This window comes from Balaenoptera physalus (genome assembly GCF_965194825.1).
Source record: "Balaenoptera physalus genome assembly, chromosome: X".
NCBI classification, from domain to species: Eukaryota; Metazoa; Chordata; class Mammalia; order Artiodactyla; family Balaenopteridae; genus Balaenoptera; species Balaenoptera physalus.
Genome location: NC_138903.1, coordinates 60,055,344 through 60,632,059, shown reverse-complemented (window position 1 = coordinate 60,632,059; position 576,716 = coordinate 60,055,344). Strand labels below are relative to the sequence as shown.

The 576,716-nt window shown below is 39.4% G+C and overlaps 6 protein-coding genes, 1 long non-coding RNA gene and 2 pseudogenes across 15 annotated transcripts in view; 2 read left to right on the top strand and 7 right to left on the bottom strand.

Moving 5' to 3' along the window:
- LOC309652357 (acyl-CoA wax alcohol acyltransferase 1-like) overlaps nt 1-1,186 on the bottom strand; it is a 19,963-nt gene extending 18,777 nt beyond the window's left edge. Inside the window, 1 exon segment of the mRNA XM_082446094.1 lies at nt 1-1,186. This exon segment is cut by the window's left edge and continues 11,134 nt beyond it. The gene's annotated coding sequence lies outside the window, so the exon portion shown is untranslated.
- A 12,059-nt stretch (nt 1,187-13,245) lies between these two features.
- Nucleotides 13,246-30,666, bottom strand: DGAT2L6 (diacylglycerol O-acyltransferase 2 like 6). The gene is given in 9 exon segments (XM_082446092.1): nt 13,246-14,815; nt 15,264-15,369; nt 15,371-15,476; nt 17,768-17,942; nt 19,356-19,560; nt 19,929-19,954; nt 19,957-19,998; nt 20,529-20,639; nt 30,303-30,666. Coding segments are annotated over 9 exon segments (1,017 nt in total). The 5' UTR covers nt 30,394-30,666; the 3' UTR covers nt 13,246-14,660.
- A 9,756-nt stretch (nt 30,667-40,422) lies between these two features.
- IGBP1 (immunoglobulin binding protein 1) lies at nt 40,423-79,239 on the bottom strand. 2 transcript variants are annotated; one of them, XM_082446054.1, is made up of 6 exons: nt 78,628-79,239; nt 77,927-78,220; nt 69,660-69,855; nt 68,000-68,079; nt 67,173-67,285; nt 40,423-40,909 (listed from the first exon to the last, which is right to left on the bottom strand). In XM_082446054.1, exons 1-6 carry the CDS (start codon nt 78,816-78,818, stop codon nt 40,770-40,772), a joined length of 1,014 nt encoding a protein of 337 aa, XP_082302180.1. In that variant the 5' UTR covers nt 78,819-79,239; the 3' UTR covers nt 40,423-40,769. The 2 variants fall into 2 exon arrangements, with proteins under 2 accessions (XP_082302180.1, XP_082302181.1); XM_082446055.1 differs by lacking the exon at nt 67,173-67,285.
- Nucleotides 79,240-113,162: 33,923 nt separating this feature from the next.
- On the bottom strand, nt 113,163-118,994 carry OTUD6A (OTU deubiquitinase 6A). Its single transcript, XM_082446201.1, has one exon. The coding sequence runs from the start codon at nt 118,149-118,151 to the stop codon at nt 117,276-117,278; it is 876 nt and encodes a 291-aa protein (XP_082302327.1). The 5' UTR covers nt 118,152-118,994; the 3' UTR covers nt 113,163-117,275.
- A 127-nt stretch (nt 118,995-119,121) lies between these two features.
- LOC309652429 (elongation factor 1-gamma pseudogene) lies at nt 119,122-120,549 on the bottom strand (annotated as a pseudogene). The gene has a single exon. The product of its transcript is annotated as an elongation factor 1-gamma pseudogene (transcript).
- A 13,926-nt stretch (nt 120,550-134,475) lies between these two features.
- AWAT2 (acyl-CoA wax alcohol acyltransferase 2) lies at nt 134,476-148,465 on the top strand. Its single transcript, XM_082446093.1, is given in 8 exon segments — nt 134,476-135,374; nt 141,135-141,241; nt 141,608-141,678; nt 141,919-142,106; nt 142,108-142,121; nt 142,351-142,525; nt 143,109-143,308; nt 143,527-148,465. Coding segments are annotated over 8 exon segments (999 nt in total). The 5' UTR covers nt 134,476-135,285; the 3' UTR covers nt 143,682-148,465.
- A 25-nt stretch (nt 148,466-148,490) lies between these two features.
- On the bottom strand, nt 148,491-511,151 carry EDA (ectodysplasin A). Of its 6 annotated transcripts, none has more exons than XM_082446036.1 (8): nt 510,420-511,151; nt 247,067-247,172; nt 162,071-162,094; nt 156,413-156,592; nt 154,919-154,953; nt 153,942-153,993; nt 150,916-151,046; nt 148,491-149,118 (listed from the first exon to the last, which is right to left on the bottom strand). In XM_082446036.1, the coding sequence occupies exons 1-8, from the start codon at nt 510,813-510,815 to the stop codon at nt 148,867-148,869; spliced, it is 1,176 nt and encodes a 391-aa protein (XP_082302162.1). In that variant the 5' UTR covers nt 510,816-511,151; the 3' UTR covers nt 148,491-148,866. The 6 variants fall into 6 exon arrangements, with proteins under 6 accessions (XP_082302162.1, XP_082302163.1, XP_082302164.1 ...); XM_082446037.1 differs by having other exon boundaries at nt 150,922-151,046; XM_082446038.1 differs by having other exon boundaries at nt 150,916-151,037.
- Nucleotides 166,777-183,168, top strand: LOC309652336 (general transcription factor IIF subunit 2 pseudogene; annotated as a pseudogene). Its single transcript has one exon. The product of its transcript is annotated as a general transcription factor IIF subunit 2 pseudogene (transcript).
- Nucleotides 511,152-536,923: 25,772 nt separating the features above from the next.
- LOC309652359 lies at nt 536,924-548,302 on the bottom strand. The gene is made up of 2 exons (XR_014258684.1): nt 543,781-548,302; nt 536,924-543,458 (listed from the first exon to the last, which is right to left on the bottom strand). It is a non-coding gene; the product is annotated as an uncharacterized lncRNA (long non-coding RNA).
- Nucleotides 548,303-576,716: the final 28,414 nt, after the last annotated feature.

Genomic DNA, 576,716 nt, shown 5'->3' with positions numbered 1-576,716 from the left:
AGGCCCCCTAAAGCGTGCGGGCTTCAGTAGTTGCGGCGTGTGGGCTCAGTAGTTGTGGTTCACAGGCTCTAGAGTGCAGGCTCAATAGTTGTGGCGCACGGGCTTAGTTGCTCCACGGCATGTGGGATCTTCCTGGACCAGGGATCGAACCCGTGTCCCCTGCATTGGCAGGTGGATTCTTAATCACTGCACCACCAGGGAAGTCTGGTATTTGTCCTTTTAAATTCTATTTTTTACAAGGCAACTAGAGGAAGGCTTCTAAACTATAAGTCAGATTTTGTCATTCCCTTGCTCAGAACCAATAATGAGGAAGATCTCAAGACAGACATGAAGTGATTTCCAGGATATACTTTAAGTGAAAAAAGTAAGATATAGAATAGCATATACAGCTATGCAACCTTTAGTCAAGAAGAAGAGGGATATGAATATATATGTGTACATACAAATATATCATATAAATGCTTCTAATTGGAAAAAGAACTCTAGAAGGAAAAAAAAAAAACAAATTAACCTTCCCCGTAGAGACAGGGAAGGAAAAGTTCAGAGGGGGTGGAGTTGGAAGTGAAGCTTATCAATACACTGCATTATGTGAGCTAATAAGTGTGGACAGGATGATAGAAATAGAAAAACATCCTTGTACAACTTCTGATGAAATAATTGTGACATGTAATGATCATCACTGACTGCTATAACCATGAGGTGAAGGTTGATATGGAATGTTGCAATGAAAAGATCAGGCTATGGCCACCTGCATTTCAGATTAATCTCAGAAGCACTAAAAGGGGGATAACCTCAATGTGAAGCATGTACCCATCAAGTACTCTTACCTTCAAAATTGAACCTGAATCTAAACAAGCCTCTGGCTAACTTCCAGTTTACAGAAAATAGGAAGGATAAAGGAACAACTTAAAAGATGCCATGAGGAAGCTAACAGACAAATCCAGAATATGGGACTTTTTATAAGACAATGGTCTGGTTTCTTCAATAAGTCAATGGTTTGAAAAAAGTTGGGGGCTGGGGGAGAGGACAGCTCTAGATTAAAATAATTGATGGGACATCATAAACCAACTGTAAAAAAAACTATTTTGAAGGCAAGGAGGGAAATGTGACTATGGACTGAGTATTAGATGATACTAAGGAATCATAGTTAATTTTTTTTTGGTGTGATAATGGCTTTATTGTTATATAAGAAAATGGTCATATTTTTTAGATGTGCCATACATAGGGGTGAAATTTGCTTTAAAGCACTTCAGCTTAAAAAAAAGAAAAGTTGGGATAGATGAAGCAAGTGGCATTATCTTAACAGTTGTGGAATCCAGAACTTCCATAGGAGTTCATGATTACTATTCTCTCTAGTTTTGTATGTGTTTAAAATTTTTCATACTAAAAAAAAAACTAAACCTTCCAACAACTCCTCATCTCACTTAGTAGAAAATCCAATGCTATCACATTGTCTTATGAGATCCTACTTGATTAGCCCCTGTCTACCTCTGTCACCTCATCTTTCATTCTCCTGTTGTTCATTCCACTTCAACCAGTTACCAGGCAATCTTTTTAAAAAATTTTTTTAAATTGAAATGTAGTTGATTTACAATGTTGTGTTAGTTTCAAGTGTACAGCAAAATGATTCAGTTATATATACATCTATATCTATTTTTTTCAGCTTCTTTTCCCTCATAGGTTATTACAAAATATTGAGTATAGTTCCCTGTGCTATACAGTAGGTCCTTATTAGTTATCTATTTTATATAGAGTAGTGTGTATCTGTTAATACCAAACTCCTAATTTATCCCTACCCCCTTCCCGCTAACCCCGCTTTCCTCTTTGGTAACCATATGTTTGTTTTCTATGTCTGCCAGGCAATCTTGTTATTCCCTGAACATGCTAGGCTCTTTGTCCTTGCTGATCCCTCTGTTAGAACTGTTCTCCCCCCCATGCTAACGTGACTGGATGCCTCACTTCATTCAAATGTCTGTTCCAACAACACCTTTCCAGGGAAGGCCTCCCTCACCACCCTAGCTGAAATAGGACTCCCCATCACACACTGGTCCCTTATTGGCTTTATTTTTCTTCATGGCACTTATCACTATCTGAAGATGCTTGCTTAATCTGCCTCCCCTAACTAGAATGTAAATTCTGTGAAGGCAAGGTCTCTGTTTTACTCAGTGCTCCAATCCTAGCATCTAGAACAGTGCCTGTCACATAGTAGGAACTCCATAAAACATTTGTTGAAATGGCAAAAGAATAGTGTCGTGACAGTTTAAAGCCCTGAGTGACTTGGCACAGATAGCAATTCATGCCGACACATTTGCTGAACTGCTAATCCTCTAGGAACAGCGTGTGCTGTGATGCTCTGTATGTGTCATATGGTGGGAGAGATCTTGGGGATAAGGAGTGAGGCATCTCCCAGACTCTGCTTGTCTTCAGGGAGGACTTGTTTGCACCGATGTTTTGGGGCTGTGTCTCCAGGCTGTTGGGTTTGTCAAGGGGGTGGAGTTCCCCTCCAGCTATCAGCATGACTGCTCTGTTTTCTGACTCACCAGTTCCCAGTTCTGGGTCATCCCTAAACTCAGTTTTCTTCCAGTTACTGGGGAAAAAAGGCAAACTGGCTATTGAGAAAAAGCACCAGGTCCTGAGAACCAGAGATTAGGCTCTAAAAATTTCTTAGTTTTTCCTCAGACATTATGCCTTGAGACTGTGGTGTTTTTTGTGGAGGCATAAAAAGTGGGGGACTCCATGTGATAGCCTTGGACCTGGGGGCAGCAGTGAGTCTGAGGGTCTCTTCCCACCCCCAACAAGGAACCCTGCCCCTCATCTGTATTCCCTCCAACCTCTTTGCATTGTCCCTCTTGATACCCTCTTGTTATGCAGCCACAGGAGAGACATGAGCTTGGGCCTGTGGCACTCTTGAACAAAGCCTGTTCAGAGACGTCTGTGCAGAGACCCCATTCAATTCTTCAGCTCAACAAATTCTGAGGGACCTTGGCCACTGATTTTGCTGCGCACTCAGACAATAGTGTTTTGCCATTGGATTGAAGTCTTGCTTTGGCCTAGAAAGCACCACTGTCAGGAACAAATCTTCGTAGGCCCTGAGGAAACCCCCTCCATTTTCTCCCATGGGAAGGACCATGAGGGAACTGTGAGCAGAGAGACTCTAAATCCTGTCAAAAACCAAAATTCAACCCAGTAGATTTGAAGATCTAATTTGCTTTATTAGATGATTCATGAATCTGTCAGCATCCCGTCTAGCAACCAGAAGGAACCTCCCAGGAGCGTACAAGAGGGAAGGCTTTTATAGAAAGGAAGTTGGGGAGAGGAAGTCATTAGCAAAAGAAAAGAAAGGGTGGGGAGTTCCCTGGTGGTCCAGTGGCTAAGACTTCGCACTCCCAATGCAGGGGGCCTGGGTTCAATCCCTGGTCAGGGAACTAGATCCTGCATGCAGCAATGAAGATCCTGCATGCCACAACTAAGACCCAACACAGCCAAATAAATAAATAAATATTTAAAATAAAAAAAGAAAAGAAAGGATTATTTTGGGCCAAGACATCTTCTTCTTCTTTTTTTAAAATAAATTTATTTATTTATTTATTCATTCATTCATTCATTCATTTATTTATTTATTTTTGGCTGCAGTGGGTCTTTGTTGCTGTGAGTGGGCTATCTCTAGTTGTGGCAAGCAGGCTACTCTTCGTTGCTGTGCATGGGCTTCTCATTGTGGTGGCTTCTCTTGTTGTGGAGCATGGGCTCTAGGTGTGCGGGTTTCAGTAGTTGTGGCATGTGGGCTTCAGTAGTTGTGGCTCACCGGCTCTAGAGCACAGGCTCAGTAGTTGTGGCACACGGGCTTAGTTGCTCTGCGGCATGTGGGATCTTCCTGGATCAGGGCTCGAACCTGTGTCCCCTGCATCGGCAGGCAGATTCTTAACCACTGTGCCACCAGAGAAGCCCCCCAAGACATCTTTTTGTGAGGAAGGGAACTAGCAGATTGCCTCTTCTTACTCTTGGGGGGCATGGGGCAGATAGAGTGGGCCCACGTGACGGGTTACCTCATTGGTGCTGACCAGAAAGTTCCGGACTGGTTGATTAAGATTACATTCCTGGGGAAGGTCAAAACTGCAATTAGGTTAGCTATCATGGGTTTAGGTTAGTTTTGGCATCGTGGGCTTTACCACAAGTGATGCCATTTTGGGTCTGTGGTTTTTCTCTTTAACATTTCTAATTGGTTATTATTAGTATACAGGAAAATTTGATTGTTGCATATATTATCTTGTATTTAGCCACTTGTTTGAACTCTCTTAACAATTCTAACAATTTCTTAGTTTATTCTCTTGAGTTTTTAAATTAAACAATCATATTGTTTGCAAATAACTTGTAACCTATTGGTTCCTGGGCCAAGTTCAGTCATTAAGCTGTCATAAGGTAAATTCATATCCTACTGGTGCAGTATAATACATTCTAATTTGTTCCTGAAAACTCATCTGACACTAAAAATACCAAAATTGATAATGAAAATAAATGAAAAAGAAAAGAAAATCCAAATATATGTTTTTAAAAGATCCTTATGAACTATATAATACAAAACACTAAATAAAACACTAAAAAAAATGCTACATTAAAAATGCTTTTAATGCTACATTAAAAATGCTACATTATAAATGCTTCTTTCTGGGGGAGGTTATTTTTACTCATGGGCTGGGCTAAGATGACCATCGTGAATATATGAAAAAAACCACTGAATTGTACACTTTAGAAGGGTATTATGTGGTATGTGAAATATATCCCAATCTTTTAAAAAAGAAAATATAGCCCTTGAAGTTTGGAATGAAGATGTCATATTTTTCTGCTAAATATCAAGTGAACATAGGCATTCTTTATTACTCTTATGACCTTCCAAGTGCATTTTAAGATAGGGTAATCTTTCTGGAAAGTTTTTGTTGCCAATGAGCTGCATATTGACACATGGTAAATGTTTAGAGAGGGATAATTTCTATGGCAACTTGAACAGTGACCCCTTGCTCTCCTATTTCAATAAAATCTTCATGGCTGAGTTCCTTTGAGGACCTAACAATTCAACCACCTCTGCTTTATAGCCAGGTCTTGATTTATATTTCTTGACATTGGAGATTTGTGACAGCATTAGATTACAAAAATTCCTGCTTTATTGATATTAGACACCTGTATGGAAATAGTAGCCTTCCTCTTCAATGATTTCAATGAACTTTTCCGGGAACTCCTTCAGTGCTTCTGTGCCAGGACCTGCAGATTACCTCTCCCCCAACTCTGATATTGTAGTAAAATTTCTCTTGTTGTAGCTATTAAAACAGAAGTGTACTTTGTTCAGGATGAAATGTTTTCTTTTGATCTCTCTGCCTATTTTTATGTGTTCTTAAGAGAGACAATGTTTTTGTCAAAATTATTGCTTCGCTTATTATGCATTAATGGAGTCAAAATATCATATTTCAATTTTAAGTTATAGTCTCTCAATTCTTTATTGATTTGGCATTTCTTTTCTCATATATTGGGGAAAGTGAAAATTTTTTCAAATTTGAAGAAAACTGATAAAAAAAGTGATAAAGGGGATCAGATATTCTCACTTCCTCGTTCAAAACTTTTCAGTGGTTTCCCATCTCACTCAGAATATTTACCATGACCTCCAAGACCTTATGTAATTGAATCCCTGCCTACCCCTCCTACCCTGTTCTTATTCTTCTCCTTGTTCACCCACACCTCAGCTTATTATCAATTGAATTTTTATCAGTGTAAATAGCAGTTTGGGTATTACAGGGGGGATTTTAGTTGTGATAAGAAAGGAATCACCTCTAAACATAATTCTGTCCCCTTCTTTCCCATATTTATTCCTCTCAATTCTGTTTTACTTGTTATTGCTTTGGCCAGGAATCTGAAAATAGTAGTAAGTAACTGTGTTGATAAAAGACATTCTTCGTTTGTTTCTGATTTTAAAGGAAATGTCTATAGGGTTTCATTTTATGATGCTGGCTATTGACCTGAGATAGGTAGCATTTATGATATTACAGAAGTATCTTGTATTCCTAGGTTTTAAAGAGTTTTTAATCAAGAATGGACATTTAATTTTATTTTATGCTTTTTAAGCACGTATTAAGATGATCATACAGTTTTTCTCTGTTGACCTATTGTTGTGTCCTAGGAATAGATTTCCTAATATTTAGCCATATTTGCATTCCTGGGATAAATCTTTCTTGGCGGTGGAGCATTCTGTTGAGGGAACTCTGAATCCAATTTATTCTTATTTTATTTAAGAGGTTTACATCTTTGTTTGTAAGTGATATTATTCTGTAGTTTCCTTTTTTGGCATGTGTGCTGTCTGTTTTTAATCAGGTACTATCAATGAAAACACTTGAAAGAGATGAACCATCTTGGTGGCCTTCTCTGAGTAGGTACAATGGTTCTATTTGCTCAGGGTGGCACTTTATACATAATCAAAATTTATTAATCCCTCATACTTTACACAAAAGTTAATTCAAAATGGATCATGGGCTTAAATATAAAATGTAAAATTAGAAAAATGTTAGAGAAACACATGGGAGAAAATCTTGGGGACCTAGAGCTTAGTGAAGGACTCTTAGACATGACACAAAAACAAGATCCATGTAGTAGGCTGAATAATGGTTAACCCTAAAGTGTCCATGTCCTAATCCTTGGAACTTGTGAATTTGCACCTTACGTGGCTGAGGACTTTGCAGATATGATTAAGAGATGGGAAGATTATCCTGAATAATCTATGTGGGCCCAATGTAATCACAGGGGTCCATATAAGAGGGAGGCTGGAAGGTAAGAATCAGAGAAGGAGATGTGATGCCAGAAGCAGGGGTTGGAATGACACCTTTGCTGGAGGAGGGTCATGAACCAAGGAATTCGGACAGCCTCTAAAAGTAGGAAAAGGCAAGGAATGAATTCTCTCCTAGAGCCTCCAGAAGGAATGCAACCTTGCCAACACCTTGATTTTAGCCTGGTAAGAGCCTTTTTCAGGCTTCGGACCTCCAGAACTGTAAGATAATATATTAGTTGTTTTAAGCCACTAGATTTGTGGTAATTTGTTATAGCTGCAATAGTAAACTGATAACATTCATGAAAGAAAAAATTGATAAATTGGACTTTACCAAAACTAAAAATATTTTCTCTGCAAAAGACCCTGTTAAGAGGATGAAAAGACAAGCTATAGACTTGGAGAAAGCATCTGTAAACCATGTATCCAACAAAGGACTAGTATCCAAAATATATAAAGAACTCTCAACAGCAAAAAGCTAATCAACCCAATTAGAAAATGGGCAAAAGGCTGAAGAGACATTTCACTGAAGAGGATAGATAGATGGCAAATAAACACATGAAAATATGTTCAACATCATTAACCATTAGGAAAATTGTAGTGTAAGTGCTTAATAATTAGCTTTTTTTAAATTGTAAGTGCCTGTCATTAAGCTTTTGATTGCTGAGGCGTCCACTTCAAAAACATTCATCTTGAATAAACACATTGCCAGCTACACAATGAGATAAAGAGCCAGGCTGTCCCACTCCTGTAGTTCCCCTTTTAGAAAGCTCTGGGCGACCTAGATAACTGAAAGGATGCGTGACCCTGCTTTTCCCTTCCTATGCTTTAATTCCCACTCTTATGTTTTAAATTCACCAATAAAGAATGAACTCGTGAAATCCTGGGCACCCCACCCTCAACCCCAATAAAGGCAGAACCCCAGGTTCACATGCTCTCTCTCTCCCCATGACCTCTCTGTGTGGCCCTCAGAGTGCTATGTACCATCCAGGACTTATGAGTAATGAACCTTGTTTTTCTAAAGTTCCTTGATGGTCTTGCAATCGTAGTAAGAGCCACAAGAGCCGATCCAGCCACAACATTGGCTCTGGTTAGGGAAATGTCCTTGGGGCTCGCCCACAAGTAGTAGGGCCCAGGTGAGTGCCCCCAGCCATTTCTAACTGATAGCATCACCATTGGTAGGCTGAGACTGACCCCCCCAAATGCAAATTAAAACTACAATGAGATATCACTACACATGTATCAGAATGACTAAAATAAAAACAGTGACAATACCAAATACTGGTTAAGATACAGTGAAACTTGCTCCCTCATATATTGCTGATGGGAATGTAAAGCGGTACAGTCACTCTAGAAAATAGTGTTACCGTTTCTTATAAAACTAAACATGCAATTACTTATATAGCCCATGAATTGCACTCCTAGGCATTTATGCCAGAAAAATAAAACACGTTCACACAAAAACTTGTACATGGATGTTTATAGAAGCTTTACTTGTAATAGCCAGAAACTGGAAACAATCCAAATGTTTTCCATTGGGTGAGTGGTAAAACGAACTTTGGTACATCCAGACCATGGAATACTACTCGGAAATAAAAAGGAATGAACCACTGATATACGACACCTTGGATGGATCTTAAGGACATTATGCTTAGGGAAAAAAGCCAATTTCAAAAGATTACATACTGTGTGATTCCATCTGTATACAGTTGTCCCTTGGTATCTGAGGGAGATTGGTTCCAGGACCGCCCCCACCTCGCTGCAGGTACCCAAATCTTCAAGTCCCTTATATAAAATGATGTAGCATTTGCATACAACTTATGCATATCCTCCCTTATATTTTATTATTTTAAATTTTATTTTATTTATTTATTTTATTGAGGTATAGTTGATTTATAATATTATATTAGTTTCAGGTGCACAACATAGTGATTCAAAATTTTTATACATTATATTCCTTTTATAGTTATTATAAAATATTGGCTATATTCCCTGTGCTGTACAATATATCCTTGTAGCTTATTTATTTTATACATAGTAGTTTGTACCTCTTAATCCCTTACCCTATCCCTCTTTCCTCTCCCCACTGGTAGGCACTAGTTTGTTCTCTATATCTGTGAGTCTGTTTCTTTTTTGTTATATTCACTAGTTTGTTGTATTTCTTAGATTCCACATATAAGTGGTAACATACAGTATGTGTCTTTCTCTGTTTGACTTATTTCACTAAGCATAATACCTTCCAGGCCCATCCATGTTGTTGCAAACAGCAAAATTTCATTCTTTTTTTATGGCTGAGCAGTATTCCATTGTATATAAATATACCACATCTTCTTTATCCATTCATCTGTTGATAGACACAGTTTGCTTCCATATGTTGGTAATTGTAAATAATGCTGATATGAACATTGGGGTGCATGTATCTTTTTGAATTAGTGTTTTCTTTTTCTTCGGATACATACCCAGAAGTGAAATTGCTGGATCATATTTAGTTCTATTTTTAGTTTTAGTTTTTAGTTTTTGGAGGAACTTCCATACTATTTTCCATAGTGGTTGCATCAATTTGCATTTCCACTAACAGTGTATGAGGGTTCCCTTTTCTCCACATCCTCACCAACATTTGTTATTTGTGGTTTTTTTGATGATAGCTCTTCTGATAGGTGTGAGGTGATAGCTCATTGTGGTTTTAGTTTGCAATTCTCTAAAGATTAGCAATGTTGAGCATCTTTTCATGTACCTGTTGGCCATCTACATGTCTTCTTTGGAAAAATGTCTGTTCGGGTCCTCTGCCCACTTTTAAATTGGGTTGTTTGTTTTTTGAAATTAAGTTGTATTAGCTGTTTATGTATTTTAGGTATTAATCCCTTATGGGTCATATCGTTTGCAAATATTTTCTCCCATTCAGTAAGTTGTCTTTTTGTTTTGTTGATGGTTTCCTTTGCTATGCAAAAGCTTTTAAGTTGAATTAGGTCCCATTCTCATATATTTAAAAATCATCTCTAGATTACTTATATTATAGTGACTAATACAATGTAAATGTCATGTAAATAATTGCTGGCTTGTGGCTAATTCGAGTTTTGCCTTTTGGAACTTTCTGGAATTTTTTTCTGAATACTTCGAATATTTTTGATCCGACAATTTTTTAAAAATTTTATTTATTTATTTATTTATTTATTTATTTATTTATTGCTGTGTTGGGTCTTCGTTTCTGTGCGAGGGCTGTTTCTAGTTGTGGCAAGCGGGGGCCACTTTTCATTGTGGTGCGCGGGCCTCTCACTATCACGGCCTCTCTTGTTGTGGCGCACAGCCTCCAGACGCGCAGGGTCAGTAATTGTGGCTCACGGGCCTAGTTGCTCTGCGGCATGTGGGATCTTCCCAGACCAGGGCTCGAACCCGTGTCCCCTGCATTAGCAGGCAGATTCTCAACCACTGCACCACCAGGGAAGCCCCTGACAATATTTTTGATGAAATATTTTTGATCCGTGGTTGAAACCGTGGATGCAGAACCCTTGGATACAGAAGGCTGATGGTAATATCCTTGAAATGACAAAGCAACAGAAATGGAGAACAGGTCAGTGATTGCCAGGAGACAGGGACGAAGGTGGAGGTATGTGATTATACAGGTGTAGTATGAGGGAGTTCCTCTATGGTGATGAAACAGTTCTATATCATGACGGTCATAGGGGCTACACAAATCTATATATGGGATCAAATTGTATAGACACACATACATGCACACATACACACACACACAAATGAGTGTGTATAAAGATGGTGAAAACTGAATAAGGCCTGTAGTCTAATTAACAGTATTGTACCAGTGTCAGTTTCCTGTTTTGATATTGTACTACAATTATATAAGATGTCACCATTGTGGGAAGCTGGGTAAAGGGTCAAACGAACTCTATTTTTGCAACTTCCTGTGAATCTACAATCATTTCAAAATAAAAAGTATTAAAATTTTTTATTGTGATTTTGAAACTTTAATATAGCTCACACTTTTTCCCTTAAACTAAAAGGATAATTTTTCTTTGAGATATAATTCATATTGTAACCAAGCAGAACTGTGTGGGGCCCTCTTGGGGACAGACCTCCCTCCCCACAATGTCCCCTGCCTGCATCTTATTTGTAGAAGAAGCTTGGCATCTTTGACTCCATAATGTATCTATCTCTTCTGCTGCTTTAATCTCTGAGTCATAAACCTCCGCTTAGCTCTACATGTAGACATGTTAATCACTAAAGAAATTTTGCTTACAGCTTAAGACTTGTGCAAACAGCCCCTCACCTGAAACTTGTCTCCCACAGGGAGATAAGGAAGAATGAACAAAAAAATAACGATTGTCTTGTCAAGATTTAAAGCAACATTGTGACCAGACTCACATCAACCCAAGTCAGCTGACCAAGAACAAAGTTTTCACAACCATCCTTGGACCCTTGCTGGTGACCACATGTCACTTCCTGATCTTAACCCCTTCTTGCTTCCTTCTTCCTTACAATAAAAAAAAGTTTGAATTCTACCCTGAATTAAGATGGTTCTTTAGGACATTAGTCCACCATCTTCTTGGTTTGCTAGCTTTCTGAATAAAGTCATTTTTCCTTGCCCCAACACCTTGTCTCTCAACTCAGTGGCCTCTTGTGCAGCGAGCAGTATGAGCTTGAACTTAAAGCATACAATTTAGTGGGTTTTAACATATTCACAAGGTTGTGCAGTCATCACCACTAATTCCACAACATTTTCATCACCTCAGAAAGAAACCATGTACCCATTAGCAGTCACTCCCCATCACCTCTTTCCTCAGTCCCTGACAATGACTAATCTACTTTCTGTCTCTCTCTTTCTCTGTATGCACATATTTGCCTATTCTGGACATTTCATGGAAATGGAATCATGCAATATATGGTTTTGTGTTTCTGGCTACTTTTACTTAGCATAATGCTTGTAAGGTTCATCCTGTTGTGGCATGTATCAGTACTTCATTCTTTTTATGGCTGAATAATATTTCATTGTATAGATGTACCACATTTTGTTTCTCCATCCATCAACTGATGAACCTATGGGTTGTTTCCACTTTTTTGCTATTAGAAGCTTAGCTAGGAGATGTTGTGGGTTCAGTTCCATACCCCTACAATAAAGCAAATGTTGCAGTATAGTGAGTCACGTGAATTTTTTGGTTTCCCAGTGCATATAAAAGTTATGTTTACACTATACTGTAGTTTATTAAGTGTTCAATAGCATTGTGTCTAAAAAAACAATGTACATACCTTAATTAAGAAATGCTTTATTGCTAAAAAAGTGCTAACTATTATCTGAGGCTTCAGTGAGTTTTTGTAGTAACATCAAAGATCACTGATCACAGATCACCATAACAAACATAATAATAAAGAAAAAGCTTGAAGGATTGCAAGAATTACCAAAAAAGTGATTCAGAGACACGAAGTGAGCAAATACTGTTGGGAAAATGGTGCTGATAGATTTGCTCCACATAGGGTTGCCACAAAATTTCAATTTGTAAAAAATGCATTATCTGCAAAGCAAAATAAAGTGAAGCAGAATAAAACCAGGCATGCCTGTGTAAATAGTTGTGCTATGGTCATCCATATACAAACTTTTGTGTGACCATGTGTTTTCAGTTCTTTGGGTATATATGTAGGAGTGGAATTGCTAGATCATATGATAACTTTAACTTTTTGAGGAACTGCCAAGCTGTTTTCCAAAGGGGCTGTAACATTTTATGTTCCCATCAGCAATGCCTTAAGAATTCCAATTTCTCCATATCCTCACCAATACTTGTTATTGTCTGTCTTTCTTATTATAGTCATCCTAGGGGGTGTGAAATGGTATCTCATTTTAGTTTTGTATTATATTTCCCTAATGGTTAACTGAGCATTTTTCATTTGTATATCTTCTTTGGAGGAATGTGTCTATTCAAATCCTTTGCCCATTTTTAATTGGGTTGTCTTTTTGTTGTTGAGTTGTAAGTTATTTATATATTCTGGATACTAGACTCTTATCAGATGCATGATTTGCAAATTTCTTCTGTTCTCTGTGTTGTCTTTTCACTTTCTTGATAGTGTTCTTTGAAGCACAAAAGTGTTTAATTTTAATGAAGTTCAACTTACCTATTTTTTCTTTTGTTGTTTGTGTTTTTGGTGTCATATATAAGAAACCATTGCCAAATCCAAGGCCAGCAAACTACCCTATTTTTTCTTCTAAGAGTCTTACAGTTTAAGCTCTCACTGTAGGTCTTTGATCCTTTTTGAATTAATTATTGTGTATGGTATGAAGTAGGGTTCCAACTTCACCCTTTTGCATGTGAATATCCAGTTGTCCCTGCATCATTTATTAAAAAGACTATTCTCCCCTTCCCCCATTGAATTATCTTGGCACCCTTGGCAAAAATCAATTGACCATAAATGTAGAGTTTGTTTCTCAACTCTCAATTCCATTCTGTCGCTATAAAAAGTTTATTTAATTAATACATTATTTTCCGTGAGGCCTAACCTGGGACCACTTGGAGTAGAATCCATGTCATTTTTACCCACACTTATGAACTAATTTAAGTAGGGTGCCACAGGACCACATTTAGGAAAATGAAGCTGATTAATAGGTCTCCAAGAAATGAGGAATGGGAGGTGTGGTGGTTTTTTGAATTAGAAACAGCTTTGGAATGGAATTAGCAAAACCTGGATTTTGTGGCTTTGGGCAAGTTACTTCACCTCTAGGAGTTTTAGCTACTGTGAAATGGAGATGATGGCAATCTCATGGGGCTGTGTTAGCATTCAGAGACAGAGGCTGTGAAAATGATGGCATAGCCTCTGGTACGCAGTAGGCTCTTTTATTATTATTATTATTGTTATCATTATTATTTTGTCTGAACCACGCAGCTTGTGGGATCTTAGTTCCCTGACCAGGGGTTAGACCCGGGCCCTCGGCAGTGAAAGCACTGAGTCTTAACCACTGGACCACCAGGGAATTCCCCGCAGTAGGTTTTTGACATAAAGTAGACTCACAGCTGGTACATGGTCTTGTAGGTGCCCTCCCTCCTCACCCAGGGTGGTTATGTGGGATCAGGAGAGATAGGCTACTCAGGGCATGCCTGTGCCAGTTCCCATGGTTCTGTCCTGTCTCCTACACTGTGCAGCAGTTCTGGTTCCACTCCTCCAACTTTTCTGTCAGCTACAGAGTAAAGGGTGGATAAAGAAGAGGAAAATGGCTCTCCACAGACCAGCTTTCTGGCTAGGTTTCAGGGAAGCCCAGTACTGAACCACACAGTAATTAGGAAATAGTCATATCCTGTTTTATATATCTAGAGCTTTGTTTTTATAGAAGAAATGGTGTAATTATTTTTAATAAAGTTTATGCCAGTGTAGAACTGTATCACAGCTGAGGGAATTGTGTCTGCTTTGGATCAGGAAAGCATAGCTCAGGTCCCTGGTTTACCTTGTGGTGGCCCCCAAATTGTAAGGAAAGGGCCAAGGGCCTAGGAGGAAACAAACCATCCTTGTTCTCAACAAGGCTTCTAAGCTTCAGCCTAAATAGTGATGGTGTCACTAAGGCTCAGGAGGAAAGGGCATGGTGTTCTTTAACTTCTCATTCCTCTGATCAGAGTTGGCTGGAGTCAGGGGGCAAAAAAGATCTGTGGACTCACAAGACTCTGCTTACTAAACTGGGTTGTTGCCCACTCTTCCCCATTCCTCTGGTTCCTTCCTCTAAGCCAGACTCATTAAGTACTTTCTGGCTTGGTTGGCCTCCTCACTCAACCCTGAGATCTTCCCCTCTCCCCAGATTCTTCTTTCCATGTGGCCCTACTTGGATCCCTTAATGCTTTGGGGGTTCAATAACGGGGAAATCCAGCTCCTGTTATATGATTGTCAGCTCCTGGGTCTCAGGGAGGCCATACTGTACTTTGTGCTGGTCAAACAGCTTGCACAGGGCGCTGATGTAGAGTGCGTGGTACTTGTCCACCGTCTTTTTGTTTGGCTTCTTAATCTTGGGAATTGGCAGGGGCTCCCCAGCTGTGGGGAAGGAGGAGAGACAAGCATCAGACCTTTCCCCCCACCCAACTCAAATTACCCATTCCTCAGAGGGAGCCACATACTGAAACTCAGTATCTGGGTCCCCTCCCCTTCCTTTGTTCTTTCTCTCTGCTCCAACCCCATCCTGTCCCATGTTCTCCAAATACCTAATCTCGTGCATACTTAAGAGAATGAGGGTAAACTCAGAGAGTGCTGAAGGAATGTATGCGAATAATGATGCCCGCATGGCAGCTGCTGAACTGTGTCCCTCCCGTGAATGGCCACAACTCTGATCTGTTCAGTTGTCCTCCCCACCCTGCCCTCAACCACAGCCACTGGAATTCCCATTGCCTGTCCCAGCTGTGTGTCGGGTCCCCTGAGACTCGAGGGATGACCTGGGTGGGGGGAATCAAGGACCAGAGTGGTCCAAAGATGCTGGAAAACTTACCAACAGTGGTAATGGGCCGATTGAAAGGCAAGAAGCCCCAGGATCCTCGAGTGAGGCCCCGGCCGTGAAAGGTACAGAAACTTAGTCTCAGGGTTTTTTTTGATTCTGTCCTGCAAGGTTTTTTGGAAGAACCTTAGCCACGTGCCCTCAGGGAAAGTCTCTTGATTGTGAACCTCATTCTCTCCAAAGGAATAGGAGGGGACAAGGTATGATCTGCAAAGAGACGGACAGAAGTGTGAGTTCTCTCAGGAAGCTCCCCGCAGTGAAACCCTCTCCAAGGTAGGAAACCTCTACAATCTCCCCATTATAGGACAAGAGTCCAAGCACCCAAGCATCTCCAGCCTTGTGTCTCATTCTTGCTATGCTCCACACCCACCTCCCACAAGTGAACCCTTTGAGGGGAGTTGCTGCACCTTGTCTTGTGATGGGAGGAAAGTAATCTCAGGAAATCTAATAGCCCTTATTGTACCCAGCATCCAGAGTGATCTTCCTAAACTGTGTATATGGACATGTCACTCCTCTCTTTAAAACTCTTCCAGAGCTTCTCACTTTGTACCACACTGTTTAGCAAGGCCTTTGTGCTCTAGCCTTGCCTACCTGGCTAGCTTCCCCTCTCCTCAGCCCTTTGTCAGAATCTGCCTAGCCATACTAAGTGTGCTATGTTCTCGCTTGTCTATGTGTCTTTGTACATCTTGCTCCTTCTGCTATAAATGCCTTCCCTCTGTCTTCACGTGGCTAATTCTATTTCGGCCTTCACTACTCAGCTCCAATTTCATCCCCTTGAACCAGCTCCAGTCCTTTGACCCCCTCCAATTCCTTCCACTCCCACCTCCCTCATCTAGTGCTTACCTCTTTCCTACACTAACACTACCCCAACTCTGTACTACAGTCATCACCTTGCCTGGCTGACTCCCAGTAGACAGGAAGCTAATCAAAAGGGGGAACTATGTCTTATTCATCTTTGAACCCCAGGGGCCTGGCATAGTGCCTGACATGTCATCATTGGCCCTCATTGAATGCCTGAGTTCTTTTTCCCTTTTGGTCTGACTGGTAATGCCTACTAATATTTCAGTTCACAGTTCAGATGTCACCCACCTATGAAACTTCTACTTTGGGTGAAAGGCTTTCCATCAATTGATGTTCTCATAGTGCTTTATACATATGTCCATTATGGCACATCTTTCATCCAACAAATATGCATTGAGTTCTTTCTATGTGCCAGCACTTTTTTAAGCCCTGGGGACACATCAGTGAACACAATGGATTAAAAAAAATCTCTGTCCTCATGGAGCTTACCTTTTATTAAGAGAAGACAGACAATAAACAATAATAATGAACAAATAGAAAACCATATATGTAAAGAAATAAAATTGATGACGTATGAGGAGATGATAAGTGCAATGGGAAAAAGATCCAGCAGGATGGTCAGGATAGACCTTATTGAGAAGAGACATTTGAGCAAAGACCTGGAGAAGGTAAAGGAATAAGCCAAAGAGTTATTTGCAGGAATAATGTCCCAGACAGAGGGGACAGCTAGAGCAAAGGCCCTAAGGGAGGAGCGTGTGGCTTGTTTGAGGGACAGCAGGAGGCCAGTGTAGCTCTAATGGAGTGAGCAAGGGGGAGGGCAGTGGCTGATGAGATCAGAGACGTGGCAAGATCATTTAGGGTCTTGCAGGCCCTTGTAAAGACTTTGGTTTTGCTTGGAGTGAAACGGGAGCCACTGGAGCATTTGGAGTAGTGACATGATCTGACTCACGCTGAATAGGATCATCCTGGCCACGGTTGAGAATAGACTCTTGGATGTGAGGGAGGCAAGGATAGAAACAGAGAGAGCCCTTAGGAGACTGTTGTAATAATCCATGGGAGAGACGATGGGGTGGTAAACCAGGGGGCTCTAGTTGAGATGGTAAGTGGTTGGCTTCTGGATATATTTTGTAATTATATGTGAATAAGTCTGTCTTCCATTGGACTGTGAGTTCCTTAAAGGCAAGGACCAGGTCTTATTTATTTTTATATGCTTAATGCCTAGTACTATGCCTGACACACAGAAGCTGTTCAATAACTGCTGAATGAATGTATTCTATTTCTCAAACCAGATTATATGCTCTTTGGGGGCAGTATCCATGTCTTTTGCATCTTTGCAATCCCCACAGCATCAAGCCCAGTGCCTTCCTTGCCCTGGGTAAGTTCTCTGGGCCTTGCAGTTCATGGGTTGATATAGACTGAAGCCCCACTTCCCCAGACCCCCAGCCTACCAGGCTAATGGGCAGAAGGTAAAGGTCTTTTACTGTTTTTTCTCCAATTTCAAGTTTTAAAAGTACCCACAAGAATGTGTCTGGAGGTCCAAACACCCTTAAGGCACAGTGTGAGCGAGTAGAGAGAAGCAATCAGTATGAAGAGGGAACCCCCTCTAACAGGTTTCCAAGGAAGGGCACCATTCTGGAGAGGTGCTACAGAGGACCTATGGCACCCCGACGATAGGGCACCAGAACCTAGGGACCCACCCTGTCTTCAGTGCCAACCTCACAAAACCTTTACGCTGTTTAAGGAGGACGGTAGAGGCTCCTGGGTAGGACAAGAGGGCTTCAGCAGCTCCACCCACCACAATAACCACAGCATTGCCCGAGCCTTTCTTGGTCAGCAAATACTTCAAGGCCAACTCACTCACTGGGCACACACCTGTGAAACCAAAGAGTCAAGTGGTATAACAAACTTGGTGCTTGAGGATGGGGTAAGGGGTTCCTCCAGGGTCTTCCTGCTGGAGACAGTTCTTCTGTCTCTTGACTGTGCTTGTTTCCACTCTTCTGTCTTTAACCTCCACATCCTGGGTTAGCCCTGAGGTTGGTCCTTAGGGTCAGCTGCTTGCCTTGCAGCTCTGTGCTACTACAGTTGGGGCTACATTGAGTTCTTCTGCCTACTTTCTCTTAGCTCTATAGTACTTAAGCCCATCCCTTCCTTCTCTACCCAGGAACCACAGCTGTCTTCCACTCTCCCCAGGCTGATGGCAATTGAGGCTCTCCAGAGTTCTCTTCCCTAGGAGTAATGAGGAATAGCCACCACCATCCTGCATCCTCCTTAGAGCAACCTGGCAAAGGGAAGCCATTGGCTGGGGGTTCTGGAGAGTAGGCAGACCCAGGATCCTGTCCAAGCCAAATTGAAATGTAGATGAACCATGGAATGAGGATGACATCTTGCTGCTCTACAACAGTCACAGAGTCTTTCCTCACCTCTGCTTCCCCACTTTGCCCTGTGCTCACCTTCTGTTCTCTCCTGGGATGGCAGACATTGGCTCCAGGCCACAGTCCTTGAGATCCAGGTTCATACCAATCTCAGAGGGGAGCAGAACCATCCTCTGGGACTCTAGTGGTCCCACCTGGCCCCTCCAGATATCAATGGATCTTACCTTTTAATGTTTGGCTTCAGTTGTTTTCTGGTGTCCAGAAGGATGGATATTCATCCAAAGAGAAGGACATTTGGCACGGTACCCTGGCTTGAAGCCTGGCATGGGGAAGTTGTCCTGGATTCTGACGGATGCCTATCCTTTATCCCTTGATGTCTTACGCAAGTTCAAAGGGGTTCTCAGGAGATGAGAGTCATGGGCCAGGAGGGTACCAGCTAGTATGAAAGACTTAAAAGTGTCTTTGAGACGCCCTGAGATGAGAGCTGCTACATAAATGACTGGCCAAAAGAAGCCAGTTGACATCCCCCAAAAGTCAGGCAAAGTTCATCTGAGCTGTCCCATTCATGCCTCATTTTCCCTATATTTGGTTTTGATATTTGGCTTTTGCTTTCTGCTTTCCACTTTGGCTTTGATCCTGAGCTCCAGGCTTCTGCTTCCTCCTCTGAAAGGATCCTTGGCAACTCTTATGAATGCCTATAACTTATCCTGCTGCCTAATGAAACCCTGCCTCCCAGATCTTGGACAGAACCTGAGGCTTGGCCACATATTCCTGTTACTGGCCCAGTGTGTTCTGGACTCATTTTCTACTAAGTCCTCTTCCAGCAGGGAGTGAGAACTGGACTGACTGTCAAGGCTTATAGAAGTTGGAGCCGTGAGTTAGGTCAGAGAATGGAATGATTTCTTATACTCACCCATTGACATCACATAATCTCGCACAATTGGGATCCAGAACATCCCTTCCAAGGTCCCTACATAAGGAGTGATGGCTGGGAAAATTCGAGCAAAGCCAGTGGCCTCAGTGGCAAAGATGATGAAGACACCATAAGAGAGAATGCCATGGGGGTGGTTGGCAATGATATAGTTGTGTTTGGGACAGAGGTCATGAGTCTTCACCAGCTGTTAGAGGGAGATTGAATCACAGTAGTGGATAGAAGGAAGAGAGGACATGTGGACTCAGATCCCAGTAGGTAGCCTGTGTTTCCCTTGGGGAGCCCCAAATCCCTATTCACTGGGATGTCTTCACTGTCACAGGATTGCCAGGGGTTATGATGCTCAGAGAGGCTGAACTGGGTCTGCCACTCTGAGGCAAGGTGCTATCCGCTTGTCTCCCCACCTGCCCATCCATCTTGGGTCCCTACTCTGCATTATGCCTCTGGGCCTTGACGTCCACTGCTGGCCACCAAAGCCTTTGAAAACATGGGGCTGAATGGGGAGGGAGAGTCTGGGCAGCAGCGACTGAGGGCACCCAGAGGAAGCATAGTCACCTTTACTGGGAAGTAATTTGGAAATTCTTCCAGAGGGTCCAGTTTCGTACCCAAGTTGAACGCCTACCACCTGCAGGTACGGAAGGGAAGGGAAGACTGGGTGAGATCTTGCCAATCCCTCTACTTCTCCCGGAGGTGGAGGGTTCTTCTTAAAATCTTCAGGTCACTAGAGGGGCCTTCTCACATTTCCATATCTTGGGCACAGAGCTATAGGTACTGTCCCTGAATCCATCCCCCAAGGAGACACAGGGAGCCCCTGCTCCTCTGGAGCAGTCAGAAAGGTGGGAGGGAAATAGCAGGAGGCTGGGAGCGCCCGCCCAGAAACCAACCTCAATTCTTCCTGGGCAGCCTGGCAGAGACCTCTGTTCCTTGCTGAGCTTTGCCTTCCTGTCTCCCTCCCCTTCCCTCTACCTTCCTGTGCTCCTCTCCCTCTCTCCCTTGCTTCGCCTCCCTGACCTCCTTTCCTTTCCCTTTCCTCTTCTTTCCTCTCCCCACCTCTTCTCCCTCTGTCTCTCCCACTCTCTCCTTCCACCCCCACCCCAGCCCTGTGGTTCCATCCTTGGTACAGACAGGGACCACCATTCTTCCCCTGTTTCTTACCTTGACTGTGGGTGTTCCAGTCATAGGCGAGCCAGGCTAAGGCGAGCACGGACAGCATCCTGAACTTAGTGAACACCAGAAAGTAGGGTATAAGAAAAATAGGAAGAGCTCCTGAGGGGACACAAAGGGTTCGTGCCCTTCAGTTCCCTTCCAGTTTAATACACCTCTCATAACCCCGATCTCTGCTCTGTAGTGAAGGGGCAGGTCGAGGCCTGTGTGAGACTCTTCTCTCCTCATCCCCCCCAACCCCCTACCCCGCTCCTAGCTCTGCTGTGGTCCGGGATGACCTCTGAGTCCCTGGATCTGGGTTCCCTTGATGGCTGAGATCTTAACTGAGGAAACAGCAGAACCATGACGTTCTCAGAGTAGGTCCTCAGCTGTGGTCAAAGGACAGCACTACTTGGCAATTGGAAGGAAACAGCATCTTGGGCCGGTGGCTTACATCCCCATTCTGGGACCTCAGGAAGTCCCTTCTGAAAGCTCAACCCTCCTTCCTTTGTAGAACTGCTCTGTCAGCACATTCCAGTGGAGAGGGGCGGCCTGCAGTGTACGGGCTGTTTGATGCTGAGAAGAAAACACATATTAGAAACTGCTTTACTTTGTTCGATTTTGTCCTGTTCGAAATGTCTCAAAAGTTCAGAAGGGGGAAAAATCATCTCTGTTAGCAAAGGGTCACAGCAGGCTGTGAAATGCAGACGTGATACATCTTACAGCAGTAGGAGTTGAATTCCATTTTAAAATCTGCATTCATGAGAAAGAGGGGCTCAGTACACATATTGTGAATTTAAAAATACCCAGCTAAAGGAATGACTTCTTTGACCAGATAACATCATAGTAGATAAAAGTTTCAGAGAAGGGGAAGAAACTCAAGAGTTACCTGCCAGCAGGTGTGTCTCTTGCATTTTGGGCTTAGATGAAAATAACAGGAAAAAGATGGAATGGGCATTAAAAAAAAAAGTCGTGTTATGGAGTAGAAGAAACCTTAGTGATAGGCTGAATTCCCCTTACAAGAGCTGGCTGAAGTGCTTGTTGTAAGCATACTAATTAAATAGGAAATAGCAGGGGGAGGAATTTTATGGGAAGATTGCCATGGATACAAATCTTGCTACCTCTGACCCTCATAAAAGATGAGAGTAAATTTGCTGGGTAAGCTTCAGAAGAAAACTCAGATAAAGTTAAATATGAATCATTATTAATTTTGTTTAACATCTTTATTGGAGTATAATGGCTTTACAATGGTGTGTTAGTTTCTGCTTTATAACAAAGTGCATCAGCTATACATATACATATGTCCCCATATCCCCTCCCTCTTGCATCTCCCTCCCTCCCACCCTCCCTATCCCACCCCTCTAGGTGGTCACAAAGCACCGAGCTGATCCCCTGTGCTATGTGGCTGCTTCCCACTAGCTATCTATTTTACATTTGGTAGTGTATATATGTCCATGCCACTCTCTCACTTCGTCCCAGTTTACCCTTCCCCCTCCCCATGTCCTCAAGTCCATTCTCTAGTAGGTCTGCGTCTTTATTCCCATCCTGCCCCTAGGTTCTTCAGAACCATCTTTTTTTTTTTTTTTTTTTTAGATTCCATATATATGTGTTAGCATACGATATTTGTTTTATTCTTTCTGACTTACTTCACTCTGTATGACAGTCTCTAGATTCATCCACATCTCTACAAATGACCCAGTTTCGTTCCTTTTTATGGCTGAGTAATATTCCATTGTATATATGTGCCACATCCTCTTTATCCATTAATCTGTTGATGGACACTTAGGTTGCTTCCATGTCCTGGCTATTGTAAATAGTGCTGCAATGAACATTGGGGTGCATGTGTCTTTTTGAATTATGGTTTTCTCTGGATTTATGCCCAGGAGTGTGATTGCTGGGTCATAGGGTAACTCTATTTTTAGTTTTTTAAGGAACCTCCATACTGTTCTCCATAGTGGCTGTATCAATTTACATTCCCACCAACAGTGCAAGAGAGTTACCTTTTCTCCACACCCTTAGAGGGATTTTTTAAAGTAGATTTTAAAATTATTTAATTTAATGAGATTTTCTACACAGGTGATCATGTCATCTGTGAATTAGGACAGTTGTATTTCTTACTTTTCAATCTGTATGCTTTTCTTTCTTTTTTTTTTTCTTCTTGCTTTATTGCACTTGCTAGGACTTTTAGTATGATGTTGAATACAAATGGTGAGAGTGAACATCCTTGCTTTGCTCCCCATCTTAGGGAGAAAGCTTTCAGCCTTTCACCATTAAGTATGATGTTACCTGCAGGGATTTTTTTTACAGATGCTCTTTATCAAGTTGAGAAAGTTGCCTTCTATCCCTAGTTTGCTGAGAGATTTTATCATGGATTAAAGTTTGTCAAATGTTTTTTCTACATCAATTGATATAATTGTGTGTGTTTTTTCTCCCTTAGGTGGTTAATATGCTAGGTTACATTGATTGATTTTCAAATATTTACACTTGCATTCTGGGATACAGCCCACTTGGTCATGGTATATTAATCTTTGTTTGATTTGCTAGTATTTTTTTGAGGATTTTTGCATTTATATTCATGAGGGATATTGGACTGTAGTTTTCTTTTTTGTACTGTTTTGTCTGGTTTTGGTATCAGGGTCTGGCCTCATAAATGAGTTGGCAAGTGTTCCTTCCTCTTCTATTTTCTGAAAAAGATTGTGTAGAATTTATGATATATCAGCTTTAAAATGTTTGGAAGAATATGCCGTTGAAACCAACTGGGTCTGCAGATTTCTGTTTTGGAAGGTTTATAACCTTCCAAAATTAAAATTTAATTTAATTAATAGTTACAGGTTATCTATTTCATTTTGGGTGAGTTTTGGTTGTTTGTGGTTTTCAAGGAAGTCTTCAAATATAATTGTTAATTTGTCTATTTTTTTTCCAGTTCTGTCAGGTTTCACTTCATATATTTTAAAGCTCTATTGCTAGGTGCATAGACATTTAGGATAGTTATGTCTTCTTGGTGAACTGACCCTTTTACCATTATGTAATATCCTTTTTCACCCTTGGTCTTGACTTTAAAAAAATAAATTTAAACCTGTACACCCTCAAATTACTAATGATTACTAGCTTAAGTTAAAGATGGTACCAATATGAATCTAAGTGGGTCCTTTCTTCAAATCATTTCTGATTCATCTTGCTTGCTCACTTTCCCCATATAGTAATAGCCAACATTTACTGTACACTCATCATGTAAAACTAAGTATTTTACATGTGTATTTTATTTAATCTTCATAAAGCCCCCATTAGGACAATAAGCATTCTCATTTTGTGAATGAGGAACCCAGGTTCAGAGAAGTTAAATAACCACTTAAGGTCACACAGCCAGCTAGTGGGTGAGCCAGAGTTGAGAACTCACACTCTTCCTCCAGAGACCGTACTCTTTGCCACTGAGCTCTAATTATTGCTTTCCTTTAGTCAATTATTAATTCCCGTCAGTTCTGTCCTCCAAACATCTTTCAAATTATTCTATTCCCCACCTCCATGCTGCCATCCGGTCCAAGCCACCATTCTCTCTCTCTAAGCCGACTGCCAATGTCTTCTAAACAGGTTACCTGCTTCGATTTGAGCCATGATGCAGCCAGCATGCTAAATGCAAATCTCTGTCCTTCTATAGCATATAACCAAGAACATGGCTGGTTTGTCAAAGAGACATTTCTGTGGCTCTGTGATTACTTAATGGATCAAAATTAATGATAAATATGAGAACCTATGGGGGTTAATGGTAATTCAATAATTCAACAACTCACATGGCTTCCCATGACTCTTAGGATGCAGTCCAGTCTCATAACCTTGGTTCTGAAGGTCCTCTGTGATGGAGCCCCTGGCCACCCCCTGGTTCTCTGCATGCCACCGCACTGTTCTTCTGTCAGTTTCTTCAACTCATTCTGTTCCCCAGCCTCCGGGCTTCTGTGCATGTTGTCCCTTTTGCCTGGAAGACTCTTTCCTCAACTCGTTGCCTGGCTAGTTCCTATTCATATTTCAGGCCTCAGGATAAATGTCACAGTTTCAACATTTTGGAGCTATCTTTAACTTATCTCCCTTTCCAAAAAAAAATCTCTCCCATTCATCCTCCTGCCTCTGTCTCCATTGCCACTGCTGTGGTCCAGAACTTGATCTCCTCTGGTCTGGACTGCAGCCTTTTGTCTATTCTTGCCTGCTGGTCTCTTCCCCTCCAGTCTATTTTCCATGCCGCAGATATATTTTTAAGGCACAGTCATAATGTTGTTTGCCTCCTCTGAAGCCTTCAGTATTTTCCCACTGCTGACAGGATAAAGTCTGAACATGTTAGCCTGGTGTTTAAGGCCCTCCATGGGCCGGCCCCACACACCTTCTTGGCCTCATCTCTCAGCACCGGCACTCACACCCCTTATGATCTAGCATGAGGTGATCATACCCACACCACTGTAAGGACCCGGGGTGATCTGAAGTGGCTCATGGATGGAAAGTTATTTTAATGTGTAGTGAATAAAAGTGAATTCATGGTGGTAATGTAAAGTTTCCTGTTAGAATATATTAATTTAGGGGCTTCCCTGGTGGCGCAGTGGTTAAGAATCCACCTGCCAATGCAGGGGACACGGGTTCAAGCCCTGGTCCGGGAAGATCCCACATGCCGCGGAGCAACTAAGCCCGTGTGCCACAACTACTGAGCCTGTGCTCTAGAGCCCATGAGCCACAACTACTGAGCCTGTGTGCCACAACTACTGAAGCCTGCGCACCTAGAGTCCATGCTCTGCAACAAGAGAAGCCACCACAATGAGAAGCCCGCGCACCGCAACGAAGAGTAGCCCCTGCTCGCCACAACTAGAGAAAGCCCGCGCACAGCAAGGAAGACCCAGTGCAGCCAAAAATTAAATAAATGAATAAATAAGTAAATTTATTTAAAAAAAGAATATATTAATTTAGGTTACAGGAATGAGTCAATTTGGGGAAAAAATGTTAAGTAATAATAGCATAGGTGGTACTCAGCTGTGGAAAGAACCAGAAAGTGGGATGCAAATGGCTGAAGAATGGGAAATGGGGGTCCAACCACCTTAGTCTACTCCCCATTCTTTCAACCCACCATGCAATTTCACCTCTCCATGCCTTTGGTGATGCTGTTCCCTTATTCTGACTACCCTCTCTCCAACTTTCTGTCTATATCAACATTCTCTCAGCCATCAAGGCGTAGCTCAGATGATACCTCCTTGATGATATCTTTGCTTATTCTCTGGTCAGAATGAAGAGTTCCCTCCTCTACACACCCACAGCACATTACTTCTGCATCTATTTGGTCCTGTTTCATTTTGCTGCTTGTGTAGTTAGCACCTTACATGTCTGGCCCTTTGCCTTTTAGACGGTAAGCTTCCTTTTTTTTTAAAATAAATTTATTTATTTTTGGCTGCGTTGGGTCTTCGTTGTGGTGCGCGGACTTCTCATTGTTGTGGCTTCTCTTGTTGTGGAGCACGGGCTCTAGGCACGTGGGCTTCAGTAGTTGTGGCTCACGGGCTCTAGAGCGCAGGCTCAGTAGTTGTAGCACACGGGCTTAGTTGCTCCGCGGCATGTGGGATCTTCCCAGATCAGGGTTCGGACCCGCGTCCCCTGCATTGGCAGGCAGATTCTTAACCACTGCACCACCAGGGAAGCCCTAGACAGTAAGCTTCTTGAAAACAGCCTTCAGCACAGTGCCAAGCACAGGAGGATGATGACTCAGGATAAATATACTTGTTACATTCAGTTGTAGCACAGGGAAGTTTGATTTCAAAATTCTCCAAGTGGCAGGTGAATGTTAACGGGGAAAGAAACCACCAATGCCCTTATTCCAAATAAAGAAAGGCCTTCTGAGGTTCCAGGGTGTGCATGAGTGTGTAAGGCTATGGGCAGCCTGTCATTTCTAGTGTAAAGCGAAAACCCGGCATCTTAATCAGTTGGCTCAAAGCCTTCAGAAATCCAAGAACGTGGCTGGTTTGTCAAAGATGAATTTCTGTGGCTTTGTGATTACTTATTGGATATGTATTACTATAAATATAAGAACCTGCGGGAGTAAAAAGAAGATAATTTAGTAATTCAGCAAACATAGACTGAGCATACCTCGTGTGAAATCCCTGTGCTAGAAGCAATAGGGGCAGGCTTGGGGCCTGGAAGGAGGAGGGTGAAGAGCATAAGTATGAAAACGATGAAAATAATGTAAGTATGGTTACTGATACCTTGTATAGAGCATTTATTGTCAACAAGCACTCTGTTCAGCACTTAATGTGCATTATCTCATTTAATCCTCTCATGACCCTGAGAGGTAGATAATTTTATTATCCCCATTTTACATATGAAGAAACTGAGGCTCAGAGAGGTCATGTATCTTCATTTCAAGCTTTGGGAGAAAAAGTAGGTAGCATTTGTTGAGTCTTTATTATGAGCCAAGAGCTACTTTAAGCACTTTGTGTATGCTTAATTAATTTTAAGTCATATTAAGACATGTAAAAAATAAAGTTCCTGCTTTCCAGAAACTCCTAGTCTAGAGGGGAAAACTGATACCATAAATAATGGATATATCCCAGAGGGTGAGAACAATACAGTTAGGGTTCAAATGTCATTATATGGGGACCAAAGGAGAAGGCCATTCTTTACTACCAGGCAACCTAGAAAGGCTTCTTGCAGAAGGTAAGATTTAAATTGAATCTTGAAGGAAGAGTAGGATTTTGACAGATGGATTAGTGGCGGAAGGGCCTTCCACGTGCAAGGAAGAGCTCGAATGAAGGCCTGGAGATGGAAGAGTCCAAGGTCTGTGAGTAATACCATAACCTGTAAAAGTACAAGGGAGCATGGGAAGCCATGGAACAGGAGATGACACTGGGAAGGAAGCAGGGGAGCTCAGGTCCCATGCTGAATGGAATGAGAAGCCAGTGATGGTTCTTAGCAGAGGAAGAGCGTGATCATATCTGTGTATCAGTAAGATCATTTGAGATGACTTTGGGAGCAGGAGAAACGGTAGGCAGGGAGGTCAGCTAAGAGTTGCAGTGACTTAGATGAGAGGCAATGGGAACCTGAAATCGGCTACTACTTCTGAAATCAATTTGAAAGATACTATGGAGGCAGAATGTTCAGGGGTTTGCAGTTGACTGGACGTAGGGGGTGAAGGAGAGGGAGTAGTGAACGATGCCTTGAAAGGACCTGTGGGAATGCTCGGAAGGTATCAGAGTCTCTGTTTGCCTCATTTTCTAGGATCTAGTTACTTATTATTCTTCCTGAAGGTGCAATGAAATCAGAGTCTAGGGTGTCCGTCTCAGAAGTGGTAGTCACTCTTCTGTTGATCAAACGTCTTCTGAGGTGGGGTGGTTGGGCTCCAATGTCAATTTCTATAACAGAAAGAAAATGAACGTCTACTGAGGGTTTTCTTTCCTCTTTGATTATCAGAATGGTCTTGAGAGCTTTGTTCTACAATGGTAGAGGGTGAACGACTTACTTGCACAAGCTCACATAACAAGTAAACGGCAGACCTGGTCTGTCTGACTCCCAAGAGTATGTTCTATTTTTTGTATTATCCGCAACCAGAGGTAGGAGGCAGACCCACACACACACACAAAAAAGATGTCCATGAGAGAGAAAAAAGAAAAAGAGGTGGACTTAAAGGTCTTTACTGAGGAGAAGAAATCTGGAAGAATCAACAGTGTCAAGCCTGGTCTTGCAAGAAATAGAACAATGACAAGACGTGGCTCCTGTTTTCATGGAGCTTTACTGGGTAGAGGAGGCAAAGGGTATAAAGGCTGCTATGCAACCAATTTTTCCAAAGTGCTCTGGACTTTCAGAGATAATATAGTCTCAGGTTGCCAGGAAAATGTTGCAGAGAAGGTATGACTTGAGCAATATGTCAAAGGAGGGGTTGTCCAGGTATAGTGCAGGAAGGGTGATCAGGGAATCTTTTAAGTGGAGGAGATAGAGCAGAAGTGAAGGAGTGAGAGAGTAAGTACCCTTCGCATTTGTTCTGTGAATAGATTGCCTGGAATACGAGCTTCACCTAGGGGAAGAGTAGGGGAATGAGCTGGTAAAGAGGTTGAGGCAGAGAGTGGAGCAGGGCCTTGAATGCCCAGGATAACACATTTGTACTTCATCAAGTAGGCAAGGGAAAACCGCTATTTTTGAGCAGCAGAGGGCTGTAATCAAAGATGCATTTGAAATACTCTTCTGGCTGCAGGCAGTGGAATATATGGGAGAGGGTGGAGAATAGAAGGCCAGGAAAGAGGATATTGCAACAGTTTAGATAGATGGCAATACAAGCCCAGAAAAGAAGAGACAGATGGAAAGCCATCCTTTAACTGGAAGCTGGGCCTCAGAGGGGCTCTCAGGAGCATTGCCTAATTCCAAGGGTCATGAATATTTATATTCCACATCTCCTCCAAACCATCTCTTCATTCTCTCCTCGCTTCTTTCCTCCTTCTTGTCCCTCTGTCTTTTCTCTCCCCCTCTTCCCTACTTTTCCCCCCATCACTCCCAGTAGTGCTCAGTAATCAGCCATGATTCTCAACATCATTCAGGAAGGAGGAGAAGCGCTGAGGGAGGCTCTGAGTAAGACAGAAAGAATGAAGGAAAAAGGGTGAGAAAAAGAAGGAAGAAAGGAATTAGGAAGGAGGAAGGGAGGGAGGAAGGAAGGAAGGACACTTTTCTGTAAGGAGCATTTACTGGGAACCAGGCCATGGACCCCTTTGGCAGTCTGGTGAAGCCCTTTTCTGAATAGTATTTTTAAATGCACAAAATAAAATACACAGACTTACAAAGGAAACTCATCATAGTAAAACACCGTTATCAAAATATTGCCCAAAATGTCATACAGTAACATGGGCTTCTTGATTTATGCGTTAAATAACCACGCCTAGTGGTAGTTCCAGTAACTGTTGGAATTTGGAAGTGGTAACGAGCATAAATAAACTTTTGAGATGACTGCAACAACTGACATGTGAACTGTAAATCTCTGTGATGTCTATTACCGACAAATTCACAGGTATTTCTGTGGTTTGCTGCCTACATTCATCATTTCAATATGAGGTTAGTGAAAATAAACAGGTAATTTTTTCCATCCAAATTCAACGTTGTCCCTCCCTGCCTCATTCTAGGTCTATAGGTCCTTAGTTAAGAACAACTGCTCTATGGGGTCATATAGCCTCTCACAGATTGGACTTGGCAGCCTCCTAACCTGTCCCATCCTTCAGGATGACATCTCTCCATGTCCAGTTTCCAAACTTGCCCCTGTAATTGGCTGCTCACAAAGCCCTGGTTTCTGACTGAGAAAAGCTTCGAGCTCTCAGCCCATTTGCCCAGCACCGATGACTGTCATTCTCTGAGTCCATTGAAGAACTGGCCCTTTCTCAAAATTCTGTCTAATGAGTCACTCGCGCAGCCTGCAGATTTTCCATAATTCTCTCATCATAGTCTTATACTGGAAAATCACCTTACGTCTACCCAGTGACACCAACTCTGCCCCTGCCCCCGAATAGGACTCTTTTCAGCTAGTTCACAGGGGGCAGTCCTGAGAGAAGGCTGGGGTGATCTTTAAACCAGGAAACCTGCAGCCTCACTCCTGGCCTTCATGCCCCTCAGATGGGAGGAGAGAAATCTAATGAACTCAACAGTAGCCCTCTCTCTGGGTGGAGAGGCACAGTCCTTCCCAGAGAGAGGGGACCAACCAAATGATCTCTTTGGAGCCCTCCTCATCTGGAGATTCCTGGTCTCTTTCCTCATCTGTTCCCTTGTGCTCTCCAGCCCCTGGGGTTCACTCATCTAAAGAGACATAGACTGGGATCCACTGCAAAACAGAGAGTGTTTGGAGGCTTTCCTGAAGATCCGGATGGGAGAGGAAGGCCATGGCCATGGTGCTGTTCTGTTGTGGTAAGAAGGCTGGTGCCCCCAAAGCTGAGCTGATTGCAGGTGCTTTGCTTTAATCTCATCACTGAGTCCTTTTATCGGCTGGAGGTTTTAGCCTTGACCTAACCTTTTCTCCAGTCTTCCCTGTTCTCTCCCCACCTCAACTTCCTACGCACACACCAGGCTTTAGATCATACTTTCTAATCTCTCTAATATGCATCCTTTCCCCACAGGTGCTCAATTGCCTCGGGCTGGTTCTAGCTGTGTGTGTGCGCGTGTGTGTGTGAGGAGGGGTCCCTGATAAATTAGTGCAGGAAAAGGGAACGGCTTAGGACTCAAATAGGATCTCTGAAAAGCATTCTGCCCTGGTGGGTGCTCTTCGACTCCTCGGGTCTTCTGCTGAGAGCCACCTAGTCGACTAGAGCCTTTTTCTGCATGAATATCTAGACTTCTCAGATCCCTCCTTGTGCCTCTGTTCCCAGGGCTTCTGTACCAGTGGCCAGTGGGAGAAGCACTGCACAGAGAGCAGACCTGGCTTTCGGTCCTGGCTCCGCCAAGTTCCTCCCCGGACGCTGGGGGGGAATTGCTCCTTCTCTCTAGATCTGTTGTTGGGAGGCAATCTAGCGGCTAAAGGCATGGACTTTAGAGCCAGATAGCTGGGGTTCAGATCTCAGCTCTGCCACTTACAAGTTGGCAAACCTCTGTGCCTCGGTTTCCCCAACTGTAAAATGGGGATAATAATAGTACCCGCTTCATAGGGTTGTTCTGAGGATTGAGTGAGTGAATGTAAAGCACTTAGCACAGGGCCTGGCACACAGGAGGTATTACTGTAAGTGTTTCCGATTATTATTCTTCATTTAATTAAATGAATGTCTACTGAACATCTATTATGTTTCAGGCTAAAAGGCTTGCTTCTGCACACCAGCCTTTTCAAAATTAAAGATTGTCTCCAGGTCCCAGGCCTGTGGATTCCTTTTTTCGGTAACTATCTGTTGAGTGATTACCGTTTGCCAGGTGCTGTTCTAGGTGTTGAGGATTCATTGGGGAAGAAGATGGGCATGATTCCTGCCTTCATTGAACTCACAGTCTAGTGGAGGAGACAGACATTAAAAACTTATGAAACTGTCTATACACTTGAATTTCTGATAAGTGTCCTAAAGGAAAAGGCCAGTAATTCTCAGCATAAGGCCTCTAATGTAGGTGCTCAAAAAAATCTTTTGAATGTAATCAAAAAGGTTGCTAGGAAAATCAAATACAAAAAGGTATCAAGTGTCCTACAAGTACAAGGAAATATTGATTCCTTAGCCTTTTCCAGGAATATTAGTGGAACTCTGTCTCCCTCCCTACCTCCCACTCTGGCTTGGGCCTCCTCGATTAGACTGACTAATATGAATCTTCAGAGTTGAGCTTAGGGGACGGTTTTGGTGCACCGTGGGATGTACTGTCCTCCCCCAATGTACCCTCCATGGCCACTTGACATGCCACCCCTCCTCCTCTTCCTCTTTCTTTTCTTCCCCCTGGCTAGCTGGGGTTACCAAGCTGCTTCTTGGGGGCTAGTTGGCCACATACAGGGTGAGACGTATTAGAGCACGTCTGCTCAGAATCTGCAGGGGAGAAGGGAGAGAGGTAAGAGGTGGGCCTGGGTTCTTCCAGGGCAAAGCACAGATGTGGGGAGGGTGAGAGTATCCCGGATAGACGAGTTCCACAATGCTGCCAGCTCCAAGGCTGCTTACAAATCAAGTCTCTACCCTGCTTCACTTTCAGATGGGTAAATGGAAGAGGCCTAGAAAGGGCTCACACAGGGTGCTAGATGCAGGGCAAGGACACACGGATTTCCATTTCTGTCTACCTAATGTCCGGCTCAGGGCCTGGTACAGTGTAGGCGTTCAAGTAAATGCTTGTGGAACAAATAATGAGGTCTGGTCTCCTGGTTCCTTAAGCAAGATGTACTGGCAGGGCTGGGTCATGACCCTGATTTGCCAGCCTTTCCCACCCCAAAACAAAGAGCATACTGTCTGAGCTGGAGCCTTCCTGAGCCAACTGGACAAGTATAACATGAACACCAGTGAATGTAGTAAAAGCAGGAAGAAGAGAAGTAGGTGAGCAGACAAATCCTGAATAACCAGCACTCGTGATTTCCCAATTACAGTCCAACCAACCAACAAGCAAACCCTTAGCTGCCTCGGAGTAAGAAGTACCAAAGGAGAGGTGGCCGAGAAGCATAAACAGGTCTGGTAATTTCATTCATAGACATTTAGGGCTGATATGATTCTAACCCTCAAGAAACTCACAGTCCAGCATGTGAAGTGGATGGAATCACAGACACCCGTATGGGGTGCCGTGGGGTGTGCAGACGCAGATGAGAGAAGCATCCGCCAGCCTGAGGAGGGCAGGGAAGCCTCTATGGAAGCGGGGGTGCTGCGGTGAGGAGAAAGGGTGCAAAAGGCATGGAAGGACAGCACGGGGAAGACTGCAATTAGCTCGCCAAACCAGAAGCTAAGAAGCTTTGCAGGAACAACAGAAAACCAAAGAAGACTGGAAGGAAAAGGAGAGCAAGGGGACCGGGGAGCTCAGAAGAAGTGGGTGGAAGTGAGGGAAACGCTGAGAAAGAAGCAGCCCTAGGATTCTTCTTCCTGGATTCTGAAGGTTCACCCTCAGCCTTCAGAATGACTCCTTTCTAGAAAGCTTTGGATAGCTGAGGTTTTGCCATAATGTGTTTTCTTCTGATCGTTCCCCTTCAATCATACCCTTATTTGGTTTGGTACTGCAATTTCAGCAATACCTGAATAGGAGAACCTATTTAATGCCAGTCAATGGGCTAGGTACTATACAAGGGACATACATATTCCTTTCTTTCACCAAATTTTTATTGAGGTTCTACTACAAGCCTGGCATTATTCTGGGTTGACAATCGTGTGTGTGATGGGTCAGGGGGCTGGCAGGGAGTGAAAGAAGTACACACATCATCAATACAAGGATTGGGGCCATCAGAGAAGTACAAAGAAGATGGAGGGGAAGGCTAGTAGCTGTGTGACCTTGGACAAGACACTTCCCTTCTCTGAGTCTTGGTTTCCTCCTCTGGAAAAAGGGACTAATCATATTTATTTGCTGTGAGGAGTAGTGGTAACGTTTGAAAAGTTCTCGGGCAGTGTCTGCCACCCAGGAGCTTTTCCATGGTACTGGTACTCAGCTGTGCGGGGGCGGGGGTGTGTGGCATTTGCAATGGGCTTCAACAGGCAGAGAAGTAAGGAGAGTGATCTGTCTTGTGGCAGCTGGGGAGACACAAAAGTCTGCAGGTTTGCTTTGGCACAGGGACTAGTTTCGTTTGACGGGAGCCTCAGGTTTGTGGAGGGGAGCAGAAGGAGAGAAGACTGGACGTTGGTAAGTGGGGATGTCTTCCTCATAAATCCCTTTATGTCTGCAGATCAGCAGCTCTAGAAAGAACCTACAGAAAGTAAATGAACCCAGGAGCAGTGGCTGGAGGTGGGGACCGAGGAGGTGGAGGGTGGGAGAGAACAGGGTGAGTATTTCAAAATCTCTTGGAAGTCACTGGATCACTTCTCAGGGCAGGCAGGCTCTGGGGAACAGCAGCATCTAGCGCCTTGGTTCAGGCTAGAATGACCGACTATGTCTATTTGCCAGGGGCTGAGGAGTTGCCCGGGACGCAGGACTTTCAGTGCTAAAACCAGGGTGGTTTGGGGCTCATTGGGACAGCTGGTCCCCTAGTTCAGGCCTTTGTCACTGTCTCCTGGACTTCAGCAGGCTGCTCCCCGCTGCTCTACCTTCCTTTGGTCCTTTGCTGCTAGAGGATTGTTATCAAACACAGCTCTTACCCTCTGCCCTGTTTCTAACCCTCCAAAGGTTCCCATGGCCTCCGGGATCAAGTCCGAAGCCCAGAGCCTGGCCTCCAGAGCCCTTGCTCCACTGGTTTCTGCCCTCCTTGAAAGTCTCACTTCCCATAACTTTCACACCACACCAGATACAGCCTCCTTTCCCAACCAGGAAGTGTCGTTTGCTATTCTGGGCCTTTGCCCACAGTGGTCTCTTATCAGCCTGACTAAGTCCTACGCATGCTTCAAGTTACTGTGAAAATGTCATTTTCTGAGATTCTCCACCCTGCTCTCTCCTCTGGATTCCCAAGGTACATTATACATACTTTTGGGAGAGCACATATTAGGAAGTTAGTTTGAGAGTGTAGACACCACTGCTATATCCAGCTTCTAGTGAGATGCTTCACGTACAGTAAGCTTTTGGTATATATATCTTGAATAGTCAGCATATTCACATGATTCAAAATTCAAAAGGGTCTATAGGGAAGTTCAGTGAAAAGTCTCCTTCCCACTCCTGGCCTCTAACAATCCCACACCCCTCCTCCTCCTCCAGGGAAATTTTATGCGTGCCCAAGCAAATAAGGTAATTTGCTTTGTTAAATGAATAAAGGAAATAACAGTAGAAACCTGGAAACAATCCAGATGTTAAAAATCTGGGCCTGGCTAAGTAAGCTATTATATAGCAATCTTATAGACAATCTGCAGTCATTAAAAGTCATTAAAATTATTATAAGGTAGACTCTGTAGTATATGATATGGTAAGCTTTCAAAGCAGAGTATAAAGCAGACCTCTCCACTGAATACACTTTGTGAAAATGTGGTCCCTTCAGTGATAGGATGAAAGGGGGTCTGAGAGAGAAATGATTGCTGCTTTAAGGTGAAGGGATTCTGGGTTTCCTTTTATGTAAAGTTGTTTGAATATGAAAAGAAAGAGGCTGCATTATTGTGAATCTGCTTGACGAAGAAGCGTGATTCATGATGGGACTCATTCATTCAGTAATTCATTCTGCAGACACTGAATGCCTGCTTTGTCAGGAGAAGGCCAGAAACAGTGCTGAGCTTCCCAGGAAGAGCACTAAGTAGGCGACAGGCCCTAAGAAACTCTAATGGAGCCAGAGGGGTGGGGAGTGTGATGAGTTCATTGCCAGGCTGTTGAATTTGAGTTTTTGTTCAAGAGGAGCGGTGTGGTAGATGATAGGCTATGGGACAGGGAGCTCAGCAGAAAGGTCAGGGCTAGCGCTGGCCATCAGCATACATGTGGTGAGTCATGGAAGCCGGAGGTGGGGTGAGCTCACCCAGGCAGAAGGTAGACAAGGAAAGGAGAAGACAGGTTCCATAAAGCGGGTGAGGAGTCTTTCTGCCAATCTCTCAATGTCTCTGAGCCGGGGACAAGGGCACCAGGGTAGCAGAGGCGGTATCTGTCGCTGAGTGTGGGAGGGCCTCAGAGTTCAGGCAGAAATCCTCCCTCCCAGCCCCTGGCTGCCAAGTCTCATGCGCTCACAACCTGGGTCTGGTCTTTTTTTTTTTTTTTTGGATGAGGGCCCACCCTAATGGCCTCATTTTACCTTAATCACCTCTTTTTTTTAAATTTATTTATTTATTTAAAAAATTTTTTTTGGCTGTGTTGGGTCTTCGTTTCTGTGCAAGGGTTTTCTCTAGTTGCGGCGAGCGGGGGCCACTCTTCATCGCGGTGCGCGGGCCTCTCACTGTCGTGGCCTCTCTTGTTGCCGAGCACAGGCTCCAGACACGCAGGCTCAGTAGTTGTGCCTCACGGGCCCAGCTGCTCCGTAGCATGTGGGATCCTCCCAGACCAGGGCTCGAACCCGCGTCCCCTGCATTGGCAGGCAGATTCTCAACCACTGCACCACCAGGGAAGCCCCCTGGGTCTGGTCTTAGTTGTCCAGGAGGGCCTGGGAGATCAAGGGGGGGGGCTTTGACGGGCTTAGAAAATGTGTAGGAACTTAAGTGAGAGGGTGGAATAGATAGAGGGTTTAAAAGATTCACTTGTACCAAGATCGGATAGGGCTGGAAACAGGTGGGCCTGGCACTGGGAGCAGGAATGTTCTACAGGTTGAGGGATGTAGGGCCCCAGGAAGGGGAGAGTTCTGAGTCCGGGGTATTCCCCTAGTGAGCAGGTCTCAGATGTGCCCTTAAAGGGCCTGGCCGGCAAAGCTGATAGAATCGTTGCTCAAAATTTAGACAGAGAAAGGGGAGGGGTGATCCCCAGAGCAGTGCACCAGCGGGGTATCTCGTCCACCTTCCTATGTCCCCCATGCTTTGTGCTTCCCGGAGAGTGTGGCAGACTGGAAGGACGTGGCCTGTGGAATCAGGCCCACCTGGAATCCAGGCCCAGCTCGACACTTAGGGCTGAGTGATCTTTGCGAAATCCCTTCTCTGAGCCTCAAGTTCCTCATTTACAAATTGAGGCAATAATAATATCTACCTTGGGACGTTGTTGTGAGGATTAGAAATAGTCAACTCCTAGTATACAGTAGGTGCTCAATACATGAATTCTTGTTATTTGTGCTACCACACGGGAATAGGATGGCCTAAGTCATTGCTGCGTTGTACTCTCTTGGAGGGATTTATTGCCAGTTGGGACAAGAAACTGAAATCTTTTGTTTACCATCTTTTCACATACATTTGTCAAAGGCGGCCTGGTGGGCAGATAAGTAAAAACCGGTTCTCAATTCCCACTGCACGTAACAATTCTCTCCTGTGCTGGTCATCTCCAGCACACAAAGAAAAGCATGTTCACAAACCTTTTCTCTGGTGGTGATATATATAGAAGACTGAGAAAGCAATAGGGGGGCAGGGGTTAAAATAAGTTGTGAAATACTGAATTTAAAAAACAATGCATCCCCTCCTCTGGCCGCCAAACTTACAAACATTTGTGCCATGTTTTCTAATTGTTCAAAGTGCTTTTCCATATTTGATTTCATTTGCTCCTTACTCTGGCCTGTGAGGTAAGTAGGCCAGATGTTGTCAGCATCTGGGAGGGGCTAAAACTGACAGAGCTGGTATTAGAACCCATACCTCCTTGCTATGGAGCGAGAGTGAACTGAGCCAGGTTAAACCTTGGATGAATGGGTGAAAAGCAATCTGTGAGGAAATGATGTGCAGGTGTTGGAGGGAGCTGTTTTGCAAGGAGACAAAGGTCACAGTGCCGTCTTGTTGTTGGGTGTCTGAAAGAGCCAGGTGGCAGTGTATCTGTTGTGCTGATGAGCAAACCGGAGGCCCACAGTAAGCAGAGGAGGACTTTGGAATTCAGTTGACATAGAGAGGTGGATTTAGATTCAAAAGTTTTATCCTTTGCACGTTGTTTTATTTTTTATTTTTTTTTTTTTTAATAAAGACAATGAAAGAGAGAAAGCCTTTTTTAAAAATTTATTTATTTATGGCTGTGTTGGGTCTTCGTTTCTGTGCAAGGTCTTTCTCTAGTTGTGGCAAGTGGGGGCCACTCTTCATCGTGGTGCGCAGGCCTCTCACTATCACGGCCTCTCTTGTTGCGGAGCACAGGCTCCAGACGCGCAGGCTCAGTAGTTGTGGCTCACGGGCCTAGTTGCTCCGCGGCATGTGGGATCTTCCCAGACCAGGGCTCGAACCCGTGTCCCCTGCATTGGCAGGCAGATTCTCAACCACTCCGCCACCAGGGAAGCCCTTGCACGTTTTTTTAAATGACAGCAGTGACCCCGGTGACCTGGGTGGCCCTGGGTCACCCGGCTAGGGAGGGGCAGAGCCCTGAGGATTGAGACTCAATTCAGAACGCTTAACTCCAACTTCTTGGGCTTGAAATCAGCTCATTCAGTCCCCTGCCCTGTCTTTCTTACAGGGGTGTTGAAAAGAATAAGAGTGGAAAGGACAAATCACCGCATGATGGCATGAAAAGAAGTAGTGCCCAGCGTTCACCTTTTCCAAATAATTAATTGGCCTCCATGTGAGAGCTACAGAGGGCAAATATTTTGGCTACACTGATATGTTTGCACGGTCTATGTATTAGCTGTGTGCTGAAGTAAGTCACTCACTGCATTTCCCCAAGCCAGTTTCCTGCCCTGTAAGACGAAGGCATCATCTCCTGCCTGACCGGTTGTGAGAATGAAATATGCAGCATACGTGAAATAAGCATAGCGCAAACGATGAGGCAGTACTGTTATCTGTGGAATGCTTCGAGTCCTCGCTTCCCGGAGTCCACCAAACCCAGCTCGCTCTAGGACCCTGAAACACCTTGTTCTGGTGGGAGTAGAGAAGGTGGTTCTCTTTTTGTTTCCTCTAGCCGCCAGGCAGGCAGAACTGGGGAGGAAAATGGAGGAAGATGGGTTTGCTCACCGCCTCTGTCTTCTCATCCCCCAGCTGAGGGGGAAATGGCAGGGGGGAAGCGGGCTGGCATAACCTTTTCTTCGGTGAGTCAGCTAAAAAGGAATTTCTAGAGCTCCAATAACGTATAAGTGGTGGTTTGGGTTTGGATTTTTCAAGCTGCTCCCTCTTTTTAGGCTGCTTTAAGCTGCAGAACTAAAAGCACACACAATTGGGAAGCACATGGAAAATGATAGAAGCACAGCTTGTTACTAATGTGAACTTGAAGAAATCACTCAGCTTCTCTGGGCCTGTTTTCTCATCTGTAAAATGGGGACAATGCTACCTATTTTGCAGGGTCATTGTGAGTATTAATAGCATGTGAAAGTGCCGGGTCTGGTGCCTGGCACAGAACAGAGTTTCCAACACCTACCTGTCCATTTCCTTTCCCTTCCTAGTGGACAGACCATAGTCACTGAGCTCAGACGAAAACACTTATTCTTCAGCCTATCATAATGGCTGCCATTGTTCATTTAATTCTCACAACAACCCTATGAAACAGTTCATCTATAAACATAGAGAAAACAGAGAAGCAGTTCAGAGAAGTTATATCGCCCAAGGTCACACAGCTTTCAACTTTTAAAGACAGGATTTAAACCCACTTTGTCTAGTTTGCCTCTTAGATATCAGAATGTGAGAGGGCTTCATCAGGCTGGATCTTCTGGAAGGACCATATTTAAATAGACTCAGACCAAGGGGATAACCCCAACCTGGCCCATTTTGGGAATGAGCTCAGGGCGGAGTTTCAGGGGCACGAAATAGGCCATTGCTAGAGGCAGCCTGGCAATAACTGGAAGAGAACTACAAATGAATGTTTGCTTCCCAAATCTGTGGGGAAGTTAATCTGTGCTCTACCAGTTTCAGGAGCTTATGTTGTGAGGGTGACATGAATCCTTTATTAAGCAGCATATATTTAGCAATAAATATATTATTGGTAGTCTTCTGTCATCTCCCACTAAACATAACGTCCTACTCATCGTCTGACAGCCCTCCATTTACCACCCTACAAAGGAGAGGGATCTGAGTCTCCTTTTCAAACCCCTGTCCTAAGCTAGACTGCAGAAGCTAGAATAGGAAGGCTGAGTCATCTTCTTAAAAGAAAATGAAGTGTACCAAAGCCACATAGAACAAAAGTACGTTTTCTATACAGATCACTTGGTTTCACACATGGCTGCTTTTCTAGGGTATCAACCCGGGAGCTGAGGACGTGTCTTCTCTTTCCGCAGAAAGTAGGTACCTTTCCTTGTCATCTGTGCTGTCCCCCCTCCTCCACTCCCAGTTATTGGCATGACTGCAGGTACCTTATTAACTAGCAAAATGACTGCCACGGCACACTGACCGCTTGGGACTGTGCCAGGTACGGCACGGCACGGGCAAAGAGGGCCAAAATGGTCTTCCAGCAGCCCACTTAAGAGCTAGGCTATGGCCTGAGCTGCTCTTACCCTCAGGGTTCTAGATAGTTCCAGAGTAAAGGCCCTGGCCTCAGATGCTCACACAAGGATGGCTCTCATAGTGCCTCATCGGTTTCCTCATTTCTCATGGCTGAAGCAAGGAAGATTGGGTAGATAGGATTGTTACGTTCTGTTCATTTACAGCTGTAATTCCTGAAAATAGAGCCGTGTGGCAGGGCAAGTCCTGGCTTTTGTGCTTGTCCCTTGTAAAGCAAGTGTTGGGTTAGTTCACAGCACTGGGGTAGAAAGGAGAAAGCAAGCTCCAGCCAGTCTGGGCAGCTCTGATGCTGGGTAACTCACTGCCCACATCAAAGGGAGATGACTGGGATCTCTCCATAAGCCCAGGGACCCACAGCTGACCCCCTCCCCTCACCCCCTGGAAGAAAGCAGCTGACACTCATATTTCTGCACAGGCTCACATGATAGCAGGGACTTTTATTTTTCAAAGAGCATTCATACAGCCGTTGATTATACAGAACCATTTCTCAGTACTCTTTTCTTTCCACTTAAGAAAAGGGGAATATACCATGATGAGGATTATAATTCCAAGACAAGATTGCTGGCTCATCATCTAGGGTACAAATACACACTTAATTGTTTGACATGTTAATGAACGCAAAGCAAGATTAAGCATCTCTGCCTTCGTTGTTGTACACGGCTGAAGCAGGAGCCCAGGGAGGGGAAGACTGCACAGCTTTCCCTGGTGGGGAAGACAGAAGCCCCTGCAGTCCTGTCTTGTTGTGGGGAGACTAACCCATGTTCTGCCGGTTGCCATAGCCCCTAGGATGGGTGTCCTTCCAGTCATCCCACTCCCGAGCTCTGTGGACTGCCTGTTCATCATCCTCTTCCTCCTGTTCCCGATCTTGTCGCTGAGCTGCTGTTCTGAACTCTGCACAAGCGGAAAAATGAGAAAGCAGGGGTGAGGGAAAGAGCGACTGTCACGGGCCCCAGCTCCACTCTGAATACGACCACGTAACAAGAGAACAAGGAATATATACCTAGCTGCCTACCCTGGGGCCAGCAGAACTGGGGAGAGTACTTACTATTACTTAACAGGTGACATGTTAAATAATAGTAAGACGGGATCCTCTGAGTGGTTTTCACGAGAAAGCAAAAACATAAAAGTTGCCCCTCAAAATGAATTCTATTTTGGGAAAGAATTCTTGCTAGAATGGCCAACCCCTCACAACAGAAAACAAAAACACCAACTGACCAACAGAACCCCAGCAAACCAAAAACACTGAAGTGTTTCCATAGTATAGTGGTTATCACACTCGCCTGACAAAAACACTAAAGTAAAAAATATTTATGATTTTATGATTTGTGATTTGCCAGGGAGGTGGGACTATAGGTGACTTCTCCTCCTTCATCCGTTTCCTTTATTACAGTTCTACAACTCTGTGTGTGTATAAAATTGGAAATCACGGGGCAGCTGAACCTACCAGAAAAGAATGTGTGTTATTTTGCACGTTTGGAACAGGGTCTGAGGTCCAAATGGCACTTGTCATGCAGTGTACCAAATATTAGGTCTCTTTTGCACGATTTTTTTCTTTCCTTTGTGAGGTAAAGGAACATTTCCTAGCTACCTTGAATTTGCCCACGAGAAATACTCTCATTACCATGATAAAGAATGAAATATGTGGGGAATCTGATCTCTCCTTACAGCTTAGGAGTCTTGTGTTCTGTTTTTTTTAACCCTTTTATTGTAAAATAAAAGATACTGGAAATCACACAAAAATATATATGACTTAAAATTTGATAAGGAGGCTATACCTTTATAGCCTTCACTTGGGTCAAGATATAGATTTTCTGTACCCATCCCCAAAGCTTCTCCATGAGCATCTACCAAATGACACCCTGTGCTCACTGGCAGTTAATTCCCATTCCTTCCCTCCCTGGAAATCACCAATCTACCTTCTATCTCTATAGATTTGCCTATTCTGAACATTTCACATAAATGGAATCAAGTAACAACGTGGTCTTTTGTGTCTGACTTCTTTCACTTAGCATAATGCTTTTGAGGTTAGTCTTACCCATTTTCAAATATTTTGATATATATATATTTTTAATTTTTATTTATTTATTTATGGCTGTGTTGGGTCTTTGTTTCTGTGCGAGGGATTTCTCTAGTTGTGGCAAGCGGGGGCCACTCTTCATCGCGGTGCGCGGGCCTCTCACTATCGCGGCCTCTCTTGTTGCGGAGCACAGGCTCCAGACGCGCAGGCTCAGTAGTTGTGGCTCACGGGCCCAGCTGCTCCGCGGCATGTGGGATCTTCCCAGACCAGGGCTCGAACCCGTGTCCCCTGCATTGACAGGCAGATTCTCAACCACTGTGCCACCAGGGAAGCCCTTGATATATTTTTAATCTACAGGTTTCTTCTTCCATCCCTTTCTTTCCTTACAAGTTCTCTATTGAAGAGGCTGGGGCATTTGACCTGTAGTTTCCCCAAATCTGGATTTTGCCGGCTGCACAGTCATGATGGAGTCCAACATGTTCTTCTGTATTTCTGCAGATTGGCAAGTGGGCACAGAGCTTGATATGACTCCGGGTTGATCCCTTCTCATGAATACAGGTGGTGCTGTCCTCCCCCAGCAGGTGGCACACAGTATCTGTGTCTCATATGTTGTGATGTTAGCAGGTGTTGATGCTCAATGCCTAGATTTGTTAATTTTCCCAGGGTTTCAAAATGGTGATACTCTTTAACATTTCTTTTTTTATTAAGTAGAATGCTTTTATAAAGAGAGGCTTTCCCTCATCTAGTACCATTTAGTCACCCAGGAAAAGAAAACAAGATTAATGCTTGATTCTTCTGCTTTAATTTACCATTTCTCAAGGTAATAAATTGGTTCCTTATCATCCTCTGAAATTGAACAATTTTTGTTTTAACTATAGTTATGAACTCACGGATTTAAACATACTTGATGGGTTTCAATGAATTGCAATGATTTCTAAAAAATATTCAAATAAGCTTTCTAATTTTAGTTTTAATTTACAGAAAAATTGAGAAGACAGTACAGAGTTCTTATACATCCGTACCCAATTTCCCTTATTGTTAACATCTTACATTACTATGGTTTGTGTGTCATAACTAATGAACCAATACTGACACATACATAACTAACAACTAAAGTTCATACTTTATTCAGATTTCCTTAGGTTTTATGTAATGTCCTTTTTTTTTTTGGTTCCAGGATCCCATCAAATATTCCATATTACATTAGCCCTCTGTCTCCTTTGTCTCCTCTTGGCTGTGAGAATTTCTCACTTTCCTTGTTTTTGATGACCTGGACAGTTTTGAGGGGTACTCATCAGGTATTTTGCAGAATGTCCCTCAACCTGGGGTTGCCTCATATTTTTCTCATAATTAGATTAGGGTTATGACTTTTGGAAGAGAATAACACAGTGAAGTTTCCTCCTTATCACATCAAACCAAGGCTACACACCACCAACATGACTTATCACTGCAGATGTTAACTGGGATCACTTAAGGTAGTGTTTGTAGGGTCCCCAACTGCTCCCCCCTCCTTCTATACTATAGTCTTTGGAAGCAAGTAACTAAACATAGCCTACACTTAAGGGGTGAGGAGTTATGCTGCACCTCCTTGAGACAGGTGTATATACACAAATTATTTAGAATTTTTCTGTAGGGGAGATTGGTCTCTTCGCCCCCATCTATTTATGTAATCATTTATTTCTATCACTATAGGCTCACGGACACATTTTATTCCTTGTGTTATAATCCAATACTGTTATTTTCCTGCTCACATTCTTCCAGTTTTGGCCAGTAACAGTTCTTTCAGAAGGCCCTGTGTCACATTAACATACCTCAATAGTTTTTTGTTTGCTGCTGTTGTTTTTTGAGTGCTTCTTTATTTTCTAGTACTACAAGATATTTCAGGTTCATCTTGTATATTCCCTGTCCAGCCCTAGAATTATCCATTTCTCTAAGGAGCCTTTAATTGGAGAATAGTATTAGAAACCAAGATTTGGGCACCAGATGTGCTCGTTGCTACTGGCAATTATCCTTTTTCAAGCCAAACTGTCTTTGGCCAGTAGAAACGTCTTCAAAGTGGCTTCTGAGTCCTTTTGATATGACCATAGTAGTCTTTGAAAGCTTCTTTCCTATCCTTTATGACAAGATGTTCCAAGCTCATCTTATTTATTTCCTGCTGCAAACTTGGAATTAGCTATTTCTCTAAGACATCCTGGTATCTTTTAATGGGAATGGTATTTCAAGAACAGAACCTGGGTTACTAGGTGTGCTCATTGCTTCTGGGCTGGTCATTGTTTCTAAGCCTTTTCAGTGGATAAAGCAAAAGTGTGTGTGTTTGTGTGTGTGTGTGTGCTTTTCAATAAAATTTCTCATGAGTTCATATTCAGGACTACAGGGGTGTTTTGTTTCTAACGCAAATTCTTTTGAATTACATCTGTATTCTTCCACACTAAAAGTCTTAGCTCTCAAAGACAGAGGATGATGGAATTTGAATATCTCATAATTACTCAGTTAATATTATCTCACATTACACAGCCCTGGAATAACACTAATACTGTTACCAATACAATTGCTGAGAACAGTTCTTTTTTTTTGCATATTCTTTCCCCATTTCTCCATTAAAAGTTACACTATATCTATATTACCAGAGCACTGGGCATATAGGCATTAATACTTTGTCTCTTTCAAATCTCATTTAGTCTTAGTTCTACAAGTAACTATATATTTAATGCTGACTGATAGTCCTTATATCAATGTCTCTCTCATCACTTTGGTTGTCTTAAGCTCATTCTCTAGCAAATTCCTCAGAAAGGGATCATGGGACCAATATTTCCTGAGTTCCTGCATGTTAATAAATACCTGTACCCTTTATACCTAAAAGTCAGTTTTACCAGATATAATGTCCTTGGCTCACATTTTTTCCCCTTGAGTATCTTAAATGTTACTCCATTTTCTTCTGGCATAAAGTGTTGGTGTCAAAAAGGTTGAAGATGATCTAATTTTCCTTCCTTTACAACCCACCTGCCGTTTTTGCTGAAGTATCCAAGGCATTTCTTTTTTTAAAAAAAGTCTAGTAATTTTATTAGAATGTGTCTTGTTGCTCATTCTGGGTCAAAATTCTTAGGTACACGGTGTGCTTTTTAAAAGCAAATCTAAAGTTTCCTCAATATTAGGTTTTTTAAAAAATATCTTTATTGGAGTATAACTGCTTTACAATGTTGTTAGTTTCTGCTGTACAACAAAGTGAATCAGCTATATGTATACATATATCCCCATATCCCCTCCCTTTTGCGTCTCCCTCCCATCCTCCCTATCCCACCCCTCTAGGTGGTCACAAAGCACTGAGCTGATCTCCCTGTGCTATGCGGCTGCTTCCCACTAGCCATCCATTTTACATTTGGTAGTGTATATATGTCCATGACACTCTCTCACTTCGTCCCAGCTTACCCTTCCCCCTCCCCACGTCCTCAAGTCCATTCTCTACGTCTGCATCTTTATTCCTGCCCTGCCACTAAGTTCATCAGTACCGTTTTCTTAGATTCCATATATGTGCATTAGCATATGGTATTTGTTTTTGACTGACTTCACTCTGTATGACAGTCTCTAGGTCTATCCAATATTAGTTTTAAGCATTTTTTTCTTTTTCCTTGCTTCGGTATTCTTCTTCAGATAATCTTATTATCCATATGTCAGGTCTTCTTTGCTATCTTTCATATTTGTTACTTTTTCTAGAAATCTGTTCATCTTTGTCTCTTTTTGATTTAAAACATTTTCCTTTTTACTTTAGAAAGGCATTTTCTGTTATATTCACTCATTCTTGTTTTCTTCTAGTTTAGCCTTCATTTCTTTTCTTTTATTCAAATTGAAGTCGAATTGATTTACAATATTAGTTTCAGGTGTACAACATGTTGATTTAATATTTTATATATTATATTCCATTTAGAGTTATTATAAAATATTGGGAAGACGGTGGAAGAGTAAGAAGTGGAGATCACCTTCCTCCCCACAAATACATCAGAAATACATCTACATGTGGAATGACTCCTACAGAACACCTACTGAACACTGGCAGAAGACCTCAGACTTCCCAAAAGGCAAGAAACTCCCCACGTACCTGGGTAGGGCAAAAGAAAAAAGAAAAAACAGAGACAAAAGAATAGGGATGGGACCTGGACCTCTGGAAGGGAGCTGTGAAGGAGGAAACGTTTCCACACACTAGGAAGACCCTTCACTGGCGGAGACGGGGGTGGAGGGGGGGGGAAGCTACGGAGCCACAGAGGAGAGCACAGCAACAGAGGCGCGGAGGGCAAAGCGGAGAGATTCCCACACAGAGGATCACTGCCGACCAGCACTCACCAGTCCGAGAGGCTTGTCTGCTCACCCGCCGGGGCGGGCGGGGGCTAGGAGCTGAGGTTTGGGCTTCGGAGGTCGGATCCCAGGGAGAGGACTGGGGTTGGCTGCGTGAACACAGCCTGAAGGGGCTGGTGCGCCACAGCTAGCTGGGAGGGAGTCCGGGAAAAAGTCTGGAGCTGCCGAAGAGGCAAGAGACTTTTTCATGCCTCTTTGTTTCCTGGTGCGCGAGGAGAGGGGATTAAGAGCACTGCTTAAAGGAGCTCCAGAGACCGGCGTGAGCCGAGGCTATCAGCGCGGACCCCAGAGACGGGCATGAGACGCTGAGGCTGCTGCTGCAGCCACCAAGAAGCCTGTGTGCAAGCACAGGTCACTATCCACACTGCCCCTCCTGGGAACCTGTGCAGCCCGCCACTGCCAGGGTCCCGTGATCCAGGGACAACTTCCCCGGGAGAACACAGGGCGCGCCTTAGGCTGGTTCAACGTCATGCCGGCCTCTGCCGCCACAGGCTCGCCCCGCATCCGTACCCATCCCTCCGCCCGGCCTGAGTGAGCCAGAGCCCCCGAATCAGCTGCTCCTTTAACCTGGTTCTGTCTGAGCGAAGAACAGACGCCCTCAGGCGACCTACACGCAGAGGCAGGGTCAAATCCAAAGCTGAACCCCAGGAGCTGCAGGAACAAAGAAGAGAAAGGGAAATCTCTCCCAGCAGCCTCAGGAGCAGCGGATTAAATCTCCACAATCAACTTGACGTACCCTGCATCTGTGGAATACCTGAAGAGACAACGAATCATCCCAAAATTGAGGCGGTGGACTTTGGGAGCAACGATATATATATATATATTTCCTTTTTCTCTTTTTGTGACTGTGTATGTGTACGCTTCTGTGTGTGATTTTGTCTGTATAGCTTTGCTTTTACCATTTGTCCTAGGGTTCTGTTTATTTTGGTTTTTTTTAGTATAGCTTTTAGCGCTTCTTATCATTGGTGGATTTGTTTTTTGGTTTGGTTGCTCTCTTCTTTCTTTTTTTTTTACTACATTTTAAATTTTAAAAAAATTTTAATAATTATTTTTTATTTTAATAACTTTATTTTATTTTATTTTCTCTTTCTTTCCTTCTCCTATTTATTCTAAGCTGTGTGGATGACAGGGTCTTGGTGCTCCAGCCGGGCATCAGGCCTGTGCCTCTGAGGTGGGAGAGCCGAGTTCAGGACACTGGTCCACCAGAGACCTCCCAGCTCCACGTAATATCAAACAGTGAAAATCTCCCAGAGATCTCCATCTCAACGCCAAGACCCAGCTCCACTCAACGACCAGCAAGCTACAGTGCTGGACACCCTATGCCAAACAACTAGCAAGACGGGAACACAACCCCACCCATTAGCAGGGAGGCTGCCTAAAATAAAAATAAGGTCACAGGCACCCCAAAACACGCCACCGGATGTGGTCCTGCCCACCAGAAAAAACAAGATCCAGCCTCATCACCAGAACACAGGCACTAGTCTCCTCCACCAGGAAGCCTACATAACCCACTGAACCAACCTTACTCACTGGGAGCAAACACCAAAAACAATGGGAACTAAGAACCTGCAGCGTGCGAAAAGGAGACACCAAACACAGTAAGTTAAGCAAAATGAGAAGACAGAGAAACAAACAGCAGATGAAGGAGCAAGGTAAAAACCCATCAGACCAAACAAATGAAGAGGAAATAGGCAGTCTACCTGAAAAAGAATTCAGAGTAATGATAGTAAAGATGATCCAAAATCTTGGAAATAGAATGGAGAAAATACAAGAAACATTTAACAAGGACCTAGAAGAACTAAAGAGCAAACAAACAGTGATGAACAACACAATAAATGAAATTAAAAACTCTCTAGAAGGAATCAGTAGCAGATTAACTGAGGCAGAAGAATGGATAAGTGACCTGGAAGATAAAATAGTGGAAATAACTAGTGCAGAGCAGAATAAAGAAAAAAGAATGAAAAGTATTGAGGACAGTCTCAGAGACCTCTGGGACAACAGTAAATGCACCAACAGTAAATGCACCAACATTAGAATTATAAGGGTCCCAGAAGAAGAGAAAAAGAAAGGGACTGAGAAAATATTTGAAGAGATTATAGTTGAAAACTTCCCTAATATGGGAAAGGAAATAGTTAATCAAGTCCAGGAAGCACAGAGAGTCCCATACAGGATAAATCCAAGGAGAAACACGCCAGGACACATATTAATCAAACTATCAAAAATTAAATACAAAGAAAAAATATTAAAAGCAGCAAGGGAAAAACAACAAATAACATACAAGGGAATCCCCAAAAGGTTACAGGTGATCTTTCAGCAGAAACTCTGCAAGCCAGAAGGGAGTGGCAGGACATATTTAAAGTGATGAAAGGGAGAAACCTACAACCAAGATTACTCTACCCAGAAAGGATCTCATTCAGATTCAATGGAGAAATTAAAAGATTTACAGACAAGCAAAAGCTAAGAGAATTCAGCACCACCAAACCAGCTTTACAACAAATGCTAAAGGAAATTCTCTAGGCAGGAAACACAAGAGAAGGAAAGGACCTACAATAACAAATCCAAAACAATTAAGAAAATGGTAATAGGAACATACATATCAATAATTACCTTAAATGTAAAAGGACTAAATGCTCCAACCAAAAGACATAGAGTGGCTGAATGGATACAAAAACAAGACCCATATATATGCTGTCTACAAGAGACCCACTTCAGACCTACGGACACATACAGACTGAAAGTGAGGGGATGGAAAATGACATTCCATGCAAATGGAAATCAAAAGAAAGCTGGAGTAGCAATTTTCATATCAGACAAAGTAGACTTTAAAACAAAGACTATTACAAGAGACAAAGAAGGACACTACATAATGATCAAGGGATCAATCTAAGAAGAAGATATAACAACTGTAAATATTTATGCACCCAACATAGGAGCACCTCAATACATAAGGCAAATGCTAACAGCCATAAAAGGGGAAACAGACAGTAACACAATCATAGTAGGGGACTTTAACACCCCACTTTCACCAATGGACAGATCATCCAAAATGAAAATACATAAGGAAACACAAGCTTTAAATGATACATTAAACAAGATGGACTTAATTGATATTTATAGGACATTCCACCCAAAAACAACAGAATACACTTTCTTCTCAAGTGCTCATGGAACATTCTCCAGGACAGATCATATCTTGGGTCACAAATCAAGCCTTGGTAAATTTAAGAAAATGGAAATCGTATCAAGTATGGTTTCCGACCACAACGCGATGAAACTAGATATCAATTACAGGAAAAAAACTGTAAAAAATACAAACATGTGGAGGCTAAACAATACACTACTTAATAACCAAGAGATCACTGAAGAAATCAAAAAATACCTAGAAACAAATGAGAATGAAAACACGACGACCCAAAACCTATGGGATGCAGCAAAAGCAGTTCTAAGAGGGAAGTTTATAGCAGTACAGTCCTACCTTAAGAAACAAGAAACATCTCAAATAAACAATCTAACCTTACCTCTAAAGCAATTAGAGAAAGAAGAACAAAAAAACCCCAAAGTTAGCAGAAGGAAAGAAATCATAAAGATCAGATGAGAAAGAAATGAAGGAAACAATAGCAAAGATCAATAAAATTAAAAGCTGGTTCTTTGAGAACATAAACAAAATTGATAAACCATTAGCCAGACTCATCAAGAAAAAAAGGGAGAAGACTCAAATCAATAAAATTAGAAATGAAAAAGGAGAAAAAACTGACACTGCAGGAATACAAAGGATCATGAGAGATTACTACAAGCAACTATATGCCAATAAAATGGACAACCTGGAAGAAATGGACAAATTCTTAGAAATGCACAACCTTCCGAGACTGAACCAGGAAGAAACAGAAAATATAAACAGACCAATCACAAGCACTGAAATTGAGACTGTGATTAAAAACCTTCGAACAAACAAAAGCCCAGGACCAGACGCCTTCACAGGTGAATTCCATCACACATTTAGAGAAGAGCTAACACCCATCCTTCTCAAACTCTTGCAAACTACAGCAGAGGGAGGAACACCCCCAAACTCATTCTACGAGGCCACCATCACACTGATACCAAAACCAGACAAAGATGTCACAAAGAAAGAAAACTACAGGCCAATATCACTGATGAACATAGATGCAAAAATCCTCAACAAAATACTAGCAAACAGAATCCAACAGCACGTTAAAAGGATCATACACCATGATCAAGTGGGGTTTGTCCCAGGAATGCAAGGATTCTTCAATATATGCAAATCAATCAATGTGATACACCATATTAACAAACTGAAGAATAAAAAACATATGATCATCTCAATAGATGCAGAAAAAGCTTTTGACAAAATTCAACACCCATTTATGATAAAAACCCTCCAGAAAGTAGGCATAGAGTGAACTTACCTCAACATAATAAAGGCCATATATGACAACCCCACAGCCAACATCGTCCTCAATGGTGAAAAACTGAAACCATTTTCACTAAGATCAGGAACAAGACAAGGTTGCCCACTCTCACCACAATTTTTTATTTTTTAAATTATTTTTAAATTTTTAAATTATTTTTTTAAATCAGTCATCAATTTTATACACATCAGTGTATACATGTCAATCCCAATCGCCCAATTCAGCACACGACCATCCCCACCCCACCGCGGTTTTCCCCCCTTGGTGTCAATATGTTTGTTCTCTACATCTGTGTCTCAACTTCTGCCCTGCAAACCGGTTCACCTGTACCATATTTCTAGGTTCCACATACATGCGTTAATATACGATATTTGTTTTTCTCTTTCTGACTTACTTCACTCTGTATGAGTCTCTAGATCCATCCACGTCTCAACAAATGACTCAGTTTCGTTCCTTTTTATGGCTGAGTAATATTCCATTGTATATATGTACCACAACTTCTTTATCCATTCGTCTGTCGATGGGCATTTAGGTTGCTTCCATGACCTGGCTATTGTAAATAGTGCTGCAATGAACATCGGGGTGCATGTGTCATTTTGAATTATGGTTTTTTCTGCATATATGCCCAGTAGTGGGATTGCTGGATCATATGGTAATTCTATTTTTAGTTTTTTAAGGAACCTCCATATTGTTCTCCATAGTGGCTGTATCAATTTACATTCCCACCAACAGTGCAAGAGGGTTCCCTTTTCTCCACACCCTCTCCAGCATTTGTTGTTTGTAGATTTTCTGATGATGCCCATTCTAACTGGTCTCACCACTATTATTCAACACTGTTTTGGAAGTATTAGCCACAGCAATCAGAGAAGAAAAAGAAATAAAAGGAATCCAAATCAGAAAAGAAGAAGTAAAGCTGTCACTGCAGATGACGTGATACTATACATAGAGAATCCTAAAGATGCTACCAGAAAACTACTAGAGCTAATCAATGAATTTGGTAAAGTAGCAGGATACAAAATTAATGCACAGAAATCTCTTGCATTCCTATACACTAATGATGAAAAATCTGGAAGTGAAATTAATGAAACACTCCCATTTACCACTGCAACAAAAAGAATAAAATACCTAGGAATAAACCTACCTAAGGAGACAAAAGACCTGTATGCAGAAAATTATAAGACACTGATGAAAGAAATTAAAGATGATACAAATAGATGGAGAGATATACCATGTTCTTGGATTGGAAGAATCAACATTGTGAAAATGACTCTACTACTCAAAGCAATCTACAGATTCAATGCAATCCCTATCAAACTACCACTGGCATTTTTCACAGAACTAGAACAAAAAATTTCACAAATTGTATGGAAACACAAAAGACCACGAATAGCCAAAGGAATCTTGAGAAAGAAAAACAGAGCTGGAGGAAGCAGGCTCCCTGACTTCAGATTAGACTACAAAGCTACAGTAATAAAGACAGTGTGGTACTGGCACAAACACAGAAATACAGATCAATGGAACAGGATAGACAGCCCAGAGATAAACCCATGCACAGAGGTCACCTTATGTTTGATAAAGGAGGCAAGAATATACAATGGAGAAAAGACAGCCTCTTCAATAAGTGATGCTGGAAAAACTGGACAGCTACATGTAAAAGAATGAAATTAGAACACTCCCTAACACCATACACAAAAGTAAACTCAAAATGGATAAAAGACCTAAAGGTAAGGCCATACACTATAGAACTCTTAGAGGAAAGCATAGGCAGAACACTCTATGACATAAATCACAGCAATATCCCTTTTGACCCACCTCCTAGAGGAATGGAAATAAAAACAAAAATAAACAAATGGGACCTAATGAAACTTAAAAGCTTTTGCACAGCAAAGGAAACCATAAACAAGACGAAAAGACAACCCTCAGAATGGGAGAAAATATTTGCAAATGAAGCAAATGACAAAGGATTAATCTCCAAAATTTACAAGCAGCTCAATATCAAAAAAACAAACAACACGGGCTTCCCTGGTGGCGCAGTGGTTGAGAACCTGCCAATGCAGGGGACATGGGTTCGAGCCCTGGTCTGGGAAGATCCAACATGCTGCGGAGCAACTAGGCCCGTGAGCCACAACTACTGAGCCTGCGTGTCTGGAGCTTGTGCTCCGCAACAAGAGAGGCCGCAACAGTGAGAGGCCCGCGCACCGCGAAGAAGAGTGGCCCCCGCTCGCTGCAACTAGAGAAAGCCCTCGTACAGAAACGAAGACCCAACACAGCCATAAATAAATAAACAAACAAATAAATAAATAAATTTCCATCACAATTATACTTATTAAAAACAAACAAAAAAACAAACAACCCAATACAAAAATGGGCAGAAGATGTAAATAGACATTTCTCCAAAGAAGATATGCAGTTTGCCAACAAACACATGAAAGAATGCTCAACATCATTAATCATTAGAGAAATGCAGATCAAAACTACAATGAGATATCATCTCACACCGGTCAGAATAGCCATCATCAAAAAATCTACAAACAATAAATGCTGGAGAGGGTGTGGAGAAAAGGGAACCCTCTTGCACTGTTGGTGGGAATGTAAACTGATACAGCCACTATGGAGAACAGTATGGAGGTTCCTTAAAAAACTAAAAATAGAACTACCATACGACCCAGCAATCCCACTACTGGGCATATACCCTGAGAAAACCATAATTCAAAGAGTCATGTACCACAATATTCATTGCAGCTCTATTTACAATAGCCAGGACATGGAAGCAACCTAGGTGTCCATCGACAGATGAATGGATAAAGAAGATGTGGCACATATATACAATGGAATATTACTCAGCCATAAAAAGAAACGAAATTGAGTTATTTGTAGTGAGGTGGATGGACCTAGAGTCTGTCATACAGAGTGAAGTAAGTCAGAAAGAGAAAAACAAATACCATATGTTAACACATATATATGGAATCTAAAAAAAAAAAAAAGGTCATGAAGAACGTAAGGGCAGGATGGGAATAAAGACGCAGACTTACTAGAGAATGGACTTGAGGACACGGGGAGGGGGAAGGGTAAGCTGGGACAAAGTGAGAGAGTGGCATGGATATATATACACTACCAAATGTAAAACCGATAGCTAGTGGGAAGCAGCCACATAGCACAGGGAGATCAGCTCGGTGATTTGTGACCACCTAGAGGGGTGGGATAGGGAGGGTGGGAGGGAGGGAGATGCAAGAGGGAAGAGATATGGGGACATATGTATAAGTGATTCACTTTGTTATAAAGCAGAAACTAACACACCATTGTAAAGCAATTATACTCCAAATAAAGATGTTAAAAAAAATTGGCTATATTCCCTGTGCTGTACAATGTATCTTTGTAGCTTATTCATTTTATACATAGTAGCTGGTACCTCTTAATCCCCTACCATCTTGCCCTTCCCTCCCTTTTCTCTCCTCACTGGTATCCACTAGTTTGTCCTCTATATCTGTGAGTCTGGTTCTGTTTTGTTATATTTTTTATTATTTTTTAGATTCCACATATAAGTGATATCATACAGTATTTGTCTTTCTCTGACTTATTTCACTAAGTATTAATACCCTCTAGGGGCCATCCATGTGGTTGAAAATGGCAGAGTTTCACTCTTTTCAGGGCTAATACTCCACTGTATATATATATACACCACATCTTCTATATCTATTCATCTACTGATGGACACCTTTGGTTGCTTCCATATACTGGGTAATGTAAACAATGATGCTATGAACATTGGGGTGCATGTATTTTTTTGAATTAGTGTTCCATATTCTTTGGATAAAAACCCAGGGGTAGAATTGCTGGATCATATGGTAGTTCTATTTTAATTTTTTGACAAACTGCCACACTGCCTTCCATAGTAGCTACACCAATTTATATTCCCACCAACAGTGTACTAGGGTTCCCTTTTCTATACATCCTCGCCAACATTTGTTATTTGTAGACTTCTTGATGATAGCCATTCTGACAGGTGTGAGGTGATATCTCATTATGGTTTTGATTTGCATTTCTCTGATGATTAGCAATGTTGAGCATCTTTTCATGTTCCTGTTGGCCATCTGTATATCTTCTTTGGAAAGATGTCTACTCAGGTCGTCTGCCCATTTTTAAGTATTTTTTATATTGAGTTATATGAGCTATCTATATATTTTGGATATTAACCCCTTATTGGGCATATCATTTGCAAAATATTTTCTCCCATTCTGTAGGTTGTCTTTTCATTTTGTTGTTGGTTTCCTTTGCTGTGCAAAAGTTTTAAAGTTTAATTAGGTCCCATTTGTTTATTTTTGCTTTTGTTTCCTGTGTCTGAGGAGACAGATCCATAAAAACATTGCTACGATTTATGTCAAAGAGTGTTCTGCCTTAGCCTTCATCTCTATTTTTTTTATTTTTATTTTTTGGCCACACCACATGGCATGTGGGATCTTAATTCCCCAACCAGGGATTGAACCTGCGCTCCCTGCAGTGGAAGCATGGAGTCTTAACCACTGGACCGCCAGGGAAGTCCCAGCCTTCCTCTCTTTTCTTTTCTTTTTAAATTTACTTGGCTGCATTGGATCTTATTTGCAGCACGCAGGCTCTTTGTTGCGGCATGTGGGCTCTCTAGTTGTGGCTCGTGGGCTCTAGAGTGCATGGGCTTAGTTGCCCCATGGCATGTGGGATCTTAGTTCCCCAATCAGGGATCGAACTCGCATCCCCTGCATTGGAAGGTGGATTCTTAACCACTGACCACCAGGGAAGTCCCTCAGCCTTCATTTCTTAAGTGATTCTTTCTTCTTACTTCCCCCAAGTTGTCACTACAGTTCTGAGTTTTTCTAATCCTGCTTTGTATTGTTCTTCCATGTCTTATTTAATTTTCTTAATGTCTTCCAACTCATTTTTAAACAGTATATTTTAAATTTGTTGTTTTTTAGTGTGTCCTTCTGGAATGTTTTTTCCCCCCTTTTTCTCTTTTTTTTTTTAAATTGAAGTATAGTTGATTTACAATATTGTGTTAGTTTCAGGTGTACAGCAAAGTGATTCAGTTATATATATATATATATTTTCAGATTATATCACTTACATGTGGAATCTAAAAAATAATACAAATGAATCTATATACAAAACAGAAACTGACTCACAGACATAGAAAACAAATTTATGGTTACCAAAGCAGAGAGGGAAGGAGGGAGGGAGGGAGGGAGAAATTAGGAGTATGGGATTAACAGATACAAACTACTATACATAAAATAGATAAGCAACATGGAATGCTTTTGATTCTCTCATTTTTCTCCTTATAATAATTTTGTGTGGGATCTGACCTTGATTAATTTTCTATTCATTTTTCTCACAGCTTTATTGAGATATTTTTCAAATACCATAAAATTCACCCATTTAAAATGTACAATTCAGTGGTTTTTAGTATATTCAGAACTGTGCAACCATCATCACAATCTGTTGCTCATTCTTATGTGTACTAAGCTTTCCTGAACTTTTAGAAAGAAGTATGGTTTAGGGTGGCTTTTCTAACTTCACAGAGGCTCCCTTTCTGCTGTTTTTATGTATGTTAAAGGAATACGATGACTTGCTTGATTAGAGTTCTTGGTTCTGGTCCTCTCTGCCATTCTTATCTAGACCTTTTCTTTCCTTATTCTTTATTGTCCCTGTTCTGCTCAATTTGAATTCTATTCTCAGCAATTTCTCCTCAGTGTGGGACCGTGTATGAGTAAGGAGATCTGGTGGCTCATTTTCAAGAGTTCATTAAGGGTTAGCCTGCTCCATCCCTTTCAGACCTTCTGACCACAGGTTCCTTGTATTCATTCAGTTTTTATTGGAGGGCAAAACCCCTCCCATTTCAACTAATGTTCTTAAACTGAACTGCCACACTTTTATTTTTTTCATTAAAAATGTTTAATTGAAGTATAGTTGACTTACAATATAATATGCTTCAGATGTACAACATAGTGATTCTATATTTGTATCAGTTATGTGCCATACAAATTTATTATAATATTATTGACTATATTCCCTGTGCTGTGTATTACATCCCTGTGACTTATTTATTTTATAACTGGTAATTTGTATCTCTTAATCCCCTTCACCTATTTCACCCATCCTCCCATTCTCTCAACCACTAGTTTGTTCTCTGTATCTGAGTCTGTTTCTGGGTTTTTTAGGACCCATTTGTTTTATCTTTCTCTGTCTGACTTATTCACTTAGCATAATACCCTCCAGGTCCATCCATATTGTCACAGATTGCAAGATTTCATTCTTTTTTATGGCTTAGTGGTGCTGGGAAAACTGGATAGCTACAAGTAAAACAATGAAACTAGACCATTTTCTCACATCATTTACAAAAATAAACTCAAAATGAATTAAAGACTTAAATGTAAGACCTGAAACCATAAAACACCTAGAAGAAAACACAGGCAGTATGCTCTTTGAAATTGGTCTTAGCAATATTTTTTTTGATCTGTCTCCTCAGGCAACGGGAACAAAACCAAAAATAAACAAACGGAACCATATGAAGCTAAAAAACTTTTGCACAGCAAAGGGAACCATCAGCAAAACAAAAAGGCAACTTAACTGAATGGGAGAATATATTTGCAAATAATATGTCTGTTAAGAGGTTAATATCCAAAATATATAAAGAACTCATACAACTCAGTACAAACAATCTGAATAAGAAATGGGCAGAAGACCTGAACAGACATTTTTCCAAAGAAGACATAGAGATGGCCAACAGGCACATGAAAAGGTACTCGACATTACTAATCATAAGGGAAATGTAAATCAAAACCACCTCAAATGCAATGAGATACCACCTCACACTTGTCAGAATGCCACGCTTTTTAGTGAATACATGTTTGCTGTTTTGGAATTCTCCTGTTTGTCAGGTCTTTCACATGGTCTGTCAACTCCTTCTGCTTTCTCCTACACAGATGTCCATTCCTTGTTGATCTTGTGGCTATGAATGATTTGCCCTTACCTGTTTTTATTTTGAGTTTCATGGGGATACACTGTCACTTAGTTTTGCTGTAAATATTATCCATGAATTTTTTCTTTTGTCTTTTTACTGAAATGTAACATACATGCAGAAAAATACACAAACACAGTATAGCTCAATCAATTTTCACATCTGAACACATCCATGTAATCGGTACCCAGATTAAGATACAAAACATTACTAACTCTTCAGAAGTCCCCCTCAGGTCCAGTTCCATTCATGATCTCCCACTAAGGGTGAGCACCATACTGGCTTTTAACCAGCATATACAAGTTTCAGCCATGTCTGAACTTTATGCTCTTTTGTGTCTGACTTTTTTTACTCAAATTATGTTTGTAAAATTTAGCTATATCTGTTACTTATAAGTAAAGAACTATAGTCTGTTTAACCTTATTGCTAAATAGTATTTCAGTGTGAATATGCCAGAATTTATTTATCCATTCTACTATGTATGGGCATTTAAGTAGTGTTCAGCTTGGGGTATTACAAATAATGCTGCTATGAGCATTCTTGTACAAGCCTTTTGAGGAAATATGGTCTCATTCCCCTTAGGTATATACCTGGGAGTGAAACTGCCATGTCATGAGGGTATACATATGTTCGACTTTTGTGCAACATTACGACCACCAACCCCCATGAGGTTCTCCATCTTTATTGTTTCCTTTCTTCCATATACTTTAAGCTTATTTTGTTCTTGTTTTCTCCAACTTCTTAAGTTAGTACCTTAGTAACTGATTTTACCTTTCTTTTTTCTAATATAACTACTGAAAGTTATACCTTTCCTTCTCAGCACTGCTTTAGTTGTATCCCACAAGTTTTAATGTATTTCATTATCATTCAGTTAAAAATACTTCTTAATTTTCTTTGTGATTTCTTCTTTGACTGATAGGTTATTTATAAGTATGTTGTTTAATTTTAAAATACTTCGGGACTTCCTATATGTCATTGATTGCTAACTGGATTAGATTGTGGTCAGAGAACATAGTGCAATTTCAATCTTTGAAAGTTTATGGAGGGACTTCTCTGGTGGTCCAGTGGTTAAGAATCTGCCTTCCAATGCAGGGGACAAGAGTTCAATCCCTGGTTGGGGAAATAAGAACCCACCTGCCACGGGGCAACTAAGCCTGTGCGCCACAACTCCTGAACCCGCGTGCTCTAGAGCCCATGCGCCACAACTAGAGAGAAGCCCGCGCGCTGCAATGAAGAGCCCACATGCCACAACAAAAGATCTCGTGTGCCGTGACAAAGATCCCACGTGCCACAACTAAGATCCAATGCAGCCAAATTAATTAACTAATTAATTTTAAAAATAAATTAATTAATTAAAAAAAAGAAAGTTTATGGACACTTATTTGGTGGCCCAGAATATGGTCTAAGTTAGTGAACGTACCATGTGCATTTGAAAAAAGGTGTATTTTGCAGCTATTGGATATATTTTTCTATAAATGTCAAACAGGTTAAGGTGGCTGTGAGTTTTCTCCAGATCTTTTATGTCCTTACTGGTTTTCTGTCCAGAAATTCTTTCAGTTACTGAAAGAGAAGTATGAAAATCTCTAACTATGGCTGTAGATTTGTCTATTTCTCCATTTAATTCTATCAATTTTTTCTTCATGTAATTTGAAGGCTGTTATTAGCACAAACATGTTTATGATTGCTATGTCTTCCAGATAAATTGCCCCTTTTATCAGCACTAAATGTCCTTTTGAAAGTCCAGTAACACCTTTTGTCTTGAAGTCTACTTTATCTGACATTATATAGCTACTGCAGCTTTCTTATGTTTACTGTTAGCATGGTATATTTAAAAAATCTTTTTACGTTCCACCAATCTGTACCTTTATATTTAAATGCATCTCTTGATAGGAGATCAAGAGGGTGGTGTAAGAAGATGTGGAGTTCACCTCTCCCCACGAACACATCAAAAATATATCAACGTGTGAAAAAAATATATATATATATATCAACGTGTGGAACAATTCTCACCAAAAACTAACTGGAAATTGGCAGAAAGACTCCTGTACAACCAATGTTGTAAGAAAAATACACAGAAGTCCACAGAGAAGCCTGGGCTCCACTCATGAGTACTGCATGGGTAGACTGCCCCCAGGTAGGGTAGAGAAACCAGTAGCCTGCTGCCCTAGGCTACTGGTTTCATGCAACAGCCATGCTGTGCTCTCCAGCCAGAGCTGAAAGAATGTTCTAGCCCTGCTCACTTCATGCCACAAGCATGGCACTGGATCTAGGGTGGCCAGGACCTGGGAAGAGACTCGACCTTGAGATGGAGAGGTGACCCAGCCCTGGGGTGGAGCCCAGGTGGGGCAGCAGTGGTGACCATTGCTGGAATTTACTCAAGAGGCGCCCCAGAAGCAGCCCACACTTCTGATGGCAGCAGAGCTGCTGGGTTTCCCACAGCCGCTTTGCTGCGTGTGTACCCCAGCCCAAGCTGAATGTTCTGGCCCTGTTCACTCCATGCCACAGTGTGGCACTACAAAAAAAGGAAATTACAGGCCAGTATATTTGATGAATATAAATGCAAAAATCCTCAACAAAATATTAGCAAACCAAATCTAAAAATGTATAAAAAGGATCATACACCACGATCAAGCTGAATTTATTCTAGGGTCACAAGGGTAATTCAATATATGCAAATTAATCAGTGTGATACACCACATTATCAAAAGGAAGGATAAAAATCACATGATCGTATCAATAGATGCAGAAAAACCAATGTGACAAAATTCAACATCCATTAATAATAAAAACTCTGAAAGTGGGTATCAAGGGAACATATCTCAACATAATAAAGGCCATTTAGGACAAACCCACAGCCAATGTCATACTTAATGGTGAAAAGCTGAAAGCCTTCCCGCTAAATTCTGGAACAAGACAAGGATACCCATTCTCGCCACTTCTATTCAACACAGTATTAGAAGTCCTAGTCACAGCAATCAGACAAGAAAGAAATAAAAGGCATCCAAATCGGAAGGGAAGAGGTAAAACTGTCATTATTTGCAGATGACGTGGTACTATATCTAGAAAACCCTAAAGTCTCCACCCAAAAACTATTAGAACTAATAAATGAATTCAGCAAGGTTGCAGAATACAAGATCAATATACAGAAATCTGTTGCATTTCTATACACTAACAATAAAATATCAGAAAGAGAAAGTAAAAAAAAAAATCCTGCTTGAAACTGAATCAAAAAGAATAAAATACCTAGGAATAAACTTAACTAAGAAGGTGAAAGACCTATACTCTGAAAACTATAAAACATTTATGAAGGAAACTAAAGATGATACAAAGAAATGGAAAGATATCCTGTGCTCTTGGATTAGAAGAATTAATGTTATTAAAATGCCCATGCTGTCCAAAGCAATCTACAGATTTAATGCAATCCCTATCAAAATACGCATGATATTTTTCACAGGACTAGAACAAATAACCCTAAAATTCATATGGAACCACAAAAGATCCTGAATTGCCAAAGCAATCTTGAGGAAAAAGAACAAAGCCAGAGGTATAATGCTCCCAGACTTCAGACGATACTACAAAGCTACAGTAATCAAAACAGCATGGTACTGGCACAAAAACAGACACACAGATTAATGGAACAGCATAGACAGCCCAGAAATAGGCTATGGTCAATTAATCTATGACAAAAGAGGCAAGAATATACAATGAAGAAAAGACAGTCTCTTCAACAAGTGGTGCTGGGAAAATTGGACAGCTACATGTAAAACAATGAGATTAGAACATTCCCTCACACCATATACAAAAATGAACTCAAAATGGATTAGGAGACCTAAATATAAGACCTGAAGCCATAAAACTCCTAGAAGAGAATATAGGCAGAACACTCTGACATAATCGTAGCAATATTTTTTTTGGCTCTGTCTCCTAAGGCAAAAGAAGTAAAAGCAAAACTAAACAAATGGGACATAAACTTAAAAGCTTTTACACAGCAAGGGAAAATATTGACAAAATGAAAAGACAACCTACACAGTGGGAGCAAATATTTACAACCGATGTGACCCATAAGGGATTACTATCCAAAATATTATGAACAGCTCATACAATTCATCATCAAAAAAACAAACAACCCAATAAATGGGCAGAAGACCTGAAGAGACAGTTTTCCAAAGACATACAGATGGCTAACAGGCACATGAAAAGATGCTCAACATCACTAATTATTAGAAAAACGCAAATCAAAACCACAATTAGGTATTACCTCACACCTGTCAGAATGGCTATCATCAAAAAGTCTACAAATAACAAATGTTGGAGAGGATGTGAAGAAAAGGGAACCCTCATACACTGTTGGTAAGAATGTAAATTGGTGCAGCCACTATGGAAAACAGTACGGAGGTTCCTCAAAAAACTAAAAATAGAACTACCATATGATCCAGCTATTCCACTCCTAGGTATATATCTAGAAAAAATGAAAACACTAATTCGAAAAGATACATGCACCCCAATGTTTATAGCAGCACTATTTACAATAGCCAAGAGATGGAAGCAACTCAAGTGCTCATCAACAGACGAATGGATAAAGATGATGTGGTATATATATATGTATATATGTACACATACATACACACAGAGAATGGACTATTACTCAGCCATAAAAAAGAATGAAATTCTGCAATTTGCAGCAACATGGATGGACATAGAGGGTATTATGCTTAGTGAAATAAGTCAGACAGAGAAAGACAAATACTGTATGATATCACTTATATGTGGAATCTAAAAAGTAATACAAATGAACAGATATGAAAAACAGAAACAGACTCACAGATATAGAACACAAACTTGTGGCTACCAAAGTGGGCAGAGGAAAGTGGGGAGGGACAAATTAGGGGTATGGGATTAACAGATACAAACTACTATGTATAATATAGATAATCAACAAGGATATATTGTATAGCACAGGGAATGATACTCATTATCTTGTAATAACTTATAATGGAGCATAATTTACAAATATACTGAATCATTTTGCTATACACCTGAAACTAATATTGTAAATCAACTATACTTCAATTAAAAGACAAATAAAATGCACCTCTTGTAGACAGCATGCAGTTGAGTCTGGTAATCAATCTCTGATTTCTAATTTGAAGGTTTACTCCATTTATATTTAACATAATTACTGACATGGCTGGATTGGGATTTACCATTCTGCTATTGGTTTTCTGTTCATCTCATCTGTTTTTTGTTTCTCCATTCTTTCTTGCCTTCCTCCTTTTTAATTTCTCCATTGGCTTTATAGCTTTCTCTCTTTGCATTATTTTTAAAAAATGCACCTTAGTTTTAGAGCAGTTTTAGGTATACAGTAAAACTGAATGAAAAGTACACAGCATTCCTATATACCCCCTGCCCCACACAGACACAGCCTCCCCCCCACTATCAACATCGAGCCACAGTGGTACATTTTGTTATAATCAATGAACCTACACTGATGCATCATTATCATGCAAAGTCCACAGTTTACATTAGGGTTCACTCTTGGTGTTGTACATTCTATGGATTTGGGCAAATGTATAATGACATATATTCACCATTACAGCATCATACTGAATAGTCTACCTGCCCCCAAAATCCTCTGTGTTTTGCCTATTCATCCCTCCTTTTCCTCTAATCCCTGGCAACCATTGATCCTTTTACTCTCTCCATAGTTTTGCCTTTTCCAGAATGTCATGTAGCTGGAATCATACAGTATGTAGCCTTTTCAGATTAGCTTCTTTCACTTAGTAATACGCATTTAAGGTTCCTCCATGTCTTTTTATGTCTTGATAGCTCATTTGTTTTTAGCAATTAATATTATTCCATTGTCTGTATGTACCACAGTTTATCCATTTGCCTACTGAGGGCATCTTGGTTGCTTCCAAATGTTGGCAATTATGAATAAAGCTGCTATAAACATTTGTATGCAATTTTTGTGTGGACCTAACTTCAACTCATTTGGGTAAACACCAAGGAGCATGACTGCTTGATAGTATGGTAAGAGAATGTTTAGTTCTGACAAACTGTCTTCCAAAGTGTCTGTACCATTTTACATTCCCACCAACAATGAATGACAGTTCCTGTTGCTCCATTATCCATGCCAGCATTTGGTGTTGTCAGTATTTTGGATTTTGGCCATTCTTACAGGGGTGTAGTGGGATCACTGTTGTTTTAATTTGCAATTCCCTAATGACATATGATGTTGGGCATCTTTTCATATGCTTACTTCCCCTCTATATAATCTTCCGTGAGGTGTCTAAGGTCTTTTACTCATTTTTAAATTGGGGTGTTTAGGGACTTCCCTGGTGGCGCAGTGGTTAAGAATCTGCCTGCCAACGCAGGGGACACAGGTTCGAGCCCTGGTCCGGGAAGATCTCATGTGCCACAGAGCAACTAAGCCCCTGTGCCACAACTACGGAGCCCGCGTGCCACAACTACTGAAGCCCAAGCACCTAGAGCCTGTGCTCTGCAACAAGAGAAGCCACTGCAATGAGAAGCCCATGCACCGCAACAAAGAGTAGCCCCCGCTCAACGCAACTAGAGAAAGCCCGCGTGCAGCAACAAAGACCCAATGCAACGAAAAATTAAATAAATAAATAAATAAATAAATAAATAAATAAATAAATAAATAAAATTGGGGTGTTTAATTGAGGCATTACTTCACTATCTCTGGGACCCACTGTTTCAAATGGGAAGGTGACAACAATTCATATCATTGTTCTTCTGTGTGTAATATGTACTTTATCTCTGGCTGCTTTCAAGATTCTCTTTTTCTTTTGTTTTCGGCAGTTTGACTATGATGTGCCTATGCTTGGTTTTCAGTGTATTTAAAACCTGCTTAGTTAGGGCTTACTGATATTTCTAAATTTCTAAATTTGTGTTTCACAGGTTTGGGGAACATTTCAGCCATCATTTCTTCAATTTTTTTTAATGGCCCCTTCTCTTTCTTCTCTCCTACTGGTATTCCAATTGTACATATGGTAGACCTTTTTACATTGTTTCACAGGTCATTGAGGCTCTTCATTTTTAACCAATCTTTTTTTTTTCTCAGATTGGCTTATTTCAAGTTAACCAATCCTTTCTCCTGTCATTGCCAATCTGCTATTAATCTCATCCAATTTAAAAAAATTGAAATATAGTTGATGTACAATATTATGTTAGTTTCAGGTGCATTACAGTGGTTTGACATTTGCATACATTATGAAATGATCACCACCATAAATCTGGTAACCATCTGTCCCTACACAAAGTTATCACAATATTATTGACCACATTTCTTATGCTGTATATTACACCCCTGTGGCTTTATTTATTTTATAACTAGAGGTATATAGCTCTTAATCCCCTTCACCTATTTCCCCTCTCCAACCTCCCTCTCCTGTGGCAACCACCCATTTTTTGTCTGTATCTATGAGTCTGGTTTGATTTTTAAACTTCAGATATTGTACTTTTCTGTTCCAGAATTTTTTGTGCATAGTTTCTACTTCTCTGAGATTTCTTACCTTTTCATTCATTACAAGTATATTTTCCCCTATGCCCTTGAGCATAGAAATAAGCTGCTTTAAAGTCCTTATCTGCTAATTTCAACATCTGAGTCTTGGGTTGGTCTTCATTGATTGCTTTTCCTCTTGAGTGTAAGTCACATTTTCTTTCTTTTTTTTTTCCCGTACGTATAGTAGTTTAGGACTGAATCCCAGACTTTGTGAATGGTTATGTTGTAGAGATTACGAATTCTGTTTTGTTCCTCTAAAAAGTGCTGATTTTTCATTTTAGTTAGTTTTCATTTGTCTAGAACGCAAATTCCAAATTCTGTTTCCTCTGCGTTGGGCAGTAGCTGGATTATCCATTCAGTTATTTTAGCTCTATCGAGGGTGCTTGGAGTCGATCCTGTATAGCTTAGTAGTCTGCCAGAGATTTGGGCAGGCTTTATACAATTAGGGCTCCTCCTCTGTGGTTCTCTCCTGGGATATCGTCTCAGTTTTCAGTTGCTACAGTCACCCTGAGCTCAGTTCTCTCCTTCCTCATCCGATAAGACTGGTTTCTATCCAAGTTTTACCTACATCCATATTACATCAAGTGCAGCCTGCCCATGGGTGAAAAGCTATAAAAAAAACAGGAAACCTTTTCAAATGACCACTCTTCTCTTCGTTACAGTGGAAAGAGCATTGGAAGTGGGAATTTTAGGGCCTGTATTAACATCCTGGCCTGGCCACTTTCTAGCTATGTTTACTTTGGGTTAGTTCTCAGACACCATTTCCTCATTCTAAAATGGGAGTAAGAATGTTTGCTTCATGGGGTTGTTAAGAATATCAAGTGAGATAATACATGAGATAAGGAAAATAGGCTCAGAGGGGCTAGATGATATCCTATCTAAGTGGTAGGAGTAACTGGTTACTCCAGATCTGTCCATGCTTTTTCTGCTATGCCATATTGCTTCCATCTTTCTAATGACTACCAGCTCCACCTTTCCCTCCCAAAGACACCTCCAAGTACCTACCATGATCTAATTACCAAACTGAGCACCAAGAACACAGTAAGCCAAAGTCCTTGCCCTCAAGAAGTTCCAAGTACCGTTCCCTTCTTCTTTTTTTTTAATTATTTATTTATTTATTTATTTTTGGCTGTGTTGGGTCTTTGTTTCTGTGCATGGGCTTTCTCTAGTTGCGGCGAGCGGGGGCCACTCTTCATCATGGTGCGCGGGCCTCTCACTGTCGCGGTCTCTCTTGTTGCGGAGCACAAGCTCCAGACACGCAGGCTCAGTAGTTGTGGCTCACGGGCCTAGTTGCTCCGCGGCATGTGGGATCTTCCCAGACCAGGGCTCGAACCCGTGTCCCCTGCATTGGCAGGCAGATTCTCAACCACTGAGCCACCAGGGAAGCCCCCCTTCTTAAATAAGTGTTGACTGCCCTACAGTCTATGTCTGATTTTGGTCACTCTCAGGGCCTTCAGATAGCTGTTTTGTTATATTCTGTTCAGTCTGTAATTGTTATCTATAGGAGGGGTTGGCCTGATAGAACCTACTCTGCTGTTACCAGAAGCAGAACTGCTATTTATGGATTTTTGGCTTTGCTATCTAGCTGCTCAGTCTGTTTTTATGCCATGATATTTGGAGAAATTAAAAAACTACGCTGTCCCACTGCCCCCATCCTCCCAAAATCATGTGCTATTTATTTTAATAATAAATGAAATAAAATACTGACTAGAATCTTTCTATTACTCAGAATCTTTGTCCAGATTTCTTTTGCTTCCAAAGGGCAACAATACTTGGTCTGAATTTAATTGCTCGAGAGTTAGGGACCAGTAGTGTAGTAGTATAACCACTCTCCTCCCACCCCTCCATACCTGATGTTTTCTTGGCTATACCCTGATCGGGTAATGCTCCAAATTTCTGATGTTGTTCATACCATTCGTTCACTGTCATAGATGCCAGACTTGGATAACCAGCTCCAAATACTCTGCAAGAATCACACTGCATTTAGAAAAGTAAACATAAATAGCTCTATTACAAAGCCTCTTCTCTTTAGTGATAAAGCCTGTGTCTGTTTCATCCTTGCTCCCCTACCCAGCTATCTTCTGAGGATTTGTGCAAACTCCTGTTAGGATATGTAAAAAGAGGCATCCAGGAAGGAGAATTAAAGGCAAGAGCTTTCATGAGAAGATAAATAGCCCAGAATCATCTCCCAGTAAGCAATCCTGGAGGCTAATGCCCCACAGAGGAGTGATGATACAATGGAAGGAGTATTTATACTTGCAGGGTATAAAAGATACACAGAGGAAGAAGACTCTTCTGCCACCCTATGGAAAAGCATCCCAAAACTCAGAATTAAAACCTAGATAGGCAAACATGTCCTTTTGAGAACTGTAGCTGAAGGAAACAGTGGGAAACAATTTTAAGGTCTACAATTCTGCCTTAGATTCTTTTCTTCTTTCTGTTTTTAATTAGTTAATTAATTAATTTTTGTTGGTTTCCTTTCTAGCCTATTTTTAAGCTCGAGTTTGTGAGGGAAATGTCTGATGAAGACAGAGAAAGTTATCAGAGGAGATAATATCCCTCTGATGAAAGAACAGCCTCCCCAGGTGAAGCCATTACCTTCTGTTACTCATGCACTGTAAATGAACCATAAAAGCAGGGGGCTTGCAAAGGCAACCCACTTTTTAATACTACCTACTTGGCTTGGGCCATGTTCCGAGTGAGAACAAATGGTTTCATTGGAGGTCTGTCCTGACGAGATGAGTGAGAAGTTGATGCCTAAAAAGGAAATTAATTATCAGAAGTGTACTTGTCATTCTGCCCACCCCACTATGCAGGCTCTTACGTCTTTAGGTGCTTGAAAAGCCCTATTTATCAGTCTCTAAGATATATCTGCAGAATACTAATGGTGGAGGTTGGTTAGCTCTCCTGAGGTGGCCCAAGTATCTTGCTGGAAAGGGAGGAAGAGAAAGCTCTCCCAGGAATCATTTCACCACAAGTGAAAAATTACTTGACTTTAAAATACTCCCCTCCAAAGAGGAAGATTCCAAAGCCTTCTTCCATGTTCCATCTAAAACCCTTGAGCTCAATTTGAAGCCCCTTTCCTTAGCCTGGCCTTCAGTGCTAAAGTTGAATTATGAAGACCCTTCTGCTAAAACCCTGTCCAATGTAATTTTGCTATTAATTGTCATGAGCTCCCTAGGGTGTTTTAGAAGCAGATGTTCCTAAATGCAACGGGGGGGGGGGGTGAGAATGGGTTAGTATCTTTCATATATAGGTGCATAGAAATGTTTCAAGGAAACTTGGCTGTCCAGGGGCACACCAAAACAAACTATGGTCAAAGAAAAGATGTTCACTTGGTTCTAAACTCCATCACTTCCAGAGCCAACCCCAATACCAAATGAGAGAGCATAAAAACAAAAAACTAAGGAGATGGGAGGATCCAGAAGAGTCCAGCCTCATGATGCCTGAAAACCACTCATCTAGATATGCCCAAGGGGCCTTAAGGCTTTAGAATACTAATTGTTCATTCTTTGATCCTTTCACATGAGAAACTAGGTTGATGTTACCCTGAGGCAAAAGCTCCTGGGCTAATTAGTGCAAATCGAATTAGCAAGAGGTTTCTCTGAGGACTTAAATGCCTGCGACTAGCTGATAAATTCAACTCAATTCATGTTATATTCTGAACCAAAAAATAAGTGGCAGCAGAGCCTAATATTTTGAAGCAGCAGCTCCAAAACACAGTTATGATCTTCAGAGACAGTGGGGTTACACCAAGTTTTCTTTACCAATATGCCCGACATTTTGTGCACAGAGGTGTCCTTGCTGTGTTTCATACTTGGGTGACCTAAGGTGTGAGAGTGTAGCATTGTGTAAGGTTAAATCCTGGTTTCTCCCCCAACCTAAACACATTCCATGTCTTTTGCTTTATCTTCTTTTTACTCTTTTCTCTCTCTTCTCCAGTCACACTCTTCTTCTTCATTCCCATCCTATCCCTCTTCCTGTTTATTACAGTCAAGCACAGGTTTTCAAGGCCCACCTCTCTATGCCTTCCTTCAGCAGTCATGACTGCTCACAGCCCAAACCAATTTTCACTTCAGAGAAGCCTCCCTCCCTCCTGGCATGTCACAAAATTACAAAAGACTGGAAGTGTGTTACAGGTTAGAAAGCACTGGGGAACGATACTATAAGCTAGAAAGCAAGCTATCCTAGTGAACCTCCAGCCTTCCTCCACTAACCTTAATAAGAACAATGATTTTATGGAGACTTAAAAGGATTTTAGTTTGATTACTCTCCTGTAGAAGATTCAAATCTCGGACAGTAGCTTTTTGAGCGATATAGGCAGTGACCAGGCTTACCTCTTTGGAAGAGTCTTTTCCTCTCAGGATCTTTATTTCCTGGTCAATGCTCTCAATCTCTTCTAAGCTGATACCAATCCACCTTCGAAGGTGAAGGAGGTAATATTCACGAATACGTTCATCATCTGCTTGACCACTTTCCACAGCAGATTTCAGTGCAGACAACCTATGCTCCGCCTCCTTCTTCTGCTTGTATCTGTTCCACAGAAACGCATTAGCCAGGAACTTAAAAATAAAGAGGTGTTCCTTCAAAAGCAGGCCACAATACAATTTTACCTTTACAAATGACCAGGGACACCGATTTCCGTTTAGGCAAAAATACAGATTATATGCCTCAGAATTTGCCACCAAGGCAGTTCTCTCAAGACGAGAAGGCAAGGAAGAGATCAGCAGAAGGTGAGAAATACATTCTGAAACCAGAAAAATATCGAAGTAACCTGATCTGAGCAACGCTTCCCATCATATTTTGAGATGGGAGTGCCTTAGTAATTTTATGACAACAACCTTTACTAGGTTGGGTGCTTAGTATATACAATGTCCATTTGGGAATTACAGCTTCAAATAGTCATAGAATCTTAGGGGTCATTTACCTGCCATTGACGCAGGAATTCCTTGTGAAACAGCCTAAAAAATGGTCATCTCTTCTTTTCTTCTGGGCAAAACATTTCCAGCTCCTCTAACTCATCCTAGTATAATTTGAAGACTCATATCCACCTTGCCTGCCTTTTTCAAGATGCATTCTAGTATGTCATCTACCACTCATTGGACAACTATTTACTGAGTACCTGTTGTGACTGGTACTGTTCTCAGTGCTTGAGACACAACAATGCATACAAGAAAGTCCTTGCTCTCCTGAAACTTTCATTCTAGTGTGAGAAGACAGCACTTCTAGTGGTGAAGTGCTCTGAAGAAGCAAAAAAAGCAAGGTAAAGTGGATAGAGTGATGGTGCGAAAGTAGGGGTGATCAGGAGAGACTTCTTTGAAGAGATGACATTTGCGCAAAGACTTCAAGGAAGTAAGGATGGAAGCCATGCCAGTATCTGAAACAGTGTTCTAAGAGGGAAAAGCAAATATGAAGGTCCTGGGGTGGGAGAGTGCTGGCCTGACATGTTTGAGAAATAGCAAGGAGGTCAGTGTGGCTGGCATGGCGTGAAGAATAATAGGAAGTGAGGTCAGAGAGATAGCCAGGGCCATAATTTGTAGAACCCTGTAGGCCAAGAAGACACAAAATATCAAATGTCATGATATTTTGAGAAGAGAAAGCCACTGGAAGCTTTAAAATAGAATACATGAAATGAACTTTTTTTTAATGGACTACTCTGTTGTGTGTAGACTGTGGGGGGGGGAGGCAAGGGTGGAGCAGGAAAATCAATTAAGAGGATATTGCCACAATCCAGGCAAGAGACAGCGACTTGAAATAGGGAGGTGGTGAGATGTGGACGTAATTAAAATATAACAGTATTTGTTGATTTATTGGATGTAAGGTCTTGAGGCAAAGAGAGGAGTCAAGGGAAAACTCCACAACTTCCAAGAGAAGTATCTTGAAATATCTATGTCTGGAACCCCACTCTAGACCTCCAGAATCAGACGCTCCTCTGTGGGTGTTCACCCAAATCTGGAGTCTTAACCTGAGGTCCACGGACAGAGTTTGGAGGGAGGGGTGTTCTTGAACTCCCCCAAATGTTGTATAGAATTCTACGTGTATGCTTCTTCTTCTTCTGTTTTTTTTTTTTTTTTTTACCGGGGAGAGTTTAAGGAGGTCCATGACCCACAAAAAGTCAAGAACCTCTGCTCTGGAAACATTCTTTATTATAAAAACTTTTAGGCTCTTCTGCTCCTTTTAATCAACAAGTGGGCACTTTATGTAATGTTACAAATAACTGTCACAGCACCATCATAGGTGGCCTTCTGAGTAAAACACTACACAGGTCAATTCCTAGTTCATGAATGCTATTACAGATATCACTTGAGAACATTTAACTCTGGTGCCACTCCTACCCCCACCCTCTTTCCTGGATGTACCTAAGTCAGGAAAAAAAGAAAAAAAAATACACACACACACACACACACACACACACATATATATATCAGGGCCTTAGAATGTATGTAATCCAGGGTAAATTCTTGGTTAGTCTACTGGGCCTTTGAATAAGGTTCCTGTGCTTCCTTTCCCATCCTCTGCATGCATGCGGTCTAGTCACACTCTCTAGTCTTTCCTTCTTCTCTACTTCCTTTGCTTCTATGACTTTGCTCCTAGTCATCTTTGGGACTTCTAAGTTCCTGAACTCCTATTCTTTGAGGCCAGTGTTTTTTAAACCTTTCTGTCTTAGCAGAAGAACCCTTTCTTCTTATGAGAGCTTATTTGGAACTCCAAAAAGTAATAAAAGATAAAATCCGCCTTGGTTAAATCAGAGGAGGGCTCCCAACATGCCCCCTACCCAGGCACTGTGGTGGAATCTTAGGGCTCGAAGGAACAGATTGTAAACCACCGTCCTAGACCTTTGTCACTGTTCTAGATTTCCTATGGTGAGCCACTGCATGCAAACACTCCCTATCACCCTAGAATTCCCCAGTGCCTGTCACCCTTCTGACTCTGGGCAACTTTCATCATTCATTCCCCTTTTCTGCTCCCAAGCTGCTGAAGAGAGGTAACAAATTACAAATTTGTGTCAAATGAGTCAACTACAAATTCATATGATCAAACTTCAGTGGAACGGTCACTCTTGTTCAGCTATCTTTTTGCTCATCTTTTGTGGATTCCATGCCACCATCATGCTCACCAGATGGCCAGCCAATGTAGAAATTCAATTTCCCTTTTTACCTTAAAATCTCTATAGCTTCACCTTTCCTCCTCTCCTCTTGCCTTTAAGGAGCTAATGTTGTTTTTACCATTCCACTTTGGCTATCAATCCTGTCCCCACCCACATTCTTCCAAGCCTCACTCAATCAATCATCCTCCCTGTCATTAGCAGTCACAATTTTTCACCCTACTGGTGCCTTTCCCCTATCCTAGAAACACCTTCCCTCGATCCATGTTCTGCCTTTTCAAATGACCACTCTTCTCTCTTTTCTAAACAGCACTAGAACTGGGAATTTGAAGACCTGAGTTTAAAGCCTGGCCACTTACCAGCCATGTAACTTTGGACAAGTCAGTACTCAGAGCCCATTTCCTTATTTCTAAAACGGGATAATATCTGCTTCATGGGGCTGTTAAGAGGATCAAATGAACAATATTCATGAAAGTGCTTTGTAAGCAGCAATATATTGTTATCTGATGGGAAAAATTGAGGTTAAGGGGGGCTAGATGATGCCCCATCTACTAGGTGGCAGAAATTGGACTGGTCACCCCAGGTCTGACTCCAAAGCCCAGGCTTTTTCTGCTATACCATATTGCTTCCATCTTTCTGATGACCACTCTATCTGTCCTTCCCAAAGATACCTCAAGTACCTACTATGATCCAATTACTGGTTGGGTACCAAGGATATAATGATATAATCAGGATACTAAGGATATAATTAGTCAAGGTCTCTGACCTTTAGAAGTTCCAAGTCTAGAAAATAACAGATTGTTATGGCCTTATAAGTAACATAAACTAAGTGCTACAGTATCTGGGAGGGGAGACAGGTAGAGAGAAGCTTCAAAGAGGACATGACATTTGTCCTCTCTCTTCCCCAGGCTTCTTTCTATAAGTGCTTTTACCTGTACCTTGTTGAGTCTCTTAGCTCTGCTCTTTCTTTCCTCTTCCTTCTCCCTTAATTTGCCCCAAGGTTTTATCCTTGGCTTTTTTTTTCTCTCTACATGTTTTTTCTTGGCAAACTATCCACACCCAGCGACACGCCTGAATTTTTAGCACTAGCAGCACAACAGTCTGATAAGTTTTAGTTACACATTTCCATCTGTCTATGGACATGGCTATCCAGTTGTCACTTGAGGACCTAAATTCAGTAAATCTAAAACTAGACTCATTACTTGCCCAGCTTCTACTTCTCCATTTCTGTCGAAAGAATGTAGGTACAGTTAATCAAGACTTACACTTACACCTCAAAGATGGGAATTAGAGTAGAGAAGATACGTGAAGAAACAGCTTTTGAGGGAGAGAGAGGACATACCATTTAGGTGTTTTATGTAGGATGGCCTCACTGTGTAAAGTCATGAGGTGGGGGATGGAAGACTTACAGAAACTAAATGAGGATTTGAACAATTTGTTTTCTAATCATATAAATGCTTCTTGCAAAAGTAATATCTCTGATAGTTGTAACTTTATTTTTATCACTTCTTCCCAGTTGAAGTACTATTATAACATGTTAACTTGTCTTTCTGCCCCTCTCTTCCCTTTCAATGTTCCATACACATCACTTCCTTACAGTCCTCCAACCATACTACTCTTAGCTTCTGCCAAATCAGACTATTCTCCATTTCCTGTACATACCTCCAACTACCCTGCCTTGGGCTTTTGCTCATGTTGTTCCCCCCTGCTTGTCAAGAATAAATATTTTTTGAGCACCTTCTATATACCAAGTCCTGTGCTAGACATACCACAGAGAACAAGAGAGAAATGGCTCCTGCTCTCATGGAGTATACATTCTAGTAGGGGAGAAAGACAAAGCCCAGAAAGACAGATAAATGAAGAACATTCTATGCAAAGAGAACAACATGTACAAAGACTCTGTAGAAGGAAAGAACTGGATCTGTTCAGAACTGAAAGAAGGCTATTACGGCAGCAGTCTAGTGAACAAGGGGAGTATGATATATGACGAGATTGGAGAGGGGCAGATGCCAGATCATCCAGGTCTTTATAGTTAATGGCTTGGATATTTCAGATGAGAGATGCTGGTGTCCTAGATGAAGGTATGATAGTGGAGAAAGAGAGAAACAGAAGGACATAAGGTACATTTTGTAGCTAGAACTGGCAGGCCTTGTTGATGGACTGGATGTGGCAATTCAGAAGGGAGGAACTGAAGCTAACTCCTAGGTTTCTGGCTTAAAACCTGGGTGAGTGGTGGTCTGTTTATTGAGATGGTAAAGACATGAGTGTGGGGGTACATTTGGGGATTAAAAAGCCAGCAGTTCAATTTAGGGCATGTTAAGTTTGAGATATCTGTGAAACATCCATGTATGGTGTTCAAAGTCATGAGAGGTCTGGGTTAGTGATATAAATATGGGAGCCATTAGCGAAAAGATAGTGTTGGTATCTCGTCTGTCAGGCATTAAAAAAAAAAAGGTCAAAGATCAAGCTTTCTAACCAAAGAAATGCAAATCAAAACAATGAGGTATCTTTCCTGCTTGCCCATATGGATTTTCTAGGTGTTGCCATTCAATACTGTTGCAGTGGGACATACTTTGAAACTTTGTTATTGTGGAAAGCAATATAATTACCATCAAGAGTCAAAATATTCAAACCTTTTGATTTAGGCACTGGTCCTTCTAGAAATCTGTCCTACAGGAACAGTGACAGATGCAGTTATGTTTCCTCATAACATTACTTAGAATAGCAAATAAAAAATCAACCCATAAACAGGCTAAGCATTTGACAATAAAAGATTAGTTTAAATAATTATATGACTGTAAGCTGGAATACTATTTAACCATTAAATACCATGGCTTCAAAAGACATGGGGAAATCAAAACAGGATGTTAGGTTTAAAAAAAGGATAAAAAAACTATATTTATGGTATTCTTCCAAATTTATTAACTAAAATAACTATGTACCTGGAAGGAAATACATCAGATAGTTAACAAAGGTCATCTCTGAATGCTAGGATAAAGACTTACTTTTAATTTAAAAAATGTTCTGTTTTCCAACTTTCTACAATGAGTATTATTACTTTTACATTCAGGCTAACCTGTAATTTGCATTTTTAATCATCCTTCTAGTCTCACCTCAAATGCTACTACATTCGGAAACCTTTTCCTTAACCCTCCAACCAGATGTGATCACTCCCTGGTCTTTGTCCACAACACCATTTGTATCTCTCTAGTGCATTTACAGTCTTTTTTTTTTTTGGATATATTATGATTATTTGGATACCAAACTCACTGTTTAAACTACCTGTTATATGCCAACCGGCTGCCCCTACCTTCTTACAAAGGACATGATACTGAATTCCACTTCATATCAGTCTATCCCGTTTCTTCAGAAATCATTCTCTGTCACTCACTAGCTCTTAACCATACTTTATTATTCTTTAAAGCCCTTACCACCTAAAATCACATTTTTATTTAGTAGCTTACTGTCTGTCTCCTCCAACAAAACAAGAGCTCCATGAGGGCACGGACTTTGTCTGGGTCTCCATTACTTAGCACACAGTAAAGGCTCAATAAATATGTTAAATGAATCAATCAATTTTCAGCTCTCTAGACCAGGCCTCTCCTCTGAGCTTCATGCTACAGATACCTTGACTTGGATGTCTCCTAGGCACCTTAAATGCAACATGTCTCCATATACAATTCATACTCTCCCCTATCTGTTCTTCCTCTTCTATTCCCCCATCTCAATGAGTTCCACAGCCACCCACCTACATCAGAAACATGGACATCTTCCTTGTTGCTTCATCCTACCCTACCTGTCACAACCAATTGATCGTTTTCTGCAGATTCAACCCTATAAATAAATATATCCCCTCCATCCCTTCTGCCATTGCAGTAGTAAGGTCTCATCACCTCTGTGACCTAACTGGATCTAATCTTCTCCCTCAGAATGCTTCCTAACTGCTGCCAGAGTATGCTAGTTAAAATGCAAATATGACCTTGCTACTCTTTAAGGAAAAAAATAAAAACCTCCAGTGGATCCCTAGTCACCAAACAAATCTCAAGCTCTTTAGCATGGCCTAATAATAGGTAACATTCATAGAATATTTACTATGTAACAGATACTGTGCTAGCTGTTTTATGTGGTTTATTTTATTAATGCCTCTTAACCCTATGAGATAGGTACCACTGTTACTTAGACTTCACATATGAGGAAACCTGAGGCTCAGACAGGTTACATAAGTTACCCAAAGTCCAATGGCTTACAAGTAAAGCTGGGTCTCAAACCCAGGTCTCTCATTCCACGACCTGTACTCAGCTACAAAGATACGACAATAGCTGACTTTGAGTGCTTACTGTATCAGACAATGTGGTAAGAGCTTTTTATGCATTTCTCTTCTATTTTATAGGACCTATTATTATCCAATTTGACATCTGGGGAAATTAAGGCACTGAGGGATTAAGCAATCTACCCAAAATCAGAATGATTAAATTTTGGAGCTGGGATTCAAACCCCTTTCCCAAGTTCTCAGGAACAAGGTCGTTGTTTCACCTTCCTCACACCCCAAGCTCTCCTTGGTCTGAACCCTACAACATTCTTCAGCATCATTCTTTCCCCTTCTTCAACACCCACTTTGTGTTCTAGCATCACCTAATTGCTTACAGTTGTTCCCCACCCCAGCACTGTGGTCTTTAATGTCCCTGTAGCTTTACTAATGCTATTATCTCTGCTGGCTAAAGCCCTCCTTTCCTCTTCCTCTAGATGATACTCCTATGCATCCTTAAACAACTCATCACAGGAGTCACCTTGTCCAGGGAGCCTTCTCCTCTCTCCTGCTCCCTCTTTGGTTAGGTGCCCCTCCTGTCTGCTCTCCCGATACCTTGTGCATTTCCCTATCACATCATTTTATAATTTATACTGTTTTTATGCCTCTTTTCCTCACCACACTGTATGCTCCTCCAAGGCAGAGACCACCCATATTCAGACAAATGCCCATACTCAGTTTGAATCCCCAGTGCCTAGCATAGCTCCTAAACACTGTGAGCGCTCTTTGTAAAAAACTAAACTAAGAGAGTAAGCAAGGTGTTCAAGGTCACATAATGAAGCTATGCCAGTACTAAGATTAGTTCAGGATGTTACACACCTGATCCAGTATTGTTAGAACAGAGCTTCTCAATCAACTGACCATAAGTGGACTTGTGCCCTTCAGAGACACTTACCTCACTGTACCATGTGAGTATTGCTGTGCTGTGATGTGGGAGAGACTGGGAGACACTCTGCTAAACTACATTGCTGTCGTTGGCAACCATAAGGTGCTAGGGGTCTGACAGTTAGGTATGATCATTTCAACCAAGGCAGAGGCTTCTTGAAAAACTCAGGAGTTTGCTCTCACCAGGGCCTATGCTAAATAAGAACCTAAAGAGTGACACACACCATTGTTTCCCACCCCCCCAGAAAAAAAACATGCACCCCTCCCCCCCAACAGCACTGCCATTGGGCAATCCTCAAATGACCCACCTCTCTATTTTAGCCTGTCTCTGAGATGCCATAGCAACGAGGCTAGGATAGGCCATGGAGGAATCAGCAGTGTTATTTTCAGCAGAGTTGGTCTTGGTTTTGGGCAGCTCAAACTCTGCCACATGATAGTATTGGCACTGAGTTAAGTAGTTTAAAAAGTGTTCTCGAGCCCACTGCAAATGATCTAGACGCTTGCTGGGGTTGACTTGTTTCATGGCGAATGCTCCTTGAAATGCTGGCACCATCAGGTACTTCAGATCGGTGGAAGCAATCTCTTCCAAATCTTCATTTCGGCTGGAAAGAGCAAAGAGGAGGCTGTGAAGTCTGGCTGGGCATTCAAACTGTGGCCCTGGCTTCCTGGGGGAGGGAAGGGCTGGGGTGGGGGTGGGGGTGGGGATGGGGGTGGGGGGGTGGGACAAAGGGAGGAGGCACCGGGAACAGCTGCCAGTTTTCTTCACTGACAGTGGCTGAGCGCTCTCACCCAATGCCTATGCAAATAGCCAACACTAGGGAGCAGAGTCGTGTGATATTAAGTATCTCGGAAGAGAGGTGGAGAATGTAAACAATGTACACAAGGTCGCAGTGGGAGGTAGGAAAGAAAAGCTCCGGGTTTTAAAGGTCTCCCGCACCCAGGATCAATGGTTCCGCCCTTGGTAACTATTATTACCTACGTTCCCAGTCGTACTACCCTCTCCCCATACCTGAACAAGTCGAGCTCCAATAACATTTCGGCAGCCTTCTTCAGGAGGTCCAGTCCCTTGAACACCTTATCTTGGATGATCCGGGAGCCGGTGGGTTCAGTCGCGACTTCCACTTCGTCCAGAAGCTGCTTGCTGGTTTCGAACAGCTCGGGGAGCCGCGGCAGCAGTAACTCGTCTTCGGCTGTTGCCATCTTGGAGCAGAGAACACGGAAGACCTCACTTCCGGCCCTGGGACAGATAGGCTGGGCTGTCAGCAACGAAACCGGAAGGGGCGCAGCATTGGTCCAGTGGCTCCATTGCTACCCAAGCGTCGGACAACTGCCAGAAGCGGCTTTTAGCTAAACCTAGCAACCGTTTCCATAGACTCATTTTACCAGGCTGCCTATTACCAGTAGTAGGCATCTGTTACAGACACACAACGCGCAAACAAACAAGCAAACCCTAGGTGCTGCTTTTCGCGTGGCCACTCGTCGCCGATCCGGGTCTGGGCAGTGCCGTAGGCTCTGAAGCGCGGCTGTGACGAGGCTGAATTCGGAGCTAGGGCGGGCGCGAGAGGGTAGGCGCGGGCGCGCCCCCGGAGTCCGCCAGGCGTGCGCCTTACCTCGCAAGGCTCTCCCTGGCCTGAAGGGCCGGGGCGGCCAGGGTCGTGCAAGTAGCGCCCCCCTCCGGCTTCCGTCCACCCAGCAGCTGGAGCTCTGGGTTCCTCCCAGCCAATCCTCGCCTGCTCTCTTCCCCGTCGCTTCACCCCTCCTACACACACACATTTAAAAGTTACTGTTACCAACCCCTTTTACACACACACACACATTCAAAAGTTACTGTCACCCCTCCTATACACACACACACACACACACACTTTCAAAAGTTACTTCCTCTGTGAAAGCTTCCTTGAGCCCCTCTCCCCCGCCAAATGAAAATTTTCTGTGCATCTCTATCAGAACACCTACCACACTGTATTACAGCTAGTGACTTACAAATCTGTCTCCCTTACCACTATGAGTCTGATTAATTTTTGCACCTCTCCGGCTAGCCCAGTGCCTGGTACTTATTAAGTGCCCAGTGTCATTATATGAATAGAAAAATAAGTGATCGGTTTGGAAAGCAGCTCAATTACGCAGAACTGCGCTGTTCAACACGGTAGCCACTTGCCACACGGGGCTATTGAGCACTTGAATGTGGCTATTTTGAATTGAGATGTGCTTTCAATGTAAAATACACACCGGATTTTGAGAACTTATTACGAAAAATAATGTAAAATATCTCAATAATTTTTACACTGACTACATGTTGAAATGCTAATGTTTTGTATATATTGGGTTAAACATATTATTAAAATGAATTTCACTTGTGTCTTTTCACTTTTTTAATGTGCCTACTAGAAAACTTAGAATTACATATTGGGTTCACGTTTGTGGCTAACAGCTACTGTACAGCGCTGATGTAAAAATATAATTCCAGGACTTTGAAAGAAGGGACCTCATTGCTTTGAACAAATCAATATAAATATGTACTGATTACCATAGGACACACCCCGAGTTGTCCTAGGAGATTGAATTTAAGTAAAATGCATGTTGCCTGCCCTGGAAAATCAGCTTTTAAACTAAATGTAGTTTACACTATCATTGAGACGAAAAAAATTTTCATGTAAAAACAACTAGAGGGCAATATAGGACAGTATATAACTAGGGGATATGTTGTACTGCATAGGTTGTTGGAAACCCAACAAATGACAAGTCATTTTATGTTAGGAGTAGTCAGAAAGCTTCTTAGACATGACATGCAGTCGCAGAATTTCAAAGTTGGAAGAGGATCTCAAAAATCAGAGGAAAAGAACCTGAGACCAGATAAGTGACTTGCCCAACGAGTTGTGACAAAGCCAGTGTCTTCTAAGTTCAATTGTTTTTACTCCATCTATCTTAAATTGAGTAGGATTTAAAAAGATGGAGAGGCCTTTCATGTGGGACAGAATGAAGCCCCAAGCTAACCCAGTGCTTGGCAAGAAGGAGAGGAGAGTGGGGCATAAGTGTGGGTTGAAAAAGCTTCCCACGTGATTCTAATACGCCTTCCCTTGCAACCTGCGTTAGAAGCTGAGGAGGAAAGGAAGCTCTGGTGAATCACCAATTTGATTTGTCTGGCACCTCTAATGAGTCTTGTAAACTGAACTTTCAGGGTCAGCCTTGGCCAAGAATACAAAGAAGAAAGATAGATAGTACTTGTGAAGGAGACTTAGAAACAGTAATTGTGAGACTAAAGATAATTTGTTCCTGCACATTTGCTTGGATTAAGACATAGCTTTACTGTTACCTAAGAGAAAAAAAATATGCAGAATTTGAATCTGGTCTTGAACTTTGTAAGCCATTTTTCTATGGCTTTCAAAATGACAGTCTTCATGAGAATTGCCAGTTACTTTCAGAGTGCATATCATATATTCACATCATCATTTTAAGTATTGCATTGCATCTTATTGAGATAATACCAAGATTAAAGAGTGGTTAGAAAAAAAGTAATAATAAAAATGAGTCATTTATTGTGTTTCTGTGTGTAAACACTTTATCACATTAAATCCCAGTTGTGTATGAGAGATTTTTTTTAAAAATCCTAGTTTAGGGGAACCAGAAGGGCCCTTAGAAATCTTATAAGTATAATGTCACTTAAACTTTTTGTAGTAGCAGAACTCTTTTTCCAAACCAAATTTTAGACAGGCCCATAGTTTTTAAAAGGGCTGCTGTGTTTGAAGTAGATACACAGAAGCCTGCCAACTCAGCCCATCTTTTCCCCAACTTGTGCAGTGGCACCCAAGGCACCAAAGCACTTCTGAGGGACTCGAGGGCTCTAAGTAACACAGTATAAAAAGCACTAATCTAGCACAGCCCCCTCATTTAGCAGATGAAGAAACTGAGACCCTGAGAAGTTAGGTAACTTGCCCAAAGTCGCAGAGCTAGGATGACTAACTGGTCAACAGTATACAGAGTGAGTCGGAATGGGGAGAAACTAAAGTCCAGGAAAATAGTAGAAAGCATTTTAAGTAATCTATGCATAACTATAGAAGTGAGATGACCTTTCAAGTATTTCCTGTTGTGACTCCCTGATCGAAATGATGGATGTTCATTTGTCATGTTTGGATCAACACAGATTTGTTCTCTTAGATAAATTTTGTGAGTCATGAGAGAAATGGTATAGTAGACCTTTTCCTGCCTGTCTGAATTGAGGCGCTTGGCAATTTAGACCTCCTCTGGTCTACTGCTGTTGTCTCTTGAGTGAGTAATGTTCTACTGATATTTGTACCTGTAATGCCAGCAATAACACTAGATGAGATCAAATTGTGCACAGTGTAAAGCCAAGAGCAGGCTGTAACTTGCCAAAAATTATATATGGAATAATGACTTAATCCCTAGTGTTCAAACTATCTTCACTAAGTATTTCTGAGATTTGAATTTGCCTGACTAGTAGCAAGAAGTTCATTAAGCCATGAAAGGAAAAACTCCAGTACAATGAAGACTGAATTAAATGAAAGATTTAAATTCCTACTTTTATATCCAACTCTGAGGAATGTGGTAAAACAGTTAAAAACACTCTGGAGACTGATATTTGAGTCCTACCTCTGCTACTGAGTAGCTGTGTGACCTTGCAGAAGTCCCTTCCTTTCCACATTAGTTATGTGCTACCTAAATCCTAGGCATTGGAAATTCAAAGAACAAGACACTGGGTTTGAGCCCTTAAGGGGCCCATAGTTCAATGGGAAAGACCAGTAAACAAATAATCAAATAGGAATTTGGTAAGAATGGAGGGAATAACTTTAGCCCTGAGGGGGGCATTCTGTTAAAGGTCAAACTCCATACCTGACTTTCTGATCCTTTCTGACCTGCTGCTGACATCCTTTTCATTCTGTTCGCCCATGGATCCTAAGCTCCACCTTTAGCGGACTCTCCTAGTTCTCCAAACTATCATGTCCTCTTAGGCCTTCATGCATTTACATGGGTCGTGCCTTCTGCCTGCAATGTCCTTCTCTCCCTTGTCTGCCTGGCAAATTTGTATTTAGTACTGACAACTTAGCTGAAGGGTCACTTCCTCCAGGAAGCATTTCCTGATCGTTTACCTGCAGGTGAGGTGCCCTCCTCTTAGCTCTTACAGCACTTTATTCATCTCCCTATGACAGTACTGGACTATGGTTTTCTTTATCCACAGCTGTCTCTCAGTAGCCTGAGAGCTCCTTGAGGTCAGGGAGAGTGTCTTGTTCGACTTTGTTTACCTCAGCACAGCACCTGACACTGTGGGGTCATTAGGTAGGGACTCAATGTTAAATGAATTACAAAACAATAATACCTTACCTTCTCTGAGTGCTCATTTCCTGCCAGATGACTGTGCTAAGTATTTTATGTGCATTTTCTCAATGAATCCCTACAACTGCCGTAAGAAATAGGTGTTGTTATATCCTTATTTTACAGATGAGGAAATTGTGGCTCAGAGAGGTTAAAGTAACTGGCCCTTTAGTGTTCCCTTACCACAGGATTTGAACCCAACTCCACTGAATCCAGATCCTATTCCAGAGCCCATGCTTTTAACCACTATACTGAGAGGGGGAAAATTACAGACCTAGTGAAGCACAAAAGGGGAAATGAACATGTAACAGATTGTGCTAAAAAGTAAAAGGAAGCAAGGCTGAATCAGTAGGCTGGCCCACATTATGGAGGATGTGGAGTCAGCCAGAAGTGTGTAGACTTGATGTGCTGTAAGCAGTAGGGAGGCATTTGGTTTAATTCAATATTTATTAAGGACCTATTATGTGCCAGCCACTGTGCTAGCTGCTGGGATATAAATATGCATAGTCTTTGCTCCCGAAGCTGTAACTGCCAGGTGAGGGAGACAGACAACAAGTCAATGTAAACTGGTATATGATTTTATAGTGATACATAGTGATACCTTGAGAGTGATACATCTCAAAGGAGATGATGCCAAAACTGAGTCTTATCTTTTTTTTAAAGGTCATGCCCTTTTTAAAAAATTATTATTATTTATTTATCTATTCATGGCTGTGTTGGGTCCTCGCCTCTGCCTGAGGGTCCTCCCCAGTCGCGGCAAGCGGGGGCCACTCTTCATCGCGGTGCGCGGGTCTCTCACTGTCGCGGCCTCTCTCGTTGAGGAGCACAGGCTCCAGACGCGCAGGCTCAGCAATTGTGGCTCACGGGCCTAGTCGCTCCGCGGCATGTGGGATCTTCCCAGACCAGGGGTCGAACCCGCGTCCCCCGCATTGGCAGGCAGACTCCCAACCACTGCGCCACCAGGGAAGCCCCCAAAACTGAGTCTTGAATGGTGATGATAGGATGTGTAGGGAACTTGAAGCATTTCACTATTATTGGAACTTACAGTTGGAAGCAACAAGAGGTAGGTAATTCATTCATTCAACATGTATTTATTGAATGCCTGCTATGTGCAAGACACCGTTCTAGGCGCTGGAGTGAATGAGACAGACAAAACCCTTGCCCTTGTGGATCGCAAGGCAAGCAGGAGCTACCGCATGCCCATTTGTATAGCACTTATTTCCTAAGAACTTAGATAATGTCTTAACTGCGCCCCACAGTAGCTGAGAGAGACTACAGTAGGTACACTAGTCAATCTTTCCAAAATGTGGAGGCATACTGGTGATATGAGAGATGAATTTAGGTGGTACATGGAGGACCACTTAAAACATTTAAATAGCTCTAAGCGATACCCCTAGCAGCCTTCCAGCATCAGAGATAGAAAGCTTCACCTCCCGCTGTTCCCTAGGTGACTCCACCCCTTCCCCATCTGTTGCCATGGAGATGAGTGGCTTCACTTCTCTAATTCCCCTCCCTCCACCACTAGGAGAGACTCAGAGAGCCCCCTCCCCATCTCTATGGAAAGAACTGCACGCTCCCCAACCTTTCTTCCAAATCACATCCTGCTTCTCAGGCTGTCACCATAGAAACAGAAATGTCGTCCCCATCCCCCCAGACATCTCCATGGTGACCCTCAACCTTACCCCCAGGACATAACCAGGATCAATCCCTACTACAGGTCTAGAAATCAGGGGGCGCTGGAAGGAAGGTGAGGGTGACTCCCTGCTGTGGCTGCAGTCTTTGTCTCTTTCCCTCTGGCTTTGAATGAAGGCATGGGGGCCCCTCTCTCAACAAAGGGGGTAGGGAAATTACAGTTTATAAGTACCAATTAGGTGCCAGGCACTGGGCTAGGCACTTTACATACTCAAACCAGACATTTTACAGAGTTTAAGGGAGAAAGGCTCACAGAGGGGGAGGCAACTTGACCTTGTTTCCCCTGCTGAGCCTCTTATCATCCTCACTGAAACCGGGAACCAAGAGGATTTTATTTCCACCATTCTTCTTTGCTGTATGACCTTGGGCAAGTAGCCTCCTGTCTCTGAGCCTCATTTTCCCCATCTGTAAAATAACAGTATTGGACTAATTGTCACTTTGAATATCCCCTTATTAATGTCAGATCATAAGTGGTTCTGATCTCCTCTTGAGGAACTGATTTTTTTTAGGTATGAATGCTAGTAAATCTGTTAAGGTGTTTTTGTTTCTTTAAACTGACATAGTGGAGGTCTTCAAAATTTTTTGATTGAATACTCTATATAAGTTTATTGTTTAGAATCTCTAATGGTTTCTTCCAAGGTTTTTTGTTTGTTTTGAAATTTCTATTTTGAAGTAATTCACAGGAAGCTGCAGGGAGGTCTTGTGCATCCTTTACCCCACCTCTGCCAATGTTGGCATCCTAACTACCAGTAGAATAGAAAAACCAGTCAACGGACACTGATACAATCCACAGAGCTTATTCAGATTTCACCAGTTTTACATGAACTCATGTGTGTGTGTGTGTGTGTGTGTAGTTCTAATGCAATTTTATCGCATGTGGAGATTCATGTACCCACAGCCTCAGTCAACACACAGCGCTGTTCAATCACCACAAGGAATTCCTTGTGTTGTCCCTTTACAACCACACTCACCTACTTCCCTCCCTTCATCCCTAATCCCTGGCAACCATAAATCTCTTCTCCATGTCTACAGTTTTGTTATTTCAAGAATTTTATAAAAATGGAATCATATAGTATATAACCTTTTGGAATTGGTTTTTTTCACTCAGCATAATTCCCTGGGGATTCATCCAAGTTGTTGCGTATATCAAGAGTTCATTCTTTTTATTGCTGAATAGTAAGTATCCGATGGTATGGATGCACCAGTTTGTTTAACCATTCACCTGATGAAGGACAACTGGATTGTTTCCAGTTTTAGGCTGCTATGAACATTCATGTCTTTTTGTGTGAGTCAAACATGTCTTTCACAGAGCAAAATGTTTAATTTTGATGAGGTCCAATTTATCAATTTTTACTTTTATGGACTGTGCTTTTCGAGTCAAGCCTAAAAACTCTTTGCCTAGCCCTAGGTCCCAAAGATGTTCTCCTAGTTTTTTCCAGGAGTTTTATAATTTTATGTTCTACATTTAAGTCTGTAATCCATTCTGAGCTCATTTTTGTATAAGGTTGGGGTTTATTTTTTGCCTATGGTTGTCCAGTTGCCCTACTACCATTTGTTGGAAAGACTATCCTTCCTCCATTGAATTGCTTTGTACCTTTGTCAAAACTCAGTTGGGCAGATTTGTATGGGTCTATTTCTGGGTTCTCTTTTCCACTGGTCTATGTGTATATCCCTGTCAGTGCAGAGCACAGGCTTTTGAGACAGAATGCCTAGTGCCAGTTGCTAGCTTGGGTGATCCTGGGCAAGTTACCCTTCCATGACTTCCCATCTCACTCAGTATATAAGAAGGCCTTCAGAGCCCCGCCTGATCTAACCCCAGCCTACCTCTCTGTGCTTATCTCCTATTACTCCTCCCCTTATTCACTCTGCTCCAGCCACACTGGCCTCCTGACTGCTCCTTAATCCCATCACATATGTTCCCACCTTAGAATCTTTCCTGGGCTATTTCCTTATCCCAGAACCTTCTTTCCACAGACATCTCCATTGCTACCTCCCTTACCTCCTTCAAGTCTTTTCTGAAATTTCATCTTCTCAGCGAGGCTTTATTTAAAATGGCAAAGCCTTTGCCTCTCCCCTTTCCCATGTGTTTTTACCTCCACAGCATTCATCACCGTCTAATACACAATGTCATCTACGTATTTATTCTTTGTCTGTCTCCCACCACTAGACTACGAGCTCAAGGAGAGCAGGCATTTCTGTTTTGTTCACTGCTGTATTCCCAGTGCCTACACTGTGCCTGGTACAATACACCTTTGTTGAATGAATGAAGAAATGAGTGGATAGATGGATGGATGAATGAGTGAGTGAAAGAATGCTGTGAGCCAGGGCCAGCTCACTTGAGCAGTCTCTCTGCCCTGTAGCTTGTGCCAAGACAGGGCTCCAGCCAGCCCCATCCACTTGCCTTTCTAAGGCAGACCACCAGGTGGCAGTTGGAGCCTGAACTCTGGCTTCATTTGCTTGCGCGCGCGCACACACACACACACACACACACACACACACACACACACACACCCGCCCCCGCCCCCCACCTCCGGCTTTCTCCCTGCCGCCTGTCAGTCTTGCCCAGGACTGTTTGACCTTCTCTGCCAAGGCTTGGCCAGGGGATTTTGTGTGAGCTGTTGAAGTAGGCAGCGTTAGTACCTGAAGCTTTGCATCTTTTTCTCCTTAGAAAGGTACTAGTTTCTTTCCTATCCCCCTCTGCTTTCTGTCTCAAATGGAAGAAACCATAGATAGTAGCCACTGGGCTGTTCCAAGGTCACTGTCTGCAGCCTCTAGGACATCAGGGAACATGGACCTAAAGAGATTTCACCTCCATTTCTGCCCAGCCCAGCAAGCCTCTCCCTTAAGGGGTGTTACTACACTCTTTAAAGGGGTAAAGGCTAGGTACTTTAGTGCCAGGGTTAAGCCTTTTGAGTCAGCCTGGGTTTCAATCTCTACTGTGCTGCTTATTAACCCTGTATCCTGGGTGATGTTGGGTAACTGACCCAGATTCTTCAAGCCTTAGTTTTTTCAGCTGTAAAATGAGGATAATAATGGTTCCAAACTCACTGGGTGGTAGGAAGATTCAGTGGGACAATGTATGTATACAACATTAGCAGAGTGCCTGGTATGGAAGAAGGCTCAATTGAAGAAAAATCAGGGGCAGGGGTGGGGATAAATAAGACCAGACATGACAAGAACTGACTAGGGAGTATGAGGAGGGTGCTGCTTAGGTGACTAGAAGGCTGAAGCCAAGAAAAGGTGAGGGATCCAGGAAGTCTTTGCGTAAGAGACCACGTTTCAGCTGTAGCTCATAGGTCAGGTCAAAATCTGCCAGTCAAGCTGGAAGGAGAATCCCAGGAAGAAAGAGTGGTATGTGCAAATAAAGAAAGGCACGAAACAGTATGTGTATATCCCTGACTACCTGTAAGTAGTTAAGTATGGCTGAAATGCATGTTTCCTGTGGGAAAGTGACAAGAAATAAAGACAGGGGCCAGATCACAAAGGGCCTCATGGAGAAGATTGGGACCTGATCTGGCATGCAGTGGGGAGCCATCAAAGAATTTAAAGCAAGGAAATGATGGTTACACTTGCTGGCTTGGAGATTCAGCTGCCTTGAAGGAGGGCAGAGACTGGAGGCAGGTGAGAGGTTAGCTGGGCTTAGACTGGAGAAGTTGTAGAGGGGATAGAGAACAATGGATGAAGACCATGGATTTTTTTCAGAGGAAGAAATCAGCAACCAAGTTTTTCTAAAAGCTTGCCTGAAAAAGGAAGGAGTGCTAGGTCCAGAGAAGGAAATTATAGCACAGTTGTTGTTTTTTATTAATACAGGTGAGTCTTGAGGCTCTTGTATTCCCCGTAGCACCTGGCACCAATTAATTGAATGACTGGAGGGAGGGGCACCTAGCCCAATACCTGCCAAGTGGTAGGGGCCTATCCCAGATTCAGCGTGGACCCCCATCCTCTGACTTCCCTCTCATCTCTAAGCTGGAGTCCCATGACACAAGCGCTGAGAGGCTGGTGAATTTACTCAGAGCCTGGATTTCCCTTCCACTTATGGGGTTTCCCTACAATGGTCCCCAAGGACTGAGGGAAACTTATAAGCCAGTCAGAGGAGGTATCCCAGTTTGTTCATTTCCTGGCACACCAATATGTTAGGAAAGCCCAGCAGTTCTCCTCTATTTCCTTTTCACTTTCAAAGACCTTCACCCCTTTCTCTGCATTATCTTTCCCCAGGGAGAATTGTTGGTTCTTGCTTTTCCCATCTTTTATCAGTACTTCCTACTCGGCATGGGACTATTTAAAACTACCCAAGGTCCAGCCCAGGCCCACAGTTTGGAAGAAAACTAAAGAAGTCCAACAGCAAGGGCCATTCAGAACTCAGCCTGCTTTTGGCCTTGCTGTCTGTGCACCTCATGGGCAGTAGTAGAAATTCTGCCCCTCTGCCCCAAGGTTGCTGTCTTCTCCATGCTGGGGACTTTTGCCTTCTTGGCCCATCTGGGGTGAAAATATAGGAGTTTGTGGTGGATAAGAAAGGGACAAATGAATACTTATGTACGGGTACTTTGTGTTAAGTGCTTTGTAGATGTCATTGCATTGCATCTCCACAACAACCCAATGAGAGAGGTATTAGTGTCATTACTTTATGGATGAAACTGAGGCTCAGGGAAATGGTAGAATTTGCCCAAGATTATTAGGTTAGTTAGTGGTAAGTCAAGAATTAGACCCATGTGTTGTGACCACCTAGAGGGGTGGGATAGGGAGGGTGGGAGGGAGGGAGACGCAAGAGGGAAGAGATATGGGGACATATGTATATGTATAACTGATTCACTTTGTTATAAAGCAGAAACTAACACACCATTGTAAAGCAATTGTACTCCAATAAAGATGTTAAAAAAAATAGACCCATGTGTTTTTAACCTCAAAATGCATTTGTACCCAGTAAGTTAGTTTTGGGGTGGGGGAGTGGGGTGGGGTTGGGGGGTGGGAGGAGAACCCCCCTGGTTGACCTTTTTTCCAAGAGAAAAGGCTAGAAATAGGTTTCTCCTGTCCTGGGTGGGTGCCCCATCTCCAAAAAAAAAAAAAAAAAAAAAAAGTAACCAGGAGTAGGCAGTGTCTACCTAAGGAATCTATGCATGGATTCATTGTTGCCTCTGCCTCCTTTCTTCACAGCAGCTTGGTGAACTCCTGGGGAACAGGGTGAGCGGGCAGACTCAGACTCAGGTTTGCTGTCCCCTCAGACAAGCCTCTTCCCCTCTCTGAGCCTTTTGTTGTTCCAGCTATAAAATGAGAGTATTGTCAGAGAGAAATGGTCTCTAAGGTCTCTTCCAGCTCTAACATTCAAGGATTGTATTGATTGTATTGTACTGTAGGATCGCCTGATTCATTCATGTATAGAAACAAATTTCCTGTTGCCATAGAGAACAAGGGCTTTTTGAACTAGAAAAAGATACGCTCAAGGAGGCAAGATAAATAGTGGAAAGGGCATAGGCTTTGAGTCAGCCAGACTTGGGTTAAAATCCTGTACACTGGGCAGGTCACTTTGCTTCTCTGCACTTCTTTCATCATCTGTAAAGCAGGAAAAACTACTCCTGTTTCTTGGAATGAGGTAATGTATATGACAGTGCCAAGGGAGGTACTCAGACCTTTTGTGCGTGTGTGTGTGTGTGTGTGTGTGTGTGTGTGTGTGTGTAAATGGGGTTTGGCTCTTCCTCCCCAACTCCACCCCACTCTGTCTAGCTCACAGGATATTCTTTTCTCTCCTCCTCCCTGACAGCCAGGCTGAGTGTTTCCTGGAGGGCCTCGGCTTCCAAACTTTTCTGGCAGGGTTATCAGGGAGTGTGGAACAACTCGACCTCTCTCACAACCTTGTAAAAGCCCTAGAGGGGATGGTGCAACTGAGACCCGACCAAAGCCTGGACTTTAGGTGTAGCCAGCTGGAGGTTCTGGCCTCAGAGGCCCTCGACCAGCTTTGTTGGCTCAGCTCCCTCACCCTGGCATCCAGTCTCCTGGACCATAACTGCCTGGCTAACGACAGAGCGCTCCAGTTCTTGTGTCACCCTCAGGTTCTGGACCTCTCAGCCAATTGCCTCATCAGTGACATGACTGCTTACCAGGTGACCAAACTCAGCTCACTGGAGAGCCTAAATCTCTCAGACAACCACATGACTCACCTGGCTTGGGGTGCCTTCTTGGATCCCCTTTTCTGTTGGGCATCAACCCGAGCAACAGCTACATTCTGGAAATTTGCTGGCTTGTCCGTGCTGTAGGAGCTCATCTCGGCCAGGAATTCTCTTCATTGCATCTCCACCTTCAGCCTCCCAACCTGTGGCAGCTCCACTTGAGCCCCAGTGGCCTGCAGTTATCCATAGCTGAGGGCATACCAGTTTCAGGTGTTAGACCCGAGTCATAACTGACTGAGTACCTTCCCACTTCTACCCACCCAATACCAGCTCCTCTATTTTAACCTCTCTGACAACTCCCTGGTCTTCCTAGAATCAAATCCCCTATCCCCAGCTTTGGGGGTTGCAGTTGGTACCATGATATAACATCCAACCTGAGCGCATTATCTTGGCATATCCCACTTGATCTAAGTAGGCAGCATTCCCGGGAGACTTCCTTGGTAGGCTTCCTGCCCTTCAGCACCTCATAATGGCCTGGAACTGTTTCCAGAATGTGACAACCCACTGCCCCATGGCGTCACCAGTTCTGAGGCTGGTCCCTACTTTTCCACTGTCCTTCTGCCCCTGACATCTCTGGATCTCTGGGGGAATATTATTTAGTCATTGCCCACCTAGTTCTTTGAGATTATGCCCAGGCTGGAAGCCATGGACTTGGGGAACAAGGGGTTGCACCTGTGTTGGAGGCATGGGGCCATGGGGGAAGAGCCCCTCAAAAGTCCCCCTGCCCAAAGTCTTTTCAGGGCAGTCTTCCTAGTGAAGCATCTGGGCCTTCGTGGAAGAAACCCAGGGTCTTACATTCAGGAATCTGCCCCTGCCACCCTTTGCTCCTTGGATCTCTCGGGTAATATGGGGCTGACTTGAACTGCAGGGACATTCCGAGGCCTGCACTTCTCTTCGTGGAAGCTCTCTCTGTATGGCAATAGCATGAGGGACTCCCAGGCACAGCCTCCCTGCCTACAGGAGCTCAGTGCCTTGACTTCTCTGGCTACAAGCTGAGCAGCCTTCCCAACCAAGGGCCTTGGCTGCTATCCCTTGGCCAGTCTGGACCTTCATTACCAGAGCCTGCAAGCTGTGAAAGGGGTGACCCTGAGGGTCGTGCCTGACCACCTCACGAGTTTGACCACTTCTAGCAATCTTCTCCACTGCCGGATGCTCTGCTTAGGGCCAGACTTAGAGGAAGGCCAGAGTATTTATCTTGGTAGCAGAACAGCTGTTGGGCTTGACTAATGGGTGACCACAGTTTACCATGTATGAGGCATGGGAGCCTTTGGGCTATGTGGACCTGGCTGGTGGTGACTGGCCTGTTGGTCATCTGGTGTGGTCTGACCACCCTATTGAGAAAGAGTCATTGCTTGGCTCTTGGTCTGCAGTTCCACAGCAACAATATCAGCCCAAGGCCTGAGTAGGAAACTATGGGGAAAGACTGTGGGTGGGATTCTTTTGCAAGGCACGGCCCAAACCTCTTGGAGGCGGGTAAGAGAATTGAGAAACATGTGAAGGAAGATAACCGTAAGCAGGCCACAGGGGGCTTCCTGTGTACAGAGGGAGACGTGTTTGTCTCTAGCAGCTGAAGTATGGATTCCCAGAGGACTTTAAAGGTATCACATTTGGGTCTTTTTTTTTAAATTTATTTTTGTCTGCATTGGGTCTTCGTTGCGGTGTGTGGGCTTCTCATTGCGGTGGCTTCTCTCGTTGTGGAGCACGGGCTCTAGGCGCACAGGCTACAGTAGTTGTGGCTCGCGGGCTCTAGAGTGCAGGCTCAGTAGTTGTGGTGCATGGGTTTAGCTGCTCGGCGGCATGTGGGATCTTCCCAGACCAGGGATCGAACCCGTGTCCCCTGCGTTGGCAGGCGGATTCTTAACCACTGCACCACCATGGAAGTCCCCACATTTGTGCAGCCAGAAAATGGAGATGTGCCAGCCCGCTGGCACTACAAGAGAACTTTAGACACATCCTCCCCTCCCCCCTTCCTGAATGGCCATGCAGCCTCTGCTTAGACATCCCTCTCCCTCCCTGGGAAGCCTGTTCTAGCCACGGACCACTCTGATTCCTAAGACAGATTTTTTTTCCTTGTATTGAGTCCAAGTCTGCTTCCATTGCTGGGGTCCAGCTCTGCCCTCTGGGGCCACATCCAAATACATCTGTTCTCTTGGACTCTGACAGAAGTCTGAAGACAAGAGACCCATGAATCCTCTCTTCTCCAGGCTAGACAGCCCTAACTCTTTCAATAAATCTTCAGGTACTAAACTGTCACCAAATGTAACTTCTCTGTGTCTCAGTTTCCTCACCTGTAAAATGGGGACTAAACCAGATAATACATGCAAAAATCTTGTAACAGTGTCTGGCATATTGGAAGCAGCTGGTGAGTGTGGGCTATTATTATTAAAGTCATATTGCTAGATTGGATCACTCTGTGAAGTCAAAAGGCTGCGCCTTATTAATCTCTGTATGGCCAGTGCTTAGTCCAGCGTCTTGCACACAGTAGACACTTAATTCACATCAGCTGTGAGATGGTGACATGGTCTCGAGTCCCTGTTCCAGTCTACTCACTCTCCTCTGGACATATTCTAGTTTGTTCCTCTTAATGTATGAAGCCCAGAACTGAATACTGTCAGATTATTTCAGGTTCAAGTAAGTTACAGACATAAAATCACAGAATCCCAGAAGCTCACATCAGGGATGGACTTTAAAAGTCTGTTATCTACTCCATGGAGTCTACCTTCATCTCCCAACTCCTCCATCTGATTCTACCGGCCCCAGGAAGTTGTCATCCAAGGCATGAATACTCCAGTGAGCCAGGTTCTGGGAGGACAGCAGTTTCTGTGGGAGCCCAAGCCCTGTGATCTCAACACACACCAGAAGAAGAGTTGGGGACTTCCCTGGTGGCGCAGTGGTTAAGAATCTGCCTGCCAATGCAGTTGACATGGGTTTGAGCCCTGGTCCGGGAAGATCCCACATGCCGTGGAGCAACTAAGCCCGGGTGCCACAACTACTGAGTCCTCGTGCCACAACTACTGAAGCCCATGCGCCTAGAGCCCATGCTCCACAACAAGAGAAGCCACCGCAATGAGAAGCCCACACACCACAGCAAAAAGTAGCCCCCACTCGCCGCAACTAGAGAAAGCCCGTGCATGGCAACGCAGCCAAAAATAAATAAATAAATTTTAAAAAAAAAAGAAAAAAGAAGAAGAGTTAAGGGGCTTGGTTTAGCATCCTGACTGAGGCAGCATCTGTGCTCTGGGCCAGATTCCTTTCCCTTCATTTCTAAGTGACATTACCTTTTTAAATGTGTGGGTTTGTCAAAGGGAAAAAATGGGTGTTTCTGTATCTGGGCATGTGAAGTAAGCAGTGAAGAAAGAGTGAGAGAGAGGAGAGAGAGACACACACTCAGACAGACAGAGACAGAGAGAGAGACAGAGATGAAAAGAGACAGAGAGGAGACAGAGAGAGGAATGAGTGGTGGTGGAAGAGACAGGGGGAGAGAAGAGAGACCGAGAGAGAGTGATACAGAGAAACTAAAGAGACACATGTACACTCATAGAAATGAAGCGAGAGAGGAGAGAGAGACCGAGACACAGAGAAAGACAGAGAGAAAAGAGAGAGAGAAAGGAGAAAGAGACGGGATATAAGTATACACACACGCACACACACACACACACACACACAGAGTTGGAGAGAGAAACAGAGTGCAAGTGAGAGACAGAGACAGACAGACAGACACACACACACTCACACACACACACACACACACACACACACACGAGCCAGTAAGAACAAGTGAGCATGAGATTCAAGCTGTCTGTGGAGCCTGGAGTCCTTTCCTACCTGAATGATGGTCCTGAAGCCTTTGGGGCAACCCAGAGATCAGCAACCTAGATTTTTCCACCTGGAAGAACTCCAAAGGTCAGTTGCAGACCCTGTAACTGGCTAGTTTCTGGTCTCCCTACTATCAGCCACCCGCCCCCCTGCCCCGAGTGTGATTCCTTCAGGTCTTGGTCAGTGGGCTGGGAATCATAGGGAGCACCCAGATGGTCCCTTCTCCAGCCACCCCATGGCAGAAAAATATATACAGGAATCTCTAGTGACGGTGGCCCACAAGGAGTGTGCCAGTCTCCCAGACCAGAGTGATGCTAAGGTGCTTGGACCCCCCTGCCCAGACAGAAATCACCTACGCCTACATTCTGGGGAGCTTGGACTCACTGCCACGTATTGGCCCAGACACCACCTGGTCTGGTCTATGGCTCCTAGAGCTTTCATTCCCAAAGAACCCTTATTAAACACCTGGGCAGGGCTGGGGCTGGGGCAAGCCCTGCATGAAAGGAATCCAAAGCCAGGCCTAGGCTCACAGAGTGGAACCAGAAACAAACAGCCGAAAGGCTGCTCAGGCATAAAGGGCATGTGATTAACCAAGCGAACAGGTAACCAGGGCAGAATGAATAATCGACAAACACATCTACATTATGTACAAGAATAAGGATAAATGCATACCTGACAGCAGAGAGAGAACAAGAGAATAGGTAGGACAGAGCCAGCAAATTGGCCACTCTTCTAACTAATCAGGAGAGGCTCTCTGGATAAGGTGGAATTTCAGATTTCTGAGCATGTCTGCCCTCTCTGTAATGTGATTAAAATTGGTTTAGAAATTTGTGCTATATTTCAAGTGAGTGCTGTGCTTAAAGTGTAATTGCGTTTGGCCGCATATTTGACATTCCTGAAATTAGAGCAGCTTGCATGCAATAAGGAAATTTGTCTAGAATGGAATTTGATTTTTTAAGCCAACGCACAGAAGAGCAGTTGCAATCTGAGCCTCTGATGGATGGCTCCTTCAGGGCTGCCTCTCGGCTGGCTCTCTGTGTGCTGAACTTCCTGTTCATTCTGGAACTCTCCTCCAGCTCTCAGCAGGAGGGAAGCTTCTTGACCTCTGACTCCAGAAACCACATTTCTCCTGGCAGTCAGAGTCTGAGCTATCGTGACTCTCCAATCCAGGCCTCTCCTACACATCTGCCAGCCTCAGACTGTATGCCAGGTTGGGCAATTAGGGACTTTATCTTTGACACTCAGGACTTAGGACCTTGATCTGGGATCTGAAACACCCAGAGCTGGTGCTATGTGTGTCCTGGCTTGCTCTCCTTTGTCAGAACTCAAAAGAGCTGTTAGGATTGCTGGCTAATTCTCCCTCTCCACTGTGGCAGAGGCTGAATGGCTGCTCAAGATTCTGTCACCACCTCAATAGAGATGGTGATGAGAAAGGAGAGAAAAAGAGTGGAAAAAAAGATGTCATATTTCAGGGTATCCCAAACCCTTCTCAGACTTGACCCTGGCTAGTTAGCCATGGCCTTGCCATTGCGGGTTACAGAGGAACAGCCTGCCTGTGTGACCCTAGAATCCTAAGACTGAGAGGGACTGCAGGCATCATCTAGTCAGTCAACAAATATTTTGAGCACATACCATGATGCTGGGGTTATAGAGCTGAACAAAACAGGCCTTGTCCCTCCCTCAGGAGCTTCCAGTCTAGCGGGGAGAACGGTCTTTATACAGAAATGCGCAATTGTTTCATTACTTGTCGGTGTGCAAAGTGCTCAGGGAAAGTACAGCTACTCGGCCTAGTTTAGTAGTCTGGAAGGCGTCCCTGCAGAATTAATGTTTCAGGTCAAGGCCAGCAGGAGGAGAGCTTAGCTAGGAGAAAGGTGGGGGGGGGGTGGGGATTTGTGGGGGCTCAGTGCAGGAGGGAGCAAAGTTCCAACTACTTCATGGACTAATTAACTTCACATAGAAAAGCTGCTCCTCAGGCCAGCTGTCTTGCAAATGACTGCTTTTGGTCACAAGAAGATCAGACTATGACAAGCCTGGCATAGAGGTATTACTCCCTCAAACATGCCCATGGATGGATCCAAGAGGATCAGCTATGGATTTGATGGACCGGACACTGTTATGCTGGCAGGCAGGCAGACAGCAGCTTTACTTAACCTTCTTCTGGTCTTATTTTTGTTTATTGGGCATGGTATCTAGAGGCCTCCAATTTGACACCAGTCCAGGGGATAGGGCTGGCCTCTGTGGATCTCACCTGTCCTCAGTAAACATATTCTGCCAAGCCAAGGAAAGGGAAGAAACACTTATTGAGCACATGCTCTGTGTCAGGTGCTTTAACAAATAACTCATTAAATCCTCACGGTACACTTAAGAGGTAGGTACCTCTTTGTTTTTGCAGATGGGGAAACTGAGGCACAGAGCAGTGAAGTAACTTGGTCAAGCTCGCAGAGCTAGAAAGTGGGGGAGCTGAACTGCAACCTAATGGGATTGATTCCCAAAGCAAGCTTTTCCCGCAGTTCAACACAGTCTCTCTCCAACAGCTGGACGTTCCTACCAAGCAGCAGTCCACCTGGGAGTAGACCCAACTGGGCCCTTCTGGTTCTCCATCCTGGGGCCTACCTTCATGCCCGGCTGGGGCTGCCATCACTATTCTCATCACACCTGTGAAGGGCCAGCTGGCAGAGACCTCGGCTCCTCTAAGTTCTAATCAGCCCTGATCCAGCACAGAGGTGCAATTTAAGGGGGAGGGTGTGGAGAGACAGGCTGGTAGAGGTCTCACTTGATGCCCCTGGGGGGATAGACTCCCCCTATGTGTCCAGAGCAAAGCGTGAGAGGCATACGCCCTAGAGCCTTGGAAGCAGCTTCTCCTTCTCCCCAGGGGAGGCAGCTAATTCTCCGAGTGCTTCTCCCTTCTTGCCATCCTCCATATTTCCCACTCTTGGCTCATTTGGCTCTGTACCCAGGTCGTGTGCAATGATGGGCTGCCCACTCTTGAAAGTTAGCACAATCCCTTTCGGGGAGGTATTGGTGCTTGCATCATGAAAGAGGGCTGGGGGCCGTGTGAGAAAATGAAGCACAAAGTCCTGTCTCTTCTGTAGAATAAGCTGGGTTTTACTCTCCAGGGCCACTTCCCAAGGTTACCAAGGGGGTTGAGGTGGGGTTTCCTATCCCTGATTATACATCTGGGCTTAAGTCTTTTGCCCTACTGCCATTTTTCTTACTGGATGGGCCTCTTGTGGAAGAACAATACTTTCACTGAGAACTGTGACTTCTAGCACCTGACCCTGACAGAGACATTAGGCCCTGAAATCTTAAAGAGCTCACACTCCTTGAAGACTAACTTATACCCAAGAACTGAGCCCAAGAACAGCGTTTTCCTGGCAGATAAAATTCTGTTTGGGGAAGAAAGCTCACTCAGGAAAATAAAGGCCAACTCAAAAATATGCTTGGGGAATAGAGAAGACATTAAGGTGTTGCTGGGTGGGAGGTGGCAGTGGTGAGCTGGACTAAATGGCACTCTCTAAGATCTCCTCCATCTGGGAGATTCAGAGCAAAGGCAAATGTTCACAGGGATCCTTTGATCTGGCTTGAGTGACAGCTTGAGAAATCATCACGTCCCTTTCCAAAGGAGTTTCTCTCCCCAAACCTAGGGACAGAGTACTGGTCTGGGACTCTCCTGTGGCCCAGAGCCTGACTCGGGCCTTTGCCCAGTTTGCCTCTTAGCCCTCTGACCTAGGCTCTATCCTGTAGTCTACTGGCCAAAAATGACCGCAGCAAACCTTCTGTTTAATGTACCTGTAGGAGGAGGAGGGCTTGAAATAGAGACACCCATTGCTAATTGTGTTGAATGAAGAAAAATGAGCCCTCTGTTTCGAAGGGAGGAATTTGAGCAAAGTACCAAGGAGGCCTTCACTTGGGCAAAAAAGGGGGTGGTCTAGGCCCCAGGGAGTCCAGCGGCACCTGAAGAGCAACTGATTTCACTTTTTGTTCCCCTCTCAGAATCCCTGGGACCTCTACCAAACTGACATCAAGATGAGAAGCTTCGGGGCTTCCCTGGTGGCGCAGTGGTTAAGAATCCACCTGCCAATGCAGGGGACACGGGTTCAAGCCCTGGTCCGGGAAGATCCCACATGCCGCTGAGCAACTGAGCCCGTGTGCCACAACTACTGAGCCTGCGCTCTAGAGCCCACGTGCCACAACTATTGAGCCCGTGAGCCACAACTACTGAGCCCGCGTGCCTAGAGCCCGTGCTCCGCAACAAGAGAAGCCACCGCAATGAGAAGCCCGTGTACCGCAACGAAGAGTAGCCCCCGCTCGCTGCAACTAGAGGAAGCCCGCGCGCAGCAACGAAGACCCAACGCAGCCAAAAATAAATAAATAAAAAAAATAAATGTATTTTAAAAACCCCAAAAGAAACACAACAAACAAACAGACAAAAAAGATGAGAAGCTTCTCACAAAGAATTACACACACATGCAGAGTGGATGTAGACTCACGGAGCTCCTGGACTGGTGGCTGCTGGGTGTCTACCCTCTGTATTTGGTGCTATGCTGGGTCTCAGTCCAAATACTTTAGAATTCATTGTCTTACATCTTCCTTCTCTCACCCATTTTTATTAATGCTGATGGGCATTTGAGTTTGCAACTCTTATTACACCTCTGCCACAGAACGATGAATGATAATCACAATGATAACTATAACCACAGCAACAACCCTCCTATTTGTATAATGATTTAGATCCATGGACCGGCAGCATCAGCAGCACCTGGAAGCTTGTTAGAAATGCACAATCTCAGGCTCCCTGAACCAGAATCTGCATTTTATTTATTTAATTTTGGCTGCATTGGGTCTCTGTTGCTGTGTGCGGGCTTTCTCTAGTTGCGGCGAGCGGGGGCTACTCTTCGTTGCAGTGCACGGGCTTCTCATTGTGGTGGCTTCTCTTGTTGTGGAGCCCGGGCCCTAGGTGCACAGGCTTCAGTAGTTGTGGCACGTGGGCTCAGTAGTTGTGGTGCACGGGCTTAGTTGCTCCATGGCATGTGGGATCTTCCCGGACCAGGGATTGAACCCGGGTCCCCTGCATTGGCAGGCGGATTCCTAACCACTGCGCCACCAGGAAAGTCCCAGAATCTGCATTTTAACAAGATCCCAGGTGATTCGCTGCACACTAAAGTTTGAGAAGCACTTGTTTAGTAGACCATGGACAACTGCCATGGGAACTTGGCCAAAGTTCTTGGGCCTCTGGATTACCTGCCTTGTTTCCTGTTTTGTCACCTTCTATCATTGACTCTATACCCTAAATCCTAAAGGGCCTAAGAGTCTGTTTCAGGGACAGCAAAAAGTCTGGGCGGGGAGAGGTGATGGTAGCTAGAAGGAAGAGACACGCATGGACCCACATGGGGCCTACGAGAAACTCAGGGTGCTCCCCAATAACCATTCCCTCATATATTTAGATATGACCTGGTTACCGGATACTAAAGCAGGGTTAAGAACACCAATGGTTATGGAATGAAACCAGGCTGTTGAACGCAAGCACAGAACAAGTGTTTTAGCTATAAAGTTTAACCAGACATTTCAGTGTTTTCTGCTATCAAGTTGTCATCCAATCTCAGCTTGCACTCCAGTGACAGGGAGCTCATTACCTCACAAGGTATCTATTCTGATTCATGGGTGACCAGTTCTGTTAGAAAGTCAATTCCTTGTGCTGAGCTGAAATATGCTTTCCCATGGTTTCTATCCATTTATGGGTCCTGGCTCTGCCCCTTGGGGCCTGTACCCCATCTGCTCTTGCTGTCCTGTAACAGCCCGTCAGAGGTATGGAAACCACACTGCCTTCGGTCTTCTCTTCTCCAAGCTAAACAGCTCCAGCTCCTTCAACTGCTTCTTATGGGACTTGGGCTCCAGTTCTCTCCCCAGCTGTCTGGGCTCCCCTTAACTGGAACCCTAGCAGGATTAAGTGCAAGGGTGCAGAAAGAGAGATCAAGAGGCTAAGCAGCAGCCTGAACCCATGGCTGAAGATAGGGATCCAAGTGCACGTCAAAGAGGCTCGGCTTAGAATCTAACAGCAGGCCTTTAGTCAGTTGAATAATAAAGGACTTTTGTCCTTTTGAGAACATTTTTAGAACCTGGTACTTCCCACCAGAGGCAAAACAAGGCAGGTTTTAAGTAGTTAGTCCTTAATGCAGTACTGGTTCCTATCCACCTGGAGAGAGTATACCAGCGCTTTTATCTCTCTGCCACTCCCACTACCCCCACTGCGCCTTCCTTCACTACCTCTGTAGGATGTAGCTCCAGTACACCTGGTCAGTGACTGTTTTTGCCAGCCAGGAACCCTAGTAAGACCAGCCAGGAGAGGGTACAGCCCTCATTTTGCCACTGTTCTCCTGTCTCCTCGTGAGCTCTTCTCTGGTCACAAGACTGTCTTTTCTACTCTCTGGGTGCTTTTCATGAATCTGCTTGAACATTCCATTGCTTAAGCTACTTTTCATAGATCATACTTTCAGTGGCCTTGGGCCCCCCCAACTACGGTGAATAATAAAAATAGCAACATTAATAGCTAATATTTATTGAGCATTAAGTGTTTATTATGTTTCAAGCACTTTACATACATTAACTTATTTAATCCTCACAACAACCCTACAAAGTGGGTACTATCTATTATTAGCCCCATTTTCCAGATGAGTAAATTGAGGCATGGAGAGGTTAACTAACTTGCCAAAGGTGGCATGGGAGATATATAGTAGTATGTAGATCTAGCTCCAAAGCCCATATGCTTAGTCATTGTCACTATAGAGGCAAAATTTCCCCAGTGTATCCACAGACCACCTATATCAGAATCACTTGGAGAGCCTATTAAAAAGTTCCAATCCCAGGGAAAACTATGCCTTCATGCTGTCTCACGGGGTGGATGGACCCCATCTTTCCTTCACCTTCTGAGGCCTGTGGATCTCATAAGCCCGTATGTCTCTCAAACTCAGGGGTTATCAGAACCCCCTTCAGAGCTTGTTAAAAACACAGGCACTGGGGCTCCACCTCCAGAGAGTCTGATTCAGCAGGCCTGAGGTGGGATCCAGAAATGAGCAATTGCCATCATTTTAACTGTCATAAACACTGAGTAGTCCTCACTGCAGGTTTTCTCCAGCTTTCTTTACCCACTCCGGGCCTCCTTCTGGCTCAGCAAAGGCTCTCACCATCTCCTGATGTGAGGCTCTCTCGGCTCTCCACTGCACAGACCTCTCCTTTCTTCAGATCTTAGAAGGTGTCTTTCCCTGCGCAAAACTGTACAAATATGGGTTCTTGATCCATCCCCTTCTGGCCTCCTGGGGAGGATCAAGCACTTTTGCTCTCTTTCCCCTACTCTCTCTGGCTTCTCTCCTCGAACCATAAATGCACTCAACCCTGCCTAGTACAACAGAAAAACAAAAAACAAACCTTTCTGCTTTCTACATGAATTATTGTTCTCTCTTCTCATTCATTGTACACTTCTAGAAAGAGTACTTTATAGCCTCCTTGGACAAGTTACTTAATCACTCTTTACATTAGTTTTCTCATCTGTAAAATGAGGATTATGATAGTACATACCTCATAGGATAAGGAAAGATTAAATTTATGAATATATGCAAAGTGCTTTGAGTAATTCCTGGCACATGGTAAGTGTTCAATATAATAATTATCAGCCATGTACATGGTAGCTATTATGATTATTCACAATAGCCAACAATCTAGTCTCAGTCCTCATGCTGAAATTCTGTGACCTTCAATTCTGTTTGACTTCCCTCTTTTTGTTTTTAATATTATTTACCGAAGAATAACACACATACAGAAAAGTGCCCATTTCATAAGGGTACAACTCCATGAGTTTTTTCAAGTGAATATACCTGTATTACTAGTGCTCAGATTAAGAAATACAATAGTAGTATCATTACCCTCAGAAGCCTCCCCCCACTCTCTTAGACACTTCTCCCATTGTAAAAATTTATTTTTAACATTTTTGGTTTTTATATGACACCTAAAAATTTAGAAGGACAATTAATTTTCTTGTAAATTGCCTATTTACTTGTATGGTCTCATTTTACAAATTACTTTGCAGCTTCATTTTTCTAATGAGTACTTAAAATATGAAGCTACTTTTAGGAAAACACTGAATTTAAAAATTTTTAATTTGAATTATTCATTATAATGATTTTCTGTGTCTCAAGAAAGATTTTAACTTTTAATCATGCTAGCTATTGTGTATGGAGGTAGCACTACAATACTGAAATTTTTAAAATTTAACATTTAGAGCAAGCCTGTTTGTTAGGGAAATTTTTATTCACTGGAAAAAAATCATGGCTAATTGTTTTTTCATTAAAAAAAGAAAAGCATTTGCAATTTTAAATTATTTTTTTCTTAATTGAAGAAAGGTCTTTTGTTTGCAGAAAAAAATACTACAAAATGATTTTAATGAGTCTCTTACAGTATCTAGGAATTTTTATACTGATTTGTTTTTATTGAAATACAATATAAAATAAAACTGTAATATATGCTCACTGTCAATAATCTGGAGAAATTAAATTCCATAATTCCACTGGGAGAAAACCTCTGTTAACATTTTGTGTTTATTCTTGCCATGCCTGTTCTACTCAAATAGACCTGTGAAACAAAGAAACAACAGGCCCAAAATGAAGTCACTTGTGCTATGCCCCACATCAGTAAACCAAGACTTAATACATAACCAAATTGCAGTTTTAGCCCATCCCATGAAAATGACTTTAACCAGTCAGTCTGGAATTTCCTGGTCAGCACTAGTGAGGTAGTCTGCCACAAAGACCCCTGCCTTCCCCAAAAGGAAGGTGACCTTGTCTGAAATAACCCGTTCTTTTGTTTATGACTTCTTTGTCCCACCGCTTCTCTGCCTTTCAAAACCTTCCATTTTGTACAGTTCCTTGGAGCTCCTCTCTACTTGCTAGATGGGATGCTGCCCGATTTATGAATTGCTGAATAAAGCCAATTGATCTTCAAATTTACTCAGGTCAATTTTGTTTTTTAACAGAACTCTAAGCGGTGCTCCCCGCCATCCTGTCTGCCTATCACCCTACCCACTTTGGCCTCTGGGGACTTCCCTTCTATCTTCAAAGATCAGTGAGGGAAATACATCAAGGCTAAAAATTTGACCTGGCTCAAAGTAAAGAATCAAAAAAACAAACAACAAAGCAAAACAAAAAGTTCTTAAATTTCAAAGTTTCTGTGGCAATTTCTTTGTGTCACCAAGGTTTAGTGGTTCTGCTTTTATTTTATTTATTTATTCATTTACTTTTAAAAATACATTTATTTATTTTTTATTTATTTATTTTTGGCTGCGTTGGGTCTTCATCTCTGCGCCTGGGCTTTCTCCAGTTGTGGCGAGTGGGGGCCACTCCTCGTTGTGGTGTGCGGACCTCTCACTGGGGTGGCCTTTCCTGTTGTGGAGCACGGGCTCTAGGAGTGCGGGCTTCAGCAGTTGTGGCTCACGGGCTCTAGAGTGCAGGCTCAGTTGTTGTGGCGCACGGGCTTAGTTGCTCCGTGGCACATGGGATCCTCCCGGACCAGGGACTGAACCCACGTCCCCTGCATTGGCAGGCGGATTCTTTTTTTTTTTAACATCTTTATTGGAGTATAATTGCTTTACAATGGTGGCAGGCGGATTCTTAACCACTGTGCCACCAGGGAAGTCCAGTGGTTCTGCTTTTAGACAAGGCACTGTAGTGGGCCTCAGGTCTCTGCATCAGTAGAAGCAGAAGAAAGAAACAGAAACTGCTTTGCAAATGATGCAAAACTCAAAATCCATTGTGGGTCCGATTTCAGAAAAAAATTATACTGCTTTAAAAATGTGGAATTAATGATCCCCTCATCTTACCAATGAAGGAAGGAAGGGCCAGACAGGGGGAGTGTTGGGCTGATGGTCACACTGCAGAATTCCACGGCTGACTCGTCTGTGTCACTTTTCCCACTGCACTGTGCTGCTGCCACACGCAGCATTGACATGACTCTTGGCTGTTAAGTCAGGCAGAACAGTCCCAACATAGCTTCTGGGGCCATCGGGAGGAATCCCTCATGAAACGGCCGTAAATTCATATATGAGATTCAAAGAGACCTCGTACATGACCTCTGACAATGCCCATGTGTGAGTGAGAGACTCTTTATGAGCTCTGCAAGCCTGAAATCACCTTGTAAAGGTGGAGGGCAGGCCTGGAGAGGAGAAATTCCTGCTGTGGAACACACGTGCATCTGCCCCTAGGGCCTGCCTCCTCCTTGGCCAAAGCAAAGAGCCTGTTCAAGCAAACTCAAGTGGATTTAAAGAAACACACTTATTTTTCCCTGAAAAAGTAATGTGTTCGGGCTTCCCTGGTGGTGCAGTGGTTAAGAAGCCACCTGCCAATGCAGTGGATACAGGTTCAAGCCCTGGTCCAGGAAGATCTCACATGCCACAGAGCAACTAAGCCCATGTGCCACAACTACTGAAGCTCGCGTGCCTAGAGCCCGTGCTCCACAACTAGAGAAGCCACCGCAATGAGAAGCCCGCACACTGCAACAAAGAGTAGCCCCCGCTCAGGGCAATTAGAGAAAGCCACGTGCAGCAACAAAGACCGAATGCAGCCAAAAAAAAAAAAAAAAAGAAAGTAATGTGTTCATGATAGAAAAATTTTAAAATGCAGAAAAATGCAAAGAAAGTAAAAATCTCATAATCTCACAATTCAGACTTAACAATTCACTGCTGACATTTGGCTTGTAGCTTTTTAGTGTTTCATTTATATATGCATGTATCTGTACTGTATAAATGTATATGTATACATATGTATATATAATATGATTTTTATTATAGTAAAATAAATACAATTTACCAGTTTAACCAAAAAAATGTGGAATTTAGACTTTATTATCTCTGAGGATTATTTGCTTTCCTTGAAAGCAGTGGGATGTGTGTATGACAAAGAGAGAGGCTGTGAACTGTGGTCAAATAGTTACCTACTAGAGAACTACAGGAGGAAGGATGTAGAGCCCTCCCTGCATTGTCCTGCTGAAGCTCGTGTCTTATTATTATCAACTGAAAAATTCTGAGCTTGGTGACAGTACTGATGGGTGACACACGCTTGCCTTGCTACTGCTTTTATTTATTTATTTATTTATTTACTTATTTAGCTGTGCCATGCGGCTTGTGGGATCTTAGTTCCCTGACCAGGGATTGAACTCGGGCCCTTGGCAGTGAAAGCGTGGAGTCCTAACCACTGGACCACCCGGGAAATCCTGTACTGCTTTTATTCTTAAAATTTGATTATATAGTTAAAATTTTAAACTATATTTATATTTTGAATAATCAGTGCATTCACACCCTATTCTCAGCTGCTGAGTTTGTCTCCTTGGAGTTTCTTGTGTATCCTTTCTAAGGTAGTCTGTGCTCACTCACACGCTCCTTTCAGTTTGGCTCAGAGGTACAAAAAGCTTTAGTGTACAAAGGTTGTATATGTGAAACTGGGGACACTCTACTTGATTGGTAATTGAAGGGATTTTTAAGGGCCTATCTCAGTGGACCATTTCCTGAGTTACTCCAGCCAGAAACCAGGGAATCACCTCTGATCCTGTCTTTGTCTTTACCCTCCACATAAAACAAATGTTAATTCTACCCCCAGTGTCCATCACTTTGGTCCCCTGTTCTCTCCCTGCTGCCACAGCCCCAGGCCAGGTCAGCGTTGTCTGTCATGGATTAAAAGGCAGCCTCTCAAATCATCTTCTTGCCTCCAATCTCTCTCCTTGCAATCCATTCTTTCCCCTAAGATTCCTTATCTCTAAAGCTCTGATGTCTCATTCCTTCTGAAAAACTAACTTTTAACGGATTCTACTGCCTCTAGGGTAACATTCTAACTCCTCAGTACAGAAGATTTTTTCCACAAAGAAGGATGGAGCAAGTGGCAGAAATGTTCTCTCTTCTCGGGTGTGGCTGGTCACTGAATCTGGGCCCTATGGGAAGGCGGCTCATGATCAGAAACTCATGACCGGGATCAGAAACCGGTTACTCCCAGGACCCCTCAGTGATGCTTGCATTCCTGGGAATGGACAAACACTAATTCACATCAGACTGCCACAGGCCCCCGAGTTCTCACTTACTTCTTAGAGAGCCCACTCCCCAGGGGTTAGGATACCCCGAGTAGCCCATTCTTGGTTTCAAGGTAGCTGAGAAACCCAGATAAAGAGGCTTCGTGGACATGGGAAAACACTGTTGCCGCTACCCATTTCCTTCCTCTTTTGTTTCGAACAAAATTCTGACGTGATTTTCCAAGAGCTTTGAACTCACCTCCAATTCCAGGAAGGCCTTATTAGCCTCTTCCTAGGAGGTGATTCAATTTGGTGATGAACCTTGGTGGCTTCACCTCAGCCACCCTTGTCACTGCAGTCCCTCCCCCGCCAGCTCCCACAGATGCAAGATGGCGGGGCTCCGGATTTTGTTTCTCACAGGTTCAAAGGAGCAACAAAGCGCCTGTGCTCATAGGCGTCACTCTGATTGGGCGGGCCCAAGCCATAGATTCACCTTGAACCAATCACTGTGGCCCGGAAGAATCGGTGCTTTGATTGGCAGACCTGAAAGGGGAGAGTCCTGGAGGTGAACCGCTGTCACCCCAAGAGCGTGACAGGGGTTCACACCCCCAAAAGGAGATTGGAGGCTTCTGTGGTAATGGAGGGAAACAGACGCTGGAGTTGCGAATAACCCTTCTTTACTCGTGTCTCGCCCACTGCCACCTCTGGTGTTTGCCTACTGGGGTCCTCACAGCCTGGGACGCTCTTCCCTGTAGGGCTTCCCCACTAAATCTGAGATGAACTTTCCAAGCTTCCCGTTCCCTCTTCCTCCCTACTCCAAGCTGGCCCAGAGCATTCCCACTTCATTTCCTCATCTTCCTACTGGACCACAGCACTTAAGGGTGGGCCTTGGGTTGGCAGTCACTTGAATTTGTGTGGTTCTCATCTCCGAGGCTGTGAGGCTGCCATGGAGAGCACAAACTCAGTCTTAATTATCTTGGGGCCCCTACCCTGGCCTTCCTGAGCCCCTACCCAGCCAGCAGCGCCTGCTAGTAGAGATATTTAGCGTATTTGGTTTAACTGATTAGGATACTTAAACTGTTTTCAAGCCCCCTCAAATATGTCAGAAGCACTATTCACACACTTGAGAATGTATTCCAGTGTTTCTAGGCTATTCATTAGAACAGGTCCCTTGGGCAACTCTCCAAGCCCGCTGAACCAGTAGTTTTGCACTTAGGAACAAGGGCTGGAGTCAACACTGCAGTTGTGGTATCTCCACCTTACGCTATTCCTGCAGCTCGACAATACTGTTGTGTTCCCAAACTCAAGACTGATCAGGGCCTGGGGGAGGGATGAACATTTCTGTGGTTTTAGAATGAGGACTCAACTGAGTAAAAGAGGCCTAGCAAATCTCCTTTAGTGCTCCCCCAGCTCCCAGCCCAGGCTTCCCCATGCCCAGGGGCTTCTGTGGTTCTCTTCTGGCTCATTCCCCACCTCTAAGTAAAAGAAACCTCTTTTGTTTTCAGATTTCTTCTAAATCCCCATTAGATGCTTGAATGGCCTGAAAACCTCTGAGGTGGTGGTTATCCAGCCTGCCGTGTAGTGTTGTGGGGTCATACACAATATTCAGAGACAGGTCCTAGATTTCTGTGTGTGTGTGTGTGTGTGTGTGTGTGTGTGTGTGTGTGTGTGAAGGAGAGAGACAGAGAGATAGAGAGACAGAGAAACCAAAACAGACACACAGGGAGCTGGAAGGGCCTACAGAGATCATCTAGGTCAGTGGTTAACAGAGTGTTTTGGCAAGATTAATTCAGGAGCAATAAACATATTTAGGGGGCACATTTTTCCTATTCAAAGTCAAGTTGGGACTTGATGGTTGAGTAAATGTGCATATGCATAATCCCCCTAGGAGATACCCACTGAAATAAAAAAGAATCTAAATGAGATAAGAAGTTGTCTTCTTTTTCAAACTAGGAACAGGCCACAGACGCATAGCACAACCTTGGTATCTCCACATGCGAAATAATTTAAACCAAAGTAAAAATGAAGACACCAGGAAAAAAAGGCACAAGCTACCTGGCTCCTCCCACGCCCTCCCAGACCCCATGACAAAAGGCCAGTTCACTATTTCTGTTTCCTTTGTTTTCTATCTGTTGCTCCAAGGGCTAGGTTTTCTCTTTCCTTTATTCTTTTTTTTTTTTTTAATCTTCTAAATGGGAGCATAGGCAATTCGCTTTTAGTTCTACTGGTGGTTATTTTTGTGATGGTAAGCACCATGCTTAAGCCTATAATTCTCAATTTTTCAACTTCAAAAGTGAAATGGTATCTTTGATTCACCCTCTGAGAGATAAGAAAAAAATTTCACATTTACTCTTTACCTCCTGATTTTTTTATCTAATTTTTGTCCTATCTATTTTAGATAAACTATGGTTGTTTTACACAGCATAGCTTTTCTTCCAAGGACTGTACCTGACTGTCAAAGAGTCTCACTTCAAAAAAAGGCCCAGGCCCAGTTGCACAAGTGAATGGACTATTTCAAACTTTCAAGGAGCAGATAATTCCTATGCTATTTAAATTATCCCACAGGAAGAGGAAGAAAGGAAATAGTGTTTTGAAATCATTTTTTCTAGTTTTTAGATGATACATAGATAAAAATTTCTACTTAAAAATTCAATGATAAAATGGATAAACAAAATGTGGTATATACACACAATGGAATATTATTCAGCTTTAAAAAGGAAATTCTGACACCTGCTACAACGTGGATGAACCTTGAAGACATTATGCTATGTGAAATAAGCCAGTCACAAAAGGACAAATATTGTATGATTCCACTTATATGAGGTACATAGAGTAGTCAAATTGAGAGACAGAAAGTAGAATATTGGTTGCCAGGGGCTGGCAGGAGAGATAATGAGGAGATATATAGCCTTGCAATAAAAAAATTCAACTATATCGAAGTACATAGTTTAAAAGTAAAAGCTCAACACCTTCCTCCTTCCACCCACCCATTTCTTTCCCTCTCCCTAGAGGAAACAATTCATATGGATGAGCCAAAACTTACTCAGCTAGTCCTTACTGAGGATATTTAGGTTGCATCTAGAGTTTTACTTGGACAAACAACACTCTAATGAATAACCTTGAAATATACTGCTGTATAATACGTATATCTGTAGTATAGATCCCTGGATATAGACTGCCAGTTCAAAAGCTATGTGCGTTTTATTTAGTGAGTGAGTTAGGTTTAGATTTATTTATTAACTCATATAGTTCAAAATATCAGCCGTTTAAGAGATTACACAGTGCAAAGCTCCGTCCCATCCTTTTCCCCCAGCAACTTGGTTCCCCTCCTCAAAAGCAACCAATAGTATCATTTAAAATATATTCTTTAGTCATGTACAAGGGAAACAGTATGTTTGAGAACGCCTGTTTCTGCATTCTCCCATCAACACAACATATTATCAAACTTGACTTCTTTGCTAATCTGACTGATGAAAAATGGTATCTCATTTAATTTGTATTTATTTAATTTGTAATATTATGAGTAAAACCGATGGTTACTAAAGCTGGGAGACCATGCCAGCCTCCCTCTGCAGCCTCTTTCCCACAGCTCCCTCACCTCGCACCTCTATCCTCCAGCTCCACTGAACACGGAGACTCCCTGTTCTTTCACTCCTGCCTTTGCTCTGGCTGTCCTCCTAAGCCTCCCTGCCATGCCAGGTCTGATGAAGTGCCCTTCCTCTGTGCTTCCTTTCATCACAGCGCTGGTCATGCTGCTTTCTGTTTATTTCTCTCTATTTTCCATCTATCTGCCATCTCTACTAGATGGTGAGCGCTGGGACTGGATCTTTATCTCTCTACCTCTATTGTTTATCACCATTCTCTTCAGTAAATATGGAGTGAATGGATGAATGGACAGCTGGCAGTTTCACATGGAGGTCACTGGAATGCAGTTATTCTTTGTGACTGACTGAAACGAGATTTACCCTCTCATAAGAATGTAATATACGTGCAAGGTGGCACTTCAAATCAGTGGTGAAATGGTGGATTACTCAGTAAGTGGTGTTGGGCTAACTGGTTAATTACCATAATTGGAGAAAATCAATTTATGTCCTTATCTTACACCCAAGTAATTTCCAGGTGGATTTGTTAAATAGTGTTAAATATAAAGAGAAAGCATAAAAAACTTGAAAGTGTATACGAATATTGATCCAACCTCGGGATGGGGAAGCCCTTTCTAAGCAAGGTACCAAGACAGAAACCATAAAGAAAAAGATCGATAGATAGACTCCATTACGATTTTAAACTTTAGCATATGCAAAAAGTCAGAAACAACACTGAAAGGCTAATAATGTATGGGAAAATTATTTTTAAAAAATATCCGAATGAAAAGTGGAAGGACCTATTAAAAATCCATAAGAAGAAGACAATCTTACCCATAGAAAATTAAGCAAATGTCAGGAACAGGCAATAAACTAAGAATTATTTGTTCCAGCATGAATGAAATAGACATGCTAATAAATACTTAGAGGAATATTCCACCTTACTAGTAATCAACAAAGGGTCAACTAATACAGCATTTTTCACCTAACAAATTAGCAAAGATGATAATTTTCAGTGTTTGCAACTATATGGGAAAGTAACACTCTCACCCCCTGAGAGTGTAAATTGGCTCACTCTTTCTGGAGGGCAATTCACCAGTATGCATTAAAAGCCTCTCCTTTTGACCTAGATCACTTCTAGAAATCTTATCAAAGGGAAATAATCAGAAATATAGACAAAGACTCAGCTACAAGGATATTACAGTGGCATATTTATAGCAGTGAGAAGTTGAAAGCAATCTAAATGTCCAGCAATAGAATAGGACAAATAAATTATGGCACATTCACAGGCTAGAATGCAGGCGTTAAAATCATCGTATTGAAGACTAAGGACAGTGGGAAATGCTTATAATGTATTTTTAAGTAAAAAAAAATAGAAGTAGTTCAAATAGAATGATACCAGTTTGGTTTTTGAAAATATGCATGTCTATGTGTTTGTGTAGAAAAAGCGTGGAAGGAAGGAAGATACTGACTGGCCTGAGGAGTCCCTGCACACAGGCCCCCCTGTACCCAAGAGGGCACTTTGGTAAGCTCCAGTGGCTTTTGCTTTCACGCTGCAGCCCAAGAAGTTCTGGCTTCCACTGTAGGACCTGTGGGAAGAGGCCAAGTGGCTCCAAAAGTTACTGTAGACAGAATGAAGGGGTGGTTGCTGCCACAGCTGATAGTGTTATAGTCTTAGGCCCCTAGGTAATGATACATTTCTTGCACATTTTATACATATTTTCATTTAATGTACCGAACATCCCAAGAGATACCTCTAAGACAGGCATTAACTGTCCCATGTTACTGATGAGGAAACTGAAGCCCAGAAAGATTAGATGACTTAATCCAAGTCACAAAGCTAGGAAGTGGGTATATGAGCTGGGCTTCAAATCCAGATAGATGTCCTTGTCTTTGGCTGCTAAGGCAAAAGGGCATGATAATGAGTAAATGAAGAATAGTAAGTAAATGAATGAAATTTGCTTCTGGAATTGAATCCCTTTGGGAACAGTACCCCATGGCTTTTGCACACGAAATTGCCCAGAACACTCACTGTCCTCAGTGACTGTGGTCACTGTTACAAAATGGAGCAGACTGCAAATCCCTCATGTCCTGCCAGATCCCACAGCGAAGGACCCTTCTTGGCTTGTGCTCTGGGCCTGGTTGGAATCTGGCCTGGGTTTACTCTTCCCCGTCCTTCCAGCTGAAGGCATACCCAGTGGAGGAAGCTGGAACAGGCCCAGTGAGATCTTAAGGGTTCCCTAGACAGAAATAGTTATTTCTCTTGTATTTAGGGAGAAGCCTGTAAAATGGGACTCTGCTGGTTTGTTTGCTGCCTTCTGCCAAAGAATTCCGTGGGCAGCACCAGGAGCTCCCCCCACTCCCAGCAAGGCCCACATTACCCAGGCAGTGCCCTCTTCACCAACCTATGCCCTCTTCCCCATTCAGGGCCTCTGCCCGGCCCATGCCCCCTTCCTTGGCCGGTGCACCCTGCCCTCACAACAGTGCCCCGTCTGCATCCAGCCCCTCCCAACTTCATGTGTAGATAATTTCCCTAGCGAGTGCCTCCTCCCCTAGCCAGGTGCCACTCCCTAGCCCTTCCCCGTTCAAAAGCCAGGAATCCCTTTTTCACCTTATACCAATTCATACCCTATACCAACCAGGCCCCTGGTCCTTGTCACCAGCCTATTCCCTCTTCCTCACTTCCCTAACCCTGCTCCTCAGTCTATGCCCCCTGGAGCCAGGCCCCCTTCCCCAGGTAGTCCCATTTCCCCACATTATGCACCCTCTGCCCCAGCAGATAAGCCATCCCCCATCAGAAGCCCTTAACCTGCCTGTGCTTCGAAGCCAGCCAGGCCCTCTTCTCAGCCGGGCTCTCTTTGTCCGTTTATACCTGCCTCCCCGGCTCCCTATGCCCCCTTCCCTGGCCAAGGCTAGCTCCCCAGCCTGGTTCCCTTCCCCTCCTAGGCAGGCTTCCCCTATACCCACCTAGGCCCTCACCCCAGCGGAGTCACGTTCCCAGCCAGTATCCTCTTTTGCAGCAACCCTACCTAGGCCCCTGCCCCAGCTTGCTACCCACCCACCCCCGCCAGCCCGTGCCCAGGCTCCCTGACCCAACTTGGTTTTCCTTTCCCAGCCTATGTCCCCTTGCCCGGCTAGGCGCCTTTCCCCAGCCAGAGCCTCTTCCTCAGCCGATGCCTCCTTCTTTGGATTGGCCCCCTTTCTAAACCAGCCATCTTACCAGCCTGTGTCCAACTCTCCAGCCTCTAGCCACTTACCTGGAAGTTTTCCCACCCCGGGCCACAGCCCAGCCTCTTTACCATCCTATACTGCCAGCCTCCCCTCCCCAGGCAGGCCTCAACCCCAGCCTGTCTTATTCCCCATGCAGGACCCTTCTGCTCGCTGGCCCCTCACCCAGCCAGGGCCTGTTCCCCAACCTGAGACCCTGTTGACAGCCTCCTTAGCCAGGCTACCCTTCCCCAGGCAAGGCCCCTTTTCACCCCTTTGTCCCCTTGCCCTCACGGGACCCCTTCTCCAGAAAGGGCCTCCTTCTGACAGCCAGGTGCTTGTGCCCAGTCTTTTCCCTTTTCAGCTGGACCACTTTTCCGAGGAGTTCCCCCTTCACTGGCCTTTCATAGCCAGTGCCTCCTTCCCTGGCCAAGCATCCTCCTCTCTCAGCTCTCCATCACCAGTAAAATCCCCTCCCCGACCATGTGACATTTCCCTGCCAGGACCCCTTCACACACACACACACATGCCCCCAGCTGGGAACTCTTTCCCAGCCAGACTCCTCCCCACAGCCAGGCTCTCTTCACCCAGGGACCTACAGCCTCTCCCCCAGTCTAAGCTCATTTTCCCAGGCGGGCCTCCTTCCCAGTAAGGTCCCTTTCCTCAAGCGGTATACCCCTTCCTCAACCAAACCCCTTCCCTAGCTTATTCCCCCTCCTCAGCCAGACCTTCCCGCCATCCCTAGCCTGTGCCCCCAGCTAGGTCCCTTTCCTCAACCATGTGCCCTCCCTCAGCCAGGACACACGCCTTCGTTCCCAGGCAGGATCCCTGCCCTAGCAGGCCCTCTCCACCTGCTAATCCCCCTCTTCCAACCAGGTCCATCAACCCGCCTATTATCCCACGCCCAGCCTATGTCAGTCTCAGCATTCGAACCTCTTCCGCCACCTCTCCTGCTAGGTTCCTTTCCTAGCCTGTGCCTCCCTCCCAGGCCCCATTCCCCCGCCAGAGCCCCTCCCCAGGCAGGCCACCTTTCCCTGCCAGGGTATTTGCACCCCCGAACCTCCCCCAGCCCAGCCAGTCTCCCATCCTCAGATTGTGCCACCCTGTCAAGTCTGTGCTCCTTTTCCAAGACAGGCCCCTTCCCACATCCAGGTCCCTTCCCCAGCCTCACCCTCTTCCCCAGCCTAGGCATTTCTCCCCAGCTTAAGCCTACTTTCCCAGACAGATCTCTTTCCCTGATCAGGTGCCATTCCCCAGGCTTTTCCCCCTTTAACAGTCAAGGATTCCTTTCTCATCTTTTGCCCCCTAACTCAACTAAGCCTCTTTCCCTTGACCAGCCAAGTCCTCCTTCCCTAAGCAGCCCCCACTCCATTATCCCCTTCCTAGCCTGGCCTCCTTCTTCACCCTGTGCCCCAGTTCACACAGGTTCCCTTACCTCGCCGTCTCCCCTTCTTCTGCCTGTTCCCCTTTCCCCTGCCACGTCCCATTCATCCTCCTAGACTGACCCCTTCCCCAATTTTCACCCCTTTTCCCAGCCAGGCCCCCTTCTACAGATTATGCCTCCCTTCCTGGCCTATTCTTCCTTCCCCAGCCAGCTTTCTCATCCCTATAAAAGGCACTCTTCTCACAATGCATCCAAATACCTAGTTTTCTCAGGGACTTCCTCTTCTCAGCCAGCTGGCTATCTGAAAATGTATCTGATGCACACATTTACACAGTGGGCTATCTGGCAGGATTTCTATATTTGTATTTTGAAAACAGATTCCCCCCCACGACCCCCTGCCTTCAAAAAAAAAAAAAAAAACAGTGGCACTTCTTTCCCTCCTGCCACTAGCCCTGGACTGGCAAGTTTTTGAAAGTGAGAATTCTTTTTCATGCATAGCAATGAGAACATCCTTAACTGAAGCCATTTCATGATGTTTTCACTGAGTGAAACATCAACTCAGGATAGCTTCAACTATCTTGGTACTCCCTAAATCCTTCCCTGGGGGATATTGCACTCCAGGCCACCATCAAGGCTGCAGGCCCATTCCATCTTCCAAAAGCCTCATCTGTCACTGTGTCCTCCCCCTTGTCTCCTGTTCCCTAACCCTCCAGGATTCCTTTGCTGAAGTCGATCCTGGTATACAAACTCTATATGAACTAAGTCAGCTATACAAAAATGAAAACCAGGTATTTTTTAAACTGCTTTTATTCTTTAAACAAATTACTGTTCCCCTTTGTATATTTTATTTTAGAACAGTTGGTGTGTACAAAGAATTTTTAAATCAATTTAAGTAATCTCACTGAAATACAGGATCTAAAGGTTAAATTTTTTTAAATTGTTTACTGCAAATCATTTCACTTTTACTTTTTTTTTTGGCAAATTCAAGATATCAACAAGTCTAAAATATCAACAAAAGTATATTGCTCACTTTTTTTTTTTGCTTCATATCAGTTGCAGATATGACAAAATGAATCAACTCCTTTAATACTTTTAAAAATCTCTCTTTAAATACTTTTTATCTCTAAGAATTAAGGAAAACGACTAAGTTCAGATCTTTCACACTCATACCGGTTGTAGATAGAACAAAGTGGACCAACCGCTTGCACAAAATTATACCCTTTTATGTCTGAGAATAAAGGAAACTTACTAGTTGATCTCACCCCTCACAGTAAGTTAAACTACCTATCAGTTTGTCTCTTCTTACTTCACATCAATTGCAGATATAATGAAATGAATCAACTACTTGAATAAAGTCATGCCCTTTCTTATATTTAATAAAGGAAATTAAATTGAGATCTTTCACATCTTAGAACAAACCTTATCTAGCCTATCAGTTTAGGTAAATCTACTTGCTACATTTAACGCTTACATTTAAACTTCTAAAGTTAACAAACATTATTTAGAGTTCAGGAAACATGTAAACAACTGTAATTAATTTGCAACCATACAAGGTTTTATGAAAAAACAAAACAAAATACTAGGGCTCCCCTGGTGGCTCAGTGGTTAAGAATCCCAGGGACACAGGTTCGAGCCCTGGTCGGGGAAGACCCCACATGCCGCAGAGCAACTAAGCCTGTGCGCCACAACTTCTGAGCCTGTGCTCTAGAGCCTGCAAGTCACAACTACTAAGCCCACACACCATAACTACTGAAACCCGCGTGCCTAGAGCCGGCGCACTGCAACGAAGACCCAATGCAGCTAAAAAAAAAAAAAAAAAAAAAAAATACCAGAGGAGGTCTTGTTTGTAACTTGAGACGTCTCCTGAGTAGCCCAGTTGAAGTGGAAAGCAAAACCCCCAAACAGCCCACGATACATTTTTTCCCCCAAAGAACTAAGCAAAAGGCATTCCCAAATCATTTCATTCACATCAACTCCAACTTTAAGTAATCAATACGTTCACGGGGCAACCGGAAGATTCTGAGCTAAACTGACTTTTTTCCCCAAGTGAAGAACGCATCAAACCAAGTTGCTTTGAACCCCAAAGTTACTTGCAACGTGACCAGTTCTCATGGGTGGGGGGCGGGGCAGAGACCCTTCAGGGCAAGAAAGGTGAGAACTTGGCAAACTCACTCCCGCTAGGGTAGGACAGTACAGATCCCTCCCTGGTCACTGGCCTCCGGTCCCCCCACCCCATGAAAGAAGAAACCCAGGGACGATCGAGGAGGACAGAAGATCGAGGGAGGAAGAAGGGGGGGGTGCGGGGACGGAGAGAGGGGGTGAACTCTGAGTGAAATGAATAAACAAAACCCCGAGAAAACCAAAGGAAAAAAGCGGAGCCTGCTGAGGAGACGCGGCGCCGGCGGCTTCGGCTCCAACGGCTGCCGCCGCGGCGATGGCGGCAGCGGGCCTAGAAGAGACGCCGGGCCACGCTGCTGACGGAGCCGGCGCGGAGCGGCTTCACGGAGCTGTAGTGCTCCCCGCAGCTGTAGGAGTAGCGCTGGTAGACCAGGATGATTGGCTTCTTGGTGTACTCCTCTCCCATGATGACGACGGGCGAGTTGGCCTGGATCACCTCGATGGGGGTCTGCAAGACGTGCGACAGGGCCCTCAGCTCGAGCTGGCCTCCCCACGACGCCGTGAGCACGATGTCGTCGCAGTACCTCAAGAAGCCGTCGCGGCTGCCGGCGATGCCGGCTTCGGGGCTGCTGAAGAAGGACAGGAAGTCGTCGACATGGTTCCGCATGTACTCGGCGGTGCGCCTCCGCAGGCAATCCACGGTCACGGAGGGCACCAGCTGGTGTTGGATGGCGCGGTACATGCAGTGGCCGTCGGCCGGGATAGCCTGCATCTGCAGATTCCTGGCCCGCAGGATGGCGCCGAGCTCCATTTCCTCGTCGTGGCAGAAGCTGGGCAGATGCTCCATCTCAGCCTCGGCCACCCTCTCCTGGCTTTCTCCCTCTCGGGCCACCTTTCTTTCCCACCCTCTCTGTGCCTTCGAGAGGTGAGGAGGCTCGTTCTTGAGATCCACCTTGGGCAGATCTTCAGTGACAGAATCGTGGCTGCTGTTATCAGGGAAACTCTCCTGGAACTTCTTCAGCTCCTGCTGGTGCTTCTGCTCCATCTCGGCCTCGAGGCGGGCCATATCGAGGAGCAACTGCTCTCTTCCCTTCTCGTCGGTCTTGGGGACCGAGCTCTTCATGTCCTGAATGTGGTCCTGCAGCTCTGTCTTCTCGCGGTTGTGGCGTCGTATCATCTGCTGATGCTCACGCTGTGAATCTCCCATGATGTTTAAGGGCAGGCGAGAATCGAAGTTTGGTGGCTGAGGTACTGCTACAGTTCACTTCAACAGTCTAACCGCCCAACTGGCTAGAGCTCCTCAGTCTCCCCTGGCGGCTGTACTCTGTTCCCCTCACCCACGGTTGCCCGCACTCTATTCACGGCCCTCTCTGCCATTGGCCACTGTCTCTCCACGGCTACGCCTCCTAAACACGCCTGGCACTACGATTGGCTGTTGGGAGACCCTACATATGCCCTCATTAGACGCCGTAGCAATGGGTGCTTCCGGTTTTAGCGGGGTTCCTGTCCCGGCTGTAAAATCCCGCCTTTGTGCGTTATGTGCAGCAACTGAGCCTGTGGAGGTTTTCGTGGACTCTTCTTTTTTTTTTTTTTTTGCAGGAAGCGCTAGGGCGTGTTTAGGGTACAGGCTCCAGTGACACCCACTGGGTTCAAAATCCTGGCTCCACCACCTAAGATGTGTGATCACAGGCAAGTTGCTTGAATCTCTGAACCCCTCTTCCTTGTTAGAAAGTACGGATACCCCAGAGATGATCCGCAGCCAGGTTAGGGGCCACAGGCCAGTATCTGTTCCAAGGAGTCTCTTCTCGCTGCTGCCCTACCTCACAGGGCAGTTGCGGGAAGTAGTGTTAAGTCGCTCTGCATGCTGTGCTCTCACCGCATCGGCAGGTATTCTTCCCCTTCATGCGGGAAGATCTGGAGTTAGGTAGTTACAAAGCCCCGTGTCACCACCTCCTAACTACATCCAATCTCTCCCAGCTAGGCTAGAAGATGGTCATCACAGGAGAGGCAAGGCAATTAAAAAAAAAATCAAAACTGAGGAGAGGCCTCTCTTTCTGCTCTTCTGAAGACCTCTCCTACACAGGGAGGTCCTGCAGGTATAGACAACACCCTGCTTCAACATATCTACTCCCCTTTGAAGAAGCCATCACCCACAAAGGAGGCAGGGCAAGAAAGGCTTCAATGTTCAGTTTCCTTTAGTGACCCCCATTCTCCCTGAAGGGCAGGTGCAGGCAGCTAGGCGATGGCAAGAGATGTTCACTTGAAGATCTTGCCCTGATTGAAGGCTTTGCCCACATGCTGGAAGGCCCCATCCCAGGAAAAGTATTCTCGAACCAGCGTCTGGGTCTCCTCGCTGCTGGGATCCAGTTTCTGCCATGTGTGTGGCTCATAGTGCACCTGCCAATCTGGACTCAGCGGAAGGGCAAGCTCCTGGCCTCAGAAGACCCAGACTCCAGAAATGGAGCTGCTATTGTTGGTTCCAAACAGAATGACACTGGCAAAGGCATTCTTCCTCAGTTTGTCCAGTCGCTGGAGCATTCCAGTGATGAGGTTGCAGCTCATGAAGGTCTGGGTGAGCTCTTCAGGGAAGCTGTGCTCGGAGTACCACAGGGACCAGCCATCTTTATCAAAGTGCTCCCCAAAATACGGCAGCGCCACGGAGAGTGTGTCCTCGTTGGAGTACTTGTGCTTAAATTCATCCAACACAAAGGTACTCTTGGGCAGGTGAGCAAAGGGATCCTTGGCCTTCGGCTCAGCAGCCAGTGCCTGCTCACATTCATCCAGCTCCTCCTCAGTAGCAGGGGCAGCTGTCTTCTTCTCCTCTTTCTGCTCAGCCTGGGGCTTCTGCTTCTCTTCTCGGGAAGCTTTCTCTTTCCGTGGGGTGTCTTTCTTAGGCTGGCTCTCTGCAAACTTTTTAGCATCAAATTGGGCCATTTCCTCACAGAGTTTCACCTCCCCCAAGACCGCCCGGAACTGGGGCTGGTTAATGCAGGTGAGGAACCAGCGGTTTGTATTAGGGAAGGCCTGGCGGAAAGAAGGCTCCAGAACCTGTTTATAAAGCCACAACACGGTGCAGAAAACTGTCATGTCAGTCAGCGTCACACGTTCGCCCACCAGAAAAGTCCTTGTCTTCAAGTGAGCATCCAGGAGCCCCAGAATTCGCCTCACCTCCTCCTTTGCATTCTCTGTGGCCTGCTTGTTGTGGTGCATGATGCCCAAGGTGGGGAACACCCAGGTACTGGCTGTGGGAACTATGTCGCTATCAGCAAAGCTCACCCCCTGCACCACCTGGGCTGCTGCTTCAGGAGTACTTCCCCGCAGCTCCTTGTTGCCCACATAGTAGGCAATGTCATTGCTCTTGAACACACAGAATCCATCGTCACCCTCAAAGGCTGGAACCTTGCCAGCAGGAAATTTACGGAGAAATTCGGGGGTGCGGTTGGTTTGGCCAAAATGGAAGTGGGGTGGTGCGGAGAGCACGTGGACCTGAGCCCCGCTGTACTGAGCGGCAATGAGGGCCTTGAAGGCCCTCCAGTTCTCAGGATATGTGTACAGGGTCCCAGCCGCCATGGGGATTCCACAGAGAAAGGGGCTCGTGGACTCTTAACTGCTTACTTCACTTCCTAGCCTGAACACAATGCAGACACTGGTCATGCTTGAGAATCACATGACAAATACTGTTACACCAGCTGAATGTGCTCTGACACTGGACTTCCCATTGCTCCCAGTGTTCAGGAGGCAATGTGGCTCTCTCCAGTTCTTTAGTTGCCTTGACTGATGAACACTTAATTTTGTGTATCAGAGCAAAGATATTTCTTTATGGTCCTGGGAACACAGAATCCTTTCAGTTTAGGCCTCAGATCCACCCTGTCCCATCTCAGTGTGAGAAAGCAACAACCTTAAAGTTCACTACAGCTGAGCAGACTTCGTCTTGTGCCAACAGAATGCACCTACCCTAAACTCCCCTTCTCCTGGGTTCCCAGCTTCCAAAATGGGCTCCCATGAAGCACCACAGCTGGCCTTCATCAAGCCACTTCCTTCTGATTATTTTGAATCTCTAAAAGTTCTAAAAAATAAAATAAAATAAAGTAAAATAAAATCCCTAAGCTCTTTCAAATATGCTCTCATCCTGCCCCACTCTGCTCATCTGTATCTTGAATTCCCAAACAGGAAGGCTCTTGAGACAACCTCCTCCTTGTTACAAATGAGGAAAGTGGACATTTGTCCAAGTTTTTACATATATCAAAACTTCAGTCGTTTTTATTGCTAAGTAGTATTCCAGGATATGGATGTACTGTAGTTCATTTAACCATTCACCTGTTGAAGGACATCTGGGTTGTTTCCAGTTTGAGGTTGTTACAACCTCTGCTATAAACATCCATACACAGGTTTTTTGTGTGAGCACAAGTCTTCATTTCTCTGGGAAAAAATGCCCAGGAGTGCAATTTCTGAGTCATATTATAAGTGTATGTTTAGTTTTTTAAGCAGCTGTTTTCCAGAGTGGTTGTACCATTGTGCATTCTCAGCAGCAGGGTATGCAGTATCCTGTTTCTCTGCATCCTCACCAGCATTTGGTGTTGTCATAATTTTTTATTTTTAGTCATTCTGATAGATGTGTAGTGACATGTCACTGTGGTTTTAATTTGTGTTTCCCTGGTGGCTAATCATGTTCATCTTTTCATGTGCCCATTTGCCATCTGTGCTGTATCCTCTTGGGTAAAATCTTTACGTCGTTTGCCCGTTTTATAACTGGACTGTTTTTTACCGCTGAGTTTTGAGACCCCTTTCTATATTCTAGATACTTGTTCTTTGTTGGATATGTGTTTTGCAAGTATTTTCTCCCACATTGTAACTTGTCTTTTCATCTCCTGGTGTTTCTCAGAGCAAAAGTTTTAAATTTCGATGAAGTCCAATTTATGAATTTTTTCCTCTCTAAGTCATGGTTTTGGTGTCAAGAACTCTTTGTCTAACTCTAGATACCAAAGAATTTGTCCTTTTTTTTTTTTTTTTTTTACTAAAAGTTTTACAGTTTTGGGTTTTAAATTGAAATCTGTGATCTGTTTTGTGTTTATTTTCATGCAAAGTTTGAGGCTTAAGCCAAGGTTCATTCTTTTGCCTGTGGTTGTCCAATTGCTCCAGCATCATTTGCTGGAAAGGCTATGCTTCCTCCATTGAATTGGTTTTGCATCTTTGTCAAAAATCAGTTAGGCATATTTGTGTATGTCTATTTCTGGATTCTCTATTCTGTTCCACTGATCAATGTGTCTATCCCTCCTCCAACACCATAGTCTTGATTACTATGGAATAAGTCTTGAATATAGGTAGACCCTTTCGTTCAATTTTATTCTTTTTCAAAACTGTTTTAGCTATTCTAATTCCTTTGTCTTTCCATATAAATTTTAGAATAATCTTGTCTATATCTGCAAAAAAATCTTTCTGGGATTTTCATAGGAATTGTGTTAGAGCCATATATTAATTTGAGGAGAATTGACATCTTTACTACGTTGAGTTTTCCAATCCATGAACACCTGTGTATGTATCTCCATTTATTTAAATTTTCATTGATTCTTTTCATGAATGTTTTATAATTTTCAGCATATATGTCCTGCACATATTTTGTTAGATTTACATTTAAGCATTTCATTCTTTGAGTGATTGTAAATGGTATTGTATTTTTAATTTTGGTGTTCACATGTGCGTTGCTAGCATACAGAAGTACAGTTGACTTTTGTATGTTCATCTTGTATTCTATGACCTTGTTGAACTGACTTACTATTTCTAGGTGTTTTATTTTTTTTTTTTTTTGGTAGGTTCTTTGGAAATTTCTATGTAGACAATCATGTTGCCTGTGAATAGGGACAGTTTTATTTCATTTTTCCAGTCTGTATCCTCCTTTCATTTCCCTTTTTTGCCTTATTGCACTGATTATAACTTCTAGCACTATATTGAATAAGAGTGGTGAGGGCGGGCAGGCTCGCTTTGTTCTGGGTCTTGGGGGAAAGCATTTCATCTTTCAACATTAAGTATGAATTAGCTGCAGGGTTTTTTGGGGGTTATTTGGTAGATGATCTTTATCAAGTTGAGGAAATTCCCCTCTCTATTTTTCTGAGACTTTTTTTTTTAACCTGAATGGGTATTGAATTTTGTCAAATATTTTTTTCTGTATCAATTGAATTGTTTGTGTGATTTTTCTTCTTTAGCCTGTTAATATGGTGGGTTACGTTGATGGATTGTCAAGTATTGAACCAGTCTTGCATTCCTGAAATAAACCCCACTTGGTCATGGTTTACAATTCTTTATATACATTGCTCAATTCTATTTCCTAATATTTTATTAAGGATTTAAAAATCTAGCTTCATGAGAGATATTGGCCTGTCGGTTTCTCTTTCAGCACTGTTTTGTTTGGTTTTGATATTAGGGTAATACTAGCTTCAGAAAATGAATTTGGAAGTGTTCCTTCCTCTTCTGTTTTTCTAGAAGAGATTAGGTAACAGTGTTAATTTTTTCGGTGTTTGGTGGGATTCTTCAGTGAAAACATCTGGGCCAAAAGATTGCTGTTGGGGGAGCATTCAAATTACAAAATTGTTTTCCTTAATAGTTGTGGGGCTAATCAAATTATGTATCTCATATCGGTTGGATTTTGGTAGTTTGTGTTTTTTGAGGCATTGGTCGGTTTCATCTAAGTAATCAAATTTTTGTGTGTAGAGTTGTTTTCAGTATTCCATTATTATGGTTTCATGTGTGCAGGATCTGTAGTGATATTCCCTGCTTTATTCCTGATATTAGTAATTTGTGTCTTCTCTCTTATGTTATTTACTCTGTCAGTCTTGCCAGAGATTTGTCAATTTTAATGATCTTTTCAAAGAACCAGCTCATAGTTTCATTGATTTTCCCTATTGCTTTTCTGTTTTCAATTTCATTGATTTTTGCTGTCAGTTTTCCTTCTCTCTGCTTGCTTTGGGTGTACGTTACTATTCTTTTTGGTGGGAGCTTAGATGATTCATTTCAGGCTTTTCCTCTTTTTTCTAATGTGTACATTTAGTGCCATAAATCTCCTTCTCAGTACTACTTTAATTGTATCTCACATGTTTTGATGTATTTTATTTTCATTCTCATTCAATGTATTTTTGGGTTCCCTTGAGACTATTTGGCTCATGGATTATTTAGTAGTGAATTATTAGTTTCCAAATGTTTGCAGATTTTCCTATCTTTCTGTTATTGATTTCTACTTTGATTCATTTGTGGTTGGATAACACATTCTTTATGATTTCAATTTGTTTAAATTTGGGGGGATTGTTTATGGCCCAGGGTATGTTCTATCTTGACATATGTTCCATGAGCACTTGAAAAGAATGTATTTTCTGTTATGGTTGGGTGATGTGTTCTATACATGTTGTTTAGATTCCATTGGTTGATAGTATTGTTGACCTCTATATCCTTCCTGATTTTCTGTCAGAATCTTCTATTTATTGTTCAGAGAAGTGTGTTGAAGTCTCTAACTGTAATTCTAGCTTTTTCGATTTCTCCTTTCAGTTCTATCAGGTTTTGCTTCACATATTTTGCAAGTCTGTTGCAAATTTTACACATTGAGGATTGCTTTGTCTTTTTGGTGGATTCACCCTTTTATCGTTATGTAATGCCCCCTCTGTCTCCAGTAATTTTCTTTAGTCTAACATCTTTATTTGATATTAATATAAGCACTCGCTTTTCTTTATTATTTGCATGATATATATTTTTCTATCCTTTTACTTTCAACCTCCCAATATCATTATATTTGAAGTGATTTTTTTGTAGATAGCATATAGTTGAGTCATGTTTTTTAATCTACTCTACCAATCTTTGACTTTTAACTGGCGTATATAGATCATTTACATTTAAGGTAATTATCAACATGTTAGGGCTTAAGTCTGACACTTAACTTTTTGTTTTCTGTTTGTTCTGAGTTCACTTCTTTGTGTTCTTTTCCTCCCTTCCTTTGGGTTATGTGAACGTTTTTTAGAATTCAATTTTGATTTATCTATAGGTATACCTCATAGATATTGCGGGTTTCATTCCGGACCACCACAATAAAGTGAATATTGCAATAAAGTGAGTGACACCAATTTTTTTGTTTCTTAGTGCGTATAAAAGTTATGCTTACACTGTACTATAGTCTATTAAGTGTGCAATAGCATTATGTCTAAAAAAACAACGTACATTCCTTAGTTTTAAAATACTTCATTGCTAAAAAATGCTACCAATCATCTGAGCCTTCAGCGAGTTGTAATCTTACTGCAATAGTAATATCAAAGATCACTGATCACAGATCACCATAACAAATATAATAATAATGAAAAAGTTTGAAAGATTGCAAGAATTACCAAAATGTGACACAGAGACATGGGGTGAGCAAATGCTGTTGGAAAAATGAGGCCAAAATACTTGCTAGACTCAGGGTTGCCACAAACCTTCAATTTGTAAAAACCGCTGTACTAGAACTAGCTTTTAGTTTTATTGATGTTTGCTATTGTTTTCTTTGTTCCTATTTCATTTGTTTCTGCTCTGATCTTTATGATTTCTTTCCTTCTGCTAACTTTGGATTTTGTTTGCTCTTCTTTCTCTAGTTCCTTTAGGTATAAGGTTAGATTGTTTATTTGAGATTTTTCCTGTTTCTTGAGGTAGGCTTGTATTGCTATAAACTTCCCTCTTAGAAGTGCTTTTGCTGCATCCCATAGGTTTTGAGTCATCGTGTTTTCATTGTCATTTGTCTCTAGGTATTTTTTGATGTCCTCTTTGATGTCTTCAGTGATCTCTTGGTTATTTAATAACGTATTGTTTAGCCTCCGTGTGTTTGTATTTTTTAGGTTTTTTTCCCTGTAATTCATTTCTAATCTCATAGCGTTGTGGTCAGAGAAGATGCTTGATATGATTTCAATTTTCTTAAATTTACTGAGGCTTGATTTGTGACCCAAGATGTGATCTATCCTGGAGAATATTCCATGCGCACTTGAGAAGAAAGTGTAATCTGTTGTTTTTGGATGGAATGTCCTATAAATATCAATTAAATCTATCTGGTCTATTGTGTCATTTAAAGCTTGTGTTTCCTTATTAATTTTCTGTTTGGATGACCTGTCCATTGGTGTAAGTGAGGTGTTAAAGTCCCCCACTATTACTGTGTTACTGTCCATTTCCTCTTTTATAGCTGTTAGCAGTTGCCTTATGTATTGAGGTGCTCCTATGTTGGGTGCATATATATTTATAATTGTTATATCTTCTTCTTGGATTGATCCCTTGATCACTATGTAGTGTCCTTCCTTGTCTCTTGTAACATTCTTTATTTTAAAGAGTATTTTATCTGATATGAGTATTGCTACTCCAGGTTCCTTTTGGTTTCCATTTGTGTGGAATATCTTTTTCCATCCCCTCACTTTCAGTCTGTATGTGTCCCTAGGTCTGAGGTGGGTCTCTTGTAGACAGCATATATATGGGTCTTGGTTTTGTATCCATTCAGTGAGCCTGTGTCTTTTGGTTGGAGCATTTAATCCATCCACGTTTAAGGTAATTATCGACATGTAAGTTCCTATTACCATTTTGTTAATTTTTATGGGTTTGTTTTTGTAGGTCCTTTTCTTCTCTTGTGTTTCCCACTTAGAGAAGTTCCTTTAGCATTTGTTGTAGAGCTGGTTTGGTGGTGCCGAATTCTCTTACCTTTTGCTTATCTGTAAAGCTTTTGATTTCTCCATTGAACCTGGATGAGATTCTTGCTGGGTAGAATAATCTTGGTTGTCGGTTCTTCCCTTTCATCACTTTATTTTTTTTTTTAATTTTATTTATTTATTTATGGTTGTGTTGGGTCTTCGTTTCTGTGCGAGGGCTTTCTCTAGTTGGGGCAAGTGGGGGCCACTCTTCATCGCGGTGCACGGGCCTCTCACTATCGCAGCCTCTCTTGTTGCGGAGCACAGGCTCCAGACGCGCAGGCTCAGTAGTTGTGGCTCACGGGCCCAGTCGCTCTGCGGCATGTGGGATCTTCCCAGACCAGGGCTCGAACCCGTGTTCCCTGCCTTGGCAGGCAGATTCTCAACCACTGTGCCACCAGGGAAGCCCCCTTTCATCACTTTAAATATGTCCTGCCACTCCCTTCTTCCTTGTAGAGTTTCTGCTGAGAAATCAGCTGTTAACCTTATGGGAGTTCCCTTGTATGTTATTTGTCGTTTTTCCCCTGCTGCTTTCAATAATTTTTCTTTGTCTTTAATTTTTGCCAATTTGATTACTATGTGTCTCAGCGTGTTTCTCCTTGGGTTTATCCTGTATGGGACTCTCTGGACTTCCTGGACTTGGGTGGCTATTTCCTCTCCCATGTTAAGGAAGTTTTCAACTATAATCTCTTCAAATATTTTCTCTGGTCCTTTCTCTCTCTCTTCTCCTTCTGGGACCCCTATTCACAACATAATGTGAATGTTGTTGCATTTAATGTTGTTCCAGAAGTCTCTTAGACTGTCTTCATTTCTTTTCATTCTTTTTTCTTTAGTCTGTTCTGCAGCAGTGAATCCCATCTCTCTGTCTTCCAGGTCACAAACTCGTTCTTCTGCCTCAGTTATTCTGCTATTGATTCCTTCTAGTGTAGTTTTCATTTCAATTATTGTATTGTTCATTTCTGTTTGTATGTTCTTTAATTCTTCTAGGTCTTTGTTAAACATTTCTTGTACCTTCTTGATCTTTGCCTCTATTCTTTTTCCGAGGTCCTGGATCATCTTCACTCTCATTATTCTGAATTCTTTTTCTGGAAGGTTGCCTATCTCCACTTCATTTAGTTGTTCTTCTGGGGTTTTATCTTGTTCCTTCATCTGGTACATAGCTCTCTGCCTTTTCATCTTGTCTATCTTTCTGTGAATGTTGTTTTTGTTCCACAGGCTGCCGGATTGTAGTTCTTCTTGCTTCTGCTGTCTGCCCTCTGGTGGATGAGGCTATCTAAGAGGCTTGTGCAAGTTTCCTGATGGGAGGGACTTGTCTGGGGTAGAGCTGGCTGTTGCTCTGGTGGGCAGAGCTCAGTAGCGACCACAGCTGGGTTTTTGATAAGGATTAGATGGCAGGGAGTTCAAGGTTATCTTTTCCAATGAGAAGCACTGGGAATGGTGATAGGTCATCTTGTTGATTAACAGCATATGCTTTGCCAGTTGGTGAGGTGGGAGGGGAAAAGTATTAAAGCCTATCTTGCAGGGGGCTGTGATGATCAAATGTATGTAAGGCACCCAGTTCAGTGTCTGGCACCGAGGAAGACAGTAATAAACGGAAGTTCCTTTCCTCTACCTTACCCCAGTCCCTACCTCCCAGCTCCTGCCCCCACTCCATTCTCACACATCCTCCCCTTTCCATTTCACCACCGCCAGTCCTCCTCCCCTTCATAGGCCAACAGAGACAGCAGTTTCCATGGTAATCAGCATACTCATTAGTTCAGAGTTTATTGGTCCTTAAGTGTCTGTCTGGACTGAGTTCCTAGCTCACATCAGAGGGAGCTTTCCAGTGAGCTCAAGGGTTATTGAGAAATTGTCACACACAAGCCATTATATTCAAGTTTTCCTAATTAGAAACAACAGCATACAATGATATTTTGGTGTAAAGAGAGAAGATGTGAGGAAATCATCTCATCCTGGATGCTCTAGATGCTCACAGCTCCTAGGCATCTGGAGAATCACTCCCCAGCACTCGCAGATGCAGGATTACATCACTGGGGTGTAGGTTTTGGAGTGTGAGTAAGGAGGCCGGGAGACTGAGCAACAGGAAGCCAACCTCACTGAAGGTATTTTGGGTATCTTTCTGAGGATTTGTTCTTTCCTTACCCTCCCACCTGTCCCTTCAGGCTCTAAGGTCATAAGAGTTTCCTGCTCTGTTCATGCTGGGTTTCTAGACTGACCCCCACCTTGTCCTTGACTGTACTCCTATGCTTGAACTGATTTGCTCATTCTGTCAGCCACCATTTATCAGTCCTACGAGATGCCAGGCACTGTGCCAGGCACTGTGGATATAACCATAAACACAGTAGACAAAGATCCCTAACCTCAAGGAGCTTACAGCCAAATAGGGGAAGACAGTCAAAAAACAAGGAACTGCAGAAACGTATGGTTTCAAGGTAATGGCTTTTTCTGCAATTTGCCTGGGCAGAAGAAAGGGCTAATTTAGAAATAACACCCTTCTCTTCTTTAAGCCCATATGTTATTAGGGCAGCATCCTCTGGAATTTATAGGAAAATGAAATGTATAGACTATATAACTACCGACATCACTACATCGATAAGTTCTGTTCACCGAGTACTTTCTCTCTTGTGTGTGTACTCTCTCCTTTTGGAAACATACCTTGCATGGAAGAGTTTGTACGTGGTTTCAGAATTTTACTGTGATGATGTTTGTCTACTTTGCAGATTTTCATGGCACCTAGCACAGCTGAGTGAAGGCAGTGGGGCAAGGTTTTCCCTGATGAAAATGAAGTGCTCTTTTGAGCATTTCTTACATTTCATTGATTTTCTTAGGTGTCCTTGTATTCTTATAACTAAAAGTACATAGGCATGGCTTAAATACTGGTTGACATTCACCCCATGGTTAAAAATTTTGGCCATCATATGGGAGGGATATTTAAATGGAGGGTTCCAGGAACAAACCCTGCTGATGTGGGAAATATGACAATCTCTTTAAATTCACACTCCACATGCCCTCATAGCATCTTGCTATTATTGCAGTCTAAAGGTTAGCCTGAGCATCCTGCATCTCTTCGTGTCTAAGTTTGCAGCCCCAGGAGAGAGAGAAACAGCTCTCAGTGCCTGTGAGGTCATGGCGTTCCAAGCTTCTCCATTGTTGGAAACACCAGAGTCCCCAGAGCAGAAGAGGAGAGGAAGGGTATGTCATTTTAGGGTCATTTTAGGGCAGTACTTTAAAGGATGTTAAAGTGAATCATGTATGTTAGGAAAAATATCTCTTACACAAATATATTTCTTTGTCAAAGGTGTGTATGCGTGTGTGTGAGAGTTGAGTGTATGTGTGCGTGTGCATTGTGTGTGTGTGTGTGTGCATGTGTGGATACTGTGTGCATGCACAGTGTGTGAGAGTGTGTGTCTGTGTCCCATCTCGTCATGTTCCTGTTCTCCAGTCACGGCAAGGAGTGTACTGTCCACTGTGTCTCTTTGGGACCAGAACTGCACGTATCTAACCTTGAATTCAGCTTCCTCCATGAGCCCCTTCTCCCCTCCCTGGCAAGAACTGGAAGACAGGACCTAGTGAGGAGTCAGAAAAATGCAGAGAAATAAAACTGTGCAGGAGGCGGCAATGAGGATGATAAACCCATAATTCCGACTGGAAGAAGAGTAGAACCACCGTTAGCGTCTTGTATTACCCTTATCAATCTGGATGCATCCCCTATGCAGAGTTTAAGTCAAAACTCCAGGCTTAATACTAAAAAGGAAGCATAGTTTGGAAAGATAGTTTTGAAAAAAATCAAGGAAAATTCACATACGTCTTAAGAAAATGGTTTCATTCTATGATGCATTACTGAGAAATAAAGTTCTTAAATCTGTATAACTGTTATCAGGCAATTTATAGGTGTCTCATCTAGTACTCGGACATAAGAAGAATAACTGGAATAAAAAGAATACATTGGCTGGCTTTAAATTCGAGCTTTTTAAGGAGAAAACTGTGACAAGATTGTATGTCCACTCAGTGAGATTTATTTTCTAAGCAAGAGCTGTTTGGAAGATTCAGCATAAATATGAAAATCTCTTCCCAAAAGGGCATGAACCTGCTTGCCCTAAGGCAGTTTTCTTCTCTGAAACAGAAGCATATCCATATAGTCTTTACTCTAATGTATATTCTTTATATCTGGTACTTAGAAGGTGATAATTATGCATTGTATATATGATTGTGTGCCTTGCAATAAAATATGAACTGTACCTAAAATCAAAGAAACAAAAAACCAAAAAAAAAAAACCCCAAGGAACTGCAGAATGGCATGCAAAATTAAAGCTGAGCTTTGGAACAATCTTGCTCTTGACTAGGGTCCCAGCCCTGTTTCTCCCTTTTTTCCTCCTTATCAATGGTCTATATACTCAGTGTAGCTTCTCCTTCCTCCTCTGCTAAGGGATCACATGCGTGCACGTAGGAGAGTGTGAGACTCGTTACTGTCACCAGTGGCATGAGGTTAGATGTAAGGGTGAGTCTTCTGGGAGAAATGGCCATGTGAGCCCCCCAAATCCTGGGGTCCCTTTGGAAATAGAAAAGGTCCCTGTTGCCCACCAGGGCAGAGGAGAGCAGCCATCTCCAGTCCTCTGGCATCTTCCAGCTGAGTCAGTCTTGGCCTTTCTTGCCCCCATCCCTAGCATCCTGTTTTGGTTTCTTGGTCAGCCTCCATCTCCTGATCATTCTTAGTTTGCCAGCTGTGAGAAAGGGAGACTGGCACTTGAACCAGAAAGCCCTGCCCAACAAGCAGAAGAGTTGGATGGAATGGGTGTGGGTGTGAAGTGTGCAGGAAAAACCCCCTAGCATAGTGAGGACACCTTTGAGAGAATTTGACTAAACCATTAAGTGCAGAAGATGGGAGCTACCATGATCTCTAGGTCAGCTGAGAAATTGGAGGTGACCCATGGGCCTCCCTAGGTCACTGAGTGGGGTCTGCTCTCTGGATGTGACAGAAAAAGTCAACTGCTGACCATGTGATCCTGGGACTGAGGGTTGCCAAGTTTAGCAAATAAAGACACAAGACTCCATTAAATTTGAATTTCAGATGAACAATGAACAATGTTTTAGTATAAGTATGTCCCATGCAACATTTGGGACATACTTATACTAAAACATTGTTGGTTGTTTATGTGAAATTCAGATTTAACTGGCATCCTGTATTCTATCTGGGAACCCTATGGGGGTGGGGTAAAAACTGCTATGTTAGGGAAAGACTAGCTTTGTTTTTTTTTGTCTGTTTCCAGGGGAGTAGAGTAGGACCAGTGGAGAGCTGGGCCTCGGTCTGAGAGCAGGAAGAAGGATTTCACTGGCAGGGCACTCGATGACAGCTATGAGGAGCCCTCCGTGAGTAACTTGGAATTAGAAACCTTGGAGAGTCCTTCCAGCTCTGACAGTCTCTGAGCCTCAGAATCTCTAGGGATTTTAAAAGGATGGGGTGGGGAGATGATGGAGGAGGATAAGGCTAAGAATTAGAAGCCCCCAAAGAGCCTTCACCATTTTTCTCTTTGGTGTTAGGATGGTGGGATGCATGCACATGCACCAGCTGGGCACATGGCTTTCTCTGTGCAGATGGGAAGTCAGAGTTTCTATAATATTCCAAATACTCCTGCTGTCATTGATTCTGCTCTTACGTTTTTGACACCCATTTTCCAAGGTAACACTGCTTGGAGGGAAACCCATCCCAGGGCAGGCCCAGTTGAACTCTGGGCTTTCTTTCTACAGTGCCCTTCCCCTCCTCTTAATGACAGTGACAGCAGCAACCTACATGTGGACACCATTTCACAGCTCACAAAGTGACTGACCATCTGCTCCTTGTCTGGATTCTCACAAGTCCGAGAGGGAGTATTCATCTTCTATTTACATTTGAGGAAGACAAACCCCAGAGATTTGCCCAGTGCCAGGCAAACGGGTCAGGCCTCCACCCGCTCAGGCATTTTTATAATGAACACCAGTGCGTGCCTGCCATGTAGCCTGTGTTAGGGGCTGAGCACGTGAGAAGAGTAAGACACAGTGCCACCCAGTTTCTGCCCCTGAGAGCTCCCAGACCAGGGTGGGAGGTGGAGGAGTCCAGGTCAGTGGATGGACAGATGCATGAAGGGGCAAGAATAACAAAACCCAAGTCCTCAGGGCTGGGCTGAGTATGAATGAGGATCCCCCTCAGGGCCAGCTCTGTGGAGACAGAGCCCACTCAGCGGCCAAGCGTTCTTCCTCCGTGGCGGGCAGAGGGTCCTCTCTTTTCGGGCTGGCTGCGGTCTCCACTTGCTGCCTTGGCTCTGCCCCCCGGACGTGTCCCTGGGCCCTGTGCACTTGGCCCACAGCCCACCTGGGCCAGACGGAGGCAGCTTCTCCTTGGCAGGGAAGTGCAGATCTTTTCCCTGCTAGGCTCCCCAGGGCCTCGCGGAGCCTTCTCCTTACCCGCCCCCACCCCCATCCTTTTGTCCAGCAGAATCTTTCCTGGAATTCCAATTGGAAGCAGAGTAAAAGAGAGCTGGTGCTCTCTTTCAAGTGGGAGCTGGCAACTCCAGAGCCCTTTGCTCAGTCCCCGCTGCAGTTGCCCCGGCAGCAGGTCTCTGGAAGCCCAGGGTGAGCAGAACACACTTTAGAAACTGGCAGCCAGTTTCACGTGACATCACAGGGCCTGCTTGCCCCACAGGCACCTCTCACAAATGGTGGCCCGAGCTAAGCTTCTAATTTGCTCTGTCAGCCTTGCAAGAAGTCTCGTCCTCTTGCATTTCCTTCCCTGCTATCCACCCAGAGACCAAGTCAGAACCTTGGCCATTACCAGTGGCTCCTGTCCCGCACCCCCTCCACACCAGAGGCCCGGGCAGGACTGTTTCTTTTCTTTTTTTTAAATTTTAATTTAAAAAATTTTTATTGAAGTATAGTTGACTTACAATGTTGTGTTAGTTTCAGGTGTACAGCAAAGTGATTTGGTTCTATGTCGGTATATATAGATACATATATATACATATGTATATATATATATATGTATATATATACATTCTTTTTCAGATTCTTTTCCATTATAGGTTGTTACAAGCTATTGAGTAGAGTTCCCTGTGCTGTCCAGTAGGTCCTTGTTGGTTATCTGTTTTATACATAGTAGTGTGTATCTGTTAATCCTAAACTCCTAGGGCGGACTGTTTCTTACCTGCCATAGCTGTTTCTGTCCCTTGCTTCTCGCCTGTGTTCAATGTTTATGGAGCTTTGTTCCCCGATGGGGGATAGTCTCAGTTTCCCCAACAGGAGGCTGGCTAAGGAGCGGGCTGCCCTTACCCCAAACAATGAAGTCAGTCTAGCGGGGTGAGAGGTCTGGGCCAGCAGGCCTTGCAGCGCTGGGGTAAGTCCCCATGAGCCTATCCACTTACATTATGTGGCTGCAGAACTGGGCCTGCGAGTAGGTGTTAGAGAGGAGGAGGGGGATGGGCCTGTGTGTCTATCATGGGGGCAACTAGGTCCCTGGGGCCTGACCATCACCCTGGGCCTGACGGTCGTCCCTCTGTGGCATTTGGCACAAGTCACCATCCCTGGTCAGAAGCTGGTGGCACCTCGTCCGGGCCCCCAGGGTTAAGCCCGAACTCCTCATCCCTGTGTCCTGACTCGGAGATTGTCTCCGTCGCCCTTTTCAGCCTCCCTTCCCAGCAGCCCCTTCACCACCATTCAACACCCTCCACACATTTCCTGAAGGACTGGATGGGACGAAACTGAAAGCAGGGAAGGGTTGCAGGCCAAGGCGGCGCGCACGGTGGCCGCTCACCAGCGTGGCTCCCCTGTAGAGGCTTCTGAGCCTCAGAGAGGACAGTGCTTACGTGGGGCCTCTGCATCAGAGGAGACACCCAGAATCCAACCGTTTCCCGCCACCCTGACTCCCGCCAGTCTGCCCTGAGCCACCGTCATGTCTGCATGCATTATTGCCATATACTCCCTCAAAAGGCTCCTTCTTCTTCCCTGGCCCTTTAAAACCGGAAAGCAATCCTTTCCTTTTTTCTGCTCAAAACCCCACACTGACTCCCCATCTCAGTCAGAGGAGAAGGCCAAGGCCTTACACCCTCTGGCCCTGCCAAGCTCTCTGACTTCATCACCTCAGCCCCTCTCACTCACTCAGCTCCAGGCTTCTGCTCCTCCGCACCTGCCAGGCACACCCCACCTGCGACCTCCTCCTCCCCAATCACGTTGTCACCGAAAGACCATAGACAGCTGGGCCTCATAAACCGAAATGTAGGCTCACGGTGCCATGTGTGCCCTGGGCTCCTCCCTGCCCCATCTCCCCCCATCCACACTGGCTCTGGAGGCCTCTTAGCAGCCCCACCCTCGCCTCCACTCACTTCCCACACCAGAGCTCCATCTACACTTCTCTGCACAAGTGTGCAAGAGGGTGTCACAATCACAGCCCGGGCCATGCCCAAGTGGGTAAAGTGCAGGTGGGTAGATGGCTGGAAGGAACTGGACAAGCAGACGCAGCGTGTAGTCCTGTGGTCCTGTGGTGGGGGAGGGCAGGTTAGGGGGTGGAGACTAGGCAGGGGGTGGAGACTAGGCAGGGGCTGAAGAAGAAAGCACAAAGGGAGCAAACCGCACCAGCCCCTGAGCAGGTGGGGCTGGCCCGCCCAACTGCACTTACCGGGAGCCACCGGCACCCTGGCCATAATGCTCCTGCTCTCCAAGAAGGACCTCAAGACCACCCTGGAGGTCTTTGCTCTTTTCCAGTGGGCCCTCAGCGCCTTGGCTATCGGTGAGTCTTTGGCCTTTGGCAGGGTGACCAAAAGTCCTGGTTTGCCTGAGACTGAGGGCCTATAGGGTTTAGCGGGACTCTCGATGCTGAAATCTGGGTTATCTCAGGCAAAGCAGGACAGTGGGCCACCCAGGCCTCTAGCCTGACGCGCTTGGGCATGGTCCGCGTGGAATCTGTGAGTGCGCACGTGGGTATGGGTGCCTCCCTGTGCAGGAACGTGTGTGCACGTGTGTGTGAGCCAGCCCTGTGGCCGGTGTGTGTAGTGAGCCCTCCCGGATCGTCAGTGGGGCCTGGAGGGCATGTCTGGGGAAGATGGGGAGCAGTTCCGCTGAGGCCTGCCAAGGAAATGGGCTTAGCTGCAACCTTGGGGACGTGAGCAGACCATCGGTGTGAGACAGTTGTCCTGGTGGCAGAGGGAGCTCTGAAAACCTCTTGTCCAAAAGAATTCATCCATTTATCCATCCATTTCCCCCTTCTATCCACACCACAAATACTTTGTGAAAGTTCCTTAGGTGCTGGCTATGGTACTGTAGGTGCTGAAGCAAACCATCCCTATGGGGGGGGGGTGCCTGGAACAAAATGCTCATTTTTTAAGTGGTTTAGGTGAGTACTTGTCTGGAGGCAGGGTCATGACCTAAATGACCTTGGAAGATATCTGGGAAGGAAGAATACAGGTGGGCCCTGGGAGCCTGGGACTTGCTAGTCAATAGGGAGAGTGGGCTGGAGAACAGGGATTGGGGGGCTCAGATGCCTGCCTGGGGTGGGTATCAGGATGCCCAAATGCTAAAAAGAGCAGAGTTAACCTAGGAATTATGGGCAATCAGAGCTGGAAGCGACCAGGAGAAAAGAATCCATATGTACCAGCTACTTACTTTGTGCCAGGCATTTGCATACCTATGGTTTCATTTTAGCCTCCTGCCAACCTTATGAGGTAGAAGCTATTATTATGCATAATAATACACACTAATAGCTACACACACACATAATGATAGCTTGCACTCATATAGTATTAGCTAACATCTATTGCACTTTTTTTTTTCATGCCAGACACTCTTCTAAGCACCTGATATGCCTAATCATCTCCATTGTGCAGATGAGGAAATTGAGGTACATGCAGTACAAGTGGGCCATCCAAGATTGCACAGCTAGCACGTGGAGGAGCTGGCCTGGGAGCTGAATCCACAAGGACCTGATTCTGGCCTATGAGCTCCTGTCCCTAGCTCCTGCATCTCCTTACTTACTGCTGACTGGGAGGCTGGGTGTGGACGTGGCCCTAGAGTACATGTTAGGCCAGAGAGGAAGGAGGAAGCCAGGCCTTCTGCGTATATAAACATTCTCGACTGAAAGGGGAAAAAGGTCAGCTCCGAATGGCCTCTTGCTGAGGACCAGGGCCCCAGCCGGGCCTCTGCTCTCTCCCTCCATGCAGCCCAGGCCTTGGGGCCCTCTCCTCAGTGAGAGCTGAGTCCCCTTTCTTGAACTCTTGTCCTGTCTCCACAGACTTGCCTCATTACCACCGCCTCCCCTCGCTGCCACCATGTTCCCATGAGAGAGCAGGGTCCCCAAGGCCTAGGAGCTGACACTGCATTGAGGGAGAAGTATGACCATTATGGACGGCCAGCCCAGGCCAGGCCCACGTCGGGGGCTGGAGCCTTTAGGCTGGTAGTTCCTCTTCCTCAGTCTTGTCCAGAATGTTGCTCCTCAGAGGTAACCACTCTTAATAGTTTGTGTGTATGTAGCCAGAGATTATGGGTATAAAAATATCTATATTTCACCACATGCATGCTTTTGCACGCACATACACATATAGCCAAAGGGCAGAAAAACATGGACGTTAAAAACACAGTCTTTGAGCCAGACTGCCTGTGTTCAAATCCCAGCTGTACTCCTTACTATCTGTGTTCCTTTAGCAGGTTATTGATTTTCTCTGAGTCTTGCTTTCTTCATTTGTAAAAAGGGCGTGTGAGAGTGTATTAATTGGGCTGGCCCATGTATGCTGTGGTAACCGAGTAACGTGGAGATCTCAGCGGCTAAACTCAACAAATGCTTATTTCTTGTTCATGTTAAACATCCAACACAGGTTGGTGAGAGTCTCTGCTCTCTGTGGACACAAGTGTTCAGGCTGATGGAGGCCCCGCCAAACTGTGATGCTGCAAAATGTGGCTTCAGAGATGACCACCAAGTTGGCAGGAAAGGGAACAAAGGCCCCATGCACACTCCTTTCTGCCACCACCAGAATGACAGGCGTAAACAACAACGAGCCTTATTCTGAACTTCGTTAATTATGAGGTTGAGATCTTTTCATGTATTTAGCAGCAATTAGTATTTCTTTTTCTGTTAAGGGCCCATTCATGACCTTTGTCTATTTTTCTATTAAATTTGAGTTGACTCTTAGAGGACAAATAAGAAATAAATGAAGAAGGAAGAGTGTTCAGGGCAGAGACTGGGCAACAGCTAGCAAGGCTGGGATGAGGGGAGGGCGTAAAGCATTCAAGAAGTAGCCAGTGGTTAAGTGGGATGAGGGGGTAAGAGGCACAGAACCGACGCTCAATACATAGTGAGTGAATGAATGAATGAATGAGAGAGAAGACAGAAGAGACTGGCAAAAGAGGCAGGGGACAGATTGTGTAGGGCATTGTCAACCATGGAAAAGTGTTTGGACTTTTTCCATGTGGAGCCATGACTGGGTTGGGCACAGGGCAACGGCATCAGATTGGTGTTTTTGAGAGATCACTACAGTTAGTTCTGGGTAGCAAACTGATTATAGGACGAGGCTGTCGCTCTAGTTCAGGTCAGAGATTGTGGTGATTTCAGCCAGCTCAGAAGTAATTGTGAAGGGGAGAAGAGCAGAGATTCAAGAAATTGGAGAAGAATTAGAAGGACTTGATGATCAGAAGATGTGGGAGAGAGAAAGAGGGGAGGCGAGACTGAGGGTTCAGGTGTATGTGTGAGTTGGAGGAGGGGCAGATGGAGCAGAGAAGGAGGAGAGTGGCTGAAAAGCGGGTGAGGACGGAGAAGTGTCCCAGAGGCCTCTTCATTAGAGCTTGACTTTGGGCTGTATGAAGAGGTAGCCTGGAGCAGGCAGAAGAGCGCTGGGCTCCCAGGAGGTGACAGTTCCAGGGTTTGTCCCTCAGAGCCTTCCCAGCTCTTCACCCTATGAGTCTGCAATGGAATCGTATCCATTTGGACCCTAATGGCCTTGAGAGAAGACGCTCACACGTAGTCTGCGAGAAAGATAAGGTGGAAGCTGGTGTTGTAATCCCCACTTGGCTGGTGAAGCTCAGCTGTTTGTCTGTGGTCACACTTATGCTAAGGGGCAGATCCAGGATTTGTGTCACCACAGGGCACCCCACCTGAGGCCACACTGCCTCCCAAGATGTCCCCAACTCTGTCTGGGTTCAAGCAAAACCTAAAAGAAACGTGGACTAGACCCATGCGTCCCTTTATTTCTTGAAAAAGTCAAGTCCCAATTTCGTTCCTTTTTATGGCTGAGTAATATTCCATTGTACATATGTACTACATCTTCTTTATCCATTCCTCTGTTGATGGACATTTAGGTTGCTTCCATGTCTTGGCTATTGTAAATAGAGCTGCAATGAACATTGGGGTGCATGTATCCTTTCAGACCATGTTTTTCTCTGCATATATGCCCAGGAGTAGGATTGCTGGATCATATGGCAGTTCTATTTTAGTTTTTTAAAGAGTCTCCATACTGTTCTCCGTACTGTCCTATGTACTGTACTGTACAGTCTCTGTACTGTAAATTGGTACATAGTGGTTGTACGAATTTACTTTCCCGCCAGCAGTGTAGGGGGGTTCGTTTTCTCAACACCCTCTCCAGCATTTATTTTTTGTATATACTTTGATGATGGCCCTTCTGAGTGGTGGGAGGTGATACCTCATTGTAGTTTTGATTTATAATAATTAGCGGACTTGAGCATCTTTTCATATGCTTTTTGGCCATCTGTATGTCTTCTTTGGAGAAACGTCTATTTAGGTCTTCTGTACATTTTTTGATTGGGATAATTGCTTCATTTTAAATTTCTTTAGTTATCTCTTAGATATCTATCAGTTATCACTAATTCATCCCCTAACTCTCCACAAACACATCAGGAATCTAGAAGTCTCGTCTCCTGCACCCCCACTGTTTTTTTAATTTCATTGAGGACCTCGTTGCTGGAGCCCAGCATCCTCCTGTTACAGTCCGGTCTCATGCACCGCTGTCACCTCCAGCGCCCGTGAGGCACCTTGGGTGTACAATCTAAGAAGATATTCATTCTCAGGGTTGTACAAGTGTTGGATCAGTACTTGCCTGACTCTGAGAGTGAATGTCTCCTTGAATTTTGTGCCCTAGGCGCCTTGCTCTCCTCACCTTAGTCCTGGCCCTGCTCACTTCCTTCCTTTGTTGGATTTCTTTACCTGAATCCCATGCCATCCTGTCTTGCTTTACTCCCTCATTTTGGTGAGCACATCCTCCAGTCGTTTCCTGAGAAAGGAACATGGGGGACAAACTCTCTGAGACTATATGTCTGAGATTGTCTTTATTCTCCCTTCATACTTGATTAATAATTTGGCTGCATATAGAATATCTTAGCTGTGTCCAGTGTAAGTATCTGAGTCTAGTGTCTTTTTGGTTCATTTTTATCCTCCCATCGCCCAGCTGTGTAGCAGAGGGAAAGGGGTCTGGGGTTTTAACTACTTCTTTGATAAACTTTCAATCAAGCCCTGTGCCCCACATCTGCTTTTTGTGACACCTGGTGGTTCCAAATCTGAGTCTTTCCTAGATTCTCCAGCGGAAACAGGCTTGCTCTTGTGGGCATACCCCTTGCAGGTAACTACATTTCAACTTTCTGGTTCTCAGTTAATCCCTCTTCCGTCCACTGTCCAGCACGCAAACATTTTGCTGATAGCTCTCACCCACTGTTGGCGTCTCTCTGATTCTCTTTTTCCTTGCAGAATCTCTATCTTTTAAAACATCCTTGTGGTAATTTTCATGAGGCTCCAGCAAGGAGTCACGATAAAAACGTGTGTTTATTCTGCCACATTCAATTAGGAGTATTTTCTGTCTTTTCTAAACTTTCTTTTGACCCACTTTCTCTCACACAGTCATTCACAGCTGTTTTAAAAACTGAGTCCAGTAAGAATCCTGAGCATGGCTCCCTGTGACTCATCTCCATGAAGTCTGTCCTAACTACTCTAACCTACATTGTTCCTGTCTTTTTGGAGCTTAACATGGTCCATACCTTATTCTAGCCCAGCGTGGGTTCCCCTTTGTTTCTTGTTTACCAACTCTTGTGCTCCAAACCTGGCTGAAGTTGGGTATCCTCTTTCTCTGGTATTCCCTCCACTGATGCCTCGCAGAGATGTGGAGAGGGGAATGTGAGTTGGAGGAAGACTATTCCTGGCTCTGTCTTTCCAGGACTCCCAACCTCTGGTGGCCAAATCAGCGTGACCCACCGCTGGCTCCCTGTCACTGAATGCAGCCCAGAGTGGTGCTGGAGCAGGTCCTGGGGGGAGAGGGCTAACTGCATGGAGCAAAGTGGGGGAGGAAAACACCTTGCCTTCTAGACCTAAAACAGGTTCCCAAGGCCAGAGCGGGGATGCTGGTGCCACAGGCACACAGGCCATGTGCTGGGTGAGGAGGTAAGAGTGTCGCGTGAGCCCGGCTGACGGTGTGTGTGACCTTGGGGTGGACAGAGCCCCAGAGGGCGGGCAAGTGTGAGGGACTGTTCACAGTTCATTGACTCTGGCCTGGGCTTCCTCCAAGCGCTGTGATCCTTGTCAACCTCTACCTGGTAGTGTTCATGCCATACTGGCCTGTCTCTGTGCTCATGCTCACCTGGCTGGCTTTTGACTGGAGGACCCCTGAGCGAGGTGAGGGCCCTGCGAGGGCTGCGTTGCCACCCACCACACGCCCTTTCTTTCTCCTCTTATACTGTGGCCAATTCCGCGCCTCCCTTCAGCCTGACCTTGTCTGGGCTGGAGAAGGTGAGGGAAGGGGGTCTTTTCAAGGTGCCAGTGAGGCCCAGATAGGAGCTGGAGTAGGCTAGGGGAGGGGCGGCTAGTACAGCAGAGAGCTAGGCCTGTCCTAAACTGGCCCAGATGTTCATTCCCAGCCTGGGTGTTACTTAAGAGGGCAGGAAACAGTAGGGGGTGAGGGCACCCTGAGGCAGGCCTTAAAGGGCTCTGAAGAAGACAGTGGAGGTGGCCCAAGCTCAGCTACACCGGCTCTGTTCTCAGGTGGCTGCCGGTTTACCTGCGTAAGGCACTGGTGCCTGTGGAAACAGTACTGTGATTACTTCCCACTCAAGGTGAGGAGCCGCAGATCTCCACTTGGGCCCCAGGCCCAGCCCCGACTCCAGGGGCAGCGGCTGGGTCAGGGTGGGGCATCATTCACATCGAGGCCCATGTGGATGACGCTCCCCGGAGCTGTGTGTTACCCTACCTGCACGGCCAGCCAGACACGACAGCCCTTTCCTTTCTAGGTCTCTGGCCAGAAGAGGCGTCTTCTTCTCTGGCTATACCCCTCTTGACTCCACGTTCCTCTGCAGCTTTTGAAGACTCACGATCTCTCCCCCAGCCTCAACTACATCCTCGCCTGCCATCCTCATGGGTTCATGTCCCACTCATGCTTTGGCCACTTTGCCACAGAGAAGTCAGGCTTCTCCAAGATCTTTCCTGGCATCATTCCTTCTAGCCTCACCCTGGGGGCCTTTTTCTGGGTGCCTTTCCTCAGAGAATGTCATGTCTACAGGTGAGTTGGCTCCTAGGATGTAAAGCCAAATAAATAAATGGCTCCCCGAGAAAGAGGTGTTGGGTGAATGGGTGAGAACAAGGCCAATTCTGTGATCCCCTCTGGTCTGAAAAGCTACCATAGGTTCAGCTGCCTTATGTGAGGCTCTCCCCTCCTTTGAAGAGGTAGGGAGGAAAGTTAGGAGGTTAGGGAGATCACCAATGATCTTTTGCTTTTTTCTGCCCACCAGGGCCCTGCTCTGTGAGCCAGTCCTCCATGGACTTCTTGCTTACCCGTAGAGGCACAGGCAACATGCTGATCGTGGGGGTCAGTGGCCTAGCTGAGTGCAGATACAGCCTGCCAGGATCTACCACCTTGGTCTTGAAGAACTGCACCGGCTTTGTATGTACGGCCCTTCGGCATGGGTAAGGACACTTCTGGTCCAGACTGGGGAGAGGGGTTCCAAAAGCCCAGTGGGGAAGGAGGAAGAGGTTTTGAGGAAATGATATATAAAGAGGGAGGGGGAAAGCCGCTGCTGTGGTGGAGTAGAGCCTGGGTCAGGTTCTAGACGCATTTCTGCCTCTGAAGAAAGGCCAGCAGGCCAACCCGGAACCTGATCTGCCTCAGACTAGCATCTCATCTGGGCCAGTCCCTTTGTGAAAGGTGACTGACTGCAACCCTATCTCAGAGAAGGCCAAAATTACCGTGTGGGCCAAAGGGAAGAAACCGAAAAGAAATGGCCCTTGGGTCTTAACTTCCAGTGTTTCAGACCTTGTGGGTTTACAGGAGGGTCTGGGACTCGCTTCCCTTAGCTTGCTGCTACTTTGCCCCCAGAGAAAGCTTGGGGTAGACCACGAGGCCCTCCCACTTAGCCTGGACCTGGGCCCAGCTGGGTTAGGGGCTGAAGAGCTTACAGCGAAACCCAGGGACCACTGGTGGTCAGCGTGTCTGGCTTTCAGCAGGGTCCCTAGCTTTCTGGCCATCAGAGAACATGCTTTTCCTCTGCAGGGTGGCTCTAATCCCTGCCTACGCCTTTGGGGAGACAGAACTCTACAATCAGCAGATCTTCACTCCTGGGGGCTTCGTTAGTCGCTTCCAAAAGTGGTTCCAGAGTATGGTACACATCTACCCTTGTGCTTTCTACGGGCACGGCTTCATTGAGAACTCCTGGGGCCTTCTGCCCTACGCTCGGCCTGTAACCACCATTGGTGAGTTGGCCCTTCTGCTGGCAGCCTCATCTGGGACACAGGATCCAGTTCCAAGGCTGGACCTTGGCTCTGGCCGTGTCCAGAGGCAGGGAGGCTGGCCAGGATGAGCGCAGGGGTGGGGGAAGCGTGGGGAGAACCCGGGCTTGAGGGCTGAGGCCTATTCTGAGGAGTGAGCCATTCTGATGCTTTCCCTTTCCCTTCTCCATCTCCCCTAGCAGTCGGGAAGCCTCTACCACTGCCCAAGATTGAGGACCCGAGCAAGGAGACGGTGGCAAAATACCACGTGGTCTATATCGATGCCCTGCACAAACTGTTTGGCCAGCACAAGACCAAGTTTGGCTTCTCAGAGACCCAGGAGCTGGTGCTAACTTGACAGACATCCCCCGAGGTCTCCCTGTGACAGGTGCGTGTGTGTGGGTGCCTGTTTGGCTGTTTTCTGGATCCCTCTTCCTCCTTCATTTCTCTCCTGCTAGCTCTTCTCTGCCTTTTCCTCGAGGTTACAAGGAGACGGCCCCAAAGCCAGGGAAGGCCCTAGGGGAGAGGGGTCCTGAAAGCTCCCTCACACATGCCCACTCAGCATCAGCACTGAGGAAAACAAGGCACAGAACAAAAAGCCCACCTTCTGATACTGCCTGTGCCCCACCCAGCCTGTTCTGAGGGCCTAGTATCCCTGCACTTGTCTCGTCTTCTCCAGCTCTTAAGCAGCCCCATCTTCTGGCATCAAGGCTCCTCCAGGACTGGCGGCCTTGAGATCCAGTAGGCTTTGAGTTTAGGCCCCTCCACCTTCATGCCCTGTGACTTGGATCAGTCTTCTCTGAGCCTGTTTCCTCATCTGTAAAATGGGACAAATAGTCCCTCCCCTGCTTACCTCAAAGGCTGGTGGGATGATGATATCGAATGTGATTGAACTTTGTAAACTGGAGAGCTACACAAAATTATTCTCCTCCAACCATTTTGCCCACTTCCTGTCCCTGAGCAAGCAATGCCCTAAATTTCATGGCATCTCAATGTTTAAAAGAAAGTTCATCCAATTAAAAAATCATTCTAATCTATTTTTATTTTTTAAAGTTTGTCTTTTTATTTTATTTTTTGGCCGCGCAGCATATGGGATCTTAGTTCCCCAACCAGGGATTGAACCCGCGCCCCCTGAGTTGGAAACGTGGAGAATTAACCACTGGACTGCCAAGGAAATCCCTAATCTATTTTTTAAAAAAGAAAGTTTACAGTGTACGATCTTGTCAACAGTTGTTTGAAAGTTTAAGTAACCTTTCTAGTTGGGTGACCTTGGGGGAGCTACTTAAACTCTTTAATGTTGGTCCCCTCATCTGCAAAATGGGACGATACATCATGGGGAGCTGGAGGCTGGATCTACCAAAGCTGTTTTGGGCTGAGGCCTGAAGAATGTTATAGATGCTACGGTCTCAAGCTGAGGGTGACTCCCTGCTGTGTCTTTGCCTCAGGACAATGTTCCTTTTTGCAGGACCTCTAGCCTATCAATCAGACATGCTGTTACAGGAAAAGACCTAGGTGATGGGGATGGGTGCGTGTGAGCTGGGGCACAGAGAGGATGTGGGATGTTCTGACAGGAAATTCAGACCACCTTCCTCCTGCTGCCCCTTCTGAAATGGGTGCCTCGGTCCTTCCCCAAGCTCATGTGTGGTGTCAAAGAAACACCTAGTGGGAATTCCCTCGCGGTCCAGTGGTTAGGATTCTGGGCTTTCCCTGCTGAGGGCACAGGTTCAATCCTGGTCGGGGAACTAAGATTCCCCCAAGCCACAGGGCACGGCCAACCGCCAGCACCACCACTAGAACAACAACAGCAAAAAAAAAGAAGCATCTAGCAGGTAGGAAGTGCTTAAGCCGATCTTAAGAACAAGGGGAAAAAGCTTTATTTGCAAAGAATAAACCATTAATTTACACAAACTTACATCCCAGTTTATATACATTATGTATAGTTTATATACACAGTATCTCACACTGAATGCTGACCCCCAAAGCAGCACTGGGCCTGCTTCAGGCCATCCTCACCACAAAGCCCACCCCCCACCCCAGCTGGAAGCTTTTTGACTAAAGAAATGACATACCCCAACTCCACTTGGAGAGAGCCCTGAAAAGGATTACCAAAAAAAAAAAAAATCCAGTTCCTTCTTTGTGCTCACATGGCCTAGGGAAGCCTACAGGCAGGGACAGGGCCTGAGGCAGCACCTGGGTGGCCTCAGGACTCCGTGGTGTTGGGCCCATCTGGAGCCTTCCATCCAGAGGCAGAAGCTGGGAGAGTGCCCTGGGGAAGGAAGCACTCTGACCAAGGCTGTGGCTATGCTTTCCCTGCCTGGCCAGGCTCCTGATGGGGGCCAAGAACTTCCAGCCTCGAGTCTGGGGGTGGTAGAAATAAGGGGGCTGTGTGGGACATGGACTGTTCCCCCCTCACCCTGCTGAGTCTGGAGGTTGGGGCTCCTTCACCTCGGGCAGGTCGCCTTCCGTCTCTGGGCCTCAGTTTCCACATGAGTAACATGGGGTAGAACGTAGGTTGGGCTAGATTCCCTCTAAGGGCCTCTCAATCTCTCAGTTTCTCTGAATCTATTTGCATCCACCACAAGTTACATAAAACACACATACTCACACGTGGCTCAAAGTCTTTGTTCACCTCCAGGGTTCCTATCCCTTTACTGCTCATCAAAAGAAATTTGGCTCAGGGTGGATGAAGGGGGAAATAAGGCAAAGACAACATTTTCCGAGGAACCAGTAGCTGAGCAGCCCTCAATAGCTGCCTTTTGTGTCAGCTTTGGCTGTTGAAGCCGAAGCAGCTGGCAAAGCCCCCGCCATGCAATTCTCCTTCAAACCTCTGTCATCCACTTGCTCACAAATGTCCTCATCCCATTCTCTATGCTAGCTTTGGCCTTCTGGAAAAGCCACATCGGCATAATTCCAAGGTGTGAATCTAGTTCCACATTCTCTTAAGAGTAAACTGCTTCAATAACTTTGCAGCAACAGGGCTACTTCTTGCTTCCCTCATCACCCCTCTCCCTCCAGGGTTCCTTTTGAGGGGTCGCAATGAATAAAGGAGTCCTGTGCGAATCCTATTTCCCTCTTATCCCCTCCATATCTGGAGAATAGGGTGGATGTCAGAATGTCCTTTAGGGGAACAATTAAGAAGCCTTTTCCTTCCTTCATCTCACACTCTTCTGGCTTTAGAACCAGACGTCTCTCGGGTCTTCCCTGCATCCCTGAGAGATCCTGGTCATACAGAGGTCTTTGTGGTATGGCAGAAAGAGATAAGGAGTCACTTAGTAGTGGCAGGAAGTGGCTAGTTCCTATAACCTGTCTGAAGGGTAACCAGAGGAGGTCCTTGTCCACAGTTGGGGCTCCATACACAATGGTTGGTTGGTCTATTGGGTGGATGAAAGAACATGAGGGGCATCCATCCTGTGGGTACTGGAGGCCTGCTGCTTGGACATGGTACCAAGATGATTCTTCTGAACACAAGAGCTCTAAGGCTGATGGGTGTTTTCCAAAGAAACTGCCTACTCTTTTGCCCCAGAGCCCCTGGCAGCCAAGAGAAGAGGCGTTACCATCAAGGAATGAAAACTAGCCTCTTTGGGTTTCTCCCTAGGTCCCTCAAGGATTTGAGCTCCATATTACCATTTTTATTGGTTCTCTCTAGATTCTAAATTCAACACAGTGCTGGGGCAGAACAGAATAGCTTTGTAATCAGATCTGGTTGAAAGCCCCAGGTTTGTGACTTAAGCTGGTCAAAGCACTTAACCTCTCTGAGCCTCATCTAAACAATGGGATTGGTAATATTATCAAAGGAGATAAGAGAGAAAGCACTTTACAAATTTTAAGGAGAGGTTCTCATCAGATCCTGCTATAACTGAGGACTGTCTAAGGCACTTTATAGGAGCTGGGGCCAAACACATGCCTCAGGTTTGCCTCACCTGGTGTGGCAAGGCTGTCACTAGCAACCAGACGATGGTGGCGTAGCTCACCCCCTCTTGCCCTGACCCTTGAAGGGTCAAGCAGTGTATTTGCTTAGAAAGGGAAGGCACAGCAGAGAAACGAGTACCTGTTTTTCTTGGTGGATTTCAGCTGCTTGAAGGAGCTTATTCCCTCTCTCCTCAAAAGGAAACTTGTTTCAGGAGTAAGAGGAGCAGATTCTACAAGACTGGCCCTGCCAGCTTTGGGTTAGACCCAGCACCTAGACTGGGCCCAGGCATTTAGAAATAAGGCCCTTGAATGATCTTGTCATATGATTTGATGGGAAGCCTGGGGTTGCCGGGGAAGGTGTCTTTGGGCCTGACCAGAGAGCAGAGCCCTGCCCCGTGCCTAGACGCTGCCTCCTCCTGAGCCTGGATTCAGGGGAGCAGCCCTGGAATCTATGGTGACTCTGCTGTGCTCTGGTTTTCCGGAGCCAGAGAGAAGAAAGGGGGATGTGGTTAGTAGGGCATCAGCTGCTGTCCTTTCAGACAAGGCCTGGGCTAATGACCACGTGGCTTGCAACACACTTGAAGAAAACCTTGTCCTGTCCTCAGCTCTTACCCTTTCTAGGTCAGGTAGAAAAGCTCTGTCTTGCCGAGGCCCAGGGTCAGCGTAGGGTTTGGGAATGTTAGTAGGCTAGCCTGGCAGCTGCCTTAATATTAGAATTTGAAGGAACTTCTGGAGGTCATCCAGCCCGACCCTTTGCCCCCAGACACGACTCGACTAGATGAATATTTGTGTTGCTTAATAAATGGAAAATTTCCTTTGTGCCCAGGTAATCTAAAGAGTATCCTAGACTCACATAAACACAGGTCCCAGGATAGGCACCTGTCTCAGACAGAGGTAGGCTCTGGGGAGGAAGAAAACGGGGGTTCTCGCCAGATTGGGAAGGGGACAATGGGGGGGGGACCCAAGGAGTCTTCTGAGCTTGGAGCGCAGCTGTAAACAAAGTGAAAGACATGTGGCCCCAAGCACGGCCTCTGGTTCTTATGCAGGCAGGTTTCTGGCCATGCCCTGCAATTGCTCCAGGGAAAAGCAAACCTCCTGTCCTCAAAGCCCTGCCAGCTGCTGGCACGCGGCTCAGCGAGAGTGGGAAGACCATCTGGCAGGTTTCTCCCCTGGTCTCTGCCACAAGCACCTGCCTTTCCCTCCCTGCCCCTCTCCTTAGGTTGCAATGCTCCCCTCCCGCCCCGCCCCCGCCCTTCAAGGTCAGAGGCTCACCCCACAGTCTGGGCTGCGCCTTTGCTAATTCTCGCCTGCTGCCTGAGCCCCTCACTTTAGTGCAACAAAATGACACCCGGGACCTCGAGGTTGAAGAGTCATGCCAGAAGCAGTCAACACGGAGCCAAGGAGGAAGGTTCTGCTTCATGTCCTGTTCACTCTAGGTCACTCTGGAAAGTCAAGCAGGCCTTGTCATCCTGGAGTCACCGGGGAATAAATAGCACTGGGGCATTTTTCTCTGCGGCTGCGACACCCACACACCTCACTCCACAGCAGCACTTAGAGGTTCTGGAAGTCCCGGCTCCCTATCCTGGGGTAGGAGCGCGGGCAGGGGCAAAACGGGATTGGGGAGGGGGCGGAATCTAGGATGCAGGGGCCTCGCCCAGCCTGATGGCCCCGAAGAAGGTGGTGTGCTTGCTCATGTTGATGGAGATGTCGGCGTGCACCATCTTCACGGCGATCTTCTGCCGTGCTTTGAGAAGGCAGACACCCGCCGTGTAACAAGTGTTGTAGTTGGTTTTGCCTGTCTCGATGCTGCGGGTGCACTGCAGGAAGGGCTTCTCATCCACCACCACCTCATAGCTGGCAAAGTCAGTGAAGTTGATGTAGTATACCTGGGGGCGAGGCAACGAGAAGGGATTGGGGGCGAGAGGAAGGAGAGGGTGGGCCCTCCCCGGTGACCAGCAGATGCGACCTGCTCACGCGAGCTGCCACTGCACCCCTTGAAGGCACGCTAGTCGGCCAACAGGATGGGCGGGGTGACAGGCTTATTCGCTGTCCTGCCTCCCCTCCATTGGGCTCAGGGGGTTAAGCAAACCTCTTTCAACAGCACACGGGTTGGAGACTCTGCGAGAGCCAGAACCAAGCCTCATTCACCCCTTTACCTCCCCCAGCGCCCCCTCCCCACCCCCTGCCCTCCTTGGCCCTGGCGTGAAGCGCAGTTCTCGGCACACATTAGGTGCTGGATCAGTGCTACAGACACAAACGAAGGCGAAACAATTTCCAATGTCCAGCCCCAGGGACCATTTGTAGATAAACTTAGCAGTTACTGATTCCCCAGAGAGGGCGCAGGAACAATGTGCTAGTTCTTCAGTTCTCTCTGCTTGCACCCCGCTCCCCTGCAGCTGAATTTCTCTCACTGATTCTCCCAGTGTCCCTTGGCGCTCTCATCTGATGACTGAGGAAACAGATGCAGAGGGACAGAGAGCTATCCGTCACAAATGAGATAAAGAATGTGGAAGGGCGAAACTAACTTCGCGGCCAGAAGGAAGTGCTAAGCTGTGTTCAGTGGCATGAAGTCCAGGGCATTTTCCCAGTTTGCGTGGGCTACAAGGCTTGAGGCCACTCCCAGTTCTATCCCAGGCCCAGAAGATTAATTTTTCTCTTCTTCACTACCCTTATCCTTCACACCGCACCCCAAGCTTTGATCCCCACCCCCACCAAATGGCACTTAGGACATTGGGATCATACCCCTGGGGAGTGGGACACTCATCTGTTGCCCTAAATCACTTTATGGAAGGCTGCTCCCACCACAGGCTGTTCAGGAGGCTGCAGTGTATTCAGGTGCCATACAGTTTCTTGGGTCAGGACCCCAAGCTGTGCCAAGATGCTCAGTAAGCTCAGCAAATGCTCGTGAACCCACCTTCTCTGGCCACTCTCCTGGGAGACCCTTCTGCCGGCTTCAGCGTCTTTCTGTCCATCCACCTGCTTGCTGCCCGCCCCTCAGAAGCCCCAGCCTCAAGGCTCGTCCACCTCTAGCTCTGAGGAGCCAACCCCATTGGAGACAAACAACAGGGGTGGAAGTGGATGGGCACTGGTCGACCTGGGGAGTGGGCCCCGAGCCAGGACGAGGACAAAAACAGAGGGAGAAGAGGGCTGGGAGAACGACAGCAGGGAGGAGGCAAGAATGACAGAGAAGCAGAAAGGTAGAGAAACAAATGGGAGAAAGAAGAGGAAAGACAGAAATCTTTTTGAGGTGGAGAGAAGGTCCGGAGGCGCACTCTCAGTCTTCATTATAAAGCCAGTAGTGTGGGGCGAAGGGGTTCTCAGCAGCCCTGGAACTGACTTTCAAAGAATATACTAAGGCAGAGTTCAAGTTTGGCAGTAGAACCAAACAACTCAGTGGGGAAACTAGGGCCTGGGGCTCTGTAGGAGGGAATCAGATGGCAGGGCGTGGGATGGGCCTCTTTTCAGTTTTTCAATCGTATCTGGCTAGGAAAAAACCCCAGACAGCCCCCTCTCTCTATCCTCCCTCTTTTCAACTCCCTCCCGGTGCGCCCTGCCCCCCAGCCCCCCCCAAAGCAGGACTTTAGCCATTGGCTGGTCTGGGCTGGCTCCACAGTGCCCCTCTGTGGCCTGCACGAGATCTGCATTCTGGATATAAGAAGAGTTAGGCCTGAGACCGTACTCACTTCTACCTGACTATAGATGAAGTAGGTGCCGTCCACCAGTACCTCCAACTCCCCACTGCGGGGGTGTAGCTTAAACACCTTGGGATTCATGGTGATGCGAGACCAATCATTGAGCACTCCACCTGAAAGATCTCAGTATGAGAGAAGGGCAGTCACTCAGTACATGTCAGAACTATCTGGGCAATAAACACAAGAAATATCAAGCCGTACACACCCCACAGCCCCATCCCAATACAACCTGGATAGCCCAGGAGGCCAAGCTTTACGAACAGCATCTGGAAGCAGAGAAAGCGGTCTGTTTGTAAAGTGGCAGCTAGGCCTGCCTCAGGCCCCTGTGATCTGCCTGTCCTTCTTCCTCTCTCCTTTCCTGACCCCTCTGTCTGGAAGGATATTTAACCAACACCTTCTAGCTGGAACTGGGTGGGGGGAGGTAAGAAGAGGGCGGGCACGCTGCCCTATTTTCTTTGTTGTTCTGGGGCCTGCACAGGCAAAATCCAGACACTGAGGGGCAGGCTAGGTCTTATTATTCCATTTCATCTCACCAGCTATAGCTCCTGAATCCCTCTCCTGTCTTATAGGTTCATGGGTTTTCTCCTTGTCCTTAAGAGATTCCTTTTTATAGTACCTCCACACCCACTCCTTTCTGGAAAGCCTCCCTGGGCCTCCAGGAAACCACTCAGCCCGAGGAACTGTCTACCCGGAGAACCTTAGGGATCAGGTGTGAGTCAGACTTCATGGCAGCCGGAGCAAGTGACCACCAGTAATAAAGCCCTGTAGGGGAGAGGGATCCTTATGAGAGTGAGGGATAGACCGCAACGCAGCACTAGAACCAGCCAAAGGGATGGAGAGGGTGTCTGGGCACTGAGGCACCCCAGCAAAGCATGTCTCTCAGTAATACCCCATATGGGGCAGAGGGTCAGTCACTCCACCTTGGCTGGACGGTGGAGGCTGGCATGTGAGGGAGGAGGAAAAGCTTCCCTTTCCATCTTGCAGCAAGGGGGATGTTCCTTCCCACCTCAAGAGGAGGGAGTCCAGGCCTAGGGAGCCTTTTCGCCTCAAAACCATCCATTCTTAATTCAAGAAAATATGTTTTGAAAGTCCATCCTTGGCTAGTCTCAGGAGGTCTGCCTTTCTGAGGTGTGAGGAAACTGGCCTTCTGGAAAAGGTGCCCATCTTCCCTTAAGGTGATAAGCAGATGGGATAGGAGTTTGGAGGAGATGCCCTGGCTCTGCCCCTCACGGAGGACCGCTCTGCATGGTATCTTCCTACCCCTGATGCCCTCACTCTTTTTTTAAATTTTTAATTTATTTAATTTATTTATTTTTGGCTTTGTTGCTGCGCGCGACCTTTCTCTAGTTGCGGCGAGTGGGGGCTACTCTTTCTTGTGTTGCAGTGCGCGGGCTTCTCATTGCGGTGGCTTCTCTTGTTGCAGAGCACGGGCTCTAGGCGCACAGGCTCAGTAATTGTGGTGCACGGGCTTAGTTGCTCCACAGCATGTGGGATCTTCCCGGACCAGGGCTCGAACCCGTGTCCCCTGCATTGGCAGGTGGATTTTTTACCACTGAGCCACCAGGGAAGCCCTGATGCTCTCACTCTTGCTTCTGTTGGAACTAAAGATCAGGATAGACTACTACTGGGGATTGGCCCAGAGGGGTTGGAACCAGTCTTGTTATGTGGTGGGAGCAAAATCAGTAGCTTCTGGCATAAACACTGAGGCCACCCATCGAGACACCCAAACAAATCTATTTCCTGCCTGTCTCACCCCTCCCTGGACAAATGGTGATCAAGGCCCACCCAGGGCCCTGGGGCCCAAGGTACTTGGTCCCAGCAGGACTGCTTAGGTTTTGGTGCCGTTCTGTTCCTACTTATATTTCTGAGGTGATTGAGTCAGGCATCCTGGTGGCACTCCAGGATGTAGCCAAGCCCGATCATTAAGGAAGTAGAGCACAGCCAGTTCAGGACTGACTGGGCTCTTAGAAGCTGTCCCCATGCAGCAGGTTTCTGAACCTTCATTTACTGTTTCTGTACTCACAGCCCCTCCCAGTAAGCGTCTGGCATCTTGGCTGGCTTGCTGCTTCCCGAGGCTCCTGGGGGTTCATGCATTTTAGGCTTTGTGCACCCTTGGGGACTGGACATTATTTCAAAGCGCTGTTCTTTAATGAACGTTCATGTCTCGTTGAGGAAGAAAATGAAGCTAATCATTCAGTGCAGTATACACACACATCTCTGAAGTGGCACAGTGCGGTGGAGAGAGTCAGACAGATGTGGTTTTGAATCCCAGCTCCTACACTTAACGGAAATCTTGGGCCAGTTAATTAACCTCTCTGAGCTTCAGTTTCTGTCTCTGTAAAAAGGAGCTAATGCCTACCTTTGTCGTGAGGATCAAATCAAATCAAAGACAAAGAAAGTATGTTGAAAACTCTAAAGTACCATACAGATATAAGGCAGTAGATTTCATATGGTGTTGTCCAATTTGTCTGGCACTCTGTTTCCCCACCTTTTAAATGCAGGGATTACACTAAATTAGGATTTCTAACCTCCTGAAATCCATCTCCCTTTTTTATAGACACTAGCATCTCATACTCCCTGGAGAGTCTAACATGCCCCCCACTTCCCTGAGAGAAATGCCTCCTCCACCCATTTTCTGTGTAGACCCATCAGACAAGAAGATTCGATTTTATGTCGTTCTACTTTCTCTAATTTGTATTGTGAAAATGGTGATAAAACTACACATATCCCCAAGGGTGACTCTGATTCAGCCTCCACCTCCCAAGAATCCCTGGTTTAGACAATGTCTCAAGTCCCTTTCAGCTTCCTCATCAGCGATTCTAAATGCAATTTGTAGTAACCTTAGGGCAAGCAATTACTCAGGACAGCCAGCAGAGGGCAAAATGGAGTAGAGAATGGCCCCTAATGTCAAGGGTACCTCAGGGGCCTGGGAGGAACAAGGCTGGGTGACTATTTGAAGGCTGGAGGTAAGGGGAGGAGAAACTCTCCTTAGGGAGAGAACCTACTTGGACTCTTACCATTTTTGACTTGGATTGCTGACCCTTGGCCCTGCAGATGCACCACGGCTGGCTGGGAGGATGAGAAGGACAGAGAGAGTAGTCACTGTGAGAAATGGATGCTTGCTCAGCCACCAGTTGCCAGGATTCCACCTCTGGTTTCTAGTCTTCATTTGTATCCCAGTTCTGATCCCTCTCCCCTTTCTTGGGATGCGAGTGGCCACATTTCTACTAGAGGGTAATATGATTTTGTAGCTCTGCCACTTCATAGCTGTGTGACCTCAGCCAAATGTAATGCCTCTGAGCCTCATTTCCCTAACTGTGAAACGGGGATCATGAGAATCTCTGTCTGACCTCTCTCACAGGGATGTCTGAAGATCAACTGAGGTGACGAATATAAAATGCCCTGCAAGCCTTCCAGCACCGTGCAGCTGCGTAGATTGATCGCTGTGACCAAACAGCTGTAGTGAGGGAGGCTGAGATGAGGCAAGGCGAGGTGGCGGAACCTGCCAGTAGAGACGCATCAGGAAGCTCAGAGACTAGGGAGAAGCCCTTCAGGCCATGAAGGCAGAAGTCTAGGCTGGGCTTGACCCAGAGCTGGTTGGCTGATTTTCAAGGACATACTCTTAAACTTCTAAGCTGCTGATGTCAGGTGGTCTGAGTGCCGACAAGGTGGCTGGGGTGGCTGGGGAGGCGGAGGCCCAGGTGAATAGGCCTGACTGGAAGCTGATTATTGAGTTTGGCTATGGTGACCCTCTGTCTCCTGGGGAATGGAGAAAGATGGCCACGAGGAGACTCAGTTCCCTTGCTAAAGGCAGGCCCTGGGGCAAAGCTTTCTATTCATAGAGATGGGAGGAGGCTGTGAATGAAGAAGCTCAGAAGCTCCAGGGTCTCCTCACAAGATAAAGCCTCAGCCAGTTTAATAGGGAGCAAACTCAAGGGTGGCTCTAGCCTGTGGTCTTCCCTCCTCTCCAGCAAGAGAGCAATTCCCAGCCAACCTGGTTTTCTCGAGTTCCAGCTTTATCAGCAGCACCTGCAAAATAGGACAGGCCAGTCAGAGGGCGTGCTCTTTCTGCTTCCTTTTCTCCTCACCTAGGCAGCCAGGGGCACTGAGCTTTCGCTCCCTGTAGTGAAGCCCTGTCTGAGTGTTATTTTCCAGGGCTCGGAAATGGAGGGAGAGTCAGGGTGCGATGCAGGGCACTGGGGTAGGAGAGGACACCCCTTCCTTCTCTTACTTGCTCCCGACCTGCATCTTCAGTGGGCCCAGCACCCAGCAGGGAAACCAGCCTCTCACCAACGCTCGTCTAAGGCAAGTGTCACCGAGCACCCATGGGGACAGAGGAGAGTGTTTTCCTGCCACCACGTGACCCCGAGACGATGGTGCTTTGCTTCTTTAGCACTTTGCTCCCTTTCTGTTAATTTTCTTCATAGAGCGCATTGCCATTTGTAAATATCTTGCTTCTTTAATTGTCTCTCTCCTCTTGTAGGACATAAATTCCACGAGAACAGGGACCACTTATCAATATATCTCTTGCACATAGAAAGTGCTCAATTAATATTTGTGGGAAGATTGGATGAAAAAAAACCCCCTAACTGCATCTCTCGGGGCCACGGTGACACTGATTAGCCCTGTTTGAACTATGAGTCAAAGAATCTGAGTCTTGTGGCAGTAAAGACCCAGAGAAATCAGCTGTAAAGACTCCATTTCTGTAAAGCCCCAAGATACAAGAGGGGAACAGGAGAAGGAAATAACAACTGACCTAAGCCCAGATAGTCTGACTCCTGTCAACTTCAATTAGGCAGGTTTGGATCTGGATCTGGATCTTTTGGATGCCCTTCTGGGCCCAAAGGGAAAGATGCAAAGAGATTAAATGCTCTTCAAATGGGCAATGTGGCGGGGGAAGGATGTAGTGCAAAAAGCACTTGGTTCCTCAACAAGTTGGTCTTGGTGCCTGTATCTGCTTCTTCCACAGCCTGAGTGATTCATAAGTTGCCAGCTCCTTGACCATCAGTGACTACTTGTCTACCTCTGTGGGAAAGACATTTCAGAGTTCAAGGCATGAGACTGCTCTAGGGCTTGTCATTCTGTCCAGTCCCCAGCATTCCTCCTCATAGCCTATTTCTAATGAAGCATCAGTATGTGAAGCTGAATGCTGGGAATCAGAGCAGACCAAATCCATCCCCTGTGGGAACTCTGGTGAATCCTTAGGGCCTCTGTCTCTGGCTCATGAGTTTACAGGGAGGCCTAGAGTCAGGGAGGGCTTATGATGGAAGGGCTGAGACAGGTCAAGAACAGGTGTCTCTTCCTTGACAAGCTGGTATGAACAAGAAGTTAGAGCAGGGCTTGTTCAATTCCCAGCTCTCTACTGAACTAGGAGACCTGCATTTCTTACTGCACACCACCATTTGAAACTGCTCTTGGGATCACCCACTCTTGCTCTATTAGAGAACTTTTAAGGAGCCTAGGAGGGTGGAGAGATGGAAGAACTCACCAGAAGGTCCCTGGAGACCAGGGGGTCCTTGAGGACCAGGAGGACCTGGAGGGCCAGGTGGTCCCATAACAGTTGTTCCTGGAATTCCAGGAATCCCTGGAATCCCCGGGGGTCCTTGGGGTCCTGGAGGTCCTGGAGGTCCTGGGGGGCCATTGGGCCCAGGAGGTCCTGCTTTCTTTCCTGAAAGACAAGATTAGGTATTACATTTGTAGTTATTGACTGAGAATGTACTGTCAGGAGTTCCACAGCCTTCTAATGACACAAAGTCAGCCCTCTGGGAGTTCCTGCTCTTAAAGAGGGTGATACTTTTATCATACGTGATACACACACACACACACACACACACATGCACACACACACTCCCTACCCTGTTTCATGAATAATCATTTACAGGTTGGATTTGAAGATATAATGGCCCTCAAGGAGCTTAGTCTAGTGGGGAAACAGACACAGTCACACGATAGTAGAAGTGCTGCATTAGTGGTAGGGACAAAATGCTGGAGAGGTCAGGGAAGGCTTCAAAAAGGAGGTTACAGTTCGGCTAAGTCCAAAGGATCAGAATTGTCAAGTGGCTAGACCTGTGGGTCACTTTTTAGAATTGAGAACTGGGCTGTTGTTGAAGAGTGTGGCTTTCACGTTTACTGTCCAGGCCTGACCTTAGGAAGAATATCGGCTCCAGGAAGGTTTCCTATAGGAGTCGGGATGTACAGGGACTTGGGCTTGGGATGGAGGTGGGAATGTGGGATTGGAAGGAGTCTGGGAGATGAGAGGTGGGGGAGAGGAGGGCGAGGGAGGGAAGGTGGGTAGAGAGAGAGAGAGAGAGAGAGAGGGCTCGAGCAACATAAGGAAAGAAGGGGCAGTGGAGAGCACAGAGAGCTGAGCTGAGGAGGAAGCAGCAGGCAGGTTTTTGCTTTCTCAGCTGACCCCTCTAAACCCTATTTTTAAAGATCTCTGGGAAAGGAAATTCTGCACACTCCCTTGGTAACATGTTCCAATGTTTATCACCCCCTCACTGTTAGGAAGTTCTTCTGTATATTGAACTGAAATCCCTCCTGTGGCAGTTTAAGCTCTTATTCTATTGTTTGTATAGATAGAGAAGAATAGCTGCCATCATGCACACAATAACCCTCAAGTGCTCAAAGACATTAAGTCACCTATCAACCTCTATTTTTATAGGCTAAATAATCTGGCTTCCCAAAGTCTTTTCTCAGAGGCCCTATTCTTGAATGTATTATTAATCAAGCCACCAGATCCCTCCCCATTTCCTCCTCGCTATCCTTTCAGAGCAGTCTCAGCCTTCTTATTCCATATTCCAGTCCTTCCCACATCCCCGCCAGAATGTAGCTATGTTAACAGAGTCATAACTGTGGTTTTGAACCAAAACCTCCAGTTCCTCCTGTTTAACCTCCTCTGCTCCGTGCAGTCCAATTCAAGCACTGCAGGTGGTCACAGGTGGGTGGCTGCTTCCTCCTTTCCCCGCTTTTTCACAATCTTGTGGAAGTGTCAGGAATGGGAGCCTTTCCGCAGACTCCATCATGGTGTCTTCACCTGTGATACGTTCTTCCTTTTTAAATATAACCCTGTCAAGTCTCACTTAAATACCTCCTTCCTGACTCTGCCTCCTGGCTCCCTGGGCTCTCAGGGAGGAGAATCCTGTTCTGATTTATCAGGTCCCCTTTTAAGAAGAATGCCGTGTGCTCAAGAAACCCAATCCCCATGGTAATGCCACTCAAGAGGTCACTTGTCCATGTCTAACCACATCTGCATTTGCAATGAAACAACAGGGTCATTGCGGGGCCCCTTCCCCAGGGAGGAAAGTAAGGAAGGTCCATAGAGCTTCTCTCTCACGGAGAGACAGGAGTCTTAGCGTTTTCCCTGCACTTAGCAGCAAAAGATTGAATCTGCCCAGTTTCGAGATCTAGCTAATTTTAAGATGCCAAACAGGAAAGCCATCTCCCTTCAGATTTGGGCAGCTTCCAAGTCAGGCTTATTCAGCGCCCAAGTTTCAATTCCGGCAAGTGTACTGGAAAAAACAGGGAATCTGTAGTCAGGAGATAAGGCTGTAAGCCTCAGCTCTGCCACGGACGTATACTTTGGGTAAATCCCTTCCTCTCCCTGAGCCTTAGTTTCTCCATCAGTAAAACGAGGAGCTTGGCCTCGATGATTTCTCTAAGTTTCCTCCCAAGACTGAGGTTTCATAAGGAGGACTGACTTACCCCTGGCAGTCAGGAAACTTCCCTAGCCTGGTTATAAAGTCTGCTTCTCTCTCACTCTTCTCTGAGTGGCACAGACACAGGGGATGGTGCATAGTAGGCTGTCCTCTGTCCCAGAATGTCCAGGCCTAACAGTGATTTTTGAGCTAGAGGGGCTTCTGTGGGGAGTGTGAACTTTAGTGTCAAGATTGTGAGTCTCCTGTGATTCTTAATGTAATTTTGGAAGAATTAGAGCCAGAAACTCCTGCAGTGAAAGTGAATAATGGTTGCAGTGTAAACAGAGAATGTTCACTTATGAAAATGCTAGAAGGCATCTGGGAACAAGCTCCTGCTGGGATCTAGTTCTGCAGCTGGTCCTCTTTGCTCCTCTGCAACCAGGTTTAGGTAACTGTGCTTCTCATCCTTGCATCCTTACAGAAAGTTGGCCCACAGAAGAGCATGTACAAAATGGCCCCTGGACCAAGAAGATGACTTTAGAGGACTGTCTTCCTTCTCTGGATTTCCTTACTTTAACAGAGCACCTCACGATACAAAAGCCCAGAGACTTTTGTACTTATCAAGTTACCCTGTGTAGTCTTAGATGCAAGAATACACACGTTCTTTTAGTGAAGCTCAAATTGTTGAAAGAACGAACTAAAAGCAAGAGAAGGGGAGAGAGAGAGTTATGGGAAGGGGAAAATTCCATTAAAGGATGGAAATTAAATGAACAACTCAATTACCTCTTCAGGCATGTGTCTATTCACTGTGTCCAAGGAAATCAGTATTAAATGGCTTCTAAATCACTTTCAGCCAAGGCAAATGTTTAAAGCCTATGTGCATTCTCTTCCCAATAGTGGCCCACATACAAGGTAGCAGTGCTGGGCAGTGATTCGAGTCACTGCCAGAGGCATTGGGATCTCTTGAGTTTGTAATTTCAGAGCTTCTCGCCTAGACAACTGCCTTCCATTACCACCAGCAAGTGTGTTCTCTCGGTGCTCAGCCCTTGGATGACACTTCAAATGGGTGTTGCTCCCCACCACACACATGCCCTATATTTGGGTAAATCACTAGCCTACTTGCTGTTCCCCCAGACACGACATGTTCTTTCATGCCTCTGAGAGATTTCAGTATGTAGTTTTCTTTGCTGGGATATTCTTCCCCTTCTTTTTTTTCCTCATCCTTCAAAGTCTAGGTTAGATAATGTTTTCTCTGAGATGTGGGACCAAACATGAGAAGCTCATGCTTCTATGACTGCACTTTTTAAAATACTGTACTTCAGTTATTTGTGTGTGCTTCCGTGATTCCAACTATACCGGGAGATTTTGGAGGGTAGGAACCATTTTTCTTCATCTCTGTATCTCTCTTCCTGACAATTACAAGATGCTTATTCACTGTCTAGTGAATGAGTGAGTGGAAGAAAAACTTAGTGGCTGTCATTAGAAAGTGCTCTCAAGTCTACCTATTAAGAAAGAAAGGAAGGGGACTTCTCTGGTGGTGCAGTGGTTAAGAATCAATGCAAGGGACACAGGTTCGATCCCTGGTCCGGGAAGATCCCACATGCTACGGAGCAACTAAGCCAGTGCACCACAACTACTGAGCCTGCATGCCACAACTACTGAAGCCCATGTGTTACAACTACTCAAGCCCACATGCTTAGAGCCCATGCTCTGCAACAAGAGAAGCCACAGCAATAAGAGGTACATGCACTGCAACGAAGAATAGCCCCTGCTCGCTGCAATTAGAGAAAGCCCGCATGCAGCAACGAAGACCCAATGCAGCCAAAAATAAATAAATAAATAAATAAATAAATTTATTAAAAAAAAGAAAGAAAGAAAGGAAGTCATCCCTGGGCTTGTGTTAGGAGCAGAGGGTGTCCTTGTCCAGGCCAGGGGAGCTTTCTAGGTTTGTTAAAATTTCTGTCTTAAAGGGATGTGATAAGAATAAGAATTTGAAAGTCAAATTTGGGCTTCCCTTGTGGCACAGTGTTTAAGAATCCGCCTGCCAATGCAGGGGACACGGGTTCGAACCCTGGTCCAGGAAGTTTCCACATGCCGCGGAGCAACTAAGCCCCATGTGCCACAACTACTGAGCCTGCACTCTAGATCCCGCAAGCCACAACTACTGAAGCCCGCGTGCCTAGAACCCATGCTCCGCAACAAGAGAAGCCACCGCAATGAGAAACCCGTGCACTGCAACGAAGAGTAGCCCTCGCTCTCTGCAACTAGAGAAAGCCCGTGCGCAGCAACAAAGACCCAACACAGCCAAAAATAAATAAATAAATAAATAAATTTATAAAAAAAAAAGAAAGTCACATTTACTTTCTTAAAAGACAGAATAGCTTGGTGAATGCCCAGGCTCCACAAAGAAAGGTTTCCTCACTGACTCCAGTTCTCTGGCTATTTCCCAATTTTGCTCAGCTCAGGTCCTTAGGGGCCAGGCCATTCTTCAGCTTCTTTACAACAGGGACACAGATTTCCCATGTGGGCCATGGCATCTCAAGCCACCAGAGTACCCTAGTACTCAGAGAAGTGGCAGGAGGCAGCTGAAGCCGGTCTTTTGGGCCTAGTCTGGGGTTGATAATCTACTCTGTAAAGCTCCAGAAATGTTAACAGACAGAATCATTTTGCTTAGAGCATTTTAATGAAAACTCATGAATTTCACTCTAGTTTCCTCCCAGGTCAGAACGCAGAAAAAAATAGGTACTTAAAACTGGTTTCGTGGTTGGTTCTTTTAGTCCTAAGGAGTGGACCGCATTGCCTGGTCCTGTCTTTTGGAACCTGTTCTGTCTTTGGGTTCTCCTCTTCAAGCAGGCAAGCACTCGTACAAACTTGTGGGCCATTCCCATTGCAAGTACACTGGAGACTTACAGACCCAACAATGGCACAATGGATCCACTCAACTAGGAGATTCTTGGAAAAGACTAAATGATCAGGGTACTACTACAGCTGAGTTTTTCCATCACAGAGAAAATGATATTGAAACCCCAGAGCAAGAAATACCTTCCCTGACTATCTGAGAAATAAGAGAGGGATAGCTTTTAGGCCAAAAAATAGGGTACTGACATCTTTCAGGAGGTAGTATACCTAGTCCCTACAAGCAGTCTCAGGACTTCATTCATACCTGGCCACTGATTTGATAAAGGAGGGGAAGAAGGGGAGAAAGGAGAAGGGCAGGGGAAAGAGTAAGGAAGAATGAAGGAAAGAGATGTAAAATGAATTGTATGGAAGAGGGAGCAAGAAAGAAAAGCAAAAACAACTTTCACATGTTGCTAGGAAGCAATTCTATCTTTCATGGATCATCACTGAAAAATGATATATATTTCTTATTCCTTGGAAGCTACAATACTCAAGAAGATCACACGTGATTGAGTAAAATAATGGACAACCAGCGTTGTCCATTAAACAACGCTTTTCTAATTTTAGAAAAGACATGACAGCAATTTTACAAAATCAGGAGCTTGACTTACCCTTTTTCTTGTTTTTAACTGGACCTGTTAAAAAGAGAAAATGGAAAATTAAGTCACTGGAAATTAACATAAAGTGTTTATTCTTCAAGACAGTCACAGGAGGAATCCCCAAGACACTGCAAATTTGAGGGAGCCCCATGCCAAGGGTCAGGTTATTGGCAAGGTATCACCCAACTATCAAACCTCCCCAATCTGTCTCTGACTGTTGTAACAATAAAGTTACAAGGAAGATTCTTCCCTAGGAAGAAAAGTCTTTCAGGCTTATTAGTCTTTGGAGTGAGGGAATGGGTACTTCACCATAAAGATGAAATGCCCAGAAATGCAGAACTCAACAACCTTAGGACGGCATTCCATTAATTATGCAAGTCCTGAGACTGAAGAGTCACGCATTCAGGTCAGGAACTGATGTGAAGTCTCATGTGTTGAAGCTGGAAGGAAAAAAGGGTCATTTTCATGGAAGGAGCAGAGCAGCGGCAGTTTACTTTTTAGTCACTTCCTTATCGTTATTCAAATTGTTAGTTATTAAAACAGTGCAACCATAATACATTCATTTGGGGGCCACATGCACTCCCACTGTAATTTAACATAAGTTAACAGACACTTTAAAAGAAGTGTCAACAGTTTCATCGACAATGAAATCACAAGCATTTTCTGGGGAATTACTTCTAAAGAAAACATTTCTAATCAATTGAGGGCACTCAGAAAACCCAAGGCTTTTCTCATATAGTTAGGTAACAATCACTCCTCAGACATACACAGTTTAGGTGTCTCCCAGACATGCAGGCATGTTTTTCCCTACTGGGGACTCAATTCACTTCATTCTGTAGGTGGATTTGATTTTCTTTAGGTGCACATATTTAAAAATCTGTTCCAAACTCCCATGAAGACCCTACTGGACAACATTAAACCCCTGTCAGTGCCCTCAGGAGCTCACAAAAAGACCAGCATTTGTATATTGTTTTATAGACTAAAAAATCTATTTCCATCTATCATCTCATTTTATTCTTGCAACAAGCTTGGAATGATCTTTACCTATAAAAGCAGGCTCTATCAAAGATTCTGTCTGAGCAGACTTCAATCAGAAGTCAGTAAAGTCTCTAACTTGGAGGGCTGCCAGCGTGGCCATCAGAGCTTGCACAGGTCCCTCGAAAACCAATGTCAGTGTAGACTTCCCTGGCAAAGTAATTTCACGTGCAACAGTAGGTATTATTATGCGCAGGGGATGTTTATGGTTGGGTTAAGCAACCTGCTGCACTTAAGGTCATGGATCCTCCATTCTTTTATCCTCATTTTTTCTCTCTTTCTCTCCTCTCAGTTCTTGTTCTTCTTTCTTTACTGCCTATCTTTTATGTTTTTAACAACATTGAGAGCTTCTGAGAATGTACACAGAGGTTCTGGCAAGGAAGCACAGCTACACAGATACTACTGACTAAGAGGCAGCCTGAGAAGGGCCACCTCCTTGAACCAGAAAGCTGTTTGGGGAAGGATTTACACAGAAAGGCCTAACCCCATCAACCAGCTACCAGCCAACCAGTCAGCCACCTCAGCCTGGGAAAGCAGTGAGATGACAGCCATTGCAGCCACTGGCCTCATAGACAGATTGTGTTAGCCCTGGCCAAGTTTCTGACCATTTCAGCTGGTTAAAGGGTAAGTACTATTACATCAGACTTCAAATCAGGCTTTGAGGAAATCAGACGATCACCATACACCTAGTCTTTATTGAGCACACCTAGGGAAGGCACAGTAAATAATGAAACACAACTCTCCTCAGAGAACTTACAGTTGAATAAGAAAGTACTAAAGGGGGGAGACTTAAGGAATTATACTGGCTAGTTGAGGAAAAATAAACTCCTGGAGGAAGTCTGACCTATATCTACAAGGGAAGTTTGACCTATATCTACAAGGGAAAAGAGGGAAAGGGAAGTTAAAAATTTTTCGTTAACTTTTATGAGATGGATGGACCTAGAGTCTGTCATACAGAGTGAAGTAAGTCAGAAAGAGGAAAACAAATACTGTATGCTAACACGCATATATGGAATCTTAAAAAAAAAGGTTCTGAAGAACCTAGGGGCAGGACAGGAATAAAGACGCAGACGTAGAGAATGGACTTGAGGACACAGGGAGGGGAAAGAGTAAGCTGGGATGAAGTGAGAGAGTGGCATGGACATATATACACTACCAAATGTAAAATAGATAGCTAGTGGGAAGCAGCCACATAGCACAGGGAGATCAGCTCGGTGCTTTGTGACCATCTAGAGGGGTGGGATAGGGAGGGTGGGAGGGAGAAGCAAGAGGGAGGGGATATAGGAATATATGTATACGTATAGCTGACTTACTTTGTTATACAGAAGAAGCTAACACACCATTGTAAAGCAATTATACTCCAATAAAGATGTTAAAAAAATTGTGTTAACTTTTATTATTTTATACCAGAAATACCTACTCATTATACATACTTAAATGCATGCACACCTACATACATAGAAAAGGGGAGCAAAAAGGAAAAAAATAGCTTAAAAAAAACTACTCACAAATAACCACTATTAACATTTTCTGCATATCTAGAAATTTCCTATGCATATAAATATGTATTTTTACAAAGTGGGATCAAATAAAAATGTTGTTTGATAACTTTCTTCTATGTCAATAACTACATTTCTACATTACCATTTTAAATTTGGATACACCAGCATTATATAGGTAGCTCTTTATATTTTTTTCTAGTTCTTTCATGATTTCATTTTTCGTATTTAAATCTTTAATTAATCTGGTATAGATTTGGTATACAGTGGGAGGCAAGGAGCTAACTAAAATTTTTATCTTTATTTTCCAAAATGGCCATGCCATGAAGAGTGCTGAGAATAACAGGGGCTCAAAGCCCTATCTTCCACTTCTTCTTGTGTCACAGAAGGGCTCCCAGAGAGCTTCCATCTATTCAGTGGACATTTGGCATATCCCTCAGAAAAAAATGAGGATGAAAAAATATGGACAAGATTATCCTTAGATTGTATCGCACTTCCCATAGGTGCTAGTGAGTACATCATTTCAGCAGTATAGGAGTTCTAGCTCCCCGGTATTTTCTCTCTAGAAGACGGAAAACCACCATGGCCAGTAAATAAGTCTTATGAGTTTCAACATGGTCCTCTAAGCCCTGGTTCTGTATCTGCCATTCTCATTTCTTTCGTTTGAGGCCATTGTGGTTTCCCGTCTTCTAGAGAGAAAATACCAGGGAAGCTAGAACTATCCCATATTAGATATGAGCATCTTGACCAGAGCAAAAGCAGTAACCTCTGCTGAGTTCTATACCTTTTTAGATATATTGATTTATTTTCTCTATACGCTTCAGAACCTTTTTCATGCTTACTCAGAGCACTACCACTGTCACATGTCTGTTTCCGTGGTAACAGTCTACATTTCTCTATCATTCTAATACCCTCTACTTGTAACCATCATGCTTTCTCCAGGCAAACCCCACAAATACATCAGAGTGGGACAGACAGCTGTGCAGTCCTTGGAACTGCTTTTATAGTAGTAAATTTGAGATCTGACAGGTTTTGATCAATGTGGCCAGGCTGTTTGCTATCTGATATTAAGAAAAGGGGGTTTTGTAATAGCATCAGGGCCATGGAAGCCAGCAGCAGTCCTAGCCTGAGTCTGGTCCTGACTCAATCACAAACTGACAATAAGGCAAGTGGGCCATTTTCTTCTGATTCTTCATCTTCTAACTTAGGGAATACTTTGTACACATTGTCCCTATTCAAGCCTAGGGTTCTGATGAAGATAAATGACACCATAACTAAAGCTAACATTTATTGAATATATATGAGCCATGCACTGTGCTAGATGCTTTACATATCTCATTTAGGTCTTATGACAATCCAGCAAAGTAGTTATTATTATGCTTATTTTATAGATGAAGAGATGGATTAAATTAATTACACAAAGCCACACATCCTGTACATATTTTCAGGTAAGCTGAAACTTCAGAAAGATTCATGTTTTTCTAGATGTGTTTTGAAAATTAAAAAATAAATGTATATATTTCCAATTTCTGGCTTCACGTGTCAAGCACTTGAAAGCCATCACTCCCATACTCACGATAAGAAAAAACTGAGCAAACTTAAAATCACTTCCTAGATTCATCAGAGAATTGAGGTCACAAGGCAAACTGCTGTTCTGTAAGATGGAGAGACAGACCGGTGGATATGGAGACTCATAGCAGACTAGGTGAAGAAGCCTGCAGCTGAAGCCAGTATCAGTAAGAATACTTTAAAACTGTAATCGACAAATTGCTAGATGCTCAGTGTGGACTAGCTCAAGGGCTAAAAATCCCCAGTGGGCCCAGCCTTAGGGGCTTCTCCACACTTTCATGCATTTTACCTGCAAGAGCACTACCAGGTTCTCAGAGTGAAGACTGGAGAAAAATTCTCTTGTCCTTCTAGCAAGGGGAGAGGAAAAGCAGCCATTTTGAAATATATCCAGACCTCTCTATTCTCTTTAACAAGGTCTGCCCTCAAGGAAAACTTTTATCAGAGCCTAACTGATTGGGGTTTTACCAGAGCTGAACTGACCTGGGGGATAGGAAATACCCAACTCAGGCACACTAAAAGATTGAGACCTAATCATAAGACTAATGAATGCTTCCATTCTACCCACACTTTATCATCACATTAACAGCACTCCTGTATAAGAGGGGATTACAGCTAAAAACACTGACAGAGCTTTATTTACAATAGCCAGGACATGGAAGCAACCTAAGTGTCCATCAACAGATGAATGGATAAAGAAGATGTGGCACATATATACAATGGAATATTACTCAGCCATAAAAAGAAATGAAATTGAGCTATTTGTAGTGAGGTGGATGGACAGAGTCTGTCATACAGAGTGAAGTAAGTCAGAAAGAGAAAAACAAATACCGTATGCTAACACATATATATGGAATCTAAAAAAAAAAAAAAGGTTCTGAAGAACCTAGGGGCAGGACAGGAATAAAGACGCAGATGTAGAGAATGGACTTGAGGACACGGGGAGGGGGAAGGGTAAGTTGGGACGAAGTGAGAGAGTGGCATGGACATATATACACTACCAAATGTAAAATAGATAGCTAGTGGGAAGCAGCCGCATAGCACAGGGAGATTAGCTCGGTGCTTTGTGACCACCTAGAGGGGTGGGATAGGGAGAATGGGAGGGAGACGCAAGAAGGGGGAGGTATGGGGATATATGTATATATATAGCTGATTCACTTTGTTATAAAGCAGAAACTAACACACCATTATAAAGCAATTATACTCCGATAAAGATGTTAAACAAACAAAAACAAACAAACAAAAAAACCACTGCAAGTCTCAGACCCTACTTAAGAAGTTTCCAGGGACATCCAAAGACCACATGAAGAGACTAAGATAAGAACTATGGAGACAATTTTAGCCTCTGACACCACAGTTACAGCAAACAGTAAACACAGCCTAACTCTTAGTCAGATGAGCATAAAACCTTACATTACTGGTCTACCTACCTCAGTTACTTTTACCCAGTATATCATGTCTAGCTTTCAGCCAAAAATTACAAGGCATATTAAAAGGCTAAAAATACAGTCTGCAGACATAAACCAAGCATCAGAACGAGACTCAGAAATGAAAGAGGAGATATTACAGCTGATACCACAGAAACACAAAGGCTCTTAAGAGACTACAATTATGTGCCAACAATTTGGACAACCTAGAAGAAATGAATGAATTCCTGGAAACATACAATGTATTAAGACTGAATAATGATAAAATAGAAAATCTGAACAGACTGATTACTAGAAGGAAATTAAATCAGTAATCAAAAACCTCCCAACAAACAAAAGTCCAGGAACAGAAGGCTTAACTGGTGAATTCTACCAAACATTCAAAGACAATTGAATTAATAGCTATCCTTCTCAAACTCTTCCAAAAATTTGAAGAGGAAGGAACTCTCCCAAACTCATTTTACGAGGCCAGCATTACCCTGATATCCAAGTCACATGAGGATGCCATAAGAAAAAAAAATACAAGCCAATATTCCTTATGAACATAGATGCAAAAGTCCTCAACAAAATAATAGGAAACCAGTCAACAATACATTAAAAAGATCATACACACTATGATCAAGTGAGAATTATTCCAGGAATGCAAGGATGATTCAATATTTGCAAGTCAGTCAATGTGATATGCCACATTACCAAAATGAGCGATAAAAATCATATGATCATCTCAATAGAGGAAGAAAAAAACATTTGACAAAATTCAACATCCATTTATGATAAAACTCTCAAAAAGTGTGTTACCTCAACTTAATAAAGGCCATATTAGCTGACAAGTTAGCTAACAAGTCCACAGCTAACTTCATACTCAATGGTGAAAAGCTGGAAGCTTTTCCTCTAAGATCAGGAAAAAGACAAGGATGCCCACTCTTGCTACTTTTATTCAACACAGTATTGGAAGTCCTAGCCACAGTAATTAGGCTAAACAAATAAATAAATAAAAGGCATCCAAATTGGAAAGGAAGAAGCAGCACTATCACTATTTGTACATGATATGATATTATATATAGAAAACCCTGAAGACTCCATCAAAAAACTGTTAGAACTAATAAAGTTGCGGGATACAAAAATCAATACACAAAAATCACTTCTGTTTCTATCTGCTAATAATGAACTATCAGAAAGAGAAATTAAGAAAACAATTCCATTTAAAATTGCACTAAAAAGAATAAAATACCTAAAAATAAGTTAAACCAAGGAGGTGGTGACTCACTCAGAAGGCTCAGATGATGGTTAGCATTTTTCAGCAATAAAGTATTTTTTCATTTAAAAAAACCCAAGGAGGTGAAAGACCTGTATATTGAAAACTAAAAGACATTAATGAAAGAAAATGAAGACACAAATAAATGGAAAGATATTCCATGCTCATGGATTGGAAGAATTAATATTGTTAAAATGTCCATACTGCCCAAAGAAATATAAGATTCAGTGCAATCCTTATCACAATTTCAATGGCATTTTTTTCACAGAAATAGGACAAACAACCTCAAAATTTGTATGGAACCATAAAAGCCTCCAAATAGCCAAAGCAATGTTGAGAAAGAAGAAAAAAGCTGGAGGCATCATACTCCCTGATTTCAAACTATATTGCAAAATTATAGTAATTAAAACAGTATAGTATTGCATAACAATAGACACATAGCTCAATGGAACAGAATAGAGAGCCTAGAAATAAACCCACACATATGTGGTCAATTAATTTATGACAATGGAGCCAAGAATATGCAATGGGAAAAGGATAGTCTCTTCAAAAAATAGTGTTGGTATAATTGAACAATCACATGCAAAAGAATGAAACCAGAGCACTATCTTACATCATACACAAAAATTAACTCAAAATGGATTAAAGACTTGAAACCATAAAACTCCTAGAAGAAAACATAGGTAGTAAGCTACTTGACATAAGTCTTGGTGATAATTTTTTGAATCTGACACCAAAAGAAAAAGAAACAAAAGCAAAAATAAACAAGTGGGACTACATCAAACTAAAAAGCTTCTACACAGCAAAGGAAACCATCAACATAATGAAAAGGCAGCCTATTGAATGGGAGAAAATATTTTCAAATCATATATTTGATAAGGGCTAACATCCAAAATATATGAAGCACTCATCCAACTCAATGGCAAAATACCCAAACAACCCAATTTAAAAATGGGCAGGACATCTGAATAGACATTTTTTTCCAAAGACATCCAGATGGCCAACCAGTGCATGAAAAGATGCTCTACATCATTTATCATCAGGGAAATACAAATCAAAACCACAGTGAAATACCACCTCACACTTGTTAGAATGGCTATTATCAAAAAGACAAGAAATAACAGGTGTTGGCGAGGATGTGGAGAAAAGGGAACATTTATGCACTGTTGATGGGAATATAAATTGGTGCAGCCACTATGGAAAAGAGTATGGAAGTCCCTCAAGAGATTAAAAATAGAACTACCAATTAATCCAGCAATTCCACTCCTGGGTATTTATCTGAAGAAAAAACTAACCCAGATATATATATACGTATATATATATATATATATATATATATATATATATATATATATATATACACGCACCCCCATGTTCATTGGCGCATTATTGATGATAGCCAAGATGTGGAAACAACCTAAGTGTCCATCAGTAGATGAATGGATAAAGAAGATGTGGTATAACATACACAATGGAATATTACTCAGCAATAAAAAAGAATGGAATCTTGTCAGTTGCAACAACATAGATGGACCTTGAGGGCATTATTCTAAGTGAAATAAGTCAGACAGAGAAAGTCAAATACCATATGTATGATCTCTCTTATATGCAGAATTAAAAAAAAATAGATAGATAAACAAACAAACAAACCAAGCTCATAGATACAGAGAACAGACTGGTGGCTGCCAGAGGTGAGGGTTGAGGTGTAGGAGAAATGGGTGAACCTTTTTAAAGTTTAAGTACATTGAATTAAAAGATAAAAAGTTGGCTATCAAAAAAAAAAAAAACAAACAAACAAAAAACCAACCCACTATAAAGGAATGCCTTTGATGGTAAAGAATTAGTGAGCTTGAAGATGTCAATAGAAACTTTATACATGAAATGCAAAGATAAAAAAAAATGAAAAAGATGGAACAGAATGTCCAAAGATTGTGGTACAATTACAAATGAGGTTATATACACATAATGGGAATACCAGAAGAAGAAAGAGAGGAAGAAACAGAGGAAATATTTGAAGTAATATCAAATAAGAGTTTTCTAAAAGTAATGACAGACACCAAACTTCAGATCCAGGAAGCTCAGAGAATATCAAGTAGGACAAATACCAAAAAGTTGACCCCTAGGCATATCATATTCAAACTGCAGAAAATCAAAGACAAAGAGACAATCTTTAAAGAAGCTAGAGGGGGGTAAAAGGATAAAAATTACATTGGCTTCTCTTCAGAAAACATTCAAGCAAGAAGAGGGTGCAGTGAAATATTTAAAGTGTTAAAAGAAAAAAACACCAAGCTAGGATTATGTATCCAGCAAAATTATTCTTCAAAAATGAAGTTGAAATAAAGACTTTCTCAGACAAACAAAAATTGATTGAATTTGTTGCCAGGAGACCTGCCTTATAAGAAATGTTAAAAGAAGTTCTTCAGAAAAGGAAAATGATATAGGTCAGAAATTTGGATCCACATAAAGAAAGGAAGAGCATTAGAGAAGGAATTCATGAAAGTAAAATCAAATCTTTTATTTTACTTATTCTTAATTGATTTAATAGATAATAGTTTACTCAGAATAATAATAGCAAAGATGTATTCAGTGATTATAGCTTATGGATAAGTAAAACAAATGACAGCAATGCTATAAGGGATGGGGGGAGGAATTGGGACTACTCTGCTATAAGGTACTTGCACTACCTCTGAAGTGCTATAACGTTATTTGAAAGCGAACTTGAATAAGTCATAAATGTGTATCTCAAACTCTAGGGCAACCACTAAAAATTTTTTAAAGTATAATTGATATAAGAGAGGAAAGAAAATGGAATCATATAAAATGCTTGATTAAAACCAGAGAAGGCAGAAAGAGTGGAAGACAGAAAAAGAAACAAAGAAATGGACAATGAATAGAAAACAGCTACAAATATAGTAGATATTAATCCAACTATATCAATAATCACTTTAAATGTGAATGGTATAAATACACCAATTAAAAGACAGAAACTGCCAGAGTGGATAAAAAAACAATACCCAACTAACTATATGTTATCTGTAAGAAACACACTTTACATATAAAGATAAAGGTAGATTAAAAGTAAAGGGATAGTGAAAGATATACCATGCTAACACTAATCAAAAGCAAGCTAATTTCAGACAAAGCTGACTTCAGAGGAAGGAAAATGATCAGGAAGGAAGAGAGGCATTATATAGTGATAGAGGGGTCAATTCTCCAAGACATAAGATCCTTTAATGTGTATGTGGCTAACAACAGAGTGTCACAAAATTGAGGCAAAATCTGATGAACCCACTATTATAGAGACTTCAACATCCCTCAGTCTGTAATTGAAATATCCAGCAGGCATAAAATCAGTAAGGATATATTGAGCTGAATAGCACCATCAATCAACTAGATCTAATTGACATTTATAAAATACTTCATCCAACAATAGCAGGATATACAGTCTTCTCAAGTTCACATGGAACATTCACTAAGATAAACATTATGTGTTATAAAACATACCTTAGCAAATTTAAAAGCATAGGTATCATACAAACTATATACTCACATTACAATGGAATTAAAATAGAAATCAATAACAGAAAGTAGTTGGAAAATCATATATATTACAACAGGAAAAAGATCTAAATGATTTTGGAAAATATTTAATCTAAGCTTCCACTTCAGGAAACTAGAAAAAGAAGAGCAAATTAAATTCAGAGTAAGCCCAAGAGAAGAAACGATTAGAATCAGAGCAAATATAAATGAAATTGAAAACAGGAAAGCAATAGAAAAAAAAATCAATGAAACAAAAAGCTGGTTCTTTGAAAAGATGAATAAAATTGATAAACCCTTACCCAGGCTAACCAAGAAAGGGAGCAAGAAGACACAAATTACTAATATCAGAAATGAAAGAAGGGCCATTACTACTGCTCTCATGTACATTAAAAGGATAATAAAATAATATTATGAACAAAACAAATCTGCCCACAAATTTGATAACTTAGATGAAATTGGCTAATTATTTGAAAGATACAATCTATCAAAACTCATATAAGAAGAAATATATAATCTGTACGTATAATATGTAAAGGATAACTTGTTTATATATTAAAGAAATTGACTATATAATCTGAATAGGCCTAAACATATTAAAGAAATTGAATCAACAGTTAATAACCTTCTAAAACAGAAAGTACCAGGCCCAGATGGTTTCACTGGTGGATTTTACCAAACATTTAGGGAAGAAATTATACCAATTCTCTACAACCTCTTGCAGAAAACAGAAGCAGATGGAACAATTCCTAACTCATTCCATGAAGCTAGCAGTACCCTAATGCCAAAGCCAAAGACATTATAAGAAAGGAAAACTACAGACCAACATCTCATTGAAAATAGTTGCAAAAACCCTCAACAAAATATTAGCAAGTCAAATTCAACAACGTTAAGAGAATTATACACCACGACCAAGTGGAATTTATTCCTGGTGCACAAGGCTGATTCAATATTCAAAAATAAATTAACTTAATCCATCATACAGCAACAGGCTTAAGAAGAAAAAGCATATGATTGTATCAATAGATGCAGAAAAATCATTTGACAAAATCCAAGATCCATTCATGATAACAGCTCTCATCAAATTAGGAATAGAGGGGAAATTCATCAATTCGATAAAAAATCTACAAAAAAATCTGTAGTTAATATCATACTTATGCTGAGAAACTAGATGACTTCACACTAAGACTGAGTACAAGGCAAGGATGTCCTCTCTCACCACTCTAATTCAACATCACACTGGAGCTCCTAGCTAATGCAATAAGGTAAGACAAGAAAAGAAAAGGCATACAGATTGGGAAGAAAGAAATAAAACTGTCTTTGTTTGCAGATGACATGATTTTCTATGTAAAAAATCCCAGAGCATTGACCAAAAAGCTCCTGGAACTAATAAGCAAATATAATAAGGCTGTGAGATACAAGCCCAATATACAAAAGTCAATTACTTTCCTATACTAACAATGAACAACTGGAATTTGAAATTAAAAAAAAAACACTTTAGCACCAAAAAAAGGAGAAATATTTATGCATAAATCAAACAGAATATGTACAAGATCTATATGAGGAAAACTATAAAACTCTGATGAAAGAAATAAAAGCCTAAATAAATGGAATGATATTCTGTGTTCATGGATAGGAAGACTCAGTATTGTTAAAATGTCATTTCTTTTTAACTTGATCTATAGACTCAATGTAACCCCAAGTAAAAATCCCAGCAAGTTATTTTGTGGATACAAAAACCTCTGATTCTATATTTTATATGGAAAGGAAAAAGACTCACAATATTCAACACAGTATTGAAGAATAAGAACAAAGTTGGAGGGCTAAAACTACCTGATTCAAAATTTAGCATAAAGCTATGGTAACCAAGATAGTGTGGTATTGGTGGAATAACAGACATATAGATTAATGGACCAGAATAGGGAGCCCAGAAATAGACCCAAACAAATATAGTCAACTGATTTTTGACAAAGGAGCAAAGGCAATCCAATGGAGAAAGAATAGTTTTTTTGACAAATGGTGCTGGAACAAGTGGACATGCCCATGCAAAAAAGAATCTAGACACTGTCCTTATAACTTCCACAAAAATAAACTCAAAATGGATCACAGAACTAAATGTAAAACAGAAAACTCTAAAACTCCTAGAAGTCCCCCGGGCTCCCAGCATCTGGGCAGGTGGACCCCGGCTCCTCACAATCAGCCTCCGGCCAGGGCTTGCCCCGTGCTCTGGTCCCTTGCCCCACAGCCCCCCAGCTCCTGGGGCCACTGCTCTGGCCAGCACGCCTCCATTGGCGACAGACCCATGGAGGAAAGAGGGGAACTCAGCCTGACCGGCGCCAAACAGAACACCGGAGTGTGGCTGGTGAAGGTTCCTAAATATTTGTCACAGCAATGGGTTAAAGGTCCTGGAAGAGGTGAAGTTGGGAAACTGTGGATTGACAAAAATCAAGGAAGGATGGAGGTGTCATTTACTTTGAATGAGGCTCTTGCAAATATTCATGATATTGGTGGAAAATCAGGTTCAGGCAGTGCTCCTAGAGTACATATATTTGTCTTGCAAAGTGTTGGGGTACACACATTAACAGTGTCTACTGAGAGCTCATCAGATAAGCTTTCACTGGAAGGAATAGTGGTACAAAGAGGTGAATGCTGACCCACTGCCAGTGAAAAGTACGAGATTAAAGAGATTACAAATAGAAGAACCTTCCAAACCTGTAAGGCTATTACAGCAACTGAACAAAGTTGTGACAACCAATTACAAACCTGTTGCTAATCATCAATACAATATTGCATATGAAAGGAAAAAGAAAGAAGATGGAAAACGAGCTCGAGCTGATAACACATGTTAGACATGCTGTTTTCAGCTTTTGAGAAACATCAATATTAATCTTAAGGACTTGGTGGACATCACAAAACAGCCTGTGTCGTACCTGAAGGAAATCTTAAAAGAAATTGGTATTCAAAATGTAAAAGGGATCCACAAAAACACATGGGAGCTGAAGCCAGAGTACAGACGTTATCAAGGAGGAGAAAAGAGTGATTAAGAACATTCAAAGCCTGCCTGCTAACAGAACAACTAAAGTGTGATGAGCTAAGCAAATGGCCTTGATATGTGAATCTTTGTGCACCATCTGTTACAGGGGGAAAATGACGGGTACTTTAACTTCTCTAGGTAAATTTTTTAAAACAATAATTCTTTTTCTTTTTAACAGTTGAAATGAAATTTTATTATTTTTTAAATTTAATTTTATTTATTTTTTTATACAGCAGGTTCTTATTAGTCATCCATTTTATACACCTCAGTGTATACATGTCAAACCCAATCTACCAATTCACCACACCACCACCCCCACCCCCCTGCTGCTTTCCCCCCTTGGTGTCCATGTTTTTTCTCTACTACTGTGTCTCAATTTCTGCTCTGCAAACCGGTTCATCTGTACAATTTTCTAGGTTCCACATATATGCGTTAACATACGATATTTGTTTTTCTCTTTCTGACTTACTTCACTCTGTATGAGAGTCTCTAGATGCATCCACGTCTCTACAAATGACCCAATTTCATTCCTTTTTATGGCTGAGTAATATTCCATTGTATATATGTACCACACCTTCTTTATCCATTCGTCTGTCGATGGGCATTTAGGTTTCTTCCACGACCTGGCTATTGTAAATAGTGCTGCAATGAACATTGGGGTGCATATGTCTTTTTGAATTGTGGTTTTCTCTGGGTATATGCCCAGTAGTGGGATTGCTGGGTTGTATGGTAGTTCTATTTTTAGTTTTTTAAGAAACCTCCATACTGTTCTCCATAGTGGCTGTATCAATTTACATTCCCACCAACAGTACAAGAGGGTTCCCTTTTCTCCACACCCTCTGCAGCATTTGTTGTTTGTAGATTTTCTGATGATGCCCATTCTAACTGGTGTGAGGTGATACCTCATTGTAGTTTTGATTTGCATTCCTCTAATAATTAGTGATGTTGAGCAGCTTTTCATGTGCTTCTTGGCCATCTGTATGTCTTCTTTGGAGAAATGTGTATTTAGGTCTTCTGCCCATTTTTGGATTGGGTTGTTTGTTTTTTTAATATTGAGCTACGTGAGCTGTTTATATATTCTGGAGATTAATCCTTTGTCCAATGATTCGTTTGCAAATATTTTCTCCCATTCTGAGGGTTGTCTTTTCATCTTGTTTATGATTTCCTTTGCTGTGCAAAAGCTTTTAAATTTCATTAGGTCCCATTTGTTTATTTTTGTGTTTATTTCCATTACTCTAGGAGGTGGATCAAAAAAGATCTTGTTGTGGTTTATGTCAGAGTGTTCTTCCTATGTTTTCCTCTAAGAGTTTTATAGTGCCTGGTCTTACATTTAAGTCTCTAATCCATTTTGGCTTTACTTTTGTGTATGATGTTAAGGAGTGTTCTAATTTCATTCTTTTACATGTAGCTGTCCAGTTTTCCCAGCACCGCTTATTGAAGAGACTGTCTTTTCTCCATTGTATATCCTTGCCTCCTTTGCCATAGATTAGTTGACCATAGGTGCGTGGGTTTATCTCTGGGCTTTCTATCCTGTTCCATTGATCTATATTTCTGTTTTTGTGCCAGTACCATATTGTCTTGATTACTGTAGTTTTGTAGTATGATCTGAAGTCAGGGAGTCTGATTCCTCCAGCTCCGTTTTTTCCCCTCAAGACTGCTTTGGCTATTTGGGGTTTTTTGTGTTTCCACACAAATTTTAAGATTTTTTGTTCTACTTCTGTAGAAAATGCCATTGGTAATTTGATAGGGATTGCATTGAATCTGCAGATTGCTTTGGGTAGTATAGTCATTTTCACAATATTGATTCTTCCAATACAGGAACATGGTATATCTCTCCATCTGTTTGTATCATCTTTAATTTCTTTCATCAGTGTCTTATTGTTTTCTGCATACAGGTCTTTTGTCTCCCTAGATAGGTTTATTCCTAGGTATTTTATTTTTGCTATTGCAATGGTAAATGGGAGTGTTTCCTTAATTTCTCTTTCAGATTTTTTATCATTAGTGTATAGGAATGCAAGAGATTTCTGTGCATTAATTTTGTATCCTGCAACTTTATCAAATTCATTGATTACCTCTAGTAGTTTTCTGGTGGCATCTTTAGGATTCTCTATGTATAGTATCATGTCATCTGCAAACAGCAACAGTTTTACTTCTTCTTTTACAATTTGTATTCCTTTTATTTCTTTCTCTTCTCTGATTGCCGTGGCTAGGACTTCCAAAACTATGTTGAATAAGAGTGGTGAGAGTGGACATCCTTGCCTTATTCCTGATCTTAGAGGAAATGCTTTCAGTTTTTCACCATTGAGAATGATGTTTGCTGTGGGTTTGTCATATATGGCCTTTATTATGTTGAGGTAGGTTCCCTCTATGCCTGCTTTCTGGAGAGTTTTTAATCATAAATAGGTGTTGAATTTTGTCAAAAGCTTTTTCGGCATCTATTGAGATGATCATATGGTGTTTATTCTTCAATTTGTTAATACACTGTATCACCGTGTTTGCATATATTGAAGAATCCTTGTATCTCTGAGATAAATCCCACTTGATCATGGTGTATGATCCTTTTAATGTGTTGTTGGTTTCTGTTTGCTAGTATTTTGTTGAGGATTTTTGCATCTACATTCATCAGTGATATTGGTCTGTAATTTTCTTTTTTTGTAGTATCTTTGTCTGGTTTTGGTATCGGGGTGATGGTGGTCTCACAGAATGAGTTTGGGAGTTTTCCTTCCTCTGCAATTTTTTGGAAGAGTTTGAGAAGGATGGGTGTTAGCTCTTCTCTAAATGTTTTTTTTAATATATAGATTTATTTATTTTTATTTATTTATTTTTGGTTGCATTGGGTCTTCATTTCTGCTCGCGGGCTTTCTCTAGTTGAAACAAGCGGGAGCTGCTCTTCGCTGCAGTGCGCGAGCTTCTCATTGGGGTGGCTTCTCTTGTTGTGGAGCACAGGCTCTAGGCGCGTGGGCTTCAGTAGTTGTGGCACATGGGCTCAGTAGTTGTGGCTCGTGGGCTCTAGAGCGCAGGCTCAGTAGTTGTGGTGTACGGGCTTAGCTGCTCCGCAGCATGTGGGATCTTCCTGAACCAGGGCCCGAACCCATGTCCCCTTCTTTAGTAGGCAGATTCTTAACCACTGTGCCACCAGGGAAGTACCAAAGATTGCATCTCTTCTCTAAATGTTTGATAGAATTCACCTGTGAAGCCATCTGGTCCTGGACTTTTGTTTGTTCGAAGATTTTTAATCACAGTTTCAATTCCATTACTTGTGATTGGTCTGTTCATATTTTCTATTTCTTCCTGGTTCAGTCTTGGAAGTTTATACCTTTCTAAGAATTTGTCCATTTCTTTCAGGTTGTCCATTTTATGGGCATAGAGTTGCTTGTAGTAGTCTCTTAGGATGCTTTGTATTTCTGCAGTGTCTGTTTTAACTTGTCCTTTTTCATTTCTAATTTTATTAAAACAGTAATTCTTGTAAAGTTGTTTAAGTGATTTCTGAGGAAAAAGAACACATTTATTTATAGACTTAACTTGTATTTAACCAGATTATTCATGATGGGCTTAGGGGTTGGGGGTTGAAGAAGGTTTTTCTTTTTAAATATTGACTTTTAAAATGTAAAATTAGGAAATGTTTTCTAAATGAGGACTCCCCGTCCTTTTTCTCTCTGAGGAGTTGAGGTAATACAGATTCAAAGTGAATGGCATAGCAGGAAAAAAGTAGTCAACTACAGAAACTCTCAAAAGGAATTAAAAGGCCAAAGTTCCTTATTCTGAAACAAAACAAAACAAAACAGAAGAAAACAAAAAACCTCCTAGAAAATAACATATGAAAAAAATCTACCTGACCCTGGGTTTGGCAGTGGATTTTCAGGTAGAGCTCCCAAAGCACAATCCATGAAAGAAAAAAATTGTTAAACCTGGACTTCATTAAAATTAAAAACTTCTGTTCTGAGAAAGACACTGTTAAGTTAATCAAAACACAAACCACAGACTGGGAGAGAGTATTTGCAAAACACATATCTGGTAAAGGACTGGTATCCAGTATATAAAAAGAACACTTAAAACTCAACAATTAGAAAACAAATAATCCAATTAAGAAATGGGCAAAAGATTGAAACAGACACCTCACCAAAGAAGATATATAGATTACAAATAAGCATATGATGCTCAACATCATATGTCATTAGGGAAATGCAAATTAAGCATGAGCTAGCACTGCACACCTACTAGAATCGCTAAAATCTGAAATACTGACAATACTAACTGCAGGCAAGGATGCAGGGCAACAGGAACTCTCATTCATTGCGGGTGGGAATGCAAAATAGTATAGGCACATTGAAAGAAAGTTTGGCAGTTTCTTACAAAGCTAAAAATAGTCTTACCACACAACCCAGTAATCACACTCCTAGGTTTGCCCAAATTTGTTGAAAACTTATATTCAAACAAAAACCTGCACATGAATGTTTATAGCAGCTTTATTCATGATTGCCAAAAATGGGAAGCAATTAAAATATCATTCAATAGGTGAATGGATAAACAAACTGTGGTCCATCATACAATGGAATATTATTCAGCAATCAAAAGAAATAAGCTATCAAACCACACAAAGACATGGAGGAACTTTAAATGCATATTGCTAAGTGAAAGAGGCCAGTCTGAAAAGGCTACATACTGCATGATTCCAACTGTGTGACATTCTGGAAAAGGCAAAACTGTGGACACAGTAAAAAGATAAGTGGTTGCAAAGGGTTGGGGGAGAGAGTATATGGGGACTATTTCTGCTCTATTTTCCTATAAACCTAAAACTTCTCTAAAACATAGTCTATTAACTACGAAAATAAATTTATAAAACATCCACCAGTTTAAAAGCAACACTGAACTGCATATAGTTCAACATAGACCTCAAAGCCCTGGCTCTGTATCCACTATGCCCCCTCCCCACCCTCTTCCATACACCTCTTGCCTCTGTACCTTCCTTCATGCCATACCCTCTGCCTGAAGTGCCCTTCTTCAGTCCATCTTTTTCTCAGTGCCTACTCATTCTTTAAGACTCAGCTCAGGCCACAATTCCTTTGTGTTCCCCTAATAAACTATTGCACCTATCAAATTATAATTTTCTGATTATGTGATTGTTCAATTTACTAAATTTTTAACTCCTTGAGGGCAAGGGCTATGCCTTATTCATCTCTGTATCTCCAGCACCTAAAGCATATCTTTTATAGTAAGTGCTCAGTACAATGTTTGTTGAATGAATAAATGAACGACTGAAGGAAGTGGACAAAGATTCTTCTGACTCCAAGTTCATTGTACTTTCTACTGAATCATAGTCATGCTAAGAATACCAATAACAGCATCAAAAATTGCCAGTCAATTTACAGAGTTGTCTTGCAGACTAAATAAGTGAAAGTGATGTGCTCATAGTAGGTACTCAATAAACGTTAATTTAATTTCATTTGTTCTTTGGTTATATAGGTAGTAGGCTCCCCACTTTCATGCTTCCCTCCCTTTATATAGAGAGCTACACCAGAAAACTGGACATGGCCAAGATTTCTTCAGTGATAAGCAATAAGGAGGAAAGTAAGGACAATGGCTGGCAGATGAGGATTGGAAATTTTTATTAAGAAAAAAAAAAACAACCTTCAACATATTCTGTATCTTCAAATCTTATAACCTTCATAGTTTACTTCATGTTCTATCTCACACCATAAGAATTGTAAACAGACAGAATGCACAAATACATGTGGCAAGTTCAATACATTTGAAGAAGATGGAAGCCATTAGCTTCAAAGAAGAGTGAGAATTTTGAATGAGCACCACATGGAATGCCCGTGTTCAGAGCCCAGATTACAGTTCCAACATCTGCTCTAAGCATGACAAAAAGGCAAGAAAAGGTAGGGCTGTGCAAGTTGATTCCCACCCCACCCCATCACATCCCAATCTCTAAAGTATTTCCGATGTGAGAAGGCTTGCATTCTTCATCCAAGGATTTCCTCTCTAGCCTTTGCAGCAGGGGCTCATGCTTGAGGCCTCAGGCTCCACAAAGCAATTGACTCCATGAGTTAAGTTATGATCAGCTGTGAAACTTTTCTGGCTCAGTTCTGGTTTGGTTTGGGAAAGACAAAAATATTGTCAAGAATATCAAAATATTACTGTGATTCAGGCAACACTAAAACAGTCACACTAACTGCTGACATTTTAGACGCCTAATGGTCTCTCAAAGTTCCATGAAGTATAGATTCCTTCATGTCACCAGAGATGTTCCCAAAGTGACAAACGTATGTTTTTGCTGAAGAAATATTTTGCGACATCAAGTCTTTGGTCACTTTCGTGGTTAGGATGAAAACGCCAGGCCTAAGAGCAGCAGTCTGTGAGGAGGATTGTAAAGATGAATGGAATGGATTGTGTCGTCTAGTGCAGTGTTTTTACACTACGTTCCAGACAGTACCAGGGTCCTGTGTGATATTAACAGATGTCCTCAGGAAAAGGATGCTTTGATCAAAAAGAGTTTGGGAAAAAATAGGGTTAAGGAAAAATAAACAGATTTCTTCACTGAAGGCTTCTCAAATCTTTTAATACACGAACGAGAAATGTGACTCTCCAGAGTGGAATATGAAATGCAGCATTTCCCAAACCTATTTGGCCAGAGAACGTTTTTCGAAAAAGACCTATCTATCTCTTGTTGAATTAATGTTCTGGATTATACTGTTCGGTAAATACTAAGATTGTGGAAAGAGCTTGAGCTTTGTTATTCTTTCAGAACTGGGCTGGAATTCTAGTTCTAACATTCAATACCTGTGCGATCTTGGGCAAGTTACTTCAATTCTTTGAATTTTTTCATTTATGAAAATTGGGACAATAATATCTACCTCAAAAGAAATGTCAGCAGGATTAAGTGAGATAATGCACAGTACTTAGCACAATGCCTGGAATGTATAGGTACTCAAGAAATAGCAGCTATAATCATCACATTCATTTCTCATCACCATTATTATCGACACATCTGTGCCTGACAGGCGTGCCAAAACAGCTTCAAAATAGGTCGGGCCTGAGGACACAAATGGCTATATTTCTGATTGCTTTGGGAACTGAGTGTAAGAAGAGAACTGGACTAGTGGCCTGGAGATATAGCTCTATGACTTATTTGCTGTCTGACATTGGGCAAAGCACTTCACCTGTCTGCATTTCTCTCTCCTTCTGCCAAATATAGGTATGGACTAGGAGACCTCTTACTCTAAAATCCTGTGAACCTCAGCTCTAAAATGCTGTATAAGAGATTTATAAATTTATTGTTGAAGAAATCTGTGATACAGGTTAAATCCAATTATAAAGTATGGTCCTGTATAACAAAGCTATTTTTATGATCCAGCAGATGGCTGGCAGAAACAGTGCTTTGCCAATCTGGTTACAATGAACTCTGTATAGTGAATAATTCTAACAATTGCTTTCTCTGATCCTTGACCCTATAATCGTCACGCTCTAACATTGCTCTAATCAACTAAAGAACTTGATTATGTGTTGTTTTCTTTGTAGACACAGAGAGGGGACCTGAGTTAAGCTAAGCTATAGAATTTCTAGCTGAGACGTTTATGTCCGATTTCATTATTTTAGAGCCGAGGAAACAGGACAGGAGAGGTTAAGTAACTTGTCAGGGGTCACACAGCCAGTAAGTAGCAGAGCTTCGAATGGGTGTTTGGACTAAATGATTCATCATCTAAGAACTTAGACATATTACTGCAAACTCTCATTCAGACCATATATAAAAATGTTAAATGGGGGCTTCCCTGGTGGCGCAGTGGTTGGGAGTCTGCCTGCTGATGCAGGGGACACGGGTTCGAGCCCTGGTCTGGGAAGATCCCACATGCCGCGGAGCAACTGGGCCCGTGAGCCACAGCTACTGAGCCTGCGCGTCTGGAGCCTGTGCTCCACAACAAGAGAGGCTGCGATAGTGAGAGGCCCGCGCACCGCGATGAAGAGTGGCCCCCGCTTGCCGCAACTAGGGAAAGCCCTTGCACAGAAACGAAGACCCAACACAGCCAAAAATAAATAAATTAATTAATTAATAAAAAAAAATTAAAAAAAAATGTTAAATGAAACCAGAAATGGCTATTATAGAAACTCGACTGTTTATGCTTCCCAACCAAGTAAGATGTGTGTTTGTCATTACCCTTTATCCCTGCATTCAAGCCCTCTTCATAGGATGGTCCCTCTAATTGCACAGTGCATGGTGACACAACTTAAAGCATGATAACCTTTGCTGCAGAGCTTCAATTAAAGGTTTTTTTAATGTCCAAATGCATTACACCCTTAGCTCCCTTTAGATACATGCACAATTCCTTCCACAAAGGCCGCTATTACTCAAGTATGTATTTTTCATTTTGAAACCACGTGGCTTTAAAAAAAATTTTAAACTAGGTTAACACAGAAATCTTACTATGAATAGCAAAGGTTAGCCTTCAGGCTCTTGCTTTTCTCTACTTATATACTCTCTCATGAGTATATTTATTTTCAGGGCTTCAACACTTATGGAGAATCATACTTCCTAAATCACAGCCCATGTCTTCAACTACCATTGTGACATTGCCCCTTGAACACATTCCTGTTTCTTGGAACTCACATGCTTCAGATTGAACTCATCTTCTAAGTTAGTGGTTCTCAAATCTGGCTGTACATTGAAATCACCTGGGAAACTTCAAAAACTCTCAATGCCTGGACCCCACCCCTAGAGATTCTGATGCAACTGGTTTGGAGCTGGACATGGACATGAGAATTTTTAAAAGTGCCTGGGGTGATTCTAATGTGTGGCCAAGCTTGAGAACCAGTGCTCCAGGTAAAGCCCTGAGTGCCACTTCCTTCATTTCTGTTAACGGTAGCACCATTCTCCTCTTCACTTGGGCTTGAAATCTGGGGCATTCAACCTTCAGCTCTGGGGATAAATGAGATAGAAAGAAAATCAAATTTTTGAAAGTGTGAGGTGCTAAGAAAATGCAAGAAATTGTTGTATGCAGTATGCACATGAATCATATGGATTGCTTTAGCAGTTGAGATGTGTTAATTCATTAAATGTGTTAAAGGTTACACTGACAATTTATCATCCTAACCTTTTTGTTGGGCAAAGCAGAGGAATGAGAGAGAATCTGATCTGGAGGCATGACATAAATCATCAGAGCTACCCTATCCTCCTGTGGGCAGGTCAACCCCATCAATGGGCCCAGATGGCTGGTGCCATGTGCTATCCCCAGAAGTAATTTTGTCAGCCTTGCTAAGGGTGGGCGGGTGGTCCTCTGGTTCCCTTTCACTGGGGAGGAGTGCAGCCATGACAGCTGAACAGCCAAACCACACATAGCAGTTACATTGAGAACCACACATATGCAACACGGCTCTTGACTGGGTCCCAGAATAGTCTGAGATGGCTAGATGCTGTCCTGCTGTGCATATAGTGTCCCTTTAATCAGAGACAAGGCTCAACCTGAGTCACATTGGATTCTTCTTAAAACAGGACAAACTGGGAACTTCCAATGCTCAGTTTGTGTGCACTCTCTGGTCATTTACATTAGTACCTGCCCTAGGATGGAAGTGCTGCTCAATACTTTAATTTAGGAAGAGCCAATTCAATTTTATTTTTTTCCCAAAAAGGGTATACCTATCTGGCTTCACCTGAGGTTATCCTTCAACATGGAAAATGTGAGCTTGCTTTTCTATTTTCAGTATTGCCACCCCAATTGTACATGCCATGTTCTACACATCGTATTCTGCAGAACTTTATTCCAGGAAATACATTTTCCTTTGCAGGGATATTGGATACATTATTGTAAGCCACAGAATTGCATTCAAGCCCCAGCTCCACCACTTACTAAGTGCTGTAATGACACAGAGAAAGTTGCTTCATCTCTCTGAGTGCACCCTCATTTGTAAAATGGGGATACTACTACTTACCTTAGAGAGTTTTAAGGATTATAAAAGATAACATAAATAACATGTACAAGATATTCTTTAGGCACACAATAAATATAAGTTCGTTGCAAAATTTCATAAGCATATAAATTTAATTCATCCCCAAACCAAGCAAACAGAAAGCTCAAATAACCAAGACTTTAATCTAAAAAAATTAGTGTTCAGAGTGAAAATCCTAAGGCACAGCAACATTCTGAAATGGTCTTGAAGGATTCAGCTTCCTGTAGAAAGTTATTTTCTTTTCAGTTAATTCTTTCAATTATATTCAACTCATAAATGTTGTTTGAACACAAGATGTTTAACACTATATTTGTGCTACATGAAACAGACAATATAAGACCTGGCCACCTTGGTGATCTCTCTTATTTGTCTTATCTTTTTGATCACCTATCTTGGGTTTTCTAGCTATAGAATCATATCTGTAGAAATAATGATAGGTTGTATAATTGCTCAATAGTTAACACTTCTTTTTTTTCTTTTTTTAAAAATTATTAGCACCTTTAATTATTATTTATTTATTTATTTATTTATTTGGCTGTGTTGGGTCTTCGTTTCTGCACGAGGGCTTCCTCTAGTTGTGGCAAGCGTGGGCCACTCTTCATCGCGGTGCGCGGGCTTCTCACCATCATGGCCTCTCTTGTTGCGGAGAACAGGCTCCAGACGCGCAGGCTCAGTATTTGTGGCTCAAGGGCCCAGTTGCTCCGTGGCATGCAGGATCCTCCCAGACCAGGGCTCGAACCCGTGTCCCCTGCATTAGCAGGCAGATTCTCAACCACTGCACCATCAGGGAAGCCCAACACTTCTTATTTCAGTTTCTTGCCTCATTGCATTGGCTACCACTTCAAGAGTAATGTTGAAGGGAATTCCCTGGCGGTCCAGTGGTTAGGATTCCATGCTTCTACTGCAGGGGGCCCGGGTTCAATCCCTAGTTGGGGAACTAAGATCCCAAAGCTGTGTGGTGTGGCCAAATACATAAATTAATTAATTTAAAAAAAAGAATTAAAAAAAAGAATAATGTTGAACATCAGCAGCTATAATGAGCATCTTTGATTTGATTTGATTTTGGCAGGAAAGTCTCTAATATATTTACCAGTAAGTACTATGCTATTTCTTATAAAGCACAAGAAATTCTTTATCGTATTAAATAATACCCTTTTATTTTATTTTATTCCTAGTATACTAAGGATTATCAGAAAATGGTGTTAAATTTTTATCAAATCTATCTGAACTGATCATATAACATACCCTTTGAGCCAATGATGTAATGTGATATTAAGAGATTTCCTACTATTGAACCATCTTTTCTTTCCTAAGACAAACCCTACTTGGTCATGACATGTTATACTTTAACTATTTTGCAGGGTTTGATTTGGTAGTAGTTTATTTAGGATTTTTTATGTGAGACATCTTTAGTTTTCTTTTTGGTGCTGCTTTTTGGAAGGGTTTGTTATCAAGGTTATACCAATTTCATTAACTGTATTGAGAAGTATTCCTTCTCTTTGCTTACTTTGCAGGTTTACAGAGCAAGGGAAGTATCAGTTCTATAATATCTTGATTTGGGCCTAATTCCTTTTTTTCCCTAGGATGTCATTGGGTGGTTTTTCTCCGTGGTGGAAAAAAATGTACAATAGCTTTCATTTAAAACATTTACAGCTACTCCTGGTTTGTAGCACTTCCTGGAGGGACAACTGATATACAGTCTCAGTTTTTTTGTAACAGTTTACCCCACCACACTAACTTAGGAAAAAGTCCATTGATCTCTTCTTACCTGTTTTCTGTGTATTTTCATTTCAGGTACCAATGTCATTGCCTCTAGAGGGAAGGATGAGAGATATGTGGAAGGAGGAAGGAGATGGATGGGCTCAAGGAGCATGAGAAATGAAGTCTGGGAGGTTTTCTCTGGGAAGGTTTGCTTTATGGTAGAGATGAGCTTAAATTGATCTTTGGAGGAGGGCTAGTTGCCAGCAAAGACGACTAATGTAGGAGTTGGAGAAATAAATTTAATTTCAGTATGTATCACCATCAATTCATATTTACAGAATTACTGGCATGCCTTCACTTTTTAATGCACAACTGTAACTGAAACACACTTTTTTTTTTGAAAGGATTCTATTCTTTTTTTTTAAACATCTTTATTGGAGTATAATTGCTTTACAAGGGTGTGTTACTTTCTGCTTTATAACAAAGTAAATCATTTATACATATACATATGTCCCCATATCTCTCACCTCTTGCGTCTCCCTCCCTCCCACCCTCCCTATCCCACCCTGTGAGGTGGTCACAAAGCACCGAGCTGATCTCCCTGTGCTATGTGGCTGCTTCCCACTAGCTATCTATTTTACGTTTGGTAGTGTATATATGTCCATGCCACTCTCACGTTGTCCCAGCTTACCCTTCCCCCTCCCCATATCCTCAAGTCCATTCTCTAGAAGGTCTGCATCTTTATACCCATCTTGCCCCTAAGTTCTTCACAACCATTATTTTTCTTCTTTTTTTTTAGATTCCATATATATGTGTCAGCATATGGTATTTGTTTTCCTCTTTCTGACTTACTTCACTCTATATGACAGACTCTAGGTCGATCCACCTCACTACAAATAATTCAATTTCGTTTCCTTTTATGGCTGAGTAATATTCCATTGTATATATGTGCCACATCTTCTTTATCCATTCATCTGTTGATCGACATTTAGGTTGCTTCCATGTCCTGGCTATTGTAAATAGAGCTGCAATGAACATTTTGGCAAATGATTCTTTTTGAATTACGGTTTTCTCTGGGTATATGCCCAGTAGTGGGGTTGCTGGGGCGTATGGTAGTTCTATTTGTAGTTTTTTAAGGAAACTCCATACTGTTCTCCATAGTGGCTGTATTAATTTACATTCCCACCAACAGTGCAAGAGGGTTCCCTTTTCTCCACACCCTCTCCAGCATTTATTGCTTGTAGATTTTTTGATTATGGCCATTCTGACCGGGGTGAGATGATATCTCATTGTAGTTTTGATTTGCATTTCTCTAATGATTAATGATGTTGAGCATTCTTTCATGTGCTTGTTGGCAATCTGTATATTTTCTTTGGAGAAATGTCTATTTAGGTCTTCTGCCCATTTTTGGATTGGGTTGTTTGTTTTTATGATGTTGAGCTGCATGAGATGCTTGTAAATTTTGGAGATTAATCCTTTGTCAGTTGCTTCATTTGCAAATATTTTCTCCCATTCTGAGGGTTGTCTTTTCGTCTTGTTTATGGTTTCCTTTGCTGTGCAAAAGCTTTTAAGTTTCATTAGGTTCCATTTCTTTATTTTTGTTTTTATTTCATTTCTCTAGGATGTGGGTCACAAAGGATCTTGCTGTGATTTATGTCATAGAGTCTTCTGCCTATGTTTTCCTCTAAGAGTTTTATAGTGTCTGGCCTTATATTTAGGTCTTTAATCCATTTTGAGTTTATTTTTGTGTATGGTGTTAGGGAGTTTTATAATTTCATTCTTTTACATGTAGCTGTCCAGTTTTCCCAGCACCACGTTTTGAAGAGGCTGTCTTTTCTCCACTGTATATTCTTGCGTCCTTTATCAAAGATAAGGTGACCATATGTGCGTGGGTCTATCTCTGGGCTTTCTATCCCGTTCCATTGATGTATATTTCTGTTTTTGTGCCAGTACCATACTGTCTTGATTACTGTAGCTTTGTAGTATAGTCTGAAGTCAGGGAGCCTGATTCCTCCAGCTCCATTTTTCTTTCTCAAGATTGCTTTGGCTATTCTGGGTCTTTTCTGTTTCCATACAAATTGTGAAATTTTTTTGTTCTAGTTCTGTGAAAAATGCCAGTGGTAGTTTGATAGGGATTGCATTGAATCTGTAGATTGCTTTGGGTAGTAGAGTCATTTTCACAATGTTGATTCTTCCAATCCAAGAACATGGTATGTCTCTCCATCTATTTGTATTATCTTTAATTTCTTTCATAAGGGTCTTATAATTTTCTGCATACAGGTCTTTTGTCTCCTTAGGTAGGTTTATTCCTAGGTATTTTATTCTCTTTGTTGCAGTGGTAAATGGGAGTGTTTTCTTAAATTCACTTTCAGATTTTTCATCATTAGTGTATAGGAATGCAAGAGATTTCTGTGCATTACATTTGTATCCTGCTACTTTATGAAATGCATTGATTAGCTCTAGTAGTTTTCTGGTGGCATCTTTAGGATTCTCTATGAATACTATCATGTCATCTGCAAACAGTGACAGCTTTACTTCTTCTTTTCAGATTTGGATTCCTTTTATTTCTTTTTCTTCTCTGATTGCTGTGGCAAAAACTTCCAAAACTATGTTGAATAATAGTGGTGAGAGTGGGCAACCTTGTCTTGTTCCTGATCTTAGTGGAAATGGTTTCAGTTTTTCACCATTGAGCATGATGTTGGCTGTGGGTTTGTCATATATGGCCTTTATTATGTTGAGGAAAGTTCCCTCTATGCCTACTTTCTGGAGGGTTTTTATCATAAATGGGTGTTGAATTTTGTCGAAATATTTCTCTGCATCTATTGAGATGATCATATGGTTTTTCTCCTTCAGTTTGTTACTATGGTGTATCACATTAATTGATTTGCGTATATTGAAGAACCCTTGCATTCCTGGGATAAACCCCACTTGATCATGGTGTATGATACTTTTAATGTGCTGTTGGTTTCTCTTTATAATATTTTGCTGAGGATTTTTGCATGTATATTCATCAGTGATATTGGCCTATAGTTTTCTTTCTTTGTGACATCTTTGTCTGGTTTTGGTATCAGGGTGATGGTGGCCTCGTAGAATGAGTTTGGGAGTGTTCCTCCCTCTGCTATATTTTGGAGGAGTTTGAGAAGGATAGGTGTTAGCTCTTCTCTAAACGTTTGATAGAATTCGCCTGTGAAGCCAACTGGTCCTGGGCTTTTGTTTGTTGGAAGATTTTTAATCACAGTTTCAATTTCAGTGCTTGTGATTGGCCTGTTCATATTTTCTATGTCTTCCTGGTTCCGTCTTGGAAGGTTGTGCATTTCTAAGAATTTGTCCATTTCTTCCAGGTTGTCCATTTTATTGGCATAGAGCTGCTTGTAGCAATCTCTCATGATCCTTTGTATTTCTGCAGTGCCAGTTGTTACTTCTCCTTTTTCATTTCTAATTCTATTGATTTGAGTCTTCTCCTTTTTATTCTTGATGACTCTGGCTAATGGTTTATCAATTTAGTTTATCTTCTCAAAGAACCAGCTTTTAGTTTCATTGATTTTTGCTATTGTTTCCTTCATTTCTTTTTCATTTATTTCTGATCTGATCTTTGTGATTTCTTTCCTTCTGCTAACTTTGGGGTTTTTTTGTTCTTCTTTCTCTAATTGCTTTAGGTGTAAGGTTAGGTTGTTTATTTGAGATGTTTCTTGTTTCTTAAGGTAGGATTGCATTGTTATAAACTTCCCTCTTAGAACTGCTTTTGCTGCATCCCATAGGTTTTGGGTCATCATGTTTTCATTGTCATTTGTTTCTAGGTATTTTTTGATTTCCTCTTTGATTTGTTCAGTGATCTCTTGGTTATTTAGTAGTGTATTGTTGAGCCTCCATGTGTTTGTTTGTATTTTTTACAGATTTCTTCCTGTAATTGATATCTAGTCTCATAGCATTGTGTTCAGAAAAGATACTTGATATGATTTCAATTTTCCTAAATTTATGAAGGCTTGATTTGTGACCCAAGATATGATCTAACCTGCAGAATGTTCCATGAGCACTTGAGAAGAATGTGTATTCTGTTGTTTTTGGATGGAATGTCCTATAAATATCAATAAGTCCTTCTTGTTTAATGTATCATTTAAAGCTTGTGTTTCCTTATTTATTTTCATTTTGTATGATCTGTCCATTGGTGAAAGTGGGGTGTTAAAGTCCCCTACTATGATCGCGTTATTGTCAATTTCCCCTTTTATGGCTGTTAGCATTTGCCTTATGTATTGAGGTGCTCCTATGTTGGGTGCATAAATATTTACAATTTTTATGTCTTCTTCTTGGATTGATCCCTTGATCATTATGTAGTGTCCTTACTTGTCTCTTGTGATAGCCTTTATTTTAAAGTCTATTTTGTCTGTTATGAGATTTGCTACTCCAGTTTTCTTTTGATTTCCATTTGCATGGAATATCTTTTTCCATCCTCTCACTTTCAGTCTGTATGTGTCCCTAGGTTTGAGGTGGGTCTCTTGTAGACAGCATATATACGGGTCTTGTTTTTGTATCCATTCCGCCAGTCTATGTCTTTTGGTTGGAGCATTTAATTCATTTACATTTAAGGTAATTATCGGTATGTATGTTCCTATTACCATTATCTTAACTGTTTTGAGTTGGTTATTGTAGGTCTTTTCCTTCTCTTGTGTTTCCTGCCTAGATAAGTTCCTTTAGCATTTGTTGTAAAGCTGGTTTGGTGGTGCTGAATTCTCTTAGCTTTTGCTTGTCTGTAAAGGTTTTAATTTCTCCAGCAAATCTGAATGAGATCCTTGCTGGGTACAGTAATCATGGTTGTAGCTTGTTCTCCTTCATCACTTTAAATATGTCCTGCCACTCCCTTTTGGCTTGCAGAGTTTCTGCTGAAAGATCTGCTGTTAACCTTATGGGGATTCCCTTGTGTGTTATTTGTTGTTTTTCCCTTGCTGCTTTTAATATTTTTTCTTTGTATTTAATTTTTGATAGTTTGATTAATATGTGCCTTGGCGTGTTTCTCCTTGGATTTATCCTGTATGGGACTCTCTGTGCTTCCTGGACTTGATTAACTATTTCCTTTCCCATATTAGGGAAGTTTTCAACTATAATCTCTTCAAATACTTTCTCAGTCCCTTTCTTTTTCTCTTCTTCTTCTGGGATCCCTATAATTCGAATGTTGGTGCATTTAGTGTTGTCCCAGAAGTCTCTGAGACTGTCCTCAATTCTTTTCATTCTTTTTTCTTTATTCTGCTCTGCAGTAGTTATTTCCAGTATTTTATCTTCCAGGTCACTTATCCATTCTTCTGCCTCAGTTATTCTGCTATTGATCTCTTCCAGAGTATTTTTAATTTCATTTATTGTGTTGTTCATCACTGTTTGTTTGCTCTTTAGTTCTTGTAGGTCCTTGTTAAACGTTTCTTGTATTTTCTCCATTCTATTTCCAAGATTTTGGATCACCTTTACTATCATTATTCTGAATTCTTTTTCAGGTAGACTGCCTATTTCCTCTTCATTTGTTAGGTCTGGTGGGTTTTTGCCCTGCTCCTTCATCTGCTGTTTCTCTTTCTTCTCATTTTGCTTAACTTACTGTGTTTGGGGTCTCCTTTTTGCAGGCTGCAGGTTCTTGGTTTCCATTGTTTTTGGTTTCTGTCCCCAGTGGCTAAGATTGGTTCACTTGGTTGTGTAGGCTTCCTGGTGGAGGGGACTAGTGCTTGTGTTCTGGTGCATGAGGCTGGATCTTGTCTTTCTGGTGGGCAGGTCCACGTCTGGTGGTGTGTTTGGGGTGTCTGTGGCCTTATTATGGTTTTAGGCAGCCTCTCTGCTAATGGATGGGGTTGTGTTCCTCTCTTGCTATATGTTTGGCATAGGGTGTCCAGCACTGTAGTTTGCTGGTTGTTGAGTGGAGCTGGGTTTTGGCGTTGAGATGGAGATCTCTGGGAGATTTTCGTCATTTGATATTACATGGAGCTGGGTGGTCTCTTGTGGACCAGTGTCCTGAACTTGGCTCTCCCACCTCAGAGGCACAGCCCTGATGCCTGGCTGGAGCACCAAGAGCCTGTCATCCACACGGCTCAGAACAAAAGGGAGAAAAAAGAGAAAGAAAGAAGAAGATACAATAAAATAAAATAAAGTAAAATAAAATAGTTATTAAAATGAAAAAAAAAATAATTATTAAAATTTTTTAATAAAAGTAATGGAAAAATTAAAAAAGAAAGAACGAAAGAAGAGGCAGCCAAACCAAAAAACAAATCCACCAATGATAACAAGTGCTAAAAACTATACCAAAAAAAAAAAAAAGGACAGAGAGAACCCCAGGACAAATGGTAAAAGCAAAGCTATACAGACAATATCACACACAGAAGCATACACACACACACTCACAAAAAGAGAACAAGGGAAAAAAAAATGTATCATTGCTCCCAAAGTCCACCTCCTCAATTTGGGATGATTTGTTGTCTATTCAGGTATTCCACAGATGCAGGGTACATCAAGTTGATTGTGGAGATTTAATCCACTGCTACTGAGGCTGCTGGGAGAAATTTCTCTTTCTCTTCTTTGTTCGCAAAGCTCCTGGGGTTCCGCTTTGTATTTGGATCCGCCTCTGTGTGTAGGTCGCCTGAGGGCGCCTGTTCTTCGCTCAGAGAGGACGGGGTTAAAGGAGCAGCTGATTTGGGGCCTCTGGCTCACTCAGGCCGGGGGGGGGAGGGGTACGGAGTGTGGGGCGAACCTGTGGCAGCAGAGGTTGGCATGACTTTGCACCAGCCTGAGGCGCCGTGTGTCCTCCCGGGGAAGTTTACCCTGGATCATGGGACCCTGGCAGTGGAGGGCTGCACAGGATCCTGGGAGGGGAGGTGTGCATGGTGACCTGTGCTTGCACACAGGCTTCTTGGTGGCTGCAGCAGCAGCCTTAGCATTTCATGCCTGTCTCTGGGTCCGTGTTGATAGCTGTGGCTCGTGCCCATCTCTGGAGCTCCTTTAAGCAGTGCTCTTAATCCCATCTCCTCGTGCACCAGGAAACAAAGAGGCAAGAAAACGTCTCTTGCCTCTTCAGCAGCTCCAGACTTTTTCCCGGACTCCCTCCCGGCTAGCTGTGGCGCACTAGCCCCTTCAAGCTGTTTTCACGCAGCCAACCCCAGTCCTCTCCCTGGGATCCGACCTCCGAAGCCCAAGCCTCAGCTCCCAGCCACCACCCATCTTGGCGGGTGAGCAGACAAACCTCTCGGGCTGGTGAGTGCTGGTCGGCACTGATCCTCTGTGCGGGAATTTCTCCACTTTGCCCTCTGCACCCCTGTTGCTGTGCTCTCCTCCATGGCTCCGAAGCTTCCTGCCCATCTACTCCCCCCATCTTGGCCCACGAAGGGGCTTCCTAGTGTGTGGAAACTTTTCCTCCTTTGCAGCTTCCTCCCATTGGTGCAGGTCCTTTCCCTGTTGTTTTGTCTCTGTTTTTTCTTTTGCCCTACCCAGGTACGTGGGGAGTTTCTTGCCTTTTGGGAGGTCTGAGGTCTTCTGCCAGCATTCAATAGGTGTTCTGTAGGAGTTGTTCCACATGTAGATGTATTTCTGATGTATTTGTGGGGAGGAAGGTGATCTCCACGTCTTACTCTTCCACCATCTTGAAGCTCCCGTGAAACAGACTTCTTATGGGAATGTAGTGATTAAACTTACAAATTACAGATGCTGAGCTCTGATGATAAGTACCTTATATTTCCTTGTGATCCTGTTTGTGGAAAGATCTTTGCCTTTTGTCTAGGAAATTAGCTCTTTGTAGCTTCTTTACTTAGGATGCTCACTTTCTGCATAGACACAAACAGAAGCAAAGAGCACACTAGAACATGTGGGCTGTGACTGAAAGGCCTGGTTATAGGGTGTCATAAATTTCAATTATTCCTAATAATTTGAGAAGTCAGTGCTCAGGAACTGCCCTACAACTGGAACAGGAATAACGTGGAAAGCCCATTCTCCTGAGCAAGTTTGGATTGCTTCAAACTGCATCTTTCTAACTGGTCCACTCTTTTCCTCTACCCTTTCCTTCTCTAGCAATGTTCCTACTTGCCTAATTTGCTGAGAGCATCTGGGTCAGTAACTTTCCTTGAGCACTTAAGTTTATTTCCTCTGAGCTCCAGGGCTGTTATAAAATGCTTGTTGAAATCTAGGCTGTGATTCAGTGGGGTCTGATACAGAGCCTAGATTTAGCATCTGGAAAAGCCCAAATTTCACCCTTTTATACCCAAATCTGTCACACTATAACAAACAACTGGATGGAAGTGTCTATGCTCTGTAAGGACTCTGTTCCTTCTGGCCTAGTGGTTGCCCCTTCTGTATTTGAGGAATGAGTCTAACAAAAAACAGTAACAAATTAGATTTGCCTTTTTATAGAAATTCATAAAAAGTTGAACACATTATTTAAGAAAACTATTTTTAAACAAAGCCCTTCCCTCCATTTTACCCCAGCAGTCTACTGCTGGCTCTTCCCATTCCAATGAATGAGGTCATGCTTTATGGGAGACATCTGCTTCTGAGGATATTACTACCCTGAGCACAGAACATGACTTCATTAGAGGGAACAGTGGACCAGAGAGATTCAACAGGAGACTTACATATGTGACAGCAAAAATAAAAACAGCCAATTGAGATTCTCCTCAAGTCTCTAGCCTTCAGGATAGACCGAAGATCTGGTGATTTCACTCTCATATGATTTCCTTTTGCTTTAAAATCATGAACTATGTATGAAAACTTCCAGAAAACTGTAACTCATAGCAACACCACCTGTATTTGTAAATAGGAAAGCTGTCTTCTCTCAAGGGATTGGCTGGATTACATTCTGGGAAAAGACCAGGTGTTTGAAACTTTGGGGTTGCTACTGAATGCACACCCACACAGAGTAAGCTCTGTTTCAAAGAAGCATTGTTTCAAACAGTGCTGCAGATGTATACAATGTCATCTTTCAGTTCTGAAAAGCAAATTCAGAACATTAGCAGGGATTTTGGCTTTCCAGGAAGATGATTTCCAGAGCAGTTTTATAAGATTTTTGACATATGTTGTTTATAACCTTAATTTTAAAAATGAGCAAGTCCAATAAATCTGTTACCTACTTAACCAAGCTCTGGTCCAGTTGCATCGGTTCCCATTTTATTTGATACTGTGAAGAAGTTTCAATAGACAGCTAAATATTTTGGTGTTATTCATAGTCTTATGTTCCTATTGACTAAGACTTTTCAGAGAAAACTCTTAAAATCACTAGCATTTAAAAGGCAATAATTGCTAGTTTAATTTACTTTGCTTGTAAGGACTCATGATGTAGCTGGAATCACAGAAGTGGAAGGGAATGTTAAGAGATCATGTGGCTAGGTCCCCTTTGACCTAGGAGGGGTAGGAGTTTGAAACATTATGGATGGCTAGTTTGCAACATGTTGCTGTAATCTGCTTTAACCCTGAATCCCACCCAGGGTCAAGAAATTCTTCCTGGTATATAATGGAAGTTGCTCTTGCTATCATTTACGCATATTGTCTATTGTTTAGTTCATTCCACAAATGGAGAACAACTTGTCTGAGTCTTCAAAATAACTCACCGTGGAATAGAAAACAGCCATGAAATGTCTCCCTTTCTTTGGTGTCATATAATCTAGCTCCTTTCTCCTCTCTTTCTAAGATCCAACTTCTTTTTAGTCATATGGAGTTCTCTTTTCCAGAATTTCTTTAATTTAATAACCATTTTCTGACTGTCTGCCATATGCAAGGTATGGTGCTAAGTGTTTCAGACAAAGTGGGTCTCATAACTGGCTGTGTCTGAAGAATTGTCTGGAGAGAATTTTAGAAATACAGAGTTTTAAAAATCTGGGCCTCAGCTCAGATCTACTCAATAAAATCTGGGGGTAGAGCGAGGGAATCTGTATTTCAAAAGCAAGCCCTAGGTGATTCTTATGTAGTCAGCCTGGCACCAGTCCAAGGATTAGAATTCAAGAACAAGAGCTTTAGGGTTGGCACAATAGGGTCATCTAGTGGGGTGCTCATGGTACAGAGATGACAAGAACAGAAATGATTACAGAGAACAGCAGATGAGTAAGAAAAGTGCCACCCCCTTTCCATATCATTTTACACAGTGAATTTGCAATTATTTTTTGACTTAATCTTTCCATTAACTGTGGGTGGGTGGCAGTATGTCCATTTTACAAGGAATACAATAGAAACTCAAGGAAGAGAAGATCACTTGTCTAGTATCCCACAGTCAAAGGCAGAATCAAGACTCAAACTCGGGTTATTTGATGCCAAATCTTTCATTTTTGCCACTTGTTACAACTTTCTTTGTAACAATCTTGGAAAGCAATAGATATTGGGTTCAAAGGAGGGAAAAAATGATAGTTCAATAAGAAACAAACATCCAGTGGTGGCAATATGATAAAAATCACACAAAGGCAGATATCACATCAGCATTATATTAGGGAGCTTTAAAATACGAAATCCATTCCTATACAAAGTGTTTCCTGTCCCTCCAATGAGTGGCAGAAGATGAAGCAGTGTCAGGAATTCCTAAACCTCTACCCAGTGGCAAAGACCCATACAGAACCTGTATTTCCTGGTATTCTATCTAGCAGCATAAGGCAGCCCAGTTAGGTGATTTCTTCCTCTGTAGGCACCAGGAGAGATGAAGTGAAGAGTCCACCAGCACCAGCTGTCCAGAGAACAGGCAAGGGAAAACATTCTCTGCCCTACAGTTCTGGCATTCCTGGCCTTCTACCTAATGACACTGGGTGGGCCATAGAAGCACCTTCTGCTCCCATAGGTGGCACCAGTGGAGACAAAGCAGGAGCTGAAATAGAGCTAGATCATGAAGCAGACCAGAGTAGCACTGTAAGGCCTCAGAAAATGAAATTGTTGTTGAAATTATAGTTCACAGTAGTAGGTCAAAATGAACACATTACACCTAACCAGGCATGCTGCCTGCTAAAATAGAAGATTTAAATAGGACCAAGAGTCTTCTCATATAATATCCAAGGATATAATAAAATAACTCATCATACTAAAACCCATAAAAATCACAATATGAATGAGAAAAGAAAATCAACTGATGTAATACTGAGATGAATCAGATTGTTGAAACTGTCTGATACAGGTTTTAAATCAGCCACCATGAAGTTGTCTCAACAATTAATTACAAATTCCTTTGAAACAAATGAAAAAAACAGAAAACCTCAGCAAAGAAGAGAAGTTATAAAAAACAATGAAATGGGAATTATAAAACTAAAATTAAAATAACTAAAATAAGAACCTCACTCTTTTAAAGAGGCTCAACAGTAGAGTGGAGATGACAGAAGATAGAAACAATGAATTTGAGGACAGATGAGTAGAGTTTATTCAATCTGCACAACAGTTTATTCAATCTGACCAATGCACTGATAAGAGTGAAGAGAGCCTCAAGGACCTGTAGAACAACAAAATAGCTAAAGTTAATATCAATGGAGGCCCAGAAGGAGAGGAGAAAGAGTGGAACTGAAAATGTGTTCAAAGATATAATGGCTGACAACTCCCCATATCTTGGTGAAAGATTTAAACATACTGATTCAACAAACTGAATGAACATCAAGTAAGATATATCCAAAGACACCCACACCAATAAACATCATAATTAAATTTCTGAAAACTAAAAACAATGAAATTATTTTGAAAGCAACTAGAGAGAAACAAAGCATTACCTTTAAAGGAACACAGATCAGAGGGTAAACAAATTTCCTATCTGAAAGCATGGAGGTTAGAAGGAAGTGGCGCAACATTATTTATATACTGAAAGAAAAGAACTGTTAACCATGGGTTCTATATCTAGCAAACCTAACATTCAGGAATGAAAATAAATTAAAGAGCTTCTCAAAGGTAAATTAGGAGAATCTCTTGCTAGCAGATTTATCCTTTAAAATGGCTAAAGGAAGCTCTCCAAACAAAAAGGAAAAAGGATAACAGAAGGCTCAGAGTTCAGAAAGAAAAGAACAATGGAATGGGAAAAAATAAGGGTAAATATAATAAACTATCCTGATTTTCACAAGTTTCTTAAATCATATTTGATGGCTTAAATAAAAATTATGACAATGTCTGTTGCAGTGCTCAATGTATGTAGAGGAAATACTTGAGACAATTATATTTAAAAAGTGGGAAGGATTTAAATGGTCCTAAATATAGTAAGGCTTCAATACTTAATTCAAAATGGTAAATTGTTAATAGGTGTAGATTGTGGTAAGTTTTACACACACACACATATACTAATATCTAGAGCAACCACTAAGAAAATTATGTTAAGTGATATACTAAAAACTGTATAAATAGAACTATGAGATCCTAAAAAATGTGCCAAAAATCCAGGAAAGAGAAAAATGTGCAAAAAAAAAAGGGAAAGAGAAAAGAAACAGAGGAAACAAAAATAAATAGTAAATAAATGGCATACTCAAACCCTAACATATCAACAATTACTTAAAATATAAACAGTCTAAATATATTAATTAAAAGACAGATGCAGGCAGAGTGGACTAAAAAATAACATGACCTAATTATATGCTGTCAACAAATACTCACTTCAAACACAATGACATAGGTTAAAAGGATGGAAAGAGACATATCATGCTAATATTAATCAAAAAAGGAGTAATGGCTACATTATTATGAGATAAAGTAGACTTTAGAAAAACGAAAATTCCCAGAGACAGAAAGGGACAACATAAAATGATAAAAGAATGAATATATCAAGAAGACATAGCAATCCTTAATGTGTATGCACTAAACAATAGAGTTTCAAAATACATGAAGCCAAGATAGAATTGAAAAGACTGAGAGACAAATCCAAATTATAGTTAGGGACTTTAACACCTGACTCATAGCAACTGATAGACCTACTAGACAGAAAGTTAGCAAAGATAAAGCAGAACTGAGCACTAGAATAATCCAACAGGGTCTCATTTCCATTTATGTAACACCCTCCCCCCTACAACAGCAGAATACACATTTTTTTTCAAGTGCCATGGAACATTCACAAAGACATTCATGGAACATTCATATCCTGGGTCAAAAACCAAACTTCAACAAATCTAGATGCATTGAAAGAATACAGTGTGTTCTCCAAGCAAAAGGGAATCAGACTAGAAATAAGTAATAAAAGAAAATATGAAAATGTACTAACACTTGCAAACTAAAAAACACACTTCAAACAACCATTGAGCAAGACAAATCTCAAAGGAAACAAACAAAAAAACTCACAGAATGGAATGAAAATGAAAACACAACACCTAAAAATTTATGGGATGCATCCTTGTCTTGTTCTGATATTAGAGGAAATGCTTTTAGCTTTTCACCATCGAGTATGATGTTAGCTGTGGGTTTGTCATATATGGCCTTTATTATGCTGAGGTATGTTCCCTCTATAAGCACTTTATAGAGAGTTCTGGCAATAAATGGATATTGAATTTTGTCAAAAGCTTTTTCTGCATCTATTGAGATGATCATATGATTTTCATTCTTCAATTTGTTAATGTCCTGTATCACACTGATTAATTTGCAGATATTGAACCATCTTAGCTTCCCTGGGATAAATCCAACTTGATCATGGTGTATGATACTTTTAATGTACTGGTGAATTCGGTTTGCTAGTATTTTTGTTGAGGATTTTTGTATCTACGTTCATCAGTTATATTGGCCTTAATTTTCTTTCTTTGTGATATCTTTGTCTGACTTTGGTATCAGGGTGATGCTGGCCTTGTAGAGTGAGTTCAGAAGCATTCCTTCCTTGCAATTTTTTGGAATAGTTTGAGAAGGACAGGTGTTAATTCTTTGCTAAATGTTTGGTAGAATTCACCTGTGCAGCCATGTGGTCCAAAACTTTTGTTTTTGGGGAGTTGTTTTTATTATTGATTCAGTTTCATTACTGGTAATTGGCATGTTCCTATTTTCTGTTTCTTCCTGATCCAGTCTTGGGAGATTGTACATTTCTAGGAATTTGTTCATATCTTCTAGGTTGTCCATTTTATTGACATATAACTATTTGTAGTAACCTCTTATGATCCCTTGTATCTCTGTGATGTTGGTTGTAACTTCTCCTGTTTCATTTCTGATTGTATTGATTTGGGCCCTCTCTTATTGTTCTTGATGAATCTGAGTAAAAGTTTATCTATTTTGTTTATTATTTCAAAGAATCAATTTTTATTTTCATTGCTCTTTTCTATTTCTTTTTTAGTTTCTATTTCATCTATTTCTGTTCTGATCTTTATGATTTGTTTCCTTCTACTAACTTTGGGTTTTGTTTGTTCTTTTTTAATTCCTTCAGGTGTAAAGTTAGGTTGTTTGAGATTTTCTTGTTTCCTGAGGCAGGCTTGTATCACAATGAACTTCCCTTTTAAAACTGCTTTTACTGTGTCACATAGATTTTGGATTGTTGTGCTTTCATTTTCATTTGTCTCCAGGTATACTATTTTCTTTTTTGATTTATTCAGTGATCCATTGGTTATTTAGTAGCATATTGTTTAGGCTCCACGTGTTTGTGTTTTTAGTACTTCTTTTCTTGTAGCTGATTTCTAGTCTCATAGTGTTGTGGTTGGAAAAGATGCTTGATATGATTTCAGTTTTCTTAAATTTACTGGGACTTGTTTTGTGGCCTAGCATGTGAGCTATCCTGGAGAATGTTCCATGTGCACTTGAAAAGAATGTGTATTCTGCTGCTTTTGGATGGAATGCTCTCTATATAGCTATAAATTCCATTTGGCATAATGTGTTATTTAAGGCCAGTGTTTCCCTATCAATTTTCTGTCTGGATGATCTGTCCACTGATGTAAGTGGGGTGTTAAAGTCCCTTACTACTATTGTATTACTGTCAATTCTCCCTTTATGTCTGTTAATATTTGCTGTACGTATTTAGGTGCTCCTATGTTGGGTGCATATATATTTACAATTGTTGTATCTTCTTCTTGGATTGATCCCTTGATCATTATGTAAGGTCTTCCTTTGTCTCTTGATATAGTATTTGTTTTAAAGTCTATTTTTTTCTGATATCAGTATTGCTACCCTGGTTTTCTTTTTGTTGCCACTTGCATGAAGTATTTTTTCCCATCCCCTCACTTTCAGTCTGTGTGTGTCTAGATCTTCAGTGAGTCTCTTGTAGGCATCATATATATGGGTCTTATTTGTGTATCCATTCAGCCACTCTTTTGATTGCAGCATTTAGTCCATTTACATTTAAAGTAATTATTGATAGGTATGTACTAATTGCCATTTTGTTAATTGTTTTTGTAGTTCTTTTTTATTCCTTTTTTCTTCTTTTGCTGTCTTCTCTTGTGATTTGATGACTATCTTTAGTGTTATGTTTGGATTCCTTTCTCTTTTTTGTGTATCTATCATAGATTTTTGGTTTGTGGTTATCATGAGGTTTATATATATGTATACACAATCTATATGTATATGTGATTTAAAAAATTTATTGGAGTATAGTTGATTTACAATGTGTTAGTTTCAGGTGTACAGCAAAGTGAATCAGTTATACATATACATATATCCACTCTTTTTTAGATTCTTTTCCCATGTAGGCCATTACAGAGTATCGAGTAGTTCCCTGTGCTATACAGTAGGTCCTTATTACTTTTATATATAGTAGTGTGCATATGTCAATCCCAATCTCCCAATTTATCCACCCACTTACCCTCTGGTAACTATAAGTTTGTTTTCTACATCTGTGACTCTATTTTTGTTTTGTAAATAAGTTCATTTGTACCCTTTTTTTGGATTCCACATACAAGCAATATTATATGATATTTGTCTTTCTCTGTCTGACTTACTTCACTCAGTATGACAATCTCTAGGTCCAGCCATGTTGCTGCGAAAGGCATTATTTTGTTCTTTTTTATGGCAGAGTAATATTCCATTGTATGTATGTACCACATCTTCTTTATCCATTCCTCTGTTGATGGACATTTAGGTTGCTTCTGTGGCCTAGCTATTGTAAACAGTGCTGCAATGAACATTGGGGTGCATGTATCTTTTCAAATTATGTTTTTTCTCTGATATACGTGAATATTTTAAGTTGCTGATCTCTTAAATTCAAATGCATTTTTACTCTCCCCATCCCCCTTTATTGTTTTTAGCACCATATTTTATGTCTTTTTGTTCTGTGTATCCCTTAACTACATATTGGGGATATAGATGGTTTTACTACTTTTGTCTTTTAACCTTCCTACTAGGCTTTATATATGGTTGATTTAGTACCTTTACTGTATATTTGCCCTTACTCATGAGACTTTTACTTTCATAATTTTCATCTTTCTAGTTATGGCCTTTTCTTTATTGCTTAGAGAAGTCCCTTTAACATTTCTTGTAAAGATGGTTTGGTTGGTGCTGAAGTCTTTTAGCTTTTGCTTGCCTGTAAAACTTTTGATCTCTCTATCAAATCTGAATGAAAGCCTTGCCAGGTAGAATATTCTTGGTTGTAGGTTTTTACCTTTCATCACTTTCAATATATTGTGCCATCCCCTTGTGGTCTTCTGAAAAGTTAGCTGTTAGCCTTATGGGAGTTCCTTTGTATGTAACTTGTTGCTTTTCCCTTGCTGCCTTTAATATTCTCTATCATTTTGGCCACTTTAATTACAATGTGTCTTGGTGTGGACCTCTTTGGGTTCTTCCTGTTTGGGACTTTCTGTGCTTCTTGGACTTGGATGTATGTTTCCCTTCCCAGGTTAAGGAAATTTTCAGTTAATGTTTCTTCAGATATGTTCTCTGCCCCTTTCTCTCTCTCTTCTCCTTCTGTGACCCTTATAATGAGAATGTTAGTATGCTTGATGCTGTACCGGAGGTCTCTTAATCTGTCCCCATTTCTTTTTATTCTTTTTTCTTTTTTGTTTTTCTGTTCAGCTTCAGTGATTTCCACTACTCTGTCTTCCAGGTCTCTGATCTGTTCCTCTGTATCATCTAATCTAATGTTGATTCCTTCCAGTGTATTTTTTATTTCAGTTATTGTATTCTTCATCTCTGTTTGGTCTTTCTTTATATTTTCTAAGTGTTCATTAAAAGCTTCTAACTTCTTGCTCTGTTCATCCAACTTTCTCCAGAGTTCTTTAAACATCTTTATGATCATTACCTTGAACACTTTACTGGGTAGATTGCTTATCTCCATTTCACTTAGTACTTCTTTGGGGATTTTATCTTCTTCCTTCTTTTGGAGCATATTCCTCTGTTGCTTCATTTAGTCTAATTTGCTGTTTTTATTTCTATGTATTCAGTATGTTGGTTACATTTCTCAGCCTTGGAGAAATGGCCTTGTGTAGGAGATGTCCTTTCCATCCCAGCAGTGTACTCCCCTCTGGTCACCAGAACTATCTGCTCTGGGGGTGTTTCCTATGTGGGCTGCATGAGTACTTTTGAGGTGGGATGACTACTGTGGGTGTCTGGTAGGTGTGGCTGGCATCTAGTCTGGTAGATTTTTAGTTCCTGCCTTGTGCAGAGGCTGCTGGCTGCTGGTAGGTTGGGCAAGGTCATGAGGTGGATGGCTATGGAGCCCTGTGGGTTTCATGGCTAGTGCTGGCCCAGTAGTGGGTGGAGCTGGATCCAGGGTGGGTGTTTGTGGAGCTGGGGATCTCAGATGTAGTGCCAGCCTGCTGGTGGGTGGGGCCAGTTCCTGACATGGCCCATGTGGTCTGGGGTGTCCCAAAGTTGGTATTGGCCACTTTTAGTCAACATAGTATTGGAAGTCCTAGCTGTAGCAGTCAGAAAAGAAAAAGAAATAAAAGGAATTCAAATTGGACAGGAAGAAGAAAAACTGCCCCTATTTGAAGATGACATAATACTATACATAGAAAATCCTACAGACACCACCAAGAAACTACTAGAACTCATCAATGAATTCAGTAATGTTGCACAATACAAAATTAATATACAGAAATCTGTAGCATTTCTATACACTAACAATGAACCATTAGAAAGATAAATTAAGAAAACAATGCAATTTATAATCACATCAAAAAGAACAAAATGCATACACATAAATTTAACTAAGGAGGTAGAAGACATATACTCGAAAGCTATAAGACACTGATGAAAGAAATTGAAGGCAACACAAACAGATGGAAAGATATACCGTGTTCATGGATTGGAAGAATTAATAGTGTTAAAATGACCATACTACACAAGGCAATCTACAGATTCAATGCAATCCCTCTCAAAATACCAATGGCATTTTTCACAGAACTAGAACAAATAAGTTTAAAATTTGTATGGAAACACAAAAGATCCCAAATAGCCAAAACAATCTTGAGAAAGAAGAACAGAAGACAAGGAAAAAGCTCAAACAAAATCCTCCTCTCTGAGCCCAAGTACCAGGAAAGGAGCAATCTAAGCAAGAAAGAAAATTTTTAGGTAATAACCTCTTTATTCCAGACAAACACTACAGAAAAATACCTATAGCCCCACCCTCCACCACACCATCAAAGTCCAAGTGGAACCCTAGAATTCTTCCCTCACGAAGTTATAACAAGGTGCCCCAAACCCCTGCTCATGTGGTGTCAGAGAATGCCTAATAGGGAGCTGGAGCTTTCATCCCTGCCAGCAGGTAACTAGACTCCCCACCTGCAGCGTCAGAAGAGACTGAGCATGTGGTAAGTTGGAACTCCCATCCCTACCCAGAAATAATGAGAAGCCCCTTCTCTCTCAGGTGTCAAAGGATGGGACCTGAACTTCTACTTCTACCTTGCAGTAATGAGGTGGCAACCCCCTCTTCCCCTGACAGAACAGTGTCACAAAAACCCAGTTAAAGAAGAAGGTTAAAATAAGATCCAGAGCATTAAAACAAAATGCAAAATGTCATGGTTTCAATGAAAAAAAAAATCGTCATACCAAGAACCAAGAATAAATATCTCAAACTGAATGAAAAATGATAATCAACTGAAGTCAACAGTGAGATGGTAGAGATGATAGGACTTTATGATAAAGATTTTTAAAGTAGTCATCTTAAGAATGCTTCAATGAGTAATTATAAACATGCTTGAAACAAATGAAAAAATTGGAAGCCTCACAAAGAAATAAAGTCTCAGCAAAGAAACGGAAGCTATAAAGGGGAACCAAGTGGTAATATTCGAAGTGAAAAAGGAAAGCTGAAATAAAAGGCTCAGGTGATGGGCTCAACAGCAGTCACATCAAATCATACTTCTGAAAACTAAAGACAAAGGAAAAACATTTGCAGTCAGTAAAAAATCGAAACTTTTCCTATGGGGGAAAAACAATTCAAATGGCAGTGGATTTCTTATAAGAAGGAAGGAGGCCCAGAAGGAAGTGACACAACATTTTTCAAGTGCTGAAAGAAAAGAACTGTCAAACACTGAGTCCTATATCCAGTGAAAATATTGTTCAGGAATTAAAGGGAAATCAAGACATCTCAGATGAAGGAAAACTAACAGAGTTTGTCACCAGCATACCTAACCTAAAATAATGGCTAAAGGAAGTTCTGAAAGAGAAAGGAAATGATAAAAGAAGGAATCTTGGAACATCAGGAAGGAAGAAAGACAAAAGAAAAGAGTAAAAATAAGGTAAAAATACAATAGACTTTGTCCTCTTGAATTTTCTGAATTACCTTTGAAAATTGAATCAAAAATTATCATACTGTCTTATAAGGTTCACATTATATGCCAAGGAATATTTAAGACAATTATATTATATATGGCGGGGGGCGGGGTGAGTAAAGAGACTTAAAAGAGAGGTAAGGTTTCTACAGTTTACTGGTAGAATGTCAAAACCAGTAGACTGATAAGTTATGTACACATAATGTAATGTCAAGAGCAACCACTAAACAATCTACACAAAGAGATATATTCAAATGCACTATTAAAATGGAATTCTAAAAACTGTCAAGCACCCCAGAGGAAAGCAGAAAAAAAAGTATGAATGAAAATCAGAGAATAAAGAGAAAACAGAAAATAATGGCAGATTTAATCCCCAACATATCAATAATTACCTTAAATGTAAATCCCCTAAATGCGCCAATTAAAAGACAGATTGACAGAGTGGATTAAAAAACATGACTCCCTAGAAATTATCATACTAAGTGAAGTAAGTCAGATAGAGAAAGACAAATATCACATTATATTACTTACATGTGGAATCTAAAAAAATGCTGCAAATGAACTTATTTACAAAACAGAAACAGACTCACAGACATAGAGAACAGACTTGTGGATTAGGAGTTTGTGATTAAAAGATACACACTATTATATATAAAATAGATAAACAACAAGGACCGACTGTATAGCACAGAGAAATACATTCAGTACCTTGTAATAATCTATAATGAAAAATAATCTGAAAATAATAACTGAATCATTTTGCTGTACACCTGAAATATTGTAAATCAACTATACTTCAATTAAAAAAAACATGATTCAATTACAGCTGTCTACAAGAAACTCACTTTAAATATGACAAGAACACACAAAAATGTAATTGAATTTTGCATTCTGATCTCGTAGCCTGAGACTTTGCTAAACTCATATATTAGTCCTAAGATTTTTTTTTGGTAGATACCCTGGATTTTCTAAATAGATGATTATATCATCTGCAAATAGAAATAGTTTTATTTCTTTTTTCTGATCAGTATGACTTTTTGGCAAGAAAAAAACTTCCAGTACTACGTTGCGTAAAAATGGTGAGAACATATATATATATTCTTGTCTTGTTCCAATTTAGGAGTACAACATTCATCCTTTTACCGTAAAGCATGATGTTAGCTGTAGCTTTTTTGGTAGATGCTTTTGATCAATTTGAGGAAGTGCCCCTCTTGTTTGCAGAGGGTTTGAATCATGAATGCATGTTGGATTTTGTCAAGTGTTTTTTTCAGTGTCAATTGATATAATCATATAATTTTTCTTCTTTAGTCTGTCAATATGTGGGGCTAAATGTATTGATTTCCAAATGTTGAACCAGCCTTAAATAAAGCCTGGAATAAATCCCACTTAGTCATGGTGCTTAACTGTTTTATAAATCATGGCATTTGATTTGCTAATATTTTGTTGAGGATTGCTGCATTTAATTTGATGAGAGATATTGGTCTTTAGGTTTCCTTTTTAGTGTTGTTTTGTCTGGTTTTGGTGTCAGGGTGATACTGGTCTCATAAAATAAGTTGGGAAATGATTCTATCTCTCCTATTTTCTGAAAGAGATTGTGTAAAATTGGTGCTAATTCTTAAAATATGTGGTAGTTATTCAGTGAAACCATCTGGACTTGGAGATTTCTTGATGGGGAGATTTTAATTACATTGAGCTCTATGTATTTTTTAACTTCCTTTGAGACTTCCTCTTAGACCTGTGGATTATTTTGAGGCATGCTATTTAATTTCTAAGTATTTGGAGACTTTCCTGTTGTTTTTTTCTGTTATTGATTTCTAGTTTGATTCCATTATGATCAGAGAACATACTCTATTATTACATTTCTCTTAAATTTGATGAGGCTTGTTCCATGGCCCAGGATAGATTTTTATCTTGATAAATGTTCCATGGGTGCTTATAAAATGTGTACTCTGGTGTTGTTGGGAGTAGTGCTCTATATACGTCAATTAGATTTTGTGGGTTCATCGTGTTGTTCAGTTCTTCTATATAGTTGTTGATTTTCCATCCAGTAGTTCTATCAATTGTTGCAAGTTGTTGAAGTCCCCAATTATATTTGTAGATATTTCTATTTCTTCTTTGTTTCATGTATTTTGAGGCTCTGTTGTTTGGTGTGTACACATTTAGGATCGTTAGGTCACCCTGATGGATTTTTCCTTTATCATATCCATGCCCCTTCTGTCTCTAGTAGTTTTCTTTGCTTGGAATTGCATGTTATCTTATATTCACATACCACTCTTGCTTCTTTTTCATTAATTTTTGCATGGTGTATTATTTTCCATTCTTACTTTCAACCTGCCTATTTTTTTGTATTTGAAATGAGTTTTTTGTAGACAGCATATAGTTGGGTAATATTTTATAATCTACTCTGCTAATCTCTGTCTTTTAATTGGTATATTTAGACCATTTACACTTAATGTAATTATTGATCTGTTAGTGCTTAAGTCTGCCATTTTACACTTTGTTTTCTGTTTGTTTCCTGTGCTTATAATTCCCTTTTTCTCTTTCCTGCCTTATTGTGAGTAATTTGAATATTTTTAAAGGATTCTGTCTTTATGTTTTGAGTATTTCATTCAGTATAGTGGTTCTTAGTGGTTGCTCTAAGTTTTACAATACATGCATAAGTTATGACAGTCTACTGGTGTCAGTGATTTAGCACTTCAAGTGAAGTGTAGAAACTTTACTTCTCTTTAGGTCCATTTACGCTCCTCAGTTTTTTTTTTTTTAAGTTCTATGGAGATATAATTCATATATCATGCAATATATCCATTTAATATGTACAATTCAATGGTTCTTAGACTTCTGCAAACATCACCACAATCAATTTTAGAACATTTTCATCATCCCCAAAAGAAACCCTGTACCCTTTAGCAGTTCACCTCTAATTTCTGTCCAAGTCCCCCCACCCCCAAGAAACCACTAGTTTACTTTCTCGTCTTTATGGATTTGCCTATTCTGGGCATTTCATATAAACTGAATAAAAAAATATGTTACTGGCTTCTTTCACTTAGCATATTTTCAGGATTCATCCATGTTGTACCACACAACAGTAGTACTGTCAAATAATGCTCCATTGTATTAATATGCCACAGTTTATTTATCCACCTAACAGTTGATGAATACTTGGGTTGTTTCCAGTTTTTGGCCATTATAAATAATGCTGTTATGAACATTCATGTACAAGTCTTTGCTTGAATATCTGTTTGAATTTTTTGGTTATATACTTGGGAGCAGAAGTGTTGGGTCATATGGTAACTGTATGTTTAGCATTTTGAGGAACTGCCAGATTGTTTTTTTCCAAAAGGGCTGCATCATTTTACATTCTCACCAGCAGTGTATGATAGTTCCAAATTCTCCATGTCCTTGTCAACTATTGTTATATCATCTATCTTGTTGAGTACAGTCACCCTAGTGGGTGTGAAATTGTATCTCACTGTGGTTTTGAGCTACATATCCCCAATGGCTAATAATGTTGAGTACCCTCTCCACTTTTTCAATATAAGTACCTCTTAACAGTCTTAAGTATTTCCTGTACATACAGGAAATTGGGCACTATATCAGATGGTGTTATAATTTTTGCTTCAACTATCAGAAATGATTTAAGAAACTCATGAGAACAAACACAGCCTATGGTATTTACCCCTATTTTCACCATTGGAGTGTAGTTCTTTCCTTTCTGAAGTTCCAAGCCTTCAGCTGTTATCATTTCTGTTTATAGAACTTCTTTTAGCCCATCATTAAGTGTAGGTTTGCTAGCAACAACAAATACTCTTCATCTGAAAATTCCTTTGTTTTCCCCTAACTTCTGAAGGGATTCTCTTGATGTAGATCTGTGGTTGACATTTTTCTTTCAGCATTTGAAAAATGTTGTACCATTTCCTCCTGGCTGCTATGCTTTCAAATATGAAATCTGTTGACAGTTGAATTGGTGTTTCCCTATAAGTAATACATTCTTTTTTTTTTTTTTCCTGGCTGCTCTCAAGATTTTTTCATTATCTTTAGTTTTCATAAGTCTGTGTTGTGCCTTGGCATGGATTTATTTGGATTTATTATATTTGGGCTTCACTCAGCTTCTTGAATCTGTAGCTTTATTTATTTTGCCAAATTTGGGAAGTTTTCAGCCTTATTTCTTTTTTTTTTTAAATTAAAAAATTGTGGTAAAATACACATAACATAAAATTTACTATCTTAACCATTTTAAGTGTACAGTTCAGTAGTGTTAAATACCTCCACATTGTTGTGCAATCTCCAAAACTCTTTCCATCTTGCAAAATGAAAACTTTATACCTATGAAACAACAACTCCCCATTCCCTTCTAACCCCAGCTCCTGTCAGTCATCATTGTTCTTTTTCTCTCTATGAATCTGACTACTCTCAATACCTCATATAAGTGGAACCATACAGTATTTGTCTTTTTGTGACTGGCTTATTTCACTTAGTATAATGTCCTCAAGATTCATCCCTGTCGTAGCATGTGTCAGAATTTCTTTCCTTTTTAAGTCAGTCATTATTTCTTTGAGTCCTCTTTCAGTACTTCTTTCTCTCTGCTTTCCTTTTGGACACTGATGATATGAATGCTGGAACTTTTGTTACTGTCCCACAGATTGCCCGAGGCTCTGTTCTTTTTTTCCAGTTTATTTTCTCTCTGTTGTTCAGATTGAGTAAATTCTGCTGCACTGACCTCAAGTTCACTGATTCTATCTTCTGTTATCTCCACTCTCTTATTGAGCCCATCCACTAAGTTTATTTCATTTATTGTGTTTTTCAGTTCTATAATTTCTATTTGCTTCTTTTTTATATAACTTCTTTATCTTTGCTGAGATTTTATATGTCATTATTTGTTTTGAGAGAATCTGTAATTATGTTTTGGATCATTTTTATTATGGATGCTTCATAATTCTTGTCAGATAAAATCTGATTCATCACAGTGTTGGTGTCTATTCTCATTCATGAATGATTTTTGGCTGTAAACTGGAGCTTTTTGTATACTACATTATGAGACTCTGGAACCTATTTATTCTTCTTTTTAAAGCAGGCAGTCCCTTTAATGACGTATACTGTGAGGGCTGGATACTTGTGTATGTTCCTGCTGCATCCCACTGACACGACCCTGGCAAAAGTGGGGTATTGACTCACACTTCCTTATTGCAAATGGGTAAAGTGGAACCTCAGCTACCCCCTTGGCTCTGCTGACACTATTCCAGTGAAAGTGGTGCACTGACCCACAGGTCTCTCTGGCTTCTGTTAATTTTTTTTAAAATTTTATTTATTTATTTATTTATTTATTTTTGGCTGTGTTGGGTCTTCATTTCTGTGCAAGGGCTTTCTCTAGTTGTGGCAAGCGGGAGCCACTCTTCATCACGGTGCATGGGCTTCTCACTATTGCGGGCTGTCTTGTTGCGGGGCACAGGCTCCAGATGCGCAGGCTCAGTAGTTGTGGCTCACGGGACTAGCTGCTCTGCGGCATGTGGGATCTTCCCAGACCAGGGCTCGAACCCGTGACCCCTGCATTAGCAGGCAGATTCTCAACCACTGTGCCACCAGGGAAGCCCTCTGGCTTCTGTTATTTTTGAATGAGAGTGTAAGCTCAGCTCCCCAGTGGGCCCTGCTGACACCAGGGGAAGGGAGGAGTAGAAAAGAACCAGCTAGCTCCACCTTTTACCACCTTGTTAAGCCTCATTCATGCTGACTGGGGGTGGAGGCTCAGTTCCACACTGTGCCACACTGATACCAGGGGAGGGGGGATAAGTGTGCTGACCAACCCTGCCTGACATTGCCTCTTTCAGTCTCATTGCTGTCAGGTGGGTGTGGAGGTTCAGCTTCCCACTGGGCCTCCCTGACACCAGGGTGGGGGGAAAAGTGGAGTGCTTACTAGCCCTGACATGAATCCTTCTGCTCAGTCTTTTTGATGTGGAGGGAGTGGAAGCTCAGCCTCCCTGTTGGACCCCACTGACATGGAGATGGAGATGAAGTCCAGTGATGACTAGCCCTGCGCTGCACCAGGTTATTAAGTCTCCTTGCTTCTGGGTGAGTGTGGCAACTTAGGTTGCTACTGTACTGGGCTGATACTACTCTGGAAGGAGAATAAGAGCACTGTCTCTTTCTGCCAAATGATGGATTAGGACTGCCTGCTCAGTTCTGTCAACACTACCCCAGCAGTGGAATAGGAGCATACCACTTTTTTTTTGTGGGAAGGAACGGAGTGGAAGATTAACTTCTCACTAGGCTCCATTGAAGCTGTAGGGCAGTTGGGAGGGTGCATTTTTTTTTTTCCATTAGTGTTTTGTTGGAGTAGGGCAGGTATTGCCAAAAAGGCTTTCTGTTGTTAGGTGATCCTTTCTCCATTTCCTTTAGATATGAGGTTCAGGCTTTTCTTAGAGCTTTCTTTGTCTGTGCCTGTTGGCAGTTATGGCTTGGAGGCTTCTGCAGTGCCTTGTCTGGGATATACGGGAGGCAAAAAGGAAACCAAAGGAGCCCACTGTTGTATTGTTTCTTAAGTTCTGAGGCAGTCTGCCTTGTTCTTTCCACATTTCAGTCCTATTTGTTGTGTTATGTTCAGGAGTTTTGGGTTGAAAGAGGGAGGACCTAGAAGAAATGGAGTTTCTTCACCTTGGCAATAATGTAAGTCCTCTTAATTTCTTTTTTAAGAAAAAAAATTGGCAGAGCACACAACATCCTCAAAAATGGATTTTTTAATATCTAAGGGGATTTCTGATAGTAGTAATGATTTAAGGAATAAACAATAGTGAAAGAGTATCTGGGAAAACTTAAAGAGGTGGAGACTTACTAGGTTTGGAAAGCCATGCAAAATACCTTTCCTAATTTCACTGGAAATTTGTGGAATATTAAACTGATCACTCTTGGTGTGGCCCAAGTTCTCTTTCTGTACAATGCTCCTTTGTGTGTTTGTAAAGTTCTTTGTGTTTTGCGGGGGAAAAGATGTGAGTGGCAGGGAAACTTTGGCTCCTTGTATATAAAACAAGATATGACATTCACAGTTACTGTTAAGTAAAATTAAGACTGGTGAAAGTAGGGTCCCATAGGGGGTTGCAATAGCAGCTGCTTTAAGTCTCAAAAGTAATAGCAGCAACATTTTTCCATACTCACATTTCCAACTCTAAGTACTAGTGACTTTTACTTGTTGGGATTCTTGCTGTAAAGGATACAATTTAAAATTCATCATTTCAGAAGAGGTCCATATCTTCACTTTACAACTCCTGTCTTAGATGCCATTTTCTGGTCCTTAAACACTCCTCTCCCCCCCAAATCAGTATGCTTCAGATGCTGCTGCATTACTAGTACCACGGTGATTATAGCATTGGAAATTACAGGGAAAAAGCAAGTGTCTGAGCCCGCTAAGTCACTTGGAGGCAGCATAGTTGAAAGAACTTTGGAGTCAAAAAGACCTTCGAGATCAATTCTTGCATTTGACACTAACTAGCTGTATGGCTTTGGGCAAATTATGTAATCTTTTTGAGCTACAGTTTGTTCATCTGTAAAATGGGAATAATGCCCAATTTACAAGATTGTTGTGAAAATTCAATGACATAATGCACATAAAGTGAGGGCCCAAAGTTGGTGCTCAACAACTCTGAAAAAGCTTCTAGAGAACATGACCAATCTCTGACAGTTGTATCTATATTCATCTAATATTTCTCCCGTTTGACCATGATTCTGTTTCCTGCTTCTCCCATGCCTTAAATTCAATCTCTGTGCTTATGTATGCTACAGCTTATGGGACAAAGAGCCATAATTCACTTAGAACAGAAAAGATTGATATGCTCATTTTACCCTGATATTTATAATTACTTAATATCTCTAGTCTCCAGAGTAGAAGCCCAAGATGCTCAAAGAAAGGAAAAAAAAATCAAAACTTAAAAAAATTTCAATGCAACCTAAATATTTCATGCTCAATTCTCTTCTATTTTATAGTACAGATTTGTTTCTATAGTACAAGATTGTTTTTCTGGTGTAGAAATGGGGGAATTGAACTTAAAATTTGAGTTTTAATGGTATATTAATGATACTGTACATCACTGGCAATAATGTCCAGAATAGACATAGAATAAAGGTTCTATCCAACCAACCTAAAAGGATTTAGTGGTAAAGAGAGATGGACATCACCAAGACAGCAGTTTGTTGGTGGGTCTACATCTTGTGGCTTTACTAAGATTTTAAACTTTCATTCAAAAAATTCACTTTTAGCTTTTTCCACCCAGAGACAGTAAGGCAAGCTGATGCCCTGTAACCCCAATGGAATGCTTATGGCTAGAAAAAGCTTCCAGCCAAGCAGCTCTAAAGAAAGCCCAGCCTGCCCAAGATTCAGGCAAAAGAAGATCAATATGAATACTTTAAGGTTAAGATTAGGTCTAGAAGCATCAAAAAGGCAAAATGAACACCTGCCCAGAGGAGCAAACTAAGACAAGGAAGACTTTATTTTTGTTCTTATTTTTCTCACCACCAGTAACTTCTGCTCAAATTATTTAACATCCCTGAGGTTGATGTAAAATATGCATGTGAAAGGAAAATAACCTCTATTTCATGTGCAGGGATGATGTGAAGATTAGAGTGCCTAGCACAGGGCCTGAAACATAGTAAGGATGCAATAATTTTAATGCAATAATTTCAACTCTGCTTAAAATTAATATAATTTCACAGCTGAAAGGAACCGTAGAGGTCATCCAAGTTTTTTTTCTTTAAATGTGTAAGAGTTTTATTCTGGCAGAAATTTGATCTCATAAAGAAATCAGCTCAGACAAATTCTTTTGCTGAGCTTTTCTGTAACTAAGCTCCTCAGAAAAAGCACATATTGCAAGAGACTAACAGCTAATGTCATAGTTAAGTGTTACAGGATACTTACTACAGTAGGTCTTTGAAGGCAAAATTCAGTCAATTATTGAGACACCTATAGGTTGGTTACATGTTAAAACACAGATATATCTATATGACTACAATCTCACTCTATTTCTGCCAACAACAAGACAGGAAGGATCAGTCCTTACAGAATGGTGAGGGAGAGGAAATACTGACTCCTTGTCTCGTGGTTTAGACAATCAGTTCTGCAGAAAAACTAAGATGGTAAAGGTAGATTACCATTGTCAAAGACGCTATGAAGACCTAAAATCATAGTAAAAACAGAGCTACTTGTACTGTGGCCGAATATCAAATCACATGGGGAGTCAAAACATACCCTGGATTTTTCTTTTCTAAGTTGTAACAAAGGCAATAAAAAAAATGAGGAACACAAATGACAAAAGGAAAAATAGATAAATTGGACTTCATAAAAATTAAAAACTTCTGTGCTATGAATGATACCAACAAGAAAGTAAAAAGACTACCCACAGAATGGGAGAAAATATTTGCAAATCATATAACTTACGAGAATTGAATCCAGAATATATAAAAAGTCAGTAATAAAAAGACAACCCACTTGAAAAATGGGCAAAGTATGGGCATAGACATTTCTCCAAAGATGATATACAAATAGCCAATAAGCACATGAAAAGATGCTCAACATCACTAATTATTGGAGAAGTGCAAATCAAAACCACAATGAGGCATCGCCTCACACTGGTCAGAATAACTATCATCAAAAAGTCCACAAATAATAAATGCTGGAGAGGGTGTGGAGAAAGGGAACCCTCCTACACTGTTGGTGGGAATGTAAATTGGTGCAGCCACTATGGAAAACAGTATGGACGTTCCTTAAAAAATTAAAAATAGAGCTACCATATGATCCAGCAATCCCACTCCTGGGTATATATCTGGAAAAAATGAAAACTCTGATTCGAAAAGATACAAGTAACCCAATGTTGATAGCAGCACTATTTACAATAGCCAAGACATGGAAACAACCCAGGTGCCCAATGACAGATGATTAGCTTAAGAAGATGTCACACACACACAATCTAATAATACTCAGCCATAAAAAAGAATGAAATATTGCCATTTGCAGCAACATGGATGGACCTAGAGAATATTATACTTAGTGAAGTAAGTCAGACAAAGACAAATATTATATGATATCACTTATATGTGGAATCTGAAAAATAATATAAATGAATCTATATAGAAAACAGAAACAGATTCACAGACATAGAAAACAAACTTATGGTTAACAAAGGGGAAAGGGGGGAGGGATAAATTAGGAGGTTGAGATCAACAAACTACTATACGTAAACTGGATAAGGAACAAGGATTTACTGCTTAATACAGGGACTTCCTTGGTGGTCCAGTGGTTAAGACTCTGTGCTTCCACTGCAGGGGGCGCAGGTTGGATCCCTGGTCTGAGAACTAAGACCCCACATGCCGCACGGCACGGCCAAAGAATAAAAAAGTAAATACTGTTTAGCACAGAAAACTATATTCAATATCTTGTAATAACCTATAATGGAAAATAATTTGAAAAAAATATATAACTGAATCACTTTGCTGTATACCTGAAAGTAACACAATTTTGTAAATCAACTATATTTAAAAAAAAACAGTGAGAGATCACCTCACACCCACTATAGATGGCTATAAACAAAAAGGCAGATAATAACAAGTGTTGATGAGGATATAGAGAAATTGGAACCCTAATATACTCTAGTGGGAGTATAAAATGGTGCAGCTGCTTTGGAAAACAGTCTGGAAGTTCTTAAAAGCTAAAACATTGAGTTACCATTTGACCCAGAAATTCTACTTCTGGGTATATACTTAAGAAAGCTGAAAACACATTTTCATTAAAAACGTGTGCGTGGATGTTCATAGCAGCATTATTCATAACAACCCAGAGTGTAATCAACTCAAGTGTCCATCAACTGATGAATGGATAAAATATGGTATATCCACACAATGGAATATTATTCATCCATAAAAGGAATGAAGTACTGATATGTGATTCAACATGGATGAACTTTGAAGTCACTATGCTAATTGAAATAAGCCAGATACAAAAGGACAAATATTCCACTTATATGAGGTACCTAGAATTGTCAAATTCATAGAGACAGAAAGAATAGTGGTTACCAGGTACTGGTGGGAGTGGAGAAGGGGGAGTAGTAGTTTAGTGAATACAGAGTTTCTCTTTGAGAGGATGAAAAATTTTTGGAAATATAGAATGGTGATGGTTGCACAACATTGCTAATGTACTTTATGCCACTGAATTGTATCCTTAAAAATGGTTAAAATGGTAAATTATATGTTATATATATTTTACCACAATAAAAAAGGAATGAAGTCTTTATACATGCTACAAAATGGATGAACTTTGCAAACATTATGCTAAGAGAAAGTCGGACACAAAGGACCATATACTTTATGAGTCCACTGATATGAAATGTCCATAACAGGTGTATCTATTGAGATAGAAAGTGGATTAGTGGTTGCCTAGGGCTGAGAGAGGGAATGGAGGAGTTGGGGAATGACAGCTAAAGGGTTTCTTTTTGTGGTGTTAAAAATGTTCTAAAATTGATTTTGGTGGTCATTGTGCAACTTTGTGAACATTTTAAAAACTACCTGGTTGTACACGTTAAATGAGTGAATTATATAGTATGTGAATTATATCTCAATTTAAGCTGCTTTTTAAAAAATGAGGATTATAACAGTCAATGATTAGTGAACAATGTATTACTTAGGTGTGTTGGGATTTTGTTGTGTATGTTATCATGTGTAATATATGTATATTACTATGTTTGGCTATTTTAATAACATGTTCTATTTTAATTTTTTAAAAAGATAAAAGTGAGCTAATATCATTTTCTCAAATAAATTCCATCTGTGTCTAAAGGCTGGCATTTTTGACTATACTGATAAAGGTCAAAGTACCTTGTCACTATATCTGCAAACTACAAAAGAAGCCAACAGGAAATGAATGTTCTTCTGAACATTGGAATTGCAAATAAAATCACATCTTAAGAACCTCATATTTACATGGTGTTTAATTTACAAAGCACTTTCTGATATATTTCTGATGTACTGATCCTGTTAATATCCTTGTGAGGTGATCAGGGTGGGTGTTAGGCCATCACTTTCCCTTGCCCAAGAAATTAAACAGAGGTTTGATCCACCCAAGTCCCACAGCTAGTTAGTGGCTGAACTAGATCTGAATTCTAAATCTATTTTCAACCAATGCTCTGCCTAATCTACCATTCTATTCAATAAACTAGATCACACAGTGCTCCATAAACAGGACACATTTCTATATAGCAAAAGCAAATTAAAAACGTGAAAAATATATAAATAGGCCATTAATATAAAGAACTCTCACAAGTTGTCCATTTGTGTTTCTAACTCCAATTTATCTTTTTGTGATCTCTGAACAAGTGCACTATTTTATGTGCACTTAAGGCTTTTAAACAAGGCATGAATAGCATAAGACAAACTCAGACAGGGTTTGGGGCATATGGGTTCTAGGTAATAATTTTGTTGTTAAGCATTTTCTGAACATGTGCATTGTATTACTTTGGAATTAGACCTAGACATGGTCTCTTACTTCACGGAACTGCCAATGTAATGGGAGGAGGCGGCAAGACAAAAACAAGTAAAAGTGACCAATAAAGAAACGAATAAATTTGAATTGAGGAGTAAAGAGAGTCAGGTTAGAAGAAAAATGAAAATGGACTGGAGGGTAGATAGTATGGCTCTGAACAATGACAGAGAGAATTTCAGAAAAGTCTTGATTGGAATGCCTAGTTCAAGCCTGCCATTTCACTGTAAAAGGGAGAGGAAAGAGATCTTAATCAGCACAGCAGTTAAGAGTGCAGTTTGCATTTATTTTTCTCATGCAGGTCTCAACAAATGCAAGGACTGGAATCATACAGAATATGATTTAAAAATTCATTGGTATGTTTCTTAAGAATATGATATTGAATGAATTTATTTCATTGAGTGGACGAGGAAAAATGTCAAATTATTTGATGTTTGTTCCAAGAAATGCATCCAAAATCTTTGAACTTGTCAATCAATAATGTGAAGAAAGAAAATAGCTTCTGTAATCTCCATGGCACTTAGTCTAACTTAGGGGAAAAAAAAAAACCTTATTCCTTTATCAATGATTTTTATATAGGGCCTCAGGCAATCTGGAAAGAACATTTTCAAGATCACACACATAATCCAACTAAGTCTGACCTTTGGATTCTTTTTTCCCCTTATAACTACCTCCATTAAACTATTTCCTAAGAATAGAGAGAAATCTATGACTAAAGAAAAATGGATTCATCTTGTTTTCTCCAGATCATTACATGCCCATCAGAATCCTGCTTCATAGCCACTGGGAGAAATGATCAGGTACTTTGTTGGAGATCGATACACTGAAACAGTGATTCTTAGTTCTCATTTTACAATATCCCATTGGGACTCTGACTTTTTTTCCAGGAGTATTAGGAAATTCTTGAAACATTAATTTCAGTTCACTTTAGCTTTTAGTATAAATATATGCCAAATGGCACTTCCTTGGGGGAGGAGAAGGAGTCTTGGCCAGGAGAAGAAATCCAAAATCCAGCTAACAATAGAGTATTGTAACTCCAGGGGTGGGAATTGCAGCTTTAGCTCTCTGCTTGGCACGGACATCAAGCCATGACCCTCCATTGCTTCTCTGGTGTCAGAGAAAGGGAAAAAGAAGAGGGATAACTCTGACGCTCACATTTTAAAACCTTAAAAACACATATATCTAGAAATTCTATAATACTTAATTGTTAATAGTGGCTATGTCTGGGAACTGAGGTTGTAGTGTTACTTTCCCTGTGTTACATCATAAATTCCTCTAATGCTTTAACTTGATTTTAGAAGGAGCACGTATTGCTCTTGTATTCATTAAAACTTTCAACTGAGGTTTCAGAAGCCAAAAATAAAATAAATCAGAATTATTAAGCCTAAAAAGACAAACTAAATAGCTTTAATTCTGAAAACAGCTGGTTATAATATAAAGACTAGTGCTACAGAATTCTTATACCACCAGTGTCCAATAGAAATGTAAGCCACAAATTTGAGCCACATATATAATTTAAAATTTTCTATTAGCCATTTTACAAAAGTAAAAAAAAAAACAGGTGAAATTAATGTTACACTTTATTTAACTCAATATATCCAAAATATTGCTTTTTTGAGTACTAAGTCTGAAATCTGCTAGGTATTTTACATTTACAGCATATCTTAATTCACATTGGCTATGTGTAACTTTATTTATTTAGTTTTAAAAAACAATGTAATGAGCACCTGGGAACTAATCACCCAAAACAAAAGCTAGGACTTTGTAAACAACATACATCTGATTACATGTTTCCTTCTTACTCTCATTTCCCTACCTCTCTCCTCCATCCTTTATCCCAAACCTTGTGTTCATCATTTCCTCAATCTCCTTCTCATATAATTGCATCACATTGATATGAACTCTTAAAAGAGAATTAGCTGTTTATAACTTCATATAAGAGTTATTAGGCTGTGTTTAATATTTTGGGAATTACTTTTTTTTCAGTATTCAATTAGGTTTGTCATTATTATAGGTCCAAGGTGACTTGTTTCTTAATTGCATTTAATACATACACAGGTTTTTCAATTTTTTCCGGTTTTATTGAGGTATAATTGACATATAACATTGTATTCAGTTAAGGTGTACAACACAATGATTTGATATATGTATAAAGTATGAAATAATTACCACAATATTTAGTGAACATCCATCTCCACAATTACAATTTTTCTTCTTGTGATGAGAACTTTTAAGATCTACTCTTAGCAATTTTCAAATACACAACACAACACAACATTGTTAACTATAGTCACTATGCTGTGCATTACATCCCCAGGATTTATTTACCTTGTAACTGGAAGTTTGTACCTCTTGACCACCTTCACCCATTTCCCCCACTACCTAGCCATGGCCTCTGGTCAATCTGTTCTCTGTTTCTTTGAATTTGGTTTTCTTAGATTCCAAATATGAGTGAGATTATACAGTACTTGTCTTTCTCTGTCTGACTTATTTCACTTAGCATAATGCCCTCAAGGTCAATCCATGCTGCTGCAAATGGCAAGATTTCCTTCTATTTTATGGCTGAATAATATTCCATTATATATACATATGTGTGTGTGTGTGTGTGTGTGTGTGTGTGTGTTTGTATACACATACATATATACACCACATTTTCTTTTTCCATTCATCCGTTGCTGGACACTTAGGTTGTTTCTATGTCTTGGCTATTGTAAACAGTGCTGCTGTGAATATGGGAGTGCAGATATCTCTTCGAGATAGGGATTTCGTTTCCTTCGGATATATACCTAGAACATATATAGGTTTTTTGTGACAACTTCAACATAGGGGACTTACTTTTTATAAGCTTAAAATACATTGGTAAGATTCATCCATACCTCTAAGTGTTGCTACAGCTCATTGGTTAGACTGCTGTCTAATATTTCATTGTACGACTATATCACAGTTTATCCATACACTATCCTGTTGATGGGCATTTAGGTTGTTACATTTTTGTCTGCATATTCTTGTCTAAATCTACTATTGTATACACGTAACAGTTTCTTTTGGGTAGAGATCTAGGAATTCACAATTCTTACCCAAATGAAACAGCTATATAGCAGATAAGGGAGAAGGCAGACAGAGATCAACCAGAGGGAGTTCCAGTATGGGTTAGAACCAGTAGGAAGAGCAACTGGTAGGGATAGCGTTGCTTGTGGAGGCCCAAGAAACATTGTGAGTGGCAGCTGGTTCTAGTTTTCCAGTCTTACTTTGCTCTACTGGGCTGCACCATGTGCAGTTAAAGCATTGAACAGTATCAGTGAGTAAAGCCAGGCCCTACTGATAAAGGTTCCCATACAAATTTTGGCAATGCCAACACATCTAGAGAACTTGGGTCCTGTGTTCCCAAACTCTCCACCCTTGTCCGGTTCTTGGTGGTCAGTCTCTTTCCTCTGCATCCCTTAAATTGTCTTTCTGCACTGGGCTATGTGCAGGTATATACTGGAGGTACTGGCGGGGTAAGACAAAAACTTGACTTTTGGTGTATATGAAAGTATTCTCTGAGAGTGGGGGAAAGATGGAAAATTCTAAAATAGAGTTGTTTTTCTGTCCTAGACTGCATTAAATTCATCCCTATGAGCACAGTAAAAAATAACCTCTAGGAGTTAGGGCTTAGCATAGCTAGTTCTAATGGAAAAACATGAATCTGGAATTGGTAGCTGGATCAGCTACAAGGGACTGATTCTGAAGGAAGAGGGGCTGAGGAATTTATATAAAGTTAGGAATGAGAAACAGCAGTAGGAACTTTAAGGCCTGAGCCAAGGGCCTGGTGATGAAGAAAGGGGGAATTACACAGGTGCATATGGGGATACAGAACTCAGATTTGCCCAGGGCTTTGCATTTTGAAAAGCGCTTTTCAAATCACACTATATTTAATCCTCACAGTAACCCAGTGAAGTAAGTATTACCATTATGCCACTTTATAGGAACTGAGGCTGAAAGATTAATATGCGTGTTCACAAAGTTTCATAGCAAGTAAGTAGCAGACCTGCAACTTGAACCCAGGTCCCTAAACACAAAACCAAGGACTGTTTTATTGCTCCAGTGATCTACAGCTGAGGTATTAAAGTGTGTTGCTAATGCTTGGCTGCTAACTAAGTACTGAAGTAATGATTTACTTAAATAAAAACTGGAATAGATTTAATGGTGTTTCTGTAATAGTGCCACTCTCATTTGCATTCTGATAGGTCTTCTTGAGCAGGAAAGAAAGGAACCTAGTTATGGCCAGCATGCTAGAAAAATGCATAGAACTCCAGGGACCCCAGGAAGGGAGTCTCGCATGTCTATTCAAGCTCTGAATTACGCTGATAAAAGGTCAAGATCTGCCACACTATATACCATAGCAGTCAGAGAAGTAATCTAATTTGGTGAATGAAAGGTGAAATAATAAATATATACAATGTAATTTTTATTTCTTCATTTTTGTTTAACTTTGAGAATGGAACATTGTTCATGAGAGAGCAACTTGTGGGTCCTTTCCAGTTCTATTCCTGCACAAACAGCTTCTTCAAAGGGCAATTCTGGCCAATGTAAACAAATTTTTATAACAACTCCTTCCCTCAATCTCTCAATGACTTACCAAGTATTTGTTATTATATACAACTCCTGTGGCTTCACAGACATGTGCATTGTCCACTGCCTGTCTCTTAAGATCTTTCTAATGCAGTTTTCTCGATTCAAAGAGGGGAACGCTTTAGCATGGACCTGTAATATGTTTTCTTTCAATCTGCAAACATTCATTAACTACTTGACTGTTTGCTTGTCCTAGCTAGTTGCCATTGCTGAGGTAGAAGGAATCCCTAACCTCTTGTGACTTATCATCTAGCTGGGAAGATGAGAGAAGTACATGAAAGAGATCTAGAAAATGTATGTGTTTCAAGCATGTACATGGAAGAATGTAAACTAAGAAGATAAAGCTATCTGGCTGGAGGTTCATTAAAGCCATGAAACTTTAGAACTGGATCCTGAAAGGATGGATAAGGATTAGAAGCAAGGAAGTAAGAAGGTAGTCCAGGAAGGGGATTGATTTAGTAAAATCAAGAGGCTGTAACCAGCAAGATCTGGTGAAAAAGGTAAGACCACTTACATTGCTGCTATGGTTGCCACCATGCCAATGTTATATGATACACTAAGCATAAGTAGACCTTTCGTTTTCTTGGAATTCCCTATTTCTTTGAAATCCCCAAACCAATAGTCTCTTATAAACTATGTTGTTTTATGTGTTCAACTTTTATGAGAAGTAACAATTCATATCTGTACATCACTGTATAGTTTATATAATAACTGCATATACATCATTTTGTTTGACCCTTACAGCAATCCTGTGTAATGACATGGAGGCTGACTTGCTACAAGTTAGAGGACTAGCAAGTGCAGAGCTCAGGACATCAGTCCAGATCAGTTTCAGTCCAATCATTAACATTTACATGTTGTTTTGACCAATAATTGATATTGATAAATGATATTCTTAAGGTCCTAAGATTCTGATGTATATCTTGCATCAGGAATTATTAAATTATGCCTTGGTTCATTTTTTTATGTTTAGCATATTTGGTTGTTATTCAAGATTTTTAAAACTCGTATGAAATATTTTAGAACATATAATCTTTAAGATGGCTGCTAGTAGAGGTGGTTGAATACTGTCCTTGAGATTTCTTTTCAATTACAATGCTATACAGTCCTCACTTGGCAACTTCATGCACAGTGAACACCTCACTTACTTGGCACCACATAAGAGGTTCCACAGAAGTGAGTTTTCTGGGTAACTAAAGCTTACTCCACTGACAGCAAACTTTGAGATCTGGCAGAAATCTTTCTAATATATTTTGAGACTTCCCTGTCTTGTCATGTTAGATAGAGTTGTCTATTACAGGATAAGCATCACTATGAAAATCCCCTACTGGACCATACAGTGAGGTGCTCAGTGTCTTACCAAGGCATACAGGGAAGTTTGAACCCTTACATTAATAGTCCCAAGTGACTTCACTTTTCTGGTTATTCTGTTTTTAGAACTCTTATTTTCTTTATGCTGCTAACTGTGCCTTCTTAGGGTATCAGTTTTCTCACATCTGGTAGACCTCTTTTCCCATTCTCATTGGTCATCAGACAACTAAACTCAGTACATCAGTAAGTAACCTTTATTTTATATACAACACTAAACCAAAAGGCTTAGTGAGGTTGTTGCCACCCTTCTCTCACAGGTGTAGAGTAAGAGGCCTCAGTGGATTGAGATTTTGTTCCCAGATCATTGGGTTTCATTCTCTCTCCTTTTGGGGTTTTAGGTTGTGTTCTGGATTTTGGAGGTTGCTAAATAAAAGAGTTCTGACTTATCAGGATATATTGAGAATAATTATATTTTGTTTACTAAATTCACATTGTGTATATTTCTCCAAGATGGACAAAAGCAGATGAAACTTAAACTATCAGTAGTAATAGCAGCTTATGATATCCAATTTTTAATTCTTTAATTCTTAATTCATTGGTGGGAGAAGAAAAAGAGAACTCTTAAGACAAACCTTATTTAAAACAAGTACTCTACCTGAATCTTTAACACAGCTTTATATTTTTCTAAGTGCTTTAGCATGTATTATCTCTTTGATCATCACAATCCTGTGAAATAAACAGGATAGCTTCTTTTCTCAACTATAAAAGTGGTAAGAGATTGTGATATTTGAGAAAAAGCATTCTCATTTTTCTACCCAAAACCTGAGAAATAGATGGATTAGTACTATTCTCATTTTATAGTTGATACTAATAATTACTAACTATTGAGCATCTGTAAGTGCCAGCATTGAGTTAGGCATTTTAGTTTATCTCTAGTCCTTTTAGCGTTAAAGGAAGTATTATTACTTCCTTTAATATTTTATATTTAGGTCATGAGAAAACTTAGGTTATATGACTTGACCAAGGCCACAAAGCTAAAAGTAGTAGAGCTAGAATTTGAAATTAGGTCTCCGTGATTTTAAATTTAAATCAGGTCTATGTGGCTTTAAATTCTATGCTCTTTCCTTACCCCAAGCTATCTGAGAGAGAGAAACCAAGGGTCAGAAAGGTTGCATCTTGATATCAACAGTTTTTCTTTCTTGTATGTATGATTTCTTCCAGGCACCTGGAGCTTTACTGTACTACGTTTGGGTTTTGTTTCTGATAGCTTCTGGATTTTGCATACTATGCTAGGGGGTAGGAAGAATAGATTATATTCAAACTGCTGAACTGAAACTTGAAAACAACCTCTGAGATAAAATATTTGTACCACAAATATACACCCTTCTCCTTTAAATAGGTGACAATGTAAACATGTGCTTTTAAAGAGCTTTGGAGATGACTTGTAAAGGTAATGTGCCATATGGATCAATGACTTTATGACTCCGGGAAGAAATGTGTTGCTTCTTTTGAACAAAATAGAGATTTAAATGTGTGACCTGAAATATAAAATTTCATCTTTGGAAGCATGCAATTCATACTTTAAAATTTGATCATTTCAGCGTAGTTTTTTTTTAAAGAGTGATGAAACATATCTGAAATTCGAGGAGAGAATCAAATTGCTGTATTTACAATAACTGAACATCCTCTCAGCAGATACCATGAAGCTATCATGAGAAACACATTCTTTTTCCACTTCCTTTTTAAGAAATCATATTTCTAAACAGATTAGGATCAAAACATAGTGAATTACCAAGTCAATCTTCTTCCCGCTCTTCTGGCATAATGTAAGATAATGATGAGCTGAATTTCATTTATAAAGATGACACTACTAACTTTCTGGCAGCAGGCCAGGCCCATGAGTTGTTTTGCTATAGGGAGAATAGATCTGCACAAAGTCACCTTCTTCCTAGTACACCACTTGACAAATAGCACAAATTGGTTAGACCCCCGAGTTGGGGTATATAGAACTGCAGTGAGGCTAGACCCTAAGCAACTGACCTAATGCACCACAGTACTAAGTTCATTAAAGGGGGTGTATACTGGAAGCAGTGGTAAAATGCAGCTAAGATTCATAAGCCCACAGCAAAGCATCCTTGGTACTTCACCATTTCAAAAATAGCTTTCACTAAATTTCTGAACATGTTAATGGCATAGGATCTATGTCTTCTCAGTCAGTTTGAAGTCCTCAACAAGAAAGACAGTAGGATCAGTCACTGTTTCTAAATTACACTGAGGGTCTAAATGGTGCTACTTTGCACCAGAGATTAGTAAGTAGAAGATCAGGAAAATTAAAACTGCTACCAAAGTTAAGAACAATCATACATGTCGTTACCTTTAGTAAACAAGGAAGAATTATATTTGCCTTGCTAATATTTACTTCTCAAGTGTATGGAGGGTAGGGGAGAGATGTAGTGAGATGGGTAAGATGCCAAAGTAATTTGGGATTAAAATACCATTGATCAAATGCTTGAGTGAGCATTGGAAAGCCCTGAGGTGGTTCTGGGCTCTAGTCACACTTTCTCTGCCCAAAGGTTCTGGCTTCCCTCAGTCCTTCCTTCAAGTCTCCTATGTTACATATCAGGTTTCCTAAGCCAAGAGGAGAGCCAAAAATCCTAGGGGATTGGTTAGCTTTGCACTTGCTGTTTCCTTTGTCAGAAATGTACCTTCTACTTTTCTTCATCAAAGTCTCATTCATCCTCCAAAATCCAATTCAAATGTCACTTCATTCATTCATATATACATGCCTAGTATGTGCCAGCCATTGTGCACTTCTCCTTGGAGATGTATTTAATATATTTGGCCATTCTGTGGCCCCTTCCTCTGTGCTTCCACTGTAATCTTATCACACCTCCATATAAGTACTTACCACCTCTGGAAAGTATTTATAAGATTCTCTCTTATGAAAACAATGTGCTTCCAGGACTAAGGAACCTTATCTTACCCATTTGTGTATCCCTGAGTGTAATATAATACAGTGCCTTGCACAAAGTAGATGGTTAATGAATCTCTAGCTATTCTCTCCCTCCCTTTCATTTATATTTGCTATTTTCTACTTACTCTTGTGACTTGATTCTCAGTCCTTCTGTCCCTATTACTTTACTCAAACTGCCCTGACCAGTGTTGCCAACAACAAACTTCTTACTGAATTCAATGGATGGATGAGACACACTTCTTCCATTAGGCTTGCTAAATTGGTAAAATGTAAGCCTAGAGCTGCTAGTAGCTATTTCTGCCACCTATAGGGAGAACCTGCCTGAAGAATAAGGCCAATATAAAGGGAAGCAGAACTGAGAAAGTACTGATGACATCATTTGAGCTCCAAGATTCAGCCATGTTTTAAGCCAACTTTGTCAGAGACTTTATAGTTAGAGATGGGCCAATAAATCCTATGCCCTCTTTAAAACAAAACAAAACAAAACAAAACAAAAAACCAAAAAAAAAAACCCTTAATCCAGTTTAGGCCAGCTATCTGTCACTTGTAACTGAGAGAGTCTTAACATAGCTAATGATCTCCATATCTATATTTCCAGTCCAGATATTTTTCCTGAGCTTCAGATACATATCTCCAACTGTTTACAGGTTTTCTCCTCTTGAATTGCCCATAGGTACCTGACACTTAGCCTGTCTAAAACCACACATTTTCCTACTCGGATCATTATCTCAGTAAATAGTACAGCACCTTGCCAGAAACCTGGGTGGCTTCCTTGGCTCCTCTTTTTCTCCCCTCAATCAAATCACCGGTCTTAATTTTTTCTACCTACTAACTAAATCTGTCTACGTCAGTCTCCATTGCAGCTACGTTAATCTAGCCACCGTCATCTCTTATGTGTATCATTGCAGCAGCCTTCTAACTGCCTTCTTTGTCTCCCTCATGCCCTTTCCAGTCCATTTTTCTCCCCATTTTATACAATTTTTCCTGTTACATTTTAAAAATAAATTACAGTAACACATGCTTACTGTAACAAGTCAAACAATTCAGAACTGTACAAAGAATCACTAAACAGTTCTCGCTTTCCCATCCAACCTCCTTCTACCTGAGGTAATCATTAATTCACTCGGTGCCTCTGCTTCCCACCACTGTTTCTACATAATTATCTATATATCTATAGCTATAACTATATAGCTATAAACATTCTTAGGGTTTAAAAATCTTTCTGTCTCTTTTTTTACATCTTTATTGGAATATAATTGCTTTACAACATTGTGTTAGTTTCTGCTGCACAACAAAGTGAATCAGCTATATGTATACATATATCACCATATCCCCTCCCTTTTGAGCTTCCCTCCCACCCTCCCTATCCCACCCCTCTAGGTCGTCACAAAGCATTGAGCTGATCTCCTTGCTGATGGCCCACTAGCCATCCATTTTACATTTGGTAGTGTATATACTTCAATGCTACTCTCTCACTTTGTCCCAGCTTCCCCTCCCTCCCTGTGTCCTCAAGTCTGTTCTCTACATCTGTGTCTTTATTCCTGCTCTGCTACTAGGTTCATCAGTACCGGTTTTTTTTAGATTCCATATATGTGCATTAGCATATGGTATTTGTTTTTCTCTTTCTGACTTACTTCACTCTGTATGACAGACTCTAGGTCCATCCACCTCATTACAAATAACTCAACATCATTCCTTTTTATGGCTGAGTAATATTCCATTGTATATATGTGCCACATCTTCTTCATCCATTCATCTGTCGATGTACATCTAGGTTGCTTCCATGTGTTGGCTATTGTAAATAGTGCTGCAATGAACATTGTGGTGCATGTATCTTTTTGACCTATGGTTTTCTCAGGATATATGCCCAGTAGTGGGATTGCTGGGTCATATGGTAAAAATCTTTCCCTTTTCAATGAAAATGTGATAGTATTATACACATTACTCTGAAACTTGCAGCAAAAGAATATGCCTATTCTTTCAGATCCATCTATAAAACTCTAATTCATTCCTTTTAATAGCTGTGTAATATTCAATATTATGGCTATGTCACAATTTAGTCAATCAACCATTTCCTTATTCATAGAGATTAGGGTTATTCCTCTTTTGCCACTAAAACAGTGCTATAATAAACATCCTTATATATATTTGACCTATGTAGTGGTATTGTTATACATGTAGGATAAATTCCCAAAACTATATCAAAGGTATTCTAATGTTTAATTTTACTAGAAAGTTGGATTAATATCCAAAAATGGGTGAAACAACTTATATTCTCAAATGTGATACATCACATTAACAGAATGAAAGATAAAAATCATATGATCATCTCAAAAGATGCAGAAAGCATTTGACAAAATTCAACATCTTTTCTGATAAAAAAACTCTTCACAAATTAGGTATAGAAGGAATGCATCTCAACTTAATAAGGGCCATATACAACAAGCCCACAGCTAAAATCATATTTAACAGTGAAAAGTTGAAAGCCTTTCCTCTAAGATCAGGAACAAGATAGGATGCCCATTCTCAACACAGTACTTGAAGTCCTATAGTCGAGCAAGTAGGCAAGAAAAAGAAATAAAAGGCATCCAAATTGGAAAGAAAAAACAAAAATTGATTCTGTTTGCAGATGGTATGTTCCTATATATAGAAAACCTTAGACTCCACCAAAAACCTGTTAGAAATAATAAACGAGTTCAGTAAAGTTGCAGGATACAAAATCAACATACAAAAATCAATTGTGTTTCTACACACTAACAAGGAATTATTATCCAAAAAAAGAAATCAAGACAAAGATCCCATTTACAACAGCATCAAAAAGAATGAAATACTTAGGGATAAATTTAGCCAAGGAAGTGAAATAGCTGTACATTAAAAAGTGCAAAACACTGATGAAAGAAATTGAAAGAGACACACAAAAAATGGATTAGAAGAACTGGTATTGTTAAAATGTCCATATTACCCAAATCCATTTTTAGATTCCATACAATCCCTATCAAAAATCCAATGACATTTTCCACAGAAATAGAAAAAACAATCATAAAATTTATATGGAACCACAAAAGACCCCAAATAGCCCAAGCAATCTTAAGCAAAAAGAACAAAGCTGGAGGCATTACATGTACTGATTTCAAAATACATTACAAAGTTATAGTAATCAAAACAGTATGGGCCTGGCAAAAAAGCAGGCATATAGATCAATGGCACAGAATAGAGAGCTTGGAAATAAATCCATGCATTTATGGGCTACTGATTTTTGACAAGGGTGCCAAGAGCACAGAGGGAGAAAGAATAGCCTCTTCAATAAGTGGTGCTGGGAAAACTGGATATCACATGCAGAAGAATGAAATTGGACCCTTATCTCATAGTGTATACAACAAACCGCTCAAACTGGATTAAAGACTTAAATACAGACCTGGAATTGTAAAACTACTAGAAGAAAATACAGGGGAAAAACTTCTTGACATTGCTCTGGGCAATGATTTTTTGGATATGACCTCAAAACCACAGACAGGGCTTCCCTAGTGGCGCAGTGGTTAAGAATCCACCTGCCAATGCAGGGGACAAGGGTGCAAGCCCTATTCTGGGAAGATCCCACATGCTGCGGAGCAACTAAGCCCATGCACCACAACTACTGTACCTGCACTCTAGAGCCTGTGAGGCACAACTACTGAGCCCGCGTGCTACAACTACCGAAGCCCATGCACCTAGAGCCTGTGCTCTGCAACAAGGGAAGCCACGGCAATGAGAAGCCCGCACACAGCAACAAAGACCCAATGAAGCCAAAAATAAATAAATAAAATAAATGTATTTAAAAAAAACCCACAGGCAACAAAAACAAGGCAAGTGGGATAGCATCACACTAAAATCTTCTGCACAAAAAAGGAAACAATCAACAGAGTGAAGACACCACCTATAGAATGGGAGAAAATATTTGCAAACCATGTATCTAATAAGGGGTTAGTATCCAAAATATGTAAGGAATTCAAACAACCCAATAGCAAATACATACATACATACACACATACATACATACATACATACATACATACATACCTGATTAAAATATGGGCACAGGATCTGAATAGATGGTTTTCTAATGAAGACATACAAATAGCTAACTGATATATGAGAAAATGCTCAACATTACTAATTATCAAGGACATGTAAGTCAAAAAGCACAATGAGATGTCACCTCATATCTGTTAGGATGACTATTATCAAATGGACAAGAGGCAACAAGTGTTGATGAGGGTGTGGAGAAAAGGGACCACTTGTACATTGTTGACAGGAATGTAAATCAGTATAGCCATTATGCAAAACAGAATGTAGGTGCTTCAAAAATTAAAAATAGAAATGCCATATGATCCAGCAATCCAACTTCTGGGTGTATATACAAAGGAAATGAAATTAGTATCTTAAAGAGATATCTGCACTCTCATATTCATTGCAGCATTATTCACAATAGCCAAGATATGGAAACAATGTAAGTATCCATCAACAGACGAATGAAGAAAGAAAATGTGATAAACACACACACACACACACACACACACACACACACACACACACACACACACACACACACACAGAGGAGGTGGTTGCCAGGAGCTGCGGGGTAGAGGAAATGGTGGTGGGGGGGTGTTGATCAAATGGTACAAAGATTCAGTTATGCAGGTGAGTAAGTTCTGGAGATCGAATGCATAGCATGGTGACTATAGTTAACAATACTGTATTCTATAATTGAAATTTGCTAAGAGACTAGGTGTTCTCACCACAAAAAAAGGGGAACTATGTCAGGTGATGGAAATGTTAATTAGCTTGATTGTGGTAACTATTTCACAAAGTATATGTATATCAAAATATCACATCATAGACGGCAGACAGCAGAAACAAGAAGAACTAACTAAACAACCAACAAGGAGGGAGCCCAGCCCCACCCATCAACAGTCAAGCAGATTAAAGTTTTACTGAGCTCTGCCCACCAGAGCAACAGTCAGCTCTACCCACCACCAGTCCCTCACATCAGGAAACTTACACAAGCCTCTTAGATAGCCTCATCCACCAGAGGGCAGACAGCAGAAGCAAGAAGAACTACAATCCGGCAGCCTGTGGAACAAAAACCACATTCACAGAAAGATAGACAAGATGAAAAGGCAGAGGGCTATGTACCAGATGAAGGAACAAGATAAAACCCCAGAAGAACAACTAAATGAAGTGGAGATAGGCAACCTTCCAGAAAAAGAATTCAGAATAATGAGAGTGAAGATGATCCAGGACCTCGGAAAAAGAATAGAGGCAAAGATCAAGAAGGTACAAGAAATGTTTAACAAAGACCTAGAAGAATTAAAGAACATACAAACAGAAATGAACAATACAATAATTGAAATGAAAACTACACTAGAAGGAATCAATAGCAGAATAACTGAGGCAGAAGAACGAGTTTGTGACCTGGAAGACAGAGAGATGGGATTCACTGCTGCAGAACAGACTAAAGAAAAAAGAATGAAAAGAAATGAAGACAGTCTAAGAGACTTCTGGAACAACATTAAATGCAACAACATTCACATTATGTTGTGAATAGGGGTCCCAGAAGGAGAAGAGAGAGAGAAAGGACCAGAGAAAATATTTGAAGAGATTATAGTTGAAAACTTCCTTAACATGGGAGAGGAAATAGCCACCCAAGTCCGGGAAGTCCAGAGAGTCCCATACAGGATAAACCCAAGGAGAAACACGCTGAGACACATAGTAATCAAATTGGCAAAAATTAAAGACAAAGAAAAATTATTGAAAGCAGCAAGGGAAAAACGACAAATAACATACAAGGGAACTCCCATAAGGATAACAGCTGATTTCTCAGCAGAAACTCTACAAGCCAGAAAGGAGTGGCATGATGTACTTAAAGTGATGAAAGGGAAGAACCTACAACCAAAATTACTCTACCCGGCAAGGATCTCATTCAGATTCGACGGAGAAATCAAAAGGTTTACAGACAAGCAACAGCTAAGAGAATTCAGCACCACCAAACCAGCTCTACAACAAATGCTAAAGGAACTTCTCTAAGTGGGAAACACAAGAGAAGAAAAGGACCTACAAAAACAAACCCAAAACAATTAAGAAAATGGTCATAGGAACATACATATCGATAATTACCTTAAACGTGGATGGATTAAATGCTCCAACCAAAAGACACAGGTTTGCTGAATGGATACAAAAACAAGACCCATATATATGCTGTCTACAAGAGACCCACTTCAGACCTAGGGACACACATAGACTGAAAGTGAGGGGATGGAAAAAGATATTCCATGCAAATGGAAATCAAAAGAAAGCTGGAGTAGCTATACTCATATCAGACAAAATAGACTTTAAAATAAAGAATGTTACAAGAGACAAGGAAGGACACTACATAATGATCAAAGGATCAATCCAAGAAGAAGATATAACAATTATAAATATATATGAACCCAACATAGGAGCACCTCAATATATAAGGCAACTGCTAACAGCTATAAAAGAGGAAATCGACAGTAACACAATAATAGTGGGGGATTTTAACACCTCACTCACACCAATGGACAGACCATCCAAAATGAAAATAAATAAGGAAACAGAAGCTTTAAATGACACAATAGACCAGATAGATTTAACTGATATTTATAGGACATTCCATCCAAAAACAGCAGATTACACTTTCTTCTCAAGTGCGCACAGAACATTCTCCCGGATAGATCACATCTTGGGTCACAAATCAAGCCTCAGGAAATTTATGAAAATTGAAATCATATCAAGCATCTTCTCTGACCACAACGCTATGAGATTAGAAATGAATTACAGGGAAAAGAACATAAAAAAGACAAACACATGGAGGCTAAACAATAGGTTACTAAATAACCAAGAGATCACTGAAGAAATCAAAGAGGAAATCGAAAAATACCTAGAGACAAATGACAATGAAAACACGATGATCCAAAACCTATGGGATGCAGCAATAGCAGTTCTAAGAGGGAAGTTTATAGCTATACAAGCCTACCTCAAGAAACAAGAAAAATCTCAAAGAAACAATCTAACCTTACACCTGAAGGAACTAGAGAAAGAAGAACAAGCAAAACCCAAAGTTAGCAGAAGGAAAGAAATCATAAAGATCAGAGCAGAAATAAATGAAATAGAAACAAAGAAAACAATAGCAAAGATCAATAAAACTAAAAGCTGTTTCTTTGAGAAGATAAACAAAATTGATAAATCATTAGCCAGACTCATCAAAAAAAGAGGGAGAGGACTCAAATCAATAAAATTAGAAATGAAAAAGAAGAAGTTACAACAGACACCGCAGAAATACAAAGCATCCTAATAGACTACTACAAGCAACTCTATGCCAATAAAATGGACAAGCTGAAAGAAATGGACAAATTCTTAGAAAGGTATAACCTTCCAAGACTGAACCAGGAAGAAATAGAAAATATGAACAGACCAATCACAAGTAATGAAATTGAAACTGTGATTAAAAATCTTCCAACAAACAAAAGTCCAGGACCAGATGGCTTCACAGGTGAATTCTATCAAACATTTAGAGAAGAGCTAACACCCATCCTTCTCAAACTCTTTCAAAAATTTGCGCAGGAAGAACACTCCCAAACTCAATCTATGAGGTCACCATCACCCTGATACCAAAACCAGACAAAGGTACTACAAAAAAAGAAAATTACAGACCAATATCAGTGATGAACATAGATGCAAAAATCCTCAACAAAATACTATCAAAGAGAATCCAACAACACATTAAAAGGATCATACACCATGACCAAGCAGGATTTATCCCAGGGATGCAAGCATTCTTCAATATACGCAAATCAATCAATGTGATACACCATATTAACAAATTGAAGAATAAAAACCATATGATCATCTCAATAGATGCAGAAAAAGCTTTTGACAAAATTCAATACCCATTTATGATAAAAACTCTCCAGAAAGTGGGCATAGAGGGAACCTACCTCAACATAATAAAGGCCATATACGACAAACCCACAGCAAACATCATTCTCAATGGTGAAAAACTGAAAGCATTTCCTCTAAGATCAAGAACGAGACTAGGATGTCCACTCTCGCCACTATTATTCAACATAGTTTTGGAAGTCCTAGCCACGTCAATCAGAGAAGGAAAACAAATAAAAGGAATCCAAATTGGAAAAGAAGAAGTAAAACTGTCACTGTTTGCAGATGACATGATACTATACATAGAGAATCCTAAAGATGCCACCAGAAAACTACTAGAGCTAATCAATTAAATTGGTAAAGTTGCAGGATACAAAATTACTGCACAGACATCTCTTGCATTCCTATACACTAATGATGAAAAATCTAAAAGAGGAATTAAGGAAAAACTCCCATTTACCATTGCAACAAAAAGAATAAAATACCTAGGAATAAACCTACCTAGGGAGACAAAAGACCTGTATGCAGAAAACTATAAGACACTGAAGAAAGAAATTAAAGATGATACCAACAGATGGAGAGATATACCATGTTCTTGGATTGGAAGAATCAACATTGTGAAAATGAGTATACTACCCAAAGCAGTCTACAGATTCAATGCAATCCCTATCGAATTACCAATGGCATTTTTTAGAGAACTAGAACAAAAAATCTTAAAATTTGTATGGAGACACAAAAGACCCCGAATAGCCAAAGCAGTCTTGAGGGGAAAACAGGGAGCTGGAAGAATCAGACTCCCTGACTTCAGACTATACTACAAAGCTACAGTAATCAAGACAATATGGTACTGGCACAAAAACAGAAACATAGATCAATGGAACAAGATAGAAAGCCCAGAGATAAACCCATGCACCTATGGTCAACTAATCTATGACAAAGGAGGCAAGGATATACAATGGAGAAAAGACAGCGTCTTCAATACGTGGTGATGGGAAAACTGGACAGCTACATGCAAAAGAATGAAATTAGAACACTCCCTAACACCATACACAAAAATAAACTCAAAATGGATTAGAGACCTAAATGTAAGACTGGACACTATGAAACTCTTAGAGGAAAACATAGGAAGAACACTCTTTGACATAAATCACGGCAAGATCTTTTTTGATCCACCTCCTGGAGTAATGGAAATAAAACAAAAATAAACAAATGGGACCTAATGAAACTTCAAAGCTTTTGCACAGCAAAGGAAACCATAAACAAGACGAAAAGACAACCCTCAGAATGGGAGAAAATATTTGCAAATGAATCAACGGACAAAGGATTAATCTCTAAAATATATAAACAGCTCATACAGCTCAATATTAAAGAAACAAACAACCCAATCCAAAAATGGGCAGAAGACCTAAATAGACATTTCTCCAAAGAAGACACACAGATGGCCAAGAAGAACATGAAAAGCTGCTCAACATCACTAATTATTAGAGAAATGCAAATGAAAACTACAATGAGTTATCACCTCACACCAGTTAGAATGGGCACTATCAGAAAATCTATAAACAACAAATGCTGCAGAGGGTGTGGAGAAAAGGGAACCTCTTGCACTGTTGGTGGGAATGTAAATTGATACAGCCACTATGGAGAACAGTATGGAGGTTCCTTAAAAAACTAAAAATAGAATTACCATATGATCCAGCAATCCCACTACTGGGCATATACCCAGAGAAAATGATAATTCAAAAAGACACATGCACCCCAATGTTCATTGCTGCACTATTTACAATAGCCAGGTCATGGAAGCAACCTAAATGCCCATCGACAGATGAATGGATAAAGAAGATGTGGTACATATATACAATGGAATATTACTCAGCCATAAAAAGGAACGAAATTGGGTCATTTGTTGAGACGTGGATGGATCTAGAGTCTGTCACACAGAGTGAAGTAAGTCAGAAAGAGGAAAACAAATATCGTATATTAACGCATATATGTGGAACCGAGAAAAATGGTACAGATGAACCAGTTTGCAAGGCAGAAATTGAGACACTGATGTAGAGAACAAACGTATGGACACCAAGCGGGGAAAGCGGCAGGGGGTGGGCAGGGTGGTGTGATGAATTGGGCGATTGGGATTGACCTGTATACACTGATGTGTATAAAATTGATGAGTAATAAGAACCTGCTGTATAAAAAGAAATAAAATTAAATTAAAAAATTAAAAAAAAAGAACGTTATCTCTTTTTACTCATTCATTTATACAAACAGTATTTTTTGAGAACTGACTGTGTGTCAATCCTGTGCTGAGGATACAGTCATGAACAATAATGTTCTATAATAAATAAAACTAAGTTATTTTCAAAAAAAAAGTTACATCGTACACCTTAAATATATACAATTTTTATTTGGCAATTGTACTTCAATAAAGCTGGAAAAACACCCAATTTATTTTCTTTCCACAAATACATGGGTTTCCCCACCTAATTAGCATAGGATATTATTGCATTATAAAATTATTGCTATTGTATTTGGGCTATGGGTAGAAAAATGACATATCAGCATATTTTATTTATTTTATTTTATTTTTAATTAAAAAAATTTTTATTGAAGTATAGTTGATTTCCAATGTTGTACCAATCTCTGCTGTACAGCAAAGTGACTCAGTTATACATATATAGACATTCTTTTTTTATATTCTTTTCCAGTATGGTTTATCACAGTATATTGAATATAGTTCCCTGTGCTATACAGTAGGACCTTGTTGTTTATCTGTCCTATATATAATAGTTTGCGTGTACCAACCCCAAGCTCCCAGTCCATCCCTCTCCCTCCCCGCCCCTTGTCAACCACAAGCCTGATCTCTATGTCTATGAGTCTGTTTCTATTTTGTAGATATGATCCATTCTTGACACTGATCCTGTGCTTGCCCATTGTCTTTAGGATAGTTTCTATGTTCCATAAAATGGATGCCAAGGCCCTGCATGATTTGGCCCCTGTTGGAGAGCTCATTTATTATCACTTCTCCTTTAGAAATCTACACTAACCGTACTAACTTCTTTTGGTTCCTCAAATGAGCCAAGCTCCCCTTTACTCTAAGCCTTCCAACATGTACGTTCTCTCTGCCTGGTTTACCCTTCCCTCAAATCTTCACTAGGGTAACTCTTTAGCATTGGTCAGGTTGCAGCTCAGATATTACCCCCATTAGGAGACCTTCACAGATCTCCTGGGTCTAGATCAGATGCTGATGTATCCCAAGTACCCTTTGCTTATCCTATTATACCACTTACTATACTATACAAAAACATCCACCTGTGAGTTTGATGAGGGTAGGGTCCTATCTTGTTCACCAGTGGGTCCCTAGTGTTCTAAACAGTGATCAATAAACATATATCCAATAACTAGTTGGTACTTAATAAACACTTATTAAATGAATAAATGAACAAAAAGGAAGTTGTAGTAGCTCCTCACCTGTGAGGCAGAAGAGGTCCTGCAGGTCAAGGGGTAGAATCTAGAGTAAGGTGAGTTTGCATGAGTACTATACTACAGAGCCAACAGGAGTCTTCTGCCTACACATCTTCTTGAAACCAAATGTGTGCTCTTAATCCTTACTGAGCCTTTTCATGGACGCTAATGAAAAGGCTCATTTGACCATCCAAACTGAAATCCTGAGTATTTAATCATCTAGACATCATCTAATTGGTTAAAACAACCCTAGCTATTATCATTATATTATAGAAATCAGGAATAGTTAGGAGCAAATTATAACAATTAGACAGTCTATTCTAGGAGTTCAACATCTTTTCTTACTCTAACATATCTGAAGGATATGATATAATCTCATCAGTAACAGTCGTCTTCTTAATGGGGTGCAGTGGTCAGAATTTCCAGGGGTGTGTATACCTTGAACGAACTCCTTAGATAATGTTGAATCTCTTAAACCTGAGTTGAAAATCAGTGATTCTAGTCTAACCTTTAGAAAAAGCTAAGATGTGAGAAGTAAAGACTTGAAGGTCATTACTAGTATAACTACTAATGGCAGAGTTGGGACTAGAATCCTGGTCTCCTGGCCTAGAGTTCATAATTTTTTCTAATATTGAGAAACAAATAACTAGAAGGAATTTAAGAGAGTGAGGAGGACCAGAAGTACCTTTCGAGAACTTCAGGTCAGCTGGACCTGTGACCTCCTTTAGGCAAGTAAGATATTCCTCAAAGATATCTTACCTTTACAGCATTTTTCTAGTGGGGCATGTTCACACTTTACCTTACATGATGCTATATTGCTTATGTTTGTTATAATGGGTATGTATTATTTTGGTAAGTAAAAATGTCTCATAAATATTTTTAAGCAGCCTAATCTTTAACTAACCTCTATACCCAGTTCACTTTAGGACTTCAATGCTAAGGACAGGAGTTTGGTAGCTGTACCAACTACAGAGCCTGATACAACGTCTTACGAGTAGTTAGTATTCTAAAACTGATTGTTAACCGAGTGTCAGTGATGAAAGCCTGTTGAGATAATTTACTGCAAGGCTAGTTCCACGAATGAAAATATAACTTTAAAGTGCATTTTGGAGTATGAGCAAGCTAAGACGTTTTAGCTTACTTAATATCTTATTTGATATAAAGCCACTTTCCAGAGTGTTGTGCTGTGGGTACTTAAGCTGTTGGCTTCCATGACCAGTAGGCAACCTTGGGGACTGTACAGCTGAAATCAACAATCCTCTTCAAGTCTACACACACGGTAAACCTTCAAAACCTTTAATTTTGTCTTGTGAACAAGTCCCTGACACTCTATCTGTTCTCAAAACGATTTTCATCTCTCTCATTTGATAGTAGCACAGTGATGGCTCACTAAAAAGCAGTAAATACAAGAGCCGTACTAGAATGAGGGCACTTCTTAACTCTAGTTAATATTTGTATAGGCAGAAGTCTGTTTCTTTGAGATCATAGTCTTTCATTTTCATCTGTATCAACTTAATGCTGGCTAAGTCTTATTCCATTATTATTTTTAAGAAACGAAGGACAAAGGATATATTTCAATCTTATTTGTTTTTTCCCTTTACTCTTTTATAATACCAAAAATGAATACTAAGTTTTTCTTGATCTGTCCAAAGGTAAAGAAAACTACAAAGAAGAGATACTGAAAAAAGAGACACATATACACAGCCAGACAGCCAGAGTAAGAGAGTGACATGGAAGTGTACAGATGTGATCATTTCTTGTGATGAGGTAGGCCATAACTTGAGGCTTAGAGTCTTCTATGGGCTTCGATAGTATCAGTGAGTACAAAAAAGGACAGTCTGTCTGAAAGAGAGTACCTCTGTAGACATTAGAGTGGTTATTCATAATTTAATGAATATGAGTGCCTAAAATGCCTCGGAGACCATGCTACTATGTTCATTTTCCAGAGAGAATTTACTAATAGCTGCTAATTTCTGAAGCTTTTGCATACATTAACACTTTTGATTATTACAATGACTGCATGAGGTAAGCAAGCCTAATTATTCCCATTTATAGCTAAGGAAACTGAGGCTCAGAGGGATGTCACTACTCTAAGGTCACATGCTTGATAAGGTGGCAGTAACATCAGGATCAGGATCCAGAAATTGTGACTCAATCTAATACCTTTTCTATTACACAATGTTGCACTTTTATTTTTATTCTCTTACTAGGACAGAAATATGGGGGGATGGTGGGTATGGAGAGATATTAATATTGTGCCTGATTTCTGAAAATGCTCCTACAGGAAGAGAACAGATGGTTTTACAATAATATTTATAAAATATGGACACTATCTCTGTGGGAATTCTGGATTCACGTTATCTGCTTCTAAGACCTCCTGACCCTCTGAATATATTCTACATTTCATTCTAACTAGAAAATTACATTCTGCAGATTTCTGGAGTACCCAGCAAGAGATGTTTAAGCAAGCCACCTAGAACTATTATTACTTCAGAAACATATCACAAAGATGGATCTCAGCTTGAAATCCTGGCACAGAATTTTGGAACTGTCGTGACTCACAACACCTTCAATGAAGGGATCGTGCTTTCCTTGCAGAACAACAATATGCGAAAGGCCTCATATAATTAGCAAAAATGAACTTAAAGCTGATATCAATTACTTTTGGCCAACTCAAAACAGGAGCAGTAAATTTAAGATAGAGATGTAGTAAAGAAAAAGATCTCACGCATTTTCTTAAAGTTATAAAGTGCCACGATTTATACTGGAGGAAAACTAACCCTGTGTTTGGGACTCCTGCTTCCTAGTCAATGCCTTCATTTATAGAGTAATCCAAAGGAAGAAAATGAGATGAATCCAATCATTTCTTGAATGGTGGGTCAGAAAAATTGGGTATGACCTGGATATAGCCACTGACATTTTTTTAAGGCAAGATGGACTATGTGTTATGGTTACCAAAGGGGAAATGTGGGGGGAGGGATAAATTAGGAATTTGGGAGTAACATATACACACTACTATGTATAAAATAGATAAAAAACAAGGACTTACTATATAGCACAGGGAACTATACTGAATATTTTGTAATAACCTATATGGGAAAAGAATCTGCAAAAGAGTATATATATATATATATATATATATATATATATATATATATATATATAATTTATATATGTGTATAAATATCACATATATATATAAAACTAGATCACTTTGCTGTACACCTGAAACTAACACAACATTGTAAATCAACTATACCTCAATAAAAAATAAATTTAAAAAAAGGTAGACTATGTCTATGTTATGCCCCTAAGCAACTAGTTTAGTAGTCTGGTGAAAACAGGAAAACAGTCTGATTTATTCTTGGTGAACCTATGCAGGTTCCTAAGGATCCCGACGTCCCTTGCTTTTCCTAAGTGTGAATGAACCATTTGTTAAGACTTTTTTTCTCCCACAGGGATTAGTGAAGTTCATCAAGCTTAATGCCTATAGTTCCTAGACAGAAAAAAATCTAGACTCCTTACACCCCCTGCCCATTTGCTTGTTTGGTTATTCATTTAACAAATGTTTGAGTGTCTTCTATGTACTGTGTAAGGTAAAACTCTAGGACTCAGCTTCACCACCCTACCTTTGCTTAATTTTTACCTGTTGCCAATAAATGTACCTGCTCCCTCCTTAAAATGTAAGCTTCTCTGAGGGTCTTATTCATCTTTATACTGCTGGTAGTGCCTAGAAGTCTTGTTAAATGACAATAAAATAAAGTTTTGAGAAGTGAAATTAAAGGATAGTAACATCAAAAAATTATACAAGGAATTAGAACTGATTTTCCTGCTCTCTTTTTAAACTTATCTCTATTTTTTTTTTTTTTTACCACCCCACACCCCTCATCTCTATTTTTGACCTTTGAAAAATGTTTTCTTCCTGAAATCCCTGTCAGGCTCTTAAATGTTCAAGGTAAATGACTTTTTTTTTTTTTTTTTGATATTTGTGATGCAAACCTGAGCTGGATAGGTAAATTAAAAAAAAAAATAAATTTATTTATTTATTTTTGGCTGTGTTGCGTCTTCGTTGCTGCGCACGGGCTTTCTCTAGTTGTGGTGAGCGGGGGCTACTCTACGTTGCGGTGTGCGGGCTTCTCATTGCGATGGCTTCTCTTTTTGGGGAGCATGGGCTCTAGGTGCGCGGGCTTCAGTAGTTGTGGCTCGCAGGCTCTAGAGCACAGGCTCAGTAGTTGTGGCACACGGGCTTAGTTGCTCCACGGCATGTGGGATCTTCCCAGACCTAGGCTCAAACCCGTGTCCCCTGCATTGGCAGGCGGATTCTAAACCACTGCGCCACCAGGGAAGTCCCTGGATAGTTAAATTTTTATTATAATATATCAAGTAACTTGTGGATTTAGAAACAACACCTAATAGGCTTTTTTGTTTTGGCCTTAACTCACCCCCCTCTGATTTACCTATCCCATCCAACCTCTTACTCTGTTCATATGGTTTATAGATTGACTCACTTCTTCAATGAGAAGTTCTTTATTCTTATAAAACAGAGTCAGCTCATTGTCTTGAGACACACTGTCTTGATATACGGTGTAGATTTATATACCCAGCTGCCTCTTTAACATATATACTTGGTGCCTAGTAGACACCTCAAACTTAGCATGCCTAACTGAATTCTTGATTCCTTCTTTACACCCCTTTACATTCCTCTTCTCCTGTTTCTCCGTCTCAGAAATGGCAAATCTACTAGTCTAGTTCCTTAGGTTCAAAACTGTGGGGTCATCTTTGGTTTTCTCTTTCATACCCCTTATCTAGTGAACCTCCAAATCCTGTCAGCTATTCCTTCAAAGATCTGTCCACAACCTGACCACTCCACCCCACCCACCCCCATTGCCTCCATCCTGGTCTAAACTACCATCATCTCTCGCCTGGGTTATTGTTACACTCCCCTACACATCTTTCTGCTTCTGTCCTTTCTCTCTGCAGCAGCCAGAGGGATTCTCTTACAACATAAGTCAGGTCCTGTCACGCCTCTCCTCAAAATTCTCCAATGGTTCCCCATCTCATGCAGGGTGAAGGTCAGAGTCCTTAGCTTGGTCTACAACAAAGCTCTAAATTTGACTTCCCCCTCTGATCTCATCTCCTTCCTTCTCCTTCTTGCTCACTCTGCTCCCAGCCACACTGATCTTTCTGGAACATATCAAGCATTCTTCTACTTCAGAGCATTTGTATTTACTGCTTCTTCTCTCCTCCTTTCCCTGCCCCCGGTCCAGATATTCACATGGCTCACACCTTCATTTCATTCAGGTCTCTTCTCAAATGTTCCCTTATTAGAGGGACCTTCCCTGATCACCTTACAGCACACTTCATCACGTTCTCTCCCTCTTGCCCTGGTATATTTTTCTCCACAACACTTACCACCACCGATTTTGTTTATTATCTGTCTCTTTACACTGGAAGTTAAGCTTTTTAAGGGCAACAAGAAATATTTATTGAGGGTCTACTATGTGCCGGGTCCTTTCCTGGGCAACGAGGATGTAAAAGTAAATAAACACGATTATCCTTATGGCATTTTCATTCTAGTATTATAGAAACTGCTGTATTTTCTCAGTAAATATTTGAAGAATGTTTTGAATAAATATACCATACACTCAGCAGAGTAAGAGGAATGGTTCAAAAGTGAAGGAGATTTGGATTGGCTTGTCACCCTCTAAATCACTGGAGAACCCACCACATCTAAAGAAATGGTGCTATAGCCTCCCAGGTGAAAGGCTGGAAATCTAATCAAATCCCAGAACCCCCAAGCATTCTATTCTCCTAACTCTAAGGGGCTCTTGGATTCCTCCCTGCTATACTGTTTAAATAAAATATCTGGGATTGCATGAGAAGTTAGGCATCGGCACAAAGTGACTAGTGTCTAGTGACTGACAAGAGTGTCAGACCAGGAGGAAATTAGATAAGAAGTACTAAAAATTAATGAGAGGCTTTGGCCTTCAACAGAGGGAAAAACTATTTTGTATCAAAACAGAATAAATACTGTAAGGAAAATCAGTAGCAGAGATGCTAGTAGCCAGATCCAGATAAAGTGGTTTGGGAGAGAGGAGGAAGCTGCCTTCTTTACGAGAAAACTTGGAAGGCCAGATGAAGATGTAAACTTTAGAAGCTATTAGACCTCCCCCGTGGAGAGGAAGGGAAGACCATGCCCACTACAGAAGGTGATATTGCTCTTACCATCTCTCTTATCTCTTCCTTAGCAATCAGGGAATATGAAAGATTTTGTGGTACTGGGAATAGTTCAGGGTACGAGTCAAAGGTGGAAAGACCTACATGCATCAAAGAGTAAGATGATAAGGAGAGGAAAGGGACCTTGATTCTCAGTTCTCAGTTTCTACATAGCTTTCTGAAGACTTCCAGGAAACTGGCGGCAAGCAGTATATGAATAATGGGTGCCTATTACTTCATGGACCACATTTCCTAGGCTTGAACATGGTCATGAATTGTATGCAAAGTATCTGCTCTAGAGAATGGCCCCGCTGGTCCATTTCTCAATTGAAGGGCTCAAAGCTGCTGCCACCTCCATTGACTAAAAACAGCCTACTTATTTCTGACTCTCTTTTCTTTATTACAGGTCCTTCTTCTGAGCTCTTTTTCAGACTTCATCCAGTTTTACCTCTTTTTGTCCCAAATGACAAAGTCCTGGCCCCATTGCTTCAATTGCTCATGCGGTCTGGAACTGCTTCCATCGCTGGCCCTTACTTACATTGACAAATGTCAGCTTTAAAAAAATCTCATTTTCACCTTCATAAAGCCATATTGCTTTGTAACCCTCCAGAACATATATCTTTGGCAGATTTAGCCAGCCACGTGCTGTCTTTGAATCCAGATGGCTTTACAACAGCCCATAGCTATGCATTCTACAAACTCCTACTCTAAAGAGGTAGCATTCTGTCAATTGACAGAATGATGTTAAAATAGAGCGATTCAAAGACCCTGCCCAGGAGCTACCTCAACATTTTGTTATGCCCCACAAAATGCATTGCTAGTTAACTCAAATCTGTTTCACCTTCAATAGGGATGGTTTTCATGGTACATCATAACCTAGCTGAAGGAGCAATCAACATTACCAACTTACATTACAAACACCAACAATTTGCTAGATACTAGGTTAGATTCTGGAGCTTCACAAAGAGAAATGAATCCCTGCCCTCAAGAAACTTACAGATGAGTTCTAGAGGCATGGTAGCTGACACCAACAATGACATAATTATCATTGGATTTAACATATCATGTAAGTGCCACCATGGCACAATACTCTGTCAATTCCAAGAATAGGACTGAATCCTCTTGGTGGCCTTAGTAGATATAGGATGTCCCCAGGAGAGATGAAGTCCTTATGGAGGGTGATCTTGAGAGGTACAAATGCTACCATGGCTATCAGACATACTGTGAAAGGACTAAAGGTACTGGGGTTGGAGGAGACAGGATACTTGTATAGTCAATTCTATGTCAAAAGAGTAGGTTAGGTAGGTTAAGCTGGAAAAACCTTCTGTGACCTTGCGTCTGTGGAAAATATAGGAGATTGTGAAGTACACTTGAAAAGGTAGTTCTCAGAATGGTACTCTCATCAACTGATATGTGATAAAGGATCACCCAAATAGACTTACCATCTGCTCCTTCACTGCTTTTGCTTCTTTTATTGCGGCGAACACGCCTACTCTCCTCTTCAGAGTATGACTTTTCTTCAGGGATGAAGAAATTCAGAAGGGCCATCTGAAAAATAACAAGTAGATAAGTCAAAGGTTGACCCCAGTCAACTATAGCCAACATAAAAAACTGCCTTTCTGTAGACAGTCTGCCTTCACCTTAAATTCAGAGTGTTTAAGATGAATGGATAAAGATGTAGTGTGTGTGTGTGTGTGTGTGTGTGTGTGTGTGTGTATATATATATATATATATGGAATGGAATATACAATTGAATATTAGCCATAAAAAATGAAACATTGCCATTTGCAGAAACATGGATGGACCTAGAGATTATCATACTAAGTGAAGTAAGCTAGACAAAGATAAATATCATATAATATTGCTTATATGTGGAATCTAAAAAAAGGATACAAATGAACTTATTTACAAACCAGAAATAGACCCACAGACATAGAAAACAAATTTATGGTTACCAAAGGGGAAAGAGGGGGAGGGATAAATTAGGAGTTTGTGATTAACATATACTCACTACTGTGTATAGAATAGGTAAACAACACGGACTTGCTGTATAGCACAGGGAACTATAAATATTTTGTAATAATCTATGAGGGAAAAGAGTTTGAAAACGAATATATATATATATATATATATATTTTCATCTGAATCGCTGTGCTGTACACCTGAAACTAACACAACATTGTAAATCAACTATACTTCCAATAAAAAAAATTCAGAGTGTCTAAAGCCTGAGCCCATCCTCCCTTCCACTGCACAAATTCTTTTATTTTTGATACCATTATTATCCCAAAAATGTAGGCACGAAATTTTGGTTAATCTCTTCTGCCCTCCTCTCATCTGCCCCAAATACCTAATGAGTAATCATTCAGTCCTACTTGTCAGTATAGTTCTGGGGTTCAGAGAGCCCAGTCATAGATTTTTAACTTCCCTTACATACTACTGATGTCTGCCCAGAATTAGACTTGGGCTTGCTACTCCCTCTTGGACTTCATTATTATACATCCATGACTTTTCCACATTCCTATTTATGCTGAACTTTTGGCTTGTTCCCAGAATGCTGTGCATCCAATTATGATTGGATGGTACCATTTATGCCAACGCTCTTCTGGGAGTTAATAATGACAAAGAGCACAATTATTCTCTCCCTTTCCTAGATTCCAACAGAACTCTTACAGCATTTTGGTACTTAGTCCTCTACTGTCTTATGATAGTCTCTCATAATAATACAACATATTTCATATGTGAATGGGCCTGGTATCACTAATGATAATCACAGCCTAAATATATACTTGCTGAATTGAATCATAATTTTTCAGCATGAGTGCTTACTTGTGGTTAAAAAAAATGTGCCTGAGGTAAACAGTGGACAGAGCAGTAGGACTGAAAGTGATTCCAAACCCGACTCTGCCACTTATAGCTGTGTAACCTTGGGCAAGGTACTTAAGATTTAATTTCCTCATCTGTAAATAGGGACAATAATACTACTTTGCTCATAAAGTAGTTGGGTTTGTACAGTACCCAGCATGTAATATGCACTCAATAAATGTTAGCTATTATTGTAATTAAAATTAATATTAAAAATAGACTGGTTAGATAGTTTGGAGGTTAAAAAGAAGAAATGAAACTGCATTTTCACCCTATTGTTGGTTCAAAAAATAAACAATTCCAGAATATCCTCGTGTCTGCTGCATCTGTGATTAATTGGAAAAAGGATGGGTAGAACTCAAGTAAGCCTTAACATTCTACACAAACTTTCTTGAATTCCTGTGATTTACTGTTTATGTAAAACAATTATACCCAATAGCCTTAATATACAAGATTAGCATCTTACAGATTATATTCACGTATTAAATACATAATTAACAATCTCCAACTTGGCATAGGGTTGTATTTAAAAATATTTAGGTTGAATCATATGAAACTGCCATTTTAGTATGTCAAAAATGGTTGAATATCAGCAATTTCACATGGTTCAACTGAGCAGTGTTTTTGTCACTTGACTGGAATGTAAAATGCACTTTCCTGTAGAATCAACATAATAAAGTCTGGCTAGGTTTCCAGATAAAGCCCATAGAAAGTTACTTAACCCACAATATAAATAAGCTATCATACTAGTAATAATATAATCCCAAACTGCTATTTACACTAAAATCTCAATCATTTGCAACTCTAGAAGAACAGGTAATTCTGGATAGAAGAGTTTTCATGATAAATTTGAGTGCTGAAACTCACTTCAGCTATTTTGGATAGAAATTAGTCTACAATATATGATTTCACTCAGGGTTTACTAAATATGTAGAAGACTATTTGCCTGTACATTAAATGGCACCAGTCCACTATGGTTTTGAGGGTTTTTTTAAGTTACACTTACATTACAGAGTAATACATGCTTTGTTAGAGAGAAGCATAAAGTTCTCTGGGAGGAAGAGGAAAAGTACCTAATACAGACCGGGAGTGGACAAGGCTTTTTGGAGGAGGTGCTACCTCTGTGAGTCCTGAAGGATATTGAGGATTTAGTGATGAATGAGAAAATGAAAAGGAATTCCAGGCAAAGGGAGCATTGTGCTTCAAGGTTCAGAGGAAATAGAGAAGCAGTTTTTGGAAATATAAGTAGCATAAAGTAAGTGGTAGGAGTTGGGGAGGAATGGTAAGGAATGAGCCAAGAGACATTAAACAAAGGCCAGATCATGTTAAGGAATTAAGATTTTACCCTGTAGCATAGGGGTCCTCTGAAGGATTTTCTCCCTTTGTAAATTATGTACTTTATGAAAATTTTAGCTAAAATTTACGTACAATAAAGTGCACACATTTTAAGCATACAGTTTGAAAAATACACACCTTTGTAACCACCACCCAAATCAAGATATGGAACATTACCATCACCCCAGAATTTTCCCTTGTGTCCCTTCCAGTCATTCTTCAGTGCTACTCCAACCTCAGGCAACCGCTGTTCTGATTCTATCACCATAGCTTAGTTTTTCCAATTCTAGAACCTCATATAAATGGGATCATACAATATGTTTATATGATTTTTGTGTTGCTTCTTTCCCTCAGCACAATGTCTGTGAGACTCATTCACGTTGTTGTGAGTATCAGTAGTTCATTCCTTTTTCTTCCTGAGTAGTATTTAATTGTACGGATATACTATAACTTTTTAATGCATTTGCCTTTTGAGGGACATTTGGGTTATTTCCAGTTCGGGGCTATTATGAATAAAGGTGATATGAGTATGAGTCCTTGAGGGGATATATGTCTTCATTTTTCTTGGGTAAACAGCTAGGAGTGGAACCTCTGGGCTATATGGTAAGTATTTACTGTAAGGGAACTGTCAAACTATTTTCCAGTGACTGTACCTTTTTCTACTCCCACTGGTAATGTGTGAGCAATCCACTGCTCTGCATCTTCACTACGCTTGGTGTTGTCAATTTTCCATTTTAACCATGCTTCTGGATGTGAAGGAGTTTCTCATTTTGGTTAGCTTATGAGTTCTTAAACTTCTTTTTAATGCTTTTTTGGTCTCTTACCTTGCTGTCAACTAACAGATTTCACTTCATCTACTTATAACATCTTTTCTAGTCTCTTCAGATTTGCTGCTTATAACCTCTTATAGGCTTGACATCTCACATCTCATTAAAACTAATTAGAATCATGTACAAACAGAATAAAGAGGCAGTCAGTGTGTTTTTGAATGGCTTTTCCAATAAGTAAGATGCGTATTCTCTGGTGGCTTAGAGGCCATTTGTTTACTGCTTATTCTTGGCTATGGTCTGGATAAGTGAGTCACTTGGAGAACTGAGTTTTACATAGGTATGTTATTACAGTATAATGCTATTTCTAGGGGAAAGGAATTTTGAAGCACAAATGGAGAACCTCCCCACCATCACCAACCAGAATTCCAGAATTTTTATACTCTTTGTGTTCCTTCATGGGCTCAGCTCCTATGGGGATTCGTGGCAGGGTCACCAGCACCTTCTTGTGTCCTGGCAGCAGCAGTAGGAGAATGTGCTCACATATTAATTGTTCCAAAAGGTCTGAAGGGAGCTTGTGAAAACTCAGGCTCCCAGGAGAGCTGAGGGAGAAACCAACTCCTGCAGATGGAAAAAACAACTCCAGCTTCCATGGGTAGTAGGAGTAGCTTAAAGTCCTTTCAGAGAGGCTGTTGATGAGTATGGGACATTCATAAGTCAAGTGTTCATTAGAAGGGGACTGCCTTTATATGAAAATGCTTTGAACAGAACATAGTTTCTATTTTCTCATTGAAAAAAACACAAAACACTGCTTAAACTGAAAGAGGATCCCTACTCACAGTGATCTTATTTGAGTCTCAATTAGAGATAGGAGGGAAAACTAACCTTTGTGTAGTATAATGGTAAAGACAAAAATCAGTGACTGGGGGAGACCTTCAAGATGGTGGAGGAGTAAGACGTGGCGATCACCTTCCTTCCCACAGATACATCAGAAATACATCTACATGTGGAACAACTCCTACAGAACACCTATTGAATGCTGGCAGAAGACCTCAGACTTCCCAAAGGATATACATATATATTTTTCCTTTTTCTCTTTTTGTGAGTTTGTATGTGCATGCTGCTTCTTTGTGTGATTTCATCTGTATAGCTTTGCTTTTACCATTTGTCCTAAGGTTCTGTCTGACCATTTTTTTTCTCCTTTTTAAAAAATTACTTAAAATTATTTTTTATTTTTAATAATTTATTTTTTATTTTAATAAATTTATTTTATTTTATTTTTTCCTTTCTTTCCTTCTTTTTTTTAATCCCTTTTCTTCTGAGCCGTGTGGATGACAGGCTGTTGGTGCGCCGGCCGGTGTCAGGCCTGTGCCTCTGAGGTGGGAGAGCTGAGTTCAGGACATTGGTCCACCAGAGACCACCTGGCTCCATGTAATATCAAACAGCGAAAGCTCTCCAAGAGATCGCCATCTCAATGCTAAGACCCAGCTGCACCCAACGACCAGAAAGCTCCAGTGCTGGACACCCTATGCCAAACAACTAGCAAGACAGGAACACAAACCCACCTATCAGCAGAGAGTCTGCCTAAAATCATAATAAGGTCACAGGCACCCCAAAACACACCACAAGACGTGGTGCTGCCCATCAGAAAGACAAGATTTACCTTTATCCACCAGAATACAGGCACCAGTCCCCTCCACCAGGAAGCCTACACAACCCACTGAACCAACCTTACCCACTGGGGGTAGACACCAAAAACAACAGGAAACTAGGAACCTGAAGCCTGTGAAAAGGACACCCCAAATACAGTAAGTTAAGCAAAATGAGAAGACAGAGAAACACACAGCAGATGAAGGAGCAAGGTAAAAATCCACCAGACCAAACAAATGAAGAGGAAATAGGCAGTCTACCTGAAAAAGAATTCAGAGTAGGGATAGTAAAGATGATACAAATTCTTGGAAATAGAATGGAGAAAATACAAGCAATGTTTAACAAGGACCTAGAAGAACTAAAGAGCAAACAAACGATGAGCAACACAATAAATGAAATGAAAAATTCTCTAGAAGGAATCAATAGCATAAAAACTGAGGCAGAAGAACGGATAAGTGACCTGGAAGATAAAATAGTGGAAATAAATACTGCAGAGCAGAATAAAGGAAAAAGAATGAAAAGAAATGAGGACAGTCTCAGATACCTCTGGGACAACATTAAATGCAACAACATTCAAATTATAGGGGTCCCAGAAGAAGAAGAGAAAAAGAAAGGGACAGAGAAAATATTTGAAGAGATTATAGTTGAAAATTTCCCTAATATGGGAAAGGAAATAGTTAATCAAGTCCAGGAAGCACAGAGAATCCCATACAGGATAAATCCAAGGAGAAACATGCCAAGACATATATTAAACAAACTATCAAAAATTAAATACAAAGAAAAAATATTAAAAGCAGCAAGGGAAAAACAACAAATAACATACAAGGGAACTCCCATAAGGTTAACAGCTGATCTTTCAGCAGAAACTCTGCAAGCCAGAAGGGAGTGGCAGGACATATTTAAAGTGATGAAACGGAAAACCTACAACCAAGATTACTCTACCCACCAAGGATCTCATTCAGATTTGACAGAGAAATTAAAACGTTTACAGACAAGCAAAAGCTAAGAGAATTCAGCACCACCAAACCAGCTTTACAACAAATGCTAAAGGAACTTCTCTGCACAGGAAACACAAGAGAAGGAAAAGGAGGACTTCCCTGGTGGTGCAATGGTTAGGAGTCTGCCTGCCAATGCAGGGGACATGGGTCTGAGCCCTGGTCCAGGAAGAAACCACATGGCACAGAGCAAATAAGCCCATGCGCCACAACTATTGAGCCTGCACTATAGAGCCTGTGAGGAACAACTACAGAAGCCCGAGTGCCTAGGGACCATGCTCCACAGCAAGAGAAGCCACCAAAATGAGAAGCCTGTGCACCGAATCAAGAGTTGCGCCCACTCACCGCCACTAGAGAAAGCCTGTGCGCAGCAACAAATACCCAATGCAGCCAAAAAATAAAAATAAGACAAAATAAATAAATTTTTATTAAGAAGAGAAGGAAAAGACCTACAATAACAAACCCAAAACAATTAAGAAAATAGTAATAGGAACATATATATCCATAATTACCTTAAATGTAAATGTATCAAATACTCCAACCAAAAGACATAGACTGGCTGAATGCATACAAAAACAAGACCCAAATATATGCTGTCTACAAGAGACCCACTTCAGACCTACGGACACATACAGACTCAAACGGAGGGGATGGAAAAAGATATTCCATGCAAATGAAAATCAAAAGAAAGCTGGAGCACCAATTCTCATATCAGACAAAATAGAGTTTAAAATAAAGACAATTACAAGGGACAAACAAGGACACTACATAATGATCAAGGGATCAATCCAAGAAGAAGACATAAAAATTGTAAATACTGACATTCACAGAAAGATGCACAAGATGAAAAGGCAGAGGGCTATATACCAGATGAAGGAACAAAATAAAACCCCAGAAAAACAACTAAATGAAGTGGAGATAGGCAACCTTCCAGAAAAACAATTCAGAATAATGAGAGTGAAGATGATCCAGGACCTCGAAATAAGAATGGAGGCAAAGATCGAGAAGATGCAAAAAATGTTTAACAAAGACCTAGAAGAATTAAAGAACAAACAAACAGAGATGAACAATACAATAACTGAAATGAAAACTACACTAGAAGGAATCAATAGCAGAATAACTGAGGCAGAAGAACGGATAAGTGACTTGGAAGATAAAATAGTGGAATTCACTGCTGCGGAACTGACTAAAGAAAAAAGAATGAAAAGAAATGAAGACAGCCTAAGAGAACTCTGGGACAACATTAAACACAACAACATTTGCATTATAGGGGTCTCAGAAGGAAAAGAGAGAGAGAAAGGACCAGAGAAAATATTTGAAGAGATTATAGTCGAAAACTTCCCTAACATGGGAAAGGAAATAGCCACCCAAGTCCAGGAAGTGCAGCGACTCCCATACAGGATAAACCCAAGGAGAAACACGCCAAGACACATAGTAATCAAATTGGCAAAAATTAAAGACAAAGAAAAATTATTGAAAGCAGCAAGGGAAAAATGACAAATAACATACAAGGGAACTCCCATAAGGTTAACAGCTGATTTCTCAGCAGAAACTCTACAAACCAGAAGGGAGTGGCATGATATACTTAAAGTGATGAAAGGGAAGAACCTACAACCAAGATTACTCTACCCAGCAAGGATTTCACTCAGATTTGATGGAGAAATCAAAAGCTTTACAGACAAGCAAAAGCTAAGAGCATTCAGCACCACCAAACCAGCTCTACAACAAATGCTAAAGGAACTTCTCTAAGTGGGAAACACAAGAGAAGAAAAGGACCTACAAAAACAAACTCAAAACAATTAAGAAAATGGTCATAGGAACATACATATCGATAATTACCTTAAAAGTGAATGGATTGAATGCTCCAACCAAAAGACACAGGTTTGCTGAATGGATACAAAACCAAGACCCATATATATGCTGTCTACAAGAGACCCACTTCAGACCTAGGGACACATACAGACTGAAAGTGAGGGGATGGAAAAAGATATTCCATGCAAACGGAAATCAAAAGAAAGCTGGAGTAGCTATACTCATATCAGATAAAATAGACTTTAAAATAAAGAATGTTACAAGAGACAAGGAAGGACACTACATAATGATCAAGGGATCAATCCAAGAACAAGATATAACAATTATAAATATATGTGCACCCAACATAGGAGCACCTCAATACATAAGGCAACTGCTAACAGCTATAAAAGAGGAAATCGACAGTAACACAATAATAGTGGGGGACTTTAACACCTAACTTACACCAATGGACAGATCACCCAAAATGAAAATAAATAAGGAAACAGAAGCTTTAAATGACACAATAGACCAGATAGATTTAATTATTTTATTGGACCTTCCATCCAAAAACAGCAGATTACACTGTCTTCTCAAGTGCGCATGGAAAATTCTCCAGGATAGATCACATCTTGGGTCACAAATCAAGCCTCAGTAAATTTAAGAAAATTGAAATCATATCAAGCATCTTTTCTGACCACAACGCTATGAGATTAGAAATGAATTACAGGGAAAAAACTGTAAAAGACACAAACACATGGAGGCTAAACAATAGGTTACTAAATAACCAAGAGATCACTGAAGAAATCAAAGAGGAAATTAAAAAACACCTAGAGACAAATGACAATGAGAACATGACGATCCAAAACCTATGGGATGCCGCAAAAGCAGTTCTAAGAGGGAAGTTTATAGGTATACAAGCCTACCTCAAGAAACAAGAAAAATCTCAAATAAACAATCTAACCTTACACCTGAAGGAACTAGAGAAAGAAGAACAAACAAAACCGAAAGTTAGCACGAGGAAAGAAATCATAAATATCAGAGCAGAAATAACTGAAATGGAAACAAAGAAACAACAGCAAAGATCAATAAAACTAAAAGCTGGTTCTTTAAGAACATAAAAAAAATTGCTAAACCATTAGCCAGACTCATCAAGAAAAAGAGGGAGAGGACTCAAATCAATAAAATTAGAAATGAACAAGGAGAGGTGACAACAGACACCGCAGAAATACAAAGCATCCTAAGAAACTACTACAAGCAACTCTGTGCCAATAAAATGGACAACCTGGAAGAGATGGACAAATTCTTAGAAAGGTATAACCTTCCAAGACTGAACCAGGAAGGAATAGAAAATATGAACAGACCAATCACAAGTAATGAAATTGAAACTGTGATTAAAAATCTTCCAACAAACAAAAGTCCAGGACCAGATGGCATCACAGGTGAATTCTATCAAACATTTAGAGAAGAGCTAACACCCATCCTTCTCAAACTCTTCCAAAAAATTGAAGAGGAAGGAACAGTCCCAAACTCATTCTATGAGGCCACCATCACCCTGATACCAAAACCAGACAAAGATACTACAGAAAAAGAAAATTACAGAGCAATAGCACTGATGAATATAGATGCAAAAATCCTCAACAAAATACTATCAAAGAGAATCCAACAACACATTAAAAGGATCATACACCATGATCAAGCAGGATTTATCCCAGGGATGCAAGGATTCTTCAATATACGCGAATCAATCAATGTGTACACCATATTAACAAATTGAAAAATAAAAACCATATGATCATCTCAACAGATGAAGAAAAAGCTTTTGACAAAATTCTACACCCATTTATGATAAAAACCCTAAGAAAGTGGGCATAGAGGGAACCTACCTCAACATAATAAAGGCCATATACGACAAACCCACAGCAAACATCATTCTCAATGGTGAAAAGCTGAAAGCATTTCCTCTAAGATCAGGAACGAGACAAGGATGTCCACTCTCACTACTATTATTCAACATAGTATTCGAAGTTTTAGCCATAGCAATCAGAGAAGAAAAAGAAATAAAAGGAATCCAAATCAGAAAAGAAATAAAGCTGTCACTGTTTGCAGATGACATGATACTATACAATAGAGTATCCTAAAGATGCGACCAGAAAACTACTATAGATAATCAATGAATCTGGTAAAGTTGCAGGATACAAAAGTAATGCACAGAAATCTCTTGCATTCCTATACACTAATGATGAAAAATCTGAAAGAGAAATTAAGGAAACACTCCCATTTACCATTGCAACAAAAAGAATGAAATACCTAGGAATAAACGTACCTAAGGAGACAAAAGACCTGTATGTAGAAAACTATAATACACTGAAGAAAGAAATTAAAGATGATACGAACAGATAGAGAAATATATCATGTTCTTGGATTGAAGGAATCAACATATTGAAAATGACTATACTACCTAAAGAAATCTACAGATTCAGTGCAATCCCTATCAAACTAAGAATGGCATTTTTCACAAAACTAGAACAAACAATTTCACAATGTGTATGGAAACACAAAAGACCCCGAATAGCCAAAGCAATCTTGAGTAAGAAAAACGGAGCTGGAGGAATCAGGCTCCCTAACTTCAGACTATACTACAAAGCTACAGTAATCAAGATAGTATGGTACTGGCACAAAAACAGAAATATAGATCAATGGAACAGGATAGAAAGCCCACAGATAAACCCACGCAGATACTGTCACCTTATTTTTGATATAGGAGGCAAGAATATATGATGGAGGAAGGACAGCCTCTTCCATAAGTGGTGCTGGTAAAACTGGACAGCTACATGTAAAAGAATGACATTAGAACACTCCCTAACACCATGTACAAAAATAAACTCAAAATGGGTTAAAGATCTAAATGTAAGTTTAGACACTATAAAACTCTTAGAGGAAAACATTGGCAGAACACTGTTATCCATATATCACAGCAAGATCCTTTTTGACCACCTCCTACAGAAATGGAAATTAAAACAAAAATAAACACCTGCGAACTAATGAAACTTAAAAGCTTTTTCACAGCATAGTAAACCATAAAAAAGACGAAGAGAGAACCCTCAGAATGGGAGAAAATATTTGCAAATGAAGCAACTGACAAAGGATTAATCTCCAAAATTTACAAGCAGCTCATGCAGCTCAATATTAAAATAACAAACAACCCAATCCAAAAATGGGCAGAAGACCTAAATACACATTTCTCCAAAGAAGATATACAGATTGCCAACAAACACATGAAAGAATGCTCGGGCTTCCCTGGTGGCACAGTGGTGGAGAATCTGCCTGCTAATGCAGGGGACACAGGTTCAAACCCTGGTCTGGGAAGATCCCACATGCCACAGAGCAACTAGGCCCGTGAGCCACAACTACTGAGCCTGCGCATCTGGAGCCTGTGCCCCGCAACAAGACAGCCCGCGATAGTGAGAGGCCCATGCACCATGATGAAGAGTGGCCCCCACTTGCCACTACTAGAGAGAGCCCTTGCACAGAAATGAAGACCCAACACAGCCAAAAATAAAAATAAATAAAACAAATGTGGGGTTTAAAAAGTTCTGATAAAAAAAAAGAGTTGGCTGTTTATTTAAAAAATAAAAAGAATGCTCAACATCATTAATCATTAGAGAAATGCAAATCAAAACTCATTGAGATGTTACCTCACACCACTCAGAATGGCCATCATCAAAAAATCTACAAACAGTAAATGCTGGAAAGGGTGTGGGGAAAAGGGAACCCTCTTGCACTGTTGGTGGGAATGTAAATTTATACAGCCACTATGGAGAACAGTATGAAGGTTCCTTAAAAAACTAAAAATAGAACTATCATACGACCCAGCAATCCCACTACTGGGCATATACCCTGAGGAAACCATAATTCAAAAAGAGTCATGTACCACAATGTTCACTGCAGCTCTATTTACAATAGCCAGGACATGGAAGCAACCTAAGTGTCCATCGACAGATGAATGGATAAAGAAGATGTGGCACATATATACAATGGAATATTACTCAGCCATAAAAAGAAATGAAATGGAGGTATTTGTAATGAGGTGGATGGAGTTAGAGTCAGCCATACAGAGTGAAGTAAGTCAGAAAGAGAAAAACAAATACAGTATGCTAACACATATATACGGAATCTAAGGAAAAAAAAAAAAAAGCCATGAAGAACCTAGTGGCAAGATGGGAATAAAGACACAGACCTACTAGAGAATGGACTTGAGGATATGAGGAGGGGGTGGGGTGAGATGTGACAGGGTGAGAGAGTGTCATGGACATATATACACTACCAAATGTAAAATAGATAGCTAGTGGGAAGCAGCCACATAGCACAGGGAGATCAGCTCGGTGCTTTGTGACCACCTAGAGGGGTGGGATGGGGAGGGTGGGAGGGAGGGAGATGCAAGAGGGAAGAGATATGGGAACATATTGTATGTGTATAACTGATTCACTTTGTTATAAAGCAGAAGCTAACACACCATTGTAAGGCACTTATACTTCAATAAAGATGTTAAAAAAAAAATACTGAAGGTCACAGGTGGCAATTGGTAGTGACCAAAATGTACTCAATTCTAATTTTAAGCTAACTGCCTTAACTGCTAAGCTCTATTATCATAAGGACTAATTAGTAAACAGTAAATAAATTTTGGCTTCTCTTTTAGAAAAGTATCCTTCAGACTTATCTCACTTAACATTATTAAATTGTATCTCATTGTATAAGAAAAAAAAAAAAAGAAACGAAATTGAGTTATTTGTAGTGAGGTGGATGGAATTAGAGTCTGTCATACAGAGTGAAGTAAGTCAGAAAGAGAAAAACAAATACTGTATGCTAACACATATATATGGAATCTAAAACAAAATGGTTCTGAAGAACCAAGCGGCAGGACAGGAATAAACACACAGATGTAGACAATGGACTTGAGGACACAGGAAGGGGGAAGGGTAAGCTGGGATGAAGTGAGAGAGTGCCATGGACTTATATATACTGCCAAATGTAAAATAGGTAAGCTAGTGGGAAGGAGCTGCATAGCACAGGGAGATCAACTCGGTGCTTTGTGACCACCTAGAGGGGTGGGATAGGGAGGGTGGGAGGGAGACGCAAGAGGGAGGAGATATGGGGATATATGTATATGTATAGCTGATTCACTTTGTTATAAAGCAGAAACTAACACACCATTGGAAAGCAATTATACTCCAATAAGGATGTTAAATAAAACAAACAAAGAAATAAATAATAAAAGCATTTAAGGACAAAAAAAAAATCAGTGGCTGCTGGGACTTCCTTCATGGTCCAGTGGATAAGACTCTCCCCTCCCCATGCAGGGAGCCCTGTTTTGATCCCTGGTCGGAACTAGATTCCACATGCTGCAACTAAGAGTTTGCATGGTGCAACTATGAACCCACATGCTGCAACTAAAAGATCCGACGTGCTACAACTAAGACCTGGCACAGCCGATTTTAATAATAATTATAATAATAATTAGTAGTAGTAGTAGTAGTAGTAGTGTCATAATTAAAATAAATATTAAAAAATCAGTGGCTGCTCACAGAAAAAGTCTGGAATTCTAGCTTGCGTGTTGCATTCATTAGCATGGCCTCCAGAGGCAAGCTGCAGAATATGAAGGAAACAGCCTTCTCTCTTCAAATATTGCTTTCCTATTGCACAAGGGAAAAGGCATCAGGAATGTTGGTTACAGCCAGGCATTTTGCTCAAGGGGATAAAAATCTAATTCTTTACACTTTATTAACTGATTACACCCTTGTTTCCTATGGTAAAATTACATGGTAAACAGCACCTGCAGATGACAGGGATGTCAGCTGGAAAAAATTCGTTAATAGTGAGACATGAGGGATACATCCATTATTTCTAGTGACTCTCCAGATATTGCTACAAAAATATTTTTTGTCTAATATCTCAACCCACAAAATTATTGGGCACTTTTTTTCATTTTACCATGACATAGAATAAATTTGATTCATTTTATATTTCATGGTAATGTATGTGATTGTATTAGATGATTCATAAGAAATTACTTATAAGGTTTTGGAGGGTAGAGGCCACATTTTGTCCATTTTTGTAACCCTATTGCCTAGCTCTGTACCTGGCACATGGTTGGCCCCTAATAAGTATCTATCTGTCAAAAGAATGATAGAACTATCAGTAATCCATTCTATAAAGCCAGGATTTTATTTGACTTGAATTAGACCACATTTCTTAGGAACAACCATGGCTAGGTAGACTAAGGACATGTAACAATACTGGCAGTAATCAAATCAAATGGATCTTAAGAGTGTGAGATTCTGAAGGTCGGTGGCTCTCAAACTTTGGTGTGCATCAGAATCACTAGGCATGAGTGTTAAAATGTAGAATTCCCGACCTTCGCCTCCCCAAAGTTAGATTGAGTAAGCTGAAGTGAGACATGTGAATCTGGCTTTTCAACTAGCTCACTATGGGATTCTGATGCAGGTAGCTCTGGAAACACATTTTGAGAAACTGCTATATTATTCATTCCTCAACTGATTCATTATCTGGAGACTAAAACGACGAAGTCCTCTTTTGTCACTGGTAAAATAGGGCTCTCACATAGATAGTGTTTTTTTGCCTTTTATTCTGTCATTCCTGGAGTTAATTTGTTTATAGAAATTGGTACTTCATCTCTCTCAAGAGGAGGCATACCAGGCTTTCTAAAATTGGCAATTCACCTGGTTTTTTTTTAAAAAAAGATTTGTCTTTCAATGTTCTTGAATAAATCTATTCTTTCTTATTGCAATCACTGCCATCACTACCACCACTCATCAGCAATCAGCTGGGACCTTCAAATAAAATAAAATAAAATAAAAACATTTACACCCTGGGATATTTAAGAAAATCTCCAAGTGATTCCACCACAGCAATATGTGAGCATTCCAGTACCAATGAGTGAAGTAGGGTTGCCCAAATTAGTTTGATGGGTATGTCATGGATATAAAATGAATATAGGAGCTGGCATTGAATATACTTTCAATCTTAAAGGAACCCTTAATTTAATATGCTTTGATTTTCAACAAAAGATCTGGAGAGGGTCACTCAGGTTTGTATGCTGAACAAACACTGAGTATTTACCACATGGAGGGCAGTGAAGTGAACACTATTTTAACATACACGAACAACATCCAAATAATCCTGAGTTGCTTTGCCATGCCTGATACCACTACATAGCAGGAGGTAGTAAGGTTTTAAAAGCAGTGTGACAAGAAGGGAAGCACAGTATGTGCTGTTGCCAAATGGAGTGTGCTAGCTCCTGAGAGAGAGCAAACAAGAACACTCAACACTGATCACAGCATCCCATTGGAGCTGCCACCATTGGGGTCAGGGTAGAGGTGGCAGCAATCAGCTCAAATGCCAAAGGAAATTGGCACCCTGGACATCTCTGGTGTGAGTGCTGGGGATTACTATCCCCTATCGTACATATATCTGATGATGACTGAAATTATATAGTAAATTAAACATGGAAACTAAAGAGAACCAACATTTTTCACATAGAGCTAAAAGCAGTCACTGGATTCTGCTCTCTAGGCCATTTGACTTAAAAATTACTGCCCAACAATACAAGTGACTGTAAAGTATAAAGCAAAATAAAAAAGAATAGTATCTTTATTTGAAGAGATTACCATAGTGTGGCATTGGAAAATTATACTAAAGACCAGTGCAATCTCTGGCTTTTCTCACCTCCCATTTTTGGGCTCTAAAGATCATTTAATACATCAAATAATGCCTTATATATTCTTAATATAAAATTTTCTCTCCCCCATTGGTAGTAAGCTCCTCAAAGGTAGCTATACTTGTAGGTTCAGAACCTGTGTGGACTTGTCCTCTGGATAAGATGAAATCAAAGATGAGTTATTTCAAACATAATACTACTAATGCAAAGGGGGAAAATGGACTCCTGCTCTGATCATGTGTTTCCTAGGTTTGGCCCTATTCCTAACATTCAGAACAGAGCTGAAGAACAGACTATTATGGAATTGATTCTCATCAATGGACAATGCAAGTTGTGTCTAGCTTTTGTATGACTTTGAAATTCACACCTGCCAAAGATGGCACATCTACTTCGTTGAACTGTTTTACTGTCAGAGTCGGAGTCATGCTTAATGTGAAATAGCAAGAGAGGACCACCACTACTGAGATTCTGGAAGTCAGCTGGTCTATGAGCATTAAAACAATGTTCACTGCTGACATGTGCAGAGATGCCAAGACAGAGGGATACCCAAGCATGTTCGGTATGGTGAGCTTTATGGCATACTCATAAGCAGGAGTGGCATAAGAAATACTCTAAAGAATGCACTGAACCATAGCTTCAAATAACATGACATACTTGTGGGCTACTTGGGAAAACAGCAGCCGAGACCAGCTTGGAATGCAATAGTATGGAATTTGGAAACTTTCTGAGCAAAGGCTTTTTTTAGCTGAACACAAGTTGAACACAGAAATACAGATAGTGACAGGCTCTACAAATAGCAGCTGCAGCCACAAATCAAAAAGCAGTGTGTATGTATGTCATATAGAAAGGACTTTTGGTTGAAGATTTAGTCTTTGCTCCCTACAAGTGTGGGTGGAATCAGAAGTGACATGTTTGAATAAGAAGAAGGGCAGCAAAATATATTGGATGTGACTGCCTTCCCTTGGGAGAATCTGCTTATTTAATATGTATAATAATTCCTCATACTTCTAAAGTGAAAGGCACGTAGACACATAAGGAGAAAAACATACACTTCCACTTGTAATACCTGGAAATCACTTAAGGCTATCATTTGTGAATAGGATCAGTTTATACATTAGAATGTACCTATAGAACTTATTATATAAGTGCCAGGATAAAACCATCTCAGCCAATACTGAGCTTGGGATTCAGAAAATATTAGCTTTAATACATTCTCTTAATTATGAATTCTTAAATGGCTCTTGAAAATTTTATAACAATGTTGCAATTTATCTTTACAAAGCTGGACTAACATAGGATAGAGGTACATTATGACCAAAAGGAGATTGCCTGTGCAAGTTTAAACTAGGATTTTTTCCCTTGTCCAAAATTTCACTATGAAATTGCTTCTGGTTCCCAGTGGAGACCTAAACCTCATAAACTACCTCTAAATCATGTTGTCCACAACATTCAAGATCAAGTATGGAGGAAGGCTAAGAGTGAGGTAGCTAGTGAAAAGAGAGTTGTAACGGTCCGAACTTGAGGGGGAGGGGAATAGGACACAGGTAAGGAGCAAATTAAGAAACAGATGGCTATCAGTTCTAAGAGGGCAAAAATGTTCTAAACATTGTAGAAAAACTAAGCTGTGAGAAGGATTTTAGGGAAAGATGAATCATATTCTGTTTAAGTTGATGCTGAAATATGTTTTAGACAAAAGTTCAACTATTATAGGTAGGGCTCATAATGAAAGAAAGGCTAGAAACAATGATCCAAACATACCCATGGGGTTGGGCAAATACCAAGGATATGAACATAGATATGTGGCCAGTGGACCATTAATCTAGGACTGGCTCACAAGAATGTGAGTACAGAAAGCGAATCTCAAAGGGAAAAGGTCAGGCAGGATAGGGTGTAAGTACTGTAAAACTGAATTCAATACAAGTATCTTAAGGGCAAGGAGGTAATCAGTGGTGATACAATCAGCAGAGATTCAGCCTGCAATAAATATGTGTGAAGCACAAACCTGAGGATTGGGGAAAAAGGAAAGGACTGGGACACAAGTCCAGAACTTTAAACAATGTAAAACTCAATCACCAAGGGCAGAAAAGGACTGGTAATAAAACTGCAAGGCCAGGAAGACCACTGCACTGTGAGATTAGATAAATCTAAAGTTGTAATGCTGTCCTTAGATAACTTGTCATTTTAGTACCTCCTGTATCCAAGTGTGGACAGGGCCTCACTTGAAGTAAATACAAAACTGGTCATGTGACATAATGGTAGACCAATACTGCTTCAGTAGCTGTAAAACTGAGGGAAAAAAACAAAACATTTTAAAACATGACTGTTAATTAGAATTCAGCATTAGGGTGTTTCTATGCAAATCTTCTTTTCTCAGAGGAAAATTCCTGACTCTTGCTTATGACCATGACAGTGAGTGAAGGAAACCTCATGCTGAGTATTGTCTCATAAATCACTTCTACAGCATCTCAACAGAGCTACCCACTCAAAAAGAAATTAGGATAAAATATAAACAAACGAAATGAAGTATAGCAAAATACTCTATTCGTTAAAGTAAATTTTATGTATATCCATTGATTGTTAGTTTAGGGACTAAAGTCATTTTTCCATGGAGCAATGGAGAATTAGATTTCATTACTATCTACTGCTCTCTTTCACCGAGCTTTAACCCCAGTGAGTCCTCTAATTTCTATTAATGGGTAAACAATACAGGCCTGTACAATTTATAGCTAATTGCTCCTAATTACAAGTATCTCCCCATCATTAAAAGCTTATAAACTTTAAAATTTGACAAGTATATAGACATCTGGATCAAGGTGGCTGACTGAACAAACAATTTTAGCTCCTCTCTTTCCCAAGATCCTATTAAGCAAGTAAAAAAATGATATAATGAAAAGACTAACAGAGGGAATCAGCAGTAAAGAGATTTCAATATGTTTCTAAAAGACGGAAAGTGGATAGGATGCTGACTGATAAAGAAGGGCTGAGAAAGTGACAGAGGGGGCTTACAGCCTGGAGGATGCTGATCTGCCCTGTAGGACCCCAGAGAAATTTGAAACTTGGAAATGCCAAGTAAGGGAGAAGGTGAGAATGAAATGTGAGAAATTCACTGAAAGCGTGTGTACTGAATAATCATCTCCTGCCCCAGAGTATAGATACCCTAGTATTCAGGCATTTATCCTCAAGATCAAAAAAAAAAAAAAGAAAATCAGAACATTCTTCTCTAAAGAGATTGTCATCTAAGAACAATTGAACAATTGAAGTACCTAGTATGGGCATTTGTCCTAGGGAGCAAAGACATCCACATTCTGGGATTTAGAGGTCCCCCCTAACATAATGGCTCTGTGTACATGGGTGGGGCTTACAGGCTTCATATTTGGGGCATCCAGCCATTTTGCTCAACCCCTAGACACATTATGATATTTCAGAACATCAAAGATTAAAAAAAAAAAGAACCTGAAAGCTCCCAGAGATAAAAAACATTAACAGTTAAAGGAAGGAGAATTGGAATAGATTGGTCACCTCAACAGCAACACTGGGTGTTCGAGAAAACAATGGAGAAATGCCTTCAAGGCTCTTAGGGAAACTTATTTTGAACCTACAGTTTTATTTGTAGCCAACTATAAATTGAACACGATAGTTTAAAAAAAAAGACATTTCCAGATTGCAAAGATTCAAATTTCACCTCTCACCCCTTTCTTAGGAAGTTCCTTAGGCATATACTCCAGCAAACTGAGAATGAAAAATGAGTAAAGAAAGACAGAGATACACACTGGATTCTGGAAACAGTGAACTTAAAACTAGAGACTAACGGGGGAGACCTTCAAGATGGTGGAGGAGTAAGACGTGGAGATCACCTTCCTCCCCACAAATACATCAGAAATACATCTACATGTGGAACAATTCTTACAGAACACCTACTGAATGCTGGAAGAAGACTTCAGACTTCTCAAAAGGCAAGAAACTCTTCATGTACCTGGGTAGGGCAAAAGAAAAAACAGAGACAAAAGAATAGGGATGGGACCTGCACCTCTGGGAGGGAGCTGAGAAGGAGGAAAAGTTTCCACACACTAGGAAGCTCCTTCAGTGGCGGAGATGGGGGTGGGGGGGGAGCTTCGGAGACACGGAGGAGAGCACAGCAACAAGGGTGTAGAGGGCAAAGCAGAGAGGTTCCCGCAAAGATGATCGGTGTCGACCAGCACTCACCAACCTGAGAGGCTTGTCTGCTCACCCGCCGGGGTGGGCGGGAGCTGGGAGCTGAAGCTGGGGAGTCGGAGGTCAGATCCCAGGGAGAGGACTGGGGTTGGCTGAGTGAACACAGACTGAAGGGGGCTAATGTGCCACAGCTAGCCAGGAGGGAGAACGGGAAAAAGTCTGGACCTGCCTAAGAGGCAAGAGATCATTGTTTTGGGGTGCATGAGGAGAGGGGATTCAGAGAACTGCCTAAACGAACTGCAGACAGGCGCAGGTTGTGGCTATCAGTGTCGACACCAGAGATGGGCATGGAACGCTAAGGCTGCTGCTGCAGTCACCAAGAAGCCTGTGTGCAAGCACAGGTCACTATCCACACCTCCCCTCCTGGGAGCCTGTGTAGACCGCCACTGCCAGGGTCCTGTGATCCAGGGACAACTTCCCTGGGAGAACACACGGCATGCCTCAGGCTGGTGCAACGTCACGCCGGCCTCTGCCGCAAAAGGCTCGCCCCGCATTCCATACCCCTCCCTCCCCCCAGCCTGAGTGAGCCAGAGCCCCCTAATCAGCTGCTCCTTTAACCCCGTCCTGTCTGAGCGAAGAACAGACGCCCTCAGGCGACCTACACCCAGAGGCGGGGCCAAATCCAAAGCTGAACCCCAGGAGTTGTACGAACAAAGAAGAGAAAGGAAAATTTCTCCCAGCAGCCTCAGGAGCAGCGGATTAAATCTCCACAATCATTTTGATGTACCCTGCATCTGTGGAATACCTGAATAGACAACGAATCATCCCAAAATTCAGGCGGTGGACTTTGGGAGCAATTGTAGACTTGGGGTTTGCTTTCTGCATCCAATTTGTTTCTGGTTTTATGTTTATCTTAGTTTAGTATTTAGAGTTTATTATCATTGGTAGATTTGTTTATTGATTTGGCTGTTCTCTTCCTCCAAATTTTTTATATATACATTTTTTTTCCGTTTTTCTCTTTAGGTGAATGTGTATGTGTTTGCTTTTTTCTGTGATTTTGTCTGTATAGCTTTGCTTTTACCATTTGTCTTAGGGTTCTGTCTGGTTTTTTTTTTTCTTTTTTTTTAGTGTAGTTTTTAGCACTTGTTATCATGGGTGGATTTGTTTTTTGGTTTGGCTGCTTTCTTTTTTCTTTCTATCCTTTTTTAAAAAACTTTTTTGTTTTTAATAATTATATTTTATAAAAATTATTTTAATTTATTTAATTAATTTATTAATTTATTTATTTATTTCTCCCTTTTCTTCTGAGCCGTGTGGCTGACAGGGTCTTGGTGCTCCGGCAGGGTGTCAGGCCTGTACCTCTGAGGTGGGAGAGCTGAGTTCAGGACATTGGTCCACTGGAGACCTCCCGGCTCCACGTAATATCAAACAGCAAAAGATCTCCCAGAAATCTCCATCTCAACGCTAAGACCGAGCTGCACTCAACGGCCAGCAATCCACAGTTCTGGACACCCTACGCCAAACAACTAGCAAGACAGGAAGACAACCCAACCCATTAGCAGAGAGGCTGCCTGAAATCATAATAAGGTCACAGACACCGCAAAACACACCACCAGACGCAGTCCTGCCCACCAGAAATACAAGATCCAGCCTGATCCACCAGAACACAAGCACTAGTCCCATCCACCAAGAAGCCTGCACAACCCACTGAACCAAACTTACCCACTGGGGGCAGACACCAAAAACAATGGGAACTACAAGGCTGCAGCCTGTGAAAAGGAGACCCCAAACACAGTAAATTAAGCAAAATGAGAAGACAGAGAAACACACAGCAGATAAAGAAGCAAGGTAAAAACCCACCAGACCAAACAAATGAAGAGGAAATAGGCACTCTACCTGAAAAAGAATTCAGAGTAATGATAGTAAAGATGATACAAAATCTTGGAAATAGAATGGAGAAAATACAAGCAATGTTTAACAAGGATGTAGAAGAACTAAAGAGCAAACAAACAACGATAAACAACACAATAAATGAAATTAAAAATTCTCTAGAAGGAATCAATTACAGAAAAACTGAGGCAGAAGAACGGATAAGTGACTTGGAAGACAAAATATTGGAAATAACTACTGCAGAGCAGAATAAAGAAAAAAGAATGAAAACAATTGAGGACATTCTTAGAGACCTCTGGGACAACATTAAATGCAACAACATTTGAATTATAGGGGTCCCAGAAGACGAAGAGAAAAAGAAAGGGACTGAGAAAATATCTGAAGAGATTATAGTTGAAAATTTCCCTAATATGGGAAAGGAAATAGTCAATCAACGCCAGGAAGCACAGAGAGTCCCATACAGGATAAATCCAAGGAGAAACACGCCAAGACACATATTAATCAAACTATCAAAAATTAAAAACAAAGAAAAAATATTAAAAGCAGCAAGGGAAAAACAACAAATAACATACAAGGGAATCCCCATAAGGTTAACAGCTGATCTTTCAGCAGAAACTCTGCAAGCCAGAAGGGAGTGGCAGGACATATTCAAAGTTGTGAAAGGGAAAAACCTACAACGAAGATTAGTCTACCCAGCAAGGATCTCATTCTGATTTGACAGAGAAATTAAAACCTTTACAAACAAGCAAAAGCTAAGAGAATTCAGCACCACCAAACCAGCTTTACAAAAAATGCTAAAGGAACTTCTCTAGGCACGAAACACAAGAGAAGGAAAACAACTACAATAACAAACCAAAAACATTTAAGAAAATGGAAATAGGAACATACATATCCATAAATACCTTAAATGTAAATGGATTAAATGCTCCCACCAAAAGACATAGACTGGGTGAATGGAAACAAAAACAAGACCCGTATATATGCTGTCTACAAGAGACTCACTTCAGACCTAGGGACACATATGGACTGAAAGTGAGGGGATGGAAAAAGATATTCCATGCAAATGGAAATCAAAAGAAAGCTGGAGTAGCAAATCTCATAACAGACAAAATCGACTTTAAAATAAAGACTATCATAAGAGACAAGTAAGGACACTACATAATGATCAAGGGACCGATCCAAGAAGAAGATATAACGATTATAAATATTTATGCACCCAACATAGGAGCACCTCAATACATAAGGCAAATACTAACAGCCATAAAAGGGGAAATCGACAGTAACACAATCATAGTAGTGGACTTTAACACCTCACTTTCACCAATGGACAGATCATCCAGAATGAAAATAAATAAGGAAACACAAGCTTTAAATGATACATTAAACAAAATGGACTTAATTGATGTTTATAGGACATTCCGCCCCAAAACAACAGAATACACTTTCTTCTCAAGTGCTCATGGAACATTCTCCAGGATAGATCATATCCTGGGTCACAAATCAAGCCTTGGTAAATTTAAGAAAATTGAAATCGTATCAAGTATCTTTTCTGACCACAACGTTATGAGACTAGGTATCAATTACAGGGAAAATCTGTAAAAAAATACAAACACATACAGGCTAAACAATACACTACTTAATAACCAAGAGATCACTGGAGAAATCAAACAGGAAATCAAAAAATACCTAGAAACAAATGACAATGAAAACACGACGACACAAAACGTCTGGGAGGCAGCAAAAGCATTCTAAGACGGAAGTTGATAGCAATACAATCTTACCTCAAGAAACAAGAAACATCTCAAATAAACAACCTAACCTTACACCTAAAGCAATTAAAGACAGAAGATCAAAAAAAACCCAGTGTAAGCAGAAGGAAAGAAATAATAAAGATAAGACCAGAAATAAATGAAGGAAACAATAGCAAAGATCAATTAAATTAAAAGCTGGTTCTTTGAGAAGATAAACAAAATTGATAAACCATTTGCCAGACTCATCAAGAAAAAAAGGGAGAAGACTCAAATCAATAGAACTAGAAATGAAAAAGGAGAAGTACCAACTGACACTGCAGAAATACAGAGGATCATGAGAGGTTACTACAAGCAGCTCTATGCCAATAAAATGGACAACCTGGAAGAAATGGACAAATTCTTAGAAATGCATAACCTTCTGAGACTGAACCAGGAAGAAATAGAAAACATAAATAGACCAATCACAAGCACTGAAATTGAAACTGTGATTAAAAATCTTCCAACAAACAAAAGCCCAGGACCAGATGGCTTCACAGGCGAATTCTATCAAACGTTTAGAGAAGAGCTAACACCTATCCTTCTCAAACTCTTCCAAAATACAGCAGAGTGAGGAACGCTCCCAAACTCATTCTATGAGGCCACCATCACCCTGATACCAAAACCAGACAATGATACAACAAAAAAAGAAAATTACAGATCAATAGCACTGATGAACATAGATGCAAAAATCCTCAACAAAATACTAGCAAACAGAAACCAAGGATCATACACCATGATCAAGTGCAGTTTACCCCAGGAATGCAAGAATTCTTCAATATACGCAAATCAATCAATGTGATAAATCATATTAACAAATTGAAGGAGAAAAACCACATGATCATCTCAATAGATGCAGAAAAAGTTTTCGACAAAATTCAACACCCATTTATGATAAAAACCCTCCAGAAAGTAGGCATAGAGGGAACTTACCTCAATATAATAAAGGCCATATATGACAAACTCACAGCAAACATCATTCTCAATGGTGAAAAACTGAAACCATTTCCTCTAAGACCAGGAACAGGACAAGGTTGTCCACTCTCACCACTATTACTCAACATAGTATTGGAAGTTTCAGCCACAGCAACCAGAGAAGAAAAAGAAATAAAAGGAATCCAAATCGGAAAAGAAGAAGTAAAGCTGTCACTGTTTGCAAATGACATGATACTGTACATAGAGAATTCTAAAGATGCTACCAGAAAACTGCTAGAGATAATGAGTTTGGTAAAGTAGCAGGATACAAAATTAATGCACAGAAATCTCTTGCATTCCTATACACTAATGATGAAAAATCTGAAAGAGAAATTAAGTAAACACTCCCATTTACCACTGCAACAAAAAGAATAAAATACCTAGGAATAAACCTACCTAAGGAGACAAAAGACCTGTATGCAGAAAACTATAAGACACTGATGAAAGAAATTAAAGATGTACAAACAGATGGAGAGATATACCATGTTCTTGCATTAGAAGAATCAACATTGTGAAAATGACTATACTACCCAAAGCAATCTACAGATTCAATGCAATCGCTATCAAACTACCAATGGCATTTTTCACAGAACTACAACAAAAAAATTTCACAATTTGTATGGAAACACAAAATACCCTGAATAGCCAAAGCAATCTTGAGAAAGAAAAATGGAGCTGGAGGAATCAGGCTCCTGGACTTCAGACTATAGTACAAAGCTACAGTAATCAAGACAGTATGGTAGTGGCACAAAAACAGATCCATGGAATAGGATTGAAAGCCCGGAGATAAACCGACGCACATACGGTCACCTTATTTTTGATAAAGGAGGCAGGAACATACAATGGAGAAAAGACAGCCTCTTCAATAAGTGGTGCTGGAAAAACTGGACAACTACATGGTAAAGAACGAAATTAGAACACTCCCTAACACCATACACAAAAGTAAACTCAAAATGGATAAATACCTAAATGTAAGGCCAGACAGTATAAAACTCTTAGAAGAAAACATAGGAAGAACACTGTATGACATACATCACAGCAAGATCCTTTTTGACCAACCTCCTACAGAAATGGAAATGAAAACAAAAATAAAGAAATGGGACCTAATGAAACTTCAAAGCTTTTGCACAGCAAAGGAAACCATAAACAAGATGAAAAGACAACCCTCAGAATGGGAGAAAATATTTGCAAATGAAGCAACTGACAAAGGATTAATCTCCAAAATTTACAAGCAGCTCATGCAGCTCAATATTAAAAAAACAACCCAATCCAAAAATGGGCAGAAGACCTAAGTAAACATTTCTCCAAAGAAGATATATAGATTGCCAACAAACACATGAAAGAATGCTCAACATTACTAATCATTAGAGAAATGTAAATCAAAACTGCAATGAGGTATCACTTCACACCAGTCAGAATGGCCATCATCAAAAAATCTACAAACAATAAATGCTGGAGATGGTGTGGAGAAAAGGGAACCCTCTTGCACTGTTGGTGGGAATGTAGATTAATAAAGCCACTATGGAGGACAATATGGAGGTTCTTCAAAAAACTAAAAATAGAACTACCATACGACTGAGCAATTCCACTACTGGGTTATACCCTGAGAAAACCATAATTCAAAGAGTCATGTACCACAATGTTCATTGCAGCATTATTTACAAAGCCAGGACAGAGAAGCACCCTAAGTGTCCATCGACAGATGTTGGATAAAGGAGATTGGCACATATATACAGTGGAATATTACTCAGCCATAAGAAGAAACAAAATTGAGTTATTTGTAGTGAGGTGGATGGATCTAGAGTCTGTCACACAGAGTGAAGTAAGTCTGAGAGAGAAAAACAAATACCATTTGCTAACACATATATATGGAATCTAAAAAAAAATGGTTCTGAAGAACCTAGGGGCAGGACAGGAATAAAGACGCAGATGCAGAGAATGGACGTGAGGACACGGGGAGGGGGAAGGGTAAGCTTGGAGAAAGTGAGAGTGGCATGGACTTATATATACTACCAAATGTAAAATAGATAGCTAGTGGGAAGCAGCTGCATAGCACAGGGAGATCAGCTCTGTACTTTGTGACCACCTAGAGGGGTGGGATAGGGAGGGTGGGAGGGAGGCTGAAGAGGGAGGGGATATGGGGATATATGTATATTTATAGCTGATTCACTTTGTTATAAAGCAGAAACTAACACACCATTGTAAAGCAAGTATACTCCAATAATGATGTTAAAAAAATAAATTAAAAAATACCCCCCAAACCAAAAAAAACTAGAGACTAATAAAAGTAAGACCAAGGATGACAGCTACACAACAGGCCTAAGAAGCATTCAGTTGGAATGGAAGGAAGGAGGGCTCCAGGAGGGAAGAATCCAGAAAATAAGAGGAGGGGGGGTGCTCAAGATTCTACTCCCCTTTTAGAAATTAGAGAAGCTGTGGATGCTGCAGATAATGTGAGAAAAAATAAAGGCAGTTAAAAAATCCAGAAAAAATAAAACGTCATACGGATTAAGAAATGTTAAATCTCTCATAACCCTTGACAGAAAAGAGGAAAATTTTAAATAGCCCCAATAGTATAAACACTGCATACCGATTTTCAACTTTCACAAATAACCAATTACAAAAGCACAGGATAACTTAATTATAGACATTCTTAATTATAGATAAAGAACAAAACATATATGTTACCCCTCTTGGCAATGTGAAAAGTAAAAGTACAAATGACAAGAATTAGTAGGTAGAAGAGATGAGAGATAAAGGGAAGAATTAATGGCTTCATCTTACAAATAAGAGTTAAATACTTTCCACAGTTTATGGAACAAGAAATAAAGGTCTAAGTATATTTCTCTAACAAGCAAACAGAGGGACTAAAAGCACGATAACTACATTAGGACGAGAGGTAGAATAATTGAGGTAAAGACTCATTTATCACAGTAGAAAATTAATAAAGTCTAAAATAGGTAAATCAAGTAGTATAGCTGTATATATGGAGGCAATCACAGAAGAACTAAACAAACAGTTAATAGAGTTAAAAGTAATAATCTCAGAGGATTGGAACTGGGAGCACAGAGGGTTAGAACAGTGAAATGTTGCTTACATTATAAGCCTTTACGTACATAGTTCATATTTTTAAAAACCACATGCATGTACTACTTGGCTACTCCAAAACCAACCAGGAACTTTGAAACAGGAAACTTTTGCCACTACTAAACTCAAACCAGCCTCTGAGACTCCTCACCTGAAAAAGAGTGCTGGCAAGGGGCCATCTAAGCATAGCTCCTGTCTCTCATTCCATCTGTCTTTTTCCCCCAACCCCTGCCCCAAAGCCTACGTTCTTTCTCTCAACACGAACTATAGATTAAGTTACAACCAGCTTCATTCTCAGCCACGAAGATTACTTTTAATTGTTTTATAGGGATACAATAAACTGTACATATTTAAGGGTACAACTTAAGTTTTGACATATGTATGTACATATGTACACCTGTGAAACCATCATCACAATCAAAAGAATGAAGATATCCACCCGCCCCTTCCCCCAGATTTTCCCCATACCCCTTGGTATTCCCTTCCCACTAAGCCACATCTCTGATGCCCTGTGCATTCCCAGGCAACCACTGATAAGCTTTCTGGCACTATTGACTAGTTTTCATCTTCTAGAATTTTATATAAATAGAATCATACAATGTGTACTTTTTTGGAGGTCTGATTTCTTTCACTCAGCTTAATTATTATTTAAAAAATTTTTTTAAAATTTATTTATTCATTTTTATTCTTGGCTGTGTTGGGTCTTCGTTTCTGCGCAAGGGCTCTCTCCAGCTGCGGCAAGCGGGGGCCACTCTTCATCGCGGTGCGCAGGCCTTTCACTGTCGCGGCCTCTCCCGTTGCGGGGCACAGGCTCCAGACGCACAGGCTCAGCAGTTGTGGCTCACGGGCCTAGTTGCTCCGCGGCATGTGGGATCTTCCCAGACCAGGGCTCGAACTCGTGTCCCCTGCATTGGCAGGCAGATTCTCAACCACTGCACCACCAGGAAAGCCCCAGCTTAATTATTTTGAGATGCATCCATGTAATAACATATATCAAATATATATCAGCAGTTCATTCCTTTTTATTGATAAGTAGTATTCCATTGTATGGATGTAACAGAATTTGTTTATGCATTCACCTGTTCATGGACATAATGGGTTGTTTCCAGTTTTTAGTTACTGCAAATAAAACTGTTATATACATTGGTGTGCAAGTGTTCGTATGGATATATGCTTTCCTTTCTCATAGGACATCAGAGTGGAACTCTTGGTTTTCTTATAAGCATATGCTATAAGAAACTATCAAACTGTTTTCTAAAGTGGATGTGCCATTTTATATTCCCACCAACAATGTATGAAGACTTGCAGTTTCTCACATCCTCATCAAAACTTGGTATGGTCAGTCTTTTTAAGTTTAGCTATTCTAATGTGTGTAGTACTCTTTCATTGTGGTTTTAATCTGCATATCCCTAATGACTAATGATGTTGGGCATCTTTTCATATATCTTCTTTGAAGTATGTGTTCATATCTTTCACCCATTAAAAAGATTGAGTCGTCATTAGTTTTAGAATTGAGTCTGATAGTTTTAGAATTTACATTTAAGTCTATGATCCATTTTGAGTTATTTTTTGTAGAGTGTGAGATATTAATCAAGGTTTAAAAAAATAATGATGTCCAAATGTTCCAGCATGATTATTATTAGAAAGACTATCTATGCTTTCTCCACTGAATTGCTTTACACCTTTGTTAAAGATTAATTGACCATATATGTGCGGGTCTACTTCTGGGCTCACTATTCTACTCCTTGATCTACCATCTATCGTCATATGAAAAACACTGTGTCTTGATAACTGCTGGTTTCTAATGAGCTTTGAGATCAGGTAGTCCTCCAAGTTTGTTTTTTTCCAAAGTTGTTTTGTTTCAAAGTCCTTTGCCTTTCCAAAAAAAGTTTAGAATCGAAGTGTCAATTTCTACAAAAAAAATTAGGATAGATCAAGTTGGGGAAAACTGACATCTTAACATTATTTCATATATTTGATGCCATTATGAAATATATTTTTAAAGTGTCAAATTCTGATTGTTTATTGCTGATATACATGAATATAATTGATTTTTTAAATAGTAAGTCTGTGTCCTGTGAACTTGTTATATTCACTTACTCGTTTCCAGTGATTGTTTTGTAGATTTTGTATGATTTTCTACAAAGATGATCACATTGCATATAAAGACAGTTGAATTTTCTTTCAAAACTGGTTGCTTGTTAGTTTTCTCTTTCCTTACTGCACTGGTTAGAACCTTCAGCACAATGCTGACTAGAAATGATGTGAGTAGACATCCTTACCTTGTTCTTAATCTTAGAAGGAAAGCATTCATTCTTTCACTATAAAGTATGATGTTAGCACTAGGGTTTTTGAGGAAGGTCCCCTCTACTCCTAGTTTTTTGAGAATTCTTTTCATGGATTTGTATTGGATTTTGGTAACCATTTTATCCGCATTGATTGATATGATGATACGATTTTCCTTCCTGAGGCTTTTAATAGGGTTAATCACATTGATTTTTCCCCCCATTTAAAAAAAAATTAAAGTGTAACTGACATACAAGTTAAAAACTACCCAGTGGAAATCTAGTTCTATATTCAGAGGCCTCAACTAAAACATTAGGAGAGGAGCTCAAAATCTTGTTCAGGTGGGCAGACGTTCATGAATGGACATTTTCCTGTCTGTCTGTCCTATCATCCATCCATTCACCCATCCATCTATCCATCCAATGTTTGCTAGGCACTTGTTCTAGTCAAAGAGTGTGCAAGGCACTGGAGATATAACGAACCTTGTAGACCTTGTTCTTATGAGACTTACAATCTACCTAGTGAGAAAATAAACAGTTAATCACATTCATGGGATGAATGCCATAGCAAGGTCATGGAAGAAAGTCAATGAAATCACAGAGGAGGGAGTTATTCTGCTTGGGGTAAGGAAGTTGGGGCAGATGCCTTTTGAGCTGGCATTTGAAAAGTAAGCAGGAGATTTCTAGACTGAGGTGAGTGAGAAGGGCATTCCAGAGAAGTGGCTATAACTTAGGGCAGTGCTTTAGAAGTTTTTCCATACTTCCAATGCCTTCCCTACTCATTTTAGAGAAATTTTGCATTCTTTTACTATATATATATATATATATATATATATATATTTGTTTAAATATAATGAAGTGCTTTTCTATAACCCAGAGTAGAATCTATGCTCCAGGAAGACACATGTTGGACCCTGGCAGACCACTGCCAGTTTGTGAGGCCTAGCTCTGTGTGAAGGAGCTGAGGGTCACTGGTAAACAATCAGAAACTAGGAGCAGCTTCTTGGGTAGTCGTCTAACCTCAGAATCATGTCAATCAAGCATTAGGCATGCAATTAGAAATACTCTAGCTTCAAAGCTTGTATGTTTGCCTAAGGACCTAAATTACCATTCGCTCACTCTCTGATTACCCCAGCTCCATGATGAGCCAAGTTCTACCTAGCACTGACAAAAAATAGCAAGAATGCTTTTAGTTGCTTTAAACAAGTTTTCAAATTTCTTTGGCAAATCAAGTCAGCACTACAGTATCTTGCTGGGGTCTTCAGTTGACATTGAACTGGGGTTGTGCAGAGCCCAGTTCTAAGAAATAAATAATGTGATGAATTATGTTAGTACTGAGATCCCTGAGCACCTGCCAGTCACAATTTTTGACTTGTACTAATAGTATCTGTTGAAATAGTAATCAGAGACCTCATCTCTCATCAGCTGATACCTAGATGTATGGAAAGTGTTGCCATATCCTGCTTGAGAGTTGATTAGAAATGTTTTGCATTACTTCTTGCCAATAAAGGTCAAATTCTATTAAAACACATACCTTTAACATATGATGGAAGGTTTTGTAGAATGAAGAAACTTCTAAGTGTAAGTTGGTGGCACATTTATTTCCAGCAGCATTCAGTAAAATAGAGCTCAAGATAACCAAAGGATTTGAATCACCAAGGAGTTTCCTTTTTGTAAAGAATATTAGGCTACCAAAACTTTTCTGAGTTCCTACTGTAGCATTTTTCAACTATTTAAAAATTTAATCTATGTCCATTTTAATAAGTGTTTAATACTTTATGTAGTCCCTGTTTCTGATGGCAACCCATTTCCCGAGGAAGTATACCTGATTTACAATTATCTGCTGTGTATCTGCACCAGCTAAATAGAATTAATCAGACTACTTTTTATACTAGATAGTTATTTTGATTCTTTTTTGGAAACAAAAATGATAAGCATCCTCTTCATTCCAAAAATCATTGCCACAGTGTTTACATGGGTTCTATTCACAGTTATCACCACCTTGTACTTCAGTTACTCCCCAAAGATTAAGCAGTTATCTGAATAAATTTGCTCAAACGGTTCTAAATCTACCCACCCAGTGCAACACAAAACCCCCCCTGCATTTCCATAAAACCCCAAATCATTCATTTAATAAACACTTATTGATAAAATACTGTGGAATGCAAGATACTATGCAATGTAACAGGGATACAAACAGAGTAAGATATGGCCTTTGCCTTCTACATAGTCACTGTTTAGCATGATGGATCTTTTTTTTTTGGGGGGGCAATAAGAATTTATTTTTAAAATCCTTTGTACAACTTTACCACATTATGGTTCTGTGAAGGTATTTTGAGATTTTGTAGTTATAGTATGAATAAGATAAAATGGGAGAGGAAATATTCTCATATAGCATGATGGATCTTAACCAGGGCCAAGTATCAGAATTACTTGGAGAGTCTTTCCAAAATTGACCTGGGCAGTGCTGAGACCACCACCTAGGGAAGAAAGATCTGAAGTGCCTTCTGAAGGTTTGGTAGTTTGATAAATAGAGATAAAACCTAAGGGGCATCCTAGGTAGAGGGAATAGCAAACTTATTAAAGCATGCTACTTAGCTCTAAATTTTCTTATCTACAAAATGGGAATAATAATCACCTCATTGGATTGTTACGGGAATGAAATGAGAACATGTATGAAAGTGCCCGGTGTATTGTAGATGTTCAATCAATGTTGTGTTCTTTGCCCTAACATTTAAAATAAAATTGATTTAAGAAATTAACTTTTCCTCTTCCCCGTGTCCTCAAGTCCACTCTCTATGTCTGCATCTTTATTCCTGTCCTGCTCCTAGGTTCATCAGAACCATTTTTTTTTTAGATTCCATAAATATGTGTTAGCATATGGTATTTGTTTTTCTCTTTCTGACTTACTACACTCTGTATGACAGTCTCTAGGTCCATCCACCTCACTACAAATAACTCAATTTCATTTCTTTTTATGGCTGAGTAATATTCCATTGTATATATGTGCCACATCTTCTTTATCATTCATCTGTCGACGGACACTTAGGTTGCTTCCATGTCCTGGTTATTGTAAATAGTGCTGCAATGAACATTGTGGTACATGACTCTTTTTGAATTATGGTTTTCTCAGGGTATATGCCCAGTAGTGGGATTGCTGGGTCATATGGTAGTTCTATTTTTGGTTTTTTAAGGAGCCTCCATACTGTTCTCCATAGTGGCTGTATCAATTTACATATTACTCAGCCATAAAAAGAAACGAAATTGAGTTATTTTTAGTGAGGTGGATGGACCTAGACTCTGTCATACAGAGTGAAGTAAGTCAGAAAGAGAAGAACAAATACCGTATGCTAACACATATATATGGAATCTAAAAAAAAAAAAAGGTTCTGACTAAAGACGCAGATGTAGAGAATGGACTTGAGGACACGAGGAGGGGGAAGGGTAAGCTGGGATGAAGTAGCATTGCCATATATACACTACCAAATGTAAAATAGATAGCTAGTGGGAAGCAGCCACATAGCACAGGGAGATCAGCTCGGTGCTTTGTGACCACCTAGAGGGGTGGGATAGGGAGGGTGGGAGGGAGACGCAAGAGGGAGGGGATATGGGGATATATGTATACATATAGCTGATTCACTTTGTTATACAGAAGAAATTAACACAACACTGTAAAGCAATTATACTCCAATAAAGATGTTTAAAAAATAAATAAATAAAATCAGAAAAAAAAAGAAATTTACTTTTTCCACCTAGTGTGACCCTGAAGAAATGACACATAGAATGGATAAGATGTAATCAGAATTAAAGGGGGAAAGACAAGTTTGCAGCTTGGAAGAGATAGGGGCAACATGGCAGTACTGGCTGGGCATACCCAGAGAGGGAGGCTAAGTTAGGGTTACAGGGGAATCAAAATCAGATGCGTCTAAGAGTTTTAGAAGAAATTATATATCTGCGAGTCATACTGTGATGGGAAAATGAATTAAAGTCACTCTGGTTAGCTGGTCCTAAAGCGAGAAATTATGCTGCATATATATTCTGAGTACATTTTAGTCTCTCTTGCTACTATTTCCATGTTCAGGAGGCGAGGATAAAAAGTAGAGTGTGTGTGTGTGTGGGTGCGTGCACGCGTGTGTGTGGGTGCATGTGTGGTAATGGTAGTGAGGGAAGGGAGAATAAAGGGAAGCTGTGGATATATCCAGAAATACAATTATCTTATAGGCATCTTGCTTACCAATAAAACTCCCTCTACTTTCGGCACAATTATCACATTGGATTGATTCTCTGCCACCAGTAACTTAACATTCACTTTAGCAGATGCTTCCTTTGCCTATGTTGTAGCTAATTAATACAGAAGCACAAAATCTACACATTTATAAAATGGTAGTAGCTTGAATTTTAAACACTTTTTTCCAATATTAATAAAGCCTAACATTTTATAAGCATTTGTTCCCTCAGTTCCAGTAAAGGGAGAGTTGGTCAGTAAAACAAAAACTATTGTTTAAAACATTCATAGATTGTAACCAGTCAAAAGTGGGTAAGATTGTCACTAGTGAAATGCAAATTAAAGCAACATTTAAGTACAACTACACACTAATTTGAAAGGATAAAAATAAAAAACAGAACTGACAATACCAGTTGCTGGCAAGGATGCAAAGCAATAGGGACTCTCATTCATTGCCAGTGAGAATGCAAAATGGTACAGCTGCTTTAGAAGACAGTTTAGAAGTTTCTTACAAAGCTCTTAACACAACACAGCAACTGCACTCCTAAATATTTACCCAACTGATTTCAAACTTATTTTCACACAAAAAGTAGCATGAGGCTATTTATAGCAGCTTTGCTCACAATCACAAAACACTAGAAAAAAATCAAGATTTCCTTCAATAGGTAAATGGATAAACAAACTTTATACATACATATAGTGGAATACTATTCAGTAATAAAAAAAGGAATAAGTTATTAAGCCACACAAAGATGTGGATGAATCTAAAATATATATTGCTAAGTGAAAGAAACCAGTTGGAAAGGCTACATACTGCATGATTCCGTTTATATAACATTTTGGAAAAGACGAAACTATAGAGATCTTAGGTAAGTAGATGACTGGTGGTTGGTTGCCAGAGGTTTGAGGAGGAGGAGGCAAGGCTGAATACGTGAAGCACAGGTTTTTTGTTTGTTTGTTTGTTTTTGTTTTTAAGGGTGTGAAACTATTTTGTATGACACTGTAATGGTAGATACATGACACTATGCATTTTTCAAAACCCCTAGGACCTTACAGCACAAAGAGTGAATCTTATGTATGCAAAAGTAAAAAATTCATTTAAGAAGTCATCAGGAGATTGATCTCAGGATGGAATGGAGAATGTGACAAAAAACTAATTATATTACATATGTATGAAACAACCTCACTGAAGGGGGTGGGGAGAAAAAGAGCTAACCTAAGTAACTTTGGAAATCAGTAGCTTTGTCAGACTAAGGACAAAAGGAACCATAGATAAGCATGTACTCCATTTGATAAAGTTGTCCCCATGGAAGTGTGGGTTAACAATTCTGAAACCACTGTTGGGTACTGGTATTGGATGATGAAGTGGATGGTGGATGGGAGTGGGAGGTTATAGGCAAGCAGGAGAGAAGGCTAGAATAACCCATATGGTATTGGATTAGAGTTGGAGACATCAGTATGAACTCATGTTTAGCTTAAATAGGTAAAAATGGTTATGTATAGAAATAGATATGTGCATAAATACTGGCTAGTAGATACACGTTTCTTTCCTCTGTCAGCTGAGAAGTCCTAGAAATGACACCTCAGTAGGAACAAGCACTCAGATCTTCTTTTTTAACACCATTTTCCAGTAAGAAGAACCAGAGATCCTTGGAGAATTGGTTAATGACAGGACTGCCAGAAGCAGGAAATATACATATGAGCCTTTAGCATCTTGTAGTTCCATAAAGAAGTATTTAGTAAAAGTCCACACGGATGGTGGTACGTCAGATGGACATAGGAGCCAACTGAAAGAGCTCTCGGTAGCCACAGCTTGAACAGTTTGAGCAACAAACTAAAGTAGTATTAGGGCTTCCCTGGTGGCACAGTGGTTAAGAATCCGCCTGCCAATGCAGGGGACACGGGTTCAAGCCCTGGTCCCGGAAGATCCCACATGCCGCGGAGCAACTAAGCCTGTGTGCCACAACTACTGAACCTGCGCTCTAGAGCCCTTGAGCCACAACTACTGAGCCCGCGTGCTGCAACTACTGAAGCCCACCCGCCTAGAGCCCGTGCTCCGCAACGAGAGAAGCCACCGCAGTGAGAAGCCTGCACATGGCAACGAAAAGTAGCCCCTGTTCACCAAAACTAGAGAAAGCCCACGTGCAGCAACGAAGACCCAACACAGCCAAAAATAAATGAATAAAATAATTAAAAAAATAATAAAGTAGTATTAGATTATAACCCAAAGTATAAAATAAATATTCTTATGTCTACATTTATATAAACTAAAGATTAAGCAAACAAATAGCTGGGTGACAAATCGACCATATAGAAGATTCCCAAATAATTTATGTAGATATTTCACCCTCACGAAGGTGGAGCATAACTCCCCACTCCTTAAGCTGGGCTGCACACCATGACTTTCAAAGGGTACCGCATGAAAAGGGGGAAAGTAATAATTTTACAGTGGAGAAACCCAGTGAACACAAGCTCAGCCAGGTGATCAAGATTAACATCAATGGTGATGTCATGTTAATAGTATCTACCTTTAATATAAGTTGAGAAGCGTATTTTACCTCTGTGGTCTTCCTCCCCCAAACCTTATAACCCCAATCTAATCATGAGAAAAACATCAGACAAACTCCAATTGAAGGAGATTCTACAAAATAGCTGACCAGTACTACTCAAAACTGTTAAGGTCATTGAAAACAAGGAAAGTCTGAGAAATTGCCATTGACAAGAGAAGACTCATGGTGTACATTATGACATCCTGTATGGGACCCTGTAAGAGAAAAAGGACATTAGATAGAAACTAAGGAAATGTGTATAAACTATGAATTTTAGTTAATAATAACATATTGGTATTAGTTCATTTGTTGTGACAAATGTACCATACTAATGTAATAGGGGATACTGGGATACAGTATACAAGAACTCTGTACTATCTTTGCAATGTTTCTGTACATCTAAAGCTACTTTAAAATAGAAAGTTTATTTTAAAAACTTTATTTAAAATATTGCATTAAGGGACTTCCCTGGTGGTCTAGAGGTTAGGACTCTGCTCTTCCAGTGCAGGGGGCATGGGTTGGATCCCTGGTCGGGGAACTAAGATCCTACATGCTGCAGTGTGACCAAAAAGTAAAAAAAATAAAAAAAAATAAAATAAAATATTGCATTAAGATATTATTTATCTAGAAAAAACTGGACAAATATATAACCTAAAATAAACAGAAGACCTTGTCAAAGCAATGGGTGAAGAAGAAGAAAAAGATATTTCCAGAGTGGGATTACCCTACGAAGATTCCCAGCACAAAGGAAAAGAAGGAGAAAAGTATGCATACAAGAAAAGTTGCTTTCACTGCAGTGACATGCAAAATCTCACCTGACAAGGTTAAATAGCAGTGCTCTGGAATGTCATGATAGCACAATTGGAATTAGCCAAAGAACTTAGCCTGCAGTTACCCACAGACTAATTTGTTTTCTGAAGAACCACATTCCAAAGTTTACACAAATCATGAAGCCTACAAAGATTTGTTTTTAGTGTCTGTTTTTTTCTTTCATATAATGATAAAATTGAACTTTTTAAAGACATGGAATACAATTTGAAAGTTCGTTATTCGAGATTCCAAACAAAAACACTATGACTTCTGATTTGTTTACAATCCCAAGCAGAATCCAAGATTTTCTCACCTCCAGATTTGATCTTTACCAGTGAATTCACGGTACATCCAAAAAGAAAGGTTCTTCTATGGCTACTATTAGAATTGAACTTTGAAAGAACCACCAGCACCAATAAAGACAAAATTGTGTAGACCTGTGTACTACACTGGACTTGATGTAACCATAATATAATGTAAAAAGCAAGGCCGTTGGAGAGGGTGGGGGGAGGCAGGAGCTCAATGGCATGAGATGATTATTTCACATCACATATACTTGTTAATCTGGATGAGACTAGGGTTGTAAGTGTCTGCAACTGTCTCCTTGAGAAACAAGTTGGCGGTCTTATGGTTCTGAGTTTCCCTGAAATATTTATTCTATTATTCCTTTGGGTAATTATAGCTTATTAGCCCTAGTTATATTCTCATGTTGCATAGTAAATTATTCTCATCTCTCCTTGGTGTTTTCACCCTTCAGACAGTTGTGTCCCCACCCCTTTCCCCCTTACTCATCACTCAACTAAATTGTAGAGACAAAATTCTTTTAATCTTTGCTCATAAATCAATCCCTCTGGCCCCTTAATCATTTCTGTTACTCTTCTCTGAACTCTCTCCAATTAATCTATATCTTTTCAGTTAATGAGTTTTGAGAAGCTGAAGAGCCCAGGTGTGATCCTAGTTATGTTTGGTGTCTACGTATTTGTAAATGCACCCAAGGTTCTATTGTAATAGGGACAAAAAAAATGTAATAAATTAACAGTGGCTTTTTTGCTTTTTACAGTACTCAAAAATGGTTAATTAACCTTCAGCTATGGGTTTTTATCATCAATGGCCATTTTTCAAGTTCAATTTCTGTTAGACTATTATAGTCCTGCTGTTAACCAGTCACAAATACTTCAAGTATCTGTCAAAAATAAATCTATTTAGATTGACTCCAACCAGTTATTTTCAAAAGAACCTTATGTTTAATTCTTCCACAGATTATTTTGCAAGCCAGTCTGTGTATACAGACACCACCAGAGTTGAGTGCCTTCACTGGAGAAACTAAGATGAAGTTTAGAGATGGTTTTGAAAAAACAGAAAGGAAATTAACCTACTGGACTGCTAAAGGAATGAAGGTTATTTTTGTAGGAAAAAGGTAATACTTTTAGAGAATTGCCACTTCTTGGTAAAGGCAGACTATTTCAGAATAATGATTTCTTTCCAGAGAGTTCAACTTACCTTTCATTTTCAATAGGTATTCAGCTCCCTTTAGCAGAAGTGATGGGTTAGTCTACTCTTAATTTCAGGAAATAATTCAGTTTGGGGGTAATTCATCCCCATGAGTACTTACCATCATTAATTCCCTTCCATTTCCTTCCTGCTGACATTTCTTTGCCTTTTTTAGTGTAGCTACACCCACAAGAAGGTATATAGTTAGTTAACAGATGGTTACTAAGCCTCTACATTGTGCAAAAATTGTAAATTACCAGAGGTTACAGAAGAGGATATATATGAAAAGAGAACCTCAAAATACATTTCATATTTGCATAGGGGTTGGTGCTCTTTTGGGGGTAGTAAAACAAAAGGCATATAGAAACCTGACACTGACTTAAAACATATTGCATTAAAAATGCTATTATTAAAAAATAGAAAACTAAAGTGGCAGGGGAATTAGGAGTAAAGGAGTGATTAGCATAAAATAGAGTTAATCTGGGATGACTTGATAGAGAAAATGAAAGTGAAATTAGACAATTTTCCTCCTCTGGCATGTAGTTTCTGACGAGAAAATGTGTACAAACAATAGCTAAAGAAAGGTTTGAGGAATATCTGTGGATCATATTTATCCATGATATGATATTCCTTTGCCTATTAGCACAAACACTAGAAATTGGGCTTTATAAGCTTACTGTGGTTCTGAAATATTCTTTTAGTTTGGAGTTCAAACACCTTAATCTATATGAGATCAAATATACAAACAGAAATATAGCCCAGTGGGGAAAAGGCAACACATTTTCTGTAAGTAGAAATCATATCTTGATTCATTTACAAGAGTTCTTTGAGGAGGTAAATAAGGATGTGGCCATTGGGAAACCAATGGATGCCATTTACTTGGGTTTTCAATACTTTTTTTTCAAGATCATACACCAAAGATTGCATAAAAATAAAAATGAGTTCACACATAAGTTGTGGGAGGACAACTTTAAGGATATTAAACAAAGGGGACTGCTTTAGAAAAAATGTAAATGATGAGCACTCCCCAGATCTATACTGACTCTGATGACCATCATTTATTGAGTTCCCATTATGCACCAGGCACCATTCTAGGTATTTTCACAAAGTGCTTCTCAAAATTTTTCTATGAAAGTAGGCTTAAGAGCAGAAGAGATTAATGCTACTAATGTCTGGGAGTATGTACTAAAATAGAAAATTCCTTTGGTTTATGTTATAAATTCACATAACCTTTGCACTATACTTCATAATGAGTATGTTTTACTAGAAAAATAATGCTTTAAACTATTTACCATTAATTAAAACAGTCACAGAAGGAAAATGGTGCATGTTTATCCTATAACCTTTCTGTAATCCCAGACTTGTATGTCTGATCTCATTTAATTCTCACATTAGCTTCCTGAAGTAGTTGTTATTCCCATTTTGTAGATGTGGAACTTGGGTCTCAGAAAGATTATTAAACTCAGGTGTATCTGCCTTCAAAGTCTACTTATGGGATCGTACGTCACTTGAGACTGAAGAATTAACTAATTAGAAAAGATGCTGAAGACTCTCTTGCCCAACAACTTTATTTTACTCAGGAAAACTGAGACCAAAAGAGGAGATATGACAAGGAAGCCACACAAGTTAGAACTGAGATCAGAATCTAAGTCTTCACTTTATCTGCCCTCCCCCAACCCAGACAGGTAAGGTGCTACTATTATGAGGTCCCATAGCACCCATCACGACTACACTTACTTTTCTATTATTTCTTATTTAGTTGTCTGACTCACCTACTAGACTTTAAAAGCCCTAGGAGGGCAAGGATTGTGTCTGTTTTGTTCATTATCATATCTCCAGCACTCAGTTAAGTGACAAGTGCAGAGTAGGCCCTCAGAAAATAGTTTTTACATGTACATACACCTGCTGTAATGCTCTTTTTATTCATTATACCACACAGTCTATTTTAACATTTTTGCTAGTGATCTGGAAGAGTGTGGGTTTAAGACTGTAGATGACTCAAAGTTCCCTCCATATAAGCTGCTTTAACAACAGGGAAATATTACAAAAAGAAAGACCTAACGAGACACATGAGAGGGTATAAAAGGTAAAGTCTCCCATTAGGGTGAGTAGAGTAACATATTTAGGAGGAAGAAGAATAATTTGAATCATGTAAGATGACAGTCTCTGAGCTTCTACTTTTAACACAGAAGTGATATTTAAGAGCCCCGTAAACTATTCCATGAAGACGTTGCTAAGACATCATTCAGAAAAGCCACTAGAAAGAAAGGCAAAAGTAACTTTCTTCCTCTTATGCAATGAAACCTACTGATGGAATATGGTAGGAATGTAAAGGAGATTAGCAGGAAGCTGGAAAATGTTTAATGGACATCTACAGGAAAAATTAATTAAGGTGATGGGAACATTAGGTATTATGTGAAAAGAGGCAAGAGACAGGATTCACACATCTGGGAGTAACAGTAGTACTGATATTTAAAAGTAACATACAGAGATGCTCTGGATTTGGATCCAGAAAAACTATATTTAAGCTGTAGCTTTATTACTTTCTAGCCAGGTAATGTTGGGAAGGTCACTTATCTTTTCTGAGTCTCAGAGTCTCAGTCTCCTCTTCTAAAATGTCTGAGTAGATACACTGCAGGATGGTTCCACTGCTGGTAATAACCAAGTAAGCTCCTGTCAGACCAACCCTCCTGCAGACAGGTTGGCTTACAAGTGTAAACTCTGGATAAAATAGAAAACGGAAACTACCAGAAAGCACTGGGAAATTAAAAAAAAAGCAAGTAGATGGCAGATATGGGGAGAATTGATATTTAAAAAAAGAGAAATGGAGTGAGTTTCCCATTTTGAAAAATGGTTTTTAGCACCTCATGGGGTGGTTACAACTCATATGACTTGAAGAACTAGAGGACCAAGTTCAAGGGCAGCCACAGCCATTGGGAAATGAGACGAAATCCTGCAAAGGAGAGAGACAGAGCGGTACCCTGAATTCTGCTTAATAATTCTCTCTGACTCTCTTGCAGACCCCTGAATTGTATATGTACAGAGCAGACTACAAACAGCCCAGCAAAACCTAAAAGTATGGAACTTAGACTTGAGCTATATTTCATTGCAGAGGAGAAAGGGTTTACAGTTTGAATTCAGCCAAGTTAAATGCTTACATAAAAAAAGTACTCCTTAGAGGAACATACAGAATCCAAAGCCTCTATAATGTAATCTTCCCTAATATCCAGCATACAATCCAAAATTATTTAACATATTAAAAAAAACTAGAAAATGTGATCCATTCTCAAGAGAAAAGACAATCAACAGAGACCAACTCTGAAATGATACATACATTTCAAATCAGGAAACAGGATTTTTAAAGCAGCTATTTAAACTATGCTCTGGGATATAAAGGAAAATATACTTGTCATGAATGAAGATAGAAAATCTCAACAAAGAAACAGTAACATATAAAAAAGAACCAACGGACAATTTCAAAAGAGAAAAATTCAATAGCTGAAATAAAAATTCACTCTATGCACTTAACAACAGTCAATGAAAATGACAAAATAGTCAGTGATCTTGATGATACCCTCAGAAAAATTGTACAATATGAACAATATAGAGAAAAAAGATTGGAAAAAATAAGCAGAGCCTCAGTGACCTGTGAGATACCAAATGGCCTAACGTATATGTAATTGGAATCCTAGGAGAGGAGAGAAAATTGAGGGAGAAAAAATTTGAAGAAATGGTCACAATTTTTGCAAATTTGGTCAGTTATAAATTTATAGATTTAAAGATTCAAGAGTACAGTAAACCCCTAGCAAGATTCTCTCTCTCTCTCTCTCTCTCTCTCTCTCTCACACACACACACACACACACACACACACACACACACGGATACACACACACTACCTAGGCACATCATAGACAACCTGCTGAAAAAACAAAGTTAAAACTAATGCCATCTGGGCCCTGAACCAAGATGGCGCAGTAGAAGGAGGTGCTCTCACTCCTTCGTGTGAGAAAACCAGAGTCACAACTAACTGCTGAACAATCATTGACAGGAAGACACTGGAACTCACCAAAAAAGACACCCCACATCAAAAGACAAAGGAGAAGCCAAAATGAGACAGTAGGAGGGGTGCAATCACAATAAAATCTAATCCCATAACTGCTGGGTGGGTGACTCACAAACTGGAGAACACGTATACCACAGAAGTCCACCCACTGGAGTGAAGGTTCTGAAACCCATGTCAGGCTTCCGAACCTGGGGGTCCAGCAATGGGAGGAGGAATTCCTAGAGAATCAGACTTTGAAGCCTAGTGGGATTTGATTACAGGACTTTGACAGGACTGGGGGAAACAGAGACTCCACTCTTGCAGGGCACACACAAAGTAGTGTGTGCATCGGGACCCAGGGGAAGGAGCCGTGACCCCATAGGAGACTGAACCAGACCTCGCTGCTAGTGTTGGAGGGTCTCCGGCAGAGGCAGGAGGCAGCTGTGGCTCACCAAGGGAAAAGGACACTGGCAGTAGAAGTTGTTCATGGCGTGAGGCCTCCCAGAGTCTGCCATTAGGCCCACCAAAGAGCCCAGGTAGGCTCCAGTGTTGGGTTGCCTCACGCCAAACAACCAACAAGGAGGGAACCCGGCCCCACCCATTAGCAGACAAGTGGATTAAAGTTTTACTGACATCTGCCCACCAGAGCAACAGCCAGCTCTACCCTCCACCAGTGCCTCACATCAGGAAACTTACACAAGCCTCTTAGATAGCCTCATCCACCAGAGGGCAGACAGCACAAGCAAGAAGAACTACAATCCTGCAGCCTGTGGAACGAAAACCACATTCACAGAAAGATAGACAAGGTGAAAAGGCAGAGGGCTATGTACCAGATGAAGGAACAAGATAAAACCCCAGAAAAACAACTAAAGGAAGTGGAGATAGGCAACCTTCCAGAAAAAGAATTCAGAATAATGATAGTGAAGATGATCCAGGACCTCGGAAAAAGAATGGAGGCAAAGATCGAGAAGATGCAAGAAATGTTTAACAAAGACCAAGAAGAATTAAAGAACAAACAAGCAGAGATGAAGAATACAACAAGTGAAATGAAAACTACACCAGAAGGAATCAATAGCAGAATAACTGAGGCAGAAGAAAGGATAAGTGACCTGGAAGCCAGAATGGTGAAATTCACTGCTGCAGAACAGAATAAAAAAAAAAAGAATGAAACGAAATGAAGACAGCCTAAGAGACCTCTGGGACAACATTAAACACAACAACATTCGCATTATAGGGGTCCCAGAAGGAGAAGAGAGAGAGAAAGGACTCAAGAAAATATTTGAAGAGATTATAGTTGAACAGTTCCCTAACAGGGGAAAGGAAATAGCCACCCAAGTCAAGGAAGCACAGTGAGCCCATACAGGATAAACCCAAGGAGAAACATGCCAAGACACATAGTAATCAAATTGGTAAATTAAAGACAAAGAAAAATTATTGAAAGCAGCAAGGGGAAAATGACAAATAACATACAAGGGAACTCCCAAAAGGTTAACAGCTGATTTCCCAGCAGAAACTCTACAAGCCAGAAGGGAGTGGCATGATATACTTAAAGTGATGAAAGGGAAGAACCTACAACCAAGATTAGTCTACCCGGCAAGGATCTCATTCAGATTCGATGGAGAAATCAAAAGCTTTACAGACAAGCAAAAGATAAGACCATTCAGCACCACCAAATGAGCTCTACAATAAATGCTAAAGGAACTTCTCTAAGTGGGAAACACAAGAGAAAAAAAGGACCTACAAAAACAAACCCAAAACAATTAAGAAAATGGTAATAGGAATATACATATTGATAATTACCTTAAACGTGAATGGACTGAATGCTCCAACCAAAAGACACAGGCTTGCTGAATGGATACAAACACAAGACCCATATATATGCTGTTTACAAGAGACCCACTTCAGACCTAGGGACACATAGAGACTGCAAGTGAGGGGATGGAAAAGATATTCCATGCAAATGGAAATCAAAAGGAACCTGGAGTAGCAATACTCATTTCAAATAAAATAGACTTTAAAATAAAGAATGTAACAAGAGACAAGGAAGGACACCACATAATGATCAAGGGATCAATCCAAGAAGAAGATATAACAATTACAAATGTATATGCACCCAAAATAGGAGCACCTCAATACATAAGGCAACTGCTAACAGCTATAAAAGAGGAAATTGACAGTAACACAATCATAGTGGGGGACCTAAACACCTAACTTACACCAATGGACAGATCATCCAAAATGAAAATAAACAAGGAAACAGAAGCTTTAAATGACACAATAGACCAGATAGATTTAACTGATATTTATAGGACATTCCATCCAACAACAGCAGATTACACTTTCTTCTCAAGTGCGCATGAAACATTCTCCAAGATAGATCACAACTTGGGTCACAAATCAAGCCTCAGTAAATTTAAGAAAATTGAAATCATATCAAGCATCTTTTCTGACCACAATGCTGTGAGATTAGAAATGAATTACAGGGAAAGAAACGTAAAAAACAGAAACACATGGAAGGTAAAAAATACGTTACTAAATAACCAAGAGATCACTGAAGAAATCAAAGAGGAAATCAAAAAATACCTAGAGACAAATGACAATAAAAACACGACGATCCAAAAACTATGGGATGCAGCAAAAGCAGTTCTAAGAGGGAAGTTTATAGGTATACAAGCGTACATCAAGAAACAAGAAAAATCTCAAATAATCAATCTAACCTTACACCTTAAGGAACTAGAGAAAGAAGAACAAACAAAACCCAAAGTTAGCAGAAGGAAAAGAATCATAAAGATCAGAGCAGAAATAAATGAAATAGAAAGAAAGAAAACAACAGCAAAGATCAATAAAACTAAAAGGTGGTTCTTTGAGAAGATAAACAAAATTGATAAACCATCAGCCAGAGTCATCAAGAGAAAAAGGGAGAAGACTCAAATCAATAGAATTAGAAATGAAAAAGGAGAAGTAACCACTGACACTGCAGAAATACAAATGATCATGAGAGATTACTACAAGCAACTCTATGCCAATAAAATGGACAACCTGGAAGAAATGGACAAATTCTTAGAAATGCACCACCTTCCGAGACTGAACCAGGAAGAAATAGAAAATATGAACAGACCAATCACAAGCACTGAAATTGAAACTGTGATTAAAAATCTTCCAACAAACAAAAGCCCAGGACCAGATGGCTTCACAGCGAATTCTATCAAACATTTAGAGAAGAGCTAACACCTATCCTTCTCAAACTCTTCCAAAATATTGCAGAGGGAGGAACACTCCCCAACTCATTCTACGAGGCCACCATCACCCTGATACCAAAACCAGACAAAGATGTCACAAAGAAAGAAAACTACAGGCCAATATCACTGATGAACATAGATGCAAAAATCCTCAACAAAATACTAGCAAACAGAATCCAACAGCACATTAAAAGGATCATACAACATGATCAAGTGGGGTTTATTCCAGGAATGCAAGGATTCTTCAATATATGCAAATCAATCAACGTGATACATCATATTAACAAATTGAAGGAGAAAAACCATATGATTATCTCAATAGATGCAGAGAAAGCTTTCAACAAAATTCAACACCCGTTTATGATAAAAGCCCTGCAGAAAGTAGGCATAGAGGGAACTTTCCTCAGCATAATAAAGGCCATATATGACAAACCCACAGCCAACATTGTCCTCAATGGTGAAAAACTGAAACCATTTCCACTAAGATCAGGAACAAGACAAGGTTGCCCACTCTCACCACTATTATTCAACATAGTTTTGGAAGTGTTAGCCACAGCAATCAGAGAAGAAAAAGAAATAAAAGGAATCCAAATTGGAAAAGAAGTAAAGCTGTCACTGTTTGCAGATGACATGATACTATACATAGAGAACCCTAAAACTGCCACCAGAAAACTACTAGAGCTAATCAATGAATTTGGTAAAGTAGCAGGATACAAAATTAATGCACAGAATCTCTTGCATTCCTATATACTAATGATGAAAAATCTGAAAGTGAAATTAAGAAAACACTCCCGTTTACCATTGCAACAAAAAGAATAAAATATCTAGGAATAAACCTACCTAAGGAGACAAAAGACCTGTATGCAGAAAATTATAAGACACTGATGAAAGAAATTAAAGATGATAAAAATAGATGGAGAGATATACCATGTTCTTGGATTGGGAGAATCAACATTGTGAAAATGACTCTACTACCCAAAGCAATCTACAGATTCAATGCAATCCCTGTCAAACGACCACAGGCATTTTTCACAGAACTAGAACAAAAAATTTCACAATTTGTATGGAGACACAAAAGACCCCGAATAGCCAAAGCAACCTTGAGAACGAAAAATGGAGCTGGAGGAATCAGGCTCCCTGACTTCAGACTATATTACAAAGCTACAGTAATCAAGACAGTTTGGTACTGGCACAAAAACAGAAATATAGATCAATGGAACAGGATAGAAAGCCCAGAGACAAACCCACGCACATATGGTCACCTTATCTTTGATAAAGGAGGCAAGCATATACAGTGGAGAAAAGACAGCCTCTTCAATAAGTGGTGCTGGGAAAATTGGACAGGTACATGTAAAAGTATGAAATTGGAACACTCCCTGACACCATACACAAAAATAAACTCAAAATGGATTATAAACCTAAATGTAAGGCCAGACACTATAAAACTCTTACAGGAAAACATAGGCAGAACACTCTATGACATAAATCGCAGCAAGACCCGTTTTGACCCAGCTCCTAGAGAAATGGAAATAAAAACACAAATAAACAAATGGGACCTAATGAAACTTAAAAGCTTTTGCACAGCAAAGGAAACCATAAACAAGACCAAAAGAGACCCCTCAGAATGGGAGAAAATATTTGCAAATGAAGCAACTGACAGAGGATTAATCTCCAAGATTTACAAGCAGCTCATGCAGCTCAATAACAAAAAAACAAACAAGCCAATCCAAAAATGGGCAGAAGAACTAAATAGACATTTCTCCAAAGAAGATATACAGATGGCCAACAGACACATGAAAGAATGCTCAACATCCTTAATCATTAGAGAAATGCAAATCAAAACTACAATGAGGTATCATCTCACACCGGTCAGAATAGCCATCATCAAAAAATCTAGAAACAATAAATGCTGGAGAGGGTGTGGAGAAAAGGGAACACTCTTGCACTGTTGGTGGGAATGTAAATTGATACAGCCACTATGGAGAACAGTATGGAGGTTCCTTAAAAAACTAAAAATAGAACTACCATATGACCCAGCAATCCCACTACTGGGCATATACTCTGAGAAAACCATAATTCAAAAAGAGTCATGTACCAAAATGTACATTGCAGCTCTATTTACAATAGCCAGGACATGGAAGCAACCTAAGTGTCCATAATCGGATGAATGGATAAAGAAGATGTGGCACATATATACAATGGAATATTACTCAGCCATAAAAAGAAATGAAATGGAGGTATTTGTAATGAGGTGGATGGAGTTAGAGTCTGTCATACAGAGTGAAGTAAGTCAGAAAGAGAAAAACATATACAGTATGCTAACACATATATATGGAATCTAAGGAAAAAAAAAAAAGGTCATGAAGAACCTAGTGGCAATATGGGAATAAAGACACAGACCTACTAAAGAATGGACTTGAGGATATGGGGAGGGGGAGGGGTGAGATGTGACAGGGTGAGAGAGTGTCATGGACATATATACACTACCAAATGTAAAATAGATAGCTAGTGGGAAGCAGCCACATAGCACAGGGAAATCAGGTCTGTGCTTTGTCACCACCTAGAGGGGTGGGATAGGGACGGTGGGAGGGAGGGAGATGCAAGAGGGAAGAGATATGGGAACATATGTACATGTATAACTGATTCACTTTGTTATAAAGCAGAAACTAACACACCATTGTAAAGCAATTATACTTCAATAAAGATGTTAAAAAATACAATTAGAAATGAAAAGGGAGAAGTTACAACAGACACTGCAGAAATACAAAGCATCTTAAGGGACTACTACAATCAACTCTATGCCAATAAAATGGACAATCTGGAAGAAATGGACAAATTCTTAGAAAGGTATAACCTTCCAAGACTGAACCACGAAGAAATAGAAAATATGAACAGACCAATCACAAGTAATGAAATTGAAACTGTGATTAAGAATCTTCCAACAAACAAAAGTCCAGGAGCAGATGTCTTCACAGGTGAATTCTATCAAACATTTAGAGAAGAGCTAACACCCATCCTTCTCAAACTCTTGCAAAAAATTGCAGAGGAAGGAACACTCCCAAACTCATTCTATGAGACCACCATCACCCTGATACCAAAACCAGACAAAGATACAACAAAAAAAAGAAAATTACAGAGCAATAGCACTGATGAATATAGATGCAAAAATCCTCAACCAAATACTAGCAAACAGAATCCAACAACACATTAAAAGGATCATACACCATGATCAAGTGGGATTTATCCCAGGGATGCAAGCATTCTTCAATATACGCAAATCAATCAATGTGATACTCCATATTAAGAAATTGAAGAAGAAAAACCATATGATCATCTCAACAGATGCAGAAAAAGCTTTTGACAAGACAAAATTCAACACCCATTTATGATAAAAACTCTCCAGAATGTTGGCATAGAGGGAACCTACCTCAACATAATAAAGGCCATATACGACAAACCCACAGCAAACATCATTCTCAATGGTGAAAAGCTGAAAGCATTTCCTCTAAGATCAGGAACAAGAAAAGGTTGTCCACTCTCATCACTATTATTCAACATAGTATTGGAAGTCCTAGCCATGGCAATCAGAGAGGAAAAAGAAATAAAATGAATCCAAATTGGAAAAGAAGAAGTAAAACTGTCACTGTTTGCAGATGACATGATACTATACATAGAGAATCCTAAAGATGCCACCAGAAACCTACTAGAGCTAATCAATGAATTTGGTAAAGTTGAAGGATACAAAATTAATGCACAGAAATCTCTTGCATTCCTATACACTAATGATGAAAATTCTGAAAGAGGAATTAAGGAAACACTCCTATTTACCATTGCAACAAAAAGAATAAAATACCTAGGAATAAACCTACCTAGGGAGACAGGAGACCTGTATGCAGAAAACTATAAGACACTGATGAAAGAAATTAAGGATGGTACCAAGAGATGGAGAGATATACCATGTTCTTGGATTGGAAGAATCAATATTGTGAAAATGACTATACTACCCAAAGCAATCTACAGATTCAATGCAATCCCTATCAAATTGCCCGTTGCATGTTTTATGGAACTAGAACAAAAAATCTTAAAATCTGTATGGAGACACAAAAGACCCCGAATAGTCAAAGCAGTCTTGAGGGTAAAAAACGGAGTTGGAGGAATCAGACACCTTGACTTCAGACTATACTACAAAGCTACAGTAATCAAGACAATATGGTACTGGCACAAAAATAGAAACATAGATCAATGGAACAAGATAGAAAGCCCATAGATAAACCCATGCACTTATGGTCAACTAATCTATGACAAAGGAGGCAAGGATATACAATGGAGAAAAGACAGTCTCTTCAGTAAGTGGTGCTGGGAAAACTGAACATCTACATGTAAAAAATGAAATTAGAACACTCCGTAACACCATACACAAAAATAAACTCAAAATGGATTAGAGACCTAAATGTAAGACCGGACACTATAAAACTCTTAGAGGAAAAGAGTTTTCCATAGGAAGAACACTCTTTGACATAAATCACAACAAGATCTTTTTTGATGCACCTCCTAGAGTAATGGAAATAAAAACAAAAATAAACAAATGGGACCTAATGAAACTTCAAAGCTTTTGCACAGCAAAGGAAACCATAAACAAGACGAAAAGACAACCCTCAGAATGGGAGAATATATTTCCAAATGAATCAATGGACAAAGGATTAATCTCCAAAATATATAAACAGCTCATGTAGCTCAATATTAAAAAAACAAACAACCCAATCCAAAAATGGGCAGAAGACCTAAATAGACATGTCTCCAAAGAAGACGTACAGATGGCCAAGAAGCACATGAAAAACTGCTCAACATCACTAATTATTAGAGAAATGCAAGTCAACACTACAATGAGGTATCACCTCTCACCAGTTAGAATGGGTATTATCAGAAAATCTACAAACAACAAATGCTGCAGAGGGTGTGGCGAAAAGGGAACCTTCTTGCACTGTTGGTGGGAATGTAAATTGATACAGCCACTACGGAGAACAGTATGGAGGTTCCTTAAAAAACTATACATAGAATTACCATATGATCCTGCAATCCCACTAGTGGGCATATACCCAGAGAAAACCATAATTCAAAAAGACACATGCACCGCAATGTTCATTGCAGCACTATTTACAATAGCCAGGTCATGGAAGCAACCTAAATGCCCAGTGACAGATGAATGGATAAAGAAGGTGTGGTACATATATACAATGGAATATTACTCAGCCATAAAAAGGAACGAAATTGGGTCATTTGTTTAGACGTGGATGGACCTATAGACTGTCATACAGAGTGAAGTAAGTCAGAAAGAGAAAAACAAATATCGTATATTAACGCATATATGTGGAACCTAGAAAAATGGTACAGATGAACCAGTTTTCAGGGCAGAAATTGAGACACAGATGTAGAGAACAAACGTATGGACACCAAGGGGTGAAAGTGACACGCGGGTGGTGGTGGTGGTGTGATGAATTGGACGATTATGATTGACATGTATACACTGATGTGTATAAAATTGAAGACTAATAAGAACCTGCTGTATAAAAAAATAAATAAAATAAAATTCAAAACTTCAAAAATTTTTTTTTCAAAAAAAACCACTAAAAACTAATGCCATCTATATCACAAGCACTTTCAAAAAGGAACCAAGATAATGGGTATGAAACTGCCTAGCACATGGGCAATAACTGGCACATAGCTCAATACTGTTGAACTACTCACCTCAGAGAGATATGCAACAAAACTAAACATTTGTGCCAAAGAAGATACATCCTACTTAACCCAAGGCTTGTGAATTTATTATCATTATTATACTAAAAATGATTTATACTGACAATAGAAGTGTGCTTAAAAAAGGTTCAAGAGAAGTTATATACATTTGTAGACAAGAGGTAAATCCATAGTGGTTTAATAGGGGATTCTAGAATGCTTGCACTATATCCTTAATCTTTTCAGGTAATATTCTAAATTACAAAACAGTGCTTGATACACCTCTAAGACAGAATACTTTACTGTGTCGATGGTGGAGACACTTTTACAAAATAATTATCGACTTATTCCTTTAAAAGTGTAGTTATGACTGTTTTTTTCCTCAAACACATATATACAAAAGACAAGAGCAAGCACATTTATAGTTTTTTCTGATGACACAAACAATCTTTTGTACAAATCAGCAGGGTTCTGATTATCACTATGGGTGTGTTACTAATTTAGTATATCTTTAAGTGGGTATATGGGAAGGAAAGAAAGGAGGAAAGACATGAGAAGAGGGAAAATATTCAGGGAAAAAATTTTTTATAGAGATCTGTAACATGGCTTTTGGAATGACTGTGTTTCCCCTTAAAAATTACGATAGAAGCAGTTGTTCACAAAGAAAACTGCTCATGCAGACAGTATCATAGGACCTCAGAGTTGGGACTTTAGAACTCATCTTGCCTAAATTTTCTTCCAATGAAAGAATTATCTTACCAGTCTAAAAGATAGTCATCTAGTTTCTGCTTGAATTCCTCTATTGACAGAGAGGGAGCTCACTACCTTACTAGACAGACCACTGCAATGTTAAATAGGTAAAACTGTTAGAAAATTTGTCTTAAGCTAAGCTAAAATCTTCCTTCCTATACTTCCTCTAATTGGTCTCAATTCTTTCGTCATTCTTCTAATTTCTCCTACATACAACAGTTTTTCAAATATTTAAAGACCACTACCATGTCCCACTAAAGTCTCTTATTCTCCAGACTGAAAAAAAAGACCAAAATTATTCTTCATTGGACATGTTTTCCAGACTCTAAGTAAATCATCCTCCAGATGCAATGTTTTCCAATGATTCTTGAAGAATGGTACCCAGCCTTGGTTAACACCAGACTAGCCAATGAAGAGTAGAGTTGACCCTTGAGCAACATAGGTTTGAACTGCATGGGTCCACTTGTACATGGGATTTTTTTCAATAAATGCATACTACAGTACTACACCATCCATGGTTGGTTGAATCCACAGATGTGGAACCGTAGATACAAAGGGCCAACTGTAAAGTTATATGTGGATCTTTGGCTCCATGGAGGGTCGGCACCCCTAACCCCTGTGTTGATCAAGGGTCAACTGTACATGGCAACTGTGACTTTAATCTTGTTGGCTAAAATTGAAGCCTTTCTTAATCCTCTGAGTCCTGATTTTGTCATGTGTATATTAGCTATTGCTTCTAGCTTTATGTGATCCAAAAATTTAATATGTATACCTTCTATATCTTTGTCCAAGTTATTGATTAAATGTCAAAAATGATAGAGCTCTACAGTAAGCCATCGCATAATAATCTCAAGGTTGAAATCATTAACATAGAGCTCAACTAACTATAAATTCCCCTAACTGCTATTAAACTTCTCTTATGCCCTCTTTTTCACAAAGATAACACAAGATATAGGGTTAATTGTCTTACTGGATCCCTATTTTATGATGTCTTTCCTTTAAAGTCTAATTTTGCAATACTATCAAGAAATGACACATAAATATTCTTTTCTTAGCGAACCAACTTGGAGATCTTGATGACCATTATTTTCTTTAATGAATGTCTGATAAACTTCAGACTTTAATAAACTATTTGATTGAAAATCAACTTTAGAATTATGCTGGGAATAATTGTTAGATTTCCAGATGCACAGTTTCAGCAAATCACTCCCACCACCACCACTCCCACCACCCCCCTTTTGAGAAAATCAGAGCATTTATTTGTCCATCTCTAGTCTTATGAAACTTGCCCTCTATGATGCCTCAAAAGCTGGTAATAGTAGTTTTGTGATTACTTCTGCAGATTTTTTCAGTGCCCATAGATCCAGTTTTTCTGGGACTGGAGACTTAAACTACTCAAAGGGAATAGATACATGTTTTCCAATTTTTCATCTACCTTGAGATTCAAATTCCTTCTTAACCATGTTCCATCCACCTTTTTTTTGTTTGAACATCATTCCCATTTTCAGAGAAGTCTGGGTGAATAGTTCTGTCAGCTGTCACTTTTCATAGCATGCCAAGCAGGCCTAGCTCTTGGCCTTCTATTTGCTCTAAATAAAGCTAAATATATGCACACATTTAGGGGTCCTTAGCATTTTTTACAAGGCTCTGGCCTTCCTGACACTATTCTTAAAATTGCCTTTCTCTGTAATGTGTACTTGGATCTATGCTCTTCCAATTATCATATCACATCTGATCTTATCCAAGAACTTCCTCCATACTGTTTTCCACAGTAGCTGCACCAATTTACATTCCCATCAACAGTGTACAAGGGCTCCCTTTCCTTTACATCCTTGCCAACATTTGTTCCAAGGATATATTGTACAACGTGGGGAATACAGGCAATATTTTGTAACAACCATAAATGGAAAGTAACCTTTAAAAATTACATATATATAAAAAAAGAACCTCCTGTGTGGTCACACAGATCAATGGTGCTGTGTAGGAGCTAGGGAAGGGAGAATGCCCTTTTGGGTGGGGTTTCAAACTACAGGCTGGCCTTTGTATCCACGGGTTCCACATCCACAGATTTAACCAACCACGGATCAAAAAATATATAAAGAAAACAAATTCCAGAGAGTTCTAAAAAGCGAAAGTTGAATTTGCCATCTGCTGGCAACTATATAGCATTTACATTGTATTAGGTATTATAAGTAATCTAGAGATGATTTGAAGTATATAGGAGGGTGTGCCTAGGTTATATAAAAATACTAAGCTATTTTATATAAGGGACTTGAGCATTGTGGATTTTACTACTAGAGGGGGTCCTAAAACCAATCCCCTGTGGATACCGAAGGATGACCGTACACATTCTTCTCTACAAATTGTAGTGTGTGTTCTTGTAGCTTCTGGAGTGAGCACTATTACTAGCTATATGTCATGTCCCTTCTGGTGTGTATCCCTTTTGTTGCATTGGGGCATAATAAATGTTGAGCATGACTGTTTTAGATATTTCTTTCCCTTCTTTATTGCCCAGAAATTGGGAGTTTTTGATTTTGAGAATCTCTCATCATTTAAAAAATGTAGTATGTCACGACAATGGGGACATATGTATCTTTTATTCCCCTAATTTTTGAAATATGCTTTTCTAAAGCCTATAATAGATGTGGGACCATAAACAACATTTCCTTCCTTCATTACTACAAACTCTAAGATGAGAAATTCACTTTATCCCAAGATTCCTATCACTACTATGTTACCAGCCAGCTCTTCCTTCTCGTTCAGAATTATGACCACAGTAGCAATTCTTTGCTTGAATTATTCTACAACCTGAGAAATGGAATTGTTATCAAGGCAACAATTTTAACTTTGCCATATACTTACTGAATACCTTCTATGTTCTCAGCTATGTGTTGTAATACGGAAATGACAAGACATAATTAGCTAAAAGTACTTCTTTTTTCTTCTACATAAATGCTGTAGAACTCATACTCTAGCAATCTGTGGGATTTGTTTTTTCCCCCCCAGTAAGACTGACTTTAGGGTATTGCTGTCAATTTGCATTGATGATTGGGAATACAGACAGAACCTCTGTAATATCATCCCATCATCCTGGCTCTCAGGAGGGAACAACAGAAAGACATTCTGAATGCCATAGCATTCCATGTCACCATTCCCAATTCGACAGCTTCACAAAATCCAATTTGAATGGCAGATGTGTCAGTATGATATCCAGAGAAGAGAAGGGGAAGGCAGACACTTGCAAATTTAACTTTGGGAAAGTACTTTAACACCATCACCTCAATGTGATATTTTAAAAATTGCCTTAAAAGAATGGAATTACCCTGCTTCTTTGTGTCTTTGTGCTCAAAAGATCCCCCTCCCCCACTGTTTGTGACTTGGGGTAGCCCTTCTTCAGGGTAGAAAGGAGTAGGCCCTTATTATGTGAATAAAAGTATAAATGTACATTTGTGCTCTGTAGGAGATCAAGCAGGAGACTGTGAGGATGGCACACTGCATGAAATGTTTTGAGCCCAGGCAATCTTCAAAAAACAGTGCACAATAAAAAAAAAAGGAAAGAATGAGTCGAAAGGAAAGTGGATGGTTAGTTAGGAGAGAAATTTGTTGTGAGAAGGGGGCACTTGAAGAGTTTCAAGAGTGGGTGATCAGAGAAATATTGCCATTAGAACTAAGAAGGTAGTTGAGGGTTGCTGGGGTGTAGTCTATACTCAAAGATAAACAGAGAGCCATAAAGGACCTTGTTTCATCAATGACTAGGCAGAGTTCAGTCAGAAGACTCTATCTAGGCTGGTGGTAGAAGCAAACACAAGAACTAAGATAAGACTATTGGCCTCAGTTCAGTCAATGAATATTTATTGAGTGTTCTATGTGCCATGTATTATGTTAGGCATACGATATATACAGATTTATACCAGTGAATCAGACAGACTGGGTAGTCTCTTCCTTCATGTAGTTTACAGTCTGGTGAAGTCAAGAGAAAAGAAAAAACACTTGGGCTGGGAATGGTGAAGATGGGTGAACACTAGCAGAAAGGGGCAGACTCAGCAAAACTGATCCAGGCAAGAACAGGTTCTAACATTATACTGTGTACATCTGATTTTCCAACTACCATAATTCATATTCTGAAATTCCTCACATGGTAGCAGTCTCTAAAATTTTCAATGACTGAGTGTTAGCTATTGAAAATGGATGCCAAGAATAAAATAGTCCAGAAAGCCCAAAGAAGAGATTGACCTTAAGCCCAGTGAAGTGGCACAAGAAATGACCAGTAGAAAAACTTGTGAGCTTCATTTGGAAATTTCTGGATTTTAAGCACTATTTTTAAATTTCAGAGGAGGAACCAGACAGTTGAATTAGTAGTTGGTTCCGTTTCTCAAAAAATGTTGTTGATAGTATTGTACAAGTATATATGTATAAAGGCTTAAGTATAAGGTCTTATATTCCTAGTGTTTGGAAGAGAAGGTAAAGGCAGGAAAAGATAATGGGTAGCTGAATAATACACCTAGTTGCTTAAGTCCACTTCTCCCCAACCATCTTAGCCAGTGCCCCCCTTGTCAATCAGTTGGCTGGTCCTTTTATTTAACCTTTGATTATCCCTGTCAAGGGTAAAGCATGTCCTGCAAAAGGAAGCCTCTTCTGGCAGTGCTGCTTCAAAGCAGAAAAATAAATGTTTAGGAGATTTGTTTTTATCACCTCAAAATGTATGCTATGGGGCGGGTGGTGGTGGTGAGGGAGTGTAAAGAAAGTTTAGAAGAGAAAATGTAAAAGTCAGTGCCATTGGTTTTAGCGTGTAGGATACAAAACTCCAAGAACCATGCCTCCTGAAGCAAATTACTTCAGACTGGGTTCACCATGTAAGCATTTAATAAACATTTCTTAATGGGAAAAATTCAAAGGATATATAACAAAAGAGCAAAGATGTGAGCTCAACCAGCCCCCCATTTATTAATGAATACAAGTTAAAACATTTAGAGGGGGCTAGATTAGATGATCTCAGAGGACCCTTTCATCTTTGAATATAAGTAGTTTGGTTCAGAGAATTCAAATGGCTAGATGTATACATATAAGTAGCATGCCAACAAAGTATTCTATTTGATCCTGGAAGAATATGAATAGACAAAAATGAAGTAATACCCTAGGAGATTGTAAGTTCACTAAGTCTTTCTTGTTAACACATCTTATAATTGCACATTTATCTGAGTTAAGAGGGACTTAAAAATAACACCCAGAATAGAATGACCTCAATCTCTTCCAAAGGAACATAGAAAGCTGATCTTGAAGGTACAACACTTATTTAAAACTGATTCAGAGGGACTTCCCTGGTGGTCCAGTGGTTAAGACTTCACCTTCCAATGCAGGGGGTGTGGGTTTGATCCCTGGTCTGGGAGCTGGAATCCCACATGCCCCATGGCCAAAAAACCAAAACATAAAACAGAAGCAATATTGTAACAAATTCAATAAAAGACTTTAAAATTGGTTCACATCAAAAAAAAAAAAACTAAAAGATAAAATAAAATAAAATAGATTCAGAACAAAATAAAACTACTTAGGAATTAAATTTAACTAAGGAGGTGAAAGATCTCTATTCTGAAAACTATAGGACATTGATGAAAGAAATTGAAGAAGACACAAATAAGTGGAAAAGTATCCTGTGTATATGGATTGGAAGAACTAATATTGCTGAAATATCAACACCATCAAAAGTCATCTATAGATTCAATGCAAACCCTATCAAGACGCCAATGGCATTTTTTTATGGAAATAGAAAAAAAAAAACACTCCTAAAATTTACATGGAGCCACAAAAGACCCCAAATAGCCAAAGAAATCATGAGAAAGAAGAACAAAGTAGTGGCATCACACTTCCTGATTTCAAGCTATACTCTACAGCTATAGTCATCAAAACAGTATGGTACTGGCATAAAAACAGACAACTAGACCAATGGAACAGGATTGAGAGTCTAGAAATAAACCCAAGCATATATGGTCAACTATTATTTAACCAGGGAGCCAAGAAGACTCAATGGGGAAAAGATAATCTTCAATAAATGGTGTTGGGATAATTGGATATTTATATGTAAAAGAATGAAACTGGAGCCATATCTTACATCAGTCACAAAAATAAACTCAAAATGGGTTTCAGACTTAAATGTAAGACCTGAAACCATGAAACTCCTAGAAGAAAACAGGAATAAAGCTCCTTGATATGGGTCTTGGTAATGATTACTTGGATATAACACATAAAGCACAAGCAACAAAATAAAAAAATAAACAAGTAGGACTACATCAAACTAGATAGCTTCTGCACAGCAAAAGAAACCATCAACAAAGTGAAAAGAAAACCTACAGAATGGGAAAAACATTTGCAAACCATATATCTGATAAGGGGTTAAATATCCAAATTATATAAAGAAACCATACAACTCAATACCACCCCCACAAAAAATAGCCCAATTAAAAAATGGGCAAAGGACCTGAATACACATTTCTCCAAAGAAGATATATGAAAGGCCAAGAGGTATATAAAAAGATGCTCAACATCACTAGTCATTAGGGAAATGTAAAATAAAACCACAATGAGATATCACCTTGCACCTGTTAGAATGACCATCATCAAAAAAACAAGAAGACTCACAGACACAGAGAACAGACTTGTAGTTGCCAAGGGGGAGGGGAGTGGGGGAGGTATGGAATGAGAGTTTGGGATTAGCAGATGCAAACTATTATGTATAGAATGGATAAGCAACAAGGTCCTACTGTATAGCACAGGGGAAAAGAATATGAAACAGAATGTATATATATTATGTATAAGTGAATCACTTTGCTGTACAGCTGAAATTAACACAACATTGTAAATCAACCATACTTCAATAAAATAAATTTTCAAAAAAGACAGATAACAAATACTGGCATGGATGTGAAGGAAAGGGAACCCTTGTGCACTGTTGATGTGATTGTAAATTAGTACAGCCACTATGGAAAACAGTACGGAGGATCCTCAAAAAATTAAAAATAGAATTGCCATATGATCCAGCAATTCCACATCTGAGAATATATCTAAAGGAAACAAAAACACTAACTTGAAAAGATATCTGCACCCTCACGTTCACAGCAGCATTATTTACAATAGCCAAGACATGGAAACAACTTAAATGTCAATCAATAAATGAATGTATAAAGAAGTTGTGGTGTATATATACAATGGAATATTAGCCATAAAAACAAGGAAATACTACCATTTGCGACAACATGGATGGAAATTGAAGGCATTATGCTAAGTGAAATAAGTCAGAGAAAGACAAATACTGTATGATCTCGTATATGTGGGTATGTGGGATCTAAAACAAAAACAAAAACAAAAACAAAAACAAAACAAAACAAAAAAAACAAAACTCCTAGATAAAAAGACCAGACTTGTGGTTACCAAATGCTGAAGGGAAATTGGAGGAAGGTTGTCAAAAGGTACATATATATCTTAGTTATAAGATAAATAGTTATATATCTTGGTTGTAAGATAAATAAGTACTAGGCATGTAATATACAACATGATGACTACAGGTAACACTGCTGTATAATATATTTGAAAGTTGCTGAGAGTAAATCTTATGAGTTCTCCTCAGAAGGAGAAAAATATTTTTGTTTTCTTTTTTCTTTCTTTTCTTTTTCTTTTATCTATATGAGAAGATGGATGTTAGCTGAACCTATTGATAATCATTTCACAATATATATAAATCAAACCATCATGCTGTATGCCTTAATCTTATACAGTGGTGTATGTCAATTATTTCTCAATAAACTGGGGGAAAAACTGATTCAGAACAATAAATGATTGCTAGCCCTGTGGGAAAAGATGCCTCCTCAGCAAAAGGGAAATTGACAAGTTTCTCAGCAGGGTCTTAAATTACCAGCTCCAGTAATTACTGGATTTTACTCCAAGATCCTGCAATGGTAACTTACTGGGCAAAGTGATGGCTAATATTGACATTCCTTCAGAGTAAAATAAAACTAAACCTAGAAATGTAGATGAAATCCTTTAAAGAAGCAATTAAAACATCAAGAGTTGTTAAACTGCCAGATCAAATAACTCTGAATATCAAACAGAATTTTTTTAATGCTATAGCTTTAGAGGAAAAGGAAATCTGCCTTTGCCCCAACATGCAATATTTAAAATTGGGAGCAGCTTATTTTTTCATTACAGACTGTTCTCCATGGTTCAGCATGTGGTTTGTCTCCAGCAGGAATGAATCAGGGAAGGGGTCAGATGAACAAAAGCAAAGAGGAAGACAAAGAATCAATAGTCAAACTTCTTCGGAACCAGCATGATGCTTTGTGTTCCTGAGGGAAGCTATAAAGTAAAATGTGTGTCTCCAAAGAGCTTTGTCAATCAGGGAGCCTCCAAAGCTCCATGTACAGAGTATTTGCAAATTCCGTTTGGCCAGACTCTGCTCCAAGGGAGGGAGATTAGAGAAATAAAGGCTGAATAAGGGTGTCACCCATGAAATGGAGAGAAGAGAATATGTCTATAACCAAACAGAGATGATTCATGTGTGAATTCTCAGTTCTCTATTTGGGATATTGCAAGTCAGAATTCAGCTTTGGCAAATACTAGTATTATGTACCACATGCTAGTTGAGGGTAGAGTTTTACAGCCTTTTAATGCCCTGGTCAAATAAAAACCAAACAGTTTCAGCTTTGAGATAACATCTAATTTCATTTCAACATACGATGTGTTATACACCTACTATGTGCTAGGTATTATTGGCAGCAGAGTGATGGATAAGAAATCATTTCTCCCTCCAAGAGGTGGTCTAGCAGAGGAGAGAGGACATATATGAAGAACTACAATATAGGAAGAATGTTTGAGTAGAAATTTAAAAGGTGCTGGGGTATCATGGAAAGCATCTCACTTTTTTCTTTCCATTGGGATCCTGTGTACGAGCTGAGCTCCCACTTCTCTTCTTCCATCATTCATAGTGGTTCATTAACTCCACCTTAAACAATCACGTTTAATCATGAGAAATCATGGACCAATAACGTCCCTTTAAATCGTTCTTCCTTCCCCTCTCTTTTGCCCAGTTACTTCAAGATAACCTCTCTCTCAGTCAATTTATTCTATTTGTGAGCCCCAAATGACCATAATCATGGCTGGATAGTTGTAAGAGCACTGTTAGTGACATACTTGTATCAAGGAAAAGGAAAGCCATCTTTTCTGAAGTGAAATTACACATAAAACCTGTGCCATCAACTTCCAATGTCCATTGAAAGTACCCAGAAGTGCTCTTCAGAAACAATCTCCCAAAGCCTCCATCTATCTCCTCAACCTGTAGTTAGCTCTGCTATTCTCATGCTTTAGCATTCAAGGTGCTACTTCTTACTCAATTATATTTTTGCTTTAATTACTAGTACTGAGACAGCACTCTTGCACATGATTTATGAACTGCATGTACAATATTTCAACCCTATCACAGGTTAAATCCAATTTTGTGGGCTAATCTGGGATCTTCCTCACCGTAATAACATTATTTTTTTACAAGAAAACATGCAATTGCCCAACAACCTACCTAAAAATGATCTTTTAGAATAAAATCATCCCATAAACTGAGGGTTTACTTGTGAAGCTGTGCATAGGAACCCTTTGAGTGCTTAACAAATGGGGTCTATCAAAGTTACTTCTCAAGTAACTGCTAAGTATATCTCATATTCCAATTGACTTGTAGTATAGTACTGGGAAAAAAAATTCAAACTAGAAACATTTTTTGTCCCTAAATATAATAATACCACACTGCCTTCCCAGTATAGGCTCATTCAACTCTAAGCTGGAAACTATAGCATCACAGCTAAGCAGCAGACAGAAAAGAGGGTGATGGGGAAGTTATTTCTTACTCTTGCTAAAATAATTTTTCTAGGCTCTAGAATTTCACTTGGAAGGCCACTCAGTAATAGAACCAGATCTCCAGTGAATGCTCATTTCACCACACCACACTGATTGACCAAAAATAACTTTTATATGACAAATACATTCCTACTGAAGAACTGTCATGACAACCAAACCACTGACTTGTGTGATTAGACTATAGAGAACTGATGAATTACATATGCCACATACAATACACAACTGCCATACAGACACTTTGTGGGGTTGAGTTTGCAGCTGAGATATTAAGAATAAGGCAAGTGGGGGTTCTATGCATCGAGCATTGGGCTAAGCATGTTACATGGATTAACTCATTTAATAGTCATAGCAGCCTTCCTTGTGTGACTAGCATTTTATATATGAAGAAACTGAAAATTATTTGATGACACAGGGGGAAAGGGGAAGCTGGGACAAAGTGAGAGAGTAGCATTGACATATATACACTACCAAATGTAAAATGGATGGCTAGTGGGAAGCTGCTGCATAGCACAGGGAGATCAGCTTGATGCTTTATGACCACCTAGAGGGGTGGGATAGGGAGGGTGGGAGGGAGGGAGATGCAAGAGGGAGGGGATATGGGGATATACATATACATATAGCTGATTCACTTTGTTATACAGCAGAAACTAACAGAAGATTGTAATGCAATTATACTCCGATAAAGACATAAAAAAAGAAACTGAGGCACAGAGCACTGAAGTAACTTGTCCAAAGTCACACAGTTGGTCAGTGGTGGAGTCTGGATTTGAATCCAGGAAGTCTGCATTAAACGAATGAGATCTTAACCACCATGCTATGCAATAATGCTGTTGCTGCTCATAACAAGGATGATAATAATAAAAGTAATGATGGCAACAAATGCTAATATAACATTGACTATTCAAATCACTGTTCTAAGTACTTTCCACATCTCAACTCATTTAATCCTCACAATAGTCCTATGAGGTAGGTGCCATTATCACTCCCATTTATCAAATGAGGAAAGTTTGGCACAGAGAGGTTTAATGACTTATCTAAGGTCACATCACCAGGAAGTAAATGATCTGCAATTCAAATGCAGGCAGTCTGGCTCTATTATAACACACTACCTCTGTAACAAAGATAGCTGGGGTGTAATAGGCAAAAGTAGTAGGCTAGGAATTTAGAAAAAGAATTCAGGACCAACTATTTCCTAGCTCTGAAATCTTGCAACATATGTTACCTCTCTTAACCTCACTTCTTTTATCTATAAAATAGAGAGTAATTTTAAACTCACAGGCATAGTGTAAGGATTAAACAAGAATGTATGTGAAACTACCTTGGAGAATGTAAAGTGCTATATAATCGTATGGAATTAATGAATAGAGTGGGTAGGAACAGTTAAGAAATTTTATGTGTATATATGTAAACTAATAATTGGAACATCAAATACTCAGAAATTATGACTTCCCTCCTATTTGCAACATGGTCTCTTAGAATTTTAGGTCACACTACTCGAAATAATGTATTTCTGACAATCTCTCAGGTCTGCTAAACAGATCTGAGGTCTGCACTTAAGCAAAGGACAGTTCACTACCAAACAAAGACTGATGCAAATGGCAAACTGGAGCAATGGAAAAGCCACGGATGGTTGCTACGATTAATATGAACCACTTGATGAGGCCACTGCAGCAAATCTAGCCCACCAGATGTCCCCACATTGTGTGTCTTTCACAGAACTAGTTCTATCCCTCTGAATGAGCAGTAGTGCTGGAGAAGAACAGAAGTGGTTCTCAAATATTTCCCTCCAATACATTCCTCTCTGGCTTGCTCAAAGGTATGCTCTCACAAAAGAACCATCCACTAGAGCTCAACACTTCTATTCCCACTACACAATAGCTCTTCTTCAGGACCATACTTAATAATAGAGGAAAAAGTTTTTTGGCCTGAGGCAACCCAGCACTGGAAGCTACAGGCTCTCTGGTGGGGCTAATGGTGGACTCTGGGAGGGCTCATGCCAAGGAGTGCTTCCCAGACTTCTACTGCCAGTGTCCTCGCCCCCATGGTGAGCCACAGCTGCCCCCCGCCTCTGCAGGAGACCCTGCAATGCTAGCAGCCGTGTGGATGACAGAGTCCTGGTGCTCTGGCCGGGTGTCAGGCCTGAGCCTCTGAGGTGGGAGAGCTGAGTACAGGACATTGGTCCACCAGAGACCTCGCAGCTCCACATAATATCAAATGGCGAAAATCTCCCAGAGATCTCCATCTCAATGCTAAGACCTGGCTCCACTCAATGATGAGCAAGCTACAGTGCTGGACAACCTATGCCAAACCACTAGCCTGACAGGAACACAGCCCCATCCATTAGCAGAGAGGCTGCCTAAAATCATAATAAGGCCACAGAAACCCCAAAACACACCATTGGATGCGGAATTGGCCACCAAAAAGATAAGATCCAGCCTCATCCACCAGACCACAGGCACTAGTCCCCTCCACCAAGAAGCCTACACAACCCACTGAACCATTCTTACCCACTGGCGGCAGACACCAAAAACAACGGGACCTACGAACCTGCAGCCTGCGAAAAGGAGACCCCAAACACAGTAAGTTAAGCAAAATGCAAAGACAGAGAAACAAACAGCAGATGAAAGAGCAAGGTAAAAACCCACCAGAACAAACAAATGAAGAGGAAATAGGCAGTCAACCTGAAAAACAATTCAGAGTAATGATAGTAAAAATGATCCAAAATCTTGGAAATAGAATGGAGAAAATACAAGAAACATTTAACAAGGACCTACAAGAACTAAAGAGCAAACAAACAATGATGAACAACACAATAAATGAAATTAAAAATTCTCTAGAAGGAATCAATAGCAGAATAACTGAGGCAGAAAAATGGAGAAGTGACCTGGAAGATAAAATAGTGGAAATAACTACTGCAGAGCAGAATAAAGAAAAAAGAATGAAAAGAATTGAGGACAGTCTCAGAGACCTCTGGGACAACATTAAACGCACCAACATTCGAATTATAGGGGTCCTGAAGAAGAAGAGAAAAAGAAAGGGACTGAGAAAATATTTCAATAGATTATAGTTGAAAACTTCCCTAATATGGGAAAGGAAATAGTTAATCAAGTCCAGGAAGCACAGAGAGTCCCATACAGGATAAAACCAAGGAGAAACACGCCAAGGCACATATTAATCAAACTATCAAAAATTAAATACAAATAACAAATATTAAAGGCAGCAAGGGAGGAGTAGGAGGAGATGACGTTAGAGTAAGACGCGGAGATCACCTTCCTCCCCACAGATACATCAGAAATACATCTACACGTGGAACTGCTTCTATAGAACACCTACTGAATGCTGGCAGAAGACCTCAGACCTCCCCAAAAGCAAGAAACTCCCCACGTACCTGGGTAGGGCAAAAGAAAAAAGAAAAAACAGAGACAAAGAATAGGGACGGGACCTGCACCAGCGGGAAGAAGCTGTGAAGGAGGAAAGTTCTCCACACACTAGGAAGCCCCTTCGTGGGCGGAGACGGGGGGGCCGGCGCGGGGGAAGCTTCGGAACCGGGGAGGAGAGCGCAGCCACAGGGGTGCGGAGGGCAAAGTGGAGAGATTCCCACACAGAGGATCAGTGCCGACCAGCACTCACCAGCCCGAGACGCTTGTCTGCTCACCCGCCGGGGCAGGCGAGGACTGGGAGCCGAGGCTCGGGCTTCGGTCGGATCGCAGGCAGAGGACTGGGGTTGGCGGCGTGAACACAGCCTGAAGGGGTTAGTGCACCACAGCTAGCCGGGAGGGAGTCCAGGAAAAGGTCTGGAGCTGCCGAAGAGACAAGAGACTTTTTCTTGCCTCTTTGTTTCCTGGTGCGAAAGGAGAGGGGATTAAGAGCGCTGCTTAAAGGAGCTCCAGAGAAGGGCATGAGCCGCGGCTATCAGCGTGGACCCCGGAGACGGCCATGAGATGCTAAGGCTGCTGCTGCCACCACCAAAAAGCCTGTGTGTGAGCACAGGTCACTCTCCACACCACCCCTCCCGGGAGCCTGTGCAGCCCGCCACCGCCAGGGTCCCGTGATCCAGGGACAACATCCCCGGGAGAACGCATGGCGCGCCTCTGGCTGCTGCAACTTCACGCTGGCCTCTAACACCGCAGGCTCGCCCCGCATCCGTACCCCTCCCTCCCCTCGGCCTCAGTGAGCCAGAGCCCCCGAATCAGCTGCTCCTTTAACCCCGTCCTGTCTGAGCGAAGAACAGACGCCCTCAGGCAACCTACACGCAGAGGCGGGTCCAAATCCAAAGCTGAACTCCAGGAGCTGTGCGAACAAAGAAGAGAAAGGGAAATCTCTCCCAGCAGCATCAGAAGCAGTGGATTAAAGCTCCACAATCAACCTGATGTACCCTGCAACTGTGGAATACCTGAATAGACAACAAATCATCCCAAATTGAGGAGGTGGACTTTGGGAGCAAGATATATTATTTTTTCCCCTTTTCCTCTCTTTGTGAGTGTGCATGTGTATGCTTCTGTGTGAGATTTTGTCTGTATAGCTTTGCTTTCACCACTTCTCCAAGGGTGCTGTCCGTCCGTGTTTTTTTTTTTTACTTAAAAAAATTTTTTTTCTTAATAATTATTTTTTATTTTAATAACTTTATTTTATTTTATCTTACTTTATTTTATTTTATTTTATCCTCCTTCGTTCTATTTTTTCTCCCTTTTATTCTGAGCCGTGTGGATGAAAGACTCTTGGTGTTCCAGCCAGGCATCAGGGCTGTGCCTCTGAGGTGAGAGAGCCAACCTCAGGACACTGGTCCACAAGAGACCTCCCAGCTCCACGTAATACCAAATGGCGAAAATCTTCCAGAGATCTCCATCTCAACACCAAGACCCAGCTTCACTCAACGACCAGCAAGCTACAGTGCTGGACACCCTATGCCAAACAACTAGCAAGACAGGAACACAGCCCCATCCATTAGCAGAGAGGCTGCCTAAAATCATAATAAGGCCACAGACACCCCAAAACACACCACCACACGTGGACCTGCGCACCAGAAAGACAAGATCCAGCCTCATCCACCAGAACACAGGCACTAGTCCCCTCCACCAGGAAGCCTACACAACCCACTGAACCAATCTTAGCCACTGGGGACAGACACCAAAAACAACGGGAACTAAGAGCCTGCAGCCTGTGAAAAGGAGACCCCAAACACAGTAAGATAAGCAAAATGAGAAGACAGAAAAACACACAGCAGATGAAGGAGCAAGGTAAAAACACACCAGACCTAACAAATGAAGAGGAAATAGGCAGTCTACCTGAAAAAGAATTCAGAAAAATGATAGTAAAGATGATCCAAAATCATGGAAACAGAATACACAAAATGCAAGAAACATTTAACAAGGACCTAGAAGAACTAAAGAGTAAACAAGCAATGATGAACAACACAATAAATGAAATTAAAAATACTCTAGAAGGGATCAATAGCAGAATAACTGAGGCAGAAGAACGGAGAAGTGACCTGGAAGATAAAATAGTGGAAATAACTACTGCAGAGCAGAATAAAGAAAAAAGAATGAAAAGAATTGAGGACAGTCTCAGAGACTTCTGGGACAACACTAAATGCACCAACATTCGAATTATAGGGATCCCAGAAGAAGAAGAGAAAAAGAAAGGGACTGAGAAAGTATTTGAAGAGATTATAGTTGAAAACTTCCGTAATATGGGAAAGGAAATAATTAATAAAGTCCTGGAAGCACAGAGAGTACCATACAGGATAAATCCAAGGAGAAACACGCCAAAACACATACTAATCAAACTATAAAAAATTAAGTATAAAGAAAACATATTGGGCTTCCCTGATGGTGCAGTGGTTGAGAGTCTGCCTGCCAATGCAGGGGACACGGGTTCGAGCCCTGGTCTGGGAAGACCCCACGTGCCGTGGAGCAACTGGGCCCGTGAGCCAAAATTACTGAGCCTGCACGTCTGGAGCCTGTGCTCCGCAACAAGAAAGACTGCGATGATGAGAGGTCCGCGCACCGCGAAGAAGAGTGGCCCGCACGTGCCGCAACTAGAGAGAGCCCTCACACAGAAACGAAGACCCAGCACAGCCATAAATAAATAAATAAATAAATAAATAAATAAAACCAAAGTTTAAAAAAAAAGAAAAAGAAAGAAAATATATTAAAAGCAGCAAGAGAAAAACAACAAATAACACACAAGGGAATCTGCAGAAGGTTAACAGCTGATCTTTCAGCAGAAACTCTGCAAGCCAGAATGGAGTGGCAGGACATATTTAAAGTGATGAAGGAGAAAAACCTACAACCAAGATTACTCTACCCAACAAGGATCTCATTCAGATTTGATGGAGAAACTAAAACCTTTACAGACAAGCAAAAGCTGAGAGAGTTCAGCATCACCAAACCAGCTTTACAACAAATGCTAAAGGAACTTCTCTAGGCAAGAAACACAAGAGAAGGAAAACACCTACAATAACAAACCTAAAACAATTAAGAAAATGGGAATAGGAACATACATATCAATAATTACCTTAAATGTAAATGGATTAAATGTTCCCACCAAAAGACACAGACTAGCTGGATGGATACAAAAACAAGACCCGTATATATGCTGTCTACAAGAGACCCACTTCAGACCTAGGGACACATACAGACTGAAAGTGACAGGATGGAAAAAGATATTCTACACAAATGGAAATCAAAAGAAAGCTGGAGTAGCAGTTCTCATATCAGACAAAATAGACTTTAAAATAAAGACTATTACAAGAGACAAAGAAGTACACTATATAATGGTCAAGGGATCGATCCAAGAGGAAGGTATAACAATTGTAAATATTTATGCACCCAACATAGGAGCACCTCAATACATAAGGCAAATACTAACAGCCATAAGAGGGGAAATCGACAGTAACACAATTACAGTAGGGGACTTTAACACCCCACTTTCACCAATGGACAGATCATCCAAAATGAAAATAAATAAGGAAACACAAGCTTTAAATGATACATTAAACAAGATGGACTTAATTGATATTTATAGGACATTCCACCCAAAAACAATAGAATACACATTTTTCTCAAGTGCTCATGGAACATTCTCCAGGATAGATCATATCTTGGGTCACAAATCAAGCCTTGGTAAATTTAAGAAAATGGAAATCATATCAAGTATCTTTTCTGACCACAACGCTATGAGACTAGATATCAATTACAGGAAAAGATCTGTAAAAAATACAAACACATGGAGGCTACACAATACACTACTTAATAATGAAGTGATAACTAAAGAAATCAAAGGGGTAATCAAAAAATACCTAGAAACAAATGACAATGGAGACATAACGACCCAAAACCTATGGGATGCAGCAAAAGCAGTTCTAAGAGGGAAGTTTATAGCAATACAATCCTACCTTAAGAAACAGGAAACATCTCAAATAAACAACCTAACCTTGCACCTAAAGCAATTAGAGAAGGAAGAACAAAAAAACCCCAAAGTTAGCAGAATGAAAGACATCATAAAGATCAGATCAAAAATAAATGAAAAAGAAATGAAGGAAATGATAGCAAAGATCAATAAAACTAAAAGCTGGTTCTTTCATTAGATAAACAAAATTGATAAACCATTAGCCAGAGTCATCAAGAGAAAAAGGGAGAAGACTCAAATCAATAGAATTAGAAATGAAAAAGGAGACTAACAACTGACACTGCAGAAATACAAACGATCATGAGAGATTACTACAAGCAACTCTATGCCAATAAAATGGACAACCTGGAAGAAATGGACAAATTCTTAGAAATGCACCACCTTCCGAGACTGAACCAGGAAGAAATAGAAAATATGAACAGACCAATCACAAGCACTGAAATTGAAACTGTGATTAAAAATCTTCCAACAAACAAAAGCCCAGGACCAGATGGCTTCACAGGCGAATTCTATCAAACATTTAGAGAAGAGCTAACACCTATCCTTCTCAAACTCTTCCAAAATATTGCAGAGGGAGGAACACTCCCCAACTCATTCTACGAGGCCACCATCACCCTGATACCAAAACCAGACAAAGATGTCACAAAGAAAGAAAACTACAGGCCAATATCACTGATGAACATAGATGCAAAAATCCTCAACAAAATACTAGCAAACAGAATCCAACAGCACATTAAAAGGATCATACACCATAATCAAGTGGGTTTTATTCCAGAAATGCAAGGATTCTTCAATATACGCAAATCAATCAACGTGATACATCATATTAACAAATTGAAGGAGAAAAACCATATGATTATCTCAATAGATGCAGAGAAAGCTTTTGACAAAATTCAGCACCCATTTATGATAAAAGCCCTGCAGAAAGTAGGCATAGAAGGAATTTTCCTCAACATAATGAAGCCCATATATGACAAACCCACAGCCAACATCGTCCTCAATGGTGAAAAAGTGAAACCGTTTCCACTAAGATCAGGAACAAGACAAGGTTGCCCACTCTCACCACTATTATTCAACATAATTTTGGAAGTTTTAGCCACAGCAGTCAGAGAAGAAAAAGAAATAAAAGGAATCCAAATCGGAATAGAAGAAGTAAAGCTGTCACTGTTTGCAGATGACATGATACTATACATAGAGAATCCTAAAGATACTACTAGAAAACTACTAGAACTAATTAATGAATTTGGTAAAGTAGCAGTATACAAAATTAATGCACAGAAATCTCTTGCATTCCTATACACTAATGATGAAAAATCTGAAAATGACATTAAGAAAACACTCCCATTTACCATTCCAACAAGAAGAATAAAATATCTAGGAATAAACCTACCTGAGGAGACAAAAGACCTGTATGCAGAAAACTATAAGACACTGATGAAAGAAATTAAAGATGATACAAATAGATGGAGAGATATACCATGTTCTTGGACTGGAAGAATCAACATTGTGAAAATGACTCTACTACCCAAAGCAATCTACAGATTCAATGCAATCCCTATCAAACTACCAATGGCATTTTTCACAGAGCTAGAACAAAAAATTTCCCATTTTGTATGGAAACACAAAAGACTCCGAATAGCCAAAGCAATCTTGAGAACGAAAAACGGAGCTGGAGGAATCAGGTTCCTTGACTTCACACTATACTACAAAGCTACAGTAATCAAGACAGTATGGTACTGGCACAAAAACAGAAATATAGATCAATGGAACAGGATAGAAAGCCCAGAGATAAACACATGCACATATGGTCACCTTATCTTTGATAAAGGAGTCAAGCATACACAGTGGAGAAAAGACAGCCTCTTCAAAAAGTGGTGCTGGGAAAACTGGACAGTACATGTTAAAGAATGAAATTAGAACACTCCCTAACACCATACACAAAAATAAATTCAAAATGGATTAAAGACCTAAATGTAAGGCCAGACACTATCAAACTCTTAGAGGAAAACATAGGCATAACACTCTATGACATAAATCATAGCAAGATCCTTTTTGACCCAGCTCCTAGAGAAATGGAAATAAAAACAAGAATAAACAAATGAGACCTAATTAAACTTAAAAGCTTTTGCACAGCAAAGGAAACCATAAACAAGACCAAAAGACAACCCTCGGAATGGGAGAAAATATTTGCAAATGAATCAATGGACAAAGGATTAATCTCCAAAATTTACAAGCAGCTCATGCAGCTCAATAACAAAAAAACAAACAACCCAATCCAAAAATGGGCAGAAGACCTAAATAGACATTTCTCCAAAGAAGATATACAGATTCCCAAGAAACACATGAAAGAACGCTCAACGTCATTAATCATTAGAGAATTGCAAATCAAAACTGCAATGAGATATCATCTCACACCGGTCAGAATGGCCATCATCAAAAAATCTAGAAACAATAAATGCTGGAGAGGGTGTGGAGAAAAGGGAACCCTCTTGCACTGTTGGTGGGAATGTAAATTGATACAGCCACTATGGAGAACAGTATGGAGGTTCCTTAAAAAACTAAAAATAGAACTACCATACGACCCAGCAATCCCACTACTGGGCATATACCCTGAGAAAACCATAATTCAAAAAGAGTCATGTACCAAAATGTTCATTGCAGCTCTATTTACAATAGCCAGGACATGGAAGCAACCTAAGCGTCCATCGACAGATGAATGGAAAAAGAATATGTGGCACATATATACAATGGAATATTACTGAGCCATACAAAGAAACCAACTGAGTTATTTGTAGTGAGGTGGATGGACATAGAGAATGTCATACAGAGTGAAGTAAGTCAGAAAGAGAAAAAGAAATACAGTATGCTAACACATATACTGTTTGAAAAAGAAATTGGTGCTCTATTATCTCATGTTGTCCAAATTGTTTATTAAATAATATGATCCTGTGCTTATTTTCACCCTGATATTCATGTCCTGTCTGAGAACATGCCAGTCCAATTTAATCTATGTTCCTACCTCCTGGATAGTCAAAATCATTAAGGCTGTGGTACCACACATATCTGCTTGGAAGACGTGGATTTAATTTTTTTGTACCTCAATGGCACAGGCATCTATACCATTTTAGTGCCTTCCAGTGTTTCCGTCTATACTAAGTGGGCAATAGGATCAAGCTATGACACATTGCAGTAGAGACAATAAGGGATGAATCCCTGCCCCTCTAATGTCTTCACAGGGGATGACTTAACCAGACGAGTCCCTTAGTAATCTGCAGAGCAAGAGAGGGGCAGCATGGGGGCTATGTAACCCCAAGGGACTCATTTGAAGAAAGGCTTTTTGTCATTAAACACCTATCTCTCAAGAAGCAAATAACTGGGGATTTAGAGACAGTAAAGTGTTCTCTGGTCCACTGAGGTAACTAACTGACCATTGAGAACAAATAGCTTCTGCCAGTAATTTAAGTAAAAGTAAACCCCTCAAGGATTAAATGGAAGAGTACACCTAATTTTAATAAATCTTTGAATGCTCAGATCCTGCACTTTATAACTCAAATTTTCTCTTATTTCTCTCTTGATATTTCATTCTCAAAAGGCAGAGTGGAGAAGATTTACAAGTGAAGAAAAGGTACATTTGCATTCATAATTTTCTTTCCTATCAGGTTCTGAGGTTTGAACTTAATTACCTCGGGCTAAAGGAAGAACAACTGGGCAGTTTTTACAACACCAGTTCAATGTTGATATTTATTGGCTTGGAAGGGGTAGGGGTATGAATGCGAGTGGAGAAGAGGGATGTATATATATCAATGTTTCTAGAAGCCTTGACTTCCTGCTGTAAGGAAAAAGGACAGGTAAACAGAAACGGGAGAAGCAGAGGTTTATGCTAATCTTCTTTCTCTACCTCAGATCTCAAGAAGGTAGAAAAAAGCTGAGGCCGCTTTGATTTTAGTCCTTTGTCTAACCAGGCTAGGACAAGTTCATTTACCTTGAAAAAAATCCAGTTATTTCAAAGCAAGGATGAAAAATGTACATATAAAATGAAAAAGTGATAAGAAATTAAGCAGAAAATTCCTTAATTTTTTTCTTTTCCAAAGGTGAGTTGTAGAGGGTAGTAAGTATAGGAAAATAAAAGTAACATTGTAAAAACAACTATACCCCAATTAAAAAAAAAGTAAACATAGTTTTGAAAACAACTAATTATATATTTTTGTCAAGTCTGTCACAAATAGTCGGGAGAGGGAGAGGGAGAGAGAGAGAGAGAGAGAGAGAGAGAGAGAGGTTAAAGGCAACATGGTATGGTGGAAAGGGCATGGAACTTGGAGCCAGGAGACCTGATTTCTAGTCCTGCCTCTGCCAGTAACTCCATGTGGCTTGCCATAGGCAAGTGTTGTAACCTCCCTGTGCCTCAGTCTCCACCCCCTGCAAAATGAGGGGACCATACTAAAGTTTCTAAATTCCCTTCTAACTATAATATTTCAAAATGTGTGAAATAATATCGTATATGTTATGGGTTGAATTGTGCCTCCCCTCCCTACCCCGCAAATTCGTGTGTTGAAGCCCTAAACCCCTCTAGTACCTCAGAATGTGACTTTAATTGGAGATAGGGTCTTTAAAGAGGTAATTAAATTAAAATAAGTCTGTCAGCATAGGCCAAAATCCAATATGACTGGTGTCCTTATAAAAAGAGGAGATTAGGACACATAGAGAGACACTAGGGATGAGCGCACAGAGAAAAGACCATGTGAAATGGCAGCAAGAAGGTGGCCATCCACATATATACAATGGAATATTACTCAACCATAAAAAGAAACAAAACTGAGTTGTTTTTAATGAGATGGATGGACCTAGAGTCAATCATACAGAGTGAAGTAAGTCAGAAAGAGAAAAACAAATGCCATATGCTAACACATATATATGGAATCTAAAAAAAAAAAAAAGGTTCTGATGAACCTAGGGGCAGGACAGGAATAAAGACGCAGATGTAGAGAATGGATTTGAGCACACGGGGAAGGCGAAGGGTAAGCTGGGACAAAGTGAGACAGTGGCATGGACATATATACACTACCAAATGTAAAAGAGATAGCTAGTGGGAAGCAGCTGCATAGCACAGGGAGATCAGCTCTGTATTTGTGACCACCTAGAGGGGTGGGATAGGGAGGGTGGGAGGGAGACGCAAGAGGGAGGGGATATGGGGATGTATGTATACATATAGCTGATTCTCTTTGTTATACAGCAGAAACTAACACAACATTGTAAAGCAATTATACTCCAATAAAGATGTTAAAAAAAAAAAGAAGGTGGCCATCTCCAAGCCAAGGAGAGAGACCTCAAAAAAACCCATGTGGCTGACACCTTGATCTCAGACTTCCAGTCTCTAAAACTGTAAGAAAATTAACCTCTTTTTAAGCGACCCAGTTTGTAGTAGTCTGTATAGCAGCCCTAGCTAACTAACACACTGGATCATTTGAGTAAAAACTCAAGTAATTTATTCCAAAAGGAATAAACTTCTACATCTCAGGTAATGAATTGTACAGGGTGATTTTGCTGGAGGTTCAAATTTCCTAGCTCCTCATTCCAGAACTTGTAGGTTTCCCAAACTAGACACAGAACAAATGATAATTGCCATTGTGGAAGGTTGTAGCCTATAAAGTCAAGTGTCAAGGGGACTGAAACTTTAGAGCACAATGAAGAGAAACCAGGGTGAGAACAGTTTATCATAACAACATTTTATTTTTACTCTTTTACTGAACTTATAATGAAAATGGCATTTATTTTTGGCTTCAAGATAGTGTTAATGTGTCTAAAATCAGTGTTTGATACCTTGGTCTGTCAGTCGGCTTATTCTTCGATGGCTATACTGGGGCAGGAAGACAATGATAGGGCTTGTGCATCAGTGTGTCTCTGTGTGTGTAGGTCAGAGAGGGCTACAAAGAAAGGGTGGGCGGAGGATATGGATGGCTCAGTACAAATCCAATCTCACCACTGAAAACTAAATTTAAGGTAACCTCAACAAAATAGGGGTGGTGGTAGAATAGATTTTTATCTACTGGAAACTACTCTTACTAATAGCTTAGCCAGATAATTGAACCTCAAAATGGCTGACTAACCACATTCAGAATAATTCCACAAAAACAGAATTCCACAGGAATATAGTCAATAACTCCATAATATCTTTGTATGGTGACATATCATAACTAGACTTATCGTGGTGATCATTTTGAAATGTATATGTGACTTCTAAAGGTCTCCATCAGGCAAAATAACAAACAAAATGGCAAAGCAACAGAGCTAGAGGCAACTTATTATTTCTGTTTATTCTCTATTTATTTGGAACATAAACTGATGAGAAGTAAAACAGCAGCATAGGATGGAAGAAAGGACTTTTTGGAGTCAGTAGACTAGGGTTCTTGAATCAACTCTGTATCATAAACTAGTTGTATGATTTTGAATGAGTTACTTAACCTATCTTGGATTCAGTTTTCTTATCTGTACAATGGGGGTGTGGTGGGTTGAACAGCAGCCCCCAAAAGAGACCTAACCCCTGGAACAAGAGAATATGGCCTTATTTGGAGAAAGGGTCTTTACAGATGTAATTAAGAATCTTGAGATTAGATCATCTTGGATTTAGGGTGGGTTCCCCAAATCCAATGACAGGTATTTTTATAGAAAAAAAGGCAGAGGGAGATTTGAGACAATCAAACACAGATAAGAAAGTGACGTGAAGACAGATGTAGAGATTGGAATGATGGGTCTACAAGCCAAGGAATGTCAAGAATTGCCTGTAGCCACCAGAGGCTAAGAGAGAGGCATGGAACAGATACTCTCTCAGAGCCTCCAGAAAGAGCCAAACCTGCTAACATCTTGATTTTGGACTTCTAGCCTCCTGAAGTATGAGAAAATAAGTTTTTGTTATTTTAAGCCACCAAGTTTATGGTAATTTGTTATGACAGGCTTAGGAAAATACACTTGGGTGAGTATGGATCAGGTGTAAAGGTCCAGGTGGGTAACATAAATGAATGAAATGGGCTGCTACATGAAACACAAGTGTAAGTGTAATAATTAATAGAAATGAAACAAGCATCTTAGTGTCAGAGAGAAAATAGAGTGATGATCTGAAGAACACTTTTCAGTTCCAGCCTATCATTACTACTGGGGAATGCAGACCCAGTATTGCCAGAGGGTTTAGATTTCAAGGAAAATTTAAAGTTCAATCTTTTATATGAAATCTCTCTATTTAAAAAAAAAAGAAGGAAACTAATTTTAATTTTTAAAACACTATGTGTCAAAAAAAAAAAAAAAAAAAAAAAAAAAAAACACTATGTGTCAACAAACTAAATTTGAGGGCTAAATATTAGATGGTCTTTAATGATCTTATGGTTTTGGTCTTCTATGTTTCAATTGGTTCATCCTAGCATTGTAATATGTTATGAGAGCTGGAAAATTTTTTGTTCACTAGCATTGTTGGGACAATAGTAGCTGTGATCAGAGCATAAGTATGACATTTTTGTCAGTTCATGTGTAAAAGAGAAGTCATGGTAAACACTTCTTTTCTGGGATTATTTAAAATTGATGGGTCAGAAACTTTTCCCATTAAAACACACCTCAGGAAGTGTGATATCTAGCTGCATCATTTCCATTTACTAAAAGCCTTATTGGGTATGAAAGAAAAATTGAAGGAGAATGTAATATTAATTTATATTTGGCAAAAGACATTTATACCTGAATCTATCCTGTTCAGCAGAAAATGCATTTAAAAACTCAGTTAACTTTCTGTATATTCATATTTGCAAGTACTTATCCAAGAAGCATACATGTGGCTTATACTTGCAAATGATAAAGTTAAACCCATTCTGAAAATGTGAAATGCACCCTCCAAGACTTTGTTGTGAAACAGTATCTTATTAAGTTCATTATCAGACTGTACTCAAAAGAAACGTGAATATTTAACTTGCTTAAAGTTTAGCTTCTGAAGACCACCACATACAAATTTTTCCTCCCTCACCTTTTCTAACAACCCATACACCTTGTGCACTCACTTTGAATTAAATAAAAGGGAAGAGAATGCCTAGACAGGTCAATGAGGAAAGAACAGTCTTTTGAAAAATTGGTACTGGGGGACTTCCTTGGCGGTCCAGTGGTTAAGATTTGGAGCTTCCACTGCAGGGGCCGTGGGTTCGATTGCTGGTCGGGGAACTAAGATCCCAGCATGCCATGTAGCACGGCCAAAAAAAAAAAAAAAAAAAAAAGAAGAGGTATTGGGACAACTGAATATCCACATGCTAAAGAATGAAGTTGGACCCCTATGTCATACAATAAACAAAAATTAACTCGAAGTAGATCAGAGACCCAAATGAAAGAGTTATATATAAAACTGCTAAAACAAAACAGAAATAAATCTTCATGACCTTGGGCTAGGGATGGATTTTTGGATACAATACTAAAAGTACGAACAACAGCAAAAAGAGAGATAAATTAGACTTTGTCAGAAGTAAAATCTTTTGTGCATCAAGAACACAATAAGAAAGTAGACTGAAAACCCACAGAATGGGAGAAAATATTTACAGTCACATACTTGATAGGGGACTTGTATCCAAAATATACAAAGTACTCTTACAAATCAATAATAAAAAGACAAAAAAACACCAAATTAAAGATTGGACAAAGGATTTGAGAAGATGTTTCTCCAAAGAATATATACAGACAGCCAATAAAAGCATATGAAATGATGCTGAATATCACTAATCATTAGGGAGATGCAAATCAAAACTACAATGAGATACCACTTCAGATCCATTAGGATAACTATTATTAAAACAAAACGAAACCAAAGAAGAAAATAACAACTGTTGGCAAAGATGTGGAAAATTGGATATTAATACACCCATGTTTATATCAATATTATTCACAATAGCCAAAAGGTGAAAGCAATCATCAGTGGATGAATGGATAAACAAATGTGGTATATACATATAAGGGAATATTATTCTGCTTTAAAAAGGAAGGATATTTTGATATATGCTACATTAATGAACTTTGAAGACAGTATGCAAAGTGAAATAAACCTGTCGCAAAAGGACAAATATTTTAAGGTTCCATTAATATGAGGTACATAGAGTAGTCAAATATAGAGAGACAGAAAGTAGAATGGTAATTGTCAAGGGCTGAGGTGAAGGGGGACAGAGAGTTAGTGTTTAATGGGTATAGAGTTTCAGTTTGGGAAGGTGAAAAAGTTCTGGAGATGGATAGTGGTGATGGGTGTACAACAATGTGAACGTACTTACTGTACTTTAACGTCTCAGAACTATATACTTTAAAAAGGTTAAAATGGTAACTTTTATGTTGTATATATTTTGCCATAATAAAAAAGACAAGTAAACCAATTAAAAATTAGGCAAAGGATTTGAACAGATGTTTCTTCAAAGATATACAAGGAGCAAATGTGCAACTGAAATGATGCTTAACATCATTAGTCATTAGGAAAATGCAAGTCAAAACCACACGGAGGTATCACTTTACACCCACTAGGATAGCTTTAATAGAAAAGAGAGAAAAAAATAAATCTTGGTGATGATGTGGAGAAATTAGAATCTTCAGACATTGCTGGTGGGAAAGGAAGATGTTGCAACCACTTTGGAAAACAGCCTGACAGTTCCTCAAAAAGTTAAACATAGAGTAATCACAAAAACCAGAAATTCTACTCCTAGATATATACCCAAGAAAATTGAAAACAGATATTCAAACAAAAACTTGTACACAAATGTTCATAGCATCACTATTCACAATAGCCAAAAGGTGAAAACAACCCAGATGTCTATCAACTGATGAATGGGATAAACAAAAGGTGGAATGCCCATACACTGGATTATTTTTAGGCAATACAATTGAATGAAGTACTGATACATGCTATGACCTGGATAAACCTTGAAGATACTATGCTAAATGAAAGAAGCCAATCACAAAAGACAACATTTTATATGATTCCATTTATAGGAAATATCCAGAACAGGCAAATCTACTGAATAGATTAATGCTTGCCTAGGGTTGAGGGGAGGGAGGTGTGGGAATGTGGAATGACAACTAATAGGCACGGAGTTTCCTGTTGGGGAGATAAAAACGTTTTAAATTTAGATTTTAGTGATGGCTGCACAACTCAGTGAACATACAAAAAACCAATGAACGGTATACTTTTAATGGGTGAATTACTTCTCAATTCTGAAAGAGCAAAGAGAAAATTCATGTACGTATCTCTCAACTTAGTATTTTTTGAATTTATTCTGTTTCAAATATTAAGTATAACAGCTAAGGCCAAGAAATTATCTCAGCAAAGATGTCACTTTGCAATTAGTTATTCCTCACCACAGCTACCATTATCTTTACTACCATATATAAACGATTTACTTTGACACTGTAAGTTCTGTGGTCAAGTTATACTGAAGTAAAATAAATGTGAAACAGTCATAATTCTTTAAGATTAGCCAAGCAAAGTACAGAAACGCAAGCCTTCAACAGAAGTAGTCCTATATAATTTCACAATGCCTGTGGCAACAATTTAAATCTTTAATTATACTAAGTGAAATAGTGAACATAAAGATGACTGTCATTTTTTAAGATGATGATTGTTTATGTCAATATCTATTGCCCTACAGACAAGTCTGCCATCAATCAAAGATTATGAGATGCATGCACACACACACACACACACACACACACACACACAGAGAAAAAAACAACCCATTGTTAAGAGACAAAACAATTAACAGAACCAGGCTCTGACAGGGAATTTAAAACAATTACAATAAATATATTAAAGACTTTACTGAAAAAGGTGGACAGCATGCAAAGACACATGGGTAATTTCAGCAAAGATGGAAACTATAAGAACGAATGAAATTGATATGTAATTTAAAACACAGTAACATATCTGTCCTACAATATGTAGAGATAAATTCCTTCTATAAATAGTTTGAGAGTTTTTATCACAAAAGAGTGGTAAATTCTGTCAAATGCTTTCTTTCCATCTATTGAGATGATCATGTGATTTTTATCCTTCATATTGTTAGTGTGGTGGATCACATTAATTGATTTGGGTATGTTAAATCATCTTTTCATTCCAGGGATAAATCTTACTTGGTCATGATGTATGATCCTTTTAATGTACTATTGAATTTGGTTTGTTAGTATTTTGTTGAGGATTTTTGCATTTATGATTAAGTCCTAGAGATCTGTGAAACCTGGTGTCTACAGTTAATAATACTGTATTGTGCACTTCAACATTTAAGAGGGTAGATCTCTTGGTAAGTGTCTTACCACAATTGAAAAAGGAAATATTTTTTCACCTTTGTAAATTAACCTATCTTACCATAGTATTAAAATTGTATGTAAAATTTAAAATATCTCAGGCATTAAGAAAAAACCCCATAGTAACAGAAATGAAGAATGCCTTTAACTGACTCATCAGTGAACTTGAAGATAAATCAGTAGTAATTGCACATAGAGAAAAAAGGACAAATCAGAACGGAGCATCCAAGAGCTGAGGGACAATATGAAATGGTCTTTTATATATGTAACTGGTATCAAGACTAAAAAGAGAGAGAATTGGGCAAAAGAAATAATTTTTAAAAATAATGGGGACTCCCCTGGTGGTCCAGCGGGTAAGACTCCGCACTCCCAATTCAGGGTGCCAGGTTCAATCCCTATTCAGGGAACTAGATCCTGCATGCATGCCGCAACTAAGAGTTTGCATGTCGCAACTAAGACCCAGCGCAGCCTAAATAAATAAATATTTTTAAAAAGCTGTTAAATAAAAATAATGGCTGACATTTTTGGAAAAATAATAAAATAAAATTTATCACACATCCAAGAAGTTTGGAAAGTGCCAAGCAAGATAAATACCATTTAAAAACACATAAACATATCATATTAAAACTGTTTAAAATCACAAATAAAGCGAAAATCTTGAAGGCAGCCAGAGGAAAAAGACACAATCCTAGAGAAATCAAAGATAATAATTACAGCTTAGTTCTCATTTGAAACTGTGTTAAGCCAGAAGTGACATCTTTAAAGTGCTGAAAGAAACAAACAAAAACAAAAAACCGTCATCTAGAATTTTATGCCCAACAAAGCATATCTTTCAAAATTAAGGTGAAATAATAAATTTTTAGACAATAAAAGCTTAAAGAAGTAATTACAAGAAGACCTGCACTACACTCGATGTTAAAAAAATTTCTTCAGGCAGAGGTATATGCTCAGACAGTAACCTGGATACACGAAGAAATGAAGATCTCTGAAAATGGTTAAAATGAAGGTCAACATAAAGGATATATTTTTTCCTATTTTAAAATATTGTAAAAGATCAACTGTCTAAAGCAAAAATAGATGGGTTCTGGTTTCAGAACAAATACAGTAACTATACTGCGGGAGGAATCATTTCAAATAACTTGAAATTGACATTCATGTTTAAGAATACTTTGTTATAGGGCTTCCCCGGTGGCGCAGTGGTTGAGAATCTGCCTGCCAATACAGGGGACACAGGGTCGAGCCCTGGTCTGGGAAGATCCCACATGTCGCGGAGCGACTAAGCCCGTGATCCACAACTACTGAGCCTGCGCGTCTGTAGCCTGTGCTCCGCAACGAGAGGCCGCAGTAGTGAGAGGCCCACGCACCGCGATGAAGAGTGGCCACCGCTTGCCGCAACTAGAGAAAGCCCTCGCACAGAAACGAAGACCCAACACAGCCAAAAATAAATTAATTAATTAATTAATTTAAAAAAAAAAAGAATACTTTGTTACATTTTCACAGCTGAGCTTTGCAACCAGTGTCAGGCTTTATGAAACAGCATTATGTATCTAACTAAAACAAAATTTTTTTAAAAAAGGTATTTAACAGTAATCAGACACATCCATGCATCAATTAAAACTGATTTCCATACGGTATTTGTTTTTCTCTTTCTGACTTGTTTCACTCTGTATGACAGACTCTAGGTCCCTCCACCTCACTACAAATAACTCAATTTCATTTCTTTTTATGGCTGAGTAATATTCCATTGTATACATGTGCCACATCTTCTTGGGACAAAGTGAGAGAGTGGCATGGACATATATACACTACCAAATGTAAAATAGATAGCTAGTGGGAAGCAGATGCATAGCACAGGGAGATCAGCTTGGTGCTTTGTGACCACCTAGAGGGGTGGGATAGGGAGGGTGGGAGGGAGGGAGACGCGAGAGGGAAGAGATATGGGGATATATGTATATGTACAGCTGACTCACTTTGTTATAAAGCAGAAACTAACACACCATTGTAAAGCAATTATACTCCAATAAAGATGTTAAAAAAAACCCAAAAAACTGATTTCCATAGCTGATTTATATATTATCTAGTTTTTTAAAAATTGCAATCAGCATCCCAACATCTTTTTAAAAGAACAACGAGCAAAGATTAAAGAAACAGACAAAATAATATAATAAATTACAGCATGTAATATATCCAATGGGAATTGCCAAATCAACATTATTTTCCATTGGGGGGTTATAATATTTTTGGTTTCATCTATCTTTTCTGTTGTTATTCTTTTCTTTGCTTGATAAATGGGGCTCATTCTCAGAGCCAGCTTGCTTGAACCCTCATATGAAAAGCTCACTTGTTCCTTTTTTACTTCCAAGAACACTCGGGAACACATGGTCCCCAACAGCCTGGGCTATGAGTCTTTATGGAAGTGAAATGCACATAGATGAGTACACACAGACATACAGACACACAGACACACACACACAGAAAATCACACACTCTGTAAATATATTTCCCCCCAAAGAAATGGCTCCCATTTCCTGAGACATTCCTTACAGATTGATAAGCTTCTTTGAAAGAGGTTCTGGGGGCAAGGGCTGGCCTGGGGTGTGCTCTGGATCTCATGAAGAGGAACACTGAAAATGTCTCACCTACCCTGAAAAATGGAGTTGGAGGGTCAGTCAGGACAGCTATCCTCTTGTGCCTGTCACTGGGATGAGTGCACTGCACCATAATTTATCACCATGGATAATCCTCTGTTCTGAGAACTGAAGGTGGTGATGGCACCAGAAAAATGATTGTAAGGAGTAAAAGAAAAATAAAAGAAATTCTGTGCACAGAACCGAGATTTCCTTAAAACATCAAGTTGGTAATTAAACTAGAAATATGTGGAGTACACAGTCATGTTTCTCTATGTAAGCTGACCAACAAACAAATGCTAGAGTGGGTTTCCTGATTGCTGTTTGAGGAAATATGTCAACTATTATTATCTAGATCCAGGGAACCTACTTACTATTTTGAATAAAATAGAGAAACCTATTCTTTTGCACAGAGTAACCTGCAAAAGGAGTTAGGAAAAACACATTTTGAAGACTGCTTAGTTGATCAAATACTTCCAAAATTACTTATTTCTGGCTAAACACTACTTGGTACTCTACAAAGCCTTAGAAGGGCCATGGTTTCCTCTTCTTCTTCTTATCAGAAACAAAATCACCTCCCCTCACTCCCAATAAAAAAATTAAATCAAAGGAATCCCAATTTGATTCCTACTAACTCATCATGAAGAAGACTGGGAGTCACTGGCCACCATCCTCTAGATGGGGCTTTCATGGAGCCTTGAAGAGTCTGCAAAATAGAGAACCTGAGACAAGTGCCTGTTGCCCACATGGCCAATACAGATGTGGTTCCCAATTATCCTGTCTCCCTAAGGGTTTCTGGAATGCATCTGCTCCCCACGGGGCAATGGTGGGGGGATGGTGGCAGTAGCCTGCCAAAGGCAATGTTGGTTGTAGGGCACTGCAATCTCCCAATCTGAGAACTTCTAGTCCTAATGCGGCTCTGACATTGGAGACAACATTCACTGGGAATGGATGACTGGTTTAAATATGAAAATGGAAGAGTTGGCTGGGACATTGGAGACATGTGGGCTTGGAAGAGATGTATCATAATTAATATCAAGTTCCTCTGAGGAGATGCTTTCTAGGTAGCCATGGAAGTACTTATTTTTGAGAAATGCAGGCCATGTTTGCTAAGTGGAAGGGGGGAAAAGGTTATATCTTTTACATTAAAAATGTGCTGGGCTTCCCTGGTGGCGCAGTGGTTGAGAATCTCCCTGCCAATGCAGGGGACACGGGTTCGAGCCCTGGTCTGGGAAGATCCCACATGCCGCGGAGCAGCTGGGCCCGTGAGCCACAATTACTGAACTTGCGCATCTGGAGCCTGTGCTCCGCAACAAGAGAGGCCGCGATAGTGAGAGGCCCGCGCACCGTGATGAAGAGTGGCCCCCGCCTGCCACAACTAGAGAAAGCCCTCGCACAGAAACAAAGACCCAACACAGCCATAAATAAATAAATAAATAAATAAATAAATAAATAAATAAATAAATAAATAATTTTTTAAAAAAAGAAAATAAAAGTGCTGAGGCATTTTAGTAACCACTTTGACATGACGATACCATTATTGCATATTCCTAGCATTAAAGGTGGTTCCTATCAACACTGATTTTGCACAATCAGTGTACATTTCCACTGAATTAACCTGTAAGTTACTTTAAGGCAATGGACACCTCTACTAGGTAATGGGCAGGGGATGTTTCTAAGTACTTGGAGTTCACTGAAATAAATAGGTGATCAACACTTCTACTGGAAACATTGGGATGCTTCTGTCTCTTGTAGCCCCTTCATTTCAAAGTAAATTGGAACTTTAACTAGAGTGCAACCTACTCACCTGACTCATACCTTCTTAGACCTGTTTATTCCTAGACAGACCCTGGAGAACTTTAATTAAGGCAGTCCTGAATGCATACTGGCTGCTGGGATGCTCTGCACAGCATTGCAGAGCCGGCTGGAGTAAGATCTCTGAGAAGTACCAGAGTGTGTAGAGCAAGTGATCAACCTTTACATGCTTAGACTGTGCAGCCACAAGTCATGCTCTGGTCATGAGGGAAGGACCCTTTATGCCTTGGTAATTACTGGCCTTCTTGCCTCAATCTGCTCAGGCTGCAATGCCTATATGGCTTGGGAGAACTCCAAATGGTATCATATTAAGGGTTTTTTTTAAATGAATAGATGCTGAGTTAGTTTTAAGGAGAAACAACTGCATCAATGCCAAAGAAAAAGATCCTCAGGCATCATGGCTGTGAAATGGAGAAAGCTGAAAAACTACATTTGGGGGGGTGCCCAAATGCAAGAATCTGGTAGAGGCGTACAGCTAAGCAACTGTAGCAAAAGGGCTGAAAGGGAGCCCAGGTGTGCTGGTGGGGATAACTCATCCTTCCAGGCCTCAGTTTCCAGATGTATAAAAGGGAAAAAGAGAAGTTTCCAGAATTAGCCAAATAAGTGGGAATACGTTAGTGAAGATTTAATATTGTTCAAATATCCATGCTATTCAAAGCAATCTACAGAATCAATGAAATTCCTATCAAGATTCCAATGGCATTATTTTTACAGAAATAAAAAAAAAGAATCCTAAAATACATACAAAACAGCAAAGGACCCCAAACAGCCATAGCAATATCGAGACAAAGAACAAACATGAACGCATTACATTTCCTGATTTCACAAACAATATATTACAAGGCTACAGTAATTAAAACAGTATGATACTCGTATAAAAACAGACATATAGACAAATGGAACAGAATAGAGAGCCCAGAAATAAACCCATACATATATGGTCAACTCATCTTCAACAAAGGTGCCAAGAATACACAATGGGGAAAGGATAGTCTCTCAAAAAATGGTTCTGCCACTCAGAATGGCCATCATCAAAAAATCTACAAACAATAAATGCTGGAGAGGGTGTGGAGAAAAGGGAACCCTCTTGCACTGTTGGTGGGAATGTAAATTGATACAGCCACTATGGAGAACTGTATGGAGGTTCCTTAGAAAACTAAAAATAGAACCACCAAATGACCCAGCAATCCCACTACTGGGCATATACCCTGAGAAAACCATAATTCAAAAAGAGTCATGTACCACAATATTCATTGCAGCTCTATTTACAATAGCCAGGACATGGAAGCAACCTAAGTGTCCATCGACAGATGAATGGAAAAAGAAGATGTGGCACATATATACAATGGAATATTACTCAGCCATGAAAAGAAACGAAATTGAGTTATTTGTAGTGAGGTGGATGGACCTAGAGTCTGTCATACAGAGTCAAGTAAGTCAGAAAGAGAAAAACAAATACTGTATACTAACACATATATATGGAATCTAAAAATTAAAAAATGTATCTGACGAACCCAGGGGCAGAAGAGGAATAAAGACACAGATGTAGAGAATGGACTTGAGGACACGGGGAGGGGGAAGGGTAAGCTGGGACGAAGTGAGAGAGTGGCATGGACATATATACACTACCAAATGTAAAATCGATAGCTAGTGGGAAGCAGCCGCATAACACAGGGAGATCAGCTCGGTGCTTTGTGACCACCTAGAAGGGTGGAATAGGGAGGGTGGGAGGGAGATGCAAGAGGGAGGAGATATGTATATGTATAGCTGATTCACTCTGTTATAAAGCAGAAACTAACACACCATTGTAAAGCAATTATACTCCAATAAAGATGTTAAAAAAAATGGTTCTGGCAAAACTGGATGAAATTGGATCCTTATCTTACAACTGTACACAAAAATCAACTAAAAATGGATTAAGGACTTAAATGTAAGATGAGAAACTGTAAAAGTTTTCTAGAAGAAAATATAGGGGGAAATCTTCAAGACACTGGCCTAAAGCAATGTTTTCACAGATACACCACCAAAACCACAAGCAACAAAAGCAAAATAGACAAGTGGGACTATATCAAGCTAAATGGCTTCTGCACAGCAATGGAAACAATAGAGTGAAAAGCAACCTATGGAATGGGAGAAAGTATTTGCAATCATATATTTTATAAGCAATTAATATTCATAATATACTAGGAATTCCTACAGTGCAATAGCAAAAACACAAAGGACCCAATTTTTAAATGGGCAGTGGACTTGAATAGACATTTCTCAAAGAAGACATACAAATGATCAACATTTATATGAAAAGATGCTTGACATCACTAATCATCAGGGAAATGTAAATCAAAACCAAAGTAAGATGTCACCTGACACTTGTTAGGATGGCTATTATTAAACAAAACAAAACAAGAAGTAAGTGTTGACGAGGTTGTGGAGAAATTGGAACCCTGTACACTGTTGGTGGGCATGTAAAATGGTGCAGCTGCTATGGAAAACAGTACGGAAGTGCCCCCCAAAATTAAAAATGAAACTACCATCTGATCCAGTAATCCTACTTCTGGGTAGATATCTGAAAGAATTAAAATCAGGATCTTGAAGAGATATCTGCACACCCATGTTTATTGCAGCATTATTATAGCCAAGATGTGGAAACAACCTAAATGTCCATCAACAAAAGAATAGATAAAGAAAATATGGTATATACACACAATGGAATATTATCCTGCCATAAAAAAGAAATTCTGCCATATGTGACAACATAGATACACCTGGAGGACATTATGCTATGTGAAATAAGCCAATTACGGAAGGACAAATACTGCACAATTCCACTTATATGAGATATCTAAAATAGTAAACACATACAAGCAGGGAATAAAATGGTGGTTGTTGGGTTGTGGGGGAAGGGGGAAATTAGGGTTGCTTTTAAACAGGTAGAAAGTTTCCATTAGGCAAGATGACTAATTTCTAGAAATCTGCTATATATCATTGTGCCTACAGTTAACAATACTGTATTACAGACTTAAAATTTTGTTAAGAGGGTAGATCACATACTAAGTGGTCTTACCACAATTAAAAAAAATAGGTAGTCAAAAATACATAGTGAAAGCATTATAGAAGTGTGTTGACCTGTTAATGATATATATAATATATATACATAACCTTATGTGTGTATATACATATACAAAACAGCTCCAGTTTTTGTGATGTTTTGGTGTCAGCTTCTGAAAATTTGTAAATTTTTGTAATTTCTTTTCTCATTCTAAATAAATGTTCACTTTTATACCCCCCAAAAGTTTATAAACTAATTGGGTAACTCAGACATATAAACAATTAATAAAGATTTTACAGATGCAAAGATGGAAGTGTGGGGATTTCCCTGGCACTCCAGTGGTTAAGACACTGAGCTTCCACTACAAAGATCATGGGTTCAATCCTTGATTGGAGAACTAATATCCCACCTGCTGTGAGGTATGGCCAAAAGAAAAAAAAAAAAGATGGAAGTGTGTATGGGATGAAGTGGGTGCACAGACGACAGAGTAGTGGTTAGGAAAAGCTTCAGCTTGGAAATAGTACTTGCTCAGAGCCTTTACGGGGTGAAATGGCAGGGTAGGGAAGGGCATTCCAATTATAAAGAGCAGTGTGTGCAAAGGCATGGAGGAATGAAACCACATTATTCATCCAGGAAACTCTAATTCAATGTGGCTAGAGAATACAAATGGAATCTTCCATAGACGGGGACCAGATAACCAAAGGCTTTGTGTGCCATCCTAGAGACCAGATTTTTTTTTAGTTGAAATATAGCTGATGTACAATATTATATTAGTTTCAGGTGTACTACATAACGATTTTCCATTTGCATACATTATAAAATGAACACCATGATAAGTCTAGTAACCATATGTCCCCATACTAAGTTATTAGAATATTACTGACCATACTCCTTATGCTGTATATCACATACCCATGACTTATTTATTATACAACTGGAGGTTTTTACCTCTTAATCACTTTCACCTATTTTTCCCACCGCCCTCCCTTCTGGCAACCACTTGTTTGTTCTTTATGTTTGACCCCATTTTCATTTTGTTTTGCTTGTTTGTTTTGCTTTTTAGAGTCCACATATAAGTGAGATCAGGCAGTATTTGTCTGTTATACTTAGCATAATATCCCCTAGATCCATCCATGTTGTTGCAAATGACAAGATTTCATTTTTTAAGGCTGAGTAATATTCCATTGTATATATATACCACATCTTCTTTATCCATTTGTCTATCGATGGACACATAGGTTGCTTCCGTATCTGGGTTATGGGAAATAATGTTGCAATGAACATTGGAGTAAATATATCTTTCCGAATTAGTGTTTTTGTTTTCTTTGTATTTATACCTGAAAGTGGACTCACTGGATCATGTGGCAGTTCTTTTTATAATTTTGTGAGGAACCGCCATACTGTTTTCCATAATGACCACATCAATTTACATTCCCACCAACAGTGAACGAGGGTTCTCTTCTCTGTTATTTGTTGTCTTTTTGATGATAGCCATTCTGACATGTGAGGTGGTACCTCCTTGTGGTTTTGATTTGCATTCCTCTAATAATTAGCAACGTGGAGCATCTTTTCATGTGCCTGTTAGCCATCTGTATGTCTTCTTTGCAAAAATGTCTATTCAGGTCTTCTGCCCATTTTTAGTTGGGTTGTTTGTTTGTTTGTTGATGTTGAGTTGTATGATTTCACTGTATATTTTGGATATTAACACCTTATCAGATATACCACTTGGAAATAACTTCTCCTACTCGATAGGCTGCCTTTTTGTTTTGTTGATAGTTTCCTTCACTGTACAAAAGCCTTTTAGTTTGATACAGTCCCATTTGTTTATTTTTGCTTTTGCTTCCCATGCCTGAGGAGAAATATCCAAAAAAATATATCTAAGGCTAATGTCAAAGAGCATGCTGCCTATGTTTTCTTCTAGGAGTTCTATGGTTTCAGGTATTACATTTAAGTCTTTCATCCATTTTGAGTTTATTTTTGTATATGATATGAGAAAGTAGTCCAGTCTGATTCTTTTGCAATGTAGCTGTCCAGTTTACCCAATCCCATTTATTGAAGAGGCTTTTTCCCCATTCAGTTATTATATTCTTCAACTCTGTTTGGTTCTCCTTTACATTTTCTAACTCTCTTTTAAAATTCTCACTGTGTCCATCCATTCGTCTCCTGAGTTCAGTGTGCATGTTTATGATCATTACCTTAAACTCTTTTTTTTTAACTTTTTTATTGGAGTACAATTGATTAACAATGTTGTGTTAGTTTCAGGTGTACAGCAAAGTGATTCAGTTATACATGTACATGTATCTATTCTTTTTCAAATTCTTTTCCCATTTAGGTTGCTATATAATATTGAGCAGAGGTCTTTGTGCTATACAGTAGGTCCTTGTTGGTTACCTTAAACTCTTTACTGGGTAGATTGCGTATACCTAATTTGTTTATTTCTGTTTCAGAGGTTTTGTTTTGTTCCTTCGTTTGGAGTATATTCTTCTGTCTCCTCATTTTACCTAATTCTCTGTGTTTATTTCTATATATTAGGTAGGCAGGTTACATTTTATGATCCTGTAGAAGTGGTCTTATGTAGGAGATGTCCTATGGGGCCCAGCAACACACTCCTCTCTGGTCACCAGAGCTATACGCTCTAGGGGTGCCCCTACGTGGGCTGTGAGGGCCCTTCTGTTGTGGTGGGGTCAACTACTGTGGGTATGCTTTTAGGTGGGGCTAGTCTCTGGCCCAGTTTGCTGCTAGGTCCTGCTTCAGTGCACTGGCTGCTGGCATGCTGATGGGTAGAACTGGGTCTCATGGTGGCTGGCTGAGGGGCCAGTGGGGGCCAGCTAAAGATTTTATCATTTAAGCAATGAGAGTCATGGAAGTATTTTATGCAGGAATAACATGATACCCCCACAATGACAATATGAAAGATGTATTAGAAAGGCAGATGACATTGTAGGCAGGGAAAAAGTTAATCTTGATGAAATAGGAAACTGAAATAAGCTAAGCCAGTAGCAGTAAGCATGGGCATAGAGCATTGACTCCAGAGATGTCATAGGGCTAGACTGCATAGGACCTGCTTTCTGATTGGAATAAATTAGTCAGAGAAAGGGAAGAGCTATGGGTGACTCTTAGGTTTCTGGGTTGGATAAGTAGCCTCTGAAGCAAAGAGAATTTCAGAAGATGACACGGATTCAAGCCTCTCCTACTCCTTTGGAGGTACCCTTTGAAGCAGATCAACTCTACTAACAAGCCACAGCAGTGTTGTGCACTATTATCTTGTCCTTCAGAACATAAGGCCACATCCATATGTGTGGAACCAACAGACCAATGCACCAGCCATCTGTTTTCTAGAATTGTCTTAACAACCAATGGGGCTCATCACATGATGGATTCAGCCACAGCAATTAACATTGATTAGAAAGATGGCAAAAATGAGCAGTTTGGCCATGCCTGTCATGGATCAGTATGCAGATCAAATATAGATATGGCCTCAATCACACCCTCACATCATTAATCATCATCCACTGCAAATTGTGAACATATTTACAAGCAAGGAATGAAAAATACACACGATTTAAAGTTTTGTGTCATGTCCCAGTAGATCTGCCTATATAAATTTGTCTTTGCACAGGTTGTCTCTTTAAGAAACTGGCATTGCAGCATTCTCTACCAGTTCTTACCAACAGGTATCTTTACAAAGGTCAGTGTATTGCTACAACTACCTAACAACTACCTGTACAGTTACAACTACCTGATTCTTCATTCATTCATTTCTTTAGTGCTAGAAAAGTATTTTTTTAAAAAAGATCCTTAACATCAAGGACCTTTGGCTAGCTTGCAAATTAAGACACTCACCTATGGAAAACTAAACAGTGAAAGAGTTAAACAATACTACCAGAAAATTTATATATTAGATGTCAAATGAGAGCTAAAGACAGGAAGTACTAGGAGTTCACAGGAGGGAGAAATCCTCATGGGCTTGAGAGGTAATAGTACGTTTCATGGAGGAGGTGGAAATTGCTGTGGGACTTGAATAATGGGAAAGATTTGGGTAGAAAGGGAGGATAGCATACAAAATTTTGGTGGTATGAGTAAAACACTGGGGAAGCAAGTGGAACGAACATGGTATGTTTCAGGACAATCACGCTTGGCTAGTAAATGCACTACAAAAGCAGTGAGACACAGCTACCCTTTCATATCACAAATAAGATATTTTAAAGTGTCAATAGGATATTCAAAGGCTTAAATCAATTTAGCAGTGCAAGAAGAAAATGTCTCAAATCAAAGGCAAGATTCCCAAAGCTTTACATCATCATTGTTCACAAAGTAACTATGCCTTTGAAAAAATGACAGAAACAATTGTTGTTCTCCTTGAATCTCAGAACTTCAGTATAAGAAAGGATAAAAATATGTCCATATTTAGATGTCTATAAGTGAAGGTTAGTGTATTTTCATATTTCACCAAGTTCCTGACACATTTAAAGTACCTAGATGCAAAAGAAAGTGTGTGGGCCCCTCTCCCAGAAGGATGTACTAATTTCATTTACTATACATAAAATGATCTTTTCTAGCTACTCTGTATGTGCATGCGACTTTTATTTTCCTAAAGGGTCAGGAGGGTAGAAAAAAAGACAAATTCAAAGAATGAGTGCTGGAAGAGGAAAAAGCATACATAGGAATTCAGTATACAAACAGGAAATGTGTGTGTGTGTGTGTGTGTGCACGCATGAACATGTGTGCACATACTTACACTTTTTCTCTTGCACTGTCTTTTCTCCTCTATCACTCTCACTTTCTCTTTTTGACTTACTTTCTTTAGCTCAATTCAATAAACATATATATTAAGACTCTGTGTGCATTATATCATGCTATATTATGTTATGTGTTAAAGAGAGTATGAAAAGAATCCCTATCCTTCAGTGGATTATAAACTAAATCATACTTAATATTTAAATCACAATATAACATAATAGAGGAAATGCCAAAATGAGTGCCACTGACAAATTGAAATAGGAAGTGAGTTCAACAGTCCTTTGGAAGAAAGTGAAATCACTGTGGACTTGGAGTCACATATGATAGCTTCACCAAGGTAACATTTGAGCATCTAGATTCTAAATCATACTCAGTTGTACCTAAAAATCATATATGGAACATTTGTTTAAAATGCAGATTTCCCATCCCCAGAAAGTCTAATTTAGTAAGTCCAGAGCAGGGCCCAGAGGTCTGCATATTTAATAATTTCAGATAATTCCAATGAAGGTGTTCCTCAGAATACACTGTGAAACATTAACAGCTTGAAGAATAAATAGAATTTGAATAGGCTTGATAGACATTCTAGATGAGGGATGAAACTGGGATTCCGTGGGGGTCAGTAAAGTAAGTGAGGTTGCTGAAAGCAAAGTAGTGGGGGAAATGGTAGAATATAAAGCTAAAAAAGGCAGTGGGGGGACTTCCCTGGTGGTCCAGGGGTTAAGAATCCGCCTTCCAACGCAGGCGACGCGTGTTCAATCCCTGGTCAGGGAACTAAGATCCCACGTGCTGGGGATGGGGGTGCGGGGCAACTAAGCCCTCGCACCACAACTACTGAGCCCACATGCTCTGGAGGCCGCACACCACGACTAGAGAGCCTGTGCACCACAACTACTGAGCCCACGTGCTGTGGAGCCTGCATACCACAACCAGAGAGAAGCCTGCATGTCGCAACTAGAGAAGCCTATGTGCCACAGTGAAGAGCCCGTGCGCCACAACGAAAGATCCCATATGCTGCAACGAAGATCCTGCATGCTGCAACTAAGACCTGATGCGGCCTAAATAAGAAATAAATAAAAGGGAGCGGGAAGAAAAATTATGAAGTATCTCAACTGTCGTGAGAGAAAGTTTACATGTGACCCTTTAAATGGTGTAGAGCTAATGAAGGTTTATCTAGTAGGACCTTTTAGTAAGGGGAATTGACTACACTGATCCATGCATGCTTATAATAATGCCAATGTCAAAAGAACAACCCTGGACTGTAGGGCTCCCAAAGGCTTGTCAGTAGACCAATGTGAGATCACAATCAAATTTCAACTGGCCTGAGGTAAAAGGAAAATAATCAAGACAATGTGGTGAGCTACAATTATTTACTTTTTTTTGGTTGTAAAATATCCTCTTATACTTAATTTATTAAATGTCCTTTGCAAAATATAAAGTAGGCAGTTGAGCATATGAAAAGATATTCAACATCATTAGCCATTAGGAAAATGTAAAATTAAAATTACTATGGATATTCAACCATACACCTATTAAAATGGCTAAAATTAGAAAAAGTAGTGACAGTACCAAGTGATGGCAAAGATGTGGACAAAGTGGTACTCTCATACATTGCTGGTGGAAAACAGTTTGGAAGTTTGTTACAAAGCAAAACATACACTTACCATATAACCCAGCAATCATACTCTTAGGTATTTATCCCAGAGAAATGAAAACTTATGTTCACACAAAAACTTGTACATGAATGTTTATAGTAGCTCTATTCATAATCACCAAAACCCAGAAACAAACAAACATCCTTTGGTGTGTGTAGATAAACAAACTGTGGTATATCCATACCAAAGAATACTATTCAGCAAAAATGGAATGAGCTATTGATATAAGCAAAAAGTTAGATGAATCCCAAAGGCATTATACTGAATGAAAGAAGCCAGTCTCGGAAGGCTACATGCTGTATTTATGCATTTACATATATTTATATAATATTCTTGAAAAGACAAAACTAGAGTGACAAAACAGATCAGTGGTTGCTAGGGATAAGTGGAGAGAGATGAGTTATGACTACAAATAAGTAGTACAAAAGAGTGTTTTTGAGGGAATGGAACTGTTCTGTACCTTGTTTATGGTGACAGGTAAATTAATCTATACATGTATTAAAACTCATTGAATGGTCCAACCCCTCCCTACAAGAAAATTTTACTGTATGTTAATTTAAAAAAATTAAATAGTATGCATTCATTCATCAGTTCCCCCAATATTTTGTAAATCATGCTTGTCCAACTGTCTGGTATGTCTGGCATAAGTCACTGAAGGGCAGATGTCTTTAAGAACCTTGCTCATTGGTGCTAGAAATGTACTTGTGTACTAAAAAGAGAAAGAACTCACATATGCAGCTGAGGACTTTTGTGCTCAAAGAGGAACCTAGAACAGCTCACTCTATAAGGATGGAGATGGAGCTGTACTTACAAATGTTCATGGTGAGCAAACACATGCAAGCACCTCACGGACTTAAAACCGTTCAGAAGAAAACAAGCTTCCTATCTAGATTTTAGTGGCTAGAAAGCAAAAGAATGAGCTGAGGAAACTGGTTTGGCCTTATCTAACAAGGGTAATACTGTAGTTGCCAAATGAGCAGACTGCATTTTTAGATGTGGATGGCATTATGTTTGTTTTTTTCCATAAGTGTCATAAGATACTAAGAACAGATGATACTAATAAAGACTATGATGTTTTAAAGGCAAAAAAAAAATGTATTTGTGTGACTCCTGTCTTGGATGTTGCAATAAGCACCAATAACTCTTATCACAACCCTGAGTTCCACTTCATTCTTCCAAATTCCATACACATGACTTAGGAATGGAAGGTTGATTCTCAAATCAATCAAAACTCAGAGGTACCCAGTCCTCTTACTCTCATCAGTACCTGAACAAGCTACTTTAGTCTCTGCCACTCTCACATACTCAAAACTTTCTTCATTCTTCCTTCAATTTTGCAGTGAAGATTATAGGTAAGAGTGAGGGAGCAACAACATTTGGGGCTGGCATCAATGGGTTCCAAAGCACTCTTTTTGCCTGGAATCTGAAGAGATCAAGATTTCCTTTCAGTACGTTCAAGGAATTAATTAGACAAATGTTTCTGAGAACCTCCCAGATGCCCAGAATCTTCCAAATATTCTTGAGAGTCATATATTTAGTAAAATGGGGACAAACCTATATTCCTGTTCTCAACACTAACAAGTCAAGTGGGGGCAGGGGAATCACATTTTTGTTGTTTTCTAACATGGCAGTCCCTTCTTAACTTTTAAATTTTTCTTTCTGGTGACTGATGGAATTAACACAAACAATAACATTAAGAAAAAGTGGAACTTTCATGAATTATATTTCCCTTTAGCCCTCTGTTTTCAAGAAAAGCTGCTCATTTAAAAACTGTTTATTTGAAAACCTCTTCATTGAGCCTAGCTATTAATAAAGCAGACCATGTTTGAATTTCACAAACCTTGACTCCTGTATTAGTTATCTATTGCTGCTCAACCAATGACTTCAAAACTTGTGTCCTAAAAGAACATTTATTATCACATACAGTTTCTGGGTTCCAAAATTCAGGAGGAGCTTAGCTAAGTAGTTCTGGCCTTGGGGTCCCTTTAAGGTTACAATCAAGATGTCAGCTGGGGCTGCAGTCATCTGAAGACTTAACTGGGGCTGGAGGATTCTTCTAAGATGGTGTACTCACATGGCTATTGGCAGAAAGCCTCAGCTATTTGCTGGCTATTCATAGGAAACCTCAATTCTAGGCTCTCCATGGAATGCCTGAATACCCTCATGCCATGGCACTGGTTTCCCCCAGTCCAAAAGGGAACAAGGTAGACGTCTCAATGTTTTTTATGACCTCACCTTGAAAGTCACACTCCATCATTTCTACAATGTCCTCACAGATCAGCCCTATTCATTGTGGGAAGGAACAAAAACAAATGCATTAAAATACCAGGAAATAGGGCTAAATAGGGGCCATCTTGGAAGCTGGCTAATACTACTCCAGACCAAGGAAAGAGTTTTATAACTTCTCAAACTAAATAATATAATATCAAGGCCAAAGCCTATCCAATTAACCCTGGCAAAAGAAGATTAACACGGATACGACACCTAAGGTTGCTAATTGTTCTTTCTCATTAGTGTGTCAAGTATTTGACAGATAAAGCCTTGTACAGGTAAGGTTGATGCTATAATTAGGCACCAGGAGACAAAAGCATGTCAAAGAGAAAAGTGAAGAATACGTATCTTGAAAATCCACAAATGAGCAGAGACCAATTTCACTGGTTTTCCAATTAGCCAAATGTATGAAAAATGTATACAAAAATGACAGATCTCTGTGTTAAAAAGACCATCACTAAAACCAACAGTAACAAAACTAGATGTGAAAGGTTATCCAGAATTAAATGGTCATATAAGCAAAGTCTGTTTCAAATTAAAGGTGTAAACTGAAAATGTATTTTCCTATTCAACTGTGTTTGAACTAGAGCTACTCTAATACATGAACATGCTTGAGTATGTCTGGAGTTTCTGGAAGAATAACTATAGTTGAATATGCTCTGCATGCTATTTTATGAGACCTATGAAAAGCCAAGTTTATGAGGTTACCAACTGGTGATAATTAGTTATTTTCCTTTCCCTCATTTCCTTCTTCTCAACTCATCAAGACTTTAATTGCACATTCCACGAGAATCAAATTTAGGCCTGAAGAGGAGAAATGTACTTATGCTGAGGTCACTCCTGGGAAACAGTGAGTGGAACTAGGCTGTAGCTGATGCCAATTATGTCAGGTGGCAGTGGGAAAGAACTCACTGGTCATCATTACAGCAGGTTTCATCATCCTCATTTCATGCCATTTTTATATAGGATTGTATGAATTGTGCTTGTGGGACTTGGGAGACAAAAGCAGATGTGGAGTGTTCTAAACAGATGCCTGCAAAGGGAAAATATATGCAAGTGGTGGCCAAAGTTTGCAGAGATCCAGCCTAAAACCTTTGAGAGATGGGGCCCCACATTACAGAATTTGTTCTGCTATGTCTAGGAGGTCTGGGCTTGTGACAGTTAGGTAGGGTGATACATTTTTTCCAATGTACCTCAAAGCTGACGTATAAGGGATAGGCACACAACACTTAAAGAGTACTGGGTGGTTCTGCCAAAGCGGAGAAAACTCACCAGGATTGGGAGCATAACTCTGCACCAGAAACTCAAACACCTTGATTTCTATTAGAAGAGCAACACACAGCAGCCTTAGGAAAGCTCCTTTATTTCCTGGCACTTATATAAAAGAGGCTAATCAAAAGTCCATTTGAATTTTTCAGAAGTCAGAAAATAGTGATACTAATCAATAAGTTTTTTCAGTCTATCTTTCAAAGACATAAGAATATTTGAGGTTTTCTCATCCTCTCTTCAAATTTTCCATCTCAACTGGGCCAAAACTGGACCAGAGATCTGTTCTTGGTGCCTAAGAACCATAAAAGGCTAGGTTAAAAATTCACTATAAATTACATTTCTTTCTCATTTTATTTTATTCTCCCCCCTCATTTTTAAGGGTATTATCTCATTTATACTCTGCTTCATTTTAATGAAGTCTTCATAATCCCATTCCATATATATGATACTTTTTGGCTTACAAAGTATTTATCGGAGGTAAGCAAGGCAAGTCTCATCATCCCCATTTTACAGATGAGGCAACTGACTTCCCAGCTAATACAGAGCAAAGTCAGGATGGAAAAATAATGATCCATTAACTCCAAATCTAGTGTTCTTTCCACTCTACTGCACTGACTGAGAAATATTTTATATAATAAAATAAAAGGTATAGTGAATATCTCTCAAGAGGGAAATGGTCAAATAGAAGAGAATGAAGACAACCTATTTAAAATTCAAGTGTCTGTGAAAGAGTTAAATTAGCGAATTTGGACTGTTGAAGGATTGCCAGGATGGTGTGAAGAGATTTTATCTTATTTTTTTAGAGGAAATTATATTCCTTTTGTTCATTTATTTTTATCAAATGTATTTTACTAATCCATAAGCTCCTTTAAGGCACTTTTCTCATTATATGTATCTTTGTATCCCTCACCTTACAATCTCTACCCTTGAACAAGATAGATGCTTAGTAAACAAGCTGTTCAAAGAAATTAATTCGATCTATATAGGGATGGTAAACATTTTTTTCTTCTTCTCATAGTCAGAGAAGCAGAATAACAAGACTGAAAGAATCTTGTGGAAAACCTATTCTTTTCATTGCCTTTAGGTGGGAGTACACTCAGCACAGTCTAGACTAAAAAGCAATCATCTAGGTCTCTTGTTACTAAGAGCTCTCATGGGTAAGAGATGCTACAGCTCTTTTTGTCACAAATTCATTGCTTTTAAAACTCTCATTTCCAAAAGTTGATTTCTATAATTCTATAATTTACTATAATTTAGATTCCTTAATTCTTATTCAGCTTCTAATGGAGACAATAAAGTAGAATTATTCTACCTGAGAAAGAAAATGAGTTTCCTTAGTGTTTCTCCACTAATACTGTATCCCAGCTCTCCTAAACCTCTCCAAATACTCCATATTCCTCAAGACAAAACTTGGAGCACAAATCTTGGCACTCTAACAAGGATTTTTGAAATTCCTATTGCTGTTTTTTAGCACTATTCTCCACAGTAATAAGGCTAATCCATTGACATTTCTTGTAGTCAACTAGACTCCTAAGATACATTATTTGGTTTTATTTTGAAAATAATACAAACATGTTAAAATTCAGGAAAAAATAGCTGAGCCCACCATGCCCATACAAAATTCCTTTTATTGTGCATATATATATATATATATATATATATATATATATATACATTTCACCATAGCATACACACCTTTCTCACTTATCCTAACAAAAATATCTATGTTTTGGCATAATATTCCTGCTATCTATAATAACTGAAAAATACTATATTGAATTTAATAAAACAATTCATGTTATTGTTTTTCCTATTTTTGGACATCTTAGGTTATTTTCTACATTCTTTTTGACAATGTTTCACTCGTTTTGTTCATTCATTCATTTATTTAACAAATATTTATTGGGTTCCACCATATGCCAGGCACTGTTCTATGTTCTGGACACACTAAGGTAAACAAGATAAGCAGGAACCCTGCTTTCATTCTAGTAGGGGAAGACTGACAGAAAATAAACAAGGAAATTAATTAAACTTGATAATTTCTATGAGGGAAATAAGCAGAAATGAATAGGTTTGTTCTGAGGAGGTATTGTGTGAGCCAAGACCTATAAGAGGAGTGATCTCTCCCACCAGTCATGAATAAGCTTGGTAAAGAGATTTCCAGGCAGGAAGAAGATCATGTGCAAAGCCTGAATTAGGAACAAGCTTGGCGAGTTTAAGGAAAAGAGAGAAAAGGCCAGTGTGACTGAAGCACAGTTAAATTCAGAGAAGCATAGCACCCCATGAGATTCTAGAGGCAGATGGGAACCTAGAGTTGATGCTAGGGAGGTTGAAAACTATTCCAACTGCAGAGAGTAGCTACTGAAAAATTTTAGGCAAGGGATAGATAAGTAAACACAGCAGATTAAATGTTATTATATCTCCCTTGTTTTTTTATAATACTTGTTAACATACTGCAGCAGAGTTTGGGAAACATTGATATAGAGGGTTGGCACATTCTAACACTGAAATACTAGTTTTAGACTCATAACCAGTTAGATCACATGTTGCTCCCCAACCCTAGCTAATAATGCCATTCTTCAACTAATTCATCATCTGACTGATGAACTCTTCTTGATGCCAGAGTTGGCTTCCCCTCATACAGTTCTTTGTCAGTAGCAAACATTCGTGGGATACTCTCTAAAAAGTAAAGGGAAAACTTACATAGATGGTCATGAAGAGCATATAGGCAACTGAGTATTGAACAGAATATCTTCAAAAGGAAATACATACTATTCTTCTGACTACGCAAAGGAATAAATGCATATTGTGATGTGACAAGTTAAAGCCAAGTAGCCTAGTACTTTTAGGCAAAGGGTGCATGATCTTTGTCTCAATTAGGTAATGCCATGTGATAAAATGAGCATATAGGATTTCAAGAGCTTCCTGGATGAATGAATGGAAGAGGCTGGGGTATTTAGGGTAGTAAGTTCCAAGCCCAAGTTATAGTTTTTGGAAAGGTTCAACAGTGGATGTAGATTTAAAAGATGAAGGGGATAAATAGATCCATTTCACTAAGAGGGGTGGACAGATGATGAATAGAAGCAAAAGGAAATGAGCATGTCTGAAGTGGCCTGGTGAGTAGCTTTGAAGCCATTTGGACCTAATCTCTATAAACGAAAGGTAACGTTCTGCCTGTTTGTACCCATACTATTGAAAACAGCTGGATAGAAATTCAACAATTTAACAAAATTGATATAGTCTGACTTAAAATATAGGACAGGATGCATCTCATTTAAAATGTTGATGTACAACACATGGAATATAGCCAATATTTTATAATAACTATAAATGGAGTATAACCTTTAAAAATTGTGAGTCATTATATTGCACACCTGTAACTTTTATAATATTGTACATCAATTATACTTCAATTAAAAAATTAAATGCTGATTAGTTGAATTTATAAATTTACATTTTCTGTATCTGTCATAATATGGATAGGAGGGGGTTTCTAAATATTTACAATATAGGACAATTTTTTTTATTGTGGAGACTCAAGAAATTAGACGAAGAAAATGCCATTTTGAAATGAACAAATCTGGATTGGCCAACACTAAAAGCAAATGAGAATTTTGAGAATCTGAAAGTTAGTCTAAAAAGAATAATCACTTAATGGCCAAACATGAGAGACAGGAAGTTTTGAGGGAAAATGAAAGAGATGTATGATGTGAAGATCATTTGGTAGTTGATTGGAAAAGTAGTATGCTCTTTCAAGGGCAACTGATGTGTAAGGAATGTTTGATCACCCAAAGTGCAAGAGAGCATCCTCTACTAGAGTAGATAAAACAGATTTCCACTAAGAGGTTTACTGAAAGAGAAACCCTATCTTTTACCATAAAGTAGACTCTGAAGTTCAACATGAGGAGATATGTGGCTATCAAAGGCTATCCTCCTTACAGTGTTGAGATACTACAGCAGAGAAAGCAAACAGTGATTTCAAAGAGGAGCCCCAAAGGAATCCAACATCTGTTTAATGTCTGAATGTGTCACCATTGTTAAGCTCTAAAATAAAAAGGTCAGCTTAAACACGAAATAGTAAGATCATATTGGGATCTGTTCCTGAGTTCTCAGGTCCCCTTGAAAGCTTAATTTGAAGAACAACATATGGAATTCACACAGCACTGGGTTCTACCAAAGCACATTTCAACAGGGTAAGGTAAAAGGGACAATTAATGCCATAGACACAACAATTCCCTTTGATGACCCCTTTGTTTTAAAAAATCTGCATTTCCTGGTGAGTGGGTATCTCCATGACTATTCATAAATCACAAGGGCAGGCACTTTGAATTGTAGCAACTGACTTTCAATTGAGCTACTTGTCACATAGACAACTCTCTGTAGCATGTCATAGAGTGAGTAGAAACAGGGATTTATTCGTATGTGCCTTGTGGAATAAAAAGAGAAACATGGTCTTTAAAAAAGCTGTGTTACGATTATAAAAAACTATTACAACTCCATTTTTTAAATTGTTTTCTATGAGCCTTCATTTGATTCTGGTTTGTGAGTCTCTTAAGCAGTGCCAGGTAGTTCAGCTAGTCTTTAACACAATGAAAGGTCATCATCCCATGGAACAATGAAAACAAAAGGATCTGGGACAAAAACAAGAAGATAGGTTTTGTGGCAGTGACACAGGGTTGTGTTGTAGCACCATGGACTGACTAGAAATAAGGAATGGAGAATTGGAGTGGGCCATAAATCTGATTGTAGTCTTTGATTCAACTGTGCTCACTTACCTTTAGACTGTTATCCAGACTTTATTTTTCCAGTTTGCTGATGAGGTACATCAGACACATTATCAAACTTGCTAAAGAAAAGATGGCAGGTATCCAATTAGAGCACTAAGAGAATGGCTTATCTAGCCAGTAAATTTTGGAGGGTATTCTCAAACAGAATTTTCCAAACTGTGCTCTGAGAAAAACTAGTGTCTCATAAGATACTAATAGTTGATCTATAATAAAAGAATTCCTCATCAAGGAAGTTTGAAAACAATGGGTAAAATAAAGGTAAACAACAGTATTTTTACTGTTTTTAATATGTTAATGTGGTGTTCTCCAAACTTCTTTGGCTGTGAGATCATCTATTCCTCTCAAGCAAATTATTCATATCTTATGTTACACTGGGGTTCAGGACCCCAGTTTGAGTAAAGCTGCTCTACACATGTACGCATTCAAGGCCTCAGAATATTTCACCAAAGGCTGGCATTTAGGAAACAAATACCCAGTTAGCCGCCTGATCGTTTCTGCAAGCTTGTTTCATATCAATACTGTCCTACTCAGTATTTTAAGCAAAATTTCCATGGGATACACAAAAGATACACTATCAGTTGTCATACTTTTAATATTTTTAGTGGTTAAAATTCACTTATGATGTTACACAAGTATTACTTTTCCCTAAATTCATTTCTTCCTTCCTTCCTTTCTTTTTGATTTTCAAAGGCAATCTTACATGGCAGCTATGCAAATAATTTTTATGAAACTTTAATATTTTGAGGTTTTTGCATAATTGGGTTATTTTTTTCAGCTTCTAGGATTTCTCATACTTGGAGCTAACAGCTACAATTATAACATATACAACATGTGGCTAAGTTGCCTAATAAATCATTACCTCATCAGCAGCCAGTATTCTGGAATTTAGAAGAAAACCACAAATTTTGCTGAATACTGCTTTGTGGCTTTCATAGGATTAGAATTCAAGGCTCAGATTAGCAGGTGTGTACATGAACAGCTTTTTGTCTTTGGGAGGAAACAAGGAGCCATTCTGGCTTTGAATAATTCAGTTAAAATTGCAGTAAATTCAAGAAGTCATTTATTGATAGAAACCATTTTGTCCAAGGCAATTTATGCCACATCACTCAAGAAAAATATTTTTAAGATAAATAGAAAAAAAAATGTATTGGGAAGAAGCAAAATGAAAAGATAGGAATAAAGAACACAGAGGTAAAAGGAGCAGGAAGTCTAGGACTAATGGAAATATATGTATCTTACTGTCAGTAAAAAACTGATCAAAACGTCTGCCCAAAATACATTAGGTCATACTGTCGAATATAGAAAATAAAGTAGTGGCAAACTATAACACACGGTCATTGCAAACTGAAATGTTTTGATAAAAAGATGTACTTTTGGAGAATTTATGAAAAGAGAAATGTGGCTTGATGCTAGTAGCACCCACATATAACATATTTAAACATATTTAAAGATATAATGAAATTATCTTCAAGAATCATTAAAATTAAGAGGAGGAGAAACTGAAAGAAACAGGACTAGTGAGCACTGTAGTAAGGACAGGCCAAGGCAAGGAGGTGTAGCTTCACTAGACCCTGAGGAAGAAAATGCCATAAAGATCATTTCCATAGTGGTTTGACAAGCAGGTGCTACTATAATGTCTCAGGTGTTTCTATTTCTGATTCCATCAGTTAAGTAATTAAGTTATGGCAAATCACTGGATAAAGCCCAAGTAAGCAATCACTCACATATACCTTTGCAAACAACCATCTGTTATGGTCATCATTTATTCTTAAATATAGAACACAAAATTTTAATTGCAATAACATTCGTTCCAATGAATGTTTGAGTTCTTGCATTTACATTTTAGAAAACCTATCATCATTGAAAGCAGTGTCAGAAAATCACTTTTTTTTTTGAAAATAGATCACTTTTTGACACATAATAAAAATTGAAAAATTATCAACCCTGGACATCCAAATACCTGATTTTGGGTGGTGGAGAAGGGCAGAATATCTCAGAGCAAGGACCTCCGAGCCCCAGAACAGTGTTAACATAACACAAAACCCAACCTGTGAGAGAGGGTCTTCTTCTATCCACATAACAAAGATTGACCAAGTTCCTACTTTATGCAAGGTGTGGTGCTGGGAGCTACGGATTTACCTATGAATAAGAAGACAAGGTTCATGCCTTCACGGGGCTTATATTTGAGCAGAGAAAGACAGAAAAAAGCAAGCAAGGAAATTACAGAGTATAATCATTTATCTGAAGGAAATAAACATGGTGATATGATAGAGAGTAATGGGGGATGGTGATGGAGGGGTAGGGATGGAATTTTAAATAGAATGGTCTGGGAAGGCGTTTCTAAAGTGATGGCATTTGAGCTGAGATATGAGTGATAAAAATGGCACTGTTATTTGAAGCTCTATCTAGGGGAAGAATACTCTAGGCAGAGCAAACAGAAAGAGCTAAAGAGAACACTGGCTGTCACTGAATAACATGGTATAACAATCTAAAAAGGTAAAGAAGACTGTTTCATTGATGGGTTAATGAAAATTTTGATATAACAGGTAACACGGCTACCATTCAATGCCTTTCCATCTTTAACTGAATCACAGAAGGATGTTATGTGGTGCTCCAAGGACAATGGTGCTTCAAGGACAAAAGATGACCCTGCCTGAAAAAGTTTCAGCGTTACAACCCCTACCGGACTCTTAATCTTCCTCCTCACCATGTTGAGATGGTTACGAAATTCCTGAGCCCACCTGGGCGATGCCCACCTGGGCAACGGGACCTGTCCCAAATAAGGAAAGGCATATGCCCTGCCCCACTCCCACCCTATAGAAGGAAGGTATATGTGCCTCGACCAATCAGTAAACAAAATTTTCACCTCGGACCATTCTTTTGTTTTCTGGCTATAAAAACTGTTCATTGCACATGCTCGGGCTCTACTCTCCCAGACTACTAGGAAGTCGGCCCGCTGTTCTGGCAGCGACCCTTCCCTCTAATAAATTCTATATTCTTTACATTCTGCCTTGTGTCTGGAAATTCTTTTCCAACCCGTGCTCGGACCACAACACGTTAGAACTCATTTAGCCTAATTTCCCACACAGTGTATTGCACACAGATAGTCACTGCTCTACTGCTTAAACACCTTCAGTGTTCAAGGCATCCCACTCAATTGTGAGGCATCTCAGATACTAGGAAGTTTTTTCTTAATCTGAACTGAAATTGGCTTTTTGTCAGTCTCTCACTGACTCTATTTAATTCTACCCTTTCAAATATTCAAAGGCAAGTAGTATATTTCCCCACAGTGCTCTGCTCTAGGACAGTGGTCCTTCAACCATTGTTTAGAGATTGCAGATCATCTAGATATTATGATTCCTCTGGACACACTATAGTTTTTTTTTTAATAAGTATAGTTGATTTACAATACTATATTAGTTTCAGGTATGCATAATGATTCAATATTTCCATTTAAAATTTTTACAAAATAATGGTTATAATTCCCTTTGTTGCTTACCTATTTTATACATAGTAGTTTGTATCTCTTAATCCCATACCTCTATCTTGCCCCTCCCCCATCCCTCTCCCCAATGGTAACCAATAGTTCTCTATATCTGTGAATCTGTTTCTGTTTTGTTATATACATTCGTTTTATTTTTTAGATTCCACACATAAGTGATAATATAGAGTATTTGTCTGATTTATTTCCACTGAGCATAATAATCTCTAGGGCCATCCACATTGTTGCAAGTGGCAGAATTTCATTCTTTTTTATTACTGAGTAATATACCACATCTTTTTGATCCATTCATCTGTTGAAGAACACTATTGTAAATAATGCTGCTATGAACAGTGGGGTACATGTATCTTTTCAAATTAGTATTTTCATTTTCTTTGGATATATATCAGCCAGTAGAATTTCTGGATCATATGGTAGTTCTATTTTTAATTTTTTGAGGAACCTCCATACTGTTTTCCATAGTGGCTACACCAATTTACAAGCCCACCAACAGTGTACTAGGGTTCCCTTTTCTCCACATCCTTGCCAACATTTGTTATTTGTGTTCTTTTTGATGATAGCCATTTTGACAGATGTGAAGTGATATCTCATTGTGGTTTTGATTTGCATTTCTCTGATGATTAGTGATGTTGGGCATTTTTTCATGTGCCCATTGGCCACTTGTATATCTTCTTTGGAAAAATATCTATTCAGGTCTTTGGCCCATTTTTTAATTGGGTTGTTTGTTTTTTGAAATTGAGTTGTATGAGTTGTTTATATATTTTGGATATTAACCCCTTATTGGTCATATCATTTGCAAATACTTTTTCCCACTCAGTAGGTTATCTTTTCAATTTGTCTATGGTTTCCTTTGCTGTGCAAAGGTTTTAAATTTAATTAGGTCCCATTTGTTTACTTTTGCTTTTATTTCTTTTGCCTTAAGAAACCGATCCAAAAAATATTGCTATGGTTTATGTCAAAGAGGGTTCTGCCCATGTTCTCTTCTAGGAACTTTATGGTTTCAGGTCTTACATTTAGGTCTCTAATCCATTTTGAGTTTATTTTTGTATATGGTGTGAGGGAATGTTCTAATGTCATTCTTTTATATGTAGCTGTTCAGTTTTCCCAGCACCTCTTATTGAAGAGACTGGCTTTTCTCCATTGTAATTCTTGCCTCCTTTATTGTAGATTAATTGACCCTAACTGCATGGGTTTATTTCTGGGCTCTTTATTCTGTCAACTGACCTATGTGTCTGTTTTTGTGCCAGTACCATGCTGCTTTGATACCAAAACCAGTCAAAGACACTACAAAAAAAGAAAACCACAGGCCAATAACTCTGACAAATATAGATGCAAAAATCCTCAACAAAATATTTGCAAATCAAATTCAACAATATATAAAGAGAATCAAACACCATGATCAAGTGGGATTTATTCCAGGGATGCAAGGATTATTCAATATTTGCAAATCAATCAATGTGATACACCACATTAACAAAAAGGAAGGATAAAAAGCAAATGATCATCTCAATAGACACACACAAAAAAGCACTGGACAAAATTCGACATCCATTCATGATAAAAACGCTCATCAAAGATGGTATAGAGGGAACATATCTGAAAGTAATAAAGGCCATTTATGACAAACCCACACCTAACATCATACTCAATGGTGAAAAGCTGAAAGCCTTTCCTCTACAATCAGGAACAAGACAAGGATGCCCACTTTTGCCACTTCTATTTAACATAGTATTAGAAGTCCTAGCCACAGCAATCAGAGAAGAAAAAGAAATAAAAGGCATCCAAATTGGAAGGAAAGAAGTAAAACTGTCACTATTTGCAGATGACATGATATTATATATAGAAAACCCTGAAGTGTCCATCAAAAAACTATTAGAACTAATAAATGAATGAATTCAGTAAAGTTGTAGGATATAAGATTAATATACAGATATCTGTTGCTTTTCTATACAGTAAAAATGAACTATCAGAAAGAGAAGGCAAGAAAACAATCTTGTTTAAAATTGCATCAAAAAGAATAATATACTTAGGAATAAACTTAATCAAGGAGGTGCAAGACCTATATGCTGAAAACTATAAACATTGATGAAGGAATTTGAAAATGAAACAAAGAAATGGAAAGATATTCTATGCTTTAAGATTGGAAGAGTTAATATTGTTAAAATGTCCATACTACCCAAAGCAATCTACAGATTTAATGCAATCTCTATCAAAATGCTCATGACATTTTTCATAGAACTAGAACAAAGAAATTTATATGGAACCACAAAAGACCCCAAACTGCCAAAGCAATCTTGAGGAAAAAAATGGACATGCTATAGTTTCTTGGTAAGTTATTTTAAAGCCATACTGCCTCTAGACACACCTACAAATTTTGTAAGGTAAGGACTTGGGCCCCAACTCTCAAAAACAGAATTGTAGCACTTTCACTAAGTATGTTCAACAATCATCTGTTGATCACTTGCTATATGCAGAGCATGATATTAGGTGCTAGGAAGATTTAAGATTGAATTAAAAATGGTCCTTCTCTCAAGAAACTTGCACTCTAGTGGGAGCAAGAGTCATGGACTTAGTGCCCTAAAATAAGTATAGATACAATAAAATGGGCACCCAGAAGAAAAAATGTCTTGCAAATGGTCTAGGCACCACTGCCATGCTACCTAATTTTATTAACCACTTGCTGGAATATCAGACTTCCATCTGTATGCTTACTCCTATCTTTACATACACACACACACACGTCAGAACTGTGTCACTGAAATTTGAAGTGCTGTCAATTCTGTACTAATTTAAAAGTTAAGCTAATGAAGAGTAATTACCAAATTAACAAATTCAGTTTCCTTTTAAATTATTAGTGAGACTAACCATTTAAGATGTATTTTACTCCTTCATTACAGAATGTAACATAAATTATATTGGATGAATCTGGATCACTGTTGTGAAATCTGAGAGACATGGTATTTGAACACAATTTTGGAAATTGAAACACTACCATTACTGATGGCTACTCATGGCTTTATTAAAAGCAGAACATTTGAAATAGACTCTTTCTTTCTCTCTGTGTATGTGTGTGTGTGTGTGCATATGTGTGTGATGCTAATGGTGATTAATAAGGTACTTTTCAGAACTGGTCTGTACAAGTAAGTTAGAGGAGGCTGATGAAGGAGGGTTAAGTATAGCTAGAAAGCATTGCAAGTATTTTGACATAGGGAACCAGATCTTTTATATTTCATTTATTCCCAGTCTTTTTTAATGGAAATAGTCTCTGAGGTAGTTCTAAATCAGGGAAATAAAGAAAGGGGTGTTCGAAATTTAGTTTGATTATTTTGTTTGAAAAGAAATTTCTATACACCATAAGTTGTCGCCTAACAGCATAAGTATGTGGGTATACATGTACACACTTCTCTGGATTAATCACTTACTGTATTGTGATGTCTTTTACTATAAAAGCAATTTTTATGAGCAAACTGTAGCAACATGCTAATACCGTTTTTTCTTTTTTTACTTTCATGGACCTGCACAAGCAAAAAGAAACTTTGTAATTTAGAGGGACAAGTTGTATACATTAATTATCATGTCAAAGCGAGACAATGCAAGGGATATTTGTAGACTACTAATCACCACCAGCCTGGGAAACTCCTTTAGTACAGAGCTTCTATTCTCAAGTAGCCAGATGTTTTTATCCAGGCCTGAAACCACAGATGGTGTACAGCTGTCAAACAGCTGTCTTTGTTGAAGTTCTTTAAAAGAAAATTTCAGCATCTATTAAATGGAAAGAAATTTTCCTAAAGTTTGAGAGAAAAGGGAAACAGGAATATACCATTGAAAATTAACTTGAAAGTTGAGAGTAATAAAAAAGTGGTTTTGTGCTCTCAAAGAAGCTGTATATTTCTAATATTTATGTTGCTTCCTTCCCTTTTCTCCCTCAATAAATATTTATGTTTGTGCCAGGCACTATACTAGGAGCTGGGGATTCAAAGATAAATGAGGTAGTACCTGATCTCTAGGACTTCAGAGTTTATTAGAGGAGATAGTTATAAAATTAAACAAGTGCAATACCATATAATATATTCTATAGTAGCAAAAAATATTATATCTAGTGGTAGTGCAAAGGATGGAGTGGCCAGTATGCTTGGGCTGTCAAAGAAGGCCTCACAGAGTGGAGATTCATGAGCTGCGTCTTGAAAACAGTAGGTGTTAGTTAAGTTTAGTGTCAGGGTGTTTATTCCAGGCAGAAGACTAGCATGTGCAAAGGTACTTAAAGCAACATGGCCCACTCAATAGTTAGACAGGGATGGAGAATAACTGTGTCTTAGAGAATGATGGGAGGAAAGACTGATGAGGCGGGCAAGGGTTATATCAAGGTGAATGTATGAAGCAGTGGTCATGAGAAAAGTGGTAAAGGTTTGCAATGGCAGCCACTGCCAACAGGAGAGGGGAATAATTAAGGATCCATACAGGATTGCTAAATGGTGTGCAAAGGGCCCAGTTGTCTTTGCAAACCATAATTTTATAGTATTAGCAATCTCCTCAGTTGTGTCATTTGCTCCAGCAGCATTCAACCATTATGATAAGAGGAACACACAGTTCCATAATCTGGAGAATAAGACCATTAGAAATGAAAATTGAATCTTAATTAGAAATATATCAAATACTCTCCCAAAAGTAATTCAAATTTCAAAAATAATTTTAAGAGTACTGAAAGCTCTAAGTACTTAAGCTCAGAATGAATAAATTAGACTAAAGGAGGCAGGGTATCTATTTGTGCTTTTGTTTTGCTTTGTACATCTCAAAGTACTTTAATATGGTTGTTCTCAATTTATTCCCTTCTTCGTGAGGAAGATAGTAAAGGTATTATCCATATAATTATTATTCCCAGCACCATATGCATACTTCTAATATGGCAATTACCATACCAGATTGCAATTGCAGACATATATGTACCCCACCATTATTGTGAGCTCTTTGCAGGAACCATGCCCCACTCAGTTTTGTACCCTCAGCAACTTGTTCATATCTATCTTATAGAAGATACTTAAAAACCTTTTGTTGGATGGATCAATTTATAGATGAATAATATGAGGCACAGAATAAATGGTTTCCCCAAGACAGCACAACTAGTTTGTGTTATAGAATGCAGTCCACTGACGCAGACCAGAGGTCTCAGTTTCTGTGAGGCAATATTTGGCTTTATTTTAAGATAGATAAAGACATGGAAGCAACCTAAATGTCCATCGACAGAGAAATGGAAAAAGAAGATGTGTTATATAGATATATACAGATACACACACACACACACACACACATACACACACACACAATGGAATATTACTCAGTCATAAAAAAGAATGAAATAATGCCATTTGCAGCAACATGGATGGACCTAGAGATTATCATACTAAGTGAAGTAAGTCAGATAAAGACAAACATCATATGGTATCACTCATGTGTGGAAGCTAACTTTTTAAAAATGATATAAATGAACTTATTTACAAAACAGAAACATACTCACAGATTTCAAAAACAAACTTGTGGTTACCAAAGGGGAAATGTGGGGCAGGGGATAAATTGGGAGCTTGGGATTGACATACACACACTATTATATAAAATAAATAACCAACAAGAACCTACTGTATAGCACAGGGAATTCTGCTCAATATTCTGTAATAACCTATATGGGAAAAGAATCTGCAAAAGAATAAATATGTGTATATGTATAACTGAATCACTATGTTGTACACCTGAAACTAACACAATATTGTAAATCAACTATAAAATAAAATTTAAAAAAAATCCTTTAGAAATAAAACCATATATTTTCAAAATAAAGTACAACATTAATGCTATATATGATTCCTAAAAATAGAAATTACATAGTGGAAGGGAAATAAATATCACTATTACATTTTAATTTTCAGTATAATGGCAAAAAGGAGGCAGATGAATTGACAAGAAGAAATCTGAGATTATTAATATCAATACCTTAAAAACACTAGTAGTAAAAAAATTAAACATGTTTTCCTTTTCATTCTAGTGTTGTTTAGCTGGCAGGCTTCTTCTTTGCCTTCTACTGGTGGCACTGGAATTTGTTTTTAGAGATGAAAATTATAATAGAGTCTGATTCCATTTTTGATGTATAACCAATGATAGCTTTCAAGCCCCACCCCTCTTTTCTTTCCCTTTTTTACCCTGCATCAGGGCAAGCTGATAAGAAAGGCCTGGGCACTCCTTCTCATGGTGCTGACAAGTAAGTTTAAACCATGCAAGTCACAGCCAGCATAGTAAACCCTACCGTCTAACCACCATAAAAACCAAAGTCACTTGCCTTTCCCTTCACTCAAGCCATTTCAGACTAGCTGGGAAGCCAGCTCTACTGTCTCCCAGAAAACCTCATTATGCCATTAATAAACCTTTTCATAGCCTCTTAGTACATGTATGGCATCATCAGACATCAACATTTTCGGTGGGGGAATTGATCCCACCACTTGCAGGGCAACTACAACACAATCGCACTGCGAGTAGGATGTTGAAGCAACAGCCATCACCACCTGGGGGTCTTTATTCTCTTGCTTTTGGTTTGCTGTTTGCCGGCTAGGGTACACTTTGAGCTGTGCTGCTGCCTGCTGGCCAGCTTGTGCTACGAGCTGTGCTGTGCTATACTGTATTTGCCAAGTCTTACTGAGCCTCTACTGTGGATTTAACCAACTTAATTCAGAAGTTTCAATAAATGACATTTAAGGATCAGAGTATGGGATTGGGGCCCTCATTAAAGCATCCCTGGGTTGTGTGTATTAGCAGGGGCCTATTTCTGTGTTTCATATTGAATTACATGTTTTGATTCTAGCATAAGGCATGGCTGATGCTAGGCTCAGGAAAATGACTCTTATCCTATGACTGTTGGTTTTATCTGTTAACGAGGCCTTGGTCCTCATTTTATAGAGTGTTTAGGGGAAAGACTATATCCTGTACAATATATGGGTCCATTGGGTGGTTGGTTATATGACAAATAGTAGTTACCATGTGGCATGCTGAAGTCCACACTCTTAAAAATCAGATGGCTCACGAGAACCCTATGAAATGCTTTTGCTGCTGCTGCTGCTGCTGCTTACACTACAAAAAATGATCCTGAGCCTCAGGGTTATAGAAAGACACCCATGGCACCCAGTGGCTGCTTATGAAAAGCAGCCTTGAATGCTTTACTCCCATCCATTTTAAAGGTCCAGAATATACCATCACCTTATTGGACAACTGTAAAAAGGACCCACAAAGACTCTGGGTTCATTTGAGTGCCATGGCTTGTCAACATGCCAAGAGGATAAGTCAAACTTGACTTAAGCCCATGGTTTTTAAACTCAATCAAGCAACAATCACCATCGGAGATTAACCTTAATCCTGAGGGTACTGAATTGGGACTCTCTGCAGGAAGAAACGTATAAATATGAGCAGGGTAGAGAGAACATCCTCCCATCAAAGTATGTCCAGTAACCACAAAAACAAAAAGAAAAACCTTGATGGAGAGAAAGGATATGAAAACTAAAGCAGAGGTCCATTATTTTACCCCAATTAGAAATCCAAAAATTACTAAACAATTTTATGCATTAGAAAGGTAAACAGGGTGCCAATTGGCTTTTACTCTACAATATAGATTCTAAATTAATTTAAACATCTACCACGATGCACCAGCTGGCCAATCTTCATGGCCTCCAGTTATAATTATACCTGAAGATCCCACTAAATTTAAACAAGGTACCCCTTATACTTTTAGGGAAATTACCAAACACAAAATAGAGGACAAACAGGTATGCCTCACCTTAACAAGTGGAACTACTGCCTTGCCTAAATTCCCCAAAGTCATAGTGCTCATTGACCTAAAATATCCCATAATGGGCATTGATGTTCTGACTCAAAGAGTAATAGATTGAAATAAAATTAAGCATTTGGCACTCACTATAAGCTTGACAAATGGTACCCCAAGGACCTCCCCTCCACATACACAGTTAAAATAGTTAATATGGCCCAATATGATTAAAACAAGGCCTACTGAAGAAAGAGAACATTATTCCCACAATCTTCCCCTTGAACAGCCAAATTTGGACAATGCCCAAACCTGATAAAAATGAGTGACATCTAACAGTGGATTACCGCCCTTAATGTCATGATACTCCTGATTAAGGCCCCCATACCCAATAATATTTAAATTACTGACTTCATCCAATCAACAATTGGAAAATATTTTGCTTTCATAGATTTGGTTAATATTCAGTTAATATTCAATAACCTCTCAGCTGCATTTTGCCTTCACCTTCAAATTGATACAATATATATTCACCTGGCTACTCATGGGGCATACCTCAACAGCCCAGTTATCAAACACAGTATTTGCCAGCAAGATCTAACTGCATCCAACTTTTTCCAGAAGTGTAGATATGATATTACACACCTGAGAATCTTAGGGTAGGGGATGACCATGCCAGAAAGACCAACCATATCACGTAGGATGGGGACTTTGGGTCATGCAGTACCAGTTGACCTAAAGACTGAGTTCAGCTACATGGGCAATCAATCAATCAATCAATCATGTCTACATAATGAAGCCTCAATAAGTAGTCTGGACACCAAGCCTCGTTTTAGCTTCCTGGATTGGCAATACTTTGTGTGTAACTGGGAGCGTTACTCATCCTAAGGACAATGGAAGTTTCATGTTTGGAATCCTCCCTGACTCTGCTCTATGGGTCTCTTCCTTTGGTTGGTTATAATTTGTAACCTTTCCCTGTAATAAAGCACATAAAATAAATATACAAATAATAAAAATAATAAAATTAACAAAATACGGATGAGAAAAAAGAGGAAGCCAAAATACAACTCTAAGGTCAGTACAGTTGCTGTCACTGGTTAAACAATTTGGTTTGGTGCATCGTGTCAAGACAGTGATTTATATTTGCATAAAGTCTCATAATTTACAAAGTATTTTTTATCATAAAAATTTTACTTATAATCGTATTTACCCCTTATATCTACTTGTAGAGGAAGTATTTTTCCTAGCCCCATTCTATACTTGAGGAAATTTAAGTTCAGAGATAGTGAGTGATTTATTTAAGGTTCCTGGTAGTACCAGGGCTGGGAAGCCAAGTCTTCTGATTAAAGTTCACATTAATTATACTAACACACTCAGGTTTTCTCCTGCCCCTGCTTCTATCTTTAAATGATATCTCCGAGTATTCCTTTTTTTTTCTTTTAAACATCTTTATTGGAGTATAATTGCTTTACAATGGTGTGTTATTTTCTGCTTTATAACAAAGTGAATCAGCTATATATATATATATATATCCCCATATCTCCTCCCTCTTGCATCTCCCTCCCACCCTCCCTATCCCACCCCTCTAGAGTCTGTCATACAGAGTGAAGTAAGTCAGAAAGAGAAAAACAAATACCGTATGCTAACACATATATAGGAAATCTTAAAAAAAAATGGTTCTGAAGAACCTAGGGGCAGGACGAGAATAAACGTTGAGTATTCCTTCTTAATAATCAGATGGGTGGAAACTGATAGCTCTGATTCAGTGCATGACAGGAACCTATTTCCCGATCTATTCAATAAAGGAAGTAGACCAGATGGTCTCTAAGGTACTGTTATACATTAAAAGTGTATGGCATTAGAAGTGGTTGCTAGGTGGTCACACACAGGACCTGGTCTAGGAAATAACTCCCCAACTTGTCTTTAGATGATCTACTCTAAATGGGAGAATTGTGGTAGCAGAAGCAAAGACTAAGAAATCAATTTCCTCTCATCTGTGCTCCAAAATCTGAAATTATTATTTGTGTTTTTGAGACACGGTAAGAGGTATCTAGTGTGCCCTCCTCCAGTATTCCATATCCTGCCCAGTAACCAGAGATGAATTCAATTCTAATTATCTTCATAATGCTTTCCCAGACCATGCTAGTCCACAGCCATTTCTTCTTTCTCTCACTTCCATCAGTACTTATCCATTCCACTCATTTTAGCTCTTACTCATATACAGCATTATTTTTCTTATTTAGCAGTATCTCATACAATAGCTGGTCAAAAAATACATGTTGTACTTTGCCTACTTAGTGGATCGAATCCTCTTAAGATACTATGTGTCGGAGTTTTAATTCTCCTTATCTATAGAATTTTCTTCCTAGTTCCCATTCACAACTGCATGCCATTCATTAATCAGTCACATTTCCAACTATTGTTTACTCTTCTTAATTGGTTGAGGTGTGGAGGGCATATAACCATACAACTTCTCCGTAAAAACGCTGATTAAACATAAGTAATACAATATAAATTACATCATTCTGTTTTCATAAAGTCCAAAGCAAGCTGCATTTAACCAGCACTTAACCAAGTTCTCAACATGACCTATGAGCCCTGGTATGGTTTAGTCTCTACCTACTCTTTAAGCCTCTTCTTGCTTCATTCTCTCCCTCTTCCTCTCTCTGCTCCAGCTATACCTGAATCCTTGAATCCTTTCATCTGTTCAGATTTGCCATGCTCCCTCCAGCACAGCACCTTGTACATCTCATTCCTTCTGCTTGGAATTCTCTTACCAGTTACCTCCTCTATCTAATTAACTCCTACTCTTCCTGCAGATCTCTGCTTTATCATCGCTCCCTCAGGAAAGCCTCCCTCATTGTCAAGACTGAGTTAAGGCATCTTATCATATGCATTCATGCCATCATATTTCTTTCTTTTGTAGCATGTAACACAGCTGTAAAATTTACATTTATTGGTGATTTCTGATATCTCTCTCTCCCACTAAATCACTGTAAGCTCCACAAGTGTGGGATTCCTTGTCTTTTTGGCTCCCCCACACCACCATATCTCCAAATCATAGCACAGTGCCCTGTGTATTCTAAGTACTCAACAAATACTTGTTGGATGAATAAACATGTACTTCCAACGAAATACAAAAGGGCCTTAGCTTTGTTGATAATCCCAATATTAAATACTCTCTCCTGCTCACAGAACCAGTCAATACTATTCATTTAGGAAATACTGTCACCACAGGCATGCCCTAACATTGATAATAAATGATCCTTCCCCATTATACAAAGAGAAAAACTGAAGTCTAGAGTGATTAGGTGACTTCCTCAAGGCAGAACAAGGTTTAAAATTCAGATATCTTGATTACTTATCCAGTGTTCCTTCTACTACATCACAAAAAGTAGATGGTACAATAAGAAAATCATGGATTATCAATTCAGGTAACCTGGCCTTGAATTGTTTTATTTACTATGGGACAATGGGTAAAATACTTAACTTATCCAAGCCTGTTTTGGTCAATATATTGAGGATAATATCTATCATATGGGTTTTTTTGTGAGAATGAGGAAAAATACAGAGAGCCCCCAGCATCATGCCTGGAACATGGTAGGTAGTCAATACATGGTAGATATGCTGTAACCTAAATCTCAGTTTGTCCATCTTAAAATTCAAGCTTTTGTGCATTGTGTTTTCCTATATCAGAGCATATTATACACCAAGGCAAACACATGCATATAAGTAATTTAGAACACCTATTTGTCATTTATATAGTTTTTAGTCCTTTTACACATACAGCATGTCCTGATCAGTCCGGAGTTAGAGTACAAGCAGGGACCACAGTTGCTTACTTTCAACCAGCATCTAGGGCACATGGTTGCTTAATTAAACCATTTTGTGTTGGTGCTGAGTTTAATAGCACAATGTGTTGTTAATTGCTGCAGTGAGTTTGACTTTACCCCAAGAGGCAAACCAACATGGACGCTCCGACCTGGGAAATAGTAAAAAGTTTTTTTAGTTTAGTGTAGCTTTGTCTCACTTTTCTAAGAGAGGGTATTTTGAAAAATAGAAGATAAGATGCACCCAGTTTTAAAAATAGCCAGTGGCTCAATGCAACAACATATGTCTAGTTGATAATAAAGAAGGTTAATTTCATTCATACCTATTCACGCATTTAACAGATATTTGAGTACCTTCTCTGTGCCAAGCGCTGTAGATTCAGTAGTGAGCAAAATCAGACATGATTTCTTTGAATGCAGTGGGGGAGACTGAATACACATAACTACCCAAGGCCTCTCCAGAGGCAGAAAAGGCCAGAGAGTCTCTTAATTTCAAGGTTGCCAAAGCTCCTACACTTCTTGTAGCTCTGCTATAGGACAGAATTTGACGTAAAGTAAGTTGGTCCAAGACATATCTCAGGAGAATTAGTTAGGATGTTTCAGAAAGCCCTTGTTAAAGAAATCCTCACCTCCAAGCAGTTCCAGAACAGACAGCCAAAGGTCACTAGGGTGATGAGATAGAAAGCTCTGAAGAACCAGGAGCAGAAATAAGGAGCTAGGTTCTAGTCTTGGGCCACTTTATGACTTTAGGCAACTTAGTTACCACTGATCCTCAGTTTCCTCATCTATTAGATAATATTCCAGCTCAAACAATAACAACAATATCAATAACAAAGATTCCATAACAACATTATAATGAGCAGCAGGGTATTCTAGATTTCTATACCAATTTGGTAGATACTTACTATAAACTTTTAAACCATTCTACATAGTATTAAAAACTACACATTTATTTTGGTAACAAATATTAATTAAATTATTTTTACAAAATCCAAAGTTTAGAAGCGATACTTAGAGACCATTTAGTTACATGAAGATCATTCCCACTAGCCAATCATGTTAGATGATGATTGCCTATCCTAATTCATAAGGCTTTTCTCAGGAGTGAGATTCAGTCATCTCTTTTGGTTGACCAATAAAGTAATTAATAAACCTCATTATTGAGCATTTCTTCCTCATGTGTAACTTAAAACTCCCAAAATAGTTTAAGCCTGTTTCTTTTAGCTTTGTCCTTGGGAGAGAAGGAGAACTGGTGGTTGACATTCTCTTGTAATAATACCTCACAGATATGGAGACAATGATTAAATAACAACCTCAGCCTTCTCAGCAAACTAAATAACTCTTTGCTTCCAACTCTGATTTCCGTGATCCTTTGAGTTGTACATCTCAAAAAAATAATCAGAAATCTTGTCTATTTTACATAAATTAAATATTAGAAAGTAAAGCACATCTTCTCTCAAATATAAGTTAGAATAGTGATGATTAAGAGCAACATAATTCAGTGACGTTAGGTATCATGCATGGTAGGTGAACCATTTTTCTAAAACAAGTTTTGAAAAAAATCATCCTTTGAATAATCTTTTTCAAACGTTAAAAAGCCAAAGTGCATTTTAATACTGAGAATGTTCACAGAAAGGTTGGTATGGATTCATCTCAGAAATCTTAGTGTCTATATCAGCTATATATAACTATTTCAGTCACCCACAAAAATGCTAACATACCTAAGGGAAAAAACAGCAACTACTGAATCTTCTCTTTGATCACTTAGGTTTCCTTGCTTTCGGTCTTTAAATATAGGTGGTTTGTTCTCAATCATGTAGAAACTTCTATTTGTAGGCCTAGCACCTGTCTACAAGATATCATGGTAGTCAGGGATATAATAAAGAACTCAAAAGAATTTAAACACAGTGTGGCCAGGTAGGTGTTAGACCAAAGGCAAGGTTTCTGACATTGCAAAGGTTTTTTTTTTTGGTATTCTGTGCCCTTTATGAATGATATTCTTTTTTATTTTAATGAATTTAGGTGAAACCGAGAAAACCAGCACAGATACTGCCAGACAGTCATTGGCAAGTGCTTGTTATAGACTGACAGTGAGTTTAAATAGGCCCAACGTTTGCAGTCATAAAAGTTGTTCCAAATATCTCTGGGAAGTGACTTGCCTAAGGTCATACAGTTGGTTAGTTGCAAGCTAGGGTGTCCTCCTGACTCTAAATCCAATCTAATACTCTTAACAAAACACTTTTTAATGTTTAAAATTTATAAAACATCACAAAGGATAATACAATGACCACCCATATCCCTATCAACTTAAGAAATAAAACATTGCCAATACAGTTGAATTCCTATTGTGTGCCTCATCCCTGACCACTTTGCCCTTCTTTGCCCAAAAGTTAAATGCCATCTTGAATTTCCTGTTTACCATTTTCATGCCTTCCTTTGTACACTTCTAATATATATATATATATATATATATATATATATATATATATATACACATATATATACATATATATGTGTGTATATATATATTTCTAAGTAATATATAGATTTGGGATATTTTTAAACTTTATATAAACTGTTGCATTATATACATATATTATTCTGCAACTTGCTTTTTTTGTTCAGCACCTTTTGTGATGTTCATCTATATTGATTCATGTAGCTCTAGTTCATTCATTTTCCTCTACTGTGTAGTATTCCACTGTGTAAATATACTCTAATTTATTTATCCATTCTCCTGCTCACTGAGATTTAAGTTGTCTCCAATTTCTTGCTATTATAAATAATGTTCCTTTAAAAATACAGTTGACCCTTGAACAATGCAGGGGTTAGGGGCGCCTCCTTGGATACAACCAACCACAGATTGTATTGTACTTTAGTATGTATTGATATTTAGTGAAAAAAATCCGTGTATAAGTGGACCCATGCAGTTCAAACCCATGTTGTTCAAGGTCAGGTGTATATTCATGTGCATATCTTCGCATTTATCATGAAAGAATCTCTCCAGGAATTCACCTAGAAGTAGAAGTGCTGGGTCATAGGTTATACACATATTCAACTTTAATAAATATTGCCATATTGTTCTCCAAAAGAGTTGACCTATTTACTCTCCCTCCAGCAGCGTAGAAAATGTCTCAGTGTTCTATATCCTGGCCAAAACATGGTAACATTTGCAAATTTGATGGCGTGAAATGTTAACTTGGTGTTAACTTGTATTTTCCTGATTACTAGTAAGAATGATCATACAGGTTTTCTCTTGATAATACAGGTTTTCTCTTCTGTGAACTGCCTATTCAAATCATTTTTTTCTATTTTTGCTTTTATTTTTTTAATTATCATACATTAAAATTGATCTTTTTTGATGTACAGTTTCATAAATTCTAATACATGTATAGATTTGTGTAACCATCACCATAATCTGATACAGAACAGTTCCATCACTCCCAAAACACCTTCTCAGGCTACCCATTTGCACTCACATCCTCCCCCCCACAACCCCTGGCAACCACTGATCTGTTCTCCATCACTATGGTCAAACCATTTTTCCTTTTCTTTTTTTTTTTAAATTTGTTTATTTTTTATTTATTTATTTTTGGCTGCATTGGGTCTTTGTTGCTGTGCGCAGGCTTTCTCTAGTTGGAGCGAGCAGGGGCTACTCTTTGTTGCGGTGCACGGGCTTCTCATTGCAGTGGCTTCTCTCGCTGTGGAGCACGGGCTCTAGGTGCATGGGCTTCAGTAGTTGTGGCTTGTGGGCTCTAGAGCGCAGGCTCAGTAGTTTTGGCTTGCGGGCTCTACAGCACAGGCTCAGTAGTTGTGGCGCACAGGCTCAGTTGCTCCACGGCATGTGGGATCTTCCCGGACCAGGGATCGAACCCGTGTCCCCTGCACTGGCAGGTGGATTCTTAACCATTATGCCACCAGGGAAGTCCCAGTCAAGCCATCTTTCTAATGGGTGTCTTTTAATAGTACCGGGAGGTTGATTGCCCAGCCAACTACTCTTTTTTTTTTTTAATTATTATTTTTATTTATTTATTTGGCTGTGTTGGGTCTTCGTTTCTGTGCGAGGGCTTCCTCTAGTTGCGGCAAGCGGGGGCCACTCTTCATCGCGGTGCGCGGGCCTCTCACTATCGCGGCCTCTCTTGTTGCGGAGCACAGGCTCCAGACGCACAGGCTCAGTAGTTGTGGCTCACGGGCCTAGTTGCTCCGCGGCATGTGGGATCTTCCCAGACCAGGGCTCGAACCGGTGTCCCCCGCATTGGCAGGCAGATTCTCAACCACTGCGCCACCAGGGAAGCCCCTGGGTGTCTTTTATTTTTAACTGATTTGAGAAATTCTTTATATATTCTGCGTAACAATCCTTTGTTGCATGTGTTACAAGTATCTTCTCTCAGTTTGTAGGTTATCTTTTCACATTATAGTGGTGTCTTTTGATGAACAGAAATTTAAAATTTTAATGTGTCACATTTATCGACCTCTTATGTTATAGTTGATCACTGGTTTATCTCAAGAATTTCCCTACTCCAAGGTCATAAATACATTTTCCTATATTTTTACCTAATTTTCTTAAAGTATTGTTTTAATGCACTGCAGTTTTAATTGCACTGAAGTTATTTGTCTCAAAGAATGTACTGAATGCAGGAAACACTCTTCATTCTACTGAGGTGTCAGGCTCTGCTCTGGGCAACAAGGGACACATCATAAATGCGGCTAAACAAGGCACTCCTTGGATCTAATTTGGAACTATGCATGACCTTTTAAGTGATAAAAAAAATACTCTCAGGTGCAACATGGTTCTGGCATTGGTAAATGTGCAGAGGTCACGGAAAATATGAGACTTTATGAATCTCTTTAAGAGTAACTTCTCAAATATGCTTTGCTTCAAGGAACAGCAAAAGTTTGATACCAAATGAATTCTGTCAACAAAATTTACTTTCCTAAAAAGTAGAGAAATACCCTAATATTTTAAATTAAAAATAGGTAGTGAGGAATGGATTAAGATGGTTAATATCATAACATACTGTATCGGTAGAACTTCAGACACTGCTTTTCCTTTGTGTAATTTTCTCAGTTCCTTTCCATTATTGACCAGCCTCTAGCCTCTCTTAGAACACTGAACTTTTCTCCATGCCTGGGAACCCACTGATTCCACAGACAGCACCATGAAATTTTTTGATTTGTTATGATGTCTTTTGGTGCTTAACAACAATATTACAGTCTACCAGAGATCTTTCCACATCAAGTACTCTAGCTTAAAAACTGCTAATGAGATATCAGGTTGTTTTTAATGATTCAGAGAATAGTAATAAAAATAAAATATACACGTTCTTTGGCCCAGAACTTGCGCTTCTGGGAATTTATCCTGAGGAAATAATTAAGGATTTACACCAAGATATAGCTACAATTATGTTTACTGCACCATTGTTTGTAAGATGAGAAACTTGGAAACAATTCTGATGTCTAACAGGAATGAGTTATTAAATATGTCAGGGTACATCCATTTGATAGAATACTAAGTAGCCCCCTTCTGAGCTTCAGAGTTTCACATCCAACTGTCTACTCAACAGTTCCACCTGTCTATCCAAGGGTGAACTTCTGATCATCCCCTCACAAACCTAGTCCTTATTTCAGAGTTGGGTTTTCTGTTACTTGTAGCCAAAAAGATCTTAACTGGTGATATGGTGTGGTAAGCTGCAGACTACAGAATAAAACTTTTATCAGAGGGTTTCTGCCATCTTAATTGGATTCCCTTTCAAAATACAGGTATGCCTTTACTTTATGGACCAGATGTAGCCCTGAAAAGTTGACTTAATCAAATTTTTATAAAATTAGAATTTGCCTATTGGCATACATTATAATTTCATACAACACAGTTTTCATTGATGACTGACCTTCAAATGGATATCACCTTTATTGTCTGCATCTTATCCCTCTTGTGGTGGTTAAGAAGATAGATTTTTAGAGCTTGGTTTCCTCAGATCAAATCCCAATTCTGTCACTTACAAGCTGGGTACCTTAGACACATTACCTTTGTGTACCTCAGATTATTTTTTTTACTTAAAAACTGTAATAATAGAGCTCCCACAAAATGGGGTTTTGTGAAAATTAAGCCTTTAATACAAATAAAGTACTTAAAAAGGGTTTGGCACTAATAAGCATTTAATTTTGTTACTATTCTATTATTTTTATCTCCAGAACGTCCCAAATTATTTCTAAATTCTATCCAGTTCTTAGATGTAAACACAGAATCCATAATTAACTTTCCAATTTTGTAAATTGAAGCTTTGTTTTTAAAAAATGATTGTTTGATAGTTTTTGAAGCTGGGTGATATATACATACAGGGGGAGTCCATTTTACTGGTCTATCTGTGTATATGTTTGAATTTTCCATAATACAAAGTAAAAAGGCTTAAAGGAAGCACATCTTCCCTGTCATAAATTAAGTACAAGCATATATACCCTTCAAAGGGCAATATTTTATTCAAATGAAAATCAAAGGGGCTTCCCTGGTGGTGCAGTGGTTAAGAATCCGCCTGCCAATGCAGAGGACAGGGGTTCGAGCCCTCTCCACCACATGCCACGGAGCAGCTAAGCCCGTGCACCACAACTACTGAGCCTGCGCTCTAGAGCCCGCGAGCCACAACTACTGAACCCATGTGCCACAACTACTGAAGCCCGCACGTTTAGAGTCCGTGCTCCCCAACAAGAGAAGCCACCACAGTAAGAAGCCCACGTGCCACAACGAAGAGTAGCCCCCGCTCGCATCAACTAGAGAAAGCCCGCGTGCAGCAAGGAAAACCCAACACAGCCATAAATAAATAAATAAATTTATTTTAAAAAAAAAGAAAATCAAAGCACTGTATTTCACTTACTATACTACTTCAATTGCCTGTTTGCGGGGGTGGGGGGCGGTACGTGTGCACAAATTTAGAGCATTAGCTAAGTAAATAAGCAAGAAGAAAATTCCTGGCTGCCAAAATTTATAATTCATCCAAGAAATTCTATGAGGCACCCTGGACTACAGGTGAACAGTTGGCACCAATGGTATATTTAAATATTATACTGTAGAGCAGACCATCTAGAAGCTGTGCTCCACTTACTCCAAGAAGTCAGACACTGGTTCATGTTTAACATATTATTCAATAACATCACACAAAGTTGAGAACAACAACAACAAAAGTTGGTTGCCAAGTGATTAATCCTTTGTTCTGGTGTACCTTCAGGCCCAAACAGTTTTGCTAAATATACAAGGTATGCTACACATATTAAGGGACTCCTGGCAGCAAGCTATTTCAGTCATTAAGTTGATCATGCACTGGATATGCTGTCTTGATTAATGTGCTATCAACAGAACTAGGATTAAATAAACTATGTTGCTAAGCAAATCACTGGGCAAAAGTACGATCTGACCACCACCACCACCACCCCGCCCTGTCTCTCTCTGTGTCTATCTTGCTTGCTCTCTCTCTCTCTCTCTCTCTCACACACACACACACACACACACACACACACACACACACCCTCCTTAACAAAGAGGACAAAATGCCTTCTCATGGCACCCCCTTCTCAAAGAGGGCTTAAAATGCCTTCTCCTATTGACTTACTAGGTTTCCTTTATATATTTTCACCAACTTGTGTGAATACTCCTGAATCAGAGCTATTAGAGTTTGTTAAGGATTGGATAGTTTAGTAAAGCAGCCCTGAGACTGATAATCAAAAAGTGCTCAAGATGCTCAAGATGGGCTAATCGAATAAACCTAGAGAAACATCTTCTAAAGGGCTCTAAAAGAAGCCTGGGAATCAGTAACCTTATGTTCAAGCTAGCAACATTAATACGTTATTTTAACACTTACCAATTACAAAGCATCTGTCTGCTTCGATTTCCCCTCTTCATTTAGGAAAGCTTTGCCATCAGCCACTTGAGATGTTAAACTATTTTAACAGATCACCTGTCTATTTTCTGAGTCTATGACAAGAGACTATATAACTGCAACCTGAAAAGTAGATAGTCTTATAAGAGAATGAATACAGAAAAGGAGGGAAAAAAGGATAAGGAAGGATGCAAATGGAACACTTTTTAAAAAGCAGAAGGAAAGCTAGGTTGAAACAGTATTACCAAGATCAATGAATAGTTTTGAGACGGTACATCAAGTATGGCCAAAAGATCATGAAGAACGAGGACTGAGTAAAGGCCAATGGGTTTGGGAATTTAGCCTGGAATCACACTGACACTGGTTTTAATATAATGGTGAGAGTGGATGAGAGCTATACTGTAAGGTATTAAGGAAGGAGGGTAGAGAGGAAATGGGATAGCCAGTCCAGAGCATTCATTTGGAATGAATTTGCCCCAAGAAATCTGAGATGACTTCTTCACCCAATATCTCTGTTAATTTTCATAAATCCTTTCATTTGGTCATGCTGCTGCTACCTCTGGTTCTGCTCAGAAATAAGATCAGATTGTGTTCCCCACCATGGCCCACGAAACATCTCTTTCATTCAGACTGTTCTAAGATTTTCATCTCCTCCAGGAAACCATCCTTATTTCATCCAGTGAAAACTATTTCATTGTTTTGCTTAAACTTTTAACTCCAATGACATTACTGTACTCTCCCCAGGCCCCCCTATGTTAAATTTTGACTGAACTTATTTCTGACATATAATGATGTTAATTCCTTATTCTATAATTCTTTATTGATCTACAGATACATTTATACTTCATACCTAGCAAAGTAAGACTCAGATTCTGAAGAATATGACTAATTCTATGACCTGGTGAATGATCCACAGAAAATAATTTGTTGATGGGGCCTCAATTCATTATATACAAGAAGTAATTCTGCAGTACAAGTGAAGGAAGGAGAAAATATCCCATATCAATTACACAAAACTCTTTTCATTTCAAGTGTATGTACATGTTGTTTTGCTCCAGTAATAGTCTGAGAGTTCAGACAGGTTATATTTTAGATGCTATGTCAAGTCTTCCACTCCTGGGTTGGTTTCAAAGATCTTTTCACCTGTTAATTGACAACAGATAAACCAGGCATTGTACGCTTTATTGGCTTGCTCCCTAGCCTAGGCCTGTGATTTCTTACGATATATTTAAAACTCTATTACTGGGACAATTCAATTAACAAATCTTCCAGGAATAAAGCTCCTCTACAATGAAATTGGCTCTGTTTAAAATAAGCACCACTTCATAATCACACAAAGCAGCACTAGTATGCCTCATAGTCAAACACAGTTGCTAAGCTACACATTTGTGTGGCCATAGATGAGCAAAATAACTTCTGGGCAAAGCTCCTTAAACCCTCCCCTTCCCTTCAGTCCAAGGCTCCTTAATGGCTGTTTAATGTTTTCTATCACATTTAATGTTATTTGTCTACACACAATTGAAAGTAGACAAAACTGTTCAAGGGCCAAGAAATCAAATTTTCTGTGTGACTGACTCACCTTTCTACTCCTCCCCACCCCGCCCCTCCCCCATTCCTATCTTGGTGGTGCTTCTAATTTATCATCTTTTTTCCCTTATCAAAAAAGGGGAAAGATCTTGATAGAAGCTTTCCACATCTCTAGCCAACACAGCCTGTATTCAGTTCCCTTAGTGGAAAACAAACCAGGGAGTGACTTGGCTGTAGCTGCTTCTGGGAACAAAATGAGCACTGAAGGTTTTTCTAAGATTTAGCACCTGTCTTATCCTCCAAAGTCTTTTCCCTGAAAATTCCCTCCCCAAACCAATCCTGTCTTGAGAGCTCCCCATTCTACGATATTCCAAGATATATATTTTACATGTTCTGGGACATGTTTATTGTTATTTAATGTTTTGATACTATACTTATCTTTTCTGGTATTTTTACCATTTATCACAAGGCTTTTGATAATCAACTATGACAATAAATTGTCTTCTCTTTTTTAATCATAGAGCTTCTGTCTAACAGATATAATTGGGTATCTTGGATACTGGTCATACAGGTATACTTCATTTTAAGCAACTATAGGTTTATTAGACCACTTAAGAAAGTCATACAAAGCAATGTACTAGAAATTCCTCTAATTAGCAAACTCCACTAAGATATTCAAAACATGATTAACTTCAACTGCATGAGAATACCTCTATAGCAGCAGCTGGCACATTTTTTCTGTAAAGGGCCAGATGGTAAATATTTGGGGCTTTGCGAGTCATACAGTATCTTTCACAACTACTCAACTCTGCCATTGCACTGTGAAAGTAGTCATAAACAATATGTAAATGAATGAGCATGGTGGTGTTCCAATAAAACCTTATTTACAGACAGATAATAATAAGTGTTGGCGAGAGTGTGGAGAAATTGGAGCCCTTGTAAACTACTGGTGGTAATGTAAAGCAGTGCAGCCACCTTGGAAAACTATCTGGCAGTTTCTCAAAAGGTTAAGCACAGAGTTGACATATAATTCAGTAATTCTACTCCTAGGTAAATATACAGGAGAAATAAATATTTAAGTCTACACAAGAACTTGTACACAAATTTTCTTAGAAGCATTATTGCTAATAGCCCAAAGATGGAAACAACCAAATGTTCATGAACTGATGAGTGGGTAAATAAAATGTGGTGCTTTCATACAATGGACTGTTCTTCAGCCATAGAAAGAAATTAAGTACTGATACATGCTACAACATGGGTGAACCTTGTAAACACATGATAAGTGACAGAAGTCAGCCGCAAAGGACCATGAATTATATGATTTCGTTTATATGAAATCTCCATCATCGACAAATTCATAGAAATAGAAAGTAGAATAGTGGTTGTCAGGGGCTGGGGGCATTAGGGGGAATGGGAAGTGACTACTAGTGGGTATGGGGTTTCTTCTTGGGGTGATGAAAATGTTCTAAAATTGATGGTGATAATGGGTTGCACAACACTGTGAGTATACTAAAAATCATTGAACCGTAAAATTTAAATGAGAGAACTATATCTCAATAAAGCTGCTATTTAAAAAACATTGATTTACAAAAATAAGCAGTGGGTTGGATATGGCATGAGAACCATAGTTTGCCAACCCCTACTCTATAAGGATACAGATGTAAAAAACCTCTTGGAGATACTCTTTACATTACATACATAAAACTTTTATGTACATATACAGGATTTCACCTGCATATGCTCTATTAATGTTTGTGTCTTCCATTATAAATGCATTTATATACACAGATACACATATACATATACATATATAGGTAGCTTAATAGATATTTTTTGTTAAGACCAGTAGCCACAAGTTTTGTTTCTGTCTTTAAATCACAAACACTAAAGTGACTGATAAAGTCCTCAGAGAAAATTTTGGTGTTCCATGCTTTGTCAGTTCTTGGTAATCAAGTTGCACCATGGCCATAAAACCTTCTCTGCTGCTTCACAACATATTCATGAGTAATGAAAATGACATCAGAGAAGGAGAGAATTCACAGAGATAGAAAATAGAAGGTATTCATGTATTAGGTAGAGCAGAGGTCAGAAAACTATGGTCAATCAGAGTCACTGCCTGTTTTAAATTTGTTACTGATGTGCAATTCATATAACATAAAATTTACCATTTTAAAGTGCACAATTCAGTGGCATTTAGTACATTCACAGTGTTATGCAACCATCACTTTTATCCACTTCTGAAATATTTTTATCACCCCCAAAGGAGACCCCACACCTTATTAAGCAGTCATTCCCCATTCCTGTCTCCCCACATTTCCTAGCAACCACTAATTTGCTTTCTGCCTTTATGAATTTATCTCTTCTGGGTATTGCATATAAATCAAATAATATAATATATGGCCTTTTGTGTCTGACTTCTTTCACTTGGCATAATGTTTTGGAGGTTCATTCCATTTTATGGCTGAATAATATTCCTTTGTATGGACACACCATTATTTAATTATCCATTCATCCACTGATAGACATTTGGGTTGTTTCCACCTTTCGGCTATTGCAAATAGCAATTCTATGAACATTTGTGTAACAGTATTTGACTATCTGTTTTCAACTCTTTTGGGTATATACCTAGGAGTAGAATTGCTGGGTCATATTGTAACCCTACGTTTAACCTTTTTGAGGAACTGCTAAACTGTTTTCCACAGTGGCTGTACCATTCTACACTCTAACCAGCAATATACGAGGGTTCCAATGCCTCCAGATCCTCATCAACACTTATTATTTTCCATTTTTCTTAAATTATAGCCATCCTAGTGAGGTACAAAGTGATTTTGACTTGCATTTCCCTAATGACTAATAATGTTCCACATCTTTTCATGTGTTCTTGGCCATTTGTATATACTCTTCGGGGAAATGTTGCTGTTTGTTTTTGTAAATGCAGTTTTATAGGAACACAGCTATGTTTATTTATTTATGTATTGTCTATGGCTACTTATGCACTGAACAGACTTGAGTAGTTGTGACAGAGACCAGATGGCCCAACAAAGCCCAAAATATTTACTATCTGGTCCTTTACAGAAGCGTTTACCTACTCCGAGGTAGAAGGTTGGACTAAAAAATTGTAGGAAGTGTTTTTACTGCACCATTGTAAAGGTTCATGGGTCATTCACTGGTTTGCTCAATTTCATCACTAAGAAAACTTGGAGTGGCAAGATTCAAGCTCACACTGGAGGTTGCCTTAACAGCCAATTCAAAAGTAAACGGAGCTAGAAAGCCAGACCTCTTATACTTTGTTAAACTAATGATTATTGTACTTAACTGCCAGCATAAAAATCCAATGAACCCTTCAATTGTCAAAGCCATAGCATGTAATCATGGTTTACCACAGATATTTTAGAAGGTTTATTTAGCAAGCTCTTCAAGAAAGGAAAATGAAGGGGCACTCAAAAGCCAGAACTGTCTAAATAGATTACGGAGGAGGCATTTAACAAGTACTTTCCTGGCATTCCGACTCTTAAACCTTTAGTGGTATGGGTTTCAGATGACTATTTATCATTGTTTAGGAGTCTGGCTCACCTCCTGCTTCTGGTTATTTTTTCCTCAATCAATAATAATATTGATAGCAAAACCATACTTCCTTTCATTTATCTGTAGCTATAAAGATTCTCACTTTGGCTTACCAGCTTGAGTTCAAATGTTTAAAAGTCCCAGCTGTATTTAGGGGAGCCTCTACTTGTCAGCATTTCTAAAATCCCAGCATATTAACTTTGACTTTGGTATTACACTGCTATAATCAAATGTAAATAAAACTTGGAAAAACTTATACATTTGAGATTATATAAAAGGTTTGAATTAAAAGATAAACCTCAGAAACTCAACTACATATGATCTTTATATAGGTTTGACAAGAATAGGAATTTAGACTGTTACAAAAAACCAGCAGTGTCTCTTATGACAGGAATTATAAATCACACAAAGAGGAATCAATCTACAAGAATGCTTATTTACTGGAGGCCCATGTAAAATTCATTCCCTAAACAAGAAAAGGTATAAGCTTGTTTTTGTATGCTGCATATTCAATATTTACATGTATTTTTAGCAATTTTTTTCTCAAATGCTGATTTATCTTCAATGTCATAAAACTATGTCGTATGGAAATGGCTTTCCCTTAACTTGGGGACAATTTCACAAAACGTCTCTTTCTCCATAAAACTCATTTAGCATCACAAGTAAAATAATGTAGTCTACCTCGGTTCATGGCTCTGGTCATACCACATGACATACAAGAAAGTGACAGGGTCCACTTGAAGATCATAGTGAAAAGGATACAGTCAGAGATGAAAAAGGACTATCAGAGAGATTAAAGAAATAAATTCGGTGAGTCACTACTAACCTAGAGGATATTAGATAGTCTTTTATTCACACATTGGCTTATGAAACACACAGGTTAGATGTACTAAATTCACTGATGGTAACTCCTGGCCCCAAAATGACAAACTATATATAATTACATCAATTAGGGTCTCATTATTTTAAAAGAAACATAGGTGAGAAATCAAAATTACCATTTATAAAAGTACAACTTACCATGATTTATGGCTGTTATACCAAAGGGCTGAGAAGCTGTCAACAAAATACCTACCCACCCATCCCCAACATTCACTAGAGATCTGTACAGAACCACAAACTAGCAAGTTTATAAAAACTTGTCTAAAACATGAAACAGAATAAAAAGAAAGCATTGCTGGGACTTCCTTGGTGGTCCAGTGGGTGGGACTCTGTGCTCCCAACGCAGGGGGCCCTGGTTCGATCTGGGGAACTCGATCCCGAATCTATGCCACAACTAGGAGCCCAAAGCCGCAACTAAAGAGCCCGCATGCCGCAACGAGGATCCTGCGTGCCACAACTAAGAACCATTGCAGCTTAAATAAATAAATAAATAAATAAATAAATAAATAAATAAATAAATAAATATTTTAAAAAAGAAACCATTGTCATAAGACATTGGAGAAAAGGCTTGTAGGTTTTGTAAAGGAAAATAATCCCTGACTAAAAGCATTTGAATTTTTTGAGGAAAAAAATAAGTTAGCCAAAGGATAATAATAAATATTTAGACCTTGAATGGTTTTAAGAATATATTCCACAGAATTCTAGGATACAGAGGTACTTCAGGGGTTCTGCCAATATTTAATATGAAAATCACTGAAATATTTTTGGTTATTTTAAAAGCTATAGAAAAAAATGTTACATACCATAACTATATACCTATGTTGAAGGCCATCTATTCTTTAACTTGTTTTAGCAAGTCAACTAGTATTTGTTCAAACCTCAGAATAAATCTTGTCTTGCCATTTCTGTGCATTTATTTAAATTTGTCTGGATGGGTTTACGATTAGGAAGGTCACTCCCTTCCTCTTAGGGATCTACATTTCTGCTCATATAAAATTTTATTTTATTTTTATTTATTTAATTTTTTAAAAATTTTTTGGCTGCACTGCGTGGCATGTGGGATCTTAGTGCCCTGACCAGAGATTGAACCCGTGCCCCCTGCATTGGAAGCGCGGAGTCTTAACCACTGGACGCCAGGGAAGTCCCTGCTCATATCAAAAAAAAAATTTTGACATCTTTATTGGAGTATAATTGCTTTACAGTGTTGAGTTAGCTTCTGCTGTATAACAAAGTGAATCAGCTACATGCATACGTATATCCCCTCCCTTTTGCGTCTCCCTCCCATCCTCCTTATCCCACCCTTCTAGGTGAACGCAAAGCACCAAGCTGATCTCCCTGTGCCATGCAGTTGCTTCCCACTAGCTATCTATTTTATATTTGGTAGTGTATATATATGTCAATGCTACTCTCTTACTTCGTCCCAGCTTACTCTTGCCCCTCCCCGTGTCCATATGTGTCTAAGATTGCCTGGCATCAAATTGAGCTTGTGCACATCTGTTCAATGTACCTCTTTGCCATGTTATGAGTGTGTTGTAAAATAACAAGTGACGATGTAATATACTGCATTACCATTTATGCACTTATTTGTGAGTTTATGCTTGTTTCTCTTATACTTTTGTTAAAGAATATGAGCCCTTGTCAGAAAATGATTCAACTTCAAAATAAAAGTTTCCTACTACTCTTCTTTTAGGCTTCAAGATCAGTTAATTAAATAATAATCTATGATTACAAGATGAGCTATCAAAATTTGATGGCATTTAGAGTTATTTATCTGTATGAATTAGGATTTTATCCATAATATGCATCAAAACCAACATAAAGAACACAACAAATGTTGAGACAGATATAGGATGTAACTAACCATCTATAATGCCCTTATTTCAAATTTTGGTGTTCATTAAAGCAGTGCTATTCTAATTTATTGACTTTATAACAAATGATAAAAATTGAGCTTATAAAATAAATTATACCAATTAGGTGATTTTTTAATACAAATAATGGGATAAATTTGGTGAGTGATGATATAAATAACTTACAATGTGATGTGTTCTATGTTAACTGTATAAGCCAAAAAAGAAACATGGGAGTATTTCTAGAAAACATCAAATCTGTGTGACGTCAACTCTCTGTGATGTCTTTAAAACTTTAAAGAGTTTTTTTTGAAAATACTGGGAATTTTCAAGAATAGCCAAAAGAAGGATATTATTCTTCTCTGTCATACTATGATATAAATATTTTAGATACAATGTGGAATATTATAATGTAGCTCTGAGTTTACATCTTAAGATGGAATAGAAATAGAGAAATGATCAAAGGGATTAGTTTGGGTGCACAAGGAAAGGTTGCTATATGATGATAATAATAGATTAAAAGGATGAGTGAGGTCTCTTTAGTTTTTAAAGATGATGACTAAAATGGGATATTATCATAGTCAGACCATAACATGAACATCATGGGAGAGGTGAACCCAAACATGTCTGTCAAAAATACTGGAACAAATGAATTCTGTTTGAAATTTCTGGGATTTGAGTTTAAAAAATGTTAACAAAAACAGAAGGAACACTTCTCATGGTGGGCAGTAAACTTAAGAGAATCTCCAAAGATGGTTTAGAATATAAATATAAATGATGTTTGTAAAAAGTCAGATTCATGGATAATGGAGTCATTTTACTGGGAGAACTAGGATGCATGGAGCTTATCCAAAACACAGGAGGTTGGGGACAGCAGAAGCGATCATGCCATTCTACAACACATTCCTTAACGCCTCTTTCTGTTCAACATAGAATAATAATTTGAGGAGTGCCTTGCAGAGGGAAAAGGGTTTCCAGTTACTTGAGTAGGCAGGATTGGAACCACGATGATTAGGTTGATCTCCCTATTACATTTTTATATTTAACCTTTCAAATATGATATGTCTAAAGAACTTGAGGTTGTGCAAGTTCAGGGAAGTCTCTGGAGTCAGACATTTCTCTAAGCTACCAGTAGAAATTATAAATTTAAACCAATATGACAGCTTCACTTCTGGTCAAGATAGAGTAACAGCCTGAAACAACCACAACAAAGCAATAAAGCTTTTTTAAAGACAAAATATATAAAACAAAGGTTTACAAGACCCTGGACATCAGAAAACAAAAGAGAATGGTCCATGAGAGACTGGAAACAAATGAAGTAAGTGCAGTGATTGTCCCAGCTTAGTGCTACGAGAGAAGAAGAACCCAGGTGGAGGTTGGCAGACTCTCTGAGTTGAGGAGACAGAGCTGAATGTCTGAGAAGACCAAGGTATCTTATTCTTAATCACAGAATGGTGTACCAGAGAGGAGAGAGCAGCACAGAAAGAAAATCCTAGAGGTCTGTTAAAGATTCCCACTTGAGTATTCAGCAGAGTACTGATCAGTGCCAGTGCATGAATGTGAGGAAACTACCCAAGACAGGGGGGAAACCCAGACCAGGGTTCGAACCCGTGTCCCCTGCATTAGCAGGCAGATTCTCAACCACTGCGCCACCAGGAAAGCCCTAAACTGTTTTTAAAAACTTAACTGCCTCCCAGAACAGAGCTAAAGAATATTAATGGAATACAAAAATATCCAGCACCCACAAAACTGAAAACTTTTGTACATCCAAGGACAAAATTCTCATATCAAGAGAATGAAAGGACAGCCCACAGAATGGGGGAAAACATTTGCAAACCATATCTATGATAAAGGATTAATATCTAAAATATATAAAAAATTTCTACAACTTGACATACAAAAAAAAAACAACTCAATGAAAAATGGGCAAAGGACTAGAATAGATATTTCTCCAAAGATGATATACAAACGGCCAATAAACACATGAAGATGCTCAACATCACTAATCATTAGGGAAATGCAAATCAAAATACAAGACTTCACAATACACTTCACACCCATTAGGATGGCTATTATTATTTTTTTTTAAAAAAGGGAAAATAACAAGTGTTGGTGAAGATATGGAGAAATTGGAATCCTTGTGCATTAATGGTGGGAATATAACATGATGCAGTGACTGTGGAAAACAGTGTGGCAGTTCCTCAAAAAATTAAACACAGAATTACCGTAAGATTCACCAGTTTCACTCCCAGATATACAAAGCAGAGACTCAAATAGACACTTGTACGTCAATGTTCATAGCAACGTTAATCACAAAAGTCAAAAGGTGGAAACAACCCAAATGTCCATCAACAGATGAATGGACAAACAAAATGTGTTATTTTGACACAGTGGAATATTATTCAGTTGTAAAAAGAAATGAAATTCTGATACATGCTACAACATGGATAAACCTTGAAAACATTATGCTAAGTGAAAGAAGCCAGTCACAAGGGACCATGTATTGTATAAGTGTCCAAATCTAAAGGGATAGAAAATAGATTAGTGGTTGCCAGGGGCTGGGGAAAGTGGGAAATGGGGAGTGACTATTTAATGGCTAAAGGGTTTATTTTGGGGGTGCTGAAAATGTTCTGAAGTTAGATAGTGGTGATTGTTGTACAACACTGTGAATATACTAAATGCCACTGAGTTGTACACTTTAAAATGGTTAACATGGTGAATTTTGTGACGTGAATTTTACCTCAATAAAAAAAATTAACAAATTGAAGCTACCATTCTATAAAATGAATTATACACCATGACCAAGCAGGTCTTATTCCAGGTATGCAAGGCTGGTACAACATTTGAAAATCAATTAATATGTTTGATTATATGATTAATACAATAATCCATCATAACAGGATAAATAAGAACATCATTATGATCATATCAACTGATACATAAAAAACATCTGACAAAATCCAACATCCATTCATGAAAAAACTCTCAGAAATTAGGAATAGAGAGGAAGTTCCTCAACTTGATAAAGAGCATCTACAAAATGACTACAGCTAACATCATACTGTGTGGCATTGACAGCATGATATGTACACAGACTAACAGAACAGAGAACCCATAAATGGGCCTACAAAAAATATGCCCGGGCTTCCCTGGTGGTGCAGTGGTTAAGAATCCACCTGCCAATGCAGGGGACACGGGTTCAAGCCCTGGTCCGGGAAGACCCCACATGTCGCAGAGCAACTAAGCCTGTGCGCCACAACTACTGAGCCTGCGCTCCAGAGCCCGTGAGCCACAACTCCTGAAGCCCGCACACCTAGAGCCTGTGCTCCGCAACAAGAGAAGCCACCACAATGAGAAGCCTGTGCACCGCAACAAAGAGTAGCCCCTGCTCGCTGCAACTAGAGAAAGCCCCCACACGGCAACAAAGACCCAATGCAGCTAAAAATAAATAAAATAAAATAAAATTTTTAAAAAAGCTTTAAAAAATATGCCCAATTTATTTTTTAACAGCTTTATTGAGGTATAGTTCACATACCATAAAATTCACCCTTTTGAGAATTCCCCAGCAGTTCAGTGGTTAGGACTCCACATTTTCACTGCCCAGGGCCCAGATTCAATCTCTGGTCGGGGAACTAATAAGATCCCACAAGCCACATGGAGCAGCCAAAAAAAAAAATTCAACCTTTTATGTGCATAATTCAGTGGTAGCTGGTATATTCAGAGTTGTGCATCCATCACCAGTATCTAATTTTGGAAAATTTTTGTGACTCCAAAAAGAAATCTCATGCCCTAATACAGTCATTTCCCACTCTCTTCTCATATTAGCCACGGCAACCACTAATCTACTTTCTGTTTTTATGGACGTTCCTATTCTGAACATTTCATATAAATTGAATAATACAATATGTGGCCTTTTACACCTAGCTTCTTTCAGTTATCACGTTTTCAAGGTTCATGCAAGTTGTAGCATGTACAAATACTTACTTTTTATGGTGCAACTGATTTTTGACAAAGAAGCAAAAACAGTTTAATGGAGCAAGTATAGTTTTTTCAACAAATAATGCTGGAGCAATTGAACATCCATAGACTTTTTAAAAATCCATCTTGAACTAAACTTCATCCTTATACAAAATTAAGTCAACATAGATTGCTATCTTAAGTGTAATACGTAAAACTACAAAACTTCTAGGAAAAAAAAAAACATAGAAGCAAATCTTCAGAACCTAGGACTAGGTAAAAAGGTCTTAGGGTTGGCACCAGAAGCATGATCCATTTTTTAAAGAAGTGGTAAAATTGGACTTCATCCAAATTAAACCTTTTGCTCATCAAATACCCCCTTAAAAAGATGAAAAGATAAGCTACAGACTGGGAGAAAATATTTGCAAACCGCAGAACCAACAAAAGAGTAGTATGTTGAACATATAAAGAGTTCTCAAGATGTAATGGTTTACAAAAAATCCAATTAGAAAATGAAAACAATGACAGGAAGAGAGACATTTCACCCAAGAGGATATACAGATGGCAAATAAGCACATCAAAAGATGTTCCACCTCATTAGCCATTAGGAAAATGCAACTTCAAATCACAAATGAAATATCACTATACACCTATCCAAGTGGCTAAAATAAAAATCAGTGATATCACCAAATGCTGGCAAGGATGTGGAAAAACTGGATCACTCATATTTTGTTGGTGGGAATGGAAAATAATACAACTAGCTTGGATAACAACTTGGCTGTTTTTTATAAAACAAAACATACAACTACCAGACAACCCAGCAATTGCACTCTTGATCAATTATCCCAGAGATATGAAAACTTATGTTCACATAAAAACCTATATAAAAATGTTCATATCAGGTTAATTCATTATAACCCCAAACTGGAGACAGACCAGATGTTCTTCAACATGTGAATGGTTAAACTGTAGCAATAAAAAGAACAAACTACTGATACACACAACAACTTGGAACTGTGATGAATGAAAAAGCCAATCTCAATGACATATACTTTATGATTCCTTTTATGTAACATTCTAGAAATGAGAAAATTATAGAGATGGAAAATAGATTAGTGGTTGCCATGAGTTAGGTATAGGGCAGGGAGAGTGGATGTGGCTAATAAAATAGCAACAGGAGGGATCCTCATGGTAATGAATTTTTTTCTGTGTTTTTACCATATCAATGCTAATATCTGGTTGTTATATTGTATTATAGTTTTACAAGATGTTACCATTGGGGGAAACTGGGTAAATGGTATACAGGATCTCTCTGTATTATTTCTTACATGTGCATGCCAATCTACTATTACCTCAAAATAAAAAGTTTATAGTAAGTACAGTTCCAAGAGCACATTCATAAGTCCAATTTGTTTGTAAGTCCAACAAAGTTAGCCTAAGTACCCAACTAACACAATCGGCTATATAGTACTGTATTTTCATAGGTTTGTAATACTTTTCACACAAATAATACATAAAAAACAAACAAACAGAAAAAATAAAGAAAACATTTTTAATCTTGCAGTACAGTACCTGGAAAAGTACAGTAGTACAGTTCTACAGCTGGCATACAGGGGCTGGCATCGAGTGAACAGGCAAGAAGAGTTACTGACTGGAGGAAGGAAAGGACGTGGGAGATGGCAGAGCTGAAGGATCGTCAGCAATAGGAGATGGAGGGCAAGCTGCAATTTCACTCATGGCTGACATTGATGGAACACACACTTGCATCTTTGAAAGTTCACAACTTGAAGGTTCGTACGTAGGGGAATTACTGTATTTTGATTTTTTAAAAGAAGAGGAAATTAAGACTTTCTCAGAGATACAAAAGCTGAAAGAATTCACCACCAGCATACCCAAAGTACAAGAAATGTTACAGCATATCCTTCAGGAAAAAGTAAAATGACAACAGAGAGAAACATGGATCTATTCAAAGGAATAAAGAGCAACAGGTATGGTAACTATATGTGTAAAAACATAAGGTTTTTTTCTTATTGTGTATAAACCCTAAAGCAATCCTATAGTAATAAAGCAGAATTATAGCTGTTAACCTAAAAAAATGCAATAGAATCATAACAATATTCATTTAATCCAAAAGAAAGCAGAAAAATAAGGAAAAGGGGACAAAGAATAGTTGGGAGAAATAGAAAACAAATGACAAGATGATAGATTTAAACCTAACCATATCAATGATCATATTAAATGTAAATGGTCTAAACACCTCAATTAAAAGGCAGAGACTATCACACTGGATAAAAAAGCAATACTCAACTATATGTTGCCTACAAGAAATATACTTTAAATATAAAGACACAAGAAGGTTAAAAGTAAATGGCTGAAAAAAGATATACCATGCTTTCATCAATCAAAAGAAAGTCAGAGCATTTATATTAATCATACAAACTAGATTTCAGACCAATGAATATAGTCAGGAACAAAGAAGGTCATTTTATAGCAATAAAGGGATCAATTCATAAAGAGGACAACAATTCAAAATATTTATGCACCTAATGACAGAGCTTCACAATACATAAACAAGTGAACTGCAAGAAGAAATAGACAAATCACAATTATACTCAGAGATGTCATTACTCCCTCTTCAATAATTGACAGAATAAGTAGACAGAAAATCAGTAAGGGAACAGAATACTTTGCAAACTATTATCAACCAAGGTGAGTTAATTGATATTTATAGAACACTTCACTAAGCATTTGAAGAGCACTCATTCTTTTCACCTGCACATGGAACCAAGATGGACTATATTCTGGGCCATAAAATAAGTCTCAATAAATTTAAAAGTGTTCAAGTCACAAGAAGTATTATCTCACCACAGTGAAATTAAAATAGAAATCAAGAACAGAAATATATCTGGAAAATCATAAAGTATTTGGAAATTAAATAATATACTTCTAACTATTCCATTGGTCAAGGAAGAAATCACAAGGAAAATTAGCAAAAAAATTTTGATCTGAATGATGATGAATATACAATACATCAGAATCAATAATTTGGGGGAAATTTATAGCACTAATGGCTATATTTGAAAATAACAAGAAAGTTCTCAAATCAATGACCTCAGCATCCTACATTAAATAAGTAGTAAAAGAATAACAAATTAAATCCACATAAGAAGAAATGTTTGTAAAAAATAACAATTTGATTCTAAAATTTATAAGGAAATGTAAAGCACCTAGAATAGTCAAAACAATTTTGAAAAAGAACAATGCTGGAAGACTTACACTACTTTGGGACTTAATATAAAGCTACAGTAATCAAGACAGTTTGTAACTGTGTAAAGATAGACAAAATGATCAATTAAACATCATAGAGTCCAGAAATAGACCTGCTCTTATATTGTCAATTGATTTTCAACAAAGGTGCCAAAGCAATACATTGGGGGAAAAAACTGTTTATTTAACAAATGGTGCAGAAACAAATAGCTATCCATATGCAAAAAATAAATAAATATATCTTGACTGTTACCACACACTATATACAAAATTAAGTCAATATGAATCATAGAACTAAATGTAAGAGCTAAAACTATAAAACTTCCAGACAAAAACATAGGAGAAAATCTCTGTGTCCTTGAGTTTACCAAAGATTTCTAACTATGACATAAACCCAAAAATTATAAAAGGGAAAAATAATTAAATTGGATTTAACCAACATTAAAAATGTTTGCACACACGAAAAAGTTTGCCCTTCAGAAGACACCATTGTGAAAGTGTAAAAGCAAGCCACAGACTGGGAGAAATATTTGCAAAATATGTATCTGACAGAGGACTTGTATCTAGAATATATAAGGAACTCTTACAATTAAATAATAAGATGACAAAGAACTTAATAAAAAATAGGCAAAATATTTAAACAGACACTTCACTAAGCACATGAAAAGGTGTTTAATATCATTAGCCATCAAAGAAATGCATATTAAAGCCACTATGAGAACATTATACACTCACCAGAAATTGCTACGATTAAAAAACCTCACTATACCAAGTCTTGGAAAGGATATAGAATGACTGGAACTCATACTTTGCTAGTGGTAGTGAAAATTTTGGACCTTTGGCAGTTTCTAAACAGGTAATATATACCACTATATGTCCCAGAAATTCCACTATCTATTTATCCAAAAGAAATAAAAGCATAGGTACACACTTGTACACAAATGTTCAGAGGCAGCTTTATTTGTAATAGCTAAAAAGTGAAAACAAGTCAAATATTTATCAGTTGAAAGGAAAAACAAATTGTTATATATAATGTAATACTACTCAACAGTAAAAGAGGAATAAACTATTTATACACACAACATGGATGAATACAAAAATAATTATGCTGAGTGGAAGAAGCCAGATAAAGAATTCATATTGTCTGAATCCATTTACAGAAAATTTTAGAATCTGCAAACTAATCTGTAGTGACAGGAAGTAAATTAGTAGTTGCCTGGGAGAGGAGGAGGTGAATGGGGAGAGAATGGAGGGAACACAAAAGGGCACCAGGAAATTATTGGAGGTAATAGATATGTTCATTATCTTGATTGTGGTGATGGGTATATGCATCAAATTGTAGATTTTAAATGTGCTTTCTTGCATGTCAATTATACCTCAATAAAAGTGTGGAAATTACATGGCATAGTTAACACAATTACAATTTTATTCACAATTATGTTACTACTTTTAAGGATTTCTAAGTGTTTAAGATCAAGCCCCAAGAAAAGCCAGCTCTTTCTAGACAAAGTCCAGGAAAATGGCAGACTAGCAAGATAGAAAACTTTTAGATCATCATCTCCCTACTCCACCCAAACAACAGATAAAACTGTGGCTGTACCTACATCACCTTCAACAAAGGCCAAGTAGGAAACCTAGATTTCCACTCTAACCCAGCTATAAAGAGTTGCCCCTACTACCTCCCACTGGGGAGGTGTCAAAAGACTGAGTGGGGAGTTGGAACATTCATCCTTTTATGGAAGTAATGAGGCTTCCCCACCCCCCTTTGGTGTCAGTAGGTAAACCTGGACTTCCGGCCCTACCTAATGATAAGAAGACACTCCTCACCCTCCCTGCCAGGGTGGTGTCACTGGAGGCCTAATGGGGAGCCTGAACCCCCACCTCCACCTAGCAGTAATGAAGCATCTTCTGCCTGTCAAGGAAGGTTGAGTGGGGAATCTAGACATCCACATCCACATGATGGGAACCAGGCAGTGCCCCCCTTCTCCCACAGGTGCAATGTTAGAGGAGGCCTGCTAAAACAGATTTAAATAAGAGGCAGAACTTATAGCATAATATCCCAAATGTCAAGGATTCAACTAAGAGTCACTAGTCATACTAAGAATCAGGGAAACCTCAACTGGAAAGAGAAAACACAATCAACAGACACCGATACTAAGATGACAAGAGATTAGAATGATCTGACCAGAATTTTAAATCGGCTATCATAACATTCTTCAAGGACCAATTACGAACACAATTGAAACAAATTAAAAAAATAGAAAGTCTTGGCAAAGAAAAAGAATATGTAAAGAACTGAATGTAAATTTTAGAACTGAAAAAAACAATAACCAAATTAAAAACTCAATGGATGGGCTCAACAGCAGAAGGGAGAAAACAGAGGAAAGAATCACTGCCTTGGAAATAGAACAATAAAATGGGCACAAGTTTAAGCAAAGAATGGTACATCCATACAGGGAATACTACTCAACAAAAAAAAGGAACAAACTATTGATACAGGCAACAACTTGGATGTATATCAAGAGTATTATGCTCTGTGAAAAAAAGCCAATCTCAAAAGGTTACATTCTGTATGTTTTCTTTTATATAATATTATTAAAATGACAAAGTTTTAGAGATGGAAAACAGATTAGCGGTTGCCAGGGGTTAAGGATGGTGATGGATGGGAGGGGGTGAGTTTGACTTCAAAGGGGTAGGTAGCAAGAGAGAGAGCTTTGTGGTGATGGAATAGTGCTATATCTTGATTGGTTATACAAGTCTTCACATGTGGTAAAATGACATAGAGCTATATACACACACTGTACTCATGTCAGTCTCCTGGTTTTGACACTCCACTCTAGTTATGTAAAATGTAACCATTGGGGAAAACTGGATGAAGGGAAAAATCAGACTTCATTATTTTTGCAACTTCGTGTGAACTTTTTAAAATATTTTAATAATTTATATTGAAATTTATATTAAATTTTATATTAATTTAAAATATATTATATTGAAATTTATATTAAATTATGTCATTAACAATAAATTATTATTTTAACACAAAATGTTTAAAAAAGAAAAAATAAAATCTACATTGGAAGCAACTAGAAGCATAATTCAACAAACTTGAATGATGCTTATGAATGATGGGTAAGATTCTGCAGGCTACAGAGACATCCTAAAGTGGGAAAACAGAAGTATTATACTTCAGTCATCCACACTACACAGTACTGAGTTTTTGGCTACCAAAGAGAAGTATAATTGAGGTTTACACTAATTCAACTATAGGTTACTCACCACTAGAGAATGGTCATTTTCAAATTAGGAAACATTGTCTTTCGGATAACAAGTTAGATAGAACAATCCTGGTACAAGGTAGGCTATCAAATATATTTGTGGAATGGATGAATGGGTAATCCAGTTTCCTTCTTATCTATGTCACTGTTGTTACAACTCTCACAACATTTAAAAACTTCTTTTGAGGAGGGGTCCGAAGGGAGAGCAGAATTTTGGCTGTTTGGAGATAAATGATTGTTCCTCTCCTTAGGGTAGAGTGCTAGAATTTTATTTCCTCCAGAACTGAAATAGTTAAAAACCATTGTTCCAAAGCACTGATTTCTAACTGTTACGTGGTACCATGCCTATGACAATTTGATTTGGGGATCTTATCCAAATCATTTTATGTTAAAGTGACTTCAAATTAATTTTGGTTTGGGAATCTCATGCTAACCATTGATACGATTATAAATACCTTGGGATGCTACTCTAGATGACAAGATGTCAGAGTGATTGAGATGCCATCCAGAGAATGTTACTCCTTGGAAAAACACAATGACCTCAGCTCCAGCCATTTACAACAGAGTCCCTTCATTAAAATACAGGAGAAGAGATTATCTGATAAAGGTTTTATTTGGGTAGCATCCATACAGAAAGGTAAGGGGAAAAAAAGCAGGAAGTATTTTTCAAAAATACAACAAAAACAAAGAAAAACTAACAGCTTTTTTTGGTGTCCTCTTATTATGTAATTAATACCTTAATAGGGAAGGTTCTCAAGAGTAAGGAATGAATAGGGGTGGTAGTGGTGGAAGAAAGCTAAAATAAAGAAGGATAAGCAGAGACCTATTAATAGGGCTCAATTCTAGACCAAGGTAGTGGCAGAGAGGAATGACAAGGAGGGATATAAACTTTCTTTTGGTCTAATCTCATTATCCCCTTCTCAGTTCAAAAAATGTCCCTTATGCCCACCTCTCCCTTTCTGACTAGCTAGTTGCTTGTCCCTATTATATTTATGAATACTTAATCAAGATTTATTATAGCAGATAAATGTTAGTCCGGTTTTCTAAAGGAAAGTTCGAGGCAGTTGAGAGATAAAATGCAATTAAAGTCTAAAGCCTCAAATCTCATTGGTTTATTTTAAATCTTACATCTGATACTTACCCATCGTCATATTTTTTTTTTAGTCAGAGGGCATTGACGCTAACTAATGCATCAGACAGAGAACTCCTAACCATGCTGCTCTGGGGAAATTGGCGTAACGTCCCTCAAATATCAGGGGCTGGACTCAGTGCTGACAAGCGCTATACTGAGTGAAAGCCTCTCTAGTGCTAGGTTCAAAGATAACACATCAAGCCACTAATTGTTTTTATTCAGTAAGTAAGGCTATTAATAATTTACTTTCATTATACTGCCAAAGTTGAGGTCACATAAGGGAGCAGTTGCAGCATTCTGTAGGCATAATTCATAGCTTTCCATTCAATCTAGACACTTCAGTTGGATTGTCATATTTTCAAACTGATAAACCTGATGATCTTTAGAGAGCATACCATTTGCTCCTTTCAGAAAACATTTTTCATTCACCAGTAAACATCTCAATAAAAAAATCTGAATGCCCACCAAATGTATATTCCTATGATAGATACTTAGACAGAAAGCAAAAAAAAAAAAGTGGTTGGGGGAAACAAATGTCTCTCCTTCTGAAAGGTGTCTAAAATGGATATACTGACATGGTCACATGCAAAGCAGAAAAACTATTAAAGCCCAAGGGCTTCTAGGAAATGTCCCTCACTCTCGTTGATGCCTGGATGCCCTGCCTATTTCTAGAAAATACGTTCATGCCTTAAATGAACTCTTGTAAGGGCATCAGGAATTGTATTCTACCAATCATCTTTGTGACTCATACCTTTGGTCATGAGTTCCAAAGAGCATCAAAACAAACACTTTCTACCAAAGCCCAATTCAGAGCCCAATTCAGATGCTAGTGTCACAGCTTTATTTTCCATAGACCACAGCTAACCCAAAATCATTTCTATTTTTCTGGGCACAAGGTGACATGCAAGTACCTCTAGCTAATGATAAAAGTAGCTTCTTTGTCCCAAACTACCTATGCAAAAAATAAACACTTTCCCTTCCCAACAGTATGAGGAATACAATCTTACCTACCAACATTTGAAAGGCCAAGAGTTTTAGCTATTGACCTTACTGAGTTCTAATGATATCAACTTTTATTAATTTCACCCTTCAGCAAAGTGTAAATGGAAATCACCTTTCCTTTTCCTTCTCCATCATTTCCACCCAGTCAGGTTGCTTAATAAATGTGCTGATTAGTCACTGATTATCCATCATCTTAAAAACTAATTTGAAAAGTAGATTTGGAAAAAACATCATTTCTGTTTGGAGGTAGACTGGGGTGCTCATGAACCCTGGGCTATCCACAGTCCACACATCTGAATTATGCACACAGTGTACCAAGTGTCACAAAAATGCTTTATTCAGCCAGCTGGAGACACAGATTTCACGCTGAGGAGTGCAGTGCTTCCTACAGCAACAATGCCCCTGTGGATAGTCAATAAATCTTTATTAAAAGCCTTCCTCACAGAGGGGAAAAGAGAGAGACAAGTGAACAAGGGGAGGGCTGGTTGGAAGTTTCTGTGACTGTTTTAGGAGGGAAGACTTATCGCAGACAAAAGGGAATGTCTGCAACCTTTCCAGCAGAGGGGAGTGGGGACTGAGAGAAGGAGTGATAAGTCATTTTGGAATAAAGCAGATTGGGCAGTCATTCCAAAGCTTTGGCAACTAGATTGCTATTCACCAAAAATTCACAACCTCCTGTTTGTAAAGCATTATTACATTTCCCTGTTGCCACCAATAGCATCTGTTTTTTAAAAAAATTAAGGGTCACAGGTTACATACTAAATATACATACTGATAACCTCACCTTTCTAGGTAACTTACCCAGCACCTTCAACTACCCAGAATTAGCCAATAACATAGAAGACAGCCAAAAATATACATTCTAAGAATAATCAAGCATTAAGACTTATGTTCTTCACTCATAAAAACATAGCATAGTATAACATTAGGATTAGGTTTTCATAAGAGGATTCCCTATTCCTCATTCAATGTATAGTCACTCAAAGTTGTATCTAAAAGCAACAAGCATATTTATCTGGTTTCCAGAGGTAAAAATGACTAGGAGTAGGGGAGCTGCCAAATACATGAAGTAGTAACAGCTGACAGCAGTGGAAGAGATTAAACAACTATAAAAAGCAGATATGAAAATTTTAAAACATTGCAGTCTGGGGACATTTAGTGTGTGGGGCAAACAGTCCTATTCATATCAAATGTCCCCACTGGAACAATTATAGTAAAGCAAAGCCAAAAATTGAGATTCATAATGATGGAAAAACTCTAACCTTGTCCTGATTTTGTCGTCTGGTAATATTACACCAATAGCTCCAAGCAGAAAGCCTTCTTGAGGCAGTGTGACACAGTGGGGGGAAAACAAATCACTTTCTAGTTACATAGCTTTAGAGGTATCAGTTAATCACTAAGTCTCAGATATTTTATCTGTAAAATGTGGATACGTACTACTTCCCTCACAAGACTGTCATAAAGACAAAATAAGATACTGTATGTAAAGTACTTTATAAAATATAAAGTGCTAAATAAATGACAGCTTTCCATTTTCTTTGTTCTGCTTGCTCTGAAATATGACTATAAAATTTCATAGTGGTTATCTTTCCTTTTTCATAACTTTCTGTGCTTTCTAGTTTAACACATCTCTCTTCCCCTCATATTTGCAAGGGATTATGGTACCATCACTCTAGGTGGACCTGAACCCTGCACACAACTTTGATTCCTCCCTTGCCATTCATAGCTAAGCAATGACCCTCTCCACCTTCCTAATCCCTCTTATAGCTTTCCCTTCCTTTCCATTCCCTCCAATACATCTTTGTCCAGACCCGTAGAGCTAATCTTTAACTGGTTCTCCTATATGTAGTTTCCCCCCACTCATTTGAGCTTTTCTATATCTGCTCTAAATACAGCTTTCTGTATGTCATTCCCTGGATCAAAAGCTTTCACTGGCTTCCCAGTGCCCTCAGGATAAAATCCAAACTCACCAAACTGGCATCTTTAAAAACCCATGGGAAGAATTTCTCACAGGTCTCAAGAAAATTGTGCCTCGGGACTTCCCTAGTGGCGCAGTGGTTAAGAATCCGCCTGCCAATGTAGGGAACACAGGTTCGAGCCCTGGTCCGGGAAGATCCCACATGCCGCGGAGCAACTAAGCCCGTGCGCCACAACTACTGAGCCTGCGCTCTAGAGCCCACGAGCCACAACTACTGAAGCCAGCACGCCTAGAGCCCGTGCTCCGCAGCAAGAGAAGCCACTGCAATAAGAAGCCCGCGCACTGCAACAAAGAGTAGCCCCTGCTCAACGCAATTAGAAAAAGCCCACACACAGCAACGAAGACCCAACGCAGCCATAAAGAAATAAATTTATTTAAAAAAAGAAAAAAAGAAAAAGAAAATTGTGCCTCTTCTCCGAAATTGGTTCATTTTTACCTTATGGACACCTGAAAATCGTTTTTTATTTTTGGTTGTGTTGGGTCTTCGATGCTGCACACAGGCTTTCTCCCTAGTTGCGGGGAGTGGGACCACTCTTCATTGGGGTGCGCCGGCTTCTCATTGAGACACCTGCAAATCTTACTTCCCTCCTTGAGCTATCTCCTTAGCTACTCAGAGCCAAACTGAACAGCAAGGCTATAAAGTTCCCAGTGCTGGATACTTTGTATAAACCTTACCCTGGCCTCATTTTAGTTTCTTATATTTATTTTCCCTTCATACTCATTTCTCTTCCAATTTGCTCATCCTGTTATTGATTAATTTCTCGGTAAACCAACTAAAATCCTTGTTAGAATCAGGCAGTGTATAAAATGATACTGTGATGCTAAAGAAAATACATGCATATGAACAGAGGTGGAAAAGAGGCTGGATAGCAAAAGAGGGAACAGGATGAGGATGAGAATGAGGATCTTCACTGATGTGAAGATCAGTATTAGTTCAATTGTAAAGAAAATAGAGAGAGCCCTTTGGGGAACATTTACTATGAGAATTTGTCATGAGCTAACATGGAAACAAATGAAGCATTTATAATAACAAATCTGTTCCTGACAACATTTCTGAAAATAGAAAGTTCTATTGCTAACCTTTTGTCTTAAGATATTTTACCAAACAAAAAAAATTAAATGAAGTCAAAGCTAAGCAGAATATTATGATGACTTACATTTGTACTGCTTTGCTGCTTACAAAGCCCTTTCACATACAGTATCTCATTGGAACCATTCCGGACTATTCTTTTCTCTGTTGTAGAAGCCATTCACACTGGTAAGAAGCTGTTGCAAGCAGCATTCTCCATATCTGGGTCTTTAAAGATGTGGTATTTGCTGTAATAGAGATTCATATGGTATGTTGTTTGCCCCTCTCTTAATCCTCCTCTGCTGGCATTTCACCTTCTTCTCTAAATCACCACACTCTACTATGCCAATGTCAGTCTGATCTTTTTACCCATTCTTATGTTGAGTCTCCTCTCCTTTCAGAAACCTGATCCAAACCCCCTTCTTTCTCCCTATGCCCAGCCCCAAAAGAACACTCTCCCACTTCTTTGCACGCCTGGGCCACTCCCTCTCCAACCTCCACCTTTCCAAGAAGGCACTTGTTTTTGAAGCATTTCAGCTATGAAGACCACCCACCATGGGGCTTGCTTATTGTTCTCATTCCATACTGTACAGCACCAACTTGTATCTTTAGATTGTAAGCTCCTCAGAGAAAGGATTTTCCTCTTTGTTTAGTGCAATCAACCTATTGTAAAGAACTGTGTATACTTACAGACTACCACTAATGCGGTTCTTCCTGGGTTTCACTGGAATTATCCAGAGTCATGCGACTTCACCTGGGCAACATTTTTCTTCCCCTGAATTATTTGGGGCCCTCTTCCAAATTTTTTTAAAGAAAAAAATCAGCACTTTCTGCTTCCAAGAGTGCTGTCAGCTACACATTTGAATGTACATGCTTCTTCCTGCTTTATTCTATTTCTTACAGATAACAGTATCGAATTAAAAACCTTCCAAGAGGCTGCTACAAAGGTAAAACACAAAGCCATTTTCCTTCTGACTAACATACAGATAATCTTATTCATTCCTGCTGTACAGAAAAAAATTACACTGGTTCACTTGGAATCAAGTATATTCTAGCTATCATTAGTTACAATGCTGTATCAGTGGAATGATGCTGGCTAAAAAAATAAAGTCATTGATTTCCCTAGAACAAGCAGAGGGTAAAGAAACCTTAAGATACACAGAGTTACTGAATAATAAATCCCAGTCTTCAATTAATGCAAATATTTAATTACTTGAAGTAAACTTTAAAAATCATAATGCATTCGAGGATAAACAGATCAGATGGTACATAAATTCTTGTGTGAAACCAAGAATCAGATATAATCCAAAATCCTAACCTCAGAAATTGGATTCATAAGTATCAATATGGAAAGGAAAAGATGAGGTTTCTTATTTATTTATTTATTTATTGGACAAACTTGTCTCAAAGTCTGTACTAAAGAATTTTCTCAGAAAATATTCGCTGATTATAAATGCTGTCCCCAGGTCTAAGCAACAGTAAAAAGACCCAAATGTAGGCAACAGAAGAGGGAGAAGCAAGCACACTAAGATAATCCATAAACTATGATTGTCAAACCAGTTCTTTCTTCTTTCTCTAGGAAAATCTAGTCCATTTCATCGAAGCATTTCATCCAAGACCCCTATTTCATCCAATTCATGGGCAATAGTCTTCCCTTCTATCGCACTAGAACTTCTGTCTTATGCTCAATTATCTGGATGAATCAGAACATCTAAGCCTTGCTCTTTGTGTATACAGACAAAGATGGACACCTTCTAAACTCTGTACCTGACATTTGCAAGTAGTAAAGAAGAGCATATGGTAGTAGTAGAATTGGAGGGATACAAACATGAATTATTCTAGCATCCAAAGTACATTTCTGTATCAACCCTACCTCTGAGTGATAACAAAAATGAAGACAAATTGCTTGAAAATGATGACTCCATAGCCAAAAGATAAGTTCATATCTGTAGCTACATAAAGAGTATATTCCATAGAGAAACAAAGCCCATATTGAGATATTTGCACAAAGAATGTTAAACTTCTTTTATCAATACCTGGCAGTGTAAACATATCAGGACAGGTCTCGGAGATTCCACAACCACTGCCCCTTAGTAAGGATTTCAGAAGTGTGTGTCTAAAGAAAATAAAATACGACATGACAGGTGAAGTCAAGATGATTAAAATTTGGATTATTAAAATGATATTTTGACTATCTACAACGGGTTTAGTATGAAAGTGCAGCTTCTGTTCACAATGCTTTGCAGTGTCCCTCCAGGCAGAATTAAATGTGTAATATTTTCTTTGTTATGAAAACGTTGCTGTTAAGCAGTTAACATAGTATCTGCTGGGATGAAGTTAGAATATCTTTTCAGTTATAAAGAAAGAGGTATGGACTATAGTAAGTCTTTAATGTATACCAGATGATAATCTTTTACTTCCTAAAAGAAATACATTGGGTTAAGATGATTTAACACTGAATACTCAGGATCATACAAGCAATACTATTTTAAAAAGAGAGATTTCAGTGAATTTTCAACCTTGGAGTTCATCTGGCTAAACAAATGTTAACTATGGGCTATCATACGTGACCAACCAAGGTTGGTTTGTATCCCCTTTAATTACTAAATTATTTGCCGCACACCCTTTAAATAGTAAAGAGACATAGCTTAACTAGTTTCTTCTAAGTCCAGCAGGATCTACCAGGACTTTCTCATGGGCTACATTCAGAAAAATGAGAAAATCAAAAGGACCAGGAGACTAACAAACACTGGGAAAGAGAAAAGGGACTAATGCTAAATACAGGTAAGAGTTCATCACTAATTGATCTTCCCTCAACCAATCCTCCCATTTCTTTGGTTTGAGTAGAAATTTTTCTTCTAATTGGCATGTTGCTAGAAATCACATTCCCAACCCATAGAAACAGAAAGTAAGAGAGCTCACCTCATGCTATGGTAAATTAGCAACTGATCACAACCTAGCAGTAAAGAGGAAAGGTTATAAAAGCAAACCCCTCACATCTCTTCCCCAGTTGAATTCTCTTCTTCCCTCCACAAAGCAGACACAAAACCAGATATTTGTATTATAAACTAGCTGTTACTGAATCAGGGCCAGAAAAAAAAACATTTGCTTGTATAGGTTTATACAGTAATGTAGTCCACTGTAGTCAACGCAACAAAGCACCATAACTATAGAGCGTCCAGGAGGGGATGGAAAGATCTTTGTCTTTGTAATAGGATTTTACTTGAATAAAAGGAAAAATGACCTGTGAAGGTCCTAAACAGAAATGATTAAGAAGGAGGTTACAGAATTTCATTCCCAAGGGCTCGTTATTTATTTTTAAAATTTATTTACTTATTTTATTTATTTATTTATTTTTGGCTGGTTGGGTCTTTGTTGCTGTGCGCGGGCTTTCTCTAGTTGCAGTGAGCGGGGGGTGGGGGGGGCTACTCTTTGTTGCGGTGCACAGGCTTCTCATTGTGGTGGCTTCTCTTGTTGCAGAGCACGGGCTCTAGGCGCCCGGGCTTCAGGAGTTGTGGCTCACGGGCTCTAAAATGCAGGCTCAGTAGTTGTGGCGCACGGGCTTAGTTGCTCCGCAGCATGTGGGATCTTCCCGGACCAGGGCTCGAACCCGTGTCTCCCTTGCATTGGCAGGCGGATTCTTAACCACTGCGCCAAGGGCCCTTTAAAAATAAGATATTTATCTTTCAAGAAAGGTTTAGGTAGAGTTGAGCCTAGAAGGAGGAAGATGGATGAGACCTCTCCAAACCCATGCCGTGCTATAACCCTAAAAGGGGCCTAAAATAACATAAAAGAGTATAAAATAAAATAAAATAAAATAAAATAAATAAAATAAAATTTCTTCAGGCTAAAAAAAATAAAATAAAAAGGGTCTCAATTTCACTGCACTTCACAAATGGAATAAGATAAATGTGCCACTTATAATTACTAACGTGATCCATCCACAGATCCTGACTTTTGCCATTTGATGCCCACAAAGCACCACTTGGTAGTTCTTCTAATATATAAAGAATGCAATTATCAGTCTTTTGGTTGGGAATACTTGGAACAAAATGGGAGGGAGGAGGAAAAGTCCTGGTTAATAGGAACAAATTACACATTACATATGTTATAAAGTCTTTAGAGTCACTTCTTCAAGAAAAAGATAAATTATATAAGAGAAAGGGTTTTTTACTTCATCCATTCTTCTGACAGAAGTGATAGCCCCTTCCCCTCCAAAAAAAAAGACAAAGGGAGAAAGAAGGAGAAGAAAGGAAGGGAAGGGAAGGAAAAGAAAGGAAAGGGAGAAAGAAAGAAAGAGAGAGAGGGAGGGAGGGAGGCAGGAAGAAAACAGAAACCTCAGTGAGAGGAATATTTTCTAAAAGGACACATAATTTAGCTTTTGAAAAACAGTGGTTTTCAGGGACTAATATCCTATTAGACCTTATGTCAACAGGGATTTATCTACATTGCTTGCATATAGTTCAGTGTTCTTAGAGAATCTAGGGATTCTTCACCTGTCTCTGGGCTTCAAGAGGTCTGTATCAGCTCCTGTCCTGCAGCCAGGAAGAGACTAATCAAGGCATAGCAGGCACCTCTGGTCCTACTTCAGAGCCACTCTGTCCTGCCTACTCTACCCAATGACCTAGTATCCTAGGCCAGACTTACATTCATTGATTAGCCTCCCATCCAAGTGCTTACTTATTTTAACTTATATAACAAACTAATATGGGTACTGTTTTAAGCACTTTACAAATATCAACACATTTAATCATCAACACAACCTTATGAGGGAAGTTCTATTATCCTCATTTTACAGATGATAAAAACTTAGATTTTGAGGTTAATTAACTGACCCAAAGACCATGCTGCGAGTAAGCGGTGGAGCAGAGATTAGAACCCAGGCAGCTCAAGAGACCATGCTCATAACCACTATACTGTGCTATCTTCACAAAGGAGACAGTCAAATGATGGTTGTTGGCTTACCAATTATCCTCGAGATTCCCTGCTTTTCTTTTTTTTAAATGTGCAATAATGTTAAAGCTATAATTCTTTAAAGGCAGCCATCATTACCATTCCTAACTTTGTTTACACGATGCATACTTACAACATATCACATAACAGGGCTTTTTAGCACAGCCCTTAGTAATAAAGCTTTGCACACTCTTGGGGATGGGTGGGAATAGAACTTTACAAATCATCTTATTTCTTGTCCCTTTACCTAATCAACTCTCTTTTATAAACAGAAGGGTGTGGTTTTCATTCCCAACTATTTTTCTATTATAGGTTTAACAGGTGTTTCTCTAGATCCTATTAGCCTGAGGGCTAAAATCAAGGTATCTGGATCCCATTGAAGGCAACAAGAAACATCAAGTCCCTCCCCTCAAATCCTAGAAGTCTAGGTTTTTCCCATTTTCTCCTGGGCCAAGCAGGATCTCATCTGTATCTGCTAACTGCTCCCTCCAACCACAGGGGTGAGCTAAGCAACTCTTACCTTCAGTCTCCTCCAAGGGGCTACTTCTTACACTTGCCCTCCTTACCAGCGTGGCAGCTGTTGCATTGACTGCTGTTAGTCTGTCAGTTCCAGGGCTCTGCCAGTCTCATTCGGGCTTCTACTTTTCCAAATCAGTGTCTCCCCCGATAATCCTAACCACCACCCTTCTACATTTTGAGCTACCCAGTTACTAAAACTAGAAAGAGAAGACAGTTTTTTTTAAAAATTTAATTTTATTTATTTATTTTTTACTGCGTTGGGTCTTCATTGCTGTGCGCAGGCGTTTTTTAGTTGCGGCGAGTGGGGGCTACTCTTTGTTGCAATGCATGGGCTTCTCATTGCGGTGGCTTCTCTTGTTGTGGAGCATGGGCTCTAGGCACGTGGGCTTCAGTAGTTGCAGCATGCAGGCTCAGTAGTTGTGGCTTGTGGGATCTAGAGCACAGGCTCAATAGTTTTGGCACACCGGTTTAGTTGATCTGCGGCATGTGGGATCTTCCCAAACCAGGGATCAAACCCGTGTCCCCTGCATTGGCAGGCGGATTCTTAACCACTGCGCCACCAGGGAATCCCTGAGAAGACAGTCTTAATTCTTTCCGTTCCTCTACCTCCATATCCAATCCAGCAGCAAGTCCTGTTGATTCTATCTTCATTCATAACCCAAATCCTTCCATTTCCCTCATTCTCCATTGTTACCACCCTAACTAGTCTCCCTGCTTCCACTTGACCTCCTACAATCCATTGTCCACTCTGCAGACAGTAATTCTGCTAAAGCACAATCTGCTCAGTTGCACTCCTCCTTAAAATCCTCCAACGGCCTCCCACTATGCTCAGAATAAAATCCAGTTTCCTTACCACGGCCTATAAATGCCACTCTGAATGATCTGGCCTCTGCTGACATCTCACTACACTCATGTTTTTCCTTTGGTTCCTAAGAAAGGCCACATTCTGCCTAATCTCAGGGCTCATGAACTCATCTTTTCCTTCACCTGGAACACTCTCTCTCCTAGCTCTTCTTCTAACTAAATCCATCTCATCTATAAGTCTCAGTTTAAATGCCATCTCCTCAAAGAGGTCTTCTAACCATCCTATCATAAGTATCCTTTCCATCATTATTATCTTTATCTTATTACCCTGTTTATTTCTTTCCTCATATTTGTTACCATCTGACAATTTTTAAGCTATTTTTGAAATTTACTGCCCCTCCCTCCCCAGTAGAGCTGCAAGCTCTAAGAGAGTAGGGACTATTTCTATTCATCACTGTAGCTCCAGTGCCTAGACCCTCAGAGCATGTTTTTGGGAGTGAGGAAACAGCTGCCCATTGCAGTACATGGAGGAGCCTCTGCTAGTGTTAGACCTCTTACTGAATCTTGGGCCTTCCTGAGGTCGCACTCCAGAGTGCAGTAATGGACATCAACTTCCTTCCACTTGTGGCCTCAGCAGTACCAAGTATTTCCCCTCACTCCATTTCTAGAAGCTAGGAAAATATGGTGGCTACATTTCTTCCCACCATCCAGAAGCTGGTGCCTCTATTCAACTTCTTTCTTCTGGTACCAAGAGAGGGGAGAAGAATTCCCTTTTGCCCGAGAAAACCTTCATCTTTTCCTATTTACATCCCCTTGCAGGAGTTAAGACTTCTCTCCTCTCACTCCAAAACACCTTTGCTTCCACTGCAAGCCAGGTTTTATATGCCCAAGACTCCAATTTGTACCCACTTTTTCTGCTCTGGAAAAGAGTCCACTGGAAGTCACAGAAGATGTTTATGTGGGCTTGAAAAAAATCAAATCATAATAGAAGTCTGTAGAAATCCACCATTTCCCTTAATAAAATTACATCCAAGTCTCCAAGAAGAAACCTATATGTAGGAAAACAGAAGTTCGGGTTGGTAGGGGTGGTTAAACTTCAGAGAGTCGTAATCTCTATGTAGAAAATCTCCCTAAATTACCAACCTTAAGGCTATCTGGGTATGATTTCACTAATGGAGCCGGCCAGTTTCCTTAAAAGGCCTACTTGCAACATTTCCATGGCAACCTAGAGCAAACATGACTTCTTGCTTAGTGTTTGCATAAAGGAGAGGCAGCTACAGTGCAAACAATGGGAGAGAGAGAACAAGAAAAAGAGAGAGACTAGAGACAGAATGAGAGGGGAGGCAGAGAACGGAAGAGACAGAAAATGAGAGAGAACAAGAGAGACAGAATGAAAGCAAGAGAATGAGAGAAAAGATAGAATGAGGTGGGGGAAGAAAGGAAGGAGGGAGGGAGGAGTGGAGGATCTTGGTTTTCAGAATTTAGCTTTTATGGCTGAACGTTTTGGGGGCAGTTGATATTTTGGAACACTGATGAGATAAGTCAACTCCATTAGTGAGGCTTTTAGTATTTTATTTGTGGGGTCTCTTCCTTCTTAATGAGCAAAGAATAGACTGATTTGATGCTCCAGAGTGCAAGAGAACCAAAGTAAAAAGATTTTGGAGCTCAAAGCCATGTATTTGTTGTTTTTTCCTTTGTGATAGTTCTGATTAAAGGTTAGTTAATGGAAGACAGGAGGCAGAATCATTAGCTGGCAAGATCACCAATCTCAAATAGTATTAACTATAAGAACTGCTGCTCTGATCTATTAGTGCAGTGGCTTCCAAACCTTTCTATCAAAGGTACTTTCATTCTATTTTCCCCCAAAGGACACCATTTTTGAAAGGTTTAATCTCCTAGAAAAATGGCATTTATTAATTAATCATTCTTTAGATTTTATCAATTGAAAACATATAGCTACCCATCAGAACTTGTGATCAGTGTGAGATAATGAGTGTTATCACAAGTTGACAGAATTCCAAGGCAAAGCATAGAAACTGGAAATGTTAATTAGCATGTGAAAACTGCTCTGCAATCCCGATTCCTGCCCTTCACAGACTCCAGATGAATTCAGTGTGATCTAAACAATCCCATATAGGTCTTCAGTGAAAAAAAAAAAGTGATGGGGAAATACATCTTTCTATTTACTGAAAAATTATCCAAAAGTCCAAATCAGAGAGGAAGAGGAGCTAGCTCCAGAGTTGGCGCTATCTGGACACCACTTTAGGCAGATAGAGAGGAAAAAATATGGTCTCTAGAGTAGGCAGACCTGGGGTGGGGGGAAGGGGAGTGACTGTCAAATTCTACGACAAGAATATACCAGCTTGTGCCCTTAGGCAAGTTATTAAGTTTCAAGTTTTTTATCAGAAAATGGGGATGATATCACCTACTTTAAAACACCATTATGAGAATCAGATGAGAAGTATATAAAGCTCCCAGCGACACTACTCCCCCCAACCCCCGACCCTTATTACTCTAAACCACAATATCCTTTTCCTTAGCCTCTAACATACCCTTTATTCAAAGATAACCTGCAGGCTGGTAAAACCAATGGGTGGATACCATTCAGGAGTCCAGCTGAACTGGGCCATAGTCCATAGTACTTCTCTAGCTTCTTGTGTTCTTTCACCAAAGTCTTATCTAACATGTAATCTTTAATTACCTGTTTCCCCTGTTGATCTTCTTGGTACAAAGATATGCTGGAGTATCTTTATAACATTGCCTTTAAGAGTTCATGCAGTAGAGACATGCATTAGATAGCAGTGCTCTGACCAAAGATCACAGTAATAATTTTAATGATAAGCCTTACAGGAGGCACAGGGCTTCAGAATCAGACACCCTGGGTCAGAATTCCATATCTACCCTGTTTTGCTATATAATCTTGGAAAAGATGTTTCATCTTTCTAAGCCTCAGTTTCCTCTTCTGTAAAACTGGAATATAATATCTACTTCCTAATGTTTCTGTAAAGATTAAATGAGATAATACATGTAAATGGCATAGCACAATGCCTGGCACACAGATGTTCAATAACAGGTTGTCAGTTTATTATAATATCACCTTGATATGATAAAGAATATTACAGTATATCACCAATGCACTGTTCTCCTGACAGAGCATATCATTCATACAAGGAAGGCTTGAGGGCTCAAAGAAGGGTACCAAGTTAACAGGAAGTATCTACTTGCTTTCTTCGTCAAATATTACTGATACCACATCACTTGTGCCCAGGTAAGTAATTAAAATTCTCTTATAGCACCAGAATAAGATTCTGGGAACATTATATAACAGTCTCTAAATCTGGTGTCCCATTAAATGTCTCCATCTCACGTAGCATGAAGTTTAAGTTCATTGATTCAGACCAGATGGAAATGCAATACATTTCCAAAATTAGCCACCTTAACTATTGCCAGATCTTTATAACATATAAACAGCCATGGATATTCTGCTAATGCCTGGGTACTGAACACATCCACCTAGCTAGGGTGAATTACTTTAAGACTTCATGTGAGCAGTTAACTCTACCTTTGGTTATACCTCATTTTTTTTTTTAAATTTTATAGCTACTTTATTTATTTATTTATTTATTTTTGGCTGTGTTGGGTCTTCGGTTCGTGCGAGGGCTTTCTCCAGTTGCGGCAAGTGGGGGCCACTCCTCATCGCGGTGCGGGGACCGCTCTTCATCGTGGTGCGCGGGCCTCTCACCATCGCGGCCCCTCCCGCCGCGGGGCACAGGCTCCAGACGCGCAGGCTCAGCAGTTGTGGCTCACGGGCCCAGCTGCTCCGCGGCATGTGGGATCCCCCCAGACCAGGGCTCGAACCCGTGTCCCCTGCATTAGCAGGCAGACTCTCAACCACTGCGCCACCAGGGAAGCCCTATACCTCAATTTTTTAAAATCACACAATTTGGGCTTCCCTGGTGGCGCAGTGGTTAAGAATCTGCCTCCCAATACAGGAGACATGGGTTAGAGCCCTGGTCCGGGAAGATCCCACATGCCACGGAGCAACTAAGCCCATGCACCACAACTACTGAGCCTGCGCTCTAAAGCCCGTGAGCCACAACTACTGAAGCCTGCATGCCTAGAGCCCGTGCTCTGCAACAAGAGAAGCCACCGCAATGAGAAGCCCACGCACCGCAACAAAGAGTAGCCCCCACTCACCACAGCTAGACAAAGCCCGCGCACAGTAACGACGACCCAACACAGCCAAAAATAAATAAATAAAAACAAAAAAAAAATCACACAATTTTAGAGATTTACTAGCACCATTTTCATTTGGATGGTGGTGGAAGAGGACATTATGAAAAGAAAAGCCCGGTAATATCATGGTGTGACACCAAGAGCACTTAAGGAAAGAGACTGACTTGTTATGTAATCTTAGCCCAGGGAATTAGCTCTATAGACCTAACTTTGCTCATGTGCAAATTAAGTGAATCAAAACAAGTGATCTTTTCCTGCTGTAAGAGTCTACCATCTTAACTTTGTACATTCATACAAATAAATGAGAGTTCATAATACAAAAATCCATATATAATGCTATATGATATCCAATATTTAGGAGTAATTACTAGATATTATGGTCCAGTCTTCTTCTATAACCCTACCACAAGCGATGCCTTAGACAATTTCCTCAGTGATATACAGGAAATGAAGATAGGAGTAGTAATAGTAGTAATAGGGGTAGGGACTTCCCTGGTGGTCCAGTGGTGAAGACTGTGGTTCCAATGCAGGGGGCCCAGGTTTGATCCCTGGTCAGGGAACTAGATCCTGTATGCCACAACTAAGAGCCCACATGCCACAACTAAAAGATCCCACATGCTGCAACTAAAAAAAGATCCTGCATGCCACAATGAAGATCCCACATGTGGCAGTGAAGATCCTGTGTGCTGCAACTAAGACCCAGCACAGCCAAATAGATAAATAAATAAATAGTAAAATAAATAGTAAAACAAGCAGATGGTAACTAATGGCAGTAATAGCTGACTATGAAACAGATAACTTAACAGAGAGATCAGAGAAATACGCAGTCAAATAGGGCCGGACTATAAAACCACTGCCATGCCATGTTGGCTATGCACACACCAAACCTTGCACCCTCTGAGGAAACATCAGGCTTCACACTGTGAGGGAAATAGACTTCAATGAACTAGTATAACCAACTCACTAAACAAATAAATAACAAACAACAATCCCTGGAAGGGGAGGAGCTGTAATCAGCATTCATATTGCTACAATACATCATCTAAAATGTCCAGTTTTCAACAAAAAAATTACAAGACATGCAAAGGAACAGGAAAGAGTGCCTCATACCCAGGAAAAAAAGTAGACAATGGAAACTGTCTTTCAGAGGGCTCAGATATTGGACTTAGCAAATAAAGTCTTCAAAGCAGATAGTATAAATGTTTTTAAAAACTTAAAGGAAACCATGGTTAAAGAAGTAAAGGAAGGACTTCCCTCATGGCGCAGTGGTTAAGAATACACCTGCCAATGCAGGGGACACGGGTTCGATCCTTGGTCAGGGAAGATCTCACATGCCACGGAGCAACTAAGTCCATGCGCCACAACTACTGATCCTGTGCTCTAGAGCCCACGCACCACAACTACTGAAGCCCACGTGCTCTAGGGCCCACATGCCACAACTACTGAGCCTGCGTGCTGCAACTACTGAAGCCCATGTGTCTAGAGCCTGTGCTCTGCAACAAGAGAAGCCAACACAATGAGAAGCCCATGCACTGCAACGAAGAGTAGTCCCCACTCACTGCAACTAGAGAAAGCCCATGCGCAGCAACAAAAACCCAACGCAGCCAAAAGAAAAAAAAAAGTAAAGGAAGCTATCATAACAAGCTCTCATCAAATATAGAATCTAACTAAATAGATATAAATTATTTTTTTAAAAAAGGAGAACAGCCAAACAAAAACTCTAGAGTTGAAAAGTACAATAATTTGAAGTGAAAAATTCACTAGAGGGGCTCAATAATAGATTTGACTGGCAGAAGAAAGAATCAGTGAACTTGAGGAAAGAGAAGCAGATTATGAAATCCAAAGAACAGAGAGAATGAAGAAAAATGAACAAAGCCTCAGAGTAATGCAGGACTCCATTAAAAACACCAACATATATGTAATGGAGCAACAGAAGAAGAGAGAAAAAAGGCGCAGAAAAAGTATTAGAAGAAATAATGACTGAATACTTCCCAAATTTGGTGAAAAACATTAAGCTCCACACACATGAAGTTCAAGTTCAACTCTAAGATAAAGATTAGAGATCCAAACCCAAGCAAATCATAGCAAAAATGCTGAAAGACAAAGTTAAAACGTTAAAAGCGGCAAGAGAAAAACAACTCATCACATCCAAGGGAACCCAATAAATTTAACAGCTGAAGTCCCATCAAAGACAATGGAGGCCAAAAGACATTAGGATGATATTTTCAAAGTGATGAAAGTAAAGAAAAACTGTCAACAAAGAACCTTCTATCCAGAAAAACTATCTTTCAAAACTGAAGGTGAAATAAAGACATTCCCAGAAAACACACTGAAAGAATTCATTGCTAGCAGACCTGCCTTATAAAAAACACTAACAGAAGTTATTCAAGATGAAAGAAAGTGACCCCTGATGGTGATTTGATCCCACAACAAAAAAACACAGAGCACTGGTAAAGGTAATTATATGATTATAAATGATAATAAAGTATACATTTTTCTCCTTTAACTAATTTAATTATATGAAACAACATGTATATTATTCAATTGTTGGGAATATAACATATAGAAATATAATAAATTTGACAATAACAGCACCAGAAAGGTAGTCAAGAACAAGCTGTATTGAAGTAAGGAAATGACACCAGACGGTAATTTAATCTATAGGAAAAAATGAAGAGAACCAGAATGGTAGTAGGAAGCTTAATATAACAAATTCTATAAGTATATACTTGTTCTCTTTTATTTTTTCTGCTTTTTTAAGCAATATAAATTATATAAGGTAATAAATATAATAATGGGTTGTTGGGTTTGTAACATATATAGATGTAGTATGTAAAATAACAATAGCACAAAAGGGGATATGGGTGAAGTGTCTATATCTCACAGGAATTAAATTAGTAAAAATATGAACTGGATTATGATAAATTAAGATGTATATGGTAAGCTCTAGAGTAACAAATGGGAAAGTAACTCAAAAATAGTGAAAAATTCATAAAAGTAATTAAAATGTTACACTAGAAAATATTCATTTAATGTAAAAGAAAGCATCAAAGGACAAATAGAGGGGAGAAAGAGACAAGACATACAGAAAACGAAAACTAAAGTGATAGGTGTAAATCCAACTACACCAATAAAATTAAATATGAATAGTTTAAACAATCCACTCAAAAGTCAGAGATTGTCAGATTGTATTAAAAATAAGATTCAAGTAAATGCTGTCTATAGAGTGTACATATACTTTAGATTCAAAGTTATAAATTAATTAAAAATAGAAGAATGGGGATTTCCCTGGTAATGCAGTGGCTAAGAATACGCCTGCCAATTCAGGGGACATGGGTTTGATCACTGGTCCAGGAAGATCCCACATGCCACAGAGCAACTAAGCCCATGCACCACAGCTACTGAGCCTGCACTCTAGAGCCTGTGCACCACAACAACTGAGCCCATACGCCGCAACTACTGAAGCCCACGTGCTCTAGAGCCCGTGTGCCACAACTACTGAGCCTGCGTGCTGCAACTACTGAAGCCCATGCGCCTAGAGCCTGTGCTCCGCAACAAGAGAAGCCCCCACAATGAGAAGCCCATGCACCACAACGAACAGTAGCCCCCACTCGCCACAACTAGAGAAAGCCCGCGTGCAGCAATGAAGACCCAATGCAGCCAAAAATTTTAAAAATAAATAAATAATTAATTAATTAAATAATTAAAAAGCAATGAAATTACTAACAAAAAATTTTAAGAAATAAAAATAAAAGAATGGAAAAAGATATATCATGCAAATAGCAACCAAAGAAAGTTTAAGTAGCTATATTAATATCAAACAAAATAAACTTTAGAACAAAAAATTTACATTGCTAGAGATAAACATGGATATTATATAACAATAAAAGGGCCAATCCATCAGGAAGACATAATTATAAACCATCTGTGTACCTAAAAACAGGGCCCCTAAATACATGAAGCAAAATCTGACAGAATTAAAGGGAGAAATAGGCAATTCAGCAATAATAGCCAACCTCAATACCCCATTTTCAATAATTATTAAAACAACTAGGCAGAAGATCAACAAGGATATAGAAGGATATAGAATAATTGAACAAAACTATAAACCAAATAAACCTTAACAGGCAGAATATACATTCTTCTCAAGTGTACATGGGACATCTCCAGGTTAGACTATATATTAGGCCATAAAATAAGCCTCAGTACATTTAAAAGGACATATATCATACAAAGTATGTTCTCTGACTACAATGGAATGAAATTAGAAATCAATAGAGAAGTAAATTTGGGAAAGGCACAAATATGTGGACATTAAAAATACACTTCTTTTAATCCATGGGGCAATAAAGAAATCACAACGGAAATTACAGAATTTTGAAATGTATAAAAATGAAAACATGGCATATCAAAACTTATGGGATGCAGCTAAAACAATGCTTAGAGGGAAATTTATAGCTGTAAGTGCCTACATTAAAAAAGATCTCAAATCAATAACCTTCTACCTTAAGACACTAGAAACAGAAGAGTAAACTAAACCCAAAGCAAGCAGAAGAAAGAAAATAGTCAAAATTAGAATGGAGATTAATGAGGTAGTGAATAGAGAAAATCAACAGAGAATAAACAATACAGAAAATCAATAAAACCAAAAGTTGGTTATTTGAAAAGATCTACAAAATTGAGAAACCTTTAGCTAGACTAACAATGCAAAACAAAGACAATAATCAAATTAGTAGACTCTGGAAAGAAATGGGGGACACCACTACTGACCTTATAGAAATGAAAAATAGAATTTCTAGAGATTAAAAATATGCTATCTAAAATGAAAATACTGGTTAGGACTAACAAGAGATTAGACACTGCAGGAAAATATATATAAACTAAAAGACTAAGCAATAAAAACCATCCAAATAAAGCATAGAAAGAAAAATGACTAAAAATAACAGAAATGAACAGATCATTAGGCTCCCAGAAGGAGATAAAGGCAGAAAAAACAATGGCCAAAAATTTACCAATTTATTAAAAATGATAAGCTTGAAAATTCAAGGTCAATAAATCTCAAGCAGGCTAAAACACAAAGAGAACCACACTAACACACCCATAACCTAAGTCCTTTAAACTAGTGATAAAGAAAAAATGCTAAAAAGCATCCAAATTAAAGGCATATTATATAGAGGAAGAAATGTAAGAATGATCACAGACATCTCATCAGAAACTACACTATTTAGAAGAAAGTAGAGTGACATCTCTAAAGAGATGAAAGAAAAATCTGTCAACCTGGAATTTTTTACCCAGTGAAACTGTCTTTCAAAATTGAGTGCTAAATAAAGACTTTTTCAGGCAAACAAAAGCTGAGAGAATCCATCACCAGCAGATCTACACTATAAGAAATTTTAAATGAAGCTTTTCAGGCGAAGAAAAATGATACCAGAAGCAAACTTTGATTTATATAAAGGAATAAAGAGTGCCATAAATGGTAAATATAAAAGACCTTTTATCATTCAAAAAAGAAAACTCCTTAAAAAATAAATGACTGTTTAAAGCAAAAAAAAACACAATGCTTTGCAGGGTTTATAGCACACATAGAAGTAAAATGTATGTATAACAACAATAGCACAAAGGATGGGAGGGGCAAAATGAGAGTATATATTTGTATGGTTCTTACACTATATGTGAAGTAACAATATTATTTTGAGGAAGACTGTAATAAGTGCAACCATCAAAAACAAAGACATATAGCTAATAAGCCAAGAGTAGAGATAAGTGAAATCATAAAAATTCAACTCCTCCAAAAGAAGGCAGGAAGAGAAGGAAAAAAGAATTAGAGAACAGATGATACAAAATAGAATCCAAATAGCAAAATCGTAGATTCAAACCAAAATATAGCCACAATTACAAATATAGCTAAAAATTATCTAAACATTCAAATTAAAAGCCTTATATTGTCAGATTGGATTTTAAAAGCACAAGCAAACTATTTGCTGCCTATAAGAAACCTGCTTGAAATATAAATAGTTTACAAATGAAAGGACAAATTCCAGTTGGAGCTCAGATGGAGTAAGCCCACTATAGCCTATCTCTCCTGCTAATACAACTAAAAATGATGGACAAAACACAAAAATTAAGTGCCTGAAGACTGAAAAGTAACCAAAAGCAGGTAGATTGTGAAAGGGAGTTAAAACTTAGAGAAGTAGCCTGCATCAAAGTGATGTCCCATATTTTTTTTTCTCCTGCAGATTTTCTGAGGGTGGATCCCAGTTGTGGAACTGCACAGCAGAGCAGTGGCATGATTGGTGAAAGTTCCAGTAGAAATCCTGTATTACAGGGCAGAGTGACTGAAAAAAGGACTACTAGGAGCCAAAGAATATGGGGGTAATTCTGTTGGGTTTTTGTTTTGTTTTTTCTAGCAGTTTGCTCAGTCATGGAGTTGTTTGGCAGTGGTGACTGTGTGAACTGCTAAAAAGCCAAGAGATACCATGTCTTTCTGGCCAGAGGAACCAGGAAAGAGGGTATTTGTTGCCTCAAGAATGGGCTCATGAAGGATATTCTATACAGGAGAGAGCTGGAGAAAAGGATCCTCTAATTCTGCGAATGAACGCACACGAGTCCTGTATTCATCTTTAAGCTGTGCGTGTGCAGGAAAGACCCAAAGGAACACAACGAAAGCTTTCAAGAATGAACTAAGATATAAACTACCACCCAACACTCAGACAAACACCTGAGGGGCACAAGCATGGAACAGAAATAAAACAGTAAACTAATGACTTGGAAAACTAAACTGAAATTAGAACTCCAATCCACAGAAGGCAGGACAGAACTTGTGGTCTGAACCTATCTTGGTTAAGTATCTTCCAAAAATTCATCTAGAGGATTATAATGTGACCCATCATTTACACAACATAACATTCACAATGTCTAGGATACAATCCAAAATTACTCAACATACAGAGAACCAGGAAATGTGACCAATTCCCAAGGGAAAAGCCAATCAAAAGATACCACACCCTATATGATCCAAATGTTGGAATTATCAAACACTTGAAAACAGCTTATGGGAAACAGATCCTAAGATGACCTCCCAATCATTTCTTGCCTCATGGTAGCCATGGCTTTATGTAATCCTCTCCCCTTGAGTCCAGGCAGGATCTGTGACTTGATTCTAAGCAATAGAATATGGCAAAGGTGATGGGACACTACTCCCTCAATTAGATTACATTCTATGGCAAAAGTAATGAGATGTCACTTCAGTGACTATGTTGTGTTATCTAAGACTCTATCTTAGCAGACTACAGAGAGAGATTCTTTGCTAGCCTTGAAGATGCAGGTTGTTATGATGTGAACTACCTATGGAGAGGGCCATGTGGGAGAGAACCGCAGACTGCAAGGAGCTGAATTCTGCCAACAACCATGTAACTTGGAAGAGGACCCCAAACTCCAAACGAGAACGTAGCTCAGGTGACACCTTGAATACAGCCTTGTGAGACCATGAACAGCTAGGCCATACCCAGGCTGCTGATCCACAGAAACTGGGAGTGCATGTTGTTTTAAGCTGCTAAGTGTGTGGCAATTTGTTATGAAGCAGTAGAAAACTAATACACAGCTATTAAAATTATGCTCCAAGCAGTAAAGGTAAATACACTTTAAATGAATAGAAAGATAGTACTTTCAGCAGAAAAAATTTGAAACTATAAGAAAAAGATGCAAATTCTAGAACTGAATAATGTAAGATCTCAAATTTTTAAAAATTGACTGGATGGACTCAATAGTACAATGCAAATGACAGAAGAGTCAGTGAACTTTTAGATCAACAGAAATTATCCAGTAAGAGAGACAGAGAGGAAATAATGTAGAGAAAAAATTAACAAATGCTCAGAGACCTGTGGAACAACATCTAAAGTTCTAACATTCATGTCATTGGAATCTCAGAAGATGAAGAGAAAGAAATGGGTATAGAAAATATATTTGAAGAAATAATGATTGAAAACTTCTCAGTTTTGGTGAAGCCATGTTTATAAGATTCAAGAAGTTCAGCTAACACAAACAAAATAAACTCAAAGAAAACTATGCTCAGGCACATCATAACCAAAATGCTGAATAAAAAGACTTTTAAAAAAATCTTGAAATCAGTTTTCTTAAATTACATATTACATACAGGAGAACAAAGATTCAAAAAACCATGGATTTCTCACAAAAAAAACCCATGGGGGTCAGAAGACCGTAGAAAATCATATTTAACATACTAAACAAATAGAACTGTGGACCAAGACTTCTATGTACAGTGAAATAATCTTCAAAAATAAAGGTGAAATAAAGATATTTTCAGATGAGTGAAAACTAAGAGAATTCATCATCACCAGCTGATCTGCTCTAAAGGAAATTCTTCTAGGTGACGGAAAATGGTATTAGAGGGAATCTTAGATCTTCAAGAGTGATAGAATAGCAACAGAAATAGTAAATACCTGATAAATATTAAAAATCACACTCAAGTTCTTTAATTTGTAAGACTATTAGAAGCAAACTCATAATATGGTGTGTGGAATTTTCAGAGTATGGAGATGTAATATATATAACAATGATAAAGGTAAAGTGGAGCAGGGTAAACAAATCCATATGGTTGTAAGGTATCTGTATTATACCTGAAGGGGTACAATATTAACTCAAAGTAGACAGTGCAATATTAGGTATGTGAATTGTCAATCATATAGCAAGCACCAAAATACAAATATAAGATAAAACAAAAACACCAATAGATAAATTAAAATGGACTATTAAAAACACTCTAATATTCCAAAAGAAAGCAGAAAATGGGAAACAAAGGAACAAAGAATGGGGAAAAATCAGGAAACAAATAATAAATGTAGAAATCCAGCCATACCAGTAATTACATTGAATATAAATTGTCTAAATATACCTAACAAAAGACAGAGATTGCCAAACTGGTTTAAGAAAAATACATGTTGTCTCAAGAAACCCACTTTAAATGTAAAGATATATTTAAGTTAAAAACAAAAAGAAGGAAAACTATATACCATGTAAACTCTAATTCAAATAAAGCTGAAGTAGCTATATTAAAATAAGAAAAAGTGGACTTCAGAAGAAGGAATATTACCAGGGATAAATAAAGACATTACGTAGTGATAAAATGATCAATTCATCAAGAAGTCATAACAATCCTGAATATGTATGCAGTTAACAACAGAGCTTCAGAGTACATGAAGCAAAAAGTGATAAAACTGAAAAGGATAAATAGGGAAATTGAGAATTATAGTGGGAGATTTTAACACTTTTTTCTTAGCAATCAATAAAACACATAGACAGAAAATCAGTAAGGATGTAGAACTACTCAACTCTATTAACCAATTTTACCTAATTGACATTTATAGAACACTCTACCCAGCGAGACCAGGTTACACAGTCTTTTTACAAGTGCACGAGAAGTATGCACCAAGTTAGACCACATTCTGGTCCATAAAACAAGCCTCAAAAAGTTTATTTTTTTAAATTGTGGTAAAAAAAACACACAACATAAATGTTAACATCTTAACCATTTTTAAGTGTACAGCTGAGTACTATTAAGTATATTCACAATGATGGGCAACAGATCTACAGAACTTTTTCATCTTACAAATCTGAAACTCTCCATTTATACCCATTAAACAACAACTCCCCTTTTTTTCCTCTCCCCAGCCCCTGGTAATCACTATTGTATTTTCTGTTTTTAGAAATTTGACTACTTTAGATACATTTTATAAGTGGAATCATACAGTATTTGTCCCTTTATGACTGGCTTATTCCACTTAGTATAATGTCCTTAAGGTCCATCAATCCTGTAGCAGGTGACAGTAAGATTTCCTTGCTTTTTTTTTTTAAGATGATGGCTCAGCTAAATGGATTTGTAGTTATATTACATGATCCAGATTCCAAACACATTTGAGCAATGAGTCCAAATCAATGAGATTATTAATGAATGTAATAATACATTAATCAATGTAAATTCCCATGTTTACATTTCAACAATAACACCACCAACACCACTACCAACAATAACTATAACAAGAGCTGCCTTTATTGGACACTTACTCTGTCCTCTGCTAATAATTTTATATGCTCAATTCCCTCAACACTTCTATAAAATAGGTACTTGATTATTAGGAACTCTATTTTATAAACATGAAAACCAAAGCTTACAGAGTAATATCTTCAGTGTCACATAGATGATAAATACCTGCAATGAGATTCAAATCTAGCTGGTCTGCTTCCAATGCTAATGCTAATGCTAATACTTCTCAGAAAATCAGTTGAACAAATAAATACAGCATGATGAAATCCTCAAGTAATTGCAGCTCTAAGACCTTCAGCTTATCACCATTTTAGCATAAGCATAGGGGCTATAAAACCAACACAATGTTATGTGCCATGGGGTTTTCCTTACTTTTTGAGGCTGAATGATATTCCACTGTACGTATACACCAAATTTTGTTTATCCATTTATCCATCAATGGAAATCTGGGTAGCTTCCACCTGTTAGCTATTGTGAATAGTGCTGCTATGAACATGGGTGTGCAAATATCTCTTCAAGACCCTGCTTTCGATTCTTTTCACTATGTATGGAAAAGTGACAATACTGGATCTTATGGTAGTTCTATTTTCAATTTTTTGAGGAAACTCCATGCTGTTTTCCATAGTGGTTGCACTATTTTACAATACCACCAACAGTGCACAAGAGTTCCAATTTCTCCACAGCTTCACCAATACTTATTATTTTTTTTTATACTAGCCATTCTAACAGGTGTGACAAAATGTTTTTCAGGAATTGAAATCATATAAAGGATGTTCACTAACCACAAAGGAATTAAATAGAAATTAATAACATAAAGATATGCAGGAAACATCCTCAAAATGTCTGCCTGGAAATCAAACAAACATCTAAATAACCCATGAGTCAAAGGAGAATTCTCAAAGAACTTTTAAAACATTTTGAACTTAATAAAAATTCAACATATCAAAATTTCTGGGATGTAGTTAAAAATAGTGTGGACAGGGAAAATTACATCATTAAATGCTTATATTAGAAGAGAACAAAAGACTAAACTTAGTAATCTAAGCTTGCAACATAAAACACTAGAGAAAGCAAATTAAACCCAAGGCAAGAAGAAACGATATAAATAGGAGAAGAAATCAATGAAATTGTCTCTGTTTATTTTCTGTTTTTAATCAAACCAAAAGGTGGTCCTTTCAAAAGATCAATAAAATTGATAAACTTATAGCCAGACACACCAAGGGAAAAAGAGAGAAGACACAAATTACCAATATTAGAAATAAAAGGGGGGCACCACTATTGATCCCACAAGCATTAAAAAGATAATAAGGGAATACTACAAATAACTCTATGCATATAAATTTGAAAACTTAGACAAAGTGGACCAATTCCTTGAAAAACATAAATTATCAAAGCTCACTGAAGAAAAATAGATAATCCAAAGAGTCGTATATTTATTTTAAAAATTGATTTATTCTTAAAAATCTTTCAACAAGAAATATCTCCAAACCCAGATATTTTCACTGGTGAATGCTACCAAACATTTAAGGAAGAAATAATACCAATTTCCCACAAACTTCCAGGAAATACAAGAGAAGGGACAACTTCTCAACTCATTTTATATAAAGCTAGTATTATCCTAATACCAAAGCCAAACAAAAACATTACAAGAAAGTAAATACAGAAAAATAATCTCTTATGAACATAGATGTAAAAATCTTCAATAAAATATTCAAAAATTCATCAACATAATTCATCATAGCAACAGAATAAAGAAGGAAAAGTAGATGATCTTGCCAATAGATACAAAACATTTTTGACAAAATTCAACATCTATTCTTGATAAAAATCTTTAAGCAAACTAGGAATAGAAGAAAACTTCTTCAGTTTGATAAAGAGCATTTATAAAAGAATCTAGAGGTAACAAGATACTTAATGGTGATTTAATGTTTTCTTCCTAACACCAAGAACAGAATAGGATTTTAAAAGCAAGAAGATAATGCTACCACTTCCACTCACACCTTAGCAGCCATTTCATAGTAGTAATATGCTTGCTGTCTCAAACCTAAGAAGCTCATTCTTACAGCCTTGTCTTGGTAAATGACACTGCCTCTGTCTGAAAAGCCCTTTCTTCTCTTTTCAACTAAGTCATACCCCCTCATGCTTGAACACCTTCCTCAAGACTTACCTCCTGGGCTACCCTGGTGGTGTAGTGGTTAAGAATCCACCTGCCAATGCAGGGGACACAGGTTCGAGCCCTGGTCCAAGAAGATCCCACATGCTGCAGAGGAACTAAGCCAATGCGCCACAACTACTGAGCCTCTGCTCTAGAGCCCACGAGCCACAACGACTGAGCCTGTGCACCACAACTACTGAAGCCCACATGCCTAAAGCCCATGCTCCGCAACAAGAGAAGCCACCGCAATGAGAAGCCGTGCACCACAACGAAGAGTAGCCCCAGCTTGCCGCAACTAGAGAAAGCCCGCGTGCAGCAATGAAGACCTAATGCAGCCAAAAATAAATAAATAAAATAAATAAATTTAAGAAAAAAGAAAACAATTACAAATCTTTAAAAAAAAAAAAAAAACTCATCTCCTCCAGGATGGATTCACTGATTGATTAATTAACTTGCTCATTCAGAAATGTTTATCGGAGATTGGTTCAAGATGGCAGAGTAGAAGGACGTGCACTCACACCCTCTTGCAAGAGCACTAGAACCACAACTAAATGCTGAACAATCATCGACAGGAAGACACTGGAACTCACCAAAAAAGATACCCCCATCCAAAGACAAAGGAGAAGCAGCAATGAGATGGTAGTAGGGGTGCAATAACAATAAAATCAAATTCCATAACTGCTGGGTGGGAGACTCACAAACTGGACAAAACTTATACCACAGAAGTCCACCCACTGGAGTGAACGTTCTGAGCCCCATGTCAGGCTTCCGAACCTGGGGGTCCAGCAATGGGAGAAGGAATTCCTAGAGAATCAGACTTTGAAGCTAGTGGGATTTGGTTACAGGACATCGACAGGACTGGGGGAAACAGAGACTCCACTCTTGGATGTCACACACAAAGTAGTGTGCGCATCAGGACCCAGGGGAAGGAGCAGTGACCCCATAGGAGACAGACTGAACCAGACCTACTTGCTGGTATTGGTGGGTCTCCTGCAGAGGTGGGGGGTGGCTGTGGCTCATCATGGGAACAAGGACACTGGCAGCAGAAGTTCTGGGAAGTACTCCTTGGCGTGAGCTCTCCCAGAGTCCACCATTAGCCCACCAAAGAGCCAGGTAGGCTCCAGTACTGGGTCGCCTCAGGCCAAACAACCAACAGGGAGGGACCCAGCCCCACCCATCAACAGTCAAGTGGGTTAAAGTTTTACTGAGCTCTGCCGACCAAAGCAACAGCCAGCTCTACCCACCACCAAACCCTCCCATCAGGAAACTTGCAAAAGCCTCTTAGATAGCCTCATCCACCAGAGGGCAGACAGCACAAGCAAGAAGAACGACAATTCTGCAGCCTGTGGAAGGAAAACCACATTCACAGAAAGATGGACAACATGAGAGGGTAGAGGACTTTGTACCAGATGAAGGAACAAGATAAAGTCCCAGAAAAACAACTAAATGAAGTGGAGATAGGCAACCTTCCAGAAAAAGAATTCAGAATAATGATAGTGAAGGTGATCCAGGACCTCAGAAAAAGAATGGAGGCAAAGATCGAGAAGATACAAGAAATTTTTAACACAGACCTAGAAGAATTAAAGAACAAACACTTAGAAGAATTAAAGAACAAACACAGATGAACAACACAATAACTGAAATGAAAAATACACTAGAAGGAATCAAGAGCAGAATAACTGAGGCAGAAGAACGGCTAAGTGACCTGGAAGACAAAATGGTGGAATACACTGCCACGGAACAGAATAAAGAAAAGAGAATGAAAAGAAATGAAGACAGCCTAAGAGACCTCTGGGACAACATTCGCATTATAGGACTCCCAGAAGGAGAAGAGAGAGAGAAAGGACCCGAGAAAGTATTTGAAGAGATTATAGCTGAAAACTTCCCTAACATGGGAAAGAAAATAGCCACCCAAGTCCAGGAAGCACAGCGAGTGTCATACAGGATAAATCCAAGGAGAAACATGCTGAAACACATAGTAATCAAATTGACAGAAATTAAAGACAAAGAAAAATTATTCAAAGCAACAAGGGAAAAACGACAAATAGCATACAAGGGGACACCCATAAGGTTAACAGCTGATTTCTCAGCAGAAACTCTGCAAGCCAGAAGGGAGTGGCACAATATATTTAAAGTGATGAAAGGGAAGAACCTACAGCCAAGATTACTCTACCCGGCAAAGATCTCATTAAGATTCCAGACAAGCAAAAGCTAAGAGAATTCAGCACCACCAAGCCAGCTCTACAACAAATGCTAAAGGAACTTCTCTAAGTGGGAAATACAAGAGAAGAATAGGACCTACAAAAACAAACTCATAACAATTAAGAAATGGTAATAGGAACATACATATCAATAATTACCTTAAACGTGACTGGATTAAATGCTCCAACCAAAAGACACAGGCTCGCTGAATGGATACAAAACGAAGACCAATATATATGCTGTCTACAAGAGACCCACTTCAGACCTAGGGACACATACAAACTGAAAGTGAGGGGTTGGAAAAAGATATTCCATGCAAATGGAAATCAAAAGAAACCTGGAGTAGCAATACTAGTATCAGATAAAATAGACTTTAAAATAAAGAATGTTACAAGAGACAAGGAAGGTCACTACATAATGATCAAGTGATCTATCCAAGGAGAAGATATAACAATTATAAATATATATGCACCCAACATAGGAGCACCTCACTACATAAGGCAACTGCTAACAGCTATAAAAGAGGAAACCGACAGTAACACAATAATAGTGGGGGACTTTAACACCTCACTTACACCAATGGACAGATCATTCAGACAGAAAATTAATAAGGAAACACAAGCTTTAAATGACACAAAAGACCAGATATATATAATTGATATTTATAGGACATTCCATCCAAACACAGGAGATTACACTTTCTTCTCAAGTGACCACGGAAAATTCTCCAGGATAGATCACATCTTGGATCACAAATCAAGCCTCAGCAAATTTAAGAAAATTGAAATCATATCAAGCATCTTTTCCAGCCACAACGCTATGAGATTAGAAATCAATTACTGGGAAAAAAACGTAAAAACACAAACACATAGATGCTAAACAATATGTTACTAAATAGCCAAGAGATCACTGAGGAAATCAAAAAGTACCGAGAGACAAGTGACAACGAAAACACGATGATCCAAAACCTATGGGATGCATCAAAAGCAGTTGTAAGAGGGAAGTTTATAGCAATACAAGCCTACCTCAGGAAAAAAGAAAAATCTCAAATAAACAATCTAACCTTATACCTACAGGAACTAGAGAAAGAAGAACAAACAAAACCCAAAGTTAGCAGAAGGAAAGAAATCATAAAGATCAGAGAAGAAATAAATGAAATAGAAACAAAGAAAACAATAGCAAAGATCAATAAAACTAAAAGCTGGTTCTTTGAGAAGATAAACAAAATTGATAAACCATTAGCCAGACTCATCATGAAAAAGAGGGAGAGGACTCAAATCAATAAAATTAGAAATGAAAGAGGAGAAGTTACAACGGACACCGCAGAAATGCAAAGGGTAATAAGAGACTACTACAAGAAACTCTATGCCAATAAAATGGACAAATTCTTAGAAAGGTATAACCTTCCAAGACTGAACCAGGAAGAAGTAGAAAATATGAACAGACCAATCACAAGTAATGAAAATGAAACTGTGATTTAAAATCTTCCAACGAACAGAAGTCCAGGACCACATAGCTTCACAGGTGAATTCTATCAAACATTTAGAGACAAGCTAACACCCATCCTTCTCAAACTCTTGCAAAAAATTGCAGAGGAAGGAACACTCCCAAACTCCTTCTATGAGGCCACCATCACCCTGATACCAAAACCAGACAAAGATACTACAAAAAAAGAAAATTACAGACCAATATCACTGATGAATATAAATGCAAAAATCCTCAACAAAATACTAGCAAACAGAATCCAACAACACATTAAAAGGATCATACACCATGATCAAGTAGGATTTATCCCAGGGATGCAAGGATTCTTCAATATATGCAAATCAATCAATGTGATACACGATATTAACAAATTGAAGAATAAAAACCATATGATCATCTCAATAGATGTAGAAAAAGCTTTTGACAAAATTCAATACCCATTTATGATAAAAACTCTCCAGAAAATGGGCATAGAGGGAACCTACCTTAAAATAATAAAGACCATATACGACAAAGCCACAGCAAACATCATTCTCAATGGTGAAAAACTGAAAGCATTTCCTCTAAGATCAGGAACAAGACAAGGATGTCCACTCTCGCCACTATTATTCAACATAGTTTTGGAAGTCCTAGCCACAGCAATCAGAGAAGAGAAAGAAATAAAAGGAATACAAATTGTAAAAGAAGAAGTAAAACTGTCGCTGTTTGCAGAGGACATGATACTATACATAGAGAATCCTAAAGATGCCACCAGAGAACTACTAGAGCTAATCAATGAATTTGGTAAAGTAGCAGGATACAAAATTAATGCACAGAAATCTCTTGCATTCCTATACACTAACAACGAAAGATCAGAAAGAGAAATTAAGGAAAGAATCCCATTCACCACTGCAACAAAGAGAATAAAATACCTAGGAATGAACCTACCTAAGGAGGTAAAAGACCTGTACTCAGAAAACTAATAGACACTGATGAAAGAAATCAAAGATGATGCAAACAGATGAAGAGATATACCATGTTCTTGGATTGGAAGAATTAATATTGTCCAAATGACTATACTACCCTAAGCAATCTACAGATTCAATGCAATCCCTATCAAATTACCAGTGGCATTTTTTATAGAACTAGAACAAAAAATCTTAAAATTTGTATGGAGACACAAAAGACCCCAAATAGCCAAAGCAGTCTTGAGAGAAACAAACAGAGCTGGAGGAATCAGACTCCCTGACTTCAGAGTATACTACAAAGCTACAGAAATCAAGACAATATGGTACTGGCACAGAAACAGAAATATAGATCAATGGAATAGGATAGAAAGCTCTGAGACAACCCCATGCACCTATGGTCAACTAATCTATGACAAAGGAGGCAAGGATATACAATGGAGAAAACACAGTCTCTTCAATAAGTGGTGCTGGGAAAACTAGACAGCTACATGTAAAAGAATGAAATTAGAACACTCCCTAACACCATACACAAAAATAAACTCAGAATGGATTAGAGATCTAAATGTAAGACCGGACACTATAAAACTCTTAGAGGAAAACATAGGAAGAACACTCTTTGACCTAAATCACAGCAAGATCTTTTTTGATCCACCTCCTAGAGTAATGGAAATAAAAACAAAAATAAACAAAAGAAATCTAATGGAACTTAAAAGTTTTTGCAAAGCAAAGGAAACTACAAACAAGATGAAAAGTCAACCCTCAGAATAGGAGAAAATATTTGCAAACGAATCAACGGACAAAGGATTAATCTCCAAAATATATTAACAGCTCATGCAGCTGAATATTAAAAAAACAAACAACCCAATCCAAAAATGGGCAGAGAGATCGGTGCTTTGTGACCACCTAGAGGGGTGGGATAGGGAGGGTGGGAGGGAGGGAGATGCAAGAGGGAAGAGATATGGGAACATATGTACATGTATAACTGATTCACTTTGTTATAAAGCAGAAACTAACACACCATTGTAAAGCAATTATACTCCAATAAAGATGTTAAAAAAAAATTTTAAAAGTGGGCAGAAGACCTAAATAGACATTTCTCCAAAGAAGATGTACAGGTGACCAAGAAGTACATGAAAAGTTGCTCAACACCACTAATTATTAGAGAAATGCAAATCAAAACTATGATGAGGTATCACCTCACACCAGTTAGAATGGGCATCATCAGAAAATCTACAAACAACAAATGCTGCAGAGGGTGTGGAAAATAGGGAACCCTCTGGCACCGTTGGTGGGAATGTAAATTGATACAGTCACTACGGAGAACAGTATGGAGGTTCCTTAAAAAACTAAAAATAGAATTACCATATGATCCAGCAATCCCACTACTGGGCCTCTACCCAGTGAAAACCATAATTCAAAAAGACACATGCACCCCAATGTTCATTGCAGCACTATTTACAATAGCCAGGTCATGGAAGCAACCTAAATGCCCATCGACAGATGAATGGATAAAGAAGATGTGGTACATATATACAATGGAATATTACTCAGCCCTAAAAAGGAACGAAATTGGGTCATTTGTTTAGACGTGGATGGATCTAGAGACCCTCATCCAGAGTGAGGTAAGTCAGAAAGAGAAAAACAAATATCGTACATTAACGCATATATGTGGAACCTAGAAAAATGGTACAGATGAACCAGTTTGCAGGGCAGAAACAGAGACACAGATGTAGAGAACAAACGTAGGGACACCAAGGGGGGAAAGTGGTGGTGGGGGGTGGATGGGATGAATTGGGAGATTTTGATTGACATATATACATTAATATGTATAAAATAGATAACTAATAATAACCTGCTATGTAAAAGATAAATAAAATAAAATTCAAAAAAATATTTATCAAGCACCTAATACATCTAAGTACTGTGGATATGGCAGGAAACAAAACAAAATCTCCACCCTCAAAGAACTCTGTCATTCTAAGGGGAGAACATACAATAACCAAATAGATAAATGAAAACTATGTAAAGTGGTAGATAAATGATATGAAGAAAAGCAAAGCAAGAGAAGATGTCAAACAAAGATGGTAGGCAGGAGAGTTTTGTGTGCTATAAAGGGTAGTCTGGGAAGGATATCTGTGATTTGAGGAAAGACCTAAAGGAAGTCAGGAAGCAAACTGTACAGTGCATATCTGTGAAGGGGGAGACATTCCAGACAGAGGGATCAGAAGGTGCAACAGCCCCAAGGCATGCTTGGCATATTTGGTACTAAGAGTAAGGGGTGGAAGTGATATAAAATGTGGTCAAAGAGGTAACTCTGTATGAAATGTTAAGGACTGTTGAGATAAGAAGCCAATGGGAGTAGAAGGGTGACATGATTTGACTTATGTTTTTAAAGGATCATTATGGCTGCTGTGTGGAGATTAAAATTAAGTAGAGGGGCAAGGGTGGAAGCTAAAGACCAGTTAGGAAACTACAGAAATAATCTATTTCAGAGCTGATGTTGGTTTATATCAGGGTGGTAGCACTGGAGAAGAATTAGTTTAGATATATTTAGAATGTTGAGATGATAGAATTGCAAAGGGATTTGCTGTGGGATGTGAGAGAAAGAGGAGAACTGGGGTATAACTGTTGGAGCAATGTCATTTTGTAGGCAAGAGGAGATGAAATCTGGAACACAGGTGAAGGGGTTGGCTTTAGATAAAAGCATGGACAGTTCATCTATAGTAACAAGAGAGAAGATAGAGAAAACAGGTACAGATGCACGTAGGTGAGTAGGTGTGGGAGTAAAAACTTTTGGAGGTTGGCAACTGATTGCTTTCTCTTTTCTCAGTGAAAGGAGAAATTTGGAATTGAGGGTGAAGAGGAGAGATATGATGGAGAATTAAGGAGAGAAAAGAGGCCAGGGAATAGTCATCCAAGGATATCCACTCTGACCAAACTCACCCAGATCCAGTTACTCACTTCACCAAATCCTAAACACCTACACATCAACTTCTACACAGCTGTATTCATTTTACTTAGTTGATATATGTCCTTCTATGCTCTATATTTGCTCTGGCTCCTTCATTAAAACCTCACCAATGGGGTACTCTATATGTGCAGTTTACTAGGAAGAGAATAAGAGATACAAATTACCCATTTATTTATGGGGAGAAACCTCCACACCAAATAGTATAGATGTGTCCTGTCTGCTACCTCTGTCACACCTCTTGGATCTGGACTCTACTCTCCATCCCTACTGCCCTAGTTCAGGCCTTCATCATTTCTCACTTGGATTACTGTACCAGCCTCCTAACTACCTTTCCTCTCACCTCTCTCCAGTCCATTCTCCACACCACTGCCAATACACAGAATTTATGCAACTCCCCTGCTTAATCTCCATTATTATCCCTGTTCATTTACTTTTCAAGGACCTGTCAAATTTCCAGTTGAATCTGTCACTCCATCTCCTTTTTGTGCTTTACATCCTACACCCTAGCCATGCCAAATTACATTTAATGCCTGAATACATCAAATCTTTCAATTCTCCTGTGCCCTTGCACATCCTGTTTCCTCTACCTGAAATGCACATCTGCCCTTTCTCCACCAGATATTTCCACTAATCATTAGGGACTTAGCTCAAATGTCACCTTCTCAGTGGCACCACAAGCAGAGGTAACTTCACTTCTGTGCTCACATGCATCCCCTACAGCATTCATCTTAGTATCAAAAATATTTAGGTATTGAACTTCCCCACTAGCTCTATTACTCATCTTTTATCACAAGCATTTAGCACAGTGCCTAACACATAGTACATCAACAAGTATTTTACAAATGAGTTTATTATAGAAGTGAATAGATTACAAACAGCAAAGAAACAAAAATATAAATAGATTAAAACACAAATAAAAATTCTTTAACGTACCCAAAACAAGATATATTTCTATGAAGTGTTTTAGAAATAGGAAAAAAGAAAACAGAAAAATTTCACCAATCTTAAAGAAGCAAATTTAATTTTTGACAAAGATGGTAAAGTGAGACCTGACAGGATAATGCACAACACAGCAAACACCCCTCTCTTTTCACCAAGTAGTCACAGCAACAGATGGAATAGGCTTTTACTCTGAAGTGTTTTTAAGGCAAATCTGTAGATTTCTGCTCAGAATAGTAGAAATGTCCAAGTTACTGTGTACACACAATGAAGAATAAATGCTGTCATTGTGTGACTTTGTAGTTTATAAAGCACTTTCACTTGTATTATCTCATTTAATTCCCACAACAACCCTGTCAGGTAAGTATTATTGTCTTCCTTTTACAGATGAGGAAACTGTGGCTCAGAGAATCTGTAATCCAAGACAACAGTCAGTAAGAGAATAAGAGGCACAGCTGGGGTTCTAGTTCAGGTGTGCTTGACTATAAGTCTATTGTTCACTATACAGGCTAAGTGATATTTTCATGGCTTCCCAACAAGTACACTAAGATGAAACCAATAAATTGTTGACATGGTTTTTGTGTTTTCCATCTTTTTTTTCTCTTGGTTCTTCAGTCTGACTATTTTCTACTGACCTATCTTCCAGTTGACCAATCTTCTCTTGAGCTGTATCTAATCCACTGTTAAGCTCATCTATTAAAATCTTAATTTTAGTCATTATAACGTTCAGTTCCAGAATTTCCTTTCTTTCATATGGAATCTAGTTCTCTGCTGAAATTCTCCATCTTGTCAAGTATCATGAACATATTAAGCACAGTTAAGTCTGAGCCTCGTAACTCTAAATCTCGGCCACATGTCAAGCCCTTTCTATTGTCTGTTTTTCCTCACAGTCCTATGACCTGATGTTACAGGTTCAATTGTGTCCCCCAAAATACACACGTTGAAGTCCTAACCCCTTTTGCCTCAGAATATTACCTTATTTGGAGATAGAGTCTTTACAGAAATAATCAAGTTAAAATGAGGTCATTAGGGTGGGCCCTAATCCAATATGACTGGTATCCTTATAAAAGGGGGAGAATTTGGACAAACAGATACACATAGAGTAAAGACAATATGAAGAGACATCGGGAAAAGATAGCCATCTACAAGCCAAAGAGAGAGACCTGGAACAGATCCTTTTCTCACAGCCTTTAAAAGGAAACAACCCTGCCAATATCCTGATATTCTACTTCTAGCATCCAAAACTATGAAACAATGAATTTCTGTTGATTAGGCACCCAATCTGTGGTATTTTGTTATGGCAGCCCTAGCAAACTCATACTGGTAAGCCTAGTAATTTTTGATTAAATGCCAGACATTGCATGTTAAAAGTTAGAGGAGCTCTGGATGATATTATCTTCCTCCAAAGAACATTTACTTTGGTTTCTGCCAGGTGATGAAGGACAAATCACCTTAATACTGCCTGAGATTGAGCTGATTCAAAGCCATGCTTTAGTCTTTGTGAGGAATGGTATTTTTTCTAGTTCATCCTTACTCCTGGAGTTTAGCCCTTTGGGGATCCCAACTGAAAACCTGGGGTAATTACCAGCGTCCCTCCTCTTTGGCAGTCTCTAAACTCCAATTTCTGTCTCTCCAGCATTGTGAAATTGCTGAAAGCTCTGCTTAACTACTCAGGTTTGTATCTGGCACTTTCTGCTTAACTGCTCAACTTCTTTGCCCTGTACCACTTACAAATCAGCAAATGACACAAGAGAAAAAGTAGCATAAAATATTGTACTAAATTCATTGTACTTTATTTTTCTCTGGTATCTTGGACCTTCAAGTCCTGATTACTATGGTAGCCCTGAACTCTAATTTTTGTCTCTATAGCCCTGTGAGACTGCTGAAACCTCTGCTCAGCTTCTCTGTCTCTTAGTTACTATTTTCAGTTTGGCTTCTCAGTGTCTCTACCCATACCAATTACATCGGCAAATGCCTTAAAGGGAATTGTAGCACAGAATGTTGGGCACACCTCAATACATCTCTCCTCTCCGGGATTTTGATCCCTACTACCTTTGATAGCTCTCTGATGCTTTCAAATAAGTATATTGTAATTTTATGCAGCTTTTCTAGCCCTTCCTGAGGGATAGTTAGTCTGATACAAGTTAGTCTGTCAAAGCCAGAAACAGAAGTCCCCACAGCCATGGTTTCTAATTCCACTGGCATGCCTACCTTGGTTCATTCATTCGTTCTTTCCAGGATGTATTGAGCACATGAGATGTGCCAATAACTCTGCAAGACTCTGGGAAAACAAAATGTTCTTGTCTTTAAGAAACTCACAGTGGAATCAGTGGGGGTAAGATCACAAAGAAGACCACAAATACAAGTGGTAAAAATATAATGCTCAAGTGTTTAGAGGTGTGTAGAAGATGTTACATGGGAGAAATGGAAGTAACTATCTTTGTCTGATGCAGAGGTCAGAAAATGATCACAGAATAGAAGATATTTAAGGTAAATCAAGAATATGCCAGGTGAATAAGGAGCCAGAGAGAGAGAAGAAAGGCACTTCAAGAGGAGATAACATTATATGAGTAAAGGTATGACAGTAAGCATGGGAAATTATGAATAGTTTGGTACTGTTGGAACTAGATGAGGGAAAGAATGAGTTCTGATTGTGGAGGGCTCTGTCTCTGTCCAAAAAGTTATTGTTCACATAGTTAATGGGTAACGAATGACATTCCCAGAGGTTCATGTTCAGTCAGATTTGTGGAGAATTTAACAACAGAAATTTAAGACTTCTCCAGCCAATGGCTTGTAAATTCAAAGGCAGCATTATCATGCTTACTAAGTAATGTAGTAGAATTGCTAAGCAATAAAGTCAAGTCTTTGAGTCAGCTGACTAGTTTATGGGGAAAAGAAATAAAACTTTTAAAACACTGAAATAGATACTGTGTGGCCAAGAACTGAAATGATTCAAGTCTCATTTCCTAAGCTTATAAGCTCAGTTATCTATTACAAAGTTCAACAAGCAACAACAAGAGTCCTAATTTTTCAGAGGCTATTTGTCCACTTTTGCCCTCAATGACATTGCCTTCAAAAAGCAATCTATCAAATGCCTACTTACTTGTGAGACGAATATCCATAAGTCTAATAGGATTTCTCCCTTTTGTGGATTTAAAAATCTAAGATGCCAGACAACACAGATAACTATCCCACAAAGATACCAAGACAGCACTATAAAAACACTGAACATCTACATAAACTGACAAGAAGAAGTGTTTACATGATCTATGCCTCAGGGAGCTGTCACTTCTGTGACGCTCAGGTCAGAAGAGTTTAATGAAGGAGATGAGAATTCTAGCTCTCTCAGGCTGACAGCAGAGAAAGGGTTTGGCAGACAAAGGAGAGGGCATTATTCCAGACACATGGTACAATGTGGAATCAGTCTAAGCAAGAGGAGCCTGCACAAAGAAGAAGCCAGAATATGTCTCTCTAAGAAAAGCAAAGTTATGTACTGCACTAAAGGAAGAGATGATGAAAAAGCAGTGGGCCATAAAGCCTAGAGAGGGGTCATCTGCAGTTCAGGCACAAGGGCTCTTTCCCTTTTATCTATATTTCTGCTAGCAAGTTACAATTCTATAATTGAACATTAAGCATCCCCAGCCACCATGAATCAATCCTTTATTCCTCCAAAGAACTCAAGAACACTCTACAAGCATATAAACAAACCACATCTAGGAATCAACTCACCAATGAAACATCACTGAGAAAGCATAGTACCTAGCCATGGCACACCACCATTTCATGATACCAAGAAGGAAAAAACTAAACCCCGTGCCATTTCATTTAGATTTCTGATGCCAGAATCTAAAAATACCCAAATTAGAATTTGCCCATAATGCCAATGTTAGCCCTCAAAAACAATCTAGAACATTCAAAGGTTAGAGTTATCAAGACCCTAGTTCCAATCATCTCCAAAAGACTAAAAACAACCTGGATACCTATTCTCCCTAGGGGAGGAGGTGAAGAGATTAAAAAGAAAAAAAAAAAAAACAACTAGATGGAGGAAAGCAGCAAAGGTTGAATCCCTGAAGAAAACTCACATCCTTAAGATTACTGCCCAGAAGTAATGAACTACAGCAGAAAAATTTCAAACACATTCCAACATGACTTTAATTAAGATAGTTTTGGGAGGTTCCAGAATTATAGCTATCAAACATGAAACCTAAAGAATTTACTAAGATTAAAAAGATTACCAACTTTAACTCAGAGGAAAAACACACTGGAAGAAACAGGTTAGTTAGAACACACTGGTAATGATGTCACTTTGCTGACCTTCAAACAACTGCTACATCACTTTAGGTACAATCGTCAGTGATAAAACACCTGAATGACAATGGGTTGGGCATTGTACAAAATATAAAATTCAATATGACTCTTGCCCAGAGAGTTCAAATCAAGCATCTGATAAATTTCATTTTTCACTAGAAAAGTATGATGATGTACTATAACCATTAACTTATTTTAAAATATAACAAGAAATACAGGTAGGATATATGATAAAATGAAATGTCTAACAAGCCAGAATTTTTGTAGCATGTAGAAGTAAGCTGGGTACCCACATGAGTATGTATTTTGAAATATTTATGGATGGTTAACCAGAAAGGCTAATTTAACACCTACACAGCAATTGCATGGAGACAGAGCTGTGAAATATTTGCATTTACTACTCAGTAAGAGGACCATCACCAGCACTGGCATAAGAATGCCAGTCGCAATTAAATTAGGTGAAATTTCACAATTTAAAAGATATGCAATCTCCTTCCCTGAGAAATTTAATTTACATAAGATGACTGGAAGTCTCTCAAAAATGAAATTCCAACTATAAAATTACAAAAGAGAAAAGGATAGGTATCAAAAGAGGTAGCTATAAAAAGTTATCAATACTCTCAGATTTTTTAAATGTACAATAACAACAGTAATAGCATTTGTTCTGTACTTACTCTGTGTCAAGAGCTATGCTTCCTGCCTAATATGTATTATCTCTTATTATTAATAGTAGTATTGTTTCCATTCTATAGATAAAGAAATGGAAGCTCAGAGGTTAAAAAAGCAATCCCAAATCACACATCTAGGAAAAGGTAGAGGAGAGGTTCAAACACAAGTCTGTCTGACTCTCAAGTTGGTATACATCAGTCTAGTGATGTAACAAAGGAGACATAACCAATGATAATTACAAAAGAGTGCCATGTACCTGTAAAACACTAAAAAATCCAAGGTTCAGAATGACATGAGCCTTAGAAGGAGATATAGTCCAAGGATAACAAACAGGGATTTCAAATTGCCATCAACAATAATAAGAAATGTAATGTTAGGTTACAAAGAGAAAACAAACAAAAAACAATTCCTACTTTATTTCCATGTATCCTCAGTTAAGAAAAGTTAGGACACGAAAGGGTATAACAAACATTAGAAGAAACTGAAAACACAGACACAAGAACAGGTCAAGAAGTACTTGTCCTAGAATAATCACATTCCAGGATACTGGAAAGACCTTGGGCTAAGATTTCCAAACTGCTGTCTAGACAAAATTGTGAATAAAGAGAGAGGGACAGAAGTCTGGAGGGAGGCAAATGTACTTTTGATTTTCAAAAAGAAGAAAGTAATGTTTGCAAGCTGGTGAATTTAATCTCAATTCTAAACAAGTTGTATAGAACACATTATTAATCTTCTGTTTAATAGGAAGACTTCTGGTCTGGGCAGTATGGTGTTATTCCCTGCTGGGAATGGCACAAGAAACAACTGAAGGAGAAATCTAAAGGGTGGTAAGAAGCTGAGCTGTTTTGGGACCTTATAAATGGAGGAACAGCACAACAACAGGATATTTTGCATCCCCACATCCAACAAAGAAAGGCCACCCAGACCTGGTATTTCTAGATCCTCCATCCTTACAAAAAAAAGTCAGCCCAGGTAGGCTCATTGCTCTCCAGAGTCAAACAGAAGTCTCTCTGACAACATTAGGCGAGCCCAACATTATCAGTACAGAGGATCAATTGGGAGCTAGAGGGGTGCTGGTCCCAACTCCAACATGTAGGGAGAGGGGGGTTGTTTCCACACCAAAAATTCTCCAACACCAGCAAGGTGCCCAAGAATTAAACTCAATTCTGCCATTATCTACCTGGAGATAGCATCAGATTTCACAGGTTAAGAGTTCAGTCTCACAAACTGCCCCTTCTCCCCAACTTCAGACACCAGTCACACATCCAGGTTGTCACCTGTGTTTCTGAATGACCACCTATAGATTGGAGGTTCCAACGGCCCTCTCTTTGGGCTTGACTAATTTGCTAGAGTAGCTCACAGAACTCAAGAGAAATATTTTACTTACTAGATTACCAGTTTGTTATAAAAGGATTTAACTCAGAAAATCCAGATGAAAGAGATGCATAGGGCAAGGTATGGGGAAAGGGTACAGAGCTTCCATACCCTCTCTGAGCATGAAACTCTCTCCAAATCTCCATGTGTTCACCAATTCAGAGGCTCTCTGACCCACTCCTTTTGGGTTTTTATTGTGGCTTTGTTACAATAGGCATGATTGATTAAATCATTGGCCATTGGTGATTGATTCAACCTCCAGCCCTTCTCCTATCCCTGGAAATCATAGGATGGGACTGAAAGTTCCAACACTCTAAGCTCTAATCAAGGTTGATTCCCCTGGCAACCAGCCCCCATCCTTAGGTGCTTTCCAAAAGTTACCTCATTAACAGAAACACAGTAGTGGTGGAAAAGAGGTTGTTATGAACAATTAGACACCCATTTCACCTTATTGCTCTGAAGTGATTTCAGGATCTGAGGACAAAGACCAAATTTTATAACAAAAGATGCTCCCATTGCTCTTATCACTCAGGAAATTCCAAGGGTTTTGGGAGTGTGAGCCAGGAACAATGGATGAAGACCAAATATATATGAGAAATATATTTTAGTCATCTGAATGACCAAATATATATTTCTTATAAATCACAATATCACAGAAGCCTAGCCAGAAATAAGTAGCCAGGGGAAGTACTCTCCTTTCCCCCAGGCCTGAGATGCCTTGCCCACCCAGAGATACTGAGGCTGTCAGGCAGAGCATATAAGAGAGACCCAGCTACAGCTGAAAGCCGGTCTGGGAAGCCTCTTTATCCCTATGGGTCCCAAATTCTCCACCCCTACCCAAAGACAATGGGAGGGACAATGGAATGAGAAATGGGACTCAAGTCACAAAAAACATCCCAGTTCCAGGAAGCTTCTTTGTCTCACAGACCCAACATTCTCCTCCCTTGTGCAGTGACTTTGGACCAGTGTGGGGGTAGGGGGGACACTGATGAAGAATCCCACTGTGCCCCTCCTTCACTCAGAGACATCCAGTGACAGGCCTGGGGAAACCCTTTGTGCCCCTTAAGGCATCATCAGCAAGGACCAGTAGAAGTCCCAGCAGCACCAGATAAACCAAGCAAACTAAAATGATACCACAAAGTCTACAAAAAGCAAACTGTCATTGGAACCACAACCCACATGCTAAACCTAAACAATGTGCTATCTGCTAAAATAAAAGATTTAACCAGAACCCAGAGTCTCCTAACATAGTAGATACACATCCATGATACAGTCAAAAATCACCCATCATACCAAGAAAATAACAACTTGAAGGGGAAAAGACAATCAATTGAGGCCAGCACAAGGATGAATCAGATGTTGGCATTACTTCACAAGATTTTAAAGCAGACATCAAAAAAAATGCTTCAAAAATCAATTACAAATTCTCTTAAAACAAAGGAAAACAGAAAAGCCTCAGCATGGAAATAGAAATAGGAAGCTGAGTGAACTCCAAACAGGATAAACTTAAAAGAAATCCATTCCATGACACATCATAATTAAAATTTTGAAAGTTAAACACCAGAAAAAATCTTGAAAAGAGAAAGAAAGAAATGACATGTTACCTATATGGAAACACCAATTCAAAACGCCGAGGATTTCTATTCTGAAACCATGGAGGCTAGTAGAAAGTGTCACAATACTTTTCAAGTTCTGAAAGAAAACAACTGTCATCCATAGATTCTATATCAGGTGAAATTATCCTTTAAAAGTGAAAAGGAAATAAACACATTCTCAAATAAGGAAAAACTAAAAGAATTTATTGCTAGCAGACCTACCCTGAAAGACTGGCCAAAAGAAGTTCTTCAAACACAAAGGAAATGATAAAGGAAGTAAACTTGGAACATCAGGAAGGAGAAAGGAACAACAGAAAGAGCAGAAATATAGGTAACACAATAGATTATTCTTTTTCTCATGAATTGCATAAATCTTATTTGATGATTGAAACAAAAATTATAACACCATCTGATACTCAAGACAATGGTATTTAAATGTGGGGAAGGTAAAGAGACCTAAATGTAAGTGAAGTTTTCACTTGAAGTGGTAAAATGTTACCGGTAGACTTACAAGTCACAAGTGTATATGATAATACCCAAGAGCACCTACTAAAAAAGAGATGCACTCAAAGACACTATAAATAAATCAAGCTGAAATGCTCAAGTAACCCATGAGAAGTCAAGAAAACAGAAACAGAAGAATGAGAACCACAGATAAAATGAATAATGAAATGGACTTTTATTAAAATGGTGGTACTATATATATATATATATATATATATATATATATATATATATATATATATATATACACACACATATATATATGTATATATATATAATCTTAAATGTAAATGGTCTAAATATACCAATCAAATCAAAAAACAAACAACCCAATCAAAAAATGGGCAAAGACCTGAATAGGCATTTTTCCAAAGAAGATATACAGATGGCTAACAGGCACATGAAAAGATGCTCAACATTGCTAATTATTAGAGAAATGCAAATCAAAACAACAATGAAATATCACCTCACACCTGTCAGAATGGGTATCATCAAAAAGACCACAAATAACAAATGTTGGTGAGGACGTGGAGAAAAGGGAACACTTGTGCACTGTTGGTGTGACTATAAATTGATGCAGCCACTACAGAAAACAGTATGGAGGCTCCTTAAAAAAACTAAAAATAACCACATGATCCAGCACTAGGTATATATCCAGAAAAAACAAAAACACTAATTCAAAAAGATACAAGCATAGCAGCACTATTTACAATAGCCAAGATATGGAAGCAACCCAAGTGTCCATAAACAGACGAATGGATAAAAAAGATGTGAGATATATATATATTACTCAGCCATGAAAAGAATGAAATTCTGCCACTTGCAGCAATGTGAATAGACCTAGAGAATATTACGCTTGGTGAAATAAGTCAGACTTAGAAAGACAAATACTGTATAATACTGCTCATATATGCAACCTAAAAAATAATACAAACAAATGTATATAGCAAAACAAAAATAGACTCACAAATATAGAAAACAAACTAGTGGTTCCCAGAGGGGAGAGGAAAGGGGGGAGGGGCAAGTTAGGGGTATGGGATTAAGAGATACAAACTACTATGTATAAAATAAACAACAAGGATATATTGTATAGCACAGGGAAGTATAGCCATTATCTTGTAATAACATTTAATGGAATATAATCTGTAAAAATACTGATCACTATGCTGTACAGCTGAAACCAGTATAACATTGTAAATCAACAAGGCTTCAATTTAAAAAATTATACCAAAAGATAGAGATTTACCGAGTGAATAAAAAGACATGACCCAACATATATTCTTTACAAAAAAACCTCACTTTGGACTCAATAATATAGGTAAGTTAAAGTAGAATTACTGAAAAAGATATACCATACAAACATTACTTTACAAAAAAGCAAGAATGACTATATTAATATCAGATAAAGTAGACTGCAGAGCAAAGAAAATTACTACAAACAAACAGGTATATTACATAATGATAAAGGATCAATCCACCAGGAATATATAGCAATTCTAAATGTGTGTACAACAAACAACAGAACCTCACAACACATGAAACAAAAACTGATAGAACTAAGTGTAGTAATAGAAAATCAAGGATTACATTTAGGGCCTTAAGCATCCTGTCTCCAGCAACAGATAGAACCACAAGAGAGAAAATTAACAAGGATAGAAAAGATCAGAAAAGCACAACCAATTGGACCTAATTTCCATATATAAAACTCTCTACTTAACTAAACAGCAGAACACACATTTTTTTTTTCCAGTATTCATGGAACAGCCTATAAAACAAACCTCAACAAACTTAAAAGAATTAAAATCATACAAAAAATAAATAAATAAAATCATACAGTGTGTTATCTGATCATAATGGAATAAAACTAGAAATCAAAAAAAAATACAAAAGGAAATCTCTAGATACATAGAAGTTAGAAAACACAGTTCTACATAATCCATGAGTGAAAGAGGAAGCATCAAAGGAAATAAAAAATACATAGAACTGAGTGAAAATGAAGATACAACATAGCAAAATGTCTGGGATGCAGCTAAAGTAGTACTGAGAGGCAAACTTGTAGCACTAAAAGCCATCACTAGAAATAAGGTCTCAAATCAATAACCTATGTTCCTACCTCAAGAAACTAGGAAAAGGAGAGCAAAATACACCCAGGGGAAGCAGAAGAAAGGAAATAAAGATAAGAGCAGAAATCAATGAAATTGAAAATAGAAAAACAAAATAGAAAATTGATGAAGCAAAAATCTGGTTGGGGAAAAAAAAACAGTAAAATTGACAAAACTCTAGCAAGAATGACAAAAATAAAACTAGAGAAGCACAAATTACCAATATCAATAATGAAACTAAATCCTACAGCCATTAAAAAGACAATAAAGAAATACTACAAATAACTTTATGGTTATCAATTTGACAACTGAGAAGAAGTGGGCCAATTCCTCAAAAACCACAAACTGCTGAGCCTCAACCAAAATGAAATAGACAATCTGAATACCCTTATAACCAACAGAAAAATTCAATTTGTAATTTAAAATTTCCTGAAAAAAAAAATCTTGAGCCTCAGCTGGATTCACTGGAGAATTCTACCAAGCATTTAAGTAAGAATTAATGCTAATTTTACAAAATCTCTTTCAAATAGAAAGAGGAGGTGGTACTACCCAATTCATTTCATGAAGCCAATATTGCTTTCATACCAAAACCAGACAAAATACAAAAAAAAGAAAGAAAACTAAGAACAAATACTGCGTATGAACTTAGATGCAAAACTCCTCATCAAAATATTAACAAATTGAATTCAACAATATATAAAAAGAATTGTTCACCATGACCAAGTCAGGTTTATTCCAACTACACAAGGCATTTTCAACATTCAAAAAGCAATCAATGTAATCCATCATAATGAAAGAGCTGAAGAAGAAAAATCATATGATTATATCAATTGATGCAGAAAGAGTATTTGACAAAATCCAACACTCATTCAAGGGGAAAAAAGCTCTCAGTAATTTGGAATAAAGGTACCTCAACTTGATAAAAAGCATCTACACAAACTCTACAGCTAACATAATACTTAATGGTGAAAGACTGAATTTTGTCCCTAAGATAGAAACAAGGCAAGAATATCTGCTCTCGATACCCTAATTGACATGTAGATTAGAAGAGAGAAATAAAATTATCTCTATTTCAGATGCTATATATGTGTAGAAAATCCCAATGAAACCATAGAAATACTCTTAGAAGATATAAGTGAGTTCACCAAGGTTCACAGCATAGAAGATCAACACACAAATATTCAATTGCTTGTCTAAATACTAACAATGAACATGCAGAAACCAAAATTAAAAACAATACCACTTATAATTGCTCTGAAGAATATGGAATACTTAGGTATATACTTAATAAAACATGTACAGGATGCATAACGTTGAAAATTACAAAATGATGATAAAAGAAACCAAAGACATAAATAGATGGAGAGATACTGTGTTCATGGAGTAGAAGATATACATTAAACATGTCAGTTCTCTCCATATTGATCTACAGGTTTATTGTAATTCCTATCAAAATCTCAGCAAGAATTTTTGTAGACATAGGCAAACTTACTCTAAAAGTTATATGGAAAAGCACAGACACTAGAATAGCTAGAACAATCTTGGTAAAGAAAAAAAAAGTGGGAGGAATCACTCTACCACATATTAAGCATTAGTATATAGCTATCATAATCAAAACAGTGTGCTGTTGGTAGAGGAATAAACATATAGATCTATGTAAAAGAACAGAAAACCCATAAATAGGAATACATAAATATGTTCAACTGATTTTTGACAAAGATTCAACAATTCAATGGAGGAAACATAGTGTTTTTAACAAGTGGTGCTGGAACAATGAATATTCATAGGCAAGAAAAGTAACCTTGACCTAATCCTTACATCTTATATAAAAGTGAACTCAAAATAGATCATGGACTTAAATATAAAAGCAAAATTATAAAAATTTTAGAAAATAACATAGGAAAGGTCTTTGGGACCTAGAGCTAGGCAAAGAGTTCTCAGATATGACACCAAAAGCATGATCCTTTCCATAATAAGAAAGATTGACAAATTGAACCTCACCAAAATTAGAAACTTTTGCTCTATGAAAGCCTATGTAAACAAATAAAAAGACAAGCTTACAGACTAGGAGAAAATATTTGCAAGCCACATATTTGAAAAAGGACTTATATTTAGAATACATAAGGAATTCTCAAAACTCAACAGTAATTTGTTTAAAAAGCAAATAATTTTATTAGATAATGGAAAAAGACATGAAGAGACATTTAACAAAGAGGATATAAAGATGGCAAGTAAGTACATTAACAGATATCCAATACCATTAGCTATTAAGAAAAAGAAAATCAAAACCACATTAAGATATCACTATACTATCCTAATAGCTAAAATAAAAAATAGTGCAACACCAAAAGCTGGCAAGGATGTGAATAAACAGGATCACATATTCCTTGCTGGTGGGACTGTAAAATAATGCAGCCACTCTGGAAAACAGTTTGGCAGTTTCTTTTAAAAAACCTAAACATACAACTACCATATCACCTAACAACTGCACTCCTGGACATTTATCCCAGAAAAAAGGAAAACTTATGTTCATATAAAAACCTGTTCATGAATGTTCATAGCAGCTTTATTTGCGACTGCCAAAAATTGGAATCAGCCTTGATGCCCTTCAACAGGTTATACAAACTATGGTACATCCACGCCATGGAATGCTAGTCAGAGGCAGATACAGGTTTTGTTGGACTTGAAGTATGTATAAATTGCAAGATTCTCTTTAAGAAAAATAATACAAAATTATAAATACAAAATTAGCTACAGGGCCTTGGAAGGGGTCCCTGCAAGTGAGAGGCCTTGGAACTTAATCTTCATTACCTTTATAGTAAATCTACCTCTTAGTCACTGTTGTAGCCCCAGTTCCTAGCACTGCTCCTTATGCATGTAGGTGTTCAGTAAAAATGTATTGAATGAATGAATGAACAATAATGTAGTAGCATAAAAAAGGCTAGTATCACCTGAAGCTACAATAACAGACATATATCCAGATGAAGAATGCAATCATCAGGCCTTGTCAGACCACATCTAGAATATTTCTCCTGCTTCAACAATAGGAAACAAAAGCCTTCTTTGACCCCAAAAGCCTGGATTGAAAACCATGTGCTATGTCTTTCCTGTATTTTAGCCTTATCACCTTGTTTTGTACTACCCGTTCCCATGTCTGTAACTCACACTAGATTTTAAGTTCCATGAAGTCAGGGACTATGTCTGTCTATTTCACTGTTACATTCCTAAACGCTGGCACAGTATCTAACACACAGAAGGCATTCAGTAAATATCTGTGTAATGAAGGATAATTCAGAGAATGTCCAAACAAGAGTAGCCTAGGTAGTGAAGAAATTTAATACCATGTTTCTCTCATTCAAACACTTGTTATATGAGATACATTCAAATATAAGATATAGTCCATGCCCTCAAGGAGCTTACAACTCAGAAGATGTGTGAAAATATAGCTTCAAAATTATGACCACAACACACAGTGTGGAAAGTGCAACAAAGTAACATAGGAACAGCTGAAAGAAGATATTTAGCCGGGAGGGGGGTTGGGGGGGTGGGGGACAATTCAGGAGGACATGGTGATTTCTGTCTTCCACCTGAATGGCTATCAAGTGGAAGACAGTTTATGACTCCATAGAGGGGAGGGACAGAAGTAGCTGACTGCTGACTGCACTATTAAATAACAAAGATTTTTATAACAACTAGGTCGGCTTGCAAATGGCATGGGTTGGCTCCAGTGAGGGCAAGTTCTCCATTACTGACACATTTCAAGCCTAGGATGATGACCACTTGGTAGAGGTACTGTTGAGGTGATGAACAGAGGAGATGAGGACTTGAGCTGGATAACCTTTGTGTCCATTCTAACTCAGAAATTCTCTGATACTTTTGGCCTATGCTTTAGAGAGAGGGAAAATAATCGATCTTTTCATACAAGAATCCCATACTAAATATACCTGTCCAGCTATGTCTTAAGTAAAAGATCAATACTTAACAGAAATTATGTCTCCATGTAGTACATGTTAATCTTTAATCTCATCCTCCAAATCCCTTGTTTTGTGGTAGTTTGAAATATTTCTGTCTACCACAACATATACAAGATGAAGTGAACAGGTTCTTTGAAGTCACATCTGCATCACAATAGAGCTAATGACAAGCTTCCCAATTTTTCTGGACATGACTAGGAAGAGGTTCCTCCATTCCCCATTGGAATCAGCCATATTAGAGGCAGCACTTGCATTCTCAGATGTCTTCAGAAAACCTATACATTCTTTCCTCCCTCATTCCCACCCTGATTATGGAACAGTGAATCTGAGGCTGATTTATTAAATACTTTAAAACTGGTTGTTGTCTTCTCAAAACAGATTTAACACATTTGTTCCACCTGCTCAATTATGCTCCCGATTACTTTCTTGTGGTTTCACTGAAGTTTTTAATCCATCCCTCAAAGACTATGCTCCGCAAATAAACTCTGAAACACTGCTCCATTTAAGTGTTGCTCAAAAGAGTAAAGGTTGTGTGGGGGTGACAAAAATGGGACCAAGAGAAAGGTGAATGTGTTTGTCATGTCCTCTGGTAAGCAAATTGACTAACGTCAACCCCTTGCAAATTGACTAACGTCAACCCCTTTCCAATCAAAGGGATTAGGGAAATAGCGATGGGGGAAATACCAGGGAGTGGGAGAGGGGGAGAAGGTAACAAGTTTGACTATCACCACTCTGTTTTCTCTGGCTGCTTAACTATCCTGACTAAACAACAGCTCTTCCACACACATGCCAAAATCAATCAGATCTCCAGAGGATGGTTTAAGTGGGTTGAAGTGAAGTATGGACCAAATGACACACTGTACTAGAAAACACTTTGTAAATTAAGTGCTAAACATACATTATCAATAATAATTCCACCTAACTCCTCCCAGTCAAACTTTATTCTCTTCCATGTCATCCAGCTCTCTGACATAATACCTCTAGTTATACCCTTCTACTTAATCACACCTTTTTGCTTTCTCACTGTAATTAAACTTCATGAAGACAAAACCAGCAACAGCTAATGTTTTTTGAATGCTTATACCATTACACTGACACATACTCCTCCATCTGATCTTTACAACAATCCCCTAAAATAGATACTATAAAATTCATTTTACAGAAGAGGAAACTGAAGCTAAACAAAATTTAAGTAATTTGGCAAACTTCATACAGCTAGTAAGCAGCAGAGCCAGGCTGTTTGGTTCCAAAGCACTTGCTTTCCTTAGATTCCTCATACTCAGAGCACTTGAGAACTAGTACTAATTAACTAGTAGAGATTAAAAACAACTATGACTTGAATGCTTTCTCACATTGATGACTGATTTCTCTAAATAGTCACTGACACATTTCTGCTTAAATTTTAAACCATCCACATAATTTTTCATTCCTTGTGTGCTTCGTAACTTGGCTCTTATGTCAAGTATACTTTATTTTGTTCTCCTTTCCTTTTTTCTACTTATTTCTTGTTCATGCTTCTCCATATGCCTAAATAAATTCTCACTGTTCTATCAGAAAAAGTTGAGACAAAAGCATGATTTAAAGAAGGCCTCTAAAATTATTACAATAAATATTTAAGTGTGTTAAATATATAAGCACTAGATCAGGAACTATGAAGGTTAAAAAGGATGAAAACTCAACTAGCCCCTGACCTCAAGAAGATTATAATTTAGTAGGAGACATAAAATGCTTATACATGTAACCACAATTTATACAATTTATATGTTAGGCCCGAAGAGTAGTTTAAAGCACTAGAAAAGTTAAGTGGAGAGACAGAGGACTTTCTGTATGGGGTGATTGGGAAACTAGAGAGCACTGTAAGTACTCTTATCCTCACTTTATAGATAAGGAAATCAAGGTACAGAGTATAGTCTAGGGAGCTGAGGTTTTCAAAGGCAAAAAAACCTCAAATATTTGCTAATGACAGTCCTTCTATATACTACAATGAGTAAGCATTTACATCCTAAAAACATTAATGTAACAAAATAATTCTGGTATCATCTAAAGTGTGGTAAAAAGAGGTTCAATCCCTAGTGCTTCCCTCCTATTCTCCAAGATTTCTCCTTTAAAAGTCTGACCTGAATCATCCAAGGACTAGTAAAGATGTCTAAATTCCAATCAAAACTGATCCTCTCTTCATTCTGCAATTTCTTTTTCCTTTAACAATATTGTTCAGGTCAGCTATAGGTCGGCTGCTCTGACTCCTGCAGTCTTTTCCCACAGGCTATGCTGCCCTCTCCTTTCCTCCTAGAGGGCAGAGAAAGAGTACAGAACTGAGAAGGCAACAGGAGTATCATTCCTTTTGCTTGGGAAAGAAAGCCTTTCGTCACCTAGGCTTCAGATAAGGATTAGCTTCACAATTCCATTCGAAGTCAATGGTCTATATATAAGCTAGTCCATCTAAGATTTGAACAGCAAATGTGGAAAATGTTGGTGCTTATAAATTAACCAAATGTAGGTATATACGTATAAAAATAAAAGGTTTAATACGCAGTTACAAATGCCATTTCATTTGTCCAGTAAATCAGTCTCTAAGCAAACAGATTAACGATGAAATCAGCATGAAGAGATTCAGAGCTGAAGAAAATAATTCTTGAATCAGTGGTTCAGAACTATGATTTCAGAAATGCCTCTTGTCTCAAAAATGGTTTCTTTGATCTGGCCACAAGTTCATGACATGGCTGCTGAAAAGAAAAGCCTAGAGCAATCTTAGTCTATACTAGAAGAAGTCTAATGACTGGATTAAAGAAAGGCACAATTCCACTATACCCTGAGCCAGACAAATAATCTCTAAAGTATGAGGTACAGTTCTTTGTGCTCCATTTTAAAGGAGAAGTAAACACCTAAGAGTAGGTTCCAAATAGTGTTTCCAGTATAATGAAAATCCTGCAAATCATTCATACAAGGAAGGAATGAAAAAACTGGGAATGTTTAGCATAAAGGTAAAATTAAGAGAAATCATAAAACCTATCTTAAGTATTAAAAGTAAATGTAAAATGAAGGGAATGAATGAGACAATCTTCCAGTCCCTCCTACTCTATGATTTTGTTGTTAGAAAGAATCAGATTTTAACATCTTTCCCACTAAGCCACTAAAATTGTCAAATAATGGAAGGAGCTGCTTCAAAAGAAGAGTAAAGTGACCATCCTTGAAGATATTCAAGCAAAATACAGAATAATCTTTCAGGAATACTCTAGAAGGGTTACTTGCAGTGTAGGAGGGTCACTATATAATGTACTGAAGTATGCAATTCTGGAATCAGACTTGAGTTTGACACCTGGATCTGTCGATTCTTAGCTATATAAACCTAGGCGAGTTAACCTCTCTGAATCTGATTCCTCATTTATAAAAATGCAGACAAAAATAGGATACTTCTAGGAGTTGTTGAAAAGATTAAGTAAAAAACTGCAGGTAAGCATTTATCACTGTGCCTGACATACAATGAAAACTCAACAGATGTCTGATATCATTATTATTGAATGGGACTAGATAATCTTTAAAGTATCTTCCAATTATAAGAGCCTATGGGTCCATAAACAAACTTTGGTAATATCACCAAAGCAGATGTAAATCTCCTGCCTGTTATAATGCAAGAGTCTCTTCATCTATTGAGATTCATTTCCTGCCATCACAACAACATGCCAGCCAACAGGGTCTACTTTTCCTGGTAAGATACCATTTGGCCTGGCTGAGTTGGGGCCTGATCCATACCAGACAAGTAGGGAACACTGTCTGGGACACAGCAGGATTATAAGAGCTGGTGGCAATATATAAGTTAGTATAGGCATAGGCTGGACAGAAACCAAAATAAGAGACCAGCAATGGCAGAGCTAGTTGCAATAATAGAATAGGGTAAACAAACATGGTTTGTTACCAGTAGTAACTTAAACTGTATGAATCTAAAAAAATTAAACAATATTTAAGATCAAATAGTCCAAAATCCAAAATTTTAAATGCAGTCAGAGAAAGCTTTAATGAGCCTGTTGCAACACCCAGGTGGGTCACAAGAAAGAAGTTATTTTGACAAATATTCCTTACAATGAGCTGGGCACTGTGTTAAGTACTTACACACATTATCTTATTAAAACTTCACAACAACTCTTTATCACCACCAGCATTTTATGCACATAGAAACTGAAGCTCAGAGAAATTGAATAATTTGCCTAAGATCACATCGCTAGTAAAGCACATGAGCTAAGGCAGGTCTCTTAAGAATGAATTCATCATATCCATTCAGTCTTCACTGTCCATATCCCATAGGAAAAAAAATGTCTTCTGATTGGAGTTGGGGACTTATTGAGATAAGAGGTTGCTCCTGAGAACTCTACTAACATGCACCTTGGGGGGAAGGAGTGCTTTCCTATCATCAATGTTAGAATCATGATGTTGTGTGATCTACTTGTATCAGGCTGGGCCACAGAAATCCTATCATAACCACACCATAACCCCAACTCTGCAATTTAATTTTTCCTCCATGTGAAGTGAGGCACTATCAATTCTGCCTTACTTCAGAAGAATGGAAAATATATGGGCTAAACACTGAGTTCATATATGTGATGATAACATTCAATTCTTATTTCCAAAGGAGTCACTCTTCACTGACCCAAAGTTTACAAGAAAAATGTTCTTACTTCCCCAAATAATTAGCAAGCCATGAGGGTGCACACCTACAGAGGACATTAGGCCAAAGGATACTCAGGAAAGAGTGAATGCAAATCATAACAACAGGATGTAGAAACTTTTAATAAAAAGTAAAATTGGATCAGAGATACAGTTCTTTACCTGAATACTGTGTACCATGATTTGAAAGGAATTTTGATAATTTTTATAATTGTACAAAATTATCATAAAGTTCATAAAAGTTCATTAAAAGATCATAATTGTTGCTCAAAAATGTTAGCGTTATCTTAGAGATAGCACTCCCCTTCAAGAAGAGAGAAATTATCTCTATGGAGATTTGATGGGAAAATGAAATAACTGAGATGAGAAAAAGATGAAAATAACACAGAGCATGATAATTTATTATATAGGATCTCAGTTGTGCTTATAGACTAAGCTATGGTTATTAATATTAAACTATCATTGTTTCACATGATTACATTCAGAAGTTGATGTGTTATCATTTTGGTTCTATGGCAGGCAGACAGCACAGAAAAATTTTTTTTCAGACTTTAAAAGAGAAGTCACCTCTAGTGTTTTCTTTATTAAGTTAGACCTGGTAACCAAAGAATAATGCAGTAAAATTGGGGTCAGCATAATGTTGTGGAAGAAAAGGATATGAGCCTTTCGTGAAAGTCTACCATGAATAGGTATTGTGCTAGAGATTTTACATGTTATTTCATCTAATCTTAAAGTCAAATCTGTGAGGCAAGCCTCATCACCCCATTTTGTAATGAGGCAACTGAGTCCCCAAGATGTTAAGAAACAAGTAGCCAAGAACACACTGCCAGCAAGACCATTACATAGAGGTTACTTAGCCGCCTTCTAATTATTAATTTGATGTTTCCCTTCTCAAAAGGCTATTTATATTGTTTGAAAAGATCAACAAAATTGATAAACCTTTAGCTAGACTGATGAAGCAAAAAATAAAGAAGACTCAAACTACTAAAATCAGGAATGAAAGAGGGGACAATACTACTGACTGTAAAGATATATAAAGGATTATAAAGGAATACTATGAACAGCTGTATGTATACAAATTAGATAACTTAGCTGAAATGGTCAAATACCTAAAAAGAAAAAAAAACTACCAAAATTGACTGAAGAAGGAATTGAAAACCTGAATATAACTATAACAAGTAAAGAAATTAAATTAGTAATGAAAAAACAACTCACAAAAAAAGCCTAGGCTCAGATAGCTTTACCGGCAAATTCTAATAAACATTTAGAGGACAATTAACACCCACCCTTCACAAACTCTTCCATGAAATAGAAGAGCAAGGAACACGTCCCCACTTATTCTATGAGTTCAGTATTACCCTGATGCCAAAACCAGACAAAGACATCACAAGACAAGAAAACTATAGACCAATATCTCATGAATGTAGGCATGAAATTCCCAACCAGATACTAGCAAACTGAATCCAGCAACATAGAGAAAGGATTATACACCATGACCAACTGGGATTTATCCCAGGAATTCAGGTTTAACATCAGAAAATCAATTAATGAAATACACCATATGAATAAAGGGAAAAAAATATTTCAAAAGACATAAAAACATGTTGACAAAATTCAACACCCTTTCATAATGAAAACATTAAACAAATTAGGAATAGAAGGGAACTTCCTCAACTGGATAAAACGTATCAAGGAAAGACCCAGAGTTAATATTGTACTAAATGGTGAGACTAGACAAGCCAAGGTTGTCTGCCCTCAACACTTCTTCTCAGTATTGTACTGGAGGTTCTAGCTATGAAATTAGGCAATATAAAGAAATAAAAAGGATCCATATTGGAAATGAAGAAGTAAAACTATCTCTACCTGCAGATGACATGATATTTTATAAGGAAAATCCTAAGGAATCCACAAAAAAACTATTAGAGCTAATAAATGAGTTCAGCAAGTTTGTAGGATGCAAAGTCAATATAAAAAAATTAGTTGTATGTCTATACTTGTAACAAACAATTGGAAATGAAATTTTAAAATAATTTCATTTCCAATAGCATCAAAAACAAAATAAAAACAAATAAATAATCCTATTTAAAAGTGGGCAAAGGAACTGAAATAGACATTTTTTCAAAGAAGATATACAAATGGCCAACAGATACAGGAAAAGGTGTACAACATCATTAACCATCAGGGAAATGCAAATCAAAACCACAATGAAATATCCCCTCACACTTGTTAGAATGGCTATTATTGTTACCAAGGCTGTTGCCCAGAATCATATCCCTGCCCCTCACTTGAATAGTAAGCAATTACTCTTATCTGTTTCAGGAGGAAGCTGCAAAGAGAAAAAACAAGAACTGTTTAGAACCAACTAGGCCCAAGATGGTGGAAGATTTGACTTCCAGCAGACCTTGAGCCTCATTATAGGCTCATTGTAATACTTTAGCATGCTAAATGGGACACCCAGCTGTGCCATGACAGTTGACTGATTGCCATGACAACAATCGGAAAAGCCCATACAAGGACTGAAAAGGACAGTTGCATCAGTTCCGGGTCCAAATCACACCGCTGTTCTCAGATAAGTCATGAAAATATACTCCTCCCACTTTTTTCAATTCCCTCCCTTTTACCTTAACCCTCCTATATATTTCGTGTCTCCACCCAAATTGGGTTGAGAAGTTGATTTATGAACTAGGTTCCCGCTTCTCCATTCTTTGGCCACTGAATAAAGCTTGTACTGTTCCAGTCTCAGCATCGGTTTTGTTATTGGCTGCATGAATCCAACTGGAAAAAGAACCTCCCTGGCTGAGACAGGGGCTCTTGGCCCAGGCTAGGACCCTGCATGGGGTCAACCAATTCAGTAACATTATCAAAAAGACAAGAGATAAACAAGTGCTGGTGAGGATGTGGAGAAAAGGGAACACTTATGCACTACTGGTGGGAATATAAATTAGTATAGCCACTATGAAAAACAATATGGAGGTTCCTCAAAAAATTAAAAACAGAACTACCATATGATCCAGCAATCCCACAATATCCAAAGGAAATGAAATCACTATCTCAAAGAAATATCTGAACCCCCATGTTCATAGCAGCATTATTCACAATAGCCAAGACATGGAAACAACCTAAGTATCCTTCAATGGATGAATGGATAAAGAAAATGTGATAATTATATATATATATATGTGCACATATATATATATATATAATATGATATTATTCAGCCATAAAAAAGAAGGAAATTCTGCCATTTGTGACAACATAGATAAACTTGAAGGGAATTATCCTAAGTGAAATAAATCAGACAGAGAGAGATAAATACCCTATGATCTCACTTATATGTAGAATCTGAAAAAATCCTGAACTCATAGAAACAGAGAGTAGATTGGTGGTTGCCCAAGGGGAGTGGGGGGTGGGGGGAACAGGTGGTGGGGAATAGGTGGAGGTAGTCATAGTCAAAGGGTACAAACTTCCAGGTATAAGATGAATAAGTTCTGGGTATCTAATGGATAGCATAGTGGCTCTAGTCAACAATACTATATTGTATACTTGAAACTTGCCAAGAGAATAAATCTTAAAAGTTCTTAACATACACACCCAAAAAAGGGAAACTATGTGAGGTAATGGATGTGTTTACTAACCTTTCTGTGGTAGTCATTTTGTGATATACACATATATCCAATCATAAGTTGTATACCTTAAACTCACACAATGTTATATGTCAATTATATTGCAATAAAGGTGGAAAAACATAATCCCTATAAAAATCCCAACCAGAATCTTTGCAGAAATTGGACAGGCTAATCTTAAAATGTATATGGAGATTCAAGGGACATATAATAGCCAAAATAATCTTGAAAAAGAACAAAGTTAGAGGACTCACACTTCCTGATTTCAAAACTTACTACAAAGCTACAAAGTTATTAAGACAGTGTGGTACTGGCATAAGGATAGACATATTTATCAGCGGGACTGGCCTAAGGATAGACATATAGATCAATGGAGGAGAACTGAGAATCCAGAAATAAACCCTTACATTTACAATCAACTGATTTTTCACAAGGGTGCCAAGACAATTCTATTCAATGGGGGAAAATAATAGTCTATAAACAAATGGTGCTGGGACAACTGTATGCCCATGTGCAAAAGAATGAAGTTGGACCCCTTCTTCATACTATACAGGAATATTAACTCAAAATGGATCACAGTCTTCAGTGTAAGAGCTAAAACTATAAAATCCTTAGAAGAAAACATTGGAGTAAATACTTGTGAACTTGGGTTAGGCAATAATTGCCTAGAAACGACACCAATAGCACAAACAACAAATGAAAAAATAGATAAATTGGACATTATCAAAATTAAAGCATTTTATGCTGAAAAGGACACCATTAAGAAAGTGAAAAAAAACCAACCCACAAAACTGGAGGCAATATTTGCAAGTCATACATATATCTGATAAGGAACGCATATCCAGACTATATAAAGAACTCCTACAACTCAATAGGCAAAGGATATTCACAAAGATTTCTACAAAGGATATATACAATTAGCCACTAAACACATAAAGGAGATGCTCAATATTGCTAATGTTTTTTTTTGAATTTTTGAATTTTATTTTTTTTTATACACTAGGTTCTTATTAGTCATCAATTTTATACACATCAGTGTATACATGTCAATCCCAATTGCTCAATTCATCACATCACCATCCCCACCCCCCTGCAGCTTTCCCCCCTTGGTGTCCATACATTTGTTCTCTACAACTGTGTCTCAACTTCTGCCCTGCAAACTGGTTCATCTGTACCATTTTTCTAGGTTCCACATACATGCGTTAATATACGATACTTGTTTTTCTCTTTCTGGCTTACCTCACTCTGTATGACAGTCTCTAGATCCATCCATGTCTCAACAAATGACCCAATTTCGTTCCTTTTTATGGCTGAGTAATATTCCATTGTATATATGTACCACATCTTCTTTATATCCATTCATCTGTCGATGGGCACTTAGGTTGCTTCCATGAGCTGGCTATTGTAAATAGTGCTGCAATGAACATTGGGGTGTATGTGTCTTTTTGAATTATGCTTTTCTCTGGGTATATGAACAGTAGTGGGATTGCTGGGTCATATGGTAATTCTATTTTTTGGTTTTTAAGGAACCTCCATACTGTTCTCCATAGTGGCTGAATCAATTTACATTCCCACCAACAGTGCAAGAGTGTTCCCTTTTCTCCACACCCTCTCCAGCATTTATTGTTTCTAGATTTTTTGATGATGGCCATTCTGACCAGTGTGAGATGATATCTCATCGTAGTTTTGATTTGCATTTCTCTAATGATTAATGATGTTGAGCATTCTTTCATGTGTTTGTTGGCAATCTGTATATCTTCTTTGGAGAAGTGTCTATTTAGGTCTTATGCCCATTTTTTAGACCTGGTAGCAGTTGCCTTATGTATTGAGGTGCTCCTATGTTGGGTGCATATATATTTATAATTGTTATATCTTCTTCTTGGATTGATCCCTTGATCATTATGTAGTGTCCTTCTTCGTCTCTTGTAATAGTCTTTATTTTAAAGTCTATTTTATTTGATATGAGTATTGCTACTCCAGCTTTGTTTTGATTTCCATTTGCATGGAATATCTTTTTCCATCCTTCACTTTCAGTCTGTATGTGTCCCTAGGTCTGAAGTGTGTCTCTTGTAGACAACATATATATGGGTCTTGTTTTTGTATCCATTCAGCAAGCCTGTGTCTTTCAGTTGGAGCATTTAATCCATTCAAGTTTAATGTAATTATCGATATGTATGTTCCTATGATCATTTTCTTAATTGTTTTGGGTTTGTTTTTGTAGGTCCTTTTCTTCTCTTGTGTTTCCCACTTAGAGAAGTTCCTTTAGCATTTGTTGTAGAGCTGCTTTGGTGGTGCTGAATTCTCTTAGCTTTTGCTTGTCTGTAAAGCTTTTGATTTCTCCAGCGAATCTGAATGAGATTCTTGCCAGGTAGAGTAATCTTGGTTGTAGGTTCTTCCCTCTCATCACTTTAAGTATATCATGCCACTCCCTTCTGGCTTGTAGAGTTTCTGCTGAGAAATCAGCTGTTAACCTTATGGGAGTTCCCTTGTATGTTATTTGTCGTTTTTCCCTTGCTGCTTTCAATAATTTTTCTTTGTCTTTAATTTTCGCCAATTTGATTACTATGTGTCTCGGCGTGTTTCTCCTTGGGTTTATCCTGTATGGGACTCGCTGCGCTTCCTGGACTTGGGTGGCTATTTCCTTTCCCATGTTAGGGAAGTTTTCAACTATAATCTCTTCAAATACTTTCTCAGGTCCTTTCTCTGTCTCTTCTCCTTCTGGGACCCCTATAATGCGAATGTTGTTGTGTTTAATGTTGTCCCAGAGGTCTCTTAGGCTGTCTTCATTTCTTTTCATTCTTTTTTTTTTTATTCTGTTCCACAGCAGTGAATTCCACCATTCTGTCTTCCAGGTCACTTATCCGCTCTTCTGCCTCAGTTATTCTGCTATTGATTCCTTCTAGTGTAGTTTTCATTTCAGTCATTGTATTGGTCATCTCTGTTTGTTTGTTCTTTAATTCTTCTAGGTCTTTGTTAAACATTTCTTGCATCTTCTCGATCTTTGCCTCCATTGTTTTTCCGAGGTCCTGGATCATCTTCACTATCATTATTCTGAATTCTTTTTCTGGAAGGTTGCCTATCTCCACTTCATTTAGTTGTTTTTCTGGGGTTTTATTTTGTTCCTTCATCTGGTACATAGCCCTCTGCCTTTTCATCTTGTCTGTCCTTCTGTGAATTTGGTGTTCCTTCCACAGGTTGCAGGATTGTAGTTCCTCTTGCTTCTGTTGTCTGCCCTCTGGTGGATGAGGCTATCTAAGAGGCTTGTGTAAGTTTCCTGATGTGAAGGACTGGTGGTGGGTAGAGCTGACTGTTGCTCTGGTGGGCAGAGCTCAGTAAAACTTTAATCCGCTTGACTGCTAATGGGTGGGGCTGGGTTCCCTCCCTGTTGGTTGTTTGGCCTGAGGCAATCCAACACTGGAACCTACCTGCGCTCTTTGGTGGGGCTAATGCCAGACTCTGGGAGGGCTCACACTAAGGAGTACTTCCCAGAACTTCTGCTGCCAGTGTCCTTGTCCCCATGGTGAGCCACAGCCACCCCCCACCTCTGCAGGAGAACCTCCAACACTAGCAGGTAGGTCTGGTTCAGTCTCCCCTGGGGTCACTGCTCCTTCCCCTGGGTCCCGATGCGCACACTACTTTGTGTGTGCCCTCCAAGAGTGGAGTCTCTGTTTCCCCCAGTCCTGTCAAAGTCCTGTAATCAAATCCCACTAGGCTTCAAAGTCTGATTCTCTAGGAATTCCTCCTCCAGTTGCCAGACCCCCAGGTTGGGAAGCCTGACGTGGAGCTCAGAACCTGCACTCCAGTGTGTGGACTTCTGTGGTATAAGTGTTCTCCAGTCTGTGAGTCACCCACCCAGCAGTTATGGGATTTGATTTTACTGTGATTGCATCCCTCCTACCGTCTCATTGTGGCTTCTCCCTTGTCTTTGGATGTGGGGTATCTTTTTTGGTGAGTTCCAGTGTGTTCCTGTCGATGATTGTCCAGCAGCTAGTTGTGATTCTGGTGTTCTCACAAGAGGGAATGAGAGCACGTCCTTCTACTCTGCCATACATTTATGATGAGGACAGGGCTGAGTGAGGCTCCTCATGTCTGCTCCAGCTGGTGTCCTCACATAGATTTTTCATAGTCAGTTCAATATTGCTAATCTTTAGGGAAATGTAAATCAAAACCTCCATTGACGTACCACTTCAGACTTATTAGGACAGATATAATAATAAAGACAGATAATAACAAGTGTTAGCCAGGATGTTGAGAAACTGGAACCCTCATATGTTCCTTGTTGGAATATAAAACGGTGCAGTCACTTTAAAAAAGTCTGGCGGCCCCTCAAAAAGTTAAACATAGAGTTACCATATGACCCAGAGATTCCACTTCTAGGTATATACTCAAGAGAACTGAAAACAAATGTCCACACAAAAACATGTAAATAAATGTTCATAGTGGCATTATTCATAATAGCCAAAAAGTGGAAACAACCCAAATGTCCATATACTGATGAATGGATAAACAAAATGTAAAAACCATACAATGGACTATTCTTTAACCATAAAAAGAATGAAATACTGATTCATGCTATAACATGAATGACCTTGAAAATATTATGCTAAGTGAAAAAAACAATACTTAAAAAACACACATTATATGATTCCATTTAAATGAAATGTCCAGAATATTTCAATCTATAGAGACAGGAAGTAGATTAATGATTCTAAGGATTGGAGGAGCGGAAGATTAGGGAGAAATGGGGGAGTCACTGGTTATGGATACAGGGCTTCTTACTGTGACTCTAAAGTTGATTTTGATAATAGCTGCACTATTCTGTGAATATACTAAAAATCATTGAATTGTACACTTTGACTGAGTGAAGTATATGGTATGTGAATTTTATCTTAATAAGTCTGTTGTTTAACATAAAAGCAGGGGTGAGTAAAACTACTGGCACTTTGGCATGGATTAAGGCAGGGCACCAAACTATACCAGTGGCCGCTATATTCTTTACCGCCATGCACTTGTGAGAAAAGAAATACCATTTCACTTAAGAATGTTCTTGATGAAGCGGTAGAAATTATAGTTATTGTTCATTTAAATGTTATTTATGTTAATATGCATTGGGTTTGTTATTGTGATTTTTAAATAAATTAATAAAATTTCCAAGACTATAGAAATTATAAGAAACTTGTAATGCCACATAACATACTACATTTATATAACACACCACATCCTTCTGAACTGACTTTAGTTTGGTTAGGTAGCTTGTAGAGGTTAACAACTCTTCATCTGTGTTAGCAATAATTAAAAATCCTCTTCTGCCTTTCTCAAGAGGTACAATATACCCAAATGTATTTGGGTGAGGGTGCTAGAAACCCGTTTATTTTATTCTTAAAAATGAAGAAAGTTCTTTCTAAAACATGTTGCTTAAGGTCTTAATTTTTGAAATCTGTTTCACTATATCTTGAATTGTACAATATGTTGCAATATGGTCTAATATGCTAGTTCTAGATGTCATAGTTAATACAAATTTTAAAATGATTCTTCCAAATTACCTAGGTCCTAAATCTATTCATTCAAATATTTATTGTACTTGTTTCTATATCCTAAAGGCCCAGATATTATCAGCTAATAAAACACAACATTTGAATAAATGTTCCCATGAAATCATTTGCTGTAATCTTGTTACAACACAAAAGATATTTGCTAACTGGCTCCAAGGGACAATAAAAAATTAGTTGAATAATTTATTTCAAATATAAGAGCTGTTAAGTATTGCAGTACTTTTAAAATTAAATTTTAGTTTCCTCCATTATTCAGAAACACATCAGTTGTAAATGGTTCCATTTCAGGAAATTTTCTTGGTTCTCTCTCTCCCTGGGTAGTCACTGAAAAGACTTTCAGGAAGATGCAAGTTTTCAGAAAAAAAGTTAAGCAAGTAATGAATACTACCAAACTACTGTTTCTTTGTTCCAGCACCCATATATAAATGAAATAAGACAAAACCAAGAGGTTTAAAATTAAAAATCTCCTAAAATAAATACTTCTTTCCATCTTCACTCTCCAAACTAAAAAGTTCCAAGTTCTTATCCAATCTCATTCTCTCAGCATTCTGGTGGGTAGAGATGTACAGGTATAAAACATCTAATAAAATTCCAGGCCACAGTCACTGAATAAATGAGCAAAGCTAAACAAACGGTATTCCTTATCAAATAAACACTAACATGATTGAGCATACAGCATTTCAATCAGTCAACATCTGTTCTATAATCGTATTTCCTATGTTATAAATGTAGTGTGAATGAACAATTCATTTTTATGGATTTACTGCCTCTTGCTGCTTCACCATTGTATTTCAATTCTAGTTAGAGGGACTTGAACAGGAAAGAATACACTGAATGCAGAAAAACTTGATTATCCATAACCTCTCAGGAATGAGTTAGCCAAGCTGTCCAGCTAGTTAAGAGTTTAAACATACTTCAGAAACAAACTATTTTTAATTTAATCTGTTGACTAGAAACTAAACACAATACTCACTGCTTATCTTCATAAGCATAATAAGGTGGATGATCACAATTTAATCATTTTTTGATGAATTTGGGCCATTATTATGAACAACAATTACTGCACTGTATTATAATGCACTGATGCCCTCAAGGCTTATTTAAGCAGTATAGGGCTATTAGTCCCACATTGCTGTGAGTCCTTGGCCTGTTTTTTGTTTTTTCTGTCCCTACCCTTATAATCAGCGGTCCTTCCCTCCTACTATCGTCTATGAGCCTTGCTAACATTTCTAAATTGCTTCTCCACAGCTGTTGGCTGGGAAATCCGATAATCATGATTTAAGCATAATGACAAGTAAATGAATTATGAGTACGGATTTGAGGAGCTTACCCTATAAAGTGTACGAGCTTAAGTGTATGGATTTTGTGACACATACTTTATCTATACAAAGCCTTTTTTCTCCATCCTAGTTCTTAGGTGAGGTTACTAGACCACTGAATTCCAGCTGTGTGATACACAGCTGTATCACACAGCTGGGGAGGTTTGATAAAACCTCCTTTACCATCAGAACAATTTATGATCTGGTACAAAGTCCTTAGGCAATTAAAACAAGGTTTGATTAAGACAAATCTACTTCTTCTATTTCCTCGGCAACTGCAGATAAAAAAGTATAGTCTTTCTAAGCTGGAACACTCAGAATAACCTAAGAAACAAATTGCATAGAGATTAAATACTTTGGAAGCATGACTTAGAAATCTGAAAATTCATATAAAACTAAGTATATAAATAGTAGAACAAATTCAATTCAGTTTTAATCAGTAAACGCTTAGTGAGCATCTACCATGTTCAAGGCATTATACTAGACACCACAGAGGATATAATAATGAGTAATACACAGTCTGTGCTTTCAGAACTTAATATCTAATAAGGAAGACTGAATACAAATGACTAAGATGAAAGGCAAAGAAAGGTAAGGGATGTAAGAAAAACATAAACAAGATCTCATGGGAGTTCAAAGAAATGAGAGATTAAATTTAGTATGCAGAGAAGAATCAGAAAATCACAAAGCATTCCATGGAATAAATGGCATTCATGATGAGCCTTACAGGCTGGGTGGGTTCTTAAAGAGAGTAGAAGAGGCAGCAGTAGTAGGCGTCTGGGGCTGAGGAAACTGCAATCATTCATTCCACAAATATTTACTGAGAGTTTATCATGTGTCAGGTACTGTTGTAGTTACTGGGGTAGAGAGGTAAACAAAACAGACAAAAATCCCTGCCCTAAAGGAGCTGATATTACAGTGGTGGTGGTGGGGGAATAAACAAAAATAGTAACAGTAATAACAACAATAACAGCTAACACATTAGCTCACTTAACATATCAGGCACTAAGTGCCTAACATATAAATTCCTTTCAGCTTCAAAACATCTCTGTGAAGTGGATTACTATTGTCTCTATTTTACAGATAGAAAACTGAAAGCAGAGGTTAAATAAACTACCCAAAAGCACACAGGAGAAATGGAAGCATGATTCAAACCTGGGGTGTCCAAGTTATAGACTCTGTTTTCTTAATCATTATGCTACACCAAATAAGCATGGTCTGTAACATGTTATTGATGTAAACACTATATTCAAGGAGCAGTAGGCCAATTTATCTGGAGCGCATAAGGGAATAGTGGAGGATAGAGCTAAAGAAATAGGTTGGGCTCATACTATGGAGGGCCTTGAGTACAAGACAGGAGTCTGCCTGCTGAATTAAGTGCAATTAGAAGCCATTGAAGATAGCCATATAAATAGTGCCTCACTTTATAAAGGATGAACTGGACTGAGGAGAGAGGCCAGGAGAGGAGTCCAGATTTACCACTGAACATTTATTAAGACTATTGACACAGCACAAGTGAAAAGTAATTAAGGAATAGAATACAATATGATATGATATGATATAATATAATACAAAATAATATAAATTATAGGATTTCCAAGAAACAAGAGATAAAACATACAAACAGTAATTTAAAAACTCATTCTTTCCAGTTCAGGGCAAAACCTTGAAGTCATTCTTGACTCCTCTGTTTCCTCTCATATCTCACATCCAATCAATAGCAAATCCAGAATCCAACAATCTTTCACCACTTTCCCTACCACTACCCTAGTCCAGGCCATCATTAACTCTCGCCTGGCTTACTGCAATAGCTTTCTTCCTTACTCCCTGCTTCTACCCTTGCCCCACTACAGTCTAGCCTCAACCCAGCTGCCAGTTATCCTGTTAAAAAAAAAAAAAAGGCAAGTCAGCTTGCTCCTTTGCACAAAACCCTCCAATGGCTTCCCATTTCACTCCCAATAAAAAGCGAAAGTCTTTACAATGGCCTACACAGCCTGCATGATTTGGTCCTCTTCCCTCATGTCTCTAACCTCTCCTCCTACTACTCTTCCTTTTACTCACTCTGCTTCAGTCAGAATGCCACTTTGCTATTTCTGGAACATTTATGTTCTCCCCCATCTCAGGGTCTTTATACTTGCTAGTCCTGCCTGGAATGTTCCACTTGTCTCTTCTCATATCTGCCTGGCTCTCTCCTGAACTCCTTCAGATCTCTATTCAAATGTCACCTTCTAAAGTTAGCTTTCCTGGAGTATACCATTTAAAATTGTGGGCACATACAACTCTGTCACCATATTCCCTATCCAACGTCCCTAATTTTTCTCCATATAACTTTTTGTTATCTGACATCCTACATATTTTACTTATCTGCTTGTGTGTCTTCTTCCACTGCAGTATCAGCTCTAAGACGGCCAGGATTTTTGTCTGTTGTGTTCACTGTTATATCCTCAGTGCCTTAAATAGGGCCTGGCACATGGTAGCTCTCAATAAACATTTATGGAATGAATGAATGAATGAATGAATTCAGGAATAACAAGAGGAAAGAAACAAGGGACACTGAAGAATTAGAATTTATATAAGAGGGCAACTGATGGAATGGATGAAGCAAGGAAGGAAAAAGAATCAAAATGCCTTCATGGTGTCCAGACTCCAGGAATGGAAGTAGCATTAGCAGAAATAGGTTACGGGAAACTGACTGGAGAGGTAAAATTAATTCATTTTTAGACATGATGAGTATATGGTATGGACACTAATGAGAGATCAAGCGATGCAAGCCTGGAGCTTAAGAAAGAGGTCAGGGGTAAAGACATAGGTTTGGGGATTATTAATATAGAGATAATAGTGTTAGAGCAAATAGGACAGAACCTTGGGAAAAGCTACATGGTGGGGGCGGGGGGGGGCATTCCAAGGAAGAAAATCTGTCAGGGAGGTAGAAAGAGAACCAAAATAATGCCATGTCATCAAGCCAAGAGAGGAAAGAGTTACAAAAAGGTGATGGTAAATTAGTATTAAATATTGGAAGAGGAGTCAAGAGGCTTCTTAGAACAAGCAGGTTGATTTGGCAATTAGGAAGCCATTGGTGACCTTTGAGGGAGGTGTTTCATTGAAGTGGCAGGGGCAGAAGCCAAATTCCAAGGCATTTTATAAAGGTACAATTCTTTCAATAGGCTTAACAGAATAAAAATGTTCATATCCTTTTGCTTAATAATCCCATTCCTTGGAATTTATCTTAAAAAATGGTTCAACAAAAGAATAAAAGTAAACAAATACATGAATGCAGGAAGATGTACATTTCATTGTTGTCAGTAATTATAAACATTTGTAAACTATTTGAAATGTCCAACCAAAGGAAAACAGTTTAGTAATGTATGATAGAGTAAAACAATAAAATACTTGTTAAATATTATAAAGAATATGAAAAAAGGGACGTTTGATATGTTAAATAGAAAAAATTTTAATTTAAATTTAATTTTAAACTTAATTTAAAATGTACGCCATCCATTCATCTGACATTTAATTATGGAGCCCCTCCTAATGTGATATACACATACCAGATACACAGTGGCAGACAAAACCGACAGGACTTTTACCCACATAAGACTTACAGTCTGTGATTAAAACTGTGAGAAAAAGTATACATGTATGCAAACAGAGAAAAGTATACCCTCAAATGACAAAAGCTGTATGTTATGATGATAGGATTGTGGCTTTTCTCCTCAATATATTTGAAGAAAAATAACTTTCCAATAAAGAGAAAAGTAAATCTTTATAGCAATGAAAGGAAGAAGAGAGGTGACTTGACAGGTTAGCAGGGTTTGAAGAAATGTTTTCCAGAAGTGGGAACCTGAGCATGTGCCAAGACAAAGGAGACAGCACAGAGGCAGAGCTTGAAAATTCACACATCTTTCTTACTGCAACAGCTAATTTAACATATCCATTCTGAGAGCTCCTCAAATTCCTTGGAGAATGGACTTTGAATAGCCTAGAATAGCTGTCCTAGGGCTGACATTTAAACATGTCTCTTGTGAACACTAATAAAGAGCCCACCCTCCACTTTAAAAAAGCTTGATTCGGACAATAAATTTCATAGTAAAAGTACTGAACATGGAGGAAACAGTTACTGAACATTATTAGCTCTCAGGAATTGCCTCAGACTACAGAATGTATTCACCTCATTCCAATAACTTTGCTTCTAAATGATTTTTTTTAATAGAGCAAAAATTGGCTGGGAGTGGGGTATATTTTTATTACCACTTAAAAGGAAAATAATTTAATGAAAGTGTGCCATAGCACATCTAATACGCTGACCTCTCAGTTCCTTAACCTCCTAATCTTCAATGACTCTCCTCCATTCCATGTCAGCCACCCACTCCCCACACCTTGTTATCATCACTCGTTAACACTTCTTCAAAATCACTAATTCAAATATGACATTATCTGACCACAACCTTCCAGGTTTCTGGTTCAATTACTTCCACTATCACCATTCTTTCAGCTCATCAAGATTTCCAGTTCACTGATCCCTGCTCCTCTATTTTCTCCCTATTCATCAGAATTTTCTTCACTTCTTTCCTTATCCAGCTTGAGTTCTGAAACTGATCAGGACTCTGTGGGGCCCTCTGGGCACAAAGGCCTTACCGGGTCCCCCATTTCTTATTTGCAGGATAAAGGCCTTAGCTTCCTAGACTTTCCCTGAGTACCAAAGGGCAGATTCAAACAGTTACTAATCAGGGAAGTAAGGGAATGCAAAAACTAAGGAAGACCAATCAAGAAACAACAGTGCAGCCATTAAAGCAGGATCCTGCTCAAGAGATATACATCTTTGAGTTCTTCTGCAGGAACAACTTTTTCAAATTTTCTCCATCCTCCACCCAGGTGGAGGATGGTAACTTCAGGCTAAGCACAAGATTCCTGGAACACCACCTTGTTACCTCACCACCAACCAATCAGAAGAAAGTCGCACGCCCAGCAGCCCTCACCCCAAATTTTCCCTATTAAAACTTCTCCCCAAAAACCATTGGGGGGTTGGGTTTTTTCGAGCACAAGCCACCCGTTCTCTCGGTTGGCTCTGAGGTATACCTTTCTCTGCTCCAAACTCCAAAATTTCTGTTTGTTTGGCCTCACTGTCCATCAGGTGCACAAACTTGCATTCAGTAACAGTTCCATGGTGCGTCACTGCAGTAACACTATTGCTAAAACCACCAATCTCCTGTCTCTGATGTTGTTGTTGACAAGGATAATGATGTTTTTGTACTCATCTAGCCAAAGTCCAACCACTGATCACTCCTACCATCTACTTTCTCTGCACCAGTATCCAGTGGCCAAGTATGGGGCAAATCACACAACAGGCAGATGGGTTTCAATACGTAAAATCAAAATCACTACCCACAGCAGGGCCCTGAACACTGCTTACCAATCTTGTTGTGTTTCTCTGGTCAATATGCTCTTTTTCACGCTCCATCACAACTTTTTCAAATTTTCTCCACTCTCCTCAAAGCTCCAGTGCACTATCCCCCAGCATTAGCCCTTTTCCAAAAATAAGAAACAGACTTTCTTCTTTCCTAGAAGAAACAGACTGTTATCTCCTTAAGGCTGGCACATAGCAGGTACTCAAATATATGATAAATGGAGGGGGAAAAGGATAAAAACATGAAAAGAAGAAAAACTTGGCATGGTAACCTTAAACATAGCACTTCCTTTTCTGTAAGCCTCGGTTTTCTCATTATAAAAAAGAGGTAGGTATATAACATTATTTAAGTGGCCCCCAGGTCTAAATGCTATGGTAATAAAATTTAGGCTCACATGTCAGGACCTATGAATACAACCTGTCCAGAGAAAGATTTTCTCAAAAGTGCACAAGCACAGGACTTACTTGGCAGTCTACTGGTTAAGACTCCGCGCTTGTACTGCAGGGGGCGCGGGTTCGATCCCTGGTCGGGGAACTAAGATGCCACTTGCCACGTGGCGTGGCCAAAAAAAAAAGTGCACAAGCAGTAGCTAGGAAATACCATCTTATCCCAGTTGGGGTAGGTGCTATAATTCACTGTTCAATAAATATTTACAACTGGCCCTTGAACAACATGGGTTTGAACGGAGCAGGTCCACTTATATTGGGATCTTTTTTCAAAAGTAAATACTACAGTACTACATCATCCTTGGACATAGAGGGCCAACTATAAATTCTACTCAGATTTTCGAATGAGCAGAGGGTCAGCCCCCCTAATGCCCGTGTTGTTCAAGGGTCTACTATACTGAGTACCTTCTATGTGTAAAGATTTACACGGGAAAATAAAGGCTATGTAAGACCTAGTCTTTGCCTTCATGGAGCTTTCAATCTACAAGGGGAAGAAAGACTTTATATAAATATCTCTATTAGGTGACACGTGCAGCTCCTTTTAAAAAGACTAGTGATTAATGACCTAGCAATTCTTATTACTTCCCAATCAACTGTGAAAAACTCTGATGGCTGTCAAAAAACTGTCACTTCCTAAGATATGATTTAACAGCATGCATTTCTTGAAAGTCCTGAAAGCCACATTTAGGAGTGGGTGAGTAGAGAAATGTGGAGTTAGTCCTGACTTATTAAAATGTTTTCAAATTTCAAGACATTCTATACTTTTTAAAATGTTTTTCAATGGAAGAAACACCTTGGAAACTTTTATTAAACCTATCTCTGCACAAATGTTATGGTCAGTGGAATGATTTTGAATGTATCAGCTTGCCGAAAAAAGAGAAGGAAGGAGAAAGAAAAATAGGTACTGACGTATCCATGCCTAGGGTTCTAAACTTGACCATGCAATAGAACCACCTAGGGATTTTTTTTTTTCCTTTTTTTTTTTGGCCATACCACGTGGCATGCGGGATATTAGGTCCCTGACCAGGGTTCGAACCCGAGCCCCCTGCATTGGGAACAGGGAGTCTTAACCACTGGACCTCCAGGGAAGTCCCTCCCCAGGGAATTTTTTAAAATACATAGTCCTGTCCCCCACCCCCACCCCAGTCCTACTCAGAGTCTCTAGGGTTTGAGCCCAGAAATTTGCATCTTCAAAGCTCCTCAGCAGACCCTGATGCACTGCCAGGTTTGAGAACTAAGGTCAGATCATTTAGATCATTCACTACTCCCAACCCCACAAGAATTTCTGCATCACAGAATAGCAAAATAACTTATTGATTTATTGCTAAAAATAGATTTCTTGAGGTTAGCAGGTTACTTTTAAATAAAATTTACTATACAATTGGGTTGTACTTTAAGTGACTTATGCACAGTTTATAATGCATTGGTGTCCCTTGTATATACAATACTTATGTCCATTTTCTAAGACTTGGAGCATAATTATTAATTACTTTAAATGATTAGAGATTTATAGTTCTTATCACTTTGCTTTTATGCCACATTGTTGGTTATTGCTATGATTTATTTGATGTGGAGACTTTGGTCAGGTATACAGCCCCCAATTATAATATTGTTCCTGTAGGATAATATGATCCATTTTATGACACAGTTTCCAGGAACATCATGGTGATAAAAAATCAGGGCCTGCCTGTACAAGTGTAGCTCAGTTTTCACAAAAGGTATGTTCCTGAAAAGTGGTATAAACTGAATTTCTATCAGTCAAGTCATTTAGAATCTATCAAGGATCTGCTTAACATAAAAGGAACTCTTTGGTAAAGAAAGGAATAATTTTAGAAATTTAAAGCTTATTTTATTTGCTCTGAAATTTTCAATTTAATACATGGAGAGATATTAAAACAGGGCACACTAATGTTTAAGTAAAAGCTAGTCCAGGCTACAGTACAAATGGTATTTCTCTTGAATATCAAACTGCAGATCATATACTTTGGAGCCAAAAGCTCACTGAATCTCCAGTCCAAGGAGGTTATCTTTTGTAGTGTTGGTGCATTAATCTAGCAAAGAATGTGGATGGCAAGTCTGTTTCTTTGTACTCTAAGATTTAAAGGGATCAGAGCACAGACAAATCCTCACACAATGTTCCTCTGAGTAAGTGAAAATGGCAGGTGTGAGGATCCTCCTTTTTAAGAATCAGAAATACAAGCACAGGTTGATCTGTGTAGCTTAAATGGTGAGGACTTCTGAACTGCAGACAGGTAAACTAAATACATGAACCAACTGAATAAAAATTATTTGCTCTTAAGAATGCTGCTCAAACTAGCCATTTCCTAGGACAGAGACGGAAAGATTGTCAGAAAAGCCATGCCAAAGTAGTTTGTAAACTCTTAAATACTATGCAAATATAGGAAGCAAAGTTCTCAGTAGAGAGTGAGGATGGAGGCAGTGGTGTTGGGGGTTTAGGGAGAGAGAATGTATGAAAAAATATCTAGAAAAGGGAGGGAGGAAATGGACTGGGAGTGTAACATTAACAGTCTAACTAACTTGAGCTCTGTCGTCACGAATTTAAAGTGAGACCAGGTCATGTGTTTTTCTGTAGCTTCTTTAACTGCATGGGTACAAGCACCAAGTAGGCAGAGTTACTAGGACTGAGACTTTACCAAGTGCATAAAAAGAAGTGAGAGGAGGAAAGGGAGTTAAGGGTATATGCATGTCAGAGGCCTGAATTAGAGTGGTGGCACTAGAAATAGAAAAGGATAAGACTGAGATATCCCCTGAAGATCAGATTAATACGATTTAGCTAAGGAGCATAAGAGGCTCAAAAATGCCTCAACATAGGTTTAAGTCAGGCAATGGCATCTGAACACTTGCTGGGCACAGAGTACTGCACAGGTGAGATTTTAGAGCTCAGCTGCAGTCTAAATTTCCTCAGGTGGATCAGAGCTACCTGAGATGCACAGACAAGGCATATACCTGGCAAACAGTGGGCTAAGGAAATTAGGAGAGGAAGGCAAAAGTAATTTTGCCTAAATTGGCAATAGGTTTGATGGTATAGGGAGCAGAATTTGCCACCCCAAAGTCTCTTTGGAATATTAATTATTTTCAGTGGGTTATTTTCTAATAAACAGCAGATGTGAAAAACTGAAAACCAAGTAGGAGTTAGCCTTTTGTAAGAAACATTTACATTTGTAAGGGAACTCTCCACTTATAAGGTTATCTCCCTGGCAGTTCCAGGAAGAGGAGGAGGACCAAATCTCTAGAAACTCTTATCAATGGAAAAAGCAGGACTTAAATTTGCATCACAATCAATCACCCTTGTTTGCTGTGCTTTTCCTGGTAACCTCCCATAACTTACTCTCCCTACCTTCAACATTTTCTTTAGCTGAGGATGGTATTTAAGGTGAGGGCTTTGGCCATTTTCGTGAGTTATCTGTTTGCCTAGGTCTCTCCCACGTGTGGACTGAAGAAAAATGCACAACATAACAGTTACATTTTATTTGGGGACTTTACTGAGGACTATAAACAGACTCTCAGATAGCTCTGAGGAACTGTTCCGAAGAAGTAAGGGAGGAGCCAGGATATATAGGAGTTTTTGCTGAAAACAAAAACATGTAATTGAACATCAAAAGATGACTGCTAATCACAAAAACCAGACACTCAAGTTAATAATTTTAGTACTTCTCTATGTATGGGAAGGTGTAAGAGCCTGGGCTTATTGAAATTATTCCTTTGATATGCATCTTAACTATCTAGGGCCAGTATCCTGTTTTTCTCCATCTGAATTCCCCTCAAGGCACACCGTGGGGGGAGTTGGGAGTGTGCAGACTGCAGTGGCTGCTGGCTTGATGCCGGCAACATTCATTGTTTGCTGGAATGGCAGGCAACATTCTTTGTTTACAGAAATGGCAGGCAACATTTTTTTTTGTCCGCACATGTATACGTTATTAAACTTTGATTTTTCTCCTGTGAATATGTCTCATGTCAATTTTAATTCTTAGACCAGCCAGAAGAACCTAGAAGGGTAGAGGAAAATTTCTTCTTCGTTGACAGTGGGCAAAGAGGTCAGTGGACAATGGAGGAGATTATCACCTAGCAATGAGATAGAGAGGCAGAATAGGCTCCTAGGACAGGATCAGTAATGAAGACTGGAATCATGGGTCAGGGAACAAGTATTTTATTGTGTGTGATTATGCTTGTTTCCTCTCACCCCCCTAAACTTTGCAGCATAATTTAAATCACAAAGAGCAATATATACTCTAGTGATGTAAATAATGGTGAACCTTCTTAAGATATCCCACAGGCATACACACACAACTGGAATGAATTCAGACACATGAGGAAAGTATGTGGTCAAAAATTTTTCAAATTTATCCAAAAGTGGTCACTAAAGGTAGGTATTATCATGCTAATAAGGAAACAGTGCAGAACAGAAGACAAAACTGGGGTGTCTGAACACCTGGCTGCTAGTCCAAGTTGAGTAATCTGAGTTTCACTTTCATCATCTGTAAAAGAAGGTAAATGACACCCTCCCTACACAATCATAAGGTCTGTGCATAGGAATGTAAGATTCTTGAGGGCAGGGGCCTTTACTGTCTTGTTTGATACTGTATATCTAGCACTTAACCTGGCACATAGCAGGTGCTTATGAATATTTGTTAAGTGAATGAGTATAGGAGAGTGATTTTATATCTGAGAATTCTACACAAATCTCAAGTATGGATTTTCTTCTTAACAATAATTCATATGAAATGAAAGCTGTTTCTATGATTATAGCAATTTAAATTCTCTAACATTTTGATATAACATCTTTAAGCACTATATCTTATTTCTTTCTTATGAGATAGTTACGGAATGGCAGTAGCTCAGCAAGGACAGTTGGAAAGTTTAAGCAGTTAATTCTAAAATTATTTCCTGGACCAGCTCCATGGAGCCCAGAGGCAAAAGGTCAAAGACAAGAATGATGAACTTTTTCAACAGTGAAGCTACTTTCTATTGAGAATATTTAAGCTGGAAGCCTGCTAAAAAAGGCAAGAAGAAGGACTGTGGAGTCACATATAAAATATATTCAGAAGTTTAAAAGCTCTTTTCATTACCTGCACCAAAAACATGTCCCTGCTGTCCCTAATGAGCCCTTTACCTTTTGTACTTGCCCTTTACCTCCAGTCAATATCATGTACTATAATTTCTGTCTTCTCTGGTCCATCAGTCTTTTACATGTATAGTTATATATTAATTTTAATAAATTTTTACATTTAACTTAATTTTAGTATTTAAAAATTTTACCTTTACACTGTATATATTAACCCCTCAAATTCTTTGTTGAATGAATAAATGGATGAACTTCATCAAGACTGCAGTATATTGAGCCTGTTCTCACCTCTTCCTGTCTTCTTGTCCCTCCCTATCCAGTATATTCAATGGCCTACCATTATAATCACTTCCTCAGTGTCCTTGCCTCTCTCACCTGGTCAGTAAACTAGTCTGGCAAATCCTTGATCCTGGATAAATTCAACTACTGGTAAATAGTTCTGGATTTGCACCTGAGCAGCTGAATATTTACAGAAGAAATCACACAATCCTGCTGACAGGTTGCACTTAAATTCATGATCACAGACCTCAAACAATACTAAATGCTACCTGTTTGAAATCTACTACCTTTCTCAATTAAGCTTATTTTCCAGGACAATTATTTTACACCTTTTTTTCTCTCCTCAAACCTCTCCTACCATTCTCCTCTGCCTTCTACCCAATGATCTTGCCCCATACTTCATTGAAAAAAGTACCATGAGAGGTGGGCATGTCCCTTCTTCCCACCACTAAATTTATCAGCAGATCTCCATCTGAGCACATTTTCTCCTTTTTCCTGTTATAGTAGATAAAGTTCTCTCTCTCTCAAAGGCTAAACCTTCCACTTGTACTATGTATCCCATTCTTCTCCCCAGGCCACCTTCACCTCTTTGGTTACCCCACATCATCAATCTCTCCTTCTCTGTAAATTAATCTCAAACACTAACATAAAAATCCAAACTCCTTGTCCCCACCAACCTCCCATTTACTCATACTATGATCTAGTCCCACTGGCATCCTCTTGTACCTGAACATGCCAAACTCTTTCCTGTCTTAGGAGTTTGCAGAATCCAAACTCTGCTGCTAACTTTGGTCAGGAGGACATGGATCTTCCTGCCTTTATAACCTCATCTTGCATGACTTTCCACCTTACTCACTACGTCCAGGTCACACTGCTCCTTTTTCAGTTCCTTCAACATTCCAAGATCTTCCTTGCTTTACAACCTCCACCCAGGCTTTCTTACTATGTGGTATGGGACCCTCCAACCCTCTTCTCATTCTATATCTCAGTGTCAATGCTACCTCCTCAGCGAGGCCTTTTCTGTTCATTCTAATTGAAGCAGGTCCTCCCCTGTTATTTTCTCACAGCACACTTCATGGCTCTTTGTAAACATACACTTACTTATATACTGATTGTCTCTGCCATTAGACTATAAGTTACATCAGGGCCGGGACACTATTTTTTTTACTGTCATATACCCAGCATCTAATACACAATACCTTATATAAACTAGTAACTCAATAACATCTTTGAAAGGAATGAATGAATAAACAGTCATCATTTCCTTTTGAACTTGCCAATAACCTATGCAATAAGGAGAGTCACACAGCAGGTAGTAAAACCAAAGTCTTCTTACTCCAAATCCAATGCTCTTGTATTACACTACCTCATCAAATAGGGAGTGTTCTTTGTTCTATGAACACAAATACCATAATAAACTCATTAAGTCACATTTCCCATAAAAATGCGGTAACCTCAACTCCACATCTTTGATTTTAAGAATTTCTCTGAGGTAAGCACTATTCTTTCCTCACCTTGGGGGGAGGGGAGACTGTATTTCACGTAGTACAAGGAGACAAAGGAAACAGGTTTGGGTATTCATTTGCTTATTTCATAGCATATAATGGGATTCTACTGGGAAGCTTGCTATAAGCCAATAAAAGTAAAGAAATAATAGCCCTACCTTATAAATCTGTCAGGAAGTAGGTTCCCAGTATCTAGTCCCCAGATAGATACTAGAATTGCATTGCTTATACAAGTTAATAGAGTTACCAGTTTCCTATTGACCCTGACAATTGGACTAAATAGACAAGACAGGATATAATTTACGAAGCCTCACATTTACATGCACTCAAAATTTACTGAAACCATTTCAGGAACTATCATATGCAGTATCTAATATTCTATTTCATAAGAATTCAAAATATGACTCTTTGCGTTGTCATATGTGTTTTGATGCATTTTATACAAAAAAGTAATAGCTATTATTTGTTGAGAGCCTACTATGTACTAGGCATTATTATAGGCACAGGGGATACAGTGGAAAAGAAGAAATAGTTCTTGCTCACATTGAAACTTACATATTTTGGCTTCCTCAGGTTCTTCACTAGGTTTTAGATTTTCCCCAATAACATTTTTACTAAGGTTGAAAATAGGAGAAAGACATTTATTAAGGGTATCCACAATTCTGACACCAGAGTGTATGGGTTCTTTCTCCAAACCAAGCAATTTTCTGACACCACCTGGGTGCCCTATAATTTAACTCAATTCTAACACTATACCTGGAGAAAACATCAGATGCCACAGGTTAAGGGCTTAGTCCTATAAGACTGTGCCCCCCACCCCTTTCAGAGGCCAATTGTAAGTTCAGGTTCCCACCTGTACTTCTAACCCTAACAGCTATACATTGGCGATTCCAAGGACCTCCTCCTTGGGTTAGATTAATATCCTACATTGGCTCACAAAACTCAGAGAAACATTTTACGTATTCGATTATCATTTTTGTTTGTTTGTTTGTTTGTGGGTTTTTACTTTTGTTTTATTTTATTTATTTTTTTTATTTTTGGCCACATTGGATCTTCTTTGCTGCGTGTGGGCTTTCTCTAGCTGCGGCCAGCGGGGGCTGCTCTTCGTTCCGGTGCGGTGGCTTCTCTTGTTGCAGAGCGTGGGCTCTAGGCACACGGGCTTCAGTAGTTGCAGCACGCAGGCTCAGTAGTTGTGGCACGTGGGCCATAGGGCACGTGGGCTTCAGTAGTTGTGGCACACAGGCTCAGTAGTTGTGGCACACGGGCTCAGTTGCTCCGTGGCATGTGGGATCTTCCCAAACCAGGGTTCAAACCCGTGTCCCCTGCATTGGCAGGCAGATTCTTAACCACTGCGCCACCAGGGAAGCCCTGTTTTCTTTTTTAAAAATATTAAAGTATATAGCTCAGGAACAGCCAGGTGGAAGAGATTTATAAGGCAAAGAGCTTCCTTGCCCTCTTTGAGACACTCTCAGAATCTCCAATCTGGAAGCTCTCTGAACCCTGTCCTTTTTGGGTTTTTATAGAGACTTCATTACATGGTCATGGCTGATTAAATCATTGGCAATTGGTGATTGAACTCAATCTCCAGCCCTTCTCCCTTCCTAGGAGGCATGGAGGTGGGACTGAAAGTACCAACCTTCTAATCACTTGGTTGGCCCCACTGATAACCAGCCCCCATCCTTAGGTTACCTAGGGGCTTTCCAAAAGTCACCTCATTGACATAACAAAAGATACCTGATTGGCTCAACATTTAGGAAATTCCAATGGTTTTAGGAGCTGTGTGCCAGAAAGGAGGTGAAGATCAAATATATATTTCTTTTGATAAATCCCAATATCACAATATCTTCAAAAATTCTGTGTATGTCTAGCTTTCACCTCCCACTGCCATCTTCCAATTTCAGGTAAGAGAACAGGCTTTGGAATCAGGGCTAGATTTCAGTCCCGGCTATGTCACTTATTAGCTTTGTGGCCACAAGTAAGTTAACCTCTCAGAACTTCAGTTTCTTCTTCTGTGTGGTCTTCATGCTGCAGCCACAGTACTATTTACTATTTCAAAACTCAAATTTGATCAAGTTCCTGCCTTACCTAAAAACCCTTCAATAGTTTTTCCCATTACCCTCAAAATGGAGACCAAAGTCCTCCCTCCTCAAGGCTTCCAAAGGCCCTGCACAGTCTCCTGTCTGCCTACCTCTCTGACCTCTTCTCATACCATGTTACCTCTTACCTTCTCTCATTCAGCTACTCTGACCTTCTTTCAGTCTCTTACATTAGGGTTACCAGACTTAGCAATAAAAATACACAATGCCCAGTTAAATATGAATTTCGGATAAACAGCAACTTTTTTTAGTAGAAGTATGTCCTCAATATTATATGATATATTGTAATTTCTACTAAAAAATTATTCAGTTTACCTGAAATTCAAAATTAACTGAGCACTCAGTATTTTATCTGCAATTCTACTTAAATGTGCCATCTCCCTCCTACCCCAGGGCCTTTGCACATTTTGTTTTGGCTCCCTGAGATGCTCTTTCCTCACCCTCCTACTGACAGAGCTGGTACAAGGAATACATGAAGCAAGATTTATAAAATGTCTATCACAGTACTTAGCACAAAGAAAATACTCAACAAATAGTATAAGTAATAATCCAAAGCTTTCTACTCATGGCTTATCTTTTATACTACACGAATTTTGGCAGCATCTACATTTTGTCATTTTAAATAAGTCGTTCTCAATGCTCTTGGGTTTTTTACAAGAGAGCTGGTAAATAGCAATACAGATACATAACATATAGTATTTCCCTTACCAAGTACTTTAACATATGTGATTTCAATTTGGTCTTCACAGTAATTCTGTAACATAAATAAACATTCATAGTATGATGAAGGAATAACCAAGTAACTTCTAAGTCACACAACTGATAAATAGTAAAATCAGTAATCAAACCTAGGCCATCTAGTCTCAAAAACTAAAATTTTGCAGTTACATGGTATTGCCTCCCCACCCATTATCAGTCTGTGGCACATCTATACTACTACTACTACTAACAGCAATAATAACAGTAGTCAACAGTAATAACCACAACAGCTAACACTTATTGAACACTTTCTGTGAACTTTTCTAAGGGCTTTGCATATGTTATTTTATTCTCATAACTACCTTATGAGGTAGATAGCCTGTTATTATTCCCACTTCTCATATAAACTTTAAGCCTAGGTTTCCTTAAGTAACTTGTTCGAGGTCACAAAGCTAGTGTCAGAACACGGATTCAATGCCATGCAGTTCAGCTCTGAAGTCTGAGCTCTTGTCCTCTCACAGTCCACATGGAAAGCACCCATGGAAGTCCTGCCATAACTCTTTCTACACCATTATCGATACACGTGCATACATCTGAGCAACAGCCTATCTTTCTATGAAGATGGCACCAATCCCAGTTCTGCTATTTACTGTCTGTTATTTAATCTCTCGGAGCTTGTTTCCTCATCTGTAAAATGGGGATATCTACTTTGCAGGGAAATTGTGAAGACTAAATTAGAATATATGTAAATCTCTTAGTCCAATGGATGGCACTTAGCACGTGGTAGACCCTCAATGATCCAAATCCCTCTAATCCTCCTGACAGGCCTGGTATTAGTGCAGAGTAGTTACAGAATCATGGTGATACTGATTTTGTTCCTTTCAGACCTAAGAAGCTGCCTGCCAGATGCCTGCTTTCCCCCCTCCGCTTTACCATAAACTCCTAATTTTCTCCTTTGACATCCTAGGAACAGTGTTCATCTAGCCTTTGTCTCTGGGGTGTCAGATATAAGGGAGCCAGTCTCAACAATTTAGGAGTAGGGAAAATGGCTGTGCTTTCTTGTGTGTCCCCCAGTTGAGAGCCATTCAATTCAAGGTAACTCCATACAGACACCAACCTGTGGCTTGTATCTGAAGAGAGACCCACCCAATTATAGTACCTGTTTAATATGCACCATTTAATTTATTCATAGGAGTTATGCAATTAATATGAATATTTTAAATAACTATCATTTCTCACACACTTTTTGCCAGGCAGTATGCTGAATGTTTTACATATATTATTTCATTGAATTCTTCAAAAGTCTTCTGAAAGAAGTTATTGCTTATTTATTCAACAGTGAATATTATTGATTATAAATTAATTATTGATTGTTCTAAATACTAAGAATATAATAATAAACAAAAGGGACAAAAATTTCTGCCCTCCTGGAGTTTACTTTCTACTGTGGGGAGATATCAGAATGCTTGAGTAACCCACTGATTATCACCTAGTAAGTAACAAAGCCAAGATTCAAAAGCAGATCTATAAATGAAATAGAACGCCTAGAAATAAATCCTTGCATGTAGAGTCAACTGATTTTTGACAAGGGTGCCAAAACCATCCAATGGGGAAAGGACAGTCTTTTTAACAAATGGAAAACTGGGGGCTTCCCTGGTGGCACAGTGGTTAAGAATCCGCCTGCCAATGCAGGGGACATGGGTTCGAGCCCTGGTCCGGGAAGATCCCACATGCCATGGAGCAACTAAGCCTGTGTACCACAACTACTGAGCCTGTGCTCTAGAGCCCGCGGGCCACAACTGCTGAGCCTGTGCACCTCAACTACTGAAGCCTGCGCACCTAGAGCCCGTGCTCCACAACAAGAGAAACCACTGCAATGAGGAGCCCGCACACCACAACAAAGAGTAGCCCCGGCTCGCCACAACTAGAGAAAGCCCGTGCGCAGCAACGAAGACCCAATGCAGCCAAAAATAAATAAATAAATAAAATAAATTTATAAGAAAAAAATGGAAAACTGGATATCCATATACAAAATAATGAAGTTGGACACTTACTTTATAGCATATAGAAAAAATTAACTCAAAATGGAGCAAAGGCCTAAGTGTAAGAGCTAAAACTATAAAACTTTTAGATGAAAACATAGGAGAAAAGTTTCATGACATTGGATTTGGTAATGATTTCTTGGCTATGACACCAAAAGCATTGTCAACAAAAGAAAAAAATAGATAAATTAGACTACATCAAAATTAAAAACTGTTCATCAAAGGACACTAACAACAGAATAAGGCAACCCATAGAATGGGAAAAAATATTTGCAAATCATATATCTGATTATAGGAGTTAATATCCAAAATATATAAAGAATTCTTACAACTAACAACCAAAAAAACCAAAAAACCAATTAAAAAATGGCCAAAGAACTTGAATAGACATTTCTCCAAAGAAGATATTACAAGTGACCAAGAAGCACAAGAGATGATGCTCAATGTGCCGCTAATAATTAAGGAAATGCAAATAGAAACCACGAGGAGATACCACTTCACACACATTAGAATGACTACTGTCAAAAAAAAAGAAAGAAAAAGAAAAAGAAAATAACAAATGTTGGCAAAGATATAGAGAAATTGGAACCCTTGTGCACTGGGGGTAGGAATATAAAATAGTACAGCTGCTAGGGAAAACCGTTTGATGATTCCTCAAAAAATTAAAAATAGAATTACCATATGATCCAGCAATTCCACTTCTGGGTATATACACAAAAGAATTAAAAGCAGGGACTCAAATAAATATTTGTACACCTATATTCATAGCAACATTATTCACAATAGCCTAAAGATGGAAGCAATCTAAGTGTCTATCAGTGGATGAATAAACAAATGTAGTATATACATACAACAGAATATTATTCAGCCTTAAAAAGGAATAAAATTTTGATGCATACTACAACAAGGATGAACCTTGAGGACAATATGCTAAGTGAAATAAGCCAGTCACAAAAGGACAAATACTGTATGATTCCACTGATATGAGGTATCTAAAGTAGTCAAACTCACAGAAACAAAGTAGAATGATGGTTGTCTGGGAGGAGTGGACAATGGGGAGCTACTGTTTAATGGGTCCAAAGTTTCAACTTGCAGGGATAAAGACATTCTGGAAGTGAATAGTGATGATGGTTGCACATTGTGAATGCACTGAATGCCACTGGATTGTATACCTAAAAATGGTTAGAATGTTAAATTCTATGTTATGTATATTTTACCACAATAAAAAAATAAACAAAAAAGCAGATCTACGACTCTTCTACCTATATCTTATCTACTATAGTACCATGCCCAGTAGTTGCTGCTTAGACTTAGTCCAGAGAACTTTCAGTTCAGTACATTCAGATTCAAATGTAAAATTGTGGTGAAGCCATAAAAAGCACACAGAGCACTTGGCATCATCACAATACTATTTGAGAAAATCATTTACTTCGTTATCAAGCCCCAATGCATTACTGAAAACCAATTTTAAATGAGCCAGGCTGAATAAAAACCCTTACTGCAAATAGGAAAATAGCTAACTCGACTGTAAATGATTATCAGAAGTTGTTTTTAAAACAATTCCCTCAAACTGGGGTTAAAACCTGTTACATGAGTTTCCTAATCTAGCAAACAGTCATATTACAAATACTGAACTATTCATGAACTTCTCTTGCTTGTAAGCCACAGACCCATCAGATGGAAACACTGGCTGTTTCTGGTACATCATGATTATTTTTTTGTCTTCTCTCCTTTTTTGTTTAATTCATTGGCAAACTGTCAACATTTTTTGGTGGTGGGGAGGGAGAACTACAGTATTTCTTAAACTAAGAATCAAAAGTGAAATAGTTTTCAGAAAAAAAATTTTTTTTTGGTTTGTATTGATTTTTGGAAGGGGAGGCAGAACCTAAAGTACTAAGACAATAGAAATGTTTTTTAAGCTAAATCCCATGTGATAGCTGTAACCATCATATTATGGGCAAATGTTGTCTAACGTTGGAAATGTGCCACTTTACACTATTAGTAGCCTTTTTTCATTACCACCATCACCACCACCACCACCACAACCACTACCAAATTTCATCTAATCAAGACTGACCAAGATTTTCCCCCTTTGCTTTTTCACCGTCTCTTCAGTACAGCACAATGATAATTAAAACAACACTACTACTACTACTGCTAGCTAACTTTAGTGAGCACTTACTATATGCCAGGCACTGTGCTATAAGGTTCAAGTGCATTTCCTCTTTGATTCCCATAAAAGCTTTATAGAGTAGATATCTTATTATTTTTTATTTTATACATGAGGAAATGGAGAAGAGTAGTAGGAGATTAGTAGTAAATGGCAGAGCTGGGATTCAAATCCTGATTTCAGGCTGCCAAGCCCATGTATCTAAGTACCATGTAGACTACCTCCCCACAACACTCCACTTAGAATGAAAAATCTTTTTACAACACTATGTTCCAACCTCAGTCTTCAGATTTTATATCCACGAATCCATTACAGAATTCAAGTTCATTAATTAAGCAGCCAGAAACAGTGTAACTAACTCATCTATCTGATATGGGTCTTTCCCAAAGCAGCTGGCTCACCACTCCTTTAGCCCAGATCCTAGGAGCAACTCAGGAGTCTTTGTTCTCTAATTCCTTCTTTTCTTTGACTCCACACCAGAAAAAGTGCTCAGTTCTCTGAAGAATGAAACCTCCCATGTGTTAATGGAAGGCAATGAGAAAACAAAGTTCTACATATAGAATTGCCCCTTAGTCAGTCATTTCCTAGTCTATTTCTTCTTTATGTTGAAGTACACCTGTAGACTACTTGGCATGCATAATTTCTGCACTTTTGAATACTGTATGTTCTTTATACTTTTTCATCCCATCCGCATTGAATATCCTTGAGCAACCATTTGTCACTAATGCTTTAGAATTGACCTGCTTTAAGGCAGAGGGCCTGGACAAGACAGTCTCTTCAAATTCTCCTCAGTTCTACTTTGTGTGATCTCCCAGGGCAATGTTAAAAAATTGCTGATTGAAAAGTTGGTTTGTCCCATCCTGCCAGTCCCTTGTCCCACTTGTAACAATGCCACAACCTTGCAACAGCCTACTGAAGCAAAATGGAAAAAGTGAGATGGCATGTCTGACAGAGCACAGTTCATCTTCTTTCGTTCACCTCACACAAGCCCAGGTCCCACCAAGAACAGAATCCTCTTAATAAATGAATAGCTATGGTAACAAAAAGCTACAGTCTCAAAAAAGAACAATTTCCCTGAGCATTATTTTGCCCAGGGATGAACATTATTTTGCCTAGGAATCCATAATGAAGTATCACACTCTCATTCTTTCCTTCAAAATTTGAGCAACAACAACAAAACAAGTCTGTGCAACTGTGCGTACAACATCATTCTAGGCACTAAAGATCTTAAGTCATATAAGACAGGGTTTAGTAGAAAAGGCAGATTGATTAAATAATATTCATAGTGTATGGTATATTATAGTTAAGTGCAGTGACAGCAGTAAGCCTAGAATTCTATGAGAACACAAGAGAGCATCTATTTTAGACTTGGCAAAGAGTAGTCAGGGAAAATTTTTTGGAGTAGGTGACATTTAAACTGAGGTTCGGGGGAAAAAGGTAGAAGTTAAACTAAACTGGGGTGAAGGTGGCATTTGAGGCAGCAAGAAATGAGAGGAGAGATTGAAGAACAATTAAAGGGAGACTCTATGGGACTTGGCGTTATAATTTGGGTGGCGAAAGAGTGAGAGGAGGAATTTAGAACACACATTTCTGGCTTGGACAAATAAATGGACAATAGTGCTAATCACTGAGATAGTAAACAGGGGAGGAGGAGCAAGTTTGGGATGGAAAGAAGATACATGCAGTTTGGGATAAGCTGATTTTATTTATTTTTTTCTAAAGATTTATTTATTATTTTATTTATTTATTTTTGGTTGTGTCGGGTCTTAGTTACGACACGTGGGATCTTTGTTGAGGCATGCGGGCTCTTCATTGCAGCACACAGGTTTCTCTCTAGTTGTGGCACACAGGTTTTCTCTCTCTAGTGGCGTGCGGGCTCCAGGGCACGTGGGCTCTGTGGTTGTGGCGTGTGGGTTCCAGAGTGCATGGGCTCTGTAGTTTGCAGCACACAGGCTCTCTAGTTGACGCACAGGAGCTCAGTAGTTGTGGCGCATGGACCTAGTTGCCAAGCGGCATGTGGGATGTTAGTTCCCTGACCAGGGACCGAACCCACATCCCCTGCATTGTAAGGCGGATCCTTTAGCACTGGACCGCCAGGGAAGTCCCAGATAAGCTGATTTTAAACTGCCTATGGGAACCAAAAGGAATTCCAAAAGGAATTCCAAAAGATATTATACTGGAGCTCAGTGGGTATGGAGTAAAAAAAAAAAACGGTATGGACTGCAATCTTGATTTCAAAGTCATTCCCACTTAGATCGTGGTAATTAGAGCCATGATTTTTAAAGAGGTCATGCTGGGAGAATGTATAGAATAACAAGAGAAAAGGGCCAAGAATGGAGACCTAGGGCTTCCCTGGTGGCACAGTGGTTGAGAATCTGCCTGCCAATGCAGGGGACATGGGTTCGAGCCCTGGTCTGGGAAGATCCCACGTGCCGCGGAGCAACTAGGCCCGTGAGCCACAACTACTGAGCCTGCGCGTCTGGAGCCTGCGCTCCGCAACAAGAGAGGCCATGATAATGAGAAGCCCGCGCACTGCGATGAAGAGTGGCCCCCGCTTGCCGCAACTAGAGAAAGCCCTCGCACAGAAACGAAGACCCAACACAGCCAAAAATAATTAATTAATTAATTAATAAAAAATTAAAAAAAAAAAAGAATGGAGACCTAGGGAATGTCAACATTTTTTAAAGAGATTAGCAGAAAAGAGGATCTTCTAAAAGAACCTGAGAAGGAACAGCCAGAGAGGTAGGAAAACAAACAAGAAAGCCCATTGCCATAGAAACAGAAGAGAGAGTTTAAAGAATAAAAGACTACAGGACTTCCCTGGTGGTCCACTGCCTAAGACTCCATGCTCCCAATGCAGAGGGCCAGGGTTTGATCCCTGGCCAGGGAACTAGACCCCACATGCTGCAACTAAGAGTTTGCATGCCACAACTAAAGATCCTGCATGCCACAAGTAAAGATCCTGCATGCCACAACTAAAGATCGCACATGCTGCAACTAAAGATCCTGCATTCCACAATGAAGACCCAGCACAGCCAATTAAATAAATAAATAAATATTTAAAAAGAAAAAAGACACAGAGAATGGGAAGGGATATTTGCAAATCACATCTCTGATAAGGGTTCAGTATCTAGAAAACATCAAAAACTCCTAAAATTCAACAATAAAAAGACATATAATGCAATTTAGAATGGGCAAAGGATATGAATAGATATTTCTCCAAAGAAGATATACAAATGACCAATAAGCATATGAAAAGATGCTCAATGTCCTTAGTCTTTAGGGAAATGCAAATCAAAATAACAATTAGATACCACTTCACACCCATTAGGATGGATATAATCAAAAAGACAAGTTTTGGTAAGGATGTGAAGAAATTGGAATTCTCTCTCATACACTGATAATGAGAATGTAAAATGGTTCAGTAACTGTGGAAAACAGTTTGGCAGTTCTGCAAAAAGTTAAACATAAAATTATCATATGACCCAGCAATTTCACTCCTAGGTATATACTCAGAAGAAGTGAAAACAGGTGTTCAAACAAAAACTTGTACACTATTGTTCATAGCAGCATTATTCATTATTATAATGAATAATTATAATCATTATTCATTATTATTCCATTTGGTGGAAACGATCTAAATGTCCCTCAGTGGATGACTGGATAAACAAAAGTGGTATGTTGTTATAGTGGACTATTATTCAGCCATAAAAAGGAATGAAGTATCAATACGAGCTACAATAAGGATGGACCTTGAAAATGTTATGTTAAGTGAAAGAGGCCAGATACATATGATTCCATTTATATGAACTATCTACAACAGGCAAATCCATAGAGACAGAAACTAGATTAGTGTTTGATAGGGCCCAGGGGGAGGGGGAACTGATAATGAACAGGGCTTCTTTTTGAGGATATGAAAAGATTCTGGAATTAGATAGTGGTAACGGTTGTACAATTCTGTGACTATACTTTAAAACCAATAAATTGTACACTTTAAAAGGGTGAATTTTATGGTATGTGAATTATAACTTAATTACAAAATTTTAAAACAAAACAAACTTTACATTCAATAAATATTCACTGAGGAACATTAATAAATGAAATATCTCTATCTTATCACCAGTAAATTCAAAATGTCAAATGACTTTCTCTGCTTATTATTAAAAATTTTTTTAAATAACAAATAAAAAAAAGAATAAAGGTTTGGACAATATCAAACATGACAAAAAGTGAAACATGATTACAAGAACCCCATTAAATTTTGCAATGTGGAGGTCATTAGTGACCTTATGAAAAACAGATTCAGTGATGAGAAGGGCACAAAAACCTAACCATAGGAAAATGAAGAATCAATGACTTTTACAATAGCCAGGACATGGAAGCAACCTAAATGTCCATCGACAGATGAATGGGTAAAGAAGATGTGGTACATATATACAATGGAATATTACTCAGCCATAAAATGGAACAAAATTGGGTCATTTGTAGAGACAAATGGACATAGAGACTGTCATACAGAGTGAAGTAAGCCAGAAAGAGAAAAACAAATATCGTATATTAACGCATATATATGGAATCTAGAAAAATGGTACAGATGAACCTATTTGCAAAGCAGAAATAGAGACACAGATGTAGAGAACAAACGTCTGGACACCAGGGCAGGAAAGGGGGGGTGGGATGAATTGGGAGATTGGGATTGACATATATACACCATTAGGTATAAAATAGATAACTAATGAGGACCTGCTCTATAGCACAAGAAACTCTACTCGGTGCTCTATGGTGACCTAAATAGGAAGGAAATCCAAAAAGGAGGGGATATGTGTATACACATGGCTGGTTTACTTTGCTGTGCAGCAGGAGCTAGCACAACATTGTAAAGCAACTATACCCCAATTTAAAAAAAAAGAATCAATGAGTTGTTAACATGTAGACAGCAAGTTTATCCCATTCCTTTCAGAAGCTTGACTATTAGGAGAAATGAGAAACAGAGTAGTTTCGGGGAGATGTTGGATCAAAGAAAGTTCTTCCCTACCAAGGCGAGATGTGAACATGATTATATACTAAGAAGAAAAAGGCATTTGAGAGAGTTCAAAGATACAGGAGGGAAAGAAAATGACTGATATAGAAAGGACCATTAAAAAAGTGGGAGGGAGAGGATCCAAAGCCTAGGTGAAAGGACTGGTCTTGGACCAAAGGAACATACTTTCTCTATGGAGACAGGAAAACAAGAGTGGGTGCAAATGGAGTTCAGCCTGTAGGTATTCCAGTGAGTGAGGGGAATAGAACACCTACAGTTTTGGGGGCTTTGTCAAGGCAGGGAGAACTAGGGACAAGGAGTCAAGAGACTTGAGGGTGATTCCAAGAGGGTGATTGGAGTGATAGGTAAAAGGATCTAGACAGGTAAGATAAAAAGTCAAGCCAGGTCCAAAAGAGAATGTAAGCTGGTTGACCTTACATCATGTGGCCACTGCTCTTCAGTTTTATTGGGGTTATAAAGAAGAAAGACCAGATCCTTTTCGCTTCTTTTGTGGAATACAGGCACTGAGATTTCCCATACCACCAAAACTATCCAATAATGGAGATGGACTACTCCAAAAGGCAACTGCAGTACTATTAAGAAAAGGAAATGGAACCTGAGTAGCCAATAAATAACAAATGAACAATAATTTCATATTATATGGTGGCATACTATCACAAGAACTGTTGTTAGACAATATATAGACCAAATAAGTAAGGTCAACGGGCTCTAAGCTTCTACCCAAACACACCCTCCACTCTACTATCTCTAAGTCTTTGCTCATGCTGTTCCCTCTGCTCACAATGCTCATTTGCAATTTCAGCTTCTCTCTAATGTCAGGGACTTATTTTATCTTTCTATCTCCTACAATGCCATGTAGAGCGTCTGGCATGTCATAAATGCTGATTTGAGGTCAGATGAAATAGAAAAAAAATCACTAAGGGCTAAGTGATCAGGAAAGGCTTCACAGGAAAGTGTGAAATTTAAGCCTGTCCTTAAAGATGAGGAGTATTCTACCATCAAAAAGAGAATTTTAACAGGAGTGATGACACAAGTGACAATGAAAGTAGGAATATGCAGTAAGAAAACCAATCTATATATAACTGGTGGTTTCTATTATGAATAGTAGATAATGCTGGCAAACCAACATTGATGTGGGTCTTGAATGGCTAGCTAAAGCATTTGGACTATATTTATTATGCCAGTGATTCTCAAGGGGAGGAACAGGGTAAGAAAAAGGGGGAGGGGGAGCAATGGGGATTCAATTTAGCTGCAGTGATAAAATTGCTAGTGTTAGAAGAGATCTTATAGGTCACCAACTTCAATTTCCAACATTCTACAGATAAGGAAATTGATAGCCAGAAAGGTGAAGTGACCTACCTAAGGTGACCCAACTTAACTAGGGAAGAACAACTAGACTCATACCTGGGACCAGAACCCCTGCCTCCCAATTTCCAGTCTAGTTCTCCTTCTACTACATACGGAAAGAAACTATCACATGGCCAGGCTGAAAGAAAGCATTTGCAAATATAAAAAGGAAGTACAAATAAAAGCATGTAACTTGAAGAATTGCAATGCCATCAACAATTCTTGTGAATTTTTGTCAACAGATGGGGCAACTACATGGAATATATAAGGTAACAATCAGAATAAAAGTTTTACACAATTACGGAGACAAAAAGACATTTATCAATAAGCCCTCTAAATAATAACTGGACAGTTTTATATTTTTTACATATATTTGTATTTGATCCCCAGAAAAACACTGTGAAGGAGATAGGGAAGGTATTACCTTTCCCATTTTACAAATAAGGACATTGAAATGTGCTAATTGGCTAAATGAAGAGCCAGAATTCATTCCAGTACTCTTTCCACAAGTTCCCGGACAATACAAATCTCCAAAACAGACCAAAACAAGCATGAGGCAACTCTGGTTTCGAAAGTGGAAGCAAGACTTTGTGAATGAGTAGATAAAGGCAGGGGCTGAAGAGAAAATGAGTTAATCGAAAGTGTGAAAGAGTACTTTATGAAATAGTAGTACTACTTGGTCTTATGTTTTTATCCGTACGAACCGAATAATTATTTGTTTAATTAAATAATTTAATGGCACAAATTTCAATCTATATACACATTGTCTGTGGTTGGTTATAATGTCATTATCCTCAGGTCACAAACCATACGCTTTGTGAGTCCTGCTAAAAGATGGGAAAAACTCTGAAATTTCTTTTACTGGGATGATGTCAAAAGGCAAAATTATATTACCTACACAGCTGTGATATATAACACAACGTTTCCCAATGAATAGAATTCTAGTGTTTAATAGTTAAATGCATACATACACAAACACAATCAATCTCTCTTGCTCTCTCTCTCTCTCACACACACATACACAAATACACACACATACATACACACACTCACAACAGGTGCACACGCACCTAACCACAACTCTGGCTTTTCCCTAGGCCTTTATTATTGGGAACACTGGCATATTTCGTGTTATACAAGATATGGACAGCCCTTGCCTTAAGTGTTTACCCATATTTACACATTAAATGAGATACTGTTAAAAATACAAACAAGGTCAAGGTTAAGGAACTCTGATATATGATGGAGAAGGGCCTTTGACTTGAAAGGAAACTATGGTATGGAGCCTCCCATGACCTGGCAAATCAGTTAGAATCTGAAGGCCAAGAAATTGAGGTACCTTTACTAGTATGTGGGGGAGATTAATTCCAAAGCCATTGTAAAGGCAAAAACTTGCTGGGTTGAGGAAATCAAGAAGTACATAGCAGGTCAAAGTGGAATATGAATGCCTGCTATATGGAAGGCTTTTAAAGATTTGAAGGAAGGAAAGGAACTGCAGGTGGAGGCTCTAGGGTCCAGTATGCCCTCTGTGAGGGTGTTTAACCTTAAGCAGGGCTCTAAAAGAAAAGAAGCCTTAGTGACAGACCCCATTAAAAATCACCCGATCCTTATGGTAGCATGATATTCCCCTCAATAAATGAGTACAACTGTGTTTTAGAGTCCAATATTAGGAAGAATGTTTTAATATGTTAAGATTTACTTTCATATTTAACTAAAGGAGTACAGATCAGTATTGTAGAAGATACAAAGAAGTATAACACTCAGTCTCTGCCTTCGAAAACCTTCCCATCTATTTGAGGGAACAAGATAACCTACAACACAACGTAGTGTCAAATGAGGGGTTTAGAGAAGTGCTGAGATGGGTAGGCAAGGAAGAATTCACTTTAGCGGTAAGGTTTAAGTTGAGCTGTTAAGGACCTGAAGGGATTGGAGAGGCAGGTTGGGAGAAAGGACATTCTACTTTGGGGAATGGGTAAACAAAGGTCAGAATGTGAGAGACCTATGAATGGACCGGTCTGGATGGAACAGGATTCAGATGCTGAGTAGCAAGAAGAGTGGCAGAGCAGCTCAAGCCCGAATACAGAGGGGCTTAGAATGCCAGGTTAAGAAGTTTGAAGAGTGGCAGTATGGAGACACAAAAGATTTCTGAGGAGGGGTTGACATGACAAAGTGGCACTTGAAGAAAAGTAATCTAGCTGAGGTGTGCATATGGAGTAGAGAATAAAGCAACTCTCAACTGGACAACCACTGCAGGAGTGAGGTAATTAGGAACTGAGGCAGAATCACAAATTTTCTTGGTTGGGAGGGACCTTGAAGATCCTCTATGCCAAACACAACCAGAGTAGTTACAGAGTAACTGGAAAGAAAGGGAGTAATCAAGAGATATCATGAACAGTATAAATCAACTCCACAGAGTATGAATCAACTTAGCAATTGATTGCCAAATATGAGTAGCAAGGGAAAGAGGGAAGTGAATAAAAAGCCTCCAAAGCTTCATGCCTGAATGATTGAGAGAATGAAACTGGGGTTTAATTTTGTAAAATTCAGTGTGCTGGGGTTGGGGGTACAGAGAGGGGAAGAATGGAGATAAGCCCAGTTTAACTTGTTGAATTTGAGATGTCAGCTGGAAATCCAAGCAGAAACAAAACTGCACCAAAAGGAATTGTTTACCATCACTAAGAACAACGTAGGTTTGTACTCCTTGGTTGACCCTGTTAGCTAAATCAGCTTTAAGGAATAGAATCCCCAATAGCAATATGTCTTGTACATAATACGAACTCAGTTGAAGGCGTGGTTGAGTCAAGGGAACTCATGAACTCTGCCCCTCTTCTTTCTTCCTCTCAGTCTGACTAACCATGACAAGTGTTAAGAACCTTCTTCCACAAAAACAAACAAACAAACAAAAACACCTTCAGTTTCCCCAGACTAAGCATTTAGACTACACAGCAAAAGTGCTTTAGAAGCATGTAATGCTTCTAGGCACAGAGCCATGTGGATTGATCCAAAACCTTACAAATGTTCAAGCTATTGCTGCCCCTGTAGACCACTGGCATGGCAGGATGAAACGAATAACGACCCACAAACCACAAAATAAAATTCAGAAGTAGGCTTTTGAAAATCAATTTCATTATGGCTGTTTAGTTTCAACCCCTGCTGTATGCCATCACTCCAATAAAAATTACTCTTCATCACTGAAGTGCAGGCCCATTGACAGGTGGGCGTGCATGGGGAAGTTTACTCAGCAACCTATAATTTTAAAGTAATTTCAGCAGCGAGCAGCAGGGGAGTCCCCGTGAAGCCATAGGAGACAAGGAACCACCCTCCTCCCTTGGCTATTCCAAGCACACAGGACTATTATCTAGCTGAGGAATTGGCAACTGAGATCCTTCTCTTCCCCCAAAGACACAGAGTTTATGAATTGATTTCCCAAATGGTATTCTACAGAGAGACGTTCATTAAGCATTCACTACCACCCAAGCTCAAGGTCCAGTAGTCTTCAAAGGTAGTATCACAGATAAAGACCAAATGATCCATAACAGGGGAGCTGAAGTTAGTCACAGGGAACCAAATGTTATCTCCTTTATACTCTTTCCTTCATTTCTTCCTTTAGAGCCTTAGTTCTCAAATGAAATGAGCATCAGCATCACCTGAGAAGCCTTTTTTCCAAACAGTAAATGCTCATGGTCCCACTCTAAAAATTCTGATGACATATGTCTGAGTGTGGTCAGGGACATGTGCATTTTGAAAAGGTTCCCTAGGTAAGACTAAGATGCACTCTTGGTTAAGAACCACTGCAACAGATGATCTGTATAATATATTTTAACCCTACAACTCTGGAAAAGATTCTTAGTAGGACTTGGGAATAGCTAGCTATTTCAGACAGAATGAGTAAGAGAAAGAGAAACAGAGACAGAGGTCATTCTGTGACAAGATTCCTGATTACTGTATGCCCACCCTAATGCAAGTAGCCCTTGGGCCCATATGCACTCTGGCTTCTAACCATACCAAGTCATGCACAATTCCATGAGTCAAAGATTCTCACCCTAGAGTGCACACCAGAATCACCTATAGAGCTTTTTAAAATTACACATGACCAAATCCCCACCCCTGGAGCTCCTTACCGAGTTGATTCTGGGCTGGGGTCCTGGACACATCGATTAGGGGGAGATAGATCTCGGGGTAATTGGGGTGAACAGTCTTGAACATTCTCTTCCTCTAAAGATAGGTATCAGAAACAACCAATACCTCTTACACATTTATTGACCATATTCTATGTGCCTTACACTTTTTAAAATAACAGCTTTATTGAGATATAATTCATGTGCCATAGAATTTACCCATTTTAAGTGATTCAGTGATTTTTAGTAACTTTACCAAATTATATAAGCATGCTATCTCTTCCATCGTTTCCTTTCCTTCCAGTTCCACTGCAACCACCCTGACTGTGGTAAATCAGTTTTAGAATATTTTCATCCCTCCAACAAGCTCCCTCAATAAGCTCTCTCATGCCTATATTCACTTAATCCCCATTTTCTCCACCACGTATCCACAAACTTAATTTTTGTCTCTACATATTTGCCTATTCTGGACATGTCACATAAATGGAATCATACATTATGCTTTTTTGTGGTGGCTTCTTTCACTTAGTGTAATATTTTTGAGGTTCATCCATGTTGTAGCATGTATCTGTACTACATTCCTTTTTACGGTTGAATAATATTCCATTGTAGAGAATATTATGCCTCATTTTGTTTACCCATTAGACGTTTGAGTTGATCCACTTTTTGGCTATCATGAATAATGCTGCTACGAACATTTGTGCAGAGGTTTTTGTGTGAACATATGTTTTCAATTATCTTTGGTATATACCTAGGAGCAGAATTGCTGGGTCATGAGGTAACTCTATGTTCACTTATTGAGGAACTTCCAAACTGTTTTCCAAAACAGCTGCATAATTTTACATTTCCACCAGCAGTGTATAAAGGTTTCCACTTCTCAACACCTCTACTTATTATCGTCTTTTTCATTATAGCCATTCTAGTGAATGTGAAATGGTAACTCCATTGTGGTTTTTAAAAAAATTTTTTAATTGAGTTATAATTGACATACATTATATTAGTTTCAGCTGTACAACATAATGATTTAATATTTGTATATACTGTGAATTGATCACCACAGTAAGTCTAGCTAACATCTGTCACCATACATAGTTACAGAAATTTTTTTCTTGTGATGAGAACTTTTAAGATCTACTCTCTTAGCAACTTTCAAATATGTAACGCATTATTATGAACTGTAATTGCCATGCTGTACATTACATCCCCCATGACCTATTTATTTTATAACTGGAAGATTGTACCTTTTGACTGTCTTCATCCATTTCACCCACACCCACCCCCTGCCTCTGGCACCCACCAATCTGTTCTCAGTATGTTTGAGCTTGTTTTTGTTTGGATTCCACATATCAGTGAGATCACAACGTATTTATCTTCATTCTGGTTGTTTTTTTTTTTGTTTTGTTTTTTTTTGTTTTCATTCTGGTTTTAATTTGCACTTTCCTGATGGATAATGATGTTGAGCATCTTTTCACGTATTTTTTATTTAGCCATTTGAATATCTCTTGTACTGAAATATTTGTTTCTTTTGCCCATTTTTAAAATTTGGATTACCTTCTTATTATTGTGTTCTAAGAGTCCTTTGTAAATTCTGGATACAAATTCTTTATTGAATATTTGTTTTGCAAACATTTTCTCCTAGTCTGTCACATTTATGTACTAATGTTTCTTTTGAAAAACAGAAGTTTTTTATGTTGATGAAGTCCAGTATATCAATTTCTGTCTTTTTTGGACTGTGTTTTCAGTGTTGTACCTAAGAAATCCTTGTCCAGTCCAAAGTCTAAAAGATTTTCTCCTGTATTTTCCTCTAAAAGTTTTATTGTTTTGGCACTTACCTTTGAGCCTATCATACATTTTGAATTAATTTGGGGGTACAGTGCCTAGTGAGGGTCTAAGATGATCTTTTTGCATGTGGATGTCCAAATGTCCCAGGACCATTTGTTGAACACAGTATCTTTTCTCCCAGTGAAATCTTTGTACATTTGTCAAAAATCAATTGACCATAAATGTAAGGGTTGTTTCTAAACAAATAATTCTATTCCATTGATCTATATGCCTATCCTTATGCCAGTACCACACTGTCTTGATAACTGTAGCTTTATAGAAGCTGAGTTTTCTGTTCCCTGAATATGCCATGTTATCTCTCACCTCCAAGTCTTTGCACATGTTAATCCTTCTGCCTAAAACAGTCTTATCATAGACAACTCTTACTTAATTTTTCAGGTCTAAGCTCAGAAAATGCTTTGTCCAGAAATCATTGCTTGATTTCAAAAGTCTGGGTCAGGTACTCCTCCTTCGTGCTCCAGATCTTATGATTAACGTTACCATTGCATTATCATACTGTATTATAATTGCCTGTTCACTTGACTGTAAACTCTATGATAGCAAAAATCCTCTCTAACAAGTTCAACAGTTGCCTCTTCACTGCTTTGTACAGTGCCTGATACATAGGAGATGATCAATACTTATTGAAGGAATGATTAACTGATTCTGCTTCTAGTAATGGAAGACTAAGTAATTCAGACCAAATTTCCTGCTGAAAACAATAAGAAAAAAGGGATAAAATATAAATAATACATATATTTAAAGGCATCCACGTTCTAACAAAGCAATGAAGTATTATGGAGCCAAGATTCAGGATAAAAGGAAAACTCAGAGAGGCTGTTTTTCTCCTCAGATCACTGGCTCATCACAGAAGAGTCAGCTTAGAGACAGCAGAGCTTTTGATAGGCTCATGGAGCTAAAATGGCAAAAATAGGAATTCAGGGCCCATCATGAGGGGGAACCATAGAAAAATCCTCAGATGTTCGGTTCCAACTGAGAAAGGAAAGATACTTAAAGGAAGTCTAAAATAAAGGACAGCTTCAAATTATCTCAGTCTCAAATTGGATTAAGGTGATATGGGATTGTTACTACCCATAACCACCTGCCAGAGGTGAGCATAAATCCTTTCTGGATAAAAATTAAAACAACTGAGGCCTCAAACCATCTCTACTATAGTTTTTCATATAAAGTGTCTGCCACTCAACCAAAACTAACCAGGCATTTGAGGAAACAAGGAAAATTATAGACCATCAAGAGAAACAATAGACAACAGAAATATACCTTAAGGGATTGAGATAATAGAGTTGCCAATGATGAATTTCAAATTCTTATGCTTAATAAGTTCAAAAAAAGAAACGACTAAATTATAAATTATGGCAAAGAAATGAACAGTATTTTTAAAAAGAACCAAATGGAAATTCTAGAAATAAAAAATATATGTGAGAAGTGAAATTAAGAACTCAGTGGGTGAGTTTAACAGGAGATTAGACAAAGCTAATGAATCAATGAATTGGAAGGTAAGTCAGAAGAAAATATGCAGAATGAAATACAGAGAAAAGAAAGGATGGAATTTAGAAAAAAATTGTTTAAGAGACATCAGAGATACAGAGAAAATTTCTTAAAGAGATTGTAACTGAATCTTAAAAAGAGTAAAAAGAGAATAAGGCAGGAACAACATCTGAAGAGATAATAACTGAGAATGTTTCAAACTGACAAAAAACAAGCCACAGATCCAAGTTCTTTGAACCCCAATGAAGATAAATATAAAGAAAATCACACTATAAAATTTTCAGCTGATTTCCCAGCAGAAATAATAGCAGCCAGTAAGAAATAACAGGGTATCTTCAAAATTTTGAAAGAAAAATAACTGCTAACCTAGAATTCTATACCCAGTAAAAATGTCATTCAAAAATGAAGGTGAAATAAAGATATACTTTCAAACAAACAAAAACAAAAAAATTATCAACAGCAGAAACACATAAAAAAGAATGTTAAAGGGTGTTATTAGGCAGAAGGAAATTATCCCAGACAGAAGCTTGGGAAGAAAAGAAGGAATGAAGAGTAAGGAAAAGGGTAGACATGGGGGAATCTAAATGAATATTGACTATAAAACAATAACAACAATGTTATGTGCAGTTTAAATTATATAGATAATTAAATTACAAAACAACAATAGCATATAGTTAGCAGGGGGTAAATAAGGCCTTTTCACTGTACAGGAAGAGGTCAAAGAACTAATTTATATCAGAGTATAATAAGTCAAGAATGCATGCTGTAATCATTACTAAGCCAATAGTAAAAGAATGTATATCTACAAAGTTAACAAAAGATTTTAAAAAGTGAGTAAAAAAATCCAAAAGAATGCAGTAAGGAGAGAAAAGGTTCATAGAACAGGCAGGATAAATAGAATGCAAACAGTATGTGGCATATTTAAAGACAATATATAATTAATTCTACTAAATGAAAATTGATTAAATGTGACAGTTAAAAGAGACAGACTGGATTAAAAAAGGAAATTATGTCTGTTTACAAGAGATGCATTTAAAATATACATAAAGGTTAAATATTTTAAAGATGGAAGATATATCATGCAAATGGTACCCAAAAGAAAGAAGCAATATTAATATCAAACAATGTAGACTTTAAGGTAATATGCATTACTAGAGATAAACAGGGACATTTATAATAATAAAAGGTTCAATTCAACAAGAAGATATAACAGTACTAAATTTGTATGCACCTAATAACATGATCTCTAAATATATGAAACAAAAATTACCAGAACTAAAAGAAGACATGGATAAATACATAATTATCATGAGAGATTTTTATTTCATGTATTTGGTTTAATGGATTAAAATAGAAAAGCATCAGGAAAACATATCAGCTGAACCTGATTAAATTTTTTTAAATCTCAGAAAATTCTCTTCCATCTACTCTTATGAGTTTTCTCAACTTTTATATCATGAGAGATTTTTAACACAAATATCTCAGCAACTGATAGAACAGGTAGACAAATGTTTGATACATTTTGATACATGTTTGATACTACAGGACATATATTCTTTCAACTACACACAGAGAATTTATAAAAATTGACGATATACTGGGCCATGAAGTTCCCATGAATAGCAAATACTTTAAATCATACAGAGGTGTCCTCTAACCACAGTGGAATTAAGCTGAAAATCAATAACAAAAAGATTTCCAGGGGCTTCCCTGGTGGCGCACTGGTTGAGAATCTGCCTGCTAGTGCAGGGGACACGGGTTCGAGCCCTGGTCTGGGAAGATCCCACATGCCGCAGAGCAACTAGGCCCGTGAGCCACAACTACTGAGCCTGCGCGTCTGGAGCTTGTGCTCCGCAACGAGAGGTCACGATAGTGAGAGGCCCGCGCACCGTGATGAAGAGTGGCCCCCGCTTGCCACAACTAGAGAAAGCCCTCACACAGAAACGAAGACCCAACACAGCCAAAAATAAATAAATTAATTAATTAATTTAAAAAAAAAAAGGTTTCCATGTTTGGAAATCAATATATAAACTTAAAAAGACTAAAGAAGAAACCACAATGGAAATCAGAAAATACTTTTGGTACTGAGTAATGAAAATACAGTATATCAAAACTTATATGACATGCTAAAACTGTGCTTAGAGAGAAATTTATATTCTAAAATGCATATATTAGAAAAGAAGAATGATGTAGGCATCTTCTCAAGAAATTAGAGTTTTTTAAACCAGCAAATTAAAGCCAAAGAAAGTAGAAATAAGAAAATTTTAAAGATAATAGCAGAAATTAATGAAATAGAAATCAAGCAATCCATAGTGTGAATCAACTAATAAAACGATAAATTCCTGGAAGACTAACCAAGAAAAAAGAGAGCATACACTAATAATCAATATCAGGAATGAAAAGGGGAAAACACTACAGATCATACAGATTAGAAGTTAATGATTTAAACACACTATAGTACACAAACTGCCAATACACATATCAACTTGCATGGATCTCAAGGGCATTATACTGAGTGAAAAAAAGCCAACCTCAAAATGTTAACATACTGTATGATTCCATTTATATAATATTCTCAAAATGACAAAATTATAGAGATGGAGAAGAGATTAGTTGTCAGGGGTTAGAAATAATAGGGAGTGGGAGATGTGAATAGAAAGGACAGCACAAGGGATATCTCTGCAGTGCTGAAACAGTTCTGTATTTGGCAACGATGGCTACAAAAATCTATATGTGATAAAATGATAGAACTATACACATACTTTATATCTACATAAATTTCCTGGTTTTTATATTGTACTATAGTTACATTAGATGTAACCAAAGGGGGAAACTGGCTAAAGGATCCACATGATCTCTTTGTAACACCACTGTAAGAATCCTCTGAATCTATAATTATTTTAAAACAAAGTTTTTAAAACAGGTAATGATAACCACAATGAGAAAAGACTTCACACCTATTAGGATAGTTATTTTCAAAAATATAAAAAATAACAAGTGTTGGTGAGGATGTGGAGAAATTGGAACACATGTTGGTAGGGTATGGAATAAACTGTGCATTGCTTGTGGGAATATAAAATAGTGCAGCCACTGTGGAAAACAATTTGGCGATTCTTCAAAAAAATTAAATGGAATTACCATATGATCCACCAATTTCACACAAAAGAACTAAAAGCAGGGACACATATACTTGAACAGCAATATTCATAGCAATATTATTCACAAATGCCAAAAGATACAAACAACCAAAATGTCCATCAACAAATGAACAGATAGACAAAATATGGTGTACACACACACACACACACACACACAGTGGAATATTATTCAGCCATTAAAAAAGAATAAAATTCTGATACATACCACAACATTGATGAAATAACACAGACACAAAAGGAGAAATATTGTATGATTCCACTTATATGAGGTACCTAAGATGGGCAAAGTCAAAGAGACAGAAAGTAGAATAGAGGCTACCAGTGGCCACAGGTAGGGGGAAATAGGGATTTACTGTTTAATGGGTATGGATTTTCTGTTTGGGAGGATTGAAAGAGTTCTGAAAATAGATAGTGATGATGGGTACACAACATTATGAATGTACTCTATACCATTGAACTGTATAGTTAAAAATGGTTATAATGGTAAGTTTCATGTTATGTATATTTTACCACAATTAAACAAAAGATAGTGAGGATATCATGAAACTCCTTATGTGAATAAATTTAAAATTTTTGCTAAATAAATTTCTAGAACACAAAACTTACCAAAACTGAATAAAACCAGAAAATCTGAAAATCTTATGTCTATTAAGATAGCAAATCCAGAGTTTAAAATCTCCCCTTCCTCCACCCAAAAAATTCCAGGCCCAGATGCTTCACTACATTTGAGGAAGAAATATTACTAATATTACATAAACTCATACAGACAAAACATAAAAAAGAAACACTTTCAACTAATTTTACAAGAACATTTTGACCTTGTCCAAACCTGATGAGGAAGGAAAATTACATGTTAATCTCAATCATGTATATAGATGCAAAGATCCTAAATGAAATTTTAGCAAACTAACTCAGCAATATATAAAATAAATAATACATTATATTTAGGACAACTGAAGAAAAGCTGGGAAAAAGAAAAACAAGCAAACTTGAACACTGAGGCAATCTCAAGCATCTCTTTATGTTGATGATATAGTTTTATAAGGAAAATAAATATTCAGATGATCAGAAATGTATACAACTAAATGAAATCAAGAAAAAGAAATAACAGTATGCATTTCAAACAGAATTATGAAATTATATATCAATGCTTAGAATGGAGCTAAGGTAAGTGCTGAATGTAGCAAAAGATAGGACATAATGTAGACTGTCACCCACTGTAAATGTTTGCAAATGGATATTCTTTAAACAAACAGGATTATTACAGATGATTCTATATGAATGTCAAAGCCTTAATTTCTAAGCTTTGCATTTTGTATGTGAGAAGAAATATGACAACCTGAGTTAATTATAAAATAAACTGAAAGTCCTAAATAAATAAATAAATAAAACATCAAGACTAAGTATGTTTTATCCCACAAGTGCAAAGTTGGTTTAACACCACATTAAAAGAATAAAGGGAAAAAAATCATATAATTATCTCAATAGATGCAGGAAAACCATCTGATATAATGCTATATCCATTCATGATTAAAACAAAACTCTCAGTAAACCAGGACTAAAAAAGAACTTTTAAATTGATAAAGAACTAGAAAAAACTTAAACAAAAAACTACAGCAAACATTATACCTAAAGGTGAAATGTTAAACACTTTTCCCTCTTCGATTGGGAATGGGACAAAGATGCCTGCTATTGCTATTTCTATTCAACATAGTTCTGAAGGTTCAAGACAGTGCAATAAGGTAAGAAAAACATGTTTAAGTATACATATTGGAAAGGAAAAAATTTTAAAAAACTTGTCATTTTTCACAGTGGGATAGTGTATGTAGAAAATCCACAAGACCTACAGATAATTTATTGGGATTAATAAATGAGTTCAGCACAATGCTGCATACAAAGTCAATATATAAATATAAACTATATTTCTAAGCATCAGCCAGAAGCAATTTAAAAATGAGATTTTAAAATGATATGGTCCCAGGTTGGTTTTCCTGTGAAGCAGACTGGGAGACATAGATTATCAAGCACTACTTTTATTAGGAAGTGCTTTTGGGATCAACATATGTGTAAGAGGAAAAAAGCAATCCCCAAAAGACCCTAGCCAAATTCATACATAGCTCTGGAGCTGGTATGGCCCTTCAAAAGTTTTTGGATTTGGGGAGGAAGGGGCAAGCCTTTATACTTCCTTATTAATCAGGCACTGACTGGATGTGGGATGACCTGGAAGGAAGCATCTCCTTGGGTGAGACAATTTTCTTCAACCAAGACATGGATTGAGGAAATGGATCACAGCATCGACTGCAGATAACATTTTAAATGGCTTCAAAAATTTCAAATACCTTGGAATAAATCTAATGAAAGGTGTACAAGAGTTCTACATACAAAACTATAAAATATTACCAAGAAAAATTAAAGATCTAAATGAATGGAGATATATACCATATTCACAGATTGGAAGATTCAATACTATAAAGATATAAGTTCTCCCTAAACTGATTTTTAGATTCAATCCAATCAAAACAAAAATCCCAGGAGGGTTTTTTCCCTTAATTTTATTTTACTGTGGTTAGAACACTTAACAGGCGACCTACCCCCTTAACAAAATTTTAAGTGTACAATACATTATTGTTGACTATATATATGTTCTTCAGCAGATCTCTAGAACCTATATTGCTTAAGTGAAATTTAATGCCTGTTGATTAGTAACTCCACATTTTCTCTCCCCACTCCCAGCTCTAGGAAACCACCATTCCATTCTTTGATTCTATAAACTTGACTACTTTAGATACCTCATATAAGTGGAATCATGCAGTATTTGCCTTTCTGTTTCTGGCTTATTTCACTTAGCATAACATCCTCAAGGTTCATCCATGTTGTCACATGTGGCAGAATTTCCTTCATTTTTAATGCTGAATAGTATTCTATTGTATGTATATACCACATTTTCTATATCCATTTATGTATCAGTGGACATTTCTATTGTTTCCACATCTTAGCTATTGTGAATAATGCTGTAATGTACATGGAAGTGCAAATATCATTTTGAGATACTGATTTCAAAGCTTTTGAATAAGCATCCAGAATTAAGATTTCTGAATTGCATGGTAGTTCTGTTTTTAATTTTTTGAGGAACCTCCATACTGTTTTACACAGTGGCTGCACCACTTTACATGCCCCACAATAGTATACAAGGGTTACAATTTTTCCATATGCTTACCAACACTTCATGTCTTTTGTTTTTGTTTTTGTTTTTTGATAATTGTCATCCTGACAGGTGTAAGGTAATATCTCAGTGTGGTTTTGATATGCATTTTCCTGATGATAAGTGATGCTGAGCATTTTTTCATATATGTGTTGAACATTTATATGTCTTCTTTGGAGAAATAATCTATTTAAGTCTTTATCCCATCTTTCAATCAAGTTATTGAGACTTGTTTTTTGCTATTGAGTTGTAGGAGTTCCTTATATATTTCGGAGATTAACCCCTTCTCAGATATATGGTTTACAAATATTTTCTCCCATTCTATAGGTTGCCTTTTCCCTCTGTGGATTGTTTCCTTTGCTGTACATAAGCTTTGTAGCTTGATGTAGTCCCACTTGTTTATGTATGCTTTTGTCACCTGTGCTTTTGGTGTTATACCCATGAAATCATTGCCAAGATCAATCTTATGAAGCTTTCCCTGATGTTTTCTTCTAGGAGTCTTTCTTACAGCTTCAGGTCTTATGTTTAAGTTTTTAATTCAGTTTGAGTTGATTTTTGTGAATAAGGTTTCAATTTCATTCTTTTGCATGTGAATATCCAGTTTTTCCAACAGTATTTGTTGAAGAGACTATTCCCCACTGTATTCTTGGCATGCTTTTCAAAGATCAGTTGACTGTATATGTATGGATTTATTTCTAGGCTCCCTGTTCTGTTCAATTGGTCTATATGCCTGTCTTTATGCCAGCACCATACTGTTTTGATTATCATAGCTTTGTAATATAGTTTGATATCAGGAGTGGGATGCCTCCAGCTTTGTTCCTCTTTCTCAAGATTGCTTCAGATATTTAGGGTCTTTTGTGGTTCCATACAAATTTTAGAATTGTTTGTTCTATTTCTTTGAGAAATGCCATTGGAACTTTGATAGGGATTTCACTGAATATGTACATTGCTTTGGGTAGTATGGACATTTGAACTATATTAATTCTTCCAGTTCATGAAGATGGAATGTCTTTCCATTTGTTTGTATCTTCTTTAATTTCTTTCATCAATGTTTTGTAGTTTTCAATATATGTCTTTTGTCTCCTTAGTTAAGTTTATTCCTACGCGTGATATTCTTCTTCATGCTATTATAAATGGGATTGTTTTCCTAATTCCTTTTCAGATAGTTTATTGTTAGTATATAGAAATGCAACTGATTTTTGTACGTTGATTTCGTATCCTGCAACCTTACTGGATTTGTTTATCAGTCCGTGTCATCTGCAAACAGGGACAATTTAACTTCTTCCTTTCTGATTTGGATGCCTTTTACTTTTTCTTGCTTAATTGCTCAAGCAACAACTTCTACGATATCTGTTCTATATCAGTGTATAGAACAGATGAGAGTGGCATCCTTGCTTTGTTCCTCATCTTAGAAAAAGAGCTTTCAGTTTTTCACCATTGAGTATGATGTTACTTGTGGGCTTTTCATATATAGCCTTTATTATGTTGAGGTACTTTCTTATTATTTCTGGTTTGTTGAGAGTTTTTATCATGAAAGAGTGTTGAATTTTGTCAAATGCTTTTTCTGCATCTATTCAGTTAATGTAGTTTATCACATCAATTGGCTTTCATATGTCGAACCATCCTTACATCCAGGAATAAATCCCATTTGGTCATAGTATATGATCCTTTTAATATATTGTTGTATTCAGTTTGTTAGTATTTTGTTGAGGATTTCTACAGCTATATTCATCAGGGATATTGGCCTGGATACTGGTAGCTTTCTTTTCTTTTGGTGTGTTTGTTTGTCTTACTTTGGTATCAGGGTAATGCAGGTCTCATAAAGTGAGTTTGGAGGTGCTCCTCCTCTTCAATTTTTTTGGAGGAGTTTGAGAAATGTTGGTGCTATTTCTTCTTTATATGTTTGGTAGAATTCACCAGTGGAGCCATCTGGCCCTGTGATTTTCTTTGTTGGGAGCTTTTTGATTACTAATTCAATCTCCATACTAGTTATAGGTGTGTTCAGACTTTCTAATTCTTCCTGATTTAGTCTTGGTAGGTTGTATGTTTCCAGAAATTTGTTGACATACAATTAATTGTTCACAGTAGTCTCTTATAATCCTTCTTATATCTTTGCCATCAGTCTTAATGTCTTTTCTTTCATTACTGATTTTGAGTCCTCTTTTTTTGTATTTAATCTAGCTAAGGGTTTATCAGTTTTGTTTATCTTCTCAAAAATCCAACTCTTAGTTTTGTTGATTTTTCTATCTTCTATTTTGTTTATTTCTGCTCTAATCTTTGTCATTTCCTTCCTTCTTCTAACTTTGGACATTGTTCTTCTTTTCCTAGCTCCTTGAAGTATAAAGTTAGGTTGTTTATATGAGATTGTTCTTCTTTTTAAATGTAGACATTTATGGCTATTAACTTCCCTCTTGGTACTGCTTTTGCTACATCCCATAAGTTTTGGTATATTGTATTTTTGTTTTTGTTTGTCTCAAGGTATTTTCTAATTTCCTTTTTGATTTCTTCTTTGACCCAATGGCTGTTAAAGAGTGTAGTGTTTAATTTCCACATATTTGTGAATTTTCCAGTTTTCCTTTAGCTATTGATTTCTAGTTTCATTCCACTGTGTTCAGAAAAGATACCTGGTGTGATTTTAATCTTTCTAAATTTGTGAAGACCTGTTTTGTGATCTAACATGTTATCTTTCCTGGAGAAAGATATGTATGCTTGCAAAGGATGTGCATTGTGCTGCTGTTGGATGGAATGTTCTGTATATTTTTGTTAGGTCCATTCACTCTATACTGTTGTTGAAGTACTCTGTTTCCTTATTGTTCTTCTGTGTAGATGGTCTATCCATTACTGAAAGTGGGGTATTGAAGTCTCCCATATAATTGTATTACTGTCTATTTCTCCCTTTGATTCTGTCAACGTTTGTTTTATATATTTAGGTTCTTTGATGTTGGTGCATATATATTTATATTGTTATATCTTCCTGTTGGATTGACCCTTTTATGATTATATAATGTCCTTCTTTGTCTCGTCTGAGTTTTTGGCTTAAAGTCTATTTTGTGTGATATAAGTATAGCCACCCCTGCTCTCTTTTGGTTACCATTTGCATAGACTATCATTTTCCATTCTTTCACTTTCAGCCTATCTGTGTCCTTAAATCTAAAGTGAGTTTCTTGTAGAAAGTATATAGTTGGGTCTTGCTTTTATCTTTTTAGCCACTCTATGTCTTTGACTGAGGGAGTTTTATCTATTTACATTTAAAGTAATTATTGATAGGGAAGGATTTACTATTGCCATTTTGTTGTTTCCTGTTACTCTTGAGAGTCTTTTGATTGTATTTCCTCTCTTGCTGTCTTTCTTTGTGTTTTGTTGATTTTTTTTGTGTGTTTATAAGCTTTGATTCTTTTCTTTTTCTTTTTTGTAACTTCTACAGGTATTTTTTGTGGTTACCTTGGGATTTAAAATATCTTTTAACAGTCTATTTTAATCTGATAAGAACTCAAGTTAAACTGCATACAAAAACTCTACATTCTAGCTTCTTCCCCATACACACTGTTATTTTTCCCACATTTTACATCTATTTATATTGTGTCTTTTAACATATTCTTATAGTTACTTTTAATACTTTTGTCATTTAACTTTTATGCTAGAAATAAAAGTGACTTATCCACTACCATTACAGTAATATAGTATTCTGTATGTGTCTGTATATTTATCTTTACCAACAAGTTTCATACTTTCTTATACTATCATGTAGCTGTTTAATATCCTTTCATCTCAAGTTGATATACTCCCTTTAGCATTTCATGTAAGGCAGGTCTAGTGGTGATGAACTTCCTCAACTTTTATTTGTCTAGGAATGTCTTTATCTGTCTTTACTTTTGACAGGTATAGTATTCTTGGTTGGCAGGGTTTTTTTTTTTTTTCCCATCAGCACTTTGATATATCATCCCACTCCCTTCTGGCCTGCAAGGTTTCTACTGAAAAATTTGCTTATAGTCTTTTGGGGGTTCCCTTGTATATGAAAAGTTCCTTTTCTCTGGCTAGTTTCAGATTTTCTCTTTGTCTTTAACTTTTGACAATTTAATTATAATATGTCTTAGTGTGGACTTCTCTGGGTTTATTTATTTAGCAGTGTCCTTTAGGCTTCTTGAATCTGGTTGTCCATTTCCTTCCCAAGATTTGGATTGTTTTCAGCCATTAATTTTTTTGAACAAGCTTTCTAGTTTTCCCTCTCTTCTCCTTTTGAGATTCCCCTACTGCCCCTATTGGTCCACTTGATGGTGTTCCTTAAGCTTTTTCACTCTTTTTCATTCTTTTTTCTTTTTGTTCCTCTGACTGAATTATTTCCAGTGACATTAGTTCACTGATACTTTGTCTTGCTTTGTCTAGTCTGCTGCTGTATCCCTCTCATGAGTTTTTCAGTTCGATTACTGTGTTCTTTAGCTCCATGATTTCTGTTTGGCAGTTTTCAAATATTTTCTATATCTTTGTTGAAATTCTCACTTTGTTCATGCATTGTTCTCTTGATCTTGGTGAGCATCTTTATAACACTTATTTTGAATTCTCTGTCAGATAAATCTCATAACTGTTTCATTAGGGTCAGTTTCTGGAGACTTAATGTGTTCCTTTATTTGGAACTTCTTTGCTGATTCTTCATCTTCCTTTACTCTCTATGTTGGTGTCTGCATATTACACAAAGCAAGTACCTCTCCCAGTCTTCATGGACTGACTAGCCTTGCACTGGAGAAGATCTCCACCAGTTAGCCTAGTCAGAGATTCTGAGGGCCTCTAACAACTCTTTCCCTCCCCAGGGAGAAGCAAGAAGCTTTGGTTTCTTTCTACTCAATCTGTGCTGAGGGGGAGGAGCTATGGCATTTACCAGTCCAAAATGCCATTTCCATTCTCTTCCACATGGCTGGACTGTGCTGGACGCATCAGAGCTCCAAGCCTGGCAAGACAGATGCCAGTTCTTTGGGCAGTCCCAGAGAAATTTTGGCACTGAATGCACAGATCTACTCTTCCATCTCCAGGAATAAGCTGAAAGCTGGAATGTTTCGTCCACTCACTCTTTACTGAGCAGGGGGGAGGATATATGGTATCTACCAGTCCCAACCATTGTCTTGTTCTCCCCCAGGAGGCTAGAATGTGCTAGATCCCTTAAAGCTCCTAGCGTGGCAAGTCAGATGCCAGTTCTCTGGGCAGCCCGGGAGAAGTTGAAGCACTAGATGCACAGATAAACTCTTTCCTTCCCCAGCAGAATGTTGAGAGCTAGGATTTTTTTGTCTTCTTGCTCTGTGCTCAGCAGGAGGAAAGATCTATGGTGTCTATCAGCCCAAGCCACCATCTCTGTTCTCCCCTAGGGAGATCCATCAGAGTTCTAAGACTGGCAGGACAGAAACCATTCCTCAGAAAACTTGGGGTGCTAGATGTGTGAATCAATCCCTTCCCTCCCTAGGAGAAGCTGGAAGCTAGGGGCTCTCTTCCTTATCATATGGTGCTGTGGTGGTGGCAGGGACTCTGGTGAGAGGCTGTCTCAAATCTCCCTACTGGCTTCAGTGTGTCTGGTTTCATGTTTGCCCTGGGTACAGGAGTCTTTCAGTTAGTTCCTGGATTTCTCACAAAGGGAATTTTTCCATGAATTGTTGCTGAATTGGTGTGTTTGTGGGGGAAAGGATGGTCCAGGACTTCCTAATCCACCATCTTGCTGATGTTATTCTCTTAAGAATTACTTTTTTTTTTTTTGGTCAGATGTGACTAGCTGATTCTAAAACAGATACAGAAAGGCAAAGGGCCAAGAACATCCAAGATACTTTTAAAGAAGAGGAACAAGGTAGAAGGATATCAAGAGCTTATTATAAAGTCCAATAATTAAGACTATGGTATTTGTGCAATGACAAATAAACTAATTGGGGACTTCCCTGGTGGCACAGTGGTTAAGAATCCGCCTACCAATGCAGGGGACACGGGTTTGATCCCTGGTCTGGGAAGATTCCACATACTGTGGAGCAACTAACCCCATGCGCCACAACTACTAAGCCTTCACTCTAGAGCTCATGAGCCACAACTACTGAGCCCGCATTCCACAACTACTAAAGCCTGTGCGCCTAGAGCCTGTGCTCCTCAACAAGAGAAGCCACCACAATGAGAAGCACACTTGCCGCAACTACAGAAAGCCCACATGCAGCAACAAAGACCCAAACGCAGCCAAAAATAAATAAATAAATTTATTTTTAAAATAGACTAATAGAACAGAACAAACAATTCAGAAACAATCTGACACATATGTAGACACTTGGTTTATGACAAAGGTGACACAATAGAGAAATGGGGAGGAAAAGACATTCCCTATAATAAATGGCACTGGGTCAGTTGAATATCTATATGGAAAAGACAAAACTTGGCCCCTGTATCTCACCATACACAAAAATCAATTTCAGGTGGACTGCAAATCTAAATGTGAATGGCAAAAGCATAGAGCTTCTAGATGATAATATGGGAGAATATCTAAATGCTCTCAAGGTAGGAAAATACTTCTTAAATGGAACACAAAAAACCCTAGCCATAAAGGAAAATACTGAAAAACTAGACACATTAAAATTTAAAACTTCTGTTCATCAATGGATACTATAAAGAGATTTGGGAAGGGTGTGCAACAAAAAAATTCAAAAGTGGTTCGCAGCCAGAGTACATAAAAAATTCCTACAAATCTATAAGAAAAGAATAAACAACCCAATAAAATGTGCAAAAGACTTGTATAGGCACTTCACAAAAGAAGATAACCAAATAGATAATAAACATATGAAAAGAAGTACAACTGCATTAGTCTTCTGAGAAATGCCAGTTAAAATCACAACGTGATATTACTACAAACCCACCCACCAGAATGGCTATAATTTAACGAGTGATAATAACAAGTATTATCAAGGATGTAGAACAACTAGAATTCTCATACATTGCCAGTGGGAATGTAAATTGGTTCAATCACTGAGAAAAGCTGTCATTATCCATAAATTTGAAAATATGCATTCCCTATGACCCAGAAATTCCAATCCTAGGTATATACCCAACAGAAATTCAAGTACATATAACCAAAAGACATGTATAATAATATTCATAGTACTGTTATTTATAATAACCCCAAACAATAAACAATCCAGATAGTCATTATCAGTAGAATGAATAAACTGTGGTATATTCAAACAAGGGAATAATATACAAAAATACAAATAAAAAACTACAGCTGCATGCAACATCATGGATATCAAAAAACATAACATCGAGCCAAAAAGAAAAGCTCCCCCCCAAAATACATACTATTTGATTTCATTTATATCAAGTTCAAAATGGGCAAAACTAATCTATGATGTTAGACATCAGGACAGTCATTCACTTTGGAGGAGGATGGTATGTATAGTGATATGGTGGGGGTTTTGAGATGCTATTTCTATTTCTTGACCTGAGTTCTGGTAACATTAGTGTATTCACTTTACAGTAATTCATCCAGTTGTACAATTATGATTTGTGACCTTTTCTGTATGTATGTTACACTTCAATAGAAAAGTGAGGGAAAAAGAAATGAAGAGCTAAGTGATGGGTATTTATAGACTAGTCAGATAAAACTGGTCCTCTATGAGGGCCACCCTGCAGGCAACGCAAGTGGTTTCTTTTGGTCATGTTCTTGGGGATTAAATGGCTTCAGAAATTCTCTAGTATAAAGAGAGCTTCTCTATAACGTAGTCACAGATAAATTACAAGTTATTTTTCACAAGATCTAAGAGAGAAAGAAAGATGAGACCTACATGCAAGTAAAACATCAAATAATACATTACAGAAAACTTTTTGCACCATCATAGAGGTAATGTAGTTAGGGCTCTTCTCCATTTTACTATCTAATGATTCTAGAAACCAGTGAAACATTGCCAGTGGAACTATTTACTCACCTAAGCACAGTTGACAATTCACAGGCTTAGCCAGGCCTGAGGAAAACAGGCCTGTTACAAATGCCTTTGTTTTACATGAACATCTCTAAAGGCCCCAAATAATATTCAAGCCAACAAGTGTTTACGTACCCTAACTATAATCAGCACTGTGTACCAAGTATGGTGGAAAAAGACAAAAAGGAAGGCAGATTTCCGAGGAGCTCTAATATAAAGACACAAGTTTTATTAAACACAATAACAGCAATAACTGGAGAATGATTCCAAGACAGGATATGGTAGGTGGGTTGCAGGAGTAGAATTGGTAAGAGAGAAAATGGGATAGGTGTAATGCAGCCAGTTGATCAAAAGCCTTGCATGTCACACTGAAAAATCTAGATTTAAACCTATAGAAAATGATCTTATCTGGATCCCACTCCCCTAAAAAATTCTTGGATTTAGTGATTCCTAGTCATTTTCTTGATCAACGGGCCTTAATAATTAACATCAAATCTAGATATACTAATGTCCTATCTAGTTAAACCAGAGATGTTTTGTGCAAAGTTAAGGTTGACTTCTATGACATCACCTCAAATAATTAGGGACATATTCCAAATATTGCTAACAGTCCCCAATAAACCCTTATAAGTCTACACAAACATATTTTTCTAAACACTTAAACCTTAGAGTTTCAGTTAGAGTTTCTCTTGGGGAAATCATCTGAATGAGACACTACCTTTATTTGCCTCCCCCACAAAATAATCTTTCAACTATTAAAAGATATCTAATACCTAATATAGTGGCTGACTCATAGCAGGCTTTCTATTTATTGAACTAGATTGTTAAATTACACCAGTATATTAACCTTACTCATCTCTCTCATGGTTTAGTAGACTTTGATCATAACCCTCTCTCAACCTCTCTCTCCAGACTGAAAAAACAACTAGAAAGTCCCTCCAACTTTTTTTTTTTTTTAATTTTTGGCTGTGTTGGGTATTCGTTTCTGTGCGAGGGCTTTCTCTAGTTGTGGCAAGCGGGGGCCACTCTTCATCGTGGTGCGCGGGCCTCTCACTACCGCGGCCTCTCTTGTTGCGGAGCACAGGCTCCAGACGCGCAGGCTCAGTACTTGTGGCTCACAGGCCTAGCTGCTCCGCGGCATGTGGGATCTTCCCAGACCAGGGCCCGAACCCGTGTCCCTTGCATTAGCAGGCAGATTCTCAACCACTGTGACACCAGGGAAGCCCCCTCCAACCTTTTGATCAATTTAATTTGTTTTCTGGGGATTTGTATCAGCTGTTAAGTTTTTCTTGATGGGCAGCCACCAGAATTACCTATATGATTGTGAATGCAAATCCACTTTTGGTCTTTCACATGGAAAAGATAAGAGTTTTGTTTCATCATTGTTTTCAACAACCTTCCTGGTAATGCCCACCATATTCTCAGCTTTGAGGACCACAATCACAACCGGGCCAACTTCTTCATAGACAGATAAACAGTGATTTTTATTTTAATCTTTTTTACTCTAACAATAATATTGTGTATTGTCTAACTCAGAGACTGATGAGATGTATTTAGCCCCTGAGACCATCTCCAGTGAGTATCCAGATAAACCTACAGATACTCAGCTACTCCAGCTGAAGGAGACAGGTATGATTCCAGAAGGTCCAAAGTGACCCTTTCATTTTTTATCATGAGCAACTGTGCCCCCACTGGGAAGGCTTTTCTAATAAGTCCCTAGGAGAACTTTGCTGATCTCTCTGCTATGTATCCTGACTGCCCTAATTTCCTTCTGTATTCTGTTTTTAAAGTTTTTAAATTGAGGGATGACATACATACATCTTCAGTGACTTCTAGATCCTTTTCTTGAGTCATAACTGAGCCCATCATCTCATAAGCATGAATAGGTTTGCATGACCTTATACAATGAAGTGCCTCTGACTATTCTGCCCACTTGGTCTCATGAGATCTTCCTGCAATTTATTCTCATCAGTTTGCCTTCACTCCTTGCAGATAAACTGGTGAGAAACCTGAAATGTTCTGCTCATTGAAGGGTGTATATTTTTATCTTCTTTCCTCTCCATCTAAGAGCTGCTGTAACAGCAGCTGTTTGTGTTGAAAACTAAAATATAAAAATATGACCTACGTGGCCAAATCCCACAAGGCTGTTTACTTCCTTATTTATGAATCAGATTCTGTCAGCACAACTTAGAATCTTGACTGTCAGCAATACTGCAATTAAATGTCTTTGCAAAGCCAGCAGAGGGTGCACCAGGGCACTGGAAATTTTACCCAAGATGTAGCCGTATTAATTTAATAGCCAATCAATGTTTCCTTTTTTAAAAATTTTCTTGGTGTACTAAAACTAACACCCTCAAGAAAAACTTATGTTGAATCTGGGCTAAAATTCCTTCAAAGTATACTCTAATTCTCCTGAAAGTGAAGTTGAGGAAGAATAAGGAATACATGGTTAAACTTAGTCTGGCCAAAATGTAGGTAGAGTAGAAGAAAATGATGCAGATCGGAGCCCTCTCCTTTGCAAAAATTCCATAGCTCTACCCAGCTACCAGACAAAAGGCTCCAGGAAGTAGTATATTATAGGGGAATGGGCACTGAACTGGGAGTAAAGAGACCAACTTCCATTCTAATTTTGATCAGAGTTGTATGACCTTGGACAAGTCATTTCCCCCATAGGAACTATGTGTTCTCCAAGGGGAATGATCAAATGGATTCATGGCCCCTCATAACTCTAAAAAACTCTGACTCCAATTGATGTCAGCAAATGTAAAAAGCCAGTATGCTTGTTATTACTTCTCGAAAAGATTCAAACGGAAAAAATAAAGGACAGAAGATAGGGCGCTGTATTTAAACCTAGACAGAACTATTTGAAGCACCACGCAAAGGCAACTAAATGCCATTACAGACCCTATGAGAATCCCACACCATCACAGAAGCCCCAGAATACAGCTGTTCTACTAATCCTCAGCCTACAAACAGGGGTCTGTCCATTCTGAATGCCAAAAGGCCTTGCCACCATTTGACTAAGGAAGTTCAATTCCTTCATCTTTTCACAGAAAACCAATGTTCAGCTGCTAAGTATTTCTACTGGGCATAGTCGCGGGGTGGGGGGGATTGTTGGGAGATGGATAGATAAAGGGAACCAGAATCCTAGTTAATTATCATTTAGCTACTGTGTTTAAAGTTTCAAGTATGAGAAGCATGTCTACTGATTATCTTCTCTGATAAGCTGTTATATAAGTTGAAGTGTGCTAGCAAAACATTTTAAGGCTCAGGACAACCTTCCAACGCAAAATGTAGAAACTGTGTCGGCCCTAATATTAAAGCATTATCATGAATGTGACACCAGCTTTGGATGGGTGGTCAAAGTAGCACGAATAATGTTTACAGAGTATGACAATGACTCTGGATGTGGTAGTAAATATAGAAGGCCTGGGTCACTCACCTCAAGGAACTTATTTGCACAACTTGCCCTCTTCCCCAAGAGGAACAAATTGACTGTTATTCTTTAACCACCTCAAAAGGATCCTTGGCTGCTTCTCTTAAGTTTTACATGAGACAAAATATGGCAAACAGAGAATACTTACTTTAAGTGCACTAAATTTCCTTAAATAAAGAGCTAGAAAAAAGTAGAAAACAAACACTAAAGCTAACAGTTTGCTAACCAGGGCACAAACACCATAAAGATTGTATTAAAAAACAAAAGAAACAAAAAACAAGTCAAAACAAACCAAAAAAACTGCTCTTGGGAGACTACTCTTGAGTCATTATTCCATCAGTAAATTCCTGCTCTCAAGCAAGCAGGAGTGAAGACACTTCACACCAACCCTCCCCACACCACTCCCCAAAAAAGAGTCAGAACCGGCATGCAAAGGGTGAGTTTTATTCCAAAGATTTTTTAAATTGCTGTTTCAGAAGTTGTCTAGCAAGACGGCATATTTCTACCAGAATTCCTCAGGGGCGCTGATCCTCACTAGAACACCGAGGACAATCCGTCTCAAATTGCAGGTAAGTGTGAACAAGCCCACGATCTGGTCAGTGCACCAGCACCCCGGCGCCGAAAACACGGTTCAAAGTTGTTTCAACAGGCGTGGAGCAGTTATTACAGCTGTTTACAGCTCCAACTCCAAACGAGAGCCTGCTGCTAGTGCTGGCATCAGCTCTGGACACGAAAAAACAAGCACCGCGTGCGGAGAATCTCACCGGGAGCAGAAGGGCCAGGCTGCTGCGGTTAGTCAGCCGGGGGGCAGCGCCCGCACCTTCGCGCAGCGGCCCGGCCGGGAGCGCCGCCAACTTTTCCCGAGGCAGCCGGAGCCGGGGGCGGCGGGCGCCGGCCAGAGTTCCCAAGTCCGGGGGTCCTGAGAGAGTCAGGGTGAGCTGGGCCAGGGACCGAGGACAACCTGTCCCGGGGCGACCGCTCCCCAGCTCGCCCGCCCCCTCCCCGATCCCGCCGTCGAACTCGGCTCGAGGTGGCAAAGTCCTCCCCGGGCCCCCGCCCTGCGCACATGGGGAGGGGGCCCTGCCCCTCCAGAGTGACTCACCTGGTGCCCGTCCTGGGCGTCTGGGGGGAGCGTAGCTTCTCCCCGTTCCAGCAGCTGCTGCTGCGGGGATGGCTGCCCGAAGTGGCGGGTGATGGGACCGTCGGGGTCAAGGCCACCGGGGCTGCTCAGGGTGCCCGAGGTGCCGAGGTTACCGGGACCGCCGAGGCGGGACTCGGCTCCCCGCTCCCGCCGCAACTCGGAGCGCAACTCTAGGTAGCAGCACAACGTCAGCAGGTGGAGGGCCAGCGAGAGGCCAAAAAAACCCAGGAAGAGCCGGCAGCTGTTCCCTTCGCCAGCCCGGGCAGGGGCCCCGCGACAGCCGCAGCCCTGGCTCCCGCGCTCCCGCGGCGCTGCCGCGGGCTGGAGTTCCCTGCGCTCCACCTCGGGGTAGCCCATGGCCTCCGGAGACACCCACTCTCTGAGGCCCGGGAGCCGCCGCGTCTGCCTCAGCCCTTCGCGACCCCTGACAGGCGGCTACTGTCCTGCCATCGGCTGGGGGCTGCAGGGACCCGTTCCTGCGCGACGGAGGCTGGGTGGGACCGAGCAGGGAGCAGCCGCAAGTGCAGCTCCACTCCGAGGGGTGGAAAAGGGAGGAGGAGGGGCGGGAGAGACGGGCGACTCGGCCCCGCGGAGGGAATGAGGGAGGAGGCCCCGGCCGACTCCGCCCCGTGCCTCAAGCGGCTGCCGGGACGCCCAACCACCGAGCCCGCCAAGCCTTGGCGCCCCGCCCCATGCCGTTCCACCCGGGGCCTCCAGCTGCGGGGCGGGGTCTGGGGGCGTGTGGGTTCGCCTCTGCCCCGTGGCCCCACCCAGCTCTTCTCGCTCGCCCCGTTCCAGTTGGTGACTGCGGCTGTCGTTCATCCCTGGACTCCGCCCCAATTTAACCCTTGAGCGCCAGTACGGGGTGGGGGGGGGAGGGGGGATGAGGAGGGAAGGAGGGGGAGGCTGAGAAGAATTGGGGAACCTGGGAAGGAAACTAGAGCAAAGAAAAGGAGGCGGAAACTAGTATTAATAGAATGTTTGCAATTGACTGCAGTTGTTAATAACATCATCCAGTACTTATCTGTTGCTTTCAATCTTCAAAGAGTTTAACAGACGTTAAGCTAATGAAAACAGTTTTGGATTTGGAATGAAACCATGCCTGCTGGGTTTGCAATCCAATGGCGCGCCAAAAGAAAAGGAGACCCAGTAGCCTGAGAGCCAAAGGGAGTGAGAATGAGGTGGGACTGAGACAGTCCCACTCCTGGAGTGAGTCTGGGGCCTCAATCTAAGTGACGAAGAAGTCCATCTGTGCCAGGTGGAACTGAAGTGATGCTGCCTCACGCAGGATAAAACAGTCCCCTAGGATTTCTTGGTATATTAATTAATTCAAAGTATTGATCCTTTTACATGTAGAAAGTGCTGTACGAGAGAATCTACAGCCAGTGTAGTTTTCTTCTTCCACCGCAGCAGGAGTTTTGAGTGGAGAACAAGTGCCTTCAATGAGCAAATGGGGAAACTGAGGGCCAGAATAAGGTGGATTTTTACAAGGGTGGTCCACAGAATGGCCAGACAGTATTGGCATCTCTATTTGCAGGCAACTGTTCTGGCCTCTCCACCCCTCTCCTCCTCTCCCTGGAGTAGTCCCTGGGGGAAGTTCAACAAGTCAGCCAAATGTTCCAGATGTACACTGCTGCAACTGCAGCATCTTCAACCCTCTGAAAAGGGTTCAGAGCAAAAAAACAACCAAAAAAAAGTGGCAAATGTCAGAACACTAGACCCTGAAATGAAAGATGGAAAGGATTAGTTGAGTCGAAATTGACAAGAGTTACTAGTCCGAGATTATAGAGAGCTAAATGGCCATAGCAGGGGAAATATGTATGCTTGTTGGTCACTATGCACTCCCATTCCCATGTTATGAATAATTAGCAGTTTTATTGACTTGAAAAGGGTAGGCCTAAGACCTAGGCTGGTGAAAAAGAAGAAAAATAGGGGGAAATAGAAAAGAAGACAAAAGAAGAGAAACAACAAAACAAAAGCAAAGCATATGGTGGGGAGGTCAGTCCAAAGATTACAGAGGTCATAAACCTTAAATATTTTAGCCACAGCCAATTTTTCTTTCAGACACTTTGGGAACAGCCTCAGTGCTTCAGAAGCATCTTTGTGTCTCCCCATTAGCCCTTACGTATGAAATATAAAGTTTGCAAAGAATATCATCATCATGCAAATAAGAAAATAAAAAGGGGCACTTAGCTAATCTCAAGTTCTGCTTATTCAGTCAAGGGATTCTAGATGCTGGCTGGAGGAACTGCCAGGCTGATTTAACTTAATTATCACAGCCCAGGATTATTAGAAAGAATGCTAGACTAGGAGTCAGTAGACCTGACCCTGCCACTGGTTTGCTGGGTCATTCTGAGCAAGTCACTGCTTTTGAGGACCTTAGTTTCTCCAACTGTAAAATGAGGAGTTTGAACTTAAACAGCTATAATATTGTGTTTTATCTGTGCTATCACTGACTATTTTGACTTGGTTGCATAAAGGGTTCAAAGAGGCTGCCTCTTCTTCCCCTAAAGTGAAAAGGGAACAAATAACAACCACTCTTGGGAGTGGTGGTGGTGCTCAGGGGCCTTACTAGTCTCAGCTTACCATGTTCTACCAGGCTTTTCACAGCTTGACTGAAGACCCTGGGTTGCACCATTGCCTTCAGAAGTCCTGAAACTTGCATTTGATCTGGGACCTCACTTTGGTTCCCAAAAGGAAGAACATATGGCTTAATATGAAGTAGAAATATTGGAATGGGGTAATCCAGTGAGGAATGTACATGGTTAGTTTTAAAAAGTATTTTGAAGTGTTAATTCAGTTCGCTTCTATGCTTCCATAAGTACCCCATCCCCTACAGCACAGGTCTCAAAATGACAACCTGCAGGTTACATCCAGCCAACAGTTGTGTTGTGTTTGGTGCAGTGTTGGCTAAAATTTTGGATAAAAAAAATAATTGCCAGGATCCAGGAATCAGGAGATTTCACATAAAAAATCCCTATTTCTTTAAAGCATGCTAACACTTGATCCACATTCCCATATGGCTACAGTCAGCTAGAATTGCCCCCTTGAGACAAGCATGAGCAATCAAGTTCTACACAGTCATCCCCGCCTCCTTTCTTTAGTCTCCATTACTGTCCTTGTCACCCATTTCCCTTACCTGTCTGGCCCCACGTACTCTAGGAGACAAGATATCAGCTCCTTAGCATGACCTATAAACTGCCCTTCCAACCTCATCTTCCGCCACCCTACAAGGAACCCATACTCCCACAGTCCTAAAGTCACTGACACTTCTCACACTTATGTGTCTTTGCACAAGCTGGTTTCTTTGCCAGGAATGCCCCCACCTTGGAAAACTGATAAATTCTCCAAGAATCAAATCACGTGTTCCCGCTGGTATGGCCCCACAACTCCTTCCAAACAGATTTCCCTTTTTGCTTTCACTGCACCCTGAACATATCTCAATGATATCTCTGACCACATCGTATTTGTATTTTTTTGCAGGCTTTTTTACCACTAACCTGTGAACAACGTGATGGTAAAAATCATGTCCTTTCCATTTTGGTAGTCCCAGTACAAAGCATAGCATCTACCACGTAGTAGATAACAGTATTGTTTGTCAAATGAATGGGGCATGACATCTGCTATGGTAACCCGGACTGCCTAGAATTCCAAAAACGGTACTGAGCCAAAGGATGCCTGTCAGTACCACTTATGAAGCACCTACTGTGTGCAGAGCTGTATAACACACTATCGAAAGATATAAAGGAAATAGAACCAGTTGTGCAATTATCCTCTTATTTGTGCCACTGTTGGAGTTGTGGATAATCCAGAAATTCAAATATAATTGGCTTGTAATATCTCACTGGCTTTCTGTGCCACCAAATTTCCCTTCCTAATTTTATTTGCCTGGTCCTAATATTAAAAAAATATTAGTTGACAATATATGAAGAATAAATGTTCAAAATAAGTTGACAGCCTCTGAACATCCACCAATTGGGCAGAAGATGCTAAGGAGTTGGGCAGGGACTGGTTTTTAAATACCTCTTAGCTCTGGTTAATCCACAGAACAAATCACTGACATAGAGATCACAGAGTTGACTCTCTGACCCACTTAGTGACAAGCAGATATTTGGGAGGAACATGGGCTTAGGACTTAAGATCCTGGTTTGAATCCCAGTATATTCACTTACCAGCTGTGTGACTTAGGACAAGTGATTTTTGCCTGTCTTACAGAGCCTCAGTTTTCTCATCTGTAAAATGGAGATGACAACATGTTTTGTGAGATAACTGTGCTGAAATGGGACGCTATATGTCAAAGTGTCTGGCACATAATAAATGCACAGTAAACATTAGTCTCTGCTAAGAGACTTCCATCAAAAAGAGATGAGAGGAAAAACATATAACAGTTCTCAAGAATATGGCAGAAATGCAGAAGAGCATCTACATACTTTGCCCTTGCCAAATGCCTGCCCCCATTTTGTATTCTTAAAGTTTGAGATAGACCCCTTATGGAAGTTCCCACCACCCTCTTACCAGCTCTTCTCTCCGACTTGTATCCAACTTCCTCCTCTCCGTTTCCACTTGATGTCTAGTAGATATCTTAAACTCAATATGACCAAAACCAAAGTTCTTCCGCAAATGTGTTTATCCCTTGGTCTTCTGTGTCTCAGCAAATGGCAACTTCATCTTCTCATTGCTCAAGACAAAAACTTTGAAGTCATCCTTGAATCCTCTCTTTTTCGAATACCCCACATCCAATCTGTCAGTGAATCCTGTCAGTTCTGCCTTTAAAATATACCCAGAACCTGACCACTTCTTACCACCACCTAGTCACCACCCTAGTCCAAGCACCCATGCTCTCTCACTGGATTACTACTTTAGCCTTCTCCATGCTTTTTTACTTTTGTCCTTGCCACTCTGCAGTCTATTCCCTACCCTACCCTAGTCAGAGGCTTTCTGTTAAAATGTCAAGTCAGATCCTATCACTCTGCCCCAAATCCTCCAATGGCTCCCTTTTTCTCTCAGAGTCTTTACCTTGGCCTACAAGGCCCTACATGATCTGATTGCTGACCACCTCCTGGGCTCCTCTCCTACTACTGTTCTCCTTGCCCTCTACTCCAGACACATTGACCCCTTTGCTGTTCCTTGAACTTGAAAAGCATGCCCCCCACTTAAGAGTCTTTTAACCTACATTTCCTTTTGCCTGGAATGCTATTCTCCCAGCTAACTGCTTGGCTTCTCCCTCACTTCTTCCGGGTCTCTTCTTAGATGTCAACTTATCAGAGAACCTTTCCCTGGCCAATTTCCCATCACTCTCTAGCCCCTCCCTTGGTTGTGTTTTTCTTCTTAGCACTTATCATCGTCTGACGTATTATCTATGTGTTTGTTTATTGTGTGTCTTCCCTGCAACCACAATTAGAATATCAGTTCCAGGAGGGCAGAGATTTTTGTCTGTTTTTGTTCACTGTTTTATCTACCAGATGAAGAGCAGTACCTGGCACACAATAGACTCTCAATAAATATTTGCTGATGGAATGGTTGAATTCCTCCCCTGGTAGAGTAAGAGGAAGGAGAAAGGAGGACTGGTGAGATGGGTTAGTGGATAGGCAAGGACTTTTCTTCCAGCATAGTAAAGCAGGAAGGAACAGCTCTTTCATTTTACATGAGGCAACTCCCCCAGAGAAAGAGACACAAAGGGCCACACAGCTAATTAAAGGAGGGGATCAGGAAGGAAAGGAACATTGGTTGAACATCTATCTCCTACACGCCAGCCTTTCTCATTAACTTCTGTGTGAAGTTACTATTATGAACATTTCACAGATGAGGAAACGGAGGCATTTAACAGACAGGTCAAATGACTAGCTCAAATTCGCATAGCAACTAAGTGGCAGAGTCTGAATTTGAATCCAGGTTTGAATGCTCAAAAATTCCATACTCCATTCTAAGCCTTACCTCCCGCCGCCTACTGGCAGATAGATTCAAAATTCAGCTTTATAGAGCTAGACACACAGAGACCCTGAGATTCTTGGGGTGGCAGAGTTATAAACCAGATGGAAGTCAGAGTTTCTTCTCCCACCAGGCTGGCTGCGCAGCCACCACCCTTTTGCTCCAACTCAAAGGCCACTGTGCGTACTGATTAGATGAATGTGCTTAAATCTGGTTCCCAATCAGGTAGCCTTTCTGTACAGTAAGCCTTAATAACTTCCCATGGACTATAGAATAGTAACATAACTCCTTAGCCTGACATCCAAAGCCCTTCAGTTTGGACCTAAACTACCATTCCAGCTGTGCTGTTGCTACACCTTGACAAAATTCTGTCTGCATTACTGTGTCTCTCATTGTCCGGGACAAACTCTACACTCCTGCCTCTTTGCCTTTTGCTGACATTACTCCCCTTCCTCCTTCCAATATCCTGTCCCTTCCCCTTTGCCTATTTAAAATCAGCACATTCTTCAAGGCCCAGCTCAAGTTCCCCTCCCCCACCCACCCCTGCCTGCCCACAGTGCTCTCCACCGGGACATTCTGTCTATACAACTCCTCTGGCATTTAGAATATGCCACTCACAATTGCTAATTCTTCCCCCATTCTGTGTGAGGGTCTCATTTCCCCCAGATTACAGCCGTTGCTCTTCAAAGGGTGAGACCTTGTCTCAAACCCCTGCAGGGCTTACCTTGAGCAAGTGCTTACCCAATCTTTGTTAATGGATTAAAGATTCTGCAGAGATGAATTTTAAGCAGAGTTTTGAAGGCAGAAGCGGTCTGAGTTTGATGGAGACAACTGTTCTAGATGGAAAGCAAAGTAAAATAAAATGCTGAGCACTTTTAATATTTAGAAAAAAAATGTAAAACACACACTGAAGAAGGGAAAGAGCAGCAGACCTCTAACGTGATGGAGGAAATGACTGTAGCCATGACTGGCATAGAAATGTTTGCAGAAATCCATGAAGCAATGATAAGGTGATAAACATTCCTCTTGCTGTAAGGGAGCAAGATGGCACAACATTAACATGGAGTATTCATTTTTGCAATAAAGTCTTTGGCTACTCACAGGGTGGCTGAGCATATGGGGAGGCTCTCACTTCACGAGAGGAATTTTTCATTCAAAAATAGAAGATCTTCTTGCTGGCAAAATGTCATTTGCATCTATGTCCCCTGCAATTTGTGTCAGTCCCACCATTCAGACCACCAAGAAGCCTAGAAACAAACTGCATATTCCACAGAGCCATTGATACATGGCACATCAGGACCACTGTGAGATCACAGATTCAGTTTTTGGCAGAGTAGGGCTTTAAGAGAATCTTTGGCAGTGTCTTTACATGTTCTCACATCCTCCAAACAACTATCTGTGGTTGATAGAGTGGCCATTTGCCTTCATTTAAGAGGGGAGGAAACTGAAGCCCATAGAGATAGAATGACTTTTCCAAGGTAATACAGTCAGGGTACCTGCCTTTTAGCCTAGGGTTCCTTTTCTTACTAAACTTTCATATTTGTTCATCACACTTATGTTTGCCTGGTTTATCTGGCCAAAGAGTTTATTGACTCTGCCCATAATATACATTTCCTGAGAATGAGAGTTAGGGAATTCAGATCCTTAAATCTGATCTGGGCTTAGACCCAGAGAGTCAGGCATTTTGGGGATCGGATCTTGGCTCTGTGATAAGCAATCTGTGACAGGACTTGGAAGACTCTGGAGCTATAATAACTTTCCCAAACTTGCCCCAGCTCCCCCCACCCCACCCTCCCACCCACTAGATTATATTGAGGGAATACTGTTGGCTTTCAGTGGTTGAACTATCATATCCATTCAACAAATACAAATACTCAGAGAGTGTCTACTATGTGCCAGGCACCATTCTAAGTGCTGGGAATACACCAGTGGAAAAAACAATTAATACAATCTACAGTTAATACAATCTACTATCGACTGAAAAAAAAGCCACAACCTAAAAGTTGTGAGTTATGTTTTATTTTGGGACCTTACTGAACACTATAGAGAGCCTCTCAGAGAGCTCTGAGGAATTTTCCAAAGAGGTAAAGGAGGAGCCAGGATATATAGGTGTTTTTGACTAGAAAAAAAAAAAAAAACATGTAGTGGAACATCAAAAGATGACTGCTAATCACACAAAACAAGACATCTCAAGTTAATGATTTTAGTGCTTTTCTATGTATGGGAAGATGTAAGAGCCTGGGCTCATTGAAATTATTCCTTTGATATGCATCTTAACTATCTAGGGCCAGTCTCCTGTTTTTCTCCATCTTGAATTCCCCTCAGGGTACACCCTCAGGGGCGACTGCAGTGGCTGATGGCCTGATGGCAGGCAACATTCGTTGTTTACTGAAATGGCAGGCATCATTTTTTGTCTGCCCTACAATTATTGTTTTGAAAAATAAGAACTTGGTCTTTCACAAATACAGTTTAACAGCAAAGTGCCTTTAAATGGCCTTATCCTTCCTCCCACTATACTTCTGAGCTAGGCCAGACTCACAGGAACACTCCTAGGTTTTGGGAAGGGCCGTGTCCTAAGAGTTTCAGGGTCTGCAAAAGTTAAACAAATGTACAGATTACCGCAATTCAAAGGCTTTCCTCTAAATAACTCAGGAAAACTAGCAAATGTGGCCCTGAGCTAAGAAATGCTAAGGAAATGGCCTATTGTTAGAATTTAAGCACCCCTCTTACCTGCTTAGCACTTACTGCATAAAAGTCCAGGAATCTATGTGTAATAGTCTGGCTCCTGGAAGGACAGGAAGCATGGAAGCCTATGTCCAAGGTGAAGAGTCAGGGCCTGAAGATATGCTCTGGTTCAACTTGAGTCTTAGGGCATCAATGTCTGATAGATATTTGTGTGTGTGTCTCTGTGTGTGTGTGTGTGCTTGTGTGTGTGTGTGTGTGTGTATTTTATATATATGAAAAGAGTAAGAGAAGGTATGGCAGAATGCTTTGTAAAATGGAATGTGCTACGCAAATGTAAGATATTAAGATAATAGCTACCTTGTATTGAGTACCTACCATGTGCCAGGCACTAAGCTAGGCAAAGTTAGATATATTTATCTCACTTAATCTTCAGGAACTGTTACCAAACCAAATTCAAGTCTCCTCGCCCATACACAGTAAAGCCTATCTATTGATACCACATTGTGGTGAAGGAAAGTGCAGTGTTTATTTCAGGGCACAAAACAAGGAGTCCAGGGCAGCTTATGCTCAAAACACCCAAACTCCCCATGGGTTTCAGCAAAACATTTTTAAAGGCAAGGTGAGGGAGGGGCATCCCAGGGTGTGTGATCAGCTCATGCACAATTCTCTAATTGGTTGATAGTGAGGTAACCGGGCTATGTCACAGGGGTTAACATTATCAATCCTTCGGCTCCAGTAGGCCTGGGGGCCATGTGCTCATGGTCATCAAGTAGTTAACATCTTCCATTTGGTGGAAATTTTAACATTTGTAAAACAACTCAGGAAATGAGCATCAGATACTATTATCTAGGTACTTCAGAGAGGAGCTAAAGCAGAGGATACAGGGGAGGGGTCTGTCCCAGGAAGGCCCCATAGGGTCCTGCTTAATTACAGAACAACTTTTTGAGGTAAATTGCTCATTTTCCTACAGGTTAAAAAAAAAAACAGTCCCCCCAAAAAGTGAAGTAACGTGCCTAACACCCCCCAGCTAGTAAATTGGTAGTGCTAAGATTCAAATCTGGTCTGTCCTAATTGAAAAGCCCACACTCTATCCATTATGCCATGATGAACAACTTATTTTGCACACACAGGAACCCAAGAAATAAGGAGTTTTCTGTAATTTTCAAGCTGAAATCTATTAGATGTTAGATGGTGGTACTCTTTCTTTACCCCAATATGATCTTACAGTCTAATAGGAAGGTATAATACCAAAGCCAAATCAAATTAGATCTTGAAAATAACAAAACCAAATAAGAAAATTCTAGCAGTAGAAAATATAGACCCAGGAGATTATATGAGATAGAGCCAAGGAGAAATGGTGGTATGTCTGGTGGCAGAGGGGATCTTCAAAGTGTTATTGCAAAAGAATATTCTCAGCAAAAACTTCCCAGAAGGCAATGTATTGATTCTTTCATTTGTCCATTTATAACTTCATTCATTTATCCCTCCACTTTTCAAAGAGTTATTGAGCACTAGCTGTAGGCACACATAGATCACAGAACTTCCATGAACTGTGGGAACTAAGGAATGAATACTCAGGAGGCCGAATCCAGCAGGCTACAGGCCTGTGGCAGTCATGACCACCAACCTAACACTTCTTTTCATACACGTTCAATTCAATTAATGTAGGAATTTCATTTTTCTTGTAGGACCCTATCTCCAATTAACTCTAGGAGTACAGGTTTTGCTTCCATCAACTTACTCCTTTGTGAGGAGTCTGGAAGCTAAGCTTTACCTGGCAATAGAAAGTGGGATCCATAGAAAATGGAGTTGAGACCAAGCCCGTGCTTAAAGGAAAGGAGCTGCCCTTAGGAATGTGTCAAATTGCTTGGGAAAGAAGACTGATATCTGAGGGGGAAGGAGGTGGCAGCCCAGAGAAGTGGCCTAAGTGTCACTACTGCTCACCAGAACTTATGCACTTGGGCCTGTTACCGAACTGAACTTGGGTCTGCTCAGCCACCACACAGCAAAGCCAATTTTCTGACACCGGGTTGTGGTGAAGCAAAGTACCACATTTATTACGTTTATTTGCAGGGAACCAAGCAAGGAGTATGGGTGGCTCATGTTCAAAAGACCTGAACTCCCCAATGGACTTCAGCAAAGAGTTTTTAAAGGCAACATCTGGGGTAAGGACTGTGGGGTTCATGATTGGTTGGTGGTGAGGTAACAGGATGATGTTTCAGGAATCTTAATCATCTGGGCTGCCTGTGGTCAGCATGTAGCGGAAACTGTGCAACTCAGATTGGGACTTGAACCCGTAGTCTTTTAATTGAGATCACACACCTGGTCTCACAACTTAATAAAGCTCAAGTTCTTGATGTCTCATCACAGAAAGAATTCAGTGAGAGACAAAGTGGTAGGTAAGAAGTAGATTTCTTTAGAGAGAAACACACTCCACAGACAGAGTGTGGGCCATCTCAGAAGGCAAGAGGCCCCGAAATATGGCGTGGTTAGTTTTTATGGGCTGGGTGATTTCATAGGCTAATGAGTGGGGGGATTATTCCAACTATTTCGGGGAAGGGGTGGGGATTTCCAGGAATTGGGCCACTGCCCACTTTTTGTCCTTCTATGGTTAGCCTCAGAACTGTCATGGTGCTGGTGGGTGTGTCATTTAGATGTTAATATATTGCAATTAATGTATAATGAGGCTCAAGTTCCACTGGAAGTCGAGAATCTTTCACCATCTTGGACCTAGTTGATTCTAACCAGTTTTTGTCATGTCCTATGGCTATGTCATTCTTTTAAAGGTTTTGCCCTGCCCCCCTCTATCCTGTTTCATAGTCACCCTCCTTCATCTGGGTTGGGGGGGGGTCTTAGTTTCTGCATAACAACTCAAAGATATGTGTAAAATTGTTATGTATATCCCTTGAGCAGGAACTAGGATTCTGTTTTATCACTGAACTATTATTATTACTTTTCTTGCTTAACTGCTTTTCCTTTGTTTCTGCATTACCTCACTTCCCTAATTAATAAATGCATGTGCCTGCTCTTTGGAACTCAGGGAAGGCCTAGGAAACTAAAGCCTTTCTCTACAAACAAGAAACGTGGGACATGGAGGGCCTTTTGTACTCGAGAAGGCCCTGCAGGGTCCTTTTTGGTTTCAATCTCCTCTTTTCTTTGATACTTCTCAATCTTGAGGGGAACAGGTGAGGGACAAGAAAGGGAATAAAGTTTTGGATAGAGAGGTTAATCATAAACTCAGCAGGGGAACTTGGTTTTAGGGGGGACTTGGTTTCAGGCCCAAGGGCCTTAGCCTTGCAAAAACAGGTGGGACACCATTAGTTTAGCAGAGCTCCACTTTGTTTAACCCCCAGAGTTTCTAAAGTCACAGCCATTTTCTTTCTTAGCCTCTACAGCTGACTTAAAGAGGTCAGAACTAGAAGGCCCTTTGGAGACCACCTAGTCCAACCCATCCATTTTTCAGAAGAAACTGAGGCCCAGAAAGGCCAAAAATCATGCCCATCAGGTTAATGAATTAACTAGACTAGAACCAATTGCCCCTCCCTCCTTTCTCCCCCAGGCCACTAGTTTATGTATCCGTACCTGACCATCTTAAGGCATTTTCAAAGCACATGAATTACTTCCATTTTACCTCTTCTGAGCCAAAAGCATGAGACAGGAAATTGACTAGATATCACTGGCCTTGCTTCTGACTCTTAGTCTTATTCCCTACGAACACCCAATAATTTTCCTGGTTTGTACTTTGCCTTGAGGTATTCCTCCATTTTCTCATTCCTGTATTCAACCAACTGAGTGCAAATACTAATCTTACCTTGACTGTCTCAGAATCCCACCACCAAAAAAGGCTCTGTGCAACTACCTTTATTATTTAATTAGTAACATGTTTTTTTTGAAGAAGCAGCTGCCAAGCTGTGCTTAAATACACTCTTAAAATTTTGAAATTTGAGGGAGAAATGAGAAGTTTCTAGTATAAATGGTTTCTACACAAAACTGCCCTTTTGGAAAGGTCGAAACCCACTGACAAAGTACCACTTGACTTATGAGAAGCCCCAACATCTGAGGGGGTGATCAGACCTATTCTGGACAAGCCAGGGAGCTTCTTTCTGCAGGTTCTGATGGGGCCAAAAACTTACTGTCAAAGTAAATTGCTTCTTCCAAAAATGTCTTTTGGGGAAGCTGGAGAACAGAATTCTGAGAAAAGCTGGCTGGAGTTAGCATTGGTTAAAGTTACAACTAATATAGTTGCTGTTTTGATTTTCTTTTTAAAGTTAATTTTATTTATTTTTTTATACAGCAGGTTCTTATTAGTTATCTATTTTATACATATTAGTGTATATATGTCAATTCTTCTCCTTAAAAAGAAGTTAAATTGAAAATATTATGGTGAACAGAGCTGAATGCATTCAGTTCAGAGAAAACGACCCATTTGGTCCTGTAAGCCCCTGTGGAAAGGCAAGCTACGATAATTTTTTAAAGGTAAAATCATGACTCTCATGCAAATATAAAAGGAACACATGTCAAAATTGTAGTTAATTCATTAATTAATGAGGGAAGTGGTAAGATGTTAGAACCAGTTCAAAGGAGAATTCAAAGGACATAGATTCCCATAGGCAATTAGGAATGCTGCAGTGAATTTTCAAATAGATGCAAAACTGGTCAATATCCATGGGACAGCAACCAAGTGCATTACACCAGGCAAAATTCATTTGCATTTCTATGAATAAGAATATTTTGCACTACCCTTAGTTTTCCACAATTTATAGAGTAGTTAAATAGCTCAAAGCCAATGAAAGGCACGTAACACAGAAGAGTGCACAAGTCAGGGCATCCAATAATCTTTTTTGCCCATTCAAAGTCTCACAAATTTCCTTGACACTAGAAAGAACTGTTGCAATCAGACTTCTTTAAGGTCAGCAAGCTCCATAACCCTTGGGGGCCCAGGTCAGGAGGCAGCCAGGGGGATGGCCTAAGAAAACCCTTGGACTTGTAACTTGACACTTAAAAGAAAATTAGCAATGCCCAAGGTGGATTAGAGAAACCCATGGTGGCTTTTCCAAAGCCTTAGGAGCTAGAAAATCTGACAAGTAGAGAGATCCACCCATGAGACTGAAAGCAGCTGGTGATGGCCTGAGAAGGTCTGTGTAAAGGAAAACACATGTCTCCCTTTGCTACTCTATCTTGCAGAGCCCAACTCAGGACATCTGGTTGAAATACAACACCTTGATTCTTGCCTGGCAACAAAGTACAAGTAAATACAATCCCCATGAGCAGGCCCACTGGGAAACTTCAGGAACACATTAGGGAGGATTGTCAAGAATTCTGCCAATTTTTCTAGCACTTCACATATTGTGTAACCGATTTTCTATTAAGTGCCTGTACACCTTTGGGTTTTATGTATGCCTGAAAATGAGTAGAGGTCCAGAAATCAAAAGCAAGCCAGAGTCTTTTCATTGGTGCTTTTCTCCATTCTTCAGCAGTACTCACCAACTTGCCTTTTTCCTCATCCCTTCATTGACCAGCTCGGAGATAACATCCCTTATGTTGTGTGGAAGAGCAATGGCATGGGATAACCTGAATGCTTTTATAGTTGCCCCTTTCCCCTTCATCCCTCTCCAGCAACAACCCACACCATTAGGCAGCTGGAAAAGGCATGAAACAGACAATTCATACACACACAAAAATAGAGGGGAAATAAAAGCACTGGACTAGGATTCAAGAGCCACCCACATCTAATCCTCGATCTAAGATTCCTTCTGGATCTTAGATGGTGTGATTTAACACATTCAACCATGCTGGTACTAAAGAACAATAACCATTTTATACATATTAAAGTTGCAAATATTATCAAATGCAATGTTGGTTTGGCTTGGAGGGAGAGGATGGAAAGATATCCTCAACACTGTTTCAGCAGCAGGATAAATTAGGACAATTTTTTTGAAAGGCAATTTGGCAATACATATCAGAAGTCGTAAAAAATATTCATGTTCTTTCACATAGTAATTCCACTTGTGGCAATTTGTCGTTAAGGTAATCATTCAAAAGCAGGAAATAACTATATATGCAAATACATTTTACATGCCATTATGCATAATCTCAAAAAAACTGGCAATAGCTAACTGTCCAACAAAATCAGAGTAGTTAAGTGATTTAAGACACATAAAAAAAATGACACATAGATTGAAAGGAATATTATGTGGGCAATAAACATCCTAATTCTGAGGACTGCAATAAACATAGAAAAGCCTAAATACAATAACATTAAGAGGTTGAGGCAAAAATAGAACACATAATTGTATAGACATTTTCATTGTAACTCTATAAAAATGTATCTCCAGAAATAATTGTTTAATGATGGGATTACAAATGAAAATAATTTCTTTTTTCCTTTTATAAAGTACAGTTTCTAAAATAAGTTCAAAATAATGTTAAAGCAAATAAATAAATGAAACAAGTGCTGGCCTAACACCTAGGAGCCTAATATTAGAATCTCTTCTCTCCCTGAGCTGCCCTTTGAGATCTACCAGCCATCTGCTTCTAATGCTGGAGGAGGAAAAGGGAGAAAAAAGGGGTGTCGCTAAAGGAGAGGTACCCAAGAAAATGTGCCTGAGACAGCCAGAAGATTTATTGCTGCTGAATGCCTCTGCTTACTGTGCTGAAGAAGTTGAGCATTTCAATAGATTAGGTTTCTCAGTGTCTCCATTTAAACTTGTTTAACAATAGAAAACATTTATTTTCAGCAACTATGAAAATAAATATTTCTTTTCCAGAGGACTTACTAGTTACTTTTTATTTATTCAGTGTTTATCTGAATAGATGTTATAACAAAAATAAAGGACATTTAAAAGTCATAACATTTCCATCATGTGAACAGTTTCCCTTTCTGAATATTACCTTCAGTGAGCATTAATGACTTTTACATATTGCAATTATGGAGTACATGCCATTTTGAATTCTATGTTTTCTCTTACCATTGAACTGCAAGCATGTTTTCATTTCTATAGTCTTCACACTTATTTTAATGACTGCATAGTATTCCTTATTGATTATTTGTTAATCCTTGTCCCTAGTGTTGATCATTCTAGGTTGTTTTCAAATTTTTGCTAGTCTCCATTCCATTCTGATGGAAAGGAAAGAAGCTCTTTTGAAGAGGATTGTCTAATTGATGAAGCTAAAAGCCTTCCAACCCTTTTTTGAAAGCCTGTACTTGGCTTTCCAACATTCTAGACCAGGGATTGTCCATGAAGATGACTCTCAGAGAGTGGGTAGCCAACATGCAGATTTGGGAGAGTGCTGGCAGCTGGAACAAAGTTGCTGCTGGTTTTGCCCTGTTCTGTCTCTGGCTGAATATGGGAAAGTCCCTCCCATGGGATAGATCAGAAGGAAAGCACTAAGCTTGTTTTCCTGGGCTGGACAGGCGTTTAGGTAGACCTAGGTTCATATGCTAGATCTAGCTCTTACCAGCTGTGTAATTGGCACACCTCTTTTTTTTTTTCTGCTGCACCGCGTGGCTTGTGGGATCTTAGTTCTCCCACCAGGGACTGAACCTGGGTCCTTGGCAGTGAGAGCATGGAGTCCTAACCACTGGACCACCAGGGAGTCCCTGGCACACCTCTCTTAAACTGGGCCTCAACCCCTCATGTGTAAATGAGGAACTGGTCTCAGTGATATTGGAGGTCCTGCCTAATTCTGATATGCTATGACTAGTTATCCATTGGTCTGCTCTGCAATCTTGTTGACTTCCTGTTTAACCAATTCAAACATTATTCATCTCCCAAAACCCCTGATCCAGTTTCGTCTCCCTCACTCTCAGGCAATAACCTTGACCCCACCTTCTACTTGACTGAGACTCTCTAGTCATCTTCCAGCATGAGCTATTTCAACTTCTTCCCTTACCCAGTCTCTTCTCTCCAATGTTAGAGAAAGAAATTTTTCTCATTCCCTGCTTTTAATCCCAACCCTTCCTACTTCTATAGAGACTGTGCTCCATTAATTATATCCTGTCAACAACATTTTAAATTTCTCCCTCTCTTCTGCTTCCTTCCTCTGTCTATAACCATTCTCAGATATTTCTCTAAATACCCTCCCTGGAGCCAGTCACCACTTCAAAATTTTGTCCTTCCCCTATCCCTTTGCCACCAAAGTAAAAACTGGTCATTCATACACACGTTTGTATTTCCTCTTCAAGGTCACCAATAACAGTCTAATGGCACTTATTCCCTTAAATTATTCTCCTCTGCTAACTACTACTTCTCTTGGCTTTGCTGGAAACTCTTCTCCCACTTCCAATAGTAGGTTATTTTGAAACATACTGTTAAGTGAGGAAGTAGGATATAAGATTAAATGCATACTAGTTAAAAGATGTACATGAATGCTTAGGAGGAAGAAATACTTACAAATGATAAAATGGTTGATTTAGGTGGTTAGATTTCTTCTTTTCTACTTTCAAAATGTCCTGTAGTATGGTTGTATTACTTTTATAACTAAAAGTAGTTTTTAACAGAAAAATAAAATAAATATGTGTGCCATCCTCAATTCTACCCTTGGTCTTCTCTGTTCTTTCTTGCCTCTCTTTCTCCCTTGGTGATGTCATCTATTCCTATGCATTCAATCATACCCTCAATGACAGTAAGTCCCATATCTATATCTTTAGTCCCTGCTGATCTCTTGGATTTCTAGCCACCTGCTGGAAAGTACCATCTGGAGGGACTTGTTACAATTTTACATTCAAAACCATCTCTTCTATCTGAGACGTTAGTAAGAAACCTTAACATATCCATAACATAGGCCATCTCTTCACTCTCCAAAGATAACAGGTAGGTCCTTTTCACCCTAAGCTAAGCCACCATTCTTTAACTGTATAACTGCAACTTCTAGTTGGTCTTTCCACTTTCTTCCTCATTCTGTTCATATACCTGCGTGTATGATCTGCTTAAAATATGGAGCAGATTATGGTATTCCCTTCCATAAAACTCTCTAATGATTTCCATCTCAATCAGAATAAAATCCAAAGTCTTTACCATTGTCTATAGGGTACTACATAATCTTGACCTTAGCTGCATCTCTGAGCTCATCTCCTCCTGGTAATGTCCTCTGCTTGAACTGTCTTCTTTCTGTACCCCTTCCTCCCAACTCCTACAGCTTCTCGCTTGCTTAGAGGCTGACACATGCTGTTCCCTCTGCCTTGACTGCCATTTAGTCTCCCTCAACCCTCCACTCCCATCTTTCTACATGAGAGAATATAGCTTCTTCCTTCTTATCCTTCAGCTCTCAGCCTCAAATTGTCTCCTATAGAGTCCTCCCCAGATCACTCTGTCAAAAGGAGGCCCATCCATGTTATTCTGTATTACAACACCCTTTTTCCTTCAGAGCACTTCTCAAAATTTGTAATTTCAATGAGTTTTTGCGTTTTGGTTTACTGTCTGTCTCCTTCTCTGGACTATAAGTTCTATGAGGGTGGAGACCATTTTTATTTTGTCCATTGCTATATAACCCAGAGCCTGGAACAGTGCTTGACATGTAGTAGACCCTCAATAAATATATGTTAAATAATTGAATGAATGACGTTATGATCATGATTTTTTTCCTGAATGTTTGTTAAGTACATAAAATGTGCCAGACACTTTTACATAAATTATATCATTGAATTCTTTTGGAGGTGTTTTAAGCAGAAGTGTTTAATTTTTTTATTTTTATAAATTTAATTAATTAATTTATTTATTTATTTATTGGCTGCACTGGGTCTTCATTGCTGTGCACAGGCTTTCTTTAGTTGTGATGAGTGGGGGCTACTCTTCGTTGCAGTGTGTGGGCTTCTCATTTTGGTGGCTTCTCTTGTTGCAGAGCATGGGCTCTAGACACGCGGGGTTCAGTAGCTGCAGCATGTGGGCTCAGTAGTTGTGGCACAAAGGCTTAGTTGCTTCATGGCATGTGGGATCTTCACGGAACAGGGATTGAACTCGTGTCTCCTGCATTGGCAGGCGGATTCTTAACCATTGGACCACCAGGGAAGTCCAAGCAGAGGTGTTTTAAAATTAAACTTTTAATTTTGAGACAATCATAGATTCACATGCACTTGTAAAAATAATACAGAGATCCCATTTACCATTCGCCCAGTTTCCTCCAATGGCAACGTCCTGCAAACCTATAGTACACTATCACAACCTTGATATTGACATTGATACAATCCCCCAAATTTATACAGATATCCCAGTTTTACGTGGACTCAGTTGTGTGTGTGCATGCCTATTTACTTCTATGCAATTTCATCACATGTTTAGGTTCTTGTATCTATCACCAAAGTCAAGGTACAGAACAGTTCCGTCATTACATCCATCTTTCTTGTCAGCCCTTTAAAACCATATGTACCATCCTGCCACACCCACCCTCCTGCAACCCATCTCAAACCCCTGGCAACCACAAATCTGTTCTCCACCTCTATAGTTTTGTCATTTCAAGAATATTATAGAAAAGGAATAAGACAGCGTATACCTTTGTGGGGTTAGCTTTTCATTCAGGATAATTACACAGAGATTTATCCAAGTTGTTGTCTGTATCAATAGCTCATTCTTTTTTTTATTGCTGAGTAGTATTCCATGATATAGATTACCAGCTTGTTTAATCATTCACATGAATGCTCTCTGGGTTGTAGAAGGCTATCTGGGTTGTTTCCAGATTTTTTCTGTTAGGAATAAAGCTGCTATGAGCCCTGTTTGAACATGTATACAGGGTTTTTTTAAATTGAGATATAACTGACATGTAACATGTATAGTTTTAGGTGTATAACATAATGATTTGATATATGTATATATTGCAAAATTATACTACAGCGAATAAGCGAATTTCAGAAGCCTGGGAAGTCCAAGATCAAGGTGTCAACAGATTTGGTGTCCTGACTGACTTTGAAACTGTATGAGGAGCCACCAGATTCTGTCATCACTTGGACAGTGCCTTATAAACAGTTCTCAACTGACCAACAAAGAGCTCCTTGCTTTATGGATGGCAGTTGTAAGCAGGACTTCTCAAACTTTCATGTTTATATGAATAACCCGAATCATCAGGGGATCTTATTAAAATGCAAATTGTGATTTGATGGTAGAATAGAAGGACGTGTTCTCACTCCCTCTTGCGAGAACACTGGAATCACAACTAACTGCTGAACAATCATCAACAGGAAGACACTGGAACTTACCAAAAAAGATACCCCACATCCAAATACAAAGGAGAAGCCATGATGAGATGGTAGGAGGGGTGCAAACACAATAAAATCAAATCCCATAACTGTTGGGTGGGTGACTCACAAACTGGAGAACACTTATACCACAGAAGTCCACCCACTGGAATGAAGGTTCTGAGCCCCACATGAGGCTTCCGAACCTGGGAGTCCAGCAATGAGAGGATAAATTTGTAGAGAATCAGACTTTGAAGGCTAGTGTGATTTGATTGCAGGACTTTGACAGGACTGGAGGAAACAGAGACTCCACTCTTGGAGGACACACACAAAGTAGAGTGAGCATCGGGAACCAGGGGAAGGAACAGTGACCCCATAGGAGACTGAACCAGACCTACCTGCTAGTGTTGGAGGGTCTCCTGCAGAGGCAGGGGGTGGCTCTGTCTCACCGTGAGGACAAGGACACTGGCAGCAGAAGTTCTGGGAAGTACTCCTTGGCATGAGCCCTCCCAGAGTCTGCCATCAGCCCCACCAAAGAGCCCAGGTAGGCTCCAGGGTTGGGTTGGCTCAGGTCAAACAACCAACAGGGAGGGAACCCAGCCCCACCCACCAGCAGACAAGCTGATTAAAGGTTTACTGAGCTCTGCCCACCAGACCAACAGTCAGCTCTACCCTCCACCAGTCCCTCTCATCAGGAAACTTCCACAAGCCTATTAGATAGCCTCACCCACCAGAGGGCAGACAGTAGAAGCAAGAAGAACTACAATCCTGCAGCCTGTGGAACAAAAACCACATTCACAGAAAGATGGACAAGATGAAAAGGCAGAGGACTATGTACCAGATGAAGGAACAAGATAAAACCCCAGAAAAACAACTAAATGGAGAAGTGATAAGCAACCTTCCAGAAAAAGAATTCAGAATAATGATAGTGAAGATGATCCAGGACCTCAGAAAAAGAACGGAGGCAAAGATCGAGAAGATGCACGAAATGTTTAAAAAAGAGCTAAAAGAACTAAAGAACAAAGAAACAGAGATGAACAATACAATAACTGAAATGAAAACTACACTAGAAGGAATCAATAGCAGAATAACTGAGGCAGAAGAATGGATAAGTGACCTGGAAGACAGAATGATGGAATTCACTGCTGCAAAACAGAATAAAAAAAAAACAATGAAAAGAAATGAAGACAGCCTAAGAGACTTCTGGGACAACATTAAACACAACAACATTCGCATTATGGGGGTCCCAGAAGATGAAGAGAGAGAGAAAGGACCTGAGAAAATATTTGAAGAGATTATAGTCGAAAACTTCCCTCATGTGGGAAAGGAAATAGCCACCCAAGTCGAGGAAGTGCAGAGACTCCCAGGCAGGATAAACCCAAGGAGAAACACGCTGAGACCCATAGTAATCAAACTGACAAAAATTAAAGACAAAGAAAAATTGTTGAAAGCAGCAAGGGAAAAATGACAAATAACATACAAGGGAACTCCCAAAAGGTTAACAGCTGATTTCTCAGCAGAAACTCTACAAGCCAGAAGGGAGTGGCATGATATACTTAAAGTGATGAAAGGGAAGAACCTACAACCAAGATTACTCTACCCCGCAAGAATCTCATTCAGACTAGATGGAGAAATCAAAAGCTTTACAGACAAGTAAAAGCTAAGAGAATTCAACACCACCAAACCAGCTCTACAACAAATGCTAAAGGAACTTCTCTAAGTGGGAAACACAAGAGAAGAAAAGGACCTACAAAAACAAACCCAAAACAATTAAGAAAATGGTCATAGGAACATACATATCGATAATTACCTTAAACGTGAATGGATTAAATGCTCCAACCAAAAGACACAGGCTTGCTGAACGGGTACAAAAACAAGACCCATATATATGCTGTCTACAACAACCCCACTTCAGACCTAGGGACACATAGAGACTGCAAGTGAGGGGATGGAAAAAGATATTCCATGCAAATGGAAATAAAAACAAAGCATGAGTAGCAATACTCATATCAGATAAAATAGACTTTAAAATAAAGAATGTTACAAGAGACAAGGAAGGACACTACATAATGATCAAGGGATCAATCCAAGAAGAAAATATAACAATTATAAATATATATGCACCCAACATAGGAGCACCTCAATACATAAGGCCACTGCTAACAGCTATAAAAGAAGAAATCGACAGTAGCACAATAATAGTGGGGGAATTTAACATCCCACTTACACCAATGGACAGATCATCAAAACAGAAAATTAATAAGGAAACACAAGCTTTAAATGACACACTAGATCAGATAGATTTAATTGATATTTATAGGTCATTCTATCCAAAACCAGCAGATTACATTTTCTTCTCAAGTGCACACAGAACATTCTCCAGGATAGATCACATCTTGGGTCACAAATCAAGACTCAATAAATTTAAGAAAATTGAAATAATGTCAAGCATCTTTTCTGACCACAACGCTATGAGATTAGAAATGAATTACAGGGAAAAAACGTAAAAAAGAGAAACACATGGAAGCTAAACAATACGCTACTAAATAACCAAGAGATCACTGAAGAAATCAAAGAGAAAGTCAAAAATTACCTACAGACAAATGACAATGAAAACACGACAATCCAAAACCTATGGGATGCAGCAAAAGCAGTTCTAAGAGGGAAGTTTACAGCTATACAAGCCTACCTCAAGAAACAAGAAAACTCTCAAATAAACAATCTAACCTTACACCTAAAGGAACTAGGGGAAGAAGAACAAACAAAACCCAAACTTAGCAGAAGGAAAGGAATCATGAAGATCAGAGCAGAAATAAATGAAATAGAAACAAAGAAAACAATAGCAAAGATCAATAAAACTAAAAGCTGGTTCTTTGAGAAGATAAACAAAATTGATAAACCATTAGCCAGACTCATCAAGAAACAGAGGGAGAGGACTCAAATCAATAAAATTAGAAATGAAAAAGGAGAAGTTCAACATACACTGCAGAAATACAAATCATCCTAAGAGACTACTTCAAGCAACTCTATGCCAAAAAAATGGACAACCTGGAAAAAATGGACAAATTCTTAGAAAGGTATAACCTTCTGAGACTGAACCAGGAAGAAACAGAAAATATGAACAGACCAATCGCAAGTAATGAATTGAGACCTTGATTAAAAATCTTCCAACAAACAAAAGTCCAGGACCAGACAGCTTCACAGGTGAAATCTATCAAACATTTAGAGAAGAGCTAACACCCATCCTTCTCAAACTCTTCCAAAAAATTGCAGTGGAAGGAACACTCCCAAACTCATTCTATGAGGCCACCATCACCCTGATACCAAAAGCAGACAAAGATACTACAAAAAAAGAAAATTACCGATGAATATGACTGATGAATATAGATGAAAAAATCCTCAACAAAATACTAGCAAAGAGAATCCAACAACACATTAAAAGGATCATACACCATGATCAAGTGGGATTTATCCCAGGGATGCAAAGATTCTTCAATATACGCAAATCAATCAATGTGATACACCATATTAACAAATTGAAGGAGAAATCCATATGATCATCTCAATAGATGCAGAAAAAGCTTTTGACAAAACTCAACACCCATTTATGATAAAAACTCTCCAGAAAGTGTGCATAGAGGGAACCTACCTCAACATAATAAAGGCCATATATGACAAACCCACAGCAAACATCATTCTCAATGGTGAAAAACTGAAAGCATTTCCTCTAAGATCAGGAACGAGACAAGGATGTCCACTCTCACCACTATTATTCAACATAGTTCTGGAAGTCCTAGCCACGGCAATCAGAGAAGAAAAAGAAATAAAAGGAATACAAATTGGAAAAGAAGAAGTAAAACTGTCACTGTTTGCGGATGACATGATATTATACATAGAGAATCCTAAAGATGCCTCCAGAAAACTACTAAAGCTAATCAATGAATTTGGTAAAGTTGAGGATAAAAATTAATGCACAGAAATCTCTTTCATTCCCATACACTATTGATGAAAAAATCTGAAAGAGAAATTAAGGAAACACTCCCATTTACCATTGCAACAAAAAGAATAAAATACCTAGGAATAAACCTACTTAGGGAGACAAAAGACCTGTATGCAGAAAACTATAAGACACTGATGAAAGAAATTAAAGATGATACCAACAGATGGAGAGATATACCATGTTCCTGGATGGGAAGAACCAGTATTGTGAAAATGACTATACTACCCAAAGCAATCTACAGATTCAATGCAATTCCTATCAAATTACTAATGACATTTTTTACAGAGCTAGAACAAAAGATCTTAAAATTTGTATGGAGACACAAAAAACCCCGAATAGCCAAAGCAGTCTTGAGGGAAAAAAACGGAGCTGGAGCAATCAGACTCCCTGACTTCAAACTATACTACAAAATTACAGTAATCAAGACAATATGGTACTGACACAAAAACAGATATATAGATCAATGGAACAAGATAGAAAGCCCAGAGGTAAACCCAGGTAACTATGGTCATCTAATCCATGACAAAGGAGGCAAGGATATACAAAGGAGAAAAGACAGTCTCTTCAATAAGTGGTGTTGGGAAAACTGGACAGCTACATGTAAAAGAATGAAATTAGAACACTCCCTAACACCATACACAAAAATAAACTCAAAATGGGTTAGATACCTAATTGTAAGATCGGACACTATAAAACTGTTAGAGGAAAACAGAGGAAGAACACTCTTTGACATAAATCACAGCAAGATCTTTTTTGATCCACCTCTTAGAGTAATGGAAATAAAAACAAAAATAAACAAATGGGACCTAATGAAACTTCAAAGCTTTTGCACAGCAAAGGAAAACATAAACAAGATGAAAAGGCAACCCTCAGAATGGGAGAAAATATTTGCAAACGAATCAACGGACAAAGGATTAATCTCCAAAATATTTAAACAACGCATGCAGCTCAATATTACAAAAACAAACAACCCAATCCAAAAATGGGCAGACGACCTAAGTAGACATTTCTCCAAAGACGACATAGAAATTGCCATCCAACACATGAAAAGATGCTCAGCATCACTAATTATTAGAGAAATGCAAATCAAAACTACAGTGAGGTATCACCTCACACCAGTTAGAATGGGCATCATCAGAAAATCTACAAACAACAAATGCTTGAGAGGGTGTGGAGAAAAGGGAACCCTCTTGCACTGTTTGTGGGAATGTAAATTGATACAGCCAATATGGAGAACAGTATAGAGGTTCCTTCAAAACTAAAAATAGAACTGCCATATGACCCTGCAATCCCACTACTGGGCATATACCCAGAGAAAACCATAATTCAAAAAGACACAAGCACCCCAATGTTCAAGGCAGCTCTATTTACAATAGCCAGGTCATGGGACCAACCTAAATGCCCATTGACAGACGACTGGATAAAGAAAGTGTGGTACATATATACAATGGAATATTACTCAGCCATAAAAAGGAACGAAATTGTGTCATTTTTAGAGACGTGGATGGATGTAGAGACTCTCATACAGAGTGAAGTAAGTCAGAAAGAGAAAAACAAATATCGTATATTAACACATATATGTGGAACCTAGAAAAGTGGTACAGATGAATTGGTTTGCAGGGCAGAAATTGAGACACAGATGTAGAGAACAAACGTATGGACACCAAGGGGGGAAAGCGGCTGGCTTGGTGGTGGTGGTGTGATGAATTGGGAGATTGGGATTGACATGTATACACTGATGTGTATAAAATGGATGACTAATAGGAACCTGCTGTATAAAAATATAAATAAAATAAACTTCAAAAATTCAAAAAACAAATGAAGAAACAAAAAGTTATACCACAGTAAGTTTAGTTACCACCCATCACCTCACATAGTTACCTTTTTCTTCTTGTGATGAGAACTTTTAAGATGTACTCTCTTAGCAACTTTTAAATATACAATACAATATTGTTAAGCATAGTCATAATATCATTTACAGGTTTTGGTGTGAATATAAATTTTCATTTCTCTGGGAGAGAAAGTGCCCAGGAGTGCAATTGCTGGGTCATATGGTAGTTACATGTTTAGTTTTATAAGAAAGTGTCAAACTGTTTTCCAGAATGGCTGTACTGTTTTACATTCCCACTAGCAATGTATGAGTGATCCAGTTTCTCTGTATCCTCACCAGTTCTTGGTTTTGTCACTATTTTTTTTTTAATTTTAGCCATTCTGATAGGTATGTAGTGATGTCTTTTGCCCACAATCTAGAGCAAAATTGCTCTAATAGCTAGTGATATTGACATATTTTCATGAGTTTTTTGCCATCTGTATATCTTCTTGGTGTCTTTTACCCATTTTCTAATTAGATTTTCTTTTCACTAAGTTTTGAGAGTTCTTTATATATTCTACATACAAGTCCTTTTTTCAAGTATGTGGTTTGCAAATATTTTCTCCCAGTTTGTAGCTTGTCTTTTCATTCTCTTAACATAATCTTTCACAGAGCAAAAGTTTTTTAACCTTGATAAAGTCCAATTTATCAAAAATTTTTTTATGGATGATGCGTCCAGTGTAAAGGTTAAGAACTGTGACTAGTTCTATATCCTGGAGGTTTTCTCTATTCTTTTGTTCTGAACTTTTTATAGGTTTACTTTTTACACTTAAGTCTGTGATCCATCTTGAGTTAATTTTGTATAAGGTATGAGGTTTAGATAGAGGTTCATTTTCCTGTCTATGGATGTTCATTTACTCCAGCACCATTTGTTGAAAAGTCTGTGCTTTCTAAATTGAATTGATTTTCCACCTTTGTCAAAAATCAATGTGGTTCTATTTCTAGGTTCTCTATTCTGTTCTATCAATCTATGTGTCTATCCTTCTTCCAACATGACACTGTTTTGATTACCACAGCTATATGGTATACCTTAATATTGGGTAGAGTGATTACCCCCACTTTATTCTTCTTTTTCAGTGTTGCTTTAGTTAATCTAGGTCCGGTGTCTTTCCATTTAAATTTTAGATTAAGCTTGTCTAAGTCTGCAAAAAAGCTTTCTGGGATCATCTAATTTAACAGCTATATTGAGATATAATTGACATATAATAAAATTGCACATATTAAAAGTATTTGACATATATACACACCACCACAATTAAGATATTGAACATATGTATCACCCTCCAAACCTTCCTCATGCTCCTTTGTAAATCCCTCCACCTTCGGCCTTGTCTAAAGGCAACTGATCTGATTTCTGTCATTATACATTAGTTTGCATGTCTTAGAGTTTTATATAAAAGTAATCTCATGGAATAGTTTATTCCTTTTTAATGCTGAATGGTGTCCTATTGTATGGACATATCACAGTGTGTTTAACCATACCCTAATTGAGGGATATTTGAGTTGTTTCCAGTTTTTCACCAATACAAATAAAGCTGCTATGAACATTCATGTTCAAGTATTTATTTTGACACATGCTTTAATTTCTCATGGGTAAAAACCTAAGAGTAGTATGGCTAGATCATATGGCAAATGTATTTTTAACTATTTAAGAACCTGCTAAACTGTTTTCCAAAATAGTTGTACCATGTACATTCCCATCAGCAATGTATGAGAGTTCCAGTTCCTCCACATCCTTGTCAACTTTTGGTATGGTCAAAATTTAAATTTTAGCCAATCTGATAGTGTATATCTCATTGCAGTTTTATTTATATTTCCCCCAATGACTAATGATGTTGAGCATCTTCTCATGTACTTATTTGCCATCTATGTATCTTTTTTGGTGAAATGTCTGTTCATACCTTTTGCCCATTTTTAAATTGGGTTGTTTGTGTTCTTGGTGATAAGTTTCAACAGTTCTTTATATATTCTGGTACAAGTCTTTTATCAGATATATGCTTTGCACATATATTCTCTCATTCTATGGGTTATCTACCCATTTTCTTTACTGTGTCTTTGAAGAACACAAATTTTTCATTTTTATGAAGCCCAATTTATCTATTTTTTATGGATTATGATTTTGGTGTCATGTCTAAGAAATTTGTTACCTAACCCAAGTTCACAAACTTTTTCCTGTTTTCTCCTAGAAGTTTTATATTTAGGTCTATGATATTCTATCTAAAAGTATTACATTTAGGTCTATGATCCATTTTGAGTTAATTTTTTTACAGGTGCAAGGTATGGATGGAAGTTCTTTTTTCACATACAGATATCCATCCAATTTTTCTAACATCATTTATTCAGAAGATTATTATATCTCCACTGAACTGCCTATTTGCCTTTGTTAAAAAACAATTGTCCATATACTTGTAAGTCTGAACTCTATATTTCATTCATTGATCTATTTATCTGTTTTGCATCAATATCATGATGTCTATATTACTGTAACTTTAAAAGAAATCTTGAAATCAGGTAATATTAGCCCTCTAATGTTGTTCTTCTTCAAAGTTGTTTTTAGCTATTCTTTGTCCTTTGCATTTCTATATGAAGTTTAGAATCAACTTGTCAATTTCTATAAAAGATCCTGCAGGGATTTTGGTTGGGATGGCATTTGAATCTATAGATCAATTTAGGGAGAGTTGACACAATAATAATGTTAAGTCTTCTGTTGCATAAACATGATATAACTCCCCAGTTATTCTGGGTCTTCTTCAGTTTCTCACAGCAATGTTCTGTAGTTTTCAATGTTCAAATCTTTCACAACTTTTGTCAGATTCATACCTAAATATTTTGGATTAGTTATTGGATTAGTTATCACTAAGTATTTTATTGCTATTTTAAATGATATTGCTTTCTTAATTTTGATTATCAATTTTTTTTTTCATTGCTGGTATGTAGAAACACAATTTTTATATATCAATCTTGTAGCCTGCAATCTTGATATACACAATGGTTCAAGGAGATTTTCTGAAAATCCCATCAGATTGTCTACTTAGGTGATTATGTCTGTGAATAAGGACAGTTTTACTCCTTTTCCAATTTGATGTCTTTTATTTCTTTGTCTTGTCTGATTGCACTGACTAGAATGTCCAATACAATGTTGAATAGAAGGGTAAAAGTAGACATTCCTTTTCCTAATCCTCATCTTTCATCAATAAGTATGATACTAACTGTAGGCTTTTTGTGGTAGCTTTTCATCAAGTTGAGGGAGGTTCCCTTACCTTCCTACTTTGCTGAAAATTTGTTATCAGAAATGGACATTGAATTTTGTCAAGTGTTTTTCTGCATTTGTTAAGATGATTGTATGGTTTTCCCTTTTTAGTTTGTTAATGTAGTGAATTACATTGACTGATTTTCCAATGTTAAACCATCTCTGCATTCCTGGGATAATCCCCACTCATCTTGGTGTTTTATTATCCTTTTATATATTGCTGGATTCAATGTGCTGAAATTTTGTTAAGAAAATTTTGTATCAAGGTAATGCTGACCTCATAGAAAATATTTTGTTATCAGTTGTAATGAGTTGGGAAATAGTCCCTCCTCTTCATTCTTTAGGAAGAGTTAGTATAGAATTGGTTTTGCTTCTTCCTGAAATTTTTGGTACAATTAATTCATCAGTGAAGTCATTTGGGGCCTGACATTTTTTGTGGGAAGGTTTTTTTTTTTTCTGAAGAATCTTTTCTTCTTTTTAAATAAGTTTTCTTTGTAAAAAATTTTTCTTCTTTCCTGAGAAGACTTTTTGGTTTTGTTTTATTTCAAAATGGTTTTAATTTTCATGTGTTTTACTAATATCATTAAAATACTATATAGTCCATTTATTTACTTTTAATTGAAATATACTTGAGACAATATTATGTTAGTTTCTAAATAATGATGCATACTACATAGTGATGTGACATTTGCATACATTATGAAATGTCACCACTATAAGTCTAATAACCATATTTTCCCATACAAAGTTATTACAATATTATTGACATACTCCTTATGCTGTATATTATGACTCCATGGCTTAATTTTTTTATAACTGAATGTTTATACCTCTGAATCCCCATCACCAATTTTGCCACCAGAATGAACTTTTTGGCCAGCCCAATATATACTGCAGTGTATTTATCCATTCATCTGTTTTTGTTTTTTAAATATTTATTTATTTATGGCTGCATCTGGTCTTAGTTGTGGCACACAGGATCTTTCGTTGCAGTGTGTGGGCTTCTCTCTAGTTGTGGCAGATGGGCTCCAGAGCACGTGGGCTCTGTAATTGTGGCATGCGGGCTCAGTAGTTGTGGTGCACAGGCTTAGTTGCTCTGCGGCATGTGGGATCTTAGTTCCCCGACCAGGGATCAAACCCACGCCCCCTGCATTGGAAGGCAGATTCTCAACCACTGGACCACCAGGGAAGTCCCTCCATTCATCTGTTGATGGACACTAAAGTTCCTTCCAAATCTTGGCTATTGTAAATAATGCTGCAATGAACATTGGAGTGCATATATCTTTTCAACTTAGTATCTTTGTTTTCTTCAGTTCAATACCCAGAAGTCAAATTCCTGGATCATACGGTAATTCTATTTTTAATTTTTTTAAGAACTTCATATTGTTTTCCTTAGTGGCTACATCAATTTACATTCCCACGAATGGTGCCTGAGCGTTCTCTTTTCTCCAGTTCCTCACCAACACTTGTTATTTTTTGTCCTTTTATGATAGCCTTCTGAAAGATGTGAGGTGGTACCTCACTGTGGTTTTGATTTGCATTTCCCTGATGATTAGTTATGTTGAACATGTTTTCATGTGTCTGTTAGCCATCTATAGGTCTTCTTTGGCAAAATGTCTATTCAAGTCCTCTATTTTTTAATTGGGTTTTTGTTTTTCTGATGTTGAGTTGTATGTGCTCTTTTTACATTTTGGATATTAACCCTTTACCAGGTATATCATTTGCAAATATATTCTCTCATTCAGCAGATGGCCTTTTTGTTTTATGGGTGGTTTTCTTTGCTGTACAAAAGCTTTTTAGTTTGATGTAGTCCCATCTGCTTATTTTTGCTCTTGCTTCCTGCCTGAAGAGACATAGCCAAAAATATATTGCTAAGACCAATGTCAAAGGGTGTACTGCCTACATTTTCTTCCAGGAATTTTATGGTTTCAGGTCTTACATTTTAGTGTTTAATCCATTTTGAATTTATTTTTGTATATATGGTATGACAAAGTAGTCCACTTTGATTATTTTGCATGTAGCTGTCCAGTTTTCCCAACACCATTTATCAAAGAGGCTGTCTTCCCCCCAGTATATTCTTCCCTCTTTTGTCATTGATTAATTGGCCATGTAAGTGTGGGTTTATTTCTGGGCTCTCTATTCTGTTCCATTGATCTATGTATCTGTTTATGTGCCAGTACCATACTGTTCTGATTACTGTAACTTTGTAGTATAGTTTGAAATCAGGGAGTGTGGTGCCTTCAGCTTTGTTCTTCTTTCTCAAGATTGCTTTGACTATTCGGGGTCTTTGTGGCTCCATACAAATTTTGGAATTATTCAAATTCTGTGAAAAATGCCTTTGGTATTTTGATAGGGATTGATTGCTGTAGATTGCCTTGAGGAGTATGGTCATTTTAAAAATACTAATTCTTCCAATTCTTGAGCATAGTATATCTCTCCATTTACTTGTATCATCTTCAATTTCTTTCATCAAAATCTTATAGTTTTCAAAGTATGTCTTTACTTCTTTGGTTAGATTTATTCTGAGGTATTTTAGTATTTTTGATGTAATTGTAATGGGATTGTTTTCTTAATTTCTCTTTCTGAAAGTTCCTTATTAATGTGTACAAATGTAACAGATTTCTGTAAATTAATTTTGTATCATGCAACTTTACTGAATACATTGATTAGTTCTAATAGTTTTTTTGGTAGCATCTTTCAATATATAGTATCATGTCATCTGCAAGCAGTGACAGTTTTAAATCTTTTCAAATTTGGATTCCTTTTATTTCTTTTTCTTCTCTGATTGCTGTGGCTGGGATTTCCAATATGATGTTGAATAAAAGTGACAAGAGTGGGCATCCTTGTCTTGTTCCTGACTTAGAGGAAATCTTTTCATGTTTTCACTTTGTAGTATAATATTGGATCCGAGTTTGTCATATTTGTCATTTGTTATGTTAAGATAAGTTCTCTCTATACCAGCTTTGTTGAGAGATTTTTAAAATCATAAATACATGTTGAATTTTGTCAAAAGCTTTTTCTGCATCTATGGAAATGATAATATAATTTTTATTTTTCAATATATTAATGTGGTGTATCACATTGATTGATTGGTGGATATTGAAACATCCTTGCATCCATGGGATAACCCTACTTGATCATGGTGTACAATCCTTTTAACATATTGTTGAATTCAGTTTGCTAATATTTTGTTGAGGATTTTTGGATGTATGTTCATCGGTGATAATGGTCTGTAATTTTCTTTTCTTGTGGCGTCTTTGACTGGTTTTTGTATCAGGGAGATGCTGGCCTTGCAGAATGATTTCAAAAGTATTCCTTCCTCTTCAATTCTTTGGAATAGTTTAAGAAGAATAGGTGATAACTTTTTAAAAAATGTTTGGTAGAATTCACCTGTGGAGCCATCTGGTCCTATAGTTTGTTTGTTGGGAGTTCTTTTTATTACTGATTCAATTTCATTACTGGTAATTGTTCTGTTAATATTTTGTTTCTTCCTGAGTCAGACTTGGGAGATTGTACTTTTCTAGGAATTTGTCCATTTCTTCTAGGTTGCCCATTTTATTGATTGATTCTTCATAGTAATCTCTTATGATGCTTTGTATTTCTGCCATATCTGTTGTCACTTCTCTTTCATTTCTGATTTTATTTATTTGGGTCCTTTTTCTATTTTTCTTGATGAGTCTGGCTAAAGGTTTATCAAATTTTTTTTATCTTCTCAAAGAATCAGCTCTGTTTTATTGATATTTTCTATTTTTTTGTCTCTATTTCTTTTATTTCCACTTGATCATTATTTTTTTTTCTTCTACTAACTTAGGTTTTGTTTGTTCTTCTTTTTATTGTTCCTTTAGGTGTGATATTAGATTGTTTGAGATTTTTCTTGTTTCCCGAGGTAGGCTTGCATCCCTATGAACTTCCCTCTTAGAATTGTTTTTGCTGTGTCCTATAGGTTTTGAACCATTGTGTTTCTAGTTTCACTTGTCTCCATGTATTTTTTAATTCCCTCTTTGCATTCTTCAGTGATCCATTGACTGTTGAGTAGCATGTTGTTCAGACTCCACGTGTTTGTGTTTCTTGCAGTTTTTTTCCTGTAGTTGATTTCTAGCCTTATATCTTTTTTTTTTTAATTTTTATTTATTATTTATTTATTATGTTTATTTTTGGCTGTGTTGGGTCTTCGTTTCTGTGTGAGGGCTTTCTCCAGTTGCGGCGAGTGGGGGCCACTCTTCATCGCGGTGCATGGGCCTGTCACTATCATGGCCTCTCTTGTTGCGGAGCAGAGGCTCCAGACGCTCAGGCTCAGTAGTTGTGGCTCACGGGCCCAGTTGCTCCGCGGCATGTGGGATCTTCCCAGACCAGGGCTCGAACCCGTGTCCCCTGCATTGGCAGGCAGATTCTCAACCACTGCGCCACCAGGGAAGCCCTAGCCTTATATCTTTATGGCCATAAAACATGCTTCATATGATTTCAATCTTCAAATTTATTGACTTGTTTTGTAGCCTAGTGTGTTATCTATCCTGGAGAATGTTCCAGGTGCACTTAAAAAGAATGTGTATTCTACTACTGTTGGGTGTAATGTTCTATGTATATATCTATTAAGTCTATCTAGTCTAATGTGTCCTTGAAGGCCAGGGTTTCCTTGGTAATTTTCTGTTTGGGTGATATGTGTATTGATGTAAGTGTGGTGCTAAAGTTCCCTTCTGTTATTTTGTTACAGTCAGTTTCTCCCTTTATGTTTGTTAATATTTGCTTTATGTAATAGGTGCTCATGTTGGGTGCATATATGTTTACAATTGTTATATCTTCTTGTTGGATTGGTCCCTTTAGCATCATGTAAGCTCCTTCTTTGTCGCATGTTAGTCTTTGTTTTAAAGTCTATTTTATCTGATATAAGTATTGCTGTCCTGGCTTTCTTTTCATTTCCATTTGCATGGAATACCTATTTCCATCTCTTCACTCTGTGTGTGTCTTTAGATTAGAAATGAGTATCTTGTAGGCAGCATACATATGGATCCTTTTTATCCATTCAGCCACATATTTTAAGGTGATGATCTCTTAAGTTCAAACACATTCTAACAACCCTACAGTTTTACTCCTCCCCTCCATGTTTAATGTTTTTCACATCATATTTTACAACTTTCTGTTTTGTGTATCACTTAACTATGTATTATGGATATAGATAATTTTACTACATTTGTCTTTTAATTTTCCTACTAGTTTTATATGTGGTTGATCTACTACCAGTACTGTATGTTTGCCTTCACCAGTGAGGTTTTTCCTTTCATAATTTTCATATTTCTATTTGTGGCCTTTTCTTTTCTGTTTAGAGTAGTCCCTTTAACATTTCTTATAAAGCTTGTTTAGTGATGCTGAACCCATTTATGTCTTACTTTTCTGTAAAAATCTTTATCTGTCTTTCAAATCTGAATGATAGCTTTTCCAGGTAGAATATTCTTGGTTGTAGGTTTTTTCCTTTCATCATTTTGAATATATTGTGCCACTCTCTTCAGGCCTGCAAAGTTTCTCCTAAAAAGTAAGCTGTTAGTTTTATGGGAGTTCTTGAATGTAGTTACAAGTTGCTTTTCTCTTGCTGCTTTTTAGATTGTCTCTTTATCTTTTACCATTTTAATTGTAATGTATCTTGGTATGGACCCCTTTGAGTTCATCTTGTTTAGAACTCTCTGTGCTTCCTAAACTTGGATATCTGTTTCCTCCCAAAGGTTAGGGAAGTTTTCAGCTATTATTTCTTCAAATAAGTCTCTGTCCCTTTTTCTCTCTCTTCTCCTTCTGCAACCTCTATGATGCAAATATTAGTATGTGTGATGATGTCTCAGAGGTCTCTTAAACTATTCTTTTAAAAATTCTTTTATTTTTTGTCTGCTTAGTTTGGGTGATTTCCACTACTTTGTCTTCTGGTTCACTGATTTGTTTCTGTTGAAACAGAATCAAGGAGTCAATCTACTGTTGATTCCTTCTAGTGTATTTTTTATTTTAGTTATTGTGTTCTTCAGCTATGTTTGGTTCTTCTTTATATTTTCTAACTCTTTGTTGAAATTCTCACTGTGTTCATCCAATCTTCTCCTGAGTTTAGTGTGTATCTTTATGATCATTACCTTGAACTCTTTATGAGTAGATTTCTTACCTCTACTTCATTTACTCCTGTTTCCATGGTTTTGTTTTGTTCCTTCGTTTGGAGCATATTCCTCTGTCTCCTCATTTTGCCATTTTTTTTTTGGTATTTTTGTCTATGTATTATGTAGGTCAGTGACATTTCCTGATTTTGGAGAAGTGGCCTTATGTCAAAGATGTCCTATGAGGTCCAGCAACATGTTCCCTTCTTACCACCAGAACTATATGCTCTAGGTGTGCCCCCATGTGGGCTGTGTGAGCCTTTCTTTTATGGTGGTGCTGACTACCATGGGTGTGTTGGTGGGTAGTGCTGGACCTCAGCCTGGTTGGCTGTGAGCCCTTGGCTTTTGCAGTGGCTGTGGCCCCACTGGAGTGTGAGGTAGGCTTCCAATGTGGTTTGCCACATGGCCTGTGGAGGCATGGGACTGGTGCTGGCCTGCTGGAGGCTGGGTCCAGGTCCCTGTGCAACTGTCTGCATGGCCTGGGGTCTTGTGGTTGGTGCCAGCCTGCTGGTGGGCAGGCAGTATCCTAGCACTGATAGGCTAGAGGGAAGATTCCAAAATGGTGTTTGCTAGTGCTGGTGTTATCATGGTAGAACACTCTCCAAAATGAATGCCACCAGTGATTCTGTCACCAGGGGAAGTCCCAATTGCCTCCTGCCTCTCTGGGAGGCTCTCCAAGATCAGTAAGTGGGTCTGATCCAGGCTCCTTTCAAACTACTGCCTCTGCACTGAGACATGGAGCATGCGAGATTTTGTATACTCCCTTTAAGAGCAGAGTCTCTGTTTTCTAGAGCCCTCGTCCTCTCCCAAACTTAAGCCCTGCTAGTATTCAAAGTCAGACATTCTGGGGGCTCATTTTCCTGGTGCAGAACCCTAGGACTGGGGAGCTCGATGTTGGGTTCAGACCACTCACTTCTTGTGGAGACCCTTTACAATTGTGATATTCCTCTTGTTTGTGGGTTGCTGACCTGGAGGTGTGGTTACTGACTATACTGCATCTCTGCCCCTCCTACTTGTCTTGTTGTGTTTCCTTTTTTATGTCTTTACTCATGGAAATTTTTTTCTGCTAGTTTTCAGGTTGTTCTCACAGATACTTGCTCTGTAAGTTGGTGCGTCCATGGGAGGAGGTGAGTTCAGGATCTTCATACTCCATCTTCTTGTCCACCTCTGGGAAGGTTTGTAACTACCAGTTTAATTTCATTAATATAGGGCTATTCAGGTTATCTAATTTTCCCTATGTGAGCTTTAGTAGTTTGTTTCTTTCAAAGAATTTGTGTTTCATTTAAATTGTCAAATTTATGGCTATATAGTTGTTCATAATATTCCATTATCATTTTAATATTTGGTGAACTTGTAGTAATTTCACCTCTTTTCATCTCTGGTATTAGTAATGCATGTCTTCTCTCTGTTTTCCTGTTAGCCTGGCTAGAGTTTTATCAATTTTATCGATCTTTTTGAAGAATGAGATTTTGGTTTTATTGATTTTTCTCTACTCTCCCCCTGTTTCCTGTCATTAACTTGTACTCTGATCATTATTATATTCCTTTCTGCTGCTTATTTTGGGTTTAATTTGCTCTTCTTTTTCTAGTTTCTTAAGGTTGAAGCTGAGGTCATTGACTTTAGACTTTTGTTCTTTTCTAATATAGCTGTTTTATTACCGTAAATTTCCCACTTCTTACTGCTCTAGCAGCATCCCAGAAATTTTGTTATTTTTTGTTTTCCTTTTCGTTAAGATTAAAATATGTTTTAATTAACATAAGAATTTTTCTTTGGCTCATGGGTTATTTGGAAAAGTGTTATTTTGTTTTCAAATATTGGGAGATTTTCCAGATATCTTTTTGCTATTGATTTCAAATTTAATTCCATTAAAAGAATACATACTTTGTATGAATTGAATCCTTTTAATTTTCTTAAGGTTTCTTTTATTGCCTTGAATATAGTAAATCTTGATGAATGTCCCATGTACACTTTAAAAGAATTTGTATTCTTCTGTCATTGGGTGGAGTGTTCCATAAATGTTAATTAGAATAAGTTGCTTGATGGTGTTGTTCAAATCCATATACTTACTGTTTTTTTGTCCAAATGTTGAGAGAAGAGTACTGAAATCTCCAATCAAAATTACGAATTTGTCTATTTGTTCTTGTGGTTCTATCAGTTTTTACTTCGTGTATTTTGAAGCTCTTTTATTAGATGTATAAACATTTAAGAATATTATTTCCTCCTGATGAAATGAACCCTGTATCGTTATGAAATGAACTTCTTTATTCCTAGTAATACCTTTTGCTATGTAATCTATTTTATCTGATATTAATAGCCATACCAGATTCCTATTGACTAGGTTTACCATGGTATATTTTTTCCATCCTTTTGCTTTTAACCTCTTTGTATCATTATATTTAATGTGTGTTTCTTATAAGCAGCAAATATAGTTGGGTATTGCTTTTTTTCTTTAATTTAACATGTTATTGCAGTATAATTGCTTTACAATGTTGTGTTAGTTTCTGCTGCATAACAAAGTGAATCAGCTATATGTATACATATATCTCCATATCCCTTCCCTCTTGCTTCTCCCTTCCAGCCTCCCTATCCCACCACTCTAGGTGGCCACAAAGCACAGAGCTGATCTCCCTGTGCGATGCAGCTGCTTCCCACTAGCTATCTATTTTACATTTGATAGTGTACATATGTCAGTGCCATTATCTCACTTCATCCCAGATTACCCATCCCCCTCCCCATGTCCTCAAGTCCATTCTCTATGTCTGCATCTTTATTCCTGTTCTGCCCCTAGGTTCTTCAGAATCATATATATATATATTTTTTTACATTCCACATATATGTGCTAGCATACGGTAATCGTTTGTTCTTTCTAACTTATTTCACTCTGTATGACAGACTCTAGGTCCATCCACCTCACTACAAAAAACTCAATTTTGTTTCTTTTATGGCTGAGTAATATTCCATTGTATATATGTGCCACATCTTCTTTACCCATTCATCTGTTGATGGACAATTAGGTTGCTTCTATGTCCTGGCTATTGTAAATAGAGCTGCAGTGAAGATTGTGGTGCATGTCTCTTTTTGAATTATGGTTTTCTCAGAGTACATGCCCAGTAGTGGGATTGCTGGGTCCTATGGTAGTTCTATTTTTAGTTTTTTAAGGAACCTCCATACTGTACTCCATAGTGGCTTTATCGATTTTCATTCCCACCAACAGTGCAAGAGGCTTCCCTTTTCTCCATATCCTCTCCAGCATTTATTGTTTGTAGATTTTTGATGATGGCCATTCTGACTAGTGTAAGGTGATACCTCATTGTAGTTTTGATTTGCATTTCTCTAACGATTAGTGGTGTTGAGCAACCTTTCATGTGTTTGTTGGCAATCTGTAAATCTTCTTTGGAGAAATGTCTATTTAGGCCCTCTGCCCATTTTTGGATTGGGTTGTTTGTTTTTTTGATATTGAGCTGCATGAGCTGCTTGTAAATTTTGGAGATTAATCCTTTGTCAGTTCCTTCATTTGCAAATATTTTCTCCCATTCTGAGGGCTGTCTTTTCATCTTGTTTATGGTTTCCTTTGCTGTGCAAAAGCTTTTAAGTTTCATTAGGTCCCATTTGTTTATTTGTGTTCTTATTTCCATTTCTCTAGGAGGTGGGTCAAAAAGGATCTTGCTGTGATTTATGTCATAGAGTGTTCTGCCTATGTTTTCCTCTAAAAGTTTGATAGTGTCTGGCCTTACACTTAGGTCTTTAATCCATTTTGAGCTTATTTTTGTGTATGGTGTCAGGGAGTGTTTTAATTTCATACTTTTACATGTACCTGTCCAGTTTTCCCAGCACAACATATTGAAGAGGCTGTCTTTTCTCCACTGTATATGCTTGCCTCCTTTATCAAAGATAAGGTGACCATATGTGCGTGGGTTTATCTCTAGGCTTTGTATCCTGTTCCATTGATCTATGTTTCTGTTTTTGTGCCAGTACCAAACTGTCTTGATTACTGTAGCATTGTAATATAGTCTGAAGTCAAGGAGCCTGATTCCTCCAGCTCCATTTTTCATTCTCAAGATTGCTTTGGCTATTCGGGGTCTTTTGTGTTTCCATACAAATTGTGAAATTTTTTTGTTCTAGTTCTGTGAAAAATGCCAGTGGTAGTTTGATAGGGATTGCATTGAATCTGTAGATTGCTTTGGGTAGTAGACTCATTTTCACAATGTTGATTCTTCTAATCCAAGAACATGGTATATCTCTCCATCTATTTGTATCGTCTTTAATTTCTTTCATCAGTGTCTTATAATTTTCTGCATACAGGTCTTTTGTCTCCTTAGGTAGGTTTATTCCTAGGTATTTTATTCTTTTTGTTGCAATGGTAAACGGGAGTGTTTTCTTAATTTCACTTTCAGATTTTTCATCATTAGTGTATAGGAATTCAGGAGATTTCTGTGCATTAATTTTGTATCCTGCTACTTTACCAAATTCATTGATTAGCTCTAGTAGATTTCTGGTAGCATCTTTAGGATTCTCTATGTATAGTATCATGTCATCTGCAAACAGTGACAGTTTTACCTCTTCTTTTCAGATTTGGATTCCTTTTATTTCTTTTTCATCTCTGGTTGCTGTGGCTAACACTTCCAAAACTATGTTGAATAATATTGGTGAGTGTGGGCAACCTTGTCTTGTTCCTGATCTTAGTGGAAATGGTTTCAGTGTTTCACCATTGAGGACAATGTTGGCTGTGGGTTTGTCATATACGGCCTTTATTATGTTGAGGAAAGTTCCCTCTATGCCTACTTTCTGCAGGGCTTTTATCATAAATGGGTGTTGAATTTTGTTGAAAGCTTTCTCTGCATCTATTGAGATGATCATATGGTTTTTCTCCTTCAATTTGTTAATATGATGTATCACGTTGATTGATTTGCGTATATTGAAGAATCCTTGCATTCCTGGAATAAACCCCACTTGATCATGGTGTATGATCCTTTTAATGTGCCGTTGGATTCTGTTTGCTAGTATTTTGTTGAGGATTTTTGCATCTATGTTCATCAGTGATATTGGCCTGTAGTTTTCTTTCTTTGTGACATCTTTGTCTGGTTTTGGTATCAGGGTGATGGTGGCCTCGTAGAATGAATTGGGGAGTGTTCCTCCCTCTGCAATATTTTGGAAGAGTTTGAGAAGGATAGGTGTTAGCTCTTCTCTAAATGTTTGATAGAATTCGCCTGTGAAGCCATCTGGTCCTGGGCTTTTGTTTGTTGGAAGATTTTTAATCACAGTTTCAATTTCAGTGCTTGTGATTGGTCTGTTCATGTTTTCTATTTCTTCCTGGTTCAGTCTCGGCAGGTTGTGCATTTCTAAGAATCTGTCCATTTCTTCCAGGTTGTCCATTTTATTGGCATAGGGTTGCTTGTAGTAATCTCTCATGATCGTTTGTATTTCTGCAGTGTCAGTGGTTACTTCTCCTTTTTCATTTCTAATTCTATTGATTTGAGTCTTCTCCTTTTTTCTCTTGATGAGTCTGGCTAATGGTTTTTCAATTTTGTTTATCTTCTCAAAGAACCAGCTTTTAGTTTTATTGATCTTTGCTATTGTCTCCTTCATTTCTTTTTCATTTATTTCTGATCTGATCTTTATGATTTCTCTCCTTCTGCTAGCTTTGGGGTTTTTATGTTCTTCTTTCTCTAATTGCTTTAGGTGCAAGGTTAGGTTGTTTATTCGAGATATTTCCTGTTTCCTGATGTAGGCTTGTATTGCTATAAACTTCCCTCTTAGAACTGCTTTTGCTGCATCCCATAGGTTTTGGGTGGTCGTGTCTCCATTGTCATTTGTTTCTTGGTATTTTTTGATTTCCCCTTTGATTTCTTCAGTGATCACTTCGTTATTAAGCAGTGTATTGTGTAGCTTCCATGTGTTTGTATGTTTTACAGATCTCTTCCTGTAATTGATATCTAGTCTCATAGTGTTGTGGTGGGAAAAGATACTTGATACGATTTCAATTTTCTTAAATTGACCAAGGCTTGATTTGTGACCCAATATATGATCTATCCTGGAGAATGTTCCATGAGCAGTTGAGAAAAATGTGTATTCTGTTGTTTTTGGGTGGAATGTCCTATAAATATCAATTAAGTCCATCTTGTTTAATGTATCATTTAAAGCTTGTGTTTCCTTGTTTATTTTCATTTTGGATGATCTGTCCATTGGTGAAAGTGGGGTGTTAAAGTCCCCTACTCTGATTGTGTTACTGTTGATTTCCCCTTTTATGGCTGTTTGTATTTGCCTTATGTATTGAGGTGCTCCTATGTTGGGTGCATAAATATTTACAATTGTTATACCTTCCTCTTGGATCGATCCCTTGACCATTATATAGTATCCTTCTTTGTCTCTTGTAATAGTCTTTATTTTAAAGTCTATTTTGTCTGATATGAAAATTGCTACTCTAGCTTTCTTTTGATTTCCATTTGCATGGAATATCTTTTTCCATCCCCTCACTTTCAGTCCATATGTGTCTCTAGGTCTGAAGTGGGTGTCTTGTAGACAGCATATATATGAGTCTTGTTTTTGTATCCATTCAGCCAGTCTGTGTCTTTTGTTGGGAGCATTTAATCCATTTACATTTAAGGTAGTTATCGATGTGTATGTTCCTATTCCCATTTTCCTAAATGTTTTGGGTTTGTTATTGTAGGTGTTTTCCTTCTCTTGTGTTTCTTGCCTAGAGAAGTTCCTTTAGCATTTGTTGTAAAGCTGGTTTGGTGGTGCTGAACTCTCTCAGCTTTTGCTTGTCTGTAAAGGTTTTAATTTCTCCATCAAATCTGAATGAGATCCTTGCTGGGTAGAGTAATCTTGGTTGTAGTTTTTTCTCCTTCATCACTTTAAGTATATTCTGACACTCCCTTCTGGCTTGTAGAGTTTCTGCTGAAAGATCGGCTGTTAACCTTATGGGGATTCCCTTGTGTGTTATTTGTTGTTTTTCCCTTGCTGCTTTTAATGTTTTCTTTATATTTAATTTTTTATAGTTTGATTAATATGTTTCTTGGTGTGTTTCTCCTTGGATTTATCCTGTATGGGACTCTCTGTGCTTCCTGGACTTGATTAACTATTTCTTTTCCCATATTAGGGAAGTTTTCAACTAAAATCTCTTCAACTATTTTCTGAGTCCCTTTCTTTTTCTCTTCTTCTTTTGGGAACCCTAAAATTCGAATGTTGGTGCGTTTAATGTTGCCCCAGAGGTCTCTGAGACTGTATTCAATTCTTTTCATTCTTTTTTCTTTATTCTGCTCTGCAGTAGTTATTTCCACTATTTTATCTTCCAGGTCACTTATCTGTTCTTCTGTCTGAGTTATTCTGCTATTGATCCCTTTTAGAGAATTTTAAATTTCATTTATTGTGTTGTTCATCATTGTTTTTTTGCTCTTTAGTTCTTCTAGGTCCTTGTTAAACGTTTCTTGTATTTTCTCCATTCTATTTCCAAGATTTTGGATAATCTTCACTATCATTATTCTGGATTCTTTTTCAGGTAGACTGCCTATTTCCTCTTCATGTGTTAGGTCTGGTGGGTTTTTACCTTACTCCTTCATCTGCTGTGTGTTTCTCTGTCTTCTCATTTTGCTTAACTTACTGTGTTTGGAGTCTCCTTTTCTCAGGCTGCAGGTTCGTAGTTCCCGTTGTTTTTGGTATCTGTCCCCAGTGGCCAGCGTTGGTTCAGTGGGTTGTGTAGGCTTCCTGGTGGAGGGGACTAGTGCCTGTGTTCTGGTGGATGAGGTTGGATCTTGTCTTTCTGGTGGGCACGTCCACATCTGGTGGTGTGTTTTGGGGGTGTCTGTGGCCTTATTATGGTTTTAGGCAGCCTCTCTGCTAATGGATGGGGCTGTGTTCCTGTCTTGCTAGTTGTTTGGCATAGGGTGTCCAACACTGTAGCTTGCTGGTCGTTGAGTGAAGCTGGGTATTGATGTTGAGATGGAGATCTCTGAGAGATTTTCGCTGTTTGGTATTACGTGGAGCTGGGAGGCCTCTTGTTGACCAGTGTCCTGAAGTTGGCTCTCCCACCTCAGAGGTACAGCCCTGATGCCTGGCTGGAGCACCAAGAGCCTTTCATCCACACGGCTCAGAATAAAAGGGAGAAAAAATAGAAAGAAAGAAAGAAAGAGGATAAAATAAAATAAAATAAAATAAAATAAAATAAAGCTATTATAATAAAAAATAAGAAAAAAATTATTAAGAAAAAAATTTATTAAGAAAAAAATTTTAATTTTTAAAACAAAAAATATGAAAAAACTTATTAAGAAAATTTTTTTAATTTTTAAATATAGAAAACAAGGAGAAAATTATTAAGAAAACATTTATTAAGAAAAAAAATTTTTTAAGTGAGAAAAAAAAAAAACGGACGGACCGAACCCTAGGACAAATGGTGAAAAGAAAGCTATACAGACAAAATCTCACACAGAAGCATCCACATATACACTCACAAAAAAAGGAAAAGGGGAAAAATAAATATATACTGCTCCCAAAGTCGACCTCCTGAATTTGGGATGATTCAGTGTCTATTCTGGTATTCAACAGATGCAGGTACATCAAGTTGTTTGTGGAGCTTTAATCCGCTGCTTCTAAGGCTGCTGGGAGAAATTTCCCTTTCTCTTCTTTGTTCGTACAGCTCCCGGGGTTCAGCTTTGGATTTGGACCCGCCTCTGTGTGTATGTCGCCTGAGGGCGTCTGTTCTTCGCTTACACAGGACAGGGTTAAAGGAGCAGCTGCTTCGGGGGCTCTGGCTCACTCAGGCGGGGGGGAAGGAAGGGTTCGGATGAGGGGCGAGCATGCGGCAGCAGAGGCCGGCGTGACGTTGCAGCAGACTGAGGCATGCCATGCGTTCTCCTGGGGACGTTGTCCCCGGATCACGGGAGCCTCGCCGTGTCGGGCTGCACAGGCTCCCAGGAGGGGCGGTGTGGATAGTGACCTGTGCTCGCACACAGGCTTTTTGGTGGCGGCAGCAGAATCCTTAGCGTCTCATGCCCGTCTCTGGTGTCCATGCTGATAGCCGCGGCTCGCGCCCGTCTCTGGAACTCCTTTAAGCGGCACTCGGAATCCCCTCTCCTCGCGCACCAGGAAACAAAGAGGCAAGAAAAAGTCTCTTGCCTCTTTGGCAGCTCCAGACTTTTCCCCGGACTCCCTCCCGGCTAGCTGTGGTGCGCTAACCCCTTCAGGCTGTGTTCATGCCACCAACCCCAGTCCTCTCCCTGCAGTCCGACCGAAGCCTGAGCCTCAGCTCCCAGCCACCGCTCGCCCCAGCGGGTGAGCAGACAAGCCTCTTGGGCTGATGAGTGCTGCTCGGCGCTGAGCCTCTGTGCAGGAATCTTTCTGCTTTGCCCTCCGCACCCCTGTGGCTGCGCTCTCCTCTGTGGCTCTGAAGCTTCCCTCCTCTGCCACCCATAGTCTCTGCCCGTGAAGGGGCTTCCTAGTGTGTGGAAACCTTTCCTCCTTCACAGCTCCCTCCCACTGGTGCAGGTCCCATCCCTATTCTTTTGTCTCTGTTTTTCTTTTTTCTTTTGCCCTACCCAAGTATATGGGGATTTTCTTGCCTTTTGGGAGGTCTGACGTCTTCTGCCAGCGTTCAGTGGGTGTTCTATAGGAGCAGTTCCACGTGTAGATGTATTTCTAATGTATCTGTGGGAAGGAAGGTGATCTCCGCGTCTTAGTCTTCCGCTATCTTGCCCTGCACCCCCTGTTGAAAGATTTTTAATCACAGTTTAGATTTCATTACTTGTGATTGGTCTGTTCATATTTTCTGTTTCTTCCTGGTTCCGTCTTAGAGGTTATACCTTTCTAAGAATTTGTCCATTTCTTCCACGTTGTCCATTTTATTGGCATAGAGTTGCTTGTAGTAGTCTCTTAGGATGCTTTGTATTTCTGCGGTGTCTGTTGTAACCTCTCCTTTTTCATTTCTAATTTTATTGTTTTGAGTCCTCTCCCTCTTTTCCTTGATGAGTCTGCCTAATGGTTTATCAACTTTGTTTATCTTCTCAAAGAACCATCTTTTAGTTTTATTGATCTTTGCTATTGTTTTCTTTGTTTCTATATCATTTATTTCTGCTCTGATCTTTATGATTTCTTTCCTTCTGCTAACTTTGGGTTCTGTTTGTTCTTCTTTCCCTAGTTCCTTTAGGTGTAAGGTTAGATTGTTTATTTGAGATTTTTCTTGTTTCTTGAGGTAGGCTTGTATAGCTATAAACTTCCCTCTTAGAACTGCTTTTGCTGCATCCCATAGGTTTTGGATCGTCATGTTTTCATTGTCACTTGTCTCTAGGTATTTTTGATTTCCTCTTTGATTTCCTCAGTGATCTCTTGGTTATTTAGTAACGTATTGTTTAGCCTCCATGTGTTTGTGTTTTTTAGGTTTTTTTCCCTATAATTCATTTCTAATCTCACAGCGTTGTGGTCAGAGAAGATGCTTGATATGGTTTTAATTTTCTTAAATTTACTGAGGCTTGATTTGTGACCCAAGATGTGATCTATCCTGGAGAATTTTCTGTGCTCACTTGAGAAGAAAGTGTAATCTGCTGTTTTGGATGAAATGTCCTATAAATGTCAATTAAATCTATCTTGTCTATTGTGTCATTTAAAGATTGTGTTTCCTTATTAATTTTCTGTTTGATGATCTGTCCATTGGTGTAAGTGAGGTGTTAAAGTCCCCCACTATTATTGTGTTACTGTCGACTTCTTCTTTTATATCTGTTAGCAGTTGCCTTATGTATTGAGGTGCTCCTATGTTGGGTGCATATATATTTATAATTGTTATATCTTCTTCTTGGATTGATCCCTTGATCATTATGTAGTGTCTTTCCTTGCTTCTTGAAACTTTCTTTATTTTAAAGTCTGTTTTATCTGAAATGAGTATTGCTACTCAAGCTTTGTTTTGATTTCCATTTGCATGGAATATCTTTTTCCATCCCCTCACTTGCAGTCTCTATGTGTCCCTAGGTTTAAGTGGGTCTGTTGTAGACAGCATATGTATGGGTCTTGTTTTTGTATCCATTCAGCAAGCCTGTGTCTTTTGGTTGGAGCATTTAATCCATTCACGTTTAAGGTAATTATCGATATGTATGTTCCTATGACCATTTTCTTAATTGTTATGGGTTTGTTTTGGTAGGTCCTTTTCTAATCTTCTGTTTCCTACTTAAAGGAGTTCCTTTAGCATTTGTTGTAGACCTGGTTTGGTGGTGCTGAATTCTCTTAGCTTTTGCTTGTCTGTAAAGCTTTTGATTTCTCCGTTGAACCTGAATGACATCCTTGCTGGGTAGAGTAATCTTGGTTGTAGGCTCTTTTTCTTCACTTTAAATATATCATGCCACTCCCATCTGGCTTGTAGAGTTTCTACAGAGAAATCAGCTGTTAACCTTATGGGAGTTCCCTTGTATGTTATCTGTCATTTTTCCCTTGTTGTTTTCAATAATTTTTCTTTCTCTTTAATTTTTGTCAATTTGATTACCATGTGTCTCAGCATGTTTCTCCTTGCGTTTATCCTGCTTGAGACTCTCTGCGCTTACTGCACTTGGGTGGCTATTTCCTTTCCCCTGTTAGGGAAGTTTTCAACTGTAATCTCTTCAAATTCTTTCTTGGGTCCTTTCTCCCTCTCTTCTCCTTCTGGGACCCCTATAATGTGAATGTTGTTGTGTTTAATGTTGTCCCAAAGGTCTCTTACACTGTCTTCATTTCTTTTCATTCTTTTTTTTTTTTATTCTGTTTTGCAGCAGTGAATTCCACCATTCTGTCTTCCAGGTCACTTATCTGTTCTTCTGCCTCATTTATTCTGCTATTGATTCCTTCTAGTGTAGTTTTCATTTCAGTTATTGTATTGTTCATCTCTGTTTGTTTGTTCTTTAATTCTTCTAGGTCTTTGTTAAACATTTCTTGCATCTTCTTGATCTTTACCTCTATTCTTTTTCCTAGGCCCTGGATCATCTTCACTATCATTATTCTGAATTCTTTTTCTGGAAGGTTGCCTATCTCCACTTCATTTAGTTGTTTTTTTGGGGTTTTATCTTGTTCCTTCATCTGGTACATAGCCCTCTGCCTTTTCATTTTATCTATCTTTCTGTGAATGTGGTTTTTGTTCCACAGACTGCAGGATTGTAGCTCCTCTTGCTTCTGCTGTCTGCCATCTGGTGGATGAGGCTATCTAAGAGGCTTGTGTAAGTTTCCTGATGGGAGGGTCTGGTGGTGGGTATAGCTGACTGTTGCTCTGGTGGGCAGAGCTCAGTGAAACTTTAATCCTCTTGACTCTTGATGGGTGGAGCTGGGTTACCTCCCTGTTGGTTGTTTGGCCTGAGCTGACCCAACACTGCAGCCTACCTGGGCTCTTTGGTGGGGCTAATGACAGACTCTGGGATGGCTCACGCCAAGGAGTACTTCCCAGAACTTCTGCTGCCAGTGTTCTTGTCCCCACGGTGAGCCACAGCCACCCCCCGTCTCTGCAGGAAACCGTCCAACACTATCAGGTAGGTCTGCTTCAGTCTCCCCTGGGGTCACTGCTCCTTTCCCTGGGACCCGGTGCACACACTACTTTGTGTGTGCCCTTCAAGAATGGAGTCTCTGTTTCCCCCAGTCCTCTCAAAATCCTGCAATCAAATCCCACTAGGCTTCAAAGTCTGATTCTCTAGGAATTCCTCCTCCAGTTGCCAGACCTCCAGGTTAGGAAGCCTGACGTGGGGCTCAGAACCTTCACTCCAGTGGGTGGACTTCTGTGGTATAAGTGTTCTCCAGTCTGTGAGTCACTCACCAGCAGTTATGGGATTTGATTTTACTGTGATTGCATCCCTACTACCATCTCATTGTGGCTTCTCCTTTGTCTTTGGATGTGGGGTATCTTTTTTGGTGAGTTCCAGTGTCTTGCTGTCGATGATTGTCCAGCAGTTAGTTGTGATTCTGGTGTTCTCACAAGAGGGAGTGAGAGCACATCCTTCTACTCTTCCATCTTTGGATTGTTTTCTTAATTTCTTTTTTGAATAGATCTTTGCTAGTGTATAGAAATGCAACCGATTTTTGTATGTTAATTTTGTATACTGTATCTTTGTTGAATTTGTTTGTTGCTTCTAACAGTTTTTTGGTGGGGTCTTTAGGGTTTTCTATGTATAAGATCATGTCATCTGCAAAAATAGAAATTCAACTTCTTCCTTTTCAATTTGGATGCCTTCAGATTCAGTGCAATCCCTATCAAAATTCCATTGGTATTTTCCCCAAAAATAAAAGAAAATTCCAAAAGCTTGGATGAAACCACAAAAGACCATGGATAACCAAAGCAGTCTTGAAAAAAGACAAAGATGAAGGCATCACACTTTTTATTTTTAATTATGCTACAAAGCTATACTAATCAAAAGTGTATGGTACTGGCATACAAAGACACATAGACCAATGGAACAGAATTGAGAGCCCGGAAATAAACCCACACATATATGGTGAACTAAACCTTGACAGGGGTGGTAATAATGCACAGTAGGGAAGGATCATCTCTTCAATAAATGTGGTTGGTTGGGAAAACTGGATATCCATATACATAGAAATGCAATTGGACCCTTATCTTACACCATACACGAAAATTAACTAAAATGGATTAAGGACTTAAATATAATCCCTGAAACTATAAGACTCCAAGAAGAAAACATTAGGGAAAGTCTCCTTTACAAGGGTCTTGGCCGTGATTCCTTGGTAATGATATCAAAAGCACAGGTAATAATCAGTCAATCAATCAATCAGTCCATCAATAAAGTAGGACTACATCAAACTAAAAATCTTCTGCACAGTGAAATAAACAAAATTAAAAGGCAATGTACAGGGACTTCCCTGGTGCCATAAGGGTTAATAATACACCTGCCAATGCAGGGGACCCGGGTTCGAGCCCTGGTCTGGGAAGATCCCACATGCCGTGGAGCAATTAAGCCTGTGCACCACAGCTACTGAGCCTGCACTCGAGAGCCCACAAGCCACAACTACTGAGTCCCGTGCCACAACTACTGAAGCCCGCATGCCTAGAGCCTGTGACATAACAAGAGAAGCAATGGCAATGAGATGCCCGTGCACTGAAACAAAGAGTAGCCCCTGCTCACCGCAACTAGAGAAAGCCTGTGTGCAGCAACAAAGACCCAACACAGCCAAAAATATATAAATAAATTTATTTAAATAAAAGGCAATGTACAGAATAGGAGAAGATATTTGCAAACCGTATATCTGACAAGGGGTTAATATCAAGACATATAAGGAACTCCTATAACTCAATAGCAATAATAATGATGATGATAATAAACATGATTAAAAAATGGGCAAAGGACCTGAATAGACATTTTTCCAAAGAAGATATACAAATGACCAAAATGTAAATGAAAAGGTGCTCAGCATCACTAATCACCAGGAAAATGTAAATAAATGAGATATCACCTCACACTTTTCAGAATGGCTATTGTCAGAAAGACAAAGAGTAATAAGAATTGGCAAGGATGTGGAGAAAAGGGAACCCTCATACACTGTTGGTGGGAATGTAAATTGTCACAGTTATTAAGGAAAGCAGCATAGATGTTCTTTGAGAATTTAAAAATAGAATTACCATATGATTCAATAATCCAGCTCCTGGATATATACCCAAAGGAAATAAAATCACTCCCTTAAAGAGAAATTTGCCCTTCAATGTTTATTGAAGCACTATAGCCAAGACATGGAAACAACATCATGTCTGCCAAGGGATGAATAGATAAAGAAAATGTGATACACACACACACACACACACATATATATATCTATATATAAAATGCAATATCATTCAGCCATAAAAAGAAAGAAATTGTGCCATTTGCACAACATGGATGAGCCTGGAGGACATTATGCTAAGTGAAATAAGCCAGACAGGGAAAAATACTGTATGATCTCACTTATATGTGGAATCTAAAAAAGTCAAACTCATAAAGGCAGAGAGTAGAATGGTGTTTGGCAGGAGCTGGGGAGAGAGGGAAATGAGGAGATGTTGGTCAAAGGGTAAAATGCTTCAGTTATAAGATGAATATGTTCAGGACATATAATCTACAGCATGGTGACTATAGTTAATAAAAATGTATTGTACACTTGAAATCTGCTAAGAGAGTAAACGTAAGTGTTCTCACCACCAAAATGGTAACTTGATTGTGGTAATCATTTCACAGTGTATACATATATTAAATCATCACATTGTACAACTTAAATCTACACAATTTATATTTGTCAACAAAATCTGTTAAGAGGATAGATCTCATGTTGTGTTCCTAACAAATTAAAATTTGAAAAAAGAAATGTGAGCTCTAAAAGGTAGAAAAACTAATAAGAATAACTAACAACTAATCATAAAAATTAAGGATTTCAAACATGTAATAAAGAATGGCAGTTTAGAAAAAAATTAACATAAATAAATAGTATTCACAACTGGGTTTTGCTATTTTATCCAATCTAACATTCTCTGACTTCTAATTGGGGCATTTTAACTATTTATATATAATGTAATTAGGTAATATAGTTAGGATTAAATCTATCATCTGGTTGTTTTGTATTTGTTCCATCTAGTTTTTGTTCCTCTTTTCCTGCCTTCTTTTGGATTGAGTACATTAAATTTTTCCATTTTACCTCCTTTGAGAGGTCATTAGCTACAATTCTTTGTTTTGTTATGTTACTGGTTGTTTTATACATCTTTAACTTTTTACAGTCTACCTTTAAAGGATGTTATACCACCTCACAGATACTATAAGAACCTTAAAATAGTATATTTTTATCTCTCCCTTCTTGACTTTTGCATTATTGTCACACATATTGTTTTTTTTAACATCTTTATTGAAGTATAATTGCTTTACAATGGTGTGTTAGTTTCTGCTTTATAACAAAGTGAATCAGTTATACATATACATATGTTCCCATATCTCTTCCCTCTTGCATCTCCCTCCCTCTCACCCTTCCTATCCCACCCCTCTAGGTGGTCACAAAGCACCAAGCTGATGTCCCTGTGCTATGCGGCTGCTTCCCACTAGCTATCTATTTTACATTTGGTAGTGTATATATGTCCATGACACTCTCTCACCCTGTCACATCATTGTCACACATATTGTTTTTAAGTATAAATCCCACAATACACTGTTATTATTTTTGTTTAAACACTCAATTATCTTTTAAATAGAATTAAGTAATAAGAAAAATATTATATATTAATTCATGTAGTTACCATTTCTGGTGCTATTTACTTCTTTTGATTCATTCCATATTTCCATTTGGTATCATTTTCATTCTTTGTAAAGGACTTCCTTTAATATTTTTTATAGTCCACAAGCATCTTAGATAGCCTCATCCACCAGAGGGCAGACAGCAGAAGCAAGAAGAACTACAATCCTGCAGCCTGTGGAACAAAAACCACATTCACAGAAAGATAGACAAGATGAAAATGCAGAAGGCTATGTACCAGATGAAGGAACAAGATAAAACCCCAGAAAAACAACTAAATGAAATGGAGATAGGCAACCTTCCAGAAAACAATTCAGAATAATGATAGTGAAGATAATACAGGACCTTGGAAAAAGAATAGAAGCAAAGATCAAGAAGATGAAAGAAATGTTTAACAAAGACCTAGAAGAATCAAAGAACAAACAAACAGAGATGAACAATACAATAACTGAAATGAAAACTATACTAGAAGGATAAAGCAGAAACTAACACACAATTGTAAAGTAATTATACTATAATAAAGATGTTAAAAAAATACACTAAACGGAATCAATAGCAGAATAACTGAGGCAGAAGAACGGATAAGTGACCTGGAAGACAGAATGGTGGAATTCACTGCTGTGGAACAGAATAAAGAAAAAAGAGAGAAAAGAAATGAAGACCGCCTAAGAGACCTATGGGACAACATTAAACGCAACAACATTCTCATTATAGGGGTCCCAGAAGGAGAAGAGAGAGAGAAAGAACACGAGAAAGTATTTGAAGAGATTACAGTTGAAAACTTCCCTAACATGGGAAAGGAAATAGCCACCCAAGTGCAGGAAGCACAGAGAGTCTCAGGCAAGATAAACCCAAGGAGAAACATGCTGATACACATAGTAATCAAATTTACAAAAATTAAAGAGAAAGAAAAATTATTGGAAACAGCAAGGGAAAAAAGACAAATAACATACAAGGGAACTCCCATAAGGTTAACAGCTGATTTCTCAGCAGAAACTCTACAAGCCAGACGGGAGTGGCATGATATATTTAAAGAGATGAAAGGGAAGAACCTACAACCAAGATTACTCTACCCAGCAAGGATGTCATTCAGGTTCAACGGAGAAATCAAAAGCTTTACAGACAAGCAAAAGCTAAGAGAATTCAGCACCACCAAACCAGCTCTACAACAAATGCTAAAGGAACTCCTTTAAGTGGGAAACAGAAGATAAGAAAAGGACCTACCAAAACAAACCCAAAACAATTAAGAAAATGGTCATAGGAACATACATATCGATAATTACCTTAAACGTGAATAGATTAAATGCTCCAACCAAAAGACACAGGTTTGCTGAATGGATACAAAAACAAGACCCATATATATGCTGTCTACAAGAGACATAAAGAATGTTACAAGAGACAAGGAAGGACAGTAGATAATGATTAATGGATCAATCCAAGAAGATATAACAATTATAAATATATATGCACCCAACAAAGGAGCACCTCACTACATAAGGCAACTGCTAACAGCTCTAAAAGACGAAATCGACAGTAACACAACCATAGTGGGGGAATTTAACACCTCATTTATGCCAATGGACAGATCATCCAAACAGAAAATTAATAAGGAAACAGAAGCTTTAAATGACACAATAGACAAGATAGATTTAATTGGTATTCATAGGATATTCCATCTAAAAACAGCAGATTACACTTTCTTCTCAAGTGCGGATGGAACATTCTCCAGGATAGATCACATCTTGGGTCACAAATCAAGCCTCCGTAAATTTAAGAAAATTGAAATCATATCAAGCATCTTTTCTGACCAAAACACTATGAGATTAGAAATCAATTACAGGGAAAAAAACGTAAAAAACACAAATGCATGGAGGCTAAACCATACATTACTAAATAAGCGATCACTGAAGAAATCAAAGAGGAAATAAAAAAATATGTAGAGACAAATTACAATGAAAACAGGACGATCCAAAACCTACGGGATGCAGCAATAGCAGTTCTAAGAGGGAAGTTTATAGCAATACAAGCCTACCCCAAGAAAGAAGAAAAATCTCAAGTAAACAATCTAACCTTACACCTAAAGGAAGTAGAGAAAGAAGAACAAACAAAACCCGAAGTTAGTAAAAGGAAATAAATCACAAAGATCAGAGCAGAAATAAATGATATAGAAACAAAGAAAACAATAGCAAAGATCAATAAAACTAAAAGCTGGTTCTTTGCGAAGATAAACAAAATTGATAAACCATTAGCCAGACTCGTCAAGAAAAAGAGGGAGAGGACTCAAATCAATAAAATTAGAAATGAAAAAGGAGAAGTTACAATAGACACCACAGAAATATATAGCATCCTAAGAGACTACTACAAGAAACTCCATGCAAATAAAATGGACAACCTGGAAGAAATGGACAAATTCTTAGAAAGGTATAACCTTCCAAGACTGAACCAGGAAGAAATAGAAAATAAGAAGAGACCAATCACAAGTAATGGAATTGGAACTGTGATTAAGAATCTTCCAACAAACAAAAGCCCAGGACCAGGTGGCTTCACAGGTGAATTCTATCAAAAATTTAGAGAAGAGCTAACACCCATCCTTCTCAAACTCTTCCAAAAATTTGCAGAGGAAGGAAGACTCCCAAACTCATTCTATGAGGCCACCATCACCCTGATACCAAAACCAGACAAAGATACTACAAAAAAAAGAAAATTACCGACCAATATCACTGATGAATATAGATGCAAAAATCCTCAACAAAATACTAGCAAAAAGAATCCAACAACACATTAAAAGGATCATACACCATGATCAAGTGGAATTTATCCCAGGGATGCAAGCATTCTTCAATATACTCAAATCAACCAATGTGATACACCATATTAACAAATTGAAGAATAAAAACCATATGATCATCTCAATAGATGCAGAAAAACCTTTTGACAAAATTCAATACCCATGTATGATAAAACTCTCCATAAAGTGGGCAGAGGGAACCTACCTCAACAAAATAAAGGCCATATATGACAAACCCACAGCAAACATCTTTCTCAGTGGTGAAAAACTGAAAGCAGTTCCTCTAAGATCAGGAACTAGACAAGGATGTCCACTCTCGCCACTATTATTCAACATAGTTTTGGAAGTCCTGGCCATGGTAATCAGAGAAGAAAAAGAAATAAAAGGAATACAAATTGGAAAAGAAGAAGTAAAACTGTTACTGTTTGCAGATGACATGATACTCTACATAGAGAATCCTAAAAATGCCACCAGAAAACTACTAGAGCTAATCAATGAACTTGGTAACGTTGAGGATACAAAATTAATGCACAGAAATCTCTTGCATCCCTATACACTAAGGATGAAAAATCTGAAAGAGAAATAAAGGAAACACTCCCATTTACAATTGCAACAAAAAGAATAAAATACCTAGGAATAAACCTACCTAAGGAGACAAAAGACCTGTATGCAGAAAACTATAAGACACTGATGAAAGAAATTAAAGATGATACAAACAGATATAGAGATACACCATGTTTTTCGATTGGAAGAATCAACATTGTGAAATGACAATATTATCCAAAGCAATCTACAGATTCAATGCAATCCTTATCAAATTAGCAATGGCGTTCTTCACAGAACTAGAACAGAAAATTTTACAATCTGTATGGAAATACAAAGGACCCTGAATAACCAAAGCGATCCTGAGAAAGAAAAACAGAGCTGGAGGAATCAGGCTCCCTGACTTCAGACTATACTACAAAGCTACAGTAATCAAGACAGTATGATACTGGCACAAAAACAGAAATATACATCAGTGGAACAGGCTAGAAAACCCAGAGATCAACCCACGCACCTATGGTCAACTAATCTATGATGAAGGAGGCAAGGATATACAATGGAGAAAAGACAGTCTCTTCAATAAGTGGTGCTGGGAAAACTGGACAGCTACATGTAAAAGAATGAAATTAGAACACTCCCTAACACCATACACAGAATTAAACTCAAAATGGATTAGACACCTAAATGTAAGACCAGACACTATAAAACTCTTAGGGGAAAACATAGGAAGAACACTCTTTGACATAAATCACAGCAAGACCTTTTTTGACCCACCTCCTAGAGAAATGGAAATAAAAACAAAAAGAAACAAATGGGACCTAATGAAACTTAAAAGCTTTTGCATAGCAAATGAAAAGATAAACAAGATGAAAAGACAAACCTCAGAATGGGAGAAAATATTTGCATACGAATCAATGGATAAAGGATTAATCTCCAAAATATATAAACAGCTCATGTAGCTCATTAAATAAACAAACAACCCAATCCAAAAATGGGCAGAAGACCTAAATAGACATTTCTCCTAAGTAGACATACAGATGGCCAGGAAGCACATGAAAAGCTGCTCAACATCACTAATTATTAGAGAAATGCAAATCAAAACTACAATGAGGTATCACCTCACACCTGTTAGAATGGGCATCATCAGAAACTCTACAAACAACAAATGCTGGAGAGGGTGTGGAGAAAAGGGAACCCTCTTGCACTGTTGGTGGGAATGTTAATTGATACAGCCACTATGGAGAATAGTATGGAGGTTCCTTAAAAAACTAAAAATAGAATTACCATATGATCCAGCAATCCCACTACTGGGCATATACCCAGAGAAAACCACAATTCAAAAAGACATATGCACCCCAATGTTCATTGCAGCAGTATTACAATAGCCAGGTGATGGAAGCAACCTAAATGCCCATTGACAGACGAATGGATAAAGAAGACGTGGTACATATATACAATGGAATATTACTCAGCCATAAAAAGGAACGAAATTGGGCCATTTGTTTAGACGTGGATGGACTTAGAGACTGTCATACAGAGTGAAGTAAGTCAGAAAGAGGAAAACAAATATCGTATATTAACGCATATATGTGGAACCTTGAAAAGTGGTACAGATGAACCGGTTTGCAGGGCAGAAATTGAGACACAGATGTAGAGGACAAACGTATGGATACCAAGGGGGGAAAGTGGCTGGGTGGTGGTGGTGGTGTGATGATTTGGGAGTTTGGGATTGACATGTATACATTAATATGTATAAAATGGATAACTAATAAGAACCTGCTGTACAAAAAAATTAAATTAAATTAAAAAAATTATTTCTTATAGTCCAGTTCTGCTGGTGCTGAATTAGTTTGGCTCTTGTATGTCTGAAAAGTCTTTATTTCATCTTCATTTTTGAAACATATTTTCATTGGGCAAAGATTTCTAGATTGAGAGTTTTTTTTTTTCTTTTAGTCTTTTAAAGATGTTGCTCCACTATCTACTTGTTTGCATTTTTATGATAACAAGTCGGTTCTCATTCTCTGTTCTTTTGAATATAATGTGTCTTTTTTCCTCTGGGTGCTGTTAACATTTTCCTCAGCATTTACTTTGTTTATTTCTCCCCTCTGGTTGTTTTTAAGTGAGTTAATTATGATGTGTCTTGGCTTAGTTTTCTTCATATTTCTTGAAGTTCTTTGAGCTTCTTATTCTGTGCGTTTATATTTTTCATGAAATTTTGAAAATTTTGGCTATCATTTTTTCAAATATTTTTCTGTACCCTTTCCCCCTTATGATTTCAGGGACTCCAATTACTCGTGTGTTAAATTGCTTAAAGTTGTCCCACAGTTCATTGATGCTCTTTTAACTCTTTAAAATCCTCTTCTCTATGTTTAATTTTGGATATTTTCTATTGCCATCCCTTCAGGTTCGCTGATCTTTTTTTTCTGCCAAGTCCAATTTGTTGTTACCCCCATGCAGTGTATTTTTCATCTCACAAATTGTAGTTTTCATCTCTAAAAGTTCAATTAGGGTTTATTTTACATTTTCTATATCAATAGTTAATTCTTTAAACATATTTAATACAGTTGTAATAAACGTTCTCGGGTGCACTTCTTTGCTAATTTTAACATCTGTTGTCAGTTCAGGGTCAGTTTCAATTGACTGATCATTATCCTCATTATGGTTTGTGTTTTCCTGCTTGTTTGCATGCCCAATAAGCTTTGATTGGATGCCAGGTATTGTTAATTTCACCTTGTCGTGTGCTAGATATTTTTGTATTCTTATAAATCTTGAAGTTTACTCTGGGATACAGTTATGTTACTGGGAAAAACTTAGACCCTTAAAGGTCTTGCTTTTATGATTTATTATGTGAGTCTGGAATAGTACTCAATCTAAGGCTAATTATTTCCCATTACTGAGATAAGACCTTCCTGAGTACTCTATCGAATGCCTTGTGAATTATGAGTTATTCCATTCTGGCTGGTGGGGACAGGCACTATTCTTGGCCCCATATGAATGTTATACTCCCTTTAATCCTTTTTTATGGCTTTTCCCCTGGCTTTGGGTAGTTTCCTCACATGCATGCACTAGTCAGTACTCTGCTGAATACTCAAGGGAGAACCTCTTCAAGATCTTCCAGGGTCTCTTTTTGTGCAACTCTGTTCTCTTCAGTACTCTGAGCTATAAACCCTAGCCACTTTAGTCTCCCTGGACTGTCAGCTCCATCTCCTCAACTTGAAGTGTGCTGGGATCCACCTGGACTTCCCCTCATTGTGTCATGACCTGAAAACTCTCTTCTAGCAGTAAGCTGGCAACCTTAGGGCTCATTTATTTTTTTTTCCATTTCTCAGGGATCACTATTGTTCATTGTTTGATAGCTAGTGTCTTGAAAACCCTAGTTTTGTATATTTTGTCTGGATTTTTTAAGGACAGTGATGTTTCAAGTGGGAGGGTAAATTCGTTACCTCTTACTCCATCTTGGCTGGAAGCAGAAGTATTATGTTATTTAATATTTTTTATACAAGAGCTCTATTGAGATATAATTCACTTACCATACATCTTATCTATTTAAAGTGTACAAATCAATGGTTTTTAGTATATCACAGAGCTGTGCAACCATTACCTTTATCAATTTTAGAACATTTTCACCATGCCAAAAAGAAATCTCCTACCCATTAGCAATCACTCTGCATATCCCCCCACTCCCTCCCCAGCCCTAGACAATCATTAATCTACTTTCTGTCTCTGTAAATGTGCTTATTCTGGCCATTTCATATAATTGATCGTATACAATAAGTGGTCTTTTGTGACTAGTTCTTTACATGGTATAATATTTGCAAGATTCATCTGTGTTGTAGCATGTATCAGTACTCATTATTTTTTATTGCCAAATAACTTTCCATTGCATGGATATACATATTATTTATTAATTCATCAACTGATGAACATTTGGGTTGTTTTTACTTTTAGGCTATTATGAATAATGCCGCTATGAGTATTCATTTGCAAATTTTTGTGTGGTCATGTGTTTTCATTTCTCTTGGGTATATACCTAGAAATGGAATTATTGTGTCACTTGGTAACTCTGTGCTAACCTTTTGAGACTATCTTATTTAAGTTTAATTCTCAAAATTCTGTAAGGATGGCATTATCATCTCCGTTATACAGAGGAGGCATGGAAATTTAACCAGTTTAAGTAATTTGTTCAAAGTCATTGCTACCAGAAAGAATTCAAAACCAGATTTTCTTGGGAAATAGTCACTCTCATTTATTGTTGTTAAGAGATTAAATTGGTACATTGTTTTGGAGAACAATTTGGCAATACATTTTAAAATGTGCACACCTATGACCCAGCAGTTTCACATCTAGGAATTTACCCAACACAAATACTATGTCTTCTACCAGAATATGTGTAGTAAGATGTTTATTGTAAATTCATTATAATAAAAACAATTCAAACAAATAAATGATCATCAGTAGGGGACTGTACATCCACACAATGGAATACTATATAACCATTAAAAAGAATGTGATAGATTCTTGATGATAGAGAAAATGCTCAATAAATAGGAGCAAAAAGTCAAATAGCAGGATCATATGTACAATATCAATCCCATTTGTGAGGGAAAACAAGAAAAGCGTGTATGCATATATATGTCCAGAAAATTACTAGAACACAAGAAAAAAATATTACTTATATGTGAGAAATGGGAATGAGAGGTGAATACTTTTATTTTTCACTTTATGCTTCTTTGTGTTGTTTTAGCTGTTGGTCATGTGTTTGTATGACTTCTATAAATTTAAGAAGTTATTTAACAATACCAGGTATTCTGACTCCAAAATCCAGTGCTCTTTCTCGTACATCATAAATATATTTCCATCTTTGTATCTACCACCAAGGTCCAACATGCTGCCTTACATATAATAAGCACTGAGATAATTGTTGGAAAGCATTCAGAAAGAGAACGGACTTGTTCCCCTTAAGAAAAGACTAATTGGTGTCACAAAGCAGGTTGTAAAAATGGTTGAGAAACTTGTCTCAGGAAAGAAAACTCATTCCATTGTAACAGAAATTAATAAGAGAGGGATTAGAGTAAGTGAGAAGTCTGGTTGCCAGAGCAACCTCTTCCTGATTGGAAGGAACCCTTCACTCGAGAGGAGCTGATGAGGCAAGCACTGCTACCTCCATCATCTTTGTTTTCATTTAGCTTCAATCATCAGGCAATGAACAAGCCAACTAGAAGCATTTCTAGGAGTCAGTGTCATAACCAAAGCAACAGGCTTGTTGGGACCTTGACAGGGAGAGAGGAAAGAGTAAAGTGGCAGGCAGTGATGGGGAGAAGGGAACCTCTAGGGTACAGGGCACAACCTGAAGAAGGGAGTTGACCAAAAGTCCAAGTTGCAGGGTTCAAGGTGAAACCACACTCCTCAGATGGGACTCAAACCCAACCGCACTTCAGTTGGGACTTGAACCCACAATCCCTGACTTAGGAGGGGACTCAAACTTACTGTCTTTTGATTGAAACCACACACTAGGTCTCAGGACTTAGTGATGCTCAGGTTCTTTTGTCTCGGTGCAGAAAGAATTCAGCAAGAGGCATAGTGTGAGTTTATTAGCGTAGGATGCTTGGGAGCGATACAAAGGGGCAGGAAAGGGAGCGCAGAAGGGAGTCTCAGAGACAAAGGGGGCTACATTTTTATAATCAAAGAAAAAGTGGGGAGGGAAGAAGACCACTTTCTTCCTCATTCTTGTGTAGATGTCAAGGCTTACATCATTAGTTCTTCCTTTGACCATATATGGTCTAACCAGGACTGTCATGGTTCTATTTTAATAATATATATATTAGCAGAAGGGTGGTAATTCCTCTCAGATTTTGGTATAATGTCCCTTTTCACCTAGTTTCTTTTGGCTTTTGCCTATATTCCTGTATTAGCTAAATGCAAAAATGCTACTCTTCAAGGAGCATTAACCCCCTGACTTCATGCAACAAGATTCAGACCCCATATCTATTGTCTTATACTTTAACTTGTACATAGGTAGATTGTTGCTTGGTTACTGGATTCTTTTCTTGAGTCGTCATTAGCTTACAACAGTCTCCCAAACTCTCTTAAAATTCCCTTTCTATCTTTAATCCCCGAGTGGGATTTCTAAACTAACTATTTATTATCCTACTCTATCCCTATCAAAGAGGATGGGGTTAATTCAGGTCTTATTTGCACTGGTTCTGAGAGCGAATTTGGAGTCTGATGACCAGGAACAGTAGTATTTGCATAGTGGTGATAATCACAGAAATTTGTGTGGAAATGTCTGGATTCCAGGGGTTGATCTGGTTTGAAGAGGATTCAAGCCCACAGCTGGAGAATCATGACATGACCCAGTTCCCCTTTTAACTAGGCAAGGTCTAGGCTGATGTGTGTATGTAGGGGGTAGTTCAAGCTAGCAACTGCCATAGAAGACACTAGAAGTTCCAGGAAATTTAGGGTCTCTCTTATTTACTGCTCTATCCCCAGTGCCTAGAATAAATCTTGACAAGGTATCTATTCCATAAATATGTGCAAAATGAATTAGCCCAGGCAGCAGGCTAATTCTGAACTTCAGCCACAAGTGAGAAGAAGCCCCTGATATGTTTTCAAGCTTGGCAGGAGCTAGGTGAGGCTTACCATGAAGGCTAAAGGGTTTCAGTTCCTACAAATGGGCAAGTCTCTAGCAGGCAGAAACTGACAGCTAGAGCTACAAAGTCTCCTTTAAACATACCTCAGGGTTTCCTTGGTGGTGCAGTGGTTAAGAATCTGCCTGCCGATGCCGGGACATGGGTTCGAGCCCTGGTCCTGGAAGATCCCACATGCTGCGGAGCAACTAAGCCCGTGTACCACAACTACTGAGCCTGTGCTCCAGAGCCCACAAACCACAACTACTGAAGCCCACGAGCCACAATTACTGAAGCCCGCACGCCTAGAGCCTGTGCTCCATAACAAGAGAAGCCACTGCAATGAGAAGCCTGCGCACCGCAACGAAGATTAGCCTCTGCTCTCCACAGCTAGAGAAATCCCATGTGCAGCAACAAAGACCCAACACAGCCACAAATAATAAATAAATAAAATAAGTAAATTTATTAAAAAAAAAAACATAGCTCAGATGCTACCTCCTCAGGCAGGCCTTCTCTGACACAATAGCTAAAATGTCCCTCAACCCTCACCAAGTCTTTATCCCTTTACTCTGTTGTAGTTTCTTTGCCATCTGAAAAAATGTGAGGTGCTTGTCTATGGGTTCAGTGTCTGTGTTCCTCCACTAGAATATAAATGCCACAAGAGTTGGGACTTTGTCTTATTCATCTCTGTATTTCTGACACCTAGAACAGTGCTGGACACACAATAGTTATTCAATAAATATTTGTTGAAACTCAGGCTGGAGGAACGAATCCAATAGAGAATTAAGTGTGAATGTAAGAACCACTTCCCACTTTTTCTCAGAAGACAAAGAAAAGCTCAAGCTTAATTTACACAGTGATTAAATAATTGAGCTTAATGACATATGTATGAGTTTATTCTTGTGTTTCCATTTCTTTCAATTGTACTATAGCCAGTACCCAACTTTCTCTTATATATTTCTTATAGTGAGTAGATATTTTCTATTTTAACAGTTTCTTTTGAACCTGAAAATCTGCCAGTGCTAATCTATGATTACCTCTAGCCGTGCAAGAAGAAAGTGATGTCTCTTGTTTATAGTCAAATCTAGGTTAGCATAATCTTAAAAACAGTATTTCTCAAGGGAGTTTTAAAGATCTCTGACATCAGAATTACTTATCAAAAATGCATATTACTGGGCCTCATTCTAGAATCATCAAATCATAGTCTGGAGGAGAACCAGGAACCTACATTTTAAGCAAGCTATTCATGTGATTCTTGTCAAGAACTGTGAAGGGTTTGAGATTTTACTCTACTTGAATGTTAACAAGCTTGCCTGTCATGGTTTCATGGATTCTGGCAGAAGACATGAAATTCCTGGGTCAGAGTCAAGAGTTGTTGTTGTTGTTGTTGTTGTTATTATTAAAATTATTATTTGATTATATGGTTATTATCATTACTACTCAGCAGTACCAGTTGCCAGAGTGTTAGCATCTGTGTCAGTTTCCCATGCCCTAATTCTCACAGATGACACGAAGAGGGCTAAGTGATGCAAACACATGCAGTGGGTTGTGTTACAGAAGAAGAACACCAAGCTTAGGGAAGCTGAATCTTTTTTAATGGGCAATAAGCATGCCTGAGCTTTAGAAGGAGAGATTATCTTTATTATACAGGGGAGAAATAAATAAACTTGTCTTTTGTTCTGGAGGGATATACTATCTCTATCTTCCAAGACTTTTCACTGTGCAATCACCCTTTAAAAATCAGTGCCTATACTCACAACACATGCAGAGACCCATGGAGAATTATTTTCCAATAATTCTGAGGTCCACTGAAATTTGGGAATCATTGCCCTAGAAAGATTTAGCCATTATCTTCAGAGCTACCTTTGCGCCAAGTCTGTTAGGTGCTGGCAAATATTCTACCCCTGTTTGCTCCTGCCAGTTTGGCACAGTCTCTCTTTTCTAGCCATGCTTCCATAGGTCATGCTATCTCCTTCAAGGTAACCCTTTGCTCTGGAAAATAGACCCACAAGCTGGCTCAGAGGCACTGGGGGCTCCTACTAAATGATCTGTTTGAAGAAGTAAGAAAGTACTTAGAAGGAGAGCACATAACAGTGAGAAAAGGGCTTAGGCATTTATTTGTTAACAAAACAAATATTTATTGAGCACCTACTGTGTCCTAGCACTGTGCTAGATGCTGGTGATATTAAAATTCACTCATTTGACACATATTTTGGGAGTGTCTGTTGTATGCTAAGCACAAGTTAGAGTAAACTTTAAAGAAATAAAGCAGCCTGCCATTCCCCTCAAGAAGGTTTATAAAGGAGATAGCTGACAGCTGTGTAAAAAAAAAATAGTGCAATGGTGTGATAAACGCTACAATGGAAGTAATGTACAAAGTGCATGGGTGACACTGAGAAGAGAATAGCCAATTCTTCTGGAAGAGAATAAAGGAGGAGAGGGCAGGGCAAGGCATGGGAGGGAAGGGAAGGGCAAGAAAAGCTTCACCACACAGAAGATGATTGCACTGAGTCTTGAAGTATATGTAGGAGTCTTTCAGGCAGACAGGGATTCCAATCAGAAGGAAGAATGGGGGACAAAAGCATAGAGGCACGGAGCAGAATGGTGTGTTCAGGAAACTTCAAGTAGTTTGGTATGGATGGAGTGTGAGGCATAAAGGGAAAAATGAAAAGATGATACTTACAGGTTAGGTAAGGGCTAGACCGGGCAGGCCTTATCTTCTGTGCTGAGAAAGCTGGGTGTATCCTAGTGGCAATGGGGCCTCGCTGAAGGGCAAAGCAGCAACTGCAAAATTAGATTTGCACTTTAGTAAAAAACAGCAGGAGAAAAAATGATGAAGGGGGTTTACCAAGTAGGTTTGGCAGAAGGTAGTGAGAGTGGTCCATGGAGAGAACAGCATGTGAAAAGGGACAGAGGTGTGAAAGTATATGGTGTGCTTGGGGAACAGCAAGTCGCTTGCTCAGAATGTTGGTGTATGGATGGTAATGAGACAGTCATAAGGCTACAAAGGCAGATGATGAAGGGCACTGTAGGGATGCAATGTCATGAGGTAGTTTAAGAGCATGGACTCTGGAGCCACATTAAAAGCATTTGAATCCCATTTCTTCTATTTACTAACTGTATGGCCTTAGGGAAATTATGGGACCTCCTTGCCTCAGTTTCCTCATATGCAAAATGAGCATAATTACAACAACTACCTCAAAGGTTTGAAGATGAAATCATTCAATATGTAAAAATCAATCAGGATGCTCTCAGCATTTAGGAAGTACCATATAAATGTTAGCTCCTCTTATTATTGTAGACCATGTTAATAAGTTTGAACTTAATTTTCTTTTTCTGTTTCAATTGGGAGTTCTCTGATGTCCTTTCAATGGAGAAGGTATATACAAAATGGTGCTTTAGAGAAATTGACTCAGTGACAGTGTGGGAAGGACGGCCTCCATGGGAAAGAAACTAGAGGCATGAAGTTGTGTTAGGAGAATATTGCAGAAATCCAGGAGAAAGAGGAGGGCTTGACTAAAGCCAGTGACAATAAGATAGAGAGGAAGGGACACACGTGAGAAAGAATTTGGAAGAAAATTGACAGAACTAGGAAAGAGTTGGGTAAGGTTAATGAAGGAAAGGAAGGTTCATACTCAGTTAGGGGTCCCAGGTCAGCTCCATGTTTGGGTGTGCCCTGCCAACTTATGTCCTCCCTTCCTGGTTCTGGATGCAGTGACTTCCCAACTCTGTTATATTTTCTTGCTTTCCTAAAAGTCCAGCCTCAGGCCCTTCAGCACAAACAGGATTTTTAAAAAAATACCATCTGAGATTTCCTGGGAAAGCTGATAGAATAAAGCTGACCTACAGACTCTTAATCCACTACCACTGCTGCCAAATACCTAAAAGTGAAAAAAACTAAATCATAATTAAAAAAAAAAAAACTAACAATTTGAATAGCAGCAAACAAAGAGTAAAACTTCAAACTATAAATTGCCAAAAGTGACAGCCAAGGATGGAAATTGAAGACCTTGGGACAGTGTTACAATGTTTCTAACTCTGTTCCCACCTCCCAGAAGCAGCACTTAGGGAAAAAGGCAAGTCAACAAAATCCTGTAAGTTATCACTAAACCCCACCAATTTGGAGAGTAGTCAACAGGGGTTTGGAATGGGCAGGGGATGGGGGAGGGGTTGAAGAACAGAGCATTTGGGGAAGAGTTCAGAGAATACCTCCAGGAGAGTCCCAACATATTATTGCAGGATCTCAGCCAAGGCAGGGGGTGCTGTCAGAGCTTGTCATTTTCTGGAGGTTCCTTACTTCCCTATTTCTTAGGAGGATTGAACCAAAGCTTTGGGAGTGGAATATACCCCTGGCAGGTAGAAATGGGCCGTGTATGGATATTTAATAAGACATCAGAAGACAGAGATCAGAGTCAGGTCCCTCAGCAAGAGAGGCAGAGCTTTAGCTACAGAATAATGGATTGAACAGAACATTCTGCTTTCAAACAAGACCTTGGAAAGGAATATGAAAAGATCATAGATACGCTGGGAAGGGTGTCGTGGAGAATTCAACCAAATTATATCAAAACAAATAGAAGCTCTGGCCAGACCTGGCCATGTTAAGCATTAGCAAAGGGAAAAGAAATGGCATGGCTACCATGCCAACATACCGCCACAACCAGAGGAGAAAAGGGAAGAAATATAGTATGCAAACAAGAGATTAAATCCATATGGAGCAGCAATTGCAGTCTTGGGCATTTATCCCAGAGAAATGAAAACTTATATTCACACAAAAACCTGTGCACAAATGCACCATAGCAACTTTCCTCATAATAGCCCCAAACTAGAAAAAACCCAGATGTACTTCAACAGGCGAATGCTTAAACAAACTGTGGTACATCCATACAATGGAATACTACTTAGCAATAAAAGGAACAGACTGTTGATGCAATAACTTGTATAGATATTTGGGAAACTATGCTGAGTGAAAAAAGCCAATCCCCTCCTTTAGTGAGGTGAGAAGGTGTGGTTAAAAAGGCAACACAAGGGATCCTTGTGGTGTTGGAACTATTTTGTATCCTGACTACCATGGTGGATACA

Coding starts and splice junctions, on each gene's coding strand:
- IGBP1 (XM_082446054.1), bottom strand. CDS start 78,818: ATGGCAACAGCCGAAGACGAGTTACTGCTGCCGCGGCTCCCCGAGCTG. Junction 68,080..69,659: donor GAAAAGACTCTTCCAAAGAG/GTAAGCCTGGTC, acceptor TTTCCTTTTTAG/GCATCAACTTCTCACTCATC. Junction 67,286..67,999: donor CGGAACATGGCCCAAGCCAA/GTAGGTAGTATT, acceptor TGATTCTTGCAG/AGTATTTGGAGCTGGTTATC.
- OTUD6A (XM_082446201.1), bottom strand. CDS start 118,151: ATGGGAGATTCACAGCGTGAGCATCAGCAGATGATACGACGCCACAAC.
- EDA (XM_082446036.1), bottom strand. CDS start 510,815: ATGGGCTACCCCGAGGTGGAGCGCAGGGAACTCCAGCCCGCGGCAGCG. Junction 154,954..156,412: donor TGGTCTCCAGGGACCTTCTG/GTGAGTTCTTCC, acceptor CCTATTTTGCAG/GTGCTGCTGATAAAGCTGGA. Junction 151,047..153,941: donor AGCAATCCAAGTCAAAAATG/GTAAGAGTCCAA, acceptor TCTCATACTGAG/ATCTTTCAGGTGGAGTGCTC.